Source organism: Lichenostomus cassidix, chromosome 4A (genome assembly GCF_008360975.1).
Source record: "Lichenostomus cassidix isolate B80296 chromosome 4A, HeHo_3.0, whole genome shotgun sequence".
Taxonomy (NCBI): Eukaryota; Metazoa; Chordata; class Aves; order Passeriformes; family Meliphagidae; genus Lichenostomus; species Lichenostomus cassidix.
The window spans coordinates 7867353-8329199 of record NC_139485.1 but is presented as its reverse complement, the minus strand read 5'-3'; the positions used below and the strand labels follow the sequence as shown (position 1 = coordinate 8329199).

Here is a 461847-nt window from a genome sequence, read left to right as displayed (position 1 = left end):
CTGGCTGCAGCAGAGGAATGTGGAGCTCCAGTCTGCTACAGTAGCAGGAATGTGGGGCTGGTCAGGCTGCAGGCTGCTGCTTTCCATTTTCTAGCATCAGCAACGATGGAAAGGCAGCTGCAAATATCCTGATTTCTCTTACAGTTTTTTCTTCAGTTTAGATTAATGAGATCCCAACAGGCTGTGCTCCCCCCCACACCCTCGGATGGTCCTAAGGCAGCAATTGCCTGCCTTTGTTGTGCACAACGAAACGACCAGTTAAGCATTTTTGCACAGCAAAAGCAGTGCCCAGCAAAATCAGCGCCATGTGCCGCTGCCAGGGACCTGCTGCTGCGTGTCAGGGGGACAGGTGACTGCCTCAGAGCTGAAATTGCTCCTATGTTCAAAGGTGTCTGCCTCCTGGGGGCTGGGAGATGGCTGTGGCCATCATAACTCGGGGGTTTGGTGTTTGTGCGTTCAATCTGAGGTAAACAGAAAACCCCAAGACTCAGAGATGAGCTCAATGACTAATCCTTGGCCAGGTCTGCTCCAGCCCTTGCTGTTGTAGCTGCTGTGCCACTAGTCCTGCAGAGGCCTGGAGGGGCCAAGGCCACGGTGGCTACAACTGCAGGGGGCAGGGGGTGGTTTTGTCTCAGATTAGTTGGTCTGGTTTTTCTCAGCCAGGCGGAGAGCTGGTGCTGTAGAGTGAGGCAGGCCCTGCAGGGAAAGGTGTCCAGTGGCTGTAAGGCAGTGCCTGGGAATGGTGGATCCAGCCCTGGCTGCAGTGCAGAACAGGGACAGGGAGCAGGGAACTCAGAATGGGCAGGGGGGAAGGAAAAGAAAAAACCACCAAAGTTTCTTTACAAGTTTTGAATTTCACATTATCACGTAGTAACCATTTTGCTAAATACAAGCATATTTTCAGTCACATACAGACAGCTAAATACAGCGTTATTTTCACATTTCGTTACAGTGCATAACAAAGCGAGGACAGTGTATAGTACGCTTTTATTCTGGAGGTTCTGAGCAAGTTCAGTCTAACATGCAGATTGTTTTTAACATGTGGTAGAGACCACAGAAAGTTAGCTTTTGCTTTTTTTTCTCTTTTTGTCCTAGAGTATAAGAGCTCCTGACCTTTATAAGTTCTTCATCTTAGAAAAAACATTCCAAATTTTGTACAGATGAATCTACATTTCCTATATTTTAATAAGCTGTCTAGAAAATGCAAGGAATTAGAAAAAGATGTAATGATTTCTCTATCATTTAATATAACAATTTATTACCTCTAAGTAGTTAAGACTGTGTACGTTTTCTTCTGTACTGTTCTTCTTTAGAATTACACTTCTGTATTTAAATTGAAGATTTACTCTGAAGGCCTGAATGCACTTGCTGGCTTAGGCTTTCTGGAATTTCTCCCTGGGAGCAGTAAAGGGGAATGTCCAAAACCCATTAAATAAAGTATTGGCTGTCTCATGAAAAGTGATCTTTCCCCTCTGGCCAGGTTCTTGCACAGGGAATTACATAATCTGACTATTGCTAAAATATTTGATCCAACTCCTGATCCAGCTCCTCACTGTCCTTCATGTCACACTCCAGCTCTGCCCTTGGGGCTGCTGCCATCCTCAGTCAGACACCCCAAGACAAACCTCATGTCCAGCTGGCCCCTAAAAAGCTGAAGCAGCTGCATGGTGGACTTTCCATCCAGGGAACAAAGAAACCAACCCTTGGGTGCTGTCTGTCCATGCCTTTGTGAAATGCAACTGACTGAGCTGGTCCGGGCAAACCCTGCGCTCTGCCCTGGCATCCACCAAGCTCCTGGGCTGCTCCCTGCACCCTTTGCTCACCCAGAAACAGATTTTGTAAAGGGGATACTTTTTTTTTTTTTTTTTATCTCCAGGGCACTCAGCTCAATCACAAGTGCCTGGCATTCCCTGGCCTTTAGCACAAGGTGCTGGATATGTCCACAGCCTATCCAAGCTCACCGAAAAGCACCAGGCCACTGCTACCCCTCTTCCTGGCATTTGCCCCCTGTGCCCTCCCAGCAGATGCAGTGCTGCTGCTCCCCTGCAGAGCCCAGGAACTGAAATCGTTCCTAGAACACTGAAAATAAAAGTGTTCAGGGTTTGGGCTGTTGAGTTGGGTTTGCTGTGGGTTTGTTCTTTTTTTACAGCTTCAATATGGAAACCACACATTTTTTTCTTAATAAAGACCTGCCCATGTGCTGCTGCAACCTGTGAGAACAGGTTCAGAAGGAGAAACAGTCTGAACTAAACAGCAACCAAGACCCGTATTTCTGTAGAAAGGGCAGATTAAAAAGCTGGAACAAATATTTTCTTTTTCTCTACTCAAGAGGCCTAAAATAAACAGTAGATGCTTCCTGTGCCTTTTTCCTAATCCCCACCTCCTGCCCATTGCAGTTTGGTGTATAAAGCTTTCAAACACAAGTAAAAAAGTCACTATAGTTTTGTTTGTTTGCTTTCAATAGGCTGAACTTGCCTAATTTGCTACAGGAGCACAGTCACCCTATTGCACCTCAAAAGCTTGGGTTAAAACTTAGCAGAAGCAAAGCTTCTAAGTGGTGAATGGCATTCCCAGAAAACATCCACCTCTACAGAGCTTTTGTGAGGCAGCTGCCATCCCATGATAGCCAACCTGAGATGGAACCTCTTTTGTCAAACTAAAACATGGAGGAAAACAAATTTTACTCTTGAATGTGTCTTGAGGCTTTCCTTTCTACCTGCTCAGACACTCCTGCTGTGTGTTCCACCTTCCCAGTGCCAGTTCTCTTCCACAGAGGCCAAGACAGAAAATGACACTTTACCAGAAGAAAGTACCCATGGAAACTGTTGCTCTCCATGCTATTTAACTTCTCTAAGAGCAAATCTCACCTTTTAGGATGTCTGATGCACCTGAGTTAAGCTTTTCAAGTTTTTTGTTTTGTTGGGTTTCTGGTTTTCCTCCCTCCTTTCCATTCCTCCTCGTGACCTGGCTGGTAAGGTCAGCACAGCACTGTTACTGAGACAGAGATGTCGATGTGTCCCACCTGGCTGCAACACCCCACCCTTAACACATAACACCTGAGGACGTGGCGCTCTATGCTCTTGATCACTTAATTCTACTGGAAAGCCCTGAACTTGGGGTACTTTCAAGGTACTCACACAGGCAGTAAATGAGTAAAAATTGCATTGAATAATCCCTACTGCAGCAGGAGTTGCCACTTAGATTCCTGATTCAGCACAGCAAGAAAAGCACTATTGAGGGAGGGATAATTTAAATTTTAATTACCAATCAAATAACTACTGTTTTCCTCTTTAAATCCCACAGAATATTCTTTGCTATCGAACTAGGTTCAAGAACATAAGAAAGAAAACTCAGAAGTGTGCATACCATGTCAGTAAACTTCTCCTGTGGAACTGCCCTTATGAGGAAATGGTATCTGTGCTGCCTTTAGACCTTCTTGGAAAGAAACAGCTGACACAAACCAAGATGTCCTCTTGTCTTCTCTCTGTCTGCCCATTTTTCATGACTGAGTATCCATCCTGTGGCTTCAAAAGCCAGCAGGGAGCTATGGATTTACTTTAAAGAGGACATGTACAGTACCCTAGCATGTGCCAGCCCATCCAGTTCTCTGTATACTCTCTCCTGTGTTGTGCAGCCCCTCATTTCTGCTTCCTCTCTCCTTACAACATCCACATGCACCCTCACTCACTCTCCTTCAGGTTTGTAGCCCCCAGTTCTGAAAGGTTATTTAGAACAGAACATTTCTTTCCGGGCTCTGTTCCGGTGTCCAAAACAATGTGGGAGGCTGTTCACAACGGGAGTGTTGCTCTCCCTTCTGTCACACTGAGTTCACTTAGTAAAAGTACGTTTGGTTAGTAGAGTTCATCACCACTCGCCTCACTAGAGGAGCTCAGCACAAGCACCGCCTATCTGATTTCACCACTTCTTCTGAAGAGTGCACTACATTTGGGACAAACCCGCTCTTTACCCCTTCCCATCCCTCCTGGATTGAAATGTCCCCCCTTTTCACCAGCTCGTATATATCACGAGTCAGATCAGTGAAGGCCTTCTCCACGTTAATGGCATCCCGAGCTGAGGTCTCAATGTACTTCATGCCATAGGCAGCAGCCAGTTTCTCCGCCTCGTGCCTGGTCACTTGCCGCTGCGTGTCAAGGTCACACTTGTGACCTACCAGAACAAAGACGATCTGGTATGGCTGGACATGCACCTTGGTCTCCTCCAGCCACTCGTGGACGTTCTGGAAAGACCTGCGGTTTGTAATGTCAAACAGGAGGAGTCCTCCAACCGAGTTCCTGTAGTAGGCTCTGGTGATGGACCTGCAAGCCAAGGAGCCACAACAGTGTTAAGTTACAGCTGTCTGAATGTATGTCCTTTAAGAAAGCAGCATTACCACCACCCTGTCTACCCAGCAGAACACAGGGCAAGAGAAGACTATTTAGGCAGTGTCTTAGGACTTTTAGCTTGTGCTCTGTAGAGCTTGTCTTGGAAAAGGAAAACTTAACTTGGGTTAAAGATTTCACCCTGGGGTAGCCACCCCACTGATTTATTACAGCTCGGTTCAAAATCCCCACCACTTTTTTCTCTGATGGATTTCTGTACACTCTTGGCTCCTGAGTCCCACCCCCCAGCATGTCAATTCTCTGGACACCTCATCTAACCCACTGGTTTAGAAGCACTGTGACAAATCAAAAGATTCATCTGAAACCAAACACACGCTCTCTGACAGACACATAAAAGCAGGAGATTTGGAAGGCAGACCATGGGGTTGTAGCTCCCCTCCGTATATCCAGGGCCTTGGCATGGGGACATCCACCCATCCCTACCCCTTTTCCCACTATACCACTGGATTAAAGTGACATTGCAGTAACAGTGTTACTCTAAGTAGCACTGACAGGAGCAGCCAGTCTGACCTCCCGAGAAACAGCAAAATGATAAAAGAGCTTCCAAGGAGAATCTGCACTAACATTGGTCATGTTATTGGTGCCAAATACTGACAACATTAAACAGCCAACAAAAAGACCCCAGAACTGCAGGCTGGGAAATGAAGCGCATCTCCCACAGCTCTTCCGAGCCAGGCCAGCCCAAGGCAGCCAGAAGCAGCCCAGGAAATCAGCAAACACGGGGTGACAGAGCCAAGCTGAGGCCACAAGCCTGAGCAGAGCTACAGTTCAGTGACTACTACACAAGGGGAAGCCAAGAAGCTGTTCAACACTGGTGTTTCTGCAAGTCACAGATTCACTCTAAATCCAGAAGCAATGATCGATTTCAGTCCTTGGAGGAATTCACACGCAGGCCTGAACTTTCCGTGCTGGAGTAACATAAGCACTGCTGCATTTTTACCTTAGGACAAGTCTTTTTTTGGCCATTCAAGACTGTTGTTAGGTGTTGTTTGGTTCTGTAGTGTGTGTGTGTCTGCAGGAATTGCCCCAAGAAAGGATGAACTAGAGTTTTCAAGAATTGTTTAATCAACAGATACGCAGTGATGGGTGAAAATTCACAGACAAAACTGAAGAAAGCCAGAAGCAGGGGAAAAAACATAGTTGGCTGTGTTTAGATAATTTCTCCTCTCCAATTGTTTGGCTGAGGGACAATAGTCACTCTGCACATTTGGCGCTGAGGGAATTAAATCTGCCTTTTGCTATCTGGCCAGCTGCAAACAGATATTGGCACTTTGATTTCACCCCCACACACTGTCACAGACATTTCTGCTTCTCCCTTGTGTTCCATGCCATCAGCAACAACAATGCCTCAGGTACTTCTGAAATACATGACAGGATCTAAGTTGAATGCTGCTTCAAGGTAAAACTAGGTGAAGGTCTCAGTGCCTTTTCTTAAAGCCTTTCCCACAACTGTTTTCCTTACTGATCTGCAGGAAGCCAGTATATTGCTTTCATGCTGTACACCCCTCCCCAATTCCCTTCCAACATTTCTACCTTTCCTCCTCCTGCCATGCTCACACAATGAGGCACAGCAGTACAGGGACTTGCACCTATTTTGGCCAAGTTTGAACATAAAGGCAAGTCTCTGTCTGGGAACTGTCCCCTGCCCTGTACCCATGGTGGGGACTCCAGTACCCAGGGTCTGTGCCTGTTTGTTCATGTATTTCCCTCTCAGCCAAGGGAGAGCTGCTGGCTGGAAAGAAACAACTCTTCTGTAGGTGGTGGGACTCAGTTCCAGGGAGTGAGGGCTGCACATGCTTTTGCTAGCATTACACAACATCACGTTTCAGACAAGGAAATAGCAGTATCTGAGCAACCAGAGATGGGCAAAACCTGCTGGATCTGGGAAGAATTGGGCCCTGCTCTTTTACATCTCCAAAGCAGCCTCAACACTGCCCCAGGCAGCATGTTCTGGGGTCTGGTCTGGCAAAATAGAGCACATGCTTAACTGTAATTTAAGCCTTGACTGCACAGAAATCGCTTCTAATTTATGGAGAGTGAAAGAGCTCACAACAGGGGGTCAGGAAGAGCAAAAAAGTTGCACAGCAAATGCCAAGGTGTTTTCAAAATAACTACAGTGGTTTTGTCCTCGTGAGGCAGCTGTTAAACTATGCAAAGCAGACTGGAAATGCTCAAATCAGAGAACTGTGAAAAAGGGGAGCTCATTCTTATGGACTTCTCTCTTAAGAAATTCCCTGTGCTTGACAAATGACAAAAAAGTTCAAGGGTTCTGGACAGCACCTGTTCCATTGTGCTTCTCACCTAAGACAAGTCCAAGGGGCTTTAATTTATTCCAGTAACAGCTAAATCTTGTCTCTAGCCAAGAAACATACCTTGTAGGAGGAGCCCAAGAGTTGTCTTCATGGAGCACAATTTGCCACAGGGCTAAGAGTGATTTGAAAGGGACAAACACAAACCAGACATTTTACATTATTTTTTTCACATTTCAGAGTGCACCATAAAGGCACGTGGGTTTGCTCATTTCCCTCCAGCTTTCCACATCGGGAATTCAAGTCTGTGCTTTAGCAAGGGCATTTCAAAGTTGCACGATGGTGTTTTTTTAATGTCACTGACAGCTCCTGCCCCTTGCACTCTTCCTGCCTTTGCAGGCTGCTGCCCACCGCAGCAGCACAGCTGCCCTTGCGCTGAAGGTCGCCTACTCATCATGCTGACAACCCCAGTGCCGGGCCAGGTCAGCCCCCAGCACTGAGGGCAATCAGCCTCCAGGGCCCAGAACTTCCTAATGTGTAAAAGGAAGGAAATTGAAGCCATCCGACAGCTCCTGCTCTTCACAGCAAAGGCAGGAACAGGGGACAGCACTCAGGTGCGTCTTCTACAGAGCTCAGCCTGAGATCCAAAGCTGGAAGCTGATGCAACTGCAAGCTAAAGCACCTCCTCTCCCAGCAGAATGAAGCACCAGCTCCTCGCCCTCAAGGCTTCAAGGTAGCTGAGGGAAAACCTGTCAGTGGATAAGGACCAACTACTGCACATCCTGGGCCACACGCCAGCACCACAGATGCGAGGGAAGGTGGTGAGAGGGGTAGGGGAGGTTTCATCTATTGAATGAAATCAAAACATTCCTCAGGCGAGTCATTACTGCACAGAAGCAGAAGCTGTGATGCTGCACAGAGATGTGGAGCACAGGAAGTGATCCCAGAGGGAGCAGGATGGAAGAGAGCAGATGAGGGTTAAAGACACATGAAAAATACAAGCGAACAGGAGGCCAGGAGCTGCGGGTACACTCACACCCCTTCCAAATGAGCCTTGTCTGAGCAGCAGGTCTGAGCCCCTTTGGCTGGGGCTGAGCCTGCTCCAACCAGGGCTGCTGTTTTTCCCATGCAGGCCTGCGGGAAACTTGGCACGGTCCCTCATGCCTTTATTTTACTTCACCGAGACTTGGTTACTGTCACTTAAGCTCCCAAATTGTCTGAACCCATGCAGCGCTCGGCGTGGCACTCTCCAGAAAGCACCTGTCATCCCCGCACAGCCACAGCCAAGGATTTGTCCCGACCTTTCCCTGCCCTACGGAGAGCTGAGCTCTGCTGTCGCAGCAGAGCACCAAAACACATATTCCACTGCATTTCGCGAGCCTCAGCGTAAGTGTTCGGCTGTGAAACATCCTGGTCACTGCCTCCGCACCGGGGGGAGCAGGCGCTCTCCCTGCCAGCGGCATCCGCCGATGCACGGACACCTCCCGGCTGGAAAAAGGGGAACCAAGCACTGCTCGGGCCTCGACCCGCACCCGGCGGCAGCGGGGCCTCTCCTCACAGCCCCACCTGCGCATCCCGCACACCTGCGTGCGGCCGCTCGGGTGCACACGGACCCCAGGGACACACGAAACGGGGGGCACGGCGGCACAAAAGGTGCCTATTGACTCTTCTTTGTCTCGTTCCCAAACGCCTCCCCCGGCCGCGGCCCCCCGCCCCAGCCGGCCCGGCCCGCAGCCCCCGTGTCTCACCGGAACCGCTCCTGCCCGGCCGTGTCCCAGATCTGCAGCTTGATCCTCTTGCCAGGCTCGATCTCCACCAGCCTGGAGAAGAAATCCACGCCCACGGTGGGGTCGGAGATCTGGGCGAAGCGCCCCTCGGTGAAGCGGCGGATGAGGCAGGACTTGCCCACGGTGGAGTCGCCGATGACGATCAGGCGGAACTGGTAGAGCCAGATGGCCTCCATGCTGCTGCCGCCGGCCCCTCAGCGCCCGCCCGCCGCCGCGCCGCCCATGCCCGGCCCGCGGGCCCGGGGGCGGCCGCGGCGCTCAGGCGGGGCCCATGGCGGGCGGCGCTGGCCCTGCGCGGCTGCCGCTGCCCCGTCACCACCGGCGCATCCCGCCGAGCCCCGCCGCCTCAGCGCTGCGCCAACGCGGGGCCGGGCGGGCGGCGGCGCTGCCGGCGCGGCCCCGGAGCCGCCGAACCGGCGTTGGTGCTCGGCCGCGAGTCGCTCCCCAGCTGCCGCGGAGCTCCGCCGCTCGCCGGAGCCGGGATGCGGGATGAACGATGCGGGATGAGGGGCGCGGGCTGGCGGATGCGGCTGCGGCCGGCGCGGTGCCGGTGATGCAATGGCGGCCGCGCGGTACCGCACTGCCGGGAGGAGCCGCCAGCCCCGGAACGCGGCGGTGCGGGAGCCGGGCGGGGCGGGGCGGGGCGGGACCGTGCGGGAGCGCGGCCCGAGGGCAGCGGGGCTGCGGGCATCCCGGCACTGCGGGCATCCCGGCACTGCGGGCATCCCGGCACTGCGGGCATCCCCGGCGGCGAGGGGAGCCCCGGGGCGAGCTGTGCTGAGCCCGTGGCCGGGGGAAGCTCGCCTTCCTCAGCGCTTCGCCAAGGTAAAGGGGGGCGGGCAGGGTGCGCGACAGCTTTCTGTGCTTTAAACTCGACTCTCATGTCTGGAGAGATTCGGGCTCCTCACTACTGCGCCGGGTGCTTCGTTCCCATTGAAATCTCCCGGAGGAGCCAGGTGCTGCTGGCACTTCTGGAGAGCCTCTGCACCGCCCAGGGGCACCTGCGCTGGAAAGGGACAATGGTGACAGGAAGGCGTCTTACTCACGGAACCCAGCAAATACAGCTTCTCACACACGCGTGTGTGTCTGTTTGTGTATGTATATTGTGTCTGTGTGTATGTATGATGTGTGTACAGTCTCAAAAATTATTAATTACAGGCATTAAATACCCAGCAACTTAACTACCACCAAGTCTTGAATGCGTTTCCCCTCACCTTGCTCGCGTGGGGTCTGGGCTCTGCAGGGTGAAGCAGAGTGTGAACATCCAACAGTGCAAACACACACACCTCGGAATGGCAGTCCCGGCTTTGCCCAGCCTGCCCCAAACCAGGAGCATCACCATCACAGCAGCACACAACCACTCTCCCTCCATGGGATATGGCTGCATTTGAGCACCTACTTTTAAAACTCTTGCCAGAGCAGAGTTTTGATCTCTGGAAAGGAAAATTGACATGTATATTATTAGATACAGTGAATAAAATGTCTGTATTCAGTCAGATATAAAGAAAGAATATTGACACTTTAAAAAAAAATTATGAATGTGTTAGTGTTTTGTTTTTTTTTAAATAAAGATGGTTTCATTACAAGCTCCTCCTGCATGACCACTATTGAAATAAACACATCCACAGAGGTTGTTACATTCATTAGGTCCTCAGAAAAAGGACATTTATACAGACATGAGACAGTTAGCCACCTCGCAAATTGGACTAGGACATTAGAGAGGCCATTTCAAGTCTTGAGGAATAAATGGCAAGGAACTTTTTCAATATTATTTGAAATATAATCTATTTATTAAAAAATAACAACCCCAAAAGATCCTATTTCAATGTACCTCAGGACAGGAAAGCAAATGGATGAAGCAATCTACACAGCAACAGCAACAGTGCAACAGAAATATATTAAACCTATAAATCCAAGTTAGTGGTACATTAACCAGTGACTCATTGCCAGCGAGGTTTTGTGGGGATCTGGTGCACTTTACTGAATGATTTCTGAGTACTCGATGCCCATTAGTTGAAGCCCACAACCAATTGTGGTTTCTCCTCACTGTCTTTCTCTCCTCCCCACGTGCTCACACAGTCACCCCGTTCCCTTTCTTCCCCAAGTGTGACTGTGCTCAAACAGGCAAAAGGCACCAGAGACATCCTGTGAGTCACCCACCAGCAGCATCTCCAGGAGCAGCTCAAGGCACAGGTCACAGTGGACATTTCCTGGCATCAGCGTGAGCTTCAACAGGGAGCAGCCAAAGCACCCTGACTCGCAGGGCTGTGTGGAGCTGAGGAGACCACCAAGGTGCCCAGCAGATCCTCTCATAGCTAGAGGAATTCCTGGAGCATCAGGGATCTGTCTTCCCCAGCAAATCAACTCACAGGACCCCATGATGCCGATATTATGTTCTCTGAACACATGCATAAAGATGAACACCCGCTGCGTGACTAGGCAGCCACGGTATTAATTAGCAGCAAGCAAGAGGGTAGGAGCAAATGAGATCCTGGGAGAGCCTTTGTTCTGATACCATTTTAGAAAATGGAAAATCTGGTGTCTGAGAGACAGTAACCCAGATTTGATGCAAAGGGAGGTTTTTTGGCTGAGGACAGGACTGCAGGTGCTGGTGAGACACTGTGGGAGTGTGTGCACTGCTGGCAGCCCTGGACTGGGGGCAACCCTTCAGGACTCCCTCCCACAGGCCTGGGGGTGATTCCAGAGAAGCTCCTTGCCCCTCAGAGCTGGTAGAGCTGGGCAGAGCTGCCTGAGAACCACCTGAGCACAGGTGAGGACATGGCTGATCCCAGAGCTCTCTCACCTGCTGGCAGCACCTATGACACTCCACAAGCAGGGTCCAATCCATCAGGCAGCACTGCCCTACGCCCTGTGCTGTACAGCCAAACATGGGTGACAGCCCTGCCCAAGGGCTCTGTGCACACCTTGCACAAGGTGACGTCCCCCTGGACCGCAGCTCTGCAATTCACAGAGGTACTTCACAGAATCATGAAATGGTTTGGGTTGAAAAGGATTTAAAGCTCATCCAGTTCAAACCCCTGCCATGTGCAGAGACACCTTCCACTAGACCAGGTTACTCAAAGGCCCATCCAACCTGACCTTGCTTGGATGCCCTCTAAATAGGTAGTATTCCCTCTAAATAGTTTGCTGTTCAGTTGTAGCCTGGCTTTTCTCCCAAAGCAGTGTCCTTTACAGCCCGCAGCTGGAGGCTGAAGCCATCTCCAAGCCCAAGGCCACACTACAAGGAGCAGAGTGCATCAGCTCTGCACACACCATGCAATTTTAATGCCCTTTCAGTTTCCAAGGATACAAAAAACAATCAATCAGCCACAATCCCCCTCTGTGGGTCTGGCTGCACAGGAGCTGTATCTGTGCCCCAGCCTGGGACAGTGCAGTGATCACAACACACTGGTGAGCTAGAGTGCCCAAATCCACAGGCTGTCATCCCTGGCCCTTGCAGGTGTTATATCCCAGTCACACTCACACTGGAGCTGCTCATTGTTGCAGAGACAAACTGCACCCAAGCAGAGCCCTGAGTCCCTCCATGACCAAGCAGGCCAGAGCCCAGCACTGAATACAGTCATGGCCCAGGGAGATGGGAGTGCTGAGAGCGGGGCTGGGCAACCACATGGAGCAAACAATTTATTAGCTAGTTCCAAAAAACATCCCTGTTAAATTAGGCCTGTCGAGATGTGACATGGAGACGAATTACACTGTTGACAGGGGTGTGATTGCACCCATGACCTATGGCTGATCTGTGTTGCTGTAAAACCCAGGACAGAGGGAAGGTATTAAGGTGAATTAGTGTTTATTATTTATACCATGCCCACAGTTAGTCAGGGTGGTGCAGACAAGCGGAAAGTCAAGGGCACCACACAGTGCTCTGGAGCTGACAGCCCAACTGACAGCAGGCACTGGGAGCATAATTTAGGACTTTGTGATGAGGTGACAGCCTTAGAGCCTTCAGCAGTAGTAGCAGGAGGGGAGAGCAGGCAGGGCTGAATGCCAGGAGGCACATGGTGTAGCTTCTGTCCTACCTTGGCTTTTGGCTGGGCTAAAGTGCTTTTTGGAGAGGTGGAGTTCTCTGGCAAACTGGCAGCCTCTGTCCCCAGGAAATTTGTCTGTTCTGCCCCTCCAAACACCCCCTTGTCAGCAAAATGCTTCTAGTGTGCAAGGGAGTGAGCACTGCACAGCAAGGCAGCTCCAGCCATGCTGGCTGGCGCTCCAGGGTTGGCTACAGAGCTACCCCTGGTTCCCCTGGTTCCCCAGTGTCACACTGGAATCAAAACAAAAGCAGTAAAGCTGACACAGGCTTGATAAAGAGAGTCCTGGCTGAGTGAGGCTGGCTGTCCCATTAATGGACCCCCATCAATATAGGAACCCATTACCTAAATGGCTCTCCTGCACTAGGTGCCCAGGCTCCTTCTGTACCCAGCTGAGAGAGGCAGAAAGATCTTCAGAGCTATTTATCCCACTCAGCTTGATGGGAGGATCCATCCTCCAGCACCACTTCTCTCTCCCTTAGCCGCAGAGGAACAAAGGGCCCAGCACAGAGCAGCTGCCTGACTTGAGACAGCTTCAATTGCCCCATACCCTGAGCAGGAGGCTCTGCCTCCTCATGGGGCTGCAAAGGCAGCCAGGATCCATGACAGTGGGAGAATGGGAGAGAGACACAAATGCAGAGAAACTTCAGAAATAACCAGAGAATCCTCTTGGGTCAGTAGCAGTGCTCCAGGGCAGTGTTAGCATTTGCTTTGCAGCCAGAAGGACAGGGAAGATTAAATCCTCATGCAGTGTGACCCACATGGGTGGATGTGTACAGAGGCTAAGGTTGTCCCTGCATCCCTGCAAGTGGCAGAGCCACCCTCTGGTGCCACTCAGCACCCGTGACACAGCCTCCAGCCCCAACAGTGGGCACAGGCAAGCAAGTCAGCTGAAGAGACATAAAACATTTCCAAAACATTTCCCTGTGACAATAAATTAAACGTCAGCTCATTACCACGGGAGGGCTCACTCCAGATGCAGCTCCTGGTGTCTTATTTCAGATTACGATCACATTAAAATGGTCATGGGCTGGCTGATCGAGAAAGGGGCCTCCCATCAAGAGATCATTATATCTGCCTTAGTCTGCCTGAATCCAAGCACAGATCCTCCACTGGGAATATTATGTCCTTGTAGCTGTTCTTCCCAGGAAGGGAACAGGATCTGCTTAGAGCAAATAGAAGCCATTACAATCAGGATAAATTAGTAATGGTGAGTGGGGGAGAGAGAGGAGGGAAGGAAAAGAGGTTATTGTGATTTTTCTTGCTATAAAGTGGGTGTCTGAGCTTCTTACACTGCCAGAAAGCAGCTCCCTGGCTTCCCCTCTGAGTCCAGAGCTCAGACTGCTTGCTTACAGCAGCTCAAGAGCTACTTTGGATTGTTAACAACTACTGTAATGGTATTACAGGTTGTTAGATGCATGAAATCTGATTTCTGTTCCTGCTGGTAGCATCTCAAGTTCAGCAGCAGCACAGGCAGTCTGCAGAGGAAAGGCAGAGTACACTTGCAGTTGCTCTGTTCAGCACCACTAAACATGTGCCTTTTCATCAGAAGCTGCCACGCTTGTTGAGGATTAGTTGTTGGGGTCTTTAAGGTGCTGCAGGGGGTAGGACTTGTGGCTCTGTGGTGTTGTATAGTATCCATTTTGTAATATACAGGATGCCAAATAATTCACTAAACCCTGATGGCAGTCCTGGGAAAAAAGGAAAACTGACCTGCAGAAATGTCTTCATGCTCAGATTCCTTCCTTTCCTCCTAAAGCAACCAAAAGCAGGGCTGGTTTAGCTAGTTTGGGTCCAGGACAGAGGCTAAATTGCCACAGCCCAGAGACAAGTTCAACCATAAGATGATTTTACAACATTTTAAAAAGCAAATATCTGCCTGCCTAAGCGAGCATGTATTTCAGGTCACTTGCAGGGCAGTGACTGTACATCAGCCCCTTTCCAGCAGGAATATTTACTGGAGCCCTCCAGCATGAACCTGGTGAGACCAGCAAACGTAGCAATCTCAGCCCCTGCTCCTGTTTGTTTTTCCACTCCTTATAGGATGCTCTTCTTCTAGGATGCTCTGCTGACAGCTTCACCCTTCATTCAGACTTTACTATCTGAGGCATTTAAGCTGAGTGAATGGGACATTAATGCAAAATGAAAAGGAGCTTGGTTTGGGGCTGCCAGACTCCTGGAGGGCTCCTGAAGGAGACATATCCAGCTCTCCATCATTCCCATCCCTCTCTCAGATGACAGAGATCTCATATACACCATTTATAGTAATTTCTCCGTGGGCCTTCTGGAGACTGATGCTCAGTTTTTGCACCTTTCAAGCAACCAACACATTCAGAAGTGTGGGTGAAGGTGGCAAACACCCCAAAAGTGGGAATGGCTACTCTGGAGTTGCCCAATGTTGCTCCAAATCAGCCACCTCCTCCTCAGGACAGGCCAGGAGCTGATCCTGCTGTAGCAAAACACACTCAGAGTCCTCCTGGGGCCCCACAAACTTCATCCTGGCAGAGCTGCTCCTTGTGGCAGAGCCACCAGTACCAGGAACCTCCCAAAAAGTGCACCCCTGGGAAGCTATGGCTTCTCCTGGCTGACCCCATGGGAAGGGATTTCTGTTTTAAGGGCTCTCTAGTGGTCAGTAGATCTCAGAGCTCCAGGAACACATCCATTGCACATCTTTGCAAGCACTGGTCTTGCATGGGGCTTTACAGTGAGCTTCCCAATTTCTGCTGACAATGCTGTGACAGTGCTCAGAGGGACATCTGCTCCCAGGCATCCACTGTAACACCTGAGGGGTGCAAAGTATGCAGGTGGGAAAGAAAAAGGATTGAGCCATGAAATATCTTCAAGTACAAACCAGACAACTAAAAAAAATAATCAAACCTGGTGCTGAATATGCTCACGCTTAGTTATCAGGATCAGAAATATGTTTATTTATTCAGTTTTTGATACATCAGTCTATTTGATACATATTTAACAAGCCTGCAAAAATACAGCATTTCTTATTTCAACAGATCACATTATTACAAGGGTTTATTTAGGCAGCATTATCTCCAACTCTCTATAGTACTTTAATTTTTCCCCTGTCTTGGTGAAGGATAAAGCTAGGCAAATATTTAGTAATGGATAATTAATTCAACCACTTCTTTTCCATCTCTGCTGAGATACTCATCAAGATTCAACAATTCTTTTTTTCTCTTCTTTAGTTAGCTTCTAAACTACTTGCAATAGTTTCTGATACCTGTAATATGAATAATTTTGAGTGGCCATAGGCCACACATTATATTTGCCTAATGAGGCAGAAATACTTTCTAGACTTTTGCTTTCTCTCTCTCTTTTTTTTTTTTTTTTTAATCCTGGAAGATTTCCAAGAAAAAGTGATATAAATCAGACATTACCTGGAAGGAAGCACATTAACTCACAAATGCAGAACTGTCATGGAAAGCAGCTGCCAGCTCTATTGCAGCTGCTGAGGTTTGTGTTTGGTATTAAGAGGATGGTGCCTGAGGGTCCCAGGCTGTCAGCCAGCATTCCCTGGGCTGCTCAGTCCCTGGGGTCACTTCTGTCCCCAGCAAGAGCCCAGGGACCACAGTCAGCTCTCAGTGCTGGCACATTCGTGTTCAAGGAAACAAAAGGCACAAACCACATTCACTACCAGCACAAAGTCTTACCTTCTCATGGAGCTTTGCTTGACCCACTCTACAATGAACTAGTAAATACAGTCAGAAACCTTTCCATCTGTTTTTTTCTTATTTTTTCACCAGTTACAGCCCCACTCTTGTGGCCATCAGCACACACCTACAGGCCAGAATCTCTGCTAGGTTCAGCATTCACTGACAACAAATGTCAGCATCATAAAGCACATGCAAGCAGGCCATTAACCTTATACCCACAAGGTCCTCTGCTCCTCCACAGGACACTGGCAATAAATGTGTCTTAAATCATTTTATGATAAAGTGCTGTCTGGGCAGTAAGTGAAACAGAGAGAGCATAGCAAATTTTACTGCCTCAGAATCAGCTGTGTGACAGAAGTGTGTGTGGTTTGGCAGTGTAATCTTTTACTTTGATAAACTATTTAATGCCAAAGAAAGCTTCTTAAATTAATCAGGGCTTAATTTAAATAAACAAGCCAGCAAAAGATTAACAAAAATCCTCAATGGAATCTGAATGCAAAAATAGTCTCACGAAGTCCCGTGCCAAGTTCATAAAAGTAATTCTGCTGGGATGAATTGGCCCACTGACCCCCTTTTTGTCCACTTACTGGCACCACCAATGAAAAAGATGCTCATTTTCTGAAACACCAACACAACCATTTCCAGCTCCATTGATGCAAACAGCACTTCTGCCAACATCACCATGAGCTAATTCTGCATGAGGAGGAGGAGGAGGGTTAACTCCACTTTCATGATGGACAGAAATCAGCTGAACCCACCAGAAAGAGACCCAGACTTGTCCACTGCTGGTGTTACCAACCACTTTTTAGGCACAGCAGAAATTCTGTCCCCAGGAATATCCCTATCCTTGTGGGTGACTTCACTGCAACAAGCCACCACCCCTATGAGCAGGGCTCCTGGTAGCAGCTAAGTAATACACATGTATAAATATTCACATGCTCAGCACCTAAGGTAAAGATAGTATTTTTAAAATTCTCAACTTAGGCCCAGTATTGTTATTTTATCCCACAAACATACAAAAATCACCAAATCTTGGTGAACAAAACAAAATACCTTTGATCTGACATGTTACAGATGTATCAGCTCCTTCATTACAGTTCTTGCCTAATTCTGTTCTATGGACTCTCTCTTAGTGCTTTTATTACTGTGACCAGTACATTTCCAAGTATTGTCTTTTTCCAACTGCAAAACCACTTTAATTCTTTTTTTTTTTCCATGAAAGCTGCTGATTATCTCCCCAATGTTTCTATTTAAAGAAAAAGTCTTGTTACTCTAGGTGTACATTTTTCCATTAATTTATTTACAATCATCTTTGCTAAGCTGAAAATTCACACTAGGCTTGAGCTAAATAAAATCAATCCATTAAAGAAGAATATAAAAATAATCACAGAACCAAAATCTAAGGTGGGATAGTTATAAAAAATATTTCTTCACAACATTTCACTTGCCCTTTGGCAAAAATGCTTCATTTTGCCGCAACAAAATTTAACACCTCTTTTACTTGCTTTTTTTTACTTAGAGAATGATAAAAATAGGTACAAGGAGACCAACTGATGACTAAAGAAAAACGTTCTATTTAATCACAATATGTACATCCAAAATAGAAATTACAAAGCTGCAATTCAAAACGTATTCACAACACCACTCTGCCACAGTCAATGTGCCAGATGCAAAGTTTTTTTGCAAGCTACTGACAAAAGGGAATTCCAGCCACAGACAACTCACTAACAGGTATCAGGTGCAAGGAAGACTAGAAGGGCAGCAGGGGAGGCAAAGGCAGGAGACCCCCAGGAAACTGTAGCTCTGCAGGTCACCGTCACATTCACTCACTCGCTGCTTACCTCTCCCACCAGCTCCCAGTATCTCCTGCATTCCAGTGTGCTTTTGACCTTTCATCCCTGACCCGTGGTGCCAGGCTAAGGTGAGAATGTCTCCTACATTATTAGCTCATATTGAAATGTTTTGCACATGATGCATTGCAAAGGTGTGATCAGGCCCATTAGCAGTGTAACCATATTTTACATTTGGGCAAACACTTCAGTTTATATTGCACTCAGACTCTCCTTTCACAAAGAAACTTGCCTGAGGTCACTGAGGAAGCCTGTGAGAAAGCCAGGAAAACAGCCCCTGCTTGCAAAATACCACAAGCTGTAAGACCGTCCCTATGCTCTTTCAGATTAAAGCAGAAAGAAATTAATATATTGAATTCCTCATTGTCATCCGCCACAGGTTGCTTCATTTTCTGCTGCAAATAGTCCTCTCTTTCTTTAGATGCACCTTGGAACTCAATTTTCCTCACGTTAAAGAGGTGTTATCACCAGTGACAAATTCAAAGCTCCTGTTCTCAAACTGTGCTGGTGACTTGGAGCAATTGTACACCAAGTACAAAGCGTACCCCTTGCAGGGAGTATGAATAATACCATGCTGCTGCTCCAGTACAACTACATCTCTGCACAGAAAAAAAAAATGGCACAAGAAACAGCAAAAAAATAAAAACACCCGTATCTACTTTTCTTCCTGCCAGTGCTCCCACAGCTTAATGGAATTCAAATATACTGAATACATAAATTATTAAACAAAAAGGCAAATTAAGTTTCTTCTTGGTCAAAATCAAGTACAGCCGCAGTTTGGCATCTTCCATGTCCTCCATCAGTGGATTAGTACTTAACATTAACACCTCCAAGGTGATGTCCATTAATTGCCTTATTACCCTGACACTTGCAGCCCTGTGGGTGGTCTCTTTCTGCCTGGTGCAGGAAGTTTCCTAATTCTAATGAACACATCCAGCATTTCTATGGCACCACTGATGGGTTATTTCAGCTTTTTCCTTCCTGCCAGTGAGCGCAGGGGCAGCAATCCCTCAATCCATTCATTGGCAGCCAACATCATCTCCTGCCAAAAGGCCACCTCCTCCTGCGTGGAGTCCATCCAGTCCACTGAGATGCCATAGCTCAAACCTGAAAAAAATGAGAACACTTTGGGAGCTACAAAAAGAGTTCGCACTCCGTGCAAAAACACTCAGTGGAACATTAATCTTGCAGGCAGTGCCTTAACAGAAAAGGTGTTGACTTCTCCTCAGGAAGCTGCACCCTGAGCACCTCCTATTCTTCTGTGATGCCCATTCTACACCAGAGGTCAGAATGAGGTCACTGCAAAAGCAATAAAATGGAAGGATCCTAAACATAACCTGCCAAGGAAAGCAATATTGGGTTCATGCCCTTTCTGTGTCTTTTTGAATGGTAAAGAAGGTCTTAAAGGCTTGGTTTTCCCCTTATAAGATTTTCTTGTGGACAAGGGGGAGTATTCATCTAAATTCTCTTGTTTCGTTGCTACAGGAATCAAACATACTATAGCAGAAAAGTGTGTACATCAATTCCAATGCAACCAAATCTTCAGGTGCCAATTACTTGTGAATGAGATAGAAATCTTAATTTAGGTTACAGCTAATCTTGGGTTTGGTATTTTTATGTCTTATTCTTGTTGCCCCTTCTGTCTGGAGAGTTCACAGCCCTCCTGGTGACATCAGAGGTTGAAAACAGGGAACACACAGGCAAATCCAACAGCCACAGGTGCACCTGCTAGGCAGACCTTCCAGCTACCACAAGCCTTGTCCCCGAAGGAGTGGTTATCCTTGATTGCAACATTGTGAAATCTCTCCGACAGCACTTCAAGGCTGGACAGTCACCAGGTGGTGCTGTCCCGTGTGACATTCCAGTCCATCCCTGGGAGGAGCACCAATGTAATGCTGGTTTGTCATGCAGCCTGTTTTCCTGTAACAGCAGGGAAACTCTCTGAGGAACCCAAGGAGAGTTTTGCCAGACCTCAGGTCTGATGCTGGCAGAAAATGTGGGAACAGAGGGTTGTTACCATGGTACCAGGGCCCCCTCCATCCAAGACATGGTGCAGGTACCAGTTACTGAGACATCCCTGGTTTCTCCTCAACAGGAAAACACTCTGTAACTTCCCACTTTGCCTTGTGGCTCAGCACTACACTAACAGTGTTGAGTTCATATGAAGGAAACTACTCACCTGTCCCAAGGCCCAGCCTGATTCCTCCAAGGAAATGGTTGGTAAGCTTTTCATGATCCCACACAGTGAGCTCAACACAGGCATCCTTTAGATCCTCAGTATGAAAGCCATCATACACAATGGTGTGATTGAAAACAGGGTTTGTGTCTCTCTTTATCACTCGGGTCTTTTGGTAGCTCTTCTTACTGGTGTCTGGAAGCACATAGCTTTGAGAGGAGAAAAAGCACAGCATAAAGCACTGAACATTGACCAAGAGCTTTATTGCAGCAAGAATTTTCCTAATTTGGCCACAAGTGAATAACAAGGGCAATTCTCCCCTACAATTCTCCCAATGCAACACAAAGGCTTTCCAGTCTGGAGATATAGCTTGGTGAGCCTGAGAACAGAGAAGGAAACACAGCCCTTTGTGGGGGCACAGAGCAGGAGCAGCCCCATGCTCAGGCACTCACCACTTCACAAAGGAGTCAACTCCAGACGGACGCAACTGCAGCAGGTCCTTGACATCCTTGACCCAGATGTGAACTTCTCCAGAGGGAGGATTCTTGGGCCCTGCCATTTAGAAGAAGAGAAAATCTGTTGTGCCAGTCGGAGCCACAGCTCACAGAATGACAAACCTGCTCTCCAGGGAGCCATGGGACCCACATGGCTCCCCTGTGCTCACTGTCCCTCCCTGGGGGTCTCAGCTCTGTCACTCCTGCACCTGCAGAGGCTCCTGACACAACCAAGTGTGTATCAGTCAGGAAAGGAGAAGGAACTGCTGAGCCAACCCAACTTCATGCCTGGCCTACAGTAACACAGGTTCTGGGCTGCTCCTACCACATCACAGCACCCTACAGTGCCCACAAGGCTTGGAACAGCTGATGAGTTGGAGGGTGTTGAGCCCTTTCTCTCTCCCCAGGACTTCCCCAGTAAATCCAGATGCAAAAATCAGATGGAGGCTGCAGGCAGAGCTGCAAAAGACTGCAATGTTGTGGTTTTGTGTTGATCTCTAAGATCTTGCTCTAATGAGATTCGTCTTTAAGCAGCCCCCAAGCAGATGAGGCACTGCAAGCTGTGTGTTTGCACATGGGCAATAGTCCTTAATGCATGAACCACATTTACCTAGGCTTCCAGGGGGGACGTACTTAATGGACAAACTCATCACTCCTCGATGATCCACACCATTAACAGCAGAAAGGCTCTGAAACAGAGAGGGTTATGACTGACTGAATGAAGGATTGTGGAAACACAGCAATGCAAAAAGCTTTTGACTTCAGTGGAGGAGCACAAATGGACAAACTCTGATTTTCCATAGCTGGAGCAGCACATTCTTAGGGCAGCTCCTTTCTGTGGGTTTGTTCTCAAACTCAGTCTCTCAGAACCAAACCCCTGAGGATTCAGAGTACAAGGCTGCCCTTCCAGACATGTCCAGCTGCATATAATTAAGCATCTTGGTTTTAAAAAGTAAATGTTCCTCTATTTGCTGAAAAGGAATCTCAAATCAGATGTGTGAATCCAGAAGCATGCAGGAAGCTGTAAAGGCTTTACAAAGAGTGGCACCTGAATATTTACCTCTCAAGGCACGTCAGCTGCTTCACCTAGTACTCTGCTGTCTATTTTTAAGGGACGGTCTTCATGTGAGTGGAGAGCACAGCAAAGTCATGTCAGAGTTGCTGTGATTAGTGTCAGGTTGCATTTATGAAAATGTCCCTACAGATCAGTCACCAAAACAGACCTGAGAGTCCATTGTTCTGAGCACTGAACTGCACCAAGGTGTCCAGGGCTTGTTCCCTAGTACAGTTCAGGTTGTTCTGCTCCACCACACCCAAAGACCTCAGAGGAGTCAGGAAGGATTTCTGCCACCCTCAAGGCTTCAGGGCTGGGCTGGAAAGCAGGATTGCAGCTGAGACACACTTACCCGGGGCTTCAGTGGGTACCAGTTGAGTTTCCTGTTGCTCCAGTCCCAGCTGGCCAAGTCTATTTCAATCTCTCCCAAAAAACTGTTACGTCCCAATGGATCATTGTGCCAAACAGAGAGATTTAATTTTTGGATCAGCAATACCATTTTCTCTATTTTATACTAGAGGAAGAAAGAGAAATCAAGTGGTTAATTTTTTTTTTCAGTTTCTTTCACAAACAGATAAACTACTCAAAACCTTGGATAAAATCTGAGACACTCAAACCAAACCCACATATGCACTGCCAATGGACTGGCTTCAGTCTCAATATCTCTTTTTTTGTCCTGTAGCAATACTACTACCCTGAACCTGTTTTCTGCTGAGTGCAGGGAAACCTGGCACTCCATTCATCACAGGGCAAAACCAATATTCTTTCAAGAGTTATTAACACAGGCCTGGGCATTGTTAAATAATCCTCTATGCTTTGATGAGTATGATCACATCAGGCAGACCTTCCTTACTGTCCCAGGCCTCGTGACTGCATGCCAGGGAAGGGGAGGACAAACAGCCCTTGCTCTGCCTCCAGGTCCCTACTACATCCAAAGACCACTTTGTGGTTTTGGCTGAGAAGTCCTGGGTGCCACACAGATGGGTGCAGAGGAACCTTTAACATCCCAGGGAGAAGCAGTGCAGTGTTGGAAGGAGGTAGGCAAAGGATCAAGGCAAAGGATCTTGCCAGGATCTTTCCAGACCTGCCTGACAGAGGTGCCTACAAAACAGAGGTTTTCAGAGCATGTATTTGTTCTTACCCGTAACACCTCATTGTAAATGGGATTCACTGTCCTCTTCTTCACTGAGGTTTTCCTCTTACCCATCCTAGCTTTGTCTGGGAGCAGGTAAGTTTTAACATACCTAGAAAAGAAAACAAATTGCAGCCGGATATTGTTCCACATTGCCAAGCTCTCTAATAAGCAAGCAGGCAGGCAGGCAGGAAGGAAGGAACCATGAGATTTAAAGAAAATAAAAATACTCCAGAACACAGAAGTCAGCAATGTAGAACTTACAAGGCACCAAAACATCACTCACGGGTCAGATCTGCCTTTCTTCTCATCCACTACAGCCAAGTCCTTGCACTGGGACACATGGACCTGGAACTCCCGGTTCTTCTCATCATAGTCTAGGGCAAATTCCACAGTTCCTTGGGCATCCACACTCCCAAAATCACCACTGTAGACACTCAGCACACTGCCACTCACCTGCCAGGAGGAAGAGCAAGGTCAGTGCCACCGAAACAGGCACAGTCCTGACTTTGTTCTGGACAAAGAAAACAGCCTGAGAAATGCATTCCCAGAGGTATTATCTGGCATTCCTGTATTTGTGCAGTGTGGTGTCCTTGACACGGAGGTGGTTCAGAGCTGTGGCTGTTCTCAAACAAGCCAGGGCTGGGGAACCCAAATAGGGGTCTCACAAGGATGTGCTATCCCAGACCAGGACTTAGAAGCATTGAATGCTTAAGAAATAAAGAAGTTTTTTCACTCCTAGTTCCCAAAACTTTGGGAAATGGACACAAATACTACTGGGGGGACCACACAAGTCTCTTCCCTCTGCTTACAGTACAAACAACTGCTATCCTGACCCAGTCTCATCACTAAGAAAAAAATATATCTTATCTTATAAGAACTTGTCATTTCAGGTAGATACAGTCACACAATTGTCAATCCATTTTGAAAACAGGCAAAAAAGAACCCTATCAGACTAGAAATGTAGGAAGAACTATTCCTATCTTGTTGCTTACTCACAATGTGCATAAAGTGGTACAAAACAGAAACAACCCTGTCCTGAAGAGCCACTGCCCCACCAGAGACAGCCTTTGTGCATCTGCTGTGCCCAAAGGCACAGGAACATGAGGTTCCTCCAGACACAAATCTGGAGCTAGGCATCCAAGAGTTACTTGCTTACCCAGAACCAATTGCATTTTGCCCAGACAACTTGGGCTACTTTTTTCAAGGCTTTGTCTTTCACTGGTAGAAAGTTATGAAGCACAAGCAAAGCTCAGCTCCAGAAAGATGAGATAATTTTCTATTGCACCAATCATTCATGATTCCTGACAGGATATCATAAAAGCTAATGCTGTTTACAAAGCAAATCGTTAACCCTCCTGGCACTTTTCTGTGGTACACTCATGATCATTTATCAAAAAAACTTTCCTAGTAATTAACCCAATTCTTCTCTGTCTTTCCCTACTTACTTTGGTTCTGAATTTTATTATAACCTCCAAAAACCTGCTAAACATCTCCTGTCAGTCCTTGGAGTTGTATTTACCATCCCATCAGGATACTCACCCCAGCAGAGAATCCTGAATGAGATTTTCAACAGCACCTGTATGACCTACACTCATTTTCAGCTCCCAGATGCTCCAAATTAGGAGAAGAACTCATGTGCCCCAGAGGTTTTAACATATTTGTCTACATTCATGGCCTCCTCCTACCAGCTTTGCTTCACATATATTCTTTAAATCTCAAATATAGACCTTGGAGAAACCTGCAACAGTAACACAGCAAATTCATGCACTTTTAAGCAGCTGCCTCCCCAAATACCGTCTCTAAGGAATCTTTTAAAAACGCTCAGCTAAATACATTCACCTTTTTTTCAGTTTTCCTTAGAAGCTGAAGACCCAAAACATGCTTTTGCTGTCCAACTCTGAGTTCCTAAGCTCTTACCTGCTGTTAAAAGATGAGCTTGCAGAGGGCACCCATCTGCAGTCCTGAACCACAAATATGTCCCTGATGAGGCTGTGTGCCTCATCTTCCCACCTGGAAAAGGCCTCCCCAGTTTCTGCACCGCCAGGATTCAGAGCATCCACCCTTGGGAGTGGGGGACTGTCGCTCACGGGGAATTCGACCAGGGACTCCTCAGTGGGTCTCTATTTTGAGATGGTACCTGGATTCACTCCTTTAACCCCAGCAAGTAATTAACCACCACCGTTCTTTTAATAATGTACCCTGCAGAAACAGGACTCTCCAGAGGCCACATCAGCAGCATCAGCCTAAATGCAGCGTCACTGCATCTGCCTCAGCAGCCCTGTCCAGGAGCTGCCCTGTCCAGGAGCCGCCGGCGCTCGGTACCTACCGAGGAGACAGAAGCCATGTCAGACGAGTGGCTGCCAATGCTGGGTGTCTTTTTGTGCCTGTTCAACTGGAAGCTGATTTCCGAAGCCGTGTCTGATTCAGTCTGCTCGGAAAATAAGAAGCATCTTTAAGCTGTGCCGAAGGAGCACTTTGCAACACTAGAGAGATAAACCGATCGCTCAGCAGAGTCCCATTAAGCAGAGATCAGGTTAGGAGAGCGCAGGAGAGTGCAGGGAGCCTCCCCAGGGGCATCCCCTCCAAGCAGCACTGAACGTCATCATTAACTGCCTCCAAACAGAGCTGCATGCCCTGCCTGGGCTCTGGAAAAGGGCACACAACAGCCTGGTTTGAGACACAGGGAAACACCTCAGCTCCTCCAGGATGGAACAGCTGCTCTGGGATACTGCGAGCTTGTCTCTTAAGACTTTTCTCTTTTATTCATGACATAACCCAGGCATGCTCTAAAGCAAGTATTGTTGGTGCCCAGGAGAAACATTCTCATGAAACCAACTGCCATTCAGGGAATGCTGTGAGCACCATTTCAGCCATTTTTGGCATCAACCCACCTCAGACAACAGGAGAGGAGAGGATCTGCTCAGCTCTTTGACTCTTTCAGGTTCAAGAAACTGATGTGGTATCAGATGAGGTTTATTGTACGCTGCAGATACAAAAACAAAAAAAAGCCGTCAAGATAGCTAGTCATAGTCAGCAGAATATAAGAAAATCACACTTTTGTCTAAGAGCACAAGGAAAGAGAAAAAGCTTGTGGGAGACACTGGAGTACCACCTACCTGCCCTGTCTGTGTCACCTGTCATTGAAGCTGATCCTCCCCAAGACAAAAACTGCTAATTAACATCTTAGAGCTATTTTCACTGTTTTCTTTCTCTGTGTGGGAGTGTGGAACTCCCTCTAGTGGCTCATTTAATGCCCATATCAGCATAAGGACGTGGATGTTGCCTGCTTTGTGTACACTTAATTTACACTAAAACCACACAAATCTATCTCCTTGCCAAAGAAACCAATCATGTTCACATGTTTGTCTCATAGCACAATGCCCTGTACAAAAGAGCACTGAAATATTTAAACCCACAGTTTCACCCTTGCATACACCTCTCAAACACTGCTAGGCACAGAGGTGGATAACAGCCAGATGATCTAAAAGAAAAAAGTCAGAAAGCTTCCTATGAATAGAAAAATAGTTGCTGGGTTGTTTAGATGTCTACTAAAACCTATTTTTTCTATCTTCTCCCAGTAATTCTCTTGAAGGTGATTTTCTCCATCCCAGAAGAATTTGTTTTGAAAAGAGATATGTTTATGGACACGCATGTTCATACACACACTTGTTTAGCATGTTAGGCACAATGATACATTCTTTGGTGCTCAAAATTCCCAAGAGCTTCTTTATTTACCATTCACTTGATATTTACTATTTTTATTTCCAACCTTGAGATACTAATAACGGTATCTAGCCCTCTCCACAGACTATTTGCTACACTGCAAACAAGGAACTGTAGAGGAGGGTTTCCAAGGATGAGGTTTGGGGCTCTAGATAAGGGGAAGCTGAAATCTTGGTCATCTGTGTGGAGAACACATCCCTGAACAGGAATGTGGGGCCTGGAGCTTCAAGCCACTGTGCCCTGTGACATGCCAGGCACCACGTGCTGGGACAGTGCTTGGCACCAGGTGCCACCCAGGGTGGGAACAGCCACCCAGCTGTGCAGTGTGACCTGCCTGCAAGCTGCCCCTGACAGACCCTCAAAGGGGACTGTCCTCCCTCCCATAAGCAGGGGTTGGGCTTAAATTGGCTCAATCAAAGCCTCTAAGTGGCTTTACCTTTCCTTGGGCATTGCCTGCCCATCCTTCTCACCTCAGTCCGGGCAGCCTTGGCCTCACCACTTTCCTTTTAGGCAAGCTCTTAGCTCAAGCTTTTTGGGCTTGCCAACTTTCACCCTCTGGGAACTGTCTTTGGCTTTCCTGGGCACAGAAGCTGCTGCTGCCTTCCCTCAGGTGCTTTCCATGGCTGCAGCTTTCTTGGGCTTCTTCAGGTAGTCTGCTGCTCCCTTGGTTGCCTTCTCCTTAGCTGTCACTATAAAACATGTCCCAGCTGGCAGCTGGGGACATCAGTCCAGCCATGGGCTCTGCTCTGGGTGAGGGGAGAAGCCTCGTGAGCAGAGCCTGTGGCACGACTTACACACTGACACCAGATCTGGCACCTCAGATGGATCCACAGGCTGCCAGCAGCTCCCACAGCCCTCGTGCAGGAACAGGAGAGACGAACACAAGCTTCTTACCAACCCTTTGAAGCCCTCATGCTTTTACTGAAGTAACAAACCATCAATCTAGCTGCAATTTCCTGGCTCTGAATTTAATTTTAGGCACTATAAACTCTCTAATTTGATGATGAAACAATATGTCATTTTCCTAGCCTGGTACATGCACAGAAGCATGGCGATGAAAAGCTGGCATAATATATTACCTTCAGCAAATGTAAACCAAAAAGAAGAAAGAAAGATGTTACTCACTCTCTGTGGTTGTGTAAATGTTCACCATGCTCTTTGCAAGATTAATGCTGTTTGCTCGGGCCAGTGCCTGAGCAGCAGCAGAATGATCTCCATCTTCCTCTGGAATACACGAAAAGCCAAATCAACGTGGTAAATAAATAAACACGAATGGGCAGTGTGTCAACAAGCCCCTGTGTGTGTGTGTGTGTGTGTGTGTGTGTGCCTCCCTTGTTCACTCTGCCTAGAGCACACTGCAGTTGCATTGCACAGGGCTGCTCTCCAGTCCTCTGGGTGCTCTGATGTCTCCCCTGGGCAAAGCTCTTCACACTGTGTTAGGAAATGTAAATACTGGATTAACCCAGTCCCCAAGACAGACCAGCTCTTGTGAAGAGCTTCCAGTGAAACATAGACATCTACTAAGGTCATCCTGAACTGAACGAATTAATAAAGGAGGAAATCCTGAGAAATATTAGAATGATCTTACATGTCTTTCACAACCCAAAACATTCCATAAAGAAAATATTTGCATTGACCTGAAGTGCAACTCAGGATTTTCCTTGGAATGTTATACAAGCTAGGAATTAAGCCAAGAAATGACACAATTAAAAAATAAAAATCAGATGAGTCTGTGGAAAATCCTTTCAAACAGGTCTTACCCAGGTACACAAGGACAGGAAATTTGAACAAAGGGGGTAAGATGCTCTCTTTCTGCAGGTCTTTGCTTGGAAGAGAGCAGAGCTGTTGGTAATCAGAGCTCAAATGTAAAGTGAGTTGCAAATACCCATAACTTCTTCTCATAGTAAGAGTCATTAAAAGAGCCCATCAAACCCAAACGAAGAGGATGATTAAACGATGATACTATTGACACCATCACAGTTGAGAACATACTATCAGAACCAAGAAAGATCAGACTCCTTGTTCAGTCCACTGTGCTTAAAGTTTAATATTGAAATTCACCTGTACATTCCAAAAAGACCCAAAATGTCATTTAGGCACTGACAGCCAGTGGTTATATCAAGGTACTCTAAGAGCCACTGTATTTATTAAACAGTTTGCTTCACATTTTATTTCTTCTATTTGTGTTAGATTTATCTCTACTACTATAAAGTGCTCCTGAAGTCCCACATTTGAAGAAAATACAATCTTGCCAGTGAGTGAAATAAAAGTGAGTTCCAATGATGTGTTGTAGGTAGTGCAGGGCTGTCCCAAGGTGAGGTGCTTGCAGGTAAGGCACAGGGGCTGGTAGTGGGGAGGAAGGCAAGGGAACATGGCACTGTCCCCTTCTATACCTGCGCTAGGCTACACAAGATTTGTTCCCAGAGCCGTTTGTGAAACATCCCACACAAGCTAACTCTGCACAAATTGCAGTACAGGATAAATGGACAGATGAAGAAAATGTGCAAGATGCAGAAGGGTTAGGGAAGAAAACAGACTTATGGATGGCTCTCTATTTGGATTTCACAGGGTGCAGTCACACCCTCAGTACCTGAGTAAACAGCTGAGTCTGTCCCCTGAACAGCTTCTCTCTCTGCAGATGGCTCACCAGGTGTTGGCCGGTCTGAGGAGTCACACATTTTTTCCTCAGGTAGCTCTCCATTTATTTCCATGTTGTCATGAGTGCCCAAATCAGACCTTTCCTCTTCCTTACCGTCACTTTCACCATCTGTGAGTGCAGGCTCGATCAGTATCTGCACCCTGCTCGCCAGGGACCTCGCTGTGGGCTTGAGCTCTTCTGCCACGACCAGCTCCTCCGTAGGCGTCGCTGGCTCCAGCGTGCTGTCAGACACATCCCTGCTAGGCGACTCGAGTTTGAGGGAAGGCACTCGCACAGGCAGTCTGGATTTCTTGGAGCAGTGCTGCACCACCTTCTCCTCCTCTGGCGCCGGCAGCCTCCCATTGCTTTCCCTCAGCGAGCCATTCCTTGTGACCAGGCCGCCTTTGCTCTGGGCGTACGTGGATCTGGGAGCGACGGAACCTTTCCTTGGAGGAGTGGCATAGCTTGGCTCTTCCTCACTAGAAGACAGTGTTATTGTCCTTTTGTAGGGGGTCCTTGTTTTGGTGACGGCGCCAGGTTTTCCCTCAGTGTCCTGGCCTTGCCCAGACTGCGCAGAGAGCGAGCGGCACAGCTTGAACTGCCGGCCGTCTGCCTCGGCCCAGCCCGGCTCCGCCGCCATGCTCCCCACAGCCACCGAGTCTGCTCCCTTCTCCCAAAAGTTCTTCAGGTTCCTGAAGTGTTCGCGGTCGAGGCCGATATCCTCCTCTTTGGTACTCATCGACGAGATCGTGTAGTTCACGCCTTGCTTCCCGGCCTGGCTGCCTTCCCCCTCTGTGGGCAGCAGCCTGGGCCTTGCCAGCGGCTCTTTCTTTGCAAGGCTGTTCTCTGCTGGCCCCACGAGATTCACAAACTGCTCGGATCTGGGCAAGGCTCTGCTTGGTTTCTTCTTAACTGGTATCCTGCTGGGAGCATAAGTTTCTTCAGGTGGAGTCTTTGGCCCCTCTGTGGGGCTGCTGGCTCCATCAAGGGCTTCTCCTCTGGCTGCAGTGCTGGGCTGAGGCACAGCATCCTCGGAAAGCTTGGTGGGCAATGGAGATACTCCATGACCTACAACAACAACAGATGCTCACAGCCTGTCCCACTGCATCATATCCAATCTCCCCAGAAGGTCTGGGTTGCAATTTCTCAACGAGAAGCCAGGGGGAATTTTCAGAAATCATCAATATATTCCAAATTCATTTCCATATTTAGAATCTAAAAAGCCCCCTTCCATCTGAAGAAAGCTCTGAAAAGCCCAGTCCTTCTCCCTGAAACAGGGCATGCAAAAAATTCACTGAGCTCTAAACTGTTGCTGTGAGTTGTGGATTTGTTTGCAGCTTCCCTTTCAATTTGATAGCTTCCCTAATGGCTATTTGCCATGTTCCAAAACTACACTATACATTCAAGGCTGGAAAGAGAGGGTAAGTTCTCTTCTGGATTAAAGAGCTGAGAGCCAAGCACTCAGTTTAAAATGTGCTGAGACCCTGGAGAAGTTTCAGTCATCAGATTGCTTTTTGCTCAGTTCCTGCTGCCCTGGGTGTAATTCATACAAATGTGGGCAGCCCATTCTTATATGCCAAGGTACTGTTTGTTATATATTTGTACACACACTGAAAAGCATCTTGTCTCTTGGTGTTTGATGTTGAATAACAAAAACATCAATAGGTCACTGAACAAAAAACTTACCTTTTCTAGACAAATGAAAGCCATTTGTTGCAGCCACAAATGGACTTGTTCCAGTGTCACTCTCTGAGGAAGAGACATCATGTTTACTGGATCTCTGAACAGCAAAAAAATCGTATCAGTGTATATATACTGGCAACTGGATAAAATACATTTTATTTGAGCAGAGACACCAGGGCAGGCAGCCTGGGGAGCCCCTGTCAGTAGGCAGAGACTCTATGAAGCTCCAAGGAATAACAAAACAAAGTGCAGAGGCTGTGCCTGTACTACCTTGTATGATGCAGACAACTGGAGAGGAAGTCTTGGCTTCGGTTTGGGCAACATTTTCTGCTCTGAGGTTTCCAGAGTAGGTGTACTGGATCTGTGGGAGAAGAGAAATGCCTGGGCAGGGAGGTCATGGTAATGATTTGCCTGGCTGTGTGCTCAGGCAGTCTTCAACATCACCTCAGCTCTGCTCAGACACAGAACTTGCTCAGTAAAAACAATGCGTGTCAACTACCAGGTTTATTCAGACTTGTCCCTTCTGGGAAGTGCCAGAAGAGCCCAAAGGCCATGCAGAAGAGAGATGCATTTCTATGCTATGGCCCAGGAAGGAACAGGCCACACCTTGCTTAAGACTGAATGAGAAAAACAAAGCAAGCTTTTCAAGATTTAACCAACCCCCCCCCAAAAAAAACCCCACTGGGTGTTGTGCCAGCAAAGCAGGAGCACCTCGGGCTTGTTGCCTCTGTATCCTTCATTAAACAACACCCACTGATCAGCTGCAATATGTTTCCAAGAGCTGTCAAGGCCCATATTTAATATTTAACTGGAGCAACTGCTACCTGTGAAGAATGATTCCTCATTCTCCTGGCAAAAAAGGCAAATGAGATGGGAACAATAGTACATGAATATGTGAATATTTTAATTGCTTCTCCATAGTTCATGGATATTGAGTGAGGTCACTGACTTGCTCATTGGAGTGCTTTTAGGGGATGTTTCTGCTCAGTCAGCACAATGTGAAATCCTACCAAGCCTTGATGGAGAATGCTGAGCGTGGGATGCAGAGGTTGGTACCAGCAGGAAATGAGCAGTTTCCTCAAACAGTTCATTTTGTTAGTGTTGCTCCATAGCAAAAATTAAACAAATAAAGCCATAATTACTTTGAAAAACTAACCAGCATATCCTGACATTAGAGACAGCTTCCATTTTACTGATCCCTTATCAAATCATGCCGGAAAAGACCTTTGTGGGATAAGCACATTAGCACTTGATTATTAGGGGTGGATTGATATTCTGACAATTCCTGGAAGAAGGACTTAAAAATATCCTATAGAACATATTACTTATACAGTCTCAGAAACTCATTTAAAGGCTAGGGTTTAATGGGTAGCATTCAATTTTCATTACAAGGGAGAGCAGCAGCCAGAGCATCACACGTGCAGCAGCATTACCTTCCCTCTCCTGCATCAGCAACGTGCTCAGGGAAGGCAGGACTTGGGGCACCTTTGCTTTCCAGACCCACCTGGATGTGCTCATTGGCCTCATCTGTAATATAACAGAAACAACTGAGAAATGACATTTCATTAAACTTGTAAAGGTTGGTGTGTTTTGTTCAAGGAAAGAAAAAGCTTTCCCCAAAGAAAATGAGTCCCACCAACACAATCCCTGGGGGTTTAAGAGGGGAGGGCTGTCAGGGGTTCTGCCTGCTCTCCCCATGGATGGGAAGCCCTGGGGGAGCAAAGGCACTTCCAGACCCCACAGGTCCAAGAGGCCAAAGCTGCCCAACGCCCAACTCGTGCCAGGAGCTGTCACATCGCTGGAAACCTCCACAGGACGCTGCCGTGACTGTCAATAAAGTTAATCCGTTCCAGGATTTAAATTCAGCCATTTCCTGTTTTGACTCAAGTCATCCGATCTTGGCAAACAAAGGAGGAGGCCAATAGAGTTAATGAGGAGATCCCTGTTATTTTTACTGGCACAAGGCTCAGCTATAGCTTCTAAGCTCCCAAAGACCCCAAAGAAAAAACAATTGAGGACAGTAACCTTTACAGCAGACTGCCAGGGTATAATATTGCATTAGGTATTTTGTTAGCAAATGGGTTTTCTCGCTACTGCAAAACCAAAAGGATTAAACTCTCAAACAGTGAATAAAAACTAAGCTTTGTATGGTCAACAAGATATGCATATATTTATTTACATGCAGCTAGGTCTATTTTAAAGAGAAGATCTACCTGTTACAAGAACTGCCGAAGCATTTTAAGATATCCTTCATTAAACACTACAGTAGAAAAAGAAGCTCAGAGGATTCAGAAGTAATATAAAATAGAATAGCCTTGCTTGTTATCTGGTTGGAAAACCACAAGCCCCCAGAGCAGGACAGTCCTATGGTCAGACAAGACTCAACACTGCCTGTGTGGTGCCATCCAGCATCGGTACAATCAGCCTGCAAGTCACAGGAATATCCAAAGATTCATTCCCCCTTGCCTGTGCATCCCTATAGAGAAAAATGCTGCATTCCCAATCTTGCTGCCCACCCAGCGCCTGGCCCTGAGGTGCAGGGATGCAGCAGCCGCTGCTCAGAGCTGTCTGCATTAGGACTGCATGTCTGGCACACACAGGAGGGGACAGCCAGGTGGCTCCATGGTGTCCTCAACAGTGAGAAATTGGGGAGTTGCTCCTGCTGACAAACAAGAGCCTGGCTGTGTAGGAACAACCAGTTTTAGGGAGCATGTTCCTGAGACAGGGTCTGTTCTGCCCATGCAAACGTTGATGCACACAAAGCATCACTGAACGTTGTTTTAGGAGAGAGAACCTGAGGCATGGCTGGTGGCACGTGCAGGCCATGGCACATGCAGGACCACTGAGGAGATTTATTGATACAGCGAGCCACATCCTCCTCTTCTGCCTCAGACTTGGGGGAGGGAGATGCCAGCAGGTAGCTGTGCTGGAAGTAAAGGAACCAAACACAGAGCTCCCACACTTTCCCTTTGTTGTCAGGGTTGAAAAGACCTTGACAGCCAAAGGCTGCATTCATTTCTCGCCTCGCTTCCCAAGGCACTGTGTCGTGCTTGCTCTTCACTGACACTTCCCCCTCAGACAGAGCTCTTCACTCCTGGCTGGCAGAGGCAGCAGGAAGTTTTCACTTCCACCCATCCGAATCCCTGCCCTGCAAAATGGCTCAGCCACTGACACAGCTTTGCCTGGCTCCTACCACCACACACAAATAAGCTATTTTAGAACATTGTAATCCATCAAGACAGGCAATATGCCTTTGCTAACTTTAGGATGAGACAACATAAGAAGTAAATTCCAACAGAAATTAGGAGTGGCCTGACCAGTTTAACTTGCCCATATGTACATTTTTATATGTGTGTATACAGCCACTCCTGCTCTAACACTTTTACTCATTTCCTATCCCTCCAAAACAAAGATTCTCAGTGTCTGGGAAAAGCACAACTAACTGTGCATCAGAGCTCACGTGCCATGGCAGGTGGATAAAATGGCCTCTCTCTTTAGCCCTCAAGTATTGCACATAAGCTCAAGGAGAAGTTATCATCAAATTCATCCATCTGTGCTGCTCTGCAGGCTGTAATTTAAATATAGGGTATCTATCTGTTTTATAGATTCGCATTACTGCCCATGACTGGTGTTTTCTACTACAATCAATACAAACAGTGAAAACCCTTAGGGATTCCCACAACCCTCCCTTTTGAAGGCTAAAACCCTCCTCCAGAAAAGATCACTGGGAATTTTCCTTTGCAAGCACAAATTTCCACCCCTCCTCAGCCCACCTACCTTGCAAAGGAAATGCCAGCAATTACCTCAGTGGGTTTTTCATGCAGGAATTTTCTCATTTCACTCCCTAACACAGACTTAAGACTTAAACCAGGAGTTATGAACATGTTACACAGATTTGACCAAATGAACACACACCCCTTCATCATCTTGAAAGCCAACAGAGGTGAATGACTGATCTTTCCAGGGGAAGAAAAAAAGGTGTCAATATGGGAAGTAAAGGTCCTTATCTCATCTAAGGTGAATATACTAGCTGCAGAATCTTGACACTCAACTAGTGATGTAAAATGGCAGTGGAAAAAGTAAGAGGAGGGAATAAAGTCACATGTTATACCTGAGCTTTATCCAAATAAGTCTGAGAACAAAAGTAGTGGAAAAAAGGGAAGGAAAAAAGTTGAAAAGGAATAAAGGCTAAATCTAAACATAAGTATTAGAGTAATTTAATAACATTTGGTTCCTCCTTCTTAAAACAACATTAGTCAAGTAATGCACATGCAATGATATATCTTGCATAATACTGCTATATTAGTAAGGAAATTATTTTATATAACAACCCAAGATTAGATGGCATCTCATATGTGCACATCAGCCCTAAAAGTTAAATCTAAACCAAACAGTACTTCAAATTCTGCTTTCCTGAAGTGGGCAGTGAGCTAAGGGGGCAAGGCAAAGGGCAGACAATCCTATTCACTGCAGGCTGGTAGCTGAGCTGCAGGGGACAGATCATTGGCCTGGCCTGGCCTGGGCCCTGGCAGAGAGGCTGTTGAAGCTCTGCCCCTTCATGTCAAGAGGGTGCAAGCACAAATGCACATCCTCAAAAAACAGAGCATGCTCTGCAGAAAAGCCAGGCGTCCGACTCTGCCAAGATGGAAAAAGTTTTATATGTTTTAGCATTTTGGAGGTATGATAAAATAGTAAATTTAATGACATAATTAATCCATAATACCAAGGATAAAAGCAACTTCATATGAAATTGGCCCAGTTCTGCATGAGAGACTCCAATGAATCTATGCTAAGTTATGAGAGCTGTCAGGGGTAGGAAAGGAGCAAAAAGAAAATGAGGCTCTCAGTGAAGGCCCTAGTCAGCATTTAGCTTTCAGAATGTGTCTAGGTAACATGGAGCAAGGAGGGGTACCCTAAACCCAGGCAATCCATACTACAGAAACATCCTGGCCAAGGAGGCCCACCAAACAAAGGAGTGATCTGTACTGCTGCTCCCCTCCCCGCAGGAATGGGAAGCTGGGCCCAGGAAAGATGACTGAACTGCTGGAGATGACATTTGGGTGCTGGACAGATGCCCCTTTGTCAGGGACAGTAGCCTTTATTGCAAAAGAACAGAGCCCAGCTCTGGGGCCCTTGTGTTAGAGACAGTGGCAGATTTAGCCTGTCAGGACCAAGGCTTCCCCAGGGCAGCAGCAGCCAGCAACTCCCCAGCCATGGCTGAGGGTCTGGGACTGCCCACCCTGATGAAACATCCACAAGGATATGTGACACTGGGCTGTGGGAGTGGCTGGCCTGTGCTCATGTGAACCATCCCCACTTCTGTTTTGCACAGATGTTCAGCACAAAGTTCCAGCTCCAGGCTGGTTACATTTGGACTCTAAACACTGTCCTGCTTGTATCACACAGGGCTGATCTCTTGCCCTGAGCTGCTATGCAAGCATAGCTGAGAATCCTCTTATCACAGCACAGGGACTGGTTCTCAACAGACTCTTAGTAGGGGGAGACTCCCATCCTGGACCAAGTTTTTCTGGTCCATGAATTTTTCTTAAGATGTATACTGACTTACTTACTTTCAAGTTTGCCCTTTTTCCTTCTAATTGATGCCCGAAGTAGATCTGGCCCCTCCAAGCCTTCCTGAAACCGTTTTGCCTTCACTTCTGAAAACCATTCACCCGTCACAAACTTCTTCTTCTTTTCATCCTTGATGGAGCCTTGTATCCGCCTAAAAGTCAATAAGAGCATTACACACCAGAACTATCTCCAAAGTTTCAACGTCCCCTGAGCTACCCATGTCCATGGGTTCACCTGTCTGACACTACGAAGGATCCAGAGACTATTCTCTGCAATCACAAGAGCCAAACCAGCATTAAAACAGCAGCTAATTTATTCTTTATCTGAAATGGAAACAGCACCTTGTAAACACAGGCTTTTACCTCTTCCAAATTTCACAAATCCAAATCAGTCACCTGGCAAGAAGATTCGTCCACTTGCTTGGCTGCCCTGAGGGTTTAGGAAGGGGTGGGGCTGTTTGTCTGTCTTGCACTTCTCCATTTTATTTGTCTATGAATCTCCTTATGAGCAGGAAAGCCTTTTGGATCAAAATTGCTGCAAACCACGGAAATAAATAATGATATTTAGGGAAACAACCTGTCCCTGCAGCGTTCTCCTTGGACACTGCTCCTCTCTCTGCTCCTCCTGCCATGCCCATTTTGGCACTCACATGGTTAGCTCTCCTTCCTGAGCATGGCTTTTCCTACTGTAACTGGCTCAGGCACACCCAGGGCTGGTTTTTGGCACCTAAACCTGTCAGTATTCTGTTTGCCAGACTATACTCAAACCCTTCTCCAGTCATTTTGTTTTTACACCATGGCTTGCTGAATTAGCTCCCTTTCAGCTGGCACTGCCTCCCACAGCTCACCACAATTCAGGGCTCCTGCAAAAGCTGGGAGGCCAGAGGAAGCTCCCACCTCAGCCCTCTTCTCAACAGGAAGATGGACCAAATTCCCAGATAACCCTGGAGCCTTGAAGGCTCTCATTTGGCTGCCTAAGGGCCAGGAGAAAGCAGGTGTGGGACAACTGGGCTCAAGCCTCTGCAGGAAGTGCTGGGGGCTCAGCAGGAGCTCCCATCTAGACCAGGGCTGCACCTCCCTCCATGAGGGTCTCAAGGTGCTGGGCCAGAGGAAATGGATATTTTAATCTTATTGACACCAAATCAAGGAAATGTCATTGACTTCACTTGGCCCAGCAGGCAGGTTATGCTGGAATCAAACATGTCTTACTGCAGGTAGCCAAACTGACAGCAAGGGGCTCTGGGCAGAGCCCAACTCATTTCACTCCCAAATCAAAGCCTCCTGTGTAACAGCTTCCAAAGAGAAGTGAAACAAAACCAAAATAATCCAAACACTCTTTTTACCAAACCTCTACTTAAGAGGAAAATTTTACCCCATTTCAGAAACAAACAAACAAACAAATAACAAAAAAACAAACCTTTGTGAAATTGTTTCAATTCAGAGGAGGGTAAAAGCTGGCAGACACATATGCTCCAAGTCCAAGCATCATGCTTCTAGTTGTTTCCCCAGCCCTCACCTCCAAGCAGAGGCCAGGGCACACATGCTCCCACAAGCCTGTGGCAAAGCTTCCTGCTCCCCCTTCAAGCCTTGAGCATCCCTCCTACACGGGGCTTACTCTTTTTTTGGCTTAACAGCAAGTCGAAGACTCACATTCTTAGTTGGGGTAAACTGGCACAGTGCCATCCACACTCACTGAGCTACTAATTTCTTGCCATGGAGAATTCAGTGCCAGCTCCCTGAGCCTGGTGCATACTGTCAGCCCACATGGTCTAATGGCTGGCATTTAAAAAGTGACAGCAGCAACAAGCAAGCCTGATCAACCAGACCTGAGCGCCAGCATGGCCAGTGGCAAAGGAGCTGAACTGTGTGAGGATCCCCAGCTCTGGAAGGCTTTCTGCAAACCTTTTGCAGACCATGTAGCTTTTAATCACCCATCTTTGCATGATGGATGGTGCACACACCCCCACATCAAAAAGCAGTGGGGGGACATAAAGCAGAGAAGGGGATGTAAAATCTCATTTCAAAAAACACTATGGTCTCTCTGTGCTACCGAGTGAGTAAAACAAGGTAGCAGCTACTCTCCTGCTCAGACCTCTGGCACCAAGAAATCAGCATCTTCCTCCCCAGAACAGGAAAGGGGTCATTGCCCGTGGCGTCTCTGAAGGCTGATGATTAACCCAAAAGGAGAGGACAGCAGCAACAGCAGGATGGCTGAGAAAGCAGCAGGTACAGTGAAAAGATCTATCAGGATCTGAGCAAAAGGGACAGCACTGCTGCAACCTGCACCTCTCGGCGCACACACACACACACACACACTCCTCTCTCAAAGAAGTGAAAAAATCTCCCCAAGGGAAGCTCACATCCTGCTGCTATCACACGCTCTCTCACCTGATCCGATCCCCATCCTTCTTCTTCAGCTCTGCATCTCTCTGCAGAACCTTCATCAACTTCTCATACTCCTCCTCGGTCAGGAAGCTCAAGTCCAACATCTTCCCTACAATCTTCTTCAGTTCTTCAGCTGGCTGGAGCAAAGACAGAGCAGGCGCTGATCCAGCCCAGGCTGTCGCAGTGCCATGGGCAGCCCCTCGCAGCCGCCCCGGTGCTGAGCAAGACGCGGCTGGGGAGAAAGGATTCACCACAGCATGACTTGGGTGCAACTCACGTTAGCACCTGGACTTGCACTTCCAGGCTCTCGGCTGGCACGACTCTCTGCACTGCATGCCTTCCCCTGCCAGCAAAATTAGGCTCCTTTGCTTCTCTCCAGGCACAGTTGCAGCGATCTGGATGCCAACGTCAATCTCAGAGGGAAGCACGGGAAGGAGCAGGCTCCCGCCGCCCGCCGGAGCTGCCTCAACAGGCACGAAAGCTCTTCTCAGCAACAGCAACCCCAGCACCTCTGGCATGCGCTCTCCTCGACGGGGAAGTCTGCTCTGTGCAGTTCAAGCATCCCTGCAAAGAAATAGCACCGAGATGCCTTTTATGATAAGCGCGACATATGGTAACCGAATGTGTACATTGGGGGTTTTTGTTTGTTCTCCCGCACAAGTTCCAAAACAAGCTGCTCTACTTTCTTCCCTGTCCTAGAGCTCCTCACGTGGTATTAACCGAACCAAGACAATGTTTTATTTTAGCCCTTTCCTACTAACAGGTAAACAGTTGACTCAGCATGCTACAAGCAAAATATGCATATAAATTACCAAATTGCTTGCTTGGTTTTTACCTCCATTCTTCTTATCCTCACTTCTTTCTGCCCTAAATGAGACCAAGGATAAGCAGCCAACCTTCGTAAAGCAATCGGAGAATGACAGAACAGCAACCTGCAAGCGTTTCTGCTGCATGTTATGCTATGAAATACCAGGGGCTGCTCATTTTCTAATATGTGTGCCCTTTGCTTTATGCTGCACTGACATTTGCTATTCAAACACTACTGGCGCAGATCACTTTGTGTTTCAAAAGACAGCAAAAATGGCCAGAGGCTGCAGGGCATGGAGGAAAGGTGAATCAAGCATTGCCTTGCCACTTTATTCCTTTTTGTCTCTCCTGGCCAACTTGAGCGCAGCAAGGCACACCTTCAAGGGAGCAAAAGTTCTGCTCCTGTCCATGTAGGCAGTTTCTAGCTCACTCAACTGTTTCCAAACCTTTCAAGTGATTGTGTATTCCATGATACTTTGCTATTTCTCCCAAAGCCACAGCCTTGGGAGGCAGATCATTAAAAATCAATAAATCCCAGCTTTCATAGCAAACATGCTCTGAAGGTCATCAGACCCATTCCCTAACCTCAAGGCCTGGATCACCATTACTCTCTAATGTGTCACTTTGAGGACACTAATCTCTGCCCTTTCAGGCCACCTATTTCAGTGCTTTGCTGTAAGTAAGAAACTTCTTCCTATTGCCTATCCCAGATCTCCCTGATAGGTTTCAGCCTGTCCTAGCTACCACAGGAATCATCCTTTTGCAGCCATCCTCACCATGTTTTATGGATGATACATTCCCAAATGTCTGCCTTTTTTGTAATGGTGTAACAACATGTTTAAAGAAAGAATAGGCCTCTGACTGTGATGTTTACAAAGAAATACCACAGAACACTGCATGAAAAGGCTCATAAAAGGAATGGGTATTGTCATAAAAACTCTTTAATTTTTTGTAATAAAAATTGTTGCAGGAAAGGAAACAACATTTCCTATTTCTTTTAGGCAAGTATGGCTGTGCTTGTCACACTACAATTATAGCCTTTATCATCTCAGAAACTATCAATACCACTCTCAATAGATAAAACAGAAACAATAATAAACAGTCCTGATGAATCTCTACTGTTTAAACCTACATTTCATCCAGTCTGTCATGGCTCTTCCATGCATAGTTCTATCTACTCTCTCTGGCTCTCAGGCACAATCCTACTTCTACAAAGACATTCACAGAAATTTCTGGGACAGATTTTATTTTTAAAAAGGTATCTAGGGACATTTCACAGTATTTGCTTCTCGAGAATTTTTATTTATTTTTAACAAACCCCATGACATGTGGGCTGAAACTACTTCAGAAAATATTTTCTGTGAAGACTCATATTTATTCATCAGTGTGGCAGTCAATTAAAAATAAAGGCTACTTCTTTGTAAAGAGGCTTTTTTTTCCTCATGAAAATGTTTTATCTTACTGAAATAGCTACATTAGAAGGGAAAGGTTAACAGAAACCTAACAGCCAACTCCTTCTTTTGTTTTATATAGTTAAAAATCAAACCACTTGATGCGCCTGCTGTGGGAAAGCAAGCTGGTCCAGAAGAGTGCTCCACCGGAGGTGGAGGCTTTGCTGGAAGTGTCAGGAACTGCAAAGCTGTTGACCCAGACCTGCAGGAGTAAACAAGGCTGGGAAATGCTCTCCATCTGCAGCATGGCCACGAGGCTGTCCCTGCTGCCACTGAGCCTGGCAGCCTCTGCTGGGTGCCCTGTGTGTGTCTTGGGCACTGCAGAGGCTCACATGAGAACCCCATATGAACCACTCAGGTGCAGAGCATTAGGAAAGTGTGTTAATTGTTTACCTGGGCCTGCCAGAGCAATAGATTCAGGTTAAGGATCACCTGACAAGTACAGTACATTATCAGGCAGGTACAGTGCTCTGTGCCCAACCAGTGCCTGCTGCCCCGATTGCTCAATCCCCGAGGCAGCAACACTCCTGCTGCAGCACCACACAGCTTGGATTTGCTGTTAGACTGCACATAACACTCTCCCCTCTCAAAGCCTTGATAATGGACACTTTGGACACCACAGGGGTGATGTTGCACAAACACCTAAACCAACAGATCCAGAAGAAAGCCAGGACCCCGTGGATCTCGCACAGTTGGGAACATTTTCTGTGTGTCCTGCCCAGCTCTGGCCTTGCCACCTCTGTAGACAGAAACACTACAGCCTTACACGTTTGTAGGGCAATGATGGCAGTAATTGCACAGTGCTGGGGCAGATTTTACCCCAGACTGGGACCTCTTCAGTGCAAGCACTTTTTTAGCTTACTGATGTAAACTGGTTTTGGACAAACCATGACAAGCACATTGACAGTTGCACTCTCCTTCCCTCCTGCCAGTGGGAAACACCTGATTCTCTGAGCAAAATGGAGAGTCATAAAAAAAGTGAATTGTTTGTGTCTGGATTAGCAGCTTCTGCCCAGAGCCTGTGGCACAACTCAGGCTTCTCTCAGGTTCTCCACCACCACAACATCCCAATGCAGAGGGAGCAGCCCTGCTGAGTCCTGCCACTGTCACAACAAAGCAGATGGGTAAAATGGATTATCATACAGGAAAGACTATAAATCTGAGCAGAGGAGCACACTAGATGTCCAAAGGATCTTCTCTCCTCTAACTGCTTTCCTGGGGAAGAGAACAGTACAAAGATCAACTCACATGCCCAGCCGTGTTGACAAACGCTGGGTGTGGAGGGGGTGTGAAGACAAGCAGCAGCAGGACCCATCACGTGGCATCACTGGCTGCATCTCCTACTGTGATAGCTTTTGATTTCTTGTGGCTCAGTTCATTCTGAGCACAGCCCTGGGTGGTTTCTCTCACATCACACTTTCCAATAATGTCCAGCATGATGGAGAATCTCTGCTGTTTTATTAAAATCTCTTCCCTCCCTCTCCGTTTGGGCAGCTTTAGTGAAGGACATCCATTGATCAAGAATGGCCCTGAGATGGCACAGAGGAATTGCAGGAATTTATCAGAGCAAGCAGGTCTCTAGCCCAGCCCCTCGAGAGCAGCCAGTAGAAGATATTTTAGAACAACAATACAATGCTAAGCCAAAAAAAAGAGCAAATTCCCCTATTCAGTGCACGTGGGGAATGCATAACTGAGGAAATGCTCACTGACCACATCAGAAGTGGGTGAATTCTGCTTATTTGCACTCAGCCTCAGAAATACCTCAGCTTCCAAAGAACACCCAAAACCCAGGACATTAAAGAAGGTTCAGTTAAGGATGCATAAGGATTTTTTTCCTCCCCTTTACATTTCTACCCTATGCAATGTAACCACCACATGAATAATTATCTCCACTGAACTCCACTCATCTCCTTCTAGCAAGGAACTGCACGAGTGGAATTTGCATTACACACAATTTACTTCCTTTTAGCTTTTTTTAATTAAATGAACCATCCTACAGTTACCACCGAGGGTAAACAAAAGACTGAGTTTCTCAGTCTTAATCATTATTTCCTAGAGCCAACATCACCAAAATTAAAAAATAAACCAAAACCATCAGAGGAGAAGTGTGACTCAGACTCCTTAAGGTCGACACGTCCTTTTATTGGTAATAAACTGATAATCCAATGCTATAGTCTAAATATTTGAGACCTCTGTTTATTTCATAGGTGGGAACTATTTGCAGAGCTTGCAGGATGTAGTTCATTGTAATTCTGCAGATTGCCAGAACACAAATAAACAAGCACAGCCACCTGGGACACCGAGAAATCCCCTAATATGCCAGTGAACAAGGATGGCTGGATCTCCAGAGAGGATGCCAGTACTTCAGAGACTTTGCTCTGTGACCCTGCCAGAGCTGCTCTGCCTCTGTTCATTCCCAGCCCAGGCATTCCCCACCCAGGAGCTTTGGTGGAGGTGAGAGGGAAGTGCTCCCACACCTCCACTAAATGCACCCTGCTTTGGGGTGTGGGCAGGGGCTTGTGCAGAGGTTTGCTCTGAATCTGAACTTAGGTCCTCAAGAAAACAACTTGTAGAAGAATTTGGATTTCCCTATTTATTAATTTGTAACGAGCCTTCACCCCCACAGCTTAGCTGTGAGCCAGTTTAGGGTTTCTCAAGGACATCACTGCTTCTGCTGCACTGACATTTCCATCAGACAAACATCCTGGTGTCCAGGCTTCCCTCTCAGCCAAGGGAGAACAGCTACACTGTATTAGCTTTGAAGAACTCAGCTGTCCTGCTAGCAGGGTTTCTAGAGGCCATATGTTATGATGGGTACTCCTGAAAGCATCTCCTCAGATGTTATACTTGAAAAGGCAACAAAAAATAAATATATGGTATCTAAAACTGAGCAATTAACAGCTTAAAGCTAGAACACTGCAAGTATTTCGATTAATCACCTCTCTGTCCCCATTTGTCACCCACCCATCTTCAGAACCAGATATATGCAATATGAAAAATGGGAGATGGAAGACAAGTTTTGGCTGAGTTCAAACAAAGAAACTGCAGGAATGGAAAAAGAAGAAAAAAGCAACCACCCATGAGAACTTCTGGCTTTTATTTTTGACCCAGAAAAATATTTGCTGACCTCAACTGTGCTTCCTTCCAAACATAATTTCTCCATGTTTGCCTGCAGTGGTGACATGTCTTAAATTGCTTTCCTGACCCTGCTTGTTATGCCCCAGTAATTGTGAGCTTGCAACACCTACCCTGCTCAGGAGCCCTCAGGATCAGAAAGCATTTTATTTTAAAAGAACACAATGCTAAAACCACCTTGTTTTGTAATGAGGTGGGGAAGTTAAAAATATGCGGGGCCCAATTCCTTTGTACTCCTGTGCCTGCTGAGCTCAATGGCATGAGGCAGAGCGTGGTGATAAATCCCAAGGGAAACAGTGCTGTTTGTTTAGGAAACTCTGCATACTGAGGGATCCTTCCTTCTGGTCACTGATTATTTTTAAGCCTCAGCCACGCCTGGATGATTCTGAAATACCTTCATTCCAGTTTTGAGTTAACTGTAAAACAGCAGGGTGCATCTCATAATTGTTTGAGGTATTTGGAAGGTATAATTCCCTCCAACATCTGGGAAAAGGAGTTTTGGAGACACTCTAAGAAGTGATCTCCTGATCTGTAGTTTCCAGTTAGTGATGCTAAGAAACAGAGGGGCTAAATCCAGAGGCTGGGGTCACCTTATTATGGAAAGGAGAGAAAAAAGATGCTCAAGTCCATGTCTGATCTGGGATCCACACCATTTCTCTTCTAATTCCCAAGCACATGCTGAGGCTTGGACTGGTCTGAGCTGGGCCTGGTTCTAGTACAGAAATGTGCTACACTAAAATTTTAACTAAATCTGTTTTACTTTGTCACCCTGACATACAGTGAGTGGAAACTCCAGTGAAAGTAAGCCCACTGCTGAAGCTGCCACATCACCTGCTTTCACAGATCTTTTTCCACGAGAAAACAAATTCATACATGGGGATATTTTCTAACAAAACTGAACACTTTCCTTCCAGAAATAACGCAACTTTCCAATGAAATCACAGACTCAGCCTTAATTCACCTATTGGAGCCATGTCTATGTTCTAGGAGCTGGATGACCTGAGTAGGAGAGGAGTTCCTGGCAGCACTTGTTACTTGCAAGAAGGAAAAAGGCACCTGCTTCCACTGTGTCCCCTGCTGTGCTCAGAGGTAGGTGATTTAAGTCTACCCAGTGAAGGGTGACATACAACACCCACAGCCATGAGGAGGCAAATCCTACCAGAGATGGGTAGTCTCAATTCACAAGAAGATTAATAATTAAGTAAATCAGGTGCTACACTAATTTCAACACAAAGCCACAGTTCTCATACTAGTCTCTCTAGGTTCTCTCTACTGCAGAAAGTTGCAGTAGGTTAATTAGCTACAGGCACAGCTATAAGCAGATGTGCTTAAACTAGCACAAATCTGCATGTGGACATGGCATGTCATTTAGTCTAGCTTAACATAAAAGTTTAGGCAAACTCGAGTGAGAAGTCCAAACACAGATTGCACTGATTTAATTAAATCACTAAAAATAAAATCAGTACCAGATGATCATCTGGTACCACTTCCTTGCACAGACAAGGTGTTTCTTCCATCTGTGCAGCTCCATGAATATTTGACTAATTTTGAGGGAGGAGGGGAAGACAGACTTTTTGGATAAAAATAACAAGGTCACCTGAACTGTTGAACAACATAATTTTGTTTCTACATGCTTAAACTGAGTAAGATTCGGAGCTTTTATACGAGCATTGACAACTCTAATTTTGCCTAGACACAAATGTATGATGATGCTGTTGTGTAAAATGCACATTATGCTGCAGAGGGTAAGGTGCCTGCCCAGGGACACTCCACAGTGGTGACTTCCCTTTGCAGTGTCAGCCCTGTGAGCTGCAGGTCTGCAAGAAGGCAACAGCTTGGGTTGAACCTGCTGAAGTGATGGAGGCTCAGCCAAGCAGCCACCCAGAGCAGTTCCCAGCACCACCCTCCCTGGGTGACTTTCTAACCCCATCTGTTTTGGCCCTCCAAGATGAGCTGCACCATTAGGTTTAACTTGCAAAAAAAAGCAACTTGGTTTTGATTCAAGAGTCACTAACAACTCCTTATTTTTCTCAGGCTCTGATGCCTGTTAACACCCCAGGACAGCCTTGTACTCCTTTCAACTTTGTTGCAAACATTTATTATTGCTTTGTTTTTCTCTCGCTACACACACTCCCCTGCTACATTTCTGAATGCAGATAACAATATTGACTAAAATGCAATCAAAGCGAGCCTGATGTACAATGAACACTTTGTCCATGTTGTGCCATACTGTGGCAAGAGCTGCCCCTTTCCCAGGGATGGAGGCCCATTAAAGGGACATGATTTATGAGTTCAGGAGGGAAAAAAACAAGTTTGCACTTCAATTACAGAATTGTGCAGGAGAGCAGAAACTTGGGTCACCACCTGGAGTTTCTCAGATATTCTGCCAAAGGTGGAACAGGGAGGGAGGTAAAGGAGATGGGTTCAGCCCTCAGAACCAGCTAAGCCTTGCCTGCTGCCACTCTCACAGAAGTTTCAGAGAGGCAGGTCAGTAGATCTCCACGGTTCCAACCTTGCCCTGTGGTCTGCCCCAGGGGCAGAGATGTGGGTGCCTAGAATGGTCTATAACATCACTGGAGAGAATAAGCTCCATTGCAATCCATTTCATGAGAGAATGATTCGCTGCCAAAGCAATCCAAGAAACACATAAAAACCAAACAGCAGTGGCCATAGGTTACCATGACTTATACAACAGCACTGATCACGCTGGAGAGATAGCTGCAAAGGGAGCAGAAATTAATAAATGCTGTTGTTATTGCCATGCCAAGTATTTACAACAATGAAGCATGAACAAGAAAGTAAATAAAAGCAGGATGGGCTAGGAAAATAGACAAAACAGCAGAAGTCACAGGAAAGTGACACATGGTGTTCCAGGTTTTTACAAGCAATTTAGACTACAAGGGGAAGCAATAACAAGAAGTAAACTATAAATCATCAAAAGTACCCCTTATTTTCTAAGAGTTTCTTTCTTTCTAAAGTTCTTTTATGTCAGATTTTCTCTACAGAGAAAGCTGTGGATGCCCCATGCCAGAAAGTGTTCAAGGCCAGACTGGATGGGGCTTTGAGCAACCTGGTCCAGTGTAAGGTGTCCCTGCCCATGGCAGGGGGGTAGGAATGAGATGATCTTTAGGGTCCCTTCCAACCCAAACTATTCGATGATTTCTCCTCTGAAAACCAGCAGCTGCCTCCCAAACTTAACTTTAAGAGACGGGACAAAAACACTTATTCCAAGAGGTTTTGATAACCCAATTCATCAATGCAAGATAAGATACACTTTTATTTAAAGAGGCCAGAATCCCAGCCAGACCCACGAGTGTGATGCCCCATGCCAAGGCAGGCCCCGCCAGCCTGCTCTGCGGAAGCAGCCCCGAGGCGTCACCCGCAGGGCTGCAAAGGCACGGCCACCCCAGTGCCCTCGGCCCCGCCGGACGTTGTCCTGACCCCGAGCGCCGCCGCGGAGCACACGGGCACCTGCAGCCACGGTGCCACCGGCACTGCCGCCCCCAGCCACGGGCGCCGAGGGCTGTCCCCGTGTCCTGTCCCACCGTCCTGCCCGGCAGCCGCTCCGTGCAGCCGTCCGACCCCGCGCTGCCCCCGCCGCCGGCGCACGGTGTCCCCGGGGCAGACCCTGCCCGGATGGGAGCTCCCGGACCCCTCCGGGGACCCGCTAGCCCCGGGGCAGGGGGCAGGAGGGGAGCGGCACCTCCGCCCGGCCGGCAGGAGAGGTCCGGCAGGCAGCGGCGTGTCCCGTCCGGCGGCCGAACCCGGCACACGGACACGGAGCGCTCGCACCCAGCCCGGCCCGGGGCTGCGCTCCCGCTCCCCCCGCACACCGGCAACGGGACCGGCACGGCAGAACACCGCAGCCCTTACCTGCCCTCGGCGGCGCGGGGCGGGAGCGGGGTTATCCCGGGGCGCGGTTATCCCGGGACGGGGAGGGGTTATCTCGGGATGGGGGCGCGGTTATCCGGGGGCGGGGCTATCCCGGGACGGGGCGGGGTTATTCCGGGGCAGGGTTAGCCCGGGATGGGGGCGCGGTTAGCTCGGGATGGGGCCCGAGCGAACCCTGTCCGTCCCGCGCGGCAACGCCGCGGAAAACCCGGGTCGGAGCAGGGGCGGGGGTCAGGCGGGTCAGAGGACCTGCGAGGGGCAGGGTGGGGTTGGAGGCAGCCTGGGCTGGGGAGCCTTTCAGTCTTCCCGAATACAGTTTGCCCTTATTGTGCATTAAGACAAAGTAATTAGTGCCACTCTTGTCTCAGCCAGGGTAGAACCCGCCGCGGAAAGGCAAGGTGTTAGGAGAGGTGTATGGTGTTCGAAGAGCGATGTAAGTTATTAGGAGAGGTGTAAGGTGTGTTCGAAGAGCAGGTGTAAGTTATCAGGAGAGGTGTGTCAGGTGTGGGCAGCAAGGCCACCTTAGCCCCAGCGCTGTGTGTGAGCTGCCCCAGGGCTCGGAGCAGGCAGAGCAGCCGCCCCATCTGCTCTCAGCATGGCAGAGCTATCTCCTTCTGAAACAAAACCTATCCCTCTGCCCTCGGCCTTTGCCCGGGGACAGGAGGGAGTGGAGAGGGATGTTGGGGAACGAGCGATGTTCCAGTGCCCAGCCCCGGCAGGTAACACACAGTGAACCGCCCAGCCCCTGTTCAAACCCAAGCCAGTAAAAATCAAGCTCCAGGTTAGGATTTGAAGGTACACTTGTTGCAATTCCAGTTTATTTGGATTTCTACTCCCTGCTGTTTAGCTGGGTAACTCAATCTACACCTGTGATGGTGCCCCGACGGGCTCCTCGCACGGAGGCACTGCTCCCAAGAGGACACAGCAATGGATACATTAGATAAATCTTAGCTGGGGAGGAGAAACCAGGAGGCTGCAGGAGATCTGGGGAATGTGCCTGCCTCGCTAATTCCACGGGAATATTTTATAATGTGCCAGTTAGGAAAAAACCAGCGCATCCATGAAAGGATGCAGCGCCCAGGCACGGAGAGCACCACGCTGTTGCTGTCCCTGCTGTCCCGACCTGCCGCAGACACCGCAGCTCCCCCAGTTTTCATCTTCTACAGCAGAGAAAGCCGAAGCAAAACCTGTCAGAGTTTCACATCACTAAGAGTTTGACTTTCTGGGTGCTTTCTGGGTGCGGAAGCATTGACTAGTGGACAGTCAATGCTTCTACATCAAGTGAACGTAGGAGCAAGAGCTTAGTGTAGGGTTTATTTCTGGCCACTCCTGTTCAATGCTAGAGAAAAATGTGACTTGGGAGTGAGTAAATACAGTCACATGGGGACAACTTTACAGAAGCCTGTAAAATCAGTGAAGAAATGCATTTTATTACCACAGCCTGTGCCTCCCATGCTTTTCTCACGTTTCAGTCTTTTAATATCTTCAGGAGAACAACTGGCAGAAATCATGTAAAACACTGAAATAGTAGGCAGAGGTGGGAAAAAAATTTTACTTACTTGCTGATTTCTATTCAGGCTTTCATGGTCTGTATCCTAAAATGAACTGCTGATTCAAGTCTAAGATTTGGGCTATTAAGCTTACAGCATCAGGAGGTGTTCTGAGTCAGAGATGCTGATTGCTGCCTTCCCCTATGTCATTCATTATTATGACTTTTGTCTTCCAGAACAGCTGCTCTGTGTACTGAAGCCCTGCTTCCTGAGAAGTGGCTCGACATTGCCTGCTGATGGGAAGTAGAGAATACATCTTTTGTTTTCTTTCACTTCTATGTGCAGCCATTGCTTTTGCTTTATTAAACTGCCTTTATCTTGACCCACAGGTTTTTCCCATCTTATTTTCCTCCACCCCATCCTGTCCTGCTGAGGAAGGCAGTGACAGAGCAGCTTGGTGAGCACCTAGCATCCAGATGAGGTCAACCCACCACAAAAAGGTTTGTTCATTGGTATTTCCATGGTGGAGAAAAGTCCCTCAAAACCCACACAACTTTTCAGAGCACAATGTACAACTCCTCTTTAGATGAGGTGCACCTCTAGTTCAGATGAACAGTCTTGCTGTTATCTCACCTCTGTTGGGACCTCTGCAAGTGCAGCCATAGCACAACCCATTGTTCTCAGGATTTTCTTTCTATGCTATCCTTTCTCTTAACTCAAATCCCATTAAGCCTAGGGTGTTTTCAGTATTTTTAGCTGTGACTTTCAAAAGGCTGCCAAAAGATATCTGAAAAGTATATAGCAGTGTGATTAATGTTCTCAGTGTTCACGAGTCGGCTCTCTTAGAGGAACTAAATGTGGAAGCATGACAAATTTCATTGGGGGCTTTCATTCAAATTTTTCCAACCCCAAACTTTCCTCCCCAGCTACATGACTGCAGTGCTAAAATTACTGGAAGCACCAAGGGAAGAACACAGTGCTTTGGAGATGCCATTTACTTCCCACTGTCTTATCACAAAAATATTTTCCTGAGAAAAAAGTGTTTTTCAGTTTTGTTTACTGGCTGTTAAAATTCTGGTTTACAGCTTGCCAGAATAAAGAAACAGATTAAATCCCCACTCCACTAGGACAAATGCTCCACCAGCAAACCATAAACACAAATGCAGACTCCAATGGTGAAGAAAACCCTCAATAAATGTGTGTATGAGCAGGATCCTACTTCTGTCTGCAGAAACTGGGAATCTAGGACTGGACAGGAGCAGAATAGCAACATGTCTCTTTAGACACATTATTTGCAATCCCGCTGTATGTCTTATTTGGTTAGAGAAGGAAAGTAACATAACAGCCAAAATGGAGCAAGTACAATTCAGTGCAGGTCAAGTGACACTATATGGAGCTCATCCAGTTTAAACCAGCTAAGAACCTGGCCTTATTTTATTTGGCACTGTCGACCTCAGTTTTAACTGATGAAAAGCTGAGCTGTTTTAATAAAAAACTGAGGCTCTGTGTCCTTTCTACTGTAAGGTATTGATTGGCAGTGAGAGCTATGAAAGTTTTTTGATACCATCTTGCTCAGCAGTGCAAGATGATTTTTTTTCTTTTAATGTAATAACAGTGTTAAAAGAGAAATTAGCTCATGTTTCAGGGAACTTTCTGAGAGACTTACAAATCATGTGGCCCAAGTAATGGGAAAGATGTTACTAATTGCTTACAGCAAAGCCAACATTTTTTATAGGGCCACATTCATGCCAGCTACCAGGGATGGAGTGGCATGACAAAGTGCACTCAGCCACCTATGGCTTGAGGAACACCAGGGGCTCTAGTCTCACCAGGTGTGGAGCGAGGTCCAGACTCCTCTCTGTAGTGAGAAGAGATGGTTACTAGAGGCGAGGTTTCCCCATAGAAAAGAAGAAGCTCGGGCACCTGTAGAAAAGGAAAATCCTTCTGGAAAACAGACCTACAAGCCTGAGACCTTCAGCCATACCTGAAGACTGGTATTGATCAGTATTCATAATGGAAATGGGTGAGTTTCCATATCCATGAGTTGTATTTGTACTGTTCTCTTGCAATACATTTATTTCTGGCCAGAGCAAAACCAGCTCAGAAAAGGAAATACCACACAGCTGCTCCTCCCACCACTGTTGGTCCAGGTTTGCTATGCTGAATTGAGGATTGAGTCCATATATATGGCAAAAAGCATGCTAAGAAACCTGTTCTCTGGCTCCCAATAAATGCACTAACCCAGCCTACAGCAGAAGACAAGATGGAGCAGAAGGTAATTTACCGAAGAGAGACAATTAGCAAAGCTTTACCATTTTCAGATAGAAATGTTCTGCTGATGGTTAAGTGACACTGACTGATATCCCTTTTGCACTGACAGTCCCTTCCCTGCCCTCTGGATGCCCTGCATGCTCCCTTCTTGTCAGCAGGAAGCCCTGGGAGATACATGGTCACTGCTAACTGGCTTTAAAAATGCACTATGTTGTAAGAGGAAATAATACAGTCTCTCCTGTTGGGAATACATCCTGGCATTCCCTTCAAACTAGCAAAGAATAAAACTTCTCTCATATAGAGGTTTCTTTGAAATATTAGTGAGTTTTCTGCTCCTCTTGCAGTCCAAATCATATTTAAGAAATGTATTTCTCCTTGGTTCTGACAGGATGTCCTAAATAAAGGCTACACTGCTGCTCAGTACCACACAAGGAAAGGTAACACAGAGGGGAAGCTGCTTGCAAGATACAAAGACACGAGTAGATTTTTCTCTGCTCAGTGAGAATATTTGCAGTTAAGATTACTGAGCAAACCCCCTGTTGCATTTCATTGTGAGAAAGCTCATCCAGGGCAAAGTCCACATTTTCCCAGTTATTTTTTAAATACTGTAAGTAAACACCTGTCTTAAGAGAAGTTCCACTGAACTGCCAGACATCAGTGTGAGAACTCTACTCAAGTAGGTTTCAAAACTGCTTATAAGCATAATTTTGAAGGACAAAATGCATTTGGTATTTAGTGCCTTAATAAGCAGTCAAAGCAGAAAGGAGAATTCTTAACAATAACTCTTTAAAAAGGAAAAAGGAACACTAGTTTGAAGATGATTTCTCATAATGAAATATCAGAAGGTTTTTCCCTGAGTCCTTACAACAGAATGGGTAGCCTTTCCTTTCCTCCCTGGTTCCATCAACCCAAGCAAGGCTGAAACAATCACCTGAGTACGTTCCCATCTCAAAAGGGTCCAAGGAGGGTTTAAGCCACTAATGTACACAAAGCTTTTGCAAAAAAGGGTTTCAAAACAGGTTGTTTACCTAACATGCATGGAATAAACCAGGACTCTGCCAGGCTTTTATATTATTAAAACATGAAAAAAGATGCCTAACAGCATTATGCTGATATTTACTTACAGGAATTATTGCTTTTGCTGTATTTGACCTGAGGGAGTGCTGTACAAGATGAGTTTGGCTTACAGGAATAAGATCACAAAAATAGCATTTTCTAAGGAAACAGGAAAGATTTGCTGATGTTCTTTGGAAGTGCAAATTAAGCTGCTTCATGAGGGATAACACATAAAAGGTATTTAAAAACTGTCAGACGGATTTGTGCTCAATCACTACTAAAAAAGTCCTTTTTAATCGTCAAGAGCCAGCCCTTGCATTGAATTCCCACACCATTTGATTATCTCTTTGTTCAGTTCATATTCTAAAAAAGGAAACATTTGCAAAAAATGCAAGCACCCTATGAATGGCATTTGAACAGCAAGAGAGATTTTATTATTAAAATAAACTCATTTCTAGAAGTTAGCAACTGTCAACTATATTATTATTATTATTATTATTATTATTGTTATTGTTATTTTAATAATACAGTGTTGAAGCAGAAATATCAGGAAGAGGCATTGACCTGGTTGGCTTAAAAGTCCAAACTGCAAGAAGGTGCTAATAGTTTTTCATCCCTTTTAAAGCCGTGTGATGACATATTTAAGGTCACTGTGTGCTTCAGTATGGCCATACTTTTTGAAAAATAAATATCATGTAAGTCATTGATTTGCTTTCTGGGTTTTGCTCTTTTAGGGTATAATTGGAACTATTTTAAGATTTTTTCCATGCAATCCACAGGACAGAAACAGCCTTTCCTTAATGAAAGAGCAAATTAAACTGACCTTTCATGTCATTATTCACCACCACCATGCCCAGAGGTAGAAATTTGGGAGAAACCATTAATTATTGCACGAGTCATGATAAATTTGACAATCCTGGTGCACCTTAGGTCAGTGTCTCCCTTCTACAACATATTCTAAGGATGAAACACAGAGGCTAAACCCCAACTTTCTGCAGCACACATGCTCAGTGGTGAATTCCTCTTGGCCAGCCCTCAGCCCTGCTCCCACAGCCACATGCACGTGGATGCTCCAGTGCTGCAGGAATCTCACTGACACCACGGGACTCAAATCAAGGCTTCAAACGATCTTCTCTAAGGTCAGGGGCTTCCTGTCCCAGGAAGAAACTCTAATTACATGTAATTACTGTTAGCAAGGTACAACCACTGTAATCTATCTGCTACAGGTCAGTTGTCAGCTGGGGTGTGACCTGCCTCCCAAAATCACAGTGAACCAAAACCAGCTTTTCCTAGAGATGCACAGACAGTGACTGTGATGGATGCCAAACAGAACAGTCCCGACTGGATACATGACATTAACCTGCAGAATGGAAAGGGGCAGAATGAAAAGCTGATGCTAATTAAATACCAGTCACATCAGTGGTGCTGATAGATAAGTCCCTGACCTGGGTTTTAAGCCTTTCTTTCTTTCTGGGGTCTGTCTGCTTATAGAATTGGAAGCTTTTCAGCATTTGGTACAAGCTCCAAGAACATATCACTTATTGAACATTATACAAAAGGCCACCCAGTAGGAGTTTTACATCATCTCTGGCACAGAATCAGTACTCAGTGCTTGGGGAGGAAAAGAGCAAAAAAAAAAAAAAAAAAAAAAGCCCAACTGCCTTTCTGATAATTTTACAAAGCAATTTGATTCTTTGGGAACGCCCGTACAAGCCTGTGGCTTTTTGCTTTCCCCTTGCGAGAGTGGGAATTGCAGGGTATCCATAAACCAAGGTTGTTGCAGCAGGTGGAGTGTTGTGTAGAGCAGGAGAAGCCCGGCGGGGCGAGCGGAGGGGAGGCTGCTGGAGCAGCACGGGGAGCTCCTGAGGCACAGGGCAGCGTGGGGACATCGCTCGGGGCTCTGCAGCACCTCCTGCCTGGCACAGGCACATCCAGCCATGACAGGGGACAAGGGACACGGCCACACTCGGCAGACGTGCAGGACACAGCCGAGCTGCAGGCACACACAGAGTGCAGTGCCTCACAGCCATGGACCAGGGCTTCTCCCCTCCGGGACAGCTCTGCACAGCTGCAAACCTCTGGGGCAAGGCGTGACAGGGATGTAACTGTGCCAGGCTGGGCTGCCCCACGGCTTTCATTAGCTCGTTTGAGTCAAATTGCTGTGTACAACTGGATTAGACAGTTGTTCTTCAAAGGTTACACCCTACACACTATTAAGGTTCATATGTTTTTCAGATGAAGTCATCTGAGCGATTGCTTTCCCAGCTGCTCCCACGGTGTACAGGCTGCTGACAGTTTCATTTTCCATTACTTCCCTCCCCTTTGCAAAGCCACTGCCCACCTGATCACCGAAGGATAACAAGTGCTTCCAAAGAATTTGAACAGTAGTGTGTAACAAAGCAGTCAGGCTACAGGAACTGAGTCCCAATCAGTTGATGAACAACTTTGGTTGCCTGCCACGAGCAAGTCAAAGGCAGGACAAAACAAGTGCTTAGGTTTGTCTCAGCTGGTCTCCTCCACTGTTTTTATTCAGGATTGCTGATCCTCTGCTCCACAACTTCATCACATCATCATGCTGCCATACTCAGTGTAATGAAAATAATTAAGACAAGTGTAATGAGATTATTAGCAAAGCAGGAAAGGAAGCATTTTATCATTCTTCCTGAGAATTAAAACCAAGTAAACAAGTAACCTTCTCCTAGCAGGAAGCTCCAGGGAATCAAAAGGAACAGTGTCATCAAGCCAGGCACCAAGCAAGCAGCTGCTCTTGGTTTACTTAACATCACCTCAACATACTGCAGCATTTCCAAAGCACTGCCCAGCTTCTGAAATCCAGTTTCCCAAGGAAAATGCCCCATCAAATTGCACCTCAAGGAACCAGTGCCAGAGCACTCTGGGAAGCTGGCTGCCAGCAGGCAGAGCCAGGCTCCAGCTGCCACCAGGGACCCCATGTGCCTGCTGGGAGAAGGGCAGCTGGGGCAAAACCAGCTATACAACCATCAATTAATAATTAATGGCATATACAAACATTGTTCTGCCTCCCCAAGAAAAAGACCACACAGTCTCACTAAATTCAGGCTCCTTCAGAGGGCAGCTGAGTTACAGAGCCTGGATGCAGAAACAGCTTCTCAGTTCCCTCCAGGGGCCAGTTATGTGAATTAAAATGAAAGGGATTTACAGCCAGGTCAAACTCAGGCAAGCAAAGAAATGCTCAGACACAGAGACTGCTTTAGTCTCTTTCCTAAACTGGAGCATGCCAAAAGCAAAGAGTTTTGTAGCAATACATGGAGTAGGGAGCAACTGAGGTCAGCACTGAGACCAATAATTTCCTTGAAACAGTGAGAATAAAAAAAAATAGCTATTTTTTAAAAGAAAGAATGAGATCACCTTGCAGTCATTTGACAGCATGAACTGGTGTGTTTGAAAGCACAAAACATATCCTTTAAACATCAATCTGCCTGAACCCTCCATTTCAGAGACAGCAGGAGGAGGTGGAAAGTCTAGAGGTCAACCCAATTGCATGAATTTTATGCCAGGTTTTAATAAGGCAGAGTAATCCTAAAATTACATTATCATACCTGTTAAGGCAAGCAGCCACCATATAAATTACGCAGTTCTATGCACTCTTGAGCTGAAAGCATTTTTCATTTTAGACAAGGACAACAAATGCTGCCAAACGGAAGGAACAATAACACTTTATGGTTTCAAAAATTGTTAATGTATGAAAATGCAAACAATGATTAGAAAAAAAAGACCTTTCCCTCTGATAAGGTTAGCAGACAGTTTAATCCCCCGATCCTCAGAGTGAATTTTCCTTTTCTTTTTTTCTGTTTGATTAGCTTCAATTCTGAAACTACATGAAAAAGGTCAAAAGAAAAAAAGACATAAGGAGAGTTAATCACATGCAGGGAAAAGGTTATGCAGCCAATGCAAATCCAAGGGAACAGCAATAGTACAAAGGCAGAACCATTTTACTGTGATTTGCCATGCAGAGGAAAGCTTGGTTTAGCTTTGACACTTGAGCCACAGAGCAGAGATGAATTCTATGATGGTGGCACTTTCTCTTAGAAAGTCATTCTTCAGCCTGCATCAGTCAGGGCACTTGTGGTGCTCAGCTCACCTGCACAAAAGGGGTTAAAATTTACCATGTACGTTAACACCACAACTGCTGCAGAACCATCCCCTGCTTCTGCAACAGAACTGCCTCCAGCACTTCCATCATCCTGACCCAGCACGGTGCAAGGCAGCCTAATCCCACGGCATGTGGATGCTACACCAGCATCCCCAGGAGGGCTGGGGCAGCATCACAAGCACCTGTTTCTCTGCTTTTCATTTTTTTCCTCAGGTCAGAAGGCAGGGAAGATGAGGGAAGTGGTACTGTCAACACAAAAGGCCTGGGCCAGATCCACAAATTTTCCCAGGTGCTTACATTCACATCAATTTCAAGGGGGACTTGGTGACAATACACACTGCCGTGGGTCCAGGTGGCACAGTTCTATTGCAAGGTGTTGCACACAAACAAATCCCTTTGACTGCAGCAGGCATCAGTTTCCTGAAGTGGTACAAGATAAGAAACCTTCCTACATGGTCTGTGTCTGTCAGACAGGCTGGATCTGCTCCCCACCCTGCCTACCTGTGTGGAGGCCAGGGCGGTGTGCAGGCAGGCAAAGGCACCCTGGGAGCATCCTCCACGGCAGGACAAGAGCAGTGGGTGGGTGCACTAGCTCGTTTCAGTGCTTGCTTTTCTTTTTTTGTCCCCCAGAAAGAGGAAAGCTTGTTGGACAGGGATTTTGCTCCAGAAGACCCAGACTTTTGAATGGCTAAAAGGAAAAAAGACCTTCTGTCTGGAGTGAGAAAAGGGACAATATGAAAAAAAGACCCTTTACAAGGAAATGGAATTGTGCTTTTTGATAATAAGCTGTGCTCTTTCTGGGAATTGGAATCAGATGATTAGGTGTCTTTCTGACTGAGTCACTTTGAGGTGACAAGCCATTCTTCAAAAAAGTTTCTATTATGGATACCTTATAGACTTTCACTCTCTGCAAGCTTAAAAATAACAGTGAGCTCAAGAATTAACTTTTAAGCTGGAAACACTCCACAAAAGCTTATAAATATTTTTTAAACCACAAACAAGGCTGTGCAATAAGCAACCAAACTGTTCTCTGCATTTGAAAATCAACGTAATGATGGATTTAGAGGCTTAAAGAAACTCTTTCATTGCACTTGTTTGAATCTTTAATTACACACTTTCTTCATCCCCAGCCATCAGGTGTGATACTGAACTAGAGAGCTTCATAAATCACTGGGTTAGATGGGGTTTAGTGTCGTCACACAAGTACAGATTTAGCTCATTTCAGGAACACACAGCAGTTGGAATGCTGCTGAGCTTTTTCAAGTGAAACATGGAATTTTACAAGAAGTTTTTTAACTAGGTTTTGGGCCAACAGAAGCAACTCCTAAATATCCTGGCAGTGGTTTGCCTGGAGGATACTGCCTTGCTTGGAGTTTGCCTCTGGACTTCATTTTTTAATGACCAACACTTCTATTTAGAGAGTGAATACACAGGAGCTGCTTGAAAGGGAACATTTCTGAATACTTTTCAGTGTACACAGACTTGAGTCACAAAGTCTGTTAACACACAGTTCCTGGTACTGGCCCCTTCCATTTTATCTCGAGATAGGAGTCTTTGCTCCACCCATGGCAAAGTGACTGCTGTGCTGCTGCACTCTGGGATGTTCTCTCCTCTTAGCCAAGCCCTGTAAGCAAGAGCTTCTTTTTTGTCCCACTGTAATGTAAAACATCAAACTGAACCAGATTTTGCTTTCTGCATTCAGTTCTTCTGAACAGGCAGTGCTGCTCTCCTGGAGCAATTAGTTAGAAGCAAAGTCAGCAGCTGACAAGTGCCATCCATTACCTTCACAGGAGAGTAACCCTGGAGGGCCTGGAAGATTAGTGCTAGGGAGCCTCTGGTTTGAGAGAAATGAGCCCCAGGCGGGTAATAGTCAAACATAAACACTCCTGGTGTTCAGAATCCTCTGTAAAACAGGGTGATGTTTGTGATCATTTGCTATGAGCTACACCCACTCTGTAAATGGTAATCTCAGCCCTTCATCCCAAGCTTATAATATAGAATGTTAATATAGAATTCATGTTCTTGGCTCCTGTTCTCTGGTCAAACAGAGCATTTCACCCTCCAGGAATGTAGTTCTGTCATTTTTCAAAGCCTTAATTGGAAAAAAAGTGAATGTAACAGAGCAAAAACACATATTAGCTGAGGGGGCTTTAAATGCCAGAGAAAAGACTTTGGTGTTGGTAAATGAGATGGAATCAGAGGACACACTGATACTGTGGTAAAGACACAGGATCATGCAGATGCTGAGTTGCTGAGCAGGGTGGAAATAGCTTTTTGCATCTTGCTGAAAATTGCTGTCTTTTGCAAAGGACCAGGGCTCTGTGAGATATTAGTCAGACTCCTGGGTGTTATGGAGCTGCCACAAGCAATCACTGAAATGTGTCTCTAGGTTGTCTCATGTCCAGATCACTTGCACTCATCCAGAGCTAAATGACTGGGAATAAGCAGTGGCTCCCATTTTAGACTTTGGGAAAGCCAGTGAGAGCTTCTCATATGTGCTTGTGATCCCTCAGTGCTTCCTCAGTGAAGGTGAATCTAAGTGCTTTTGAACTTTCAGAAGAAATCTGAATTTGAATTTCAGTCTTTCAAGGCACACATCCCTTTTTGGACTCTGGGCCCCCCATGATTCTCGGACAAGACATTTAGGAGTTCCAAGCTTGCTCTTCCCATCATTTAAAGACAGGCACTGCCCACTCTGTGGGAATGCTGTGTGAAGTGCTGACAGCCAGGGCTGAGGAGAAGACATCTCCAAAACTTTTGGAGATGGCTCATATAAAAATATCACCAAACCCTGCCATCTGCGCAGAGATCATTCAGGCATCTGCCATGCACAGAAATATCTGGCAGAATAAAATAGTCCATAAACCTGATCCCAACAGCAATTGATGCAACCAGCAACTTGACATTGCTGAAGAATCTGCCACCACATCCCATGAAATCTTGCTCCTGCAGGAAGCAGAACACCCTGGGTTCCTAATTAGCTTCAGAGGAGAACTTTTGAAACAAGTAAGGGCAAAGAAATCTAAGTTTTCCTAATTAGTTTTCCAAGTTGTAACCTTCCTCTACTGCTTTTTCACTATATAAATACAGTATTAATATTTAAATAAAAATCACTACATTCACCTTGTCCCTTTTTTGATTAGTAACATCCAACTTCATAGATTAAAAGTAGATGAAACAGATTTTATTAGCAATTTAGAAGATAACTTTTATTTGATCTTGATTTTGCTATGTTATCTTCTTGATGAGTCCAATATGGAAATTCCAAGGCAATCACAAGTCCAATGTAATAATTCTGTATAAAACTGTATAAGACACATGTTTTGAATTGAAAATGTACTGACAACATTTATCTACACATGCCCATTTTTAAAAAGAAATTATAGAATCAACAGGAAATAAAAAGATTATTCCTTACTCATATTAGGCCTGACTCCAACACTAGTAATCAGATTGACTGTTAAACAGCTCCACAAATACTTGAACTCAGTGGAAGTACTTAGGTGGGCAAATACTGCAGGGCCCTGGCAAAAGTGGGAGAATCTGGGCTTCTCTGAGTCAAAGGTTTATTATTAACAAAGCCCTTGGTTGCTCAAACCCCAGAATGGTTTCAAGTGAACAGTCACACCACTAGTTGGAGAAAGGCACACATTTGATAAAGGAGAATGAAACAGCTCACTGACGTGTTGATACGCAGCTGATAAGGAAAACAAAAAACCGACTTCAAAAAATAAAACAGTTGTGTTCCAGTCGAAGCCCGAAGCAGCAGCTGGTCTCTTTTCTTTCCCAGCATCATGAAGGTGTGTGTGACGATGCTGAAGATATTTCCAATTCTAGCCATCCTTGCAGGTAAGAATCACAAACTGATCAAAATAGCAGTGGCAAAAAGGGAAACTGTTGAAGTAAGAAAGCAGGTGAATCTCACTGGCAAACTAGGAGAATATTTGAGGTGATTTATTCCAGGATGGGAATTAGCAATTAGTATTACAATTAGTATTGCAATTAGTATTGGCTGCAAACAGCCACGCTGGACAATGCCAGTTTGATATTGTTTGACTTTATATTTTTACTAGAGCAAAGATTATTTCAATTAAATGTATTTCTTCAAAATAGAGTTTTATGGAAACTAGAAGATTTTGTGGAGTCGTTTCTGCTAAAATTAATTTCTTCCAGAAAAGCTTGTAACAGTCAGGCTCTATGGCACTCCTGATTCCAAAACCAGAGAATGATAAAGTAAATATGTGGAGCAGATGAGTGGAAAATGGATGTTTTCAGTAGAATAACATTGTGTTGAAAGATGGTGCCTTTAATCCTGCAAAGAGCAGAAAATAAATACATGTAAACTGCGGCATGAAACTATCATCCTCTGGCCAACACTAATTCTTAAAGCTGAGAACAGTGAACTGAGATACCTAAAATAGTATGACATGGCTTTTATATTAAATCTCAGTAAGGATTAAGCTGCTGTGAACTCAAAAGACAAATAGGACTGGCAGCCAGCCTGGGATCCCCTCTTTCCCCAAGGCAGGTTTGACACATTTAGGTCAGTCTCCAGCCATTCCTGTGACACTGTCTTCACATATAATATAAATCTTGTCGTTTAAACCCATTAATTCTCATCCTACCCACCACCAACATGGAAAGTAGATTATTCTTTTCTTCCTTGCAGTGTGCTTTTACTATTGAAGCCATCAAACAAGGAAAACAGTACCCAAAAATTTCAGAGAGATTTGCATACTGTTCTAGCTCATGAATTTGCAATATTTACATAGTTTAAAATGACAAAATAAATTGTTTATTTTTATAAGCAATGTTTTCTCACACAGGTCTATTAATTTCATAGAAATACTCTTTGGTATTACTGTAGGTCCTGCTTAAACTATCAAAAGCAGCACCCAAACATAAAATATGCAGATCCTGCATTGAGAAAAGTATTTTGTATCTTTTCTCTCTATCATTAATATATGCAATAACCCCACATGAATATTAATATAACATGAAATTCTCACCTTGCCTGTTTAGCATAGAAAGCTCCAAAAGACTTATGTTTTCCATCACATTCTCCTTCTGAATCTTTAGACATTAGCTTTGAAGCTGGACTCAGTGACCTACCAAACCCTTGAAGTTCAGATTTATTTTTCTGACAGCTCTAGCTTTGCTGTCATGTGTCATCATGGCTAGTAATTCACACAGAGGATAGAAACAGATAAATACTGTGAGGTGGTGCTTGAGTCCTTTCATTATTGTGGTTGTGTAGTCAAGACTGACTGGAACATTATGGGGAAGGGCACACAAGTTGTGTTTGCTCCCTTTCTGCTTTAAGCACAACAAAAACAGTTGATTGAGTTACCAAAGAACTCTACATAATAGAGTACAACCCACATAATAAAAGCAGTTGCAAAAAGTTTAGTTTGATGTAATAGCATTGGAAAAACAAAACAGCTTCTGGAGGTAAGCCCTTAGAAACCTAAACAATAGCAAAGGAATTAGTAAAACAAAAGCAGAGAAAGGTCCAGCCTGAGGGACCCCATAGTGACACTGAATCCCAGTCAGAACATAAGAATGTATGAGGTGAGAACACGGTGGGTGACGGTGCTCCACAGTGAAGGAGATCAGACATCTAAAGAAATAACTGCAAAAAGCCCAAAAAGAGCAAGAAGGGTGTGGGAGAGGGGTAGGCACAGCTGTGAATGAGAGTGCCAGCACAGGAGAGCGCTGTGAGTGCCGAAGAAAGTTTCGGTTTAACCACAGACTCTGAGAAGATGAGTATCAGAAAATGAGAACAAGTATAGGTTTAGGAACTCTGCTTTTTAAGAATATTATTTGTTGCAAGGCCACTGCTGTTCTGGGGGATTTATTTGCTTGCTAGCTTTTACCCTCTCCCAGGTTTTGTCATCACCGAAATTTCACACAAAGCCCAAGAGAAACTACTGAAAACAAGAACAGCCAGATATGTCCTACAGGTTTCTTCCATAACACAGCAAGTGAGGCTCTCTCTCATGGCTCTCAGGGTCAGCCCCAGCTGATCTCTCCTCACACACTTACTGCCCACAGGCCATGCCAGCACAGTTGTGGTGACTGTCCCTGAGAAGACAGTGAATGTCACGACAGGAGGGAATGCAACCCTGCTCTGCACATACACGAGCTCTGGACCTCTGGGAAATTTCTTTATTCAGTGGAGTTTTTACAGTGCCAAAGAGAGCCAGCTGCATACCGTAAGATATTTATTTATTGTTACTATGGAATTATATGTAAGATATCCTTAAGTCCTCAAAGAGTCTTGTTATGTTGGATTGGGTTATCCTTACTACAGACCAGGTAATGTTGGTGTTCCCACCCTAGAGACTAAGCAGTGAAATTGAGGGGCAGATGAACAAACAATCTAGGCTCCTAGTTCCCACTGACATGCCTGAACACCCTCACAAACTGATGAGAAAGTACAAAAGTGATTCAGATGCTCAAACGACTTGCTGCAAGTCATACAGGAAGCGTGAAGCAAAGACCAGGTGTCCAAAAATCACACAAGGGCTGCAGCCCCTGGACCAGCTCCCTTTTCTCTTGTCTGGCAGATATTTCCTGCCATTGTGAAGGCTGCTTTCCTGGTGAGACGCCCTTGCCTGTGACAATGTGTTGTTCCCCATTAAGGGTCAAATGGGAGCTCCTTGACTCAAGCACTGCTGTTGTGTTTTGGCAGCTCAATAAGGGGTGCTGTGCACGACAGTGGACTGTGGGCACAAAGTGAGCAGCAGGAGTGTTGGCAGGACTCTGCAGTAAGTTGTCATAGCAGGAAATTTGCCACAGCGAACTTGCATTGGTATTTCACGGCATGCCATGGCTGTCACTGTGGAAACAGAACAATTACAGGGCAAGGGCAAATGCTTCCTGCCCTTCCTGAGACCCTGAGGGGCTGCAGAGCCAAACAATGTCTTACCCTGGGGGTATGATGAGACTGTGGGGCAGGTGGGAGTATCAGCATAGATGGGATTGGGAAGGACACCAATACCAGGCAGTGACTTGCTCTAGCCACTGCCCGAGCCTCTCACATGGCTGTAAAGACCTTGCAGAGCAGCCTGGTCTGCCTGGAAGGAGTCAGGGGTGGGGTGTGTACTGCCTGTGTGTACTCACACTGCTGCCCAAACTTCAAGAACTCTCTGTTAATCTTATGTTTTGGTGGGGAAATGAACCCAGGAATTTCATTCCCAGCATAACACGTAAGGTATGAGTTCCCATCAGCTCAGTCCCAACAGGTACTGAGCAGTCAGCAACACCTTCATTTATAAGAAGAAATCCTGATTAGAAGTGTTGCTGAATTCTTGAAGATGACTGGGATTCCTCTTCCATGCCCTGGTGTCAGGCTTGTCTTTGTGGGACAATCATGTCCCATTGTTTTTATGTTGTTGCCAACATTTTTTTTCTTGAAAGTTCAATTCCCCTGCCTGGTGTTACAGCTGAGAATTGATATAAAGAGATTTGGCTTAGAGGAGTGTCACAGTCCACACTGAGGATATTCTTGTCATGTTCACAAGTTTCCTAATAATATTACAACAAGAGGTTTGCCACTGTTGATAGAGTTGTACCTTCTATGTGGTTTATCAATTACAGCAGAATTAGACTGTAATTTGCAGAATGTGCAGGTTGTAATGCATTTGGCATTGTGCAGCAACAGCCAATATGTAAGAAATTGCAAATGAACCTAAGACAGAACTGCTCACTCTTGCAGTATATCACAGCCACAGATAAAGCCTGAATCAGTGCTAAGTACAAACTCTGGGCCCATCCCAAATTCTGACTCTAGCTGAATGCCAGACTGATGTATGCACACTTTGCCTGATTAACTGTGTGAGCACTAATTACTCATTATTTGCTTTCCTCAAGTTAAACCTATTTTACTAAATGAAGAATTATTCATGAAAGGGTGGTAGCTACAGGTTTCCTAAGTTGTATATGGTACAATATATTATCATTTTGATCCAGTATGTTACATCTTAAATTTTAATCACTTGTTCAGGTGGGAAGTACAGCACTGACATAGGATCAAGCTCATCTTCTCCAGGTTTGCTTAGAGTCTTTCTGTTCTACTTGCATCAAATTTTCCATATTGCAACACAATAAATGCCATACATTTTTCTAGTCACAATCAAGAGAAATAAGCAGATTGTAGTTATAAGTATTTTAGAAGGAAAATCACACAGTTTCAAGAGATCCAGAAGGGGAAAACCATTTATAAACTGTGATAAATGATGATAAAAATACCCCCTGAAAATTATAATCACAAAATACTGTGGGTGGTTCAGAATAAGGTCAACAAGAACTAGCTGATGCAAGACTACCAAATGTCAGGGAAACCTTATGGATCAATCCCTCCAGTGCTCCCTCCTGCCTTCTGCAGCTCTCACTGCAGGCAATGGGAAAGCTGTCCCTATAACGTCTGTAAGAAACACTGCTGGGAAAAATTGCAGCTGGATTTCCCCATCTGAAACTAATTTCACGGTAAAATCACTTTCCCACTGCAACACATTTGTAATGGCTGCATTTGTGATGGATGATTTGCATTTTCATTCCATAAAGTCAGCTCAATCTGGAAAGGCCATGGGTTGGTGCTAATCCCATTCTCCTGGCACACCAAGGCACAATCTCCTCCTGCTGCAGCTCCAGTTCTCCTGGGCTGGCATGCCTGGGGAGGCTCTGAGGGTTCCCATTGCTCCCTGGAGCCTGCTGATGTCCTGGAGGGTGCAGGACTCGGGCACTGCTCTTTCTAAAATGCTTTCAGCAGCCTGTTCAGTCTTGTATTACTTGACCCTGTATCCTTTTACCACCACATGGCAATTCTTTACCATTTTGAACTTATTCACAGTAAAATTAATGGTGTTAATGCAAACACTGGGAAGAAAGGGCTGTGATTGCTTGTGGAAAATATGGTTTAAGAAATCACGCAACACAGCTGAACACGAAGTTGGATTTTCACCCTCCCTCTGAATAAAGTTGGTATTTCTATTTCAGGCTGGTGACTCTTCTGAGTTTCAGAAAGGACTGGAAGGCTGAAAGCCCACATGTTTTTCTTCTACAAGTTTAAACAAAAAGATAATCTCTCTACAAACCTGGCCTGGCCCTGGTGGCTTGGCACATAGCTGAAATAAGTTTCACATTTTGTTCCAAGTAGGAAACATATGCATGGCAATGGAGGAGATTGCCAGCTTTGGCTCTCATTGTTTAGGTAAAACAATACAAATGTGCAATTCAAAAATATATTTAATATGCTGATAAGATGACAAACCCAACTATATTGGAAAGACTGGCACTATATTTTACCGAATAGCAAAACAATAGCGTGCATTTTAAGTAGAATAAAACTATTTGATTTTATGAGATATTTGGGTTCTTCTAACTGGTCCATAATAAAAAAACCAAACACTTCCTTATAAACAGCATGTATTTGCCCTGAAAAATTTCTTGAAAATTCTGGCTCTGTTAAAAATTTGCCAGTTTTTTTAGCAACTAATTGGATAACATTTTCAAATTCCAGTTTTGAAAATTGGAAAATTATGCCAAATATTTTGAAGACAAGAGACTTAAAATTTTTGTAAAAGATTGGGGAAAATATGTCTTCTCCCACCTACTACATTTTTAAATACTCCTGACATCTTACTAAATGCTAGATGTCTTTGTGGGGCTGGTTTTGTCTTTTGCTGCCTGTTCTGGTGTTTCCATGCCCTGCTCTGCCCTCCCCAGCACTGCTGCAGGTGCTCAGCAGCCCCAGCCTGGCAGTTGGTGGGGTGAGGAGGAGGAGATGCCACAGCCAGGCTGCTCACAGGCAGCACGAGGAAAAGGCAGGCAGCAAACACAGCCAGGTGTTCACAGCACTGTTTTGAAGACAGCACAGCTTTACATAGTGTTTTTATCTTATTATCTTTTTACTAATTGAGCCTAACTCTGCTCTTTTCCTGACAAGTTTCTCTAGTCGAAGTAATTTTCCTCGCTTGAACTTAATAATACAAGAATAAAATCATGGGAATATAGAATGCCATACATATTTTTAACTTTCTCTTATTGCCATTTAGCCCTTAGTGACATGTCCTTTAATGCTAAATTGAAGTTTTAAATAATAACTTCCAGCCAAGGATCTTGAGAATTTTCCAATACTGAGCAATCTCTGTTTTACCTCTAGACAAACTGAGGCTAACACTATTCATTCAGCTCACCCAGGGTACATGGCCTGGTTCATAAGGTAAAGTCTCAGCTCCTGCTCAGACCCACATCTGTGCTCCATTTCATGCTCTGAGTCACTCGGCTGGCCCCAGTGTAAAGCACCTAAGTAAATGTTTGAAAGCTGAAGCCTCTGTTGACTCTGCACAGGCGAGGCTGCAGCCTTGAAAGCTAAATACAACTGCTGAACCTCACCAGGGCCCCACCTCGAGCCTCCAGCCCAGACCACCCACAGGTAAAGTCAATGAAATGTGCAGGGACACTGCCTGGCTAACCAAGATGTGCCCAGGGCAGGATTCTTGATTGAAATTTTAAATTCACTATATTAGTAAAGGTCATGGATGCCTGTTACTTGCAGGCAAAACAGAATTATTGATAGACTTCTTATGAAAATGTTCTCTTAAAAAAGCAAGCTTGTGGCACATTGTTGAGCAATGGGGAACAAGGAGGGAAAGCCCAAAGGAGGAGAGAAGCAAGAAGAGTGACCTGAGCACTGATGTGTTAGCTTCTTCCACCCTGACACCCCAAATTCAGATCATCAGTAGTCCCAATGCCAGCACAACTCTGTTGCCCAGCACAAAGCAAGGGATGGCCATGGGCACTGGGCTACCCCATGTGAGAGCCTGGGGCCAGGCAGCCCTGTATGTGGGAGGTTTCCATAAAAACAGCTTCATGGAATGGAGAGGCAACACCCCCAAATGGAGTGGGACAGAGATGCTGTTGTCATGTCACTGCAGCTGGAGTGACCCTGGATGTCAGTGGGACCATGGTGGATTGCCTGTGGTTATCACAAAGGAAAGTGCAGACAAGAAGGAAATAATGAGGTTCTAACTGGGATGTTTGGCGCAAACATCAGACTTCAACCCTAGTTTGCCTAATTTTAGGTAAAATTTAGGAATAATAATTTATTGCATCTCATGTTTGACAAGGCCTGAGGTACTTTCTGCACAATACACTGAACATGGGGCACCCTGCCCTTGTGATCAGCACGGATGGTAGGTGGGGAGCTGTGTGGAGAAGTGGCTCTTTGGTTTTGGGGGAACATTTAAAGTCTCATTTAACTCTCAGATCAGCACATTTTTACTCAAATACAGCATTCCCCATGTCACGGTATTCTGAGTATGGATGAAAAGTCAGTCAGTGTTTGTCAAAAGACGGTGTATGTGACAGATGCACGGGGAAGATGTAGCTGGAGATACAAGGTAAGAAAACAATCCCCACAATCTTGAGGGGGGAAAAAAAGAGCTAAACAGCTTCTACTAGATTTGTGCTACTGTGAAACCTGTATTCACAACCTGTATTGAAATCTCAAAATGAGCACATGTCTGAAATAAGTTGAATTGGATGCATAATTCAGAACTTTTAACTCAGCCTATTTTTTATTGCACTTTTCTCTATCAAAATTATTTTGGATGTAGCTGTTGTGTAGGGTATTTTTTCCCACAGCTGTTCTAGGTGGCTGAACTGACACCTTCAGGAATATTCTACCCAATGGGTATCTGAAGGGTGTGTGCACCCTCCAGGAGCCTCTGGGCTGAATGTGAGCAATGCTGGATAGCCCAATGTTGGATAGCCCAATGCTGGATAGCCCTACATATTTACACAGAAAAGAAAAAATCATCCTGGATGTCCTTTCTAGACATTATATTTCTAGAATATAAAAACATTTTGAGATGTGATAGATGCTGAGCACACTGAGCTGAACTGGCTTCCTCTCAGCTGTCAGCTCAGAGCTCCAGCCAGAATCCATTCCAAACTCTGTGACTGCAGCAGGATTCCTGTCTCACCATGAAGTACAGGGTACAGCCCAATGTAAATAAAGGTCTAATAATAACTGCTGAAGAGCAGTTACACCAAATGCACTAAGGAAACACATTGGTGCTTGGTGCACTGTAGGAATTATTCCCTAGTAGTTCAGCCACGAGAATGATACTGTGAGAACATGAAAGAGTTGCTCCTGCAATGTATTTGCACCAGTTAAAGCTGCTGAATGATTAATCCTCTAAAGGCTTTTGGCTCACTCCCTTTCTTCTTCTACCAATGTGCTGTAGTGACAAGACATTTCTAGTCATTGTTAACATCCTCAATTCCCCATGCAAAAATCCCAGTAAGGCAGGACATAATATCCATAGAACCTCCTGGCAGACCAGAGTTTTGACAAGAATGTGTGAAAAGAAGCTGTGGATGAAATAAGGCATTTGGGCCCAGACTCAGTCATGTGGCACATTTCAAGGAAACCAGCACATGCATGAGCATTTGCTTTCTTAGCTAGCAGAGCTCAGAATCTGAGCTTTGGGCCTTCATTAACACTCTGAGTGTGCAGCATTTTTTCTCTAATTAGATGCTTGAGGGAGTGATGAACATTTTTTCCCCTTGCTGTTATTTTATAAATTCTGTCCTGAGAATTCAAAGACAGATCATGACCTCAAAGCAGTAAAGTTGTTCATATCCTCCATTTTCCAGTAGCATGAGAAAATGTCAAACAGAAAATGAGAAACCAACCCAGTGCTGGGGCCCTCTGGATGCTGGCGCTTTCCAGCTCTCCAGGCAAAGACTGTGAGTCACACACTGAATCTGTCAGAAAAACGTCATCCAACAGGATGCTACAGCTTTACATGTGCTGGTGGGGAAAAGGGAGAAGGGGCTGGGGGAGGAAAGACAGGTACTGGAAAAGAGGTCATGTCCTGAAACTGCCCCCCAGTCAGGACTTCTGTGGAGATTAAGCAGGACACTTTGTAATGCACCTTCAAGTACATCTCATAACTTTGCTATCCATAAGTACTAGCCATGGACAGCATTGTGATGCAGTGACTCCAGGAGATGAGGGATGGGAGGAGTGTTGACCTGGAAATTATGAATGAGTCCATCCAAAATCATCTAAAAGACACAGATTTACGCAAATTCTAGTATATATTTATCCTGTCCCAAGAAGAAGAGAAGCAGGGGGAAGAATGTTTCTTCTAATTTCCTGCCTCCTTCTTCACATACCCCCTTCACACCCTAAGGAAGATCTTTCTAAAGAAGCACAAAGAAAACCTGTGGGTGGGTCCCTCACACTCTGCCAAACATCTGGCAGCCTTTGAAAGTCCTCAACTCAGCACCAGCTCTGCCAACTGCTTCCTCTGCAGGCAAATACTTCCCCTACCATCACTCTAGAAGAAACTGCCTGAGGACATGCAGAGTAAGCACAGCACTGCCTCAGAAAGCCCAGAGGGATGGCTGGATGGACACAGCAGCCCTAGGCACTGTCTGGCCCACAGGTTGAACAACCAACCAAACTGCAACCCTTTCTAAGGTCAGGGAGATGTTTTCTGGGCAACTTGCCTGTTTAGCAGAAGCTGGTGCCTCAGATTATGAAGTTATTAGGACAACAGTTTTGGGACTGATAATCTCTGCTCCTTTTTCTGTCAGTTGTTTGATTAGTCATCCCGAGCAGCTGCTTCCATGAAATGTGAAAAGGCACCATTATATAATAACTTGCCTGAACAAACTAGCTGGTAAGAAGGAGCAGCAACCATTAATTGAGCAAAAACCTCAATATTGTTTCTACTCTGGTAAGTTATTGACTTCACTAGAGCTGCTCATTATTTGCTTGAGGACATAAAAAGCTTATTTTTTGAGGGGAAGCACAGCAGATTTCTTTTGTATTTTTTTTGCATTCAAGATGGTACATTTAAAATACATTTATCACACAAGATTAAAAAGGTTTCCAGAAAAAGCCTACCATTGATCAAATATACAGTTTTCACACACACACATTTTAGGTAATACGGAAAGAAATGCCAATGAGATGTGTGTCTCATTGGAAGAGGAAACATTAGCTGTCAGTTGCCCAAAGCCAAAAAGTTACCCATATCTTCAACAGAAAATAAGTTTTTTACTTTTGAATTGGAACAAAACACTTTTGCAACGATTTTCATTTCAGTTTTCTGAAAGCCATAAAGCAGATTTTCAAGGACAGCACAAAACCACTTTGAACAAGGGTTTAAAACACCCATTTTGAGTGTATTGTTTAAAATGGGCTATGAATTCACAGCCGATTAACTGAAACATATTCCTCTTAAATGAAATTTCCTGTGTACACGATCCAATCATACCTCTGGGACAAGATATACACTCAGTAATTAATCAGAACATTATTCAGCCTTTTTGGTGTTTACCACCTTCCTTCAGGCAGTGAACTCCAGAGCCAGTGAGATAAGCATCAAACAGGAGAGAACAGAGAACAGGCAGGAGCCTGCAGAGGAACTGAATGCATTGCTTGAGAATGTTTCACTGCCTTTATGTTCATGGCTGAAAAAAACAGACCCAGAAAGACTCTGATTGAAGCCATGAAGAGAAGAAATCATCTCTGCTGTGTTGACACCTGCCTCTGATTTAACAGTGTACACAAAATATTTTCACTGCATTCATTGAATCAGAAAGAGGAACACAGGGGATTACTTTTTCAGTGCACTGTATGAGGACTTAAGCACGTAATTCACCCTGACTCCAGGTCAGATATACTGGAGGACTACTTGCTCCTGTGCAGTGTTTACTGGCATGTCCTGACTGCATTTCAGACTTGCAATGCCAGTTCTACTCCCAGGAAGATGTGCTGTAGCTAAACGAGCATTCAGTGGATCCCTTCTGCTGCTGTTTCCTCTCATCACATAAATCCCAGATCACTCTGAGGTAGATTGAGTAGAATTCAGGCCCTTTTTCCAGCAATCAGGCCTTTAATAGGTTATGATGGGACTGCCACTCCTCTCATGCTGCAGCAAGACACACATGACTTCATTGAAATCATGGTAGAACCTAATTTCACTTTAGTGTAAAAAGCTGGTGGAAGCCCTTCCACTGCCCCACTCCAACTGGTGCAGGTGATGGACAGGAGGTGGAAATCCAGCCCATCACTGTTGAGAGCTACCTAGGGACATCAGCCTCAGAAGAGTCTGAAGTCAGAGGTCATGGTTCTTGTAACTTCAGGCTCTCACAAGAAACAGCGATAAATAAAACTCTGCTATTGCTCACACTCAGATCAATGTTGAATGAGACTAATGTGGCCAGTGTGCTTTTGTAATTCCAGGTAGACAACATTTTTGATAAGTGATTTATTTAAAACAAACTCCCAATTTGAACACTCTCCTTCCCTGGAGAATATAGTGTGTCCATCCAGACTCTGGTTTTGCAATAGATTTCCATCTCTAGACACTTGCAGAGCTTAAAATCATTTTTTAAATGTATGTTATCGCACACACACAATGAAAAATGGGAGGATGTATCCAGCTTCAGCAGACTTTCTAACCAGGTCAGTCACTGTGCTAACCCTGGACCTCTCATGCTTCCTCACTGCAACACCAGTGTTCCAAGCCTTGGGAATGCAGGGTGCTCAGAGCCCTGCATCCATTGTACCTGGTGTTTGTAATCCTGGGGCAGGGAACGATAAAGTCTGGCTGAGGAGTATGCAAAATGCCACTTGAGATGGAGCCAAGCTGCAGTCCCAGAGCTGCTGGTGCTGTGCAGCCTGGGCTCTGACCTTCACTTCAAAGCCATATCATTGCATAAACCAGCTGTGCTCTGACAGTTTTGGGGTGTACCTTGCCTTGAGCTAATAAAGGGTTTTAGATAACATTTCTTAAAGACTTCAGTCAACACCGTATCAGGGTGGATAAATAGAATTAAGGATAAATATTCTTAATTCAAAATGCCATCAGTTGATCTGCAAAGTAAAGCAAATTATAATTCTCGCCTGGGGATCTACAGTATCCCTAAAAGGCAGAGGACTTTGACCATAAAGAAATTTTGCTCTAATTGCATGTGTGATGAATCTGCTCTGTTCTTGTACTGCATTCTTATGGCTTTCAAATTTACTACCAACAGATCAGGTGGCTTCTTTGCTTAGACTTTTGTTTTGGGAATTCATTTCAGTTCTCTGTTTGCTTCTGTATTTGGAAAGCTCTGCAGCCACCCACTTTTTGCAATGACAGGTCCATCTTTGCCATAGTCCTCTACTAAGCAGCTTATTAATGATATCACAAATTATCAGTGCTTTACTAAATACCACTATTCACTGTGCATGACTTAGCATTTTTTCACAGAATTGCCAGATGATGGTCTATGGTCTCACCTTTGTTTTTGCAAATGCATCACTCTGTGCTTGGAGTATCCACAAAGATCTAGCTACTGTTAACTACACAATTAAAAATGCCATTTCTGAAAAGCTTGTCTTTCAAGAACCTTTAGAAATAAGTATTCAAATGTACCATATTTTCATTTCTGCTTTCTTGGGGGAGGAGGTAAGAAAGGGGGTCACATTGCTTGGCTTTAATCAGAAATCAACTATATTCTGAGTATCAAACAAAGCAGCCAGAAGATCTTGTTGTTAAACTAACAATTGATTCTTTATCACAGATCTATTATTACTCAGAAGGCCAGTCTTACTCCTATGGAACATTTAAGAACAGGATAACAGCTTCAACCAATCCAGGGAATGCATCAATAACAATCTCCAACATGCAGCCCTCAGACACTGGGTCCTACACCTGTGAAGTTTTCAGCCCTCAGGGTGATGCTGGACAGAGTCAAAAATCTGTGATTGTCAATGTGCTGGGTAAGTGCCTTCCCTCCCTATTGCTGGAGTGTCGTTTTCTTCCCCTGTTATGAAACACTGAATTCACAGCTCAGAATACATAGGGCCAGAGGGAATAACAGGCTGTGGTAAACAAGGGCTGTGATGCAGAGGGAAGCTCCCTGAGTCACTGCTGCAGTTACCAAGGGCTCTGGAGGCAGGCAGAGCCTGGGTGCCCTCTAGCTTCCAGCCACAGCTGACCTGCTTCCACTCCACAGCTGCTTTCACCTAACCTGCAGTCAAACCTCATTCTCCCACCATTGGCCTTCAGAGTCACTTTGTGCTCTCAGAAAGTTACCTCATGTAAGCAGGTGAGAAGGTGGATAGAATTACCCAATTTCACTCCATTTTTCATACTGGAAAACAAAGAGGTATTAGCTTTGAATAAAATAAAACACCCTTTTAGCTGTGAGTGACAACTTCTCGCTGAAACCATTACATGCAGCGCCAGCACAGACCAAAATTTCACTAATTTTACCTAACATTGATCACAGTGACTTGTGCAAATCTAGGGAGAGGCAGAAGTAAAGCCCAAGAGTTCTGGTCACACCAATTCCCAAAACCTCTAGAAACTTAGTATGTGTTGGATGGAAGTAGTACAAAATCTGGTTTGCATGGAAGAAGGCAATAGTTCAGCTGTGAACAAGCAGGACAGAAAGGATGAAAAGCAGTGGAATGAGAAGCCACAAAAGCATATCTGTAGGTAGGAAATTAAAAACAATGGGTGTAAGTGAAGACAGAATCTTCCCTTTTGTACAAAACAAGAAAATTATATCACAACAGATATATTTTTTAACAGAACTATAGTTGATTTATTTCCTTCGCAACTGTAATATACTGAAAGAATCCAGCCTTGATCCTCTTCCTCTCTGTGGAAAAGTTCCTGCCACATCCCTAAAGAAAATGATGCTGCTGTGTGGCAGAATGGAGTATGGTGAATAGTAATTTCCATTATAATGAAAATAATTGATAGTCTTTGTCTCAACACCTCCCTAAAGGAGTAAGTATGGAAATGGAAGATAATAAAACTGTATCCTAGGCAATGTACATATATTTAATGTGACTTAATTTTTTTATGGGGGGGGCTTTGGTCACTCTGCTCTTGGCTGGAAACTCTTTGAAACTCTGCTCTTGGCTGGAAATCTGTAGATGGGGTTCAGTTCTTTGCTCAGAGCAGCACAGTACCAGAACTCGAGGTGGATGTTTGCAGCCCTGTGTACACACTCACAAGAGGTCTGTTCTTATTTTACAGTCAAACCATCAAAACCCTTCTGCAAAGTAGAAGGAGCACCTGAAAAAGGCCATCTAATCTACCTCCTGTGCAACTGTGAAGAGGGATTGCCTCGGCCCACCTACCGCTGGTACAAAGTCGATGAGAACACCCTCAAGCCTGTGACAGAGCAATTTAGTATGTAACTACAGGACTGCCATGCCATGCTCAGGATCTGAAATCCCAGCATTTCAAACTCTGTGTATCACATAGGCTAATTAAAATTTATCCTCCTCTTCCAATGGCCAATGTCACAGAATTGTATTTTTACTTATTCAAATTGACCAACAACTGTCAAAAACACAGGGCACTTTTTCTATTTAATAAAAAACTGTTGAAGTCCTGTTGATGCCTTTAAATTGTTAAAATGGGAGAAATATTTATGCCTTTACATCTCCCTTCCCTTGAAATTTTGAGTGAATTTGTGTCAAATTGTCATTCAAGTACTAGGACATCCTTGCATTCCAAAAATTTTCTGTAGCTGTTACATTTTCATTTGTGGAGTTACACAGACAACCACAGTATCAATGTGGGTAAAACATCAGCCAGACTGGTTGGCTGAGTAGGAGCTTCCTAATACACCCCACAGAATCTACTGGAGCAATTTTCAAAGAAGGGAAATATTTTATATCTAAAGAAAATTTTTTAAAAACCCAAATAAATGAATTGGTGAACCCAGTTTCTAATCTCCGAGTAGGTCTCTGTGTTACTCACTACAGAGAACTGTTTGCCTCTACAGAATACAAACAGTAAAGTGTACTTGCTCCCTGTTTGTCACAGATCCAAACTCTGGCATCCTTTACATTGGCAACCTCACCACCTTTGAGACTGGCTATTACAGGTGTGTGGCCAGCAACCTCCTGGGGAACAGCACCTGTGAGCTCGACCTGACTGCAAAACGTAAGTGCAATGCTTGAAGGTAATCACATCTTTGATGGAGGACATCCACAGCTTGCAGGAAAATTCTCTAACAACTCTGAAGCAGAGATTTTTTTTTCCAAGTAAGAACAGAACAGGATTTGGGGAGCTCTGGAGTTTGCATTCAGGCGTGCCCAGAATTTACACTGACCTAGAAAACTGATTTTACATCCCCACCTTAGTTTCCTGCAAGGAGCAGGAGCTGGACCTGGTTCTGACTGCAGAGCCTTTACTGAGAACAGACAGACACGGAGCTCTGAGCAATTTCTTCCAGCCAATGGTCCCACTGAGGTCTCCCCACCCCAGAAATTACAACCATCACTGAAATGTGGCAGTACAAGGACTGAGGCACTACAGATGTGATCCCCAGGTGAAAGACAGAAATAAAGGCAGCCTGAATTTCAGTATGTGTTTGCAATGACTGTTTTAGCCAGGCATAAACAGAGGTTGTTGGGATAGGGAGCTACCCAGTGAGAAAGGAGGCAGCAAAGATCACACAAGTACAGATCTCTCACTTTCCTTTGGCCTCCCTCCTGGAAATAGTTATTTGAATCCAATCCCTTCTTTCTGCTAAAGACTCCTGCACCAAATTTCTATGGGATTTTGCTATACTGGTACTTTTTAAAAAGTCAAGTAAGCATATTTTTTTTTTCTTTCCAGATTCAGATGGTGGTGTTGTTGCTGGAGCATTGATTGGAGCAATTCTGGCAGCTGCTTTAATTTGCATTATCGTCTGGGTCCTCACCAAGAAGGCAAAAAAAAGGAAGTCACCAAATAATGAGATGCAGTAAGAATTTCTCTTTGCTTCACTTTAAGACAATTATTTCTGTAAAGCACTGCTGATAATCCAGAACTGAAGTAAAATGCAATTACTTTAAAGATTTTTTGAAGGGTAAATAATACAAGTTTTGAGAAAACTCCCAGAGTGAATATCTGCTTTTTGGGGACTTTTTACCTGTTGATCTTGTCACAGAAGTTGCCACTGCCCTCTTCCCTCTGTTAACAGGCAGCTACCACTTAGCAGTATCTAAAATGGTGAAGTAAATGTTTTTAAACAACTAAAAAGCTAAAGAGGCAAGTTATAAAACCAGCTCTTTAAAGTTAACAGGGTCTGTTAAGAGCAGGTGGAAGTAAAAAAAGAAGAAGCAGCTAAGGGCTGCCTCAGCAAATTTACTGAGATTTAAACACAGAGAGCTCAGTTCAGTGCTATCTGAAATTACACAACTCACACTTGGGATACTCCAAGGCATCTCAAATTGCAGGAAAAACAAGGTTTAGACAATAGAATGGAGCCCAGAATGTCCATTTTGATCCTGCTCTGGAAATGTTTTGTTTTTTTCTCTGTGCTTTGGCTGCTCATTTTCCCCTTAAATCGCCAAATCTTCAGAATAGGGATAATCTCATGCACTATATAGACTGTATTTAGCCCCTTGATGTTAAATGTTAAGTAACTACATGCAGTTCAGTCCAGGAGAAAACTGTGACCTCTCTATAGCACAGGTCTCAGACTTCCTAATACAGAATTCTGCTAACCCACACCAGTGGACAGTCACTCATGCACTTGATTTCTGCTTTCAATTGATGTAGCATTAACATCCAATTTTGTGCTCAGATCCTAATAAATCTTACTGCATTGAATTAATCCACTAGCATCTGATATTTTTTACCATGTGAATATGCTTCAGTATTGGGATTTGCTTTATTATTGTTTTGATAAGATATTTCGAGTTAATACCTGTTACTAGAAATATTTTTTTAGATTTCTGTCTTTTCTAAAATACGAAATATATTTTATCATACTTTTCTAGATTTCAGTCTTTTCATAATTATTTTCTGACTGCACTCTATTTTTTATGCACTTCAATGGCACACCAGATCCTCATGGAATTTCCCAGAAAGCTCACACCAAGCAGTATGTTTTGCTATCCCTCCTCAGACACTGTTTGCCAGCTCGCAGTTTCCCATTCCACTTTCCTGGCATAACATTTAAACACACTAAAATCCATTTTATTCTAATGGGATCACTTAAACCAGCAATGCAGATGTCTTATTAGCTAATATGCTGTCACTCTCTCTGTCTCAGCACCAGTGATGCTGTAACCTTTTCACACAATCTTGGAATAGTAATTACAAGTTACTGTTCAGATAGCAAACACAAAGGTTCATTCTTTTGAAAAACTCTAGTGTACATGGGATTTCAACATGTGAAATTACAATCCTAATCCTGTCTTCCTGCAGAGAAATGGTTCAGAAACAACCCAATGCAGATTATGCTCAGGTACCCAATGAAGAAAACATTGCTGCAACCACAGTTCCATCCAGCAATGCAACAAATGAATACCCAAGTGTTGATGAAACAGCAGCTCCTGGAACACCTGAAAATGAGGAAAAGCAAGAAGCAGAAAAAGAAGAAATAGCCTAGAGTTTATTTAATAGAGTTTTCTTTGTCACCTTTGGACCCCTTTGTACAAAAATGGTTGTCATTGGATTAACACAGAAGCATGACTAAAGCTTAAACAGGCATTTGCATTGTGGGCCCCTGGGGTGGATTGAAAAGGGTCTGTTACACAGGCACCATGTGAATAGCAGATTTGGCCTTTAAAGTTAAACAAATTTCTTTTATTATCTAGTTATACTGTACAAAAATTTAAGTATAAAAAGAGTATCGTCCACATTTATCTAATGTATTTTGCAAAACTAATTAGGAAATGGGCTGAAGCATTTGTCAAAATAAGAACTTTCCAGTCAAGTACCAGTAATGCTGTGTACCCACACAGTTCAGAACCATAGCAGCTTTCTCCAGAAACAGTGTTGGCCAACCTGCTTCCTGTACACCAAGAACACTCATCATGGCCAGTACATCACAGTGTTTAAAGGAACTGATTTTGCACACCAGAAGTAAAAAGAAGTTACATCAATATCATCAGAATGCAGAAACAGATGTTAAAACCTGAGCCACTGAAACCTTGGGTGTCTGAATTCCACTCAAGCTAAAAAAAAAATATCCTGGAAACTTTTACCCTGTTCCTGCCTGACATGGAATACATTCTGTTAACAGTGACCTTCTTGGTTTAAAGTTCCTTAGGGGTGACACTGCCTTCTATACAGCACATGAGTTTCTATTGCTTCCTCTGCCTGAGATGTTTTAAGTCTATTTCCAGGCTAGTCCTACCCACTGAGCAACAAACTCATGCTGCTTTTCTTCTGGTCTCTTATCCCACTGTAAAAATGTTCTCTAGGTGAAAGCATCGAGGGGAGGTAAGTGGTGCAAAGCACAATGACAGCCAGTCATTGAGTAATGAGCACCTTCTTGGAAGGAAAAAAGGGAATTGAAGCACACACACCTGGGTCACCAGACACCCCTTCTCTCTGAGCCTCACTTCTAAGGCTACACAAACTCAGCTTTTTCAAAAGGTAATGATACTACATTCAGAAGAGCTCAAGGACCATGGGGCTTAGGCAACTACAGACCCACATCCTCAGCAGCTCCCTTCTGAACTGGCTGAGGCAGCTCCTTGCTGACACTGGCACACAGTGGCTTCAGCCTCATGCACTGCACAAAAATATTTCTGGCTCAGGGATCTGGAGCTTTTTGGCACTTAATTTTTTCATAGCATCTTACATACATAAATCCTTTGGTGACTAGGATTTATGTGTTCCTAGACTGTAAACATTAGTTACACGCAACATTTATCTATAAGATTTCTGGGATAAAATTTTGAGGTTCAGTTCCTACAGTTCTAAGTATGTTTATCAAGATAGTGAGCACAAAAAAAAAAAAGAAAGAAAAAGAAAAAAAAGGAAAAAATATGAAAGAAAAATATATGGCAACATTTAATGATGTAAGGCATGAGATGCCAGTAAAGATTTATTTTGGATCTTCAAGCATAACTGTATTCATTGCCCTTTCCTTGCAGCTTTCTGGCTTCCAAGTATTTTTCTTTGATAGGTGTGTCCTTGTGTTTAGTTTCATTCCAGAGTAGAAGAGTATTTATGGTGTTCCTTTAACACTATTTTAGCTAAAAACTGTTTGTGCCAGACTGTGAGGGTCAAACCCTTCCTAATACTAACACTGCCATGTTCTACCAGTGGATCCTCAGACTCCTCTCTCCCCAAAACATCCAGGGTAAATCTCAAATCAGGAGCTGTACAGAGGTCTCCTTAATCAGGAAGCTCTTACTGACTCTTGTGGCAACTGTGCCAGGCAAAATTAGTAACACACATCCTTCAATCCAGGTTGAGCAGCTTACTGGAAAAGTCTGACATTGACAGCCAGGCTGTGTAAACCTGCAAGATGATGCATTAAACACACTGAGACAGCAAGAGAACAGTCACTACTACCTGCTGCTCTTTGGGTGCTATTTCTTACTGAAGGTGTTTCCTGATTATATAATCCAAATAAATTATTGGTCCAAGGGAGCCCTGAACTTGGCTGACAGCAGTAATAATTTAAAGTAACTTATCTGACATTCCTAAGCAAGATTTTACTCTTGCCCTTCATGGGAAAATATAAATAAGCATCTTCATAGCTATAGTTGTATTAGTTCTTCTAAAGCCATCTCCTGTATATAAATGTTCTAATCACATTTTTCTTATTGCTACACCTTTCCAACTTCCACAGCTCTGCAACAGCACTATTGTGATTGAAGAGGGGACTCTATTATGTGGTCATATTTCTTTTAATCTTTCCTTAATCTCACCTCCACGCATTTATCTGCCAGTATTCCTTATGTAACTTGCTACAGTAAGACAGGAGCTTATGCTGGTGAAGTTGTCAGTACAGTCTTCCTAGAACACCACAGGTTTTATGTTTGTTCAAAAGGTAGAAATTGTTCATGTTAAAACCTTTTATATAAAAAAAAGCAACAATGACCATGTTTTTGTCTAATGATTCCTTACATACTTCTAACCACCAGTGTGAAATAGATGGTAGTAAAAAGGCAAAAATAAGCACAACAGACTGCTGGAAGGGAGGTAAGGAAAATAACATGTATTTGGAGTTTCTCACCATAGTGAGGTGTTTTCTGTAAGCCTACTGGCAGATGTTTGTTCTCATTATGGAGTTTGTAAAGTTTATTTAAAAGGATGGGACACCATTCCTAGCTTCCCACTGCGATGCTCTTGGCAAAGTACAAGTCAAGTTAGGTATTGATCCACAGTGTGGAGCTCTAAAACCCTGCAGAGCTGTGCAGGATGCAGAGACATTGTTCAGAATTTGCTTTAGATGTTCCAACAGTCTTTGCTGCATGGCCCATTTATCTTCCCCTGGGGAGTAGGGATCATTAATACAGACACCAGATATTCAAGCCACCATCTCTTAAGGAAGTGGATTTACAAAACTAGAGCTGTGGCAGGGTTTTTTGCTACACAAAGATCAAGAATGAACACAGAACTCTTAGCTTTGGCTGCTCTCAAATCAAATTTTCAGCAGCACCTCTGCAATGTGTAAGAAACATTTACTCAGCCAGGTTCCTCCTTCAGTCAAGGTCTGCATGGACAGAGTTTACTGTACAGGCAAGTTATCCCTCTTGCTCTTAATGAGTCCCCTCAGTGAAATTTAACCTGCATTTTGTGTTCTAAGATACATTTAAAGTCCTTGGTGAAGGTATTTGCTTGATTGTTAAGTTTCTGCCTTGCTTATCAAAATAAATTACATTACCTTAATCCCTACAAGTCACTGTAGAAACTGTCAGCTTTCACCCTTTCCTTGAGGCTGAAGATCAAACACATTGCATTTCCATACTATGTAATGGATGGCAAGGTTTCATCTCACTTGCTGTTCATATCCCAAATATACAAGCTATTCAGAAAATATTTGGTTTGTTACATCTAAGTTTAATAAAATTTCATAATACCAAACACTATTGTTCAGGAAAGTTCTTTATTTCACAGAATTTTATCAGCATTCTTTGTTCAAGGGGAAATCTATCCACTGGTGTCAAAAATGATTTTACCAACAACAGGACAGGAGGTAATTTTTCAGACTCTGCCTTGTTAGCTCTGCCTTGTAATAACTTAATATCAGGGTTTGCTGTGAGTAAATAAAGATTAACAGGATTCTGTTATAAAATGAGATGGTAAACTGCAAGTGTCAGTGCTGCATATGGGAGTCAAGAGAACAGAAAAGGAACCTACAAAAGGAGTAAGAGGAAAAACCATTAAATTTGAAGTACATCCCAGAGAAGTATCCAGAGACACCCATTATAAAACAGTGTATTTGCAGAGGTAACCCTGAAACTGCGCCTGCATTCTGCAAGCAGTCCAGTGCACTTCATCAAATACATGTATTTAAAGACTCAAGAGAAAAACAGGGTAGCAGTCAGTAACAACAGAAAAGCTTTAAACACTCAGATCTCACTTAACACACCAATAGCAAACATGGATACAATTATCTAAGTAACTGAGCTAACTGCATTCTACACAGGGAGTTACAGTGTCATTTGGAATCATCTGAAGAATAACAATGAATACCCACAAAACCACACACACAAATCACAAAGGCTAAGGGAAAATACAAACACTCTAGAACAAAATAAAAATTGGCTTTAAATGGTTAAAACATTTTTGGTCCTGTTTCTTGAAAGAAATAATTCTTAACTGGGATCTGAAATAGAAGGAATACCACATACACATCACACTGTAAACTGAAAGAAAACAGCAAGATTTTGGGAAATACTTTAAAATCAGTGAAATATTTAATTAACAGGAAGTACAAAGAGTTTTTTTGGCACTGCACTTGAAGGACAGCTTCAATAAAAACATTTTATTACCATGCTGATACCCATACACGACACCATAGTTGAGCTATCAAAATATGAAGTTTGCAGTCTTAAATTGAAGTGCAACAGGAGAGAGGCTCCAGTGGGAAGCCCCCTCTAGCCTTCCACCATTCTTTTAAGGATGGCTCCCAGGCCACCCTTTGCCACTTTCAGAGGGGTCAGCTCTTCTTTATTCTCAATGTGAATACTTGCACCGTGAGACACCAGCAGCTTTGCCTCCTCCACTCTCTCTTCATCGCAGGCTAAATGACTGCAGTGAGAACAAGAAACCCACAGCCACTGTTAAACAGCCCAATCTTACAAAGAGCAATAATTATGTCATGTCAAAATGACAGCAAGAACGTTGGGGGGAGATACATCTGAGAACAACAAATCCACAAGCAGCCAACTACCTAGACAGATTCCAAAGCTTGCTGTCCAGTCCCTCTGCTGTCATTAAGCAACTCAAGAACATTCCTCCTGCTGCTGTCCTTGCAATGTTAAGACAGTTCTTTGGGTTAGGTTTTGGCTCTGCAGTCAGCAAAGCTAAAGAGAACATAATCCATGGTGAGAATGGAAAATGGCAATCTCTATTAAATTGATAGTGAAAAATAAATTGTCCAATGCTAAAAAATAATCTAAAGTAAAGAGTTACTGCAAATGCAGCAAATGTTTGTTTCTCCATTTAGCACAGTGTCCTGAGAAGAACTGTGTGCATTCCAGGGCCATACTGGGGTTTATGTACAGCTAAAGCATACTGCTTGACCTTTTTCACAGCAAAGTCTAGATTCCACTGTGGTTTTGACACCAAGTTCAAAGCAGCTGTATAACCCTTACAGATTCAAATTTTTCTCTAAGGTAACAACAAACACTGGGTTAATTGTACTTTAATTGCAACTTATTTTCCTTAGAGAGGTGAAGAAAAGCTTCTAAAAAGAGTTCTTGCTTGGCAGGACAGAGTAGGCCAGCCTGCAAGACCAGTTTCCTACGACTCTGATGTCATTAATTCACTTTCTACCCTCTAGCAGGGACCAATGCTTTCCAGATTATTACAAAAGGTGTTCTACACGCTTTAAGTAGATGCAGCAACACATATTGAAGTATACATGTACAGACATACTCAAGCAAAATACTAAGTATGACTTTCTGAAATACTTTTTAATTGCAGAGATGTGAAGCAAGAGAGTATTTTGAGGTAACAAGAAAATTTTTTTTTAAAAGTTTAATTTTTTTTATTTAAAAAAAACGACATTGAAGTAATGGAATTTCATTTCACAGAGATTATGCTATATTAAGCAAAACAAAAAGAAAAGATTACTTACAGAGGAGTATTCCCTTCAGAGTCCCGTATATCCACAGTTGCATTGTGCTGCACAAGGATCTGTACCATTTTTAGGTTTCCTTTGGCTGCTGCTCTGTGTAACGGGGTGGATTCAAAGTGATCTGTTGCATCCGGATTCGCTCCGTTCTCCAAAAGCATAATGGCAATCTGAGCATGTAGAAAGAGAAAGGTGTGGGGGAGGAAATATGTATGTCAATAAACCTAAATCCTTCTTCCAAGAGCACCACCAGCTCCAATAACTTAGGTAAACATACCTCCTGCTTATTTTTGGAGGCTGCATAATGCAGGGGTGTGCAGCCATTCTGATTGACAGCGTTTACATGAGCACCCTTAGCAATGAGGGCTTTCACAATTTCATCACGGCCTGCAGAAGCTGCAATGTGTAAGGGAGTCCAACCAGCCTACAGAGGCAAGAAGAAATCAAGATTATTCAAAACATGAGTTTCAGGAAGAAAAACACGGCAAGGCATAACCCAGACAGGCTTGACTACTCACACTGTACATATTCTTACAAGCATAAAGCTAAAGATTATTGATTTTCACTAGAGATAAGGCTCATGTCTTCTTCTTCTACTGAATGCAGGCCCAGAAATCACTTCTGCTATGCAGTTATGCATGATATCTTTGCAGAACAAGATCTTTGTCCCTGCAGAATTTGCAGTAGTGCCTTTTTAAGAACAAATAGGAGTGGTAGAAAAGGATACAAAAAAGTTTCTGCAACCTTTTCTACACCCTACCCTGTAAAAAGACATTTTCTTTTTAAGGATGATATTTAGGATGCTTTGTAATGGATGCAAATACAAGAACAGGAGTAGACCATCTCCTTTCCAACTAAGTCACTGAACCTGCACCTGCTTTATTAAGGCCTTTCCCAACAGGAGAAATCTTCAGGCTACTCCATGAGTTGGCACAACGAATTTGAGAGATCCCACAGACATAAAGGCAACACGAGAACCCTCACAACCACCCAAACACCCCTGGTTTTACAGCCTCCTGCATAAGCAGAGTTCTCCTAAAATTCCTGGACAACAAGCAGGACTCAAGTCTCCTCCTCACGCCTATTTCAGGACGAAGTGTGAAATACTTCACCCTGCCTTCCCAGTGCATACAGAGCAACCCGGGCTTTTCCAAGTGTTCCAAGCCCACGGGAGGAGGGGGAAGAGGGCGGGAGGGAGAAAGGAGCGGCGGCAGTGGCTCCGGGAGCTGCCCGGCCGCTGTCAGAGCCGCTCTGCGGCTGCAGCCGTGACAGCAGCCGGCCCGGCAGCCCCGCACTGCCCGCACAGCGGCCCGCACCGCCTCAGCCGCACCGGGGCAGCCGCGCCACTCACATCGTCCTTGTCGTTCACAGGCACGCCGAGCCCGAGCAGGAGGTCCGCGACGTCCGTGTGTCCCGCCGAGCAGGCCCAGTGCAGCGCGGTGCGGTGATCCTGCGGGAGGGAAGCGGTGAGCGGGGCAAGGAGGGGGAGCGGCCGGCAGGAGCCGCGCCGCAAGGAGCCGCCCCCGCGCTGCCCAGGGCCGCAGCCGGCTGACCTGGTCGGCCCGCGTGGCCTGGGCTCTGTCGCGGAGCAGCAGCGCCCGCAGCTCCTCGAGGCGCCCCGCGAACGCCAGGTTACACACGGCCACGTCCGACACCGAGCCCTCCATGCTGCCCACGCGCCCCCCCGCCCGTGGGGCGGGGCCAGACGGGCGCTCCGCCAATCAGAAGGGCGCCGAGGCCCAGGCCAGCCAATCGCGCCAGCCCGCCTGCTCGGCTCCCCCCTCGGGCCGCGAGGGCTGCTGGGGTTTGTAGTCCTGCGAGCTCGGGGGCGGCGCGCTGCCGGCGGGCGGCGGGACTGCAGCTCCCAGGGCGCCCCGCGGCGCGGCCGTGTTGTGCCTCCGTGTCGGGGCGAGGAGGAGGAGGATGGTGACAGCGGGAGGATGGAGGCCGGTGAGGGGCGCGGGGCGCGGGCACGGCCGGCGGGGCGGCGCTCAGGGGCCGGGCCGGGGCTCCGGGGCTCCGGCGGGGCAGCCGGCGGCGGGAGGCGCCCGCGGCCTGAGGGGCGGCACGGTGCGATCCGCCGTGAGGGGCTCGCCGGGCGCGGGGTGTCCCGCGGCCTCTCCTGGGGCCCGGCTCGGGGGGCTCCGGCGGGGCCGGGCGCGGGGCGGCCTGAGCCTCCGGGGCTGCCAGCCCGGCCCCGGGAGCGCCGCAGCCGGGCGGGGAGCGCTCTGCGGGAGCGCCGGGAGGGGAAGGAGACCTCGGGACGGGAAAGGAGACTCTGGCGGTGCCTGCTCGGGTGGTCCGAGGTGCCGTGCGGCAGCGGGGCCACAGAGGAGCAGCGCAGCTGTCTCTCGGGGCGCGAAAGTGTCTTAAGTCTTTGGACCCAAAAATAGACAATTTGCTCTCTAAGTGCAGTGAGCGATGGCTTTTCTGACAGAGGAGGCAGAGCACAGTGCGAGAAGTTGTTTTGCTGAGCTGACAGCCCTAGAGCAGTCAGCGGTGGTATTTAAGCAGTGCCTGCGGGGAAGGTGAATGTCGGGCTCGGCACTGCTGGCTCCGCTGCTCCAGCCAGAGGGTGGTGCAGCTCTCTTCTGATTGCTGGAATGTATATTTTTTAAAATGGAATCTTATTTTCATATGTATGTTTACCTGCTGATTAGTCACTCTTTGTACTGGATATATGTGCACTTACTTGAAAAGTGGCGTAAATTGTTTGCTTTCGCTTTTAACCTCTGATTTTTTAGCAGAATATTCCTTAAGATTGTTGTCTAAAATAAATGATTTTTCATTAATTTTTACGCTTGAAGGGTTGTTTCACTCTCCCAAAAAGCACCATTTTAATGGTCTGGAAAATGTTTGGACTGTCTTCTTTTAGTGGTATTAATTATCATTTGTTACTTTTCACTAAATAGACGTGGTATTGAATAATTACATTAATGCACCTATTTTTTTTTCCTGAAGTGCTTCAAATCTCCTGTTGGGAAAGTAAAACCCAGTCTTGCTAACACTTTTCACATGCTTCCCATTAAGCATGAGGCTATAATCACTCTGATTTGTATTTTTTGTACATTTCAGATCAAGCCCTGGTGCCTACATTTTTTTTTTCCTTTCCTCATTATCTTGAATCAAATCTTGTCCTCACTGCAGTCATCCTGAACTTCTGTCACTGGCTTCAGCCACACTGCATATAATCAAGGTGTTATTCCTGGTGTTCTCTCAGCACTCAATGAGGATTTAAATAAAAACCAAGGCATTGGATATTTCAGTGTCAGAACAGCTTTTAAGGGAGAAAATTAAAAGCAGCTGGCAGCAGTGGTCAGAAGCCACAATGGCTGCAACTAGTTCAGTCTGAGAGCTTCAAGTTGTGCATAAAAGGACAAGGGGATAAAATGGAGTTTGAATTTTGTGTATTCCTGTTCAGTTTTATCTAGGTATGAAAACCAGATCACTATTTTGTCAGACTACTTAGAAGAATTTCCAGAAACTGATGAGCCAGTGTGGATTTTAGGAAAGCAACACCACCTGAACACAGGTATCTGTAGAAATAAATTATCTGTAACATCTGTAGAATATTCATAGATTCACATGCAGCAACAGCTCCTGATTTCCCTACATTCCTTAAATGTCTCATGGGGGAAATTTGTTCTTCATCAACAAGACACCAGGTGTAAGCAGTGGAATTCTTCCTATGCAGAAACCAGAACCAAAGCCAATGTGCTTCCAAATATAATTCATGCAATGTGATCATACTTGTAGTGAAGGCTGTCAGGTGTGAGCCTGGTCACTTCCCAACATCAGCTGCCTCAGAAATAAATAAAAAACTTTTGGGAAATGTTCAGCATTACTAATGTCATTTTCTCATGAGGGATACTGTCTGCAGCCTGTTACTTGCAGCTAAAATGATATTTCAAAATAATAATAATTAATTAATCTATGGCATGTATTGTATTTTAGTGAAAATAAATGCATGACCTAATTAAATTTAATGTTACTGACCTTTTCTTAAAATTACTTTCTGTTAGGTTTGGAGCTAATTTCATGTTGACTTGCGTGTAGAAATTCTTAACCTGCCTTACCAGTTTTTTCCTGAGGACATAGTTCTCCACAGTTGTTTCATTCAGGCTGGGCATAGTCATTCCAAACACCTTATAAAACTTCATTGACTAATAATTATTTCATCCTTAATAAGTTAATTTTAATTAGCAGTCTGCAAAAGCTCTCTGTGTTTCAACTGCTAAAATTGTTTCAAGTATTAAGAGTCTTGTATGCAAAAGCTTACTGTAGTCTTCCATGCACTGTATATATTAACTGTACAGGGATAATTTGAATTCTTCAGTTTTAAATAATTTTCTTCAGTGTTAATAATTTCTTTCCTCTTAAAATTATTCCAGACAAATCTAAGTTATTGTTGGATATAAGTGCTCGTCTCTGGTTTACATATAGAAGAAAGTTTTCGCCTATTGGTGAGTATGCAGCATTCCTGCTGCCTGTTATGGATTAGCAGGATTAGTGATGATGCTGGGGACTGAAAAGTTATTTTTACAGTATTAGAACATTTTGAGCATAATTTTAACTGTTTATACAAACAAAGGATGAAAGCTACTAAAATGTGTTTGCTTACACCTGTATATAATCAGGTCTTCATGTCTGTGGGGCAAGCAGTGAAGCTAAATCAGCACTGTGGAGAGCAAGGAGCTTGCTCAGTGCCTTTAATGCATAGCTCTGCTGTTAGAGGTTTAACTGTGAGGTTCTCTCAGAGGCTGGGCTCCATGTAGAGCCATGCTGACTGTGAGGAACTCTGTTCCCAGGAGGCACTGGTCCTTCATCTGACACAGGCTGGGGATGCATGCTGAGATGTGGGCAGATGATGCTGGCCCAGGCACTGATCTGCAGACATTTAGGAAGAGGTGAGTACTGTTGCTGAGGCAACTTTTGTGTTACTTGAAAACTGTTTAATTTTTGTTGTAGTTTTCATTATTAATTTAAGTTTTATGCTTTTATGGAAACTTTCTCTGATGCCCTGATAAAGTCATTAGTGAACCATTCTTGTCTAATAGGGTAAAATCATGTGAGCCTTAAGCAGAGAAAAATAGAGGAAAGACAAATAGGGAATCCCACTGTTATTTTATAAATCTTGAGGAATACCCAAGTTGAAGCCAAGGGAAAACTTGCCACCATGGGTCTGAGTTCTTCCCCTCTTTTCATTACATAGCCACCAAAGTGCTGGCCCAGGGTGAAGGTGTGAGTAGTGACAGAGTGATAGACACCACACAAAGTACTTCACAAACCACTCACCCATCGTCAGCCTGAGTCCAAACCCACAGCAGACCCCCCTAGTGCCTGCTCTGACACCACTGAGTGTCACAAGTCTGCTCTGTGTGTTACTTTTCTGTCAAGTAACTTACTGTTGTTGGGTCTGTGATCCTTATGCTCTTTAGTCACAGTTTCTATGGCAGCATGATTTATTTACCACTTTAATAACTGAATCCACAGAAGGATTTACCCACTTGAATAACTGAATCCACAGAACAAAAGTGTAAAGATTTAACTGAAAGAGTAGGCAAACAAATAAATTACCTGAGAAAAATTAGAACTTGAACTTGCAGTGTGGGTCTAAATAGCATCAGCTTTGTGTATGTGCTTCTCTGTTAGAAACTGTGAGGTAATTTCCTCATGTTAGAAGCAGGAGCTCACATGGCAAAGCCATGGCTTGGATTTTGCTGTGGGAGAGGGCCAGCATTGTGTTTGGACTTTGCTTTATGAATCTTATTATCCTACAAATGCTTGCAAATCTAACAAAGTCCAAACAGAACAGATAGTTTTAAACAGTCTTGGAAGGTCACATAGAGCAATAGCCATCAATTCTCAGCAGTGATCACTCAGGTTATACTAGCAGGTGGCTTTTTTGTTTTAGTTTCCTATTTTTCACAAGATAGCCTGTGATGTTAAAGGACAGCTTGATAAGAAATGACAAGATGTGACTTCTAGGATCTCTAAATAAAATGTGAATATTAGAGATGGATTGTCTCTTAACATCTCATTGTATGGCTTTCTGCCATCTAGAAATTTGATCACTACAATGAAAACATTATTTTTTAATCTGTCTAACTTTTTTCCTGTAAGATTGGCAATGGGAAAAACACAAAAAACAACCAGAAGAATATCATAGAATCTTACGGTGCTTTCTAGATAGAAAAGATTGCTGTTATTCCATCCACCAAATGGGTAAGAACACACATCAACTTCTTCTTGTCCACTGAAATTGCTACTGTGTTGAAACTTTCTGATTTGAAATAAGTTAATTAAAAATTTTTAGAGGGTGATTATGAAGACAATAGATATATTTATATATAAATAAAAATGCATGCAAATGTGTACAAAGTATAATAATTCAGAAATGTTATTCACTAAGACCTTAATAAGTGTGTATGCTAGAATCTAGCTCTTGAGAAAAACTAGAGTTTTGGGTACCAGAGTTGATAGTATCAAAACAGACAGTCACAGAGCTTATTGCTGTAATTTGTAAGGACATATTTGTAATTCTACCATTACAGTTTAGGAAATTTTTTGTAAGGGAACTAGCAGTTATTAAGTTTTGAAAAGAGCATAGATTGAGAAAATAATTGTTGCTAAATAGAGCTTGCACTTACTCTAGAATGTTTGTCAAAATGTTAGTAGGCTGTGCTATTTGACATGTGCTGTGACCAGCCTCTCTGTGGTCTTTTCCTGTGTGTGTTTTCCCTTCTGAAAACAGCTCAGATGGGTGTTGGAGAGGGGAAGTCCATTGGAGAATGGTTTGGACCAAATACAGTTGCACAAGTACTGAAGTAAGTCATGGCAGTGGCTCCCTTGGAAAGTGCTCCCATACTTCTTGCAAAAAGTGGCACAGCTTTGGCAGGTCAGGAGTGCCACCATGCAGACTAGAGCAGTGCTAGGAATGAGCAAAGTCATCCAGGCCAGGGAGGGAGCTGAACTGCAATTCCCTGCTGTCTGAGCTGCAGTGCTGCCTGAGGCTGCTGAGAAAACATGGAAGCTTGTCCTAGTCTAGAAGCCACACTTAAAGAATTGGCTTTGCAGAAGGGTAGGTGGAAGTGCCAGATTTCAGGCAGAGGCTGGACTGCAGGTCCTGAGTGCCATTTGCTGCAGCACTGGGACAGCCATACTCTGGAGAGAGAGAGGAGCTAAAGGATGTCCTGGCTTCCAGCTCCTTTCCCTTACAAATTCTTCGAGGCTCACATACCAGTTTTTTGGGCTTATTTTAGACAACCAACTCTGCCTGTGCAGCCTAAGAGCTCCCTTCTACAGAGTTTTGGATGTCACACAAGGGGACAGAAACCTGTGTGCTGTAATGGCACCCCTCCTAACTTTGGAGTGCCAAAACCTTTAGCTGCTCTGGCTTTTAAGCTTGAAATGGTGCCACTGAGTTTGGTGGGACTTCTTAAACACAAAGTAACATGAAAAACTGGCATGGGAATTTTTTTCTTTTCTACATGATGTCAGGCACCATGGGCTGGATCCCACTGTGGAGGTTGTTGATTGCAATAAAAACCAAAAAACCTAATGATGTGGTTGAGCTGTTACTATCCCTGCATTTGGCAAAAGGACAAAACAGTTTTCACATGGCATAGTGTGTGTGCTTTTCCTGGAACTACTCATCTTTTTTTTTTTCCAAATACATTGAACACTAAAAGTTATCTTTTTATTACATGGAGACTTAAAAAAAAACCCCAACAAATGGTTTTTCCAAAGAAATTATTTTTTTTACTCAAGAACCATTTAACTGTCCTGAGTTAAAACCCTCATGGTCCTAATAAGCTTTTATAAATTATTGTCTTTATGTTTTCTAGGAAGCTTGCTTTATTTGATGAATGGAATTCGTTAGCAGTTTATGTATCTATGGACAATACAGTGGTCATTGAAGACATCAGTAAGTGAAACAGGAGTCTTTGCAGGACTGCTTTAATGTCTCAGCAGATACTAGTTGCTCAAGCTCATGGCAAATTTAATTATTTGGAGAAACTACTTCTGGGAGCATTCGGGTAGTGATTGGATTTGATGACCTTAAAGGTTTTTTCCAGCCTGGATGATTTGATGATTCTGTTATCATTTCTTTGATGACAGTTTTTGATTTGACTCCACTTCCCTGAATGTATCTAAATATGAGCAAAATCTTGGAACCATCCTGGTTTGTTCCCAGGATAAGAAAAGGAATAAAGGAAATGGATACTCAGGTTTGGGCTTTCCAAAACTAAAGTTAGCACAGAACAGTGAGGGATTTTTCGTGACCAGCTTACATACCATGTGGATGAGAAAGTGCAGCTTGGTCTGTGCTACCTTAACTCCCACTCCAGCACTGGAATGAAGTTGCAGTATGTAGAAATACAGAGAATTGCATGTAATACAGACTTTACCAGAGATTTGCTTTTGTCAGGCAAAAGGGAAAGGAGGAGCAGATCCTTCAGAAACATGTGGCCCATTTCAGTTGTAAGAAAAGTGGGTTTACAAGTGGTGTTTAGCCACAGCCTGGTTCTACTTTAGTCCCTCCTTCTGTTTATGTCTACATCACTGGAAATGAAGAGTTCCCTGAAGAATTTCTAATGCTTCATCTCTGCTGTATCACCTCCCAGGCAAAGCTTGACAGCATTAATACTGCGAGTAGTAAATTGTGACTTCAGTCTTAAACATTCGTCCCCTCATTTTTCTCATGTCTCACTAATGTGCCAGCACAAACTGACTGCCAGAACTACCTCTACTAAACAGTTAGGATTTCCATGCCCTGCTCCTTTTGTCTTAAAGCAGGAGCTCTATAAAGCTGTTTGGAAAAGTAATTTAATTCATGATGGAGAGGAAGATCTGCTCTGTGTTCCTCTGTGCGCTCACTGATTTCTGTTTTCATTCCCCCAGAGAAGATGTGCTGGTCCCCTGCCCAGAGCAGCGGCGTTGCCCACAGCAGTGCACATTTGCACAGAAGTGCTCTTGGCCCAAACAAGAACACAGCAGGATTGTGCCCAGGCTGGAAGCCCCTCTTGCTCATTATCCCTCTCCGGCTAGGGATTAATCACATCAATCCAGTGTATATTGATGCGTTTAAAGTAAGGGATTCTTCAGTGAATTGTTTGTGTATGTGAAATAAGTTCTGTTATATCAATAAACAAATCAATTTAATTTTTCTCTCTTTGGACTCCTAGGAATGCTTTAAGATGCCACAGTCCTTGGGAGCATTAGGAGGGAAACCCAATAATGCCTATTATTTTATAGGATTTTTAGGTAAGGAAGAAAGAAACTTACTCCAAATACCCATATGATTGAAAGAGAAATAGTTTTCTTTGGGAAGGGGAAATAGTAAGCAGTTTAGGCATGAGAATGGAGAGGAAGAAACATTCTTCAGACACTTCAGGAACATATGGTCTCATCCTTATAGGAAAAGAAAAGGAACAGCAAAGCTTGACATAAAAATATGGAATGATACAAGCAAGAACAAGACACTAAGAAAAGTTGATAACATTCAACAAGTGTCAGACATCACTGCTGCTTAAATACTGAATTTTCTCTAATCATAAATAGTTTCTAGTGAAGGGTATCTTGTTTTATTCTTTTGCTTCATGGCTTTCTTAAGCCATTATTGTCTCATATTTTTCAGTTTTTTCTCATAGCAGTATGTCATTCACCTTCTTCTATGTCTTCCTTTTTTAATTAATGCAATAGTTGATCCTGGATTTAGTCTTTCATATTTCAGCCTGGTTTGATCCGTAACTTCTTGGATATTTTGTTCTTTTGTAAAACCTGAGCTGTTCTAGTCAGACTCATTTGTTCCAATTTCTGGGTGACTGACTAATGGGATTACAGATTGCATTTGTGGTCATCCTGTATCTTTGATCTGTGGAATGTTAGTGATTACAACAGTTGAGATTTTTTAAAAATGCACTGGACTTCACAAATATAAAGGAAAGTATGTGACAAAGGTAGAACAAACCATCCAAAAAATCTACCCTAAAAGGTAATAGTGGAAATTATACTAAATGCCCTGTGGGATACTATTGTGCCTGGCTTTCCAATTCTCTTAAAGACTCCCTAGCTAGAAAGTGGAGATATGGACTGTACTGATAATCCAGTTTGTGTTTTAAAGTCTGGGTGGAATAAGTGTTTATTAATGCCTCTTGCTTATTATCACCACATGGATTTTACCCCTCCAGGCAATGAGCTGATCTACTTGGACCCTCACACCACTCAGAGTTTTGTAGATTCAGAAGAAAATGGCACAGTTGATGATGAGAGCTTCCACTGCCAGCATGCCCCACACAGAATGAAGATCATGAATTTGGACCCTTCAGTAGCTTTAGTAGGTGGCAGAAAATGATAAATGTGTGTTCTTTATTCAAGCAATACCTCTGTGTATTGATAAGGGCAGCAACATGTTTTCTTGACCACAGTCACGCTCACAGGGCACTCTTCTGCAATCTAAAATTCAACACATGGTAGTTTATGTATTAACTGAATAGGATACATGAATTTTAGGTCAAGCTGGGGATCAACTGCTGTATCCTGGGGAGCCAATTAAGTTTCTTTCCTGGGCAACACAGACCTTTTCCAAGAAGTAGTTTGAAAGTCAATGCAAGGAACTGAATCAGGTTTCCTTATTTTACTCCATGACTATCACCTATGCGTGGTTGCTCTGGAGAAAATACTTGCCTGAGCTTGTTTTATATGATCTACAAATCTTTAAGTGGAATTACTTGTAGAAGTCATCTAGTATAGGCCACAAGAATACTGTGGTAGTTGAAGAAATTCAATCTGATCTTATGCCAGTATCCTTTGGTTGAGTTAGGGGTGATTGTCAGTTGAGATATAACCCATACATAGATACCACAGCATGCTTTGCTCATTGACATATTGTATTTAATACTACTATGTGTATTCTTTCCTTAGGGCTTCTTTTGCAAAGAAGAATGTGATTTTGATAACTGGTGTACTCTTGTACAGAAGGTAATATGACTGTGTTTCTTTGTGGTGTATGAAATCATGGATAGTGGGGGTATTTTATTAATGGTAATTCCCTACCTGCAGATGAAATGATCCCCAGTGAAGGTGGCACTAATGATCAGGGAAAGCTGACACTGCTGGTGGAGATTGCTCAGCATTTTGCAGCCCTAAGCCCTGGCACTGGGAGAACAAGTACATGCACTCCCTTCCTGAGATTGTCTTTTTTCAGCAGTACTGCGTTAGTGGCTCATACCTAAGTTATTTACTGAGAAATGTGTTAAACTGACATGTAGCAATTTATTTGTTTGCCTCCTGATCCTTATTTATTTTTTGCCATAATGTATTATTGTATATTCTGACTGTTAGTCCCTGGTATCACTATCAATGTGACTGTCTCAGTGTGAAATCCCTCCAGCTCCTGCTGAACTGTGGGACACACAGAAGGTGCTTGCTGCCACAGGAAAAGGACTCCAGGATATTTCAGCAAGCAGTTGGGATACTAAGCAACAGGAATGTGAACATGAAGTACCACCAACCAAAAGACATTTATTTTAAAAAAGGCTACAGAAATTATTTTTTATTATTTATCAGTTTGTAAATAACTGAAGTAGAGGATATGATGTAGCTCACTCACCTGATAGGAGTGAAATTTGGCTTCAATAACTTGTTTCTCCTTATCAAAACCTATCCTCCAAAATATGTTGGATTTTTTTTAGCAGATAGATCTGTCTTTTGTTCCCATTGATTGACAGAAAACTTGAACACAGAGAGGTCCAAACAAGTAATTCACTTTTAAAGGGCAGAAATATGTTCTTAGTATGTGTTTGCCCCATGTAAATAAAATTATAGATGTATGGCTATCAAAGCTTGTCATCATGCACAGATAACTTGTAGGAGAGTTTAAGAGATCCATCTTCAGGTGTGTTTTCAAGTAGGAAAATACTAGAGATGTGTGAAGTGGTGGTTCATGGTGGCAGATACCTGAAATAATAGGAGTTCACTGTCTGTATCTATACAACTTTTGTTGTTTGATAGATATACAGTATTAAAATGTTTTTAATTAAGCAGGCAGTTTTTTGTTTTGTATTCTATCCTCAGGAGATTCTAAAGCAACAGAGCCTACGGATGTTTGAGCTGGTCCAGAAGCACCCACCACACTGGCCTCCTTTCATACCTCCAACCAAGCCAGAAGTGACAACCACAGGAGCAGGTGTGGTACCACTGAAAGTGCTGCTGGGCAGCACAGTGGGGCTCCTCAGCCAACAGGAGAACCATCACAGGTGGAATAACTGGGCTTTCCTGAGGGTCAAGCAATCACTGCATGATTAAGTGCCTTATTATTACGGAATATCAGTTATCCAAACAGGCCATGTGCAATTTACAAGTGTTAGCACAATATATTTTTAAATCTTGGAAAATATTTCAAAGCATCATTCCAGAAAAGTGGGAGGTTTGTTTTGAGGGCTTTTTTAGTAAACAAAATCAGGCATGCCTTTACATTCTAAATTGATTTTTTTTTTCAGAACTCATTGAATCTACTGACAAGCTATTTGAATTGGAAGAAGAATTTGAAATCCTGAGTGTATGAAGGAAACTGTGGTGACCCTTCTGAGTATTGAACATATTGCTAATATTATTGCATTGACTTAAATTACACAGCCATGTTAGCCCCAAAGTGCCTGAAATCATGGATAACAGAGCACAAACACCTGGTAGCATCCAAAACTCCAACAGGGACAGTTCCTTCTGTCAAAGAGCTTCCCCAGATGGAAAGGCAAGGAATGATTTTATTATAAGACCCTGAAAGGGAACCTCTTTTTAATGTGTGTCATTCTTGAAGACAGCTGGACTTCCGAGATTAAGGCAAAAATAAGTCTGTCAATGGGCTGTATGTTTGGAGAAAGGGATAACACAAAATGGGTATTTCTTGCTCTCATATAATGCAATAGTTTAGTTCTTAAAACAAAACAGTCTTCAGTTAAGGAGGATGTTTACTTCTGTTCCCTCCTGTGGGCTGCATCATAGAAAAAACGCATTGTCTTGTTTAAAAGATCGACTGGATCAGGAGAAAATTGTTTCCTTGTTAAATATTTTAACATGTATTTGAGCAACCACATTTATTACAAAAATGTTTCTGTGAAAGGAACTATGTCTAACGTATACGTTTTGCAATAGCCTTCCTGTTTCTGGGAAACCTCAAGAGGAACAGGAGCCTCAAATAGTTGATACAGATCACAACCACTGTTATAGTTATGATATATTTCACCTTGACCTTAAAGTTCAATCATTAAAACTTAGGCTGACTTTTCTTTTGGAGCTAAAGTGAGTCAAAGGTGGTTTAACTGTACCTTATTTATTTTAAAAAAGATTTACACGAGTATCTCTGTTACTGCACTTTATCTGTGCATCTAATAAATTTCTTAAGCTTTTCATAGGTTGTATGCTGCTATATTTTGTTAATTTGTTTGTGTGAACTAAATATAACCCAGGTTATCTTAAAAGTTAATATATAGGCATATGCAAATTACTTAATTGTTGGGTTTTGACTTGTTGCCTTTTGAAATCTGTTTTGGTAAAAGTGCCTTAATTCTCCAGGGTTATCAGAAGAGCCGCTGCAGTTTTGTTTCTCAGACAGAGTATCTCTCTAGCAGCCATAAGAAAACCAGCTCAGAATAAAGGCAAAGATCTTTTAATTCATTTTACAGTTCCTTGTTACTGTCAGACAGTCCCCATTCTGATCATTTGTCACGATAGTGTAATGGACGTGAATCACACACTTTCATCTTCAGCAATAAATGACAACATAGAGAAATCCTGAATGCTGTCTCCTCTCCTCTCACTTGCACTTCTTGATCAGGGCCAGTGTGATTTCCAAGAAAATAGTCATGACCAGCTCACAGTTCATCTTGTTTGCCTTCACTGTTTATTAACCACGGTTTGGAAACAATACATGTAGGAAAAATACCATTTGCTTCCCCTCTCCATGGATTAGCTGCACAGGTCTGGTTTTTTTTTTAAACAAAGCATTTCTTCTTCAGTAATACATGAAGTTACTGTTCTTGTGACACCAGTTGCAGCCTTCTCCTCCCCACAGACAAAGATTAAAATGAGCCCTTACTCCAAGTAGTGGCATTTCTCTTTAATTACACCCTGAAGGAAAGTTAGCAGTGCATAAAGTAAAGATACAGTTTTTTAAACTAACAGCAATAAAGCCCAGAGGAAGCAGTATACAACACATTGTGACTGCAGAAGTAAAAAATGTACATCCCATACCTACTTACTCCTGTGTCTGCATAAGCTCATGTGCCATCTAGGAAAGGCTCTACTTCTCAAACACACACAGTTTGAATAATTACAAAATAAGTGTGCCAAAGCTGCTTCAGAAAGGAAATTTATATTCATTGTAATAAAATGTTGACTAATAAAGTATGGCTGCATAACACAGACTGCAAGGAGATAAGCACAGACCTTGAAGCTGACATTTTACCTGGAATATATTTCAATGGAAAGCTATGAAAAAGAGGCAGTTTGGATTAATCTTCACATCAAAAATTGCATTTTTCATTGGTGTAGCTCTTTAACGTCAACTGTGGATATCAGTCTGGTATAGAATTGGTTACCTATCACTGGAAGAAAGGATGTTCCATCTGTGTAATAACCAAAGCAAAACATCCATTTTTTCAATTTTTCTAAGAAAATCCATTATCAACCATTAGTGCATAGTGTTTCCAGGTCACCTACCATATACTGATAAATTTTAGCTAGTTCTGTGTTTCACAGGAGAATGAGTCTTCACTCCCTTACACTAGAACAAATACTGTTTGCAAAGACTCTAATTAAGTATAGCTTTGGAAAAGTCTCTCTGGGTGATGACTGGATGTGCCTTGGACAGAGGAGTGGTGTGAGGCATCAGCTGCTCTTCAGTCTGAGTGAGGAACTCCCAGAGACTTTCTGAGGTAGCCATAAAGAAGGGGAAAAAACATTGAAGTAAAAACATAGCACCATGTTTCATTTTAAAAATGGCTTCAGAACACTGATCTTTCCATCCTCTGTGTGCAGTCAAACTCCTGGACTTGATTTTTGTAGAGTTCTGCCTGTCTTGATTCACCCATCAAACACACACAAAACAGCTTTATGAATTTACCCTTCTCCAGTCAGTGATGTCTAATCTGGGGAAACAAAGGCTCTTCCTGTAACTGCATTTCTGTTCCTACAAGTTCTTCATGCACACCTGGCAGCGGCTGACCCGAGTCCGAAGCTGTCCTGCTTTCAGAGTCTCTGAGGGAGGAGCACTGACAAACTGCTGCTCCTGCTCCACCGTGGTCAGCCAGAAGCTGTACTTGTTGGCAAAGTAGTGGCAAGTGCCCCGAGCACCATTGCACTCGATGAACGGAGTGGCTCGGAAATCCTCCAGGCAGGAACCCGGCGAGACAAGGGATTGGCCTCCACCTTCCGCTCCTGCCGCCGTGTGCTGAAATAAAGATGGCAAAGTGAGTGAGCTCAAAGGAACAGGAGGAGGTAAACAGGGCTCTGTTGGTTCCATTGCTAAAGGGAGTGAAACAGGCATCCAAAATTATACCCTGGCTATGCGTATTCAGTCAGGGCTAGAGGGGAAAAAGCAAAGGAACATACTTAGGCTAAATATACAGACCTGGAATAGTGGAAAACCAGCTTTTCACTTGAATGTTGGGAAAATTTGGAAACAATAATGCTGACATCATGTTTTTCTAACAATCTTACACTAATGAGCTTCTAGGAGAGTGCGATGAAAAACTTTTTCCACCGACAAAGAGGATTAAGTCCATACTGTAGCTTAATTACTGTTCCCACATTTAAAGGTTTGAAGAACAAACATCTGTGGCAATACAGAACTAAGGCAGCCATGTTACCAGCAAAACTGAACAGGGCAGGTGCTAAACAGAGCAAACTAAGAGCTACAGCAACTCAGCTGATGAAGAAATGCACCAGGGCAAGAAGAGACAGGGCTCCAGGTTCCTTTAAGTAACTCAGAGAACACAGTCTCAGTGACCTCATTGAAGAGGACAGATTGAAATGTTTAAAGCTGCCTTTGCCTTAGCAATAATGTCCTTACCATAAGGAAGGAGTATCCTATCCACAGGCTGCGCCAGCCCAGGGGACACTGTGGGATGGTGATGTCCTGGCTGTGCACAGCCACAGCCTGGGAAGGTGCTTCACACACAGAGCAGCGGCTGATGTACTGTGGGATCTGGACGCTGTCCACGGGCATCATGGGGATGGGAGCAGTGGTGGAGAGCCAGTAGGACTTGTCGTTGCGGCTGGCATAGTAGCACACCTCATTGATGTTGCAGTAAATGAAGGGCATGGTGCTGAAGCGAGGCAAACATGAGCCAGCAAAACCTGGAAAAATTGGAGAAGTGGTCATGCCAAGCATCTGCCAAACACTCCAAGTCACACACCAGCATTGGTGGTGAGGATGGCACGAGTGACACCACTCCCATTGTGGATCTGGCCAAGCCAGCTGCCACCACCTCCACCACAGCCCTGTGCTGCCAGGGAGGATGGCTCCTTTGAAATGGGATTTTGGCCTGAGACAATCCTGTCAACTCACCAAGATCCTGGTTGTGTGACTTCTCCTGCCCCTCCACATACAATAAGCTGTAGCCATCCCAGAGCTTATTCATTCCTATGGGACATGGGGGGATCTGATCCGACTGACTGTGCTTCACCAGAGTGTATCCAACGCCCACGCTCCGGCCAGGCATTCCCGGCAAACCAAGTGAACCTGGCTTCCCAGCAACACCTAGGAGACAGAAGAGGAATTGCCATTTCTAGAGCACAGTGTGGACAGCAGCTGGCTCTATATCCTGTCTGGCATGGCTGGCATTGCTTATGGCAGTCTTGCACAAAGAGGAGCCCAAGCTATGTGGTTGTTAGATGAATTGCTAGACTTAACAGCTCCAAAAGCAGTCATTTCACAGCACCACCCACCCATTCCCTTCCTCATTTAATTTCCTTTCTTTGCCCAACAACTGTGGTGCCAAAGTGTTAGGTGTATCTCACATAGAGTAATTCTGAGGAGCTCAAAGCACCAACCAAAACCTAATTAATTCATTTTTGCTATAGCACTCTTCTTGATGATATTCTTCTTCTTTCTCAGTGTGCCTTTTCCTCTAGTGACAAGCCTCACAGCTATGCTTACTGTGAATACTGTTTCACTCTTTCAGATCTTCAAGATGATTCCCACATCCACAAAACATTAAACACAAAAGGTGCTCAGAATTGCACCTCCAGAAACAGCAGCAGTGACATCAACAAGGATGTGTGACAGAACGTTCCTCACTGAAGATTCAATTTCCTTCATTGCAGATAGAAAACACAAGACCACAGACATCCCCATGTCTTCCTAAGGTAATTGGATGTTGGGGAGGGTCTCTGCAGAACCTGTAAGCAAACACAATTCTACTGATTGCTTCTTTTTGATCTGTGCTTCCCAAATCATAAAATTACCTTCAAATCCCTGTGGTCCTGGGGCACCCGAAAGTCCTGGATCCCCAACTGTGCCAGGTGTTCCAGGTAAGCCATCATGTCCTTTCAAACCAGATCTTCCTGGCAAACCTTTTGGGCCTGAAATAAAATACAATTATTAGTACCATTATTTCCTCATATTACTGCCTTCACTCCTGTAATCATATTCCAGAAGGGAAATAGGATGTCAGCAGCCATGTCAAGAGCTCACTCCTCACCAGCTGTAGTTACAAACAGCTACCTCCAAAAGAGACTCCACCTGATCTGATTGTCTGTAAAGATTAGGACATACAGCTGAGTATCACACAAGGCTATAAATGTAGCATTATATTTGTATGCATTTTGATGCCATTCTTTCCTTAATTAAAAAAACCCTGTAAATATTCCTAATGCATTTGATAAAGTAGTGTTTTTCTTCAAGAAGAACAACATTTTAGTGATATGAGTGTACTTTTTACCTGGTTTTCCAGCTGGGCCATGGAATCCAGGATCTCCTTCAAAGCCAGGGACACCATCAATTCCTGGCAGACCAGGTAATCCTGCAGGGGCTGTGACTTCTTCTGGCTGTGGTGTTATTCCTGGAGCCCCTGGTCTGCCAGGGAGACCTGCACATGGGGTAAAGGATGTGTAAGTACCCCACAAAAACCACACAGCTTTGATGCTAATCCTGACACAAAGGAGAAGAATGCAAAATTAAGACCCCCTTTGTACATCAGCACTGGCTATCTTGTAAAAAGTATGTCAAGCTCTTTCTAACTTATTTCAGTCTCTAAGAAATCAAGAGTTTCCCAAATAATCCCATTAAGGGAGCTCTGAAATTGTTCTCAGCCCAAACCATGTGCAATAAATGACAGCTTTTTTAAACCTCCAGCACTCACCTCGACGGCCCATTTCACCTTTCAGCCCAGCATAACCAGGATCCCCTGGAGGCCCATCTTTACCTGGCATCCCCATTAGGCCAGGCTCACCTCTTGCACCTGCAAAGACACACAGCTAAGGCTGGGGCTGAGCACAGGCTCCTGATTCTGACCCACAGCTGGGGCTCTCACTGCTGGCAGCAACAGCATTTGGGCTCTGAGATAGAAGAGCTTCACAATCCTCAAAGAAGTCAGTGCCCAACTTCACATTCACAATGGCTGCAGAGCCTCAAAACAAGAATTTTTACTGCTACCTAACTGTATTTTATTGAAAGCACTTTGCCTTGGGTAACCCAGGGACAGTGTTTGGGGAGTACACAGCTTTGCTATGTGTAATCCATCTCTATGCACAGCACAGAAGGATGGGATCTGCCAGCCTACAAAGACAGCAGACAGCTCTTCATCTGGCAGTGGTTCTCCATCCTGCCCTGGCTTTTGAGCTGTGTGGTGTCTCTGAAACCTCTGAAACTCCTGGAGTCCCTGTGTGCAGCTGCCCTTTGGCCTCCACTGGTACCAGAGAGAGAGCAACATGCTGCCTGCCTTAGCCCAGACAACAGCTCTGAACCCTACAATCCTCTTAGCCTCTTGCAGAGACCTAAATCCAGCCCACTAATGCCTCTGAGCATACAGGACAGCTGGGATGAAGCAGCAAATCCAGTCCTCGCCTAGAGAGTACAAGTGGGTAACTGTGGTCAACAAGGACAGCAATGTTGCAAGTGGACACCATCTACTCAGAAAAAAACAAGGATAAAAGGAAAAAAAATCATGAGGAACACACTGAAGAGCACCTGGAGATGTTCTTGCACCCCTTTGCTGTTTTTGGAGTCAGTAGATAAAATCTGCAGGAGCCAAAAGGAAAGATTGAGACATCAAGCTCAGCTGTTACACCTGAATGAGTGAGGCCATTTTAACCACCCTACAGCCATTCCTGCTGTCAAGATAACAGCTGTCATACCACACCCAGATCCCTTCGAGGCAAGATTACCTTTGAATCCAGATGCTCCAGGGAGTCCAACTGGACCAGTGGGTCCCACATCACCCTTAATGCCTCGCAAGCCAAGAACACCAGGTAAACCTGGAGTGCCTGTGTCACCTTGGTCAGAGGCTGGGCCAGGGGGCCCTCGTGGGCCTGGAAGACCTGGAAAACCTAGAGACAACAGAGTTAATTGACAAAATTTGTTCCTGAGGCAAAGTAAATGTCAGAGCTATACCCAGTATGTCTTTCTGGTTGGGAAAAGACTGGAGTCTCAGCCTCTCTGACAAGGCTGAGAGGTACTGAATGGGTAAGAGTGCCATCATGACAAAGCTTCCAAACTGCACACACCTGAACTCCCATCAGTGCCTGGAAGGCCAGCATCTCCAGGCCTCCCACGTATATCAGATGGAAGAGAAACTCCAGGTGTTCCTGGCAAGCCAGGCAGTCCCACAGGACCAGGGGGACCTAGAAAAAGAAACACATATTGAAGGAGGACCAAAGGTCTTGGATCTTCACAGACATTGACAGAAGTAGTGGCTGGGGAGCATTTATATGGAGGAGAATAAAGAGACATCTCACTACAGGAGGTGAAACAATACATACTGTGCTGCTCAGGAGAGGTATAGATACTTTCAGAACTGTAACTGTTTCTCAAATACAGAGCCACATCACAGATCTAACATTTACCTTTCAAACTTCTAACCCTCTTTGAGGCTTCAAGAGTTGTCTTTGGTAGTTCTGCTGACCATGTAACTCATTAACCTGAGCTGCAATACATCCTGCTTACAGGACATCAATATTTACCCATGTCTCCTGATGAGCCTTTTGGTCCAGGGAATCCTGCAGCTCCTCTTCCCAAGCCTGGAGAACCTTCTTCACCCTTTGGACCTGGGAGACCTGCAGGTCCTTTCAGTCCAGCTTCACTCAGACCTAATTAAACATGGTTAACAAAGACAAGAGAGTCTACTCAAATTGCCTAAAAGCAGTCAAATTATTACACAGAATGAGTGGTAATTAAAAAACTAGCCATTTACTGCTGTCTCTGCTGTTTTCAGTAGAGCAGCTGAAACTGGTGATTTGGTGCCTCACATGCTACTGTGGTTGTGCAGAGTGCATTTAAACAATCTGTGAGAGGCTGAGAGAAAAAGCATATGACTGTTCTGGTTTCCCCACAAGCTCTTGCACAAGAATGGGAACATAGCAGTCCTGTGACAGGCTCTGCTGCCAGCCTGTGTGCTGTGTCTCTCACGAGGACACAACAGAGACTCAGCTTCTGGTCTTTACATAACCTTGTGGACCTCATGCTGCAACACAGGGAGTTCAGTTTGCACAGTCTGCTGCAGAATGCACACAGGCACAAGTGCTGTAGGGCAGAGGCTCCCAGGGTCTGGGCTGCAGGGAGATGTTCAGCATGTCACTCTGGGAAGAGTATACACTAAAAGCAGCTCTCTCAGGAAAATCGTGGAGGATCTATATGCTGTGAATCATTACCTTCTGATAGAGAATGTTTTAAACAAAGAAAACACATGTATTGTTTGAGTTGTACATGTGAAAAATAAAATAGAAAAATAAAATAAATAAAACAGCTGCCACAAATTTTAGGTGCTACTTTAAAACGTGACTGTAACTAAACATGTCGTTTTGCTAAGGTCTTTCTTCACTTCTTTACTTCAGCAAAATGTTCTTTGCAACACAGAACTATATTCTATTTAATATTATTAAAAATCTGAAAAAATCCAGCAAAAGCTTCCTAAAAGCAGAATCTGGAAACTAACCAAAGAAATCAGCTTCTGATTTTATCCATGCTTTCCTTGAGCTCCATATAATAGAGGGCTCTGAAACTCAGTACAGAAATATTTCATTGCTAAGTCCAATTCAAAGCAAGAATTTGGTGCTTCCCTACTCAAAGCAAATATCCATTAGAAATGGAAGAGTTTTATTATTTAACTCAATCAGTTTTCCAGCAGTGACACAGTCCTTCAGGAATTCAAGGAGAACCATCATCACAAAAGCCTCTTCAACTCCACAGGCTGCATCCTGTTCTTACTGGCATTGAAGAAGAATTTGTTCATGCACATACAGTATCCTGAGGTTTTCCTTCAGGTCATAATTGAAGCCAGAACTGGGGTGATATAGGGGAATTTTGTGGGAAACACTGCTCTCAGGATAGTGTATGCATTGCCCCAGCTATGACACTATGTGTTTCCTTTACCTGGTGTTCCAGGAGACCCTTTTGTGCCTGGCAAGCCATTCAGACCATTTAAACCTGGAAATCCATGAAAGCCTGAGGAGACATTGGGAGCACATAAGTGAGCAAACAGGGAAACAATCTAATTAGGTGGAAATGCATAAGATGCTTCATGGAGAATACAAAACAACCCTGACACACAGGGGAACACAGTATGTATAAAGATGTAAAGTTTTCCTTCACACAAAGGCCCTTCATGGAAACTCTTCCCACTGCTCTCACCAGTCTTACTCTCAGTGAACACCCATCAGTGACTCAAACCAAGAGAGAGCCCCTCCCTTTCCAACCATTCCTCTGCTCAATTCTAGCAGCTGGTGCCTGCTCACCATTGCCAAGGAGCTCTTTCCCACGCACAGCTGGTCTGTCACGCGCTGCCTGCTGCAGACACTTGGCCAAAACCCTGCTTTTCTGACCCAACTCCTCCCTCCATGGGCAGGCTGCACAGATACCTTTAGGTCCCGCTGTTCCACGAGCTCCAGGGAATCCAACAGATCCTGGCTGTCCTGGGGGTCCTGGTGGGCCAGGGGCTCCTCTCAGCCCAGCATTTCCAGGGATTCCTAACATCAGGCAGGAAGATATTAATGTACTACATACCACATTCAGGCTGTAACAGCTCATAGCTCCATCTTACAGCTTCTGTTCCTGCACTTAACTTGTAAGATGGGCTAATAAAATACTATTAAAATACAGCAAAATCAGATCCAAATCTCTCCTCATGCCACCACTAGCATCACATCTCTCAAACTATTTATTTGATGGGGTTTTTTTTAATCACAGCAATGACATGCTTCACTGTCCACTAAGTAACTCACAAACAGCTCACACACCAAATAACTAATTAAATTGTTTTTCACATAAAACATTTCCATAACAAATTTCACCATTCTCCAGCCTTTGATCTTGATAACTATTTGGGAATCTGCCTGCTAATTACCCCATGACCCAAAGACACTTGTAGCCATTCTTCTGGGTAGGTTTGGCTCTAGAGAGGGAACACACAGGAATGTTGCAATGAAAGAGCTGTGAAGAACCTGTTACTGCTTGTATCTGAGGTCTTCTCTATTGGGAATTCCTTTAGGTTTCAGTTGTGCAGGATTCACCATATTTGACCAGCAGGACAAGGTGACACCTTACAATACTGTCAAAGATAATTCCCATTTTCTTGACAAACTTCCTGTTTAAGTCTCAGCTGAGACAGGCCAAACAGGGCTAAGGAAGCATCAAGGTGAGGTTGTCACAGTCACACCATGAGCTGCAGAACTTAGGTGCCCAGTCCAGTACCTGCTGGTCCTTCTTGGCCAAGATCTCCTGGGCTGCCTTTGGGTCCATTCACCCCAGTGTTTCCTGGGTAGCCTGGCTCACCCTTGAGTCCTTCTCTCCCTCTCTCTCCTGCAAGGATATAAACAAACACACAAGGCAAACTGGAGGAAGGCATGAAGAGGGTGAGAATCATGATGTGTTTGTTGCAGAACTTGTGTTTGCTCAGCCATCACCTGGGCCCTGGGCTGGACTCTCAGGGTGCCAAATGCCAGTGCAAGTTCACAAGTGCCTCCTCAAGAAGTGAAGTGAGCCCAGCACTAGAACTGGGCTGGTCTCAGACATGTTCATTATCATCCACATTTGTGCCCCACCTGGATTGCAGACTCCTCAAATCTCACTTCCAGGATTACAGAATACCCAAATTTGGCAGTGTCAGCCTGTTTAGTCTCTAGAATTTTGTACTCTTGAAGTGAGCGATCAAGGGCTGCTTTACCTGGAAACCCTGGGTCTCCTCTCTCTCCTTTTGGTCCAGCAATGCCAGGAACACCAAGAGAGTCTCCCTGGTCACCTGGAAAAGAAAGGAAAGGCCATTCTGTAATTGACTGTAGACAGCAGTTTCCAGGGCTTGTTTAAGAAAATAAACCTTGCTATATTTCAAATTCATGGAGCAAAGACAATAGCAATTGATGCACCCTAGTCTGAAAATGCTTATAACCTTTAGTGGATGCAGATCCACTCATGCAAATGCACAAGACAGACATTTACAGGTAATTCCACAACACCCTGCACTTTTGGCACAAGGAGATGAGAGGAAAGGGTGCCTTTTGCACTGTCCAAAAAGCTTCACACAGTGCTGTGGCCAAACTTTCAGAGGACCATAAAGTATCTGGGCCTGGGACAGGTCTTGTCTGAATGAAGCCTCTTACAAGGGGATAAGTACTTGGAGCCAGTCTCTGGAGAGCAATGGACACTTCCAGAACACCACTCATTCCTTTATGTCATTAATAGGACTGTGTACAATGAAAGGCCAGGTACACTGTGAAATATTTCTTACCCTTCGGACCAGGGAGGCCAATAGGTCCTGGGAAGCCAAGTGTTCCTGTGGTGCCATCTGAACCCTGAAAAAAACCCAACCCAGCTAAAATTAGCCTTTGCTTTTTATTCTTGTTGTTCCAAGTTTGGGTCATGTGGGATAACAGAACACAAAGATGTAGGAAGAAATGCTATGTAAAGTGTTATTTAATGGTATGAGCTAAACAAAAACAATCTGGAAGTTTTTTAAGGAAAAATCCTGCCAGATTCTGCTGCTGTGCTACAGAAGTACCAGTCAGAATACAGAGTTTTCCTAAGGGCACTCAGAGAAGATGAAGATGCTTAAGAAGGTATTTACCCTCTCTCCTGGCATTCCTGGAAATCCCACGATACCATGTGCACCCTTCTGCCCTGGCAGCCCAGGCTGTCCAGCTGGACCAGGGAAGCCTGGGTCACCATGAAGACCTCTCTCTTTGCTTGCTGACCCAGCTGGACCAGGGAGACCAGGCTGTCCACGGCTTCCTGGGAGTCCTTTATCACCTGGGTAATACAAAAGGGTGGAACTTCATTTAATAATACAGACATTCAGCTCACTTGGGTCAGCTGACCTGACAACCTAAGCTCCCCTTAAAGAGGAAGAAGGGATGATACTAAATCTGCAGAACAGAATTTCAAAGGAAAACTGTTTTCTCAGAATTGAGAACTGACATATGCAAATCTTGCTGGAATGGGAGTGGCAGAACAGAAAACAGTAACACTTTGGCACTGCCCAAGGACAGTCCATGCTCCACTGATAACAAGCCCAGATACTGAGCAGCTGATATTGGCAACTAATTGCAATATTGTCAAATACCTCTAGGTCCAGGGAATCCTCCCAGTCCAGCTAATCCAGGATCTCCTTTGTCTCCTTTGATTTGCAGTGCCTGTTCTGAAGTCCCAAGCACAGGAAGACCTGGTGGACCCACATCACCTCTGTCACCTGAAGAAATAAAAAGTCAGGAAACCTTCTTACAAAATAATCTAACAGAGAAAAACATAACTTCCATGTTTTCTGATGTGAATTTGTTAGTAATCTTTGGTAAATAGGCCAAAGTACTGAAAAAGAGTGCAGTATTTAGAAGAAAGATAGCAGACACAGACAGCTCAGAACTGCCTCCTAAGTCCCTCTGCTGCACAGCCAGCAAAACCCATTCAGCCGTTTCTCACCTTTTTGACCTTGAAGTCCCACAACTCCTGGACTTCCTTGTCCTCCAGCTGTGCCAAGAGCTCCTTTAAACCCATTCACTCCAGGGACACCAGGCAGTCCTGGCATGCCAGGGAAACCAAGCAGGCCAGAAGACCCTTTCTCGCCTGCATGGAAATGTTAAGAAATAAAAAGGGAATATTAGTCTCTCCTGGTACACTGAACACCCACCCTGGGGCAGGTGAAGGATGCCTGGGTCTGGCCAATCACCCACAGCACTGCCATTTCTGTCACAGGTCCCCACTCATGATACTTTCAACCTGCACTTTTCAGTTCACCTTTGAGAGCCTGGTCCTGCTTCCAGTGGAGATCAAACACAATCAATTTCCAAGATGGCAACATGCAGTTCCATAGCTCTATTGCTTTGTGTTATTCTCCAGGTAACCAATAATGTATTGGTGTTCAAGGACCATACATTTTGTAAATTTTTACTTCTCATTTGATTTGTGCTTGATTCTCTCCCTTCCTTCTGTAAATTTCATTCACTGTTTATAATTTCTTGAGTTTTCTTGTCTATTTTGATTTACACAATCCTTTGTCCACAAGGGCCAAAGACTTTTAAGATAGATTTCCTTATGAACATTATTTGATAATTAAATCCATCATTTTTCACTCAGCAGCAAAACATATGCATTCCAACACTAGTTGGGCATTCATTCTCTTCTGGCAAGTTGGGCCTAAAATCAGTATCAGCAAGGTTATTTTTCTGTGGCACAGCAATCTCAAGACTGAAACACCTACCTTTTGGCCCGGAGAAACCTGGATGTCCATCTTGACCAAAAGGCCCAGGTGGCCCTACAAATCCTCTCTCCCCAGGAGATCCTGGAGCACCATCAAGACCTGGGAAGCCTTTCATACCAGCAGGGCCCTGTGGTCCTACATCCCCAGCCACGCCTTTGATTCCAGGAAGTCCTGAATCAATACAAGAAAGAGCTCAGTAGAGGATATTGCACAAACTAGGACAATTTGTGGCAGCTTCCCAAGCTCTTTAAACACAGCATTGTTTTTAATGACAAATGAACCTTATGGCACATGCAGCCTACTAGAAGGCATAAAGCTTAGGATTGCAAAAGCATTAGTCATCTAAAAATAAAATACCTACAAGGAGGGTTACTGCCTACATCACTACACAACTGGCGAGAGTGAAACCCCTTATGATGTATCCATTTTTGACCACCAGACACTGACCTATAATGCACAGCCTTACCTTTTTCACCAAGGCAGCCAAGCCAGAATGGGCAGCAGCCTTAATGCCAGCTTCTGCTCCCTACCCCATCCTCTGGGTGAACCAGAAATCAGCTGGAGAGGCTTGTTTTCACAAGTTCTTTTTTCATCTTGGTAGTTCAACTTTACTTCTTAAGAGCCAATTGCTCACTAAAGGAATGAGCTGATTGTGCTGTCACAAAATCAATACCATATGCACTATTTTGCCTCTAAACGTTTCTAGCTGAAGCTTTATAATGGTTTACAATTTTTAACAAAGGCTCAAACCTTTGAAAACAGAATGCTCAGATCCAAAGGAATGAAGGGAAGGAAAAATCAGGTTTTTGAAAAATCAGGTTTCTGAAAAATTACATTTGCAGCAGTGGCGGTCAATATTTGAGCTCTGTTATACTCAGGGCTTTATGCTACAACCCAGTATTTTTTTAAGCAGATGAAAGAGCTGCCTTATTTAAGAAGACAAAGAAAACACACACACTTAAAATCTCTGCATATTAATGATTTCCTTATAGGCTTGCAGCTTTGTTACTGTCTGAGCATTCTCATTACAATGGTTCTTTGCCTTCTGGTTTGATTAGCAATGATAAGGGGTATCACCTATGGTCAATGCAATTCTTGTAGCATGAAAAGCTGGGTTGTTAGTCCATGAGCTTTTATGCTACACTGCATTTTCTCACCTTGACAGCCTATGTGAAGAACCCATAACCAAACAGTGTGACATCAGAAATGGAGAGTTGATGATAAATGGAATAGAAACATGGTGAAGGAAAAAACAGACAAAATATGTAAACAGAAAGAACAAGGGTACAAAAGAAATTAATGATTCAGGGAGACAACAGCTGCAAAAAAACTTAGTTATTTGGAGCTTATCATCCTAGCAATGGGAGGTTTTAAAAAACAGTTGAAGAAAAGTCAAATATGGCATACACACCATAAATGTAAAACAAGAGAGATGCAGAGGGAATGACAATATTAATATTTTTAAAAATTAAAAACTCTGATTTTCATCTCAAATGACATTACTGCTTCAGCACTGTCATTCTGCATGTCAGAAGAGCACTTTTATGTCCCAGACCACTATGTACCAATTCCCAGGTCTCTCTTTGCTTGGTTTTCAAGTCTTTCATATACTGTTATGAAACACTTTAGTCAGTGCAGCTTGACAGGTACTGCTATACTCAAGTGGTGGGGTTTATTTTCCTTTTAAGTGAAGGGAAATAAATTTCTCTTCTGCCCCAGCAAAGAGAAAGACAGAGAAGACAAGTGCTTGTCCTGAGAAAGCCAACAATTTTTCGATCTAAATTACATTTCAAGCAACCTCATACATTAGAAATTAACTGTCATGAAAATAGGACATGAAGATTAGTCAATGATACAGCCAGCATGTAAGAGCAAAGATGTTAAAAACATCACAACATAAAAGATGTTTTCTTCTATCTTTCTGCTGTACTTTCCACAGTGTTGGGTAACATTTCTAGGCAGGAATTGCCCAGCAGTCAGAGACAACAGCCTCAAATTCTGCACTCCATTACCCCTAACCAGAGGTAGGAGCTCACTCCGAGCAAATGCCAAACCTCTCCCACACTTCAACACCACAGAGTTCACTCAGCTACTTCTCTTCCTTTGAAACCATTCCATACCTGGTGCTCCTGCAAGGCCAGCTGACCCCAAGGGTCCTGGTTTTCCCTTAATGCCAAAAGGACCTCCAGGGCCAGGAGGTCCCCGCAGTCCAGGAACACCTGAATATCCTGGCTGACCCTGTTCACCTTTAATACCCAGGAGGCCTGGTCTTCCATCCAGCCCTGGAAACGGAGAGATGGGAGGTTACAGAACAAATAAAGCAAAATCCATACTTTTAATTAATAAGTGAATTTTAATAAAAGCCTTTGAGTTGCATTGGCTTCTAAAAGAAAACCAGCAAACCACCATCTGTGAGCAGATCAGAGGAGTTGCATTATCTTAAAGAGATTGGGAAGAAGAAGCGTCTTTGAAAGAAAACCAGTTTGAGATTCCCAGATAATAAGCAGTATCAGCTCTTACCTTTTGGTCCTGGAAATCCAATATCACCTGTAAGCCCTTTATCACCTGGGAGTCCAGGTCGGCCACGCTCTCCCAGGGCTCCACTCTCTGCACCAAATACATCTCCAGGAGCTCCTTTTATTCCAGCTAAGCCTGAAGCACCCATTTTCCCTGGCAAACCATCAGTTCCATCCAGTCCTGGAAGTCCCTGTGCACCTTGCTCTCCTCGTGGTCCAGGGAAGCCTTAAAGACAAGAGCAGTAAAAGTCACTCAGCAGAATAACTGCTTCCAATAGAATCTCAAACAAAACACACATTTTAAAAATTTCATGCAAGAAAAATTTCCTTGAAAAGCTGCAGAATATTTCCATACAGAATTAGAAACAATAATTGGTGATAGAAAGCATTATGAACGTATGAGGCGGAAGTGGCCAAAAAGGTTAGATAACTTTCTCAATAATGTATTGTACAATTAATCAGTCAATAAAAAGAACTCCAGCCACTTCCCTCTTACCAGGCTCCCCTTGCAAGCCTATGATTCCTGGAGACCCTGGGTGTCCTTTAGAACCATGTAACCCAGGTTGGCCTGGAATGCCAGAAAAGCCTTTGCTGCCTTTGGGACCTAAGAGTAAAAATATATCAATTAATAATATCAATAAATGAATAGCAGAAGACAAAAACACAACACAAGAAAACAGAATCAGATCTTTTCTGCAAAGCTGGTGCTGGATACACAATTTAAGCTAAATAAAGTCTCAAATTTTTGGCTGTTCATGAGCTACATAAACACAGAAGCAGAGGGTTTGTGTTCAAGGCAACATGAAGGAGGAAAAAAATGGTGCACTCATTAGGATCCTCCTTGGGATTTAGGCCCAGTCACTTTGGGGAAAAAAAGGACATTGTTCTGCCAGTTAAGCCCCTGGAATAACTACCACTTGGAGGAGGATTAATTAGGAGGCATTATCTTCCTTGAGCAATAAGTGTGCTTGGTAGTCAGCCAGGGCATTACATCAGTTGTCTCCCTACCTGGCAGTCCTGGAAAGCCAGGAGTCCCCGGGGGCCCATATGCTCCAGGAACTATGCAGGGCAAGGTGATACCTACAACAAAGAAACACTGAGGTTGTACACAGCCTCTTTCAGAGATGGACAGAAGAGGAATATTTAGATGTTTTTTACAGGACACATCATATGTGGTTGTGCATGACTTTACGCACATCAAGCGCTGCTAACATCTCAAATATGTGATGTTAAAGGGCATTCAGAGCCTGGTAATTGTCTGATCTCATCCCTATTCCTGATCTGCTGCACGACCAGTAAAAGTCAGCAACTATTGCTGTGGACTTCTTGTAGCATGAGACCCAGGATTCCACCCAGTAACTCGTCCTCCCTAAGGCAGGAGCTGTGTGAGCTTTTTATAAAATACAGGGTTAGACTTCCAAAGCCAGACTGTTTCACCCTGTTTTACTGCACAAACTCGAAAATCCCTCAGTGGTGTCTTTGACGTGATAACTTCAGTAAGTCACAGACCCTTTAAATGTCTTTCCTCATTTTCATGACAAGGCCTTTCAATCTGGACAGCATAAGAAATTATTATTTCTTCCACCCACACACATTTCTTTAAAATTAGATGAAATTTACTACATCAAAGGGTCTTTTAATATATGCAAATTATTTTCTAGTATGGGAGGAAAGATGCATTCACAAGTTTTCTTGCACATCTCTATGGAGGTGCAAACTGAATTGGCTAATGACTTACTCCCTTTCCCACATATTTTGACTATAGATACTCTCCTACAAAGGACTGTTCATTGTTCCCAAAGCTTTGATGTAGCATTCATAATAAGCTGGCTTCTGATGGGCTCCGCAGAATATCTGGAGTTCACATCATGCACAAAGCATTTTACTTTTACTTATCTCACAATGCAATTTTAATTTAGCAGATTCTGTGAGAGACAATTTACCCAACAAAGACGTAAGCATTCATAGCTAGGAATTAGTAAAGCTTTTAGCATTTAGCATGTGACTTGAATTGGAAAAAAAGCTTATGCAGACTGTCCCTGGGGGACATTAATGCTAGCTATCTCCTCGCCCCATAACAACTCCCCAGCATGACACTGGTGTGAGGTAATATGACCATCCGGCACATCCGGCAGCCTCCCGATGCTGCCCTGGCCTTGCTCTCACCTCCCTCTGGGCCTGAGATTCCTCTGCCAACTCCTCTCACTGTGGTGGTCTCACCACCGAGGGGTTTGAACTCAGAGCATCACTTTATCAGTCCAGAAATCTATGCCACAATATGATGCCTGAAAATACATTACTGGCTCTGTATTACTGACACAGACAGAATTACAAACCTAGAAGCCCAAGTACACACAGGATGGAAGATACACTGGAAATCAGCAGTGACAAAGAAAAAAATGCTGTTTACTTTAAGTTATATTTAAATGGCTGACATGGAATCAAGACACTGGGACCAGCTCTATGCAGTCATTTTGCTATGAAAATATTTTTCATAAATGTTTGACGTGAATTTCCATGTAATTTGAGAATGAGCATAAAACATTATATATGAAGCATTATCAAACCAACATTTACCTACTTTAACACTTATTATGGTATGCTATATGTGCATATAATGACACACACCAACAGCCAAACCATAGTACCTCAGCAAGCAAACACAGCCCAGAGCTGGCTGTAGTCATAGCTGAATTCCCTACCTGTCATGGCAATCTCTTATTTACCAATGTCTGTTCATTCATACAATGTCCTACCATTTCTTCTTTTAAAAAAATCTGGAGCTCTTATTTCAGTAATGGTAGTAGCTCTGAAAACTGATTCAGACATCTCAGATATTAGTACATTACTATTTCTATCTGGACAATGAATTAGACTTCTATAAAATCCTCATTTTATCATTATTCCTAACTACTTCTGGTGTAAAATGGCTTTCCAGCATTAGTCAGGGAGTAGGTCCATCTAACAGTCCTAGTATTTCAGCACTGCTTGAGTATTTATTGCTTATTAGCTCTGTGCTCCTAAACATGACAATTTGAGGAAGCTGTGACTGCTGTGTGAGGTCTGGCGAGCCCACAAATGAGTTTCAATTACTTTGAAGAGCAATCTTTAGCCAAATACAATCTTATGGCCTGGCCACAGGCACAGCAGTAAATTGAGTACCATTTGAGTTGCAGCTTTACACCTTTCCCAAGAGCAGCAACACCTACCTGGAGGGCCTGGAAGACCTACTTGTCCTGGAAACCCATCCATGCCGGGGTCACCTGGTGGTCCACGAACTCCACTAGGACCTGGGTATCCCACACCAGGAGAACCAGTTTCTCCACGATGGCCCTTGGAGCCAGGTAATCCTGGCAGCCCTTTCTCACCCGGGAAACCCAGTCCACCATCTCCCTGTTCACAGCAAAGACAATTACAGCTGAAAATCAAAGCGATGCAAAAAGAATATCCACCATTGTCATTTTAAATAGTGTGAAAGAGTTAGGTTGGTCCTGTGCAAGGCTCTGGTGAGCCTGAAAAGATATACAGAAATCACTACAAATAATCCATCTTTCTTTTAAACCACAGGAAACCTCATGAATATTAAAAAGAATATTTTATGTTGTATTTGTCAAAATGCAAATATTACATATTCTGAGAGACATTTACTTTCTTTTTAATTAATAAGATTCTGGTGTGACTTTTTTATTTCAAGTTACCCCTACAATATCTTTGGTCTTTTAGGACACAACATAGAACAGCATTAGGGTCTACTGAAGTTTGCCTTCTGATAGAGGCATAAGGATTGTCAATTATTAATACTGACCAAGACAAATTTGTGCTCAGGGACTGTGAACTTTTTATGTATTTGTACATTCACCACAGGGCTAATCAAAACTAGTTTGCCAGGCCTGGCTGTTTTCTCTGCTCCTTATTTGAACCCTGAAACACTGCTGCTAAATTAATCTGATCTTACTGGAGGGCCTGGTGGGCCTGGCAAGCCTGGAAGTCCATCCCTGCCTGGACTTCCCGGGATGCCTGAAGGTCCTCTGGGTGCTGTTGCTCCACGGTCCCCACGAGCACCTTTCACTGTTGCATAAGATGGATCCCCTTTTTCTCCCTTCAGGCCTGGAAGACCTTGCTGACCAGCTGAAGCCTACAGACCAAAAGATTAAAAATAAAAAAAGGAACATGAATATGCAGAGAAAAGGCTTTGCTTCTTAAAAAAGTCATATGAGGACAGGACACAATGACTGGATCAGACAGAATCTCCAGAGGGTTTCCGATTGTATATGTTACCCTGGGAGGGGGGGAAACAAGTTAGAGGTTTGATTATTTTCAACTGTTTCTACTGTCACTACAGCTCCACAGTGGCAAGACAAAACCTGGTAATTGGAACAGCAATCTTGTATGGCATCTGAGAACATTACATCACTCATGATATAATGGGACCCAAGTACTGAATCTTCTTCTCTATTGCTTGGTGTGCTGCACTTCCTGACACTGATAAAGATACTCTGAAGACAAAAGTCTTGGATCATTATGGACTAGGATTTTCAAAAGTAAATACTGGCAATGAGCAATGCTCAGCACTTTGGAAAATACTATGGTTGCTGTTTGACAGAAAACAGAGCTCAACTCTCACTAACATATTTAGCATACAGCAGATAGGAAGCAGACTGCATCTGTGGTGCGCACAGTTTTTATAGCTATGAGCAATGATGTGGAAAGATCTCCCTGTTTGATTTTTCAGATCTTCTCTCCATGCACATGTACAAGTGCTTCCCCAGCCAGCCCTCTGTTAGGAAGAGCCCTGGGTCTAATCCATGTATGTCTACTTCCAAGTCCTGGGATGAACAACTATTACTGCTTTTCTCTTGACTGATGAATGTGCAGTTCTCAGAACTGAAGAACCATTTGTTCTCCCAGTTTTATAGCTGATAATATCTCTACTTTCAGTTTCTTTACACAGATCAGTTTCTAGGTTGCCTTTTTATTTTTTTTTTAATCCAAATAAATAGAAGTAATTATGAAAAAAAACCCCTGTTCTGCTTTCATTACATTCAAGACCAGCAATTGCACATGGGCACCCCTGTAATTCACCAATACCAATACAAACTCTTCCTGCCTTACCTGAGGGCCTCGAAGTCCTGGTGCACCCACAGAGCCTGGGTCTCCACCAATGCCCTTGGCACCAGGCAAACCAGGGCTTCCTGATGGACCTGGGGGGCCTGAGATGCCTTTTGGACCAGCTCTTGTAACTCCTCCATCACAAGCACAATCACCTGCCTCTCCTGGAAAACAGTCAACACTCCAAACTCAGTCTCATTTGGATAAAGACCCTTTTCAGTTGCAAGAGCTCCAAAAGCAGCATTTGATTCAATTAAGACAAAGCCATTCTCATATGATTTGATTTTATGCCTCCTCTGCTCAGGTGATATGAGTGCCAAGCAAGTGGAGCTCAGGTTTTCTCCAGTTAAATTTCCATGCAATGCCCATCACCAAATAACTATGTGCAGCATGAACCTAAGCACTTCTTGACCTCTTCCCAAAGGTTTAAACTTTCCTAAACAGATGGGTTTAGGAGAGTTTTAGGGAGGTCTTGTGCATTTTTGAAGAGATAGTTACCAGAGAAAACAAATCCATACGCCCACTCACAGCAGGTTACAATGACCCCCAGCTGAATCTTTCAGGTTACAGTGACCTTCTGAATTGTAACTGGCCATGGATCCAAACAATCACCAAGCACAGTGAGGTCTGCATCATCCCAACTTTTGCTGCTGGTTCTGTCACACACTAAGACCCAAATGTTCATGATTTTTAGCACAGAGTAGAATAAAACTAAGTTTTTCTGCCATTTGTAGCCTGTATTGCAAAAAGCAGTGAACAAGATTTTATTTCTAAGTCTCATGGCTTTAAAGTACAACTTACTTAGCTAATTTTCTGGGTATGAGATGTTTATCAGCATATTTGCCTGAGCAGAGTAAGAAGTAAAAATAGGATTTTACTGGCAGTGCTGGGCACAACTCCCTCTAAATTTGCAAGGCTGTTGGCTTCTTCAACCCCTCCTGCAACTTGTCATGAAGACACTTACAACTCATCCCTTAGGATATTAACCATGTGTAAATATCTTTTAGCCCAATGACTGCTGAAAAGCTCTCCCAAAACAAGAGGCAATTACCTTTGTAGCCCTTTGGACCCAAAGCTCCTGGCAGCCCTCTTTGCCCAGGTTCCCCTGGGGCCCCAGTCCTTCCATTCAGGATTGTCCCTAGGGAGACTGAAGGGCCTACATGCAGAAAGAAGGCAAGGAAAGGCCATGAGAAAGGTGATTTCCAGCTCATTACTGACTTACAACATCAGTGATGCAACTGGCACAGGATGAAACTGCAGCTGTGGATGTAACACAAGGAGATGGAACTTGGTTGGTACCACAGGCTGCAGCTCTGCCACGTTTGCTTCTAGCTCCTCATACAGGAAAACAAAAGCTCTCACAGTGTGGATGCAACAGAATCTCATTCCTCTACCATAGGTTTACCAGTTGACCAAAGAACTCACCCAACTGTGGACAGGTAGCGTAAAGAAGAGCAAATGGCTTTCATTCAGTGGCTGCAGCTCAGGGAAGATACTAAAGGGCAAAAGGGTTAAGAGGACTTTCCCTGCCCCTCACTTCACGACTGCAGGATTGTTTCCTATATCACTTTATATGCTGAATAGAATGTGAAACATAAGCTGATGGAAACAGCAGCAGAAAGTGATCAAACGTAATCTAAAACTACACTGTCTGAAAACCCTTCCCCTCTGTGACAACAGTAAGATGGAGTGCTGACCAGCACTGTCTGATGCTCCATGGAAACAAACTGCAGCCATCAGCTAAACACAGCCACAGCAGCTTTACAGACTCTGCAGAAAACTGAGCCAGATTTGACTAGCAAACAGTTACTGACAAGAGAACACATATTTCTTCTCCACAAAAAATCATTTCATCAGACCGTGCTCACTGGCTCCATCACCAGAGTGTCCCCTGCTCTGAAAGGTTGGCTCTCAAAAATAAACCAGCTTGTGGTAGAATGGTAAAACACAAAATTTTGTAAAATCAACCCTGATCATGTAATACTCAATTTCTGAGGAAAACAAAACAATGCACAATTAATCTAATCAGGACATCCATACAAATAAACATGTGAAAACAAAATCCCATTTCCTTAGGTCTGGAAACTGTCTCTTCAGGCATCCTATCTGACTCCTGGTACCCAAACTACCTGCTCACGAGGCACACGTTTACCTCAGGTCATGCTCTATTCTTTGCCTAAGCCAATAGGAGACTGGCCTAGAACTTCAAAGTCCTTTGTGTCATAAATTGTGTCTACACAAGCTTATGCTTCAGTCTCTCAGGACACCACTCAACAATAATTAGCTCTACTGTCTTACCTCAAAGAAGTGTCTGCTGATATAGATATATTTAAGTTTGTGAGTCACAATCACAATGAGGAGTCAGTCAAACATTTACAATTTACAGATGAATAATCCTTGCTGGCAAAGACCTAAATATATAAATGATTATTTGTCCTGTTTCACTCTGAATCCAATACAAAAATAGACGTAAAAAAATCTACATACGTGGTGAACCAGGCAATCCTGGTGCTCCTGGCAGGCCTGGTAAACCAGCTCTGCCGGGAGAGCCTGGTAATCCAATTGTTGCTCTTCCCGGTTCTCCCACTTCACCCTTCACTCCTGGAATACCTGGAGACCCTCCAGGGCCCATTCCATCTAGACAACAATGACACAATGAGCAGCTCTCCAGCAGCAAACACATTGAAGCATTTTTAATGTTAAGATAATTACCGTTGTACCCTGAACTGCAATCATGTTAGCACAGAACAATTTATAATTGCACACCAAAGAAAAAGTACTAATTGGAGGCACCAACTGGCTCCCATTTACACACTTCTTTGGTCATCCAAAAAACTTCACAGCACAGCATTTAAGTCTCACTGATCAATTAGACAATTAACTGTATAAGACTGAGGAGTTTTATTTTCTGATTTTCTTAGTAGTTCCTCATCTCTGGATCACTGCAGGCCAGAACTTCCCAGATGACATTCAAATGAAACAGAAATTTTGAATGAGATCTTTGATGGGACAAACAGGTTGCACCCCCAGTGGGTTTATCAAGCCAATCTGTTAGCTTTTTATTGCAAATATAAAGTGATGAAAAAAATTTCAAAACCATTCATTAAAATTTAGAACATAGGAAAGGTTCTGTCAATCAGCTCATTCAAAATGGAACTCAAACAGCCTCCTGTGTACACTGCTACACCAAATATTCACACATGAAGACTTACCTGGGCTGTAATAATTGCAGCACTAATTCTGCTCCCATCCAAGCCAACACAATTGGCTTCCCTATGTGTCATCCCTGCCTCCTATGTCTCACAGAGCAGCCTGCAAATCAGCCAGCTGAAGGAGCAGGAAGAGGTTTGCTCCATTACCTCTACCACCTGAAGGACACTACCCAGAGACATCTCTGCAAAGCCCTCAGCAAGCAGCCTGCCAAGGGCACCGGGGGCAGCTGCTTTACCTCTCTCCAGGCCTGGAAACCCTGGAGCTCCTGGAAGGCCTGGCAAACCACTGATCCCTTCATCTCCTGGAGGACCAGGTGTTCCTGGGTTTCCTGGGTCACCCGGGGCACCTGTCAGACAAAGAGGAAAACAGGGAAGAAAGTCACATGAGAATTTCTGCAGAAAGACTGTTCAGTCAATTGCTGTAGTGGCCAGTGATCTCATGGATAATGAAGGCTGCCAAGCTGTGAGCGAGAAACCTGTTAGTCAAAGTTAGTAATAATGGGAAAAACTCCTCCTGAGCTGTTACAGAGGTTGTTTCAAACTAGACTACACATCAAGGAGAAAGAATAGGAGAGACCATACAATGTGTCCCCTTACCTTTATGGCTTCAGAGACTGTTCCCATCCAGGCCTCAATCAGCTGTGGCATTAATGAGCTAATTTTCTCAACAATATTCTTACCACATTGGACAACAAATAACAGCAGAATGACATTCAGAGCACCCCTTACCAACCAACACCAGCAAGCTGTTTTTCCTGAGTACACTGAAGACAGACTCAAGTGTATCTACAGAGCAGACACAGCACTTGCCCATGCTCACATACAGTCTGTCAGGCAAGACATTTCATTCTGCCTTGAAACACATCACTCTGTAATGCGGAGATGAAAGGTTTTCTGTAAATTCTTAAGTTATAAACAAAGGACTAAACATATGTGTATCCAAACAATATAGAAATTAAAGGAAAAATAATAAAGGATGGATTAGACCCAGTATACAATGTGGGAAAGTGGTAAAATATATTAGGAAAGAAAGTTGAATCAGAAAAAATGCTTTAGATGAGTTCCAAAACAAAATGGAAATGTGTACCTGAAATGACTACACCTTCCCTGTCAATTATGATGGGAGGGCCTGGGGGACCAATGTCACCTAATTCACCCTGTAAAGAAAACAGATTCACACCACATTCAGAGGGGTGATGGAGAGGAGGCTACTTGTCAGGAAACAGACTGTATTATGGTACCAATGTCAGCAGTCATTCACTGACTAACCATCATTCTTTGTCCTGCTGAAGAATTCACTTTGTTCTGCTATTCATAATCATCTGCTGTCCTGACTTACATCGTTCCTATCTGATGAACCTGATGGCTGCTTCAGATAAGATGGCTGCTACTATCCAGCTATCCTCTGAAGGTCTCCAATCTCCTCACTAGGAAGCACAGACATGTATATACAATGTGTACTGGAGACCAGTTATGTCAGCACACTGACCAGTAGCAGGTAGACAATATCTGTTTCTCATTTTTAAAAGCATTCATCACTGTACCTACCTGTTGCCTTGGAATACTGAATTTCAGTAAGAGAAGCTTACAGAAAAATGGATTCCTTCATAAAATCATCCAGGTAGAACAAGCAAGTTGTGACAAAGTGCAGTGTCATTCCTTGCTCTCACTGACACTCTCAAAGAGTATCAGATCCTCTTTGAAACTGCAAGTGCAAAATCTGACTGTTGTCCAAACTGCCATCATATTTATCATATAAACACCATTCAGTGAGCCAAGGCAGTGCACACTTTGTTGCTTCTTCCAGTAATAATCCTCTGTACATAAACTTTTACTAATTCTTCCATGTGCTCTGCACAAAAAATCCCTTCAGTACTTGCATTTTACAAGTCTGCAGTCTTGGTGGCAGATCAGTGTTTTCACAGCAAACTACTATCCAATCATTTTCCACTCAGCTTCCAGCTGTCTGACTGCATAAGTTGTAAGATACCCAGAAAATGTTTGCTTTGCATCACCTATCTCCAGCACAAGAAAATGAACACACTCTCAGACTTGTCAATACTTGTAGATCTGTGACCCAAGACTTTAGCATCAGCAACTATCTTAACATCCACTTACTTCCACCTAATCTTGCCTCGACAGTCCAATAAATATGGCATTTGTGTAAGGATAAAGGAGACCAGAAAGGCTACACCTACAATTCTAAGCCATGAAGTAGCATGACTGAACATTGAGAAAGTATTAAAATACCTGAGTGTTCACAGCTCAGCAACCACACATTTTTATGCTTAACAATAAAGTAAAGAGGAACTGAAACATACTGAAAATTACAGTGATATAGGGGCAAACAAGAGGTTTGATTGGAGCAATGATACTTATTTAATTCATGTAAATACCTTCAGAAAAACAATGCTTTAATAAGAAGTTACCTTCATGCCTTCAACGCCATCCAGTCCTGGATAGCCTGGAACACCTGGGTGACCCTGCAAAATCACACAGGGCAACAATGATACACAGTGAGACAGTAAGTGGCATTATTTTTTAGCTGAAACATCTGTAGAGCCTGGACTTAAATCACAAACCCAGTTCTCTGTCCTACTTGAAGAAGAAATAAAGGAAAACTGATAGCATCAATTTCTCAGCACTCACAAAATACCAGAGCTCCTTCAGGCCTCGTGCTGTGAAGATGGTGAGAACTTGCAAGCAGGCTGAGAGTGTGCAAATCAGGAGAACACCTAGGAGTTCTCATAGAACTGTAGAAATGCTTGCAGAATGAAGAGTCTAGAACATTCTTTTCTTTGTCCCACACATTTTGTCTTCCCTCTTTTCCCCTTCTAACAAATTATTGGCATCAAAACATTTAAAATACCACTGGGAGATGCAGCTCTCCAGCTCCCCATTTCCTGGTGGCATTTCAGGGACACCAAAATTCCCCTTCTGGGTGTCTGACTAGAAATCTACTGTTTCTGTTGGGTAACATATCCAAACTGGCCCAATACAGATTTCAAATCCCACTGCCACTGCTGACAAAATGGGATACTCCAAGAGCTCTGGAGCAGGGAACTTTAAATCTTGCCTGGGATTCTGAAGCCTCAGGCTGCTTCATCCCCTAGTATAGCTTGCATGCAGTACTGCTGAGAAACCTGTCATAAAGGCCTTGTTTTTAATGATATAATTTTAACATATAGATATGAATTAGATCATGCTGGAGAGACCATCACCTGTACTATATTTTGAAGAGGATATACATTAAACAAAATATAGAAGAAAGTGACTGAACACATAGGGTTAACTAGAGAGACAGTTCAACGGACCTACAGTTTTTAATGGACTTTCTACTTGGTTTAACCATGTCAATAAGGCAGGTGTATTTATCCATCAGAGACCTTAGAGCCACTCGATAAGGAAGTCAGTAGCTCTTATGCAGTTCGAGGGCTTCTGTAACTCTAAGTACAGTAAAAATAAAAGAAATTTCACCTTTCTCCCTGGAATTCCATCAGATCCATCCAGTCCCAAAAGACCCTAGAACAGCAAAGAAATTAACTTTTAGAGGCTCCATCTCAGCTTGATCAGGCTTCAAATATCTCAGCATCAAAGAAGGACAAGTCAAATTTTTCAAAAGGAGAATCTACCACTGCTTTTCCTACCTCTCAATTATTAACAGTCGCAATATAAAGAATTCAACAAAATAACTGATAAAAGCAGGCTTGTCTTAAAATTTAACCACTGTTTTTCTAATGGGCAGTTCGAGTTAAGGAAGTCATGGTGTCTCAACTTACTAGGACCTTAGGTGTTACTTTGTAGTCATAAAACCAATAAATCTTAGTGGGATCAAGACTTTCTACCCAATGATTTACTCTGCACACACAGAACAGAATGTCTTGGTCATCCTGTTGAGTTGGAGCACATCTCTGCAGGGAATGTTTCTGTGGATGAAAGGCCTACTTCATGTATTTGAGACCAGGAGTTTATGGACTTTGTGAAGTTACCTACCCTGCCACCTGGTAAGCCAGGCACACCTTTTTCTCCTTTTTCTCCAACGCCTCCAAAGCCCTGAGGAAAAATGTCAACAGTAGATCTGTAGTCAGTTTGGAAATGAACACATTCCTAAGTAAAGTGGACATAAACCCATTTATGAATTTGAACAGTTCAATAGAGAGACAAAGGGCACTAACTGTTTCTGCTGGGACTACTTTGTCCCAGAAAAAAAACTTGAATCAATCAGACTTGGCAGCATGTGCAGCACAGTGCCTTTTTATTCCCCAGGACTTCCATCCATTTAAACCATGGCACATATTTCAGTAGCAACTGCAAGTGACCCCATGTTATAGACAGCAAAGACCTGCCAGTGCTACTCTGTGTTCTATTCTACACTGAGAAATTATTTCAAGTCTCATTTTGTAACAGCAGCAGCTCAAGGGAATGTTCAGAGCATGCATTTGCCTTCTAACGCCCAAGAATGACTCAATACTAGCATTTTCACGCTCAACATTTGGAAATGTTTGGTGGTTTTCCCAGTCAGCAAGAAGTATCAAATCCAGAGATAGAACACCAGGATTTAATTTCAGCAAGAGTTACAGTAGTTAAGCAATTTTCAGGCTTCAATCGTAAAATATCTTACGGTTGTGGTTAAGTTTGCACATATGTTCAATTTCACCAGTTTCAATGGGTCTCTTGTGATGAATAAAGCTCATAATGCTCATAATGGAACATGTCCAGAAAGGCTAATAACAATCTGTGCTTCATGTACAGGTTTTTCTTGCACGTATTTTGCCTGAGAACATCTGTACATTGAAGAAACTGGCAAACAATTTATCTTATTAGTCAGAAGTTTCCAAAAATATTTATTCCCTAAACTTATTGAAACAACCTCTGTTTACAAAAGGTTTTAAGCTGGGAAATAGCTCTCTGGAACCCAGGGATAAATTGTTTTTCTTAATTCATATAGAGAAGATGCTACACCATGCCGAGTGGATGAGCACTAACGTTAAACAGACAAATTTTAACTGGATGTATATAGACAGAAAGATCTGCATGTGCTTTACAGCTTTAAAGGAAAATATCAAAAGATATTTTTAGATACAATTAAAGGGAAAAAACTAGGAAAAAACTTAAAAAATGCACATGGGACAAAGAACACTGCCATCAAGTGGCCATGCCACGGGTAGAGCTCCGTGCAGGTCTCTGCAAACAGCAGGCTGCAGGTACTGCTATCTTGGCTGCTTTGTAAATCTGTGGTAGGACAGCATTATCTTCTTCGTATCTACAGCACAAAAAACGATCAGATTACAGTTACACTCTTCAAAAAGTCTTGTGAACATTTTTATCAGATTTTCAAAGTTCTCTGGTGCCTAGAAGCTCCTGTAGAGACCTTGTGAGCTATTCAGAGGGTGTTGAACCATCTAACCCACATTAGGCACATGTTAAAAACACTCCTTTGTCCTTACCGGGATGCCAGGCAGTCCTGGGTCTCCAGGGAATCCTTGAGGACCTGGTTCACCCTGGCAAGGGGGAAGAAACAAACACAATAGATCACTGTGCCTGTGAAAGCAAGACTCTCTCCTATACACCCACCATGCTCCTGACACCTAAAGTAAGGCTGTGCAATTTGTTTGTCAGTGAGCACACTGGGTTTGTGTCCCCATGTGCCACATCAAGTCTCTCAGCACCGTGCTGGTGCATCCTCTGGCCACTTCCACAGCCTCAAACACCACTGCCTGGGAACTGCTGCTCCACTGTCCCCAGCTGCTGCAAGCCAAATTAAAAGCATTTCCTATCATCATCTAGGAAATTGGAACACACACAGAACTTCATGAAAAGCAGCAAAATAACACATGTTGAGACAGCAAAGTCTTCACAACTCTGCTTACAAACTCCAGAGTGAGCCCAAAGGAATGGGGCTTGTTTGAGCCTCTCCTCACACTAATGTAACCCCACCAAGTATGACAATCTCTCATGACTACACAGGGGCTAAGGCAAGCTCAGACTGGGCTCCCAAACCAACCTGTATAAGTCCCAGATTAATTCAGTATGCCTAAATTTCTTGTGTCTAGAGAATCCTTAACTTGAGGTCCACACAACTTTTATGAAAACACTGATGACCTAAATCATCTCAGTAATAACAAAGTAAAGGTGACAAAAAATCTGATTATTTCAGAGCAGTGTGCACCAAGGCAAAAGAGCTGGAGATTCCATTTATTTTTCTAAATTGATTTTTTTTTGCTTCATCTGACACAATTTCACAGGTCCAACAAAAACAAACTATAGTTCACTTATTTTTAGGATTAATGATGAAAACTTTTAAATAGCTTCCAGATTTCTCCTTCTGAGAGGTGTGTATTCTCTAGTGGTCCACAATGCTCTGAGCTATGAATACTTTTATTCAATAATCATTTGACAGAATAAACTGGTACACAAAATTATTTTGATTTGGCAATATAACAACTCTCACTGTTCAGTAATTTTGAAAGAGCATGGAGAGGGAGAGGGTTTGGAAAACGAATTTACAGACCTTTTCTCCTTGCTTCCCCTTTGGAAATCCCATAAATTCCAGTATTCCAGTGGATGGTGGGGGACCTGGAGGCCCAGGCAGCCCCACATCACCCTGTTGTCAAAAGAGGAAGATATTAACATAGCAGACCATGTTTGATTTTCTATGGAACTGGCCTACAAATCAGAAGAAAAACCCCTTTAATGATATCTCATGATTATAAATCTGTGTGCCTGAATGCTGCCATGGGAATTTGTGGAAAATGGAAAATGTTAGTATCTAGCCACTTTCTAGACAATAAAGCTATGATGGAGCTCTAGAATATTATTTCATGCTCTTTCTATAATAGAACAAGTTTCATTTACCTTTTCTCCTTTCTCTCCTTGAAAGCCTAATCCCATGTTACCCTAGGAGAGAAAAAAACCATGGATGAATGAATAATAAAACAACAGCAACAACACCATCACTATCATCTAGGTCCACAGCACTGTTACTCCCCCCCAAAATTAGCACTAAATAGAAGACAGTAAAGGTAGGTACTTACTTTTGGACCTGGTGGCCCAGGGGGACCCACTGGACCCTAAACGTAAACAAGATCAAGATTTTATTCCTTCTGACTTAATGAAGATGCGAACAAGTGGAGCAATGCTGGGATCTGCAGTGGTATCTGAACTTTCTTGCCTCCAAAGCAAAAGCAAGACAAATGCTCTCAAGTCTTCACATATCCAACAGAACAGCCCTTTGACACCATCGTTAATTAAGGAAACACTTCAACTTCAAGCCAACAAATATGTTGGTTTGGCTTTACCTTTACCCAATAGAAGTTTTCTTGTAGGATCTTGAAAAACCAACTCTAACATTGCTCATGACAACGAAGGCTCCAAACCTCAGAGATCAGCCTACTCCCCCAGGCCCTGAGGTGAGGAAGTGCTCAGAGCAGTAAAATGAGGTGTTTGCAGAGCACTGCAGAGCTCTGCTGGAGCCCTTGGTCACGTTTGCTGCCCTGGATGCCCCAGAGAGGAGCCTTTGCTCTTGTGATCAGATCAAACTACCCCAGACCAAGCATCCTTTGCTACAAGTCAGCTCTGCTCAGTCCTTTCAGGTGCACTGGTACTTTTGCTCATTGTCACGACACAAGCAGAGACAGGAAGGGAAAACTGCCAACAGCTTGAGCTGTTCTATCAACAAGTGCAACAGCTGAGCTTTCTTACCTGCAAACCTGGTAATCCTATAGGGCCTGCAGGGCCGATTGGACCTGGAAAACCCTTTGGGCCCTATAAAAAGAACAGAGGCCAAATACAGGCTGTGTAGCATTTACCCCATCAAACCCCATCCAAAGTGAGTCTCAGGAAACATTAAGTAATATCCCCTAGTTAGTCGGTAAATTTAAATATTAAAACAATTTAGTTCATATGATTAGATGGATTAGATGTATTTTGAAAATCAAAGTTAAAGAGTTCAATGGCAGAAGGCAGTTTGATTTGAAAAAGGAATAATGAAATAGGTAACAGTAAAAATCCAACTTCCTCTGCCATAATGTGGATCCACTCACACCCCTACCAAGCTAGAATTACTCACACTACTGGTATCACACATGTAAATACACTTCCCACTAACTTGAAAAGGATCCTGGAGAACCAATACCTGAAAATGTACCGATTCAATATTCTTTAAAATCATTTTTTCCCCACATTAAATAACTTACAGGAACTCCATCCAATCCAGGAAGACCATTTTCACCCTAAAAATTATAAATGAATGGGTAAAAATTATGCAACATTATGGCAACAAACTATAAGGAACATCAAGCTCTGTATAAATAGAAATATTTGCTGTTAACATTAGATCAAATGTAAATGGGAAAATATCTTGAAATCTGTGCTTCCATAATTATATTGGGTAATGGAGACCTCTAGAGAAATTAGAACCATTTTATTTATGTGTAACAAGAGAAAATAAAGTAGCATTAAAAAAAAATTAATTACAAAACCACTGAAAATACACTATAAAAACTTTTATTACATAACCACTATAAAATATGCAAAAGTATATCATCATAGTATAAAATTATCCTAATTTTCCATAAATACAGAAGTGTTTAAATTTTTCCATAAATACAGATCTGTTTAAATTTTTCCAACTTGGGAATATATTTAATGTAAGTAGAATATTAAAAGAGTTCCTAATTTTGACAAAGTCAGTGTAAGAGGCCTTATATCACAGAGTGAATTTTAAAATATTTTCAATATTTAAGGATGCATGTATGTAAACTGAGAATGTGATGGATTAATTTCTAGTACCCTGCAGTACAAAAAACACTGGGAGGCAGCTGGAATCTCACAGTAGAAATCGTAACATGCACTGAAAGTAACAGAATGAGCAATATCCCAGCATCCCAGTGTGGGATGAACAAGGTCTCTGCAAAGACCAAGCAATTCCAGGTTCTGAGATTATTCTGTGTAGTCATTAATGAAGTTATTACAAGGCCTTTTCCACAGCTCTGCACTCAGACACACAGAACTGACACCATGAGTAATTGAACTTGCAGTATCAGCCCTGCAACCTGTGGGACATCTTGTCTATTTTCTCCTATGTGATGACAAGACTTACCTTCACTCCTTTAAGACTGCCTTGAGCAAAAACAGGTTCTCCTTTAAGGCCTTTCAGGCCAGGACGACCCTGATTAAAAAAAAATAAAATAAAAAGAAAGTAAAAAATAAATGTCTGGAAAAAATACTGCTTTAGTTTTGAAAGACTCTCTAATCAGCATAATGAACAAGGTAACTCCTGGCTCCAGTAAACTGTAAAAGTACTACTGCTGCTTTGTCAGAGAATCTGTGCTATTATGAGAACTAAAGACTTCCTGCAGTTTTAATAAAACAAGGTTCTGCAAACATTTGCTCTAGTTTTTTCCTGTTTGTATTAGATTTCCCTTTTATTTTAGGCCTTTGATAACTTTAGATCCTGTTTGAACCTGTTTGACATGGTGTAACTCCCCTGTTCATATAGACACCAATGCCATTTAGAGGGACCTTGGCAGGCTTGAGGGATGTAAACCTCATCAAGTGCAAGATCGTGCAACTGAGTTGGGGCAATCCCAATCATGGATTCAGGCTGGGCAATGAGTGGTTTGAAAGCAGCCCTGGAGAAGGACTTGGGGGTATTTGTGGTTGAAAAACTGAGTTGTCAGTGTGGGTTTGCAGCCCAGACAGCCACCCATTTCCCGGGATGCATCCAAAGCAGCAATGGCAGTAGGTGAGAGAGGGGATTTTATCCACAGCATCTTCACTTTATCTTCAGAGTGGATAAGAAAATCGAGCTCTAACAATGCTAATAAACTTAGGGTTATTTGGGTTCATCCTAAATGCTTGGCAGTTACTTCTGCAATAATGTCACAAAAATCAAATCCTGGTTTGGTGACTACAGAACACCACATTTGAGTTGGGACATACAGGCAGTCCAGGCAGGCCAGGAAACCCATCTGGTCCAGAAATGCCAGGACTCCCCGTGGTTCCATTGCAGCCATCAAGGCCAGGGAGGCCTCTAGGTCCAGACTGCCCAGGGTGACCCTGTGTAAAGGGAAAAAGAGAGAATGACTGACAGAATCCATTATTTTATTAGTAATACTGTTGTCCCCAGAAAACTGGTATCTTCCTTCCAAATGGCAACACAAACCAAAAGAATTGCGTAACTCCCAACCAAGTTCAGACTGCAACAGAATGAGCTTCTTCAGCCAGCTTTGTTTGTCCTCCCTAAAGGTTAAACCCTAGAACATTGGCTGCATTCATCTGATTACCTTTTTCTCCAAGGGCTAGTTTTCTGGAGTACATAACTTGTGCATGAGTAGGTCCCGAAAGGGCGATCCTCATCCCACAGCAGTGTGAGCCATATGGAGTGTAACAGTGTCAAACAGCACACAAGGGTGCACCTGACACCGGGAATGGAAGTTGCTCATGTGAAAGCAAGGGCAGAGGCAGACCCAACAATACTGAGCATTTATAATTCCAATCTGCTTGGAGTTTCAGTGACTTCTCTTCCTCTCCAGTGTGGATTCTTTCTTTTAATAGACCAACAGATGTTAAAGCTCCAGCATCAGGCCATTCAAGTAGAACAGCTTTATTTGTTATATTATACGTAAGACCTTAGGCAAAGCAACTGGGAGAAAGATCCAATTAAACTAACAATATTTTTTTAGAAGTATTTGTAATGGTCAATTACTAATCAAGCAGAGCAAAACGCAATTGTAACTTATTCTGATTTCCCACCTCTTTTGCCCTGGTATAGCTCTACTAATTTGACTGGAGTTTACTCCGCATGGAACGAGTGCAAAGGAGATCAAAGCTGGAGACTTTAGGTACTTTTTCTTCAGTGCCATATGGGTATGTGAGGACAGAAGGCAGAAAGGCAGAACTGTCAGTCACATTGCCCAGGTTTCAAGTAGCTCCTTATTCTATACTGCTTTTTCTATAAATAAGTCCTGTGGCACTCAATGACATCGTTTTAAGGCAAGGAGAAAAATTAAACTTATGAAGATAGTATGAGTAACTTGACAATTCCCTCTCTCCCCTCGGTACACGGTGATCTTGACTCATCCCAAAAGTACTTTTGTTTGATCCCAAAGATTTCTCCTCAAGATATGGCACTAAGCTAGTTATGACTCACATTAGGAAAGTAAAAAAAATAAACATGGGTAAAATGGAGATAAAGCAGAACATTAACAATCCTTCATGCCTGACACTTAAAATAAAACACATTAGCAACACTAAAGGTCTTCCCAGTCCAAGCCAACAGCATATGCTGACCAAACTCAATGAGAACTCTGCAGTAATGTAAAGCCCTTTATCTAAGGATCTTTAAATCCCTCGCAAAAATGTCGGAATGCTATAATCTTAATTTTATAGATGGGAAGCTGGGCTCACACAGTAGCAGAATGACTTTCTCAAGGATGCAGAGCAGCTTAGGCCATAGTTATGTAAATACTCAAGCTGATCACTGGTCTCAGCTGCTGCCAGGAGGGCTATTGCACACTACTGCTCACACATACCTCCTCCCCATGCTGGCAGAGTAGGAAACAAACACAGCAGAGAAATAACTGTTCTGTTTCTTAATGGGGTTAATTTTCAGTCAGATGAAGTCCTTGGTCCAGCTCGTTTGGCAACTTCATTGAGATTTGTGCCAACAAAATCGAGAGACCTGATCTGCTTTCTGTCAGTCAACAAGGTACAAACTGAATGAACATCAAGCGTGTCTCAACTAGAGGACTGAGGCAGCTCACTCAGACCAATATAAATTTGAGACTTAACAAGGCATGGAATGAAGTCATCCCAAAGCATTACCATCAGGGACCACTGCATTAACAGGGCCAGTTGCTCCAATGATTAAAGTCTGTTTGTCAAAATACCCACATGTGGTGTGAAAGCAGGGACTTGCGAGGTCCTGGTAAAGCAACAGGAGTAGGCTGAAGCACCAATTTATTGCCTCTTACATTTACCTCTTAGAAATTATTTTATTAATTTTGTCCATGCAGGATGTCATAGCCAAGAGCATCAAGTCACTGGCAGGACAGGCAGTGACTGCAGAGGGAGGCCAGAGTTGTCATTGTCTACCAGGTCTTCCACTTTGTTCACAGCATCAACAAAACCAGGAGCTATGTGGGACAAGTGCACATGTATCTGGTTACAGCACAAGGTGACCAGCTGCAAGGTTTAGTGAAGCTGAAAGGGCCAACATCTGCCCCTCAGAGTGAGGCAACAGGGAGCCAAGCTGCTCCAGCTTTAGTGCTGGCTGAGAGCCAGCCTGTGGCAGGCAGCTGCTGGCTGAGCCATGTCCTGGGAAATGCTTTGGGTGAGATCTCCTAGCTCTCTGACCAACACAGCCTGTAAGTGGCCCAAAGGGCTTTGGTATCCTCTTAATATGGGAGTAGGGCTCACAAAGAGAGGACACAAAGTATGCTGATCACAGTGATTTCTCATGTGTGCTACATAAATCTGTGCCCCTGTCACTTAATCCCGTGGCATCCATGTCTGTGGTTCTGAGCCAAAACATGACACAGACTGACACACAGGCACACACACACACACATTCTGTCTCTTTTGCTCTAGGAAAACAATCCACAGGATTTCATACTTTATAGCTAATCTGCAATCAGAGTTCATAACGTTTTGTTTTAAGACCCTTACCTGAGGAGATACCAAATACCCACAATTGACTTCCTTGAGAGTTGCTAAGTCCTGCCTTAAAAGAACCATTTCCCAGGGGTTTAAAAAGTTATTTAAAGAGCTGTTTTGGCCTGAAAAAGTTGTGGTTAATAGTTTCATTGCTCTCACCTCCTCTAATTCCTGCTTTGGCAAATGTGCCAATTGAACACAAGCACCTCAACTGACTAAGGCAGAAGACTTTCACAGGCTTTACTTATACATATCAGGGTGATTCGTTTACAGATCTGAGTTAAAACACAGGTTGGAGAGATGCTTGTGCTCTCTGTTCTCACAAAAGGAGACATTTGGTGTGAGACAGATAAGGAAACTCGAACTGGTTATCTGGGCCCTCCTTTATCTGACTCTTGCTTGTGCACTGACACTGTGATCCCAAGAGGCCTTTTCTCTAAATCAAACAGCACAAAGGCCATCCCAACAGGAGAGCTCAATGAATATTTAAAAACAGAGAAACAAATGCAATTAAGGATGAATACAAAACTAATTGAATAAACAGTTTCATGGTTGCTGATACAGCAAGTGGCCTTTCTACAGCCATCGCCAAGTACTTGCATTTACTCTAGAAAGATCACAAAACTGCCTCTTCGTATAGCTCTGGCTTTCATGGCACAGACAAGGGCTCACTTATAAAAATATTTCCTCCTAGAACTCCTTGGACAGTTCATGAAAAGCTATATACATCTCCCAGCTCCAGTTCCAGTCTTTGCCAGAGGTGTCCTTGAATCTTGTCCTATTGAAAAGAATAAACTTCCCAAGTAGGGCTAAGGATTTGAGGGTTTCTCCTACAGCATGACATGAAAGTCTAGCAATAAACACATGTAGCTGCTGTATTTACTAGGTTAAAGGGATTAGTCAGGCCAGCTGCAATAACATGATTTACTTGCCCCATTCCCCAAGGGAACTCTGTGGAATACCACTTCCCTTAAGGTGAACAGTGGGATTCCCCTCCGAATAACGGCCTTGCCCATGGCCATGACTAAACTACATCTGCCCACACTAACATACCTGCATACTACAAAGAATCTCTCTTCATATTTAGATGTGCAGAGATAGCAATATATCTGTCAGACACACACGCTCTCTCCTTTGCTCTGCATTTCACACATCCACATAAAGTGCCTACACTTGTATACACTTCACAAAAAACCTAAGTTACTCCCTACTCTGAAATGTAATGGCAAATGTAAAAATATTTACTCAAGCAGTGGTGGTTGCTATTTTCACCCTACAATGGAAGCATTTATTTCAGTGGCTGTAATGTAAACTGTATGAACTAGTTTCCCTTTCCCCTTTTTCTGCCCTGCAGTTGAGGCACAGAAGACCCACAGTGTTGAGCACTTTGCTGCTTGTGCCCAGCAAAATCTGCCTCTTTTGCATTCACCCACCTGCAGCATGTTGCAAAGCAGAGTAGATCTGCATATGCTGAAGGCTTTGAATGCTCTCATCTGCCTCCCCTGCTCTCCTTGGAATGCCTGTCACTGCCAACTACCTGGCATTGGCCGTTGCTCTATCTCTGCCTCCCCTCACTGTTGGGAATCCCCTTTCTCCTGAGCCTCATCTGAAAAAATACCCTGAGAACAGTGTGTTCCCACAGTGTGTTCAATTAAATTAAGCATTATGGGAACAGCTTGTTCTCTTCAGACCTAGACAGTTGGCTAGTGGTAAAAGAAAAAAAAAAAATAGCAGCAAGGGAGTAGAGCAGGAGAGAAAACAGGCAAGGATGAGAAGAGGGGGAGTGAAGGACAAGGGCCAGGAAGGAGCTGGAATCAAACAAGCTCATGTACAAGGCCAAGGGTGCATTTTCAGCCAATCTACCACAACAATTCAGTTTTTGATAGGAAGTAAGAAAACACAGCCCAACTGTTGGAGCTCCTGGACAGCTGAGAAAGCAGGAAAGATGAGAAAGAGTAAAAGCATAGTCTGAAGGCACAATGATACACAGGATGGAAAAATGTCACCAAGAAAATAAAAAGGATTTTAATATCAGAAGGAGAAAGCAGGATGAACTAAATACTCTAGAAAGAGCAAGGAGGTTTTGGGCAACTTGTAAGGCTGATCCAGTTAAAATTCTCCTGATGTACTGCAAGATACCTTTGCAAAAATCACTGGAGAAACCAAAGGAAAATAAAGCTGGCAAAAACACTCCAGGCATATATTGTTTTGTAAAGTGTCACTAGAATGTAAAGTTCTAAAGAATGAAAGAGCCAAAAAATTCCTGATGGGCAGGGAATTTAGATCTGTCACCTGATCTAAACCAGAACTAGAACCTAGAAGAGAAGTAAGGATTACCTGGAGGGCCTCAGCTCTCATCACTGCTTTCATTCATGTCATAGCAAAAGATGATTGAGGGAGACAATGATGCAAAGGATCCCCATGTAACTCTGGCTCACTTCCCCTGATATGTATCAACTTCCTATTATCCTATAAGAGGATCCAAACCTCTTACAAAACAGCATGGGATCACCAGGTAGATTAACAAACAGCCATTTTCCTCCAGAGAGAAGCAACCAATTGCAAGGTACACTCTGCATGTGCTAGGACAATCTAATTGTGTTCAGGTGCTTTTGGTTGTAATTAACATTCTGGTGGTTTATATTTAAATATGCAAACTTACTGGGATCCCATTGATGCCCTGAAATCCTGGAACTCCCATTGGACCCTAAAGAAAAAGAGTACACATTATATTTCACTTCATCAGTTTGTATATTTCAGTTACCTGTGAGATATTTTTCACTGCAACACTTTCAGTCTTGGACTTCTGCTCTCAAAACCAAAAGGAGCAAACTCCTTTGCAAATCTCATGCAGATTCTCTCTGACCACAGGGGTCAGTGAAGATAGGAACTGAGCATCTGAGCTTGACAGGATGCCAAATGAGTGTTTCAGAAATGTTTTAATCAGGCAATTTAAAGTAAAAATATAATCTCCTACTGCACATCTGGAGAAAACAAGATGCCAGTAAAATAAACAATCTAGTATAAACTTAACCCTTGACTTTCCAAGAATTTCAACAGGACTTAGATATGTTTCTGTCTGTACTTGGATAGGACTGCCAGAGGTATGCAGACCACTGCATTAACTTCAGACTGCCCAAGTTGCAAGTAAATACCACACTTTGTTGCTCTGCTCTGGATAGTAGCAAAACAGACTGTTTAAGCAGAATATCCAGCCTAAATCATTCTAGCTTTGGAAAGGTAAAGTATATTGCTCCCACAAGGGATGAAGAGAGAGAGAATCTTATGGGATGTTGGTATTACATATGCATCATCTCAGTGGATAGAAACAGTTCTGGAGTAAGTGGAATCTTTTCAGAGCAAAGAAATTGTTTCCAATCTTGCACATTGCATCCATTGACACCTACACCTTATGGGCTACTCCATTTAATATTACGTAGTTTATCATATCTGCAAAACTGAACTGCAGATTTCATTTAGTATCCATTCTTTTTGCTTTTCTGGACACCAACTCAGGATCTTCTGCACAGGAACCAGCTCCATATCTCCCTGAATAGAGTGTGAATAACACCCATCTACCCCATGGCATGTGAAGTGACAGACTACTTGCAACAGCAATGCTCATTTGGCTGTGGTTCATCTACCAGGATAGCTACACTGTTCAGCAGCCTTAGGACCTCTATTCTCATTCAAAAATAAATGCTGACAATTCTCTAAAGATACTGTTGAAATTCCTTTGTATTTTTACCTCTGGACAGATAGCCTTAGATTATCTTATTCAATCAAAAATATATACAAGGCCATAAAACTATTGCAGGGACAGAAAAGTCACTGTTGAGCCTACCTTGTCACCTTTCTGTCCAGCTGGTCCCGGAGGGCCCACTGCTCCTCTCTCACCTTTGGCTCCTGGCAAACCTTCTGGGCCAGTAAATCCAGGTGCTCCTATTGGTCCTTGAAGCCCAATCGGTCCTGGTCGTCCCTAATACACGATAAAAATAAGTCAGTGCACCATGTTCACAAACTCCTCTGTAATTACTCTTTCTAACTCAATTTTTAATGAAATTTGATACCTCTCTGGGTAGTCAGGACTCCTGAAATCTTCCCTGTTCATTCTCAGACAATTGCATGCAGAACTTGAAGTGGGGCCACACCAGCACAGAGCAGAGAAGGACAACCACCTCCCTCAACCAGCTGGGGATGATGTGCTGAATCATTAATGCTGGAAAATTCCTCCAAGATCAAGTCCAACCTTTGATTGAATACCACCATGCACACTGAACCATATTGCCAAGTGCCACATCTGATCATTTTTCAAACACTTCCAAGCATGGTGACTCCACTGTGATCCAGTTCTTAACCACTCTTGCAGTGAAGAAATTTTTCCCAATATCCAGCCTGAGTCTCCCCTAGCACAACTTGAGGCCATTTCCCCTTGTTCTATCGCTGGTTGCCTGGGAGAAGAGGCTGATCCCCACCTCACCCCAGCCTCCTTTCAGAGAGTTGAAGGAAGAGATAAGGGCACCCACTGAGCCTCTTTGTCTCCAGGCCAGAAAACCCCCATCTCCCTCAGCCGCTTCTCATCAGACTTGTGCTCCAGACCCTTCAGCTGCTTTGCTGCCCTGCTCTGGGCACGCTGCAGCACCTCGGTGCCCAGGGTTATAGCGAGAAGCCTCCTTTCCCTGGAAGATCCCAAAGCGCAGGAAGGAGCAGCAGCGCTCAGCCCGGCTGCCGCGGGGTGCAGTGCCGGGCGCTGCCGGCAGATGGCGCGGGGCTGCCGGCGGGCGCTGCGGGCTGTGCGCGGCTCGGGAGATGTGCCGAGCGCTGAACCGCTCTGAGCAAAGTGTTTGCTTCCCTCCTGCTCCATGACGAGACACCAAAGACAGCAGTCTAAACCCCCAAAGTAACAGCAGAAAGTGCCGCTTGTGGCTCTGCTTTCTGCTGCCAAGGCACTCAGGGGATTACACAACGTTACCAGCACAAAGAATCAAGCCTTACGCTAAAAGATATAGAATGGAGGAGGAAGTTTTTAAAAAACTCACACCGCATAAATTCCCCTCCTTTTAATTCTCATGTCCGTGGAAGTGTGTTTCCCTCTTATTTCCCAAACTCTGTAAAACAGCAGAAGGAATGCAGCTCCCTGCTGCAAGTGTTTTAGTAATCTCAGCTGGAGACACACAAAGTCCTGACTCCACGTCTTGGCAGGTAAAAGATTTCTACAGTTAATTTAAGAATGCATTGTTACATGTTGAAAATCAAGCAAAGTGAAACAAACTGTAATTAGTTTTAAAAATTCTTTTTCCAGAATCATTCTTCGTACTTGTGCAGGCTAAAATATTTTTTTCCCATATTCCATGTGTCTTCACTGCTGGAGCAGTTTGAACTGCAACAATTCTCCCATGTCACTCTTTCTGTTGTGATTGTTTCATCATGGCCTTTTAACTGAGGTCAAGTGCATGTTTGATATTTCATACCTTTTCTGTCTAGACACTGTCCATAGTGTGCACTTCCAGAGGCACAGACTCACATCTGAAAATGCTTTTCTGTTGATTATTTTTAGCTTTCTTCACTCTGGGCTAATTATCAATGAAATCCTTTATATTGGAAACTATATAATCAGAACATTAATCCCTAGATCTTCAGTGATCCTTGGCAACCATACACAACAAGAAGCATGTTAAAAATCACATGCTTTGCTCTCACTTAAAGCTGAGACTGAATTTCCCACAATCACAAGCAATTCAGAGGCTTTCAGGCAAAAACCCAGTTACAAAGCACAGATTGTGGGCTGTTTACCTCAAGGAAACACAGCAGTGCTGAGGCGTAACCTAAAAACAGGCACATTACACTTACAGGCAGCCACCTCCCACAAAAGAAATGGCATCCAAGAGTCCACCAAGGTTTGCAGAGAAAACACACTGGGAATTCCTCATTTGTTTGAATTGCTAATACTTCTATATTCCATTAGTTTGATTGCCTGGTTAGTGACAGTGTTTCACAATGACTGGAACTGATCAGAATTAACATTTTAGGAGGCTTTTGTTTTGCTCTGCTGCAGGTCACTCTGAGAAATATATCTAGTTTGGGGGTTAAAGACCAGCAACTACATCTTCTGCTTGTGTTTGGATGAGCAGCTCTCTGACAGAACAACTAAACATGTTCTCTGTGATTTCAGGGCCCACAGCTATAAAGCTCTCTCCTGCCTTAGTGCCCTAAAAGAAAGATTTTAACAGCACTTGAAGATTTTGTCCAGTGCCTTAGAGTGTCACTAAAGCATAAGGACACAGTAAAGTGCTTCTAATCTCTCTGATAATGTGATTATGCCATGATAATCAGGCTCTCAAGAATTCCCACTGTTTCTTTTGAAGTCTGTGTGGATGGAAATCATGTTTTCTATGCTGAAACAAAGGACTTGCCTTCATTGCTAAAAAAGCAGCATTTTTCGTCACTCAGCAGCACTCCCATGAACTGTTCCAAGATAAGAGCATTATAAAGAGCAGGCACGGTGGCATGCAGGAGCAATTCCAGGGTAACAGCACATTGAAGACTGAGGTTTTACCATAAGGTAAAGTTACAGAGTTCAATGCCAGGTAGAACTTCTGTCTGACCTCAACAAGTTTACCTAGTCTTTACTGTGCTTTGGCACCAGGATTGCTCTTACTAAACCAAAGGATAAAAAGAATAAAACGTCTCTTAGCAGTGAGGACAAGCTGAAATATAAAATGTGGATTAGAGCAAACAAAAACTACAGTGAATCAACAGAACTCCCTATTTTTAATCTCCAGTGTTCACTACATATAGTATAGTAGTCTGCAGAAAAGCCATTAGCAATTAATGCAAAGAGTATCATTTTGACTTCCCAGCTGCATAACAATCCTTTGTAAAAAGAGGAAAATTATAGAATAATAATAACACCAAGCAATAAAAAGGCCAATGAAATTACTGTGACTTGTGAATGTTCTCTCAAATGCCCACTAGTATTTCATACGTTTGAAAGCTATGACCTGCATTCTCAAACATATTTGTGCACCAGGTTTCACAGTGCAGCAGCACTAAATGAGATGCTTGTCTGTCTGTAATGAATATGATGCTGGTAAAATAGCATTATTTCTTTTATACCTGGGCATTTTCATAGATAATTTTGGATTCTGACTAAGTTTGTGTCACAAGTTCAGCACGAATCATATGCATCTCTGTTACTCACATATCCATTGCAAACCATTACAAATACACAGCTGGCTCAGACATTCAGATTTTCATTCTCAATGTGTGGTAAGCAAGAACAAAAAATGCCTGGAATAGGAACCTCCCATTGCTTCTGAGTCACCACACTGCAGAAGGCGGTAAAAGCAGACAGCCTGAAAGTGCAATTTGATGGCAGTGTCTTTCAGGATGGAAAAGGTTCTGCAACATGCACCTTCCTCCTTACACCCTTTTAATTTAGCTGCATCCCAGAGTGTCATGAGGAAAGGCTTATACAGTGGGTAATGATGGGGCCTCTCTGCTGCTGCACAATCAAACACAATCCCAGTTCCTCTATTGTCCCTACCCCTTTTGCCAACTCTAATACCCCACATAAATTTTCGCCCACTGAAGCAGAGCTGCTACACATAGCATTGCAAATTCCAAACATTCTTTATTTCCCATTGCCTCTGTGAGCTTGGAAAATAAAGTGTAAATCTATTTGATTTGTCACTGTGCAAAGAAACACAGGTGGAAATGGTATGGAACCACTGGACATGCCCCTTATTTCAGGGACAAAAGAAACAAGTGCATGCTTACTTGGGGAACAATTCTACTAGCCTAAGTCACTGTCAAATAACAACTCAGTGATTCATCACCATAAAGGACGCTGGAACACACTAAGTTAGATAAATCTACAGCTCTAGTAATAAAGTAGAAAATACTGATCAGGAATGGCAGAACTGATCCCCATTTTTCTCAGTAAATTTGTAGACTGCCATATTTCAAGCAGCAAAGCACTATTAATTTTCTTAGCAAAATTAAGGTCCTTTGTATGAAAAGAGCAACTGAATTTAAATATGCTCGTGTTTTTTGAAACTAACATATGGTTTCCTCTCCATGAGAATTCAGAGACCACATTTTTTAAAAGGGTCTTACTCGCATTCTCTATTCCTTCACCCATTATTTCCCCCATAGCACATTTTATTGACACAAAAACTTGCTAGTGAAATCTTTACTTCATGAGGAAATGCTTTGTAGTTTGAAGGATCTCATACCTGTTTGATTACATAAAGGTGAACAAAGAGCAAACCGTTAACTCATTATGGCCCTAAAAATGCATGTTCTCATTTAGTGCATACTCTAAGCCTGAAAGTTTTAAGGAAGATCTATGTGCTCGATTCCCATGTTGTACAGGACAGCCTGTACAAGGGACTGGTCCCTCAAGATGCCTTTCACACAAACAAATTGCATTACCTGTTTAAACCAGGGACGTTCTCTCTGCTGAGAGACACCAGGTTACAAAAGTTGACACAGGAATCTGGCCAAGCTCAGCTGAGAGGGTCTGTTGGTGACTTACCAGTGCAAGGCAGCCTTGTCCACTGGTGAGCAGCACAGCCTTGGGCCAGCCTTCAACTTTCTACCTCCATTTCCTCCCTTCTCCTCTTCGGTCTGCCCTCCTTTCACAGCAAGATTCCCACAGCAGTGGTTCTCTCTTGCTAGATAGACAGTGAGCAGCACAACAGAGTCCTGCTCTCAACCGGGGCCCCACAGTTCTACTGTAATAATAATAATTACTGATGAAAACCCCTTCACTATTTTCCTAAATTATAGGTCAGGTATCCAGTGCCCTGCTCACATTCCAGAGTAAGTAATTATTCTCCCTACTGAAAAATGCTTTGTACTTTTAAAGAAAATTTTTCTTTGGATTTTTCTTCTAAAAACTTTGGGGAAGTCTTATTCGAAATGGCTTCTTTATTTCTGTCATATAATTTACTGTTCCTCTACACAGATTTTTACCCACACAGCATGAGAAGAATATACAAAACTATATATGCATACAGAAATAATGGACTGGAAAAAGATCCTGTGCAACAATCCTGCTTCATTCAGCACCTTCCCAAAAATCATACCATTTGGTGGCTTTTTTCTGTTTTATTCTCTGTTTAAGGAAGGATATTAGAGTAATATTTTTTTCCCGTTAATTTTAACAAAAAAGACAATGTTTTCATGTACCACGTGAAATTCTTTAGTATCACAATGCCTTTCAAAAGTTTTCCATTTATGCAAAGCAGCCCTTGGCTTGCTCGCACTGCCGACTCTCAAGGCTGCTCTGGTCATCTCAGGACCAATCTTTCAATGCAGTAATGAGCAACTGCAGGCTGGTTCTCACAATTTTCAATTTTAGTTCATGTGATAAACTCCATTTTCAAAAAAATACTTTTGTTATTTCCACTAAGCCTGACTAGACTGCAAGTAGAAAATCTAGGTGACAAAAACTGTGTGTGTGCATATGTATGTATATATATTTATATAGGTATTGTTTTACACCCTATTTTTAAGTGCTTATAAAAATGAATGGAATTTGATTCCAAAAACCATTTGATGAATCCCATACTTCAGTAACAAAGTTGCAATGGAAGTTTTACCACATTATAAATACAGATCTGTATACAAAACCTAGACAAGTATTAAGAAAATCTTTCTTTTTAAATTGGATATTTCAATCTACGAAAAGTTTGTTCCTCAGAATGCTTGATTTCCAGTTAAAAGCTTTCACGAAACATCCTGATCCAATCAATTCCACATATTTGCTTTTTCTATTTATAACACACAAAGAGACCACATACTGTCATCTTTTTCCCCACCATGGACAATGCCAGGAGTGACTCAATATTAACTGAGAGTAATTATTCCATTTTATACTTCACAGCTTTTGAAGCAACTACAAAAAATATACAAAAGTCAAAAAGGATGACTTTAACTTTGATTACTTTTTTGCTTTGATGTTGTGAAATGTCCAAGTTAGATAAGAAAGTAAGCTCATGTGGAAAGGTTCCAGGCCACAGAGAACACAGATAACATGAAAGTCCATGAAAGCCCCTTGTGGGATGTAACATTTGTGTGAGAGATGCACCAGCGAGGCAGCAACCTTCCTGTGCTCAGCTCCAGAGGAGGGGAGCCACGTGTAACACTACACACAATGACAGGCACTACAGACAGATTTTAGTCATGGGGATTTGTTAAAATAAAGAACGAGCAGCAGGATTTACAGAGCAGCGTGATGACTTACACTGTATTTCAATTAAATGAATAATTGATGAGTTATTATGAGTTAAAGCTTGTTTTTAAGGAGCTACTCTATATATTTGCCTTTTTCATGATTATCAGTCAGAATTATGCCCTTTTTTTGAGCAGAAAAAAGATTTGCAGAGACTAGATTCTGATGAATTGCATCCCAGAGTATCACCACAGCAGAGGTGATCACCCCTGAATCCCCAGCTTACCCACTGTTTGTTTAAGCCAATTGGCTGTGAGCCTCAGGTGATATATGGTCATCTGAGATGAAATTTTTGCTGTTTGCCACAGCAAAAGGTTTTTTTGCTACCTTGACTGATATCTTTAGGGTCTTTTTGTGTTTAAAAATAGGCAGAGCAATACAAGGTTCATAGACAAATGGAGACAATTCATGTAGACAGCACATGAGATTGACACCAGGCACTCCTCTGAAATCACGCACATGTTTAAGCCTGAATTAGAGGCAGCTGAGGAAATGAGGCATGACGGAGGGGGTAACATAGGTAGGAGCTGCTCCTACACCTCATGGAGCTCTGGCACTACATTACACTCATCAACATTCCAAAAAAGAGGGCTTATATTGAAATACTCGATTATGAAATCTTAACAAAAATGTTGAAGAAAGTGAAGTCTAACTGACTTCAATTTACTTATGAACTGAGGGTTTTTGGTTTTTTTAATTTAACAAAAGAGCACAATACAGCCAAAGGTTTGAATGGTTTATGAGATTTTATGGTCTTTTGCAACCTCTGTTCATATTCTCTCCCTCAAGCCTTCAGTGCCTAATCTCTAAAAAATGTTTTAGAAAGCCTTTACAGTTCCCCGACCTGTTCACATAGGACAGCAGCTGTCATAACATTTTCCTGCCCTTAATTGAAAGAAAAGAATTTCTGAGTATTGTGTACTTCTCTTGACAGCATCACAAGTCCTGAGCTGAATTTTAATACAAAAGAATTAGTTATTTCAGAAGAAAACACAGGGTTTCCCTAGAACTTCTTTCCATTTTCCCCATGGCTGTACAGTAAAGTAGACTAGGCAGCACTTGCAAAGCATTTTCCTCCCCAGGATGCACACAAGTCATCTCTGGTGAGAGCATGGCAGTGGAAATGACCAAATGGCAGCTCCTCGGCAGTCAGTCCCCAAAAGGGGAGAGGAAAGAAGGAAAAGCAAGAGAGTCCCTCTCTCCACTGGCTCTCGTTGCCTGTGTGTACATATATGTGTTTATGTATCGTCTCCCCAACACATTTGGTAATATCAAGCAAATTATTGCTCACAAACCATTTAAAGGGGTTTCACTTAACTCATTTCTGAGGAAGATACAACCCTAATAATAGATATTAGACATGTCTCCTGTGGAAAACAGATGTTGAATCACAGTAACTTCATGGGCAACCACATCAGGACTGCTGGCCACAAAACCACAGCTTCCGACTCTCCTTAAGATACACCCTACACCAGAGTTCCAGGGATTTGCTATGGGCTCATGAGGAAAGAAGAACATGCAGAGTTGTGTTATTTTCCGTTCCACTTACCCTTAGCACCCCAGAGAACAAACCAAAAAAGCCCAATGTGTTTCTAAAGAACCGTTTAAGTGAACAGCAACAATGAACTTGCTCCCTCCCCCTCTGGCTGGCATTTCCAAGCTGCCTTCCTCATGGATTCAAGTGACAGAAGATTCATTGTTGCAAAAAAATGTTGTCAGTAGAAAATTAGCTGTATTAAGTAGTGTACCGAACAAGTGAAATCTTGCCAGTGTCAGGCCTGTTAAGACTATTAAAAGGACATTGTATCTAGAAAGGCAGGAAGGGTTCAGACACATGCTGAAGCCGAACAGACTCCAAACCTCCGCAGGGTCTGCTGTGTCCAGATCTGTTAATTTGCTTTGGGCTCCTCTCCAGGTCTTTCCTTTACAACAAACCCATTTTTTAAAAATTTCTAATTCCCCTTTGCAAGCAAACGCTATGAAAAGTTAGTGTTTCCTCAGAGGCCAAACAGGGATGTGGGCAAAAGCTACATCTAGCAGGAAGTGCAGCATTTTCCCAGTACAGCTATTCTTTAGCAGATAGGATGGCTTGGGATTCCCTGTTGCACTGAGGGGCAGAGCTGCTGACTGTCACACATGCCACACAGGCACTGCCCATGGGAATCCTGGCTGTGCATGGGCAAAGTGAGAGCTTCACTCTGTACGAGCACGAGGAACGGCACATCTCAGTGGGCAACTTGTGCTTCCACACGCAGGATTCTCTGTCCATCAGCCCCTACAGCGCAAGGCAGGCAGGAAGGAAGGAACTGATAATAAAAAGAGCAAAAATACCTATCCACTGGCTCACAATTTCCAATACGACATTATACCTACACATTACTACCTCCCTCTTTCTGCCTGGGAACTGGAAATCAAGCGCAGTCAAGACACGTCCTCCTTCCCCAGTAATACAGAGATAAGGAGATAACTCAGAGATAAGGAACAGACCCAGAAGCATGAGAAGAAGATATGGAAAAGGAGCTACGGAAGCCCCTTCTGCTCTGTGGATGATACAAAGAGCTTTCCATTTCCCTCATGCTGTGGGAACAGAGATGTCCTCTTGTATCAGAATTTACCCAAACATGAGATTCAACCAGTAAAGAAAGGACAAGGATGAAGAAAACAGTAATAAAAAAACAAGAATCCTTTGAGGTTTCCATGGACAGGAATAATCACAGAGCTCTAGTGAACCCTTTCCTTACATGATGCTTTCTTGGCCTTTCTAAAGGGCCTCATGCTGGTGACAAAAAGTGGTTCAGGAATCTTTTTATGCGCACTTTATTGCACTTTCACCTAGAGATAAGCTATTCCCAGCTTTAGGTTCTATCAGCAACTAAACTAAGTTTCCAGTCCATTTAAATCCTGGCAATTATCCTGAGGAACTCATTTTCACAATATGCATCTAAGACCAGCAATTTAAGTGTATTTTTATATAAACACTGAGATGTACAAGAACAGTTGCAAAAATGTCAGTTAAAGACTTCAAGCAAAGATTTAATGTCTCATGCACTTCTAGAAAGGAACCACCCACGAATCAACAGCAGCCAGGAAGAAGTTAAAGGGTACCAGTCTTTAGGACAATTATTTTGTGCTCACCAGCTGGGTTCCCTGCTGGGCACTGGATAGGCAAGATCCTGCCCTAGTTTTTTCTGGGCTAGCAATAGGAATGTGCCCTCTCTTTGGAAAATTTTAGACCCAGATCTGGGGTATGCACTCTGGGCTAGGCTTATTCATCCCCAGATTGCTGTGATGCCAAATCAAACCCATTTTTAAAAGGGCTGTAGGGGTCTGGTCATTCAATTAAATTTCACTCTAAAGTATCTGTTTATTGATAGGTGTAATCAAAGCAAGAAGTGGTCACATACAACACATCTCAAAGGAGGGTGATAATTTTTTTCCATGGTAATTACTCTAGAGCCAAACCTTCTCTTGAAGGATCATAACTGAGGACCATTTCAATGGAGATATCAAAATATCACATTAATTCATTAATTAGTAGTGGTAGCTCTACTGAAGTTATTAATTCCCTATTTTTTCACACCACTTACAGAAGTTTCCTGTGTTGTTGTCAACCATCTCACAGTATTCCAGCTAAAACAGAACAACTTATCTTGGTTTAAAAGCTGCAAATATAAAAACTAAGAGAACCATCTTTATATTTAACAGCTTGTCTTTGAATCTTCATAAAAGGTGCTCAATCTTTTCTCAGTTCTCTCTGTCTATAAGCAGATATTCTAGCTAGTAATGTGGCTGCTCCTATCAATGACATTTGTCTTACTGCATTTTGCAATAAATTAAATATTGAGGTGAATTTGTTGCAGACACTACTTAATAGTAACTAAAGTAATACAGATTTCTTTTCATATTTGGAATAAAACATAGCTGTGGTTTTTCAGTTGGTAGTAATATCATAATTAAATAAAACTTTTCAATGATTGTTATTGTGTTCTCTATTTCTGCAGAATGTAAATTGAGTCATTAGAATATGAACAATAGAGATTTGGATCACAAGTGTAACACTGGTATTCTAAAAGCAGATTTAAATGTCTGTATCCATTTATGCTTCCAGGAGTTTCTCTCAATTTGTCTCAGATTCCTGAGAGAAGAAGGTCTGGAAAACTATGACATAACTGAATCTAAAATCTGAATCTTTCTCTACCTTAGCTAGCAAACCAAGTCACAGCCTAACCTATTCTGGACAGCAATCTTATAACTGCTTTTTGGCTCACTTTTATCATACTGGATTGTCCTATTACTTTTTTTATCCAATTATTCTATTACATTTCACTGTTATACAGCAAATGTGTATCTATAAGATGCCATAAGTTAAGCAATATTCCAGAAAAACAATCTTGTCTTTTTCTCGTTGTTCTTACAGATGCATTACTTATCTCCCTTCCCCTGTCCAATATCCAGTGTTTGTGCTATTACAACCAAATTAGTGCTTAGTACAATGTAATTTTGAAAGCAAGTCTGAACCTGGCATCTGATCTATGCAGCATGACTACCTCTAAGCCTTACTGCCATACCATATATAACATTAATCATCTAGTGAATAAAGTAACCTCTTTTTTTGTGAAAAAAAACAAAAACAAAAAAACCCAACAAACCAAACTACAACAGCAACAAAAAAAAAGCCCCTTTATGCATTTTAAAAAAAAATCTATTTTAGTCACCAGACCATGTTCCACATGCTAAACATTCTGTTTACAAGGGAGAAACACAGCAAAACTTCTCATTATCCACTAAGGTCATTCAGCCCCAAAGGATGCTTCTAGTTAGAAAGGCAGGCGGGGAAAGTAGGCCACGTACAGATCTGGCCAGTACAGGGTCAGCAGCAAACAATAGATTCCCTGCAAGCAGTTTCCCCTACATTTTGCCTCCCATAGCCTTCCCAGCATGTTCCTGGCACTTCAGAAAGGTCTGAGCAGCTTTCCTTGCACAGGGTGCTGCTAAAACCAAAAGTATCTGTTTGAACAGATAATATTAGTCAAGATTTGAAACTCAGATGGGAACCATCTCATGCTTATTCAAGATAGCAGATTTAGAACAAAAACTCTTCCCAGAGACCTGTTACACAGCAGAGCCGAGGGAAGCTTTGCAAACATGTAAACAATTCACTTTAAAGGGAAAAAGAGGAGTCTGTGAATTCTCATCTATACATTGCTTGGAAATACACAGACCAAAGCAGGAGTCAAGAGTAGTAGAGGTCTGAAATCTACAATAACATTTGGCAAGATTCCAGTTATCTCTAGAGGCTTAAGCAGAGCAGGTCCAGGCAAAATTTTACTGCAGTGCCTGATAACATGAAGCGCCAGTCAGTCAGAGGCTGGTTTACTGGGCAGTGTCAGAGAATAAACTGCAATTAGCAAAAATAACTTCAAACTAAAGTCTGGGAAAGAAAAAAATAGCGGATTTTTCACTTGTGCTATGTAAGTGTTGCATATTGATTGAGATAAGGACGGAAATGAACTTTTCACCTACTTGAATTCCCATTGGCTAAGGTATATAGAATAAATTATCAATTCCAATGTTGCTTGTCATCACATAAATTGTATGTTTAAGTCCTTGGACATGTACTACGTGGCTGTATTAACACTCCAAAAAGCTTCATTCAATTGTTGGTATAAACCACACTTCCAGTCTGCTTAATCTTTGACAGACAGGTCTCATTGTGCCCAAAATCCCTCACTACACAATACAACAAAGACTTAAATGACTCTGTAGGCCTGCTCTGCTACCCACACTGCTCTGCGCTTCCTGCCTACATATCCCTGGAATTCATGACCATGCAGATTACTAAATTACACACTAGGCCAGGGATTAAGCATGGCTCTTTGTATGGGAGCATCTGAGGTCCGGAAGAAGATTTTACCTGTCACGGTCTGTGCTCACTGGGCCTTGATGAGAGACAGAAGGAAGCAGCGCCGCAGAAGATCACAAACACTGCTGTGTGATAATCAGCGATCTGTATATGATGACAGGATAACCTGACTGAGGCTGTCCTGTACACAGGTCTCAGCAACTTTAGACAGACAATAACCAGCCTGCTATGTCCAAATCAGCGCAGCAGCTTCTTCCTCCTTAAAATAAAAGGTGAAAGCATTCCCTGTTCTGATGGATGGCAAGCCAGAAAAAGGTCTTCACTGCACCAAGCAGAACTGGAAAGTCTAAGGGTTAGAAATACATCCTGCAATAAAGCAAACATGCCAACAAGATAAAGGGAAGGGTATGGTAGCTCATCAGTTGTTTTAATTTAGCTGCTAATCAAAGCTGCAATTATTTCTGATTGTTTTCAGAATGCTTAAAAGTTACATATCTAAAAGAATTAAAAATAAAACCAAGGGAAAAAGGCCTGGAGTAACGGCATAAATTTAAACACCTTAATGATATTGTATGCCTTTTATCCATCGCTTTTCACTTGAAAAAACAGAAGTCTTTAGTAGGCCTCAATCTTGATGTTTAGATGAGACTGAGGAGAGTAGTCTTTACCCCTTTGTAACTTACAGAGGGCTGGCAACTCCAAGCTTTGGCTAAGTCTGTTAATAGTTCAGAAGTTAAAGAATTGCTGTGACCCAGACAGTATAATGACAGAAATCAGGAAAAGTCTGTAGAGAGACATCACATTTTACAAAAATAAGGTATTTGCCTTTTTATTTTTTTAAGAGATAGTATGTGTTAATTTTTTTTTTTTTTGCTTTTCTCCTCTTTGCATACATATTCTTTATTTCTAGTAGTAAATTAGTAAATACTGACATCTCCCAGGTTTTACTAGTTATGTTGGAGCCATACTGGTCTGAACGACAATACTGCATTTCTCATGGTATTTTGCACTCACTTGGAGCACAGCAGAGGACAGGCATTATCTAAGGTCTGAAAGATACGAAGCTCACAGCATAGACACTTCTATGGATTTGTTTCAGACAGCAAACTCTGCTAAAAAAATAACAAATGGGGACCAGTACACCACAATACAGCAATGCTTTAGTTCAACATCATCCTATTACATCAAAGAGTAGTGTTACTACATGCCAACATGATGGCATGTCATTTTAGAGGAACCCAAACTGTCTTAGATCTGCAAATAGCCTCCTAGCAGCTCATAAAAAAATGCAACCCCCCAGAAATCCTGGGATGACAAGCACTGGAAGCGGATCTGGTCTGCACAGACTCAGCAGGACTCTTTGGAAGTTGCTGCCAGTGCTCCTTTTGCAGCCAGAACAGCCACTGTTGAGCTACACAAACTACTCTAAGCCCTTTCCCAAGAGCCATCAGCCAGGGAACAACCATTTGACTGCCGTTTGAGAAAAATAAGCAAAGCATACTTTAAAAGAATAGAGAAAGAAAGAATCCACTATTGATCACTGCTGCAAACTGGCTTTGTATTTCCCTTGTTCCTACACTGACTCCAATTTCAATTAAACCACAGCTAGCTGCAGCAATGTTTTCCATGGGATATTTTTTAAAGCCTCACAGCATAGCGTGCAACAAACTGTGCCCTCAGCCCACACAGACATACCACCCTCCACACACTAGGCTAAGTTCTTGATAATCCCCATAGGCATTTATAACAGCCTGGTTTTTAGCCAGTGAGAACAGAAAAACAGTGAACTGGATCAATGAACACACATTCATTTCTACAGGGTTTTATATCCCATACAGACTCCAGTGCCTTCTCACTGACATCCCTACAGACAAATGATGACTGCAGTGAAGTACAGCCCTGATGTCAGAGGATCAGGCATCACTCCTTCACTGCCACTGCTCTTGCCAACACAGCCAATCTTTGCTTGGCTGAATCAGCATCAGCAGAAATGTTGTCTTATGTCTGCCTCTGACTGGAAATGCCAGCTCTGCAAGTGTCTGCCAACCAAAGCCTGAGGGGAATCATGCCACTGAGGAAGGCTAAAGCATCAAGGCTTAAAAGCAGAATAAAGGAAGAATCTGAGAAATGAAAGGAGATAATGTTAAGAAGCACAGAGGAGGCACAACTATACTGTCCACCTTCAGTTTGCAGCACAGGCTGAAGAGTACACATGAGGGAAGCCCACAAAAGTCAATAAACAGTCCTACATGTACAGTAGTATCCTTGTTTCCAATGTGAAACTAAGCAGCAAGGATGTGCATCAGAGACTCTTGCTGGTTGATTATTATGTGATTCTGGTGACCACCTCCTTGGTCTTACTGCTGGTCCAACTGGTACATCCAAGAAACAGACCCATGAATGCTGAGCTGCAGTTCCACAAGGGGTCAAGGGAAAGGCAGGCTGCAGAGCCCAGCTTTCACTTTCCCAGCTCCCACAGACAACATGCCCAAGCATAGGACTTGCATCCTGAACACCAGGGTTTTACTTGAGTCTCAAAAGCTGCATCATTATCTCTCTGCTTTCCAGAAACAACATTTTTCCACTAACACAAGTAATACTGCAGTGTCAAAGCTCTTATCGGTTGACTGGAATAACAGTTACTTTATCCTGGGGAAGTGAAATTTAACTATCCAGAAACTTTGTCTTTGCTGAAGAAATGAAAGAAAAGAAAAGTTTTTTTCCTTGTCTTTGCAATAATAGATGCAGCAGCAAGTGGGGAAGAAATCTGTGACTCCTTGTGATCTATCAGAATAAAATCAACATTATTGATTTCAATAGCAGGTTTTTTTCCATCACTACATAATTCTAGTGCTAAGAGGTCATACTGTATTTGTTAAAGAAACAATTAGCTATTAACACCAACTATTTTATTTTCCTCTCCACTACGGCAATATGTGAAATGCACACTCTTTTCCAAATAGCTTCAAAGGCTTTTTTTGGTAAGTGTCTCCAAATCTAGCAAGCTTCCATGAAAGCTGCTGCCCCACTCCACTCCAAGCCCAGAGTCACCTCCAGGGCAGAGACCTCAAACTTTTGCCTGAATCAAACTGTATCAAGACACTCTCAGGTTCTTTCTCTGGCTCAGGTTCATTGAGTGTGTTATCCTTCAGCTTTGCTTGTGCGTATACTGGGAATGTTTAATTATATTAAGGATCCATTATATGGATCTTTAAACCTCCCTATTATGTCTGCAGTGAACACTAAATCCAAATGCTCCACAGTTGAATGCAGATGGATGAAAACCCAAATCTGCCCTCGTGTCAAACTAGTTTGGGATCATTCCATGGTTTTGTCCCAGCTGTGTGCTTTCCTTAAAAATCAGGACATTTAATGCTTAGAAGAAACGTTCTTTGGTGCAAGGCTTTTTTTTATTGTTTATACAAAGTACAACTGATCCTGATGTGTAACTGAGGCCCCAGGCCCTGCTGTACTATAAATAATGAAAACAGTCATCAGACCAAAGAAACCAAAGTCTTTGCACAAATGGTCCTTTTAAAACACAATCCAGTTGGATGGTGTCTTCCAATTCTGCTGGAAATAGTGTTTTACCTCCCACAGCACCATAGCTGTTACAGGACAGATATATTGCTAATTTACTGAAATAAATTGATTCTTCTACGGAGATGGTATAAGAAATCTCTGTAGCACTTCTAGTAGCATGCAAATTCAATGCAAGGAAAAAGTAATCAAGTGGTAAATAAAAAAAATTTAACTGATTGAAATAAAATCTCTTCCACAATTAAATTTTCTGGTTAGGTTTCAACACAAAAGTAGTAGGAAAATCCAATATTTTTTCATTAATAGATCAACAAAATAGTATCACAAACAGTACCTCATGTGGCAAGAACCTTAAAAATTAAACAAAGCAGACAATTTGTAAATATCTTTTTTGTTTAGTCTGGAATACTAATTTTATACAGCACATACAACCCTTAAATCCTATCCAAACAAACTCGGGGGCAAAGTAGATTTTAAGAGTACATACCTAGAAATTTAGGTTTTATTTACTTCCAAAACTTGCACAAAATATTTGGAAATTAATTTAAACATAGGAAGTATTAGCTCAGAATCAGCAGAAAAAAAAGCAAAGCACATTATTAGTCATAGCCACATTTCATTACTTCTTCATCTTGCAAGAATAAGGCTCCTTCACTCTTGGAAGACAGTGGTTAAAACACTAACTCTTGTAAAGCTGAAATGAGATCAAATGCTATATGTCTACCAAAAATTAGCAAAATCTACTAGTTCTGACAAGTGGTGCTTACTGTGGTTTTTGGAAATCCTCCAAAGCGTGTAGCTTGAATATCTAGCTGTGTTTAGGAAGGAGTTTCTAATATACAGTGACATTTAGGAGCGAGCAAAAGGCATCAGATCTTAGAAACGTGTCAATTTGTTCAGAGTCCATTTACATTTAAAGCTGACCAAGACCCCAGGACACTACACTCAAGAGAAACACTTAGAGGTCTTCTATGTTCACATCTCACGGTGAAGCGAGCAGATACTTCCTGGAGATGAGTGCTGATCAGACAAGCTCTTTCTAGATTTGTGAAATGATTGGACAGCACCAACGTTTCCAGTGTTGTACAGACTGAGCAAGATGAGAGAGCACACTAAAAACCACTGGTGATGGCTTAAAACTAGCCCTCCCCAGTTCTCTAATAAAATAAAATGCACAGCCTAGGATGACTACACATAAATAACCAGCCTTCACTTTGTTTAGCTGTAGCGTTCATTCTACAAGTGAAGCTTTTCACTTACACTTCTGTAGTTTAAAGAACATTAAGGTTTTTACATGTTTCTTCTAAGGCATACAACTGTTAAATGCACAGGGAATCAGTGTTTCCACACCAAGAGCCTGGATTATCCTCAGCAAAATAAGTTTGGGCTAATCTTTTCTGCTTTCTGCCTAGACAGTCAAATTGTTCTCACATCACCTCTACTTCCAGATATTGATTACACATGTATAGTTACACCTAAATATGGAAAATAAGGGTAGATCTACATCCTCTCTTAAAAAAAAAGGATACTTTACATAGCCAGCACACCTGAAACACTGTGATCCAGGATCCTATTCATTTACCATTTTTTGCATCAAGCTAAAGTAGCATCACCAAAGTCAGGCAAGTGACTTTTTAATCCTATGAACTGGTTTTCACTAAAGTAAAGAACAGACCTCCAGCGAAGCTAAACCAGGAGAAGTGTAGAAATGCAGCAGAACAGAGTGAAATCAAGATCTGGTATGCACGAATATTTTGTTATTCACAATTTTAGAAATGTACTTCTAGAACTGATATGTCTTGATTGAAAACTCTCCTGAATATACTCAGTAATTTAGCAAGCTCTTAATCTTTAATTTGGAAAGTGGAAGCAAACTTTCCTTAAGACCTCACTAAAACCCAGGTGTTCTGGATTTTCCCAATACAACTATAGTATGAGATGAAAAGTAAACAGTCTAATCCGTGTATAAATATTTAATAAGACACTTGAGTCTGGAGCAAAATGCAGCGAACTTAGTGTTCCCTCTTTAGAACGCAAACAGATTAGTTGCATGACACAGTGTTAGTACAAACTTTCCTTGACTATAAACATTTGCTGATGTATTTCACCAATAATGCAATGTATAGGAACAGAGGAAGGATTTACTCTGAAGAGAGCATGTGGAAAATGTCCAATTTTGCAGCCTCCTCTCACCTGACAATGCCTTTTCCTGAAGTATCTCAAGAAGTTCCCTGTGCTTCATTCTCCTTTCTACTAGCAAAGAGGAACATGATCCCAGTTAAAGAATCAATGGCAGACACCAACAGAAGATGCTGCTGTTCTGCATGTATTCCCACACAAAAATCTCAGCCTGAAGCCACAACAAATATTTCCTACAGACAATTCAAATGAGACCAAGAGCAGCCAAAACTTTTGAGGTATTAAAAACGTACTATTTCATCTTAGAAGAAACTTAAAATTGTTGTGTTACTCTCCTTTAGAAAATTACCACAAATGGTCTCTTCTATTAATCCAATTTATCTTCAGTAAAATCAGGCCATTTCTGTGTGGCCTTGTGATGAGATAGGATGAAAAGACAGTTGTTCTGTCAGAACTTTTTTGCATACAAGTTTTTGTATGCCAAAACCAGTAACATATTAAAACCACATTGGCCCCAGTGCTTCCTAATTAATCAAAGACTGAAGAGAGGCAGCTTCTTCACAGGGGGTATTTCTACTGCTGATCTGTTGAGGGAATGGAAAAGCAGTTACAAAAGCATGAAAGCCTAAAAGCCTCATAACTCTTCTGTTCACAGTTTACTTCACATCTATTTTCAGACCCACATTTCCACACATAAAATAAGTATATGGGAAATTATTTAAACTCTTTGTTGAAGTGCATCAACTTACATTTAATAATATGATCACTTGCCATTCAAAAAGCCAATTTTTCATTGTGTGGGTCCATAATTCAACTTAGATTCTAAAAGTCAGGAAATGAGACGTGAAGGGAGCTGTGAGCTACCTGCATTCCAGGTGAACTTCACACGGACATGCAATCACACCCTCCTGCCTTGGGGAGCCTCTGACCTGTGCTCCTGCAGACACCCAGACAGCCCCGGGACAAACAGCTGAGACCAGAAACACATGGAAATGGAAACAGTCTCAGGAACATTAAACTGCTTTTCCAAGGTCATTTTGCCAGGTCATCTAAGACTTTTATAGCCACAGTCTGAAGCACTGAAAGCAATCCCTATTAACATAGCTGGCTACCAAGGTAATAACCACAGCTGTACTATTAACAATGTGAAAACTGGTCATTGCTTTCTTTTCAGTCTCTTAACAATTATCAAATAGGGAAATTATCAAATTACTTTTAATTACAAAATTAAAAGTTACAAAGTATCAAATACTTGTTTGTGCTCATGTAATTACTAGGCAAAAGCCAGTTGTATGCTTTTCAATATACAAGAAAAGAAGTGGTTAAAAAAATCATACAAATAGGGCTTTAGACTTCAAGACACATATTTTTAATCTATTAGGTAAGCCCAAAGCAGAAAAAGGAAATGTGAACCAAATGCTGAGCTTGTTAGTAAAGCATAAGCCAAAAAAAGAAAAAGTATATGCCAGACGGATCTTATCAGAGGTAAGTCAGTATTCCTCAAGATTCTTTATTTTTGTTTGTCACAGTTATCTGTTTCTATGTACACTTAAAACAGAGGAAATTTGATTAAGAGCGGATTTATTTAACAAGGATGTTATTTTTTTTTAATGAAACACACTCCCACTTCAATTTCCCTTGTGCGAAGAGACTTATTTAGTAAAAAAGTGTAAGATGGAAGAAAATAATTATGTTTTTAAACATTGCAACATCATTAAAATGGGTACAACAAGCACCACAACTGCTCAGAAGTTGATAAGACATTTTATGAAATAACAATAAAAATCCCAAACCCATTTTGCAAGGGTAAGAAAACCACTATTAAACACTCCTGATGAGGCTCTGCAAGTGACAGTCTGGGAGCATGGCAGAACTGTGCTGCTCAAAGAGGAGGTCTGGAAAATATCATATATCTGGAGGTTCCAAAGAAGACTATCACACAAGAAGGAAGGATCATTCAATTTGCATACCCTTGAGGGACACACAGCTTGGTTTTTTGGTCCAGGGCAAACTATACTGTCATACTGTAAGACAGGAAAAATCTCAGTGTTCCTCCCTTCCTCCTGCCCATTCCTGTTTGTCCATGTACCAAAGAGAAAATCTTCACCTCTTGAGAGTAATTGAACTGATCAAAACCTCAACATTAGGAACTTGTGTGTGTTCCTAGCAGCCAGCTCACAGAGCTCTTTCTAAAACCTCCTCCCACGGTAACATCCTGCACTGGAACCCAGTGAAGCAGGATGAAGTTCTGAAATGCCACACTGACTCAGCATGGTCACAATTGAGTACCATTTGCAAAATAAAGCCTTGATTTTGTAGAGGAGATCCCGTTTACAGAAGTGCACTTCCTCCAGCTGTAACATCCTGCCAATACTATATAGTGCATTCGCACAACTTTTCTAAACAAGTGTGAAGGAAAATACATTAGGAATTCCCTTGAAATTGCTTCCCTTACAAAAATTTTGCATAAAATTCACATAAATGGTTGTTTGAGCAGCCTGAAAACAATTTGCTTTAAAGGTCTGAAAATTAAAATCTTGCCTTTCTCTTACAGATGCTGGGAAACCCCTCAATAACACCAATGAGACCCAGTTTTCCTCTTCAGTCTAGACTGAAGAGTTGATGATACTGATACACAATAAAACAAAAGCATGTGGCAGAGCCCAGGCCCTGCTTACAGCAAACACTGTCCTGGCAAATGAAATAAATCTAAAGGCACCTAAATGTGGTACATCTGACACGTAATTCTGCAAGAAAAAAATAATGCAGAATACAGCAGTTACATTAACTCTGAGAAGGAAACCCTGAGTACTTTTTGTTACACACTGTACAAATCGCAGTCACTAAAGTAGAACTTCTGTTCACCCAAATGTTCTCTGGAGTTAATGCACATTCCAGCTGATAAAAGACAGGGGAATGGTTAAACTAGATTAGTTCAGGTTTTAGTCCTGATGTTAAAAAACAAATGAAGTTTAATTACTTCATTGCTCTGGAAAAAATCTGGAGATAACACTTATGTCATTTATTGTTTCAAGAGAAAACACTAAATCTCAGGAAAATTTCTTTTAAGATCCCAGGAACACTGATCCGAGCCTGCATGGAATCACTGGGTGTCCCATTGCTAGTTTTGTAATGCTTTTGGATTTACAACTCAAGTACAGCTGGAGTTATACAGGGAATGACCACCTGCTGCCTTGATTTTGCATGCAGACTTTATTTCTTTATTTTGAATTTGCTGTGAGACAAGCTGGACTATATTTCCACTGCTAAGGATATTCCAAAGGTTGACATCTTCCAAAAACATTTTGTCCTCTTAGGAAGATATGCCCTAATTAAAATGAGACAAGACAACCTCTTCTGCTATCTTATCTTTCAAATATATCTAAGTTGGGAGAGAAAATGTATTCCAGAAGAACTGATTAACTATTTTCAGAGGTCTCTTATTAAGGAGTACAGAAAGCTAACCTTTTAGAGTTTTATTTCAAAATATTTTCTGTGAAGTCACTTAGCTGTATTTTCAGGAAAGTAGGTACTAGATTTCGTAACTAAAACTTGAAGAAACATATAACTAAAGTAATTCTCAGAGAGTGAAAGCACTTTGGAGCATCAGCTTTCTCCTACTGTATGTTTGTAACTGCTCTGCACTGCAGGACTTCCCCCATCTCAGCTGGATGCTCAGTCATTAGTCATCACAATAAAGGAAACGAGACAACAATATCATGTAGGTATTCAGAACACACAACACAGTGAGTATCAAGGGAAATGAAGCTTCACAAAGAAGAGACAAAAAACTTGTTTAAAAAATTCCCAGAAAATATCTATCACCTATATTTCTCATTTAAAAACATCGTGATTTCCATTCCAGCTGTTCCTAGATAATTGATGATGCCAGGGTAGGCAGTCCCAAACATATTTGGGGAGCTACATTAAGCAGTGTTTCCAGTTTGGGGGCTTTCCTGTGATCCCCAGGAAGGGCTGAGGGGAAGAATTCCTGCACGACTCCAAACCAGTGGGAGCCAGTGTGCTGTGCAGGTCCCACACAGAATCTGTCAAAGGATTCAGTCTGCAACTTCTGCACTTTTGAGAATGATATCATTGTTAATCATTCTGAACCACCACCACTGCAGTGAGGAGTTAAAATTACAAATAATAAAATCATTATTAAAAAAACAACAACGACAACAAAAAAAAAAAAAAAAAAAGCCAACCATCCCACTTTACTGAACAGGATTATTTATGCATCTTCCAACCAAAACAATTTTTTAGTTCTATGACCTACATTCACTAACACAGAGGTAAAGTCTGAAAATTGCTGTTTGTAGTGACTTTGCCTTCCAGAGCACAGGCTCTACGTGTACACTCCAGGAGCTTACAATTCTTTTTACACCAAAATCTATTCCCTAAGCTTAGCAGTTGCAGCAAACATAGCTATGGCAAGAATTTCTCCTTTTTTCCCCCCCCACATTTAGAAATTTTTATTCTGTTTTTAGAACCTGACAGGAAATAGAACTGCCCAGACACACAATTAGGCAGATGGTGCTGGTCTGGCAATAGGGATGCAAGCAGAACAAATTTGGTGTTCAGGGGAATTTGCCACTGTGCTAAAACATATCCCAGCTTCAGGAGCAGGTGAACAGAACACAGCTCAGCTCTAAAGCAGAACAAGTTCTTCTATACTGTTCCAGCAGAATATTATGGATGTGAACACAAATCTAAGAGATTGGTCTTAAGAGATAACAGCTTTATAGAACTTTGAAAAACAAAATGTAGTGCAGAATTGCATCACCCTTAGTGCTAAACACTAGGTACTAAAAAATTCTTCCTTTACCATATATTGAGATTTCAGCACATGCTGAGTCATTTTATTAGACAGCTTTGATCATTTAAAAGTATATCAATCTTTAAGAGACAACCAGATGTTTCTTTTCAATAGTCTTTCAAAACTTGTGCATTATTTGTACTGTATTTGTAATGGATCAAACCCAGAACTTTCTAAATTATTTTAACTTTTTGTTTATTAGTTTTGGCAACACTGCTGTTTTTTAAAAAAGATCCCAAAAAAAACCTTTTAAAAATCACCCATTATGAACAAGGACATTTGCAACTGTGCTACTTTTCAGACTACTGAAATCTTTCTATTTCAAACGCAAGTAGCTGGATAAGATACCTGATACAGGTATCTCATTCTTACACCTTCCCTCCAAATTTGTTTTCTATGTTGGTAATTCCACAGAAGGTCAAAGAGTATGTGTCACCCAACAAATCAGGACAGTCACAAAAAAATACTTGTTCTATCAATGGATTTAAGAGAGCAATAGCTAAAATGTCTCTAACCAACAGCTTAAAAGGAGGAGACTGGCAAACATCTCTGTATTCCTCCTATTTTTGCAGAATAAGATCAAGGGAAAGGTTATACAATTTACACTTATACCTACATTCTCAGCCAGACCATTCAGTATCCTTCATGCTATTAATTCTTAACTTATTCCCATTATGTTCTGTTACTTGGAGGCTCCTTATTTGTCCAAAAAAAAAAAAAAAAAAAAAAAAAGTGCCAGCCTTCCCTTTTCATTCTTTCCTTCATTTTTCTCACCATCAAGTGTTCAGAAAGTCAGCCCTGACACTTTGCTGGACACCAGCAAACACACATGTTCCTCATTCACAAGCTGACAGCTTCACCCCATTTTCCTTGCCTATTACTGATGAACAATATATATTCTGTTCTCCTGACTCCTAACATCTTCCATCTCCTATCAGAAAAAGCTACGATTCACACCAAAAATACTGCACATATTTCCCAGAAAACAGGTATTTACTGTTATATCCTGAGAGACCTATGCATTCAGCTTTACTCCCAACTAATTGGCACTCCAGCCTCTTCTACCACTACAAACAGTTTTGCCTGGTCAACCATCTCCATTGTGTGCCCTCTCTGGCTGCAGGCTCCATGACTGGCGTACTTCCTGCCTATCTGTTGCCTAATTAAGTTTGCTTTGTAGTAATCCCTGCTGTCGGCTGTTTTCCTGGCTCATGAATTGGCTAACCTGACTGTCAGCCAAATCTCTTCAAACTGGGCCTTGCTCACAGATTGGTTCTGTGATCCTCCTGTTTCTGAGACTGACTTACTCAAGGGATCACACTGGAAATCTCTGTCACACCTTTCACTTGCTGCTAGCGGAAACTCTTTAAAAAAGAGTCTTGTTCCTGCAAAGGGCACCTCTTCTTATTTTAAGAAGCTTAAAAAAATAATTAGTACCAGGAATATTCTGAAACAACCACACTTAGTTAGAAGATGGGCAAGTTTTGGAATGGGGTGAGAGGAACAAGGCATGACAAAATGAGGTATTTAAGAGAACTTAACCTGGAGAAGAAGGCTACTAAGACATACTCTAGCCGGTGAGTACTACACACGAGTTATATAGAATGCGCTGGAAGAAAATGCCAATTGGGTCATTTCAATGCAGGATATAAGTTACCCCTTCTTGTCTAAGAAACACTTGGAGAGGAAAGTCTTGTGTCATTTCTCACATGTAAGAGGGCATCAAAAATCTCCCTTCAACTGAGACATCATTGCTGGAATCATTGCACAGAATTCTACAGCTTTTGTTAGGTAAAAGCCCAGCCAGCCAATTATATGTTTCAAAGACTCAGGATAACATTAGTTTTTCTTGTCCTGGGCAGGACACTTGAGAGTTTATCTTCCTGCAGGAATTCTTAGTTTTCTTTCTGACCTCAAGGTGGAGTGGCTGACAGAAAACAATTTTAAAAATATTTACAATTCTTTTCCTACAGTGAATAAATGAATAAACACGAGAAGCTGAAAGGTTGATATTAGTCCTATTCCAAGGAGTTATGTGGCAAGTAAAACATCACAGACTCACCAAAACCTCCATTCTATGGCCACAAAAGACAACAATTTTTATGAAGAAAGAATTTGGATACATGCTTTTGTTCTCCCATACTTAGGAAGCTGAGAGGGTTGGTACTAGGAAACTCTTGCTGAACTCTCTGTTTTGTCCATATGGATCAAATCTGCAGCACAACTTGTCACGTTTGGTTTTGGAGAAAGTGCCACAGATACAAAGTTAGAGCAGAAGGCTGGTCATGGCAAGGCTCCAAAGAGGGAGAGACAAGGCTAGTCTGGTTCTGTCGTCCCATCTGCCTACACACCTAAAACAAAATCAGTGGGAATGATGGAGTTGCCTTCAAGGGAACAGCACGTTCCTCATGCAGGTTACCAGGGGTAGCCATGGCAGCTTGTGCAAACAATAAATGATACAGTTCCTACTCCCAGAGCAACGTGCCTGCACCCTCAGCACACAGTGCCAGCAACAGAACAGAGAATCACGGAGGATCTTCGGGTGAGCAGGACTTGTCACAGTACAAAGCAGAGTGATGTGACTCTGTGCCAGCTGAGCACATGACTTTCAGGAGTCATCTCTGTTTAAATCCATATCAGTAACACCTCACTTCTGAGAAGCTCAATTTGAGAAAACTAGAAACTTTTTCAGGCTAGAAAGGAGAAACAGAAAGGACCTTCACTTGGTATAATGAGGCTGCACAACTTCTTCCTAAACTAAGACAACTCACAACATTGTAGGATGTGGCTAGCACAGTTTTTCTCATGAGAAGTTTTCTTGTGTTTTGTAAATAAAGATAAAGTTTGGATGTTTTGGAACAGTGTCCCAGAACTTGGGCAGTGCAGGCCTGGCCAATCAGGCCTGGGGGAAGGCTTCTGACTGACCAATCTGGGTAACTTTTGAGAACTCTATAAATGTGATGAAATCAAAACAATAAAGGTCATTCCTTCTTGCCACTGAGAACCGATGCATTCATTACTCTGCTAGCTGCTCAACAGCGACAGTAGGATGCAACAAGGAGCTTTTTAAATGCTCCATTTGCTTCCAAAATAGTGTAAAGACTTTAAAATCCTGGGTTAAAACTCCCATGAAGTACAATTGCTTGAACAGCGACAGATACTTCTTTGCTGGGCTTTTCCCAGCCATCTGGAAGTGCTCTGTGGAGCACAGTTTGAGGGCCCATGTTCTGGTTGATTTCAAAGGTCCCCACTGCAATTACAAAATCTGCTGCCCTTGCAGGCAGACTGAGAAATTGTTTCAGGTCACAGAGTCACCTCACCCACCCTGGTGACCCAGAAATGCTATGGATCCTGGTTAGTTTTGAAAGCTGTGGAACCCTTCTTAACAGGATACATTTCCTAGAATATATTTAGCCTCACTTAGTACACAAATCCTCTCAGGCCAAACTGCAAAACAAATCACAGAGACAGGATTTGCTTCCAGAGCCCCCTCGGTTACCCTGCTTTAAACACAGTTGTTCACCATTACTGGATTCTATGATAAGACAGGGACCTGTCCCCTCAAGAAGTCCTCACAAAGAGATGATGTAAGACTGTACACATGAACAGGTTTGGTCTTGATACCCATTGCACAAGGAAGCCTTTCAAATGAAATGAGATTGGCTTTATTTATGCTGTTTTAGTATATGATGTGGTTCTCATTAGAAAGCTAAGCTCAGTGTATTTAGGTTGGGTCAGGAGGACATGTAGAATAATTGTTTAAATGCTACATTTGGCAAAGTTTGTTTTATTACTTAAAAAAAACCCCTTGGCAGTTGTTAAAAAAAGCAGCTGGCACGTAAGTTGTTTGACTTAACTATTACCTCATTTTCTTTCAAAATATTGCCAGACCTTCTTAATGACAGCGAACAGATGGTCAACATTTTTCAATGTTACAGATAATCCTCTTCCCAAACTAAATGATGGCATTTTATATGTTTAACCAGTAGGGAATTTGAACAAGAATTAGTAATCATTTAGATATATTCCATCTTTACAAAAATAACTAGATAATGATCCCAGTATTACCAGTACCTGTATTCACGGCTAGTGCATTTAGCACTGCTCACATCTTGGCATTGTCAGTTTGAAAGAAATGGCATTATCGCACAGTCTAGTTTGATTTTAATTGGTCAACCTGCAGGCCATGGGTATCAAAATGGCAGCACCATGTCCAGCAGTGCTTGTCAAGCCAGGCAGTAGGAAGCCACATAGAAACAGAGAGAAGTTTGAACCAACAGCATTAAAGAATTTTGTTACCAGCAAATACATTTGTATAAAGCACTTCTGCAAAAAAAAAATTCATTTTGTTGAGTCGACACTTCCAAAGAAATTATGTTTCATCAGGAAATCCCTAACTGTTCCAAATACTGATTAACCAGCCAAAGCAGAATTCAGCAAACCTTATTAAAAATACAATTTATAATTATTACAATTTCATAGCAAAGAAACATCAACCAATCTTCAACTAATTGTCACAAGAGAGACACTTTGTACATTGAGTATCAAGTTGAGGGGATTAGTTCCAGACAAAAGTTAATCTAAGATCTCTTGCCAATGCGACATTAGTTTATGCTAGATAACAATTACATTAATCATCCAAAGTTCTGACCTCAGGTTACACCGTTCACTGCATGGGTGTTGGGGATCTATCTATCTTTTCTTGCTTGTTTGATCTGCAGTAATTCTGTCCAAAACTCTTTGATTGTCCGGAGATAACTTACACTACATTCACTGTCATCATTTTAACTTCAGAAAAAATGTGGGGAATCTCACGTATCTCTGGGTACACTACATTTCATTCAGATAGCAACCACATTTTTGAGCAAATCTCTCTATTTTAGTCAATTCCTTCTACTCATGGTGCTTTGCTTCACCCTGCAGTGTAGTCTTGAAGTATACAAATAGGATTTTGTTTGAGTGGGAGCAGGTCAGGGGATGGGTTCCCTGGCATACCTGATGCATTCAAGTCCTTTATTTCATGGGACCAGACTCAATTCAGTGTAAAGTGCCTACCATGTGCCCAGAACCAGCTGCCTCGTTCTACAGGTACAGGATCTGATTCCCTGCCAACCACACTAGTTGCTAGAAACAGGCTCTGTGGAGTTTTTTTCTGAGACAGGAAAGAGGCTCTCTAATGCCATTAATAGTCTTCTAATTGATCACACAATGATATTTTAATGGGCTTTAAAGAACATGTAAAAAACACATACATTATTTGACATGATTACAGGGGAAAAAAAGAAATATAATTAGTAACATCAAGTTTTCCCAATTTACTGCACTTTTAGGCTGTAAAAGCTGCCTGGGACACAGCCTCTCCTGAGTAACTTGTGAAGCCTTGGTAACAATTTTTAAATTGTTTTTCCTAATTTCTTTTTTGGTGGGGGAGAATGAAAAAAATCTGGAATATTAGCTCCAACACATGTTGAGCAAAGTTTAAAACAAACTCTAATATTGTTGTAAATTCCAAGATAAGCGAACAGGCATCAGGAGAAGGTATACACGCAACAAGGACTGTGTCTGCTAGTTTATCTTTGTGAGTGTTTGAAAGTCGATGACATTATATAAAAACAAAAAAGGCAACATTATTATAAACAAATGCAAAATGAGCTGCAAAATGAAATGGTACAGGCTGCCAACTATTTAGTGCTTCTTGATATTCTGCAAGTGTGGAAAATGCCTCCTGTTCCCTGCTGACTTATCTGCAGCGCATTTCTTAGCAAGACAGTCATCAATACAGTATGAAACTTTTAAAGGGCATTATCCCTGCACGTAAACTGTGGACAAACAGTGAGCAAGTGGAGTGAAAAACACTCTTTTAAACACAATCATTTCTTCTGACAGTACCAAAAATGTTATAGCTGTAGATGGCTCACCTGCACTGGAACTAAACACATCAGAAACTCAGCCTTGCACTAGACGGTGACTAGTGTCAGAACTTACATTTACCTCCTCACTTGCACAGCATTACATTAGCTTTCATATCAAAATCAGTGCAAGTTCTGACAATGCAGTTTAGGGGAACTGAACAACCAGACCCAAAACTTCTATATTTAAAATCAGTCTTCTGGGCTTCCCTTGCTATTACATTTACTGTTAAACTATCATATGATATAGAAACAACTAGATATCTTCTCGTGTACTTAAGTAGTAAGAGCCACACACTCAGTTTAACCTTTTAATTTGACCTCTGAGAAAACCTCCAGACAAGGTCCTGGCTGGGACCCTTCAGTGAAGGTAACACTTCTCCACTAAGAACTGGACCTCTGCACAAATCACTGGACTGCTACTCGCAAATCTTTACAAGATAAAAACTGATAACGAGGGAAGAATGGCTGCAACATGGCCCATGAGTTTGACCACTGAATCACATACAGACAGGCATTAACTTATCATTAGATAAAAGAACCAATTCAACCAATTCTGAATTGCTGGCTAAGATGAAGAATGCCCCCAATAACAGATTTCTCCTTGTGCAGGCTTCACATTAAACTGGATCATATTAAGCTCCAATGCACAGCCTAAAATGGGTACAAGGTAGCAAAATGGCTTTTCAAATGTAACGCAAGCATTTGGACAATAGAAAGGAAATTTTGTTCTGTTAGGAGATGTGCCTTACCACTCTGCTAGGAGAGCTCCCTAAGGGGCTGCTAGACAAGTACCGTACCACCCTTCCTTCAGAAAAGAATCTCAATTATTCCACAAATTGCTGACTCACTTCATGGAGATTAGTCTTCTAACAAGCTCAGTCTTACAGATAGGGAGATTATACCGGTTTGTTGGGTTTTGGGGTGGTTTTTTTGGTTGGTTGGTGTTTCTTTGTGTTTTTTGGTATTTTTTTAATATATCCTGCACATACACCAACAGTCTATAGCAAAAACAAGAGCATGGGCACATGTGGGTTATACACATCCCATTTCTAGAACTATCTTACACTAATCAAGTAGTTAAGCAGTTTTGATGTTTTTACTGCCTAAATAAATTTTTTAAAGCTTGATCTGATCAGAAGTGCATTCAGGGACATTGTCTATATTATTTTCATTAAGCTGTCAGCTTATTGTCATTGTTCTTGTGCTTTTTAGCTATTTCCTTCTTTTAAAAAGAAAGCTTAGCTTTATTCTGATCTGGTTAATTGTGCAAAATTGACAGCTGAAACCTTTTTTAAAACCAAATATGGATTCAGGGCATTGGCAAAGTCCTGTCTCCCATTTGCCTTTCTGAACTTAAAGGCTTTGCAGCAGTGGAGAAGAAGCCAGGCAGGAAGGCAAGGAATTAGCCTCAGGCTGTAGAGTGTCCTGCAAGAAACAAGCTGTGCTGTGGGATACATAATCACACCATCCACTTTCCCAGTTCAGCCAGTCACCTCCTTATCCTCTGGCATAGCAGGCCTCCAGCAGCTGCCTGCAGATGTCCAAGAAGGTGTCAGGAGGGCTCAGTACACTTGATGGAAGTGGTGTTGTAAAAGGGAAAGATTACCACTTGCAGCAGACAGTTTACTCCATGGACAGATCTCAGTAGGATGGAACACATGTTTCAAGGACTGAAAATGCCCTACCAGTACAGGTCACATAAGAAACAAGCTAAAAGCCAAATGAGTTCTCAGCTCAGCAATGAAAACAGCTTAAAATCTTTGTGACATCTTAACAAAAGAGATGCCAAGAGCTCAAACTGCAAGGTCAACAGCGTTGTGGCCAGTTCAAACAATCAAGTTAGACCCCAGGAATGTAAAGAGACAGAAGAATGATGCTCATTGCTATCTAAAGGTCAAAGCATTTACAGGATATTGTGTTCCAGAACCAAACTAGGTCTGTCCTTTACTGTATCTAATCACAAAAGGTATTGAGCAATTCACTTTAGCTCATATTCTAGGGTATATTGAGAACTTCCTTACAAAGTTATTCTGCTTATCTGTTTAGACATGTTTTCCCTCTGCCACATGATGAATTGAAAGAATTTTTATATTTCCAGAGCAAACACATCATCAGTTATCAATTAAGCATTCACACTCAACTCCATCTACTATTAGAAAAACATTTAAACCCATTCTGACAATCATTTTTACACAGCAACATTTTCCTAAATCCAGTCCTGGAAAGTGATGCTTTAAATATACACATACTGCGTCACCAAAAGAGACAGGAAAAAAAATCACTGTTTAAATAAGACTTAAGTTCTCAGAGGATGAGTTTTAAAAACTCAGAGGATGAGTTTTCAATATGATCTCGGGAAGTACAGCTGAATAATTAAACACGACAACTAGTATTATTTGCCCTCTCTTTAAGCCTTTCCAATTCCTCAAGTACCTATAATGTGCTCTTTCCTCCTTTCAACTCCAAAAGCAAAATCTGTAAGATTCATTTTTATACATGTTAAAATACTCTAGAGCTTAAGATAAAACTTTAAGTAGATGGGGTCTGGACAAAAATTAACATTGCAGTCAGAGGCAGAGTGAAGTCAGTAACTGCATTCCCCTAAGACAGGAGATAAGCAGCTGCATTAAGATAAGTTATAGTCTTTTCATGCAATCAAAAGAAATTAAAGATTTTTATGGAAATCTTGCTTAAACATTTGATTTTTTCAAATAAGACTTCAGAGAGAGACTTTAGCTACACAAGCAACTTTCTCAAAGGGAATTGCTTAGATCCATTCCAAGTTGTATTTCCTCCACAACTAAATACACAAATCAAAAACACTACCACAAATAAACAGAAGCTATTACAGTAAGGCCTGGGCAAAACCTGTACTGGAAGCTCACACTACTTTGATTTCCCTAATTTTAATTGTTATAATCTACTTAAAAACCATCTGACTTCTTTTGAACTAGAGCTCAGACCCCATAAAGAAATAGGATTCTATTGAAGACTCATTACAAAGCAAGCTATTTGTAAATCTTTAGAGCCGCTTTTGAAATCTTGGCCAGGGACATTTGAAATGGAGCTGGTCTTCATTATTTGTCGTTTCATGAAGTCATTAGATTGAGAATTACACATATTAACATGGGGCTTGTTCATTTATTTATTTATTTCTAAAGGATTGATAAGAAGCAAGCACAAGTTATATTAGTGTAAACAAACTTACCCGTGCACCCTTCTCTGGAAAACATTTGCATCCAGCGCTGCAGTCGCGGCCCCTACACAGCCCACTGTAGGACTTCTTTCCACCCTAAAAAAAGAAAAAAAATTAAAAATTTTAATTTCATAACTATTTATTAACTGAAGATCTTTTTAATTAAAACTCTTGGTTTCAGCACTTTTCACCTATGTTACGTTTGTTGTCTGAATTTGCTGGGAAGTAACTGGGCAAAATATAATTACATTTTAACTTCTCCACAACTGGTTCATTTTCAGAATTACCAAATAAACATTTAAGCTTCTCATATCAAGGTGACCAAACTAAGTGCCAAAACAAGTTCAGACTGGAGCTGAACACTTCCTTACTAAAAGCATTCACAGGAAATATTTTTAAATACTTTAAATTTTCCTGACAGTGAGGAACGTGAAAAATGAAAGACAATTCATGCAAGCTTCTCAACTTTTGAACTTCTTTGAATCAGCTTTCTCAAAGAAAGTAACTAGTCTGACATCACTTGATCAGTTTTCTGCCAAAGGTAAATAAAAACCCTCTCTACATGCTGATGTTTACACCATTTTGCTAAATTAAACACCTTTGGATTTAGAATTAACAGGCATTAACAAAAAGCCTTAAATCTAACCTCCCATGCTTCCCTATCTAGAAAGGCATGTTAACTCTTGTAAAATAGTCGTAACAACCTCCAAGAAATTCTAAGTGGCATCAAGCATAAAAAAACCCCTAAGAAACCATTCTGCAGTCTTTTTTAAGATGAGGCTCCATTAGATATGAGGCTTTTGGACTATCCATTAAAATCCTGGGGTAGGATCTAACACAAAACTTGACCTGAAGAGAGAAAGATACCACAGGAGAGGCACCATTACAGGAAACACACCATGGACAATTCTGACTGTCGGCAGCAGAAAATAAAACAAACAATGAAGTAGAGGTAAAATAAAACTCCAAACAACAAACAAAACCAAAACAACTAACCAGTCTGTAAAACACCCGATAGCAAAGCGAAGGAGACCAACTGTATCCAGAGGTCATACAATAGACTGTAAGAGCATCTCCAAACTTTCTGCTCAGACTAGGAATGATCACCATGAAGCAATGTACAACAGCAAGGGCTCAGTACATAAAAACTGATCCCTATCTTAATGGACACCCTGCTGAGGGGTCTTTTCTTTGTAAACTTGTTCGGAGAGTGAAGTGCACCAAGACACAAATTTGCCACGATTATACGCACATTTCACAGTGGAAATTTGGATCCATTGCTAGGCAATGTGTATCTCTATTCCTGACACTTAAACTTATGTTTAAACTCTTCACAGATAGCTTTATGCCTCCAGGTAGTCAAATTATGCTTTCCCAGTCACTTATTCAACCTTAGATTCTCCAAAGATTTCAACTTCCAATCAACTTTTTCTTCAGATTATTCCTTGTTCCAGCAGTCATTTGCACAAGCCCTTGGGGCTCATGGCTCTGTCCATTCTGCTGCCTCCTATGAGTGAGAAATGGCAAAGAAGCTTCTTTTCCCCACAGCTCAGGATTCCTCCCAGGTCACTGCCTTGCAACAGTCACTGTCTCGGAGCACTAATCCCCTGCCTCTGGTGGCAGTCAGGTCCTTCCCAGTGGCAGAGGACTGGACAAAAATCCACAATTCTTTCCATCCCGCTGGCTCCTGCTGCTCCCATCAGTGATGCAGATAGTAAATATGGCTCCAGTCAAAATCCCACTAAAGTCAAAAGAAGTACTTCTCTTTAATTTATTGGAAGCTGGATGAAACTCTCATTGAGCTTTGTTAAAAACTGAAAGTATGTCCCTATTTTGTGTAAAATTGTGTTCACTGTGTACTTCTAGGTTCCTTTTTCACAGCATGAGGAGTCATTTTGCTCACTTGTGAATGAAGGCATTTGGAAAGGAAGCAAAGCAAAGCCATTTGGCTCCAAACCAGGTGTCCATGTCCTGAGTATTTTATTTAGGGGAAGTAGCTGACATTAGACACTCCATGACTATTTAAATAGCAAACAGCCACGTGCATAATATTTGTGAATACAACTCTAAAGGCTGCATATAAGATTCTAGACAACAGTGTTCTCTTCTGAAAAGGTTTAATACATTTTTCCATTCAAATATATGAATGCAAGGTCATTCAAACATTTACAGGTTGTAACCTGACCATGTAAACATGAGCCTGTCATACTTGTTCTGTGTATGCATTCAGGGAAGAGACTTTTTCCTACTGCTCTACATTTGAGATTGATTAATATCCTCTTGAGAAACAACAAGCATTAAAAGAAACAAGGTTATTAGTTATGGTGCTAAGCACCACCATTATAACAGAAATTCATTAAACCATTTTCATTTCATTGTATGGAAGCAGACCCAGATCTTGAAAACAAAAAACCAAATACAAAATAGCATCACTGTTACAAAAATATATACTCTGAGATTTAAATAGCCATAATATAAACTGATTTTAGCTGAGTTATTTCAGGCTTACATAAGAATCATTATCATGATTTCAATGTAGAAAAAACCCACTTTATTTAAGAAGTATTAGTACTAGTAAGAAATTATTATTAAAGGACATTCAAAACCAAGAGTCATTGTAAGGACAATTTTCCTCTCCTGCTTCTGGTATATCTCTATCAAGTATTTATGTACAGTTGATTCATGAAGAAGCAGTGGCATTCAAATCTTTCCATTGACTTCAGCTTGTTCTGGACTGGAGCCAAAGAGAGTAAAGAGACCTAACAGCTGTGATGCCATAGGAAAAGCCCCAGAATGCTCATTCCAGCTTCTCTAAAGCGACACAAAAGGCAACAGAATAAATTTACCTGGAAGGACTTGCCTGCAAATCTGAAAATTGTACCTGCAGCACAGGTAAGAGTGAAGCACCTAACAAAGGACTTCAGTGTGAGACCTCCAGAAAGCACAGATCAGGTGCAAGAGCTGGGACTCCTTTTTGCATCAAAACTTCTGCTCTGTAGCAGAAGTAGTAGATCCTTCTTCAAAGGATCAACTGCAGAAGACTTAAAAATCTCTTGCCTGAAGACAATGACTTCAGTCAGATTGGAAAATGAAGCCAGAGGAACGAGCTGAGAGCATGTTTTGGGAAAGGACCACCAAAAGGTTAAAAAGATCATCTTTCTCATGAGGAAGCTAAAGTAGAAGTGGTGGATATGGGCAAATAAATTTTAGAAAAGAATGAATTCTAAGGAATGGCAGCATGCAAAACTGGAGTATGTAAAGTACGCTAAAAAAAGAGCATACTTGTGATAAAAGAGGAAAAAAAGGATGATGACCAAAAAGAAGTTGACTATGATGAAACAGAAAGCAAAAGAATCTCTGACTTGTCTCCAGTAACTTCCCAACTCATGTTAAGTACTGCCCCACTACAGCCCCAGTACAAAGTCATAACAAGAAACTTCATAATCAAAAGCTGGACAGGATGTATAATGAAAACTTCTGGAATCTTCAAATAAACAATTTTCACATAGTTCAGAATCTTATTACCTGCGGATGACTATGGAAATTACAGTCACAGTACCAGACATTCAGACACCCTTGCAAAATTTCACAGCAACACCCTCAGGATACCTGTCTGAGCACAAGGCAATCCTACAAAGAAATAAGGGCATGCATTACCTCCTCCTGGATTTGCCTCAGCTCCCACAAAGGCCAAAGCAGTACAGCAGATTGCCTTTCCCTGTCACAGATGACTCTGAACATGACATGGAAAGAAAAAACAAATCGCACTATTGCTTCTTCAGGAGTAATCACCTTGAGAAAGATGAAAATTCCTCTATAAGCATAACAGAAGTAGTGTTATTACAAAACACATGAGGGAAGTGTGTGAAACTCCCTCTTTTATCTGACACTATTATTTTAAATAAATATGCCATGTAGCTTTTAGCTGCAATGCAGCCCACATTTCTTTTGATTAGCCCATAGGACAAAATAAGCTGTTTGGAATATTCCAGATTCCTTCCTTGTCAGGATTAGGAAAAGGTTGCCCTCAGCACTGAATGTCCAGGTATGCACACTTCCACAGACACTGAAAAAATCCAGGCAGCAACTTTTCTCACAGCAAAGTGACATAAATAATCCTGATGAGCCATAGCCATTTTTATGCCTCTAGTATTTCCAGAATGCCTAGATAGGAAAGCTCCTGCATCCCCTTCCCATGACATGGTACATGATAAAAATGTCTAGGACTACTTCAACCACCACATTATTCTGACAAAAAATTCTTATTCTACAAAGTCCATATTTTGGGGAGGGAATGCAAGCACTCCTTCTAACTGTGGTAGAGATTCCAAATCTGCATTAAATGATCTCCCACAGTGCCTCGTATTCAAATTCCCAGTCACATTAACAAGTCACTCATTAAGAAACACTCACCTCCCATGATTAATTACCAGAGGACTGCAGTTTTGAAAATAAAAATGAGTGATTAAGAACAGGGTTTACCTTAAAAAACATTCCTGTAGAAAGAAATTATTGCTGCTGGAGCCTGTCATTAATATTAGAAATTATACCCAGATGGGCTGGGTATCTCTGTTTTACACACAGACAATTAGCTCTGCCTGTATCCCAAACTAATGGTTACAGCCATGGTATTTGTCTGTTCAGATTACTAATATACTCACCCCAGATTAAATTTCCAAAAGAGATGGCACATGTCAGCTGCAGACAGGGTGGAATGTACCAAGAACCACTCTCATGAGCAGCAGAAGTTAGCAAATTATTATGGCCCAAAGGTTTAAAGTTTACCCAGCTTTCCCAGTTCACTTACAATATCTACATTAAGGTCACTCCGTCCATTTGGAGTGGGACAGATAAACAACTCAGCAACTCATTTGCTCTTACTTAAGCTTTCATCCCACTTTTTAAATAGAAGATCTACATCACTAGTTACAGAAGGGACAAAACGCCCAAACAGCTGAAAGTCTATATAATTATAGACTATCTAAATGAAAACTTATGCAGTCATCTCCTGGACCTGTCAGAAGACTACCTGTTAGATTACCAACATGATTCACTCTTTAACCTCTATCTCTGTAGAGCTTCTATTCCCTTGCACTTTGTGATCCTGAAAATAAGAGCCGGCTTGTATGTGGGTACGCCCTCACTAATTTCCCTCCAAGTTTTGTCATTGACTGAAGCAAGAACAGAGTAAAGCCACTGCAAATAGCACAGTGAGACATCCCACTGTGTTTTAAGTCCTCAAGTGAAGATTTACTAAATCAGCTCTGGAAAGTACCACGCACATAGCGTGTTCTTGGTTAATTAAATCACAAAAGAAACCAGGGAGGCACTTTGTGCTCCACCCACAAAATACTTCAAAGAGTAGAATCACGAAGAAATTGCTCTCCTTTAGGGGAAGAAGATGTCTGTACTACGTTTGATTTGGACCCTGCACAATGGGTCCTTGTTGTTAACTAACTGCTTGGGCACCACAGTAGTAAACATAATTAAGAAAAAAAAATGTGGAGGGTTTTTTTTTAAGTAAATATATTTGGAGCTGTTCCTCTATCTTCTATGCTATTTCTAGTGTACTATTTCTATCTTCAGGGAGTGGGACTTTTCAAGCCACAACATGTCCCAGGAGCACACAACTGTCTACTCTTGGCTGTTAACTACTTTGCACTCTTGATTGGACATTTATCCTTTATGAGAAATGCAGAATACCACCAGGACATCAGTACCATTTACAAACATCCTGTGCTAGTGTAAATGTCAGTGATAAATCAGTTTCTCTATGCTAAAATGAAAAATAATGAATGATGCATATAGTACATCCTTAAATTTGTATATACATCTGCATGCACCTTCAACAAAGCAAACAAATTAAAAGTAATAAGAGTGTGGCTAGCACAGTTTTTCCCATGGGAAGTTTTCTTGTGTTTTTGTAAATAAAGATAAAGTTTGGATGTTTTGGAACAGTGTCCCAGAACTTGGACAGTGCAGGCCTGGCCAATCAGGCCTGGGGGAAGGCTTCTGACTGACCAATCTGGGTGACTTTTGAGAACTCTATAAATGTGATGAAATCAAAACAATAAAGGTCATTCCTTCTTGCCACTGAGAACCGATGCATTCATTACTCTGCTAGCTGCTCAACAGCAACATAAGAGTAAAATTCAGACATGTTGTTCGTCTGTAGCCCTACAACTCTGCAAAAGAAAAGTTGCATAAAAGGCCCATCCAAGCAGCAAATGCAGTCTAAATGCCCTTTGAAGTCCAAAGGCTTCCCGTTTAGTCCCTAACAGAGGAAAAATCAGTTGGCAATTAAGAATTTTCCAACACTATAAAAATATCAGAATTACAAAGAATAAGCTACAGGTGGAAAATCATAAAAGTAAATTATGTCAAAAACCCAAGAGTACGCATTTGAGATATTATATCACCATGCAAGCAGGCTTACATAACTAACTGTGGATTTACTAAAATAATTCCCTTTTCTAGCCATAGTTGTAGACTGTGAAGTGACTTTGATGAGCTCTCCTATCATGCTGATGAAAATAACCACATGTTTCTAAACACAGCTTATCTAGAAACACATTTATCTCAAAGTCCTCTACAAACACAGTGGTGGTCCTGCAAAGTATTTTTCAAACAAACCATCTCTGGGAGGAGACAGGGAGGGCAAAAATTTTATCTACTGGAAATACTGCATTTCATACATTTTTTTCATTCCATATGGAACAAAGGTTAGGAAAAGAGAAAACCTGAAAAATTAGTCTTTTTAGGATAAAATAAAATGGATGTTTTTGATGGTGGAGAAAGAGTTCTGGCCACACCTTTCATGATCTGCAGAATAAACCACAGTTCACAATTTAAGATGATCACTCAGGACTCTGAGGGTTGTGGTTTATCTGATGAATCCAAGATGTAAAATCAACGTGCAATTTTATTGCCACAGAATAACCACACTTCCATCACACTTAGATAATAGCACATGATGTGCACAACAGGATGTTGTATTTACTATTACAGCTCTTGGTTCAAACTGATTTTCTGGGCTGCCCTTCTCATTTCATTAAGGCTTTCAAGCAACCTGTCCTTTCATGGTAAAACAACCCTTTGTAGTAATTCAGCCAGTCAAGCCCTTCCCTGCAGGCACAACTGTTTTGCTGAAGGATTCCCCTGCAGTCTGCCCAGAGTACATTGAATACATCACTACATGGTTAAGCCAGAAGTAAATTAGAGAGCAACTCAAGAAACCAAAAAAGGCTGTGTTCCACACGTTGGAGAAGACCCTGGTTATCGTGATACTTCTATTCCTGGTGACACTGATAAAGGAGAAGTGAGAAAATATAAACTCAGGTAAACAACTATAAAATATCAAAAGAAATTTACGTCGTTCCATTGTGTAGCCATGTATTTAATTTATTGTTAGGCCTATTTAATTTCAAGTAACACTTCTGAGCAGAGTGGATGTCTATTCATCAACTGTGGATGTTGCAAACTTCTGCCAAGACAAAATGTACAATCTCTATTATGGATAATCTTACCTGTCTGGAATGGGTAAAGACAGAAAGCCTTTATACCATTTATCTAGATTAAACAAATCAGAGGAGGTATAGCATGATGCAGTATTTTGACAGGATAAGTGTATGTGTGCTGAGGAATAGGTACTGATTAAATCTGGGACAAAGTGTGCCACAACATTTTCTCCCAGGAAACCAAGAAAGGACAAAACATAGAACTGGAAGAATAAATATATCATTTTATTTACAAATATCCTATTTTTTAGTGTGTTTCTAGGCTTCTAAGCAGAGTATGAACTTTAGAATGATATATTAGAAAACTCAGAACAAATGTCATGGTTAGTTAGCACTGCATAAGGGAAGGAAAAACTGACAAAAGGAAACTATTCTTAGCCAGAGCTAAAAAAAATGAAAATATCTTTGGAGACATTATCACAGCTCCTCAAACTGAAAATAATGCAAAGATTAATCTAATCTTTTAATTTACTTTTCTTCCTCTATATAATGAACACTTCTTTTAGATTTTTTTTTGTTTCACATATTATTTTATATGTGGGGGGGGACAGAAAACAAGGTTTTTGTTTTCAGATTGTCTTACAGATAAGAAAGGCATAGAGTGAGCAAATGGAACATCAACTTTCAGATGTCTGGTTTGTCACAGAACCTGACATGAAATTTGAAGAAATATTTTTTCAGTCTTTATTAAACCATGCAAAGGAAAATCTGTCATCAGAAAGACTAAAGCTATGTACAAAATTAGACTGGGGAGTCTGATGCAATTTAGAACAGAAATGCCTACTTAATATAATCTTCAGAACTCTTTTATGCCAAAGGCATAGATCTTTATCAATAAGTGTGTGTGCCCTTGCAAGCAACTGTTTGAAATGGTGACTTGTAAAAATTTTTAACCCTCTAATCCCCATTCACCTACTGGATACAGCACTGTCTTAACTAAAGCCATAGTGCCCGGACTTCTCATTTGGGAGATGACAAAAAGTGACTCAGGAAGTAAAAGCAGCTAAAATAAAGTCTCAACCAACTAACATAAAGAAATGGACAAGGCCAAACAGTTATTTCATTCTGGAAGTCCAATCAAGTATGTTTACAGAAGATAGTTTGTAAAATAACGTCCTGTAAGAGCACATTCATTCTGCTTCAGGCAGTGCCTTGCTCTGTCTTCCCTGAAACCTTCCAGAGATAATAATGGGCAGATGTCACCTAAATAGAGAAAACCAATACAGTGGAGATAAAAATTACAAAATTTCACTGAAATCAACATCTTACGACCTGTTTGTATAAATTCTCTCAAGCAGTTTCTCAGGACTGACTGCACTGTTGTACACTTAGAATATCTCAGACATGGAGGACTCAGAGGATAAGGCTTTTCATTTAAGACCCAGCTGCCACCATATTCAAGGTAAGTTTTATTAAAAAAAAATTAAAAAGAGTTTCTGTTCAGAATGGACACTGTCACAGTGGAAACCATACCACTAAAAAACTCATCTTAAGATATCAAAATGTCCTAAACTGTTCTCTTGAGTTCATTTATTTCTTAGCTGCCAGACATAGTGTGACAAGGGATGACCTACACTACACTACAGCACCTGCCAAGGAAATTAAAAATTGCTGTACAGGCAATGTAGAAAACACACTACTAGAAAATTCTTAGTAATTTAATATCCAACCTTGAACATTATCACTCAGAACAGCAAACCCAACAATTCATAAAATAAAGATTAGCCCTAAAATTTATGGTCTCATTGAGCAACATGCTAGCTAAGCACAGCTGTCCTTCCTGTGAAAAAAACACCCATGCTATTTCAAACAACCTTTTTCAAGGGCTTTGCCAACTTAAGCAGCTTTGTTTTTTTGGTTTTTTTTTTTTGGCCACAAGCAGCACAATAACATGACAAATATAAGTTAAAAGTCTAATGGAAGAACAAACAATTCTTCTCTACTTTGGATACTAATTGCTCCCATGTGTTTTTGTACAGCTTGTCTTATTGTACTTTAACTTGCACTCTAGTTCAAGTTGCACTGTATTAAGAAAAGAGTACTCCATTTTTTCCTTAATTGGTAAACTAGATTCTAACTTTTACACTGGCTCCTGTTGAAAAATACTGTGGTTTGTGACACGAAACAACAGATGTTCTTAAAATAACAGACTCAGACACTTCCAACTGCTATCACTCACAGGGAAATGCCAGGCAGGGAAAGGAACTGTTCTTATTGGCACTGGGCCCACCAGGGACTTACTCTACAAAGTGCTGAGCACCCCGAGATTCAGTGAGATGATAGCACACTCAGCAAATCAAGGATTCTATCTGAACCAACAAAAATATGTCTAACACAGTACTGATGAAAAATCACTGCTTTACTAAATGCCAAATGCACAAAGTTCCAACACCTGAATAGAGGAAAAGCTTCTTTAGTGTGAGGGTGACCGAGCACTGAAACAGGCTGCCCAGAGAGTCTCCTTTGGAGATGTCCAAAACCCTTCTGGACAGGGTGATTCTGTGCAGCTTGCTCTGGGTGATCCTGCTGCAGCAGCAGGGCTGGAACAGGGGAGCTCCTGAGGTCCTTTCTGACCCCAGCCATTCTGTGATTCTGTGTAATCATCTTGTACCATCTCACAATCTAACTCCTGCTTGAATTCCAATGTATCTTCTCGCAAATCATCCAATCTTCCTCTGATTGTATAAACATGAAACTGCCACAACATGACTAGGGGCAAAGTGACTTAATTTTATGAAAATGTTTATAATTTCCTGTACAGAAGGTCAACAAACATTGGTCCATTCCATCAAATTCCTCAAATTCACTGAATCATAATTTTTGAGAGAAAAACTATTCCATCTAAATTTTTCTATGCAGTTGTATTATTAGACAGCAGGCTGATATATATTGAGAAAAAATAGTAAATGTATGCATAGGCTTTATTGAATGTTTGAATCATCTCACTTTTAACTGTGTGGATCATGAATTACCATGAAAAGTACCTCTTCCTTTTTCGCTTAAGTAACTCCATACTAGATACTGCTGTCAATTTTAAATTCTGAGTTTTAACAGACCTTTACTTGATTTACTTGTATTTAAGCTTTCCAGCATGTAAATCCAACATCAGCATTCCTGTGTTACATATAATAGAAACTGGCAGTTAACAGCATTTCTGGTTAGCTGCCCTCCCTCTTTTAACCAAGGCTTACCCCAGAATATTATTTTTACGTATTTTATTTCTTCATCTGATTTATCAAACAGGTCCTTTGCTGGCCTTTAGTCCAACCGAGTCCACTCACAAATCACCTGTGTTAAGTTGCTGAAAAAGCTGTTGAGATTACTAGCAAATATCATTCAGGAAAAAAGACACGCTGGTTCCATGGTAACATGAAAGTCAATGAGCCCACCTTGAAACCTGGAAACAATGGGCCCTTTCAGGACAGGGAGCAGAGGGGAGGGACCGTGTCTTATTGAGATGTTGGGTTCTTTCAGATTGTTTGCCAGTGCGATTTTTCTTAAGGAGAAAAGGCACGCTGTAAATTTGCCTTGCACAAGTTCATTTGATTTTGGAGCCTATTACCAAGACTCTGTTGAATTCCCCTTGACCAACTCTGCACCAAAAAGCAGCAGCACAAAACACAATGAAAACCAACCTCCTTGCAGCCCTGTCACTTTGTTCAGGGATTCAAAGACACAACATGACACACTGAAGAATTCTGATCCTACAACTATCAGGAAAAGAAGGGATGGCCTCCAGGATAATCTTATATCCTAAAGAAGAAAATCTGGAGCAAATTCGGGAAAAAAAAATCAGCAAACTTAGCATAAAGAAACAAAACTTATCTATCTGAACTGACAGAAAACTTACAGACCTGCACTGAATTTCCCAAAACCACCTCTGCCCTAGCATCAGAACAGGCTTAGGAATATTTACATGCATTACAATTTAGGAGAATATTTCAAGACTCCAATTGCATGGCCCTTTGAAGGGTTAAACTTTGAGCAACACAGAGTTTAGATCTGGACAAGAGATAACTTTGATTTTAGTGCTTCTTATTCCCTGGAACTTCTGAAAATGCAGGAGTGGAAAGAATCTATACTTTGAACTGCCCAGTAAGACTGATTGTCCTTGCCAGAGTGATTTAGGTAACTTCAGATTAAATAATTTGCTTTTTACAAGGTGATTTTACTCATCAGCTCTCAAGAGATGGGACTCCCAGTGCTGCAAGATTGCAGCAGCCATGTACCTATAGATGGACCTGGCCATTATCCTGGAGGTTATAATTACAGACCACAGCTACCTCACCCACATGTTGAGCAGACCAGGTGTGTTCTGCCAATGAACACACTTCAAACTCCCCAGCCTCCTTTCCTCTCTAGCTGCCTTTTTGCTTCAGCTATAGATGGCTTGGGAGACAGTAAACTAACACAAGGCATCACCTTCCTGGGGCTTGCAGTACGCAACCATCCCAGAAACCTACAAAAACTCTAGAAAATATTCTCTACTATCCTGGTAATAATTAAAATCCTCAAAACAACAAGCCACAAATTCTGGTTCAAATTCTTGAAGATGTCAAAGCCATTTCAAATCAATTTTAGAAAACAAGGTAGGTCCTGAAAGCCTTGCTTTTCACTCTTGCTATGACAGTTCTTTGCTCCCTTTGATAAAAAATCAGCAGCAGGAAAAAATGAAAATCTATAACCTAGTGAGGAAAATTTAAACAGCATTATAATTACAGGCCTACAAACCAAAGCCATTTTAGTGAAGAAAATCAGTACATAAGAGTGAGAATACTTTGTACTGCAGGCATCATTAGAGCACTTCGTATGGCATTGTTAACACATGCAGAAACAGAGTACAGAGCAAAGCCATTCTGTGCAGTTGTCAGACTATTTCAGCAGGGCACCCTACTAATATATGCACAGGACAATTCTAGGTAAGTATCAGGACTACTGGCCTCTATTCAAGTTAATATTAGTGACCTGGAATATGTACAAGAGAGTAGATAATTTTCTTTGGAAGGACTGATCATCTGAGCTCACACACAAAGAAACATAAAAATTTTTGCAACAAATAATTAAGAAAGTTGTTAAAATATATTTCCACCATTTTTTCTTTTGCTTAAAAGCTTCACACAAGAAAAAAATTGAGTTCTACAGGCCTGAGCTCTGAGAACATCTACAACAATGCAGTCACTGCATTATGCTCCAGAGGTGGATATGAAGCAACAGTGAGAAAGAGCCATATAGGTCCTTCAGACACCTCCTGGATAATTTTGCCACATTATCACCTATGAGACAAACACACACAGCATTATAGTTTCAGGTTTCAGTAGCACTAGACAGAAAAAGCATGTTTGTTTGAGAAGCCCTCTTAATTTGTACAGCACTTTGAAGTTAAAGTTTCTGCATCTTACTCATTTGCTTTAAGACATTTACGAATACTATCTCTGTTGAAATCATCGTGTATTTGTCATGAAGTGACGGGAAAGTTGGTATCATCTTCCCACCTCTTCAGAGCCAGCAAACGTGAGTCTGTGGAAACAGAGGGTCAGAAAAAGAGCAGAGAGTACTTTTCTGTCAGAACAATAACCTGATCCAATTCACCCTCTAATCGATCCAGCACAAGGGAGGCAGGAAACCACAATCTGGACAGAGGGTAGCCCACACTTAGATCGGATTAACTGCAATGTTAGACTGCACTTCATAGAAGACAGGGGATACAAGGTTTGAATTTAAGTATTCAATCGTATTTACTACTCTCACTTTGATGGGCTCAGCTCCTCATGGGATTAGTCATTTTCTTTGCTGGGTGCACTGGTTTGAAGGGCAAAGAATCTGACCTTGCTAAAGATTTGCAAGAAGTGGTGAATCCTGCATTCAGAGGGGTCAATGGAATCTTCTAACAAACTCCAACAGAGGCGAGATTGAGCTTGTTGCCAAAATGTCCTTCTCAGGCAAATTCAAATGCCATTTTATCTGGTGACTGACTATAGGCTGTCTCAAGGAAGTGTTTTGTACCGTGTGCCCAACCCTAAGTTGATATTTAGGCCAAGTACCTTGTGCATGCACCAGAAACTGTATTTTTTTATACATATATATATAAAACTTTATAAATAAAACTACCAAAACATTTTCCATACATCCCACATTTTAAAGCTATGTATAGGGAGCAACCACGAACAATATTTAAATGTCATTTTGAGGGTACCTTCATGTTTACCAGCACCAAGAGAGGATCTATGGATTTTAAAGACAGAACTCCACAAATATTGTCTATCACAGGAAATAAGTAGTTTAAGTAGTTTACATACTCAGCTTCATGCCTCCTTTTTATCTCTTATTAGTAACCAGAGAAAAAAAATAATTTTCTAGCTCTTGCACTTGTTACACTGCTGCTCCCTGACATTTGGAATTTCCTCACAATCATCTCCTGCCCAAGCACAGGAGAGACCCACAGCTACTCAGCTCTCAATATCAGACCCTATTCAGGGCTACTTTCTTCCCATACTGTGAAAGACTCCGCATTTCATTTCAATCCACACCAAAAGCCATGTGGGGAAGGGAGCAGTGGGTGTATCTAACATGAGATGACTGGACAAGTATGGCAAGGAAGGAGCTGCAGGGCAGCAGTTACTGCATACACTCACTCCAGTCTAGTGTTCTCACAACACCAAACTGTGGCATGGAGGGAGTGCTCATGTTGTTACAAGACTGGAACCACTTCTTATGCTCCTCTTTCCTGCACAGAATTTGAATATAAAGACTACATAAGGTAGAGGAGCCTATTTCCCAGCAATGCATTAGCTACTAGGCCAGAGTCACCATTATAAGACAGTAAATAATTATACTGAGATTGATAAACTTCCTTGCCTCAGCTGTTGGAAGCTAAGCCAAGACTAAACACATTTGTACAACACTTGTAAACTTGCACCATTTGAATAGCTTTCCTGTTATTGTCAAACCAATAAGCAAATAATCCTTCTGACTGACCATATGGCAGAAGGACAGCAGCCCAGAGAGGCAGCAGTACAAGAGAGGAATTCCAAATGTCAGTACAGTTTTGTAGAGGCCTCTCACAAAGCAAGGAACAGCCAGCCCTTGTAATGAAAGTTCCAAAAATGTCATTTTAAGAACAAAGTGCTCTGGCCTATTGTCCTGCTTAACACCCTCTCTTCATAAGCAGATGTTTAAAGGTCACATTATATCCTTTTATAAACTAAATCACAATAGTAATGTTCATTAATTTCGCAACCACATTTGCAAAGCCAATGATTTAGCACTCTACTGAATCTTAACCTGCTTGTGGGTCTGGGATCTTTTAGATTCTGGTTGGATTCTGTAAGACTTAAGCTTGCTGGATATAGGACATTTAAACAAACTGGACATACACAAATTCATAAAATCTGAAAATTTGCCTGTAATTACTGAGGGAGCCAGCTGATGTTGCATGGCAACTCCTGATTATCTCTGAAAAGTCACAGTGACCAGATATTCCCAAGGTCTGGAATAAAGCAAATGTCACTGCTATCTTCAAGAAAGGCATGAAGGAGGATCTGGGGAACTACAAGGCACTCAGCCTCATCTCAGTCCCTGGGAAGTCAGTAGAGCAAATTCTTCTGAAAACCAATTCCAAACACGTGAACAACAAGAATATTATCAGAAACAGTCAGCACAGATTTGTAAAGGGAAAAAATATTATCCTAATTAACCTAATGGCCTTTTAGGATGAGATGTCCAGCTTCATAGATGAGAGGAGAGGAGTGGTTGTTGTTTACCTTGATTTTAGTGAGGTGGTCAACAGTGCCTCAAGATCCTCATAGAGAAACTGATGAAGCACAGGTTGGACAAGTGGACAGTGAGATGCATTAAAAACTAGCTAATTGCCTGGTTCAAATGACACTTCAAAAACAAACTGAGTGAAGTTTTACTCCTTTTTTTGTATGAGAACATGCGAATGAAGTTGCCATGGTAAAGGTATACAGAACATGGGCAGCAAGCTCAGGTGTCTTTCCTTATGACCTAGCCTAGAGATTTCAGTTCATTGTCATCTGAAGGCTAGCAAATAATTTGCTGGAGCATCACCAGAAATATATATCTCCATGGTTTTCCAATTATGCTGTACTGTTTTATCTTGTAGAAGATAAGTTTTAGAACTGTCCAAATCCTTAGGCTGCATTAAAAGTTCTACCTACTGCACAAATATTTTAGAGAAGTAATTTACCTAGCTGGATTCTTCTCCTCTCCTCTGCAAATGCTGTTTCTAAGGTCTGATTTTAAGACAGCCACAGAAGTGATATTGCAGAAAGCAGAGGCTGTCAGTGTGAAATTAACATGTAAATGCAGCATAAGACTTAATGACAACATCAGTGTCCAGCACAGTTAAATGTTCTAAACTTGGTTTCCTGGCAAAATGTTTCTTCATACACAGCATCTGCTAATACTTAGAGCTTAAAGTATGTTGGAAATACTATATACTTCATCAGTGTTAGCCAGCAGCTTTTCATCACCTTTATCACTATTCCCACTGACAGCTGCAGAGCCAAATACAGAGGGACATTAGCAAAATTACTAATGGTCACACAGTGCTCCCACAATCAAAACTCTGATATTTTTTTAATTCCAGCTTGGCACTTCCACTATAACTCAAAGTTATTTATTTCTCTTACAGAAGAGAAATAAAGTTATTATTTCTCTTACAAAGTTATTATTTCTCTTACAAAGTTATTATTTCTCTTACAGAAGACCATCTTCAAACATTTCTTTTGTGTCAGCAATGTGAAGCAAAAAGTAGAAAACAGGAACTCATGAGATGTAAACAATGACAAGAACATATCTGAGAACATACCTAAAGAGACCACACTACAGAAATTTACATTCATTTACAGAATAAGGTTATTCACTTTCCTCCCACCCACATTTTGATTAGGCCAATTCTGCCTAAAAAAATATATTTGTACATATATCTTTTCTGTCTTTAAACAAATATATGGTGTCATTGTTCAAGCAAAGTAAACAGAATTCTGTCAGAGATATCTGTTAGGATTGCTTTTTGTTTCTTCAGTTTGGAATTTGAACAGCATGTTTAAAGAAGAAAGCTCCAGGAGAGTTTTACAAACACTGACATTTTAAATAGTGAAGACTGTTTACCTGAAGACTCCAGGGCCTCTTAAATCATAAAATCTCCCCAGTCAGCTCAATGGACTATGGGAACAACTGGATGTTCTGTGACTTCTACCCACCTTGAATGCAGCAGAAGAAATCAAGTAGTTGAAGGCAGAAGGACAAGAAAATAGGCAAATGCTCAGGCTTTTTGATCTTTTAAGTACCTTTGACCATGATTGAAAGATTGCATACCAGCAGTTGAAATGTGCTGATTTTAGATCTTTTTAACACAAAAAAACCCCAACCAACCAAAAAAACCCCCAAAACAACCCCACCTTAAAATTTTAAAAATACAGCTCGTTTGAACTGAAAATAGTATCTCTTCTAAGAATGTTCACACACATAAACATTTCTGCTAGCCTAGGTAATATAGACAGGACCCCAATTCCCTGATACTCTTGAAGAATTCATGGTCCTTTCAAGATTTGCTGTGCTCAACACATGAAGTAAAATTCAAGGAGCAAAATTTGTCAGTAACAACACCAAGTATTAATGCCTGTCATAAACCAGTGTATTTAGAGCTACACATTTAAATTTGATTTCACTAGGAGAGCTCTAGAATCTCACTGGCCAATAACTTGCACACAGTCTTGTCCGAATATTATTTGTTCTTCCCAATATTCAGGTCATTCTTAGAAACTGCTTTTTCAAATACTTGAGACTCAGGGAAGACACGGGTGACACACTTCACCTGGCCTCCTTAATTATGTCACTGACAAAGATATATATTTGCATGAAGTTTTGGATCCAAGTTCACAACTGATGCCAAGCAGGGACTTTGAAGTCAACACAACCAAGAACATATGTGGCTCATTTCCCTAATTCAGCCTCATGTTTGTTTTGACTTGTTTGACACTAACATGTTCAGAACAGAATATAGAAAATTATTCAGTGTATCCTTGCCTGTCTTGGCATTGCACATTACAGTACTGACACTGCCCAGCATACAGCAAATAGGAATGGTCACCTTTTTCTGTGCAGGACCACAGTTCTACTCATTACAAAACATGTCAGCATGATGTAATGGGTCATTTAAATATATTCAAGGCCAAACAATCTCTCAGTATTATTTATCTGAGCAACTTCCCAGAGTTGCTATAGATAAGCCCCTTTAAATTTAGTAACTACAAGCAGAGACAAATTTATCTCTTAACCCATCTAAATAACATAGTGAATGTATGAGCCTGGCATTAGTACAGGTCAGCAAAACCCCAAAATAGACTAACAGGGAGCCACCTCACAGCTTGGACACTGTAAACTACCCCTCCCTGCTTCTGTGCTCAGTAAAAACTATTAGGATGGCACATACAGAAAAGGCAAGAGCCAGAATACAAAGAATATTCAACTTTTCACATACCAAGTATCCAAAATGCTTAAACATTTACTCATTTCTCATGTGGTTTAAACCAGAATTTTGACTAGAGAAGGAACATTTCTTTATTCATCCTGTACAACCTTGACCCATCAACCTATGGCTCATATATGTTGAACTGGATTCATAGGATCTAAATGAATATAAAACTATCAGCTTCAATCACTTTGGATTCAAAAGTATGTTTCAAAAGCTGCAGTCCCCATTTTTCAGCCCCTCTTTAAAGGTTAGAATGAAAAGGAAAGTGATCATTCTTACTAAAAAGGAAAAATAAATTGCATACCATTTGGGAAAGGAAACATGTAGGTCTCGATTTTGACAGATTCCTTTGAGTACAAAGGTAGCCTATGTTGTCTAAGACATTTTCATGTCAGATTAGACATACAAGAACTGTGGGAATAATTGTATTTTGACAGCAACACTACTGTCTTCTCAATGGACCTGTTAAAAATGGAAGTGTTCAAATCACCCTCTGCTTTTAGTACTTTGATTCCAAAAATAAGAGCAGAAGTACTGACCTGGATTTTAAGAAGAAAAATTGTACAGGACTCAAAAGAGCTTAATATTGACAATAATATTTTGAAAACGTCTAAGTGTCAAGGTTTTAACATCTGCTGGACTGGCCTGAATGGGAATCCTGGTTTTCTCATTGGATTTTTCCCTTGTTCCGGAAGAACTCTTGCTGCTGGGAGGAGATGGACAAGACTTCTGACCCCTGCTCCTGCACTTGCTTAAAAGGGAGGGCAAAGGTCACACAGAAGGAAAAAGGTTTTAAGCTTTCAGTAGAAGGGCAGATGTGGGATGGAATTTAGCTGGAGGGAGGGAAAGGAGATGGGAAAGAAAAAAAATAATAATTCAATCTTCTCACAGCTCTTCTTCAAATGCTGAGTTATATGAAATTCATTTGCAAGGCTTTAAGGATTAAAGTTCTAGCTGAAGTACAGTATTGGCACTTTTAGTAAAAATAAATAAAATAGCTTTTCCATTTTCATAAACAACTATTGCAACTCTTCAGTCAGCCTAACTCTCAAGTTCATCCACTGTAAATTCAACCTTACTCTCAGCTGCCTCAAGTGCTGTACAGTTTTCACTGCATTCCCCAGGACACAGACTTTTCTTTTGACCTTCAGACCTGCACAGCCAAGTTCATCTTTTACCACTCTTCCTCTAGGATAAGTAGACACATCTCCCTAATGGATATGACTCTCTGCTGCTCCCCATTTTCCCCTATAAATAGGACTGCTACAAACAGCTCTAGTTTGTAACTATTGCTGAACTTCGATCCCTTTTTTAAAAAGGAACAGAAGACGTGCAGTAGTTATAGATGCAGGATCAGGAAACATTTCCTAGGGTTTGCCAAAAGAGGAGGACTGAAAGGTTCCTCTTTCTACTTCTGGTGTGAGTTTACATGAACTGTTCACTGCACTCACATTGGGCAGCAGGTGGAGTTCAATATCCTGTCTTGCAGCTGGTGGTAGGATGACTCTTCACAGACTCATTACTGTCCCACAATACCAGGAGCTTTTTCTAGTCCCACTCACCACTAAGGAGGAGAGAGACAACACACTTTGCTTTTGGCGACTCTCCAAGTCCCATTAACAAAGATGCACACACAGCATATGGAATTTAAGGTGGCACTTCAAAATAATCGCCAAAAAGAAAGTTCCTTCTTATTCACCTGGAAGATATGTGCTAAGTTTCTGTGTTTATAGGTAATTATGATGACTTAAAACATGAACCAGCTGCTTGGAGGCTCAGTGAGGGAGCTATGGTTGCTGTTCACTCTCATTTTGAACACTAACTTGTGTTCAAAGTTTCAGGGGCTGCAAGACTTAAATTTTATGCAAGAAAGAAAGTTCAAGGAAAAAAACATCAGTTTTCTTTACAAACAATGGTAGTTGATCATAGCCAGCACAACATTGTTAACAAATAAAACACAATAAAATTATTTCATGTGTCTGAAGCATGCTTGGTTATGTATTTTACGTGTATCTAGACAGCTAAAGAAACACAGAAAGCAAAAAACAATGTGGTATGTTTCTCTCTCATATTACCATATTAAAGAAACAATACATATTTCCCATTCGCAAACAGTATTGCTAGCATGTGATGTAATATAATCACTATTGAACGTGAGAGGTGAGGGAAATTAGTGCATTTAGTAACAATTAAAGCATTGATACCCTTCACTGACTACAAGTCAGGAGAAGAATTTCACAGACTATTGTTCAAGTTCCCGAATGAAGGTGTGACACAACAGCATGACACCTTCACTTGGACTGAAGAAGGAACATTGTTGTTTATATTTTTTCCTTACAAGGACCAGAAATACAGAGATTTGCAAAATATCGCAAAGGAAGCCTTCTGAAGAAAACTTCATTAAATACTTGATTTCCTGCATATGGTCTAATATTTGATTGCTTTCTTAATGGTTAGAAAAGAAAAAGAAGAACAAAAAGTGAAAAAGAGAAGGCTCACTAGTAGTAAAACCCCTCCTTGAAATTAAAAGCAGCAAGCTGTTTTCTAATTAATTCTGGCCCAGAAACTACTTATGAATTCATGACTGATCACAAATCCTCATTTTAAAGACTGAGCATTAAGTTATTCTTAAGGGACAGCTCAAATATTGTTAAAATATCTTAGAGAAATGTGTTTAGATGTATTTTGTCTTTGTTATGACAATAGTGACCATAGCCCTTGCCTTGACATGAAGGAATGCGTGTATCTCACAGGAAAGTTGCAACCTTTTGCACCTAATGCCATCAAAAAATCCCAATCTCAGCACAACTGTGTTGTCATAAGAAGCTTCACCAGAAACGTAAGTGATAGAACAGACAGGGCTGGGAATTAGCAGGAAGCATTTATATCTCAGTCCAACCTGAGCTATCAGGGGCTCTGATGACTTAGCCTTTCTTTCAGATGAGATAAAAAACAGAGGTCCCAGCATCTGGTGGCCATTAGAAAGCTAGAGATACTGGAGTTATTAGACATTGAATCCTGGTCATATTCCAAAACAAACCATTATATTCATCCTTCCTAAAAAAATTCTTACTGTTTCAGAGAAAATCATATATGCGTTTAGCCACCCAAAGGTGCTGTGCAATGTTTATTGGTATGTTACAAAACAAAACACTTGTACTGCAGGAATACACTGTAGTCCACAATGACAAAACACTTGTTTCATCTGTTTTCTCTGTTGTCTGATAACAGCTATATTAGGTTTTGCTACCAGCATAACTACCCTGAACCCCCAATCTCCAGTGTGATGGAATGTGGGCAGGCTGCACACCCTGCAGGATGTGGGACCTACAGGAATAGTTTACATGGATTAAATCCTTTAGACTTGCTGGAGTGTCACTGCAAGGGAAGAATAGGTGCCCAGCTGCACTGTGTTCCATCCTTCTGTTGATCTGTCATGTACACCCACATGCCAGCTTACAAGAGTGTGCACACTATGAAAAACAATCTTTGTGTCAGAGGTGAGCGCTGGCATTCCTTATGCCAGTCAGTCATCTGACCTTGGTGCTCACAAAATTACCCCTCTTACCACACTCCTTTGGTCATAAAAGGACTCAAGTTTTTAATAGCTATTCTCCAAGTCAGTTAAATGGACAAATTAGCTCCAGAACTGATTGGCTAAATATCCTCTCCTCCTTTAACCTTCTTCCAGAGATCATAAGTGTCAGTGAGAGGTACTGAATAACTAATCTGGATATGATGTCAAATTTACCCCGAAAACTCTTTCCACCTGCTGTTACTGTTCTTTGAGATTCCCAGGAGGTCAAAACTAAGCAATAGCTGTATATAAACATACACCCACACAGATTTTTACTTGAATCAAGTATGATAGCTTTGGATACTCTAATGTTAGTCTGACCCAAGGATTACAACCCTGATTAATTTCTCTATTTGGAAGAGGAGTGTGCAATGTTCTTAGAGTGAAAACTGATATGTATTTTCTGGCTTGACTGGGGCAGATTTTCCGTCAGTATCTGAAATAATTTGATGCTTTCTGGAAGTATAATGATTCTGTTGTTGCAAAAGAAGAGAATGATCCTTTTGGATCACTGATCATTCACTCGAAAGATTTATGATCTGAGCTATCACATCCACAATCAGCTTAACAATAAAAACCTGTTGCAGAAAGGTTCCTTTTTTATGGTCCCTATTTACACGCTAGCAGCATAAAGCACAGCTGTGCTCTGAGCTCACCATCCTGCCACACAACAGAAAGAACAGTTTTGGGAGCAATGACAATTGTTTCCAAGACTTTCCTCAGCCACATAATTACCAGCACCTTCCTACTGCAGCAAGTGATTTTAAATTAAAATCAATCTTGAAACTCCATTTCTCTGCCCATAAACAACATTTAGCTCAGGTATTCTCTACATTTTTAGAGGCAGAGGAGCTGCCATCCTTAACCAGAAGGAATATCAGAGGAAGCTGTGTGTACTCAGTTTCTTAAACAGCAGCAGCACAATTCTACAGTTGGTGTGATGAGACTGCCCCTTGCTGAGCAGTATTTTCCCAGGATTTCTTTAGGTTTCGCACGTATCTGGCAGGTTGCAAATCTTTTGAAGTAGGGATTGTATTTCAACTCTGATTTTTCATGTATGAGAGTGCAGTAGGGTCAGATGTGGTGACCTGAGTTCAGAGGTGGGAGCATTACAGACCTAGATAAACATGCCAGAAAGTCCACAGCTTCACAAAGTTGTGAGTTTCAGTGAAAAAAGTATTCCATGTGCATACAGACATAAAACCTCAGCAATTTTTAACAAAGCTGATATAAGTACTATCTGAAGACACTATTTTTTAAATGTAAAATCTGAATAAGATTGGATGCTCTGGACTTCTGCTAAGTGCTAGATTTACTTCCTCTAACCACAAGAAAAACAGTTCACAGCTATCTATACTCCCACATTCATCACACAGACAAACTTCTGCTGTGTCAGCCACAAGACCTACACTTGCAGTGGGAGAAATACTATCAGAGCTAAAAATTCAGCTATGAACTGATGCAAACATTAACTTCCTAACCTCCTCCCCATGAGAGACAAACAGCAACTTCACACCGCGGAGCAGGGGTTGTACATTGTACACCCTGACACCCTGCAGACTCCTTTGTGGTACGGAATACATTAATAAGGGCAAAAGGTTATTTTCCAGCAAAGTTTGTAAATTAAATTCTATAGAAAACCAAACAAAAGGTTATATGAGTGTTCATTTCTCTATGAGCAGTGAGCTCAAAAGAAAATATTTCATTTCACATTTTGCCAACGTGTCCTAACAACGGCAGATTATACACTACAGATACTCCACAAAACAAGGCTAAATTAATTAATATCAAATTTCAGTCAAATGTATGACCTGAGAAAGGTTTCAAATTAGTTTTTCACAAAATTAAATTCAGCTAAGACCTTTGATAAAAAATAGCATGGAAAGAGTAACTGAAAGAAAGAACACACTCTATTTGATTACTTTTAAAGCACATGGGTTTGCAGAGTGGTGCAAATGGGAAATAAAGAATTAGTTATGATGCTACCTAATTTATTTGGTTAGATAAACTATCTTAAGATGGAAGTTGTCCAGCTCATTAGGACTTAAACCAGCAGCAGAAATATTCCCAGCCTTACACAGAAGAAAACACCTTGCACTTGTAAAAGTTTGCACCAAATCCCACATGAAACTGCCAAAAGGGCCAGAGCAGAGGCTTGCTGAGGAGCCGTCTGTACCAGCTGCCCTCATCCTCCCTACATACATGCACCCACACGCAGCCCAGGCTCAGCCTCCTGCTAGGGAATGACAACAGCAAACAGGATTCCTGGCACCTGGCAGCCTTCTCTGCTGGAGTTTCTCACTTCATTTAACAGCCTCTCTCCTCCCATTCCAGCTCATCCAAAATCACAGAAATTAAAGACATTATTTAGGAAAGGTGCTATCAATAACTGTCTTTTAAAAGCTGAGCTTTGCTCTAAATATTTAACTGTGTCTAGTGTGCATCAAACATGACTTAACCAACATAGCAAACCCTGCAGGCCAGAAAGTATGATTTATACTTTTTTTTTCCTGCTGTCCAACCCAGACCTTTCTAAACAGATCTCCATGCAGCTTGTCAGATATCCTGACTCAAACAGCTCCAGGTGCCAATTACTTCATACTAAGATGCAGGAAAACACACAGTTGACAGGTCTGAGATAACCCAGTCTCAGGAAAACCATCTCCTGATTTCCTCTTCTGACTTCCTCAGCAGTGCTTAAGTCAAACATCCAGATGTTACATGACAGGTCCCTACAGGCAAGCACATGACCTAAATGCTCTGGAAGAAACCCTGATACTTTTAAGATAATTTTGTTTTCTCCTTGTTTCCTCAACTAAGCTTTAGGGAGAGAAACTGATATTTTATATATATAAAAAATAGCATGTGCTAGTCTTAAAACAATAGCTTTCTAAAGCTAGCAAAGACATTAAATCCTTGGTGCTTTTAAGCCCAACCCTCTTGTCATACTTCAAGGAAAAAATGTGGCATCACCTGTATGCCTGTGCAAAATACTATAATAGGTTATGTTTTTATTTACATTATGCCTTTATAATTCAAAAAAAAATAAAGCAACACTAACTTTGTTCTGTTCCTTTACACAGATGCTATTTGTTTGGTACAGTCTAATTTTTTTGTAATTCTAATTTCTAGCCAGCCTCATGGCACCTAAGTGGAATATATGTAAAGAAAATAACAAGATTTAGGTAAAGCCTTCAGTTTTGTGACATTAAAACTGAAATTCAAACTTGCATTCAGATCAGTTTTTATGATAATAATATATAAAATCTATTTTTTTGTATATTATCATCATAATTCTCTATTAATACATATTAGAAGAGCTAGTAGATTAGTTATGAAACTCAAGAATGACAAATACTTGCATCACCTTAGGAACTTGAAGAAAACACAAATAAGCACACATTCAACTTCCCCCTAAATTTGTTTCAGTGTTATCAACAGCAACCTGCCTTGAGGCATACCTTCCCCAGTGAGAGCAGCTCTCTCTACCACAATGACTTGAAAGAAAGGAAAAATACAAGCAATTTTTGATAAACAGGCATACAAACCACTGGGAGCACTATGATTATTTTACAGATAGCGACAAACATGGTATGGAGGATTTAAGAAAGTTACATGAAGCCATCCAAGCTATATTGATAATAGAATCTACAACTCCTTCTGCCACAACCAAGTCCTCATGTTTTATCTACAAAGTACTAGCTTACTGCCCTAACCATAAAATATCTGATAGAAGTCAATATCCTGCTACAGTTTCTTGATATCAACACACAGGAATTAGTGATCTTGGGCTTATCAAGAGCAGAGGCTGCAGTGGCTATAAATTGAGCAAGCACAGTAAATTTCACAACTCTGTCAAGTAGTTGAATGAATTGTGGTGGTTTCACCTTACAGAGATAATCTGGTTCCAATCAGAATTTTAATTCCTTTCCCACAGTAGTTTTATGATGAACTTAGTTAATGGAAGCAGTTCAGAGCTTCTGTGCAACTTTTTCAACACACAAGTTGATATTGGTGCTACTTTGAAACAGTGTGAGGTAACATCTAAATAATCAGGCTTAAAATGCCACTGACATTGGATACGTAAGGAAAATGAGGATTACTCACGCCAGACATTAAATAAAATTCTAAAAGAAACTGAGGTCTTCAATGACACACTATGTAAGGAGCAGACTAAATTCTTAGTGACCTCAATTAAACAGAGTAGCACCTGACAGAGTACATCTGGCAGCAATGTGAGTGCTTTTCAATCATCTCTTCCTTTCCCACAATCAAATTCACAACTTTTAAGGGTCTTACAAAACCCTTTTACTGCCTATCTAGAAAAGTGAAATGAAAAAGCAAACAATATCCACTCTTTGAAAATTAAACTCACTACATCCTTCACAAAGACTAATCCTGATTTTCTTTTTTTAAAACAGAACCACGCAGATAAGGAAGTGTTGTAAACGTGAGATCTGCAAGCTGCTGGGTTGCAGAAGGGCCCCTCTAAACAAGTATGTCGTGGAGCTAGCCTGTACCTGTGTCTTGCTGCACATTCCTCTGGCAAAGGAATTTAGGCCTGAAACCTGGTACCCCTCTGCCCTCCTCTGAGTGAGCTCATAATACCGGAATGAAGAGGAGGGAAGTAACTTTTTCACTGGAATTTCTTTAATGGAAATTGTAAGGACACATCTTGATGAAACAGATGCTGGAAGTATTTTCCCGGTTATTCACGAAGAATACTTATTATAATATATAGAAAACAGAACTACCTCAGCAAAATTTATCTCTGGTAAGTTGTTATCATATAATCCAAGCAAAATTTGTAGCCAATATCACTGCACAAAGATGCCTGGGATGACTGTCTTCTGTGCAGAGAAAACTATAAAACAATCATTCCAGATCTGGACAGTAACTTAGTTAAAAAGATAATGAAAACTTCAACTGAACAACCAGAAAAACCTTAACATTGCCTTTTCATAGCTTTCATTTACTTCAATCCAAAATACTTGATAAACACTTTGGTTTGTGATTCATAAAGTATCCTTGAATGAAGTTGAAAAGTTATAGTACTGCTGGAGATCCGATATAAACATTAATTAATTGTACTCTACCACTGCCAGACTGTAGTTAAGACTCACTAGCTGGATTTTAATCCTTGTCCCTCCTCTCTGAAAGACGTGCAGAACCTTCCTGGATAGCATGAAGCTGAAAGATAAAAATCAAGCAGATTCTTTGGAAACCTCAGTCTCATGCTTGTCCATAGAAGAAAGTGCAATTGAATGGAGAGTCTTTAAGTACCCATAATGAACTTTTTACAGCTTTGTGCCTTATTGGTTAGAGGCTCTAGCCTTCAAGATCTCCAAAGGCAGATTGTACACGTCCTCTCATTTACAGGGGAGCCTTAGGGCACACAAAGCACACAGGGCAACAGTTCAAAGAAGCAGAACTCTCTGCATGGCTCGGGGCAAAGCTTTCTTCACACAGGACAGGAATACCAGCACTTAACCTGGCCCAGTGCAATGACATCTGCAAATCGCTCAGAGGTGAAAGACAACACAGTAATGCAACCAGTGATCACGTATTTCAAAGCAAAAACTGCAATTTGTTTCTTCGTATTACATCAGGAAACAGTGTGAAATGAATGAAATAAATGAATCCTGGAGAAGGGACAAAACAGATGAAATGCTGTTGCTGTAAGTAACTTCAACAGGCATGTTCGTTTCAGGATTCAACCTAACCTGCAACTTTCTGCACAACGGAGGGTCTGTAAACACGTTTTACCTTCAATGGAATACATGCTCTGCCACATTAAAAGATGTTCTGAGCCAGCCCGGTTCGTACAGCCTCAGAAGGGCAGTCTTTGCAAAACCTCCGAGGGGATTTTCCACAGTCCGCTTGAGGTGTGGGAACCCCTCAGCTCCCAGACTCTGCTGAGGGTTCCCAGCACTCCTCCCACACGCTCCAGGGCCAATCCATTCACATGGAAATTGCTCCACTAAGAGATACAGGTCAAACCACAGTTTGGAGCTCACTCTAATTATCTAGGCAGATTTTGGTTTAATCCTAACAAGATTATACATTCACAGAGATTAAGGTTGTTAAAAGTACCACAGAGTAAACCATATAATCACTACATTGAAGAGACCATTAACTATTCTGTTTATGGTCACCAACTCATTTAACTTTAAAACCTCTGTGGTATTCAGATTTTCTGTATCTATTTGTGGCAAAATTAGGCTAAGGATCTGACATTTACTTTGGTGACAAGAACACTTCACATTTGTCACACGAGTGGTTTGAAAGCTTCTTATTTTCATATTAACATATTTTCTCTATACTTTTCTTACATCTTACACCCTTTCAAGTCACAGCAACAAGCCAAGCACCATCTGTAAAAAGAGATTTCAGAGGCTCTTTCCAGTTTAAGTCAAAACTACTTTATTAGGTTAAAAATGCACTACTCTTCCTTTGTAAAAATGATCACAAAGTTTACAAGAAGAGACAGCTGTTTAAAAACTGTGTTTCTGATGAAAACAGATAGAAAACTTTTGCTAAATAGCAAGCAATGCATTTCCATTACACCTATTCCCCTGGCAAAGCAAAGAGCATATGCATTTCAAAAGTACACCAGAAACAAAGCACCTTACTCTTGGCACCCAGGGCTTTTTAGAAATCACCTCAGTCATCCCATGAGATCAGGACTCAGCACACTTCTACCATTTCTGGTAATAAAGGCTCAGCATTTCCCTTGCAAAATGCTATATACACTGTGAAGTGCAATACAGGACCTGCCAACCTCACCTTCCAGCCAAATCTACACTTGACATGTGCTGCACTTCATGTAGAAGGCATTTACAAGGATACATTCATTTAATAGATAATGTTCCAACTTTTCAACCCCTCACACACACTTTGATAATAGTCTAAAACTTCACAAGGAAGGCTGAAGCTAAAAGCCTACAGGCTCCTTTTATGGAAAAGTCTGAAGACTACTATAAATTCTTAATTTTCCAAGCTTGCTTTTTGCTCCTGCAGGCTATGTTCTTCCAGCTGAGTTACACCCTGCTTTGTGGGTAGCTTTAATCATCAAAGTACAATACAATGATTCACCTTTCTATTGTTTTGATGTTTTTCCACTACAGTAGTAGCAATAATTCCAAGTTGCCTTAAAAAAAAAATATATATACAGAGCAAGTGGTATCTGCATAACCCTTCACAGCAAAAGCTTGATATAAGGAGAACTATTACAACTTTAAAATGGTCCTGTTCCTCTTTAACTAAGTCGAGCCATTATTCATTGTGTCAATTAATTGGCTTAACTTTGTTAGAGTAATGATTTGCTTTTATAGATGCATTTCTAAAAACCAACTGGGCAGCTTACAAATTCAGAACAGACTTTAACTTAAAAATAAAGTATTAAGAGTAATAATTTCATCACTTCTTTTATAATTCTATAATTTAATTTTAAATTTTGGTTTAAAAATTCTTTTAAGAACTAAGCATTATTTAATGTCCACAGAGAGGTAGCTTGCTACTTGCAAGGGCATGACCTTAATAAAAAATATTAATTTCAATGTTTCAAACAAATGGATAAGGAATGTAAGAAGCTGATTTGAAAACACTCTAATACAATGTGAACAGGTAAAGTACATGCAATAATTTTAAAAAGCTAGGAAAAGATAAAGCACTAACTTGTCACTATTTAGAGCTTTAAAGTGATGCTGCTAGCAAAAAATAGAGTTGGTGACATTTAATTTGTGGAGATTTGAAGAAGCACAGGAGCATTCATAAGTCCATTTCTTGCTTAACTGCACTTGCATTTTCCTCTCCTCTGATTTTTAGGTCAAAACCAATGCCTGCAAACAGTGCTAGAAATTCATTTATGCAGTTTGCTTTCAGTTTACTCTGTACAAACACTTTATCCTAATCTCTAGAAAGCTGCAGGTTTTGATCTGTCTACCAACAAAAAAAAATACGCTAAGGAAACAGTCACTGTTGCTGTTGCTACCTTGTTTCCAACCTTTCTCCTTCAATGGTAACAGGAAAATGACAAATACACAAAACTGAAGGAAAATGAAATATTAGTTTCAGATCTTACAGAAACTTTGACGTACTGCCATTTCTAGCTAGTTCCCAATTAGTCCAGCTACAACACCTCAATGACAATTAGATTTGACCTGTGTTACACATCACACTGGGGTCTTGCCAAATACTTGTGTCAAGCATGGAATCGTTTGTTTCTATTACTAATGGGGAAAACAACGAGCATTAGGTGCAACTCTCTTAAACAGATTTGTACAGGAGAGATTCGTGGTAACAGGCACTGACATGTCCTCACTGCTGCTGGGAGTGAGGCATCAGAGAAAGCACTGCAGGATTAACAGGAGTGATACTGGCAGCCTCCCTGGCTATTAAAGCACAAAGGAGAGACAGAAAGGCAGAGAAGCTCAAGAGCACGTTGAGGCAAGGGCTGGAGGCTGTAAAAAGTACAGTAGATTCCAGCCAAATAGGAGAAAATAGAGCAGGGAGCGAATAAGGCAAACTCAGAATACAGTAGCTATTGACATCTCAGTGGACTGGAGCACATCAGACCAATTTGGTTCACAGAGTTGATTCTCTCAGTGTTGAGGTAACCAAGTGAGCAGAGACTATGCAAACTGGATGGTGCTGGTTTAGGGGCCCCAAGAGGTTGACACAACCAAAGCTAATCAAAATTCTGCAGAAACAACAAGAAGGGAAGCACAGACCAGAGGGATCTCTACAGCTTTGTATCCATTTGGGTATGAGCAGAATCAGAGGGCCAGCAAAGTCACCTCCGAACAGCAGGAACTATTAAAAATGTGGCAAAGGAGCCAAAGAAGAAGTACATCCATGGAACAAGTCAATCCTTTGACTTGATGTTAGTTTTTCCTCTTTGTGTTTCCTCAGACCTGAGAGAAGAGGAAATCATTCTGAAAAGATTAATTTGATTATAAGTAGTAGAATTATTGTCAACAACTTTTTAAAGTAGGAAGTTACACACAGCTCCTAGAAACTACAGCAACACAACTTTTATATAAATCGCACCATCAGAGAATGGGAAGTCATATGGCAAGACTCAAGGCAGGCTGAACTGCAGGAAGTCTGTGCAAAGAGCAAAGGAACAAATTATTGGCTTTCCCCATGTATTTTCAGATTTATTTGCCTACACCTTCAAATGCCCTCTTTGCGAGGTACAGGTAACAAGAATTGCATGATTCCACTCTAAATGTTCTTTCTGTTTAGACATGCAAATGGAAATAAGTATGTAAAGCTCAGTTAGGGGTTTATAGCTTTTCCAGGAGAGTGAGAGCCTTTTTGGGTTATATGGATATCTAGAAAAAAAGAAAAGAAAGAGAAAAAAAAACCCACCAAAACAAACAAAAAAAACCCACCCAACCACCCAAGGAAATTAAGTTCATAATGTCAGTGCCTGATCTCCCTTCCCACTGATCTTTCTCCAATAATAGTCAACATTGCAGTCACCACCAAGACTGCATTTTGCAAGTACCCTCTAGCAAGCAACTCAGCCTCCTTCCAACCCCTTTTAAAACACAGACTGACCTTACAAGAATGATCCCTTCCACAGGTAACAACAGAAAATCTTTCATTTTATTTTTTCCACAATAATAGTCCTTATTTTGGGACTGGATTTTCAGAGAGCTTGAAAATAATCTAGCAATGAAACCTTCAAAAAAATTCTTATTTTTAGTTCCTTGTCATCATTATAACATCTAAGCTGAGATACAGGCATTACCAAACCCTACTCAGGTAGAGATCCTCTACAGCAATGATGGACAAAGGGGGCAAGAAGCCCCATCCTTTAGGGACACCAGCATAACAATGGCAGCTCTTAAGTCAAGGGAACACAGTGGCTGATGCCAAAGCTTGTCCACAAGATGAAATAAAATGCTTCTTCAGGTCACACAGTGCCTCTCACACCTATACTAAAAGCCTTAAATGGATAATGATATAAAGAAAGCTCTTCAGAATACAATTGCATGCATTACTCCGTTTCATAGCTGCTCTAAAATGAAACAGTATCTGAATGCCAAATAAAATGCCACTTGCTCAATTGTCTTCAGCACACAAAATATATCCAGTAAAGAAGCAATTATTTGTTTAAATGGAAAAGTATATCCAGCTTTAAACACAAATTTCCCCTAAAACTCAACATGTCTTAGCAAGAGCTAGAAAATTAGCATTGTTATCAATAGTTTGTTTTTTCAGTAATTTTCCTTAATTTGCTACAGAACCAGAGTATAATTCTTATATTTTACTATAGACCTATTATCATTTAACTTGACCTTTGCAGAAGGACCATTCTCAATGCAGTACCTGAATCTTCGCCCATCAAGTATCTCCACAGCCATGCATTATTATGGATTAGAGGCTGCCTTATCTGGTAAACACATCCTGAGATCTATAAGATTAGATTGGTATTTTATATTATTCCTTGAATTCTGTAGACTCTTTCCTTACAAAAGTAACTTTACAGTAGATACTACTTTTTCCCCATAAAGTTTACTGCTACGAAAAGATATAGCTGTAAAAGTCAAATTACAGAAGGGTTGCATACTTATAAATACTGATGAAAATGGCAAAGAAAAAAAAATCAGAACTTTACAAATAAATCTTAATGTATAACATCATAATTGCTCAAACTGAATTACAAAGTGTTATGGTGAGAGCTGTGACTCTGGTTTCAAACAGCCATAATTAAACAGCTAATTCTCCCCCTCTGTCAGAGGCTCTGGGACAAAATTTATTTTTGGCCATGGAAAACAATGAGCTCAGTTCAATTAAGCTGGTCCAGTACATACTAAAGGAAAAGACACTATGAAAGCATTTGTAGCATAGATATAAAAACAAAAGAAAACACACAGAAAACCTAGGATATATTAAGAGATAGATAAATAAGATCACTTGGGCTAGCTTGTCATAAACTAGCAGAGCTTTAGTTACTCAAAATAGAGCAGACTGCCCAGAACTGGTTTTCACACACAGTTTTTGTTTGCCTTACTTGGATACTGAAGATGTTCTGCTGAAAAAGATACCAAGTGCTAGAAAAAGAAAGTGGCTTTAGTTAATCTGCACATTTATTAGCTAAAAAAATCAAAAAGAAAGAAAAAAACAAACAAAAAGATCACCAAAAAAAAAACCCCACCAAACAACCCCTATCCAGATTTGGAAGAGTTGCAATAGTTCATGAAGCCCACTCATAAAATAAACCTTACTGAACTCAACTGAAAGCTCGGTTGTTCCAACAGAACATATCTGACAATAAATCCTCACAGTAAGTCCTAAAAGTAGCTCTTCAGAGACATAGTTCTTCAAGAACATAATCCAGGCGTGCTCAGCTAGCTCAACAACAACAGAAAAGGAATAAATGAAGAGTTACCACCTCACCTGTTTGCCAGGTATGCTCTCAAGGCAGCACAGAATGACTGCACAGGACAGTGATGTAACTGAGCTGAGAGCTCTGTGAAGGGATGTGAATCTCAAATTTTATTGCAAGAGGCTGTCTCTCAGTTTAGTGACCATTTTCCACCTCACAGCTTATGTTCCACCTCACATGTATGACACGACATCCCAGAAATATCAGCAAACTCTGATTGTTATTTTAAAAGTCCCTGTCCTAAAAACTCTGCCCTGTAGCCTCCAAAAGCCTCAGGGGAGGACAGTGACTAGCCAAGGCAAATCCCTGCCTCTCTTGCACTGTTCCAACATTTTGTCTTACCTCCCCTACCTTTGGACCAACTTTTGTCACTTGTCTTACCGCAATGAATGTCTCAGAGATAGTACTACGTTGTTGTTTTGTGTTTGCACAGCATCTTGTACTGATGCTCCCGGTTCACTATTAATGAAAACTATTGATAATAAAAGATTGAAACCATGAATGAAGCACGGTTTCTGGAGTGACTCCAGCTGAAAGCTGTTAGGGGAAACTTTAAGGTCATTCCCAGCAATTGGTCTACAAGGTAACAATCTGTCTGCCACATAACCCCACGTGTAACAGCACATCATCCACGTTTTCAACATTTGCTTCAAGAAAACATAGATCACATCACAAGACTAATTTTGTACTGCCATTCAAAATAAATCATCATTTCATGATGTAGCTGTCACCTACATCTGCATCAATCAGCAATAATTTCACTGCCATATTGCATAAATTTATATAAATAATTGCAAAATGCAGCACATTTGTCTCAAAATAATTTCAACCTTTAAAGTACTTGCTTTATAAAAGTCATTTCTACATAGATTCCACTGCAACAAGAACTCTCAGTAGAACAGTTCTTGGTTTTGTTGAATAATCTTTTAATCTTTGAGAAGATTAGAGCTTGTAACTACCACCTGATCAGGATGATGAAATTCTACTAGTGCAATTGATTATGAAAAATGCAAAACATAATGAAGAAACTTTCCTATTTATAAGAAGTATAAGCCCTTCTCATATTAAAGTGTTTTCAAAATATTTCTTCTCAGTTGCACAAAAAGGTTCTAAATCCTTAAAATTTTAATCAAAAGAGTAACAAAAGCAGTAGAAAAACATTGGCTAACAAGTCAAGAACCCATGTTTCAACTGGTTTTGTTGGAAATCTGTCAGAAATTGAATTAAAATAAGCATGCTGAAAACATATTATACTAGCAGCTTCCATTAATTCATTATTGTATATGCACTATAAAATCCACACCACAAACATTATTGTCCAATCTTAATTTACATTACAATATAACAAAGACATGTTTTTTGAACTGCTGACTGGTCATCAGTTGGACACTTAATTTAGGCTACAGATTTATTCACTGGTTAAGTGGGCTAACAATTGCAGATTCCAGTAGCAGAAAAATTATTACAACACCAATAAAGAGGGGAATTATGAACATTTTAAAAGCCTGCAGTCCCTTACTACTGTTTAAACATTAATTAGGAACAGCAAGAGAAACTCCATGTTTACATCATAAAATAGTCAGATTGACAGATCATAATGTCATTGCTTCTGTATACCAACCTGGAATTTAAAACACGTTTACTAATCCATAGTCATGAACCTTGATACAACACTTCATACCTTAATCCTTTAATTTCTCACATCACTTTTACTTAGTTATGACGTGTTCTGGATTGGATCCCTTGTGAACAAGGACCTAGAGGGTCAGCTTTTAAAGCAAGGTTTGAGAAGATGCTAAAAAAGAGCTAAAGGCATTCAGCTGCAAAGAGAGACACTGATCACGCTATCAGACGCTGAAAGCTGTTACACCGCACACATGGTCTGCCACCACAGTGTACTTTTCAGAAGCTAGTCAAACTAGAGCAGACGAAAGGCACAAAGGAACTTCGGAGCAAAAGTGTACGGCAACTGAAAGAAGAAATCCGCGCATCTTTCAGAGGGGGGCGGAGATGCGTCTGTTTCCTGGCCGAAGGATGCCCAAAGCCCGAGAGGTTTGCCCAGGCACCTTCACCTCCAGCGAGCACTGCTGCGGCCGGGACCTGCACACACTTACCGCACTCGCCAGCTCCGCGCCCAGCCAGAGGAGCAGCAGCAGCAGCGCCCTGCGGGAGGCAAAGGAACACGGTCACGGCGGGGCGAGGGGCAGCGCGGGGAGGGGGCGGCCGAGCCTCAGCACTCACCCTGCGCGCCCCATGGCGCGGGCAGCCCGCGGGGACCGCGACAGCGCACCCGGGTACGCAGCCGGAGGAAGAGGAGGGCCCGCCGTCTCTCGGAGCGGGCAGCGCACGGTGCGACCGCTTCGCGGGCTCCTTCCCCCGGCACGACGGAGGGCCGAGCCCCGCGGGAGCTGCCGGGCTGGCACCGCCGGCGCTGCCCGCTCGGGGTCGGTCACCGCTCGCTTCCCGCGGCGCCGCAGCCCCTCAGGCACTCGCGGCGTGCCCGGGCAGGAAGTTTGCGCGGTCCTCGGCTTGGCGTCGCACCTGAGCGGGGCCCGATGGGCCGGGACTGAGCCGGGCGAGCCCTGCGCCCGCCGCCCGCCCATCCAGAGGGGCGACCCGGCACTGGCAACAACTCCCCCTCCCACCCACACGCCCCGGCGACTTCCGCTTCAGAAAATAGTCCGGGGTCCATTTGCCCGCCCGGTGGAGGTGTGGGGTGGGGAGAGGCGGCGCCCGCGCTTCGAGCCGACAAAACCGCGGCGCCCGGGGGAAGGGCGGGGGAATTGTGGCCCCTCAGAGAGGGGTGGCAGCAGCGAGCCCCATACCGCCCGCCTCGCCCGCCCCCGGAGCGGAGGAATACTGTAGTCCCGGGAGGACTTGAGCCGGGAGAAGCGCCCTCGCGTGCGGCAGAGGGGCGGGCGCTGGCGTCGGGGCGGCCGGCGGGAGCCGCCTGCAGGGAGCCGCGCTGCCCCGCCGGGCTATGCCCGCGCCGCAGGGCCGGCACCGGAGCTCCTGAACGGGCAGGATGGAGCCGCGGCGGCAGAGCTGCAGCCTGGCCGCTGGCTGCCTGCTCCTGCTGCTGGGGTGCTGGGGGCCGCAGGAGGCGGCGGCGGCGGTGAGTGCGGGGCGCCCTCCTCGTTCGCCTCGGGCGCCGCGGTCCCTGCCGGGCGCGGCCGCGGTGTGGAGCCTCGGGGGGAATGTTGGAGTCCCTTCAGGGATGGGGTGGCTGAGGGTGGGCTCCCCCTGACAGGAGCTTGGCGACTTCTCGGGAGGGCGAGGGTCGGTGGCCAGGCCGGGCCGCGGGAGGGTCTCTCCGACTGCCCGCAGGTGTCGGGGCTCCCGGGCCGTCCTTCCCCGGGCAGAGCCCCGCGGTGCTTCCCCTCAGACCAGCCCGCTCCGCTCCCCGCGGCACCCGCCAGCCGCCCGCACGTCTGGGTTCGCCGGCGACTCCGGGGAGGGTGGGAGTGTGAGGCGGGGGGAAGCCCGGGTGAGCTTTGTGTGGGCTCTGAACCCGCTGTTCCTCCAGGACAAAAGAGGAAAGAATTTCCCCCCTGCCTTTCCCCCCAAAGGACTTCGTGAAGAGGTGTCTGAGCTCTTGCCGCTGAGCCATCACCTGCAGCTGTGAGTCGCACCTGGACGTGGCAGGGAGATGGAGACATGTGGGCATGGTTTGCCGGAGGACGGTGCCTCACACGGGAACTTAGTTTTCTTGAGGGCTTTATTTCTGCTTTCTTAAAACCCAAGTGGAGGTGCTAGCGGAGATGGTAAATGCGTGCAGTGTAGTAGAGAGTGCACAGTAGGCGGCCTGGAGGAGACTTCGGGTCCCTGTCTTGGGAGAAGGGATGCTGTCCCAGCTTCCCTGGAGCCGCAGGGCCTTGGTACTGAGAGGTGGGAGAGGTGATCGATAGCTTCAGGTTTCAGGGTGTTTGACTAAGACCTCCAGGTGTTAATAAGTGGTGAAATGAATTTAAAAGGCTCCCACTTTAATCTGCGTTAATTTCAGTTTTTATGATCCCTTCGTCTTCCTTAAGGTTTTTTAAAGTTTAATTGGAAAGGAAAACAAATCCAGAGTTCTCTTGTTTAGGATTACTTTCTAGTTGAAAAGTCATAATATGTTATGGTAATAGGTGGAGAGTATATTTCTCCTACTCCCCCCTTCAATTTTGTAGTTAGTGCTGACAAAATCTTATTTGTCTTGAACTCTCCTTTGAAGTGCATTCCTTTACAGTGAAACTTTGTAGACCTTTCATCTACTCTCTGAAAAAGCTAAGACCAGCCATATTATACTTCCTTCCTCTTCTACCCCTCCTTACCGTGCCCAGGTGGGAACCCCAGTGTAAGTGATACTGGTGTTCCAGCAGTGCTCACTGATATGAAGACCTGCTTGGCTCCACGTTGTCTGTAACGCTGCTTCTGGTGCTCTGTTCAGTACCACCTCACCACAGCCTGCCTGCCAGAACTCCCACCTCAAAGAAGGACCCAGGCAGTCCCCCTACAGGGCTTCACTGTTTTAGCAGGTGGGGGTTGAAGATAGGGAGGTTTGTGAGCATAAATATGGCCCTTTTCTTTCCTCAGGAAAGCATCCCAGCGGAGTTCTAGGGAATCTGTGGGGAAGTCTTAGCAGGAATCTGTGGGGTGTGGGAAGGGGCCTGTGGTGATATTGTAGGCAGTCCCCTACCTTGGGAGAAGTGAAGAAAGGAGCAAAATCAATGGTGGAATTTCTGGTTCTTAACACCACCTTGTGCAGCAGCCTCTCTCTTAGGATTTGCAGTGAGATAAGATTAACTGAAGACCCAAGGGCTAAGTGGGGGTGCAGGAAAGAGAGAGATGCCTCTGTTCCAAACTACATAAATCCCACTGTTTTTTGTGATATGGTTTTCTCTAATGGTTTCTCAATACTTTGGTGTTCTGATGTTTTTGAACTTCCTGTGATAACACTAAATGTTGCTGATCCTTATAAATGAGGATCAGCAGTTTATTCTACCCATTCTCAGAAAGGGTTGACTAAATACTGTAGCAGTGTGTTTGATAAACACAGTCTCTTCTGCAAATTTTGTTCTGGGATCCTTTGTCAGAATCATCTCCCCAAAAGGGTAAATTTGGTCAGATGACTTCAAGTCATTCTGGTGTTCCTATTCAAGCAATACTTGAAATTGTTATTTGACATTATAATGCATGTTTCCAATTAAAAAGCTGTACATTCTTTGCTCCAGGTTGTTGTAAAATTGTGTATTGCTATGTGGTCGGTTACAAAGTGACAGAATAAAGTTGAGGATCATCTGCCAGCATGTCCATCACAGAGAAATCTCTATGACTTACTCAGAAAACCCAAACTAATGTTTCATACTCAAGCAGAGATGGATTTCATTGTTCAGATTGTATTGCTGGATTTTTGTAGCCCGTAGTCTAAACTTGGTGAGTGGTGTATAGATGATGCTATGCACTCTTGTGCCGACTCACTGTTGATAGGTGAAGCATGTAACTGTTGATGAACAATGTAAAAGGAACTGGGAGTTTGAAAATGGTTTTACTTTAGAATTGAAGAATGAATGAGGTGGAAGATGGTGTCATCAATTAATGAAGTTACAATATTTTTTAAAGGTGCTTATTTGTATGCTTTCAGAGAGGGTATGAGGGCTTATTTCAATGGACAATACTATTGCTTAAGTGCCCTGCTAGTTTTAATACAGGTCTACATACATGTATATCAGCCAATTAACTCTTTTATAAGCAGACTTTTTTCCTCTCCTGGCAGGTTTACACTTGCACTGTGTTATAGAAAAGTGATTGCAGGTTGTGACTGGGAAATCTGTTTAATTAAAGAACATAGATGGACTAGATTCTTCAGTTGTGCTGTCTATGAAACTCACTAAAAGTTAGTGATTGACTATTGGCTTATATTGGAAAAAAATCCCTCATAGTTAAGACCTAGGTTTTTAAAGTGTAAATAACTTTGTCAGCCCAAGAGTTAGTAAAAATTGAGTAGTCTTTGCAATATCTTTTTTCTTTGCCTTCCATTGTAATTCCAGTTTGACTAAAAGTATCAGGTTGAAAACAGTTGTTCAAGTATGGTAAGGCAGGCTGGCAAGATGGATATAATTGGTGTTTAAAGAAGTAATGTATTATTTTTGAGCGTTCTCTGAGTTTAGCTGAGATTTCTTTTTTTCCTTTCAGAGGTTACCATATAAGTAAATATATGCTCCCATGTCAATAATTACAATGTACATGATTAATGTGGTTAATTTGTCAGTGATGGTCATCTGTGTTTCTCTTGTTTGTCCTAACTGTTTTATCATAGTAGTGGTTGTTATTATTTTCCATTTCATAACTGGCAGTGACTCTTTCTAGTTACAAAAGCTAGGTCTGTAAAAGCAGAAAGAAGTGGATGCTGGCTTTTAGGATTCAGAAGTTATTTCATCCTGAAATTCCGTAGATGTGTCTTGATTAGTCATGCACAAGACTTGGTTTCATAACATCAAGGCTCAAGCCTTCCTGCTTGCCACTTGTCATTTGTCATGTGTTTTGATTTTGACCTTTCATGGCTTTTAGTTGAAGATATATAGTAAAAGTTATATCTCAGGTTGTATTCTAGCATGTACTCAAAGGCAAACAAATTCAAAGAGTCCTGAATTAAATAGAATGTAAGTGCCATTTGGACCGTAACATAGTCTTTTACAAAATCATTATGTATTTTTTTCAGTTTTTCCACATGATGAAAATAATGATATTTCAGTGGAACTTCCTAGACTTTCATTTTCCTGGTCATGAATGATTAAAGCTACTCACTGGAAGCAATTACTAGTTACCTTTTTTAAATTAGAAAAGGAAATTTTCCTAGGACAAAGTTAGTTAATTTAACAACAAATGTAAATTTATGTGGTGATATTTTTTTCCTATTATAAATAAGCAATGATGCCTACTGTAATGCAATTAGCTGTTGTTGGGTTTACTAGAACATGTGGAAAGTTTTCTATATTACAAAACAGCTGAAATCATTAAGGGCATCCCAGCAAATCTAATGTGCATATTTTCAGTGTGGGGCAAAGTACAGGGAGGAATGTGCTCTGCACATGCAGTGAAGATGCACTGTGCATTTTTACTCTTCATTCACTGAGATTAAAATGCTTCCTTTTCCAATTGTAAACTCTCCATTGATCACCTCAGAAAAAGATACCTAGACAATAGTCACTTATATGTACTAGGGATGGCATTGCACAAGTGCACTGAATGGAAAGCAGCCTCTGCCAGTGGTGATAACACCAGACAAAATTGCCATGAATTAACACTTTTTGCTTGTCTGCTTCATAAGGCTATGTGGACTCAGTTACATTAAAAACCACTGGGGTGCTTTGAAGTTCCTGCTCGATGCAGTATTTGGCAATCTGGTGCTGACTGCAGACTTTTCAATGCTGTAAACCATGTATTCTCAAGAGTACCTGAAATAAAACTTGTTCAAAAGATAGAGTGCTGACGCAGTTTTAAGGATCATTAAGCAGCATTCTTTACCCTCCTGTGGAAGGTTTGCAATGCAATTGAACCTTATTAGATATCATTGGTACAGTGCAGTGTCTGAAAAGGCAATGTGCTGAGCATCCTGGGTATGTAATTGCTGAGTGTGTGGAGGAGAAGCTTCAGTGTAATGTGAAATTTCTTCAGAATAAACATAGCTGATCTGAAGAGGAAAGGGTCCTGTTTATAAGAAGAAATCTAATGCTTATTTTTAAAAAAAATGTTTTGCAATTGACTGAGTCTTTCTTGCAGAACTTAAGTCTTTCTGGGAGAACTTGTTGTAAGAAGCTGCAAGAAGCAAAGACTGGGGGATGTGATCTTAATTTTAAATAATAATAATAAGGGTAATTAGATAATTGTAAAGCTGTATTACAAGTTTTACATTTTAGCTTAAGCTTGTTAATCCTTTAGTCTCTCTCCTTCCGGAAGGCATGATGCTGAAACTAATGTATTAGTAGACATATCTTTCGTCTGCTTCAAAAATACTAATGTTGTGTGATTCTCACTTATGAAACCCTGCCTCTCTTTTTCCCTGTTTTGAGTGGGAGACTGGGCTAAATAACCCCAAGGCTCCTTCCAGCCTGAATTATCCTAGAAGTCTAAAATTATGTGGAAGTACAGTTGTGCTCCTAGATGTACTTTCTGTTAAGACAATTTACATATCCTGTAATCAAAAGTTAATCACAATTCATTAAGCTAAATTGCAGGTTGGAAGGTATCAGATTAAATGCTTTTTTTTTAAATTTAGTTTCAACTAGTCAAGAAATCATGTCTTAAGCTGTCAACACATAGCATTCAGCATTTTAATTTTGTATTCCCCTTTTGTGGAGGTGTCTTATGAAATGTGTGTTTGTATGTGTATTACTGTGTTATAATGTAACAAAAGAGAAAGAAATTGTAGTGGCAATGTTGACAATGATTGGGGGTTTTGGTTTGAGATTTTTTTTTTAACTTGAAGAGTGTGTGTCAGGAGTTGGAAAGAATGAAGTTTTAAAACTATGGATTTCAGCTCACTTGAAGGCTCTTGATCATTGTGGCTCTGTTGGATTTCTTTGTCCCCTCCAGTTTGGAGGGGAAGGGAAATAGTTTAGTCTCTCATCTGTATTTTGTTTCTTTTACCTAATCTCTACAGAGAATTAAAATGTCAGAGTTGAATTTCAATCTCTTCTGTCTCCTAGCACTGTAAAAGGCATCCGTATGCAACACACTTGGCTGTTTTAGTTTTGGTTCTAGTTTATTATCTACAGAATGTTTCCTTTTATTGAGGTATAGCTAGACCTGCAAAACTGTTTTGCTCAAGTCTAATGTGACTCCAGTGTATACTAGATAAGCTTTGCTACTGCAGATCTGCTGACACCCTGCTTTTCCCTCTCTTTCCCCAAGACAAGCCAAGGTTTATTCATTTTCCTGCCTGAATATAGGTTAGTCTTTTTACCAGTGTCTGTATCTGTCAGGACTTTCTGCTGAAATGCATTAAACGTGTTGGAAAGTGTTTATTCTAGGACTCCCTTTTGTTTTAGTGAGGTGAATCTTAATTTTAAACCACACCATTAATTTAGAGAAATATATTTATGCTGTACTTCTTCATAGGGAATTTAGATGCTTTTAGAAATCAGACTTACACAACCTTTGGTTGCTGCTGGGGTGTAGGTATGTGGGAGACATCCCATCTCTGGGAGGAGCAGTGAGCCTGGAGGAAATCTTTGGTTTCTGTTGATTTGCTTCACTGGTATGAAACCGAAACTTTCATCCCTTGACATCTTTCTCTAATGCAGTAGTTGCATTTCTCAGCTCCTGCTGTTGTATTTGGACATGCAGTTCCAATGAGTAAGATCACCTTCTTGGCTCTGGTAGAAGTAATAGAGGTTTGGCAGGTCCATTTGGTGCTATTTGCTGCACAGACTCACCTTAGAGCCATGGCAGATAATCAGAGCTGCAGTGGAATGGCTTCATTACAGAAATTCAGACTCTAGAGCTGTTCACAAGAAAGATAAAACTTCATAAAGACCCTTCAGCTCAGCATGTGTAAGGAACTACTGCTGCAAGGGACAGGAGTTACAATGTCTTTTTAGTGCTTTTATATAGAAAATGAAGCAGAACTATGCAGATATTCCTTTCTAGCCTAATTTTCAGTTTGACTGTCTTTTTGTCTCTGGGCTGGACAAAAATATAAAACTTCATTATGCAAAACACAAAATTTGGCTTTATCTGGCAACCTTAGTGCTAAACTGAAATAGCCTACAACATTTATACTGAGAGAAACTGTACAGAGGCCCTTGAAATAGTGATGAGTTTTGAATGATGTTTCAAGTCATCAGCAAGATGTTTGGAAAAATCAGTTACCAGTGGGTGCTGGGTTTTTTTGCTTGCCTGCAGTGCTGTGGGCTGGCAGTCTTTTTCCTGTGTTATCAACTCCTTCATGCTGTTCTCATTGTAGGAGTTTTCTACTTTTCTGTCTTAGTCTAGAAAGATGTGATTTATGAGTTTTAATTTGCATGTAGTAACTTAATTTGTATTATAGTATAAATTGTGTGATGCAAAACTGGTGAGTTGGAATCCAGGACTACTTAAAAGTAGCTGGGGAAATTAGGAGTGATATATACTGGACTCACCTGTATTTCTCCAGTACTCTGCAAAAAAAAACCAAAGTTTACAGTATATTAGGAACAGTTAATCTAATTTCTGTCTATTCTGATTCCTATTCACTTCAACTCCTGCATTCTCTGTGAAAATATAACAAGCATTAGTCATTACCTACATAAAGCTGTCAATCTTAAGCAATCATCAATTCCACAGTTATATTTGATTTTTTTGTACTTGATCATGTTAGCAATGAAGGCTTGTCTTCCTTCCTTAAAGTTTTTATTTTGTAAGTCGTGAAAATATTTCTATCTAGCATCAGTCTGTGTCTGTTAAATACTGCTTCAATTCTTCAAAAGCAAACCTCTTTATGCACTTAAATCCCCCAGGATCTGATAGAGGGAAAGAAAATGACCACCCTGGGCCATGAACTTCACTCTTTCTACACCTTGAATTAAAGTAGCAATTATTAAAACCCGCAATTAAATTGCTTTAGTTAAAGCAATGAAAACTAATGTGACTTGCAGGCAAGGCTAGACAAGCCTCCAGCTCCCAGAAAATGTGATTTCCTGACAAGAAATGCCACTGAAAACAATGTTTGGGTGAAGGAGCTTATGAACACAGTTAAAGAATCTTTTATAAATAATCCTTTTTATGAGGCAGTGGTTTTTCTTGCCTCAACTTACTTTGAACCAACCTGTCACACAGAAAGACAGCAGAAGCCATTGTTTCTGAAAGGCACAGTAATTTCTAGATGTCATTCAGATAGTATGAATTTGCTTAATAATAGAAAATACTTCTGAATTACTTAGAGCACTTCTATTGTATATTCAACCTTAAAGGACAAAGCTATTCAAAAGAAAAAGGAAGCTTCTGCGCTACACTGAGAAATGAAAATTTATATTTCACTTTGCTATCTCTTTTCATCCATTTACTATGTAGTCAGACATGAGGAAAGAAACTTGAAATTTCTGCAAAGCCATTACTTGAGATGACTTGAGAATTTAAAAATATTTAAAATAACAAGGAGAAACTCTAGACAGGATGAGAAATTGCAAGGCTTGAGTGTGTTTTGTTTTGGTAATTTAACTTCCAATATTCATTTGGTCTGTTCTTAATAGAGAAAGTAGTGCCATGAAAATTGCTAGAAGGCTATGCCCAGAGTCTGCCCAGACACACTGTGAAAACATCTATGCAAGTGTTCATATTTATCTGGGTGGAGATTTTTGCAACTTTGATTGAAGGGAGAGTATATATGTAATGTCATTTAGTTTGTGATCCAGAATCCTAATGGAAACTTCTTGGCAATAGAATGGATGACATTCCTGTATCAGCAGAAAGTGGCTTTTCTGTTCTAAAAGCTTTCAAACTCTTAAAGCAGTGGTAGTAACAAAGTGTTAAAACATATCTGTCTAATGTATGGATTTTTGTATCCTAAGTGAACCTAGAAAACTTCTTAACTTTATGCTTGAATGAGAAAATGTTTCTTGACAAGTCTAGTCAGGCTCAGGACGTGTGTATTTTCAGGACATTGGCATACTGTACCCAAAAATGAGAATAATGGAGCAGGCCTCTTTAAAGAACCTTAAATTGCTGACATACTGCAAAAGTAATTGTGGACCAAGCACACAGCCTGTCATGGAAGTAGTATTACTATTTTTTTCTTTTTTTTTTAACAACCAGATTAAGCAGATGTGTTTAACATAATAAGCAGATGAATCTCTGAGATGTATTGTCCTAAATTTTAGCATAAGCTTTTCAGTAGCTATTTTTGTCTTGATAGCAGAAAGGAGTCAGTAAGAAAGGGCACCTGATGTGGCTCTTGGGGATGGTGCTAAGCAGGGCCAGGAGTTGGAGTCTATGATGCTTGAGGATCCCTTCCAGGTCAGCTTATTCTGTGATTCTGAGTGTGCTGATAATTTTGGTAGAAAATTACTTTAAACAATAAGAATACCCTTAAGCTTTTTGGTGGTGTTCAGGAGTGTAATCATCAGTTGCTAAAAGAATGAATACAGAAGGTGGATGTTTAGAGTGTAAGTATGAATTTTCTGAATGAAATCATTACAAACTGATAATGAAGAGACAATGTGTAACAAACTGACCAGAACCCTCATTCCCAATCCTCCTGTGCTGCTGGGGGTTAGGAGGGGGAGAAATTGGGAATGAAGTTAAGCCTGGGAAGAAGCGAGGCAGGAGGAAGGTGTTGGAAGGTCCTTTTTTAATCTCTCATTACCCTACACTGACTTTTGATTGGTAATAAAATTTATTTTGCCAATTCAGTTTTGCTTGTGATTCTAATTGCTGAATGATCTCTCCATGTCCTTGTCTTGGCCTGGGAACCTTTTGTTATATTTTCTCTTTGCTGTCCAGTTGAGGAGTGGGTGAAACTTGGTGGGCATCTGGCACCCAGCCTGAGTTAACCCATCACAAAAACATTGTTGGATTTAATACTCTGAATAATTTTACTTAGATATAGATAACAAAATTAGAAAGTGCTAATGTTCCAAGCTAGTAATTTATTGTAGGATCTTAATAAAACTTAGTCTGAAAGTATAATCCTTCTGTTCTGGAGTCTAGATTTGGTGATCTCTTGCTCAAAGTAGAGCTGAGTTGGAATTTTTCTGTTTGTTGTTCAACTAGTTGCAGTTTGAAAGGACATTGAAACATACCTTCGATTTCAAACCTTGCTTGCTGTAGGAATAATGTTAAAACTTGGTGGAAAAGCTCTTGTTCAGTGTTTGCAATTCACCTACTGGTTACTGCAGGATGCAGAGCATACATGACACACTTGAAGCACGTTTTTTCTTGGCATATGTTCGGCTCCAAATAGCACTTGTGGGAGTTGGTATACTCCCTAAAATGGGGTGCCTCCGGGAATACTTTCCCTTAGAGAAAGTGACTATCTTTTGGAATGCGTACAAATGCCAGGGGCTGTTCCTTACTCCTGCCAAGCTTTAGATTGAACTGCATCTCAAGTTTTAATAATACTTGAGGGCTCTTTCTTATGAATGGATTTCCTCACTTTAATTACTGTGCTGGGGTGTTGGAACCACGTGTGCTCTCTTCTTGCATACTTCCCCTTTTTTAAGCTGACAGTGTTTTAGTGTGATGTTGCAAGGAAGACAGCTCACTGACATCCTCGGACCAGGTCAGAGAATCACTGCAAGGAGATGCTCTAGGTTAGATACTGTTAACCTGCTACTGGGGAACCTCCAGAACGCAACTGGGAATAAAATCAATTGCCAACAAAAGCAATAACTAAATTTACAAGTGTCAGAGTAACAAGAAGCTCAATGCTGCTACTGAAGATTTCCTCCATCCCTCCCTTGCCTTTTGTTTCCCTTTGAAGCAAAAATATGAAGCATCTTTCCTGTCCCTCTGCATCCCCTCTGCCTAGTACTGATCAGATCTATTTTGCCTGTCCTGTAACTGATATGATACTTCAAAAATTTTTGTTGGGTTTTTAACATTCTATGTAAAGATCTAATCTATGGCCTTTTCAGCTACTTTCTTGCATAGGTTCAAATTTTTAAAAGTAGCAAGTCTCTGAGAAGTGAGTTAATTCCTGAGACTTGTTCTCTGTTTAGTGATAAGTGCAATCCAAATGTAATGATTCTCAGGATAATGTAATTTATAGCCTGTAGATGTAATTTCTCTGGTGTAAGGGAGTGGAATCTTTCTTCACGCAATCAAGAGTGAGTATTGAATTCCAAGATCTAGATAGAATGTTCTATTAGCACTAGCCTGGAGCTGTCTTAGAGCATTTTAAAGGCAGTAAAATACATTCAGGCCCCCTTTTGCTTTTTTACTGTGAGATAGTCTGGGAAATTACTGTTGTTGATTCTCCATATCACTATAAGGTCACTCTTTCATAGGAAGGTGCATTTTGCTTGGAAGCACCTCACTTGAAGTGGCAGGTGTTCCAAGGAGCCCTGAGCTACTCTAGCACAAAACCAGTGCCTGAGCAAATGAACTTGAGAGGCTGACACTGAGGATACTCCATATCTGCTGAAGTTCAACATGTGAGTTCCTGAACAGGCATCCAAGTGTTGTCACTAAATATTCAACTTTTATCAGCTTTAGGGATTTCTGAACCCATGTGGATAAAAGGGCCCCCATCTCATCAGACCCTGATGTTCCATTCTTTTACAAGCTCCTCTGACTTACAGGGTTAGGACAATTGCTTTGTCTCCATTGCTTCCTTGTTTAACTTGGCCCTCTTCAGTGCCACTTACTTTTTCAACTTCGATTACCTGAGGCTGGAGGGTAGCTCTTTGTTAGCACTGAGCAATACAGAGAAAGTGCTGCCTGTAGTGCTCTCTTTAGGTGTTAAAGTGCACATACAGAGTGTGCTGCTGCCACAGGCATAAACAAATGATAAAACAGCTCTAACTAGAAGAACCTTGAAGCTATGATACTTGGTCCAAGAACTGAAGGAGAATAGAGCTGATAATCACCTCCACCACAAAAAAAATCCCCCAGACACCCACCAAGCCTTAAAGTGAGTTAGGTCTTGTTCTGGCAGTTAAAAGGGTGTGGACTTCTTCAGATAACATCTCAATGCAATATCATTCTGCACAACCTCTATTCTTTTTAGCATGTATACTTGCTTAATCTTGGGTATTAATTTAGTGCTCTCAGTAGTTTCAAAATAGACCAGAGCAGGGTTGGATTAATCTGAAATACTATTCTCTTTTGCCTCTCCTTTCTTCAAGGAAGAAGTGGGTTTCTGTTCTTGTGTGGTCTGCTTCAATGCTCTTGACACTTGAAAGTGCAGTTGTCAGTGACAGATGTCTGACCTCCATTAACAGGACTCTGGAACTGAAGCTTCTTCTATTGCGTGTTATATGGATGAGAGTGAGGAATAGGATGTTTTCTGGGAAAGTAGTCTGTGTCTTTATTCCATTTCCTTAACCAGGAAAGGACTAAAAACAGAGTTCCAGAATCACTAGTGTTATGAGTGTATAATACTTGGCTTGCAAGCATATCTGAGACTTACAAGCCTAACTGACCGTTTGGTCTAGGTTTGTGTTACATTTGGACATGGTTATAGAAAGTGGCAACATCTAACACCTGTCACATGGGAAATGTCCTAAATGACTAGTAAATCTTAACCTGTAATGAGTACCATATGGCACTTCTTATTTGCAGCTGGAAAAAATCAGAAAGCCCCAAGAGGCTGGTGATTAGAGGCTTGTGTGTAAAATAAAAGTAAAACTGAGACTTCCTGAAAAGTCAAGTGGCTTACTGTATCCTGCCACTGACTGACTGCCAGGTGCTCTGTGCTGGTGTCTCAATGCTAGAGTGAGTTGTAGAGATGTGTAGCTGGACAGGCAAAGATGAAGGCATGCTTAAAACTAACCATTCCTCTAATTTGCTGTGTACTTGTTTAAGGAGTTCACTTTTATGGTATGTTTAAAAGTTAGAAGATGATTTGCATTCAGGGTTCAGCATTTAGAACAGAAGTGATCAGTAGTGAAGTGTACACTGCCTACACAGGTGATATGAAACTTGTCCATCCCCTAAGCCACCGATACCCAAACTGAAAAGCCAGCCAGATTTACTTTGTTTAGGATGTCTCTCTAGATGAGCTGTATATTTGGAGGTTCATGCAGGTGCACTGCCTGCTGAAGCAGGAAATTAATGTGGTTTTTGGTATCTGTCAGTTCATTAATGTGGGGATGGAGTGGGTTGAGAAGGCCACCTGGTAGTTTACATTCTGGTTTAGTGCTCTTTGCTTGCACTGTTTACCAGGAGGTGTACTTGCCAAATGTAAATATAGATGATTTGTAAGATGCTGCCTCTGGATGGCAGCATAAAGGTAGTACTTCTGAGTTGCTGTTAAAGGAATTTTTTGCCAATTCATACAGCCTGGTGTGGAGCTGTTTGGAAATTCATGTTCATTAGGCCAGAAGTACTTGGTTTCTCAGGTCTCTTGAGTTGTAGCTTTGAATAGACCACAGAAACTTAAGGGTTTTTGGAAGTGGTGAGAACTGTCCATGTCCTTTTCCTAGCCTACACTTGAGTGCAAAGCTGGCAGTGCCCCTTGAAGCAGAGGGGCAATAACCATTTTGGAAGATAGAAGGCTTTGTAGAAAGTAAGATTGAAATACTGTGAGTTTCAAGTTCCTTGTACTTCCTGCTTAAAGTTTCTTCAAGTCCTGAAGAGGACAGCTTTACCCCTCTTAAAACCAAGTATTGAGAAAAGGAGTAAAGCCTGGGACTGTGGGAGAGTTAGATGTGCAGCTGAGCTCTTGTACTTTGTCTTATTTTCTGGTCCACACGTCAGATATAGAACAATTTTCAGATTGTGATACCTCCCATTCTTAATGAGTTAATAGCTGCAGTTTGGGAATGAATCAAAGCTGTTCAAGTTTTGGGGTGTTCATTCAGTAAAGAGTCTATGAGCCCAAAAGTTGCCTGTAGTTAGATTGTCAACTGGTCTATGGGAAGATCTATTGCTGCAAGTAATGCCTTTGTTTTAACTAGAAGCTTCTGTGAAAGTTACCCTTTATAGAAAACTGTATGTTAAGTTTAAAGTAGTAAGTTCCATATCATTTTAGTAGAAGGTACAGGCAGAAAAAATTTCATCTTCTTTAGATAAGAGCTCCTGTCCATTTCTTGTGGCACAAAATATTTTTTACTCAGACGAAATAGTTTCATTTTTTTGCATATTCTGGAGGTAGTTATGCCAAGATTTTTTTGCTTATAATTCTGGGGGTTTTTTAAGTATGCCTTTAATTCCAGCCAGATTGTGGTAACTGTATTCTGAGAGAAAATTTATTAATTCTGAAATTTTCAATTTAATCAGAACATTCATTTGGCGTGTGATAACTGGGTTTAGCAGATCTTACAGTTGTTCCATGTTGTTGTTATTAGTAGCTATTAATGATTCATGTATCTAAATAACAAACACATAGTGCTAACTCTTAAGAGGAAAAAGAAGGGCTATTTATCCATCAGATGTTTGAGAATGGTTTTTAACCTGCCTCTTGTGTTCTCATTCACTGGGGCCAGAACTGTAGCTACTACAGCTAAGAGCTTCCTCTGCAAGTCTGAACAGGTCTTTGCAGATTTCAAAGACAGTACCTCGGGGTACAACAGATTAAATTACATGTCAGAGGTTCCCTTACTTAAAAAAAATGGTCAAGAACTTCTGCAAAGATATTGACTCTTACAATTTAGACCATGAAAGTTGTTCTTTTCAACTGTTCAGATAGATTGAGGAAAAAAATTCCTTAGAAGGGCATGTAAAAGTCTTTTAAGTCACATTCTGCTTTAGCAATGTTACTGACCATAAATACAGTACTTTAGTGAGAAAAGAATGGCCATTTGGATTATAGACCTGTGATGGCTTTGCTGCCATAGTTGACTTCACACAGGTGTATCTGTTGTCTGCAGATTTGTGCTCCTGCTTAAGCCTAAAGAGCTTGGATGTGAAATCATAATTAGAACTCACAATAGCAGCTTTAACTCTGATTGTCAAATCCCCACAAAACCCTTTGTTTGTTGGTTATATTTCTGTCCAGGCAAGTGAAGGGAAGCTCAACTTGCTGAAGGTAAATGGTGAAATCTTTGACCTGGGTGAGTAGTAAATCCTTAGCTAGAAGGCTGCACAGGTGTTTTGTTATGCAGATCTTGGCAAGCTAATGAATATGAGGATATTCTTCAGGACCACCACCAAAATAAAGCTTAATCTTTGTGTGCTTGGAACTGAAAGGCTGAATTTCATTTGCATTATAAACAGAGGTATGAATAATTGAGTTTGTGACTTTTGCATGGTTAGAGCAGAATTGTTGCTTAAGCCATCCTAGAGCAAAGGCATTTGTAACTGATGCTTTGCTGTATGTTGCATTTGCTGACTTTAATCAGAGTGAATTTTTAACAACAGAGTTAGTCTGTATAATTGATAGAATTATCCAGTATTTATGCTCCTTTTTTTTTCTGATCTTGAACTTATGCTGATAACTGGTAAGCTGTCATATTTGAATGAACAGGGTGATGTTAGTAGCATTTAGGGATCTACTGTAGCAGCAGGATAACTGAGAGGTGCAGGATTTGTCCACTGTGTATAAGCTTTCTTCTAGGAATGTCTTCCACGGTTGTATAACAGGAAGTTGCAGTCCCTACTGTGAAAATTCCCTTCTGCCAACCTTATATCATGAATAAGTTTCCACAATTCCATGAACTACAAAACACATTTAAACTGCTTCTCAGCAGTAAAATTGTGTGCATTTGAGCTGATTTAGATATTGTAGAAATTCCAGAACATAAGTTTATTTTACCAAATATGTGGCCTAGAGACACACTTGATGAGCTGGGGAGTCCTTTCATTGATTTCTGGACTAGAAGACTTCAGAAACATGGATTTCAGCCTAATTAATACTTCCATTGTTTCTAACCCCTCTCACTCTTCCCCTTTGGTGATAAAAACCTGGTGGAGATGATGCATGCTGTGCTAGAACTTGAAGGGTTTGATGTACCTGTAGTTCTTCCAACACTTAGGAAAAAGAAGGGGAGAAAACAAATACAGGACACAAACAGGAATTGCTACACAGTTTGACTTGAGTGCATATTAACATTTTTTTCTAGCATTTACTGCTTGCTCCCTGCTCTTCCTGCCCAAACTGTGGAATATTGTTCCACAGTTCAGTTACACTCCTGTCATCAGTGTCTGTTGCAGTTTTCAATTTGTTTGCAATTTCTGGCCAACTTTACTTGGGAAGAATTTATTTCAGTGATTTCTGTGCATCTTTTTCCTTCTAGAGGGGACCATCTTCACCTGAGAAGGCAGCTTACTATGTTGTGGTGTCAAATAACTGTCTGCTTCCCTTCAGTACAACATCTGTTTGTGAAGCTAGTATGTGCAAGTTAAACCACCCTGAAGCTTCATCGTTTAAATCTCTGAGGGGGTCTTAATGCATTACAGGCTACACCAGCATTTAAGATCAGTGGCTGTCCACAATCAGGTTTTTGATTATTACTTGACCTCCTGCTGCCATCAGAACAGAGCTGTTAAGAAAAGCATCAGTCTGTTGGTACAAAACGCGTTGCTGGATTCAGTAATGTCACTTTGCTCCTTGTCACCACATTCCTCTAGAAATGAGAGGGGTTATCATTGTTATATTTGTATTATTACATCTTGGTCAAGGTCTGTAGATGGCTGGCTTCCCTCTGTAATCTTGCCCATGGAAAGAGTATTAAAATACTGTTGAACTCCTGCATGTTTTAATACTAAGGCATTATTTAAGTACTAATGCATACTCTAGTGTAGGGGTTTAGGTACTTCCTTATACCCTTCCCTATATGCACACTATTAGCTCTTAAGTTTCCGTGCAGCTGTGTCTATGTAGTGGTAAATCACTTTTTAACTTCACAGTTTTGCAAAGTCCCAGGTTACCATTCTCTCCAGGAACAGCATTCATTTGCCTGGTAGTTCTTTCAAATGTTTTGTCCTATGCTGTTGGGAGTGGCAGCTGAGCGGTGGGGTGGGAATGGAATATGCTGAAATTGCCTTGTAAGCAACATCTGTGGGCCTGATGAGAAAGGAGGGGAATGTGCCCAATGCATAAGGCAGGCTTCTAACCACAACACATTTTGAGGATGACTTAGGCTATTTATTTCACTGAGCTGACTGTGGCAATCCTATGTCCAAGAGTAGGAATGTGTACTTTTTTCTTCAAACTGAAAAACAACAAACAAACAAAACTCCATTCTGTTGGTGGCATAAAGCAGTTTTCTTTAGTCCATGTAAGACACAAAAGACTGAGCTTGTTCTGGAAGAATTATCCTTTGACCAGTAAACCAATACCATCCCTCCTTTTATATACTAATGAAAAGAACTTGCTCTCCACACACAGATTCAATGGGGTAGAAGCTGTCAGGAAAATCCAGTGAAAGGATTAGCTAAACTTGAATAGATTAATTAGAGCCTTTGATTGTGTCTTGCTATGGAAAAGTCACAGCATAGGAAATAGCAGTGATAGTGAGTTCATCTTTACAGGTACATATGGGGGGAGGCAACAGGCATACAGAAAGGAGCAAATCTAAGCAGTTTGTCCTGAATTCTTAAAGCAGCTTTGTTCATCTTTGTGTAGTTGAAAATGAAAAGATTTTGATAGATATGGAGATTGTGACCAGCTCCTCATGATCAAGCTACAACTTGCTATTATATCAAATATTTTTTATCATCTTCTGTCACCTGAGACGCTGTGTCCTACTGGCCAGAGCCAGGAACTGAACTGCTACTGAAGGATTCTGGCTGCATAGTAATGATACAAGGCAAGAGTCTTGCTCAGTTTTCCAACTCCATCACGTACTGACTGTAACTCGGAGTTCCCCTGAAGTTGGAGTCATTCAATTTTCCATATTTGGAAGCCCAGAAGGTCACGTAATTTTCAGAACTAGTGATGGTTGAGCTGTTACTAAGGGGAACTACTGATGGTAACCATATAAATCTTGCTCTTAATGTAGATTTTTCTATGCTTGAAATGTCACTGCATCCATTTTCTTTGTTTGATTGCAATGTAGATAACTTACTATTCATGTGCAGGAGAAATTCCAAGTGTTTCTATGCATAGTATGGAGCCTAGATTCTCTTGGCATTCATGTGAGATACACAACTGATTCTGTGACATCAAAAATCTCTAGCCTGTGGCTGCTGAGTGGCTTTCAAACTTGTACTAACTTGTTATGCAGTATACAATCTCCTGTAGTGCAATTTTTGTGCCTGCTGTGCCAAGTTAAAAAAAAAAAAGACCTTGAGATTACTGAAAAGTCTAAACAAGAAGAAAGTTTTCACTCAGAGTAGCTCATTAAGCTTTTTTTTTTTTTTCTGTGCCATCATGTTTTACTTTGGTGGGTTTTTTTAAGCTATACAGCAATAAGACCTCTAAGTGGCATGAATTGATCTTGATACAGTATGGATTCTCAGGGCTTTTTGTGTCAAACTGTTTAATTAAGAATACCTTGATTCGGTGTGGATACAAGTTAATGCAAATAAGAAACGCAATCTGCCAAATACAGCTTTTGTACAAGAAGATAAGCGACTCTGTTGGGGGAGGACTTCTCAATAAGCTTGTGGGTGAATAGATCTTCCCAGGATTTATGCCAGAAACTTACTACTGTTTGATTACAGTGGGTATTTGAAGAGTTTTCTGATTACATACCTTTAGCTTCCCTTCACTGCTGTCTGGGAAAGACCATGTTTCCTTCCTGCAAGTAATGCATCTGAACTGGATATCCAAAACCATTTGCCAAAAAGCATTCAGCAAGTACGCCTGACTCTCTAAGACAGACTAATTATGTAGGTTAAGAGGCTGCTCAAAGCGTAAGAAATCCAGTCTGAATATATAAATTGCTTTGGAAGACAGTCACAGGTTTAAAAAGAATGCCTATATTAATTAAATCAAAGCACTTTGGTGCAAACAAAATAAGGGAGAGGAGGACATTTTTCAGAAACTTTATGTAAGAAACTTAATGGATACAAATTGCAACACAGGGAATTCTGGTGAGATATTTTGTGGAGGAACAGCTTCATTGGGAAGGCAATCAAACAGTGGTGGGATCTCCACCACTGTAATTATTCAATGTGGAACTGGACAAGGACCTGTGCAACCTGCCGAAGTTGCGCTGCTTTGAGTGATTCCTTACATACCAAATTATTTCATTATTTCATTTGTTTTATGAGTTGGATCTATTTCATTTGGTCTTGATGATGAAGGAATCGCTGATAAAGATGTGTAAACACTTACAAAGTAGCTTTCTGCAGTTTCCCTGTAGAGCTAGAGTAGCAGAGGGCAGAGACTCCTGAGCTTAACCGTCTGAAAACTCACTTTTACAACAGTGTGTATATCTCACATCCAACAGTTCCCTTGTACCTGAAAACTGAGAAAATTTCTACTAGGAACATTCTGTAAAAGCTGTAAGGGAGACTAAATGAGTCTCTTCTGTTCCATAGGCTGAATAAATCCTCCTCTTTTGTGTAGGATCTTGATAGTGCTTTTTGTGTATGTGTTATTTCAGCCTCTGTGTGTTCTACCACAGTTTTTGGTGGGTTTTGATGAGTACTGCTTTAGTTGTTTGGGTTTTTTTTTCCCCTACCTCTTGGAGGCAGCAGAGGTTTTCCATGTTGCTCTCACCGTTCTAACGTTGTAAGACAGAATCAGCGCTGTGGCACAGGGAGCCAGGTTTGAGCTGTGAGGGACGGGAATATTGCATGTAACTAAGGTTAATCCCTTTTAAACGAAGCTTTGTTAAAGAGATTAATCCTAAAACTGGTTCACAAGGAACTTGCTTTTTTAAAACCCATTTTTAAAAGTGAAAGAGATCAGATACCAAATTCACAGGATAACTGTGATTGAAGGGGGACATCAGAAGGGCTTCTGGCCAAACAAGGACAGCCAGGAGGTCAGGCCAGGTTACTCATGCCTTTGTCCAGTCTGATTTCTGAAAGCTTGAACTGGCTAGTAAGGTTCAATTTCATTTTAGGAAATGGCTCAATAAATCCTTGTTAACTAAGACTTTTGAGTTTTTGTATACATAAAATCATCAAGAAACTGGTTACAAAAGCCAAATGGAAGATCAGGAGAGAACACCCTAAGTCATGTCATGTAGTACTACTGCTGTACTTAAATCTCAAAGCTCTGCCTTTTGCTGCAAGATGCTTTAATTGGTCCTGGGCTTTTGTAGCTCCAGGTGAATTAAGCTACTTCTGTGTTCTCAGTCTCATAGTTGGTAGTATGTTTAGGCCAAGAGCCAGGACATTCCTAATGCCAGGTAGGGGATGGGTCATGTCTCTAAATGCTTCTGTGGTAATGAAGACTAGAATTCAAGTGTGGGTGTATTTTAGATCTGACATACCGACTGGTTTCTTGCTTGATTGAAACTTTGTACATAATGTTCTCTGTTGATGACTGAAGGGGAGGACCCCAAATGCTCAGCTTTTCTAACTTTTAAAGCATATGCTCTGTGTTTTTAATATAATGCCATATCTCTTCTCAGAACAAGTTGAACCCTGAAGTGTTTCAGGTAGTGTGTCTTCTAATATTGCTCATAGTTTTTAACTATAAAGGGGTCTGAAACAGAAATTATGTAGAAACATGGTACCGAAAAATTTATTCTAGAAATTTCACCTCTGTAAACACATTTGTTAATCTCTGAGATCAACACAGGGTTCTGAGTATCCCAAGTTAGAGTGGGGGTGGAAGAATATAATCTAAGCAAACATGGTATGGAAGGGGTACTTAACTTGGATCTTCTCTCTAAACCAAGTTTCTATATCCCTCTCCTTTGAACCCCTTACAATCTGTCACTCAGCCTGCTGACTGTCACCTTATGATAGAGACTGTTGTTGGTATGTCATTCTTTGCACTTGTGTGTGAATGCAGGTACATTAAATCTACGGTTCTTAAAATGTGTTTTCTCAGTAACTGGGCTGGGGAGGGGCATAATTAATCATGTAGTAAGTGTTTGTCTAATAACTGTCTCAAACATGCTCATAAGATTCAGACTTGATTAAATCCTTGTGCAAAACCTGACATCTGCTGGTGAGAAGCGTAAGTGGGCTCTTCTCAGTTGGAGCTGTGCTGGAAGGGCCTGTTTTATGAAGTGCTGGTGCTTTTGGCTGTAGGTGTTGCATTGTACTGTGAAGCATAAATTTGGGAGTCTAAAAGCTTACGAACAAACACAGGTATTATCAAAAGTGATTGAACTTTCAGTTAACTGTGTCTGCTTTGAACACTTTTATAATGGCCAGAGGACAAACTTTGTAGGTTTACATTTTATACTAACTTTCTAGATTTTGTTACAGTATTAAAAACTTCATTTAGTCTTATGCCGATAACTCTTTTTTTTTCCCTTATGTCTTTAAAGGCTTGCCATGGATGTACATCTTTATCCAAATGTGATTGCAGTGGAGTAAAAGGTGAAAAGGTAAATATTCCTTTTCTGGGTTTTTTTACTGGTAGACCAGCACACAAACCGCTGAGCCATATGCCAACTTCAGATAAGTGAAGCTTATGGGTGGCAGTTCGTTCCTTCTTGCTCATATCTTTGTTTCTTTGTTGGTAATGTGTGGGTATGCACCAAAGAGTCAAGCTGTATCAACAGTTTCAAGTATTGAGTCAGACTGAATGGTCCATCTGACAGTATAACATTTTCATGTCACTATTTTCTGAAGAATGGGGGCTAATGGCACAGAATTTTTCTATCTATCTGACAATTTAGAAAAAAAACAAACAAACCAGAGAAGACACAAATTCTAGTAAAATAGAATCCCTATTTACAGCCAGGGCCTGCCTACACTAACTACCTAGTGTTGACAAGCTAAGGTGTGGAATGTACAATAATGACTATGCTAGTAATGCTTCAGTGGGATTTTAGAATAGAGTGAATGTAGGTTGTTTTCCCTCTTTTCTTGCCCTGCAAGTTCATAAGTAGTTGATGCTCACTGATGTGTTCTGAACTTGCACTGCTTTTCACCTCATAATTTGTACAGCTGTTTGCAAAGGTGATTGCTGTCACTGCCTAGATGTGAGCTGGACCTTGGAAGCAACAAAATACAGATGCAGTTTTCCCAACACACATAGTTGCCACCCAAGTAAGCAGTTAGTCAATGGCCAAACACATATTCTTGGATCAAGCAGAGTGAAAATCATCCTCACTTGAAAAAGCACCTCTATGTGCCTCATTCAGGTGCAACAAGCTGTTTTGGTCTGCCCAGATGGTGTCCTAAGGCCAAGAGATGCATGTTGAAATCTGGGAGCTTTCCTGCTTTCTTGCAGCTTTGACTTCCAGTCTCATTGCCTGTTCTCAGTGTATCTGTGCAGTATTTCATGTTTGTCACCGTTATTTCTTATTGTTTTACATTTTTTTCCTTTAAGGAAACAGCAGGTGCCCAGCATTTCTTAGTTTCAATGCACTGTAGATACACAGCTTGGTATTTGCCTGATCTGAGCCCTTCTCAAGTGTGGGGCAGCCTGGTTGCAAGTGAATTGTGGTTAAATGGTTCCCATGTAACTGCTGTTGTCACACAGAATGAATGAATGAATGGGGTATGATTGCTGGAAGGGGCAGAGGCTGTCAGAAATACATCCACTCAGTCTTATAAACAGTTTGCTTGAGATACAATGGAGTTGTCTTAAAGATGTGAACTGATAACAGAGTTTGATAAGTGTGTCTTATCAAACCACTTACCCTATCTTAGCAAGGTTCTAGGAGGGCTTCAGTGTTCTAGATTAATTTCTGACACATGTCAAGGTGGGGTTTTGACTTGCATAAGCAAGCATAACCTTAAGTGAACAGAAGTAACGCAAAACAATCAGTCACTGCACTGGCACTATAATGAGCTGATGCAGAGTTTTACTATTGGCTCAGGTTAAACAAGGCAGCTGTCCAAAATTCAAGGTAATGCTTGATGCCACACCTGCCATCCAGATAGCTCCAGACAGATGAGGTCATTCCTTGGCATTTACTTGCTTTTAGTTCACTGAGTATACTCCCAATTTACATACCTAGTGAAGAACAGTATTCCCTTGATGGCAAGATTTCCAAGTTAGATTTGGTTAGCCAAACATGAACCTAGTTAATGTGTTCCTAGAGGATCTTCAGATGCAGGTGCCCAAACCAGATGCGTTGTCACTCTAGTCACAAGTTATTTCAGGTTCAGTTTGAAGGCACTTAAACGTCAGACTTCTATGCCCAGTACAGTTGTTGCTGATACAACTTTGGAGAACCTTTCTGTAATTCTAAGCTGCCTTTTTTTTGGACTCGTCACAGCTATTTTGTGAATTCACTAAGCAAGTAGCTGTTGTCTGGTTAGGGTGGATATAATGCAATCTGTCCTTAGAATACATTTGAAATTGGGGAACTATGATTCATCTCCACTGAAGCCAAGGTAAATACAGCATAATCCTGAGCTGTGCCAGAGGGTTTCTAAATAGCCCTTCTGAAGCTTGCAGACCATCACGTAGATTATGTAAAGGAAGGATGAAAAGCAAAGCCCATATTTCCTAGGTATGATGTGTTGCTAGTGGAACTTGTTTGAGCATACATGCACACGCCTCATTATGTTAGTTGCCCTATAATTACAAAGCCCTCAGTATTTGATGCATTGCTGGATTCAGCAGTTCAGCCCTGGGGAACCCCAAGATCTCTCTGTCACTGATATCCTAATTCTTTATCCTTTAAATTCTTTGCTTTAGTTTGTTTGGATTTTGCATTGTTCATTTGAATCTTCCTAGATTCTTGTACTACTACAATACATCAAGGGCTGTCTTAGGATGATTAGCTTCATCCCTCACAGTGTATCACTCAGTTATACATTTAATCAGAGTTTCCAAATCCAATACTGCTTCCTTCTGCAGTGACCTCCAAAGCAGGAGTCACACTCTACAGCTCCTTGCCTAATTGGTGTGGGAAGAGCATTAGACATAGAGCTGTTTATATAATTTTCCCTCTTTGATTAGTAGTCTGACAATGTATTTGAAGAAGTACTGGAAATCAGACATATGGAACCTGGTTCTGTAATGGGAAGACAGGAAAAGCCTTGTGTAATGCACTCGGCTGAGCCCTCTGTTTCTGTTCCACTGGGCTTCACTTCTGGCCCTAAAGCAGCATCTGCATCCAAGTTGCTGCTCACTTGCATTATGTCAGCTAAGAGAAGTGCTGCTTTGTTCAGCTTAATAGAGCCTAATGCATTCCTTCTGAGACTCAAAAGTGGCATCCTAGCATTCTGTTTAGGGTATCCCAATTTTAACAGGCCAGATGCTGGAATACAAATTGAACTGTAACAAATAGGAAGACTGTTTTCTTGTCTTGCTTTGGGGAGCCACAGCTCTAACTTAACTGCTCCCATGCTGCCAGTGATTCTTCTTTAACTCTGCCTCTACCATGTTATGCTATTTTTGACAAAAACTGGGGACAGTTGATCTAATTTGATCACCTCAAGGTGAGGCCACATATTCTGTGATATCATACTCTTGGTCTCACTGGAATTCTGAGTCTCAGAAGAAAATTATCAGAATTTGTCCTTGAGATCCCTATTTCCTTCTGCCATTATCATGGTAAAATTTAGTACAGTTATGACACAGGCTCAGCTTTTCTTTTCATTGTTGTATACAGACTCCTAAGAAGTAGTTAAAACTTCTCAGATTTTAATCACTTTGTGAAGAATAACTGCATGATTGGTGTATGTGCTTCATAGCTGTTGACCTGAACTGTACTAATATGGTCCCGTATACTGACATGTAAATTGTGCATGCTTTAAAACTGCATCTATCTTTGCTTGTGTCCTATTATTGGAGTACATGGAACACTGCCAATTTTTTCTGTCTCTCTGTTTAATTGGCTATATCTTGCTGCAGCAAAGCATAATTTTAGGGTGTTTCCCAACTGTAGTTTTTTCTTTCTTTGCCTCAAGCAGCAGTCATGTTCGAGCTTGTGAGCTGATAGTTTTGCCATATTGGTGTAGCTGATTGAGGGCAATTGAGATCAAAGTCTGATTCCTCACCCCTTCCCCATGCAAACGAGGGTTCTATAGCTGGCGCATCTTTTTTTTGCTTTGGAAGCAATCATGTATTTTCAGGACTGGAAGAGGTGATCTGAGTTGACCTAAACCTTTGCTATTTATGTTTTAACTTAGTAGCTTCCAGTCTGAAAAACGAAGTATCCAAACTTCCTCAGCTCTGTGTAAGCAGAACTGGCTAGTGAGTTTTTGCATTTATAAGAAAATTCATTGCACACTAACCAGAGACTTCAATCTCATTTTATCCTCAACAATATAATGTCTTTTTTGGCATTGACTTTTTGTGGAAGACTTGTTAAATTTCTTTTCAGTTTCAGTGTGTTCCTGCAGTGAGGAGGCAGTTTTTTTGCCAAATCTGTAGCATCCAAATCTTCATGAAAAGCAATGCGGTGTGGGCAATAGGAAAAATCTGGAGACAGAAGTAACATCCGAAAACTGTTGTCGCTTATGGAATCATCTATAGGCTCTTTAAGTAGAACACAAAAAAAAACCCCTCAGATAGAGTTGGATCACCGTGGTTTCTCCTCCCACCCAATTTGCCCACATTTCTTTAACTAGTTGTTTAATCAAAAATAGGGATTATAGTGCAGCTGTTTCCACTTTAATTATTTTGAACTTTGGTATAAGTTCCCTTAGGACATGTCTGGTGTGGTACCTCGGCTGTTCCCAAGCACAGTTCTTCAAATCATCTGTTTGCTTTTGGGGGTAGTTTGCTGGTAAACTGCACAGGAGTTGCCCTGGCAACAGTTTCCTCATGCAAGGCTCTCATTGTTGCTGCTCACTTTCAAAGTTGGCTTGGAAAATACTCATTTCAGTTTCATTGCTGCAGTTCACTAGCATCTGTTGTTGCCTCTTCTATTTATCTTAGCTGTTTGGCTTCGTGTTTCTCTACATGAAGGCCTTTCAAGGCCTTGGTTTCCCTGTTCTGTGACTGAGTGGAGACCTTGACTTAGTTGCATTTTAGAGAACAGTTCTTCAGCCTTAAATTACACACAAGGCCACCCCTCTGCTAAAAGTGTCTTCTAGCATTATTTGTACATGTTACTTGCCCTAACAAAAATGTGAAGAAGAGTGACCAGGTTGAGATTAGTAGGCACTCTGTAGCCTGGCTTGCCCCCTCACACATCTGACATGTTTATTGTGCACAGGTGTGTTTTTTTAGTGTGCAAGCACCATTCATGCTAGAGCTTGCTCCAAAATCTGGTTTTGCCTAATGTTTTCCTTATCTGGCACTCCCGAATTCCTCATTCTCTCTCCTTTAGGGACACACTAACCCTTTCCTATCCTGGCCTGAGATAGTAACACTCCTCCACAGTTTCTCTTTTCTGATTAGGTAGCAGACCAACTGTATAGCTCCATGCAGAAATACTTGAATTGGGTTTGCATTGAATAAACACCCTATTAAATCAGTTTAAGTAGTGTAATTATAAGTAGTATGTGTCTGTGTTCAGGAATTTCTGTAGTTAAGCAGCTAAGATGTTTATTCACGGCATTAGTTTGTCAGTGTGATGACTTCCTACAGAGAAGCAAGAGATAATGTGTGTTCTAAATTTTTCTATCATATATTTTGTTTCTGTCATATTCCACCTCCACCACCACCTATTCTTTTTTAGGGTGAAAGGGGATTCCCAGGCTTGGAAGGACAGCCAGGTTTGCCTGGATTTCCTGGACCAGAAGGACCACCTGGTCCAAGAGGCTCAAAGGTAAGTCCCAATTCACTTGAATAGCATGAAGGTGCTGGGCAGTATTAGCTTGATTGTAGTGCTGATCCTAAGCAATTCCAGAACTCCTGATTATTATTGGTTTAATAGTCAAAATCTTCAAATGTTGGGGTATAACACAGGTCTTTCAGTTGATTGATTTGAATAGTCAACCAGTGGAAAAAGATTGCTCTGAATTTCCTATCCAGCTCTTCACCTACACAGGTGCTTGCCAGCACTACCTGTGCACTTGTATCCTTTCACTAGGTGCTGAAGATTAGGGTCAAAGAACAGGTTTGGCAAGGTGCTGTGATGTACCTTTGTTAGTCCTTGCACTAACAAGATCCTGGCTTAGCTGACTTTACTGATAAGAGTAGAATTCTGCTCTCAACTGCCCTGAGGGGTCCCACCAGATAGGTAAACTGTTGTTTGCACCTGGTGGCATTCCTGGGATGAGATTCCTGGGATGGGTTTGGGTGGGGTAATGCAAATGAAGGCCTTATTGAACCTATGTGCAGAGAACTGAGGAATGCTTCTGGCTTTCCCTGGAGGAGTTCCATTTCTATTTACTACTGAATTGCATCATTACACTCAGATGGTGTAATTCAGCAGTAAAATTCCTCTGAATATATTTGCCTTTAACATACATAAGGATATTCAGGATTTGCCATTTCTTTCATAAATACTCACAGTATAAACAGAAGCACATCCAAAAAAAAGCAAAGGAAAAAATAGGCAGGTGATAAAAAAAATAAAGGAAGATTAATTGGATATAACAAGAGTGAAACAGCACGGGAGTCTTGGACTAGAAACTTTTGTTATACTATTATTCCATAAATGCATTTTCTTAAGATTTTGCTACGAAGTTCTGCATTGTTTCTGTGATGATCATAATGCAAAGTAACGCTGGTACAATCTGATCCGTGTTTAATCGTGGCTCCCCTGCTCTGCCCACAAGAGGCCGCTGGAGGATGTTCCACGGGAGCCTTGACCCTGTGATTGTCAGTGACCTGAGAGCACTGTGGCTTTTAGGAAGACTTTCCTCCAAGTCATGGTTCATCAACTGGAAAAAATACTTCTCAGCTCAGAGTCCAACGCCAAAAGTTCAAATAATTGTGAATTTTGATCCCTTTAACTCAGGAAATTACTATAACTTTTAGTCCACTTACTGTAAACATGTAGGAGAAAGTTTAGGCTTAGTGTTTAATTTGATAGAAAGACAAACTGGAACTTCTTTGTTTGTCTGTTGTCCTTTTTTAGGGTGATGATGGTCTTCCAGGGCCTATTGGACCCAAAGGAATCAGAGTAAGTATTGATGTAGTTTTATAGGGTGGTGTGTTGGAATAATGAATAAAGACTGACAGACACTGAGTGGGTCATAACAGAAGTGGTGATGGACAAGGAAAAAAAATTGACTTAGATCTGAAGAGTAATCTACTACCAGCCAGACGGTATTGTACTACTTTTTATAATTAAGATTGCATAAGCAATACGATCTTACATACTGTTTGTATTTCATAAAGTCATTGTGGAGAGCAGCCCCAATACTTATTTGATCTGTTTTGCAATATGGGACCTAAACAAGTGCCAGTACCTTTTGTTTCAATGTATTCTGAAGTAGAGGCAGCATGTCTAAGGTCCATGCGGGAGAGGTGGACTTCTCTGGAAGTCCTTTAGATTTTGTGCCTTTGCATTTTCTATCAGACACCTCAGCTGGTAATAATTGATGCATTTTGACTGCATTGGGCCACATCCATTTTCCACACCATTCATTTTCTCTCTATATCTATAAACAATTACTTTAGCTGTTCTGCTTTGTCTCTACTATGTTTTCGTGGCTGTTTCCCTGAAAAATTGGTAAGAACCTTGAATGCCGTGTCGGCATTCTTTTAACACGTGTTTATGTATTTCTTTACTTAGACCTGCACAAGTAAGTTACATTTAGTAAAATCTTGGAAAATCCTTTTGCACACCCATTCATACTGTATTGTTTCAAACACGTGGTTAATTTCCTTCTAGGGACCGCCAGGGCTTCCCGGGTTTCCAGGAACACCAGGACTTCCTGTGAGTACAAATGGGCTGTACAGATACCAATCTATTCTCCTCTGTCTTTCAAGCCCAGTAGAGCATCATGCAAGCTAACGCCTCTTTCTTCTTTTCCACTTTAAAGGGATTACCAGGACAAGATGGGCCACCAGGACCTCAGGGTATCCCAGGATGCAATGGAACAAAGGTGGAATTCCTTTTAAAATCTTAATTCAACAATAATATAGTAAAGAGCTCTTGTTCTCCTGGCTGCAGCGTATAGGTTTAGTCTGTTGGGTGCAACAGTAATTGCTGTTACTGAGTTGTGCAGTTAATTCTAAAATTATTCAGACTTACACACCCATTTGAGAGAAGGGATCATGCTCTGGAACTTAAAGCATAAGTTTTGCAGAAATTGCCAACACCAAGACACAACGTTGTGTACTCTGCAGCCAATATAGTTAAACTGTGTTCTAATCCTTAATTGTATAGCTTATAGCTGAGAGCTGTGTCTGATAATTAGCTCAGATGCTGTATCTTGTCATTGTCGTAAGCACTTGCTACCAAGAAAAGCTCATTACTTAACAGGGGAGTTTTTAATTATTAATTTTCTAATAACCCCATATTGAAAATACTGATTCAGTGTCCTTGTTGAAGGGAATCACTTTGTTCTGACTTGTTACTTAGTTTCACATTCAGATTTTGCCAGAAAAATCTGATGTTTATCTTCTATAACATTACATGTGTTTTCTGTCTCTGTAGTGTAGTACTTTGCCTGGAATTATGCAGAAACACCTGACTGTGGAAATTTTTCAATCAGTTGTGCGAATTAACTAAGTGCTTATTCTATAGCTTGTTCCAATACTCCAATTTGCTAATCTGGAGTCATAAGCTAACAATGACACTAGACTTTTGAGCCAAAATCTTTTATCTGGTTTTGTTATGTTTTGGGTTGGTTTTAGCTAATAATTTTCTTCATCCCTAAGGGAGAGCGTGGATTCCCAGGCAGTCCAGGTTTTCCTGGTTTACAAGGGCCTCCTGTAAGTAAAGCATTTCCCAATCAACTATCTGTAATCCACTGAAAGTCTTCTACGGGGAAAAATCTGATAAATGTCAGCTTCTTTTTGCAGTTTTTCTTTTAATAAATGAGAATTTTTTAATGGCTAATCAGAACACTTTAGATGTCCAGTGAAAATGAGTTTTTGTGCTGCATGTTGTGGTAAAGCTCAAAAACCCCTTTGAATTCTCACATGCTGAGATGCTTTACCACCTGCAGAAAAATACGTGCGTATGTGTCAGAAGTAAGATCTTGATACTGACATCTGGTACATCTAAAGAGTCTTACTGGTGATTAATGGGGCAGAAAAAAGACTGTAGGGTGTTTTCAGTATAAAACACAAGGATGTACAGCAAAGTGACTGTCAGAACCAAAGTACAAACATAAAGAGATGTACTAGACTGGATGAATAATAGGAGGCAATAAAGAAATAAATTGCTAAGAAAGGAAAATATAATCCTTTTAATGCTCCACAATGACTGTGGAAGTTCTTCTCTAATTTTTCTGTTTGATTCTGAAGTTCATAAAATTCTTTTTCCCCTGTTCCATATAATTTTTTCAGTTTCGATATTTTTGATATTTGCCTCATGGTGTAGATCTGATTAGTGGTTTGCAAATAACATACCAATGATTTATTTCTATTGATCTTTCTTTTAATTTTTTGTTTCTTTTAAACAAAGGGACCCCCTGGTCTGCCAGGTATGAAGGTAAGTGTGCTGTACTCTCTCATGCATGTACTTACCAGATGTGGGTGTGCAGTGTGATCTGCCATGAGTAACCTGCTTGTTTCATGCAAGACCATGTTTGTCACTGGAATCTGGAGTGATGTTCTTGGTGTTTCTAGGCCACTCCAGTGCAAATGGAAATGGTGCAGTAGCTTAGTTTGGGTCAGTAGTTTGAGAAGTGAAGAGTGTTTTCTGAAGCTGTTTGCTTGGGACTGTAAGGGTCAGTGTTGTGAGGCATCAAGTAAGCAAAATGTCTACAAACACCCAAATGCAATATTAGTCTGCCTGTGCACACTGAAGAACACTCCTAAAGACTAAACAATAGTGACCTAAAATATCCAGTGACAAGAACAGTACAACATCTTTTGTTCCTTTTGAAAATGTTTTTTGTGCATCATATGTTATGTAGATGGGCTTTTCTCCTAGTGTAGAGTCTCACGATCTGATATTGAACCTTATGGAGCCCTTTTATTTTTCAAGGTTTTTGTAGTACCTTTGACCAATTTTGAGTATGGGGCAAAACATCAGTTTTGATTCAAACCTATTTAAGAGGAAACTTGACCCACAGAATTACACTGTTTACCTCCTGAGAGGACAGCATAACACTGGTACTGGAAAATTGTGGAAAATTGTTCACAGTTGTTTTCGAGATATTAAAGAACAATCTCATCAGAACATATACTTTTAAAACAAAGATATTACCTGAATTCAATAAGAAATTGCTTCAATATAGACCACGAAGCATAACTGTAGTAACAGCACACTCAGCACTAATCTCATGACCTGGGACACTGGAAAAAGCTGAATGAGCCTTTTTTCTTTTGTGTCCTATCCACTGCTTTCACATGGAGCTGGAATGTTTCTTTTGTGAAGAATTTGTTTCAGTCCCCTAATCTTTTGGAATTTAGATCAATGCTGATATCTTTGTACAACTAACACTAATAGGTGTTAGTTTAGCCATTTAGAATCCTTATCTCTCCTAAAAAAAGCTATTCTTGGAGAAACTAGTACTTATATTAGACTGTATTGCTAGGGTGTAGCATAGCTCAGGGTCTCTTAGAGTCTTAGGAGCCACTGTGTGCCCTTTGGAGTCAAAATGGTGATAAGGAATTGTAAAATGTATTGTTAATTGAAGTCAACTGTATTTCTCCTAGGGTGAAGCAGGTGAAATAATTACATCCTTGCTGCCAGGACAGAAGGGTGACCCAGGATTTCCAGGTCTTCCAGGGATACCTGTAAGTTGCATAAAGTACTATTAGGCTGTGTTCTGCCAAGAAGATAACATGAAAAATATTTTCATTACAGCACAATTGGCAGCTTTGGTGCTAAGGAATCCATACGTTTTCTTGGAGATGCAGGGCTCATGTTAAATGGACCTCTGATTTATGGCTTGAGAGGAAGTGTGTGATTCCATATTGCTCCTAATAGGGTGACCCATAGAGGCCAGAAAGGTCCCCTGGTCAGGAAGATGGTATCCAGCAGACAGTAGTACTCACAGTTACTGACTTGCTTGTCTGCTTTCCCTGCTTCTTCTCCCTTCCTAGACATTCTTTGTATCTGTTCTGGAGTTCCCTTCCCTTCTTCACCCTTGGTTAAAGCCACATCTGGCTTTCTGGCTGTAGCTGCTGTTTTAGATGGTGGGAATGAGAGGGTAATGCCTCAGCTGTTCTCCTCATGTTGCACCTCCTGAACAGTGTTTCTGCTCTCCCAGCGGTGCTCTGTGAAAACAGCTAGTGACTCCAGGCCCTGTGCTTCCCCACTGAGCCATTCATTGCTTTAGTGGGAGAACAAGGGGAGCCGAAAATGAGTCTATCAGCCTGAACTGGACAGAAGCCAGACTCCCATTTCCTGGTACAGAGAGGCAAGCCCCAGGCTATTCTGTGACCAGACTGAGCCTGTTAGCATTTCTGGTCCTCTGATCTGTGCTTCCCTATTGTCTGTTTCTGGCTGGGAGGAATCACAAATACAAAGTGTTTTGTTATTCTCTCTCAGTGCATGAAGAGAAAGAAAGCGCAGAAGTAGTTCAAAACAAACAAAAAAGCATTCCCTTATCCCAGCCAAAGAGATGCATTGATGTTGAGAGGCAGAACTCTCCTAACATCATGTAAACTCCCTTAGGCCTTTGCACAAGGACAGATTGGTAGGTCAGTGGTCAGCAACCTTGATTTGACACGTATGGGATGCCAACTGTTGGGGTTATTTGAGCTAAAAGCTCTCACTGGGTTTTTTTTTCCTAAAGATGTGCCTCTCATGGCCTCCTCCCCTTCCTCAACAGGGCCCACCTGGCTCCATGGGAATACCAGGTCCAATTGGCCCTCCAGGGCCCCCAGGTTTGATGGTAAGTTTCTTTAACCTGTTACTCATAAAACGTTAAATGGGACAGTTAATTCTTTGTTCTGTGTTCTCAGAGGCAGGTCAGTAAAGTGCAGAGATCATCATAGTCAGGATTCGGTATGAAGATGACAGCAACTATGCATTCAGTTCAGCCTGGAGCTGGTACTGTGCACACTTAAATAAGATACTTTTGAAACAACCTGTTCCCAGATGTCTTTTCACTTTAAATTGTGCTGAATCATTGTGCAGGCTTCTTATTTATGTGAAACATGAAACAAGATTTAGCTTATTTAGACTAAGATGTTTAAGCTGACTGATTTCATTTGACTCTCTCACTTAAGGGAAGAACTAGTTTCTTACGTATTGGTGACGTTAAATAGCATGAGAAAGTGTTCTCAAAGGAAGGCAAGGTGCCTTGTTAATGTGGAGATAATGTGTTAATCAAAGTTGCAACATTGTTGTAGGGGGAGCATTTCTGCAAGAGGTGTGTAAAGCGTCTTGTAGGTGACTTGTTCTTTGCTTTCCTTTTTCAATAGGGCCCTCCCGGTCCACCTGGGCTGCCAGGACCCAAGGTATTGTCTTTCCTGTCTTGATTGTGGTGATGGACTGTTCTCTTTATCTTTGTTTATTTGTGACTTCTAAGGGCTGATGAGTTATACTTTTTGCAGGGTAATATGGGTTTGAATTTCCAAGGACCTAAAGGTGAAAAAGTGAGTAGGTGACCATAACGATATTTTGCTTATTACTTTAAAAATACTTACACTTGCCATTTTTGCTTATATTGCCTGTAACAAGCTGCATCTTTCTATACATTAGGGTGAACAAGGTCTTCAGGGACCTCCAGGGCCACCAGGACAAATTGGAGAACAGAAAAGACCAAATGACATTGAGTTTCAGAAAGGAGATCAGGTGAGTGGGACGCTACACCCATGTGCAGTGAGCATATGATCAAGCTGCAGCCTCTGTTGGTTTTGCTCATATATGCTCACATCCTTCTTACTGCAGAAGTTCTTTTTTTTTTTTTTTTTTTGCCTCAGAGTACTGAATATTCCAGGCCTGAGTACTTTTCCTTTAATAGAAAGCAAGCATGCCAGTCACATTAGTTCAGTTACTTCCCTTAGAGACACAGCGGTATTTTATTTTAGCAGGGTGTAGGACAATTCTGCCCTTCCTCCTGATCGAAACCATTTGTTACTTTTCCTTTCAGAAGAACATTAAGCACCACTAAGGCATTAAGTAGAACTATGGTGCTGGTGCACACTTGCAATGCACAGGCATCCTAGAAAGGTATCTGCTTTTGTCTCTTACTAGGTGAAAGAAAGTAAAGAGCAGCGTTGTCTTTATAATTCTAAGAAAACACAAGGTGACATTTTGACCACACTGTTGTTGAAGCAAAAATTAATCTGATTTTATTGGGGTCAGTATAATTTGCTTCTGTCATCAGGGACCCTTGAAGGACTAATTATGCTGGCACTAATTTATGTAAATGTACAAAGTAAAAGCATTCCACCTACATTCCTTTTAAAGCACTAAGAATTACAAACATTCTGAGTGCATTGCCTTTGACCAACATTTATAATGATTTCAAAGTCTGCAAATTTGTTTTTATTTCAAAGTATATGCTTGGTAGTACACAATCAGTAAAAAAAAAAAATCAACATTAGTTACTTTTTTGTGAAATGCACATGAAGTTCTGGTGTGTGCCTCCAGCCATGATCTCTGACTAAAATCAAGTATGTAGATGGACTTGTAAAATTCTGGTACAGCTCCAAGAAAATAATGAAAACTGCACAGCAACTTTTTGTGGATTCAGTATCTTGTAATTTTAGGTTAATGGTGAAAAGATTTAATAACTTGTGCAAAGGTGTAACAAGACAAAATAGAAATGAGAACTTTTTAACACAATGATCCTTTTCTGGTGAACACACTTTGATCCTGATGGCCTCTCGATTTCAGCAAGTACCAGTAATCTAATGACTGCTCCTGTAATTTCAACAGGATTTGGCATTTGTTTGTTCTTTCTTGTCTTTATTATTGGATAGCAGCTGCAGGCCACCAGACCAGCTGCTGCAGTGCACGCAGGAGGCAGTTGTGTTTTTAGTGGAGTGAATCATCTAAATAAACAGGATGAGCGGCTAATAAAATTTATAGATGCACTTGAAATTCCACACAAAGAAAGAATAAATATGATCCTTTATAACTTGAAATCTAAATGACAGCAAAAAAAAAAATTAAGAAAAAAAATCAACTGGACTGCTAGGGGGTGCTGGAGGCTTTAATCCTCTTTTTCTTTGCCCATGCTTGACAGGGTATTCCAGGTGATCCAGGCCCACCAGGACTTCCTGGGCCACCAGGCCCTCCTGTGAGTAGAACTCTTAGTTCTATTTTGTTGCATCCAGTATCAGAACTGTAACTTCATTCTACTCTGCCTTGTGGGCTCAGTTTAAGATGACGTTTATGTGTCCAGGGTCTTCCCGGTGGCGTAAAAGGTGAAAAAGGTGAGCAAGGAGAACCAGGCAAAAGAGTAAGTAGTCTGTTTAACCAAACATTTATCTTTCCATTCAGTGTTATCTTTGAGAATTAGGCAAATGTTGAATTCAGGTGGGGCCATCAGCCTCTGGGTAAGAGACTACTTTTTTTCCTCCTTGTAACCTAACCTGGCAAACTCGTAGATGATGCACAGGGGTCATGACATTGCTTCTAGCTATGCCTCTCTCTCAGTGCTTTCTGATAGAATAATCTACATGTAGGTCTTAGTTTGGGTGGCAGGAGAAAATAATTTGAACTATGTTATCTGGTTAACATGTAAAAACCTTCAAAGTTGTTGGACTGCTTGTCTGAAGCAGCAGTTTTTCTGTTTCCTTTTAGAAAGGGTCTTCATTCATTTTGGTATGTACTGGTGTTGCCAAGCAGCATGAGCTTGGTGTGTGTATATATATATATATATATATAAAAGCTGGTCTATGTAAACTCATTCTTGGTGGGTTTACTTGTGCGGTGAGTCACAAAACCAAGTGTCTGAACACTTGTTAAGACCAAAAGTCCATTTGTCATTTCCCAAGAGACTGCTTCAATTTATGTGCTTTCTGGGAAGGGCACAAGTCAGGATGCCTTTATCAGGGGTTAGCAGGAGTTGCTTTGTTCCTGACTAGACCCAAATCAGTCCTGGAATTTAAATGTACTTGGATGTCACAGCTCAGAAAAGCTGAGGAAGATCATAGAAGTGCTAAGAAATAGGATGAAAATAAAATGGACTGGACTAGTTAAGAGGCTGTTATCAGCTCAAAACATTCTGTATCTTGACTTCCACAACTTCTGAATGCATAGTTTCATGAACAAAATTGGCCCCTTTGAAAATCAGTACACAAGTCCTGTTCAGGTTAATTGGACAATGTATAAACACTGTTCAGAATAATGTTGGTAGTAGGTTTTCCAATTTCCATAAGAAGTAAATACAGTTTCCAGTAGAAACAAATGTTTGGTACTCTAGATAAAACCCTTCTTAGTTGCTGAGATTTATAGGCTTTGATTTGTCTCTTCTAGAGAACATAACAAGCAGATTTACCAAGCCAAAAGTCTCATTATATTTTGAGTGGGTTTTGAATTGTTGCTTTTCTCTGCAAGAGTAAATGGGAACCATATAAATTTGCAAAGATCTGAAAGGATAAAAGTCCCAAGGGGATATGTTGGATGCCTTTTGCCAAAAGCTTGTTTACCAACATTTTTGTTTGGTTTTATTACTTTGTATCTGGGCATGTTGCATACTTAAAGTGTAGTTTTACTGGTAAGTTACTTTAAAGTTGCATTTTAGGGCTCCATATGATTCTGTGTGGCTCAAAGATATTTCAGATATAAAAATGTCAGTCTGTGTTTTCAAACAGATAGTTAGGTCTGCACATTCACAGGAAATCTTTAAACCTCAACTTTGAGAGTCAGAAATTATCACTAGTAAATAAATTCACAAATCACATTGTACTCTGATTCACCAAATCTGTGAGGTCTTATTATCAACTCTCAATTACTAAGAACTGATTTTGGCACTGAGGAAGATTCACTGGGTGAAGCTCTGTTACCTGTTCTAGTTCTGTTCCAGTAGGTGCCCCCCAGACATGGCTTCTGTAACTCTGACAATAAAGTGCTATGTCTGCCCAGTGAATGGTCTGGAATAAAGTGGAGCTTGCTCTGCTTTTATTGCAGCAGTGACAAATCTGTTCAGCAAGAATACATGCTTTTTAGTAGTCACTTCTTTGAGCAAAATTGCACTTTATATTTTCAATGATACTAATGAGAAACTTGTGTTGATTTAAAGGAAAATTAATATAATGTGATCAGTGAAATGAAATAAAATTTTTCTGTTTGAATTTTAAATTCTTTATTAAATATAGTGTTCTAGTATTTAAGGAGTTAGGATCTATTTTCCAAATAAGGGATTTCTCCTATGTTAAAATAGAGGGAGTAGTAAACATGATAAATCAGCAGTAGTTAACTGGAGATCATTTTGTGCTATATTCACCCAGCATTTTTATGAGACTTGTCATGGTTTTGTGCTCTGATCTTCAAAATGGAAGCCTCAGTTTAGGTAACTCCATGGATTATACTTGTTTGATGTCTTTGTGTTTGTCCCAAGAACTGCATTCTAGAGACAGTTCAGTTTATTGAAAAATGGGAAACAAGTAACAATTTCCATAAGAGTTCTTTACCACTGAAGCATTTTTATTTCAATGTATATTTGTGTCTTTGAAGGGAAAGCCTGGCAAAGATGGAGAACCTGGTCAGCCTGGTAGGGATGTGAGTAATTCATTTATTTCTAATTTAAGCAGACTCTTTATAAGCTTTTCTTCTGATATGGAGAAGATCCGACTGTGATTCTATTTCCCTTTTCTTGAAGGGTTTACCTGGTGGTCCCGGAATAAACGGTGCTCCAGGAAGGGATGGTGAAAAGGTATGCCAAGATTTTTGTCATTGTGGCTGTAATAGATTGAAAATCTGCCATCGCTGAGTTTGTTTCTGCCTGAGTAGTAATTGCATTGCCTATGCTATTACAGTGTTGAGGAATATTGGCAATAACTTGTTTATGTACTGCTGCACAGAATCAAAAATGCTCTTCATTTCATTGGTAGGGTGAAAAAGGTGACATGGGTCCCCCTGGTCCTCCTGGAATTGTAAGTTGCCAGTCTCTTATTTATTTCTGCATTCGGTTGACAGTGTTGTTTCATTGTAGTTCTTGGCTGACTGAGTCTCCTATCTCTGGGTTCAACACCATCAGCACCAGTAAAATTTTCATGTATTCACTAACAGAAACAGTGGTTTCCTTCTTTCAAGATCAATTCTGTGCTCTGGGATTTGCTAGGTCACAAACACAGGCTAGACTATAACCTCAGACCAGCAGGACTGAGTCAGCCTCACTGAAGCCTGTTGTAACTATGTTGGCTTGGCAGTCAAACAGCTTCCTATGGGGGAGTGCTCTTTACTGGAATTTTCCTTGGTAATTCAGTGGAGAGAGGAAAGCATCCTGTCACTGGTATAAGGTTCAAAGTATGTTGAACTTTCCTTCCCTCACATCTCTTTACTGTTCCAATGCCTCTTTTCTTGGCACATAGTTTCACATGAGCATGAAACATTTACAGGTTGTTCCAAGACCAGGCATTGATGCAACAGTGGGACCAAAAGGCAGCAAAGGATTGCCAGGACTTCCAGGAGCCAAAGGGGAGCGTGGATTCTCTGGTAGGCCAGGCCCACCTGGCTTGCCAGGATCTCCAGGTAGGAGTTTAAGCTTTAAATTAAGTTGTATGCTCAAAGGTCTGATTGGATATTTGGCTTCAGTCTTTACACACTCCTTTTAACAGAAGGACTGTGCAGAAAATGAAGGCAGAACTACTTAGATTTACCTTTGAGCTTGAAAGGTGTTCTCAAACTTCTGGGGATAATGTGAGGAATTCTGAACATTCATTGTCCTTGCTGTGGTGAACCGAGGATGCTTAATGCTCCTAGGCATGATCTATCTCATATCACTTACCTATAAAATACATAATTTATTGCATTACACAGAAAAAGTTTTGTGTACCACAAATCTGGTAGATGATCTGAGTCTACAGTGGGAGTGAGCAGTGACCTGTATGTGCCCTAAACAAGCTGTAACATTAGAATCATGATGTTCCTCTCTATGCATGTATATGTCCCTTTTCTCATTAATACTTCCTTTCATTAGTCCTGGGTTGTTTTTTTTTCCTATCATAAACTTGTTAAGTCTCAGGTCAATTTTTCAAACAAACATCTCTAAAAATGTGAAATGTGTATCATTGTCATCCTGGCAAAAATGTGATGTGAACTTTTGAGCTGGCAAGGGACTAAGTTCTTCCCATCTTAGGGATCACTACTGTCGGACCTCCTGGTCCACCTGGCTTACCTGGTGAGAGAGGACAGAAGGGAGATCCAGGTTTACCTGGGGTTTCTATTCCTGGGCAACCAGGAGCTGATGGACCACGAGGACCTCCAGGACCACCAGGTCCCCCAGGACCACCTGCACCATCTGTTCCTCCTGGTAAGTGATGATCACATAGACAGCAAGTAGAAAAGACTAAACAGCTTTGACATTTGTTTAGGTTCGGGCTTCTGTGGTTTGTTTGGGTTTTTTTTAATTCCACCTCCAAAGATGTTGTTTATATCAGCAGCTGAAGTCCATGAGATTCTATTCCTATACATTCTTCAGGTTGCTCCCACTGCAAATCAGGACATATGTAGGAGCACTTCAGGCTTAAGGGCAGTTACAGAATTTGGGAATTCAGTGGTGTGAGTTGCAGTCTGGCTTTATCATGCCTCTTTCCTACGTCAACTGAGCCCTGCTGCAAACTTGTGCAAGACTCAACTAGACTAGAGGAATCTTGTCAGACTTGAGGGACTTCTGTGGTAAATCACACAATAATGACATTTCTCCAGAGTCTAGCACATTTGGTCTGGATGTACAAAATTAAGTGTATTTCCAATTTGTGTTGCATCCTATTTAATTCAATGACAGTTGCATTAAAATTTGTGCATAAAGCAGGAGGCAACGACTTTGACACTGGCTTGAGTAAATTCAGCTGTCATGATATCAGCTACTAAATGCTTGGAGAGACCATTGCTTGGAGAACCCTAATAAGAGTTGCGATAGCAGGAGAGTCAAAGGTTTAATTTTTCACAGAATTACAGTTTCATTTCATAAATATTCTAGTTTGTAGAGCACATGAAATTAGCTTAGGAGTGGACACTTTGGATGAAAGCTCTTACATCCTTTTTTGGTATAAGGGGAGTAGGGAATGGTGAATGGAATATAAGAACTGAAAAGCTAGAGTGGGTTTTTGAGAGAGGGGCTAGCATGGTTCAGGGAGGAATTTAGTGTCTGGGTGGCATTAGCATCTGAAGTGTCCTTGCTCTGATGATGATTCGTAGGCATGATTTTATGATACAAGGCTAAATATCAGAATGTAGTATAGAGATGGAAGTGTGTGGGCTGTGGGAAGCAGTGGGAGATAGTTGAGATTGTAAAGAATTGATGCTCGGTGTGTAATATCACTGTTTTCGAGATTGAATTACATGTGTGGGTTGTCACCAGCAGTCCTGTCTGAATTGTCAGAATGTTTGGGCTGTGATGATGGGGGTGTATTAGAATATCAAAATACATTTTCTCTGCTGAATACATGTATTTGGTGCTGCTGTCAGTCTAACACAAATAGATCATTAAAGCTCTCCTGATTTTCCTTAGGTGACGGGTTATGTGAGCAGGGGCCACCAGGTCCTCCAGGAGTTCCAGGACAACAAGGTTTTATGGGGGAGCGAGGCCAAAAAGGTGCAGTGTCATGGCTATATTTGCTATTTTTTCTCCTTTTTTTGAAGCTTGTTAAGAAATGTAAAGCCTGCATTAAATAAGGATTAACAGTGCCCCTTCCCAGTAGGGTTCAGTGCAGATATTTTATGTCTCTTAGTAAGAAACCTCTTTGCTTTGCATGTAGGATATTCTTTTACCTAATATTAAAGTACAGGAGTCTGAGTGACTGAGGGTTCAACCAGTGCCTAGCATGGGTCTTGAATAAAGTAAAATTGAACTTGGTTTATGAGTATCTCCCAGGCTGATAGAAACTGGATGCTTTGTAACAGTCCTAGCCAAGTTTGTGAAAATGTTTTATAGTTCATGAATATATTTGATTTTTTTATGGAAAGCAGCATTGAAATTATAAATACAAGATTCCTAATTTGAGTTGGTCAATCTGCAGTGAGTTTGTTTGTTTGCTAAGCAAAAGAAAGTCATATTTAATATATATCCTTGTTTCCAAAAAGACAACCTTGCAATGAGGATGCTGATACGGGTAAGTGAGAATCTTTTCCTAGCCCGACCATGGACATCATAAATGAGTTTAGTCATCTCACTTAATTTTGTACTCATTTCAAACAGAAGTATTTTTTTTCTCATGGAGATTATAAGGATTAATTCATTAACCTAAATAAAATGCTCAAATATTACACTGATGAATGTCATATAAATCTATATGTGAAGGAAATTCCTAAGCTTCTTGAAACCAATCTTTTTTTTTTTAAAGGAAATACTTGTAGTCTATTGTCAAATCAATGATATAGTCCCAGTATTCATTTTGCACTCTTGGATTTAATTAATGTGGGGTTTTGATAAATGTGGTTTAGAGTTGTAATTAGAAGTGTCAAGTTCTACTTTAAAAGAGGGCACTTTGGCTGAGGAAAAAAAAGTCCATGGTTTTATTTTCTATTATTGAAAGCATCTTTTTGTTTTAATTATTTTGCACTGTCATAAATACATTCTCATTATATCTCATATTGGTTGTCTGACTTCTAGCCACCAAAAAGCTTCGGTTTAACTTTCGGGGTGGGGGGGAGGCTTCTAATATTTAAGCAGTAATTATTTTAAATAGTCAGTTTGGACCTGATATTACAGGTCAGTAGCAAGAAAACAGTTGCTGCTGTGCTGAATTCCTTTAATGTTTTCTAAAACCTGATGCTCAAGTGTGCTTTTTCAATGCAAATCTTTTTAGGTGATCGAGGAGACACATGCTTCAACTGCATAGGAACTGGAGTAACTGGGCCTCCTGGGGAGAGAGGACCACCAGGACCTCCGGGTAGTCCAGGTAAGGCTGGAGTCTTCACTAGTTTGCTTAATATATTCCATAAAGTCACTTTTCTATCAGGGTATTGGCATACAGTGGTAACAATAGATCTGTGTATTGTGCACAATTCAAATGTGCAGTTGTCAGCTCCAGTGCAGAGTTGGTACATGTTGTATTTTGCACAGCTGGGGAGTGTTGGAAAGAAACAAGCTGGGTATGTGTAAAACAAACAGTCATTCTTTGAAAATCTAGTCCTTGAAAATACTTTTTTGCTCAAAGACAGCCTTGCAAGCATTCTGTATATTTAAGGTCTAGGGTCTGCTGCAGATTTAACTGAGAGAGAAAAACTAACTTCTACTACTGCTATTCCTGGAATAATGGAGGAGCTGGAGATTTTTAAAAGCGTGTTTTGTTTTTTTTTTTACACTACTGGTTTAACTTAGAGTTGCAAATTATTTTCTATTAAATAAAATGAAGCTCTCAAAAAATGCAGAATAAACTTTGGTTTTAAAACAACTTATCTATTATCAGTGATACAGCATGCTTGATATTGCAGCCTCTCCATATTTATGCTTTTCTTTTATGTTTTTCTGTGCTACTCAGGTTCTCCTGGTTTTCCTGGACCAAAAGGTGAAAAGGGGCTTCCTGGATTAACTGGCCTTGTAGGGCCACCAGTAAGTGGTGGTGTTATGTTCTGGTGGGAAAATAGTGTCTCATTTGTCTTGCATGATTGGTGGATCAGTAAACGATAGATTTAATTTTTTGTGTGATATGTATTTTTTTTTGTCCATAACTAACTTGAATGCATGACTCTTATGTTGTTCCAAACTTAGAGGGGGAGTGAAAGAAAAATTAAAATACCTTCTTTTCTTTCTTTTTTTTTTTTTCCCCCCCTCAGGGCTTCCCAGGTACCCCAGGTGCTCCTGGCAGACCTGGTCCTAAAGGAGACCCAGGAGATGTCCTGGTTTCTCCAAGAATGAAAGGTGACAAAGGAGACCCCGGCTTCCCAGGACCTCCAGGTCTCCCTGGCATAGATGGCACTCCCGGACGAGACGGACTGCCAGGTTTGCCTGGCCCTAAGGGGGAACCTGTGAGTTCCATTTTAGGCTGTCTTTGATTGGATGGCTGTTTTGGGAAGTCCTGCATGCATTTGATACAGTGCAGAGAAGAGAGCTGGCCAATGCACTTTTTCTGTCTGTGGTAAGGCAGTAATTCTCTTCAGTAGATGCCAATCTAGTGATGATACACTGAGGTACCTCCTGAATCTGTCAGTGCTCTAGAAATAAGCTGAGGCTTCTCTTGGGCAGTTGTCAAAAGGTCCCTTCTGCCACTGTCAATATTTCACCTATGTAGCAGGAGGATATAAGTAGCCAGGTTTTGGCCTACTCTCTACCATGTTAGTAAGATGTAGGCAGCTAATGAGAGGTGGCAGGATGGAAACTGCCAGAGGGTTTCAAAGCAGAAGCAATGAAACTCTTTTTTGATAGTAAATACATGATCTTTCCCATCCTGCTCTTTCTTTTTTCAGGGCAGTGTTGCATTCAAAGGAGAAATGGGTATTCCAGGTGATCCAGGAATACCAGGTCTTCCTGGAGAAAAGGGGCTTCCTGGACCTCCTGGTTTTGGTCCACAAGGCTCGCCTGGTGAAAAGGGCATCCAAGGTGTATCCGGCCGTCCAGGGCCTCCTGGTGTTCCTGGTGAGTTGATCTCTGTGTGCTATTGAGCCAGTGCTGCAAAATCAAACTTTGCCCTTTTGCTCCAGGTAGTTCTTAGAACATAATACTGCTTTTAAGCTTTTCCTAGAGGCCTTCTTAGACCTGGTATTTGTGAGCTCCCTTACTGAGGGTCCTCACAGAATCACAGGGAGAGCAGCATTTGTGCCATGTCACTTCAGGGACATGCCTACCTTCTGCTCGGACCTCCAGGGAAGCTTCTCCTTCCCTGCTGACTGCAGTGGGAATGCCTTGTAACTACCACTGTATGCTTAGCCATACTGCAGCTAAAACAGATTTGGTGAAAAAGGGGTTGCTTTGAATAAGTGTGCTTCTGGTACTTTCTTGTCAGCTACACAGATCCTAATAAAGGTGTGCTGGTGTCAGCTATGGAAAATACTATTCACGTTGATGGTACCCAGGATGAAGCTATTAAAAAATAACAGTTCAGGAAAACTGTCTTAACACTGAACAGGGCTTCTGAGCCTCTAAGTGCTGTGTGGGGCTTGGGACTGGAGAGCCTATTGAGCAAAGTGTTGCTGGTGTCTGAGTTTTGTGAGCTTGGGATGGGGCTGGCATCTTTTTCTGCTAAAAGAAAGACAGAAAAGTAACTCCTACTGAGTGATTCATATTTCTGCTTTTTGGTTTTAGGTCCAAAAGGTGACCCTGGCCAGACTATTACAGAACCGGGTGTTCCTGGTCCCCCTGGTCCTCCAGGAAGAAATGGTGATCCAGGTCTTCCAGGTAAAGCAGCAGCTGGATACCCAGGGAATTCCAAGAGCTTTTTGTTCTGATTCTGGATAACTGTGTTCTTCTTTTTACAGGAGATCCTGGTCAGCCAGGTCAGCGTGGTTTACCTGGCATCCCAGGTGCAAAGGGAGAACCAGGTATTCCTGGCATTGGACTTCCAGGTCCACCAGGCCCAAAGGGTATGTTTACTACCATGTTACTGTATTGTACTGGCTGGAAGAGGGGACATAAGGGGTGGTGTCCCTTCACTTTTTCCTAGCAAGTTGATTTCTGTCCCTGGAATCCTTTAAAACATGTTTGTCTTAAATTTATACATCTCAATAACAGTTTCAGAAATACCAGGAGAAAAAACTGCTGCACTCTTATTCCTCTGTGCACTGTCCTGCTCCTTCGCAGTAGCTTACGTTCTTCAGTAAACCAAGGACACAAAAGTGAATGGGTAAAACTTTGGGAAATGAGCTTGAATCAATAAATGATCTCCAAATGCTGCCTCAAGTTGTTAAGGTTTCTATGTGAACTGCTTGTGATTTTTGTAAAAGCTCACAGCATAGGGAGTTACCCCCTCTGAGAGTCCCAGAGATCCTTTGTGGCACAGACTGAATGCTCAGAAGTTACCTCAGCTGAATGGGTACCCCTCAAGTATGCTTGGGCTAACACAGAACCTCTTTTCATGGGCCTTAGGCATGTCTGGAGGAGTTGTTCTAATGCTCTCTGGTGTCCTTTCTGCTGCCCTAATCTTCATGTCATGTCTAGGTTTCCCAGGGACTCCAGGCCCGCCTGGAGCTCCAGGAACTCCAGGTCGCCCCGGTCTGGATGGACCTCCTGGACCACCTGGTTTCCCAGGACAGAAGGTCTGTGTTTGTGTTTACTGTAAAACTTCCTTTTCTTAGAGGTTTTTCTGTGTCACTGGGAAGATGGTGAGGAGGATTCCACCTCTTGTTCTCAGCTTTTGATGATGGGGAAGTAAAATATTCTACTTGGCATTTTGAGTGAGGGTAGTAAAATAGAAATTGATCTCCAAGATGTGGTGGTATTTTTAATTTGTTACTTATAACCTTTTTAGGAGAGGCTAAACTTAGAAAATCCCCTTTTAAGTTTTTTTTCATTTGTTATAGGGAGATCGTGGGTTTGGAGTTCCAGGACCACCTGGGCCACCAGGACCCCCAGGGATAAAAGGAGTTCAAGGACCTAAAGGTGATCCTGGCTTCCCAGGAAACCCTGGTCTCCCAGGCCGGGCAGGCTTTGATGGAACTCCAGGGCCCAAAGGTATTGAGAATTCTCCCCTTTTTTGTTCCCTATTGAACTTCTAAAAATGTAGCTGTGCTGGGAGGCATATGGCAGTTAAATACAAGCAGTGCTCACTTTAGAGCAATTACTTCAGGATGAATTTTTCCAAAGCAGACACATCTGTGTAAATGGAAGATTGTGTTCTCAAAAGGCACAAGGGAGTAAATCCCAATCTGTGGATCAGTATCTGAAAGTCTGTATTCTAAAGACATAATGTTTATGTGGGGGTAAAACTTTATCAATAGAATAATTGTCCTTTAGATGCACTGTGCTTCCACATGCACAGAGTTAACAATTTATTTATCCCTGCTCTTGACCATGGTCTGTACTGACCTGCCCACCATGTCTGGTTTGCTAGAGAGCATCTTTTGAATTTGATGTGGATGATAGTGCAATATATGTATAGCCTAGAAACATAAATTTTATGTATTCCACACGGAGTGGGGACAAATCCCTGGCTTTCAGAAATAGCCTCTGGAGTCTGTTTTTTCCTCTGTCAGATCAATGTTTGTTTGCATGTAAGGATGAGATTTCAAGTACAATGTGCAGGCACTCTGCTCTGAAAGCAAGTGTCTCTGAACTGAGTTCAGTATTTAACTAATTAAGAGTATTCTTTTAGGTGACCCTGGACCAAGTGGACCACCAGGACTTCCAGGCCCACCAGGCATCCCTGGCATTGGTGGTCAAGGTCCTCCTGGATCTCCAGGACCCCCAGGTCCTGTTGGCCCCCCAGGTAAGACTTGCATGAATGGTATCCATAGGTTATTTCTGGCGTATACAAGCAGGTACACAAGATGCTGCAGGTCCAACTAGACAGTGATAATTAAGAATATGTTTCTGAAGGGAGTTTTGTTTGCCTTTTGTCTAAAATGACTGGTGATTGATGATGATATGAACTTGCTCCATCTCTGCACAGAAGGGTACATGTGCATGCATGCACATCATTCTATTCATAAAGTTTGTTCAGGGAAATTCCTTTTCCCTTTCATTCAGTGAATGGGCTTGCTGTGCAGCAACTCTTGATGTTGCAAATATGTGGCAGTCACCACAGTGAGAACACTTTCTGTGATCTTGAGCATGTCTTTGCACCGAAGCCCTTCCAAACCCACTCAGTTCCTGTCATACCTGCAGAATGTTTCCGTTGCATGTTTGTGAGCTGCACTATTTGAATGTGTGTGCCAGCACTGGGCTTGGTATTGTTTGCAATGCATGCTGAAGAAGTCATGGCCAGCTCTAAGACCATGGATCATGGATTGGTTGGTGATATTCAGATCTTTATGAGCTGTGAGCTGAGATTCAGCAAAGTGCTGAACATGAAGTTAGGCAAGCACTTGAGTAAGTAGACCCATGGAGCTGGAGTTCTGCTCACTTGCTTAAAGTGTGGGTCATGTTTAAATCTGTTCTTTTTGAGAGGGGCAAGGAACATATGGTCAGGGCACCAGCAAGCCTGGAATGTGCCCAGTTTTGAGAGCTAGGGACAGAAGGGGTTGGGATAAGGCACACAGGGGTTCCTTGGAGCAGCAGTGGGTCCTGTGCCTGGCTCACTGTGCTGACTGTGGGGTCCTGGGCTGCACTGGAGGCCAGACTGGAACAGAAGGGCAACACAGGCCTGTATTTGGGGTGAGGAGGGGAATGTATTAGTGTGGGTTTGAATGTTTCATCCAATGCATATTCTTCTGTCTTTCTGTAACATCTCCTCTGGTGCTAGCCGGAGTTTGATTTTGTGTGATCTCTGATTTATTCTGAAATATACGAATGTTGACAAATGCACAATGATTGCTGGAGTTGATGAATTTGAAATGCTTCTATTTTCACTCTTCTTGTCTGTACTGACTAAGCAGTGTGGCTACTAACAGCATGGGGCTCTGAAATCTGGTGCATGCTGGAAGGCCCCGCTTGAGAAATCCTTATTTCCCTTGGCACTGCTCTGTCTCTGTTTTGTGCAGAATGCCTTACATTCTCATCTCCCATCCCTTGTGTGTTTCACTAGGCTGTTTTGATTCTGTTCCTTTATGCAGCATTAGGGTAAAGTTTCTGGGACTCTGTTTTTCAGGTAATTTGGGAAATTATTGGAAGGAAGTACCTGTTCAGAATTTGCTTTCTCTGCACCACCATTTATTCAAATAGTTTGTAGTAGCTTGATTTTTTTTTAATATGTTGTGAATTATTTTAGAATTTACTGTGTTGTCTATATTGGTCTAATTAGGATGTGGTTACATTTGAGACCAGAAATTCAATTAGAATTAATTTCTATTTGGAAAAAATATCTTCATCATTCTAGATATGTAGTCTGTCCTATATATTATGTTCTTTTTTTTTTTTTTCTACTTGCTGATAGAAAGCCCTTAAACACAGAGCATGTGTATCCCCTGTCCATCATCTGGTACTGTTTTTTTTTCTCTGCAAAGTAAGCTTTTCATGGCACATGACACCACAGTTTAAAGCAATGATAAGCTGCTGCCAGAGAGGAGCATGCTTGGCATTAAATAAATGGAAGTCTACAGCTTATGCCATCAAGAAAATTCACTCTGCCTTTTCAGTGTGCAAAGAGTGTGAGATGACATCACTCCTAAACTTGTTCCTGCTGCTGAGAGTGGGGTCAGCATTACAGAGGTGGAATACTGCTGCCTTGCAGTTATTTGAGGTTTTGGCAAGGTGGTGTCAATTATCTCAGTAGATTATGCTAGGGCATGTAACATGCAACATACCATCTGTGGGAAAGACAAAGTACATTTACATAATAGAACTAAAAGAACAGGGGAAAATACTGAAAGTTCTTTTATGTAATAAGGAAGGAACATCCTTTGAAAGTCCCTATTTGAAGGGATTTAATAAAATGTGGGGCCAATCAATGAGAAGCTGATTGGTAGGGTGTACTCTGGTGTTTAGAAGGGGTCCAAGCTAGTATCTAGAAATAAGACTTTTGTGAGAAACTTATCGGAAAAAGCTTGTACCCCACTTTTATAGAGGATGTTAGACAAGGAGAGAGAGAAAAATTATTTTATTTTTAAAATGTACCATCAATATTTGAAAACATCTCAGTGTTTGTTGTTTCAGCACACAGTGGTGGCTGCACTTTGAAAAAGATCTCCAAGTTTCCTTGCAGTCTGGTTTCTCTTAGCTGCATTAGTGTTAAATTCTTTGTACTTAGATCTGTTTTCAGTAACTTTAGATAGATTTTTTTTTTGTCTTTGTTCTAATCTGTATGTGCTTTATTTTGTTTCCTAACTTAACGACTATTACAACTCCTTACTGCTACCTGTCTCAACCTCCTGATGAGCTCTAACTCGTTGGCTTTTGAACCTCAGGTCCCCCAGGTACTGTGGTTTCTTTACCAAAGCCTTTTCTTAACTTGAGATTTATAAATGCTTCTTTTTGGTCAGCTGCATTTCCAGAGTGAGCATCTTCACTGACACTGCACTGGAGGGAATCAAGCTGCCTGCTTCCTTCAGCAGTGCCTCGAGCTCAGTGTCAAAAGCTTTGAACAATCTTAAGCGTATTTTGACAATCACTATTTTTTCATACAGGGAAAATACAATGCAGTGCAGAAATTTGCTGTCCTTCAATAATATTCAGTTAATGCTATCTTAGAATGTAGGAAAACTGAATAATTAATGGAAATACAAGAATCTGAATACCTAATTATAAAATACAAACTAGTCTAATAAATTTAGCTTTTTCTTTTGATAATCAGACTTAAAGCATTGTTGAAGAGAATTGTTTTCCTTTTGAGATTTATTTGAATTGCAGTTGCTACATCTTGGTAAAATTTTAGTAATGCTTCTCTTCAGGAGAATATGGCTGCCTAACACTTGGAAGTCATTAAAAAATAAATGGATTTAGAAGAATTGAAGGGTTTTCTTCAGTACTAGGGATGGATTGCAACTAAAACTATTCCTACAGTACTATACCCAGACACACAGATCTCAGCCTTGCCTGACTCTTTGCTAAAAGATTGTGTCTTAACAACATCATCTAGGGTTGCAAGGCCTTCCAGGGGAGAAAGGGGATCCAGGTCCTCCAGGCTTCGACGTTCCTGGTCCTCCAGGTGACCAAGGAGCTCCAGGATATCCAGGACCCCCTGGACTACCAGGGCCTCAGGGTTCACCTGGGCCACCTGGCAGGGATGGAATACCTGGATTCCCAGGTAAGTTCATGTATTTTATCTGTGGACAAAGACCAAACTGCATTTACAGGTGGTAACTTTTTATGCTTGGCCATGCCAGCTTAATGAGGTTAGGTGTTTATCCCACCTGTTTAAAGTTGGATATATGTAACCATTACATCTCATACTTAAAAAAAAATTGTAACAAAATTTGTTTCATTAAAATCCTTGTTACCTTTCCTGTTACTTGATTTAAATATTTTATACATTTTTTTCATAACTTTCAGACATGGCTTTGATCATCATTGTTATAATACTTCTCAAATTTATTTTGTGATTTTTTTTTCTAGTCACTGCTATAATTTAGAATAAAATTTGTTTAAAGAAAATAATGATAAATGCTGCTTAGTTTTAAGTAGTAATTTCCTTATTCTAAGTGTTAAACTATTCAGTTAAGCTAGTGTGTTTTGGCCTTTGAAATTGAAATATCAAAAATGAATTCTGAGAATCCCTGTTGGATAGAGGGAGCGATACAAAATATTCTAGAAGTAGTGCATACTTAATTGACTTCTTGCCTTTCACTAAATTTAGGTTTGCTTCAAACTAGTATTTGTGTTTGTTTGAAACCAGTAAACTAAACTTCTTGGAGATGTAATTGTTTTCTACTGTGACAGAGCACTGCAAATTTTCTTAAGACCTAACTGGAAAACTTGCCACAATTTTCAAGTGTCATTTTTATCTAATTTAGATCTATACAAAAACTGAGTGCTTGTGATTCCCTTAAAACAGACTTATATGCATGTGCTGGTTAATAAATACCATAGAGATACAGCAAAGCAAATTTAAGGTACCTGACAGGTTTTGAGGTTTTGTTCAGAATGACAGTGGTGGTTCAATGCATTTAGGTGCCAAAGGTGAGATGGGCGTCATGGGAGCTCCTGGTCCTCCAGGGCCTCCGGGAACTCCTGGAAGAAATGGCCTGCCTGGCTTGAAAGGTAATGTTTGTTTTATTCACCCCTGAAAGGGATGCCAGAGTGCTATTCACCCTGTCCTGTGTCGAAAGAGGTTTTGTAATGCTAACATCTAGGTTTTCACTTCCGGGACCTGCTTAAGTTATCTTCTTTTGACAGTGCTGATGTTCAGAATTGCTTTGCATTTTTAAGCCATAGTATTCTGTCACTCTAGTTACTGATGTCATGTATTGTTAGCTATTTTAGAAACATTTCCTTTCAACTGATGGCATTGAAGTAGGGCAATATTTCTGAAGTGTGTTTTGCAGTCTGCTTAAAACAGCAGAAAGAAGAAAATCACTACCTTAGGGTTATGCAGTCATCTAGAATCAGCTCTATAGATATCACAGAGAATCTCTTCTTTCCACATTTTCCTAACCCCCTTGTTGGAGATGAATTTTGAAAGAGTTTGGTAGAAGAAAACCCAATTCACCTGCCTAGAAATAAGGAGGCTGTGAATCCAAAGCTGCTGTAGCTGTTGCTGACTCTTCTGTGCTGGTGGCACAGTGTGGTGGGGCTCTGGGAGCTCTCAACATGGCCCAGACAGGTAGAGCTGCTTCCTCTGCTGCCCAGAGCTGACAGCCCTGTGCACTCCACTCAGCTTTGTTCCAGGGCTAAAGATGCTGTGGAGCACCTTCCATAAACTGCCTGATCATTCAGTGAATTCCAACTTAATGAATAAATCATGGAATCCCTATGTAAGAAAAAGCATTACAAATACATTAGCCTACCTTAAGGATTATGGGGTTTTTTTTTCCTTTTGTTGTCTGTACCTGCTGTAGGTAATAGTGGATTACCTGGTCCGCCAGGGCCTCCTGGACCAGTGGGGCAGAAAGGCATCAAAGGTGAAGCAGGTCTGCCAGGTCCACCTGGAACACTTGATCCCAAACAGCTGGGAGCAAAAGGAGAAAAAGGCGAGCCAGGTGTTCCAGGTAAAGAACTTTGCATGTGGGTCTGGGGAGGTGGTTTGTCCTCTGCACATAAGAGTGAGCTGTGACTGAATCCATTACTGTTCATTCTTTCTTACAGAAGAAAATAACTTGGAAAATAGATGTGGTTTAAGGTTCTTGTATTTTAGGGGTTTTTTAAGGGGTTTTGTGACCAAGTTCCTCTTTATGGTTATCTTGCAATGTCCTTGCTTATTAACTGTTATGATTATTTGGCATATGGCAGTTTTATAATAGCTAAGGTGCTTTCAGCAAGATTACAATTTGGTCTGCTTGGAGTTGTTCCTAAGTATGATGGGAGAAAGAATTATATTTACTGAAGAAAAATCTCTATTTTGATCTTTATTCATCCATAGCTACATCTCATCTCTTGAGGTAAAAGAAAACATACAGTAGTAGTAATAATGATCAAATGTCTTTTTTCCTTGAGGTATTCCTGGTTTATCAGGACAGAAAGGTTATCAAGGTCTCCCAGGTGACCCAGGCCCACCAGGACTTAGTGGCCCACCAGGTGTGCCAGGATTGCCAGGTCAGTAAGCAAGGCCTCAGCTGGACAGCTTTGAATAAAGATTTGTATGTGTTTTTATCACAATGAGTTGGGATGTTAATCCACTTATATCTAAACGAACCTTAGGGATTTGCACTTAAAACTGCAGCACAGTTTTGTGACATTTAAAGTCATTATCCAAACAACATGCTTGAAGCTCTTTCCTTCAGACAGACCCAAGAGCAGATTTAAACTGATCCCATTAAAGATTAAGGTGTCTTTTAGGATGACTGGAAAAGTACTTGCTGCTTGAGCAAGCAACGTGACTGCAGGATCTGCCAATAGGACTTGTCATTTCATATGTTTATTTCATATGTTAATCATTATACTTTGCAAATGCCCAAATGAAAGCATTGCAAAGGCTGTCTGGGTGTCACATATTTGCTTTAAAGAACTGCAAGGATCAAGAAAATGAGTTCTGTTTTGCACTGCTTCATTCTGCAGAGGAATTTGAGAGACCAAGTCACACCACTGCTGAATCCTTTCCAGTGGTGAATAAATCATGGACTGAGATTTTACCTATTCCATTAGACTTATCTTCAGAACAAATAAGCACTTGCCCTGATCAAATCTTGACTTGGAACAAACTTGAAGGTGTTAAATATTGTACTACAAATGAGTGTGAGAAAGCATGGAGTAGCAGTGTGAGGCCTAACACAACTCCAAACCATTGCCTTTGTAATCAGATGACAAGCGTGTTCATATGAGAATGCATGGATATCAGAAACCTTTAATTATTGCCATTAGTTAACTAAATCACACCTTTCCTAGGCATCAAGGGAGACATGGGGCTTCCTGGGCAGCCAGGACCAATAGGACCTCCAGGATTAAAAGGAGCTATGGGAGAGATGGGCCTTCCAGGTTAGTTTCTGTGCTTGAATCTTACTTCATTTGGGCCAATGTTCTCCTTTTATATACTCCAAAGATTAGTCTGCTTGTGTGTAGTATGTAAGGATAAATAGCAATAAAGATGAGGAATGCATAAAGCCCTACATACATAATTGAGGTTTTTAGATAATTGTTTTAGTTTGGTTTTGAAAGTAAAAATGCATTAGGTATTCCAGGCCAGCCAGTCAAATTGCTAGGCTTTTCTAATTCAGTTGCTGTGCTTTGAAATATTTCTATAAATTACTGCCGAAGTTTTATTTATCTTTTTAAGACTTCCATTTTATCTTTTGGACAGGTCCTCCTGGGATTAAAGGAAGCCAAGGAATAGCGGGGCGTCCAGGGCAGCCTGGGCCTGCAGGATTTCCTGGACTGAAAGGGGAGAAAGGTGACCCTGGTCTTTCAGGCATTGGTATTCCTGGTCCCCCTGGACCAAAGGTACCTTTACAAAATTCTTCAATTGAAAATTCCATGAGGAAGTTAGATTTTGTGTTGATTTTTTTTTTTCCCCAACTATTACTTATGTTATTGCATATAACCATAAATATGCATATAAATATATTAGAAACAAGCAGCGTTGACTTTCAGGTGGGATAAGAATTTCTCATTTTAAAGGTGAAGATACTTACATATAACTTAAGCAGGTTAAAGGAGAAGATTGCTTACCAGACTTTAAGCTGGGTTTACTTAGTGGCCTAATCTTCACTGTGACACTGGTAGTTGGTAGGGATTTATACAATTAATATCATAGTCCCCCCTGTCTAATTATGTAGTTAATTCCAAAAAAATTTAAGATGTGCATCTAAGAACAAATTACTGATAATATAGTATGGTTACTGCTGCTTAAAATTTTAAAGTCTGTATGAAGTATTTGAATTAATAGTTATCTGTATCATCCTTTCTGCCACCCACAAAAAAGTGACAAAAAGATCTTCAGAATGTCTAGCAGTCTTCAGTGATGCCTTGCGATTGATGTTGAACACAATTAACTTCGCAAAAACATTGCATGATTAAAGCTCCACAGGTTTCTCTTTTTTATTCTGCATTATCATGGGGTTCTCTGTTCCTCCTGGAAGAAAGGAAGATACTTTTTTTTCTTTGATTTAGGCTGGTTCTGAGGAAAAACTGATACTGTATACAAAATTATAGGGGAAAACTGTTGAAGTCTTTACTGTAGCTATTTCTGCTTAATTTTGTGTTGAGATGGTTCACATTAACTGCATATGAGGAGAGGGTGTACACAGTATAATGGTGACCTTGATGTGAGGGTAGGATGGGGAACATACAATAAGGGCTTTCCCATCTTAAAAAGTCTGGGTTCTTATTTCTGCTTAATGTTTTCTAGGGAGATCTTGGCTTGCCTGGATACCCAGGTAGTCCAGGCACTAAAGGTATAGCTGGAAATCCTGGTTTGCCTGGATTTCCAGGCAGTCCAGGTGCAAAAGGAGAACCAGGCCTTCCTGGATTCCCAGGTAACTCTCGAAAGATTTTTTTTTTTTTTTTTTTTTTTTTTCTCCATTTCCTCTCCTGCTAATATTGGTACAAACAGCAAAACACAGTGGGTAATTGGGGGCTCCACCTTTTCATTGTTTCTGGCAATCTGCTGCTTCTAAGCTTTGTGCTGTAGGAATTGTCACTGCAAAAGTGTTGGAATGCATCCGTTATGCATGTTTTCTGAAATTGTTCATCTGCTCTGAGGGGATGTAGCAGTTGTGTTAGTTAATGCTCTCCGCTCTCCACGCCCCACAGCGCTCAGACTCTCACCTTCCCTGACCCACAGATACTTGTGTCTATATTTTTTCTTCATGAATCAATAAAAAGGTGCCATCCTGGAAAACATAGCACTTTTTTTCATAGCATTAATTGTCTAAAAATGTGTTCTAAAGAGAAATATCTCAAATATAATTAAATTAGGTTTTGCATTGTTTTCTAAAAAAATATTAATAGAGGTTGTTCACAGGTATATGTCAGTTTTCTCATTGAAAATTTAAAGAAACAAAGGTTTTACCTCTGCATTTACAGCACTGAAGGCTGTTTTACAGGTATGCTTGAGCTGCTTTGATGTGGAAAATTAGGGAATTTCCTGCTGTCATGACCACAGTTTTAAGCTTAGAAGAGAACAAAACCTGACTATGAACCTGACAGTTTTTGCCCTCTGTTTCATGTCCTGCCGAAAAGACTGAGCAGCCTCAACGTGTATTGTGACAGAGCCTTCATCAGGCTCAGGTGCTGTTCAGAGCAGACACTGCAACAGATCAGGTGTTTTTCCTACCTCCTACTCAGCTCATGCTGTAGGGGTGAGAATCCAGTGTAAACTCTAAGACCATTTTTATTAAGTTAATTTTTTAGGAAGGTAAAAGAGGATTGGGGAAGGACTATTCAATCAGAGCTCATAATGCTTTCAATATTTTGTCAAGCAGAAACACCTGTCTCTAAAATGGTAATTTTCTAGCAGACTGCCAGGGTTGCTGTGTCCTTGGCCATGGGCACTCAACAATTGAAGAGGCTTCAGAGTAGCAGTAAGGGCAGTTGGGCCAATATGTTTTGTTTCTGTACATTCTTTGCTTTATAATTCATCTCCTTGATCAGCTATAAATCCACAAATTGAGAATAAATACTGTATCTTGGTAGAATTTACTCATTTGTTACTCAGGGCATCTCACATTTTAGTATTTCAAGATCTGCTGAAAAGTCTGTTTTGTTGATAATTTGATTGAGATGCCTGTACTTCACAGGAACGCCAGGAATTCCAGGACCAAAAGGTATTGAGGGCCCTCCAGGTAATCCTGGCCTGCCTGGACCACCTGGGCCAGTAGGTGAGCATGGACAGTGCAGCAGAGATCAGCTGCTTCTGTGAAAAACGTAACACATGGAGGCACTTCCTTTCTTAACTTCTTAGCATCATGGAAATACATCTATATGTACATGGGTGCTTGAACACCATTGCACACACCTAATTCACCGAAATGAAACAGAAAAGGAAGAAACTTTAACTTTCTTTTGAGGACTTGTGTTTGCTGTCAATTCATTAGCTATTGAAACAAGAAGTTAACTGTTTCAATACTTTCCAGCTTTATTTATGCTAAGTACTCCAGTGGTCTAACCTGTTTTTATAGGAGCAAAATCCTAATTTGTTCTGAAGGGAAGCATTATATTTTTAGCAAAGAGTTGACTGCTTGAAAATTCACAGGCCTAAAATTTTCTAAATTTTCAGGGGAGAGAGAGAAAGGTTTAATTTTAAGATTACATGCCTGTAAATCTTTTATTGCATTACCACACCTTTAGATTCAGATGGTGGGGAAGGGGATGCTGATTTTTTTTTTTTTGCTGCAGGTTAGGCAAGACTGTGCTGATGTGTTCTGTCTCTGTTTTAGGTGATATTGGTCGTCCTGGCCCTCCTGGTCCTTCAGGGGAAAAGGGACAACCTGGTCGAGATGGCATCCCTGGACCAGCGGGTCAGAAGGGTGAACCAGGTTAGGTGTCCTTCCTGTTTGCTTCCTGCTCTTCACTCTGCGTTGACATATCCTGCTTGCTCTGCTCTATTCTTTCTTTCCTGTAACTACCCTTACACCTTCAAAGCTGCTCCTGTGGTTCCTGGCTGCTGGGTGGTTCACAAAAGATGCTGTCAGGCTGCCAGAGAAGTACAGGACAAGAATTCAGTCAGCTCTCCTGGATTTTATTGCCTGGCTTTAACACTAGCCCCTGCTCCTGTATTCCATGGTAGCTGTATTGCTTCAGCTCAGTTACACAGTGGATAAACAGTGTAATCCATGCCCTAAAGATAGATCTTCAAACAAAAATGCAAACACAGTAACTCCCAAAAGCTGAAAGAACATGGATTGTGAAGGGATGGAAATGCTTGTGAAAGTTACAGATGCATTCAATAGCAAAACCTCCAGCTTTAGGGAAGACGGGTGAGTGAATGAGAGTCCAAGTGATCTCAAGGAATCACATGTTTAGATGAACTGCACTTTCATTGTTCTAAGCCTCATATTCCCATTCTTGGAGACCTGAAAGCTAAATATTCATTTTTGTCTAAATCATTCTTTAGGTCTACCAGGTTTTGGGCGTCCAGGACCTCCAGGACTCCCAGGATTATCAGGTAAAGCTTCCCTCTTGCTCTTTGTTAAAACGGTTCAATGTAAAATATATTTACACACAAAAAAGAAGGGTGTGTTGTATTTTCTGCAACAAATTTAATACTGTAGCTACAAGTAAATATTTTTTTCTCAGCAGTCTGTTTTAAATTAACCACAGCAATAAAGACATTTTATTACTGACCACTGTATTTGGTAAATTAGCAATTATGCAGTCAGAATAAATGCACACAGAGCAATAGCCTACTGCATTGTGGGGAACTTCGCTGATTTGTGTCAGTAAATAAAGCACTCATACAACAGATGACAAATGAAGATGCTTTGAAAGTATAGCTGCTTGATCCATTGCTCCTCTCTGGTAGCATTAAAGCTCCTAAATTCCTCAGGCTTATTTGAAAATTTTGCCAGTATGTCTTAACTTTCAGCAGTATCTCAAAAAAAGGATCAAGTCTTAATACTGACAGGTTTCTTCACAGAAAGCCTTATTTGTAGGGTTACAGTCTCAAAGGATGTTGATGAATTACAACATCACTGACTTAGACTTTTTAACATGTCATAAGCTATAGCACTTTCTCCTGCAAGAATTATTAGCCCTAACTCTTTTCTGAATATTAGACAATTTTACACTCTCACTGTGCAGATAAGGGGAGTTGTGGCCAGACTTGTGCCTTCTGCAAGAGAGGGACATGGCTTTGCAATTTGGCTTTTGGACTTCATATCAATCTGTAACAGTATTCACAAACATGGCCATTTGGTTTTACAGGGCAAAAAGGAGAACTGGGGTTACCCGGCCCACCGGGCCCCCCTGGACTTCCAGGTCTGAAGGGAGAACCAGGTTTCCAGGGATTCCCTGGTCTGCAGGGTCCACCAGGTCCACCAGGAATACCAGGCCCACCCCTGGAAGGTCCTAAAGGTAGCCCTGGCCCACCAGGTGTTCCAGGAAGGCCAGGTAAGAGCATGATCCACACCTGTGAACATCTGCCAATACTTTGATATTTTGCTGGTAGGTCATCAGCCTTTAAATTCGCTTAATTTATTTGGATGGATAAGGCCCAGCTTCATGGCATAGGTGGTGTGGGCAACCAGAGAATTTTGTTGCCAAAAAACCCAGTATCTATAAATAAACCAGCCTCAATCTATAAATTTCTGATGCCTGGCAGCAAAAATCGAAGGTGTTTCTGCGCGGGAGGTTCTCCGCATGCTGCCCCAGTAATCACCTTGCAAGCACGATACGACCTCTGAACATCTGAGACCTTTCAGTGTTGTCACACGATCAGCAAACGTCATCGCGCACAAAAACCCAAAAGTAACAAACCCCGTCATTCTAAGAGTCATGAAAATCCAATTCCCACTAGCATCCCAGCATGATCAGATTGGATAGCTGCTCCTCATCTCCGGGCCATGTAACACAAGTCATTGCTCCATTGTGTCACGTGGCTCTCGTGGACTCCGTGCTCCATCATGCCGTGTTCATCTTTCCATTCCATGTTTGCATTTTGTTCCTGCACCAACTAATTCTGGGAATGAGAAAACACTATACCGAGTTAACATTGCTGAGCAACTACCTGGCCTGTGTTGGAAATTGATTTTTGGTTTGTGTTATAGAATATTTATTTGCATTTAGATACTGCTCTTGAAAAAATCTAATTTTAATGAACCTGTCACAGCTCCAGCTCAAGCTTACTGCTGTATCTTGAATCCAGAAGTACTTTGCTACCACTAAGATTCATCTCACTTAACAGGCTTGATATTCTTCCTAAAGGAGATTGCTTTCAAACCAAACCATTGGTTGATGACAGGGATTTTTTCCTTTGCATATTAATGGTGAAATAGTATTTTTACTTATTGCCTTCAAATTACTATTTTATTTAAAGAGTTTTCTGAGGAAAGCTAGTTTTGAATTAGTACATTTGTAAAATCGCTGCAACACAGGTGTTTTTGATTTTTGGGTAACAAGGAAGAGTTTAGCTTTGCAGTATACATTTAGATTTTAAGATTTGCTTTTTCCTCGTGCTTGATTCTGAGACAAGGTGAGGCAGTCCCACTGAAAAAGGTTTTTTAGAATGGAGTTTTATCACAGTATTTTCCCTAGAGCTAGAATGGAATCCTATGTTATTATCAATGGCAGTATGAGTTTTTTTCTTTTGCGGAATAGGCTATCAACTCATCTACCCTAACTGTGCATTTAAAAAGTGAGTCATTATAAACATTTGTTCTTAATTTATAACACCTTAAAACTGGGATGCTGTTTGCCTGTATAATGAGGCTTTCTTTTAGTCCTAGTAAAAATACTTGAATTGTGTTGTATTCTAAATCTGCTTTGTGTGTGACTGGTGTGGAGCAACAACCCTGTGGGTTAATAATCCACAGCCAGTCACAATGTCTTCCTGGTTTCCTGTTTGGTCAGGGGAATGAGGAGTGCATGTCTTCCCCCTTTTTCCTGGAGGAACTGACTCCCTGCTGTGCCCCAGGGGCTCCAGCCAGGCAGTGGAGCATCCCTGCAGCAAGTTCGTAACCCCAGTTTGCTTTGGACTTTCTGTAATTTTTCTGTATGTAAAGTGGTGCAGCAATTAAAATTTCAGCCCAGGATAGTGATTGGTCCATAACAGTATAGGCTTTCATTTTTAAAAGATTCTTATACAGAGCATATCCCAGACTCTAAATTAATCTTTAAAAGTAAACCAGGCAAAGCAACCTCTGAGGTATAACAAAAGTACCGAGATTCTCTGCTGTGCTGTAACATTGGGGTTTTATGGAGCTTCTCATCCTGTTCACACTTCCCTGTGTAAATCAAGTGTTTACTGATTCTGATCATCTGGGAAGGTGGAGAAATGATGAGACTCATTTTGTGCAGGTTTATGAGCAGGGGAAACAACCAGTGAGGTTCTGCTCAGCCATGTTCTCTCTCTCTCTTATTTCCATTTTTGTTGCATGCAATGTATAAAGTGAAGCACTTGTTTTGCTGTTATGTGTGAACTAATGCGGATAAACCAAACTATTATTGCAGTTCTGGTACAATCAGCACTCCAGCCTTCTGTTTCTGATGATAACAGAGTCTATTGTTGGAATGCTGATTTTGTAACATTCAACATGAGGCAGTTACTCATAAAAGCAGCTGTGTGGCTGTCAAATTACCCCTTCCAGGGACAGAAATAAAACCAGAAGCTGTTTGCGTGTACTGTTTGTTGTTGACTTCTGGGTATATTCTAAGATTAGGAAAAGAGATGAAGTCAAACATGATGTAGCTCTCTGACTCCAGTTGAGTTACCCCTAAAATAAACATTGATAGATGGTGTTGGGATGGATTTATTAATTAATTATAAAATTAAACCAATTTCCAGGGCAACAGAACATTGCTGTTACTCCACATGTCTATTTTCATTGCTATGAATAATAATAGTTTGGTGTTTTGCATACTGTATGTAAAGGAATATTGAGCTAAATCTAAAAAGAAAGGTTTAGTTGAATATGTTAGTTTGTTGATATTTCTAACAATTTTGATGTTTTTCCCCTTGTTCTAATGATGACCTTGGTGAATTCTGACCCCCTACTCCCAGGTCCCTCAGGTTAGCCCCGTAACTCCAAAATAATAACTTTGCATGAAAATGAATGTATTACTTTTGTAGTGTCTAAATGTAGATATGCGGAGTCATTTTTCAGACATACCTTTTAATTTGTGGTGGGGAAAAAATGCTCCCAAGTTGGCTTTCAGCCACCTCCTTCATGTTGTTGTGGGACTGACATTGGAAGGACAGAGTGGTGAAAGACTGTGGGTCCAGATTTGCAAGGCTTTTATGAAGTGTCCCCAGCTGTGAAAATTGTTTTAGCTTTTTTTTTTCCTCAGTGCAATTGGAAACAATATATTGTTTTTCATCTTTTTTTAAAAAGCACATTGCACTGTCTTCCCATGCCTTGCTGTATAATTGTGTGCTGCAGCTTGGGCAAGTGACAGTACTCATTTTTGTAGCACCTGCTACTGTTGATTTTGGACACACTCAAGTGACTTAAATAAATTAGATGCTTCTTTTATACCAACAGTATGTGTAGGAAAATTTATATAGACTAACAGTGGTGCTTTAGATTCCCAACTTAGAGCCTTTCAACTGTTCAATGCAGAGTAATCCTTACTTCCATTGTTTTGCTTTACCAGCCCCTTTAGAGGAAATTAGGAGGGTTCTTCCTTTCACAAGTATTTAATGAAAACAAAGCTCACAGCTCTCCCCTCCCTGGCACTAGGGCAGTGGGACAGAATTGGTGAGAACATAGTCATTTTCAGAAGTTTGTTGTAACTTTAGTGTATCAGCATGGAGCACAAACTGGCACTTGGGAAGATTTTTAACATCTGTGTCTAGACTGAAAATGACTTGGTATATCTATTTAATAATAATGTCTTTAGGTTTTGCTATGATTAATTTCAAGAAGCAAAGAACTGTCATGAAAACTCAATAAAGGACTACACTTTAGTTTTCAGCCTGCTGTCCTAAGCACCATGAGGTAGCAAATGTGGTAGCCCCTGATGTCTGAATCCTATCTTTATGCAGCCATGTAAAAAAAGGGAATGTGGCTTTACCTTCTAATTTAACTGTGGTCACCCAAGCAGTAACCACACTTTCAAAGAGCGCTGCCATCATGGGGCGCTGAGAGGAACTGAGCAATTGCAGCATATTTTGTTCCACCCTGTGGCTGTCATCAGCCAGAATTCAGCAATGAACACATGTAGGACTGATTTATAAATCATAGCAAAACTTACCTATAAGTGAAATATGGTTTATAAGTACTTAACAGTAACAATGAAATGTCCATGTCATTATTTTTAACAACTGTATTACAGTTAGTATTTAAAATAATTTACCAAATATGTAAGACATAGTGCTGTGAGGTAGACCTGATGTGTATTTATTGTAGTTTTTAGCTGCAAATTGCATGGTGATATGTTGATATTTAAATCATTTCACTGACATGAAAGATGCAAGTGGCACAGGAGCTAAAATATGTATTAAATAAGGGGCATGGTTAATTAAATAAGGGACAACCAGCTTACCTTTTGAAAGAGGACATTTAAATAATTTTTCTAAGGATGTTGTCACATCCCATTCTCCATATGACGTTAACTGGGTAAATTAGCATCTTGAAATATTTTTATCAAGGCAAAATAAATGCCAACAGTAAAGACAACAGTTTCTAAATTTGTACGTTCTGCTGTATTTTTGCTTACAGCATTTGCAGCCCTTTTGATCTATGTCAGTCCTGCTTACAGTTTCAAAGAACGTGTAAGCCTACTTTTCAGTTCTAGAATTGTATTCACAGGTAGCTGAGAATTGCTAATCATACTTGATTAGTGATAAGTCCTTCTGTTAATCACACTTCCCCCCTCCCAAAGCAGAATTTTGAACAAGAGTAAGTAGTAATTCACAATTTACTTGTCTAATTGCCAAGCTCCAGGCCCTGTGAAGCTGAATATTGTCAGTGAAATGATTACATAGTCCAAACCCTATTGTGAGCAGGACTAACCTGTTATAGGCCTTAGCTGTAACATTAAAGCAATAACACATTCTCTAGTGAAGCTTTAAGTTTGCTGTTAAATGAAGTGTCAAATTAGTTTTAGTAGAGCCTAGTCACCAGAATAACTTGTATCTGAAAATACCTATGTTTGTGTATTCATGTGTGGTTTTATGCATGCATGTGGATTATACTGTAAATACAAAATATGCTGGTGAAATGGGTTGTTGTGTAGTGTATATGCTGTCATCTGTACTATTTCTAACTAGTAATCTTGTTTTGTACTGTGTGATGTCTGACCCTTCTAACATCGATCATTGGGCTTTGGTGAACTCTGATCCTTCCAGGTCCTCCAGGTTAGACTTTTAACTCGGGCAATTTGTTTTATTGCGTTGCACTTGATGTAAGAGAAACAGATGTTTTCCTGTAATGCTGTGATTGTCTTTTTAAGGGCTGTGGTTACCCTGCAGACTGTATGTGTTTGATTAGCATGCCCCAGATGGTAACCTGGTATTATTTTGCATGTGTACAGTACTACACCAGTATAAAAGCGCAAAATGAACACAAAAAATCCTCACATGATGGGATGTTTTCTGTAGCTGAATCCTGAAACTGCTGCAGGATGTGTGTGAAATCTGGTACAAAACTGCTCTTGATTTTAAAAAGGGAAGGAATTCTATACTTAAATTTGCATGCAAAAATACAAATTATCAAATTTATCCATTGAGTATAGACTAAGAGGATATCAAAGGAGGTGATAAGTTATTTAAGGTCGCAGGCGAACTGAAAATCCAGCACACTGATAAATGTTAGATAGGAGAGAATGTTATAGCACTGTCCTGCAAAGAAATCCTTAATCCAGTTATGAGATCTAACTTGTAAAATGTTACTAGCTGTTGCTGCACTTGCTGTGGTTTACTTTGCCACAAATTAATATTGGTTGCCTTCGATTTAGATGATGGGACAAAGGTGGTGGTCTCATCTTTCAGTTCTCCAGATATCAAAGCTTTTTTTTTTATACCCACTGCTTTGCTTTGGATTAATGTGGCTGTAGCAAAAGCAAAATATTTAAAGACAGCCCAGCTTTTCTATCAGATTTACAGTGTAATTCTACTAAAGATAAAAAATCAGTTGGAGAGAGAGTCATCCAACATAAGGAAGTTTCTGCAACTCAGGTTGTTATGTAGGGAAGGCAGAATGATGAGCTTCCTGCAGCAGTCAGGAGACAGAATATGCTCCTTAATAGGTATGTCAATTCTATCAAAAAAGCAGCAGTATTTTATATTGTTGAGACTAGCTTACAAAAGGAATTCACTGTTAAGAAGCACTTAAGACATGGTGAATGAAATGCACGTCCGTAGAAAGGATATTTGTACCATCTAATTTTGGGTTTCTTGGCTCCTAGTGAAAGCAGTGGTCTGATCACCAATAAGCTGTTAATGCAGGTGAGCTGCACTGCCTCCTGTACAGACCTGCTTTATCAGCTAGATAAGGAGCCTAGGTTCCTGATTTGGGTAGTGCAAATAATTCCTCTATTTGTTTTCCTTTTAGTTTACCCTGAATTTAGCATTGAAATAGAGATGGGAAGTTAAGCCAAAATATCTTTCTTTTTTCTTTTTTTTTTTAAACACTGAAGGCACAAATTTGTGGAAAATGATTGATATGTACTGATCTGTGCATATTTGTTCTGCAATGTTAAGGTCCACCAGGCCCAGAAGGTCCACGAGGGCCACCAGGCACTGGAGGACTTAAAGGAGAAAAAGGGAACCCAGGTCCACCTGGTCCACCTGGCCTGACTGGTCCAAAGGGAGATCAAGGACCACCTGGACGCCAGGTAGGACAAGAAATGGAGTTTTTCCCTAGTTAATTTTTATAAATTCAATAAAAATGGAATATATTTGGGTGGAAGATGTGGTTTGGCATTGTAAAATAAAAGCTAAAGTGTGGTAGGTGACACCCTGTCTCATAGCAAGGAAGAGGATTTTGCCTTAGCTGTTCCCCAGCGTGTGGGCAGGATGTCCCTGCTGTATTCCCATGGGAGCTGGAGCTGTCAATGCAGCCTCATGTTCCCACTCTGGCTGACAGCCCCGTGTGGCCTCAGCCCTCCACAGCCCCCAGTGTGCTTGGTTGTCCCCAGCTACCTGCTCCATTCTGGCTCTCTGCAACTGCTGAGATGAGGGGATAACATGAGGCTCTTCTCTGCAGGGAGATCCTGGTCGTCCAGGTCTGAATGGAATGAAGGGTGACCCAGGGGTTCCAGGCGTTCCAGGATTCCCAGGTATTTCACTGGGTATTCCCAGGTATTTAACCAACATTTCAAGTGAAAACCTCCAGACACAGTAACAGCCTGTTTAGGCCATTCCTGCAGCAGATTTTGTGAAACAGCATGTTCTTTCACTGGGTAACTGTGTGAATTTGGTGTTTCAGGTATGAAGGGTCCCACTGGACCTGCGGGACCTGCTGGCCTCACGGGCAGCCAGGGGCTGCCGGGCCCACCAGGTAGGAGTCCTGGGTAGTGACACTGTCACTTTTGCTCCCTGCCAGTAGAATTTGTCACATGGGTGTAGGACTGAGTTGGTCTCAGCCAGCAGTCAAATAAAGTTAGCAAGTTCTTCAACACAATTCCAGGCTGTACTTTTTAGCCTCTGCAAGTAATTCTAATATATTTTATACTCTGTGTCCAGTCTACAGGGATTAACTCCTGCAAGACGGGTCCTTTGAGGGAGGCCTTTTTTGTCCAATGTATATATACTTACTCTTTTTTGCATTGATGGAGCTCTTGGCATCTGATTTTGAAATAAAGAAACTGTTTCTAATGTTGTCTTCCCCCTTGGTTTATCTAATACTAATCTTCTCTCTCTTTCAGGTCCACCAGGTTTACCAGGTACCATTGGACGAAGCATTGTTGTCAAAGGTGATCCTGGTCCCCCTGGTCCTCCAGGACAGCCTGGGTCCAAAGGGCCACCTGGATTGCCAGGGCCACAGGGATTGCCAGGTATGATCCAAGGTGGCTGCAGGGGAAATGACCACACATGTATCTGATATGCAGGTGGCAGTGCCAGTGACATGGCACAGGCTGCAGAGATGAGTTATGAGCTCAGCAAGAGGCAAGGGTTAATAGATAAATGCAGGATTCCACCATATATGTCTGGTTTAATGGGCTCTTGTCTTATGTATCACAAGCAACAGATGAGTCACAGACAACTTAGGTATCTGTGGTGAGATTTCAAGAGCTTTTATTTCAGTTATGCTTTTGTGTGTTCTAGGTCCCATTGGTCTTCCTGGTGACCCAGGGCGAGATGGACTTCCTGGTTTTGATGGTCCAGCAGGACGGAAAGGAGAGAGAGGTCTTCCAGGCCAACCAGGTATGGTGTTTATCCTATGAGGATTCACTGGAAAAAGACACTCCCACTTCTGAGTGGAGGCTAATACTGGGAAGTAAGATCTTTGCTCCATGGGAATAATGATAAAATCTTACTCTTAGGATTTTCTTAATGCAAAAATATTACAAGCAGCTGAACATACTTTGATTTGGAATATTCTCAGGACTAACACATTGCTGAATCACATTGTCAAGTGCTTTATCTCAAGCTTAATGGTGTCCCCTTTGCAGCACAGATGATGCAGAGGAGATAATGAAGTTTTTAACCAACTTAAGAGAAAGATTAATAAAATTATTCTTATGTTGCATGGAAATTATGAATGGGGAAAAACAGATTTCATAGAAGAATTTCACTAAAAGGCAGAGATTGGGCTACCATGTAGCTAATTGCCTAGAGCCACTGAACTAGGATTTGAGAAATCAGACCAGGCACTGGGACAATTTTCTAAAGATGATCCTAGATATTAAGTAGCTCTCTATTGTAACTTATGAGAAAAAGTATTAGAATTTTAACAATTAAAAAGAGTACAAAAATTTACAACGCCTCTTTTCTTTTTTCTCTAAGCATCTTTATGAAATCTGTTAGATTACTTTAGACAAGAAATGTAAGTAATGACTGCAGAATAACACAGTCTAAATATCTGTAGTTATATTTCCTGATAATGCTGTCCAAGAACAGCCTTTTCTGATACATTTCTCAGTCATTTGACTCATTTTCACTCACATTCAAGGCTGTTTTAGCTAATTTCCACTGTTTGTAACCTACTGCAAAACTGGCAGCAGCTTTTCTAATAATTTTGATGGGCTTTGGCTCAGGTGTTACAACAGCATGCCCTGGAGTGAGACTTGCCCCTGTTTCTGAATCTGCCATTTATTTTGTGATCTTGAGCAAGATATTTCAACACTATTTTAAGCTGCACACAGAGCTTAAAAAATCAGAAAGCTGACGGAAGTCATTCCAGTGGCTGTCATGTCCTCTTCAGTTATCATAGTGCCTGACAGCCCTGAGTGTATTTAACTTCACAATACCCCTGCAACACAGAGAAGTTCCACTGTTACAATCACCTATGACATTCTCCCTGATTCAAACAAGCTTAAATGTAAGAAAAAAAAAATCAGTAAGACAGTGTTAGCAAATACCAGGTGCCCCTACTCACAAGCAATCAATACAAGACCAGAGTTACATTGGTCCTGAAAGAGCAAGCAACGGTGCTAATGAATACCATGTGTTGTGTTTCTCCTGTGTGAACAGGTTCACGAGGGATACAAGGACCTCCTGGCCCTGATGGCTTACAAGGCCCACCTGGTCCTCCTGGAACAGCTTCTGTTGCTCATGGATTCCTTGTAACTCGGCACAGCCAGACCAGGGATACACCACTGTGTCCACAGGGAACATCAAGAATATATGATGGATTCTCTCTTCTGTATGTGCAAGGAAATGAGAGAGCACATGGCCAGGATTTGGGTGAGATGTTCTGTGTGCTCTGTCTTTAAGAGGAAAGAGGTAGCAGATGCTTCTTCATATGCTGTGGTTCTCTGCAGACACAACAGTCTTAGAGATTTCTTAGATGAGGATGGGGATTGCATACTAAGATCTGCTACCTCCAGAGGTTGCACATTATAATTCAGGATGAGAAAATGTAAGCCAAAACAGAGAAGTGAAGTTTTTGCCCCATGTGACAATCTGATAGCACTTACTGTGCACTCACAAGAGGAGAGGAAGGATTCACAATTAGTGTTCTCAAAGAATTGCTATAAAAAGCAATGAACTGAAAACTTCACTGTCACGTTTTATGTGTTTTACTCTGTAGGTACTGCTGGGAGCTGTCTTAGACGTTTCAGCACCATGCCCTTCATGTTCTGCAACATCAACAATGTTTGTAACTTTGCATCAAGGAATGACTATTCCTACTGGCTGTCAACCCCGGAGCCAATGCCAATGAACATGGAGCCACTGATTGGGCAAAGCATCCAGCCATTCATTAGCCGGTAGGGCAAAGCAGGCCATCGGGTCTCCTTTAATGTATGGATAAAGACCACATCTTACCCACGTGTTTCCAACGTGCAGGTTGGGATTAGGAGATGAATCTGTCATGTTTTGGTGTGGGTAAGACTAGGAAAATAGCTTGTTTTAAAGTATTTATTATCTTCAGAGGTTCATCTCCCTGCAGCAGTGATAATGAGAGGCTGTATGAGCTCTCCTCAGCCGAGCAATCTCTGTAGTCACCAATGTGAGATCACCGTGGACAGGAAGGAGAACATGGGAGCCACTGCCTGTAGGATTAAGGCATTTTATTGGGGACTTTGAACTTCCAGTTTTTGTTTCAGGAAGTGCTTCAGTATTTTACCCAGTGCAGTAAAAATACAGAGCGATTTTGAACTCCAAAATACTATTATTGCATGTTGGCAATTAATACAGGAACTCAGCCTGGTTCATGCAAAGTCCAATTTATGCTACAGAGCAAGTCTTTTTATACTGTTACAAACTATAGCTTAGCTGTTACAAGAACTTTGGTTTCCTGGGTTACAATGTTTTACTTTTCTTATGGGCGACAGATCACCGTCTGTTCGCTTAACCTCTCCTGCTAATCACTTGTGCACAAGGTGAACACAGGCTTGTCTTACTCTCTGTCTCAGCCCCTGCTAGGGGTGATTCAGCTTATTTCTCTTAATGTTTCACATTAACGGATAACAAAAGACTTCTGTAGCCCTCCAACCCTGCAGCTCCACCCTGAACTCCCACAATTGCAGTTACAAAATACATGAGAAGTAGAAATCTACATTAATAGGAGAGCCTCTCACAGGCGAGTTTTGTTCCCTTTCTCAGTATAAGTATTCTTAATAAAACATTATATTATACTGCTATTATCTTTTAACATCATGTGTTTCTCTGGTACTTCCCCTGTGTCCAGATGTGTTGTGTGTGAAGCTCCTGCCATGGTGATAGCTGTCCACAGTCAGACCATTCAGATTCCTTCATGTCCTCCAGGCTGGGACTCCCTCTGGATTGGTTATTCTTTCATGATGGTAAGAACTGCATTCTACTCCAGAAGCAGCTACTGCTTACCTGTCTCCCCAGCTGCTTTAGGACACTGTTGAACTGCAAGGACTATCATTTGAAAGCTTCTACCCTCAATCACAAACCAAGGTAGCCAAGATTGACAGGGATTTTCCAGTACACAGACCACACTGTCACTGACATTTATGGAGGTGTTTGACACTGTGTTATCTCTGCCAAGAATGAACAGTGACTCTTTAGTAATTGACTGCTGTGCTATTCAATTTTTAGCACCTAAGATCCTTGTTTGTGTCTTTCTTTCCTCCACCAGCACACGAGTGCTGGAGCAGAGGGCTCTGGACAGGCCTTGGCATCGCCAGGATCTTGTTTGGAAGAATTCCGCTCAGCACCATTCATCGAATGCCATGGTCGGGGCACCTGTAATTATTATGCCAATTCATACAGTTTCTGGCTGGCAACTGTAGAAGTGTCAGAAATGTTCAGGTAAGAAAACCTGTTTCTTGTGTCTTGCTTTATTCCAGAATGAATGCTTTGGAAACTGAATTTGTTCCAAAGATCAAAAGAGATTTGTTTACAGGGGTATAGGGAAATAATTTAGCTTGTTTTCCCCCTCACAACCAGTTTTTCAAGTGTCTCTTTGGTAAGCCTTTAATATTATGTAAAAACTTGCTAGGGCACATTCTGTTTTGCAAGGAGTCAGATTCTTTCTGTGTCAATTCTTATTCACACTGTGTTGTTAGTACCTCCTCTGAAAGTAGTCCTACTGTGTTTACTATATTCAGAGCCAAAAACCCAACAATTCTGTTTGTTTTTTCCTTGCCAAACCTTCCAATAAACTCAAATATTTGGAAAGGTAGTTCACAGATATACCAGAGTGAAGGGCAAGATCAACTCTATTTAAACCTTTTAAGGCAGAGGTTCATATAACTTGTTTTTAAAAATCTTGTATGAAGGTTTCCTACACTCCATGGCCAGCATTTTTCCCCACACTTTGTAGGAGGAATCAGGATGACATTTTGGCTGCAAGGAAGCCAGGGGCCATTCTGTCCTCAGCTTCTCTGCAAGTCAGCATTTTAGCTGGAGACTCAGCTGCTCAAACTTTTTCCTTTTGAAGTTGAGTTGCAAAATAATTTCTTCTTTGAAAAATCATCTCCTTTCATAGAATAAATAGCTACTGTCCTGTTTGTGTGCTGATAAACTCTTAATATTCCCACTGCCACCTGATTTCAAGTGTAGCTTTAGGGCAGAGGGCTGGTGCTATGCCCTGAGCAGTGGTGGCCCCTAAGCTGGTTTTGTGTAACACCTACAATCAGGGTACTTGACGTGATAATTCATCACTCTTCAGTTTTCCAGGTAGCTGATTAGTGGCAATGCACCAATAAGAACTTCCTATTAGTAACTACCATGCACCCTTGAGATTCCTGTCTCTACTATTTTCTGCCTCCTATAAAAACAACTTCCTTCTTCAGTCTATTTTTTTTAAAGAAACTTTTAAGCATTTGACTTGTGTACACACATATTGCACAAAATAATTATATTAATTTCCCATCCTGTTACCCTTTCAAAATAAAATTAAATCATTTGGTAAAGCTACCACTTGAATACAGCTCTCACTGGAGTGGTACTCCTTATGTGTTGTCAAAGTACCTTTCAGCTACGCAACCCAAAGGCCAGAAACAGACCCCAGAATACTCTCAAATGTACAAAATTCACCTTCCCCTTGGGTTGTGCTTGTGCTCCATCACCTGCCAGCCTGAAGCAGGTGCTTAGCATAGCCTGGGAACACTGAGTGACGTGACCAAGCATCTGTCACCTGGTGCCAGGGACAGACAGAATGATCACTCTTAAAAACTCTCAAATTCAGGATTCATTCCCTGCTCGCATACTTAAGTGTTATATGAAACTGAATTAAATAGAAGTTGAAAGGGACTATAAACAAAGAAAAAGCTAATCCAACCTTTTCTTTGTGTCTGTCAACCAGCAAACCTCAGTCAGAGACACTGAAAGCAGGAGACTTGAGGACGCGTATTAGTCGTTGTCAAGTTTGCATGAAGAAGACGTAACGTCTTGGAGAATGTTTTATAAAACAGTTAAAAATTCCTAAGATGCACTGTCTTCCAGCTGCAACAATGGTGCTACTGTGCAGAAAGAAAAGAGAAAACAAATCCAAACTGTTTTAACCATGCAAAGTCAAGTGTACCTCACTCATGTGCCAAACTAAGGGTTGTTCAGTACATATTTGATGACAGGACTAAGATGAAAGAATTGACCTCTTGGAAACAGAAAAGAACACTCGAGGTTCACAAAGGATCAGAAGATGAAAATTTTCATTTTTCTCCCTGTACCAAAATGGCACCTTTTTGATCAACCAAGAGAACAGAGAAGAACACGACGCACTGAGTATGTTTAAAATAACAAGACTGCAGTTTTGAAAAACATTTTTCATGGTGCTACTAACCCTACCGTATCCCAGGTTTTTAATATGAAATTTTAAGGTTATTTCTCTTTGTAAGTAATGAAATGTGTATATTGTGTAAACACCTTTTTAGTTGAAACTTCCAGTCATTTAGAAACAAACCAGACTGATTTAAAAAATCCTTATGTCTAAAATGAAAAGATAAGACAGTATTTTATTATGAAACTTGTGGTGCAGAGAGAATTTACCCCTCTTATGCCAAGTTATTTAGTTTTTCATTTCCTTCCTCAGTTGCCAACCTGATATATTTGGAAAATGCACAATTATTCTGAACTAATTTTCATCAGGGTTTTAAATGTTGTACACCATGCTATCAGTGGTTTTATTTGTGCTTAGAAATCCCAATCCACTTGAAAAGGGGTTTTTTATCTTGTGAAAATATGTGAGATTATTAACCATATTCTATATATTTCTTTTAAGAATACAAGTCACATTCACATTTTAGTAATCAGTTTGGTTCAACCAAACTTGTCCTTTGGGAATATCCATTTACCAAAGCATTTAGGATGATGCTTACATGAAACTTCAACTCTGAAGTGGTGTCATATGTTTTATCCAAAATAGTGTACACACTAAGAAACCTTCTGAATAAAATAAAGCATAAGCTGATGGAAACCTTCCTATTTACAAATTAATCTTTTAATCTTATGTGAATTTATACACATCCACAATGTATTTACAGTATACAGCAACTCTTGTGTATGTATAGTTCACATAAGGCCTTGAAAGATGGTGCATGCAGTCTTTCTGATGTCAGTTTGTAAGAATCCTCCTGTGTATGTCTAAAGAGTGTCACTACTTGTGCAATAGCTGAAAAGTGATCACTTTTGTATGCATGACTGTTCAGCTTCTATGGTCAGAGCGTTTCACTTACCCTTGTGTATAAACAGCTCCCTGACAATGCAGGACTCTGTCAAGTGACAATACTTTAATATTTTCATTGTATATTGCCACCTCGACTATCAATACAACCCAACTTGTGAATTAATGTACTGCTCTATACAGGTGATGTGTATTTGTTTATTGGATACTGTTAAGTAATTTATCTGCTAATGGCTGTTCGTTCTTACCTTCCAGTTATCTGTGTAAACATGGAGCATCTGACATCTCCTTGTTTTATGCACATTTGACAAAAGACATAGGACTGGTGACTAAGCAGGTGGCAGTGATATACAATGAGATTGGTGCTGATTTCAAAAGCTTTCAACTAAGTATGAAACTGAAGTTCTTTAGTTTAAAGTGCAAAGTATTAATAGCTTTTCTTCCATTAGCTGCAGTTATATACGTTGGTAGAGAGTGGGCAATTCAGCAATGTGCATCTTTCAGCTCAGTGTAGTTTGGTTTGCTGATGCATATAGTAATAAACTGAACCTGCTGCTACCTCCAAGTCAGGAACTTGTTACCAAAGCTGAAATAAAATAGTAAGTCTCTTCATGTAAACACAAGCCCTTATCTTACTGCTGGCTCTGCAGAAGTCTAAAATTAACATAGCAGCCAATCCCTCGCCCCAAAAAAGCAGAAGAATGAATGCTAAGGCCAAGGAGCTCTCAAAGGAAAGGGCTCTCCCAGCCTTCCCTACCAACACCCCATCTTGTGTTTACCAACACAAAGTGTTCAGATGTGGGGACATGGGATAGAGTGCACCATGTTTGTTATAGCAGTGCATAACTGGTGCTTCTTTGTAAGAACTGGGCTTTTCTCACAGCATGTAAAACTGGAGATCCCATTCCAGGCTAAGGTAGAGAGCACCCAGACCTGCTGGTCTTGTGGCAGCTTCAGGGCCCAAAGCTGTGAGATAACCACAGAAAAGTAAAGTGTGTAAAGCAGCTGCACTTGTGATAGCTCTGTTCTCTGTTCTGTCCCTGCAGCTCTGGCCCTGACCTGGACAAGAGTCCTGAACCTTAATCAGCTTCAGGCTCAGAATTCCAAAGGGGCTACATTTTACTAAGAGAAAAGTGGTCTAGAGAGGAAGGAACAGCTTGAGATCTGCAGCAGAGATTCAAGAGATGTTGGGTTAATTCCCACCACACCTTCTGTGCCTTAGAGCAGGTAAATCACTTGCCCTGTGTTGGATCAGAGTAACTGATCTATAAAAGAAAACACGGTTATTGTTCTCTCCTGCTTCTTGATGCTTAGACTGTAAGCTCCTTGGGGCAGAGACATTGAGGGGGCTCAAATGTTGGTTGGGGCCTCTAGGTGCTATCCATCACTATATAAACATTAAACTACAGGTAAAAGTTTGTGTTTGCAGCTTTATTATTAAAAAAGGAGAAAACTGCTTTGAACACTGGAGCCTTAAAATAGTCTTCAGCAACACCTAAACACCATGCAGCTCTGGACACCACTTCAGCTCCAGTTAAGGCGCTTTTCCTGATGTCTGGTATGTTTTTTGCAAAAGCTTTTATTCTCATAACTAATGAGTTGGGCTATTTTAGTTTATCTCAGCAGGCACCTGGTCGGTCTGAGCTTTTGGGGACACACTGCAGCCACTCGAGGGCACCGTGTGGCTTTGGCAGGAAAGCTCACCAGGAGGGAGGTCCTCACCCCTCCTTGCCCACTACCCAGGCCTGGTTCTTGTAAGCTGCTGTCAATTGCAACCAGAATGATGAGGGGAAAAGTGCAGTTTTTCTAAAGGAATATTAGTTTGGATCCTAAAACTAGGATTTAGCAATCTTGTGCCTAGACTGGATTTACACTGTCCTACACTTAAAAAAAAAAAAAGTTCTGCTTAAGGCAGACTTTTCAGTATCTTTCTTCGCTTTAGAAATCCTGTTGTAAAGAGGAAAAAGCTTCCTTCAACATCATATTCACTTCTGAGGCGGGATTTAAACTTCTTAAACACTGTTGCAGTCCAAAGACAACCTCTAACCAAAATGGGCACACAGGGCAGTGCAGCAGCACTTCTGTACCCTGAGCTAGATGTTGTACAGAAATATTGTCCTGCAGAAGCTCTGAAGTCTGTGGCATTTTGTCCTCTGCTGTAAAAGTCCACTCTAGTGACCATTTCCAACAGAGGGTGCAGGAACTATCTATTTTAAAAAGTAGTTCTAGAACATGGAAAAACAACATACTGATTTTGCAAGCAACAAATGCACAAGTTCTAAAATCTGATGTTCTGCAATTATTTTCTATGTACTTTGATACCCAGCTGCAGTATTTTTTTAGGAAGTTTGCTGCCTGAACTGTGCTGCTGTGCCATCCTCAGAACACACCTGAGGGAGGGCTGTTGTGCCAGATTCAGGACTGTGCTGCTGGGAGCAGCATTATGTGTTTTTAACAGGTGCTTCCCCAAAAAGTTATGCTTCAGATAACCCAGCGCTGTTGGGCACAAAATACTTCTGCTGCCATGGCTCCTTCCACCAGAAGCACAAGCTGAAAACTGCACAAGAAACCAGAATAATTTAGTCTTTCCAGGTTAATCTATTGACAGAAAACAGGACACTTGCTAATGGGAGACAGGGGCAGTGATTAGCTCAGGGGGCAGTGAGTGTTCTACATTTAAAATGTAGGGTAAGCATCTAGAACACCAAGCTTTGACAAGAAAGATTATTAACTCTACTCCTTTGCAGCAGACAGGTGACCACTGCCTGAGGACAGCTTTGGCTGGGGTGACAGTAAGTGGTCAGTGACTTGCTGTTAGGACCTGCTGTCCCTCCTTCCACAAGGCTCTCTGTCCCCAGGTGTAGCAGGGGATGGGGGCTGAGGCTGCTCTCGCAGCAGCAGCTTCAGTGCCCCCTGAGCTGCTGCCTCACACTCAGGCTGTAACCACAATGCTGCTTTAAAAAGTTGTAAATTAACCCAGAAGGAAACCAAAGAAACAGACTTGGTGTGTTTCTTTACCAAAAGGGGATGACGGAGAAGTTTCTAGCTTCCAGCCATGCACAGCAAGCTCAGAGCTCCTGCTCTCCCCCAAGACATGCTGTTCCACAGCTCTGCATGGACAAAGGAGGGGAGTAACTTCTGTATGTATTTGAGGGAACACTATTGCTATAGCCAAAACAGGATGCAGGAATAAAAAAAAATGCAATGCAGATTATATTAATACCTGGTACCTCTAACAAGGTAACAAGGTCCTTCTTCCCTGCTGTAAACCACTCACTCCACAGTATTTGGTTATTTACACTACCACAAAGCTCATGGAGATGCACAGGCCATGAGAATTGGTTAAGGAATGTCCAAAGACTTTTAAGAGGTATTATAATCGGGAAGTCTAACTTGCCCTTTGGCTTTAACTGAGGGCTTTCACCATCCTTCAGATGCAAGAGAGCTCTGTCACCCAAAGGGGTTTGGAAAAATCAGTGTAGAATTCTATGAGTGTCCATCTGTCTGTCTGTTCTGTCCCTGCCCCCCCCCATCCACAAAAGAAACCCCACAACCCTCCAGCAGTTGGCCCATTTCAGATCAAATCTGTCAAAGATATTTTGAGGCACTTGCTGTGACACTGTCACAACAGAGGGGACAAAGTTTGGATAATTGTCACTGTTTGTTTGTACTGCTGGTAGGGTTCCTTCTGCTGTGGCTGAGCAGCCCTGTTCTCTTTTCCCTCCCAGTACAGACTACACACTCTGCAAAGGGGCCCTGAGCAAGGGGCTGTTTTATTTGAGCAAAACCCTATCCTTACAGCAAACTTGACCTTTCCAGGGGGTTGTTTCAATGTACTATTCTGAGCAACAGGCTAAGAATTAATTCAGGTAACTTTAAATAAAAGTCTCATCCAACATATTTCACAGTAATCACCCACATTTATGGAGATCATATATGTTCCCATCTATGGATAAAAGCTTCTTTCTGTAGAAAATTATTGCCATATCTTTCATGTCAGTAAGGAATCTGAAAAGGCACTGCCTTTTGTTGGTATTTTCTGACTTCAGTTGTTTTTACAGTTGGGTACATTACTTGAAATGATGAGATTATCTATTTGTGTTTGGGTTTCACATACTGAGACCTATTTAACATATCTTTTGCAGTGACACTTTAAAACCAAAGTGTCACTGCAAAAGATACAACAGCAAAACACACTTGCTCCCTTCCACCATAAAGTCAGGCCCCTCTTTGATAATACACTGCTAAAAATTTCTTCCAGGACTAGTACTGTTTCATCATGAGACTTCCACATCCAGTCATGGGCAAAGTTATGAACAAAAAATTGCCACAGTCTTCTATATTTAAAGCAGAGAAGGTATTGGGCACTGATTTTTTTTTTTTTTTCCCCATTCCAAAGCTTAATTGTTCACAGGCACTATGAATCCCTGGCAAAGAAAACTTCTGAGCATTTTTCTCTATGTTACCATCTAAACAAAGTGGAAAGGCAAAGAACATGGGAGAGATGGATAATCACTGCCCTGTAATAGGGTGACAAAAACACTTTCAGGGGAAGCAGCTGCAGCAGGAGAAAATGTACTTCTGACAGAAAAACCCAGAAGTTTGTTTAAAAATAAAACCCAGACACGCAGGTACATGAACACGTATTTACTGCAAGTAGCTCTATGGAAAGCCAAGTCAGATAAATATAAACACTATACAGAGCTTCAAGCCAGTCTCCCAAAACCGCAACCGCGATGTGTTTTACAAAGAAAACAACAGAACAATATTTACAATGGAAGACAAAGCCAGATCAATCAGCTCAACTTTAAAACAGATCTGTGAAGCAGAAATAGCAAATATAATGAACAGTTTCAACCATATATGTTTTAGTTTGTACAGACAATAACTGTCCAATATCAAATTAAATTTACAGGACAAACATTGTTCTATCATTGGTATTTTTGTACTATACAGCAGCATAAACGGGTAGCTGGAAGGTAGTATATATAGTGATATGTTTTACATCATCTGAAAATGTTCTTCCAGCACAATACTGAATAAATTAGTTGCTGTAAACTAAGAGATTCAAAAAGATTGCATATTTATTATGCCGTACCTATTAGTATTTGTACCACTATACTTGAGGTTACCCATTTACTTATTTATTCAGCATGTATTAAATCAGTGCTGTATATTGTACAATGGCAGCCTCAGGGATCTAATATGAAATAACTATGTAACAAATTTCTTCAAAACAACCTTTTCTTTTCACATTAAATGTTTAGAACTATCTTCATCCAAATTTTGATTTCTTAGAAAAGATGTAAAGCTTTATAAAAAGCTGTCTACATATTGCATTATTCATTTATGAGACCAACCAACAGCTATATGGCAAGACAGTATCATGGTCTGTAAGAGTGGTTGTGTTTTTAATTCCTGTATGTTTAGCAGCAAGTAATTGTACCAACTGAAACTTCTCTTCCAGAATCAAAAACAGGTCTGTGCTTTTAAAACCCTGTAGCAACAGTTTTTCCTGTCACTAGACACTGTGTAAACTGATTGGTACCATGTTTCCTAAAAAAAACCCCAAAACAATCACCTTGTATTTTAGTGACATGTATATTTCAATACTACTCAGAAATAGACCTGGGTACACATCACTGAACAATCCAAGCTGACAGTGTCTAATTTGTTACACAAACTGTACCAGCAATCTAAAGGTTGTCTGTTGGAGGTGAGGCAGCCTGGCACATCCGTTGTACAATATACATGTGGAGGATTCCCAGCTGTGTGGTGCAGTACAGCATGAGGATTTGTGTACCACTTTGAAACCCTTTAGCAATCATCAGTGCCTTTTATAATTCATTGCATGTACCAATGACTAGTGTCACGCTCTTTTAAATTCATAGCAGTGTTAAAAAGCTAAACTCATTTCAACCAAAAAAAAATTCAGTACAAGAGTGAAGCACTTAAATTGTAGAAAAATCAGGGCTTATTTTAAAAATGGCAATTAGTCATTGTTCACATTTCTGTCAGTGGGATAAAGACAATTGATGAGCCAACATTTTACTTTTTTTCCCCATTATGCCAGAAAGAAAGAACAAAAATAGTCCCAGATTAAAAGTGGGACTTTGGTTAAAAGTAAGATCAATTAGGGTGGTTTCCCTTTAAAAAGCTACAGCTGACAAGTCTAATGCAGAAGTCACAAACATTGGATACGACTCCGCAGTTCTCCATTCGAATCCATGAATAAAAACCTCATTTTACACAATTCATATTTATAAACAAGAACGAAAACAATCTACAAGACAACCAGCCCATTAATCCTACTTTGTACATACCAAAATTCTGAGCAAAAAAAATTTCCGTTTAAGCTCTGACAGACACTTGATTTAAAAGCCTCTAGCCTATGATCAAGAAATATCTCTTGTACCATAAAAGCAAAACCTTAAAAAAAAAAAGAAAAAAAAAAAAAAAAGGCAGAAGAGGTCTCTTTTCCTCAGACCTGTCAAGTCTCACGGGTTCACCCCTCAAGCTAATGTATACCTCTCCCTCCCTCCTTCTGCCCAGTTACCTGGAAAAATCCTGAACTGCCAAAATATTTCTAAACAATACATGTTTTAAGCTAACCACTTGTTAATGTACCAGAGAAGTAAAACCCATGTTAAACAGACAATCAGAAACCAGCTTTGACTTCTCAGAATATAAATTGTTTTTAAAAATTAATGAGAGAGGCAGGAAGAAGAAAGGGACATACAGGGATCTCCTATTAGCATTCGTACTGCCTCCCAAATAGATATGACATTAAAGACCAAATTCCATCACCAAAGCACAGCTATGAAAAAATCTCAATTCAAATCAATTCAACTGTAGAGAGCTGATGTCTATGAAAAAAAAAATAATTAAAAGGATGTGTGTCTATGTCCGTGCTGGTGGAAATGAAAGTAGCCGGCTGGAGCTGAGCTTTGCTTCCAAAAGCACCACACAGTTTCTGGAGTTACCAGCAGAAAAGTCTTCTCTTCCAACAATGGTTTCCATGGCAATGCAGTCAGTCTAGAAAGGAGGGGGAAAAAAAAACGTCAGTGACATTTCAAATGCAAGTTATATCGGAAAAAATTGTTTTCTAGGGAGGAGAACACATGGAGCTTATCCACTGCAGGAATGAGAGCTGCTGACTGCAGAACATGGGTGCCTTGCAGAGGGAGGGGAGGCTCCCAGATGCCAACCCTGCAGAGATCCTGAGGGAAGGAAGAACGCTGGAGCCTGAAGGAAGCGCTGAAGAGCAGCTGCAGCCAGAGTGACACGTGTACACAGGCCAGGAACTGAGGCAGCAGCCAGAGCATCCTGCCAGCCCGTGCTGGGGACAGAGCAGAGCTCACAGCTGCCCAGTCTGCTGTGCCCCACTCCACTGCCCAGGGCTGTGCAGTGCAGGGAACCCGAGCAGTGCTCCTCACCCAGGTGCCACAGAGGCTGTGGCCAACACTCCCCTGCACAACAGGGCAGAGCTGCAACACCAACACTCCCTGCACCTCCAGCTCCAAACAAGGAGCAGCAAGTCATGGCAGCTGCGTGCCCTGTCCTCAGCCTTTCAGGAAAAAGCTTCATTTAGTTATAATTAGAAACACCTCAGAGTACACTCGCCCCTTTTTGAAGGAAGTCTCACTGAAAGGCAACACCCAGTACAAAAGCACATGGCTGCAGCCACTTGTCTTCTTCAGGGGCTTCAAACTGACTGGAAAAGGCAGAAGTCAAAACACTTGGTAAAAAGGGGGGCAAAACCCATAATCTTGTATTGCAGGAAGGTACAGATGGGTGACAAGGCAGAAATGAAAACAGAAGGGAATCTGCCTTCAAAGCACAACACGAGTTCTGCAATTAACCACACACATGCCGAGGTGAGAGCGACTCAGGAGTTTCCCAACATAGAAAAAAGTGATGAAGGGCATGCAAATGCTTTCTGCAGTTGTGTGAACACAACTGAGGAAGATACAAGAAGTCACTTTTCAGCTCTCTACAAAACCCCTTCTGCTCCCTGTTGAGCCAACGTGAATACTAATGTTCAATCTGGAGGGCTACTGCCAATCAAACCAGTAGGTCACACTGTCTCCCAGTTGAAACAGACTGTCCTCTTCCACCATTTTTGTCCTCTCAGCCAAGACTGAGGGCACTGTCCTCTGCCAGTCAGGTGGCTTTGCTCACCTTCTCTCCAAGGTTTGAGGTACGTGCCTGTGGGATGTTTCCCTGCAGTACAGCAAAGAAGGAAACAGCAAGTTGCCCTCACTGAGAAACAACCCCGAGTGCAAGAGATTCAGTCTTCAGAAAACAACAAATGCAGAAATGTCAGCTACTTTTTCCCCTCAAAGCCACACAGTGCCAGCTCTCTCCCTGCTCTGGGAGCTGCCTGCAATATGGGAACACTTCATTACACAGCACAGCAATGGCAGCACAGGGCCCTGGAACAGAGGAAGGGGTTTTGGAGCTTAATCCTGCCCATGCTGTTCTGGTGGGTCACCAGGAAATCAGTTATATCTCACTGCTAAAGAATGCATAGTTCTTCCTACCTCTACCCCAGGGATATGCTAAAGAAAAGGTGACCGTGTAAAGAACAAGCATTATGTGTAATAATGCAAACCTGTATGTTTACTTACAAACCAATCATGAGGTATGCACACATGAACTCCACCCTGTGCTAAAGAACTTCTGATTTCTGTCCAGCTAAAAGTACTGTCTCTTCAAAAGAAGTAAGAAAGAAAAAAGCCTAAAGCTCAGCTGAGCAGCTCTGCCCCATCCCAGACCTCAGCAAAGGCTGCCCATGGCTCCAGCGACAGAGAGGCAAGGGCAATGGCAGGGCTGGCAGCAGTGTGGAAGTGTAGGGCGATCCTTTCCACTTCAGGAGAAACTCCCTGTTAACCCTATACAGCCCTCACCAAGGTCCAGGCTTCTGTGTTTCATTTTTCAAATGCACAGAGATTGCAAAAATACACCCAGAACTTGAGAATCGCTATTTGTGTTATTTCACAGACATCATAAGATCACTACAAAAAGCTATTGCTTGGTACACACAGAGCGTGATGTGGTCAGCAATAGTTTTGTTTTCACAAAAGCCAACTGAAGCTGTTATTTTTGAAATAATTTTCCTCTTTAGAAAAATATTGTTTTGTTAAAAGACCAAAGGATGAAAATATGCACCACAGCTTGCAATGAATCACACCTCAACGATGCATGCAAGTCAAACATTAGAACAGTTAAAGCTTCTATATTAAACTTATATTCAATAAAAATTAACTTTACCAGCATCCCCCCACCCTTTCCTTGCTGTGGACCTGTAAGCTCACATAAAAGGAACTTCAAAAACTGCCTCTGCTTTTGTCAGGACATTTTTCCTCCACGCCTTACACACAAGGCACACCTGAAAGCTGTTTGACAAGTTATTCTAATCTCTCCAAGCACATCCCCAAAACATTTTGAACAGCAAAGGCCCAGTTGCTTGAATCAGACAATCCCATATGGTAGAACTCAGTATTTATACCTAAAACATTTTGAACATTCTCATGAACTAGTGCCAAATTACATTTAAGATATTTGGAGGGGAAGGGGAAGGGCTTAAGAGCAAAAAAACTCCCAAGCCTGCTTAAGTCCTAAGTTAATTCTCTGAAGCAGCCTGGTGTACTCAGGCAGCAGCATGACAACCAACTCTAAACAAGAGCACCAGGTAACTCTGAGCAGAATGCCAAACAGCACAGATTAATTTATAAGAAACCAGAAGAAAGTCTGGGACCTCCTTGCAGCATCCCCCCTTCCCAAAACTCTGCACTTGCTGAACAAGAGCTCATTAATTTGCTGCCCCCATGTTATAAACTACATTTCAACATGTGTAGTTTATAATTCTTCTTCATTTTTAAGATAAAATAGAATTGTGTGAACTGTAAATAAACATAAGGGAGTTTCACATAAACATTACCTACAAGCTGATGTCAGTCTCATAAAGCCTTGAGTCTGTCATACATGGAGCTATAGGTTGTCACCACTCCTCTAATCCCCTCATTAAAGCTGGAAGCTGCAATGTTGTAGTTGGAGCAGTACGGCTGGCTGGTGCCTTGAGTCACCAGCTCTTTTGGGGAATAAAAGCATCAAGCATTTATATATATATATATATATGTATGTATGTATGTGGACACAGGTATCAGTCTCAGATAGAAAAGGCAAAGAGCAACTTACAAAACTTGACCACATAAAAGAAAAAAATTTCATCTGAAATCTAAGAGGAGACCGAAGTATTGCAAGCTCCCTCCTGCAAAGTGCTGCAGTCACCAACATTCCCGAGGGCTGTCCCCAGGAGCCCATTGCTGCTGCAGCAGGACCGCAGCCAAAGGGCCGCAGCTCAGCCAGCACCAACCTGCGGGCACCACGGCAATCCCAGGGCACAACAGGGGAGTCTGCAGCCTGACACCAATTCCCGACACCCATTCCTGAGCCATGGAGCTGCTGGGGCTTCTCCCCACAGCCCTGGAGCTGTGCTGGATCACATCATCCCCTCACTGACTCTCACAGGTCAGCGCTGCCACTGCCAACAGGGAGCGAGTGACATCAGGGTCACCTGGCACTAGGGAGATTTAGCAAGAGGCTCCTACCACAAGAGAAGCTGTTCATCAAAAGAGGTGTAAAATGGGTGTAATGTGAGAACAAGGCCAGTGTCTGTTGTGCTGCTGCTCCCTGGATTCCCACCTCTGTGGCCCATCACCAGAAGGGGCCTTCCCCTTTGGAAGGGACATGGCCTTATTTACAGAGGTTGCAAGAGCACTCACACATTAAGCTCCTTGGTGGCTCTTCTCTCCCACACCTGACCTGCTTCCATTTTTTCATTAACCAGTTGGTGAAGGAAACCTAATGAGGCCATGCAGTGCTTGAAGAAAACAGCAGTTCTGTGAAGCTGAATAATGTTATATCAGTCTCATAATGTAAGATTCATCAGACATCCATTTTCTATGTTAATAGTACAGATATGAGAATTGCTGATCAACAGTAAAAAACAGATTAGCACTTCATACCAGATCCCATACAAATGGATTTAACTCAGCACTGACTGAACAGTAAAGGAAGCTGTCACAAAAAGGGAAGAAGAAACCTTTCAACAAGGTGAACAAATTATGAGATGTGAACTAGCAGAGACAAGAGGTACAATGCTCACAGAGTAACCTGGCATTCCCCTGGACTTCTCAAACATAAATGCCACCAAATAAAACTTGGTGGCCAGATCAGATAGAACTTTCCCTTGCAGTGTAAACACACAGCTGTTCCTGGACTGGACTGTCACAAGCTCTTCCAAGAAAACCTATTCAGTCAAAAAAACAAAAAAACAAAAAAAAAACCACACCAAAACCAAAACTGATCATAACAACAAACAAGCAACAAAAAAAAACTCTGCAAAAAACCATTTGAGGCAACCCAGAAATATATTACTCTAAGTCATTTTCATTGCATTGAACCCTATACTAGGCTTTTCTATCCAAACTTCAGCTCCATTAATGGATTTTGCACAAAAGCTTCAGCCTTTATTCAAAATTGACCTCTACTGCTTCAGACTATTGACAACAATACAAATTCAACTTCCTATCAATGTTTGATAAGGAAAACTATTCTAGAAGGCATCCAAACATTTTCACAGTTCATCTTTCAAAATATTTAAACAAAGTTTGGAAAATTGAAGCAATGTTCTCTTCATTACACAACTCCATTTCAATTCATCAGTTTAAGATGTGATCAGATTATAAAACTACATGCAGTTATCTGAATTTTGCTGAGGAACAATCAGAGGAAAAAAGATAACAAGGGCAGAAGAGAAACTAAAGGACAAATATTTAAAATAGGATGGCAGCATGCCATTGCTTAAAAATGTTTTATTTAAAATTAAGGAACACACTGAGAAAGCATTCCGCAAGTTTTCTACGCAAAATCACAGAGTTTTGTAAAAATTAGGGACAGAGATGTAAATCACTTTTAATTCATTAGGTGAAAACCCAGTGTGCTGCACTTGAAAATGTATCAGATGAGAATCTACCCAATTTACACTTCATTTCCTGCATCTGAATTATCAAGGCCATACGAATCAGGACACTTTGAAACATCCTGAGAGGCTTTACGAACACTGCAGACATACCCTAATTCTCTCAAAGAAATCCATCCTAAATGGTATCTGTTTTTACAGGAAAGACTTTTACTGACATAATTCTGCAACTGATTCCTAAAAGGATAAAAGCTTTGCTTACAGAAGATATTAATTTAAGATAATTAAATTATTAAAATCTCCATGTCAAAGACTAAGACAGCTTAATGCTTTCTGGAGAACACTGCTGCAGTTCTCCATTTCCTGAACTTCAGGTTAGGGGGAAATCAAAATTAATCTGATTTATGCAGATCAAAAGCAGCAGAGCAGCCCTAGACTTTTTTTGTGCACATGGCCACACAATATTCCTGTTGTTCAGGAAAGCACTAAACCCAGCACAACCTCAAGACACAATGTGGCATCCAAAGGCATTTCGTTGGGTGGCTGGGCTGGGGCAGGAGCAAGGCAGCAAGTTCCACGTGGAGCCTCCCAATGGCAGGCAGGCCAGGGAGGGTCATTTGCCCAAATACATTCTTCACAAAAATAGGGATTTTTTTTTTTCCTCCAAATCTTACCAAATACACAGTTACTGTTCCATGTCATTGTCCTATTTGAGTTCTTATTTTAATGGCACAGCTTTAGACCTTGCTAGAGGCAAGCAGTGTTACTTGAGAAAAGCCAAATTTCTTCTTAATTTGCACCCAACAGACACCGAGTCTACAAATACAAATCAAAACATGACCCACTTGCTGCATCCCTCACAGTGCCTGGGTGACCCAAAACAGGCCCTGACACAGAGACATCCTGATTTGGCAAGTGTTCCACTACCTGCTGACCACCAAGCACATATTCCATGTACTTTCTTCAGCCAACAACAGACTGATGCTCGAAATCAGCTAATAAATATATGCCGTACCCATAATTTCCACAAGTAAAAAAAAAAGCAAAATTTGGTTTAAAAAAACCCTGTTGCATGACCCACTTTTCACTGGATAAACTATTTAAACACAGCAACTGGTAACAATATCCCAGTGAATTAGACTTCTCTTCAAGCTATGTTTCTAAAATTTAGAAGGCAAAGTTGTTCTTAAAAATAAACTTTATGCACAATTGTTCATTCAAAACATGGCCTTGCTATTATTAGTGCTCACCAAACTTCACGAACTAAAAACTTCTCCCATGCTTAAAGATAATTTTTATTCACTTTGCAGAAATGCCTTATCTGTTGCAACAGCAGCTTTTTTTCCTGTTTGAATAAACAGCAGAGTTGTTTCTAGGAAGGCCTTATGCATACTCCCTAATGTCATCTCTTTTAATGATACTGTTCCTAGAATTAGTAAACTTGTGTGCAGTTTTGGCAGAGGTCTAACACCAACTCAAATTGCACTGGACAGCTTGACAAGAAGTTGGGGGTTTGAGTTTGTTTGGAGTTTTTAAACTGAACTTCCTTTACAATATAGCACAACAACACTAAAAATTAACTCTTCACCTCAAAACACATAGTTCAAAATTTCAGATTTTGAAGTTGCAGAGGAATGAAAAAAAGGTTCTGCTTTTGAAAAAGCATTGTCAGAGCAAGTGTGTGAGTTACAGCACCTGACCTCCTGAACCACAGAAAATATGGGTAAACTTTAGCCAAAAAAAACAAAGTTGTTTGTGTGGCTTCTGAGAATACCACCTGCTGCAGTTCACTCTGCTCCCGTGACAAAGGTCAGGAGCCCTCAGCACCAATAGGGAGGAATATTTCCTGTCTGTGCTCTTGCTTCAAGTGGCCATTATGAACTGTTTGGAAACAAATAGGAAAGAAAACAGCCACAGCAAACACCTCTGCATGTACAGCTCTGCTTCCTGCATCCAGAAAGGACTTGGAATACCTGGAAAGTTTGAGTAGTGCAGAAAAACTCCTGCAAGGTGTGACACAGCTTCCCAGTGAGGAACAGACTGGTAACAAGAACCCTTCAGCCTGAGACGTATTGGGACATAACAGGAAATTTTAAAAGCCCAGATTATGCCACAGGCCCACACTATGTGGGGTACAACACACTGGACAAGTGTATGGCAGCGGAGGGCACAGCATCTACACAATCCTAAGGGGCCTGGAGAAAAAAGATAAGATTCGTTATCTCTTTCACTGCACAAACCAGGGGCTGCCAAAGCAGGCTGGTACAGAGCAGGGTCCAAAACAGACAGAGGTCTGCATGCAGCATGTCCTGACAGATCACAGGCTGCTGTGGATACAAGAGTTTACATAGGATCAAAGAGAGATTGGAAAAGTACTTGGATTAAAGATCCATAAAGGATTATAAAACAGAAAAACTACACCAGGCTCAAGAAATCCCCCAAGCTGAAAAAAAAAAAAGAAAATCAGAGGCTGGGTGTATGTTTGTGGGAAGTATTATACACACCTGCCCTGCTCTTCCTCTGCTGGGTGGTGTCTGCTTGGAGGCACAGGTCTGGGGCTTGAGTGAGCCAAATTATTCTTATGAATACAACCAAGAGAAAGGACAAGTGTCACTCATGACTAATGAAACAGCTCCCCACCTTTCAAACCACTTTTCCCGAGACTTCCTTTCCACATGAAGTTTCACCTGTTGTAATTCTTCCCTTCCCTCTTCTCAACCACTTCAGACCTCAACACCTGAAATCATTCAGCACTACCTTCTTTCACCTCTATTGCCACAAATGACTGTCAAAGGCAGAAAGTTACTACACAACCACATACCCACGTAGTTACACCTGCAGGCTCATGTGTGCCTGCACAGAAAAATAAATGTCTTTGCCATCAGCCACTCTGCTATCACATGCAGCAGTGGCATGCATCCATTTTTTACATTTCATAATTATTACATTATTGACTCTTCATTAACTTCAGGACAGCCCAAACCCCGGCTCATGCAGGGGAGGAAGAAGAAAGGTTCAGATTGGACTACATGTGAAGCAACATCTTCTCAAACCACAAGAGCGCAAACCCAAGAGCCAAGGATTGCACCTTCAGCTTCCAGGAGCAGTTCAGGGGCTCACAAGGACAGAGTTAAACTGAGTCTACACACAGATAAGGTTTAATCAACAGTGTGCAACTCTTGTTTAGCGTCTACCTCATGGAGCATGTCAACATTAATATTTCAATCACTCGTACCCTCAAAAGTGAATCAAGCCTTGATGTTGCCACCACTTCCAAACTTACCCACAACCACTGCAGTGTGTGTTAAACCTGATGTACAGACACAGAAATAAAGTAACTTTCTCCTGTGGAAGTGATTGTGCTGCACTCCAGCCTCCCCAGGCCTCATTCCTGCAGCTGACAGCACTGCAGCAGCAACGAGCAGGTCCCCTGCAGACCTCCCCATTCAGAGATGGGCTCCAAATGCTCTGCTGCACTGCTTACAAATCCTAAAGGTGACTATTTCCCAAGCCCCCCTGTGTCTCCTCTCCAATGCTAGAAGACTACCTGAAACCCAGAGATGCCACCTAAAAAAGCCAAGAATGAAGCAGCAGTAATGCCAAGGCAGTTCCACCAGCTTGGCTGCTTCTGGAGCAAAGTCTCACCAAGAACAGAGGCCACGCAACATTAACTGCCATGAGATGCTGCACAGAGTGATCCTGTGCTCTGGTATGCATTCCTGCACACCTGATCATACCAAATCTACCAGCCACATGTCTGCAGGAAAACTAACTTACAGAAAGGAAAAATAAATGAAAAAGAAAAAAAAAAATCACATTCCACATCTAAAAGGGAGAAGTAAACACTGGGACATACTCATAACTCAGAGATACATGTTGGCCCACATTCCTCTTACCAAGATTAATATCCTGGCCAGTGTTCTGACATTTACCTCATCCTTTTCAAGTCATTTAAACCATTACAACCACTGTATTTATAGCTCACTACCTTCCCTTGCTCCCTGCCATGTGCATACCCTTCAAGTGCTTCCACCAGCTTCCTCTCCTGCAACCACTCTCAGCAGTCTTTTATCTCTTCCAGGCTGACTCTTATCTCCCCTCTGCCAGTGGCAGCAGCCTTGATCTCTATCTTACTCTCCACCCCAGCACATTAAGTTTCATCCATCTCTTTAGTTTCATCTTTAAATTGTAAGCTTCTTAGAAGAGGGACCAACACATTTACATTTGTGGCACCACACAGGGACCTCCATCCTGTCTACCTGTTCAGGTTCCACAAGTGGAGACCATGTCTGGAGAGATCCTGTCTGGAGCTACAAGCTTTCATTAACAGACTCTGTGTCGTAATATTGTCTGAATACCTCAAGATCAAATCAGTTCATTTTTTCATCTCATTTCTAACTGATTTCCCGTTCACCACAATTGGCAATTTAAAAACATCTTGTTCTAAAAACGTTTAAATACAAAACCCACCCACCCCAAGAAAACATCACACAGTGAAATACAGACAAAAAAAAGGCCTCCCAAAGCGTCTCACACAACAAAAAGCAAATACTGTTAAGGAGTAAATGTACTACTGGGAAAGCAAAGAGCTTACAAATTGTTCTAACAGATTAATTTAAGATTCAAAGTAATTCCATACAGGAAACAGAAATGCCAGTGCCTGCCAAAGCTTAAACGGGGGTTTAATACAAATGGGGTATCCCATGGCTCCCAAGAAAACCTCTGCTTGGGCTAGTATGCAATCAATACACATTTATCAATGATGCATCTGCTTCAGTGTCACTAAGAACTACCCAAACTCTACATACTTCCTGCTAGCCTAAGAGATCTTGGTAAGAAGAAGCACTAGTTCCCAAAACTAATTCAGGCTCAGGCTATCCAGCACAAAAATGTTACATGGCAAATTTATCCGGTCAACAAGAACTATAAACAATGAAACAAACTAGGTTGGCATGAGTACAGGAGCAGAGTCACACTATTCCCTGTGGAAGGACAGCATGCCTCATCAATGCCTCAATAAATTCAGAAATCAATTTTAATAGGGTTTTTTGTGGATCTTTTGATATTACTTCCTATGATTTTCAGAAGAAAAAAATAAAGCATTTTGATATCCTCAGTCATTCTGCAAAATTCTGTTCTACTAACAAGGAAGCCTTACTCCAGGTAGGCAGCATCTTTATCAGCCTTTCATACCCTAGCAAAAAAGGAAGTACTATTCTTATCAATTTATGCCCTAAATAATAACTCAGTTTGGTATTCACAGTTCATATCATACGTATGCTATGCAGTGAATACAACCCCTATTTAGCTTTAGTAGTAATTTACAAGTTTTCAATTTTCTTGAGTCACATTAAATTGTATCATCATCTTGGAATTACAGCCAAATCCTAACTTAGTAATTTCAGTATAAGCCACCTCTTTCAAAAACCCTCTCTTCTTGGAAGAATTAAAAAGATCAGACCTCACACTGAACTCACAAATCACTGGCACACAAAACACACATATAAACACACACGTCTCAATGGTTTGCATCCAACCATAGATCTAAATCAACAGAAAAATAATATTTGGAAATAAAAAACCTCTGGCCCTTATGATACTGCTCATGACTTGAAGAGGGCAGAAAATTCTTGCTAACAGTCTACTAACACTGCTGCTCCTGGGATAATGCTACACCTGAAGCAAAATCTCCACAAATCCCAACACTTATATGTTCAAGATCATTTAGATAAGATACTCAGCAACACGTCTGAAATGCCTTTGATGAGTCAGGCTCATTTACCTTTGTCTTCCCACTGCCCTCAAGTATGTCAGAAATCCCTTCCTGATCACAGCTCTGCCTCTCAAGTAAATCATAACCCGTCCCTAAGCTGAGTGACCTTCACAGAGTTGCAAGGCTTGATTAAAACTGGAACATACTTCTCCCATTTGCCCTTGTCACTGCCTAAACCTGCAAGACAACAGTGCAACTTGATCATAGGATTATTGTGAATGGGTAGAACCTGAAGTGAAAAAAGTCAAACAGCAAATTTTCAGGGTGGACTATCGGACAGTTCTCCAGCCAAACCATTACACACCATTTAAGGAAGTGTCATAAGATAATAGGCCATTTTTAGGAGAAAACAGGAGTAATAGTACATCCCCAGGCTCCAGCAAGCTTGAATCTTTCACACCTGCCTTTCAGTTTCATCACTCCATTTTCCTTTGAGTTGAAGAATGCCACATTTGATCATAACAGTACCTAAAATAAAACTCTGCTGTTTGTTTCCTGCTTCAGCCCAGAAAAACAAACTTGTTAGTGCAATCAACAGAATTCAGCATGGTTTTGGGAGCACCACAGATCCACAAACAGAGCGCACACACACCAAGGTACAACACAGTACTATAAGCTCTTTTTAGTACCACCCAAAACCTCAAGATATAAATCCTCCCCCGAGCAATCAATATGAAGAAAACGTATTAAAGATCCTTTCATTAAAAAAAGACCATATGCAGAGAAAAGCAAACCCAAATTCTACCTTCTGCTAACATACTGCTGGACACACAAAAACCCCAAAGAAATAGTTAGTGACAAACCACCCCAGTAATCATGCTGGAATACAGCCTCTGGATAGACGGACTGAGCACTGCCCACCCTCTGCAACTCCAACCTGCTGCCCCAGCAACAGAGGAACAAGGGGCCCTCACACATCAAGGGAGGAGGGGAAAATGTGAAGTTGTAGAGGGAAAAGTAAAAGGGTAATAATGCATTTAAGATTCAACAAAATACTTTAAAATAACAAAAAAAACCAAACCCAAAAACAATCCCAAAAAGCATTCTGAATCCATGCTGGATTACTCCCTGAACTCCATGCATCCCACAGCCAATGCTTTGATCTCCTAGACAGATATGAGCAAAAAGTTTTAGACCTTCAAAAAGGACAAATATCACTATCAGCTACAAGTATGGATTTAAAGTCTGCAAACCTGATTTCCAAAAGAATTTCAACACTGACTCCAAGTAAGTGTTCTCCTTCAACGGCAGGGGAACATTCTTTTCTCAGACTTTCTCACCCAAGTACAAGTAACACCAAACTGATTCTTGGTCAAATATGTCATAATTAATTCGCCCCCATGCCACAAGGCAAAAATCTGTTCTGCCTTCAGCAGCTCATACACTACTTGAGAAAAAATTACCCTGGGTATTTTTAAGCAGGTCCGTAAGTTACTCAAGACTGTTAAAGTGGCATCTGTTGGAGCAATATTATTTGAATTGTTTGGGTTTTTTACAAATTATTATCCCAGCACTACTTCAAAGATGTGGGATACACAGCAGCATTTGGATGTGCTGCAGTAGGGTTCTTCAAATTATTTTTAAATGGGCCCCTGCCTTAAGTACTCTGCCAATACAGAAGAGCCTCAGTTTGAAACAAACTTTAAAACCACTACTTTGAAACCCAAAAGGAGCAGTTATTTGCCTCATATCCCATAAACTGTAATTTACTATATTAGCAATAGCTAAAACTTCCAGCTTCTGAATTTCTCAAAGTGTATATTGTTCCTTGTATTCTTCAAGATTTTGCACTTGAAATATGCAAGTTACCAGAAAGGATCTGGACAATTTGGAACGTAAGTTTTGCTTTACAGCTGTAGTTGTTTTCCTTCCCCTAAGCTTCCCAGCGTACGCAGCACTCTCACCCAGTCTAGCACAGCAGGAAATTAAAAAGGTGAGGAATACTTAAATTAGACTCCTGCACTTTAGAGAACACCTTAAATAACAGCAGAGTGTTAGAGTATCAAGTAAGTATTACAGAGTATCAGATAAGATTAAAGAGTGGGTACAAAATAGCTGAGTTGAACATTACATTTACTCTGAACAGCTGTTTTTTGAGTCCAGGGTATCTTTGCAGGTATATATTTCTAATTAAGACTACAGAAAGTTGTATTATACAGGACTCATTACACATTTTATTACTGACCCATTCTCATTATCCTGCTCAGTTTCTACCAGGTCCAATAACAAGGTATACATTAGCTAAGCCCTGTTTGAAGTAGCTTTAATGTTCTGAACTCTGAGCACAAAATGTCATGACTCAGATTCATGTAATCAAAACTGCAAACCGCTTGCTTCAATATTGTGTAACAACTTCATGATGAAACTGTTTTGCTAATGACCTCCTTAAACTGCAAGCATTGAAAATCAGGATCTTAGATTCTTTTTATCATTATCAACATAAAACCTGAGCTCAGTTTTACCTAAACCTCAAATATAAGTTTAATAACAAGTCAGGCCTAGTTATCATTCCTGCTTTATGCTCTCCCTCTCCTCCCTACGTGTCATGAATGGAGAAGGGAAAAAAAAAAAAAGTTTGATTCACGTCAGTGAACCTGAACCAGAAGTAGTTTGGGAATTACAGTGAGTGAGCAGTGATGCATTGGAAATCACTCCACCACCCTCGGCAGTTAGGAGAACACAGCTGAGTCACAGAACACAGTATTCCGTTTAAGCAAACAAAAACAAAACAAAAAAGCAAACAATACGAAGCTGGAAAGCATTTTCCTTCCGATAAAACTGTGGTTCAGGGAGATGAGATAAAGTTCTCTACCTGACAGAATTTAATACAGATGGGATAGCTCCTTTCTAGGAAATAAAGGGTAAATACATCTGCTAAATATTTTCCTTAAGAATGGATTTAGTCACAGAACACTTTTTCAAGCAGAGAGACAGAAAAAGTGAGATGTAGTAGGAAAGGAAAGACAGCACTCTGTTCTGCTAAGTCTCCAAAAGTATTAAAAATATCAATTACCCAAAGGCACACTACACCTCTTCAGGAGACAAGAGGTTTAAGAGGGAAGCTTCATTTTTACTACTTAAAATGGAATGTGAAAATGTTTTTCTGGATTACAGAAAAGTTTTTAAATATTAAAATAAAAGCTTTATTGCCATAGAAACCGATAAGCTGTTTAAAACTTCTCGCTATAGCTCAGAGACATGATTTCGTATGTGAAAGTAAACAGGTATCTTTATAATCAAGAATTAGTTCAAGAATTCTTTCCCAAGAAACAGATATACACCACCAATTTACAGTACTGTATTCAAAGTCTGGCAAGTTGCTTTTAGCCTGGACTATTCCAAAATCTGTTCACCCCTTCAAGAGCCCCTGTGAGTGACCAGTGTCCACACCTCACCTACCCTCCTACTATACACCAGAAATATTTTATACTGCCTTTACAAAAAACTGTTAGACCTTGCATAATTTTGTGTTTCTTTTTAGGACTAGAAAGATGCTTGATTTCTTGGCAAAGCCCATGTTTTTCACACAGAGTTGTTTTTGCCTCACTTTAATGCATTTCATTTCCAGAAAAGTTCTATTCCCAGCAAAAGCAGCAGCTGTTACACCTCTTGCTCCTCTGCAACTTGTAATAGACAAGGGAAAAACCCCAAGCACGGCGCTGTAGATACATTGCTGTAGCAATATCAGGCAAAACATCATAAATGCAATTTCTAAACACAGTATCTCTTGTAAAGTGTTTTTCAATGTAATATTTACAGTACAGCTGAAATGAAAACATCGTTGTTCTTTTTCCTTTTTCATGTTTATTTTTTAAAAAGTTTTACTTTTTAACACAGATTTTAGTCATATGAGGGGAATAAGACTGAGTTTAAAATTCTGCTGTCTTTGGAGGTACTTAAAAAAACCCACGAGAAACAAACACAAATCAGCTGCAGCAATCAGTGTGCCTCTGCAGATTTAGCAGACAAATCTTTGAAGCGCTGAAAGGCTAACTTTGGAAGAAAGCACTTCTTGGACTGGCAACTTTCAACATCTTCTAAATTTGATTCCAACCAACAAAACAAAGCAGAGGAAAAAAAACCACTGAGGCAAACCACACATTTCTGAGCAGCCCCAAGCAGTGCTGCCAGACTCCAAATGGCATGCGAGCTGAGTCAGGCTTCTACCTTCCACTAGTAAAGGCTATACAATTTTAAGCTCCTGCAATACCTTCTACCTTTAGAAACTTAGTTTTAACGCAAAACTAGAAAAAAAAATCATTTCAGTGTTTAAGATTGTAATTAAAAATATTAAAAATATAGAAGTCAGCAGCAGCCTGCCCCTTTACTGCTTTATCTGTGGACAGAGTAGACAAACGTCAATGTCCAACCACGATTAAATATTTTCTCTTAGTATTCAACAGTTCCTGACTACACACACATTTACAAAGCGAGGGAGCAAAACGATTTCCAACAGCAATGGTTTTCTCCCGGGAGGGTGAATTCCCGTAAGGAGTTCAGTGGGTCACTGGCACCAGAGCAATGATTACTCTTGCAGAGCTCCAGCCCAGCACTCACATCACACACACGCTGCCGCTCAGCCGGGGGACATGCTCGACACCACTAATTACCGCCTTTGCTCCCACCATCAGAGCTTATCATATGAACAGGAGCATCCCTGCTCTTTCCCATACTCTTCCTCCCCACCGCCAACACCTTTATTTGTATGCACACCTCAAACTGCATTACCTTACAGCTGGGTCACACCACTGACAACTCGAAAGGCAGCAGCCTCCCCGCCCAAGTTTCAGACCTGGAAGACACTGCTCAGAGCCTGCTCTTCTTCAACCACAGGCATTCCTCACCTGCTGCACAGAAGGCAGATCCCAGGGAAAGGTTACAGCCCAGCTGAGCCCTACATAGCGAATGTGAAGGCCATGGGCTGCCTGAGCCCCCTCCACACTGGTCAGCCAGGTCCTCAGGCCTCTGCAGAGGACATAAGGATACTCTGGAGACCAGAGCTCAAGAGGAGCCACCAAACCTTCAAGAGAAAAACCTGAGTTCTGTTTACATAAGATTCAGCTAAATAAGTCTGGGCAGATTTGCACATAAAAAAAGCCCTAACACATGTATTTCAACTACATTACTTACCAGAAACATATTTAACCCTCAAATTTTGAGGTCTAAACCGAATTTAGCCATTTGAAGCTCTCATATTACAAAAATTTCAGTTCAGGAAAAAAAATGAAGAGTCATCTAGTTCTAAGAAGGGAAGACGAGGAAAACAGAAGTGAAGGCAAGAGCTACCACAAGCTCAGGACAAGAATTCACAACATTAAATACCATTAAGGGTTATAGTAGAAAAATTAGTTTTAAAAAAAACAGGCAAATGACAGTTTGATAATACCTCTGACTGCCTAGAAGAGGCACATAAATCATTTAGGCTAAGGGCCACATCCCCTTTCACTGCTGTTCAGATGCTGCACTACAACAAAACTGGTTGTACTAGAAAAACACAGGAGATTATAAAAAGCATTTACCCACTCTGGAGACAGCACTAAGCAGACAATCTAATTCCTACGGTTAAGCAAGCATGAAAGGGAAGTGCTTTTAAAGTTACAAACCTTTTCTCGCAGTGTTACACTTCAGCCCATCTGATCTGCTGAAATCTATGCTTACGTAAGCTCCACTGTCCAAACCTGAAGTACCATTTTGGAGATGGCAAGCTGGCGCTGTAGTACTTGCCTCACAGCTTAGAGGGTCATCACGTAAATTCAGAGCAATGTAGTTTAAGCCATTCTGAAATCCAGTTGAGGTATCCCTGGACATTTTGCTTTCCTGACCATCAGAAATGTTTTCATCCGGTTTTAACCAAACGTTGTCGAATGAGGCAGAGCTGTGTCTTTTGCTACTATCAGTAAAGAAAGAGGATGAGGTCGTCACAGTCCCAGCAGAAGAGAACGTTTCAGAACTGTGTCTCCTCCTGCCTTGAGGGTCAGCTCGAATCACTTTCGGTGCCATAGGAGGGTCAGAGCTAGGGACAGAGAAGCTACTGCTACCAGCATATCGATCAACAATGCAGAGTCTATTAACAATGGAAGAAGGACTATCCATCTTTACACCGTTGTCGGACTCGGTGGCAAATGGCCTTGGTGGTGTTGCTGCCATGTTGAATGTCATCTCAGTGTAGTCATCAGTCCTGTTACTTGCCGTGCTAACACAAGCAGTACCAAACGAAAGCCTGGCGTAGTCAGGGTTTGGTTGGTTTCTAGGAATACTGGAACTTGCATAAATTGAAATATCTGTTAAAGAGTTTGACAGTTCCTTCGCTGCTTTCGGTGACTGCACATCCAAGTCAACACTCATGTAATCAGAGAGCGGTGACTGTCTGTGGTCACTACTTGAGCCTAGAGATGATGGAGATCCTTCTACAGATAAGGAGTATGGTGTGTTACTCGCCTTTTCATTAAAATCAATATTGATGTACTCACCAGGACTCGCTGGCTCAGGTGGAACTGTACGATCATACATTCTGGGGATAGTATTACTCCCTCTCGTACCTAGGGGCAGTCGTGTGGGCCTGGTAGCCCTGCTCTGCACAAGTCCTTCATCTGAACCTTTCAACGTCGGCAATTTAGAGATGCCATTAGCCAGAGTCTCAGTGCTGACCCCCTTTACGTTTTCTGGTCCACCATACAAGAGTTTTCCAGGTGAAGACATTGGAACATATTCACTGTGGTCACCATTTTGTCCTGATAATGCCTTAAAGCTTCGGGGCAAAGAAAAATACGAACTAAAACCTTTGGAAACAGAAGTGGTATGAATATAATTAGAATCACTGGGGTGCTTTGGAGCTGAATTACCAGGTGACATATCCATATACTCGTTGTTTACAATCTTCTCATTACTTCCCTTAGAAGCAAATCCAGTTAAAGGACTCCGTACAGGTGAAGAGCTGCCCTTTGGAAACATCATCATATAGCCTCGGGAGTCAACCTGAGACGGTGACCATGAATTGTTAATCTGTTTTGGAACAGACATGCTTTTAGGAGTCATTGGCAAATAATCGCTGGTGCTGGATAGAGAAGATGCAACTCCTGGCATCATTGGCATGTACCCATCATCCCTGGCTTTACTCCTACTTTGGTTATACATGGAATCAAGATTAGCGTCACTGTACTCCAAATCATGGTTATCTTTCAATTTTGGTGTTTCAGAGTAAAGTAATCGTCCGTGATTTCCTGCAGAATCTTCATCCAACAAAGCTGTAGTTTGTGTCGTCTTCTGCTGCACTGAAGTTGGTTTTGTTAGAGAGTAAGTTCTTTTCCTGAAACACTTTTCAGCCTCCATGTAATCATCTCTTGAGCCATCATCTACCTGTTGCTTACTCATGGACATGTACTCACTCAGACAGTTCTCCTCTCTGATAGGTGGTGTGTTTCCCAGGGAATCAGGTGTATTACTCCTCACACGAAAGTACCTGAAATCTCCAGGGCTGGAGCCATATTCATCAGAAGAGATAAATCCCCCATCGCTTGGGGAACCACAAACAGATGAGCTAGAAGGCCTGGTCAGCATGTCTGAAGCAGAGCCATGGCCACTGCTGGAAGAAACACTGATGGGACTCGTGGTGGAGGGAAAATGAGAAACAGGCAGCGAAGCAGACCTGGTGTGGTAAGTTGAGGGGAAAGCAGCTCTCACGTACCTTCCACTCCCTTCCTGCCGGCCCAAATTCATCCTTGCAGTATTCAGGTGGATCAGACTCCCAGTCACTGACCTAAAAGGTCTAGTCATGGTTCCTTCTCCTTCACTGGATGTTCTGAAGCGATAGGAGTTGTTGCTTTTGGTGGTAGGAGGAGTTCCTCCAGCAACACTCTCAGTTCTAGATCTTCTCTGCAAGCCTGTCTGGCTGGGGGGCAGGTTGCCCAAGTTCCTCCTGGTGGTGATGAAGGAGATGGGATTGGTACCGCTGCCACCACCAGAAGACTGGCTCTTGCTTCGGGGCCTGAACTCTGCAAAGGCCTTTAGAGCTTTCATGGTATCCAGAAAAGTCTCGTGCATATTTTGGGCAACAACTGAATCATCCACTTGCATCCAGAGTTCTCCAGGCCCAATAGAGGCAGATCTGCCCACTTCAATAAAGAAGAAGTTCTCTGAGTGTCCGCAGCGGCGAATGTTCATCAGCTGCAAGTGAACAGAGGGCACCTCTGAGTTCAGCTTGACAAGGTGGATGGCCTTGCTGGAGAGGCACAACCTGTACACTCCAGTGAGGTTTTTCGTTTGCCCCAAGCCTTTGGGCTTCACGTTGACCTGCCACACCTCCTTGAACACGGTGCCAGGCCTCAGGGCGGCTCCGTAGTGCTCATCATCCTCATCCACCTGCTGATCGGCATGATCCTCCTGCTCCAGGAAGCCCCTTTTGCTCTGATTCATGAGCTCGCTGATGGCCTGGTACCAGGCCTCCTGCTCGGCGTCGTTCTCGGCCAGCATGGCGAAGTACTCATCCTTGGTGTACAGGGCGATGATGTGCTTGTGCTTAGCGTCGGCGCGGCGGCTCACGGTGAAGCACTGGTACAGGGGGATGACCCGCTTGGGCGGGGGGCAGCACAGCGCGGCCGCCCCGCCGGCCCCCGCCGCCCGCAGGCTGCTCTTGAACTTCTTCTCGCTGTCATAGTACTCCAGCCGGGCGGGGGCCAGGTGGCTCTCGGCCCGCAGGACGAAGTAGCGCTTGTGTCCGTGCTTCTGCTTCCGCAGGTACCCGCACTTCCTCACGTCCTCGCCGGCTCCGCGGCCCGCCGGGGGGGGCTGCCCGCCGCGGCCCGCCGAGGGAACGGCCCGGCCCGGCGCGGAGGCGGCCTCGGGCGCCGGGCACAGCGAGGCGCTAGGCGAGCGCCGCAGCAGCAGCAGCAGGTGGTGCGGCTGAGGGGACGGGCAGCGCCCGCCTTCGCCCGCCGCCGGCTCCCCCTCGCCCGCCGCCGCGCCGAGCACGCCGGGCTCCTGCTGGGGCGCGGCTCCGCCTCCCGTGTGCCGGGCGCCCGGCTCCTCCTCGCAGCCGCCGCCGCCGCCGCTCGGGCCATTCATCCCGCTCGCCATCTTAGGGGCCACGCAGGGTCCGGTGCCGCCGGGGACGGGGCACGGGGCGGGCAGCGGGAATCCGCGCTCACCGGGGAAGCGCCCCGCGCATGGGAAGCGGGCGGTGCCTCCTGCGCCCCCGCCGGTCCGCGCTCCCGCCGGTCACTCCGGCCACTCGCACTCACGGGCGGCGGCGGCGGCACCGCGGCGAAAACATCACGTGACGCGGCGGCGGGCGGGGCCGCGGCGGCGGCGGGCGGGGCGCCCGGCGCGCGGGGCGAGGGAGCCGCGGCGAGCCGGCCGGGCCTCGCGCCGGAGTGGCAGCGGCACAGCCAATAGGAAACGGCGGTCCTTCGCCAGCAAGCCAATCGGCGGGCGGAGCAGGGAAGAGGGGGCGGGATTCGCGGCGCCTCGTCCGGGGAGGCGGGGCTACGACGGATGGGCACCGTGGAGGACCAATGGGAGGCGGCGGCCGCCCCGGGTTGGCCGCGATCTGGCGGGGTGTTTCCTGTGCTGGGGAAAGAGGCGGGGCCGATCGTGATTGGCAGGAGAGTTGAGCGGCCGGCCCGACAGCCAATCCGCGCCTCACACACACAGACGGCGGAGGCAGGGCCGCGGAGCGCCGTGTATTCGGCGGCGAGAGTAAAGGGGAAGGCGGGCCTTGAGGAGATGGGCAGGCTGTGTGACCAATCAACGCAAAGTACCGTCTGACGCGCACTACCGGCTGAGCTTGCGTTCGCCCTGCTCCTTCTGGGCGGGGCCCGCCCCTTGCGCGCGAGGCTGGCGGCGGCTCCCATTGGCCGGCGGGGAGGGCGCGCGGGCGTGGGCGGGGCGCCGGCAGGGGTTGGGGGTGGAGCGCGCGCCGCGGAGGAAGTAAACAAGCCGGCAGCGCGCGGCTGGCCGTTGGGGCCGGGTGCAAAGGCGGGCGGCGCGCGGGGCTGTGGGGGCGCGCGTGACCCCTTCGGGGCGCCATTGTAGACCCCGCGGCTCCGCCTCACTCGCCCTCACAGACCCCACAGGTCTTCTCGGCGTCCAGAGCTCCCACAGCCCCCAAAGGCTCTCTCACAGCCTCCACACTCCCTCACAGCCCCCACAGAATTTCTCACAGCCTCCTCAGCATCCTCACAAGCTCCCTCAGAACTCTCATAGCCCCCCAGCCCTCACAACCGCCTTACAGCCCTCACAACCGCCGAAGCCGTCACAGCTCCCTTGCAGCCCCCTCACCACCGCTTGCTGCGTTGGCAGCGGCAGCGCGGTGTTGTTGACGTGCAGTGGGTTGTTTATCTTCGATACACTGCTGTGTCACTGTGCCCTTGTCACGGGTTCGGGATTGCCCGGTGCCAGTTGCAGTGGGGTTTGGTGGGGTGGCAATCCGCCTTACTCCTGTGGCTGCTGTGCAATCCTCTGCCTGTGGGATCTGAGCAGGCCACTGACAAAATTCCTAGGTTTTAGATCAAACTGCGATGAGAGAAGAACAAATTCGTTCTGTTTCACAGTTAATGGGCACTTGTGTGCCATAAAAATCTCTGTTCCATCTAGATTAATTGTATTGATAAAATCCAGCGCAGGATTTTTCATATATACGGCTGCCCCACCATTTCAGAGGCAATGTTGGAGGGCGTGGAGCCACTTCCAGCGCTCTACCCACTTCCCCAACACTTTCTTCCTCTGCTAGTTAATCCCTCCTTTTGCCAGCTCGCCGGTGTCCTCACAAAGGACACTGTCCAAGTTGATGGGCAGAGCACACGGCCGGTCCATGACAACCCAGAACCCAAGCCGTGTTCCCCTGCTCTGGGGTGGGGGTACTTCACCCACAGGGCAGGGCAGGGTGTTGGCCACTGGTGCTGTCCCTGGTGCCTTCTCATTCGTAATAGACGTGTCCCTGCCAAAGGTACGTTTTATTTGAGTTAGGACTTTGTGTGTACCAGTCATGTCGAGTGTAAAATAATCCTAAGTGTAAAAATAATCCTTTTCCCGTAATACAACTGCAAAGATCATTTCCCTAGCCAGTAATTTTGACCACACTTCTCTTTACTTTCTGTCTTGATTTACTTTCAAGGTCATTCTTGGACTACCTCACCTATGATTCATTATGAGATGACAACTCTCAACAATTCCTGACACCAACTTCCACCACCCACTTGTTTTGTTTTGGGATAAATAGCTCTATGTTTTCTTTCATTCTGTCTCTCAGGTGTGGGAAAAGATATTTTTTGATGTCTCCAGTAACTCAGTTTGGAAACCGGCACACCAAATCTTGTGCTTGCCATATTGATTGTTAATATCTCGTTTTTGTTTCATACTTCTCTATTCTCTCTCTGTTCACTGCCTGCTCACTATGTGGTTAAGCTGCACTCTTCTTGGTTTATGTTTTTACAGCATCTAACACTGTATATTCCTGTACATGATTAGAGCTCCTAAGTGTTATGGCAATATAGTAAATAAGTTGCAACTACTTGAAATGTAATTATTCCAAAACCAACTACTATAAACACTAGAAAACTGAGATTAAATTTAGTTTTTAAAGTCATTCAGACATGTTGGCACAGAAGTACACAACTAAACTTGCCATTAGTTAATGGTGTCGTGCATTAACTATACAATTATATTGCGTTATATTGTTGATAGCCTTTGGTAGAATTAAACTTGTTTTTGAGGATTAATTCCTTTTATTTTTCATTCTTTTCTACCTGGTCCATCAGTTGGGTGAGGCTGGGATTTCCATAAATTGTTTGGGTTTCATTCTATATTTTTACATGAAAATTTAAAGTGGTTTTAAATGTATAGAGCAAGGTGAACTTTGTTCATTGCATGCTTATCCTGGCTAGTTGCTGAAGGATATATGTGGGAGGAAGAAAGGAAACCTTTTCAAAGAAAGGGCTTGGGTTCCCTTTTTTGTTTATGTTTTTTTTTAGTCATCAACCTCTGGGCTTGCTTGACAGTAACTATGAATAAGCTGTCTCTGTAAGAAGAAATGTATCACTGTTTTCTAGTCTCTTTTAAAATCCTTTGCTCTTACATTGCACTTGCAATGTTTTTTGCTAGGGAGTTGAGAAAGCAGCATACACATAATTCAGTCATGCAAAATTTTGGGGTGGTGGACATATGTGATCAGACCTGCAGGGACCTGCAAAAACAAAACTAATAGAAATGGATTTTTCCACTGGGCTCTCTCTGGCTTAAAAAGAGTGCTTAGCATTCCTGAAAACTTAATTTGTTCATGTTTTTCTATGTGGCTATTAAAAAATACTTCCCGAAAGTACAAGCTAATCTATAATTTGCATATGCTTTCTCAGCTTTCATTAGTAGGAAGAACAACTATTTGTTTTCTCTCCCTTTGAATAAATATTGTTTAGAGTCTTTTGTGCAGTTATGGACTCAAAATTAATGATTTCCTGTAGTGATGAGTTTTATTTTTGTAGCTTATATAAAACATTTAAACATACGTGTTAGGGTATGTTACTCTTCCATTACTGAAATAATTGTCTGGCTGTGGGATTGGATCTAATTCTACTATCTTTTTTGTCACAAATGATTATAACTTTCACAATCTGTTGTAGGTTTCTGTCTTACCGTTTCTCTGGCTGCTCGTCTGGAACATAGCCATAGTTCACTCAGTAAAGTCAGTGCCCCACTTTTTATATAGTATCAGCTTTATAGTCTTCAGTTTAACTTACAGAAACCAATATAGCCTGTGTATGAAATATTTCCTTAACTGTGGGCTCATTGTCTTTCAGAAACTAAAGAGAAATCAAGATCCCCTCTTCATGTCTCTTGATCTTCACCAGACTTGAAGAACCTGTAGTTCTCAGAGCTGGAGGTATGTTTGCTTTGTGTTTCATGTATTTGCTCTTTCTACCCAACCAAGTGTCTGCATGAGGCAGGCACTGTAAAAGGCCAGAAATTTGAAACTATTTCTTTCATTATAGTTTCCACAAGTGGCTATAATGTCTGTAATATAAAGCAGTTAAGCTATTGGTAGTCATATTGTTGAGCCAAATATGTCAACTGTGGCTGAAGTACTGAGGAACAAGGAATGGGTTCCTGTAGGTATCTCTGAAATTGCACAAGGAGTGACATTACTAATTTAGTCAAGATATAAGAGGCAAATGGTTTTGGATGTGATGTTGAATGATTTATTGCTCATTTCTTCTAGTTACAACAGCCTATGTTATGCTCATTCTCAGTTACATCTACAGGAGGAATTACTCGATAAAAAGCAGAAAGGAAATCAGTTTTGTTGAGCAGTAAAACACAATCCTGGCTCTGTCTTACTTGTGACATGTTCATAAAAGAAAAGGAACTGGAGAAATTACCTGTATAGAAATTTAGAGTAAAAATATCCCAGAAATATTTAGCAACCAAAGAATGTACGTTAAAGATTCACGGTTTTTAATTGTATGTGTTGTATTTTAACTAATCATATATTTCTATGCATTTATGCAAAATAAATTAATGTGATTGTTCATAATGTGTATTTATGGCCCAAGCTCTTCCCTCATTTTAAGTTCACATCTCCGAAGTAGCCTGCTCTCATTAACTTCTTAGCAGTTCTGCTCTCATAGTAGGTCATAGAAGCAAAGTTAGCTCACAAAATCAAATAGAACAGTGCTTTTAAATTAACCACTTAGCACAGGTTATTCTGCAAATGGGGAAACTTCCCCATCCATTGTATGTCAGTGGAATAAGAAAATTAAATTATTGTGACATTTCTTGACCAAGATCCAGAGGACAGTAACACCCTCTGTTTAAGGTACAGATAGGGAATTCTAAGTTGTCACTTCAGTTTGCAGCAGACTTGCCCTACTTCCTTGGGCAAATCTCTCCATCTACCTTGTTTCAATCCCTTGGTCATTTAAAGGGAGTAAGAATTCCTCCCTTTCTCAAAAGAGTGTTTTTAGAGATAAAATCTGTTAATGACAAAGAACCTCACCCATTTGGTATCAAGGGCTATATAAAATCATTTCAAAGCCAACCTGAAGGCTTCCTGCATACCTACGGCTGTGTAGAATCCACTGTGTGCCGAGAGTCCTCTATGCATGCATTTCCAGGCAGAAGCTACATGGGGTCTTATTTCTCTCATCCAGGTCTTCCTTGCTGTGTTGAAATAAGATGCTGGAACGTTCACAGCAATTATGATGATGCTCACTTATGAAAATGTATAGATTTGAATTTAAGATTTTCAGGCACAAAGATTAAAGGCAGACATATTAAAGAGTTCCCTGTTTAATTTCAAGGGAGCTGCAGGTGCTCAGCACCTCTCTGAAAATGAGGATTTGGTTGTTTACTTGTTCCATTATACTCCTTTCACCATCTATCTAATTCTATCACATAATTGTCTGCAGAAAGACGCTTGGTTTCTTTACTGTTTTGTATAATTGGGGATGGTGTCACCACGCAGTGAAAAGAACCACAGAATGCTGTTTTTCAAAGGCATACGCTCACATTTGCACAACATTTCCTCACTGAATCATGAATGAATAGTAAGATTATTCTGCCTGTTTGTTTTCCTACTAATGGATAGTTGCTGTTTGGGATATATAGCTTTATGTAATGCAACTCTGCTAGAGAAAGAGATATGAATGTGCCCTTTTGTGATACACAGGTTTTGGTCATTTGTCCAGGTCATTAAGAAAGGAAAACTACTAAAGCCATCAGACTCTTATTCACTAATTTCACAAATTGTCTTTGGAGAATAGCAGAGTGGAAATGAAGTTAAAGATACCCATTTATGTAACTGGAAATGAAAACTATATAATTAGTATCAGTTTTCAACTATTCATGATAATGAGAAGACAGAACTGTTTTCGTAAAAGAATTTTTTTTTCCAAACTGAGTGCAAATGAGCCTTTCCTGTTATTGTCTTTGCAGGATATTGTATCTACCAAAAGGTGTTTTGTATCAATTAGCATATCTTTAATTCTTTGATTTTGAAAAATTATTAGTGGAAGTAAATGCCCTCTAGACAGTTTATAAATGAGAACTTTCAGCTTTATGTTCAAGTTTGATGAATTATAGAATCCATCCTCACTGCTTGAGTAAGAAAAATCTGGGACTGTGTTCAGAGAAAGATTGACGTGGCTTGGAGAAAGTGAGTCTGCTGCTAGGTGCGGACTGCCCACCGTTTGGTCATTGGCTGGTGATGGAGTCAAATTTGCGGCAATGCCGCTACAGGTGCCACCGGCAAAGATGAGGGACGCTGCTCTGACTGGAACTAAGCCGGTGCTGGAGGAGTGACTGCCAGGGCAGGCACCGTGCTGGTCACTGCTGCAAAGGACTGGGCTGATACACTGTGTCAACAGGGTTTATAGTCTTGTAGCAATCTGTAGCAACACCAGGCCATGGGAATAATTTCCTCTTCCCTCCCCAAAATTGGGGTCCTTTTTGGTGCCCAAACGGGGACATGAGGAATTTGAGATATGGATAGAAGGATAATGGACAAAACATGGATGAACAATGCTAGAGAGGGAAGAGCAGAATGACTGTGGGGCCTTTTAGTGGCTGTAATTGTGGTGAAGGAATGAGGGAAGTATTGTGTGTAACTTGCCCACTTCTGTTGGTGTTGTGTTGATGTTATTTTGATTTTCATGTGGGGAATTCTTATGGTTGATGTAAATGAAGTTTGTGATGAATGTGTATTTTAATGATAATTCTTAAACATATGCTTCCCAGAGGTGAGGGGTGGAATGTGGTGGGTTTGCGAGGTAAGGTTTGGGTCGCTGGGGGTAGAGGCTACACGGGTGGCTTCTGTGAGGAGCTACCAGAAGTTTCTCCCATGTCCAGTATAGCCAATGCCAGCCGGCACGGTGCCAGCGTCTCAGGGGTAATGTATTTAAGAAGGGGGAAAAGCGTGGCTATGGGTTTTGTCTGGTGGTCGTCCCTGTTTCCATTTCAGGGAGGGCAGAGCTTGGTTCCACCAGTCTCTTTCTGGAACTCCCTCTGGATGCTCCTTCACCTCTCTCCCTCCGCTTGCAGCTCTGCCACCAGTGTGAGCGGATCATTCCCCTCGGCCACCGCTGGCTCCGCTGTTCCCGCGCTGCCACCCGCTCCCAGGGAGAGGCTCTGGCACCTGGGCGGCAGCTCTGTCTGAGGGGTCACGGCCCTTCTGGCGAGTGCCGAGGACGTGGCTTTGTGCCCGTCCCGCTGGGAGGGCGCCGGGCGGCAGTGGGATCGCCCCCAGACCCGCGAGGGGACGGACGGACGGACCGCGTCCCGCTTGGCGCTCCCGGAGCGAGCTCCAGGGAGTGCCCCTGGCTGTGGGAATGCCGTAAATCCGCAGTCTCCGCTTCCCAAACTTGCGATGAATATACCTTTATCGGCTTGTTAGGAATTATCTTAAATGTGTAGCATGGCACTACAGACATCTCGGACAACACAGATACTAAATGCACTTCTTTACTGTTTGAAATCATTGGCAGAGAGAGGTTGCCTTTTCGTTAGTATATGTGAGCCTGGTTTAATTATTGCAAAGGGAAGTAGTGCCCAGTGCTTTGGTGCCCCTCACAAAGTCAGTGCTTGCTCACACACCTGAGAACACAGGGTGAGCCGGATCTGTTCCAGGATGGGACAAAACACGGCCCTGCCCGTTCAGAGGAGCTCAGTGAGAAGTCATGATTCAGAGGCAGCCTCTGAATCATATTTCCCCTGAGCTGTAGAATTGCACAAGTGGGGAGTGTGCCATCAGCCCCTGCCAGATGGAGCACGTTCCTTCCTTCATGTCCAGCCAGCTCCCTGTGCTGACACAGAAGGGAGCAGAATGGTGATTATGTTTGCTTCCGACCCAAATTCCCCCCACTTCTCCACTTGCTCATGGAAGGAAATAATGTCTCTTTGAGGCTGGCTCATTAATTTAGTGCCCTCAGCACAGCTTTCAGGAAGGGTGGTGGCATAGAATACAGGAATGTCTTACTATGTCCATGCAGAGCTCTGTAACTGTCAGATGTCCAGAGCATTGTTTTTCTGCTCATGTGTGGGTAGGTGAGATATTCTACTCACTTGCCAGCTCTGAAACTAATTCTTGTTCCTTGGGCATTTGCTTTTCATCCTATAGGAAGCAGATCTGTCACAGGGAGAGAATATATATAACACATACATGACTTGCAAAGGACCATTCCAGTTTGATTCCAGGCAGATTTGGCAATAATCACCAAGTAGAATATGATTAGACAAATCTAAGTTCTTGCACATTTGTTAAACAAATGAGTTGCACTCACATGCAAACCAACAAAAATAAACTTTTCATCAATTAAACTTAGGAATTTAAGAATAGCTTAATCAAATAATCAGCCAATTAGCTAATTAAGCTCTGCAATGACTTCTAACAGATTCAGGCGGCAGTTTTTGCAGATGAACAGTGATTTACCTGTAAATAAAATTGAGATTAAAGTACTCAATTGTTAATATTAGATCAGCTAGCAATGCAAAGGTCCATTGTTCTTGATCTCTAAAGAGGTTAATGATTCTGGTAGCCAGCTAGGAATCAAGCATTTAGAATCCCTAATTTGGTAGTAATAGTAATTCTTTGTAAAGCCTGGCAGTGAATAGTATTTTTTTTCTTTCTTGTTTTACGAAGAAGGAGAACCTATAGTAGGTAGGATAGTGTGTGGAAATAGGTTATTTCAGTGTTAAACATCTACACTTTTATAGTGAAATTTTCAGACGATTTTACCTGAACCATTTACTTAAGGGACAAATTATGCCCCTGTCAATACAGGAGGAAATGTATGAGGAAATACCAATTTGCTCAGTTTAGCCTGTAGGACAGCTTGGGTGAGTAGCTGCTCACCAGCACAGATATAGATTGTGCAATCTAATTTTAAGTATGTAACCTGAAATTCCATTCTGTATGATCCTTACACTTACATTTGTTCTTCAGAGAGCACTTTTACAGATTCACAAGTAGTTTTCACAGCAACTAAAACTTTTTACAAAAAAAGCTAATTTATATTAAAGCCAGGAGAAAAAGCATGTTACAATAAATTGAAAGGACAGGAGATTGTCTCTGAGTGTTTGCTGTCTCCTGATACTCAGTTGTTATTCTTGCTAATCTTTTATGCTTGCCAAACTTTGCTTTCCATCACTTTTACAAAAAGTTACGAATAGACTGATTAATGAGTTATCATAATTATGAAAATTATAATGTGCCAGTGTTTTTTTAGGAAGCCAACGTTCATTCTGTAAGATACACCCTTATGATGTAGAAGTAAAACTGATAAACTTTACATAACATGGGACCAGTGAACAAGGCTTAGTCTGCTTCCGTGGGATTAATCACAGTTTTGTGGAGCTCTGAGAAGAGACGTTATCTCTCCTGCCTTTCTAAATAGCTGTGACTTCATTTATATTATTTGTTTTAGATTATATTTATTTTTAATATATCAGTATAGACTAAATCAATGCTTTTTGACACTGATGCATTTTGGAAAATGGGGTAATTTTTGCCTATAACTGTGGCTTGATGTGAGTGAGAGTAGGGGAGAGGAAAGAGTGTGTGTAAATATTTGCATCAGGGCAGAATCAATCACTTAATGCTTTTCAGGACTTCCATTACTACTGTGCTGTCAGTAATAGAACATTCTGTTACTTAGTACTGTTGTCAGTTCAGTGTTATTTCTTTGTATTTGTACAATAAGCACCATAATGACCTGAATATATGCTTAGCATAATACTTAGCAAAATTATCACAACATAAAAAATAAATAATAATAATACAAGAACAGGAAAATATGTATTTGATGGGATCCCTTTATACAAAGATTGCTCATTTGAGGAGCACTGGCTATAGTACTTCCTCTAGAAAATAAATGAAATAAAAATAAGTGACACAATGTTTTCCCTGAAAATCTTTTAGTGACATTATTATTTTAGTTTGAATCAAGACATGGGCATTTGCTTGTTCTTTACTGTGCTATGGATAGAAGGGATACTATGGCCTCCTGAATGCCCAGTAAAACAGCAGCATGAGTCAAATTGTTTGAAGAAAAGAAAAATTAGTAAGGACAGCCTTTATGGTAAGGTAACTATACTATTAGGACAGGAGAACAAATAGAGGCCTCATACAGGTGTAAATAACTCAAAATGTCCTTAGAGCAACACTATTTTGTTATAACTGACAAGAGGATTGGGTCATCCTCCTTCTCAAAAAGTTCACTACTCTTAGCCTTCATATTATTTTTACATTCTTCTCTTTGGACCCATGTGAAAACATTAACAGAGATGAGTGGGTCAGAGAAATGTTACAGTTTTCTTCTATGATGTGTCTTGAGGGCTTTTTCTCTAAAAAGCATCAGGATGTATTGCTGCCTAGGAAGACAACTTGTGTTAGTGTATTTATTAAGTTTATAGTTCACATTCATAGATTTAGACAAAATAAGTAAACCTTTTGATGTCTAAATTTTTAATATCTGATATAGTTAATGAATAAAGAGCACTGCTCAGCTGATTGTTTAGTATACTCAGAGTTTATTAAACTCGGCCTGCTAATTCTGGAATTTCTCCTTGGCTGAGGGAGAAAACATAAATCAATATTCACACAGTTCTAATTTCTTTCATAGTCAAATGCAGTTTTATATTGGAGAAGGCAGATTTAGTCAATCATTTGCTCAGATACACAGAGGCTGCTTTTCTTTCAGGAATTTGCACTGAAGTTACCTGCACCATTTGAAGTTGTACCCAGGTACTCGATGTGCAACAATTTACAGCTGACTCAGAGCAGCTCAGTGCAAAAAAACAAAGTGACTAATCTCTTTGTAGAACTGAGGCTTTGCAACTTTGCTCTGAGTCATCATGACAGCTCAAAGTGCCTTGACTTAGTGCAGAAATAAACAGATTTAAACAGAGCACAGGGTTTCAAAACAAACATTACTTCTGGTCCTGTCAAAATGACCTCGTTAACCCTATTTAACAGCAAAGTGTCACTGATCTGTAGGGTAATTTAAAATCTCTAGACGACTATGGAACCTGAGAAGTTAAGGGAAAATAAGGATGAAAGAAGGAAGACAAAAATATTTTCTTACCAATTAAGAATACCACAGAGAAAGAGGGTCATTTTCCTAGTAGAAAGATTGGAACTGAGAGAATAAAACAGGAACTGGTGGCATTAGAATATGTAGGGAAGAGGTAAGGAAGATCTTTAGTAGTTTGCCTGTTCTTAATATATTTTAGCCACGCTTAATTTTTCCTTCACATTCTAAGATCAAATAAATAACTCAACTAAGCAGTAATATTAATCCTAGGTTATATGGCAATTCTCTTTGTGTTAAAAATTGATGATCCTCTTATCTTTATGCTGCTATCTTAAGGGTAAATATTAGTACAAGTGGAGCCAGAATGTCTTCTGAACTGGATGAGTGATTTGTGACTTTATTTTCCAGGGCTGTTTTACCTCAGTGTAACAGGAGTTCAGGTCTGCCAGTGGGTCTGTGTAGTAATGCCCAATATCCATGTGCAAGGTACCTTCACTAGGGAGCAAGTACTTCAGAACAGAAAAGAACATTAATATAGAATTTATAAATTATGGATATCTAAATTAATAGATTTAGTCATTAGATAACCAGTGATAGCATTGAGTATATAATAGGGCTTGAGGTAATAATTTGGTTTCTTACATGTATACTATTACATCTTTGTAATTAATATATATATATATAGGTATTGAAAAACTTTTTTGTAGTATTAGAGTCTCATTTAGGGTCTCATTTCATGCAGGCTGCAATTGCTGCAATAGTGGAAAAGGTACATAAATCTAACAAAACTTCAGAAATGAGCAATATCTCATTATTTGAATCACAAATTAGCAAGAGGTAACATGTTCATCACTTCAGTGTTAAGAAAGGATGCTCATTTAAATGCTTTTTTGCTTGAGGAAGGATCATGTAATATCTCAGAAACTGAGCAGAGCTGGCCCTAGTCTATACTTGAACGGAAGATGTGTAACAAAAATTCATCTTATTGTGAGAAAGGATGTCCGTGGTTGGGTAGGTTTGATGATTATCGCTGAGTCAGTCCTGCAGTTGTGCTTGCTCCGGTGTTAAGGAAATATTTCACTGTTGGAATTGGATCCCAGCTTCATTCGGTGGTTAGGTTAAATTTGGACTAACGGTCTGTGGCATTACAATTAGGAAAGCTTTTTGTCTTGAATTTTCATCTGCATTCCCATTACAACAAAAGGAAAAGTGCAAAGTTTGACAGTGGGATAGAGTATTAAAGTAACGTAAATATACTTTAGTTATTATTAATGGCTTGATACCTTTCCTTTCATATGTTTCCCTGTCTGATGTTTTTTACTCTTAGATGTTTTACTTGTAAAGAAAAATTTAGAGGAAAATTGATAAAAATTTTAAAAAATAAGAAAGTGTCTGTTCTATCATAACTACAATACAAATACAAACCCCAGAAATTATGCTTCAAATAAGCTGAAAATAAAGAATTGCAGAAAACTGAGATGGGAAGATAAAGGTAAAAGGATAAAGTCTATTAATAGCAGTGCTGACAAAAATTTGATATGATTTGCACAGAATCAATCAAAATTATTTAAAGTCTGTTAGTCCATTAGTTAATACCAATATAAGAAAGACAGACCTTTACAAGGAGAGTATAATCATTGCACTTTTGAAATTGCATTTTTTCTGAATTTAAATTTCCTTAAAATTCTGACAATTGGGATGTGATGTAAAATTCACTTTTGTTGATACTTTTCAAACTTTTCAAACCACATTGTAGTCCCAAAAGTATAATAGTTTTTATTAGACTGAATTTGATTTTTCTCGTTTTTCCAAAGCTTCTTTGAAATACAGAAGATTTTATTTCTTTTGATGGTTTGATCTGTCATTGACATAGCTATCAACCTAATCTTCCACACATAAAAAATTAGAGAGAATAATTTAACATTGACATTGCTGAAGATAAAAGGGAGAGTAAGTTTCTGAATCTGGGGAAAATAAAAGTTGCATGGAAATTTTCAATATAAAATCCTTTCTTCCACTCCTGTTTATTTTGCTGTATTGATAGAGTCAAAACCCTTTTATCTTCATCCAGAAATCTTGTGTTCCTACCCAGCTGAGAAACACATCCTCTGCCATTTCATTACATTTCTCTGTCTTGAAAACAGTTTTTCATCTTTGTCAAAGTAAACACCATATTATTGGGTCCATGAGATATTCAGCCATGCCGGTGTGTGTAGATCTGAAAAGCACTTGCTTCGGAGGAATTTGTCCTTTAGTTACACAAGACTCTGAATGTCTGTGATCCAGCAAAGCTGCTGTCTCTCGAAATTGCTCCCCTGTTTATCAACCAGTGTTGCACTTCTTTTTACGTTAGGAGCCAAAAGAAACTATAAAGGATATTTAAAAGCTCTGCAAAGTAGTTGCCTTAAATAAGATTTAAGTGTCATTAATGAAGTTAACATTATTATCTATCATAAATATGAAGATTTAAAAAAAACAGAACAGTGTTTCATAATATCTTTTGGGAATAGTATGACAAATCTATCTGCAATTAGGGATCATCTCCTGACGGCTTTGGTGTTTTCTGGAAAGATTGTGTAATATAATGTTGATAATTAGTTGCTGGATTATATTCACACTTAAATCACTTAAACTATCTTTGCCTCTTGTGTGGAAAAAGAAACAAGGTATTTTTAGAGAGGTTTTGATGTATTTCCAAATTTTTGGAGTGAAGGAACTTGCTATATAGTAGAAGAAATGTTACTTTGGGTGGGGTTTAGTCATAGAAAGTCTCATTTCTTTTATTTCTTCTGGGAAAAGCTGACAGAGATTAGTTTTCAAATGAGTACCAGATAATATTCTGCAACAACATCATGTCATTGTGATATTTTTAAAATAATTACATGTTGGAGTAATGAATAAGTACAGAAAACAAAGACAACTGCTGAAGGCTGCTCATATTTGCATAGGCAAGATAAAATATGTGTTTAATTGTATTCATTCTCAAAGTTCCTGTAAACAACTATTACGTTTCTTAGGTAAACATGCTTGTTTTTTAAATCCAATTATAAATATAAATTAATATTTTTACTACTCACAGAGTTATTAAAGTACTCTCCATGTGTCTACAGTCCTCCACTAGAGCTGCTGGGAGTGAACTGCTGCATGGCACAAGCACTACTATTTTGGGAGTGGGTGCAGCCTGAACTGGGAGGCCAGGGTGGAGTCCTGTGCTTCTGCATGCTCGTTTTCCATCTGCAAGCATTGGAAAGAGAATTCTATCATACGCTTTTAGAGCAAAAAGGGAGGCAAAGCTGTGCTTTCATTGCAAGGAAGTTACTTATACTATGAGTAACTTCCTTCTGAGACTCATTGGAAGCTGCATAATAAATCTAGAGCAGCTTTGTGGAAAGTAAGATCACTTAAAAGAGACAGGAAATATTTTGCAATTTGTATTTGTGTTCCATTGAAAGTTTTGTACCTTGAAACTGGCTATTTCTGTCAATTTGTCACCTGCCTTATCTCTGAACTTTGGTGCCTTCATGCAAATACGATAGTGTGTGCTTTTTCTAGGATCGTATTTGTGAAATGAAATCTTGATTAATGGTACATGAAATATTTCTAAAAGTTTGAAAAACCCAACTGGTTAGGATATGAAAGCACTGAAAACTGGTAATGTCTAAAGCTGCTTTGCTGAAAGTCAGATATAAATTTATTTAAAATTGAAGAATAGGTGAGAAAGACTGTAACTTTTTTATTCCAATACAGTAGGAAAGCCTACCCTGCTAAATCTCTGATAATAACTGTATTTTTCAGGACCATCTTCGAAACTTTTTTACACATATGGATGTTTTTTAATATGAAGTCTTCTAAATTTTTTACAAATATGGATGTTTTTTAATATGAAGTCTGAACTTGCTTGTCTAAAGTCTCATGTAATAATTGATGCACTTTATTTTCATAGCTGTTGGTACATTTCTGGGCTTGCTGTTAAATCTATAGAATGCTACAATAATTGGTTATGATCTGTCTGTACAAATTGGAATGATTGTGCATATGTAACAATTGATGCATGAAAATACTAAGATGAAATTACATTCAGATTTTAGACTTAGATATTTAGAATTGTAAAAAGGAAAGAGAGATTTTGGTAAGTGGCCTTCATTTGTCTGTGATCCCATGCATTTAGGATTTCATTTGAAGGGGATAAAGGGTGTTAGAACCTGCCTGTGCAAGCAGGGGCAAGTAAGAGTGCCAAAGATTTATACATTTCTCTAAATTTTAAAGCATATGACAGCGCTGTTCTTCTGGCTTGCCAGAATGGGCAAGAATTTGGCCCTTTGGCAGTGTTTTTAATGAGAGAGACTCCCCTTGTGAGCATTACCTGACCAAAAGGTGCTGACAGTGTTGAGTCAACACAACTGTCCTGGCTTGTTTTTTAAATATTTGTAGGGAGTTCACAGGTGATAACCTGACAACCAAAATGAGACTCTAGAAATGTATTGTTTGAGAGAACCCTAAACTGGTGTCTCGCACGCAAGAACAAGATTTTGTAGGAGTAACAGAGGGCACTGAGTTAGTGAGTCAATAGATAGGGTGGGAGTGCAGCCAGCTGTAGGCACAGGACAGCAGCAGTGCGCTCTGGAAGTCAACTTCTTTCTCTGGCTTTGTAAAATATTTCAGAATTTGCAAGAGTAACTGAATTCAGAAGCACGATTTCTTTAAAACTAAAAATAAGTTCTCTTTTTTATTAACTAAAAACTGGACATTTACACCAAGTCAGCTCTGGTGCAACGATATAGGTATCTATCCTGGCCTGTTTCCACTGACTGTGTAACAGCAATGAAGTAATGAGAAACATGTTATTTAGAGGTCCACAGAACCCAGTCTGGTGTTAGTGATGCATATACTCCCAAACATAAATAATTATACAAAAGACTGGAAAAAGTCTTAATTGTGAAAATATGTTAACAATATGTAAGAATGTCACTGTAAACTTTCTGGGGTGGTTTTTATCCTGGCAAAACTGCAGCTGAATAGTTTTCTAATATTTTATAGATAATAAATAAAAATTGCTAATAAATCAACCAAAATTAACATAAACTAAACTGTTAACTAAACTAAGGTCAATATAAACAATTAAAATTGACAGATAGAGGTCCTTGATTTTTAATTTCCTTCTAGGTTCTATATAAAGATGGACAAATCTAATTTTGAGAGGCTCCTGTTAGGGAGATCCCATCTCATCTTCTGCAGATGTCTAGAGAATCCAGCATTTACACCTTATAATGTGAACTTAATTCACAAAGCTGCTGTGCTCTGCTCAGACATGCTGGTAGGATCAGCCCCTTCAAAATCTTTAAATGTATTTTATTACCAATTACTTTTCCAACAGGCTGTATCGAAGCACTATTTGCCTAGTAGTGAACTGAACAAGTAATTTATTGTTGATAGAAAAGAGTGGCATTTCAAATGCTGTATTTACCTTGCATTCAATCACTGGAATGAAGAATGTTATGTACTAATACGTTTATAATTGCTAAAGTATAAAATATTTGTATCTCTTTATAGAGGGGGAAACTCTATTTTTGTTTTTGTAGAAAGAGGGTACAACTCCCTAATTATAATAACATACTTTGTGTTTCTTCCATCTTGTTGGCAAGTAATGATCATTTCCATTTTCATACATCCTAATACAGAGGCAAAGTGTTTACAATTAAAACCTTTAGGCTAAAATCAGTTGCAGACAATTTTAGTTGTATTTTGATAGACTATTTTTGGTGATTATCTGTAAACAGTGGCTTAGGTTAAGAAAGTGTTACATGTTTTTGAAATACTTTTTCCTTTTTTCTTTGCTAAAGGTATATCTTTGCTTGAAACTAAACTGCCAACACTGTATTTTCAGTTTTGAAAACTAAATCAGTTTATAGATTTATTCACTATGAATTGATATAGGAAGGAAGAAATAAAATATAATGATATTTTCTTGCCTGTCTTTTCTAGAAAGGAAAGAGAACATTTATCTGTGAAATGATTGCATTTCTAGAGCATACAAATTAATCATTCTTGTTTTCTTTTACTTATGTGATCAATTTAGCAGCAACAGTAGGACTAAAAGTCAATCTTTTGATATATGAGGCATAACATTTCTTGACTAATTAGTCACAATTCTTTGTTCTTCATCAGCCATGATTCTGTATTTTCTGATCTCCCATTTAAATGTTAACCTGGGCTGGTAATGTTTCATTTCCAGGATCAAATGGGGTTGAGCGCTTTCAGTCTGTGTGGGCAGAATACAAGGAGAAAAAATATCCATGCACCTGGCAGTACTGAATGGACTATTTTGCTTACAGTGATTTTGTTTCTATCAGTATGTACAGAATGGGATGTCTGTTCCTAAAGTAAGGAACTTACAAATTCCAGGACGAGAATGTGTCTATGGATAAAATATTTAAGAATGGAATGTTTTAGTGAAGTTACTGCACATCTGAATGAGTAATACTTGTACCTACAATGTGCTGGAATATTCATAGAGCAAACAGTGATTCATGTTCTTCTAATACACCTTTTTAAAATAGAATGATTCACATCAAAACTTCCCTACAGGAATGCACTGTATTTTTATTTGTTACCCAAACCATGCTGCAAGATCCAACAGAATAACTTTTCAGTTTAACTTAAGACAAAGCTCTGTAGGAATTGTTGGTTTTGAATGCAATACATAAATGAAAGTTGACAAAAATTTAACTGCAGGTCTAATTTAGATTCTTAGCTGTCAGAAATGCCATTTGCTTTTTTTGGTAAAGACACACTACTGAATCAAAGATAACAGATTATGAGTTAGGCTTGAAAGAAAGAAATAAACAAGACCATCTTACAAGTACAGGTGGGTATTAAGGAACACAAGCACTAAGAATCTTCTGTTTGTCTGTTGGTGTCCTACCACAGCTAGATCAACTACCACTAGCTGGATCAGCTACCACTGATCAGATTGCTCAGTGCCCCATTGCTACTTGCTGCAAGCTGAAAATTTGCTGTGCTTCAAGAGCTAGATAAGGCAACAGATATGTGATTCCTTTCCTTTTTAATTCAGAAATACGTTTCATGAGAAAAAAATACCTGGTATTCAGTTCTGTATCTAGATTTGAACACCACTTCATCCATAATCTCCATTCACAGAGTACTTTTTTTTCCATGTTAATTTTGAAGGCTTTTGGCAAGGTTTAATGTTCCTTTCAGTTATATTTTCTGGCTTTGAAAGTAATTTTTTCTTTGAGTTATTAGTGGTGATTCTGCTCAGTAAGAATATCCTTCTTCTACAAATAATAAACTGCTGTTAACAAAAAAACCCCCACAAGATCACTTCAAAAATGAAGATGCAAAGTTTATTTTAGAAGACTGCTTTGCTGAATATCCACTTTGTCTTCTATGCACACTCTGAACTTTTCCTTATGCAGTTCCCTGCATATGGTGTGATATTAATGTTGGAAAGAACTAGGTGTTAAGGGGAAAAAAATCAGGAAGAGAGGACTGAGGAAGTACCATTAGAAGAAGCCTTTTTTTTTCACAGAAGAAGTCACTGTGGTATCTGGTAAAAAAAGAAAAAGTATTTGTGAAGCAAAGTTTCACAGACTTGATGGCCAGAAGGCTCTCTGTTGGTATAGCAGCTGAGATTGAGCAAGGCTTTCTGCTTTGTAAGTACTGGAGTTGTAAGACATAAGCAAACAGTTTAATTTCTATGGCAGGAATTCAGACATAGGATGTCAAAATCTTTAGACTATTCCATGAGACAGAAGAGATTGGGAATGTGGGGGCAGGAGCTGACAGGCAAGAGCACTGGCATTTTTTGGCACATGCTAACAGTAAGTTTAACTAACATTAGGCTGCTATTCAGCTGATACACGTCACAGCTTGGCTTTTCTTAAAAATGCAGTTGGTAGTCTCAGTGGAGAAGCCTAATACTGTGTGATTTAGAGCCTTGGTCTGCCTTCTTGCCTACAGAAATATTTCCTCTGAAGGCCCTGAGAGAAAATGAGAAGGGTGATGTAAGCAGCTCACACAGTGCTGCCTCTGCTGCCTTATCCCTTAAAATAAATTGATTTGTATGCCATTCTCCTCATTCATACGTAATATTCAGACATCAAGTATTGGTTTTGCTTGTGCAGCAGGACAATGAAGCATTTGATAATCAGCCATTCTCATCCTAAACTAGATGCCTGCTCATTAAAAATGGTCCAGATTCATTACTTTGTGGCCATTCTGGTCAGGCCCCAGCCAGCTGTTCAGTGTGGTGTTGAGTCTGTCTGTGCGTGGGAGAGGTGAAGCTCAGGGGGCAGAGGGAGTTACATGAGTTCCCTTTAACTCTGGCCTTGTAAACAGAGCTTGGTTCTGCATACTGATTTCATCAGGCAGCCAATATCAACACTGACATTTTCAATCTCTTTCTTTTATGTCATATTAGTAGAAAGTGACCTGTTGTGTTTGTGGAAGCTCTGGAATCCCGCAGGAGAAGGATCACTCAGCACCATGGCAGTCTGCCAAGTACAACTTGTTCTGAAACACAGTGCTGAGAAGTTGTATTATCAACTGAAGCGCAGTGTCAGCTTAGCAGGAGGTGGGTTAGGCAGATGATTAGCGAGTTGTTATGACCTGCGAGTCCCCCAGGGTACATAGCACCTCTACTGCTGCCTCTTCCTTTTCTTTCTACTCCTGTCTTCTCTCTCTGCCTGCCCTCAGAGGTGGCCACTGCACAGGTCAAAATGCTGGCCTGTTCTACCACTGCACCATGTTCAGCATCTGTTGTGTGCGTTGGCCTTCCTCTATAGGAAATAGTTTCTTAAATTGCTAAGCTGTGATGAAGTCATGTTTTGTTCCAGTGAGAACAAATGCTAAAAGTGTAAAAGAAACTAACTTAAATTTTAATTTTGTTTCTGCTATCCTGCATCTTTGGCCTGTTTTATGAAGTCAGAAGTCCTAATATCATCTCAAATTCTAATATGATAATAAATCCATTTAACTAATACAGAATAGTAAAATAGCTTAGCCAGTAGAAAAGGGAAGTAGCTTAAACAAGTGTCTTGCAGATGGAAAAGACATAATGTGTGCTAAAAATACAAAAGTGTTTGTATTGTTCCAAGAATGCCTGATTAGCAAGAACAAACTGAGGGCAGACTAAGATTTACATGAGGAGGTTTGAACTAGAGTACTAGTAGGAAAGGAGGTACTTCAACCCACTTTAAAAAAGTGCTTACTACAGACAGATGGCATAAAACAAATTGTCAGGCAGAACAGAGTCATCTGAACTTTGTCCAAGCTCTTAACATCTAAAACTTCTCATAGGCTTGTTTTTAGCTGCGGTCCTCAAATCTGTGGCTATACTTAGTGGAATAAAATGGGACTGTATATGGAGAATGTAGACTCATCTGCCAGGGTGAGCAGTGAGACTCACCCCCAGTGCTCCCGTGCTGCAGGGGAACCCCAGACAATGGGTGCTCTCTGTATAACTCTGTACTATTGCAGCAGCAGCCTGAGCTGTACAGAGCTCTGCAGGCTTTACTGCCAAGAGGGTGAAGCTTCCCCTGCTTCCCCTTCCCCTGTCCTGCTGGGAAAAGTCTGGGACTTACAGATCCCACTGAGGGGCCCACATGATGCTCTGAAGCCTTTGGTGCTGCAAGACCAGAGCTCCAGTGAGCTGCAAACACAGGAGGGGAAGGTGGCAGCTGTGGCAGAGGGCAGTGGTGAAGAGTTGAGTGTGTGCTCATATGGTGTCTATGGCTAAAACAAATGAGTAAATGCACTAGAATAAATTGTATAAGGCAAGCAGATGGCTTAAAAATCTGGAGTTGAACAAATTTATATTAAAAATCAATGCAAAATAAAAGTACTGTACATGTGGAGTAGACTTTCAGAGGAAATAGAATGAGCATTTGTGTAATATGGAAATAGGTGTCGTTTATACACATTCATGCATAATGTAACCTTCAAGGCCCAGACAGAAGTGAAGAAAATCCTAATTTGAAAAGAATGACGTCGATTGGTGTGTCATTTTAAGGAAGGATTGATGGCCTCAGAATTGTTGGAAACAGTATTTACAGATTTCACTTGAATGTCTGACTTAAAGCTTACGGTAAATCACGAGTTTTTCTCTGACTAAGCTAAGCATCATATAGTACTGCTTGTTCCCATTAGTGGCAAATACTATAAACTATACATTTCAGTTTAAAAAATACTTTTGCATTATTCAATTCTTTAATGCTTTCCTAAATGAGACAGTAAAATGATGAAAAGAAGCTGGTAAGATTTAAGCAATGTTAGCTCATTTTTCATGCTACGATTGCAAACACACCCTGTATGTCATTGCATTATTTTATGGATATAGCACATTGTCTACTGGAGATGGTTTTGTGGGGATCAGCACGTCTTCTAAGTATGAGGAAGGTTGTCAAAGATAGAAAGAATATCAAAATAATAATTTTAAATATTATCATAATTGCTACATCCTGATCTGAGTCTTAAATATTTAGTCATATCTCTACATTACTTTATAAAGGCAAATTATTTGCAGAGCTGGAAATTTCAAAAAATACTAAAGGAAGAAGATGATGATAGACATTTTTAAAGAACAAAGCAGCAGAGCAACTGCAGCTGTCAAAGGCTGCAGGACTACAAAATTTGTTGTTTAAGTTCAAGAACATCAAGTGCAAAAGGAAGAAATCATATGGAGCACTATAGAAATATATATGGAAATAATAAAACTATTGCACTTTGCTATTTTTGTCCTATTGAGCAGTTTTTAATGGTCCACATAGTCTGCAGAACCTGCAGATTTTAAGACTCTTCTGTGAGGTACAGGGTAAACAGGTTGATTTTTCAGAGGATCTGTGGCTAGATATTGCTGGTTAAAATCTCAAGCAAAGGCACTTTATTCCTCTAAGGGTCTATTTGTTCTGTAGCTTAAAAATGCTGGACTAGTGTGTCCTGATGAAAACTGAGCACTGAACACATATTTGCAAGTGCTTTGTTCCACACTAATCAGAAATCATACAGCAACAATGCTGTGATTTTATACATGGAAACACAATGGGAAATGCAATATTAATACAGAAGAATTTCAATTTTAAAATTTAAAGAATATATTGAGAAATGCAGTGTGGACTAAATGAGAATAAAAATGACAATATATATAGTAATTCCTATTTTTTGCAAAATAGTGATTAAAGTGAAGCAATAGAATACAAAACTAAATCTAATGATTGTGAATCCATTGTATTTGCCAAAAATGTGAGCTGACTGACAAACTTTCAGTCAAGAATGGAATGTATAGAAACACTAAATTCTTTAGTTTAATATAGTTTCATTTGGCAGTGTCATGGATTCAGGTCATTAACTGCAGTCTTCTTAAATCACTGGAATGAGAATTTCTCTCAGTCTTCCATGAATACACCCCACTTTGGGGTGATGAGGGAATGTCTGTATAGCTCATGGACACATACCTGGGATCATGTGCATGGAACCAAAGCTACCAGGGGGGTTCTGGAAAATGAAGACAGAGCAAAAGGAGCCCCTCATCAGGTCTGATTCTGCAGCCACACCTGGCAGGGAACTCTCCTTGAAGTCACACACATTTTTATTGGATTTCTTGCCATACTTTTGCAGACTCCAGAGACCTAAAGAAGCATACAGATGTGCATGTGTTTGGATGAACTGAATTGTTTGATTTCTGAAGGACTCAAACTAGAGGAATTGGTTATTTCTGAATTTTATGGGAAGCTTGGATCTAAAGTCAAATGCTCATATAACATTGAGTTGTATCATATGTGGTTAAAAAAATACCTGTTTTAGTGTCCTTAAAGCCAAATTCCCTCATGATCTCAGTCTTAAATTTTTATTGCCCCTGGGCAGTCACAAAAACACACTGTCAGTAAACTAAGGGATGTCTCCAGAATCACCCGGAGTCCTCCATGCATCCTTGCAGCCCTCTGTGGTGCTGGTCAGCAATGTCTCTGCTGCCTTATCCCACATTCCACAGAGCCACCAGCATTATTGCCCCATCTTGCCAACGCCCTTGCACTGTCCTGCCTGCAGCTGGGCAGGTGCTACACCATGGGTGTAATCCAAGAGTCTAACTACAGCCCATAGAAATTACTGGGGTTTGAGTTAAGCTTGAAACCATTTTGTGTTTTAGTTTCCAACCTGTAAAATGGAAAAAATTACCATGTTTCTTCAAGATTTCCTTCTATCCTTTCTTAGATGCACAATACCTATGAAGATTTGAATTCCAATCTCAGTTCAGTCTAGACTCTAGGGTAATAAAAACTGATTTTACTAGAAATAATCTGTAATGTATTTACAAGCTTTGTGTCTCTGTTCAGTCAAATACCAAGTTTCAACTCAAACTTCGAGAGTGGTCATAACTGTACTCTGTGATTTCTACACCCACTGGGATGTGTTTATCAGCAATATTCATTGCAGTTATGGGTACTTGCTTTGTTTTTTTTAACTGTCTCTTTGATCTTTCTCCAAGCTCACAGTTCTGTAACCATTTCTGTTTTTATACCCAAGTGCAAAAGCAAAACAGGAGGAATTTGATTAAAGATTTAGCACAAACTATTAGATACTCTGTCATTATTAGCAAAAAGCACTTCCCATGAATCAGAACATTTGCACTGTGAAGTGAATAAAAGTACAATAGAATTCACAGATTTACTTAATATTTTTGAAAGGAAAAAAAATCCAGTTCTCTGTAGAGCTAATCCCATGGGAACTAAAAAAGAGGCAATTTGTCATGTTAATCACAGATGTTTCTATACAAATTCTTGTATCTAATCTACTCAGTACAAAACTGTATTATAATGATTAAATGCTAAATGCTTCATTTAAATAACAATAGGGTCATCTTGCAAGCAGATATGCCTCCATCTCATAGATGAACAGGAAACTGAAGTGTAGAATTACAGCTCTTATTGGCAAAAAAAGGATAAATTTTCAAAATGGATTAAATATATGAGATGCCATCAGCACCATGTTTCTCCAACTTCCTGCCACTGGTACTGTGATCTGTTGTGGCATGACTCCAGCCTCATTGGGAATCATGGCTGTTGAGATCTTGACCTACGAACTGTGCTATGCTGGCTTCATGCTGATATTAACTGGATCCAAATCATTCCACCTTTCCCATATAACACTGTTTATTTAATTCATTATGGACACACTGATACAGTGGCTGTAGCAGTCTTATAGCTAGGCTTGTGTCATTAATTAGTTATTAAACTTAGTTGAGTTTCTGAATGATCAACCTTTCAAAATTCAGCCTCTAACTACTTATAGTTGCTCTTAATTTGAAATGTTGGCATGTAAATTTAAACACCTTCCTTACCACTTTTTTTCTAAAAATATATTGCCATAACTCACTTTTCCAGTCTGTCAAAGGGAGAACTATAATAATTAACTTTTTTATCCTGAGCATGATTTGGGAAGCTTAACTAACATGCCACAGTGTCCTTTGTAAGAGAGAGTTTTATTAGAGGTAAAAGCTCAAAGAAAGAGTTAAGGATGAAATTCCAAGTGATTGAAAATCACCTTCATGTGGAAAGGACTGTAAATGAAGTGAGGGCATAAATGAACTTACTCCTATTGCAGTCTCATAGCTGCAAGGGGCCTCGAGCTCACCACATGCTTTTTCACTTTAAGAGGTGCTCCACGTAACATGAATTAAAACCAGGGCATGCCTTTTCTTAGAACTTGTGCCAGGCATTTTATTTTCATAGGTGTCAACTCTAAAATCACGCTTTCCTCTTACTTACACATTGATGAAGGTGGAAGGAATGAGTGGAGAAGTGAACTCTGATTACTTGAATAAAAAGTGTTAGTCATTTTGGACCATTTTCTTTCTGTCCTGCAGGTTCCTGGCTGACCCTTATACATGGAGCTGGGGGTGGGGAACAACACTAGTCTAGACAGAAGAGGCCAACAACTAGTTGTCCACTCAGGTTTCAGATTATAAATGAAAAATGTTCAATTTCTCACAGATGTTTGGCAGCCACTCTGCTTTCACTCTAATCACAAGCAGGATTTCTTCTGCCTGAAGAATGCAGTGACCAGTAGACACACAGAGACACACAGAATAACGATTCCATCTGCTGTGGTTTAGGTTTATCAAATAATTCGTTCTTAGAAGTGAGATCACTAGGACTATGGTCTTACTAGACGTATTATCTTATTCAGACCTGGCACATCTTCTTTTAAAGTTTGGGGATTCGAATCTTTCTTTCATGTAGAATGGTATTTGTCAGTAGATTTGTTCCAGGGATTTATTATGCCTTTAAATCTAATGTCAGACTGTATCTACAAAGGCTCTTGAAGGATTAGGAAAAACAGAGTTAAAAACTCTATGTATGCCCAGTTTACAAATAAAGGAATGAGTCAAAATCCTGTTGTGGCCCTTACCAGGAGGTCTGTTCTGAGGTGCACTGGGCAATACAAACAGAAACATTGCACTTTAAAATGAAACAGAAATTGTCAGCTGAATAGCAGGAGGAACTTTGTGACAGAGTGACATATTTGATTGTGAAATAGTCTCCTAGAATAAGTGCTGGAAACAAAATCACTTGGAACATTCAGGAGCTGATAAACAAAATCTACTGGAAATACAAGTGGACCATCATGCCTTGGCAAGCCACTGCTTTTTTCTTAGATTATCAGGGACTATAGTTTATTACTTTGTACAGGAGATATCCCAGTATGTAAAGATGAAGTTTCTAGATACTATCACAATTCAAGCAACTAACACTTGGAAATGAAAACTGATGTAAGATATTCAAAGAAACTAAAGAGCCTGCTGTTCACAGTCAGGGTACACACAGGACAAGAGCAAGTCAATCAGGCAAACACTCAAGGAAATGTCTTAGCCTAACCTCACTATCCATCATTGCTTGAAAATGAATGCATTATAAGAGAAAAGAGGAGAGACTGATTCAAAGAGAGAGGGTGATTGTGCTACTTTGGATTACTTTTTTTAATTTTAGAGGATATTCTGAAAGGACAGAAATACCTGAGGAGGATGTGAGTGAGTAGATACAAAGGACTGACAGAAATTGGAAGAATACTAAAATAAAAAATCCTTATAAAGCACATATAAAATCAATTTTCCATACTTGCATACTCTAATTACCCATCTGTCATTTGTCAACAAAGGAAAAATATCCAGTCTACCCTACGTTTCTGGGAACACCTCTCAAAACACACATTTGGAATGGCAAAGGTGTAAAGATTTATTCAAACAATGGACTAAGAATTATTGTGCTGAAAATTTGTAAATTTTCAGGCATAATTGTCAATTATTTAAGTAAGGAAAATCACAGCCTCCACAGGTTTTCAAGCTGCATACAGACAGAAATCATTAAATAAGCAATTCCTGATGTGCATGGTTGTTTCATTTTCCAGCTTTGATAGTTATGCTTCTGAGACTTGGAATGCCATACATTCCTAACCGACATGTGGCTGGAAAGGCAATGTGTCCAATTTATTTGGAGTTGTATGCGTCTGCTATAACTTTCAGCTCTAGGCAGGACTTCAGGAAACAAGGAAAAGGATCACAATATACAAAGCCAAGTTTTGGAGAACTAAATTATCAAGAAATTTCTAGCAAAGAGAGACAAATAATGTAATGGCATCTATGAGGCCATTTACCACTTTTGATTTTATTTAAGATAAGGCATATAATGAGCTGCATTAAAACATAGCAGAAGGAATGAGGATGTATTTTGAGGAAAGAAACCCCCAGGTTCACTTGCTGAACTTGCTGAACCCCAAGTTCTCTTGGTGAACTTGCTTTTGAGCTGTTTCTTCAGTTTCATAACTTTTACCAGGGGTCTGATCCCATTGCCATAGAGTACAGTACAATATTAAACTACTGGCTGGCTTCATAAAAGCAGAGGCTATATGAAAGGTTTGGTTTCATGCTGATTAAATTAATGTGGCAGAATGACTTTCTAAATCCTGGTTTTGAAAGTGTACAAAATTTGCATTTATTCTGCTGTGATCTGTTTTGTCCTTCTGCCTCTGCATTCACACAGCTGTGGCTCCTCTGAAGACTGTCCCTGGTGCCTGGCAGCAGTATCTTCCAAAAAACACAGGTGTTCACTGACAGGTGAGCAGATCCGCTGTGGAGCTGGGGAGAGCAGAGACTGCTCCATATCTGTCTCAGAAGTGCTGACTTCTGGGGTTGTGTGTACTTTGAGAATTGATGTCAAAATAATAGCCTGTGAAGTGACAACTTTATAACCCAGAGGAGCAAAACAAAACCAAAAAATATCTCCTAATGCTGCAAAATCAGGACTCAGTTTCAAACATGCAGCAATGTTCATTTATATATATTTACTGTATGTTATATTTAAGTTGCCAAACGTAAAAGCAAAGGCAAAGAACTTCCTAGGTAAAATTTTACTGTACAATATAAAGAACAAGAAGCATACAGCTGCAGGCCCGGAAGTTTGATTGGTTCTTTAAAGTATGGCTTTCCAGTTCTAAGAGAAAATCACACACTGCATCAGGGTATAGATATCAGTTCATAGTGACAACTATCATAATAATCAATATAGACAAAAATTGATATTTCATTTATATACGTCTAAAATTTACAAAGAAAGGCTGTGATTCTCTATAAAATCTTGTAGTTCTTTAGCCAAGGAATGTTCCTATAGAACATTTTTCTGTTTTCTGTAAAACCTGTGGATTTTAGTCTATGCTACATTTTTAATGAACTTTCTGCAAAGGTCCCATTTTGCTGCTATCCAAAACAGAAGCAAATATTTTATTCTGCACCCATTTGTTAATATTTCTTAATGGATCAATTTGGAAAATATTTCTGTCCCTTTTGAAAGTTATAAATCTCTTCCTACTAAAAATTTCATTAAAATATCAATGCTTCTTACTGAACTTAAACCACTCTGAAAAACTAAGGCAGATAGGTTCGGAGAGCTCTCTTAATTTGTTTGCTAAGGTTTTATAGAATTTAAGAAATTTTAAAAATCAAAATCATTAATCCACTTCTATAGAAGTGATTATGTATGTATTTGTAATTACATATATATATGTGTATTTTTTCTTTGAATGTTACCTGGATGACCATTTTATATTATATTTGTGTTGTTATGCAGATGCTGCCCCTCAGAAAAAGCCTTGCATGAAAATAATTTTTTTGTGTAATATGACATGGGCATAGGTAGCCTATTCCACCCTTCCCAAATTAATTTTATGGGCAGGAAACATGTCACAGTTTTTTTGAGACAATCCCAGAAATGCCCAGAGCTCTGCAGTGTCTCAGTGTTTGTTGGAGCAGGGCTGGTGAGTAACCACAAAAGGCATACTGGTAGTTCTAGTGCAGCCTCATAAAGAGAGCAGCTCCAGTGCTCTACACACTGTGCTTTGATCCCAAGTGTAGCCAAGAAAGAATTCAGAGGGTGGGTGAAGGTGGGCATGAATGAAAGGGAAGTATCTGAGGAGAGGAAAAGAGGAGCAGAGGGTTGGAACTGTAATTACAAAAATTTAAGAGGACTTAGAGGAGAAGTGGGGATGTACCAACTGGTATGTAGGAAGGGCTGGGCATGGACCTTGGGCTCCTTTCATCCGGGGGAACGCACACAGTAAAGCTGCATGGAGTAGCTGCCAAGTTGGGCATATGTCTCAGGGTGGGCAGCCGGCACCACTGATGGCTTCACTGATGCTGCTGCAATAGAAGGAGATCCAAAGGAGAAAGGCAGTGAAAAAGCCCTGGTGTATCACCCTTGCATTCCAGGCTGATGAGCTATGAGGCAGTCATGAACTGTGTCTTGCCCATGTGAGGAGAGATCACTTCTCAATGAAATACTTCCCTTTCTGAAGTGAGAATATGAAATTCAGATTGCACTGAGTGCTGCAAAAGGTGTTTCTGGCTAAGAAATGAGAATGCTACACCAGACTGAGGCTAATTCTATTAGAAGACTGTCTGACAAATTAAATGTCTCAAACTGAAACCAAAAAAAAACTATGGAAACTTTATATTAATCAATAGATGTCTTTTTTATTTAATCCAAGAGTTCAGGACTGATTATTTTAGGTGCAGTAGGATATTATATTGTTTATCTTGTGAAAACAGCTGTTGCCTTTGTGCCTCTGTTCAGGAACCAGATAACTTTAATGATTCACGCCTCGTAGCATTTATATACAGGAGCTGTGTCAAGCTCCCTGTTGCTGCTGCACTTCGTCATGTGTTGGGCTGAGGTCCAATACGGGATGTAGGAACATTTATGATAAATGCTGAAGATTCTGTTAAGTCCAAAATTATTCTTCCTGCTGAGGGGATGAAGAAGGAAGGGAAAGAGTTTTTCTATTATGCCTCAAAAGTGCAGAATCACTTGGCTGCAGCCCTAGAAATTCTCCTTCACAGGAGAGGTACAGTGGAGGATTAAATGAGGTCATGCTTTCATCTCCCTCGCACCTACTTCATTTTGGTGTGCAAAGGACTGATAAGAACAGAGCTCTGTATCAAAAGTGTGTAATGGGGAAGAGCAAAGAAGAGTGGAATCATAAGGGAGAGGTGGGAGGAGAGTTTCAGACCCATAGCACCTCCCTCGTGGAGAGAGGTCGCAATAGTTCACGGCAGTCAGTCTTCTGAGGAGACACTTGCTTCGTGCTGCTCTTGCAGTGTTCATATAGCAATAAATTATTGGGGAGCAATGGCTGGGAATCTGAGTAGCTCAGATGCAAACCTGTCTCTTAACTTGATTTTCAATTGCTTACGTTAATCTTCCATTTTATGAATGAAGGCAGTTGCTCTACCCAGGACAGGAAATCAAACGTATTACTTTTCAAGACAGAATGGCAGAAGTCCAAACACATCTAACAGGGGAAGGAAGCAATCTTATCAGCCTTTCTGGCCCATTGATAAAACCATAGAAGGAAATCATTCAGCTTTAAATGAGGAAAAGGAAGTCTTAGATAAAATTCAGAAGTTGCCTTGGGAGTTTTCATATCACATCAATGAAAAAGTCACATCCAATTAACCAAGCATTCCAGTCTGTATGAATGGCTTTATTTGTGACATCAAAGCAGAACTATTTACAGTTTGTGACAAGCTTCTCTACAGTGCATCAGTTGACATTTTTCTGGCCTGTCTACTTGGTCAGATACCTTTTCTCTAAACTCCCCTTTATGGAAAAGAAAACCTGCAGCAGCCATTCTGGGTTTTTTGTTTCATTCATATAATAAAATCTGATTTTTAGTCACCATTGCACACAGAGCATTTTGACATCTTGGTCTTATTTTTAATTAAAAAATATAATTATTTTTATTCAGAGCAAACAGTAAATACAGTTACTTTGGGGGTTTGTACCTAAGCTAGTATCTCTACTGACAGTGTGTCACGCCATATAAAAATAATAGTTTGAGGTAGCAGTAGCTCATGCATCTCTGCAGTGTACCTTATTTTACATAATAGACATATCCAGTGCCTCATGTTCTCTCTAGCAAACTAATCTATCCCGCTGTGATTGCTGTGATAATGGAAAACAAACACAATCCAAATTTAATTAGTTGGATTTAGCATGGTTGAGATTGTTGGAGTTGCTCAAAGAAGTCTGGGGTAAAGGGGAGTCTGACATTTTTTCCTTAGGTCTATACTCCGTGATAATTTGAGATACAGTAAGTTAATTCAGACTAAATCTTGAGATAAAGAACAAAATATACATTCAGACAAAACCAAAACATTGTAGTATTTCAATCGTTGGTAGTTAGGATTTTGATAAACAAACATTTTTGTTTAGATGCAGAGATCCTGGTTAATGCTGAATAGCTGTATCTTCCTGCTAAATTAGTTTTAACTAATGGTGTTAAGGCTCCACAAGTGCAGGACTCTCAATATACGCTCTGTATTTTTTAAAAATTAGATTCTTACATTTGAACTTAGCCAAGAAACTTGAAAGTTTCTTGAAGCAAGGCCTTGTGGATGCAGTGCCTTTCTGACCACTGAGATAAACAAGCACACTGAGTTTGCAGATAGCTGGATTATAGAAATGGTGAGTCTGTGTAAGTTTAAAACACACAGAAAGAAATAATCAAAAACGCTGCGTTCAGTTTAGTATATCTTGAGAGTAAAATGTTTGTTTACTCTCTGTGAAATCCAGAAACATATTCTTGCTAGACTCTCTCAAACTTGATAATCTATCTAACATTGCTTTGTTATTCTAGAAGATCTGGTACTTAAAATTTTATTTGAATGTATTTGATTTAGTTCTTCTACTTTCAGCCTTATAGGTGACAACTGAAGTTACCATTATGGGCAGGAACTTTGAAGCATAATTTCTTTTTAGTAATTTAAATGTTTTTCTCAGAAGAAATGAGCAGATTGTCTACATATATCTAGTAGTAAGTATATGGGACAGAGAACTTTATGAGATTTCCCCCTCTCCTGGAATTAATACTGTGATGGGCACCTGAAAAATGCCCCAGACAGCAGAAAATGTGCTGCTTTGCTACTTAGGATTTTTCTGTTCTAAACAGGCTAAAATGGAATTCTGGCTGTTCTACCTACTTTTTTGTTTACTTATTTTAAAGCTTGTTTTGTTATCATGGACCCACTGTGTATCTGTCAAGCCTGATTTATCAGAGCCCTGTTCACTGTGACCTTTAAAGTACGACATGTTACTGTAGCAAAGACGGTTTTCCACTAACAGAGAAATTAATCAGGTGACATAGCCATGGCCTTTTGCATCTTGCAGGATTTATGGGGTCATGGGTGCTCTTTGTGCAGGTCTTTGTGCAGTTAGGCTGTAGGTCAGCAATACAAGAGCTAAGTCAATTCTCAAAATATTGCTCCTCTATCCTGCTCCTGTTATAACACAAAGGGGCAGAGGTGGAACTGCATTGCTGAACATCCATCAAGACAAAAAGAAAGCCTTAGTTCTCATGGAATATACACCAGTTGTTTTCTATCTGTCAAAATGTGATAATCCGGGTTGCTAGTCATTTTTCAGGCAAAAGAGGTAGAAACCAAAGTATTCAATCATCCCATGCAATCTCCAGTGGAGTCAAAATAAGCTCTATGGGAATGACAAATCCCACAGATCTTCATCCAGTCAAGTGATTTCCTCTGCTCTAACAAGCTGTTACAAAGTATTTTTAACTTTTCCTCGGTACATATTCAGACTGCCTCCCACTTGTGGTTGTCTGTAATTCAGGGCAGGACTCTAGAATGGAAAGGGAACACAACTGGGCAGTCTCCCAAGCTCAAATAATCATAGATACAGTATAGAGGAGATCTTTGCATTGTTTATAAGTGTAACATTGTGTCATATGCATACATACATATATATGTGTGTGCATGTGTCCCCTGATTATTTAGCTTAAATGCTGAACAGTCTTGTTAACGGACTTCTCAAAATAATCTTTTTTAAAAACCAAAACACAATACAAATTACACACTGAATTTCTGATTATATGATTTACTCTTGACTGAAAAAAATACTTAGCCTCCACAATGCTGATCCAAAAGCAGCCCCTCATTTGAGTTTGTTTCATTCCTATGTGTGCAGCCTGTTTTGGCTGTGATGTTTTTTCAGGCTCAATACAGAAATGTTATTTGGTATAGCACAGGTTTTAGTCTTCATTTAGGTCAAATTACAATTGAATCTGACAGTAAGAAATAGGTTAATTGCTTTAGACTCAATTTAACAAGATTTAGCCTTCATATAAAACCACTTTTCTTATGGAAAAAACCCCATTTTTTTCTAGGTGAAGGAGCAGCGATACTTAATTTTCACTATCACAATAAAAAACCCTCTTATTTTTAATCTTTATAAAGAGACATTAAAATATTGAGGTATTAAACAGTCAATATAAACCTTAGGTAAAACCTACCAAGGTATAATTTTTACAGCTAACAGGAGACTTCTTTCTAAACCATTCTTAGGAGCAGCCCAGGTAACCTATGGAAGAGACAACAGTCTTTTGTTCTCTTTCAAAGACTTCAATTTTGAAAAAAAAACATTTATTTAACATTTCACTTGGGCTCACACAGCTCACACACTAATGCTCCAGTCGTGAGTAGAAGCAAGGATAGGCCCATTGTCTGCTTCTCTACACTTCCTGTCCAGTTGGGAGATGAGAAGAAGGAATAGAGCAGAGAGTTCTCACTCCCCTGTGAGTGTGATTCAGCCACTCCAGGTGTCATTGAACGAGAGGTTACCCCACAATAATTCATGATTTCGGCAATATGATTTTCACCAGGATGTTGACTCTTGATAATTTGGTATATCAAATAATAGCTCCAAAACTTGTTATATAGGTAATTTAATCTTTCACATAAATCCAGAAGTTAATTAAACTGTAAAAGAATCCCAAAAACAAATTAATAATCCTGACAATTTCTTGTTGGAGTTAAATTTACCATTAACTTTTGTTTTTTATAAAGCGTGGTTGACTTGATGGTTTTATTAGAGAGGAACCTATGCAGATTGTGTATGCTGTTAACTGAAATAAAAGAAATAGGGAAAATGCAAACATTTCATATATATTCTGGACTTTTACATAAGAAGTTTTATAATAGGTGTTTCCCAATTTATTGCTTTCCTGCAATCATTACCGGAATAGTTCTGCCAAAGCATTGATGGAACATATGTTATAAAGTATTTGCAGCTTTGAGAGCTAAAGGGAGGGTCATGTTCTGGCTGATTATGGATCTGTTTTACAGGAGAATGTAGCTCTCTCCTCTGAGAAAGCTAAAGCTTTGTTTTCCATCCAAGAAGATAACTAGGTAGCAGAAAACCTTTGGAATAACATTTGAGATTAAGAGCATATAAAAATGGAAGAAGAATGAGAAAAGGTTGATGGGAGAGAGAAAAGGGTAGTTTAGCTCCTCTGGCATGGAATGACATGTCTGGACTTTATCTAGGAAGCAGGTTTGACATTTATACTGTTTATCTCAGTATGGCATCAGAGAACTGGATTTCTGTCTGTGTGACTATAGGAAAGTCACTTTCCCCTCTTGTCCTTCCACTCCCACCATAACTTCTTATTTATCTTCATTTAGGATTTCAGTTCTGTGGGACTGGAAACTGTTCATTTGTGCAGTCCTTAGAGCATAAATCTCAGATGCAGCTTCTGGATGTTGCTGGAATACCAACATTGCTGTTTCTGTTATGAGTCAAAAGAAGTAATTTGATCTCTTTGCTTTTATTTCCTCAACTTTAAAATGGGACAGTAACTCATGAGTGGGTTATTATTAAGTGATTATTGCTAATGAAATATGTTTGGTTTCTCAGAGAGCTTTTAAGGAGAGCAAAATATTGAGGAAATTACAAATGTATTCCATTTGGTTTTCATTAATTCACATATGCTATATGATTGACTTAAAAAATGCACTTTTGGTCAATCACAGAATAGTCCATGATTTTCTGTGTCAAGTCCAAGGATCCTCCTCTACCAGTCAGGAGTGACAGTGAGTAAACAACAGTAGAGTAACCTCAAAAGACTAGTGAGCCCTCTAGGAATGAAACCCAAACTAGTATGTCACTTTTCTCAAAATATACTGGACAAGCACACCAGAAGCCTGTTCAAAGTTCAATTAAGAAAATGAAACCACTTTGTATCAAAAGCTGATTCATTTTAGCAATGCAAGGCATTGAGAGCCAGGCTGGCAGTCCAGTGATAATATTATCACAAATCCACAAGAATGATCCAGTCTTTCATCTGTCAGGAAATCAAGAATTAGGGAACCTTGCTGTATACAGCATAAGGAACACAGAGAATTTTAGTGCAGGAAAGTATATGGAGAGGCCAGTGTGGAAGGGACAGAAAAGTCCATTGTTCCCAGGAATCCAATAAATAAAAAGTGAGATAATAAATAAAAGGAGAACCTGCCAGCTTTTAACCCAGAAGAAGGATAAAAATCTTTTTTTCCAAAACATTTTTCCTGGGGAATGGTAATAATTTCTAACTGTGGATAGAAAGCTTCCTCAGAGATGCTGGTGAATGGCCAAATGGCTTAGTGGACAGTGGGAGTGTATAAGCAAGAAAACAGCTAGACTTTTTAAAATTTTAGCCATTTTGATTTTCATATTTTTTTACAAGATTCAAGGTCTGAGTGGAAATAAATTTTTGTTATCTAAAATACTTTGCAAGTCATAAGACTCTGTTGATATCAGATATGTATAATTAGAACAAAAAGCTTTTCAGTGATAGAATGCTTCATTTTAGTCAGAAGAATTCCATATTTGTTTCAAATTTGAATGGCTACAGGAAATGATACCTTTATATTTGCTCGTGTATGCATCTATGTGCATATAGTGAATTTAGAAATACAACAACCCTGGAGGGATGCTGAATATGTTGGGACCGAAGAAGAGAGAAACACAAACTGCCTGATAACTGAAGAAACAGTTCATTTTACTCTGTGCAGGCAGGCAGGAAAGGGAGTGCAACGTAAGCAAGACATTTCATTTGTGGTTGAATCCACAGATGAGCTATTGTAGAAAGTATTCTCCAAAACATGCTTACATGGGAGATGGGGCACGTGGTACTGATTAGATTTAGTACCAGCAGGGCAGTTTTATTACACAGAAACACTATGGTTTGAAAGCTGCAAATGTGCTTCAGTGCTGGAAGGCTGCTCCTTTAGCATTTCCTGCCTTACTGGGAATTCATGGGGCTCTGCACCATCTCAGAAAGTGCTCAGCACCTTTTAGCTTTGACCGATGTTATAGTTGGAAAGATTCAGAGCTAGAGACAATGTTTTCTTTCAATAGTCAAACATGCTGGAAAACAAAGGAGAAAGCATGCCTCACATTCCACTGAAGTCAGTGGTTTCTGTCTCTTTTTGCACTTCAGATCACTTCCAGTCCCCTTTGGCAGGAGAGGAAGAGTCTGTGTTTGAGTCTGTGTTGTCTGCCTTCATCTGTGGGCTCATCCATGGGAACTGAGCTCAGCCAGCTCAGACAGGGAACGCTGTTCATTTCTGCTGTGCCCACTCACTGACTGCCTTCCTCACTACAAATGGATAAGTTAGCAATAAGAAAAAAAACATACAGCCTTTGTTTTTATATTTGGTCTTCTTGTGGTGAGCTTCTGATTTGATTTACATTCTTTTTATCTAGATGATACCTAGACATTTAGTCAGTGGAATGTTTAGTTGGATTTGCTCAGATACATCAGATCTATAAAAACATGAGACAGAAAAATTTTGAGCACATTTATCTGAGAATGTCAGTAATTACGGTTTTACAGTGTTGTTATTCTTAAGAGTATCTCCAGAGCCTTGATATAACAACCAGTCTTAAGAATGTTGAGCACCATTCTTTGGAATTGTTTTGCTGCTAGAAACACATTTACACAGCAAATCAAAATTACTGTAGAATCTGTTTAACCAAATTAAGAAGGTTAAGAACATATATTAGTATATGTTGGGTTTAACACTTACAACATTTCAGCCTTTATTTGTCTGTTTTCTTCTTTTTACTTCCTCTTTCTTTTCTAGACTATAAATTAATGGAAGTCTATATTTCCAGGTCTATACTTTGTTTCAATGATTATTTTTCCAAAACAGTGAGAATAGGAACAATAAAAAACACAGAATTCAGTATGAGTTCATTAATCTCACACTAAAACTAAAACACAGCCCTGTACTAGTTACGAGCAACTCTCCACTGTAAATAAAGTACTTTCATATAGAGCAGTGCAGAAAATAAAAATTACTTTTTATAGCTGTGCTGGCTACCACTATTCTTCACTAAGCACATAATTATTTCTCCAGTGTCAGTAAGTCCTGATTGAATTCATGGAGACGAAAGCAAGAATCCCTAACTCATTTCACTTTTTGATATAATTCCTCTTTCAGGATTCCCTTTACCTTTCAACTATTGCTCATGACAACATTTTGCAAGATAGATAGAACCAAATCAGCTTTTCTTAGATAACAGAACCACAGAATCTTTTGAGTTGGAAGGGACCCACGAGGATCATAAAGTCCTAAGTAAATAGCCCGTGCGGGGATTGAACCCACAACCATAACATTTTAGTCGTATTCCAGTTGTTTCATTTTACATATGGATTTAATTTGTTCATCTAACAACACTTGGGGTAACGTGAACACAGAATTTAGCAAATCTGAAAGATTGTACTAGATGTGACCCTTGCTGGGACCTTTCACAACCCCAAGCAGCAATAGTTGTCAGGAACTGCTAAAAGGTAGTTAGTGTTTTTAGCAGAACTTCTCCAGATTCTGCTGACGAATGTGCCTTCACTTACCACACAGACAAGTGTATTAAAGGGCAAAATAACAAACCATGTGATCGTCAACATCATCATTTCATACTAGACATGGTTCTGACCACACCTCTGTTTTCCCTGGTCACACCAATTTTCTGGGTGTTGCTCTCAGGAAGTACAAAGACTGATGCTTTGCCTGCACAATAACAGAGTGCTCAGGACACTGCTACTATTTTGATTTGTATTGTGTTTGTTTTGTATGTTTAGGAACTTCCAATGTATTTTCTCAGAAAATGTGCAGCATAATGTCAGCCCATTTTTCATGAGCCTTCATTGTTAGTAGACAATAGCATATGGTAGATTCATCTGAGATTTTGTTACATTTTCTTATACTAACCTTTCTGTGGAGGCAAAAAATAAATAACTTTCACACACACAGGAGGAATGTTGGTCTGCAACCCAGGTCAATATAAGCCTGCAAAATTCCTCTTGGTTTTACTGCTGGCATTGTCATTAACAGCGTTCTGTGCCTGCTGTCTGGTCAGATGAATTATTTTTCTGTTATTTCAAGACATTCCAGTACACTAAGCTTTAAGCTGTCATTGATGTGTATGCAGTTTATAAAATAATGTTACTATTACCTCACCATTTCACTTTGAGTGGGATATCCTCCCTCTGAGCGTTCCGCCCCACAGTATGACAATATTCTGTATTCCTCCCAGTAACTTTCCCTCAGTAAAATCTATGGTTTTCAGAGTAATTGAACTACTGTGGTGAAACCATTGTTGCTGATTTCTTCACGTCTGCTGAGGATTAGTGTGAAAGTTTATTTGGAGTTAATAAACAGAACTTATTGCCCATGTAGTGCCTGTTCAGAGCTTGAGTGCTATGTCTGCACCCTAAAACATTATGCAGGAAGACAAAATTTTGTTAATGTTAATAAATTATCATTTGTCTATAAACATCCATTCTCAAATGAGTAGACATTACATGCACCTACTCTAAGCCTAAAATCCTTAATAATTTAATGTGTTTTAAATTGTACTACTAATCCATCCACACTGGTACACTAAGTGTACAACTGACTGTTGCTGTAAAATTCACAGAAATTTATCTGTAAACTAATCTAGTCCATGTCGCACTTTTTAAAGTTTATTACCATTTCATGCAAGCATCTCATTGCTGCAAAGAATCATAACAAGTTGTTTAACAAAATGTTTAAAGTAACTTGAAAAAATTGACAGAACATTTCTCTTTCTAGAATCTTATCCCTCTAAACCTTCCTTCATGTAAACCAACATGTTTTCATTATAGTTCAAGTCTTCACTGGGATGTAAGTGAAGATACGATTCTCATGCCTGTTTTAATATTTCTGGCCTGGATATGTACAGTCTTGAAAGTCAGACAGACTTGTAAAGCAAGTGACACTGAACTTTTTCACAGGAGAAGGCAGGCGGTAACTACAGGCAGGTGGATGCATAGAGTGGACACACTCTGACAGCACAGAAATGGAATTGAGGAAGCCCCATGCATTTTGCTTCACAGACCCTTTGCAGTCTCCTGACCTTACTGTCTGAATTTTAATTGTGTTAGAATTTCTAGTTCAGAGTTTGTTTACAGCACTGGCTTCTTTTTCATGATAGTTGTTCAAGGTTGTGAAGATCTGCCTAAAAATAAAAATTGGAGCATGTCCCTCGTGCACATTTCTGTCTCCTTTCTCAAATGAGACCAGCCAGATATCAACTGACACCAATACTTGGAGTCTTGGTTGGATATAGAATATTGCTGAATACACCAGGGCACCAGTGAGTGCTGCTCTGGGTGCACAATGGCTCTGTGATTCCTCCTGGCAAAGGACTGGCCCTGTAACCTCAGTGAAGCTGCTGGGAAGGGATGTGCTCTTTGCAGAGCCCTCTGTGAGAGCAGAAATCGAAGTTTGTAGTCAATGTGCACAGACGCCTCCACAGATCAATGATAAAATTTCCTTGGTTCTCAGCAATCTTCATCGTCTCGGGCATCTAGAGCAAACAATGCCAAAAGTCCCTTTCTCTATTAATTACCAGGCTATTGCATACTCCAGAGCCCACTTCGTATTATCATCATTTACTCATTTTTGGCATGTTGAATGTACTAAGTTGTGTTCCATCACTACCATTTCAACTTCTTGTCTTTCTGCTTGAAATTGAAAAAGAACTTGGAAGTGTTTATTCTGGTCCTGTACTTAAGTACCACATAATCTTATTCCAAACATCTGGGAATATAAAAATAATTCACTTTTCCAATATTTTCCTTTAATTTTGCTTTAGTGGTATTTGTGAGACACTCAAAGGTACTGTCTGTATTTGAAGAGATTTTCAAACTTCAGTAATACTAATTTTCTTTTGTTTTCATGCCTAGTATGTTATACTCAGACCTAATATACTAAAAAGCCATAGGTCTGTGTGGCCTTTCAGGTAGCTCAAGAAAAAATTTTGATATTCCAGAATATTCCCTCATAATGTCCTTGAAAATATCTAACATTTTCTGTAATCTGCTGAATTACACAAAGGAAAAACATTCTACAGTGTTGTCAGATCTTAAACACATAAATATTATTCATTCCTCAAGAATGATTTGAGTAACAAGCAGGAATTTTTACTAAAGACACAAGCATCACCTCTTTCTCCTTCCAGAGGAATTTGTTTGATTGTTCACAGGTCCTCAACATCATTTCATCAAAGATCTACTGGACTGCAACAAGCACCTGACTTGGACTCCACGAGGTTGCTGGTTCTTTTGCTCTCCTATTTATAGAGTGCTATGCTTGGAATGAAATTATTTGTATTACTGTTAATTACTAATTTTGCAGAGGGATGCAGTTGGTGTTGTGGAGCCTGAGCACTTGGCTCAGCTGGTGGTTGCCAGTGGTAAAAGGAGTTTGCAAGAACAACTTTGGATAAAGTTCTGTTACAGTAAAGCTTTTAAACTCTTACCAGTGTCCCAAGGCCAATGTGAAAAGTTTTAAAAGCTTTGAAAGCATGAATGGTTTCAGGTCCCCATCTAAGGTGGATAAAGGTGCGCTACCTTTTGGTAGTTCTGGGACAAGCAATTTGGACACGTGGTATGCAGGGTCTTGTTCCATCAGTGTTCTGGCGTGATCAGCACATCGAACACGAATGCCCAGAGCTGGTAGCCACATTGGCATCCACGGCTGTGTGTGTGCGGTAGGAACACGGACAAACACACCTGCCTGTTTTTCATTCCTCACTCCTGGAAAGCAAAGTCCCCGCACTGGTGCAATGCAAACAGATTGCGGCAGACGCTGTCCTTCAGACTTTGCCCCACACGCGGTGCCAGCGCGGTCTGCCCGCTCCCTGCCCGGTCACTGCGCTCCGCCGTGACGTCACCAGCGGCAGCGAGCCTGCCCGGCCCGTGACGTCAGCAGCGCACCTGCCGCCGGTGCTGCGCGCGCGCCACCTGTAGGTGAGCAGGGGAATGGCGCTGGGGACAGGCGGAGTGCTGCGGGAGGGAATAGGGACACCTCGTGCCAGGGACCCAGGGACACCTCGACCCAGAGACACCTCGTGCCAAGCCCCTGGGGAGCACGGACACCTCGCACTTCACCGCGTTATTCCAAGCCCCGCCCAGCCTGCCCTTGAACACTTCAGGGATGGGGCTGTCACAGCTTCTCCGGACAGCCTGTGCCAGGGCCTCAACACCCTCACGGTTCCAAAGTTCTAATCTAAACCTACCCTCTTTTAGTTTAAAACCATTTCCCCTTGTCCTGTCACAACAGGACTTGCAAAAAGCCTGACCCCATCTTTCTTACAAGCCCCTTTTGCTAGAAGGCAGAATAACCTTTTTTTTTTTCTCCAGGCTGAACAACCCCAACTCTCTCAGCCTCTCCTTGCAGAAAATGTGTCTGTCTTTCAATTTCTCTGCATTTTTAATATTCAATGATTTTAAAGATCAGCATCAGTAAATTCAGTGAAAAACTTCTTTACTTGAATGATGGAGACATAGGTTATCTGCTGTTTATCTTTGTGCTCCTTTTCACCACGGATTCCTCTTTAAAAGTCCTTGAGCTTAGTGATGTTTAATTGTCCCCAATTTTTGAGGAGTAACATTTTGGATTACTTATTATGATAAGTCCACACTGTTCATTCAAAAAGGATCACTTAAAAATTTGTCTATATGGTATTCATGGTATTCATTATTCTTCAGTTTAGTCCAAAAAAGGAAACAAATCTCATGAGGCATCAGCAAGCCCAGGATGCACAGAGCTGAGAGGAAAGCAGGTCGTTCTCAAGGACCTGCTTGTGTAGAGTTTCCTAAAACACACATTTCTAATAGCGCAAGCTGTCAGTGGAAAGGTTTTGTCAAGTGAGTTCTCCTATCTCTTGATTAGTTGTATGTTGCAAATAATTAAGTTAAGATGCTGAGTATTATCATTCATGCCAGTTTCTCCTGTGCCACAAACAGTACTTATAAAGATGAAATAAGGTGGATAATTGTCTGGGAAGTTCTTTCTATGCTAACTAGATTTCCCATCCATTATGTGCTTCACAGACTCTATTATTACCCACTGGAATATACTTTCAAACCAATTTTTTCAGGATCCAATTTGATCTACTGTTTTTATTACCTTCACTCCTGGTGCTTATCTTCTACAGTTCATAAAGCATCTATTTGGATGGGTACAGTTCTGTTCTCTCAGTTCTTCAGAGGTGTTGTAGGACTGTCTTCAATTCCCACATTTTCTTCTTGCACATATATGTGTGGTGATTTCATCAACCCTCAGCTTCAAAGCTTGCCTGTGCTCAGATGTTTTTCAGGTCCACCTCTCCATTTCTAAGCACTTTCCTATCACATAATGTTGCTTAATTTCCTGTTGAATATCTTCTTCACCACAGTGCTCCCAGTTGCCCAACCCTGTAATAACATGCTGCTTCATTCATCGAGTATTCATATTTCACTGCTTCATGCAAAACATTCCCTAATAACATCTCTAATAAACATGTTTGTTCTTTCCCCACAGCTATGACTCTCTAAGGTCAACCCCCGGCCCTGACTGTTGTAACATCTTCCACAATTTCCGTGAGCTGGAATTTCCCTCTCCCTTCTCCCGATAGTTTAAATAAAATGTATCTGTTGTCTCATGTTCTTAGCCTGGCCATTTGACCAGAACCTTCCATTGTCTCTGCCACATAATTTGATCTACTAAACATTACTGTCCACCTCCCCTTACTTAGGAATCCTTAGTTCACAGTGAACTTGACTTTCTGGAGATGCTACAGGCCCTGTAATTCTTACTAGAGTTCCACAGAGCTGCAGGGCAACCCTGCACACTGTGTAGGAAAAAATGCTCCAAACCTAAGGACAGAAACAAAATGTGACATTTTCCAGTATTCAAACCGCAAAGAGAATCCCTGATGACAAATTTAACAAGCAATTGTTTGTGTCAGACAATATGACAACTATTGAGCAAACAGCTGTTGCTCCAGATGGAATAGGTATGACAGCTGCTGGGTCCAGGTGCATCGCTCTGGAATAAATCAACAGAGCTTTAGCATGTTGGTTTGTTCCTGGCTCTCTTGATGGCATTTAAATCAATTTCTTGGATGTTCTGCTCTCAATCCTTAAGAAACAATTTTTTGCACAGGAAATCTCTCATGTTTCTGATTCCATTGGTTTGGTGTTCTTTCTGAAAAGAATCTTCATATCCTAAAACTTCCTCACTAGAGAAAAGCAACATGGAGAAATAGTATTTTTAAAGATGATAATCCCTTTTCTCACTTTGATATAAACTCTGATGGAATGCAGAAAAACAGTTTTAAAAATGCCATAGGGCTTGCTTTTTTTCTGTTTTCCTATTTACCTTTCTTGTCTGTTTCGTGATAAAATCATAAAAGTCCTCCTTGTAAATCACTCAAAGCTTGTGTTTCCCTGACATTTACTAGTGTGTTTTTTAAAATATATTCCTCATTGGGAGACTAGTGCAATTATGGGAGTTAATAATCAGATTTAGTGTTCTTTAGTGAATCAGTATTTACTCTGCAGCAATGCAGAGTTGGTTATTAATAACTGCAGTGGGAATGGGAGTTCATCCCACTGAGTATTTGGTAAATGCACTACAAATGTTGCAGGAAGATTCCTATGCTTTCCATTATAAACAATCCATTCCAAAGGCTATAATTTGTCACAGAAAAATAGATTAGGGTGTTGCAGATGAGATTAGACACTGACCTAGCTTGGGGTTTTCATAAATAAATGGAATCTGTAAAAGACTGAAGGTAAAAAGGAAACTTTTGTCTTGCTCTTCAGCCTTTCTTTTCATCTTTGGAACCAAACATCGCTGTTTTAATGGATATTCCTTAAAATTATTGGAGAAGTGGGGGCATTCACAACCAGATCTTATATTTTGCTTTTGGTCTAGCTGAGGACTGAGAATATTTGGGAAAAAGGAGAGAGTAGATGGTGCCCTCCATGCAAGTGCTCACTAGCAAAGATGGCAGACTCACTGTTTTGTCACTGTAGGCAACCTGGGGACATGTGTGAGTTCTGGAATCTCCGTGGCTGTCCCAGATCTACACTGACAGCTCCAAAGGAAGTGCAGAGTGGGGGTTACCTTCACAGCCTACCAATGTAAAGAATTCACATGCAAAGAAACACGTATGCAACATTTGGGGATTGTCTATTTGGAAAATGTTTCTCTTCTGCCCACAAATCATAGAAAGTGAATTATTTATGCTGAAGAGAGCAACGTGTTATTGCAGGCACAGAAATGTGCCAATGATTCTGTGGAACCGAGACAATTCACTGGAAGTGCTGTGTCTTACTTCCATATATTTGATTTGAGGTATGTTTATAGTATAAAGGAAAACAGAGATGAGAATCAGCTCATTTTGTATAGCTCCTCTTCATTCCCTGACAGCCCTTCCTGCTTAAAGGCTTGTGAATAAGAAACTTTTCTCCTTGTAGGTACAAAAGAGCAAACTCTCTGATGCTAAAATTAGTCCTTTGGGCTCCCAGCTGGGTCTCCTGTTGTTCCATCTCATTACACATGTACAAGCTTAGAAGGAATAGGGGGAGAAAAGTGCTTGTGAAAAGCAAACAGAAAAATTCCAAATATTCAGGTCTATTTCAATTGCTGTACTCAGGAGAAACATAATGCACAGTTTCAGTTATCAGCTGGCCAAGGACCAACAGGGGAACTTGCACCTGTTTTGTTAGTTCTCCCAAAATGACAGTAATTATTTTTACTTTAGAAAAGAGACAAAATAGTTCAATAAAAGCAATGATAATTGTAACTGGGAAATATCCTGCCTAAAAGAGCTCTTTTAAGTTGCAATACATTTGGTATCTAAGCTGCTTGAATTGTAACTTCGTCTGTATTTGTCTGTAATTTGAAATAACTCTGATGCCTATTGATTATTTTCATCTGAAACACATGCTTCTGTTACAAAATATTGATTTGTGCATCACCTTTTAGCCAAGTAGGTTAATTGAAGGGTGCTTGGGTAATTACTTCAGATGCAGTCTCTGTCAAATATTTGCCTTTAAAGAGCTGATGGAATTGTTTGACATTTAGCCATTTCCTAAAACTGGAGCTTGAGCGCTGGGGCTCTGGAACTGAGGGGGTGGCTAAAGGTACATTTTGAAAAAGCTTTGTGTATTCCCTATTTAGACAAAGCAAACAAACCAAAGGCCAGATCTGGCTTCCACTAGAGTTTGTGGGATTTTGACTTTTTTTTAACAGTTGACTATTGGATTACCGATATTTTAGGGAACATTGGGTACCATTGTAACAACACAGAGAGCAGGGACAGTCCAAAAGAAAGGTATGCTGCTTTCCCTGCTGCAGAGCTGCTGTGCCAGATCAGCTGAGCACAGAACCACAGGTCAGATGCTCAGACAATGCTAAAGAGTTTGGAGTATTCAGGAATAAAAATAAAACATCTGCAAGCATGTACTCAATAATCATATAGGATTCTCCTAGCTCTTTCATTTGTAAAGAAAAGCAAGTGACAAAACTCTTTACTTTCATCTGGAAGTAAATTGTTCTTCACTGGAAAATGATTCCTTAAAAGGTCACAGGTACATTTGGCCTGAAGAAATATTACTTAGCATTTTACTGATGTTAAGTCATCCCAGTAACCAGTTAATTGTTGTGGGCCACCTCCCAGTGCCCAGCATTCAGGCCTGAGCCAAACGTAAATTGAGCTCAGAATATGCTACAAGCTGACCTGAGCTAACAATTTCAGAGAGCACAGAAACCACAATTCCAGCCCTGCAGGCCTTTCTCATCTGAGTGAACTCTGCACAGAAGTTCTATTAAATCAGTAATGTACAGTAGTTAGTGTTCCATCAGTAGCTGATCCATAACTATTCATAAAAAAGGAAAATTTAATTAATTGTTTTAAACTAAATTCTGAAACGATGTCTCTTTTTTGAAAGGGAAAAGACATTGGAGGGAAAAAAACCACAAATATGTTTACCTGGTCATATATTTTACATATGGCCAGATTTTCACAAGAGGTCAAATAATGCTTTGTTACCTAATGAAATGAAGAGGATTTTAAAATTTCTTTAACGAGTAAATGTGGTGACACTTTGAACTGACTTGTTCTGAAAATTTATCCCCACCTGGGACTGCATTGAATGGAGTAAAATGGGACAGTTATTTGTACTTGATCTCATATCCCATTGGATACAATTACCACTTCAATATATAGCAAGTCCTGTTTTTCTTTAAAAAAACAAGAGCAGTATTTATCAGGATAAGAGTCATTGCATTCCTCCAGTTCTGGTATGGCAGAAATTTGAGGTGGAGTGGTCACAGTTGAGAGTCCCCGTGGGACTATAAGAAGCACGGGTTCTGCCCAGGTCCACCTTTTATGTTGGGAACTGGCCAAAATAGGCTTTCTCAAGTCCACTGTAGTTTAGCAAATCCCAAATCCAGCTTTAGCATTAATTTTTTATCCAGCCTATAAGTCAAACACCTGAGACTTGTTCCCAGTTCTCATTCAAATTAAGAGATCAAATATTTGAGTTCTCATTCCGCCCTTGCTCAGGCAAAACCCTCAAACACTGAGTCATGATCCAGTTTCACAAGCATCCCATTAATCAGAGTCTGGATTTGGCCAGAGTCAGTTGCTTCCCTTGTTTTAATACACAGTTCATCAAACTTCTGTAGATCTGGGAACATTGCTGCACTCTCTGGTAATTTTATCAACAGCTGAGAGTCCTGCCTTTCACAAGAACCACCCACAATCCCAAAGCTGCTTGATCTTAGAGAACAGCCTGTACGGCCCCAAGAGAGCCTTTGCAGATGCTGCTGTAGCAGCTTGAGAGCTGAAGTGTTGTGTGAATCACTGTCCTCGAGGGGATTCTTCTGGTAAACATCATCAGACCTGCTAAAGCTTTGTCAGTCGGTTGGGCTTTGGGAGCAGGGATGCTGCCTGTCCAGGAGCACCATGCAGCCCGTGAAGGCTGAGGAGCCTCACAGGAACAGTCAACCCACCAGCTTGAATTAATCACTGACACAGGCCATGGATCAGTGCTTTGGTCTCTGTTCAGTAGAATGGCTGCAGAAATTTGGAATATTTGCCTTCTGCTGCACCCTGGACTTGCCCTTTGGTGTTGTGTACAACACTGCAGTGGGATTCTGAGGCTGCAAGGTTCAAGAGTGTCATGATTCCAGTGATGTTACATATATTCTGAATCAATAAATTACAAAGTATTGTAGTTGGTTGGGTTCTTTTAATAGAGGATGTTCTACTGAAAATCTGTCACTGTTAATTGCATAATCTTAGAGGAGAATAAATTATAACCCCTTGAAAGTTACAAACTCATTAATCCAAGTCCAGCAAGTCTGTTTGCAAAACTAAGGACTATTCATTTTATCAAGGAAAATCAGAGCCCATAAACCTAATTTTAGTCTGTAACCGAGGTCATTACACAAATGTCAGAGTTTGCTGTGACACAGAACAAGGTTCATTTGAAAAGCAGCCTGGGCAAGATGCAGCCTGTCTTCATTCTTGCATAGGTCCCGATGCAAATGTGTATGATTGCTATATGAGGGTTCTGTGGGAAAATGTGAACTCTTCATCTTACTGGAGATTGAATTTCATTTTCATTCGGTGGTCATTACTTGCCCAGTGTCAAATAATTGATAATAAAAATCTAGGCAGTGATTCTGAAAATAATCAATGCTTTGTTATCAGTTTTAACTGATTTTAATCAACAGATGAAAACAAATGATAATATAGCGTAACCCAGATGGCTGAATGCATTTGTGAAATCTTGACACATCTTTAGTAAAGATACTTGAGTTAAGATATTTTGAGTAAGTTTGACGGAAGTTCTAAAGCTGTCACTTCTAAGAAATACTCCACACAAATAGGGAAATACATAATCCTATTCTCTATTTAATTGTGATTACAATTTCAATTCATTTTTCCTAGTGTCAGCTTTTTGGAGAGATTTCCAGCAGCAGTGATTTGAAAGGTTGGCTTTATCGATTCTGCAATCAAAGCCGCACCGCCGGCCGGACGGGTTTGCAGGCGGAACTCTCCCCGGGGCACCGCAGCGCGGCGGATTGCTTTTGGCGCGGGACGCGCGGCCGGAAGCGGCGGGCGGGTGCACTTCCGGCGCCCTCCCGCCTCGCCGCCCCATGGCCGCGTCTGTGGTGAGTGCGGGCCGCGCCGGGAGCCGCCGGGAGCCGCCGGGAGCCGCCGGGAACCGCGGCGTGCGGCGGGGGCAGCGCGGCTAGCCGCCTCGGGAGGCTGCTGCGCGGGAGAGGGCGGGCGGGGAGCGCGGGGAGGCCGCCGGGAGTGTCCCGGCTCCCCGAGGGACGCGGCGGGCAGGGCGGCAGCGCCTCAGCGCAGGGGGCGGGCAGCGGTCACTCCCGAGGGTCCCGGGGCAGGGCGGGGGTCCATGTGCTGCGGCCTCAGCGGCCTCTCACAGGGGCTGAGGGCGGAGGAGGCCTTGGTGAGGCCGTCAGCAGCGGCCGGGTAGGTTGGAAAAGTGGTTGGATTTGCCGCCAGGGTCTTGGAGAAGTTTATTTTGGGGTTGGTTGGTATTTTCAATTATATTAATAATTTTCTTGTTAAGTGGTGGGAAGGAGAGTTTCTGAGTGAGGGAGTTGGACGTTGAAACCCGAGGGAACTGTGACTGTTTCCATCCTCGGAGATGTCCAAACGTGGCAGAAGACAGGACACAGAGCTGTCAGATACAGCCTGGAGAGTGGATCAGCCTTTGGAGTCAGCTCTGCTTTGAAGAGGGGTTAGGATCAGATGGCCTCCAGCAGTTTTATTCTAACCTAAATTGTTCACAGAGTTTAAAACTGATTGCTGATTATGGCTGTAAAATCTTGTCAAAACCAACAGAGCTTATTTCCTATTAGACTTGTGTTGCAGATACCCCAACAACTCATTGCAGACTCTGGTATTTCTCCGGTGCCCTTGCTCAGGCCCATTCCATCTGTTTGGAGCTAGAAGGGAATGTCTGGTGCTGGCTGCCAAGGGCTGGTGTGCAGTGTGAGCTGGCTGAGGGCTCACAGACAGCCCCCTGCTCTCGCTGGCACAGCTGCAGTCACTGTTCCAGGGGCACGTCTGACACTCCAGTCTCCAGTACCTTGCAGTTTCTCTGGGCACTTGCTGGGATACAGAGTCTTTAAGACTTTGTCACATTTGTTTGGCATTAGCCTGTGAGTTCAGAAATTGGTGGGGAAGGTTGGAAGATGAAGAGCAGGTTTGTGTCCTTGCAGGGGGAGAGAAAAAGTAGTGCTCAGTAATGTTTGGCTTTGTTGGATAAACAGGGATTATTTGATAGGCCGTGGTTACTTTTCAGAATGGAGCTTTCTCTGATTGTAAATACTTCTTGTGGTTATCCTGGAGGAGTTCCTGGTGCTTCTGGAGTATATTCAGTAAAAGCTGCCAAGAAAATACAAGCAGTGAAATTGTTCAGCACTGATTGAGTTGCAAATATTGAGAGTGTGGTACTGAAATATAACAGTGATGAATAATAGCGTTTAAGCTGATGATCATAAGTGAACCAAATGGAAGTTCATGGATGTATGGACAGGAAATTCAGAAACTGCTTTCCAGGATGTCCCAGTTCAGGGTCTGTAAGAGATCAAGGGCCAAACAGCTGAACAAACTGAGCAAATAAGCCAGTGAGATCACAGTGTAGTGATGGGACAACAAAGGCTGTTGTCTGGGGATGAATAAAAGTAGAGAGATGATGAAAATGATGAGCTGTGAGAAGAAGTGTTTAGTTTTGACGTGTTGATTTGGCACTGATCAATACTGGAAGGAATACATCCAGATGTTGGTGTTCTCTCTCATTATATTTTATATTTGTATATATAAGGTGTGTTAAAAATGAGACTAAGATGGCAGTGTGACGGGGTTCATGCTAATTCTCAAAAGTACATGAATAAGTCTTGTTCCTTAACTTTATTTCAGAACAGCCATCACAGCAACAACTGTTTTCCCTGAATACTTGAGTGTCCACACTACCTGCAGCCAGCTGTAGCCCATTTTCCAATGTAAATATTTGCAATTTAAATACAATAAATACATCAGCATTCAAAATCAATGTTAAAACTGTCACCTGCCTAATAGCTGGTACTTCTGCAAGTAGAAAAAGAGCTTAGAATAAATTTCAACATTATTTGATACCATCTTTTGGTGAGGATGGAAAAGACTAGTCCAAGTGACTTGTAGGAGAAATTGAAATTGAGTTAATGACTGTTGCATAAATAATTTGATATGATTTCTTCCCTCCAGGATTTCAAAACCTATGTGGATCAAGCTTGTAGAGCTGCAGATGAGTTTGTCAATATTTACTATGAGACAATGGACAAAAGAAGAAGGGTATGTAGCTGTTTTGGCTATAGTTAGAACTGTCTTGGCACTTTGTGTTTGCTTTTCTAGCTGTCATTACAGAGAAAGCCCCTGAACATTGGTTACCATGTGCTGAATTGGCCATGGTAGAACAGGGCAGCTGTTCCTCAGGCTGCCCTGCAGAGGATTTTATGCTCCTGTGCAGCCTTGCTATAAAAGGGGATGGTCAGAAAGTGCCTTAGACCTCTCGTGACCCTAATTCATATTGTGTGCAGCTGTGTCTTACAGGTACAGGATTTGGTCAGTTCAGGGAAACAGAACTTGTTTTATTTTTCCCTGAGGTCAGGATTTAGCTTCTTTTTTTCCAAACTTCTTTCATTAGTGGTTATCACTTTTGGTTCTAGGGTTCCTCAGGAGTGCCTGAGGTTGAAGTGATACAGCTGTGTCTGGCTCTGCAGGTCTCCATGGACCACACTGATGTGGGACCATGTAACAAATACTTTCACCAAAAGAGAGCCTTGGAGACTGGTCTTTGGAATTTTAAATGTACTGACTGTATTTGCAATCTAATAACTTGAAGTTTATGTGAAAGTACCAGCAGTCGCATGTTACTTCACAGTAACTTCGCATGAGTGTCAACACTTAAAGCTGTGACAGCTTATGAAACATTTGGAAAGTTCTGGTCTGCTGCTGCCCTTTTCAAGTTTCACCTGTTCCTGGTCTTGTTTGCTTTTTTTTTTTTTTTGTTGACCTATAAACTGTGTTGTGTGCACACCCTCCCCATCAAAAAAAAAAAAAAAGCCCAACAAACAAACAAACCCCCAAACAACAGAAAGAAAAAAAAGGTAGCACTGTCCTTCTGTTAGCAACCAGTTCAGTTCTGTCATTACCTTTGTTAAAGAGATCTCATCAGTATTTGAGACATGAGTCACTGTGCAACTCATAAAGGAGAATGTGTTTGTTAGTTTTAATTCTTGGTCAGGAGCACTAGTTGTTAAAAGGAGCTACTGTTTCAGCAAGGCATTTTATCTGTCAAAGTAAGAGAAGAAATCAATAATTCACAGCATAAGTTTTGTATGTTGTCCATTGTATGTTTACATATTTTTCCTAAATGTGAATTTTCATAATCACTCAGGCTTTAACCAGACTGTATTTGGACAAAGCAACATTAGTTTGGAATGGAAATGCAGTGTCTGGGCAAGAAGAACTAAATAAGTTTTTTGAAATGTTGCCATCAAGTGAATTCCAGGTTAATGTGTTGGACTGCCAGCCTGTTCACGGTAAGGTGGTATTATAATTTACTTAGTTATTTTTCTTCTTTTTTATAACTTTTGAAAGTGAGCTGCAATTCCAATAGTGCTTAACAATTCCTTTGGAATGAGCTTAGAGAAAATACGGAGGGTTGAAGTGTCAAGCTGTGCATAAATAAAGCACAAATCAAGCGATGCAGCGACTATACACGTTTTTTCATGTCTGGGAAAATATTTCAAGGACTTTTTTTGTTTAGATCATATTCAGAAGTGATCTATTTTCATGTATGGAAAAAGTCTGGCTTATCAGGGTATGTTGTGCTTGGGAGACCCCTATGGTGGCCTCTTGTACTGACCTGCAGTATAATGTGGAACAAATCGTTATTAACCTGTGTGTACTTTGATTTCTTTACATCTAGAATAGGTGTTAAGTTCTTTAGATTTCTGATTAACAATTGCTAAAGAAAGGCTTGCATAAGTGAGAAGTTAATAAATCGCTTCTAATGGACATTTTGGGAACATAAGTAAGGGAAAAGCCTGTGGTCATATACACTTGCTTTGCTCTGCTGTGAAAAAGATATAATTTCTAATAACGGGAGGAAAAGGTTTATGCAAGTTGCTAAATATATATATGTGTGTATATCTCAAGTAATGAGAGCTTATTCTAAGCACAAATGGAGGTGTTTGTCAGTGCTCTAAAATGAAGAGCAGGAGATGAAAATGGCAAAGCCATTGCCAAGCCGTGTTGGTGAACCCACTGCTGTCTGTGTAGAAACGCTGCACCAGAGCTGCACTTCCTGCCTGTACCCAGCTGTTAGCCTGGCGCAGTGTAACCAGAGTTGAACCAAGCTTCTGTGTACATTTCCTGCCTCTTTACCTGCTAGTCTTTGTTTGAGTTGTTTTCTTCATCATTTCATACCTCCTTGTGAAGAACAAGCTACTCAAGGCCAGACAACAGTCCTCGTGGTGACAAGTGGGACTGTCAAATTTGACGGGGATAAGCAGCGCTACTTCAATCAGAATTTCCTGCTGACGGCACAGGCCACCCCCACCAACACCGTGTGGAAGATCGCCGGGGACTGCTTCCGCTTCCAGGACTGGGCCAGTTAGCAGGGCCTGGCACAGAGAGTGACCTCTCTCATTTGGCACCAAGTCCACTGTGCAGGCAGCTGTTTCCACGCAGGGGACATACGCGCTCTTTGTGTTGCATCTGTCGTTATGGAAGGTCTACAGATGTTTTGGGGTTGATTCCAGTGACCACGGCTTTAGTAATAAAATGTGAGAGGTTGCTCGTGTTAGTTGAATTTAGTAAAGTGCTGAAGGCAGTGAGCTGTATTCGAATCATTCCTAAAATGCCTTACATGCAGCTATGCTGCCACTGCTGAGTGCTCAAACTGTGCTGTTTGAACTCAAAATCCTATTCATATACAATTCTGACCAAACATAATTTTTTTCAACTTGAAAAGATCTGTTTTTACAGTAGCATCTTCTCTCTTTTGAAGAAGGTGCTTATATCATGAAGATGGAATTCTGAAAGGTACCTACTCCTGGCTGTAAGAGGCTGGGAAGGTTTGCAATGGTTTCTACTGTTAGTGAAAGGAGCAAATACGGCTCCTAAGTGTGTAATCTCTCAATCCATTGGAAAGGTAATGTTACCTTCTCTAATGCCAAAGCACTATAAATCTTTGGGTTTCCTTTTGGTCTGAGCTTCCCAGACTTTGGTTGTTTATTCCATGGATTCATATGTAGGGCATGTTGAATGATTCGGAGCTCCTGTGCCAATAATTCTTCACGTGCATGTGAAGGACTTCAAACTGATCATTTTTCTTTTGAAGTCTTACTGTGACCTAGAAGTAGGTCGGATACATGATTTCTGTTGGCTTTAACTATTCGTTCTGTTGCTATGAGGTTTGGACTATTTTTCCCATATTAAGTCTGCAAATTTTGAATCCTTTCTGTCTTTTCAGGAAACATTGTAGTTAAAAAGTGGCACTGAAAGTGTGTATTACTGTGAAGCCTTCAATTTTTCTCGTCAGTACTGTTACTCAGAACAGGTGCTTGCATTATTTTCAATTGACAACAGCAGCTCTGCACCACTAACACTATCTTCCTCTCATGCAGATTTTTACTGTATTTTTCGTGTTCTTTTTAAACATTGCCTTTAATTATTGATTCTGGGGGTTTTGTGTGACTTGCTTTAAATTTGTAGTTTAAAGCTTCCAGCTGCTTTGAAACACTTTTCAAGACTGTAAGTTAAGAGTGTCCATCTTAACTTTGGAACTTAAGAGTAAATTTGAATATCAGCAGCTTTGTTTCAAACTGGTGCATTTCTATTTTAAGCTGAGTGAAACAAACAAAAAAACAAAACAAAAAAAAAAACCAAACCCAAAATGCAGCTGTATCCCTGAGCATACACTTGTTTGTAACTGAAAATACAGGAGGGGAGCTTGTAAATCTAATCATATCCCATGTTTCAATGACAACAGCAGTCTGAAAGCAGTTACAGCTGCAGCTCACTTGTTCAGTGACTTCAATGGAGAAAACTGTGAAAATGAGCAATATCTCACTTGTGTGAAACATCTTAAAGCATCTGTGGTTTGCGATATAATCCCACAAGCAATGGTATGTTTAGCTGAAATGAATGGCTTTATTCCCTTTTCAGCCCCTCTAGTCTTTACACCAGTAAGTCAGAATTAATAACCTGTCTGTTCAGAGGCTATTTATGGTCAGAACTATTGTGTACCTATTTTTCAGGCTGAAGAGTTTGAATTCCTGCAGAACAGTGCAAGAACAGAATTTTTGAAAACTGTAAATATTGTAAATACATTGTTATTTCTATATGTAGTGAAGAAAGGATCATCCTATTTAATTACTGTTTGTTCTTAAGAGAATATGTGATGTTCATATATTTGTATTTCCTCTACAAGATAGAAAAAAACCCATAACCTAAGCATGCCTGTAACTGGTACAGCAATGTTGAGCTGTGACACTGGCGTGGTGTATTCTACTGGCTGTTTAACTTGCTGTTGATTGTCTAAGTGGTGTTACAGATCTGCTTTGCATACACAAAACAGGTTTTGCCTTTTCAAATGCAGCAGTGGGTGCAGCTGTAGCATTGGCTTGTTGGACTTTGAAGGCTGTCACCAGAACACACACTTATATCAGTACCTGATAAGCTTGTGCTGTGAATAAATAATTATTGGATATTTTTATCCAGGTTTGAATTTGTATAATAATTTTTAAGCTTTTTCTAGGCAGACTGGGAGATTCAAAATATGTGAGGCAATGTTTCAATCAAATGTTATTCTCAATTATTTTTGTGCTGTTCAAATGCAAGCTGCTTTTAAATCTGACTTTTGCAATTAATTTTGAAAAAACTGACCAAACAACCCCCTCCCCCACCCCCCACTACCTGGAACATGACTGAGGAAGATAACTAACTGGCCTAGCTGGACAAACCCAGTTAAAACTCTTATGTAGTAAGATCTGTAGCTGGAATGGGACTTGGTATGCATACCTAGGGGAATATAGGGAAATTTATTGGAACACAACTGCTTCAGGCTAGGGAGAAGTGCCAGTTACTCCAGCCTATTTCCATCATCTTTGATGAGGACCACTTGGGGTGATTCAGTACTACCAGGATTAGCTCTTGCTCTTTATAACTGAAAATGCTGGTTTGCAAAATATTTCATTTATTATACTGAGAATGTAGCTATTAGAGTCAATTGGTGGTTGTACAACAGAGTAACTAGTGGCACAAACAAAAAATCTTTCTTACTTGCTCTATGCTGCTTGTTAATAATCTGTGCTAAAATTAGCAGAAGAGAGCGAAATATGCTTCCATTTTGTTTGGTGCAAAACCATCCAGCTGATTTAGTGTGACCACTGCTGACTACTGCAATACCCAAAATTTACAGTGGACATCTATAAAATGGGTATGTTCGTGCTCCAAACACTAAACTGGAGTTAATGCTTCCATTTTTTTGTTTGAGACCAAGTTACTCATGTACAACCAGTCAGTGAAACAAAGCCAGCTGAAGAGCTAAGCACTTCCATGTATGAAATTGTAGCAACCGAAGACTTGAGAGATCTCTTCTGTATATGTTCCCTGTATTGTCTATAGCAGTCACTGCTCTTATGTTGCTCTTTTATGTTGTTCTTTTGCCATACTACAGTTAAATTGATTTTAAATGCCTGTGCTGTAGAAAAGGGATTTGTTCTGATGGTATGAATGGTTTGTTCTGATATGCCTGTGCTTCCTTACCCTGTCTGGAGAAAAGCACATTATAAAGAAATGCTGTTTTACCAGTAAAATAACTTTCCACACTTGAATATATTTTGTAAGTTTTTGAAATTGTTTAAAACCTCTTGTAAGATTAATTTAAAAAAACTAAAAAAAAAAACCAACCAACCAAAAACCACCTACCTGTTACCCTACCTTTTTTTTTATTATTAGAAGTTTTCATAGATTGTTCTTATGATATTAAAAGTGCAAGAAATAATCTGTGGCTTCCTTATCTTTACTACTTGTGTTGTAGGTGTGAGTTGTGGTTGTGGGGCACTGTGGAACAGGCTGGCTGTGAGCTCTCTGTCAGGGAGAAAATGTGTCAGGAATAGCCCTATGGCAAGTGCCTTGCCAAGAGCACTCTCAAGCAGTAAATGCCAAGCTGCCCAAAGTAACTATTTCAGATTGACATTTCCCTCTAAAATTTACTAAAGTTTACTTCTCCAACACATACCTGGATGAAGTCAAAATTTGAGCCAGATCCTTGGGTTGTAAATATTTTTACTGAGAACATGTTGTGCTTCTGCTGTTTCTCCAAGAAGAAATGAAACACTCAAATGAGAAATGCTTTTGGTGGTAACTCCAGTGATTTATTCACTTTATTTTGCTGTTTGGAATTCTGATGCACACTTACTTAGTGTAGACAGCAACTTTTAAATGCTAGCATGGCAGAGATGAAGATGCTCATGCGAGGTCAACAGTTGCATGGAAACAGATACTGTTCTAGAAGGGTATTCTGGAAACAGTCCCAAATACATTGGAAAGTTCTTGCTGTGTTTGAATGTGTAGATTTCAGTGAGGCTTTGCAAGCAATTGCTTTTGGTAATGATCCTGAGCAAGGCCTGGTAATGATCCTGAGCAGTGACAGCTGATGCAGTGTAAAGGTTTATGAGTGCTGGGAAAAATAAATCAGTTAGCTCAAACCAGAAGATGTTTTTGCAGGTATGTTGAAAGTGAATTCAGAGATTGCTCTTTCAAAATTGTCCCTGGGCTGAAGAAGAGAATATTAAAGTCTTTCTAGAAAAGCAAGCTTTTCTTTTTTGTTCCTAACTGCAAAAATGTAGGACATTAATAGTTGGGCTTATTGCTTCAGAAGGCTAGATTTAATAGTAGAAATAAATCTATCTTGTTATCTTTTGTTATTGAATGGACTACAAACACTAAGTAGCCATTTTGTCCTGCAGCAGTAATATGTGTGCCTTAGAATATGCAGTGGCTGCTTTTTGTCTTCTTGCAGCCTATGTCAGTTCAGTCCTACTGGGTTTGCAGCTTTGTGGTTTTTCAAGATTTTCAGCCAGTAGACAATGTATTGAATTTCCTGAAACAAAAAGAAATTAATGTTGCTGCTGGGCTTAATACTTACATATCAAGGTCTCGGTATGCCACAATATGAATTCTTCTTGAGTGTTTCAAGTACATTGGTGTGTCTTAATGCACAATGGTGTTATCTTCTTTAAACAGCTGGTTGAACTGTAACTACAAGAACAGATGAACTGATGTAAATCACAAATTACTACAGTTTACCAAGACCTTGTGATCAGGTGTTGAAAGGCACAGACAGAACAGCAGATAATTAGATGTTTAGTTACTTGGCAGAAGGTCTTGTGCTTTCCTTATTTGTGAACTGTGTAATGCAGGGCAAACTTTTTCACGTGGGCAGCCCTTGTTGTTAATTAGGCTCTAAATGCACTGTGTTGCACATACTTTGCAGTTTGGGGGAGTAAGAGAAATTAAGATAGTTGAAAAATCCCACAACCTTCGTTCAGATTTGTCTATGGGATGAAGCAGTGGAAAGCACTTTAGTAACCAGCTGATATTAAATAAAATGTGTTAAGTGCACACATTTTGGTGCCCAGTGCAATGCAACTTTAATGTGTGCAGTTCTCTCATACTGATAACTGTAACAGTCTTTCCTCTTTTCATGTCTAATGTAGTTGTGTTCAGTGGTCCTGAAAACTTCCTAAGCTATTAGTCTGTAAGACCTCTCAGTCCTGCTCATGGGCAGTGGTCAGGTAGAAAGAGAGAAGTAATCATTGAGATAGAATAAATAAAAGGTTTGGGATATGCATAATGATCCCCTCATACTTACAGGAAGAAATTTTGGTCAGCCAGCTTAACCCTGACTTTACTGAAAGGAATCCTCACAAAATCTGCTGATGGGACTGGTACAGTGTTTTAGTTATCCTAGTGCGAGAGTTTGTTAGTCACTTGGCTTCTGCAGCTGTGTATGTATTTTACATATATCTATGTATAAAGTTAACACTTTCATTTTTCAGAGATACTGTCAGAATCCTGGTAGATGGAAATACCTGACTAGAACTTTCACTGTTGTCTAATTGGTTGATAGGGGATTTAAGAATAGTGTCAGTTTGTTGGTTTCTCTGACATCCTTTTCCCATACAATACTCACCACTACGTTTTCTTTGCTGAGCTAAAGATTTCACATGTGTCTACTGATACAATGCTGGCAATGGTACTGTGGTATGTACTCCCATTGAAATTGTTTCTGGAACCTGAATTTCTTCTCCTCCACATACTTTTCAAATATTAGAAAATCTGGGTATTCACAAGATGTGGTTTGATATTGAAGGATACTCTGTAATTTGGTCTATAAATATTGCAGTGTTTTTCTGCAGTGATGACATTGACTTGGTAACTGTCAGTCCTCTTCAGGTTTTTTTTTTTAAACTCAGCACTTCAGATGTTCAGTTTCCAGTGGTAAGGTTAGTAGAGACAGCAAGATGCAATTGTTGCCAAATACAAGACAACTGTTTTTCTGTTGGAAAAAATATTCATGAGTGTTACGAAATTTAAGTATATAACAAAAAATCACCCCTCCTTTGAAGTTAATGTCAAGACTTCCCAGCAGCGTGGTTTGGATAAAATCCAAATCACAATTTGGATTGTGTAATGCAGCATTCCTAGTGACAGCATTTGTTCCTTGGAATTGTTCGTTAATTTTTATCTGAAAAAACCTTACTCCAAACCCAAACCAAGAAGGCACAGACTACTGATGTGGCTAGAACATCTAAAACAACCTCTGCCAGCCTAGCTTTTTCTGTAGAAAGCATATGCTGTATGTTGGTTTAATCATAAGGTTTAACTTGTACAAAGATACTCTTGGAATTTCACCTCTGTCTGTGTATCAGGATGTTTCTCATGGCTTCAGGAGTTTCTGTGCATCATCAGAGCCACAGTACTGGTGCTGTTTGCTAAGTTCTTTGTTTCAAGAAATGATCCACGTAAGCCAAACTTACTAACAGCCATCTTACTTTAACAGAACAAGCCTGACCCTTCCAATCCATGACATAGCTGTCAATGCTCCAGAGAGACAGAAGGGAGCATCCTACAGCAATAATAGACCTGCTTTTAATTGAGTTGAAATGCTGTCCCCAGCAACAGCATTGATATCAGATAAAAGGCGTAGTACAGATTTTAAAGAAAAGGATATTAAACTAAGATCTAAAGATGACTGATGAGAGAGGTCTCTGTGTGTAAGTAATCACAGAATGGTTTTGGTTGGAAGGACCTCAAGGTTCATCTAGTTCCAAGCCCCTGCCACAGGCAGGGATGCCACCCATTAGATTAGGTTGTCCAGGACCTCATCCTTGAACACTTCACAGCCTCTCAGGGCAACCTGTTCTAGTCCCTCACCATGCTCACATTAAAGAATTTTCCCAACAGCTAAACTAAATTTCTCCTCTTTCAGTTTAAAACCGTTCCCCTTTGACCTATCACCTTCCCGTGTAAAAACCTCACTCTCCCTCCTTTTGGTTAAGCCCCTGTAAGTACTGAAAGGCCGCAGTATATAATGCAGGTATTTATTGTAGAAGAACAGTACAAATGGATCCAAAGAGTTGAAGAACAGCTCTCACCACACAACAAGCCTAGAGCGCTGTACAAGCCACTGCACAAGAACAGTTTCTCCTCCCCGCAGTCGCTCGCTGTCCGCCGTGCCCCGGTGGGAGGGAGGGCAGCACAAGCGCTGCCATCGCAGGACGGAGCCTTCCTGTTGCCGAGCGCCGGCCGCCGCTGCCGCCGCGCTCACAGCCGCTGCCCCTGGCCGGGGCCACCCTCCCCGGCCTGTGCCGGGCCGCCGGGGCGCCAGTCCCGCTCGATGTACAGGTGGTAGGGGTCGTGCTTGGACTCCAGCTTCCGCGAGCGGGTGTAGGCCAGGATGAGCCCCCCGGCCAGGCAGCCGTAGAAGATCATGATGAGCAGGATGTAGAGCGAGCCGTCCGCGCCCGAGCCGGGGCCCGGCGGGGCCGCGCTGGTGTTCGCGTAGCGGCGCAGTTCCCGCAGCACCGCCCCGAGCAGCGCCGGCAGCCGCCGCGCCTCGCTGCAGTTCATGGTGGCACGGGCAGCGCGGGGCGGAGCCGCCGGGCACAGCCCTGACAGCGCCCAGCCCAACGGGGGTCCTGCTGCGGGGGAACGCAGAGCTGAGGAGAGCCTCCGTGCCGCTCAGAGCCCTGCGAACTGGCATCGCCGGGCACACGCCCTCAGTTAGTGATGCGAGGTATTTCATGCTTTGGAAAATGCAGATCTGCCAAAATAAAGGCATGAAGGAGCTGGTTCTTGTCATAGAAGCACAGAATGATTTGGGTTTGAAGGGACCTTAAAACTCACCTCCTTCTAACCCCCTGCCATAGGCAGGGAGACCTTCCACTATCCCAGGTTACTCCAAGCTGGCCTTGAACACTTCAGGGATGGAGCAGCCACAGCTTCTTTGGCCAACCTGTGCCAGCGCCTCACCAACCTCACGGTAACAAATTTCTTCCCAATATCTAATTCAAATCTCACCTGCTCAAGAACATCATCCCGCACCCAGCTGACAAAACAGGAGCAGACAATAGCAAAGGCCCTGGGCAGGCTCCCAGAGCAGGTTGGCTGTTGAGGGGCACGTAGCAGAGAAAAGTAAGGCTGGAAGGGTGGTGGGGTATTAGAACTTAATGAACAGCAGGTGTGGCAGTCAGACATCCAGAGTGTGAATTAACTGGAGTCACTAAAACAGTTGGTAATTGGCTACAGAGGGTCTTTTCCTTAATCAGAAAGGCCCAGAAAGAGCTGAATGTAACCAGGTGAGTTCTGGGTGGTTCCCAGTCTGGCTATGCTGGAGAGGGTCCTGAGGCTGCAACAGGCAGGTGAGTTTTCTTCTTCTTTTTTTATTTTTTTTTTCCCTTGCAAAGCTCTGTGCCCATAGTTCAGCATTTTTTGAAATCCTGTGAATGCTCTGAAGGTCTCAAATTTTTCCCTGCTCCCAGGTTGTTTATCTGGTAACTCTAATTTCAGTTGTTATTATTCATGCAGGTGAGTGTGGTAGTTCACGTGTTAGAGATTCATAATCTTGCCAGCATTTAGAGTAGCTTTTATCTTGTGCAGTTTCTTTGCTCCTTTCCAGGAGGTGGCTGGGGCTGACGGTTATGGACTCTTCTATTTTGTTCTCATTGCTTTTGGGGGAAAATATGTATTTTAATAGCAGACAAAAATGAGTAGCCATCTGGAAAGGCAAAATGCTGTAATATCGACTTGGGCTTTTCTGTGTAAACAGCATTAGGCAAGTGTGCAATACTGAGTTAAGTATTGAAAGAATAGTGGTTGATTTTCCATAATGCTTTTCTTTTAGTCTTTAAGTTGCTTGAGGAGGAACACCTGTAAATGGGATGTTTCTGTAGCAACACATGCTTCCTCTTTTTTTTTTTCCTATTTTTTTTTCTTAAGAGCGGCAATTAATTATTTCTTGTTTCTCCACCAGTAAAATATAACTAAGAGACTCTCTGGTTTCAGGATAGTTACTCTGTGCCCCACAACTGCAGCACAGTGGAATTTACACTCTCTAGGACATGAATGAGAGGTTGCTCTCTAGTCAGAAAGATGTGGGGGTTTTGGGCATATGGGTGATGTTTTTCACTTACGAGTCCTACAAGTCATGTCTCTTAAGTAAAGTTCTTGGCTCAGATACATTGCAGACATCTTGCATTTTCATTGTCTACAGGTGACCTAATGAAAGTGTACTGGTGGCTGGACATGGAAATAAAATAGAAAGTGCAACAGGTCATAGTTTTTAACACAGTTAGAAGGGCTGAATATCGATTTAGAATCTAGAGAGCCAAACCCCAGAGTCTGATGGATATCTGTGTTTTAGTTAGTTTGCTTTTCTATGGTATGTTTTTTGTTGGCATGAACGGTTTTCTTGGCATCTTTTCTCTGAAAGTAAGCAATGCGCTTGCCAGTAAATGCCCAGAATGAGCTGCATGTAGGTTAAAACTGATCCAGACTGACTCGTTAGAAATTCAGCTTGGGTTGTTGTGTTTGTTTGCAGAGCTCCTGGAGAAGTCACTGTCATCACCTGTGCATTTCCCCTCCTCCCAGCAATATAGTTCCTGTGCTACTCCAAGTGTTCAAAGTTGAGGTCCAGGTTTTAAAAATAACAAGGGAAAAAAAAGTCCCAAGGTGAGAGCTGTCCCATTACATAAGAGGCAGGCATCTTCTGCGATGAAGTTAAAGGCTTTGGGAATTGCCATAAGCTATGTAGGGAGGTGTCTTGTTTTGAACGTGGGGGCAGAGGGGCCCTGGTTTAATGACCCTAATTAAATGCCATAGAAATGGGCTCATTGGGAGAGATTGTGTTTGCTTCGAGTTGAAAGACAGAAAGTAAAGTAGGGCAGGCAACTATAGAGAACAGTGATCCATTCTTCATGTTCACTCCCTGGGGGAGCACCATAAGTAACAGGCTGATTTTTATCTAGCAGGAAAGGTTTAGGTTCGTTGTTTAAAACAATTAAAAACCTCAGAAACACCTCCAAGGGCTGGAACAACGTGGACTGAAATCATAATTCCAATTGACCTGTTAAAAGTAGTCCAGAACTGTTTCAAATTGAAGTGTCTTTTCTGTGTTTAAAGAAGTAAAACTTACGTGGCATCTTCTTGCTTTACATTTTAATGATAGGAGGTCATGTCTTGGTGTGATGGGCATTCCTGCTCAGAGTCTGGATGCTCAGAAATAACAGAGATGGCACAGAGATTGTGGGCAAACCTCTGTTCTTGGAGACATGTGAGGGTAAATGCAGAAATAAGCATGTGTGGCAAACACATGGTGATCTCTGGTATTTCTGGTAGTGTTCATCATTAAGCAGGTTACTGCTGTTTCAAAATGGATGAACAAGGGGGGAAAGTCAGCAGTTTGTGGTGTGATTTTGGTCATGGTTTTGTTTATTGGTTTTGTGTTTTAGTTGTTTTTTGCTTTAAAAGTGCAGGTCTGTGAGGATCAGACACCGTGTCCAGAACTGTGTTTGTCTAAATTAGCACTGGTCTAATGTCAAGGCTACATGCTTCCAACCAAAGATAGTTTTGGATAAATTACCTGTGATAATCAGCTTCATTAGAACACTTCATCAATCGAGAATGGGTGTGATTTTCTTCAAAACATGTCTCTCCCCAGTAAAGGTGTGGCAACATTCAACCTATTACAGCACCCAGTAACAAAGCAATAGTGCAAACATCACCCTATTTCTGTCAGAGCTCATTCAAATTAAATTATGTGAAAATGACAGGCTAAGTACATATATTTAGTATAGTCAGCCCTGGTCCTCCATGGCTGGTGTAATCCTATCATATTGAAAAGTAATCACTAATCTACTCTGCAGCAGCACTGAGTTAACTGGAAATGTGTTTTATTAATCCATGTAAGTTCACACAGTTTTACTCCGTGTATTGTTTGCAATTCCATGTAAGCAAAGACTGCAAATTTTGCTGATTACATTTTGTAGATCACCTTTGTACCATCTTATGCAAAAAAAGCACCAGATTTATTATTTTTAAGCTTCGAGTGTGTAAATTTTAGCCTTCAAAAGGGAAATTGATTTACCATTGTGTAAATAAAGCTTAGCCATTGGGATAGGCTCAGTATGAACGAAAAAAAGCCCCACCACAGACAAAAATAACCAAAACCAAAAAGCCAAGATACAAACAAACAAAACCCCAAACACACCAAAACCAAATACATGACAATTTATTTATTGTTTTGCATGTAACTGCAGAACAACACTAATTTATTGTTAGAATACAAGTTTTTTTAAGCTATTGTTCTGAGATGTGATAGGTTTGTTCTTTTTTTTTTTCGGTACTGAAAATGAGTGACCCACATTCTGAACTGGTGTTCTGTTCCTTTTTTAGGTTGCCAGTGTGCTGGGAATTGCAGTTCATGCTGGGGGAGCTGGCAGGCAGTGCCCTGCATGTTATGCTCCAAGTGTTGTCAAGGACACTGCGATTGCCTGGGGTGGTTAAACATCACCTCACCTGCTCCTAAGGGAATTAACTCCTTACTCTCCGTGTTTAGACTGTTTTTTTCTTCCCTTTCAAGCCACTTAATGACAGAGGCAGCATTTCTGTTGTGTCATGTGCAGGGAGCAGTCCCTGCCAGCCCCACCCAGGGGTCTGTGCCAAGGCTGTTCCTCAAAGGCTTTGTTGAACTGTCATTGACTCTGAGGCTCTGAAGACTTTCAGTGGCAGAGATCTTGGGCAACTAGTTCAGTATTTAGTAAGGAATTGGTTTAAAATCCTGTGTTTCTTTTAAAGTACTAAATCATCCATGTCACTTCAAGCAAACTTACACCCTGGTCCTCCTCTCCCTGATGCCAGCTCTTTGTGCCTCTGTCAGGGTAACTGTGCATGGAGTTGAAGGTTAATCAGCTCTTGGCAGGTGCCATTTCTCCTCAGGCCAGCTGAACAACTCCAATCTTCCTTCACAGCTGAAGCTTTCTAGTCCCACCGTTCTGGTCGTTACACTCTGGCTTTCTCTAGATATACCATGTCTTTTGAGGAAGGGGGCCTAAATGTCATCTTACACTAGATATGCCCAAACTGGATTTTGTTTCTCTTTGAACTTGTTTCTCAGACTGAAAAGGATAATTTCAAATTTTCAACCTGCTTCCTGAAGAACTTAGATCTACTTTGAGCATTCTAGAGCCATCAGCAATACATGAACCTCTCCCTCACCCTTCAGGCCCATGGTGTATGTTCTTTCAGCCCAGCACAAGATAAACAGCATCTCTAACACCTGTAACTATCACATGATTTTTCCTTCTTTTTAATGGCAAAAATTAAACATTCTTGCTCATTCTGTTTCTCCTCTACAGGCTCTGGCCCAAAAGGGATTTAGAATTCATTAAAATGAAGGATAAAGTTCTTGCCCAACTACAAATTATTTGCAAATAATCTCCATATTTGAAGGCAGCCCGATGTAATCCTTCCCCTTCTCCAAAAATGCTTGAAAAGCTGATAGTGTAGCAAATTGTTTCTTGCAACACATCCACCTTATAGTTCATTCACGACAAGAAAAACCAGGTTTTTATTACCTGTAGCATGGAGTCATTGCTGCTGCTTTTGAGCAGTCCTTGTAAAGTAGGCTCAGTTTCAGATAGAATGTGAGGCACAGAACAGTAACAAAGAGACAACTTGTGCAATACAGAAAGAGCTTCCAAAACACAAACTTGTTGAACCATTGAAGTTGTATTCCACTTTTGAAATGTTAACATTGTGTATGTGTGTATATATATTTTGAAAATAGCAAGCCTCAGTCAATCAAGACACAGAAGATAAAATACATTTCATATAAATACATTCATGGCTTAAAGAAAATAGTCTTAAAACCTGCTGACAAACTTGAGTGTATCTTTCTTACATGTATTTCACTTTTGTGATGCTAACAGGCTGAGTAGTGACCAGTTTTAAAGCATGGAAAAATTGGTAATGTGGCTCCAGGACTAAGTAATTTTAAAAGTTGCTACTGATACAGGAAGTATTTCTTGTTGTCAAAAAACAACTATATATGTCTTAAATTTTTTAAAAATTTTTTTAGAAAAGCTATTGCCTTGTTCCTTTTAGTGACCCTTGTAGTTCCATGCACAACCAAATACTGTCAGCTTTATATACCAGATTTTCTTTCTCCTTTTTGCCTCAGGGCTCTTGGAAGGTGAGCTGGCAGTGTTCTGGACTAGCCAGAGAAGATTATGCATGGTGAAGTTTGAAGTTGGTCCCCAGGAGAAGGGATGGTTTACTTGAAGAGTATAGAGCCATGATTTATTTTTGCCAAAGTCTGTTTTAACTGGAAAAAAGAAAAATACATATACATGCAGAAAAGGAAAAACTTGTCCTGAAATTGCAAGCTCATGTGTTCAAGAGAAGCAATGTACAAAATCTTTTACTTTCTGTACAGTGACAATACCAAATAATTTTTCTTTTTAACCGTCATATACACAACACAAATATTATGAATAGAAATCTATAAATACTTTCAAATGAATTTGCAATATAGAGCAGTTGAGGGCCACAGCTGTACAAAATGTAAGCAACATATATAAAACGATTAAGAAAGTGCAAAGTAGAACAGTATCAAGAGCCTTCACTTTTTACAGCACTTATGGTTCAAGTGTGAAGAGCTGGCAGGGATGCAGGAGCTCAGTTACAATTCAAAAGAAGACACAGTACAGGATTCGGCACACAAAATGATGAACTATTATTAAATTATATCTTCCTCCTTTTTCACATCTATGACTTCCAGTTAATAAGAGAACATTTTTATAATGAATTTCTGTAAAGAGTGATTTGTCCCTTCTTACAAGCTTCCATGAAACAAAGAGTCCCTGGCCACAGATTACTTTTCTCTTAAGTAAAACAAGACTAGACAGGGAAACTCCTGTTGGCTTCTGGTTGCTTTGTCATGCTTACCACAGTTAAAAGGTGAACGGAAATACCTTCCATAATGGAATGCAGACATTTATAACCTGGTCCTCTAAGTTACATCCAGGTAACCTGTACCAGCACTCCTGTGTATGGGAAGATCTAGAGAATCAGTGCCTTAAAAACAAAACCACCAACCACCTCTCCAAAAAACCCACCAAAACTCCTGAGTTTCAAGCCTGTGCAGAGAACACTGCCCATCAGTTTCACAGCTGTTTGCCAGTCCAGATGCAAGTTCTGCATTTGGGCACTGATTTGTCATCAACACCCCTGGAGCACTGCATGGCTTTCTTTTCTTTTACACTGTGTGTCCAGTGGAAAACTCTGCTTGAATTAAAATGCAGTGGCAATTAAAAACCTATTTGGTGAGTTGGAAATTGAGTTAATTCAATGCTCTTAAGTAAACTTTAACTTGTTTTTAGAAAGCTTTTCAGTTCACCTTTATTTCAGTAAGTGTACTTTCTATTCTTTTGTAGGCACTGTAAATATTCAAGATATTGATGTGCAGAAGAATCCATCCATTATCAAGCAGTGCGTTATTAGTGATCTCTAGCAAGTTCTTGACTGTTGCTGTTGTCTTGGTTTTGTTTTTAAATGGAGAAGGGTAGACATTAAATACTCATTTTCCCTCCTTTGCAAAGTGCCTTATTATGACAGAAGAATCATCATAATTACACTATTTTTTCCTCTTTGAAATACAGGCCAGACTTCAGCATGAGTTAAAGAGAAGTTGTAAGCAGTCTGAATATGCTAGAGAAACAATAAAATTACCTGGTCATACTGCTTCACATGATGTCTGTCTCAAAACTGGAGATGATCACACAAAACTCTATGAAGACCATCAGTGTCTAATCTGCTAATAATTAAGAATTTGGAGTCTAAGATACTCTGTTTTACTTGATAGATACTACAGAAACAGTCATCCATTTGGTGTATTTTTTGAATGTGTGATATCTACAGTATACACAGACATCCAAAACTGAGGCATGAGTAGGAACCATCTGCACAACTGCCTGGTTAGCAGAGCTGTTTATTTGCCTCCATACATTCTTTCGATGTCGTTGAGGTAATGGTTTTTCAGTTCTTTCCGTTTCAGCTTGAAAGCGTCTGTTACTAACCCAGTCTCAGGGGTCCATGGTTCAGGGCTTAACCGGACCTTGATGGGTATTTCAAACCTTTCTAATTTCACTGCAGGGACGAGAACAGAGAAAAGCATGACTGATTACAAAGCCCAATGAAATAACAATTCAAAGTCCTTAAAAATCTGCTCAGCACCCTGTAGCTTGTATAATATGGTGTCCTATTAATGAAATAACCTTACAGAAGGGCCACAGGCAAATTACATCCTGTCCCAGTACTGAGTGCTGGTTAGTGTGCAAATACTCTAATAACATTCTGTGTTTAGAGCCTGTATTGAATCTGACAATGCCAAATCTAAAGCTTGAAACAAATGACTGAGTAGCCTGAAGCTCTGAGACTACTGCCACAAGAGTATGCACTGAAATCTACAGTTGTATCTGTTATAGGAATGGAGGAAAAACGAGGTTAACTCAGACTATCTGGATGTGCTTCATATTTAAATTATAATTAAGTACTTGTACACTTTCCCTGGCTGAATGTTTATTTCCTCTATTTTTCCTTCCTAAAAGTTTGTTCAGAGTTCAAAGCAAAGGGATTTCTCTGTATTTTTGTTACATTAGCCACTTATTTTCCCTTCAGCTGGAAGCAGTGGCTTGGCACATGCACAACCTCACTGCAACCAAGGCTGCTTCTCTCTCTTGCACAGGCAACAGCCCAAGAGCGGGGAGCAAGGGAGGAGACAGGGAACTGCTTCAGGGGGAGGGACACGAAATGCACAGGGAGCTGCTGCATGTGCCCAGTACTGGATGGGAGTTTGCTATCAGCATGTAGGCTGGGAATGTGATCCACAGTCATGGACTTGTAGCTGAATTCCAGCACAGCCTCTGGGGGGCAGCAGAAGTAGGGCCCAGGAGCTTTTCTGCCTCTCTCACTTCAGCTGTTATCAGAAGCACTGCTGCCTCTCAGGTGCGTGTTTGCTCATGATGAAGGTGCATCATGCTCTGCTGAGAACTACCTCTTTAAAATAGTTTTGGAAAAAAGCTTCACATAAATTAGTTGTATATCAATAGTAGATTACTATCCAGGAGACAGAAAGAATGTTTAAAAGGGTTTAAGTACACAAAGCTATATGAATAGTAATTTGCCCAATTCATGAAAAAAACCCAGGGATTAAAATGTTTAAACCCAAGCCTGAAACCTACGGATTGAATTATTTTTTTCAAGGCAAGACTTTCATTCTTGTTTTCTCATTTTCAAAAGGCAGATTTTCCTCTCTGTAGTTCAAGAGAAAGTGCTTAGTGTGTGCTTAAGTCCAGCTTTTACTGTTTCCTTGTATGACGTGCCAAGTGCTTTAGAGGCTTTCTCCCCCTGTTCATTTTTTTGTCCCATAAAGGACTGATGATACTTTTGATCATTCAGTACCACAGCAAGGAACAGCAGTTATACTGAATTACCATTTAAGCCCTTACAACCACAAGAATCATGGTTGCTCAAAGCTGTAGGGAACAAAGTTGTACGGGGAAAAACCAGTTTCCTTACCAGCATTATGTCTTGCAGCTTTTCTTCTAAATTGACAGTGCTTATTTTAAGCATATTAAACAAGCAACCTGTCTCTAGAATTTAGCTGATAAAAACCTTCAGGTATTTTTTAAAAAATACAAAAAGTATGTAAATTCCTGGGATAATATCCAACAATTTCAAATGTGGTCTTGCCTCTGATTAAACCATTAAGTTTTGGCAGATACAGAGAAACTGGAGGAAGGAGGAGCAGTTAGTGAGGATAACTGACAATTTTTGCAGGATAAGCCCCCATGGCCACTAGAATATGCTGTGGTACTTACTCTTGTTTGCCACTTCTTTAATCTCTTTCAGTATTTCTGCTTCCATTGTAGGATTGTTACAAATGTCCACCCAGCTTCCACTGATGCCTTTCTGCTCAGCCAATGCTGTCAGCTTCTTCTGGTTAGGGACCACAAAACTGATCACGTAGGACTGGTCACTACACAAGGTAAAAAGAAAAGGAAGGAAAAAAGGTCCAGTCAAGACTTTCATTGCAGGGTGTAAATTACGTGATGTTGGACGCACAGATGCACAGGGCTTTCTGAACTGTAGTTACTCTTCCATACAGGATCCTTCTTGTGCATTAAGTCTTCACATCTGATGGCTTATCAAGAAGATACAAGTGGGTTTGCAATGTCAGGCTTGATCAGAATCAGGCTTTGCGGTAGTTTCACCCACGCACATCTCAGTTTAGCTCCCCAGCTAGACTTGGGGTTCTGCAGTTCTCTGCTGTTCCCCCTCAAGCAGGGAGACAGAGGAGTGACCAGGACTATTTCCAAAACACACTGAAAAGCTTTCAATCAGTGCAAATTAGCTTTTCACTTGTATTCTGACAGAAAGCCAAAACTCATGCTAAATATAATGATACATGTTTAGGGAAGGGATGGAACAGAAGTGTATTTGGATAGGAGAAATGCCAAGAGGAGAACAGGTAATTTCTTCAGCTTTTAGGAAATCTGGAAACCTGTGCTACTTCAGAGATACTGTTTGTAACTTGCACTCTGGTGGAGGGGGTTATTAGAAGGAAACCATGGAAAACTCTAGTTGGAGCAGAGAAGTGGATTAAAGCCTGTATCTCATATTTACTCTAAACAGAGTTTAAATTAATACCACTCTTACCTTTTGGCATAAGCACAGATATTGTCAATCAATGGGCAGTTCTTCAGTGCTGCCTCTACTTTGCCCAGAGATACATATTCTCCTGCTTGCAGCTTTACCAAGTCTTTCTTACGATCTAGGAGTCAGGGGAAGGGAAAAAAGAAAAGCTTGTTTCATTTAAACTTTAGCATTTCCACAGACTCATTTGCACACACATATCATATATGTATTTTGTGCTATGCCAGATTCTTAATAAACAAATTTTAAAGCAGCTAATAGTTGCCAATTTTATAAAGATTTCTGAAAAAAGATGTTATACCACTATACTTTTTGTCACACAATTTGTAGGAAAGGACTCTGATTTTAAAGCTTTGTAATTAATACAAAAGTAAATCTTACATTTATTCTTTAAAGTCCAAGTGCTAAATTTAGATGGTGACAACATCATAGGAAATGGCATCACTTCCAAAATTTTACTACAGCTGTGAGGAGTTTCGGAAATGTGTTTTACACTGATTCTGTAAGCAGGCAGCCTTAAGTAGATTAGCTCTGGCAAAACTAACAGTATCAACATGCTTATAATTATGGTTAGCCAATATCTTGTAATATATTGAAGTATCAAAATCCGAGGCCCACCTATGATCTGCAGACACCCATCTGAATGAAATTCCCCAATATCTCCTGTACAGAACCATCTCTGACCATTCTCATCAACGTAAAACTCTTCTGTTGTCTTCTCTTCATTTTTAAAATACCCCATGGAGACGTTGGGTCCACCAATTATAATTTCTCCTCTAGGATTAGGCTTGTCTTTATTAGTATAGCCCCCTGAAAACAACAAAGTCCCAAGCAATTATTTTTAACTTACACATCCTTCTGCCAAGAAAATACTTTGAAACTTCAGTTTGAAGTTAAAGCACACTAACTGACTTTTATAATGACTATTATAAAAGATAAAGAACAATTACTTCATATGCTACACCTGGCTAAGCAGATAGGCAAAGAAACCAGCTAGGCAGGAGCTAAATTAATTACTCTGAAATCAAAACAATTACTACTCTCACCTTCTTGCCAGTCTCTCAGTTTTATTTCACAACAAATAAGAGGGGCTCCAACTTTGCCAGTGCTGTAATCAGCAACTTAGGGAGAGAACAAGAAAGAACAGAAAGGTTTGTTATTTGAATTATGAATAAGGTGTATCTTATCTCAAGTTACTTTACTGCAGAGCTACAGCTATTTTAACTTGTTTAGAAAAAAAAAATTAAATCACCATAGTCCCATATATATATATATATCTTAAATTATGTATTTCCACAAGTATTTTAACTACCTTCTGTAATGGTTCCAGCTCCACATGTTTCTGTTAGTCCATAGCCTTGACCAACAGGACAACAAAAACAGATGTTCATGAATCTTTGTGTTTGAGGTGAGAGCGGTGCTCCTCCAGAAAGCATCATACGGACATTGCCTCCCAGCAGAGCCTTTACTTTTTTAAACAATAGTCTTGAAAGAAGGCAAAAAGTATTAAAAATTACTCACTTAGCTAATTTTTATAAAAGACACAAACCCTCTTCCTTCCTTCCTTCCTATCTGGAACACCTTAAAAATTAACTTATTCACAGATTTTAGTGGACAGCAGGGCTAATCCAAACCCGTTACCTCTTGTGTAACACTTGAAGAGGCAGAGTTCCCGTAGCTTAACTAAACAAGCATTCCAAATTTATCACTAAAAAAAGGCAATCCAATGAAAATGACCCAGTCAGCTGTTTGGAAGATTAGTCATTACCATGAAATATCTTATCCGTTTCCAGTAAGAACTTGGACTATTTCAGTTACTCATTGGGTGTTATTTGCATATCAGATGAGAACTGATAGCTCAGACGTCATTCTTTTATGCTGTCCTAACAGATCCCAAGGCAAAAGGCACACTTGGCCCATGTACTTACATATTACACAGAGGTGCATCATATCCCCTCTTGATCTGTTCCAATTTGTAGTCATAACCTATTTTGAACAGAGTTCTTTGGATGTAGTTCATCTCTTGAACTTTACTCATGACATTTTTATAAATTCTGTCCATTATTTCCTATAAAGTGTTAAAAAAGCAAGGAAAATTATCACATGAGATAGACTAGCATGTTTAAATTAAATTCCTTGTTATAAATAATGCCCCCCCATTATTTTTCCTTTAGAATGCATAATAAAAGTGAAAATCTTTGCATCATGGGTTAGGCAGTGCTCAAGTACAATGCTTTTAACCTGAGATCAATGAGTCAATTTATAGACCATCACGGCTTGGAGCTATATGCACTTGTACTTAAACTGGGACAAACTGATTTAGAAAATTTTAAATTCAAGTTTAGCCCTATCTCTTTGCTAAAGGTTGGTATATTCCCCTCAATACGATGCTGTACTTTATCCACAGCAATTTGTAAGTGTAAGGGAGTGAACAAAGAGAATTTATTTCAGCATTTCCTTTTCCAAGAGAGTTCTTCAATTTTCAGAGCAACATGGATGCAGTAATTCTAATTACCTAACAAAAACCCACCACAATTCTGTCACAGCCCAGAGATTAATTTCCATTAAAATAATAAGTTTATGGTCACCTAAATACACATAACCTAAGACAGTGTTCAGAATGATGAAGTATTTGATTGAAGTTTAAAGGCTGGCTCCTTCAAGTTTGCTTTGGAGCATAATGCTGTAAAGTATTTATGCACTATCTCCCCATGAAATCAATTTAAATTAATATTTTCCAACAGGATGGAGTTCCCAAATGTATTACTTATCACTCTGTTAATTATTACGAAAAACTGCAAGCCTCTATATGTGCTTATTATTTTATAAAACAAAAGAATGTAAGTGACTTAACTGATTTTAAAACTCTTGGCTATTTTAAGATCTTGGAGAACAACCAAATCCAACCAAAACTCACTATGACTAAATCCTCCTACGCACTCCCCACCACCATGTGGCACCACCTGGTGCTACCAGTCTTAGGAGCCACAGATGTGATAGGATCTAAAAGCAGCACCTGTGATTGCAGGACTCATGGGGAGGGCCTTGGCATCAGAAAGACACAAACATTTGTGGAGTTTTTGGACAGCACTACAGCCTTGTGGGCTGCAGAAGCCTGGTCACTCAGAGAGCAGTGTGAGCTGCAGAAGCAAGAGGAGTTACAATCTCCTGATCACTTTCTCCCCTGAGAGGAGACTAAGCCTGGCCTGCTTACCCTGAGAACAGCAAGAGAGACTCAGCCGCAGTGTTACCTTGAAGATAAGCTTGACTTGCTAAGTCTGTGACTGAGCCAAATGCCCATATCCTTAAAGTGTCCCTCTTGGCCAAAGCCAGCCTACTTTGTCCCTGTGCAAAAAGGAGTTCCAGACTGTGACTGTGTCCTGTTGTTGTGTCAGTAGCCCAGTAAAACACCATTTGTAACTACTGAAACATTTAGAGGTTGGGATCAAAAAGGATCTTGGTTTTAGTACAGGCAGACTCTTGTGCTCATCCGTAGCATCAGTACTCAGTTCAACCAACCAACAGCTGGAATATTTGTATTCTGTTCTTTTCCTGTTAGTGACAGTTACTTACATGTGAAGAGAAAAACATGTTAGTAAATACATTTTCCTAGCATGAAAAGGAAAACGTAATTATTTTCTAACCATATCTGCTTCTGCATACTTACAGGTACAGCTGCCATCAGTGTAGGTTTAAGTACAGTACAGTCTCCTTTGCTTCCCTTCTTAATTTTACTTGACTGCAATAAGGAAAAAATGTCAATTTATGAAGCTGAAAACCAAACAGCTCTTGAAAACTAAAGGACTAACAAAAGAAGGAGATATACTAGCATGTAATTTGTTCAAGTATCTTTCCCTGTTCCTGCGTCATTTTCCCCCCCATTGTTAAGGAAAGAGTAATGATTAACAACTATTTCAACCAAAATACTCAATCTTTTACAAGCTCACTTTGTTTATCTTTCTCTTACTTCCTCCCTCTAGTACTTGTTTTCTCCTCATCTTTCTCTGCGAGCTTGTTTTGCACAAGTAATAGTCTCAGGAATGCAAATCTCGATACCAGCAAAACATACAGACATTATACGGCGTATTTGTTCTTATTTATCTGAACTGTTAAATGGAAAAAGGCAAAGGACTAAATAAAAGATCTGTAAAATAAAATAAAAACTGATAAAAACTTGAAATCACTTTAAACAGTTCAGCTGATCTATTAAGAGCTGTTCTTACACTGTTATCCAATAGATAATGCTATAGGCATTTATTAGGATTGCTTTTAGATTTCCTAAGTATCATAAAAGCAAAGGTTTTAATACAATTTATATGGTACAACCCATGGCTGTTGTTCACTAGGAATGTTAATTTGCATCATTTTTTGAAAAAAAATTGACATTTCTGAAGTGTGCCATATATATCAGCATTTCTTTACTGAAGGAAGAAGCTGAGCAAGGAGAGCACAGCCTGCAAAAGCTAAAGTTTGCTTCCCACCTTACTGTGCCAGCCCTCACCTGATCCGAGAGAGTGAGAGGAGAGGAGTAGCCAATCCTGCAGCCATAAGTGATGCAGGAAACTTCTGCTGTCAGCTCTAACACGTGGGCCAGAGGCAAATAACCAATGTAAGTGTCCTTGGGGCTGGGAAAGGAAAATTATTTAACCATGAGGCACAAGTGGACTGAAAATACCATTTAACCATTTTATTGTCTACATAGTTATTACTTTTTGATTGACCTGGATCACAAGTGAGCTTATTCTCCTGCACACAAGAAGGGTGTGATTTCAACCACAGTATATAAACAAAATGGGGGAAATCTAACTTTACTGAAACCCTATATGAATTACAGGATTTGTCTTGTTTTGTAGGAAACTCAGATTCCTCAGTTCTTTACTGCTATTTCCTCTCCTTGTGGGAGGTTTCATTCCAGTTATGAAATTAAGGATGAAATCACTGTACTTTAAAATAATGACCAATAATTTACAAAACCCTGTCAGTCAACTTCTCCTAGGATACATCACTAGAAAGAGAGCTGATCACTGAAGTACTAAGGCTTGTTTCAGGAAGTCATTGCTCAGGGATTTCTCAGTAAGATCTTAGAGCTGTCATTGAACAGCAGCTTGCAGCACCCAGCCAGAACAGGGTTTATATCCTTTCACAACAGGGTCTAGCAAAAGGGTTTATTTCAGCTTTTATATGGAGCCAGCCCTCTGTGAATGCAGGGACAAATACACACAGTTCCATGAAAACACTCCTCAAAACATTAATGTGAGGGAATTTGCAGTTGGTTTTACTGTCGTCAGTGCACAATTTATTACTTTTCTGCCTCTCCAGTGAACTGCACTTGAGCAGATTCTGCAGCATGTGCACCCAAGAGTGGTGTCTCCAGGTCAATGAAGTGCTAGGCTCTGACATGCTTCCTAAACTGATTCTAGCTGCCTGAAAATATCTAAAAACATTTTCCAAGCTGGACTAGATGAGGAATCTCCTTATCTAGTGGCATCTTCTGTTGCTCAAAAGTGCAAAAATCCATCACAGACCTAGAGCTAAGGGTAATAATAATAAAAAAAGCAACAGCATGTGAGAACAGAGCTAGAAGGGCATACTTTCCTAACATGTTAAATTCACGAACACAAGACATGTTTCTTACAAATTAAAGAGTCGTGGCCTCACAATAACACGAAGAACTTGATAACACACAATGCCAGCAGCAGACTCTCTGTAAATGTGCACACTTTTGAAAGTTGTTTTAGCTCTCTGCACACAAGACAACAAAGTGTTTCTTACCCCAGTCCAGGTATTCTCTCACACTGTCCTGTCATTCCAGCTATTAAGTTTTTATGCATCATCATCACTCCTTTGGGTCTCCCAGTAGAGCCACTGGTGTACATTACTAAAGCCAAGTCTGTAGGAACAGGTCTGCTTGGCAGAATGCTTGCTACAAAATTCAGGAGAAAAACTGTTATTAATTCTTACCTACTATCTAAATGATTTCTCTAACTGATCAATGTGAAAAGGTCTGTAATCAGTGTGAACCAGGTGCTTCATGGAAGGCCAGCACAGTGTGCTGCTGCTGCATGGTCAGTGCTGGAGAGAGTAGTGAGTGGTCTGGTTGTAAGAAGAGAGCGAAGGCCAATTTTTAAAGGAATGATGAGTGTTTGGGCATCTACAAGATCTAGGTGACACTTTTGTCATTGTGGTTTATACCTGACTGAAAGTTTCATAGAAGGAGGCTTTTGAAGACCTAGTAAAATTGCCAAGGTCAGCAAAGGAGAGAAATACCATACCGATTATAAAGTTGAGTAAAAACAAAACAAAAACCAGCACCCCAAAAAGCTGCAAGTCAGCTTATCTGTCCATCAGTCTTTCAAAGTCAAGGTTGTAGAGGTAAGATTCCTTTTTTTAACTTCCCCTGCCCCCCACACACCCTTTTTTCCCCTAATTTTTAAATAAACCTTCCTCAGGTAAGCTACAAGTTAATGGAAAAACAGTAAGACTAGAACACTTGACTTCTGATTTTTAAGTCCCTTTATTCTTAGGATGAAAATCATCAGCTTTCATGGCTTTCACAGTGTCTGCAAGGAAGGCCTGCAGTGTCTGCAGGTTTTTTAGGGACAAAGCCCAAGAAAAAACATCCTCAGGGTCACTGCTGGTCTGTATCAGCACCTCAGGCTGATCACAGATAAGCAGCTGTGATGGATGTGTGTTTCCCAAAGCTCCTTTGCTAGTTTATCTCCTCCTTTACTCCAGAGAGAGGAGATGTGGCTAATTACAGACTGCTGATGTAAGTAGAACAGATCATCAGGGTTGGGTTTTCCTTCCTTAAAGCAGATGTTGACAGTCACTCCTGGCTATCCAATGGAGCAAGGAATGTAACTGTTATTCCTCTAGCCTTAGGTGCTTTTTAGCTACAGCTTGGCTAAGATAATGGACATTTCCAAGCCAAAAAAAACCCCTTCAAGTGCTTTCTCCTCTTTTGTTAGAAAAGACAGTGACAATAAGGTGAATGAAAGGTAAGAGCAGCAGAAAATGAAACACCATACCAGCTTCTATTTCACTTCCTAAAACAAAGATGGAGTGTTAAATTTTTCTGGTTATGCTTTAGAAGTTCAAACCAAAGTTTTATCCTGACATATCTGATACATGAAACAAAGATATAAACCAAATTTTTTTGTTTATTTAAAGGGAGCCAGAGGATGAACTGGCAACCTGCCACTGCCTTTGTGCTGGTGACCTACAGGGGTGGGGGTTTTTCTGCTACGCACCCCTCTTAACCCAGTCTAAATTCACTGCCTGAATAGTCCCCTGTGAAGAGATTCACTTACCGTTTTCTGGTTTGGCTCCCAGCTCTTCTACTGTCTGCATACTAAGAATCTCCACATTTTCAGGGTATTCTGATTTATTGAGAGTCTTCTTGTCCACATAAATGATATGTTTCAGACAGGATACTTGTGGCAGTGCAGTCTATAGAAGAGAAATGAAATTTTTAGCAGTGTACTGACTGCACTGTAAAGTTGTTGTAGAGTTGCTTGTAGCAGATGAAGCTGATACCAAATTACCTTAAGTTTGCTCTCAAGAAGTTCCACACTCGTGACCAGATATGCTGCTCCACACTCATTGAGACCATAGGTCACTGCCTCTTCCCCCAGGGTGGCATAGAGAGTGACAACTGTCACAGTGGTGGGAGAAGACATGAAAGAAGGGTTAAAGTAATACTAAATGGAAAAGCTCTTCCTTTATCTTACTGGAAAGCAGTCAATTGGGAATTTTTTAATTTGGAAATAAAGCAGCTTTTAATTTTCCCACGTCAGAGACTTTGTGGCACAGGAGACCTCTGGAACAAGGAGGACAGTTGTGCAGGCAGCATGGCTTTACTAAGAAGGTGGTCAAACACTGGAACAAGGCTTTCTAGAGAGAGGGGTGATGTCCCAAGCCTGTCACTGTTTAGGAGGCCTTTGTACAATGCTCTAAATAACAGGCTGTAGTTTTTAGTAAGCCCTGAAGTGGTCAGTCAGGTTGAAAGGAACCTACAATCATCATCTAGTCCTTCTGAATAAAAGCTTGAATAAAAAAAAAGAAAAAGCCATACATAATTGTAATGAACTTGAGCAGCTTATAAATGTCACCAAAACAGACAACCCACAGACTGTCATAGGATTTTCTTTACCATTCTTTTTTGATAACCATTCCATGTTTTCGATGTGTAAGTCAGGATACAGTCAGAAAATAGTATAAAAACATCCCACATTTTGGGGAAGAAATGCACTACTGACATCTTCAGAATATTTAAAACAAGTGGAATAGTAAGTGTTCTATTCTGTCATTTTAACATCTAGAACATTACCACAATAAAACTGTAAAAAACAGTTTCATGAGTATGAGTAAGTTAATTTTAGGGATCTCCACAATGCATACAATAGACTGAAAACTTTTAAGAACCAGACCATCGGCAGAGAAAGGTTATGAATTTCTTACACCTCCAATGACAAGATTGACAGAGTCAAAATACAGCCAAATCTGTGCTGAGAAATGGTTCTAAAATACTTCAGAAGTAACCAAGTTAAGCACTCACGAGGGAAGTTGTACTTGAAGCAGGTTAGAGCTACAATCATCCACTCAGCTCGGGTCTCACAGAATATGACAACAGTACTTTTCGGGGTTAGTCCCAGGGCAGTCAGTCCATTCCCCAAGCGAGTAATTTTCTCATTTACTTCTTCATAGGATAACCATCTGTAAGTTCCTAAAATTAACTGCAGAGGAAAAGCAATAAATTTTCATGACAAGAAGCTTCTGGTATAGCTCTACCAGCTGATGTGAGTTGGTGCATAACAGCATAAGCACAAACACTGCCATTCATTAAAAAATTGCTTTAATTTTCTTGAAGTAAATAGTGCATCCTGTCTATTCTGTTATTCCTGAACTACATAACATGAATGGTTTATTAGATGATGACTGAGGAAGAGCTCTAAAGGGACATGCATTGTTGAGGCAAGATATGAAGCAGCTCAAAACCAAATCAGAATTAAGCAAAAAATTTTAAGTTTTACCTTTTTGAACACTTTTCCATTTGGTTGCATTTCATTTTCTTCACTCAGTATTTCCCTGGTTCCAAGACAGTCCTTCTTCCCAAACTTTCCTAAAGCATGGTCAAAGAGCTTGTCCAAGGTGTCTGCTCCAGGGATGTTTATGTTTGCTAGTGAGTCCAGGTGAGTGACAGAGCGGTAGGGGCTCCCAGGCTTGTCCGAGATGGGTTTAGCTTTTAACCGCTTTGCCATAGCCTTTTTCTTCTTGGCATTGGTAAGAAAATACCAGGGAATAAATACCAGCATACTGTACAACCAGATTAACAAGTACACAGGCAGCAAGAGAATGGCACGCACTTCAAGCCTAAGTTTCATTGTGGGTATTTAAAAAGGAAACTCTCTTATGGAGTTCTGAAGCAGCAAGAGCAAAGCAGCAGCGCACAGTGGTGTAAGGAGAAGCAACAGTACGTGAAGCTTAGGTAGTGCTGATTCACAGCAGTGGCAAAATTTTAGTAACCTTTGAGAGCCAACAGTGGATACCTGTGGGCGAAGACCAGTGCCAAGCAGAGAGCAGAAAAAAAAAAAGAAAAAAGAATTAAATTAGTAATGTTATAGTCAGTTCATTGGTTTTAGTCCTTCTAAGGGTTCACTTCAAAAGCATCACTGCACAATACAGCAGTAAACTGCTCTGGGGATGAAATAGGATAGATCTTTTCCATACTTGTTTCTTGCATCCACAAATATTTACTTTTCACAGACTTTCCCCCACTATCTCTGTTTGAATAGTTCAGGGCTGTTGAGATGAAGTCTGTCCTTCACATCATAATATTGCGTTTAAGCTACTTGAGTAATGACACAATTGTGTAATTATGGAAAAGGTCAACACTTGTTTTCCCACTAAATATTTGTACTATACAGAAAAGGTATGGCAGATTGCTTTACTGCTTTTCAGAATAGTCTGTCAACTTTTATTCAGATTAAAATGTATATTGATATAGTAAAAAATAGTCTATAGACTCAGAAGTCTACATGCTGTAATCAAAAAACTATATAATATTCCAAAACTGCTTTATTAGCTTTGCTCCAGCAACTGCATTTTTAATGTCCTATTTCAACTTTGAATGTTAGATTCTTGGAAAGGGATTAGGCAGATCTGCTTTTCCAATTTCAAAAACTACTTCAATATATGCATTTCAAACACCAAGTATGGAAAACAGAATAAAATTTGACTAATTTAAGTCAATTTAAAATAAAGCACAATTTGGCAAGATTTTGTCTGCATGTCAGAAATGTTTCCTCATTAAGGAGAACTGGGCTGGAATAAGGACTAATGATGAATAGGAGAAAAACAAAACCATCACAGCAAACCACAGCTGTGGCCAGCTCACTGGCCTGGGATTAGTCTGCACTGGCATGTGAGAGAGATGAGTGGTTATCTTCACCTGTCTGCTGTGCAAACACAGCCTGCTAGCACAGCACCCACACTGCCACAGTGGCAAATAAAAGGCAGAGGTGCACTAACCAAGGGCAGAACCTCAGACAGGCAGGGCAGCCAGTGATACTGACACTCATCACAGAGCCCAGGCTGTCATGGACACAACCTGATAAACAGAATGGATGAGAATAGGGAAATCCTCAGGGCTCCATCAAGAATTAAAAGAACGTGGGCACACCTCAAAAGACACCTTTATTAATATATTTGCCACCCTCAGGTTATGAGGAAGGCTACAATTAACATTTCAGGTTAAACAAGACAACTGCTACTAACAGCATAACAGAAGTCTGCTAACAGGTTGGTGGGTTTTTTATTAAGAATTCCAACATACACAGTTGTGTTGTAGCCAATATCAACAGCTTCAATGTAATGTAAGATTGAGAGAACTGCAGATATTTCAAACAACATGACAACGGTAATTTCTGTAATTACAATTACAGAATAAAATTACTAGTGAACGATAGTAATATAAACTGAACTAAACTAAGCTCAGACATGTATGGATGAAAGTATTCTGCACATTTATATTTTTTAAAAATTGAATGCTAAATGTTTTTTCAAAACACACATGTTTATTCTGCTCTGGTCAACCTCACCATCATCAACCTCAGCAGAAAAGAGACCATTTTACTTTCCAAAGCTCCAATTCTCTAAAATGAAGGATTATTGGTTTATAATACAAGTCTTGTACGATACTTTCATTCCAGTTAATTCAGTGCTCCAAACACTGCCACTGAGCTTGTATTTCAAAGACAAGCCAGCTATGGCACTAAGACACACTAAGGAAATGTCAGGGCACACCCATGGTTACACATAATGAATGCTACATGGTAAAATAAACCCCAGGGGTAACTCTGGCTGCTCCTCACCTTCCAACAAGGAGTATACAACCAGGCACATGGATTTGGATAAAAAGCAGAGTTGTTGGACTACTACAAACTATTTAATATAATGAGACAGTACCACAGCTTTTCTTTGGGCCAAGTAGGAGCTTGTTCAGAAGTGGTCCTACTGTGAAACACTACTGACTAATAATCAAGAACTGGCTAATTTAGGAAGGGAGGAGAGGAAGGCATCATTTCTTTAATTTTGGAATTTCAGGTTAATTTGGAATACTTTTTAAAGTGTTTATGAAACGAGAAAACTTGGCTAATTTGTACATATTTGTAGTAATTTAAAACAGAATTGAATTTTTATCCTGACAAAAACCAGTTGTAATTCTTAACAGACATCAGTTGGAAAAACCTAGTGAGTCCCAAAAAGACAACCTTGGTGTTTCCCTTTGAACATGCTCATGCAAAACCTGACACACACATAGAGAGGTGTACTTACAAGGGATCTGAGAGTGATGACTGAGAAGTTTTCTCAGTGTTGATTAGATCTATATTAAACAGGAAAAAAAGAACATATTAGAGGTTGGGACATTTTATGCCTTGCAGAAAGGAGGAATCTTTAGAAGTTCCACCCTACTGCTCCTAAGAAGCATAGGCTGTGAATTCAGACAGAGGTGCTACACAACCCATACGAGGGAGAGCAATCATGACGAAGCCACCATAAAGGAGTTTAATTTTTATGGAACACAACCCCCTCCATTCCCTATTTAAATATGTCCTGGAAAAAACTATGAACAAAAAAAAAAAATAGGCAAGAAGGAGCCTTTCATATTCCATATAGTCCATTCCTCTGATTCAAGGCAGAAACAAGAAGTCCTTTGTCACTGTTGATAGATGAGTATCAGTAGGAACACAAACTCAGGACTATCCATAGCACACACTGACCAAGAGAGTCATACGGAACATGAAGTGGATTTGGGGTATTGAGGTAAGAGAAGAGTTTCCAGAACAAAAGCATGTTTATGGAGGCAGAAAGGCCTCACTGGTCCCATGACCAGTGCAATAAAAGATGACTGTGTAACTGCAGAGATAAGGCTCCAAGAAGTCTACTGCATCATCATTCTCTGGGACTACTTGGTTTTACATACAGAAAGAAAGCTTTAACTGATGTTAAAACTAGTTATATTTTAATAGCCTTCCCCATAAGTCTGAGACTTCAATCAATCAGTTTTTACAGACTAAAACTGAGGTAAACGTTCCTTGCAAAATTTTCCTACAAAGATTTTCACCTGAAATATGAAGAGGTGCTAGAATGTTTTTAACGTTACTGGCACTTGCATGTGGCAAGATAAGATTTTGATCCATTGCAGGATCATCCCAAACTTGTGCTAAATAAGTATTCATTATATCTTAAATATACTGCATAACAGACTGACATCATGCAAAAGTACCTCCACACCAACTGTATTCACTTAGAAGACCAACTTAGCTATTCAAATTCCACCTTATGCCTTCAATTTCCTGCTTAATTAGACTTTCAGAGAAAGGCTGAGATGCAATATTCACATCAATGCACCATCAAGGACACTTCAAAGTAAGACAACTACATATTACTACAGTATAACAGTTACGTTCTCAGTAAACTTCCTTATTCCTTACACATAGAATTTAGCACTCGTGAAAAATTTCACAGTGTCAAGATAAAACTGTTATTTAACACTGGAATATTTAGAATATGTAATATTTTCTATTGTTTTATAATGCTCATTATTTCTCTTGACTGTTGAACAGAACTAGCCTATTTAGATGCTTATCTAGCTATTTTGGAAACAGCAGAGCTTCCAGTTGTTGAGGCAGGAAATCCATGTTCCCAGAAAGAGCAGTGTGCGTCAGGCATGATTACAAGAAAAAACCCAACAAAAATAGATGTATTTTCTCTCTTAGGTATCTGGTTTTCAGCATCTCCAAAGAATTTTCCTCAGGAGAAGCAGCTTCTAGCAAGTTTGAAACGGTCTAGAATTCATTTAATATTTGAAGTGACATGTTACAGTGTTCATACTGGAAACCTCACTTGTGAGGTAATATTTTCCTTATGGCTGTTATATATGCTGGGTGTTTACAAAAATTCTATAATCTAAGCTTACTCCTGACTGACACTATGCTTCATGGGCTGCCAGAGATGGAAGAGATGTTATCTGAGTATAATCTGACTTTTATATCCTTAATTAAAAGTTTCAGAGACAGATAATATGCAACACTCCACTCCTGTCCTGTAGCCAGAGCCACAGAACAGAGTTTGAAATCAATGCACAGGTTTTAGAAGAGGTAGTCCTCTCTTCTTAATTTAACTCAAATCTAACAAACAACTGGCAGCTATTTTTTTTAATATAGAAACATAGCTTTTAAATGGTCACAACAGCTTATGGGACTAAGTAAGAGCAAAAGTGTGTGTGGGAAACAGAGAGAGGGTTTATGTATGCCTCTGGGATTGACTATTCTCAAGAGGAGGAAATCTAATCTTCTCTGCATTTCGCTCTTCAAACAGAATCAACTTACTCAGCATCTGCACACGCTACTAGAATTTTTAAGCCTAACCCAAAACCTAAAGTACCTGTAGCTAGAAATTTTATCCTATGCAGTTTAATAAGGCAGTAAATTATTATCTTCACAAGGAAAGGCTTTAATTAGCCAAGCCCAAAACACTCCAAAGGCTTATCAGTGTAAGTATATATGAACAACAGTGTTTATTATCCTTCCTCTGGTGTTGAAAATCTTGCCAGAGATCCGATTTACTACAGAATAATATGATTAGAAGAAAACTCTACTTGTTTTTCTGCCTACTTCAAGGATTGCGTTAAGAAAAGTCATCTAGTAAGAAGGATTACATTAGAGAGGAAAAAAGTAGTGTTCTAGTTTGTGAAGAAAACTGGAATCTGCAAAGCAGGTTGTTTTTAGTTTAAAAGCAACACCAGAGGAAGTCTGGTTCCTCTGCAACAGAGCTCCTGCCAATTTCAAATGGAGACACAATTCTTGCTTTAGGGTAAGTGCTCAGGGCTGACTCCTTTCAGGAAGTTCTGAAAACTTCCATAACAATCCAGTATGAGTAAGTAACAACCGTTACTGCATCCAGGCAGATCTAAACATTTTGGAAACCACAGTGAGCACTGAGGATTTGTAACTGGAAAAGTGGTTTTACACAGTAAAAAAATTCGAGTTGACCTGAGTAAGTATGTGGGTGTTCAGTTAGTCAGTTTTTGGAAGGGAACTTGTTGGTATTTAGTTCTCCTGAATTTGTTCCAGTACAGGACTGAACAAGGCTGGGATTTCAAAAAGAGATTACAGGAAGACTAAGAAATACCACACTGCCAGAAGATGCAGCACAAAAAACAAATGAGTGCATACTGCCAGGCTCTCTACAAGTTTTGATTTTCCAGATTTATGCCTAAAACACACAATAATGAGAGACCATTTCTACAGCTGAGAAGACTGTGATGAAATAGTAAGAGAAGAATCTGGTGGCTAATTACAACTTAGTTGGGGTTAGAAAGACTGAAGGAAAAGAAACTGAAGGAAATGATTCAGTTTTTACATCATGTCAGTGTTTTTATAAAAACAAACTCCAGCAATATTAATGCAAGTTACTCATGGTAGAAAAAAGTTCACGAAGCCTCATTTTTCTTTATTTCTTTCTCACAGGCAATTTCTACACATTTTCCTCTTGCACATTCTGGTACATCTCAAAGGGTAGTGAAAATCCAGAAAAAGCCTAACCAAACCTAACCAATTTTCAGAAGTACTTCTGTACTCTGGCAATGCAATAGAAGCTCAAAGCCTGAGAGTTTGAGAGCTCTCACTATGCCTGTACAGTGTAAATACTGGTACCTATGTCCCAACAAACAGGGAGAGGGGAAATCAGCTGCAGTAGATCCTGATACAAGTTTAAATATATACATTCTAGTTTAAATAGCAAAATCACTAGTAGTATTAGGAAATTGTGCTTCTCTTACTGTTGCTTAAAAAGTAGTTAATACAATGTTTTACTCAGCTAATAGCAAAGGTAAGATTTACTTTTGGTTTGAAGAAAAATTTTATTTTTGTCCTTTATATTCATTGCTTCTGCTTACTACCTCAGAACATATATGCACTTAAAGTCAATCAGAGAAAAAAAAAATTATAAGTGTCAAACATCTACTGCTGCAGTAAGTACTGTAGTGGAAGCCAGCCCCGCCACATTGACCCAGTAGTTCTCAATTATCTAAAAGCCTGGTGTGAAACTCTCTCCTCATTCGTAACAAGAGGGCAAGCAAATATTTGGTGAAAGGGTAAGAGCTGTTTGCATGCCCCAAACGCAGAAAATGTTAAAAGCCAAGGCAAGATTCCACAACTGAAAACTGTCCATTGAGACTCCACTGAACTGGGAAAGTCCTTCCTCTAACCCACCTGTTCCTTTGTCTCAGCAGATTCTATCCAGAAGCTGCCCGTGAGTCCCTGGGGCTCCTTCCCTGCAGCACTGCCTCTCCACAGGCTGTACCCAGCCTGCCCTGCCTGTGGCCAGGCTGTCAAGTCACAGAACCACAGAACTATAGAATGTTAAGGGGTTGGGATGGACCTCAAAGTCCATTTTGTTCCATCCCCCTACCCTGGGCAGGGGGGACACCAGAACAGGTTGCTCAGGGCCCCATCCAGCCTGGCCTTGAACACTTCCAGGGATGGGGCATCCACAGCCTCTCTTGGCAGCCTATTCCAGTGTCTCACCACCCTCACAGTAAAGGATTTCTTCCTATTATCTAACCTAAATGTTCCCTTTCAGTTTGCACCCCCTAATCCTGTCACTACTGCTCCTCACCAGCTTCCCTGAAGGCCCCTTCAGGTACTGGAAAGGGCTGTGAGGTCTCCACACAACCTTCTCTCCTCCCAGCTGAACAACACCAACTTTCTCTGCCTGTCTCCATAAGGAGAGGATGCTCAAGTCTTCTTACCAACTACGTGGCCTCCTCCGGACTTGCTCCAACAACTCACCTCCTTATGCTGGACACACCACAACTGTGTGCTACTCCAGGCTGGGTCTCACAAGAGCAGGGCACAAGGGACAAGCACCAGGTCAATTCAAGTTACACCACAGCACTGTGAATGCACTCACTGATGGCAAAACCAGCTGTTTCAATACTTTTCTTTGTGGTAAGGGAAGTGGGGAGGCATCTTTTTGTTTCACTGGCATTTTAGTTAATGACTAGGCTAAAAACTGGTAGCTTGGACAGACAGTATTCCAGAAGAAGATGGAAAAGGAGAAAATGTGCCACTGAAAAATACTGTTACTACCAAAATACACTTGAACTAAAGGAAAAAAATTAAAAAGGAAATGCATATTCTGTACTAATGAAGAAGTGTTTCGGTCTGATCCCCCAACATACACCCCCATCTCATCAGGCATTATGGCAAATGTTACTCTGCTGTTCCAACAGCAGAGATAAATGTAGTGTTTCCACCCGATATTTTAAAACAAGGACACGAAAAGACAAGCAGCACAAACAAGGACAAATTTCAGAGGACATGTGGCCATGGAAGAGTCCAACAAAAGCTCTGTAAACAGCCAAATGAGAACTGATAATCTTCCCTCCCACGCACAATAAATATACAATGGACAGACTGGCTAAGTTCTGTGTTTAGCTACACAACCATTTTGCAGTGGAAAAGCTGTGACTTGCATGGCTCTGATGATCCAGCTAGTGAGATTTAAGTTATCTCTATCATTTACTTTCTGATTCTTTCTCAATAGAAACTGCTTCACAAAGAGAGTGGCCTCTCCTAAGTCTGCTGAATTACACTGTGTAGAAGATCAAATCAATTTGACACCTACAGATGTAAACCCCTATCTGCCACATCTTCCCCTGCATTGTCAGGGCACAGTAAAATTAAATAACTGAGGTACAATGTTTACAGTCTTCAAAGCCAGATGTAATATTCCTGTTTCTGGAATATTACAGGATAATATAGATACAAGTTAAGTTCACACTTTCTAACTTTTTTTTTTGCTTCTAATTGCTAGATGCTTCCCTGGGCCTGGTGACATTAATTTTTATCTCTTTTCAGATACTGTCAGCATTAGAAACAGAAGCATTGACAAAAATTGTTTAAGAATTAGAGTGCTCATCTCCCCTGTTACACTTATGATCATCATCTCAACAACAGCCTTTGACGATGTAAGGAAACTAGGATGCTAGGTGCTTTTTGTTTTGCAAATAAAAATGGAGCAAATAATCTCCCAGGGTAAGTGTTGTTCAGAATTTGATTCACAGAAAATGTACTTATGCTTGTCCCAGCTGGATACAGCTGCTTCTCTGACTCCTGTGGTGCGTGCATTCAAGTTCAGACCCTGATGAAGTCACAGTATTAAAGTTGGGCAGATGTTAATGATGTTTTCTTCACCAAGCCAAAAAACTCATTAATAACATTACCCTAGCTGCATAGATTAAACACTAACACTTATTTCCTGGCCCTGCATCTAGTATGTCACCAAACATCTGTGCAGCACAAGCTAGGAGGAATTCTGTGTACCCTTGTGATGACGCATTAGAAAGACTTAAAATGGCATTTTCCAGTATAAAATAAAATAGTAACATGAATTGCTTACTACGTAAGAACAAAAGTTAGGAGAAAGTAAACACTGAACTATTCTCTTTTAAATAGGATTTAGGTAATAGATTTATCTGACCAAAGCTTACAAACATGAACTCAGGCGAGCCAGTCATCAAAATCGACTTCCTTTATTTATAAATTTCCTGAAATCTAGCAGCATGGCTCTGTATGAACCTTTCTGTGAAAGGAGCAATTCAAGCAGTCAAATGTTAAAGTGCACGAGCAGAAGTGCAGTGTGGCAGGGAAGCAGGCAGTGTAATGACAGGGATCATCCCACTGAGAGTCTGGCAGCTTTAACCTGTGCTCTGCTGCACCCCAGGCACAGCAATGGACTGCAGCAGCTTCTCCTTTCGCTGCACTTACCCTGGTTATGAACTTCTCTTTAAATGTCTTGTCAACAGCAACTGTTGTGCAATTTAACAGACTGAAGTTCTAAATATAATTCTGTATTCCTTCTGAGAGCCTGACTGGCTTTTCAGTTTTCATTTTGGCAAGAAATGCTGCCATCGATTTTACATTTACATTCCTTGCTTTTCAGAAACTCCATTGTCTCTCATCATATGCATTAGTGTGTTTTCTTGTCAGACATGGGTCACAATTTAGGTAGTGAAATTAATTACATACTTAAAAAAGGAAGAGGGGAGAGTAAATGTTCCTCCTTGTATACTGCACAACTAGTCTTTTGTCTACCAAAAAGTGTACTGTAGGCTGGGAAAGATTTTTCTAAGGTTTGTACAGGTTTTTCAAAATTCTGTGGGGACTGTCAACAAGAAGAGCACTAGAGCTGGAAAATACACCTTCCTTTTTCTCTTAGGAGCTCACATTCAAATACAAATTCCTCCCTTTCTTTGACTAAGCAAAAAAAAATAGTAATTCAGGCTTTCTTATTTGCATTTTGAAGAAATTCTCCCCTTGCAGACCTTCTGATACACAGATGGCTGGGTGTACACTTAAAAAAATACAAGTTTAAGAAAACTGCCCCCACCCATGGTCACTTGAGATGGTAGCCCCTGAGAATTCAAGCATGAGTCATCTCTATTTTTCATCTTCATTGTGTAATAAAAATGCATTGAGGGTCAATAAACAGTAGGAGCTTTGGGAACAAGCGTAGTTTCATCTTTTGCACAATCACAGTATCTTCCACTGAAAAAGGGATTATGTTTTTTGTATGCTTAAGGAACTGAATTTTATTGTAGTCTTAATGCAAGACTTCAGTACAGTCTATTGCATGATTCATGTTGAACCTATTTCATCACTTTTACAGTTAAACATACCTAGATTAATTTCTAAGTATTCATCATCTCTGCATCCACACATGGAATTCCCAAGTAAGACAGGACTTCATACTGCAACTTTTTGTGAGTCAACTTGCTTTCTGCTACTTTCATGTGCTTTATGGTAGACTGAGGTATCTTTAGGGTACACTTCTGTTAGTAAAATTAACTGGCATTTTCTACCAGGGAAGACAATTTTACTGCCTTACTGTATCATAACAGTTCTTTGATTTTATCTGCACTTTAAAGAGGAAGTGAGATGACCAAACAAATCCCACTACATTTTCTCCTACAAGGCACAGTGCACTTTCAGGTTTTTACATTTAACATCTCTAAATACTATTTTGTTCAGAAGTAGCCTGAACATAAACATTCATGCTAAGACAGGAGAACAGAGCAGAAACTAGCACAATTCTTCAAGCCGTTTTAAAAAAACATGCAGGAAAAAAATACCTCTCAGACAGTTTTAAACACTGAAATTTTGAACTTTATCAGCCCCCAATAAATGTGCAGGCACATTTACTGCACTTCTTATTTACAGACATGAAAGTGTTTAATGTGTCCAGTTTTCAGAGGCAGAAGCTTTTTTTTTTTAGCTAACTGGAAAATTTTTAATATGAATAAAGCAGCAGTCACGGTAGCAACTGCAGAAGAAAGAAACTGTGCAGCACTAGACTAAACAGACAGTAAAGTGGTCTCAGACAAATTCTGAAGGAAGTTTCAAGAGGAAACTGACGTTGTTGATCATTCTTTCAACTTATTTTTAGGGACTTTTTGTTCTGAAAAAGGGACAGAAAAATCCTTAGCATGACACTGTGTATCACAACAACAATTCATGATCAGTAAAATTCACGGTCAATAAAAAAAGTTAGTAATTTATTAACAAATGCAGTGATACTCAAACAGCTAACATTGTCAAAAAAAGATTTCTAATTTAACTTAAAAATACACATTCCCCACTTCAAGTCCATCAGATTGATCATTACAGTGATGAGAGGACACAGTTCCCCACTGGAAATTTTGAGTAAGGGTTATTTAAGTGGCCCCTCTCTAGTTATTGTCAATCTTACTGCTCACTAGCACACACCAAAAACAAATCACTTTACCTTGAACACAACTGGAATTCAAGTCTTTCTAGGTAAGTAGGTCGATAAACTCATGAAAAATCTAAAAAATAAAAACATTAAACAGTGAAAATTCTAGGCCTTGTTAAGTTACAAAGTATCTGAACAGACCACTCACCCCAAATGTTTCCTGGCTTGGTAATAAGAGCTTCATCAGCTGTTGGTTGTCAATGCCATTTGTACAATTGCAAAACACTACTGGCTCCTTGAAAACAGAACATCCTGTTCAGGTGCTGTATTAGGCCAGGGGATACCACCAGAAACTCATTACATTATCATTTTCAATTTTCACCTCAATTTTATGTTCTGAGTGCCTTCAGGTGTTTGAATGATGTAACGTGCTGCCAAAAGCATACCTGACAAAAAGTTTTCATGTGTACTCTTGGTTAAATCCAGCATCAGACTGCTTTTAACAACCTCAACTGTAAAGCTTCAGCAACCCAATATTCAAAACTTACCTTTCTGAATGAAATCTACTTAATGCTATGCAAGTTACAAACATATTTCTGATTTTCAGCTAACTTGGAAAATTATAAACTAAGAGGTAATATATAACAAATTTATGAAACTGTTTGTTCTGTCTGAGGAACACCAATGAATCAGCTTAGAGAAGCAGACAACAGAAACCTTATCCACGGCAGCCTTTCAGGGAACAGCACATCCTGCCTTTACCTTTGCATCCAATGTCTGGACACAGACCATGACTCAGAAAGGTGGAAAAACAGCTGGTGTGGTAACATGATCTGGACAGAGTCTTATACTTATTTCTGACTGTTCTGTGTATGTGATTATCATTCATCCAACTGACTTTGAGCATTCAAATAACCTGAATTCACTCAAGGCTGGAATGAGATTTTTATTTCAGTTATGTGAGACAGAAACTGCCAGGTGTTTATCTTCTCTCTTCCTAGTCAAGTTTATGGAGCCATAAAGCCCTCTGCATAGGTACTGTTCTTGACAGACATGCAAGAAACACAGGCCTGACAGGCCAGCCAGATGGAGAACAGACAATCCCAGCATAGCAAAAAGTATCCTACTCATACAAGCAGGATGCTCTCTGTAGCTTTCCAAGGCATAACCTTGCTCTGAGCCCTGTTCCAGCTCCCACATTCTCATACTGCTTTTTATTTAAGCACGGCAAGCTTAGTTTCACTTTCCAGTTGTTCCTCTAGCCTGTGGTGATACATTTAATAAGGAAAGCACTTTTGACCAAGTTGTTCAAACAGAGGAGCTCATAAAAATGCAGAAGTATTTGCATGCTTATGAAATAAACAGATAACCCATTTTCATAATGAAAATTAAACACATCTATCAAACAAAGGCACAAAACCAAGGCTATCATGTTCAGTAATAAATTACCCTGTGCAAATACACACTATGAATCAGCAGTACATACAATTGTCTTCATGGTAACTAATGTGCAAAATTACAAACTAATGGGCTACTATGAGCAGATAGAAACTACTCCATCCTTCCTACTTCTACATCTGATGCAAAAAGACCACAGACACCACAAACCAAGATCTCTTCCTTCAATTTAATTTTTCTTTATATTTTTGTATTGCTTTGCTGTTAGTTGACATTACCACTAACTGGTACTTACTCTTCTACATAACATTCAAAGCTATAGAAAATACTGTTATAAAACTACACTTTAGCTATATAGTATTGCAATTATTTTAATACATGTGTTCATTGTGTAAGAAAACTGAAACAAAAAGTGCAATACTAGGAATAGAAAAGAGGTTAAGAGAGGTTAGTACTCGAAGCAATTTTAGGATACAACACAACTTGAGCAAATTACTTTGTTGAATTGACATGACCCCAATATAAGGGAAACTCCAAATGAGAAGTAAACAGTGTAACAAGGGGGTTGGTTCCCTGCCTGAGTCTTCAAGTTTAGGCTCATGGCAGGTCTGACTGTGGAGATCCTACCTGGGCTGCACTGTCTGTTGCCCTGGGCTGCAGTTTGCAGGCAGCCAGTTACACATAACCTGCATTGCACAGGCTGTCTGACACTGCTCCCCATTCAGTCCCACAAGGGCCACTGCCAGGGAGGAAGTGGTCACTTTGGGTTAGTTCACTTTGGGTTAGTTCTGCTGACATACAGTTCCGTGCTTTGTGAGAACTTTAAATAAACCTGAAAACAGAGCTACAAGCAGAAAATGTAGCTGTTGAACAAAGTAACTTCTACCTAGTTGTGGCTGCCTCAGGCTGTCCCTTCCTTTTGCCAGGAACCAGAGTGAGTGAGTGCTGGCCACAGCCTCTGCAGGCTTACTGTGTCCATGGAAGTGTACTGGGGGGAAAAAAAGGCAACCAGAAGCTCCACCATGATATATAACCTATTTTATCTTTACTGAAAGCCAAAAGAGCTCCCAAACCAAGCCAAACCCCCCATACCCAGCCACTTTAAAAATTTTTATTGCAGATTAATTTTATATACTCCAAAATATTTTAATAGGCATAATTTTTTATTTGTGGAAGGTCAGGAGTTAGTAATCTTCCTAATCCAAAGTGGCTGTTGGTAGCTGACTGCCAAGTTGTCAGCTTAAGCTATGAAATGAACACCCTCATTCATAAATTTTGGGGATTTTGCTGTGAGCCAACATTCAGCGTGCTGTGATACGCTGTGTGCAGCTCCTCAGACTCAACTGGCATATTTGAAATAGTGACATTTCACAGGCTACTCAACTCCTCTATCTACCAAGACAAATGAGAGAATGACTCACTGTGTATTCTACTTATCATGTGCTTTAGGTAAACTGATCTTAATATGATCTTTTCCAAAACTACTGCATGTATGACTACTGGAGAAGAAACAACAAGTACCCGATGGATTGCTTAGGCAAGGTGAAGTGTTTCAGGAAACCTGACATCAATTTGGCCCCCCCCCTTTTTTTTTTTTTCTTCCAGACAGATCCTCTTACTACCAAGGACAACACAGCTTCCTTCAGCCCTACATACTCAACAGGACACTGGTGTCAGGGCACATTTAAATATGCAAAGACCAATTCTGCTGTATGTGCTACCTGCCATGAATACGTGCAATAAAATAGTGAACTACAACAGAGGGCGAAGTTGGAGCAAACACTCTGTAGGACCTGCCTAACTTGACACTAGTGAGTGCTCTTTGTATTTCACAGTGTGAGGAATTGATAGCACTCATTATTTGCAGTCTAACGTTTCTCTAAATACATCCTTCTTAGTGTACTATTTGGTTCAACTTGTACAGTGGCTCCTAGTGCACAAAACCAGACATAATAAATAATTGTTTTGTAAATTATAACATCTCCAATCAAATTTGTAGCAAACACTTAATGAACACAAAAATGTATTTATTATGAGAAAGTTCTTATTTTAGCAAACATTGTCGTACATGAGGCTTGCTATTGAGCTGAGTAAGCCGGATGTAGAATGGGCAACTCAGCTGCTCAGTCTCCAAAACCACAGCACACCTTTAGCTTTGTCTTTAAAAGACCAGCAGGAAGTTCACTTTTTTTCAGGCTCATCAGTACATTTTATCCTGAACCACAAAGGATAGCTCTTATGTTATAGCAGAGTACCTAATATAAAAATTTCAAGCACAGGAATCAACAGCTGTGCCCAGTGGATGGTGTAGAGAAAAGAGAGATGATGGAATGAAGGACACCAGGCTCCTCCAGTGCCTCCAGCAGGCTCATGGTGAGAGCTGCCTGCACTGGGCATACAGTCCAGGGGGCTGTAGCTGGGAGCCTTTGGGTGCCAGAGCAAGGCATGGCCATTTTGGAAAACAATAACAGGAAAAGCTATCAGATATATCAGCATGGTAGTGTTTTTGTCTGTAAGAGCATCTGTGCAACTGAGGCACAGCAAGAATTCACTTGCACTAGGAGACTGCTAAAGCAAACCTAACACAAGTGTTAGGGCTGTTCTTACTGTGCTATGTGACAAAGATGTTCTGGCAGCTGTGAAAGAAGTGCCTTAAGGCACACAGGTGCTCTGCAGAAATCAGTTATTTGCTTTATATTTCATTTTCAAGAACCTGAACTGGGAAATACAAAACAAACATGCTTATAAACTACCGGAAGAGAAATTCTCTTTGTGGTATTATACACTTAATATCATAATTTATTCAGTTCCTCCCTATGCCAACATTTTTCTTCTGTGAACAGGATTTCTGCAAATAAGGCCCTTAAAAAGGCTTAAGGGTCACTTACCAAGAAGGACAGTTACACAGCTATTTTAGGGGCTACTTTGACAATGAGCTGAGTAGGTGGATACGAGGGATGTATCAGTTACAGCAGGGCCAAGGTGAGCAGAGCCATAGCTGAAAATACAACTATTTGGGGATGGGAGGAAATACTTCGTGAAATAAGAGCAGAATGTGGATGTTTGCCCCTTTTTTTTTTTGCTTTCTGAGTCATGATGTTTAAAGGTCAAAAATTTCAGCATGGAAATTGAAGTGTTTAAGGTCTTGGTCCCCAGTAACCCTAACCCCAACCCCAGTGAGGTCAAACCACACGTGGGTGTGTATTGGGCACTCCTGACAGCACCAGACTCCAGCCCTGCACCCACAGCACACTCATGGACTGCCATGGAGGAGCAGCAGGCAGCAAGAACCTTAGCTAAAGGCACTACTGCCACTCCAGTCACTTCTCTAAAGTTACACAGCAAACACACCAACAAGCTGGTGTGGGTACTGAATAAGTGGGTACTGAACTGCTGGGTAAAGTGGGTACTGAACTGCTGAAACTGAGCCACTGCACACACAGAGGAAAACCTCAGTGGAGGTGTGGTGCAGGATGCACCTCTTGTAGCTTACAATGTGCCGAAGGCATTTAAAAAAAAGTCACCCTTTCATGTTACTTCAGTCTACTGCTGTGTCTCCTAGAACACAAGTCACATTTATTAAGCACAATTTAAATTTAAAATGCTATGCAGTTGGGTGAAGTGCATTGCCAAGAGGAACAGAGATCAGAGTGCACTGTACTAATACTACTTTCCCTTTCAATGGGTTGCACTGTATTGTAAAATAGCTTAAAAAAAAACCTAAACAAAACTCACATCTGCTGTACAGATTTAACAAGTACTTTTGCCAAACATAACCATTAGCTAAATGTCAAAACTTTTACCTGTTGGCCAGGCTTATACCACAACAATGGTACAAGAGAATAGGGTAAATGTGTCATTAACAGATATTTTTAAAATAAAGCATTCATTTATAAGTTTAAATCATTTTTATAAAGAAATCATCTTAACACAAGCATATCTGTAACTGTCGTGGTATTGCTCACTTACAATCTTATTTTCTGTAGTAAGGAGAGTTAGAACAGAACACCACTTCAGTGTTATTAAAATGATAATTTAAACATCTCTTAATTAGTACAAGTTGTAAGAGAACAAGTGCTGGGATGTAATGTGCTATTTAAAGTCTGTCCTTGCAATGTTAGCTTGTTTCTAATTTTACAGTCTTTCAAGCATACCTAGATTTTTTTTTCAATTTATATATATATATTAATATTCTAAATGCCATTAAACACCTGTACTATAAAACATTCCTGATTATCAATGTTTGGAAATATAGGCATTTTCCCTGTACACTAACAAAAGTGATGAGCAAAAATCATGAGATGAGCTGCAGCATCATCACAGTTTCAAGTAAAATAGATGTACATACAGGTCTTCTGCTCTGGGTTTTGACACTTAACAGCTGCCACTGCCAGACCAATAAATTTATAATAAGAACTTTAAAAGAAATACAAACCTATTGCCTAAAAGGAAAGTTACAAGTGTGCTTTTAAAAAAAGCTGCTCTACTGATGAAGCAGTAATGTACTATAAGGAATCAATAGTCACATCAATATACACTGAAGGAAATCCTAGAAATCCTAGTTCATTACTTTTGTCCTTGCTCAACAACAATGGCATTCAACTGTAACAGATTTAAGAGTCTCGGATTTAAGGATCCACCTTGGATCACTTTAAATCCGAGACTCTTAATTCTGTGATAATTGGTGGATCACTTTATCTCTACCTTGGAGATAAAGACACCTCACCGTGAAACCTGGTGAACTGCCAGATGTCCAATATCCCTTGATTTGGTATTAACTGTACTATAAATCCCATGAAAAAGTTTATTAAAAAATTCTCAATACCTAGAATTCCTTAAAGGCACTTTACTGAGGTGAAAAGTACCCTTTAATTTCAGGGGCAAATCCAAGTGCTTATTTCTGTCTGAAGCAAAAAAAAAAAAAAAAGAAAGGAAAACAATTCTTCGCATCCTTCACATTGCACAGCTGCTACTCCAAATGTAAAGCAAATAAAATGCACACTGACTTTTTGAAGAAGCAGCATTAGCTGCAACCTCACATCCATCCTAAGCAGCTCATGCACTCAAAACTTTAAAAATCGTCCATTATACAAACTGACAATCTGGCAACATGTTGGCTGAAGGAAAACACTTCCCACCCCTCCCCGTCCCATGACCACAATCATCCTTCCTTGCTTGTTCTGCTCCTCCACTTCCCAACGCTGCCTGTGCTATTTATTTCCTCACTAAAAAATGGTTCAATGAGCCTTTGAGTTTTCTGCTATATTTGGGATCATCTTAAATAACTCTCCAGCCAGTTGTACCAGCAGGCCGCACACTCACACATTTCCTGTAACAAAGCTCTGCAGGCTCAACCAGGCCTTATCCAACCTGGCTTTGGACACTGCCAAGGCTGGGGCATCCACAACCCTCCTGGGCAACCTGAGCCAATGTCTCACCACCCTCACAGGAGAAAAGAAGATGAATTTGATGCCAGCCCCAGATCAGTCCTGACTCAGAAGCTACTCTGGGCTGCAGCAACACAGGTCAGCAGCAGCACAGTAACCTGAACAGGAGACAGGCTCCCTATCTAGGGCAACAACAACAGCAGGAGGAATTTCCACCCCCACCACTCATTCCTAACTTCTGTCTCATGCACTCGGTCAGGTAAATAATGCTATGCACACCTGGCACACAATCGAAGCTGTATCTTGATTACAAGTGCACTTCATATGCAGTGTTAGGTAGGAACTGATAGCCCTGATAAGAAGTGGGGCAGGGAAAGCAGAGCTGCTGTAGTTTACGTTCTGCCCAACCATTTTTGTTGATCTCAATGTAGATGATACTCGGTACTTTCTGTAGAGAAGGAAACTGAAACCACAGTTCCCAGGCAATGCTGGCCACTGGCCAACTCTTTTTCCATCCAGCATCTTTTCGTTCATGTCCATATAAAATGAGAAAAACAACTTGCAGCTCCAGCATGTCCAGGATTCAGGCAAGTTCCTCCCCATGAACCATTCAGACTGCAAAAAGCAGTCTGAGAAAGGGCCTTGGCGTTGTCAGGCTCCACAGCCACCACAGGGCATTGCAGAAACCTGTCACACCACTCAGTGTGGGCTTTACTTTCAGTGCAACACAGGTCATCCCGAGTGAGTGGCCACAGAAGGAATAACCAGGGCTGCACTCAGACTTCGTTTCATGTGCCTATCCACAGAATTCAACAATTGGAAGAAATACACAGTTTCTAGGGGAGTCAGCAGATTATGGGCAATCCTAATTTCCCTCCCCCACCCCCAACCAAAAAAACAATGAAACAAAAGCGACAGCAAAGTACTAATAATCCCTAACCACACTAAACGTAGCTCTACCAGCAGAGAAGTACTTTCTTAAGCCTTCCCTTCCGTACAGCCAGCCTATTCCAAATGGAAATTTGAAGGCCAGCAATCCCAGTTACAGGGAGGAGAGGAGGAGACTTCAAAACAAAGACTAGCACCAAAGCAGTCACTGTGCAGCTGCTCCAAGAAGGTGGCAAAATTAAACAGTGTGGACAGCTTTTGAGATAGGCCTTCCACAAAAAAGGTGGAAGGCACAGGATTGTTTTTAGATGGTGCAATCTGTGAACAAACAGAACAAAACTATAAATTTTGTTTCTCAGGAAATTGCTTTCCTCCTTCCATGCAACTTCCTCCTCTCCTGAGAAAACAAATGTCCTGAAGCACAGTGACCACATGCTTATTTGAGTATACAATGAAACTTCCCTTAATGATTAACTCCAACTCTTTTTTAGTTGAAGTACTGCCTTACTCAGAAGGGTTTTCTTATGAATGAGCACTCATTCATCACATTACCTACCTGTTAAACGACTCTGTTTATCATTAACTTCAATATATTTTGCATGTTTGCTTGGCTCAGGCTACTGTTTAGTATTTAATTTGAGTCTTAACTCCATTTACAACAGCGTAATCTATATTTTACTAGATATATATCTTAACATCACCTGGCATATATCTGTATCCAAACCTTGCCATAGTGGTTTGTTCAAGAACAGTTTCTCAAGTTTTATGAAAGGGCTGAAGCATCACCCTTGGGTTAGGAGAAGGTGTCATCTGCTGAACTCTGCTGATTTATTATGCTGAAAATTCATAGCTGGTGCTGCTGTTGGATTATTCAATGAGCAGCCAACGGGCAGCACCATCGCTGGCAGTGCATGTTCCAGAGGGCATTAAAGGTAACATGTAAGTAAAGTGTGCACCAGATGCAAACACCTAAATAACTAACACCTCCTGAAAGCCCCACCACAGCAGAGTCCAGGGGAAACACTGTCTGTTTCAAGTTTACATAGTTCTGTAGTTTAAGACAACAATGAAGGGGAACTGAATACAAAGAAATGAGAGCTGTGTTAAAAATGCATAAAATATTTTCCAAAATAACTTTTATGTGGAAATATTTAAGGCTTCCATAGAATTGTATTAAAATACAAACTTTGCATCCATGCACAAAGAGCAGAAGAAATAAAATATGAAACTGAACACCCTTTCAAAGACTGCAGAACTTTAATAACTCTCTTTTAATTTGGTGCAAAGACTAGAGACATGAAAATCTTAAACATATCTTAGGGAAAAAGAAAATCCACATCTTTAATCATTGCACCTAGTCTGAGATGACAAATTCCAAAGCTACCAAAAGTAGACCTTAAAGAAGAAATATATGTTTTTAAGGTCTATCTGTGGCTTTATTTGCTCATTTGTGCACTTGAAATTGGGAAATCTACAACTGCAAGTTGGTCTATAATAGTAAATATCAACACATATAATATTCATATTTTTATGCTGCAATAGTCCAAGATAAAAAGAGCAACCAAGCAAGGACCAACATTATCTTTACCCTGACAATCATCTTTTACCACCATCAGGGACTTCACCTGTCCATTGACTTTCTATAAAACATTCCCTGACTCAAAATTTCTCTGTAACCTCCATCTATATTTATTGAGCATCCTTACTGAACTATTTTGCACTGTAACCCCTTTCCCCCCCCCCAACATAAATGTTTCACATTCAGTTTTTTCCCTAACGTTAGATGTTATGCTATAAAGTTATGTGCTACAATTATTTCACTAATGAACTGGGCAAACAGCAGCACTAGATCTTGTGAGGTCTGTGCAGCCAAGGCAGGGGAGCTGGGCAGTGCACATGCACTTGCTTTTCAAATAAGCTTCAAAAATTCACCAAGGGGATGTTCGAGAACACTAAAAGCGAAATTTATCACAGAGGAACACGACAAGAAAAATATCCAGGCAGTTTCTTGCTCTCCTTTAACAGGTGCTTTTGTGACGTGGAGCAGAGAGAAGCATGCGCCGAGCAGTGAATCACCTCTCCTGATCAGCATCAGCCCATCTCCCGAGCCCAGCCTCCTCCTCTGCAGCCGGGCGGGGGGCTGCGGGCGGGGGGGCTCCGGGGGAGGCCAGAGCCCTGCCGAGGCACCGGGCAGGCACCGGGCAGGCACCGGGCAGGCACCGGGCAGGCCGGGATGAACTCCCGCCCGGCGAGCAGCGGGCAAGTGGCGGGCGGGGGTGAGGCTGCCGGCGGGAGCGACCGCGCTCGGCCCCGGGCGGCGGGAAGGACGGGGAACGGCAGGAGGCTCCGGCGCTGCCCGGGAGCTGCGGGAGAGCCCCGGAGCGGAGCCCCGGCTCAGGGCAGCGCTGGGGCTGGGCAGCGGCGCTCCCGCCCGGGCTCACCCCGGACCGCCCGCCCGACCTCGCTCGGCACTGCCGGGGGCCTTTCCGCGCCGCCACCTGCTCCGGGCAGCAGCCGGGGCAGCACTTACCCTCCCGTACCGAGGCGCCGAGCCCCGGCGCATCCTCCCGGCCCGGCCCCCCCGAGCCCCGGCCGCGGGGACGGAGCTGACCCCACGTAACCCCCGCTCCTTCCCCGGCCGGCCCGGCCGCCTCCGCCCCAACGGAGCCCCGCGGGGCCTGGGCCGGGCAGCGCCAGCCCCGTGCAGCCTCCTCGTGCGCGGAGCGACCCTCCGCCCCTCCCCAGATGCTGCCGAGGGGCAGCGAGGAGACCGGGCCGGCTGTGTCCCATCCCTCCCCTTCCCACCCCGCTCCATCCCGTCCCTTCCCCGGCCGTCCCGCCGCGCAGAGCTCGCACTCACCGCGCCCGGCCCCGGCGCTGCCGGCGGAGATCACAGCGGTACCGGCAGCGGTACCGGCTGCTAAAATGGCTGAGGGCGCGGGGGAGGAGCGAGCCCCGCGCTGCCGCCAGGGCCGCCCAGCGCTCCCTCCCTCCGTTCCTCCGCCACCGTGACGCGCGGGGAAGGGGCGGGGGCTACCGCGGACCCGGGCCCTGGGCAGTGCTGCTGGCGCGTCCCGAGGTGACCCCGGGGCTCGCAGGATCGTGAGGGGTGCGCAGGACCCCGGGCTGCCGGCAGAGCTGGGCGGCGCGGCCCTGCTGTGGGGCTTGTCGCGGGTCCGCCGAGGCTCACGGAGCAGGCCGCGGGCCAGGCGGACCCACGGGCACACGGCAATAGCCGCTCCGGGAGCCCCAGCCCCAGCCCCAGCCCCGGGGGCTGGACTGCCGGGCAGGCTCCAGCTGCGAGCAGCCAGGCCGGATCTTGCCGGCTGGAACACACAGCTCAGAGGTTTGTAACCCAGTTTTGCCTCCTGACAATCTGGAGACCACCAGGCCCAGTCGGAGGCCCCTTTGGTCTTTAGTCAGAACACAAGAAACTGGTTTCAGCGGCAGCGCTGACGAGAGCGACTGGGATTACTCACAGTGTGGTTCAAAAAGCCAGAGGCTACAAATATCCCCATGATTCATGCAGGAGTTTGCCAGATGGTTTTAGCTGTTTTGGAGTCTGAGGCTTCTTCGGAAGAGAACTGGCACAAAATAACTTGTTTCTGACAATGCCACTTCTTAGTAGCGCATAAGGGAAGAGGAAACATTCCATGCTCCATCTATGCTGAGCAGAAGTCCAGCAGGATCCTCCCCCGCCCCATATGGAGTGGGACAGAGTGTGAAAAAACAAAATTGGCACACATTACACTGCCATTGCTATATTTGGTAACAAGTTTGCTTCCGTAAAAGACAACACCTTGCAGGAGGCTAAAATGTTCTGGCAACAACTGCACATGCAATGTGGATGTTATATTTATTAATTCTCAGAGAAGCAAAAAGCACATCACTTCCTTGGACAGAGGCTGAGCTGAATCACTGTGTGGGTTTTGCTGTTTGGACTATATGATACTTAGGGCAGTATCTTATACTCTCACTTTGTTCTAATTCATTTCAAACCCTGCTGTTTTGCTTAATGTCAAATCATCACTAATAAGAGAACCTGGATGGTGCAAGATGCCCAAAGGCATATCTGTTTCATGCAGATTACTTTTTTGATCTAACCTCCCTAAATAGTTAGAAAAGGTTGGGCAAACCAACTTGCCACAATTTTTTTTTCCAACTAGAACACTGACACAGCCTATTTCCTAAGTCTTTGTTCTAAACAGTAAATGGAAGAGAAAATCTACTCATAATTTTTTCCAACTATTTTGTACTTCTTATAGTCTTAAATTAGGTGAGTGTAGATTTACCCTGATGGATCCTGCTGGTGGGTAAGAAAGCATGTCTTGTGCCTAAGCCAGCTAAAGCACTGGAAAGGCCACAGTGGATGAGAGGCAGAACATGATGCTGTTCCCAACAGTGCCTGGCCATCTTCTGGGGAGATGAGGACTTCTGCAGCTTAGAGACTTTAGCTAGAAGTAGCCTATTGCTGCTCCTGATAGAAAATGGAAAAGAAATCCAATTGCTTTCTTAGTCCTATAAGTTTCCAGCATCTACAGCTTGATGTTGTTCCACAGTCTAACTTCATGCTGGGTGGAAATCACTTCTGTGTGTTCTGTGCCTTCTGTCTGGTATTTCCATATGATGTTCCCTGGCTTTTGCATTAGTGAACCATTCTCTCTTAACTCTCTGCATGCCACTCCTCTTTTACAGATTTGTAACAGATTCCTTGCACTACTACCTTATTCATCTCTCTTCTAGGCTGACAAGTCTCATATTTTCCAGGTGCAGTTTCATAATACCTCCAACAAGTTGGAGCTTCCATCTCTTTGCTGCAGATAGCATGTCCTTGGTCCCACATGGGTTTCAGGTGCTTCAGGTTGTGCACTTCTGCTGAGTGCAACTCCTCCCTCTCCACTCTCTTTATGCCCTTCCTGCTGGAGGTCTCATCAAGCCATGGGACCTCCTCATCAACTGCTTCTTCACCCTGGACAAACTGGCCCTGTGTGCCACAGCAAGAAGCTGTGTGGGGAACCCCAATGCCTGCACGGTTTGTCCACTCGTGTCCACAGGCCAGGCACCACTGACTGACATCCAGGCCTCAGGGGTGTTGTTGGGGATGCTCAACAAAACGCTTTGTCTGTTTCAGAAGGATGAACATCTAGGTCAAACTAATAATTTCAGCAAAGTTGGAAATAAATTTTGGTTAATTGCAATTAAGGAAAAAGTGTAACCTGTCAGGTTATCATTAGAATAATGAGTCCTAAAACTATAATGACTACAGACATGGTGTCCAGGTGAAGAGTCAAATACATCTTGTTCTGTGGAGGCTTAGGAAGAGCACCATGGGAAACCTTCCCTGCAGCTACAGGTATGCAAATACCTGCCTGATTTCCGTAGTATTTACTGCTGTAGAATATGCTCTTTTGTTTGTCATAAGAAGCCTCTACATTTAAACCAGTTCTTTGAAAGCATCCAAACATTCTCTTTTGAAAGCAAAGCAGGAACTTGCTCTTTTCAAAGAAATCTATGGTCAACTAGTAATTCCCTGAGGATGTGTGATACTTCCAAAGGCTTTCAAATAGGAAGCTAAGACAAGTAAGGCTATGGTCAGGAAGCTGACATTCAGAAGATGTATGAAATGTCTTTGCAAACTTTTAGAGGAGTCTTCAAACAAAAATTAAAATGATCTTTGTATAACAAAATGTCACAGTATTCTCAAAACCAAATCTGACTGATTCTCCTTGTCTCTCATGTTGCAACTCCTTTGTATCTTTCCAGTAAGAAACAGCCACCAAAGATCTCTGTGGGATGTGATGAGTATAACAGCACTTCCCAGACAGTGAAATCATTCTGTACTGACACTGATTTTCAGCCTCATCACTGAGGTCAAAAAAAGAGAAAGGCATCTTGAGGAGAGGCTGAAGCCAAGGTCTAGAAGGTCTCTGTTTTTCACCCATGATTCAGTGCAAGCTTGGAAAGAGTCAAGAGCTTCTCACCTTGTTCTTGCTCTCAGCAAAGGGATTGCATAATGTTAGCACTTCTAATATAAGTAATATATCAATATCAGAAGCCTTGTGGGTTGTTTATTTATATTAGGAGCAGTGACTGATGAAATCAACTATTTCCTAAATGCAATCCTGTTTCTTCACAGACTGTACAGTTTGTATCAAAACAACAGAAAACAAAATTTGTACACAAAGAAAACAAAATTTGCCATTTTGGAGTAAGCACTCTCCCAGAAAAGATACCTGAGTTTTGTCTCAGGCTGGTAAAGTTTTACTGTGTCCCTCTTTGCACGTTGGACCTCCACATGAGCTCTGCCCATTGGGAGTAACGCACTTTTGTTCACTCCAGACCTTCTTAAACTGCCTCTTGTGTTTTAAAAGAAAACAAAACCAACATAGCAGTCAGTCATACACATTTGGTGGCACAAAGGCTTAGTGATATCTCCAACTAAGTGCATTCCAAGGAGGAATTTCCAGTAGGGGAAACTGAGGGATGGCTGTGAATAAAGGGCAGCATTTTAAGAGAAGGGGCTGCTACCAAATGTGTGAATTGCTTTGGTTCTCAATACTTTTTGTTCAGCCTAGTTCCATTCCTGCCTTAGTCTTATACAGGAAGCCAGATTCAAAAATTGTCTGCAAATCTGTTTATAACAGTTGTCATAGCATAACAAATGTCTATATTTTTACGTGAAGATTAAAAACCCTTTATTGCCTCTCCAACCATAATACTGGGCCTTTGGGGGAAGGAGCAGGGGGAAAGTAGAGACAAAGTCTGATGGGTTCTCTGAACAAAAAACTTGTAATTAGTTTTGTTCCCCTGATGTTCCCAAATATGACTTCTCACTTTGAATCATTGTGTAGGAAAATGAACAGCATCTTACAAGCACTGAACATATACTTGCATTACGTAATTAAATCACTTGTTTAAGCCCTATTCCATGCATGGAATAGAAACATGTACCTGCATGTAGACATAACATTTGTATTTTGCAAAAACTTCAGCTTGATTACTTGCTCAGATGTGTGCAGAGGTTAGAGCTACTTTCCTTTCCAGAAGTAATGCTTGACAGTAACACTCTGCCTGCTTAGGCTTCAAGACAGCAGAGCAATGAGAGCGCACATCGTCTGGTTTTCCCTTTTCCCTGATTCTTTCCTCCAAGTGGGCACCTAGTTATTTACTGATCTTGGGTTAAATCAGCACTCACAGACAGTTCCCTTGAGAGTGGTGGGGTTGCACATTACACTAAGCCAAAGGAGAATGTAGTTTCAGTGTTCTCTTACTGTCCAGTTTATGACAAAACTGAAAAGCCCCATCTGAAGCAGACCCTTAAAGTATTAAATCACAAATTGTATGCAGTATGGACCAGGAATTCCTGACTGAAGAATATATATTTTAAGAAAGGAAAGCAGTATTGACAGAGAGATTTCTGATACACACCACAATAAATCTAGGGAAAGATGTAGCACTCTGAATTTAATTTTGTTGGTGCCAACAGTTACATGTCTTATCAGCAGATCAGTAGATCACCACAGAAAACAAAATACCTAAAAGTAGGCTTCAGAGGACACTTTGAACAGTCATTTCAAAGATGAATAGTTAGCACATAATGAAATATGTTCTATGCTGCCTAGAGACATTGCAAAGAAAATTAACTGCTATGGAAATGAAATGTTTTATATAATTTTTCACAACATCCAGTCTAAAGTGCATAACCACAGTTAACAGTAGCCACAACAGGCCAGACTTACTACAAAGAGCCCATTAGATTAGGATACATTATGGCTAAAAATAGCACTAAAAATTGTCTTCTCACCAGGATCTCTTGAGTCTTACAGTTTCCTTTAAAAGAATCATAACATTTTAAATATGGTGTCCTAATTTATTATAAAACCATTTGGGGAATTCATTAGAGTAAAGATTAAATTTCAGTGAGGACCTTGACCTCAATAGTTTTTCTGTTTACATATGTGATGGCAGAAGTTTTTGACAGAAACAGTAAGGCCATCTCCTAATCGATACTTTTTCCCCCAATTATTTTTATTTTATTTAGAACCTAGACAGAAAAAAAATTACTTGTTCACCTTAGCTTTGTTTCAATTTTTCATTTAAACTCAATTTTTATAAAAATACAATACTCTATTTCTGAGGAACATGGAACAGGGAAGAACAAACAATATCCTCTGTAGTGCTCCTGCATGTTGTTCTCACAGGGAGCAGTTGCATATGCACATATTCCTCCAAATTTGTAAAATGAGAAGTAATGTTGGTAAGGTTAGAATGACTCAACTTACTGCTTATCTGTTTGTAACCATTTCTGTAAGCCTTGGGGGCAAATAGACATCAGAAGATTGCATGAAGGACAGACATCATCTTGTCCAAACTACATTTTGGTGCAGAAAGGAGCACTTAACTGACTTCAGAGTAACTGGCTTCCTGTGTAAAAGTTCATCTTTTACACAAAGATAAAATGGTGTGTTTCTTTGTTTTTTGATACTTCATTTCTTAAAGCAAAGAAATGCAACACATAGTCCTTAACACTGACTGACTGAGCTCTCTTCTATATTTAGTAATATAAAAACACACCTAAGAGAAATTTCTGAAATTTGATTGGTGATAGACTGGCAAACTACTTATACTCAAGCCTTACAAAGTCATCTTGTAATTGTGAACTGCCTTGTGTGACTTTTTTAAACAACCTGTAAATGACTCTTGGAACATCTGTTTCTATGGTTGTAAATCCCTATAAAAATCAGTACAAAGTAATCCTGTTTTCATCAGATATATTTTCTTTTGTTTCAGAGATTGCTGTGCCCAGAGGGTAAAATTATGGAGTCACAACACTGAACTCTAGCCCAAGGACAGAAGTATTGTGTATACTTCAAAGCAGGTAGGTAGCCTTCAAGTACTAAAATACTCTGTATATCCTGTCTGAATTCCAGCAAGCTGCCAGTCTGCCCTGACATGCTCCAGCAGCTCTGCTTCAGCCTGTTCCTGAGCTTGTAAGGAAGTCCTTATTAGACAGTCTTGCAGCTTCCATTCTTTCTGTCATGATTTACAAGACACTGTACCTATAAGAATTTCATTTGCCCAGCTTGTCAAAAAGTCAGGAATTGTGCTGGAATTCAAATTATGTTCTTTTAATTCTGACTTTGCAGCAAAACTTTGAGTCCTATCTTGTGTTTTCTAGCACAACCCCTTTCTTCAGAGGCTGATTGATCACTTCACTGTTTGCAATCAGCCCAACACAATTTACCTCCACAGCACTGTGGGACACTGAAAAAGGAACACAAATTCCAGGAGAAATGTCTTGTCAAATGTAATTTATGGAAAGTTTGCAGTAGTGGTAAAGACCCCTTTAGCAATTTTGCATATTGTACTGAACAGTGTAAGAAAGGTATATGATTTTTTTTTTCCTTGGTTACCTTTTTCAAACCCTGTAGGAGTCACCCACAAAACATTCCCCACACACACTTCTACCTTTCCCATCCACTTAGGTCTGTATAAGCTCTCGCTTACATGGACAAAGATGCCAGTATAGCAAGTTCCTACATTCTTAATAGCATTTTTCAGTCAACAAGTCAACATTTCCTTTGCCAAATAACTTCATTGCCAAAATCTTTTTGGTCTAAATTGATCTGTTTCCATTCATAATATTTCTGGTAAACAAAATATCTGTCCATGAAAAAATCAGAAAGGTCATGTAAAGATGGGAAATACAGCTTAAAGTACAAAAAAGGTATTTGAATTCTTACCTTAAAAAGTGCTTCCTGTGAGATGAAGGATTTGACTCAGCACTTAGGTCTGTAAAGTAAAAGCATTTTTAATGAAGAGTCCAGGTGAAACTCAGACTATAATGCTGTGGTGAAGTTAACAAAACTCTCACTCTTAAATGCTTGCACTTGTGACATTGACTTCCCTTTTGCCTTCAAAACAGAAGAGAATTCTACTTGCACAACAATTTTGTCATATCAGTGGCTGCTGCCCACTTGTACATGTTGTTCTTCAGGTTTACAATTAACGTCATGTATGCAAGAAATATTCACAGATTGTGCTTCAAATACTTCTAATGACTTTGCTTTTGTTTCTAAATACTTCTAGTGACTGTGCTTTTGTTTCTGTCAGTACTATTACAAGTTAATCCTTGGAGTAATTTAATTTATTCACATAACACTATACATGCAAATTGTTCGCAAAAACTAGTTGTTCTTGTTGTAGTAGCTACAGAAGCAGTAAATGCTTGTGAATGAAGCTGAGTTCTGCAGTTCACAGGCACTGGGGCTGGGGAGGGGAATGGCTGCATTGTGAGGTGTTCTCTGCCCCTGCTGCTCTTGTACTCAGAGTCCAACACTGCCCAAAAGCAGAACCCTCCTGTTATCTGTCAGGATATCTGGCTCCACAGGCCAGCCCAGGTATCAGTATTACACACAGCTGACAAGTACCCCGATAACAGTTTCTTCTTGTTCAGATGAATAGTATCACTTACAGACCTATTTTCTTACCAGACAGTGATACTTCAGAAAGATGATGCTGGAGAGTTTCAGCTTTAGCCTGTGCTATCTAGATAATTTAACTCCTTCATTGGTATACAATGGAAGTATCCTCACATAAAAGACTTGTAGCAGCTTGAGAAAATGAGAAGGCAGTGCAAAAATAGGCAGGGTAATAAGAGGTACATTATATACACTGGACAAGCAGCTTGAGCAACTCTATCTCTTACCAAGTTTTAGAATATTATTTTTCATTATTTCATCCAGCCGTATTATTTGGCCTAACAAGAGATGTCTTGCTTATCTCCTTATTGTCAAGGATACAAACAGCACTAGGGCTGTTTTTCCTTTAGCTACTATTGATCAGCATTGATGGTAACACCCTTGAGGAGAAAAGTTGGGAGCAGCCCAAGTGTCAGCCCAGGTCACCAGAGCACAGCAGTAGCAGCACCTTTTCTCCTCTCACACAAGTGAGGGTCAGCTCTGCCTGCAGAGGCTACTCAGCGAACAGAACATGTGCAGAGTGTGTAGCACAGGACCAGTGCTAGCTCTCAAAATTCAGAGTTGCTTAAAGGAAAGCAGATATGTTTCTAAGACATGCTTCCTCACTGGGTTTATGTGTGTTATGGTAAGATCTGAACTCCCCAAATATAGCTGCATGTTGGGCTGGTATAATAAGTTCATTCCTTCTCACGAGCAAATTTCTCATTTTAGAAAGTAAATTCTTTAATTTGGAGACAAACCACATAATAGAACATAATTTCACTCTTTCCCCTTTTTATCTGTGCTGTCTATCAAAGTTTGTTTTATACTGAGTGTTTGACACAATGCTGCTGTGGCTGGAGAATTAAAAGCTATGTCCCTATTCAATGCTATTCAGTGTTACACTGACGTTCACTTCCCTTCCCAGAAATGGCTGGCCACAGGACACAAGGCCTTTAGACTGAAATACTGTTGTGCAGAGAAAACAAGAACTCCTACAGAGTTCACAGCAGAGCTGATGAAGCCTTTCAGGTTTTTAATAGATTTGAATCCCTAGCTCTTTTTCTTCCATGGATTCCCTCTTTGGTAAGGATGACCTCTCATTGCACAACTAATGCTGTTAGTATAAAAGATCCTTCAGTATTATTCACCATTTCCATGCTAAACCAGTTTGCCAGGTGACTGCACATGCAAATCCTGTGTATCTGCAATTTTGACCCAATATCAAGTTCTTATCAAAAAAGCAAATTTATCAGGTGGGATTCCCTTTCCTCATAGAGCTTTTATTGTCGAGTCTTGAGTCTGTCCCAGTTATCCTGTGAAAGCAGCTTTGTCCAATGCCTCAGGCAGGAATTTCAGGTGACAAAACCCACCAACTTGTTGTTCAAATTTACTCACAAAATTAGGTTTATAATCAATGCTACTCTTTCATCCTTTTCCCTGTATATTCATTTCAAATGCTACACACTTTTATACTCCTTTGCAAAGTGGCTACAATAGCACTTGAGGTGCACAGAGTCCTTGCAGTGCAGGGGAAGCACTACAGAGAGAAATTACACCCTAATTTCTAAGCATCTCATTTTACTTTTGCCACTCATTCAATGCTAAAACTATCAATTCATGTCTGAGACTTGTTTCCAATTTTCACTTTTTTTTTTTTTGCATAGCAAACCCAGCAAATGCTATCTCAATGCAATTTCCATTTCTTTACACCCCTTGCACAAAATTGAGGACCTTTCAGAATTCATCTTGCAAACAGACATAGTTAACCTGGGGAAGTTATCACACAAAGCAAAGGAACAAGAACTGATATTTCCACAAAAAAGAGACTCCATGAGAACTGCAACAGGCATTTAATGAGCTTCCACTGACTTCAGAAGCACAGGGCTCTGTCCTTACTTGAAGGGAATCAACTCAGATGACTGAAATATTGTGAAATTAATCTCCAGTATGACCCCACTGACTTCTCTGGTGCTACTGGGCACAAGGCTGGCTCACACGCTATAAAAAGTGTTGGCATAAGCACAAAGGGGTTCAGAAAAAATGTTAGAGGATTTGTGATGAACAGGAGGTTTAAACAGTTTTAAAGCAACAACTTAAGATTTAACTTTGGACTTATTACTTTTCTATGGTGTAACTTACTGGCAATTCCTCCTAATACTGGATTAAAAAGTTTAAAATGAGCCGTAATAAGCCATATTCAATATCTCAGGAGGTCTACAGTAATAATACCAATTAAGCCTAATAATCACCTAAGTCTACATTCCCCTGGGTGTTAGGTGATACTTCAGCCAAATACTGATATGTCCCATTCAGGCAAATAAATCAAGTTTAAAATGCCTGCCATTAATACAAAATAATGATAAATAAATGCTATCAAGTTTTTATCTAGTGATCAATGTCTTGCCAGAGGGATTTCTGCTTTTTTTCCCCCCCAGGCCAGATGAGGAAATGGAACAAGGATACATAATATTCAATGACAACATCATGGGTATTAGGCCTGTCTGAAGACAGAATTGGTGCAAATCCATTTGGAGCTGATGAGAGGGCTTTCTGAGAATTATCATTCACAATATTTCAAAGCAAACTGCAGGATATGAACCCCTCCTCCTCCTTTTCCTAACACACCTTTTATGGTTCAGAGAAAAGACGAGGGGGAAGAATTATATTTCAACCATTAAATTTCAGAATCTGCTAGAGAATTGAAATCGTTCTACAAGCTTGTTCTACAAGCTTTAGACTACTATACTCCCTACAATTTAGCCAAAATATTTCATATTATGCAGGCCATTCAATACCCAAAAACATGCTGTGGAAACCTCTTGCTTGTGCTAACAGGCAGATGTATTGGGGTGGTTGTGGAGCAGTACTCAGGCAGGATTATCAAGAGTTTGCTTTACTGCTTATTTTGACAATCTATTGACTCAACTTGAATCTGCACCACAGGTTCCATCCCAAATTGCCAGTGAGTTGTGCTGCTCACATACTTTCTGATTTTATTTTCAAATGATCTTCTCTTAAACCACTCTGCCTTTGTAGTCTGTCAGTGACCAATGGCACAGGTAATTTCCATTTCTTTGCTAAAAATCACCTGCTTCCAAGAAAGGAAAGGACAGTTGTTTAACAGCAGTCACCACTCCAGTTCTGGAAGCCTGACTTTTCCTCTAAGGTGCAAACCAGGCTAAAGCCAAGCAGGACCAGGGCTGCCACCTGCTGTGCAATTTTAATTTTTGTTCCCCTTTACAAAAGTGAGAGTGTAACAAAAGGTTAATTGCAGAATACAGATGTCTAGCTTGATTTTCTTCATGAAAAATGCTCTAAAGGAGAGGAATTTGACCAAGATGGCAATGGGGAAAATCATGTCTTGAAGCACAGGTGTGTTCACTGGTGCACGCTTATGGTATCTCCAAGCAAGATCCCAGGGGTAGATGCTTCACCAGAGGAGGTTACACACACCTGCTCTGTGACATTAGTTCATGTGGGCACTGTCTACATGTGTACCACCCAAGGTACTTCAACCTCTGCAAAAGAAATATCTCAAAATATCAGCTCCTGGGGATGTTTGAACTCTTCTACACAGTGTGTGAACAACTGTGTAAGAACTGTCTGCAGCCCTATAGATAATGCAAACTTTCTGCTAAATGTTCATCCAATTGCACCTGTCTGCTTCACCAATGCTTGCTTTCCTGTTGGTTTGGGTTTTGCTTGTTTTAAAATAAGCAGATTTTATATAGATACCAAGTATTTTTTAAATATCCTTGTTTCTTTTACATAATTTGCGAATCATAGAATCTCACGGCACTACAGAAATAGGAGAAGGCATGCACTAGGATTGTGGTGAAGATTTTAAAGTATCTTTTAATGAGAAAACTGTACCTTATTCTGCCTGTGTGGCTGAACCTCTAAAATTTTCTTTGCTTATCTAGCAGCCATTTGTGCTCTTTGGACTTAATGAAACAGCAGCAAACAGATCTGAAAACCAGGAATAACCTGAAATGTTTCAAGCTGGAATATAAGAATTTTGTTGATTCTTTTCCCCTTCATTGGACAATTTTTTGATGACATGCTCATGAAGCTCCTTTGATCTTAGGTGCCCACACTACAGTTTCAGCTTATCTGCTTTTCTCTGTTACTAATAAAGAAGGCTTTACAGAAATAATTTGGGCACATTTGTTCACCATTTGTCAGAGTTTTGTACAGAAAAATCTGTTGTTGAGCCCATAAGATCTGCTGGGTAACAACCTGTACTGAGTATCATAGCACTGACCTCCCATCTGGGCAAGAAAAGATTGTGTCAGGGTTGGGACTGTGGAAGAAATCTTCCCAATAATCAGCCAGAGGAGAAAACCCAGTCCTTAGCTCTGAAGCATGGTGAATACCATCAGTCAAGCTGCAAAAATGCCCACATGTACACAAGCCATGAGTCCTGATAAATATAGAAAGCTCTGTGGTAAATATTTTTAAGATTTATGGAAAAGCCTAAGAGGGGCTGAGCTATCTGGAAATCACAGACCTGAAAAACTTTTTTGCCTCCCCTGTGCTATTACTGGAAACTGTTAGCAACCATCCACTGATGTGGGATGAATAAAGGAGCCAATGACTACATCATCCATCTGGATACCAAGATGAGAATATAAGCTGAGATATTAAATCTGCATAAGACATATATTTTCTTGTTTCCTTCAAACAAGGTGCACTACATTGGCCTCAGAAAATAACACACAAAAAACCCCCCCTCTCATATTTAAACATCACCTCCTTTACAAAAAATGTTAGTTCCTTTCTACCCCATCTCATCTGAGAACTATGAAACCTATTTCACATGAGAGAACACAATTCCTGCCTTCCTTCCTGCAAATGCTGATACCTTTTCCAGACATCTGTTCTATCAAAATGCTTGGTGTGCCTAGGCCCCTGCCAAGCACTCAGTGACCACATGGCCATCATCTCTTTTGCAGAAACAGGCACATATGCTTGGAATTTAAAGTAAAACTCCCTCGTATAAGAGTATTGTGTCTCATGCAGGTGTGTAATGTATCGTTAGAATAGAATTAGTCCAATTCACAGAATCATGGAATGGTCAAGGTTGGAATCTCATTTCTTCCACTGGACCAGGCTGCTCCATCCTTACAGGGATTTCTACCTAATCTCTAACGTAAACCAGCCCTTTATCAGTTTAAAGCCATTCTTCCTTGTCCTGTCACTCCATGCCTTGTCAAAACTCTCTTTCCAGCTCTCTTGGAGCCCCTTTAGCCACTGGAAGGTGCTCTGAGGCCTCTCTTCTCCAGCCTGAACAGTTCCAACTCTCTCAGCCTGATTAATAGTAAATTCTTGCTATTTAATTTCCTATGTGTAGAAAAGTAGTCATAGCAACATCCTCAAGAGATAAAACAACAAAACTTGTGCTGCTACTGAAAGCAAAGTGTGTGTGGAGATTATTGTGTCAGTTACAGAGTGTGGGAATGAGAATTTCAGGGGGTGACCAGCCACCAGAGGGCTCGCAGCTCCTCCCAGGTTGTTCAATGAAATGGTTAAATACACCTTTCCATAACAAAGGCGTTAAACAGGACCTGTGTCCAGTGTGAGGCTCCTCTCTTTGTGAAATGCATTAGCTTGCACAGAAAACATGCCACTATGCTCATTTTTCTTCAGTAACTTATCAAGACACACTAAAGACATGCCTCACCATGGTCTTCACCATAGGCTGTAGGGGAATGTCTGCTCTAGCACCTCCTTCCTCCCTGACCTCTGTGTCTGCAGTTGTTTCCCTCACATATTCTCACTCCTTTCTTCCACAGCAGTTGCACAGGGCTTTTGTTCTCCTTCTGAAATCTGTTATCCCAGAGCTGTTGTCCCCATTGCTGCTGGGCACAGCCTCGTCCAGCATCAGGTCTGCCCTGGAGCTGGCCAGCCTTAGCTCTGTTGGACATCAGGGAAGCTTCTGGCCGCTTCATAGAAGCCACCCCTGTAGCCCCTCTGCTATCAAAACCTTGCCATGCAAACCCAATCCAAAGGTGTTAGAGCAGCCTTTTGGTATTTTAAAGCATTTTATTTCATGGATTATATTCACAGAAATGTTCAAGTGTGTGACTGATATCTGTGCATGCTAATAAATAATGGGAGGGTCTAACAGAACCTAGCTTTGGCTCAGAAATCTTAGTGAAAAATGGATACTGCTTGATCACTCAGTGTAAAGCTGAGTGATCCAACAGATGTATCCAACACATCACAAAACATAAAAATACATAGTGATAACACAATTATATGACATAATAGACCTGACCATGTACTATTCCATGATATAATGAAATGGTACAAATTTCATACGACTTAATTAACCAGGGATTACATCATGTCCTAATTCTCCTTCCCACCTTTTGTGTTGTTTCTGGGACTGGCATTGCATTTGTTTTACATTGTGTCAAATACAGCAGTTTCCTGACTTTGAACACCAAATGTCACTGTGATATTAATAACAAAGGTAAATTCCACACAGGGGGTTAGGGAAGACACAGTGTTCTGAATCTCTCAGGTTGAGGTTCATAAGTAGTGACAGTGTCTCATAATCTGAAGTTAATTCTTAGTTTTAAAACTAAGAACTCATTTGTAGTCAAAAGGGTTTTCAGTAAGTCATCATGGATGTCAGTGTGCTCAATAAACTACAGCAAAACAGAACAAAAATAGAAAGCACACGTTCTTCTCCCTGCATATCTATGTAGATTTAGAGTGTACCTCCTACATATACCAGTCACAGCTAAAATCAGCTCTAACAAACAATTAGAGACTGAAAAAAGTGCTGTTAAGGCTTAGCATCCAAGAGAAAGGGTTTGGATGGTCCTTTGTAAAATGACTTTTATTATACTTAGCAATAATATGGGGCTAGTACTGGACATGAAACAAAGCAAATGCCTTAAACACTGAAAAATGGCTAAACAACACAGGACACAAACACAGAAGGGAGTGCTTTAAGGCATAAATGTTTGGTTGCTAACGTGTGAAAAGAACAGTCATCTTTTTGTTAATTCTCAAGATACTTCAAGTTTAAGGAGAACATCTGTATGGGAATTTTAATTTTCTTAAGAGCACATGTGTTTTGTGGCAGATCCATTTTTTCAAACTGAGCAAAAATATTTTCACCCAAGCTCCAAACAACTTCAGAGAATATGTTTACTCTTTTGGCATATGAAACTATAAAAAAACATATTCCCATTTCTCAGATGCCTCCTCAACCTATATTGCAGACTGACTGTACTGTTTGACCTTTTAATTTCAACACAAGTAATCAATGCGCAGATAAACTGTCAACTATGATTTTCTTTATCTCAGAGCAAACTTCACTCACTCATGATATTTCTGTGTTTTCCCCTGCTTTTGCATCCACCTGGGTTTTGTGTCTATTAATACTGCAGCATTTTATGTAACGGAAAAACTCAGTCAAATAGAGCAAACATGACAGAAATGTGAATCAGTGAGGAGCTGGTTCACACAGTTGTCACCTAGCAAGTTTCTGTTGGTGCTTTATATAATTATTTTCAGTCCATCAGGTTAAAAAACATGACAATGTGATATGCTTTTTAAACTTCTATTTTGAATGTTTTTAGTTGACATTTACTTATTTTTCAGTATTGTCTAGCATATGTTCTAGCTGACAGGGAGAGATATGATAAACGCAACAGCCTTTCATCTTTCTCTCAAGAAAATTCCTTGTGAGGAAATCAGCAATTATGCTACCACAAGCCTTTCTTTAAATTCATAAAAAATGCATGTGAGCAACTGAGTCAATAGAAGGAAGTCAGAATAATGGATGGAAGAATCGCTATGAACCTAGATTTGTAACAAGAAGAAAAAAACCAACAAACAGAAAAAATAAGAACAAACAAAGCCACCCTGTAGTGAGTGGCTGCTGTAAGTATCTGCATTCCCGAGACCTTTGAGGCGTCCTGCATGGCAGCTCGTGGTGATGATCTCCCCTGGGGCAGGGACACCTCTACAGTGAAGCTACAGCTTCATTGTGAGGAGGGCAGCCAGCAGAATTGTTTGACTGCCACCAGACTATCACAGTCTGTTTCCCATGTTCAAAGCAAGTAATCAGCCCTTGCCACAGTGAGTAAAGCCGTGCTTGTGGTCCCACTGTTTTCATAAGTAATCCTGGGTTTGATTACTTTCTGAAAAGTGAGTAAAATGAGGAGAATTTGCTTAAGACTATAAAAGCACTTCAAGAGTTAGTAGAACTCAGCCCAGGGTGTCAAAGCCATCCTAACAACAAAAAGCATGTTGAAAATAAGGACAGAGGAGGGATGTACATGTATAGACTTCTGAAGATTCAGCCTTGGTAGGGGAGCAATTGTCCTAATTTGTGAAGGGAAAGTATATTTGATTTAATTCCTGGGCTACAAGAAATGAAACAAGAAGGCCAAGTGAAAAGTGAAAAGAGGTAGGATGTAAGTAGGAAGCCAAAGAGACTGTGGTTTCTATTTTGTACAGAAACAAGCTTTCTGGTTTACAAGTGTTGTTGCTTTCTGTAGACACGACTTGAATATATTAATGCCCATAGCCTGTAAGTGCTGCCCAGAGGCTGTTCTAAGTCTCATTATGACTGCTCAAAGCATATTTCAGACTGCAATACTGTGCCCAGTACTTCAGACAAAAAAAAAATTACCAAGAAGGAAGACCTGTGAATATTGTTATTCACCAGAAACATTTTAGGACTTAAAATATAATTTGCTTTGTTGCTTGTTTAGCTTGTGGGTTTTTGTTGTTTTGGTTTGTTTTTTTTTAACACCTCCTATACAACAAGGGCACAAAGTCTCTAGTACACCTACAGGTGTAACTACATACTGATGTGTACAATCACATTTCTAAAGTACAGCAGCAGAGCTTGGTGCTGAGGAAAGGTCTCAATCTATGTCATTAAATTCAAAGGATTTGAGGACAGGCTTAAGCTAAGCATCTGCCTAAATGCTCTTTTGAATAAGAATTAAGCTCTTTTAGTCCTTCTGCTTTGAAGTCCAACTTGTGGTGCTTGTTGATGATATCTATAACACACAAAATTTCAGGCCCTGCCTTTACTTCTAGGCTCACTTAAGATGGAATTTGCAAATGATACATTAGGGAGACACAAGATGCAGAGTTTTGTTTTCCAGAGAGAGCATAAGCTGTCTTTAAATGTCATACCTTGTTTAGGGAGCAGTGAGAGTGGGGCTGCCCCATGGAGGCAGCGATCCAGGAGCCGAGGGTGACCAGGCAGGGGACACTGACCTGAACAAGGGCTCATCCCAGAGCATCCAGCCTGGCCAGGAGAACAGGGCTGGAACAGTGACAGGGGCTGTAAGAGTCCAGTGAGCATTAGGGAAATGCGGGGGGACAAGCCAGGTCCAAGGTCAGGCCAGGAAGCCCAATCAACAACTCAGGAACAGCAAAGGCCAGAGCTGGGACAGAGTCTGCCTAAAGCCCAGCCTAGGGGAGCACTGAGGCTCTGGATGGTCACGGACTCCTGCATGCCCAGGGCCTGGCATTTCTTCATGGATTAACATTAGATTTTACCATTTTTATATCTAAAGAAGCCACTGACAGAAAAATAAATCTCATGCTAGATACAAGAACAAGCCTCAGGCTCTTGTGCAAACATTTTAGTTGCAAGAATTTATTGCTTTTAGGGAACCATTTCTATTGACATAGGAGATACATATGTTTACAGTGGATCTTAGCAAGATCCTAAATTACTTAGAGAAAGGATGAGAAAAAATGGTTAATAAACAGAAAAGAGCAATGGTGTCGTGTTCAGTCAATAATATTAAATTGTTATTCACAGATTTCTGTGTGCTTTTCAAATAAGCTGAAGTAACTGAGAGAGAATGAAGGAACTGTTCCTAAGCCATTCAGCAGATCGAGATCAGAGAGCCTATGGATCTTTTGGATTTATATTGGACCACAATATAAATTCATTGGAACATGAATGATCCGTATTGTGCTGTTGCAAAGAAATATCAGTGGTACCAGGATAATCAGTTTTCTAGCAACTGTGTTCCTTCTTTCTAATGAGTGGAAGATCACAGCAAGACAAGAAATCAGCAGGTCACCTCATCCCTTGCCGTGATCCAAAGCAGGATCTAATAGATCAGCAAAGTGCTCCAGGTTACACCTAACTCTGGAATTATAATTGTAAAGTTAATCAGCTTCCTCATACAGTCAACCAGACAGCTTCAGAAAAATTAATGCTGGCATAAGACAGTGAGACAGAAAATTAGTAGCAAGGGGAAGAGGAAGGGCAGAGATTATTTATACCAGTATAATGTGCTGAACTATGATGCAACTTGATCTTACTGAACATCTTCTTTATTATTTATTTAAAGTATGTTTCCTGAATGGTCAAAAATGTTTTAAAATGTAATTCTGTGTCCTCCCCCAGCTTTGCATCACCCGCAAAATTAATAAGAATTTTCTGTCTTTCATTATTTGCGCTGTTAGTAACAATAACAAAAGACCCAGACTGAAGACAGGCTGTGGAAAACCAGCAATACATCCTTTACTTTTGACAGTGAACCATTTCTTGCTATGAGCTACTGCTTGCTATGCAGTCAATTTTGCACAGACCTTATAATACATTTATCCAGACTCTATTTTTTTAAACGTTTTAAAGAAAATGTCATGTCAGTGTCATAATCAAGCTGACAATGGGCTCTGTCCTATCCATAAGGTCTGTTCCCTATTGGAGGAAAAAAATCAAGTTATCTGGTGTGATTTATTTTTGACAGATCCATGTTGACTGCAATTGTTCTCTGGTTATCATCTGGGTGCTAATAATAGTTTGTGAGGTTTATTTGTTCCAGGATTTTCCCATGAACTTAAGTTAGTTATACATAAATTGAGCTGTATTTCTCTGGCTCCATCTCCCCCCGCCCCACTCTGATAACAGCAACTTACAGTTGCCTCTTCTGTTTTTCCAGCATCTCATTCACCTTAATTCTTCAACTATGTTTCAGTCATGTTCACTAGACTCAACTATTTGAAAACATTTGGTTAATCTGAGTGCTCCTTATCTGTTCTTAACCTACTCTGGGCTGAGATAATTTTGTTCTCAGCATCATCAGTGCCAACTATTTGCTTGTGCATGGTCTTTTTTTGTAAGTCTGATACAACAGAGGCACCAATCCCTTTAACTTTCTTCATAATTTACTGACAGATTTTCTTCTCTGTTGAGTAGGAGGTTAATAATTTCTCTGTCCTTTTAAGTACAAATATACATAAAGAGCAGTTTTTACCTGGTAGCTCTTGACCACTCAATGGCTTTGCGGCAATACCTTTTTTTAAATCTTTCTTTCTTATTCTTAGTGATTTGACCCATCTTCCTTTGTATTTTCTTCATGTGCTTAAGGTCAATAGAGACCTCATGATGTGGCCAAGCTAAGCTTACTGCTATTTGTGTTCTTCTCCCAACTGGGATAAATGGCCCTTTGAATTATTTTCTAAAGCATCGTTCCTTTTCTTAACTCCTTTCTTTAGACTTCCTTCCTATGAGGCCTTAACTATTGATTGCTTAAGTCTTTAGCTTTAATGACATCTGTCTTTATTTAGCTGTTCTCTTTCCTTCCTCTTCAATGGACAACAAGCTGTCATTTTGTAAATGCTCTTTTTTTGTGAGCAAAATACTGCCTACTTTCATGTTCTCAGCAGTTATTCTTCACTGGCAGTCTCTAAAAAAGCCACAACAACCCCAAACCACCCAACCAAGCCCTCATATTCTTGTGGCTAGGCCATATGCTAAAGAAATCTCTACATCTGAAATATCAGCACCTGACAATGCACTGCTGTTCTAATGGAGAGGGTTTTTCACTTCACCAAAGATAAACTCGGGAAAAAAATGAGAGAAACAGACCCCAGACACTGTCAAAGGGGAGAGAGCTGCAAATGCAGAGACAAGGTATAAAACTGCTTGGGATTGCTTCTAGCAGCAGTAGCTGTCCTAGTGTATGACTGGGGGAGTGGAAAGGGACAGATCTGTTCCAGGTTGTGCATGGCAGCAGATGATCCAATTGGTAGACCCAAGAGAAAATACTCTGTGCTTATCTTTGTGAGCAGTAATCCTGTGTTTTCGAAATAGAGTATCTTTTTGAGCAGTAATCCTGTGGTTTAGAAATAGAGGAAGAAGTACTGCTAAATACTGGTGTTGGTGCTGAGCTGCTTGTTTTGAGTATTCAGGCTGTGAAGCAAGGTAGTGCAGCAGGTGTGTGTTGCAGATGTGTGTGTGTCCAGTTAATGGGGGAGGCATTTGCAGGAACTTCGTGCTCCAGGTAAAGATCAACAATAGGTGTTTTAATGAATCAGCAGTGACTGAAAACACGGAATTTTGTAGAATTCTTATTAAGCTCAAATTGTGGAAAGGAATCCTTGAAGATTTTGGAAAAGCCTGGTGGGACCTTCTTTCCCAAAAAGAGATTAATATTTTCCACAGCAGAATGGCAGTGACATACTGCCTCCAGCTTTACAGACCAGATGTTGCTGCCCCTCTGTCTATATAGAAATCACTTTGACTCAGCCAGTATTGATATCTGACTGGTCTTTTCAAACTTATTTGTGGAATTAAGCTTTTATTTTCAATTAGTCAGGCTCAACAGATTGCCCGGTGATGGTGCTGTCCTCAGGCTGTCCTGTGGAGAAGGAAAGTCCTGTAATGATCAGGGATGGGGAGAGCGATGTGCTGTGTGCAGGTTATGTGAAATAAAATCTGTAGGACAAGACAGCTCTCAGGGCATGTCCATGGCTCTGATTGCCTTGACAATATCCCCTTAACTCACTACTACTATCTGGATCTCCATGGACCTTTGCCTTTCAGAAACCGAGTTACATATTTGCAGTACAACCTCTTCACGATGCCACAAGCCAGGAAGCAAACCTGGACTCTGCAGCACAGGTCTCAGTCTGGCACACATGGCAGTGAATCGTCTGAATGTTAACATTGGGTTAAAATGTTAGTTAAAAATAGGCTTTAGGAACAGGATAGGTAGGCACTGCATGTACAGGACTCAGCGACATGATCACGAAGATTGCTTAGAGAATGGGGATTGTTTTAGTGAAATCATGCGGATTAGCACCTGTGAAATAAATCAGAAATACTATGGGAGATAAGGGGGCTTAAAGTCATGCTTGGGGGGAAACAATGGAACAATGATAAGTTGATGATTAACATATGATTACATCACTGTTCTATAAGGAAAGGTATAAAATTGTACTTGTTTCAAACCTATGGCGAAGCCAGATTTGGGTAGATGTTACACCCCGGCTTCCCGAGCTTGAATAAAGGCACCTGCATATAATCATTCCGTGATTATGTGTTTTCCACGCTAACATGAGCACAAAGACAAGCGGGGCTTGTGCTCTGTGCAAGGCACTGGGCACACCTGGCGGAAGGTAGCTGTGTGTGGCACTGGGCACACCTGGCTGAGGGTACCTGTGTGTGTGGCACTGGGCACACCTGGCGGAAGGTAGCTGTATGTGGCACTGGGCACACCTGGCTGAAGGGACCTGCGTGTGGCACTGGGCACACCTGGCTGAAGGGACCTGCGTGTGGCACTGGGCACACCTGGCTGAAGGCACCTGCGTGTGGCACTGGGCACACCTGGCTGAAGGGACCTGCGTGTGGCACTGGGTGCACCTGGCTGAAGGGACCTGTCCGTGTCCAGACGGGCTGGGCTGGAGCCCCACTCGGTTTGGAGCTGGAGCCCCGCTCGGGTTTGTCCCTTCCTCAGCCGACCTACCTATATCTGCTGCAATGGCACTTGAAAAACTCGTTTATCGAGTTAAGGTCGCTGCCGATCGGGTCGGCGAACAGGACGGCGCTGCCGGGCGTGCAGAGCTGTGCCCGCTCCTTGCCACCCTCCTGGCCGGTGGCACTGAGGGGGCGAACCGCGGGCAGCTGCGCGGGCTGGCTGCGATAAGGACCAGGAGGAGGAGGAAGGGGGGCAGCCGGGCGAAATCAGCGGCAACAGGCGGGAGGGAGCCGCGGACGGGGCGCGCACACCGCCGAGGGAGCAGCGGCCGCGGCGGCGAAGGGAGGCGGTGGGGAGCGGAGGGAGGCGGGCGCAGCCGTGGCGGAGGGAGGAGCGGGCGGCCGGGTGCAGCCAATTCGGGGGACCCGTCCATTTTTCGGCGTGAGTCAGGCACGTCGGTGGGGTGATGCTGCGGCGCCGGGCAGGGGCCGGGCCAGCCGCGGGGAGCGGCCCGCCCGCTCGGGCCCGGAGTCTCGGCCGTGCCGGCGCTGCCGCCGAGCGGAGCGGTGCTTCCTCCTTCCCGTCCCTCGCCGGGGCCGGCGCCATGGCCGGGGGCGCCGGGCCTGCCGCTCCCTGACACCCGCCCGCCCGCGGAGGTAGCGCGCCCGGGGATGCGGGGGATGCGGAGGGGCGGCGGGGCGGGCTGAGCGGGCCGGACACGGGTGAGGGCAGCCCGGGACGGGAGGCGAGGGAGAGCGGCGGGCGGCAGAGCCGGGCGGGGAGAGGAGGGGTCCCGGGGCGGGGGCTCTGGAGCTCGCCGGCTCCGTGCAGCTGCGGCCTCTGCCTCCCCTCAGGCTGCTGCGTGCGGAACTCCTCCGGGCAGCGGAAGGGAAGAGCTGCCCGCGCCCCGAGCCGAGCCGCCCGCTGAGATCTCCCCGAGCCTGGCGAGGAAGGGCGGCAGCGGCAGCGTCTGGGCGTTTCATGCTCCGCCAGCCCGGCAGCATTTTGGCTTTGATTCCGTCTTGCTCCTACCTGTTCCTGGAGAGGAGGCACCGTCCCGCCATGTCTCGGTACAGCCTTCACAACCTCCTGGACTGGATGTACGGCGGGGTGGACCCCAGCTTTGCCGGCAACGGAGGGCCGGAATGCGCCGCCTTTCTCTCCGGCCAGCAGCGCTTGCTGGAGAGTTTGGTTTTCCTCAGTGTGGGCATCGTGGAGATCTTGCTGTCCCTGTGGAAGCTCAGGCAGCTGCATGTCCGGGAGCTGGAGAACCTCCTGCAACAGCCCCAGACTAAGCAGGAGAGCCTGGGCAAGAACGTGCTGCTGGTGCTGCTGTGCCTCATCTTCGGGCTGGAGGTGGGGTTCAAGTTCGCCACCAGGACTGTCATTTACCTCCTCAATCCCTGCCATGTGGTCACCATGATGCAGGTAAGGCTTTTGCGGGGTCACCTGGAAGTTCGCTTTTGTGGTGTACTTGCAAAACAGTATTTTTTTCCCCCATTGTCGGTTTGTGGACCTAAAGTGCCTAGCAAAAGTACAAATGCCAAGAATTCACATGAATATCTTAAAATTTAGCTTTTTGGTCAATTGAATTCAAATGTGTCAAAAAACCCAAGCGACATGAAAAGGTGAAATTATAGCTGTAACTAACGTCCAAATCGCTGGTTGAAAGTGTAAATATTTAAGGCTTTCTCATCACTTGCCTTCACCTGATCCTTGTTTCAAGAATGCAAGATGCTGTTTTTGCTGTCAGCAGTGCTAAAATTTGCACCAAATCGAATGAAAACAAGTTTAATGCAAAACCAGCTATGTAATTTGCGTGCAACTTTTTTTAGCAAGTGACATCCAGGGGTGTGATTGTCTTTTGTGAAGGTGTTGGAGAAACAAATTACTCATTGTGCAGACAAAGTTGGTTTACCTTTCTAATTTTAGAGGCTGAATAGTAAGGAAATAAATGTTACCTGTTTCTCATACATGCGGTGAACAAACTGATGTGACTTAATACATGTGGATAAACCATGTGCTTTAATGACTTGTGGCATGGTTGTTGGTGTGTAATAGTGTGCAATTTGTGTAGATTTCAAAATAATGGATACTTAGATAAACAGTTACTGAACTTGGCTGTCTAAAGCTTATAAGCTGTGTTTGTTAATAGTCCTCTACGTGTACCTAACTATCAGTTTTGCTGAGCTTGGTAAGGAGTTTGGGAGATGTCAAAAGTATTATTATTTTGTACTCTCAACACTGATTGGCTTAGAAAATTCAAGGTCAAGAATTAATAGAAGGATGTCAAGAAGGCTTTCATAAAAGTTGCAATGATAGCAATGTCTGTCTAAGATCAGTAATAGATGAAAAGCAGATCAGTGCCATTCTGGGTCTCCCATTGCAGCATGTGAGGTAATCTGGGCTGAATCAGATCAAGCCAGTTGTTGCATTCACACCTGGAAAGCATTTCCTAAAGGGAAGGGAAACACCTTTTCTGGTTGCACCAGAGGTTTGAGGGAGATGCATTTTATTTCAAGGAGGGAGGAAAACAAGCTGCTACAGCAATATTCAAGACCTTTACAGCAATTAATTTACAGTCCCAGAAATTAATTAGTAGGTTATGTAAATTGCTAGGCTGTGATGCAGTGTTTGCTCAGTAGTTTACAGCACAGGACACTTCCTTCCCTTGAAGTGATAAGGATTGTTGTGCAATCAGTCAGTCAGTATTGGGAGTGAAGGCATGCAAGGACTATGTAGAAATAATGAAAATAAAACAGTCACATTCAATTTCTAGGCAGTACTCAATGGTAACTGGGAAAATTTCATATTAATTCTCTGGAAAAGAGGTGAGGATACATTAACATTAGGATTTGAAAGTGTAGTTGTCTATGTTATGATGTTAATTATAAGTATTCAGCTAAATGCTTACACAGACATGTTCACCTCTTTCAATAATGTCCCCCAAAAGGAAGATGGGGATTTAAGCTCTGTAGTCAGGCATTGCCATTTCTGAATCTCTTTTTGACTAGCTGTGAAGTTTTTAAAATAATCCTATGCTAATTACTCGTTAGAATGGAGTTCAAGCATTTGTGAAATTGAGAAGGTGGGCATATCAGCAAAATGTAGAAGTCCTGCCCCTTCATTCTTGAAAAGATGTATTAGAAATAGGCCTGGGCTTAATGTAGAGAAAGAAAATAATGACAAAACTAACAGCTTTCTTCAGAGAAAGAGGGTTAGATACAAAGGTAGTCAATGACCTCCACCAGCAAACAAGTAATACATGGTTGGAATCTTGAGAACATTGTTATTGTAGCCTGAATTTGCTGAGGACAATAGATTTGTAAGATGAAATATATGAAAATATAATTTGTCCTTCACTTCTGTTCTTGCAGTAGTTTGTGAGTAATCTTGCTGCTGTGTCTAAATAATGGAATGAACAAAGTAGAAGGTGAAGAGGTGAAATGTGCTACAACAATCAAGGTCACTTCAAACGGAAGCCAACAGTAGCTGTTGGTAAAGGTCTCTTCTTTCACTCTATTTTTGTTTTCATTTTCTTCAGCTGAGATTGTTTCACCTCAGCAGCAAAGACTCTGTATTCTGAGTCAAAAATATTTGGAACTGAAAATCATCCTTCAGATTTTCTTTGCATGAAAGCAGAAGTCCTGCTCTTGAAAGACCTAAGACTGAAATGAGATCAAAGCAAAATGGAAGTTAGATGTGTGTGCACTTGGGCCAGACAAAACATCAGAATATAATGGCTACTGAGTTTTACAAATGAATCTGTTCTGACCAGGTGCCTAATTTCTGCCTATCATGCCAACCTGTGTTCAAATCTTTTTATACGTGGACACAGCTAGTTTAGATGTGTCATTGCAAGGATGAAGTGTTGATCAAGGGAATGTAATTAACTGCCTAAAGAGATCTCATGGTTAATCAGCTTCTCCGAATTTGTTGCCACCCTGTCACCTGGTTGAATTACTTAGAAGCAGTGGCACTCATTTCCTGCTCTAGGTTTTGGCTTCTTGCATAGCTTTTGGAGGAAGAAGGGTGTTGGTGTTTCTTCACCAGTGTTGTGAGTGCAACATCACTGAGAGATAAATCCTCCAACTCTTAAAAATTATATATATTTTATAACAAAGGTGAATGGAAACTGGTGTGGTTTCTCCGCCTGCTTTTGGATGGGATGGGGCTTGTTTGTGCAGCATCCTGTTTGTTTAGCATGTGGTGCAGCAAGGGGAGAAATCTGTGAAGGAATTCGTACTGAACTCTTTCTTTGCATAAAAAAAGGTCTTTGTGAAAATTATTTGAATAACTCTGTTAGAAAAAATACCCAAAAACAAGCCACAAACCACTCTCCTTTTATGATTGGGGATATGGTTGGACTAGTGACATAAAAGGGAAGCATTAAATCCCTAGGCTGTTCAAAACCTATTTGCCTTTCCATAGCAGGAAACAAAAATCAGCATATGTTTATGGAACCAGGTATTTTATTTTCAAGACATTAGTCCTTTCTGGTATTTTAGGACACGTGATTGTTTTATTGAAAATGGCTATGTGAAGGAAATCTTTGAGTTTCTGATTGAGCAGCGTAAGAAAGAGGATTCCTGCCAGAGCCAAATACAGCACTATTGATTTATTTACAAGTTTTGTGAAGGAGACCTCTGGCAGCAGCCACAGTGTGCTTATTGAGATGTGTACACATAAGTGTTGTGTTCCTGCCTATGAGCACCTACAGCATTGCATCACTCAGCTGAAAGGAAAATTTCATGTCTTGCAATGTCAAACAAAATGATACCAAACCAATTTGCTTTATCTGTTCTGTATTCTTTAAACCATACATTCAAAAAATTTTCCAGTCAAAACCCTTGTGTTATGTAGCAGTTCTTAATTTCAGGTTCAGTGAAGGAGCACTTGGAATTTGCATCAAAAACTTGTTCTCCATTATTTGTTCCTGCACCCCAGTTTGTAATTTGACACACATTTTGCAACTTGCTGTTCACAATCAAGGTAACTTAATGGAAATGAGTAAACACAGGTGTTTCTTGATGTCATGAAGACACCCAGCTGGAGTTAACAGGCAATTAAGATTAACTGTAGGCAAATATAACCCAGGAGCCAGAGCTAAAATTAGTTTGTATTGCAAAAGAGAAATTTGTAACAAAATAAAGTAAGGAAAAAGCAGAGGTTGTGAGTAGCAGTGGTAGGGTGAAGTTTGAGGAGGTGGCAGAAACATGACTGTAGCCTAATTCTAAAATTATAGGTACAACCAGTCCTTCTTCTAAACTGTTGTAAATTTTGAACTTGCCTTTAGTATGTCTAGGCCTTCTTCCAGAATGGTGATTTAATACCAACCTTAAAATGAGTTCTGTAATTTTATTTTATTATAGGAAGAGTTTTGCAGGAATTGTTTCTCAGTGATAAATTCTCAGCTGGTCAGTTGTTGTTATTCTCTCCCAGTTCTTCACCAAATTATTGCACTTCAGCCAGTTAAGGACTGATACCTATTTGGAATAAAGAAAATGTGTTTGGAGGAAACACCTGTTTCACTGGATGACTGCTTTGGTGATTTTTCTGGCCAAAGAGAAGCAAACTAAAGGGGAAGCAAGCGGTGGAAAGAAGTATAGAGGAGTCCAGTTTCACCCAGTGATCTTGGTCTGATGTTTGCATAACTCAAACCAGGGCTAAATGCATCTGCAGTTCAGTAAATACTAAAATCCTATATTCATTATTTCCAGTTCTGGCTTCTTTAGAGACCTGGGTCCTTTCTGTCCTCTGCAAAAGAGGTTACTGTGGTTTTGGAAACAATGGGCTGTTTTCAGAACTTACATAATAAATATAGCTTGAGTGACTTATGCATACTTTGGGAATATGTCTCAAAATATTGCTAATTAATTACTTCCTCCTTTTTTTCTTTCAATTTGTATACATGGTTCCTAAATGCCTTGTAATATTTGGAAGCATCAGTTAAATTGTGTATGGTTTTCTATATTCTGTTTCTTCCAGACCTTGAATTAAAATTAAAGCAGCATTTCCTATTAATATCTATACATTTTTCAAAATGTAAGTCTCTGAACACAAGTCTTTCTTTTTACAGCTGCAAGTTAACTTGTGATGCTTTCCCTTACAGCTGATGGCTGGAGAGGAAATTCATGCTGGTGTATGGTGAAAAAGGGCAGATGAAGAAGAATTAAAGCACTGAAAGCACCAGTGTTTCTTGGTGGCAAGCCTCATTGCTTGCAAAAGACTGCATTTTCCTTCCAGGAAGATAATAGCAGCTTCAGGGGCACAGATAGGAAGTGACAGCTCAGAAGACAATCCAGCAGTTCCTTTATCCTGGGTCTACAGTGCTCCAGAACCATTGGTCTGGATTTCAGAACACCAAGACATGCTTGGATAGCTTAATCTGCCCCTGGTTCAGGTTTTTTCTTAATTGTTACAATATATTTTTAAGCAGTCATTTTGTTGTATTTAAAAAACAGTCAACCAAAGTTTAGAGGCTTTTACTGATACTGCAGTTAAAGTAATAATTACATACAGGACTGAGGAAAAGCTTTTCTGTGAGAGTTTTAACACTGTATATACTTTGTTTCACCCTTGTGTTTATTTGTAATAAATCCCAGCATGTAGTAAAGAAATCGGGAAATACTAGTATGAGGCAAGGTAGAGATTCTTAGTCAGAAATAAGAGTAATTTTTTGTTTAGTATAAAGAGGATAGCAAAAGTGCCTGAAGTCTGTGATTCAGTTTTCATTGAGGAGATTACATACCAGCCTTTTACATTTAAACAAGATTTGGCCAGTGATGCTTTATCCTAAGCTTTAGTCCAGGTGATAGGGAGGACAGGAACATGTCATGGTGCTGGTGAATGTTCTAGGTGAGGAACTGGAGTCTAAACTTCTTGGTTAAGCCTTTGTTTTGAAGTTGCCAGAATTTGGAAATACTGCTGTGCTTGGGACTATAATGCATTCCTAGATAATTCTCTCATTTATTCTGAATATTCTTAGGAGAAAAGAATATAAAAAGTGGGGAGTTGACAAGGGATATCTTGCTCTCTAAACAGGAGTAGGAGCTGCATGATTGGAAACTGTGGATGAAAAAGCTTAGCTTTCTCTCACCCCAAATATTTACACAGAGGGTTATCATCTAAAGGCCACTAGATGAATGATTAGGTAACCAGATACTGGTTTGTTTTGATGAGATTATCACAGATTTAAAGCAAATATCTTTCAAAGTGTGACATATGTAGTTTGAGCAACATATTAGGGAGATAAAGGCCTCTTTTTATTTCTTTTTTCTTCTTCTGTTTAGATTCTTCTTTTTTTTTTTTCCAGAACAGAGCCATTAATAATTGTTTCAGTGTTCTGTCCAGTGTTATAATGTATTGCTGTTGGCTGTAATATATTTCTAGGATGGATTTTTTTATCCTATTTGGCAGTTTCACACACTGTTCCATGTAGGTTGTTTGCTGGTAACTTAAACTGATGTTTCAGGAGTAGCTGCCTAAGGCCATTACAAATCTCAGTGAAGTGGTGGATTAAAACAGCAGCAGCAACCACATTGGACACCTTCTAGATTCCAGGGGTTGGGATGTCTTTCATCTCATGATTTCCAGTCTAAGAAGCCCTTTTTTGTTGTCTCCTTGCCCTGCTATAAATGTTGGCACTCCCAGTCACAGATGATGAGTTTCACTGCAGGGGTTGTACAGCAGCCACGTCCCCTGCAGCAATTTGAACAAGTTCTGTGCCACAGGTTCCAAACCTGCAGAGTGTAATGGGACTCATGTTTCTGGTGGCACTTCCTCAGGGCTTTAGATTGATATGGTGAGGGTTTACGTTTATTCAGATGGTTAAGTAATTAATGTCAAGTAAATTTAATGGTTTGTATTGCAATGCTTCGTGGGTTAGTGAAACCCAACTTAAATTATCAGGAATACAATGTTGTGTACCTTAGATTTTTATGGATTGTGTTACTGTTTCTATTTCTTTGGTAAAAGTTGGCTGTAGTGAGGCTATTAGTTACTTACCCATGTTGTGTTTTTAAAGACTACAAATTTCTGTTGTAAAATCCTATAAATGGAGGAATTTTGAACTGGGACAAGAAATAAGGTATTGGTGGCTTGAGGCAGAGTAGAGCAGGACTTTTCTGTGATGATTTTGCTTATGTAGGGAACCAATACAAAACGTCCTGCTCAGGGGAAAAGTAACAACAGTGAATATGCATGTGAGAATCTTTTTGTGAACTCGTGTGTCACTGACAGATGGAGATGCAAGTTAATCTAAATTCAGTGTAAATTAAATTTTCTTCTGAAATTTGACATAGGAGTTTATTTGTTTAAATTCAGCCTGTTTGTTTTTTTACCTCAGATACATTTTTGATGATCAGGTTTTGTTTAAGCACTGATTAGGAATGAGAAATGAAGTAACCCACTTCTTGTGAAGGGCTGGTGCAGACAGTAGTTAGAGAAAAAGTAACTTCAGTGACCTCTGACATACTAATTCCTAAGGTGTGATAGCTAATGCACTCATAGAAAGACCTGAGTCATATGTTAATAATTAATCCTGGACTATGAGAAGTCTAGAAATCTTTCACCTAAGACTCTAAAAGGAAATAGGGTGAATATAGGTTTGCTGAGCAAACAAACTAAGCTTGTGGAAGGGGAGACTAACCTGGAATGTCCCAATGAACATATATAATTTACAATGCATAAGATTGTAGAGGATGGAAACTATTCAACTTGCTACACTTCTTCCATCCGTGGGTAGAACTGGAAGCTGGGAGGTTGGAAGCAGGGACAGGCAGCTCTCTGTGTTCCAGAATCTGGTTTATATAACACAGAAACTACTTCTACTGTAGTATTTCTTAATGCTCTGCCAGCAGTGTTGCTTTGAATCATGAGTATCCTTAACACTAGGTTAACACAGGACACATTAATCCCTGAACCTGTCTGACAGCTGCAGTAAGGCAGTGGTGATATTTATGTCAAAATATTAAATACATTCAACTTGCTCCCATTTAGCAATTAGAAGGTAACATCTCTTGGTTTTTGTTTTTTTTTTTTCCCCTGTATATGGCAATCTGAACTTGTCAAACCACAGATGCAATTTTTATTTTTCTTTAAATTCCTTTTTCAGAAGGCAAATGGTGGCTTTTAAACTGTAGTTGGTCTGTGCTAGCTTGATAGTTTGTACAGAAAGAAATGCTGACTCAAAGCTGTATGATGGAGTTGTTAAATTATTGCTTTCTGATAAATGATAGAATGATTCTTTTGAATTTACTTAAAAATTAATTTTACTTGAGTGTTTCTTAGACTTTTAAACATACCTTTTGATTTCTTCTGCTCTGGAGAGTACTTTGATACACCTAAGAGGGTGAAAATTCTTATTTCAATGCAGATTTATTAAAGCCTATCTCTGTGTATTTTTTTTTTTTTAATTCATTCCAGTTTTAGATGAATCCAGTTTCCATCACTTTTTCACGTTGCTCTGAATATTGCCAGTAGAAATTAAAATATAACCTCTTCAAGTTTTCATTTTCAAATAGTACAGTAAACCAATCAACTTATGATCTGGTTAAGTGATCATGACTGGAATGTTTGAAAAGAAGGATGTGTTTCCAGTCTGCTGCAAGGAGATACTAAATCAAGCAGGCTGCTGTTCTGAAAGGTAAATGAAATATGTGCTGCAGGTGCAGGGGGTTTTTGGGGTACTGTGCTCAGCTGTCTTCTGCCAGCAACTACTCAGACATCTCTAAGTGTTCCCATTGATCCACGAGTGCTACTGTCATGTTTCATCTGGAATGGTTGGGATTGTGTGACTTGCTCTGTTCTTCCCCACTACCTTTTGAATTGTCTTTTGTCTCTTTAGGGTTTTGATCAAACAAGATGATCTTTGTTATGCATGTTTCTGTCACAGCAGGGCTAAGACTTGTAGAAGAAAAGCCTTTCATTACAAATTTTGTTGGCACTCTCTGCCTCAGTATACTGACAGAAAATGAATGTCAAAATTAAAATACTTTTGGGGGTGGTTCTTTCATTTGTAATGAAACCAACAGCAGAAGGGGGGACATTGAAGTTGTTTCCTAGTGTTTCTTCTAAATTGAAAACTGAGTTATTCTGCCTTGGGCAAGGAGAACCCTCTTCATGGTGCTTTACCCTACACACTGCCTGTGTCTGCTGGAGCTCTGCAGTGCCAGCTGAGCTGGGGGCTCTGATAGCCCCAGTGCCTCAAATCTCAGAGTTCTGCAGGAGAGCAGAGGCTGGGAGCTCTGCACAGCCATGCTGCTGGTTTAACACAAAGTTCTTTGGTTTATGGAGCAGAGCTGTTCCCTCCTGCAAGGCAAAGGATTGAATTTCCAGTATGACAGTGAAAAGCAGTAGGATTATGGGATCAGTGTGGGAACACTTGTGTTGGAGCTTATGAGCTTGTCTGCTGTGAACTGTGTGTTTAAAGACTGCTGATTACTCTGAGCTGAATGATGACACATTTTATACAGATCTTTGAAAATCAGATAGGAGTGTGTCCTCTAAAACTTCCCTTTAAGAGGCTGAGATTTGTTTATCGTGGCAAGTAGCTACATATTTAGAGAGAAAGTGTTGATATTAAGCTGCTAAAGCTAAAGCATTTGAAGATCTTGTCCATGATCCTAAACTTTTAGCATAAACATTCTGATTATTTCTCTGCTGTCATAAAAAAATGGAAGTCAGGCTTATTTTCAGAAAGATCCCTTTAACAGAGGGATTTACATGCTTAAAAATGTTAAATATTTGTTTGTCCCCCATATCAGGTTCTCAAACTGTTTCTTTCAGTAGAGTGGAAGTAAAAATAATCAGCTGTGAATCTTGTTCTCTTCTTTGCCTGTCTCCATGGTAGTGAAGTGATTTAAATTGGTGTGTCCATCTCAGTCTTTGTAACAGTGCCATCCTTTTAAAACGTGAGCTGTTTTAATCCTCAGTGCTGAGACTCAGACAGTTCCCAGACTTGGATTGTAGCTTCTGCTCTACCACATAGTAGTTGGAGCACACTGCAGTGTGTTAAAAAAGAAGGGTCTAATATGATTAAGACATATTCATGATTTATTTTGTGCATACAGAGAAAAGCTCACTGTATAGATTATTTTTTTTAAGATGTAGGAGATAAAAAGAAATTAAATTCTCTCTTGGAAGAGAAGAATTTGTTTCATGGAAGTATTAACTATGTTTCAACAGTAACATATATCTCCTCTCAGATTTCTGAATTTAAGAAAATAATAAAATAAATGTAAAACTCTAGATGAACTAGTGTGGCTCTAGATATATCTCCTTTTGCAAACATACAACATGAAGTGTTTAAAAAGTTTGACTAATGCACGCAGGTAGCATGTGAAAAAATACTTATCACAGGAGAGCTATACAAGATATTTTTGGTCTCCAAAGAAGGGAAAACATAGTCCACAATTCAAGGAACTTTAGTTAGTAAACAAAGTTTACTCCAAAAAATGTAACAATGGAATAATGAAACATAATAAGTGTTAGACACTCTTCCCAGAAACTGTATGGCTCTTACATGGAAGGTGATATATAGAGCTCTCAGAAGATTTTTCTGGCATGTACTTTTTTCTTCTTTGTTTCCCTTAGCACAGCAAAACGTCTGTCAGTGGATTCTAATCATGAATCTGTTATGTTCTCTTCCGCCTTAACCTGCCCTAATGAGTTGAGATTGCTTGCTTTTTAAATGCAAGACTTCAGAGAAACTCTGATTGGATTTTAACAGTATTCACTAAGAAAATGTCTTGAGGTACAATCCATTATATTTAATTGCTGCCTCTCTTGCTGTGCCTTTGTTAGAGTGTTGTATGACTTGGGAAAAAAACCTGAGTGTGTGTAGCCTTCTAAGCTGTTGTTGAGACTGACTTGAATGGAACATACAGATGTGTGTGGATTAAGAACTTGACCTGGAAATAAAATATTTGGAATTCATACATTTATTTGTATAGTAGTGACAGGAAGCACCTTCTGTATAAAATCAATAGTGTGATCCAGATTTCAACACTCCTACTATTGCTGCAAGTATATGGTCTGGTAGTGATAAATTTCAGTATCCATTGGAGGCCTCTTTCCAGCCCTGCAACACTTGAAAGAAGCAAATTTGGTGAATTGTCCAATCTGACATCCACAAAGCAGACATATATTTCAAATGTTCTCACTTCAAGTGCTTCAGTGATAATTTGTTGGTTGACAATGAAATAATGTTGGTTGACAATGAAATAATTGTGACTTTATTTTAGGAACAGCAGTAAAACTGTGATCCATGTTTTGCTGAAATACTTATTGAACAGTAAACCAGAGTCTCTTCTTTGAAGTAGTGGACAACATAAAAAAAAAAGAACTTTTATTACTGAGCTTTTATGTATTAATCTCCTCACATCTAGAATAAGGCTTACTGATATGAAGCTTTTAAAGTTACTGTGTGAGATTTTGGCACTGGTGAAGGGAAGGGCAGTGGTGAGGTTGTTGTAAATGCTGATATTTAGCATAGCAAGGACCTTGACATGACTGAGGGCTGTGGGAGCTGCTGTAGAAGATGACTGATAATACAGTAATCTGCTTTTTGAGAGCCTTTTGTAATGCGAATAACAACTGGTTAGAATTTGGCTGGTTTTGTAGGCACTGGCAGAAGCTGAATCCTCAGTGCTGCTCATACTGCTTAAATCCTTTTATATGTAGGTAGGTAATGGGAGACCTTTTAATTTGTTAAAGATTTTTAATCCTTTCTAGCTCTACTGTAAAACACTTCTGCTGGCTAGAAATGATTTGTGACATAGAGAACTGGGTAGGAAAGATTTAGCAAATGGATTCTAAAATAGGTCATTATCATTAATTTAAATTTGTTTCTAACATTTCAGATTTTTCTTCTTGCCTGCCCCCCATGTCGGACTGCAATGATTCTCTTCAGGTAATAGCTCTTCCTTACTATATTTCTATCTAATAGCACAATGTGTCTTAGAAGTTAATCACTGCTTAAGTTATAAAATATTAAGTGAAATATTGAGTTGGAAAGGCATATTGGTTGGATTGAAAAATGACACCTTGAAAAGGGTCAGGGCTTAAATCAGGGTGTTGGGCCTCTTATCCTTGGTTCTTGTGTGCTGGTGGGTTTGGCTTATGGATGTGAATTAGCTCAGTAACATTGGAGTGAATGTAGATTAGTGTATGAGCTGCTGTAGTTTTTGTCATGGGCCTCAAACCTTTTTACCCTCCTCAGTAAGAATGAGTAACCGGGCCTTGCTGAAGGCCATGCAGGTGATATGGGTCTGATTTCAAAATTGTGGACAGGTAAAGTAAAATAGGCAAAACAAATTCTGGCTGGCTGGGTTGGGTATTTCTCAAATCTGCGCAGTCTTTTCTAAAATACTGCATATTGTTGCTGCCTTCAGGAGCCATCAGAGTCTGTGATGTACAGGAGGCTGAGATGGGCTGCAGCAGCAAAGCCCAAGTGCAGCTGAGGTGCAGCCAGTGTGCTGTGGGGAGGCTCAGGGGCTTCCCAGGCACTGGCACTTGGCAATGGCTGCAGTTGCCACAGTGGCATTAAACTCTGTTCTTCCTTTCCTTAATCTAGGCATTTACTGGAAAAATGATGCTGGGGGAATGCCTCATGCAGTCTGTCTGCAGCTTTCCCTGCTGTTCCTTATTTGTGCAGGGATTATGCTGAACAGAGGAGCTGTATTAGCATCTCCGTCTTGGGGAGTGTGAAAAGTATGTCCAGGAAATCTTTGCTGAGGACCAGTTGTGGAGCAGAGGCTGCAATATTTATTGTTTTTCAGAATGGGTGTTTCTAACAGCCTGACAGGACATAAATTATGTTTGAAAATCTGTTTTAAAATTGTAATACCATTCCCCTCCAAGTTACTTTTAATTTCCTAAGAGTTTGACAGACAATGGTGGGAGACAGTTTATTCTTTACTTTGTGTCTGATGTAAAGTAGACTGAAAGAGTTCTGGTACTAATTTTCTGTTCTGTGATTCAACAGTAGTTCAGAAAAAGATGGCTGAAAGCTATACAAAATACAGTGTATAATACTACTTTTATTGTATTATTTACTGCCTGTGCTTTGCTTAGGGCTTGCTGTGGCATTTTGTCTTTTATTTAAGGGACTTCTTTCAAATTCCTGAAGCTTTACTTTGAAGCTGTGCATGAACAGCATTAAACAGGAGTAAAACCCTTTATCAAAGATGCTATTTTAAGCTCTGGAAGACAAATGAACAGCAGAATTCCAACTATTTAGCAGCTTGCATCATGAACAGGATTACAGGCAGTCCAGGCTTTCTAGGAATCCAAAGCTCATTATAGAAAGCAGTCCTACTTTAGGAAGTTCTTTAAGTGTATTTAAAGATAGGTTTTTGTCCAGGTTGTTGTATTTAACAGTATATCATGGTATTTAATAGTGACTTAATTAAAATTCAAGCCAAAAGAATTTTGCAAGGATCTTGCTGTGTTTTATTGAAGAGATACTACATTAAATACATGATAATATTGCATTTTATTTCCATCTATGAAAATAATATCCCATCTCTTTTCTAAGGTTGCAGATGCATATGCTGAATGGGGCCCTCTTAGCATTGCTGTTTCCTGTTGTTAATACACGCCTGGTGAGTGAACTGTGGTTTTCCTCCTCCTCTTTTATATATTTCTGAAAGATTTTCCTTGGAGAGATGTCAGATGTTTGCTTTGCTTGGCTGTTTAAAGTTCATTTTACCAGGCTGTAGATTTGTGGTCACTACAGTGGAGCCAAAATACCAATCTTGGATTTTTTGATGTTTATAACTCAGTGTGAAAAGACAACACTGCTGTATTGAGTGTTAGTTCTTTTCTAGCCATTAATGGAGGGAAAATTTGATGGCTTTGAAAGAGGCTTTTCACAGGTTAACCTTGTGGCCTGTGGTCAAAATTCAGTTTCAGGCTTTTCAGACTCTGTGTAAATGTAAGATTCCTCAGGCCTGGAAAATGCCAAGTGTTGTTGTTGGCTGTCATCCCCTCTCCCCCAAGATTAGGCAGAGCAGATTTCTTTTTTTCCCATGCAAGTTTCCAAATCTGCTGTAAAACTTCAGTCTTCCTGGACAAAAAAAATTAGCCTGTTGGTGTTCCTAGTGAGATTCTTAAACCCATTGAGAGTTAAAGGTAAGAAAAGCTATTTTGAATGTGAATGAAATGAAATATTTCCAAGGATTATTTCAAGAGCTGTTATCCATACATATGTAGAGGGGGTGTATATGTATATGCACATATGACTAGATGCTTTTAATTTTTTTCATATGACTTACCTGCAAAAATCTGTTGTTGCAGTTATTTTAATGTCTGTTTTAAGATAGATACAAGTACTTTATATTTGAGCAAACTATATGTCCATATTAGAGGGTGAATTAATGTTATTAACAAAATTGTTTTGGGCTTCAGACTCCACTCCAGATCTCACTGGTGGCTCTCCATATGCAAATCTTGACTGTAAATAAGATTAAGGCTCAATTTATGCTGATGTGCAGTTTGCAATTATATTTTATTAAAACTTGGTGCCGTTGAAGAGGCAACACATGAACAAAGCAAGTGTTTTCCTAATAAGGGTAACTCTTTATTTTGTATTTAAAACCATCTGCTTTTTAAGTAAATATAGCCTGAGGCATGAAAAAATTGTTGTGGGTAACCTTTGAAGGAAAAAGTGTTGACGTATTTAATAAATCATTAACTTGTATTTTCTCTGCCATTATCACAGATCTCATTCATATTAGGACAGTGGTGATTAAACAAGAAAGATACAGACTACCTATAAAATTGTCCCTGTAACTGGGAACAGGGGAGCCAAAAGATAATGTCCAAGAGTAAATATTTTTGGAATAATTACAACTTAGGATATTTTTGGCCTAACAGCTGCTTGCCAGGCTTTTCGCTTTTCCACGTTTCTTCTGGCACAGGATAGTGTGGGTGATGTTGTACAGCACTGCCTTGATCCAGATTCTGTCGTGGCAGACACACATTCTGCTCCACAACTCTCACTGCGGTTGTTAGCACCAACATTGTCCTGAAAGCAGGAAATGTCTAGCAGGAAAAACCTAGTAGGAATTTAAAAAAAAAAAACCTCAGTAATTTTGTCTGAGCTGGCTGCTCTGGTTTTATAATATCTAGGTGAAAAACTTTTCATTTAGTCATTGAGAATGAGAGACAATCAGTGCTTCTGCAGCTGATGGATGCTTTAGTGGGTATCAGGATTTGGGTTGTGAGAGTTAACCTGTTCAAAGTAATTTCCAGAACACATCTTAGATTTTGTGGCACAGTCTGTTAGAGTCATGTGGTTTTGCTAAATTACATTACTTAATGCATTGTAAGTATTCTTTTTGTATATATGCTTCAGTGCTAAATTACCCTGAAGTGGAAGCTTCTGGCATAATTTAATTTCTTCCATTTCCTTGTAATGTATCTGTTAATTTTTTTTTTTTTGTTTTTTAAAACCTCAGTAATTTCAAAATTCTTTTTAAATAGTAGTGTATTGGCAGTGGAAGTAGAGAGTTGAGATATTCACTGAAACTACAGTAGGAACTTTCTACCTTCTGTAGAATTTTAATCTTTCAGTTAAACTATGCTAAACTTTGCAGTTAAAAATCTTGTTGGACTATACTGGGCACCTGGGATAGTGTTAAAAAAATGTAGCCTGAAAGATGAGGTCAGTCTATTCTGTTCTTTCCAAGAAAATGTTTTCCTGCCTTGGCATGATGTTGAGGTGCCAACAATTAACAGACTTGAGCAACAGATGCACCCACTTTTATTTGTTTGGCATCTAAATACTCTAGTTATTTGCTACATTATTTGCCATGTGCTGATGGAATTAAGTTCTGTGCATTGGATTAGGCACTGGATAAAGATAAAACTGTTTATTTAGTCAGCTCTTTTGTGAGTTCTTTTTACCCTTTCAGAAATAAGGGAAAAGATGATGCTGAGGGAATTGGTTTGTTAGGCTCCCAAGTGGGAGTCAGCAAGGTATAAGGGGATATATGGGACTACAAAGACTTTTTTTTACTCTGTATTTATGTTCTGTGGCACACAGTGTAGGTTCTGATAACCTGGCTGTGCATGTTAATTTATTTAACTGCCACAAAGGCTCCAACTGTTTGGAAAGTAACTGGGTTTGCCTGAGCTTTCATATTGCATTAATCAGATTTTAAAGGAAAGCCTTTCCACTGGTTTAAAAGTGGGGATTTTTTGCAAGCTGATGTCCTGAAAATGTTGATATAGATAAAGTAAAAAACAGGACATGTCCCAAAGGTGTTGGACTCATGGGTGTCAGCTCATGTGGCTTAGATGGTGCAGTTTTAATGTTTCCAGAAGCTGCTATATTCTAATAATAGAACTATTTGGCCTGAGAGGTACATATTCTAAATCTGTGTTAGGAACAGAATCATACTCTGAGCAGGACTGTGAGTACATTCTGTGTATGCTCCAATCATTGGCTGCTGTATTGTTGTTGATTGTTAGAGTAATAATTCACTGCACTAAATAGTTTGCCTGTAATGGCTGTGCCTGCACAGCAAAATGGGATAGGTTGTGGTAGCACATTGTCATCTCTGAGCTGGCTTAATCTAACTGGCACAAGGGAAAACAAAGGAACAGTTGGGGCTGTTGAGAGATTGTGCTTGGGTGTCTGGTGGGTTATGAAGCCAAGGTTTGTACAGTTGTATTTGGGCAGTTGTACATGCTGTGTGCATTAAACTGGTATGGATGTGTTATTTACTGATAAGGTCTGAGAAGGTGGCTGGTGCAGTACATTTGGTGTTTACTAGCCTGTGTGCTAGATGTGCTACAGGAAGGACCAGAATCTGGGAGCTGAATTCCTTCTATTCCTTTTCTGCCACTCTGCAGTCTTTGTAGAGAATGATGGAGGAGCTGCTCTTGCTCAGTACAGTGCTTGAGCCAGGATATAAATAATTAACAGAGGGAGGAGTGTTACTGTCAGAAAACAGAGCAAAGTGTTAACCTGTGAGCTCACTGAAAACCAGCTGCTGTGTCTAAGTGTTTAATCTAAATTACTATTATGTCCATACTCTTTTGGGGGGAACTAATCTGAATATCTGACTTCTGGCTCCAGTCTACTGCTGCCTTGAAGAGATTTTTCTAAAGCTTAGTTCAGTGCATGGAAAGACATCATTGCTCTCTTTGGGCAGTAGCTGGTTTAAGTTAGAATGTGAAGTCTTACTTGTTTTCACCAAGAGGTTCTTCAAACCTTAGACTGGTGGGTGATCCCTTGTGCCTTGTCTTCATTTCCAGTTTCTCTTTGCATGTGAAAGGTGCTTATGCTACTTGCGTGAGTCTTTTATTGATGAAACTGTTTATAGACAAGGCACAAGATCCAGGTGAGTCAGTTGCTCAGTACAACTTTCTTTTTCTGTTTGTTGTAGCCTGGCTGTACAACTTGAGGGCTTGGTTGTGCAGCAGCTCTGCAGCTCTATAGCAGGAAATGCACTTGCATAATCAGCCAGGCTTCAGAACAAGCCATCTTTTACAGTGGGGAAAAAGATGTTTTGTTTTACACACAAAAAAATACTGTCAACCCTACTGCAGCATAACAACTGTTACTCTGTTCTCAGGAGTGTCCCAGCACAGTGTTTGTGTAACAGACCCTCACAACTCCATGGCTGTGGAAGCCCTTTTGACACCACAGATAAATGGAGAATGCTCCTTGGCAGGAGTGAGTGCCTCATGTTGTGGTGTTTATATCAGGAGCAATTGTTTCTGAAGTGGGAGAGGTACAGCTTTGCTCTATGTGTTGTTCAACAAAGGGCAGCAGGAAAGGTTCAGATTCAAGAAAGGTCACTGTTTTCATGAAGTCCCTGCTTTTGCATGCTGTTACCTTGCGTGGGTTTGTTTTGATACAGAGCACTTGGAATAAAATAACCCAACAGACTGTATGGAAGGGTTGTTACAGCTTAGTCTCCCCAGGAGTTGGCTGACCACCTTGGAGGTTGCCATGAGGACAAAGACAGTGTCCAATGGGGAAATGCCAGGACTAGCAGAATCCAGCTGTTGGTTTTAGCATCTTCTACATTCAAAATAGGATATAAGAATTGTAGTTGAATGTAAAAGATTCCTATGTTATTTACCAACTGTTTGGCTACTGTTTAGGAAGAAAACCAAACTCTCTTTCAACCTCTCTTTACTTCTGTTGATGTAGAAATTTCTGTAACATTCTGGAGTTATGGTTCAAGTTATTTTTAGTATTGTTTTAGCTGCCTGACTTCTCTTCTAAAAAGTTACACTAATTCAACTAAACACACAAATGGCTAATTGTAATTACCTAAAAGTTGGCAGCAAGTGAGAAATACCTGATTTACTACTAACTGGTAACTTGTTTGCGTGTAATTCTGCAGCTTCTCTTTAAAAACAATAAATTACTGGGAATTTTATATTTTAATTTATATTTGGTCCAGCTTAGCAGCACCACACATGCATGCAGATTGATATGAATCAGGGCTTTTGATTTTTTGTACAGGCCTCTTCAGTAATTACTTGCATATATGTATTTATATACTTCTATATATAAAAGACCTCATTCATAGAGTTCTGTCACAAGGTAGCAAGTATCTTTTCTTTCTAAAAAGTCTTCTATGCTGTGGGGTGTGTGTGGTTTTTGGTTTGATTACTTGAGGGGTTTGCATTGTTATTGGTAATTTATGTTAGAAAAGAGAAGGAAAAGAGCAATCTTATGTTATTCCTTCTTTGTTGTGCTTTGGCTGATTTTGGGAATTGTCTACTGGAAGTTCTGTGTTTATGTTAAGGGGGATGGAATGGGTACAGTTAGCTGCATGTTCAAGACACTGACCATTAATGTTTGTTAATATACATAAGTGATAAAATAACTGAACTCAAGGCATTGTCATGGGTCAGAAAGAGAATTGTTTCTTGCAACTCGGTTGTTAATGATGAAAAATCTTTACAAATATTTTCCTTATTCCACAGCTTCCATTTGAAATGGAGATTTATTACATCCAGCATGTGATGCTCTATGTTGTGCCCATCTATCTGCTGCAGAAAGGAGGTAGGTTGGCAGTTTACTCCATATGGATTGAGCTGGTCCTTTGTAATGAAGAAACTGTGCTTACTGGGTACCACCAGTTTTATTCTTACCCTTTTTTTACCAATTTTCTCTGTTTTTAATTAATAGTTTCTGATGTTCTAATGTTGTAGTTTTAACCCAGGTAACAAGTTGTGTCAGGCACTGAAATGAATATTTTAAAAACGGTCTATTGCCCAAATGGATATTCAGAATATGTTGGCATAATGTGCATTGTCTTCTGGAGCAGCATCTCTGCCATCTTGCAGTATTGTCAGTTGCTGGTGGCTCAAAATGAGGAAAACAAAAAGTTGTTGTATCCCTTGTAAATGTTAGTTGTCTAGTTAGATAAATCCCAGTAATTCCGAAGCCCTAGTGAGATGTATTGACACATATCAGTGAAATGAACTAGATTGCTTGTTATCTCTTCTAACAAGATTGCTGTCTTGCATTCACTTAGGCCATAATAGTTCAGTAAGTCTGGGAATCCTAAATTGTTCCCCTGGCCAGTGATTTTTCTAACTGTGGATCCTCGAAGGGAATGCACTCTGTGTTCAGCTGGTGATGCTCTGCCCCCCTCTAGTGCTGACATGCCTCCAGCTGCATTTTCTAGCAGACCTGAATTGACCATCGAGGAAACAAAATGGGATAATTAATGATCCACTTGTTCAGTAGCCTTTAATGAAAGCCCTGAGGATGTGATGGCAAGCAGTGGGATGCAGTCAGCCCCTTCCATCCTGCTGAATCTGTTATATTTTATACCAGCAGTCACAATCCTTCACCCTTATTTTGCTGTAACCTTTGTGTTGCAGTAACCTGCTTGCACTGCAACCTGCTGAGCGAAACGAAAGGAAAAGGGTTCAAAGGAAAAGTGTTCAAAGGAAAAGTGAAGTATCATACTTCAAAAGATGATTCTGTTTCTTTTTCTTATCAGGGAAATATACCAGCCAAGTTTAGTTTTAATCCACCCATGAAATGCTAAAATTCTGGCTAATAATTGTAAAGTGCAGTGTAGTTGGAGTTACACAAACTCATAATCTTTGCAGGAGGATGGTGAGGAGCAGGGGGCAGAAAGCATAAACAGCCACGGAGTGCACTGTAGGCAGTGACACACGACGCTTTTGTGATGTCAATAAATCACTTGGTGGCCTTGGAATTCCCATCTGAGGTCACTTTAAGATATGTATGTCCTTTGCTGTAAGGTTTGGCCTTGGATGATGCTTGACGTGTTCATTTAAGTTTTGATTGGTTGGTTTGGCTTTTTGCTTGTTTTGAAGTAGAGGTTCTCAGGGTTCCTCAGGACCTGAGGCTGACAAGACCTGGATTTGCAGTGTGAAGGGTTTGGTGTTGGACACTTGTCACCTGGTTCAGTGTTCTGAACGCCTGCCCTGTGTTAATTTACAGGTATTTGCTGCCATCTAATGTTGGTGTGGCAGCAGTGAAATTGCTAGAGGAATTTTGTTGGCTAAACCTGTCAATTGAGATTGCTCTGGGCTGTGTAACTACTAACTGCTCCATTTCTTATGCTCTTGGCCCCTTGTCTGACTGTAATTCATTAGCAAAACACCCATGAACTGCTGCCACAGGTGACCTAATGGATGATTTTCAATGGAAAAATTATGCAACCTAAAAAAATTTATTAATATTTTGTCATTTCACTAGCACTTGTTTAAAGTACCTTCTGAACAGATCACACAGGCCTTTGTCCTGAATAAATCTTGTGAAAATTGCTTATTCATCGCTGATGTTGATCAGCATGCAGCTTGGTTTCAGTATGGTACAAAGGAACTTCCATCAGTGAATCTGTGGATTATGACTGAGAGAAGTAATGAAAGGGTAGAAAATTGGAAAAAGAAAAAGGAATGGATTGCATTTTGAAAAATACACTACTTCAGTTTTATTTGGAATCTGCCTGTATTAATGGTGACCTTAATAGGATCTAAACATTTCTCAAAGGCAGGGTGAGCAGAACACCTGAAGCAGGGTGGATTTGAGGCTCAGACTATAGAGAGCTGCACCCCCAAGTTTGCTGACACGCTAATGAGGTATTGCACCAGTAATGCACACACACCCACCTCCCTGCTTAAGTGTTTCCTCTTTGAAAGGAAACTGGGGACAGTAAGCAAGGGCTGTAATAATTTATTTTCTGTCTTTTCCTGCTACTTATTAGTGGTGCAGACTGGTCATGTTGCACTGGCAGCCTTCATGTCCCACCCTGTGTGTGTGGGGGCTTTACCACACTTAGCAGCACATGGATGAGAGAGGTTTCTGGAACTCAGGCTTCAGTGTTGCACAGTGAACTCACTGGAGCTCAAGGACATGGATCCCTCCTGGGAAATAAAACCTTTTCCTCTCTTCCTTCTCAGTACTGAGTGAATATAAATTGCCATACTTCCCTTTCTTGACATATTTTCTTTCCAAGTGCATGTATACATAGACATGCATGCAGGCTAGGAAAATTAAATGCTTTTACACCATGGCTTGTCTTTCTTGGCTGCACTAAGAGGCTCTCATGCAAAATAGATGTAGTGTGGATGTAATGGGCCAGCACACAGGATTCCTACCTCAAGTCAGTTCTTACATAAAGTATATCTGCAGTTGGCACTTCTATTTTTCTGGATGAATCTCACCTTTTGTCACCTGTGAATGCCTCCCAAAATTGTAGTATTGCATTTGGGCAGGACACAGCATTCTAGAAATAGCTGGAGTAGTTGAACCAGACATTGTAGGACACCTTTTCTCTTGTCCTTGGGAAGTGAGACTCTTAGAAACCTTCAGTGGTGGTCAGGGCATCTCAGTTTTTTAGCTGCATACCCTTAAGGTAACAAAAGAAAGTCTAGTTTGCACTATATGAGCCTTAGAGGCTGATGGTGATGACTCTTCCTGACTATCCTGCTCCTTGAGCTTGTTTGGTCAGATTTTCAGATGGGTTTGCCAAGATGAGGTGTGCACTTTATTTCAGAACTTCAAGTCGTATTGAAATTTAACCAAGGCAGAGTTATTTCCTCGGTGCAGTGATCAAATGATACTCTAATTTACATCAATCCACAGCAGATTGACATGAAGGCCAACTTATGTTCAGGGGAAAGCAAACCTAGGGCAGGTTATGGGCAGTGTTATTTATTTGAGTTAATGACTCCGGCAAGCAGGAGAGGCTGTCGGTGCTGCGGGATGCGGCAGTGTGCGGCTGCAGGAGCGCCGTGCCCAGCGCTGTGCCTGCAGCTCGGGACAGCCCGGCGCTGCGCTGCGGGCCGCGGCCGGCAGGGGGAGCTGCGCGCCGGCAGTGCCGGCTGCGGGCTGAGCCCCGCGGGGAGGGGAAGGGAAGGGAAGGAAGGGAGCGGGCCGGGCTGGGCTGGGCTGGGCTGGGCCGGGCTGGGCCGGGCTGGGCTGGGCTGGGCCGGGCTGGGCTGGGCTGGGCCGGGCTGGGCCGGGCTGGGCCGGGCCGGGCTGGGCTGGGCTGGGCTGGGCCGGGCTGGGCCGGGCTGGGCCGGGCTGGGCCGGGCTGGGCTGGGGAGTGCGGAGAGCGCGGGAAATCCTCATCGCACCCGCACCTGACGGGACTCTGCCCCGTGCGTCCATAGAGACGATTTGCCGCTGTACAGCTCTGCGCAGACACCCTAAATAATTGACTTGTTTGCTGGGAGTAGAGGCGGAATTGTCTTAGAAGGCAAGTGCTGTGTATTTATAGGCCATGAAGAATCAGTGTCTGACTCAAGTCCTAAAGCCCTTTTCTTTGTTGATCCAAGTGTCTTCAAAGAGATAAGTTCTGTGGCATTGTCACAAAGTCAGTTGAAGTTGTTGATTTTATTTTCCGTTTCTCCCTTCTCATGGAGAATGCCTCTGTTGTCCTCAGCAGCCAGGCAGCAGCAGCCCAGTTCAGGCAGCTCTCTCCGAGCAGGACAGCGATCCTGACCTCAGCACAGCCTGGGCTCCTTGGAAGATGCAGAGCACAGATACCAAGGACAGATGAAAGGATCAGTTTGCCTTTAGCTGTAAATTAGGAAAGTGCAATTAAAACACTAAACTTGTGTTTTCCTTGCTGTTAGGACTTGCTGGCTAGAGTGGGGGATTACCATATTTAAAGACCTTTTCTTAGCTGTTGCACCCTGTCAGGCACTTTGTGACACTTAGCTGTATTTAGCTGATTTTTTCCATCACTTTTTAAAGGAGTTATAAAGCAGGCTTTATTATATACCTTAGTAGTGACCCAGGAGAAATACCACTTTATATTGGGATATACTTACGTAGTCGTAAATCTAGTCTATCTCCATCTTCATTGAAATACTTGATAATGTGTGGTACAGCTCTTCTGCTGAAATGGTATTACTTAGAGACATGTTGACTATTGTGTGTTATTTCCCTAGTCTGCTGCTGGCAATTCTGTGTTCCTACTGCAGATTTCTCTACCTGCTGAATGCCATGTATTAGACATAAATGTGTGGTTTGCTGTCGAGCTGTGCTTGTGCTGTGGCACCTTGAACAGCAGGGTAGCTCTGTGTGCTGTCACTCTGGCAGCAGGCTCAGGCTGCAGTCTCTTGTAGCTTGACTATTCCAGGATAATCTTGTTTGATGATTTAAGAGAGCTGGAGATAAAGAGGAGGGGACATGTCTCTGTCCTGTGACCCTCTGAGCTTTTTGCACTGAGCAGTTACAGTTCATTTGAACAATGAAATCTCTCTCCAGGAGGTGGAGAAATTTAGAAGGGTAGGTGCTAGTATATGGAAGAACTGCTACTGTATGAAGGATGAGGAAGAACTACTGCTGCTTTATGGAATGTAAAAAATGATTCCTGAGAGGAACAGGTAATATAAGAGCCCTGTCTGAGCTGGTTCTGATGAGAGTAGCCTAGTGCTAGGGGAAACAGAAACCTCCTGGCATAAGGTATTAGTTTGAAACCTACACATGGAGTCAGAACAGCTGTAGGGGAAACATGGATTTCAGGATCATCCTCTTGAGAACATCTTTTTTCCTGTTCTCCCCTGGAAAGGAAGTTTTGTCTCTAGGCTAGCTCAATAGGCCACTCAACTGGAATTAACCCTCTGATCAAGGGAAATAAAAGGAAAATAAATTTGCCCTCACATTTTTGTAAGCTTGAAAATGACAGAATTATAATAGTTGCTCTGAGTTTTGGATTAAGCAGGTCTACTTGTAATTATAAGACAACTGAAAAAGAGTCTGCAGCACTGGAAAACTCATAAAGCTCTATCAAATGTAGTGGGAATGAAAGCAAGACATTAGAGAGATTATTTTAAACCCTACTAAATAAAAAATTTGTACTATATTTAGATGCTAATTCTCTAATTCAAACAGAGGAGTAATTCTCTCCTGCATTGTGCTTTCACAGAAATACAAAAGGAGTACTGCTTTCTATTAAGTTGTGTTCAAATTTTCACAAGCCTGTGTATTAAGAATTTTAAATAAAAATAATAGTTCATAAGAACATTTGAACTAGCACATTGGGAGGAGGGAGGAGTATAAAAGCAATGGTATCTCTTTGTTGATGTTTAGCTTTTAAAGCTATGCTTCCATTTCCTAGAGGGCAAAATGGACAACTTGACAAATTCAAGGTGAACAAAATCTTGTTACATAAGCAGATAAAGACCCCCAAGCTCTTCAGTCTATATGGAATCCTTCCTGTCAATGCTGTTGGAGTAACAAAGTTTAATTTAAGCTGAGGGATCCCCTGCCATGCTATTCCAACCCAGGAGCAAACATACAGCCTGCCTAGATGGCCCTGACTTGGAATGGTCTCAACTGTCAGGGGCACAAGTGTTTTTGAGAATGAGATCAGTGCCACACTGGCAGTTGGACTAAATTTCTGTAAGTGCCTAATGTAGAAGAATTGCCCATGATCCTTTGTAAACAGAGAATGAAACTCTCTGCTCCCACCTATTGAAATTGATTTCCTATGCAAGCAGCAAGGAGCTTTTGCCAAAGCCAACGCAGGCCCTTCAAACAGCCACTCAGCTGGGCCTCAATTTTCCTGTTTGTGTGTTTCTGTTAACAGACTGTGCTATGGAAAAGAGACCACACTGCTCCATTAAACAGCCATCTGTTGAATAGCAGGACTGTAGAGTAATAAAATCTATACTGGGCGTTTATCTAATGGAAAAGGTACAGACAATATCCCAGGTATGAATTTAAAATTAGTTTCCCAAAGCACACTGTGGAATCTAGAGTGTTCCAAAGTGTTTTTGTGTGGAGGTCAGTGTTTCCCTTTTGTCCCTTCATGTCCAAACAGTGCTACTGCTGAAAATCACACCATTATTTTCAGGATTGCTAAGCCTAACGAGGAGGGATATTTTTAGTACAAAGACCAAAAATCTGTAGAGAGTGAGAGTTGCTGATGTATTTTTTTTTTTTTTAATTTTGCAACAGAGCGAGGATGTAGCAGAGTGAAATTCCTTGCTAGGGGAGCCTGAACAGCTCTCCTAAGGGACCTCTGAAATATGATTCCCTGCCTAGACTGAAGCTGGACATGAGAAGCCTGGGTTCAAAGCCAAGTTGTGCCACAGATCTGTGTTGTCATCTTATGCAATTTCCTCAGTCTTTTAATGACAGTTGTCTTCCTCCAGTCTCATTTCAGAGCAGGGGTGACTTATATTGATGTTTATACACTGCCTGCACTGTAAATCACCTGCATATGGAGGTGTCTGTATTTTAGCTTTCCTGGGTGCTCACCCCTTTAGATTCTCACCAGGCTTTGTCAAATACTTTTGAAATAACACAGGCAACTGCCAACAGAAACCTAATTTGGTTTAGCACTGCTCAGCCAGTTCCCAGGAGCTGCTTTGATACCTTATTTAAATTTCATGTTGTGTTTTGTATCTAGGTTAAACATGCACCTAAAACTGCAAGGACAATATAAATAAATTTCACGAGTCAAGCAGTGTTTTCTTTGCAGTGGAGGAGGGAGCACAAAGAGTTTCTGTAAAGCTTGACCAGGTCACCTAAAGTTGGTGCAGCCAAAAATAGAGCCATGATCTCCTGCACTCTGACACCAAGGCTCGTTCCTCCCCCTCTTCTCTCTGTAATGAAAAACCATATTGAAGGTGGTGTCACCTATCTGATGTTTTCAGGCCATAGAGTTTAATGAATATCAGTGCTATTTAAGTCAAGACTTCTGAGCTGTTTCCAAAATAGGGTGCCAGCTCTTAGCTCACACTTGCCAAGTTCATCCCAAGAATTACTGTTGGAATTTTTTCCCTTTACTGGCAGAACTTAAAGTGATTCCTGTAGAGTTTGCTTTTGTCTTTGGATTTTACTTGCTGTTCACACACTTCTGGCCTTCACCTACCCACTGCATAAGAAACCTTACAAGCTGCCTGGTGCTTTCCAAGAGCTTCTGTGCTTATATTTGTCATGGTCTCACCAAGTCACAGGGTTATCACTGAAACATGGTGTGCAGTTTTAGACAACAGTAGGTATGTAGGTAAATTTGAACTTGTAGTATTCACAAAATGCTATTTAATTTAACTTATTAAGGTAGTTACTGCAAAATCAATTTGAACTGGCATGATGGGTACAAACTATGGAAGAAAACTATGCAAAAAGGAATTTTGAAAGGGTCACAGAGCTCGAGAAAGCATTGCTTTAGAGGCTTTAAACCTGAGATGAGGTGCACCATTACACAGTGATGTGGTCACAGCAGTTACTCTTATTTATCTTCACAGGATACCACACACAGGCATTTTCATAGCAGCTGTGGTCTGGTGGGTGCTGAGGTAGCTACTCTGCATGTGGAGTTACTGGAGTTCCCAGCAGTCTTGTACAGTGTATGCTGAGGTCTTTAATTACTTCCTGGTAATTACTGAGTGTGCTGGCTAGCCAAGGCTAGTATCAATATTGCACTCTGTGCTCTAAGCTGTCCTTTGAGTACTGGATACATGTTCCAGTATTTAATAATATCTAATGGATCAGAGAGCAGATAAAGGCAGATAAAAATTGCCAGTGTATTTTTATAATCCTCTGAAACTCTTACAGCAGCCAAACAGCATGACATTGTGCGTCTTTCTTTCGTGTTCTGAGGCTAAGTTATTAAAGTCATAAGGAAAGTAATATTTTTCCACATATCTTACAGTGTAGTTTTCATGTCTGCTAGTGAGAGTTTTGAGAACTCTGTAAACTGGTTTTGTTCTCACCATAAGAAATTTGAGTATTTAATGCCTAAAATTCTCTTGTATCTATGAGTACTCTTATTAAATCTGATTTCCTTGGTACATTCTAGATCAAGGAACATTGTGTTATGTCAGTAAAACCTGGTTTTGAGAGGGGAGAGAAAGGTTGGAATAATATATCTGCTACTTCATTTGAAGGGAAAAAGTATTTTACAGTATCTGTGATATCTACTGATTGTAAAACTGTTAGTAGTGTATATCTGAAAATGTCTCCACAGCAGCTTTCATTTGAAAGCACAGCCTGTCATTAATGGATTGACCACTTCATACAGCTTTTCTGTTCCTTGGCATTATTGCTGCAAGTTCCTTTTTAAACAACCATAAAATTAGGAAGGGACAATAAAGCTGTACTCTAATATAGGCTGTGCAGGACCTGCTGATACCTAAGTCAGTTCTGTGCATGCTGAAATCGTAATCCCTGCAAGAAGCAGGTGTTTAAGTATAAATAACCTGATTTTGGAAGATTCATTGTACACCATCACTGTATTTATTACTTCTGGGATAGAAGGAAAAATGAAGTAAATACCATTGATGTTAGTGAAAAATAGGCAAGTTTAGTGAGATAACATATTGTACATTTCACTGCTGGACAAGGAGGAGGGAAGAAGCTGATCAGGATGCTCCAGGTAAGAAATAAAGCTTTGAAATATTAATTACTATAATGGTATTGAGGGGGTTATCAGCTCAAGCCAGATGCCCTGACATGCAGAGAGCAGGAGAGAGGATTATTCGTTGAGTGTGGGCACAGCAGTGCAGCTGAACACTAATGTATTCCTTTCTTTTCAAGGTATCTACACCCCTGAACCGCTCTGCAATTTCTGGTGGGCTCTTTTATCCACGGGGTTTATGTTTGTCTATCATTTTAGCATCTTGCAGATCCTGGGATTGGTAAGTAAACACAGGTTAATAAATGGATAGTTTGCAAGTACCTTCAGGGTAAAAACACTGACTAGTTTGAGTGTTCAGGTCTACATGGGTGAGACTACTTGCATGCAAATTTTTGATGAGACTAATTGTATGCAAATTGCATGTTCCACTGAGCATTTGCATACCTTATCTTACAAATATTAGTAAAGTATTTCATAAATTGGTTATGTACCTGCATAAATCCATTTATTAAATACACAATGGAATTTGGATCTGCTTTTTTTCTGAAAGCTGCCCTACTTGTGTTGAGCAAAAGTGTGTCACCAAAACATTTTGATTATTATGGTAATTCTCGAAATTGTCACCATTTTAGGTGTCTCAGGATATCAGTGTGATGTAAAAATATCATTAATCGATAGGTTTGTTGTTGTTTCCTCAGGTTACAGAAGTGAATTTGAACAACATGTTGTGCCCAGCTGTCTCAGATCCTTTTTATGGGCCCTGGTATCGAATCTGGGCATCTGGACATCAGACTGTCATGACCATGACTCATGGGAAGCTTGTCATCCTGCTGTTTCACAGTGCTGTCCCCACCTTTAAATGGGGCATGGACTTGCTTAGACTCCCAACTAAGAAAATAGACTGAAATTTCTCCCCACAGAGTAGTTCATACAGGAAGCAGAGATATACTGGAAAACAAAGAGAAGGGATGAGAGGACAATGGCTTTATACTTCTTCCCACAGTTTTTTGCCTCAAAAACACCTCTGTAATCAAGTGAGGTTTTTTTTTACCTGCTGTTTCACACTGCCTATTGCCAATGGCAAAATTAGTGGCCTTATTCTGGGGAAGGTTTGTGTTTTATACATTTTGTATAGATTACAGTAGAATCTTGCTAAGCCACCATTTAAAATTAGGCCAGGACCTGTCCACATTCCAGCAAAGAGAGTGGCAGTGCTACCTCGTTTTGACTCATGTTCCATTAAAGAACATTACACTTGTAGAATAGGAAATAATGCTGAATTGTAACACTCCACTGATGGGAACCAACATGCTGAACTGCATCATCCTGGCTTAACTCTTAAAGCTTGAATGTTCCAAAAATAGTCACATCTAATCTTCCAATCAGAAGTGCAAAACAGTGAGGTTCTACTGTATTTTCTTTAAGCTGGTTAAAGATGTTGGGGAACAATAACTCATTAAAAAAAAAAAGAATTAATCAAGTACTTAATTTCTAAGCTGCAGTGGGTAAGTATCTATCTAGTGAAGTCCCATCATGATGCTTTGGAGATGCTTTTATTTTGGTGAGGGGAAAAAAATAATGTTGGAATAATTTCAAAAGACCATGTTATGTATAAGCCATGATAAGATATTGGATCTGCTGTTCTATCCTTACTTTGAACAAAATGGTTTTTTTCACTTAGCTTAGACTGGAGGAGGAGTGGAGATCCAAAATCCAATGTAAACATCAGTTTTCTTTTTTATCCTTAGTAGCTTTTGAAACATTCCTGCTCTGTCTACTTAGATCCACACTGGTTAGTGAACAAACAAAATGAAACTCTGTTCTCTCAACAGCTCTGATACATCATGTGTACTGATTTTAAATACTGGTATAAAAAGGAATGTCAAATCAGCGCAGGCCTCTACTGCAGAGAACATGTTCCAGTTTAGTAATGTGACTAAATCTTCCCATCAGTGTGTCTTTTGGAGAACAGGATGTACATGGGCAGAATAATCAACTGTACCTGCTCAAATTTTGCAAGAGGAGAAACTGTTGGGCAGAAAGATGGGCAATCCTGACTGTTTTTCCAGAATTGTGAGTCCATTATGCAGACTGCTGTTTCGGGGGCTGCAGGTTTTTCTTGTACAGAAGTTTGCTGGAATTTATAGATCCATTGTGTTGTCAAAGCTGTGACTTGTAAGATAAACCAAAACCATCATACCTCCTCCAGCTGGATCACCTGAAGGTATGTGCTGAAGTTAAGGTACAGTCGTTTATACCTCAGGAAGCAAAAGTAAGAATGAGTAGTTGACTTTTTTTTCCCTTAAAAAAGAAAATAATTTTCATTGGTGAGGGAACAAGTGGCTATTTCAAATATTTTTACTCCGTATGATTAAAAAAAGTACACCTGAATCAGAAATACATCGTCCCATATTCTGATTTACAAACTGGTTTCTGGCTTTCTTCCATGCCTTGCTATATGTGTGTGTGTGTGTGTGTGTGTATAAATATACTGTATGCTCACAACTTGAGAACATGCAGCATGTACCTAAACTACCCCTCAGGCATACACAGCTGGTGTTAGTTAGTATTACAATAGAATGATTTTAGCCAATAATTTAGCATTATTATTTTCTTGTTTTTTACTATTTTTGGTCTTTTTTTTTTAAGCATTTTCCCCTTTTTTTCCTATCAGAATATTGTAGTTACTGAAAACACTTCTCCAAATAGCAGCCCTTTATTTTTTTTTCCCCTCATCTAACTCTGGTATCTGCTGAGAAGATGCATCGGCCAGAAGTTGTTATATGTGCAGAATATGGGGAAGAATGGGAAAGCAGAATACTTCTGCTTTATAGCAGTTTTTTGCTGTTTTTCCTGGCAGAGGCTGATTTTTCTTTTCCCTGAATGGTTTATTTTATAGGCATTTACACTATACAGATTTTTTTGGTTGCTTTATGCTTATTTATGCTGGAAATGTAAGCACAAAACTCTACTGCTGTTCTTGGGAGGTGATTGCATTCTCTCCTGGGGTGTTACGCACACAATCCATGTCAAGATAACTTGAAGTTGTTGCCCAGTACCTGGTGATGAGATTTTACAGTGCTGCAGTGCACAATTGAAAGGGTATCCTGGGCCTCCTGCTCCAATGTGCCCAAATCCTTTGTCGTGGCACTGGGAATTTCAGCAACAGTGGCAGGAGCTGTGGGGCTGCACAGCCAGACCCACTGTTCCCAGCAGCAGCAGCTGAAGCAGAGTGTAAAATCTCATCCCAAAAAGCATTCATTTGCTGGCCAGAATACCTGAAAAAATTCTTGTGCAGTGCCAGTGCCTGGCCTTCAGAGATTCTGGTATGGATTCAGGGGTCTGAACAGAGCCCTCCAGTTGTTAGTACTGTAGGCATTTCAAAAGAAACAAGGAGTAAGGAAATTCATTACTCCTGCTGCCACTGGCTGCATTTCCCTCCAAGTGCACCATAAATGAAGCATTAATAGCTATAATAAACCTATCTGGTGATGGGTTTGTTTATGCAGCCTTGGAGTAAGTAGCCCTCCAAAGCAGAGGTGAACCAGTAACATTTCTGCACTCCCCACCTTGTGCCATGGCTTTAGTTTTCCAGAATCCCTGCAGTGCTATTTTCCCAGGGATTCAGACTCTCTGAGCTGTATCTCTTTCAACTTCCTTTTTTTAAGCACCAAAGGAGAATTTGCATCTTGTTTCTTCTGAAGGGTGCAGAGGAACAGCTCTTGCCCATGTTTATAAATCGATGAAAAGCCAGTCTGTGAACGTGCACCTGGAGCTGGTTTTGGTTCAGCTTCTTAGGGTTCAAAGATGCTGCTCTTAGCAAAGCTTATGTGTGCTTGAGCAGCTGCTGCCTTGGTGAACTTGGGAGACAGGAAAAGTCAGTCCATTTGCAAACCTGGAGGTCAGAGAGTACCTGTTTGTAGGTTTCTGTTTCTGGTTACAATCAAGAGTTTTGGTATTTCTGTGTATTTGAGATCATTTTGTAAAGCTGAATTGTATTTTTCAGAAATGGCTATGTGCAACTGTTTACTGACTCTACTTTTATGTCCTAAGTCTTGCATCTAAACCAGAAGCATTTGTTTTCTATGCATCCATAGCTAATGGAAAATAGAGTTGTGGTGTTTTCTTTAGTGTTGCATTGTTTCCCTCAAGGTGGATTCTTAGGAATTAAATTAGTCTTTATAGTCAACAAAGCTCTGAAAAGGCCAAAACCCCAGAAGAGGGTGTATGTCAGCCCTGGTGGGAGGTTTCTGCAGGCAGACATGTCAGCTTTGATGTTTTCAGTTCTACAGTGACAAGACTCATAACAAATCTGTTGATTTTTGTGATCTCGTACTTCAAGTGATATTGCTGTAAATCTGTCTTGCAGCTGTTGGTGTAACTTAGTCAAAGCCAAGCTGTTTTATAAATGATTTTATTTTCTTCAGGGTCAATTTTGTACTTTTTTAAATTATTTCTGCATTTCCTGAGTCATTCTCCCAATGCTGCAGAGGACGCAGCAGGCAGAGCAGTGAGCACACCCTGCTCTCCCCAGCCATGCTGTGCCAGGGGCCTGGGCTGGAGCACCAGGGGGGCTTCCCAAACTTGCAGGTATGGTTACCCCACCCTCTAGCCCAGGCATGGCATTGTCCAGGCACAGAATGGTTTGGCAAGGGCAAGGATGGATGTGGATGGACTCAACTGCCACATATGCTGTTAGTTCCGAATAATTTGTATGAGTGTTATAAATTTTGTAAACTTTTTAATGTGCTAAACCTTGGTTATGAGGTAATATTTACAAATATTGGGGTAATTTGTGTACTTGTTTTTGTATTTTGGTCTGATGGGGTTTTTTTGTTGTTATGCCCTAAGTCCAGATCATTGGGCAAATAGTTGTTAAACCTTTGAATTAAAATGAATAAATGCATTTTAATGGATACTGGATAGTTTTGTTATCATTCTAATTGTGCCAGGCCTGAGGCTGTTTTACTTAGGACTTTTTATAACTAGGTAAGAAAACTTAAACTGACTTTCCACTTCAGTGTGTAACATCAACAGCTAAGATTCACAGAGGCACTTAATATTAGCTCATTATAAATCAGGTTAAGAAGATGGAGGCTGTCCTGTCTGAAACAGTCTGATGTTGTCTGCCTTGCACACAGCAGTTCCTGGAAGAACAATGGTTAGTGGGATTTCTGGAATCCTCATCAGTTCAGTGTGACTTGTGCTTGTTACCTGTCAGTCAACAGCATCTTAGCGGCAGAGCTCGCTGTAGGATATAAATCCTTTAATCACTGTCTAAATAGTACCTGTCCTTGTCTTTCAGGTACAGAGCTCAGGGAGCTGTTACAGTGCAAGGATTCTTTCTCCACCCTTCCTCACTGTTCCTACCCTAGCTTGGGCAGTGTCCTCTAGTTCTGTTTTATGGCACTGCAGTCAGTAGAAGACAGTAGAACAGGCACAGAAGTTTTCAGCTCACACCTCTGTTCAGAAAGCTGCTGCAGCAGCTACAGGACTGCACTCAGACAGCCCCACACCACAGGTGATGGCAAAGTAGCTTTAATGCACTTCACAAATGCTTCTGGCTGTAATAAACATGATTGCAGCCTTGTTAAATGTATTCTTGTGACCCAGTACATCTCAGACAAGCAGGTTATTGCCTTGTGTGAGGTTCTTGGCAAATAATGTTCCTGGGAAAAGAACATACTGGATCTACCCACCTGTATTATTATATATCCATTGTAGAGGATTCAATTTTTCATGCAGCTGGGGAAAAGAATCAATTCTCCAGTTTAATTTCTCTGGAAGGGTATAAAGACTTTCAGAGATGAAACAGCTTAAGTAGAAATCCAGTGTGAAATGCTGTATGGCAGCCTCAGCTGGACCAAGCAAGCAATTTCCCTTTGCAGCCACTGCTGATTATTTTCAGCAGCTCTCTATAACTAATTGGAAATCAGCCTTTCATTGTTTAATACCAGGAAATATGTAAGAGCAAGCAAGTCTGAAACACCCTCAATGCTACTGTCTTGGTTTGATGTTTACAGCATAGTAACTGGAGAGCTGGCTAAAGCAGTGAGAAGAGTGGGAAACTCATTGTAGGAAGCTGTAACTAGTGCTGCCTTTCCAAGGCCTCAGGGTTTTAGAATAGGTTTTATGTAGGTTTTACACAGTTCAGACTAATGATACCAAATCTGTGAGCCAGCTTGCATCACTGGTTTAGTATTTACCCAGGCAGGTTTCCTTTGAGATGTTTGTTAAGCTCCTAAATCAAAGCTTCAGAGGGAGTAATGGCTGCATCAGACTTCAACATCCAAAGGTTACATGGATTCTATTGCTTTGTTTTCAAAGACTTTGCATCTACAGCCAGCAGAGCTTTTAATACTGTATGAGGCACACAAAACCCTTCTAACATCAGAGCTGAGTTCCAGGGAGATGGAATGCTTTGTCTCAGGAATTATCCTACAGAGGAAATATGCTCCCTTGAACTCAGACTCAGTAGAAAGTGTCTCTCAGTTTACCAAGAATTTGGCTGAGGGACCAGAGTTCTCCAGCTCAATTTTGGCATCAGCTGCACTATGGCTTTGACAGAGATTCTTCAATACCCTTTGCCATGTTCTGTTGAACAGTCTGGCTCTAAGGGGTACAGTGATGTGTTGCTTACACCACTGTAACTGGTTCTGCAAGGAAGTTTTGCTTCAAAA

At 41.3% G+C, this 461847-nt stretch overlaps 12 protein-coding genes and 1 long non-coding RNA gene across 42 annotated transcripts; 5 read left to right on the top strand and 8 right to left on the bottom strand.

Annotated features, from left to right (window-relative positions):
• Positions 1 to 1230: 1230 nt before the first annotated feature.
• On the bottom strand, positions 1231 to 8771 carry RAB39B (RAB39B, member RAS oncogene family). The gene is made up of 2 exons (XM_085060404.1): positions 8398 to 8771; positions 1231 to 4316 (listed from the first exon to the last, which is right to left on the bottom strand). Exons 1-2 carry the CDS (start codon positions 8610 to 8612, stop codon positions 3890 to 3892), a joined length of 642 nt encoding a protein of 213 aa, XP_084916530.1. The 5' UTR covers positions 8613 to 8771; the 3' UTR covers positions 1231 to 3889.
• Positions 8772 to 17426: 8655 nt separating this feature from the next.
• LOC146437421 (synaptotagmin-like protein 2) lies at positions 17427 to 48227 on the bottom strand. The gene is made up of 17 exons (XM_085060403.1): positions 48122 to 48227; positions 38859 to 39419; positions 36471 to 36622; positions 32334 to 32427; positions 31171 to 31261; positions 30904 to 30997; positions 29170 to 30285; positions 27705 to 27803; positions 25748 to 25839; positions 25183 to 25284; positions 23140 to 23309; positions 22863 to 22965; positions 22074 to 22235; positions 21278 to 21356; positions 20626 to 20725; positions 20177 to 20382; positions 17427 to 19104 (listed from the first exon to the last, which is right to left on the bottom strand). The coding sequence occupies exons 2-17, from the start codon at positions 38957 to 38959 to the stop codon at positions 18959 to 18961; spliced, it is 2907 nt and encodes a 968-aa protein (XP_084916529.1). The 5' UTR covers positions 38960 to 39419; positions 48122 to 48227; the 3' UTR covers positions 17427 to 18958.
• Positions 48228 to 60809: 12582 nt separating this feature from the next.
• VSIG1 (V-set and immunoglobulin domain containing 1) lies at positions 60810 to 79150 on the top strand. 2 transcript variants are annotated; one of them, XM_085060395.1, is made up of 8 exons: positions 60810 to 60937; positions 63143 to 63303; positions 68386 to 68493; positions 73685 to 73883; positions 75154 to 75309; positions 75952 to 76071; positions 76750 to 76876; positions 78328 to 79150. In XM_085060395.1, exons 1-8 carry the CDS (start codon positions 60883 to 60885, stop codon positions 78509 to 78511), a joined length of 1110 nt encoding a protein of 369 aa, XP_084916521.1. In that variant the 5' UTR covers positions 60810 to 60882; the 3' UTR covers positions 78512 to 79150. The 2 variants fall into 2 exon arrangements, with proteins under 2 accessions (XP_084916521.1, XP_084916522.1); XM_085060396.1 differs by lacking the exon at positions 68386 to 68493.
• Positions 79151 to 81953: 2803 nt separating this feature from the next.
• Positions 81954 to 85870, bottom strand: PSMD10 (proteasome 26S subunit, non-ATPase 10). 2 transcript variants are annotated; one of them, XR_014852210.1, is made up of 6 exons: positions 85720 to 85870; positions 85518 to 85616; positions 84444 to 84590; positions 84170 to 84336; positions 83261 to 83393; positions 82995 to 83118 (listed from the first exon to the last, which is right to left on the bottom strand). XR_014852210.1 is itself a non-coding variant. In XM_085060397.1 (5 exons), the coding sequence occupies exons 1-5, from the start codon at positions 85831 to 85833 to the stop codon at positions 82965 to 82967; spliced, it is 681 nt and encodes a 226-aa protein (XP_084916523.1). In that variant the 5' UTR covers positions 85834 to 85870; the 3' UTR covers positions 81954 to 82964. The 2 variants fall into 2 exon arrangements, 1 of the variants encoding a protein (XP_084916523.1); XM_085060397.1 differs by lacking the exon at positions 83261 to 83393 and having other exon boundaries at positions 81954 to 83118.
• An 89-nt stretch (positions 85871 to 85959) lies between these two features.
• ATG4A (autophagy related 4A cysteine peptidase) lies at positions 85960 to 97578 on the top strand. 3 transcript variants are annotated; one of them, XM_085060392.1, is made up of 13 exons: positions 85960 to 86116; positions 87588 to 87698; positions 88558 to 88629; positions 89002 to 89073; positions 90290 to 90391; positions 90921 to 90993; positions 92014 to 92093; positions 93071 to 93258; positions 93355 to 93433; positions 94360 to 94505; positions 95093 to 95149; positions 96245 to 96356; positions 96670 to 97578. In XM_085060392.1, exons 1-13 carry the CDS (start codon positions 86107 to 86109, stop codon positions 96732 to 96734), a joined length of 1167 nt encoding a protein of 388 aa, XP_084916518.1. In that variant the 5' UTR covers positions 85960 to 86106; the 3' UTR covers positions 96735 to 97578. The 3 variants fall into 3 exon arrangements, with proteins under 3 accessions (XP_084916518.1, XP_084916517.1, XP_084916520.1); XM_085060391.1 differs by having other exon boundaries at positions 88975 to 89073; XM_085060394.1 differs by lacking the exon at positions 85960 to 86116 and adding an exon at positions 86539 to 86694 and having other exon boundaries at positions 88975 to 89073.
• Positions 97579 to 98050: 472 nt separating this feature from the next.
• On the bottom strand, positions 98051 to 205046 carry COL4A6 (collagen type IV alpha 6 chain). Of its 3 annotated transcripts, XM_085060365.1 has the most exons (45): positions 204508 to 205046; positions 204381 to 204429; positions 169286 to 169369; positions 137409 to 137543; positions 136227 to 136271; positions 130850 to 130966; positions 130008 to 130076; positions 129103 to 129138; positions 128609 to 128671; positions 127942 to 127977; positions 127763 to 127804; positions 127419 to 127511; positions 126355 to 126408; positions 124901 to 124960; positions 124385 to 124429; positions 123337 to 123390; positions 121995 to 122064; positions 121144 to 121254; positions 120183 to 120332; positions 118747 to 118851; positions 117699 to 117859; positions 116542 to 116721; positions 115796 to 115979; positions 113595 to 113666; positions 113083 to 113190; positions 112591 to 112812; positions 112191 to 112352; positions 110071 to 110241; positions 109293 to 109436; positions 108940 to 109065; positions 108445 to 108626; positions 108109 to 108172; positions 107548 to 107622; positions 107076 to 107183; positions 106244 to 106351; positions 105759 to 105830; positions 104351 to 104476; positions 103895 to 104011; positions 103556 to 103717; positions 102532 to 102630; positions 102112 to 102258; positions 101636 to 101752; positions 100737 to 100928; positions 100239 to 100525; positions 98051 to 99617 (listed from the first exon to the last, which is right to left on the bottom strand). In XM_085060365.1, the coding sequence occupies exons 1-45, from the start codon at positions 204867 to 204869 to the stop codon at positions 99357 to 99359; spliced, it is 5427 nt and encodes a 1808-aa protein (XP_084916491.1). In that variant the 5' UTR covers positions 204870 to 205046; the 3' UTR covers positions 98051 to 99356. The 3 variants fall into 3 exon arrangements, with proteins under 3 accessions (XP_084916491.1, XP_084916492.1, XP_084916493.1); XM_085060366.1 differs by lacking the exons at positions 204381 to 204429; positions 204508 to 205046 and adding an exon at positions 172931 to 173029; XM_085060367.1 differs by lacking the exons at positions 169286 to 169369; positions 204381 to 204429; positions 204508 to 205046 and adding an exon at positions 137635 to 137653.
• A 97-nt stretch (positions 205047 to 205143) lies between these two features.
• Positions 205144 to 278785, top strand: COL4A5 (collagen type IV alpha 5 chain). Of its 2 annotated transcripts, XM_085060368.1 has the most exons (51): positions 205144 to 205381; positions 226227 to 226286; positions 231492 to 231581; positions 232839 to 232883; positions 233598 to 233642; positions 233749 to 233811; positions 234590 to 234643; positions 235341 to 235367; positions 236540 to 236620; positions 237661 to 237723; positions 238256 to 238291; positions 238388 to 238429; positions 238536 to 238628; positions 240028 to 240081; positions 240187 to 240243; positions 242463 to 242507; positions 242608 to 242661; positions 242840 to 242881; positions 243347 to 243479; positions 244087 to 244260; positions 245461 to 245544; positions 246758 to 246850; positions 247433 to 247503; positions 247728 to 247919; positions 248358 to 248526; positions 249193 to 249285; positions 249366 to 249470; positions 250045 to 250142; positions 250407 to 250557; positions 251198 to 251311; positions 254558 to 254725; positions 255589 to 255678; positions 256476 to 256625; positions 257071 to 257169; positions 257959 to 258048; positions 258371 to 258510; positions 259418 to 259544; positions 260808 to 260888; positions 261447 to 261545; positions 262124 to 262174; positions 262933 to 263118; positions 269369 to 269502; positions 269874 to 269946; positions 270096 to 270167; positions 270535 to 270663; positions 270935 to 271033; positions 272303 to 272515; positions 272862 to 273039; positions 273963 to 274077; positions 274380 to 274552; positions 276051 to 278785. In XM_085060368.1, exons 1-51 carry the CDS (start codon positions 205292 to 205294, stop codon positions 276130 to 276132), a joined length of 5067 nt encoding a protein of 1688 aa, XP_084916494.1. In that variant the 5' UTR covers positions 205144 to 205291; the 3' UTR covers positions 276133 to 278785. The 2 variants fall into 2 exon arrangements, with proteins under 2 accessions (XP_084916494.1, XP_084916495.1); XM_085060369.1 differs by lacking the exons at positions 238256 to 238291; positions 238388 to 238429; positions 238536 to 238628; ... (4 more) ...; positions 242840 to 242881; positions 243347 to 243479 and having other exon boundaries at positions 237661 to 237724; positions 244102 to 244260.
• A 3214-nt stretch (positions 278786 to 281999) lies between these two features.
• IRS4 (insulin receptor substrate 4) lies at positions 282000 to 304401 on the bottom strand. The gene is made up of 2 exons (XM_085060370.1): positions 300730 to 304401; positions 282000 to 284402 (listed from the first exon to the last, which is right to left on the bottom strand). The coding sequence occupies exons 1-2, from the start codon at positions 304196 to 304198 to the stop codon at positions 284398 to 284400; spliced, it is 3474 nt and encodes a 1157-aa protein (XP_084916496.1). The 5' UTR covers positions 304199 to 304401; the 3' UTR covers positions 282000 to 284397.
• A 729-nt stretch (positions 304402 to 305130) lies between these two features.
• NXT2 (nuclear transport factor 2 like export factor 2) lies at positions 305131 to 359937 on the top strand. 4 transcript variants are annotated; one of them, XM_085060399.1, is made up of 6 exons: positions 305131 to 306068; positions 307915 to 307997; positions 351801 to 352024; positions 354129 to 354215; positions 355321 to 355465; positions 356367 to 359937. In XM_085060399.1, exons 3-6 carry the CDS (start codon positions 352010 to 352012, stop codon positions 356543 to 356545), a joined length of 426 nt encoding a protein of 141 aa, XP_084916525.1. In that variant the 5' UTR covers positions 305131 to 306068; positions 307915 to 307997; positions 351801 to 352009; the 3' UTR covers positions 356546 to 359937. The 4 variants fall into 4 exon arrangements, with proteins under 4 accessions (XP_084916525.1, XP_084916527.1, XP_084916526.1 ...); XM_085060401.1 differs by lacking the exons at positions 305131 to 306068; positions 307915 to 307997; positions 351801 to 352024 and adding an exon at positions 352246 to 352406; XM_085060400.1 differs by lacking the exons at positions 305131 to 306068; positions 307915 to 307997; positions 351801 to 352024 and adding an exon at positions 353723 to 353887.
• LOC146437414 (uncharacterized) lies at positions 311302 to 318296 on the bottom strand. The gene is made up of 3 exons (XR_014852212.1): positions 318219 to 318296; positions 315561 to 315636; positions 311302 to 312236 (listed from the first exon to the last, which is right to left on the bottom strand). It is a non-coding gene; the product is annotated as an uncharacterized LOC146437414 (long non-coding RNA).
• Positions 359938 to 363527: 3590 nt separating the features above from the next.
• KCNE5 (potassium voltage-gated channel subfamily E regulatory subunit 5) lies at positions 363528 to 367711 on the bottom strand. Its single transcript, XM_085060402.1, has one exon. The coding sequence runs from the start codon at positions 364068 to 364070 to the stop codon at positions 363765 to 363767; it is 306 nt and encodes a 101-aa protein (XP_084916528.1). The 5' UTR covers positions 364071 to 367711; the 3' UTR covers positions 363528 to 363764.
• Positions 367712 to 369208: 1497 nt separating this feature from the next.
• ACSL4 (acyl-CoA synthetase long chain family member 4) lies at positions 369209 to 405180 on the bottom strand. Of its 19 annotated transcripts, none has more exons than XM_085060380.1 (18): positions 405027 to 405180; positions 394566 to 394626; positions 386049 to 386097; positions 383739 to 383761; positions 383246 to 383485; positions 382771 to 382948; positions 381758 to 381867; positions 381524 to 381662; positions 379986 to 380136; positions 378715 to 378838; positions 377881 to 377952; positions 376142 to 376281; positions 375526 to 375698; positions 375260 to 375334; positions 374832 to 375023; positions 374217 to 374331; positions 373379 to 373536; positions 369209 to 371645 (listed from the first exon to the last, which is right to left on the bottom strand). In XM_085060380.1, the coding sequence occupies exons 5-18, from the start codon at positions 383471 to 383473 to the stop codon at positions 371488 to 371490; spliced, it is 2013 nt and encodes a 670-aa protein (XP_084916506.1). In that variant the 5' UTR covers positions 383474 to 383485; positions 383739 to 383761; positions 386049 to 386097; positions 394566 to 394626; positions 405027 to 405180; the 3' UTR covers positions 369209 to 371487. The 19 variants fall into 19 exon arrangements, with proteins under 19 accessions (XP_084916506.1, XP_084916507.1, XP_084916497.1 ...); XM_085060381.1 differs by having other exon boundaries at positions 383246 to 383482; XM_085060371.1 differs by having other exon boundaries at positions 383246 to 383761.
• Positions 405181 to 426694: 21514 nt separating this feature from the next.
• TMEM164 (transmembrane protein 164) lies at positions 426695 to 460083 on the top strand. Of its 2 annotated transcripts, none has more exons than XM_085060364.1 (7): positions 426695 to 426773; positions 427187 to 427760; positions 439196 to 439245; positions 440872 to 440938; positions 446289 to 446367; positions 455347 to 455447; positions 455866 to 460083. In XM_085060364.1, the coding sequence occupies exons 2-7, from the start codon at positions 427314 to 427316 to the stop codon at positions 456070 to 456072; spliced, it is 951 nt and encodes a 316-aa protein (XP_084916490.1). In that variant the 5' UTR covers positions 426695 to 426773; positions 427187 to 427313; the 3' UTR covers positions 456073 to 460083. The 2 variants fall into 2 exon arrangements, with proteins under 2 accessions (XP_084916490.1, XP_084916489.1); XM_085060363.1 differs by having other exon boundaries at positions 426726 to 426988.
• Positions 460084 to 461847: the final 1764 nt, after the last annotated feature.

What these genes read in the sequence shown, in the direction of transcription:
- LOC146437421 (XM_085060403.1), bottom strand. Translation starts at nt 38,959, where the DNA reads ATGTTGGACTTGAGCTTCCTGACCGAGGAGGAGTATGAGAAGTTGATG. An exon ending in CATTTACACAACCACAGAGA is followed by an intron (nt 25,840 to 27,704) that starts GTGAGTAACATC and finishes TTGTATCTGCAG; the next exon opens with CGTACAATAAACCTCATCTG. An exon ending in CGTCCCCCCTGGAAGCCTAG is followed by an intron (nt 20,726 to 21,277) that starts GTAAATGTGGTT and finishes TCTAAATGGCAG; the next exon opens with GGCCCAAGAATCCTCCCTCT.
- NXT2 (XM_085060398.1), top strand. Translation starts at nt 354,111, where the DNA reads ATGATTTCTTCCCTCCAGGATTTCAAAACCTATGTGGATCAAGCTTGT. An exon ending in CAATGGACAAAAGAAGAAGG is followed by an intron (nt 354,216 to 355,320) that starts GTATGTAGCTGT and finishes ATAATCACTCAG; the next exon opens with GCTTTAACCAGACTGTATTT. An exon ending in GGACTGCCAGCCTGTTCACG is followed by an intron (nt 355,466 to 356,366) that starts GTAAGGTGGTAT and finishes CTCCTTGTGAAG; the next exon opens with AACAAGCTACTCAAGGCCAG.
- VSIG1 (XM_085060395.1), top strand. Translation starts at nt 60,883, where the DNA reads ATGAAGGTGTGTGTGACGATGCTGAAGATATTTCCAATTCTAGCCATC. An exon ending in AAGAGAGCCAGCTGCATACC is followed by an intron (nt 63,304 to 68,385) that starts GTAAGATATTTA and finishes ACTCAAATACAG; the next exon opens with CATTCCCCATGTCACGGTAT. An exon ending in TCACCAAATAATGAGATGCA is followed by an intron (nt 76,877 to 78,327) that starts GTAAGAATTTCT and finishes GTCTTCCTGCAG; the next exon opens with AGAAATGGTTCAGAAACAAC.
- ATG4A (XM_085060391.1), top strand. An exon ending in GCAACACCACCTGAACACAG is followed by an intron (nt 87,699 to 88,557) that starts GTATCTGTAGAA and finishes AAATTATTCCAG; the next exon opens with ACAAATCTAAGTTATTGTTG. An exon ending in GGTGTACTCTTGTACAGAAG is followed by an intron (nt 95,150 to 96,244) that starts GTAATATGACTG and finishes TTCTATCCTCAG; the next exon opens with GAGATTCTAAAGCAACAGAG.
- COL4A6 (XM_085060365.1), bottom strand. Translation starts at nt 204,869, where the DNA reads ATGGGCGGGCGGCGGGCGCAGGGCTCGCCCGGCTCAGTCCCGGCCCAT. An exon ending in CTGGCCTGCCTGGACTGCCT is followed by an intron (nt 130,077 to 130,849) that starts GTATGTCCCAAC and finishes TTTTTTAATCAG; the next exon opens with GGTCGTCCTGGCCTGAAAGG. An exon ending in TGGCCTCCCTGGTCCGAAGG is followed by an intron (nt 107,623 to 108,108) that starts GTAAGAAATATT and finishes TTTCTTTTCCAG; the next exon opens with GTGACCAGGGAGACTCTCTT.
- COL4A5 (XM_085060368.1), top strand. Translation starts at nt 205,292, where the DNA reads ATGGAGCCGCGGCGGCAGAGCTGCAGCCTGGCCGCTGGCTGCCTGCTC. An exon ending in CTGGTCTGCCAGGTATGAAG is followed by an intron (nt 235,368 to 236,539) that starts GTAAGTGTGCTG and finishes TATTTCTCCTAG; the next exon opens with GGTGAAGCAGGTGAAATAAT. An exon ending in AAGGAGAACCAGGCAAAAGA is followed by an intron (nt 240,244 to 242,462) that starts GTAAGTAGTCTG and finishes GTGTCTTTGAAG; the next exon opens with GGAAAGCCTGGCAAAGATGG.
- PSMD10 (XM_085060397.1), bottom strand. Translation starts at nt 85,833, where the DNA reads ATGGAGGGCTCGGTGTCGGACGTGGCCGTGTGTAACCTGGCGTTCGCG. An exon ending in AGGCCACGCGGGCCGACCAG is followed by an intron (nt 85,617 to 85,719) that starts GTCAGCCGGCTG and finishes TCCCTCCCGCAG; the next exon opens with GATCACCGCACCGCGCTGCA. An exon ending in CCTCCAAAAATAAGCAGGAG is followed by an intron (nt 84,337 to 84,443) that starts GTATGTTTACCT and finishes CTACATGCTCAG; the next exon opens with ATTGCCATTATGCTTTTGGA.
- KCNE5 (XM_085060402.1), bottom strand. Translation starts at nt 364,070, where the DNA reads ATGAACTGCAGCGAGGCGCGGCGGCTGCCGGCGCTGCTCGGGGCGGTG.
- TMEM164 (XM_085060364.1), top strand. Translation starts at nt 427,314, where the DNA reads ATGCTCCGCCAGCCCGGCAGCATTTTGGCTTTGATTCCGTCTTGCTCC. An exon ending in ATGTGGTCACCATGATGCAG is followed by an intron (nt 427,761 to 439,195) that starts GTAAGGCTTTTG and finishes CTAACATTTCAG; the next exon opens with ATTTTTCTTCTTGCCTGCCC. An exon ending in CTATCTGCTGCAGAAAGGAG is followed by an intron (nt 446,368 to 455,346) that starts GTAGGTTGGCAG and finishes TTTCTTTTCAAG; the next exon opens with GTATCTACACCCCTGAACCG.
- IRS4 (XM_085060370.1), bottom strand. Translation starts at nt 304,198, where the DNA reads ATGGCGAGCGGGATGAATGGCCCGAGCGGCGGCGGCGGCGGCTGCGAG.
- ACSL4 (XM_085060371.1), bottom strand. Translation starts at nt 383,596, where the DNA reads ATGAAACTTAGGCTTGAAGTGCGTGCCATTCTCTTGCTGCCTGTGTAC. An exon ending in GGGAGCCAAACCAGAAAACG is followed by an intron (nt 380,137 to 381,523) that starts GTAAGTGAATCT and finishes TGAATTTTGTAG; the next exon opens with CAAGCATTCTGCCAAGCAGA. An exon ending in AGCTGGAACCATTACAGAAG is followed by an intron (nt 375,335 to 375,525) that starts GTAGTTAAAATA and finishes TCTCTCCCTAAG; the next exon opens with TTGCTGATTACAGCACTGGC.
- RAB39B (XM_085060404.1), bottom strand. Translation starts at nt 8,612, where the DNA reads ATGGAGGCCATCTGGCTCTACCAGTTCCGCCTGATCGTCATCGGCGAC. An exon ending in GCCGGGCAGGAGCGGTTCCG is followed by an intron (nt 4,317 to 8,397) that starts GTGAGACACGGG and finishes CTTGGCTTGCAG; the next exon opens with GTCCATCACCAGAGCCTACT.